The following is a 536515-nucleotide window of genomic DNA, read 5'->3' as shown; positions in this document are numbered from 1 at the left end:
TGAAGGGCCCTGGGTTCGATTCCGGTCAAGGGCATGTACCTTGGTTGCGGGCACATCCCCAGTGGGGGGTGTGCAGGAGGCAGCTGATCGATGATTCTCTCTCATGGATGTTTCTAACTCTATCCCTCTCCCTTCCTCTCTGAAAAAAATCCATAAAATAAAATAAGAGCATGTGCACAGGAACAGAATAAACAGACGGGAGGGGGTGGGAAGAGAGGAGGCAGCCAGCGTGTCAGGGGCAGAGGCCCCCACGGTCTGGCGCGTTCTCAGCGATGCCCCTCCCGCTCCCCGCGGGCACCTGCTCCTGTCCTGGGCACCCGCGTGCGGGCCCACGAGGCACTTGTCTCCGGCGATGCACACGCAAGAAGGACCGTCCCCATAGCAACGGGGCGGGCGGCGGCAGGGGCCGCGTTTCCATCGGGATCATAGCCCAGCCCCGCCCACGCCCGGCTCCCCTGCGCCAGGCGAAGGACACGGGGAGACGGACCCCGCCGGACGGCAGGGACGCCGGTGCGTCCTCCCCAGAGGGCACGGCTTCCTCTGCCCATTTCCAGACCTGGAGCAAAGCACGGCCTCCGCGCCGGACGCCTCGGCCCGCCCCGCTCGGCCCGCGCCACGCACCACCCGGCGCCCCACGCCCTCACCCCCGGCCTGCCCGGGGGCACGCTGCTCAGGGACGAGTTTCACCACCGTCCGGCAGCAAGGCCGGGGCTGTCCACGCACCACGGCCAGGCACTCCGGAAGCTTCTAGGAGCTAACACACTTGCTTGTCTGAAGACCCAGGTCTTTGTCATCGTGTTTAGGACTCAGAAAGCAGGTGCCTCCCCCACGGTCCCCAAGTCCGTTTCCATGGTGGAACCTGGCTCTCCAGGACAGTAAACCGTTAGATCCCAGGTGGGCCGGGCCAGCAGAGGCTGGCAGGATCCGCCCCGGGCCTCACCCACCAGCGCTGCCGGGGCCTGGGGCCCGGAGTCCAGTCTCCCACACTGGAGTCTGAAGCTGCTGCAGTGCCGCCGTGTGCCCCGGGGTGGCCCGGCCCTCCTGGGCCCCACGAGGACACAGATTCCAGCCGGGGCGCGTCCCTGTGAGGGGAACGGTGACGGCCGTCTAACCTCCCACACGCCTGGTGCTCGCAGTGGCCGTCCTCACTGATGAGTAAAGGGGTGCTGTCCCCTGACGTCACACAGAGCCCCCGGCCTGCCGGGCTGCAGGAGTCCCGGGCTGAGCTGCCACTCCGGTGAGAAGGAGCGAGCTCGGCATCAAGCTGTCAGATGAACTGCAGCTCCCAGCTGACTGGACTTTCAGAGAAACTGTCTTAGAGATGGAGTTACACTTCATTGTCACGGGCGGGCCTAGAGGAACTGGATTGCAAATTCCGGCCCCAACATGGAGCAACAGTCCCTACTTACATGTTTTTACCTTCTCGGTCTCCCAAATACGGGGTGTTTCCGGCCCCCCTTTGTGAGTTCTTAAAGAGCCCTCTGTGCTGGGGCCTTGAGACCTCAGCCAGAGGCCTGGCCTGGCGCCAGCGCTGGTCACTTCGTCCGGGGAAGGTTTAATGTCCTCTCTGAAGTGGGAGTCATCTTATTTTCCTTATTATTTAAGGCCTAGGGGTGTCGAACTCAATCAGAGAAGGGGCCAAAATCTAAAATCCAGCCTAAATCGCGGGCCGAATGGTTTACTGAACAGTCATAAACTGTCATTGTGATGGAAACGCAGCGGAGTGCAGTGATGACAGCGCGGTGCGGGCCACATTGCAAGGCCTGGTGGGACGGATTTGGCCCGCGGGCCTTGTGTTTGACACATGTGATTTAAGCAAACAAGCATTCACAGAAGCCACATAGCAGGGTTAACATTCCAAACAGCAGTGTTTATCCAAGATGGATGATTCAAAACAACCACTGCTTTTCTGGTAGACGTATGCCCCAGGGATTGCATAGGAGGTGCTCAGACCCAAAAACGTAGCCATCGTGCATCTGAAATTCAAACTCCGCTGAGCACAGCCTATTTGCCTTTGCTGGACGCAGGGAGCCTCGGCCGGAAGGAAGGGACACACACACACACACACACACACACACACACACACGGGCGGGGGGGGGGGGGTGTCCCAGGCCCCGCAGGAGAGCGAACGCGCCTACGTCTGCCAGATGCCGCGGCAAGCCGCTTACCAGCGCCCGCGGCCCCTGGCACCCAGAGGAGGGGACTCGGCCTCTGGCCACGGCGGGTGGGTACCTAAGCCGGGGTCTGCCTGGCTCCTCAGCACCCGTGTCCTCCTGGCACCACCTCCTGCTGGGGCACAGGGAGGCCGAGGGAAGGGCAGGAGAACCCGCCTGCATGTGAGAGCCCATCAGCTCTGTGCCAACACAGCCCTCCTACTTCATGCCGAGGATCTGTAATTTGGGTGTGTCATAATTTTTTTTTTTTTAAGAGAGAAAGGAAGGGAGAGGGAGAGGGAGAGGGAGAGGGAGAGGGAGAGAAACATCGCTTGGCTGCCTCCTGCATGCCCCCTACCGGGGACTGAACTCACAGCCTGGGCAGGGGCCTGGCCGGGAATGGAAGCCCCACCTCTCTCGCACAGGACAACGCCCAGCCGACTCACCCTGGCCGGCCGGCCGGCCAGGAGCGTGTGGTCTCTTTCTGAGGCCTGTTTATCGGAACACCACAGCGAGCCCCTCCGAGGGCCACTCCCCTGCACATTTCCATTACGCGGCTGCATTTTGGACGCCTCTGAATTATTCATAAGAATCCAGTGTTCCTTCCACGCTCAGCGCTGAGTTCCACAGCATCCATCCCGGAAACCACCCCGGGGAGTGCGGCCCCCTCCTGGAGCACCTCGCCCTCCATCCATCAGGTGCCGGAATCTCCGTCAGAAAGACAGATTCCCCACAGACCACCTCGCCCGCCCTGAAAACGCCATCCCCAAACAAAGGACTTCCCAGCCAGATGGACATTAGGTCTATCACGTCTCTGTCAGAACTGCGATGACATCAAACCACGTGTTTGTCCAATTGCATTTTCAATGTCATTCATTCTAAACCCAGGGCAATTATGTCTAGACTCCGAGGCAAAGTTCAAAAACCATAAAACAAACAAAAAAAAGTATCTTACGTGTGTGATGACGCTTATATTTTTTATTAATATATTTTACTGACTTTTTTTTTTTTACAGAGAGGAAGGTCGAGGGATAGAGAGTTAGAAACATCGATGAGAGAGAGACATTGATCAGCCGCCTCTTGCACCCCCCCCACTGATGATGTGCCCGCAACCAAGGTACATGCCCTTGACTGGAATCGAACCCAGGACCTTTCAGTCCGCAGGCCGACGCTCTATCCACTGAGCCAAACCGGTTTCGGCGTGTGATGACATTTAGGGGTCTTTATTGTCTGCAAACCAATCTTCTTTAAAAAAGGGGGGGGGGGGTTAATTCCACCAATGTTGACCGAGGCCGGAGCTGTGGGGCAGTCAGACACGGACGGCCAGGACACAGCCCTCCGGCGAGAGCGTGGCAGGGCCCGGACACACACGCAGCGGCATCTCAGGAGGGAAGGAACCAGGTAAACACCGCAGAAGACAAAATGTCAGGAGGGCCCGGGAGGGGTGAGTCACTCGGCGGCGGTGCCAGAGCCAGCCAGAACGGATGACGGATGGCGAGGGTTTGACAGCTGGCGAAGGCCTCTGGCAGCGCCAACAGCTCAGGCGCGGGGAGAGAGCCAGGGTGTGCGGGGAGAGAGCCGGGATGTGCGGGGAGAGAGCCGGGGTGTGCGGGGAGAGAGCCAGGGAGAGAGCCGGGGTGTGCGGGGAGAGAGCCGGGATGTGCGGGGAGAGAGCCGGGGTGTGCGGGGAGAGAGCCAGGGAGAGAGCCGGGGTGTGCGGGGAGAGAGCCGGGATGTGCGGGGAGAGAGCCGGGGTGTGCGGGGAGAGAGCCGGGGTGTGCGGGGAGAGAGCCAGGGAGAGAGCCGGGGTGTGCGGGGAGAGAGCCGGGATGTACGGGGAGAGAGCCGGGGTGTGCGGGGAGAGAGCCAGGGAGAGAGCCGGGGTGTGCGGGGAGAGAGCCAGGGAGAGAGCCGGGGTGTGCGGGGAGAGAGCCAGGGAGAGAGCCGGGGTGTGCGGGGAGAGAGCCAGGGTGTACGGGGAGAGAGTCGGGGTGTGGGGGGAGAGAGCCGGGGTGTGCGGGGAGAGAGCCGGGGTGTGCGGGGAGAGAGCCGGGGTGTGCGGGGAGAGAGCCGGGGTGTGGGAGGAGAGAGCCGGGGTGTGCGGGGAGAGAGCCGGGGTGTGCGGGGAGAGAGCCGGGGAGAGAGCCGGGGTGTGCGGGGAGAGAGCCGGGGAGAGAGCCAGGGTGTGCGGGGAGAGAGCCGGGGTGTGCGGGGAGAGAGCCGGGGTGTGCGGGGAGAGAGCCGGGGTGTGCGGGGAGAGAGCCGGGAGAGAGCCGGGGTGTGCGGGGGGGGGGGGGGTGGGTGGGGGGAGAGAGCCGGGGTGCGGGGGGAGAGAGCCGGGGTGCGCGGGGAGAGAGCCGGGGTGCGCGGGGAGAGAGCCGGGGTGTGTGGGGGGAGAGCCGGGATGCGGGGGGAGAGAGCCGGGATGCGGGGGGAGAGCCGGGGGGTGCGGGGGGGGGGGGGGGGGGAAAGCCGGGATGTGGGAGGAGAGAGCCGGGATGTGGGAGGAGAGAGCCGGGGTGTGCGGGGGGAGAGCCGGGATGTGGGAGGAGAGAGCCGGGGTGTGCGGGGAGAGAGCCAGGGTGTGCGGGGAGAGAGCCGGGGTGTGGGGGGAGAGAGCCGGGGTGTGCGGGGAGAGAGCCGGGGTGTGGGGGGAGAGCCGGGTGCGGGGAGAGAGCCGGGAGAGAGCCGGGGTGCGCGGGGAGAGCGAGGGGAGAGAGCCGGGGTGCGCGGGGAGAGAGCCGGGGTGTGCGGGAGAGAGCCGGGGTGCGCGGGGAGAGAGCCGGGGTGCGCGGGGAGAGCCGGGGTGTGCGGGGAGAGAGCCGGGATGTGCGGGGAGAGAGCCGGGGTGCGCGGGGAGAGAGCGGGGTGCGGGGGGGAGAGAGCGGGGAGAGAGCCGGGGTGTGCGGGGAGAGAGCCGGGGTGTGCGGGGAGAGAGCCGGGGTGTGCGGGGGGAGAGCCGGGGTGTGCGGGGGGGGAGCCGGGATGTGCGGGGAGAGAGCCGGGGTGAGCGGGGTGTGAGGGAGAGAGCGGGAGAGAGCCGGGGTGCGCGGGAGAGAGCCGGGGTGCGGGAGAGAGCCGGGGAGAGAGCCGGGGTGCGCGGGGAGAGAGCCGGGGTGCGCGGGGAGAGAGCCGGGGAGAGAGCCGGGGTGTGCGGGGAGAGAGCCGGGGTGTGCGGGGAGAGAGCCGGGATGTGCGGGGAGAGAGCCGGGGGGGGGGGGGAGAGAGCCGGGGTGGCGGGGAGAGAGCCGGGTGTGCGGGGAGAGAGCCGGGATGTGCGGGGAGAGAGCCGGGGTGTGCGGGGGGGTGTGCGGGGAGAGAGCCGGGATGTGCGGGGAGAGAGCCGGGGTGCGCGGGACGGAGGAGGGGTGCGGGGGGGAGAGAGCCGGGGAGAGCGCCGGGGTGTGCGGGGGAGAGAGCCGGGATGTGCGGGGAGAGAGCCGGGGTGTGCGGGGAGAGAGCCGGGGTGTGGGGGGGGAGAGAGCGGGGGGAGAGCCGGGGAGAGAGCCGGGGTGCGGGGGGAGAGAGCTGGGGTGCGCGGGGAGAGAGCCGGGGTGTGCGGGGAGAGAGCCGGGGTGCGCGGGGAGAGAGCCGGGGTACGCGGGGAGAGAGCCGGGGAGAGAGCCGGGGTGTGCGGGGAGAGAGCCGGGGTGTGCGGGGAGAGAGCCGGGGTGGGCGGGGAGAGAGCCGGGAGAGAGCCGGGGTGCGCGGGGGAGAGAGCCGGGGTGCGCGGGAGAGAGCCGGGGTGTGCGGGGAGAGAGCCGGGATGTGCGGGGAGAGAGCCGGGATGTGCGGGGAGAGAGCCGGGGGTGCGGGGGAGAGAGCCGGGATGTGCGGGGAGAGAGCCGGGAGTGGGGGGGAGGGAGCCGGGGTGTGCGGGGAGAGAGCCGGGGTGTGGGGGGAGAGAGCCGGTGTGCGGGGAGAGAGCCGGGAGTGCGGGGAGAGAGCCGGGGGGGTGGGGGGAGAGAGCCGGGGTGTGCGGGGAGAGAGCCGGGGTGCTGGGGGGAGAGAGCGGGGGTGTGCGGGGAGAGAGCCGGTGCGCGAGAGAGAGCCGGGTGTGCGGGGAGAGAGCCGGGTGTGCGGGGAGAGAGCCGGGGTGTGCGGGGAGAGAGCCGGGGTGTGCGGGGAGAGAGCCGGGATGTGCGGGGAGAGAGCCGGGGTGTGCGGGGAGAGAGCCGGGGTGCGCGGGGAGAGAGCGGGGTGCGGGGGGAGAGAGCCGGGGAGAGAGCCGGGATGTGCGGGGAGAGAGCCGGGATGTGCGGGGAGAGAGCCGGGGTGTGGGGGGGGGGGGAAAGCCGGGATGCGGGGAGAGAGCCGGGGTGTGCGGGGAGAGAGCCGGGATGTGCGGGGAGAGAGCCGGGGTGTGCGGGGGGAGAGCCGGGATGCGGGGGGAGAGAGCCGGGGTGCGCGGGGAGAGAGCGGGGTGCGGGGGGAGAGAGCCGGGGAGAGAGCCGGGGTGTGCGGGGAGAGAGCCGGGATGTGCGGGGAGAGAGCCGGGATGTGCGGGGAGAGAGCCGGGGTGTGCGGGGAGAGAGCCGGGGTGTGCGGGGAGAGAGCCGGGGTGTGCGGGGGGAGAGCCGGGATGCGGGGGGAGAGAGCCGGGGTGCGCGGGGAGAGAGCCGGGGTGCGCGGGGAGAGAGCCGGGGTGCGCGGGGAGAGAGCCGGGATGTGCGGGGGGGAGAGCCGGGGTGTGCGGGGGGGAGAGCCGGGATGCGGGGGGAGAGAGCCGGGGTGCACGGGGAGAGAGCCGGGGTGTGTGGGGGGAGAGCCGGGATGCGGGGGGAGAGAGCCGGGGAGAGAGCCGGGGTGTGCGGGGAGAGAGCCGGGGTGTGCGGGGAGAGAGCCAGGATGTGCGGGGAGAGAGCCGGGGTGCGCGGGGAGAGAGCCGGGGTGTGCGGGGGGAGAGCCGGGATGCGGGGGGAGAGAGCCGGGGTGCGGGGGGAGAGAGCCGGGGTGTGCGGGGGAGGACTCGTCATCGCCACCTCCCGTTCAGCGGAGCGGCCACCAGGAGACGCTGTCAGAGCCCCGCACACAGACTTTGCATCAAAAGTAAAAAACAACCACATGCCTGCGTCCCGGCCCCCAGAGGCTTCGCCGCGGTTTATAGGTGTGGTGCTGTTTTTTAAAAGATGCTAATATCCCGGCCACACCACCCTCCCACGCCCGGCCCTTTACACGCATTCCAGCCCGCACACCCGCCCTGAGCACAACAGGCCCCTTTTCGGCCGACGCCCCGGGCTCCTCGGCCCGGCCGCCTCCAAACCCCTCGTTAACGCCGCTCGGCCACACAGGCGCAGCGCCCGGCTCCCCGCTCCCCGTGCCAGACAGGAAGCACATTTGCAGGGTTTTAAACAATTTTAAAACGTGCCTTCAAATTTCACAACTCGCTGGCTCGCCCGAGGGAGGAACCGGGCGCCTTGTGTAAACACCGCCCCAAACAGGCAGCAGCATCCCACCCAGCGGAGCCGGCTGCTCCGGCGGCCGGCCTTGGGGGGGTTGTTTATTTTGATTTTTTTTTTTTTTCATTTCATCCGTGTCTTCTGCAGGCCCGGGTTTTCCCGTCGTGTTTACGGTCTGTGCCCTCCCAGTAGCCGGGGAGAGGAGGAGGGAGCGCCCTGGCGCTCAGAGCACAGCCTCCCGGGCGGGCGGCCCAGGACAAATCCAGGTACCAGGCTAGGGGGCTCCGAGGAGGAAACATCTCCCAGAAATGGTCTCCTGGGCCCCAGTCCACCAGCTCCTAACACCAGAGCAGCTGTGGGTAAAGGAAGGGGCTTGTCTTCGCAGCAGGACAGGGAGGGGGGTGGTGGTGGTGGGGATGGGCTGGGAGATGGGACGCATCTCTGCCTCCACCGTGTCCCAGCGCCTCTATCTGGAAGGGGCCCTTCAGGGATCTCCTAGAAGAAAGTAGAGCCCTAACCGGTGTGGCTCAGTGGCTAGAGCATCGGCCTGTGGACTGAAGGGTCCCGGGTTCGGTTCCGGTCAAGGGCATGTACCTTGGTTGCGGGCACATCCCCAGTAGGAGGTGTGCAGGAGGCAGCTGATTTATGTTTTTCATCAATGTTTCTGACTCTCTATCCCTCTCCCTTCCTCTCTTTAAAAAATCAGTAAAATATATAGAAGAAGAAGAAGAAGAAGACGACGACGACGACAACGAAGAAAGTAGAGAGAGTTGTACTGAAACAGGAGCCCGGACCCTGGCTTGGCTCCATGGATAGACCGTCGGCCTGCGGACTGAAGGGTCCCGGTCAAGGGCACGTGCCTGTGTTTTGGCTCGATCCACAGTGTGGGGTGTGCAGGAGGCAGCCGGTCAATGATTCTCTCTCATCATTGATGTTTCTCTCCCTTTCCCTTCCTCTCTGAAATCAATAAAAATTAAAAAAACACCTGAAGAGCTGAAACACCAAGCACAACGTATGGGAACACAGGCGGCCTGACGGGAAACCCCCAGCAAAGGAGACAGGCGCGGGAGGGAGATTCCGGCCGCCCTGCCCCAGCCGCCGAACAGCTGTGCTCAGCGCCACACCCCATGAATCCACTGAGTCACCCCCGGGGGACCGTCAGCAATATTGGGGGGATTTTGCAGGGGGCTGGGGGCCCTCCGTCAGCAGGGAGGAGCAGGAGCCAGTTGGACTGGGATTCATCCCTGCGCTGTGAGCCCTCTGAGATGAAAATCATAATAATCACCATTGTAACACCTGGCCCCATGGCCTCTCCTGTGCCAGACACACAGCTCCTCTCAGTGCCTTCCACACGTTATCTCACTGAACCCTCACACGGCCCTGAGGGCGGCGCTGTGATTGTCATCCTCCTTTCATACGTTAGAAAATCCAACCCCAGCCACGTTGGTTAGAGCGTCATTCCCAACTCCAAGGTTGTGGGTTCAATCCTCAATCAGGAATCAGCCAATGAATGTGTAAATAAGTGGAACAACAAATCTATGTTTTCTCTCTCTCTATCCCCTCTTCCTCTTTCAAATTAATTCTTAAAAAATATATTTTATTGATTTTTTACAGAGAGGAGGAGAGAGGGATAGAGAGCTAGAAACATCGATGAGAGAGAAACATCGACCAGCCGCTTCTTGCACACCCCCTACTGGGGATGTGCCCGCAACCAATGTACATGCCCTTGACCGGAATCGAACCTGGGACCTTTCAGTCCGCAGGCCGACGCTCTACCACTGAGCCAAACCGGTTTCGGCTCAAATTAATTTTTTTAAATATATCTTTATTGATTTCACAGAGGAAGGGAGAGGGAGAGAGAGAGAGAAACATTCAATGATGAGAGAGTCATTGATTGGCTGCCTCCTGCTTGTCCCCCACTAGGGATCAAGCTCACAAACTAGTTATGTGCCCTTGACCAGAATCAAACCAGGGACCCTTCAGTCCGCAGACTGACGCTCTATCCACTGAGCCAAACAAGCTAAGGCTCAAATTATTTTTTTTAAATATATTTTATTGATTTTTTACAGAGAGGAAGAGAGAGTTAGAAACATCAATGAGAGAGAATCTTCAATGAGCTGCCTCCCGCACACCCCCTACTGGGAATGTGCCCGCAATCAAGGTACATGCCCTTGACCGGAATCGAACCCGGGACCTTTTGGTCCACAGGCCGACGCTCTATCCACTGAGCCAAACCAGCTAAGGCTCATATTAATTTTTAAAAATTAAAGAAATAAGCCCTGGCTGGTGTGCTCAGTGGGTTAAGCATCATCTCAGGTGCCGAAAGGTTGCTGGTTCGATTAGAGTCAGGGCACATACCCAGGTTTCAGGTTCAATCCTCAGTCAGGTGTTCTCTCTCCCTCCCTCTCCCTTCCTCTCTCTCTCAAATTAATAAAAACTATTTTTTTTTATTTTAAAAAAGAAAATAAATGAGGAAACTGAGGCCCAGCATCACAACCTGGTCAGCGATGGGGCTGGGATTTCAAAGCCGAGGCCCTCGGCGGGCACTGCCTGCAGCAGCAGGTGATCCGGGAACAGGCTCCTGTGACTTCCTTTCAATGCCTCTCAGCCCCCCCTTTCTCTACCCCCCACCCCGGCTCCCTACCTGCCCAACTCGGAGGAACAGCTGCTCCTCTTTGACAAGAGGGACTCCCACCCTCTTCCCTGAACCCCATCCCCACATCTTCCTTGGGGGGCCTGTTCCTCAGTTTCCCCCTGCACCCGGCCTTTCTCCGGGAACCTCCTCTTTGCCTACAGCCGGACCCAGGTTTTGTCGCTCAGAGAAAGCCTTTCCCTCCATTCTGAAGCCTTCTCAAGTGTCAGCCTCTCTCAGCTGCCCCGACCTGTTTGCTTACCCATCTTCCTTGCCCCGTTCCGGGGACACAAACCCAGTTTTCCTTGGGAAACCCTCATCCTCCATCCGCCTCCCAGGTCCAACAGCAAGCCAGTGCCCTGAGCCTGCTGACCCTGCACAGCAGCCCTGACACAGGCACTGCGCTGGGACTGGGCGTGTGGCCCTCGGCGGGACAGTGAGAGCCTCAGACTCTTGCTGAGGCAGCAGAGGGATTCTCCATCTTCTGTGATGGCTGAAGCCCGAAGCCTATGTGTGTTCTGCCTTTCTGACAAACAGCAACACAAAACATCCAAGCCCTGACCGGTTTGACTCAGTGCATGGAGCGTCGGCCTGTGGACTCAAGGGTCCCAGATTCCTGTCAAGGGCATGTACCTTGGTTGCGGGCACATCCCCAGTCGGGACAGGGGGTATGCAGGAGGCAGCTGATCGATGTTTCTCTCTCATTGGTTTTTCTAACTCTCTCTCCCTCTCCCTTCCTCTCTGTAAAAAATAAATAAATAAATAAATAAATAAAATATATATTAAAAAAACAAAACAAAAACATCCAAACCTGTAAATTGTTTTAATTCTCACTCAAGGATATGTTTATTTGTTTTTTATTGATTTGGGGGAGAAAGAGAGAAACATCAATCGGTTGCCTCCTATACGCACCCAACACAGGATTGAGCCCACAACCCCAGTGTATGTCCTGACCGGGAATGGAACTGGCAACCTTGAGGTACGTGGGAAGATGCCCAACCCACTGAGCCACCCCAGCTAGGGCTATCGGTAATTTTTATAGGAGTTATTTGAGCCAACTGATGGCATGCTGAGATCTCAAATGCTCCGGGGAATAACAGCTCTGTAGCTTCTTTTATACACTTGGAATTAAGGAGGTGACATAGGGAGAGTGCATGGAGGAGGGAAAGAGCAGGGTAGGGATTGGATTGCAGGGCAGTTTACAAGATTAAGCACTTTGTTCGGGGTTCATGCTCGCTTGCAGGCGTATTTACTTCTGCTATTTCCAAGGTGTGCAAGCCTGATGCACAAGAACAATGGCCGGGGCTGGCTTACAGCCTTCCTAAAGAAGCGACAGGCCTGGGACGTGACTGCCACCATGACCTGTCCAGTTAGGAATTTATGATCAAAACACCTGTGAGGTTATTTCTATAGAACCCCTTCGTTTCTGTCCACACATTCATCCCCGGTCCTCTGACTCTGCTATTCCTCCAGGCTCCGTGCAGGCACTCGGACGGCAGGCCGGCTCTCACGTCAGCCCGAGGCCACAGATCCAGCTCTCCGTTCCTTCTCTCCACCTTTCACTCAGAGCTCGGTCCCCAGGCCCCGCCCCTACAATGCACCTTCTGGACCCCATTCTCCAGGGAACCCCCAGCACATTAGCCTGCAAAAATAGAACTCCCTGTCCTCCCCCAAAACACACACTGCAACTGATTGTAGAAAATAATACAAATGGCCCTGACTGGTTTGGTTCAGTGGATAAAGCGTTGAGGCCTGGGGACTGAAGGGTCCCGGGTTCGATTCCGGTCAGGGCACAAGCCAGGGTTGTGGGGCTCGTTCCCCAGTGGGGGTTGGGGGGTGTGCAGGAGGCAGACAATCAATGATTCTCTCTCATCATTGGTGTTTCTCTCTCTCTCTCCCTTCCTCTCTGAAATCAATAAAAATATATTTAAAAAGGAAAAGAACACAAACAGAGCCTCTTTAACACGGCTGCTCAGAGGAACTGCCCGTCTGTCTCACTCCTCAGCCCTCCGGAGTGTGAAATGGGCGAAGTAAGCTCGCACTGGGCTTAAAGCAGCGCTCCATCCCAGACAACTGTTCGCAGAGATACCAAGAGAGCAGATAGAGTGATTACAGGCCCGGAGATTAAACGCATTTTTTTAGAATTACCGTCACCATGTTCGTTTGTATACAGAAATTAATCTCACAGGTAATCTGATCATAAATTCCTAGCTGGGCAGGTCATGGTGGGTAGTCACGTCCCAGGCCTGTTACTTCCGTAGTGAAAGGTTTTAAGGCCGCCCTGATTTTTGGAGAGAAGAAGGGAGAGGGAGAAACATCTACGAGAGAGCAAAGCACGAGTCGCCTGCCTCGGCACTGCCCCCGTCAGGGGCAATAGAACCTCAACTTGCCCTAACTGGTTTGGCTCAGTGGACAGAGCGTTGGCCTGGGGACTGAAGGGCCCCTGGTTCGATTCCGGTCAAGGGCACATGCCCAGGTTGTGGGCTCAATCCCCAGTAGGGGGCGTGCAGGAGTCAGCAGATGGATGATGTTCCTTTCTCTCCGATGTTTCAATCCCTCTCCCTTCCTCTCTCCCTGAAAACCCATGAAAACATATTTGGGGGTGGGGGAGAAATGCCACCTAATACACAATCTTAGCTATCGTATAATCCATTTTCCGCCCTGCTCTCTCCCACCTTCCTGTAATTTCCCCGCCTTAATCTCAAATGAATAAAAAAAACTATAAAAGGATTATTATCTGGAGCATTTGAGATCTCCCTCCCCGGCATATATCCTCAATTTATAAACTCTTATAAAAAAATTTTGGGCCCGAACCAGTTTGGCTCAGTGGATAGAGCGTTGGCTTGGGGACTGAAGGGTCCCAGGTTCGATTCCGGTCAAGGGCATGTACCTTGGTTGCAGGCACATCCCCAGTAGGGGGTGTGCAAGAGGCAGCTGATCGATGACTCTCTCTCATCGATGTTTCTAACTCTCTATCTCCCTCCCTTCCTCTCTGTACAAAATCAATAAAATATATATATTTTTAAAAAATGGCTCAGTGGATAGAGCTTTGACCTATGGACTCAAGGGTCCCAGGTTTGATTCCCATCAAGGGCATGTACCTTAGTTGCGGGCACATCCCCCGTGGGGAGTGTGCAGGAGGTGGCTGGTTGAGGTTTCTCTCTCATCGATGTTTCTATCTCTCTATTCCTCTCCCTTTCTCTCTAAAATAATCAATTAAAAACAAAACAAACAAAAAAAAAACACTAGTGACCCAGGGCACTGATTTGTGCACATTGAAAGGAAATTAATTAGAAGGTGGCCAGCAGGGCGGGATTGGGCTAGATGGGCCGGACACACCCTGGAGCCAACCTCCTGCGGTGTCTCCAGAGTGAATGCAGGTGGGGTCCCTCAGCCTGGCCTGCAAGAATCGGGCCAAAACTGGCTCTCCGACTACCCGAGGGGTCCCGGAGTGCGAGAGGACACTCTGCGAAGTTGCTGTCCAGGGTGGGGAACCCAAACACCAGCATGCAGTAAACCAGATCGGGGGCCGATGGTGCCCCGACAACAACATAACCCATGGCCGAAGGTGGAATTGCACAGCCAGTGAGGAATCGGGCTCCCTCCTCTCTGGTTTCGGGGTGCATCACCCAAGAACTGCCTCTGCCAAGTCACAGCGACTCCTGCGTTAAACGTCTGCCCCCTAGTGGTCAGTACATGTCATAGCAACCAGCCTGACAGTCGGACACTTAGCATATTAGCCTTTTATATATATAGATACCTACAGCTTTGAACATTTATTTTTTTTAAGTAAATCTCTTTTTTATTTATATTTTTGTTTGTTTTTAGAGAGAGAGGAGAGGAGGAGAGATAGAAACACCACTGGAGATCCAACTGGCAGCAGTTGATGCCCGGCCTGGAGCACACCAGCCAGGCTGGAAGTTACTTACATCAACACGTCTACCGATGCCATTGTTCCCTTTCCTTTCTCACAAACACCCTGCCTGTGACTCCCCGTCAGAACACTGGCTGTCTGCCCGCGCCCGCACTTCCTGAACAGCGACTCTCCTGGATCTCAGACACATGCTGTTGCCTCTCACACTGGCCTTCGTTTCTAGGTTCACATGCTCTGCCCCCTCCCCCAGGCTTTCACTCTCGGCACCATCACCGACCCGCTCCACACCGTCCAGGTTCTGTCCTGCCCGTGACAGACACTGACTCGAGGTCACTTAGAGCAGAGAAAGGATCTGCTGGGAGGAAACCCAGTAGTTCTCACAGTGGATGGGAAAGCTGGACCCCTCCCTGGGAGAAGGGCAGGGGCCTAGGGAAGGGGCAGCCAGAACCGGAGCCAGGGCCACGGGCATCGCCTGCTGGGAAGCGGATGCTAACGGCCCACAGCTGAGTCCTCCCTGCGCCTCTGGGGCCCTGAGTGGAAGCATCTGACGCCCGAGCTCCAGCAGAAAGGCCTGGGGAGCGGGTTAAAACAGGAAAGAAAAGAAAGATGACCTTTTGGCGAAGGCCTCAGCGGTCCTGGGTGTATCTCTTGCTTCAACTGTGTTTGGACGGAACAGACCCAGGGCCGCCCCTTCTGCCAGCCTCCGAGCACCCTCCGCCCTCTTCCCAGTCACCACTTCCGCACCACCTCTATGTTTTCTGCCTTAACTCCTTATTGCCAAACAACACACCATAACCCTACTGCCAACAACACACCGTAACCCTACTGCCAACAACACACCATAACTCTACTGCCAACAACACACCATAACCCTACTGCCGAACAACACACCGTAACCCTACTGCTGAACAACACACCGTAACCCTACTGCCAACAACACATCGTAACCTTACTGCCAACAACACACCATAGCCCTACTGTCAACAACACACCATAACCCTACTTCCAACAACACACCATAACCCTACTGCCAACAACACACCATAACCCTACTGCCAACAACACACCATAACCCTACTGCCAACAACACACCATAACCCTACTGCCAACAACACACCATAACCCTACTGCCAACAACACACCATAACCCTACTGCCAACAACACACCATAACCCTACTGCCAACAACACACCATAACCCTACTGCCAACAACACACCATAACCCTACTGCCAACAACACACCATAACCCTACTGCCAACAACACACCATAACCCTACTGCCAACAACACACCATAGCCCTACTGCCAACAACACACCATAACCCTACTGCCAACAACACACCATAACCCTACTGCCAACAACACACCATAGCCCTACTGCCAACAACACACCATAGCCCTACTGCCAACAACACACCATAACCCTACTGCCAACAACACACCATAACCCTACTGCCAACAACACACCATAACCCTACTGCCAACAACACACCATAGCCCTACTGCCAACAACACACCATAGCCCTACTGCCAACAACACACCATAACCCTACTGCCAACAACACACCATAACCCTACTGCCAACAACACACCATAACCCTACTGCCAACAACACACCATAACCCTACTGCCAACAACACACCATAACCCTACTGCCAACAACACACCATAACCCTACTGCCAACAACACACCATAATCCTACTGCCAACAACACATCGTAACCTTACTGCCAACAACACACCGTAATCCTACTGCCAACAACACACCATAACCCCGTAACCCTACTGCCAACAACACACCATAACCCTACTGCTGAACAACACACCATAGCCCTACTGCCAACAACACACTGTAACATCTACTGTGGAACAACACACCTTAACGCCTATTGCCGAACAACCAGGAGCTCCCAAATTTGTCATAATTACTCCCCCGAGCCTGAGGCTGCCGTCCACCACCTGGCCAGCCGTCCGGGCGCCCACACCTACCGCTCCGGACGCTGTGGCTGGAGGGCGGGGGCCATGTCTTCCTCGCGTTGGCGGAGAAGCAGAGGGCGCTGGGCGGCTCTTACAGATGCAAACCCAGCGGGTGCCGCCTTCTCCTCCAGGACGAGCAGAAGCCGCCCCGAGATGAGGGGCACAACTCGGGGGCCATGCGCGCCGCCCGGCCTGGGAGAGGAGCTGACCCGGCCTCTGGGCCTGCAGCCCTGGCTCTGCCCCAGGCCCGCAGCGCTGACCCCTGGAGAACCACTTCCGGGGGAGGAGGAGAGGCTCCTCCAGAAGAGGGGCCACACCTGCCTCCCCTCCGCAGGCTGCGGCCCACGCTGGGCGGGCGGGTGTCTCTGCCAAAGGCCCCCTCCAGCTGAGCCCCTGGAGCCCAGAGGCCTGTGGGGGCCCCTCTGCACCCCCTGGTGCCTGGCTTTTGCCTGCGCCTCTCCCCGCACCCCTGGAGCCCTCTCCCATGCATTGGACCACATGGAGCAATAAAGCTTTTAGCAGCTGAAACCGGTTTGGCTCAGTGGATAGAGCGTCGGCCTGCAGACTGAAAGATTCCGGGTCCGATTCTGGTCAAGGGCATGTACCTTGGTTTCGGGCACATCCCGGGGGGGAAGGGGTGTGTGTGTGTGTGCAAGAGGCAGCTGATTGATTGATGATTCTCTCTCATCAATGTTTCTAACTCTCTATCCCTCTCTGTGAAAAATCAATAAAAAAATATTTTTTTTAAATAATAATAAAAATAAAGCTTTTTGCAGAAAAAAAAAAAACCTCTTAAAAAATAAAGATTACCTTTTGTTTTTAATATGTTTTAATTTATTTCAGAGAGAGGAAGGAGGGGGAGATAGAAACATCAGTGATGACAGAGAATCACTGATGGCAGCCTCCTGCATGTCCCTACTGGGGGCCAAGCCCACAACCAGGAATCAGACATGACCTCCCAGCGCATAGGTTGACCCTCACCACTGAGCCACCTGGCCGGGCTGGAAAGCAAGTATTCGGACTGGAGGCCTTCATGGTCCCGCTTCCCACCTGGGCTCCTGATGTCGACACCGATAACCCGCCTGCCCCCACCCCCAAACCGCAGCTGCACCTGCAGAGACTGTGTCCTACGGGTCTTGTGTCTCTGTGTTCCCAGGACCTTTGCCCCAGACTGCGCGCACCCCACGCTAGGGGCAGCTGCCAGAACGCTGGGCGGTGTGGTGCAGTGGTTAGATCAGGACTCTCCAGCCAGACTGCCCTGTTTCAGACCACACTAGCTGTGTGACCTCCGGAAGGTTACTGACTCCTCTGTCCTGTTGATAGGACCACAATACTATCTACCTCTGATTGTGACGATAAGTGCATTCTGGTCTGCAAAGAGCTCCCGAGGAGCCTGCAGCGGCGACCACCACGTCCTATAGAGTGAGCTGTTATTCCCAGGGCACGGTGCCCATCACGACTCCTGCGTCTCCAAAACCTCTCTCTGCCTCCGCTCAGTTCTCTGATGAAGTACAGCCCCTTGGCGTGCTTCGAAGCCCTGCTGGGTGGCCTGGCCTTCTCCGGCCCAGTCTGGGATGTCCTCAGCCGGTCTCCCTCCGGAGGCCTGTCCCCAGGGGAGTGCTTCCTGAGGAGTCCCACCAGCCGCAAGTTCGATCCCCGGCCCCAGCCTGAGCCAGTGTGGGAGGCAATCAATGGATGTGTCTCTCTCACATCAATGTTTCTCTCTCCCCCTCTCTCTCTCTCCCTCTCTCCCCGTCTCCCTCCCACTCCCCCTTCCCTAAAAATCAATGGAAAAAATATCCTTGGGTGGAGGATTAACAACAAAATTCCTCACTAAAGACGGGTCACGGCTGTTTGTCAGGTCCTAGGCCGATCGTTAACCTTGAGCTTGTCTATTGGCTGTGTCGTAAGATAGCAGACCGTGCAAATGCCAGAGGAGCTTTCTTTTCCAAACGGCTCCGAGGCACAACCACTGGCGCCTGAGCAGAGCATGAGGCCACACTGCTATCTGCTGCCACATGCCATCTGCATGTGCTGTCCCGTGAGCTGTCCGGTGTCTTTTTAAAACACCTCGGGACGCGGGACAAACTGTTAAAAATTGGGACTGTCCCTTGCCGAAACCGGTTTGGCACAGTGGGGGCTGTGCAAGAGGCAGCTGATGGATGACTCTCTCTCATCAGTGTCTCTAGCTCTCTATCTCTCTCCCTTCCTCTCTGTACAAAATCAATAAAATATATTTAAAAAAAATTGGGACTGTCCCACCAAAAGCGGATGTCTGGTCACCTTACCCATCACCCAGGACCAGCACAGCGACCCCGCAGCCCAGGAGGCCAGGCCGCGCGGAGAGAAAGGCAGCCGGGCTCATGGCAGCCGCTCCCGCTCCCCAGCCCGCAGCTGTGTGCTCCCTGGGCACCTGGGATAAAGCCCTGGAGTCGGCTCCGCCTGGCTCCGCCTGTAAGGAGGGAGGAGGCGGAGAAGTTACAGAACTGGCTCAGGCCCCACAGGGGACTCCAGCCCAGCTCCCTCCAGACCCCGCTCTGGCCCGCCCGCAGCGCCCAGTGCGAACACCAGGCTGGCCTCAGCGACCATCTGGGGAAGCGAGGAGTGAGCCATGTTCTGGATCTCCTGCCTGCGGGGAAGGCCGGGCAGGCTTCTGCGCCCCCAGGCCCCCAGCACCTCCCTGTCCCCTGGCCTTCCCCACTCCCGGGCCCTGGTGCTGGACGGAGCCCCTCCCCTCACCCCCCTCCCCGCCTTCTCTGGACACACTCCCTCTGCTCGCCTTCCTTCCCACCCAGGGCAGCTGGGCCCCGCGGTGTGAAAGGAATGACGAGGCCCCAACCCCCCCCATCACACACCCCCTTTCTGAGCCTGGGTCTCCCCATCCCGTGGGGGAGCGGAGGGAGGAGTCTCTCCTCCTGTGCCCACACGGCGGCCGGCACAGTCTGTAAAGATGAACGGCCGTGATAAAACACGCAGCTGGGAAGCCGGGAGACCATAAACCTCTCCCCGCGGCCGGGTTCCAGCATTAAACCGTGACCCCCAGGGACGCTGCCGTAAAGGGCAGAGCCGGGCGGGCGGTGGCCCTGTGCTTGCTCCGGGGGTGGCTTCTTCCTTTCTTCATTTGTGCGTCTCCTAGCTTTCTGATCACTGACTTCTTTTTTTTTTTTTTAATGTATATTTTATTGATTTTTTTACAGAGAGGAAGAGAGAGGGGTAGAGAGTTAGAAACATCGATGAGAGAAGCACTGATCAGCTGCCTCCTGCACATCCCCCACTGGGGATGTGCCCGCAACCAAGGCACAGGCCCTTGACCGGAATCGAACCTGGGACCCTTGGGTCTGCAGGCCGACGCTCTGTCCACTGAGCCACACCGGTCAGGGCTGATCACTGACTTCTTCTGCAATCAGGGAAAGGTTATGTAGGAGGAATGCTTCTGCATCAGAAGCACCTACACGCCTGCTCTGACGCTGTGTCACAGGGGAGTCTAGCCGGTGAGAGTAAGGTGACCAGATGTCCCGCTTTTGGCGGGACAATCCCGATTTTTAACAATTTGTCCCGCGGCGTTTTAAAAAAGACACAGGCCCCGGTGCAGGCTCCATCCCCCGTGGGGGACATGCAGGAGGCAGCTGATGAGTGATTCTCTCTCATCATCGACGTTTCTATCTCTCTTTCCCTCTCCCTTCCTCTCTCTGAAATCAACTATATATATGTGTGTATATATATATATATATATATATATATAAAATTGATTTTTTATATGAGAGAGAGAATCATTGATTGGCTGCCTCCTGTCCCCTAATGGGGATCAAGCCCACAACCCAGGCATGTGCCCTCCCTCGGAATCAATCCGGGGACCCCTCAGTCAGCAGGCTGATGCTCTATCCACTGAGCCAAACCAATTAGGGCTGAAATCAGCGTTTTTAAAAACACACTTAACAGAGCCTATGAGGAGACCTGGTGCCTCCACCCCTCCTTTCTGTGACTCCAGAAACCAGAGAGGCTGGCAGAGGGCATGGGGCACTGGGTCTGTGAAATCAGGTTGAGCCTCTGTCCCACTTCCCGAATGCTTTGCTGGGGGGGAGGGGGGGGAAATAGACCTTGGCAGTTGGGTATTCTGCTACTTGCGCCAAAATAATTTCAATTTGACACAATGACCAAAATGACACTCTTCATTTCTCCTTCCCAGGTCTGCTCCTCCATTTCCTGTCCACCACGCCTTCCACGCCCTCCCCTCCTTCTTGCCCCTGGCTCAGGCCCCATGCACCTCGGTTCAGTCTCCTCTGCTCTTCCTCCCTCCCACCAGAGCTCCTGCAGCTCAGGCCCCAAGTCCCCCTACCTCCGAGCTCCCTCCTCTACCCACAGGCTTTTCTAAAATACAAACCTGAGTGTGTTTCTCATTGAAGCATCTGTGGGCCACAGGCTAATGTTCAAAATCCTGCCCGTGGCATCCAAGCCCCTCGGAAACACAGCCCCAAACCACCTCCTGCTCCCATCGGCGGCCACTCCTCCCGGGACCTATTCTGCAAGCTTAGCTGCACCAGAATATCCCCTACACACACTCTCACCCTGCACCTTTGTTCTCCGCTCCCTCGTCCTAGAATGGGAATGCCTCCTTGTCCCCCACACTCACGCCGAATGTCTCCCCTTCTGCGAAGCCCTCCTCCCCGCAAACAATCATCCCCTCCTCCCGGAGCCCACAGCCTGTGGTTCCCCTTACACCACAATTCCCATCCTTATCTGATACCCTAATGATATATGTGCCAGTAAACCAGGTTCCTTCAGGGCAAGGATCTATTTCAGAGTCCCCAGTGCCTCCTAGTACAGTGTGTAACATGAGCAATTAATCTTATTTATTTCTTTTTTTTTTTTTTAGAGAGGAAGGGAGAAGGATAGAAGAGACAGAAACACTGATGAGAGAGAAACATCACTGATCGGCTGCCTCCTGCAAGCCTCCTTCCGGGGAGGGAGCCCAGAACCCAGGCATGTGCCCTGAGCGGGCATCGAACTTCCATCTCTGGGTTCCTGGGTTGACGCTCAACCACCGGGCCACACCAACCGGGCGATGAGTCTGTTTTTGGTGGAAGAGGCAGCCGTACAAACCCTCCTGGAACACAGTCCCATCCTCCTTCCACGGCCCCTCCCTTCTCCCCCGCTTCCCTGCATGGACTCCCAGGGGAGGAACCCCACCCTCTTCCATGGAATCAGGAGTTGCGTGTGCGAGCGGGAACAGATCCATGCGGTTCTGGTCACTTCGGCCCTCAGTAAAAGAGCCTCAGTAAAAGAGCCTGGCTTTAGCTTAGCAACATCTAAAGCACTTCCCCACATTGTGAGAGTCTCCAGAATCTAGACAAGCCATGCCCAGATCCCATCTAAAAAGTGAGCTCCAGGACAGCTGGGATCTCTCCCCGTATCCCCCACAAAGCCCCCAGTTCTGAGTCCAATCCAGACCGCGTGCTCCATACATACTTGTTGAGTGAAAGCCAACCTCAGGTTTATTTCTAGGTCCTAAGAGCCAGTCAACTCAAGTGTTCACAACTGAAGCCAGCCTGCGTGGGTGTGTGGCTGTGTGTATTTATATCTGCCCTGCCTCATCACGATGGCCAAGTCTGAAACACTCAATGGGAGTTATGCTGCCATTGAAGATATTGTTTAGCCTGGCCTGCACGGCTCAGTGGTTGAGCACTGAACTGGGAACCAGGTGGTCCCTGGTTCAATTCTCGCCCAGGTTACTGGCTCCATCCCCAGTGGAGGGCATGCAGGAGACAGCCAATCACTGATTCTCTCTCATTGATGTTTCCATCTCCCTCTCTCTTCCTCTCTGAAATCAATAAAAATATTTTTAAATATTGGTTGTAAATATATATGAATTGTTTTTTATAGTATATTTTTATTGATTTCAGAGAGGAAGAGAGAAGGAAAGAGAGATCGCATCGTCAATGATGAGAATCATTGATCAGCTGCCTCCTGCCTCCTCCCACTGGCATGTGTCCCTGATCAGAATGGAACCTGGGACCTTTCAGTCCACAGGCCAACGCTCTACCACTGAGCCAAGCTGGCTAGGGCTATAAATATATATTAATTATTTACAGCCCTGGCCAAGTGGTTATAATTGGTTGGACTGTCATACGGTACACAAAAGGCTTTGGACTGGGCACCTATGGAAGGCAGTTGATCAATGTTTCTCTCACACATCAATGCTTTTCTCCCCCTTCCCCTTTCTCTAAAAATCAATAAAAATGTATCCTCAGGAGAGGATTTAAAATAAAATTACTAAAACCAATGTTGTTTATAAAGAGTTTGCAACATGAAAAATGTCTTCTGTCATAAAATTAGAGGAGAAAAAAAGTACCCAATAAAAATGTGTGATATTTTTCACACTGTGTAAAAGCAAGCAACCCCAACCCCAAATCTCACAACAAAAAGCTTGCTGGTGGCTCCTCCTCCCCTTTATTCTCCTCCTGTTCTCTCTCTCTCTCTCTCTCTCTCTCTCTCTCTCTCTCTTTCTCTCTCTCTCTCTCTCTCTCTCTCTCTCTCTCTCTCTCTCTCTCTCTCTCTTTCTTAATCCTCACACAAAGGTATTTTTCCCATTGATTTTTAAACAGAGTGGAAGGGAGGGGGAACATAGAGAGAAACATCGATGTGTGAGAGACATCGATAGATTGCCCCCCCCAACTCGCCCACCTGCCCTGCCTTTGACCAGAATGGAACCCGGGACCCTTCAGTCCAAGGGCCAAAGCTCCAACCACTGAGCCAGACCAGCTAGGGTTCCTGGTCTCTCTCTCTCTCTCTCTCTCTCTCTCTCTCTCTCTCTCTCTCTCTCTCTTTCTCTCTCCCTCTCCCTCTCCCTCTCCCTCTCTGTCTCTTTAATTTTATTTATTTAATTTTTTTTAGAGAAAGGAGAAGAGAGAGAGAGAGAAACTGATTTGTTGTTCCGGTCACTCATGCATTTGTTGATTGCCTCTTGTATGTGCCTGACTGGGGACCAAACCCACAACCTTGGCATATCAGAATGACACTCTAACCAACTGAGCTACCCGGCCAAGACTCCTGTTCTCTTTTTTCCGACTTTACATACATCCTATATAATAAAAGGCTAATATGCAAATTGTCCCCTTCACCGGAAGTCCGGCCAGGGGGCAGGCCGGCCAGCCAACCTCCCACCCCACCCTGCCCTGCCCTATAGGCCTGATGGGATGGCCGGCCGGATCCCTCCTGTGCCTGAATTCCTGCACCAGGCCTCTAGTTATTAATGAAGTGGGAATATACACACTTAATCAATAAAATGGGAAACATACACTTGACTTTTCAGAATGACATTGAGGGAATGGCACAGAGGCTCAGGCCTCCCACCCCTACCCCACTGTCTAAAGGTACCCTCAGGGGCTGGGCACCCCAGGACCCTGTGGTTTTGCCACCCCAACCACAGGGTGCCCAGTAAAGGAGTAGCAATCAAGTAGCTCTGCCAGGTCCAGACTGGAAATGGCGCCTCCAGGCGGACAGTACCCCCAGGGTGGACAGTGTGTCCTTTCTTTTTTTAAAAAAAAATATTTTATTGATTTTTCCACAGAAAAGAAGGGAGAGGGATAGAGAGCTAGAAACGGCAATGAGAGAGAAACATCGACCAGCTACCTCCTGCACACCCCCTACTGGGGATGTGCCCGAAACCAAGGTACATGCCCCTGACCGGAATCGAACCTGGGACCTTTCAGTCCGCAGACCACGACGCTCTATCCACTGAGCCAAACCGGTTTTGGCAGTGTGTCCCTCCAGAGGACCGGCCTCCTGCCAGACACTCAGAGGGTTAATCCTGTCTCAGAAATTCACAGAGAAGGCCCAGGAGGGGAATTTCCCAGACAGGCAGACAGACAGACAGACAGACACCTCAGACCGCTCTAAGCACAGATGTTTGCCTGGCGGTGGTGAGCCTGCACAAGCGCACCGGTTTGCGGTGAGAGGGAGCCCAAAGCCAGAGACAGACCCGCCTGGGCAGGCCGGGGGCTGCGGAGGGGGAGGGACGGGGAGGTCGAGTCTCTGGGCACCTCTCTGCTGTCTGTCTGGGCCACGCAGTGCCTGCAACGCTCCTCGGCGTCCAGCAGGCGGCGCAGCGCTCCGGAGCGCGGCCTGCGGTCCGCGGGGACACTCCCGGCGAGTGTGCTGCATAAATAAATAGTGGTTTGTCTGATCCCCCGCCGGTCCCCGCGCTCCCCAAGGGCAGGGATTTCATCTCAGTCGCCGCCTTACCTTCGTTGCTAATTACAACACCCGGCCCCTAATGGGTGCCCCAATAGGTCTGGAAAACGACCCCCAAACACAAAAATAGACGAGTAATGAATAATGGGATCAAAGCCCGAAGTGAGGATGTTGGGGGAAGCGCCACGCCGAGGAAGGAGGCTCCGTGTTCCGTTCGTGTTTCCAATCCCCCCCCCCCACACACACACCTTTTTTCCACCGGCCCCAGCCCCAGACGCGGGCAGGACTTGGCCCGGCGGCTTGGGCGGAGCGAGCCTGAACCTGCCCGACCGAGCGGCGCAGCCGAGGGACCCGACGCGGTCCCGCCCCGCGGTCCCAGGGATCCGAGAAAAGGAGGGGGGGCCCGTGCTCAAACCACCTCCCCCGGGGGGCAACCCGGGGCTGCCATCTCCTTGGGCACCGCCACCCTCCTCCCCCTCCGGAGCCCCTCTCCGTGTCTGCTCTGAGCACTAAGAGGGCAGCGGTTCCTTCCCCAAACAGTGATGTCACCCGCTCCACAGTCATTTATTGAGCAGCTACTATGTGCTCCGCGCTAACCGCGCCGAGCCTGGGTTCTCAGGGACCCGGGCGAAGGGACGGGACCACCTCCCGCCGGGCACGTGGGAGGCCGGCCCCGGGGACCTCCCAGGTGAGTAAAGAGCGCGTGAGGCGCCCGGAGCCGGCCGGCAGGTAGACTTCGCCCCGGCGGGAGGGGCGGTGGAACGCGGGGCCGGGCACGTCGCCGGGGGCCGGAGCCCGCCCCGGGGCGCAGGGGGGCGGGGGGGAAGGCGGGTCTGGCCCTCAGCAGGTGAGGGCAAATATTTACGGTCCGCACCGCACGTCCGTACCGCGCGCAGCCTGCGCCCCGAGGCCGGGGGCGGGGACCAGCCTGGCCCTCCCGCCCGGGCCCGCCCCGCGGGGTCAGCGCGGACCGGCCTCGGCGTCCCGGCCCCGGGTAATTACAGGGGCTGTCGCCGGCCCGGCCGTAAAAGAGGAGGATGAAACGGCCTGGGAACCGGGGAGAGGGGCCCGGCCGGCGGGGGGCAGAGGAGGGCCGGAGCCTGCGGCTTCCCGCGCTGGGAGCTGCGGGGCGGGCTGGCCTGGGGCGCGCACACCCGACACCTCCCGGGGGCGCGCACAGGCCGCCAGGCGCACAGCACTCCGCCTCCCACGCGAGACACTCAGTGCAGCCCAACACCTGCCAGTCCGTGCCTCCCCGCGAGGCAGACTCTCCCCCCCCCCCGCCAGGAGTCCCTCCGCAGACAGAAGACCCCGGCGAGGCGTCCCCCTCCCATTGCCCAGGGAATCCCAGTGGGTGTGTTCACGGGGCGCGGGGAAGGGGGCGAGCGGGGTTCTGCAGCCTGAGGATTAGGAGACCAGCTGCCCCGCCCCGGGGCGCCACGTGAACACCCCTGCCCCCCGCCCCGCCCGCGTGCCCTGCCGGCCTGTGCACTTTCCCTTCTTCGTGCAACACGCGTCCAAGTTTCACACGCTCCCCCCACCCCCAGGCGCAGCTGGGACACATTCAGACGCTCTCACACTTGCACAACAGCACATGCCAGATGCACATGTGTGGTGAGTCACTTCATGCCGGGTTCTCACCGTCCACACTCAAAGCCCGTCCGCGCGGCGCACACGTATGTGCACACAGGCACACACATGCACTCACACACACACACTCACACACACGCAGCCCGCGTCCTCTGGCGCATAGAAACACAGGCAAACGCTGTCGCGGGCCCAGGCTGCGGCTGCCCTCTCCGAGGCACAGACGTGCGCCCTCACCCCGGCCACACACGTTACACACTTGGTCACTCGGGGTCACACTTCATTCCCGGCATCCAGGCGATGACACAACCTCCCGAACAAAGACAACATTGACAAACCCAACAAAAACAAACAGCCGCGTACGTGAGGAGGGGCCGGGGAGCGCAGCCGGGCCCGGGGGGCGGGGAGGAGTGTGGGAACGCGGGGAGCCGGGATGGACGAGCGGGGATGCGGTGGATCGATCCACAGCCCCGCGTCCCGCGAGGTCCGCGCTGCGCGCAAAGCCGGGGCTCCCCCCGCGTGTTCCAGAGCCGCTGGCTTCCCTCTCCCCACGCGGCTCTGCCGGGGACACAGACCCCCCCCCCCGGGCAGGCCCAGCAGGCGGCACACGGACCCCCGAGTGGGCGACACGCAGCTCTGCCCGGGCGGAGCCGCGCTCCGCTCCCGCCGGCGCCCCTCCTCCACCTCCCGGCCCCAGGCCCCGGGCAGCGCCGGGCGGGGCGGGGCGGGGGCGGGGCGGGTGCCGGGCGGGCGGCGCTGGCCCAAAAGGCGGAGTCCGGCGGCGCTGGAGCCAAATCTGGGAGCCTGTGCCGCCTGCGAAATCTGTGCGAGCCCTGCCGCCCGCCCGCGCCGGGAGAGCCAGCCAGAGCCCGGAGCCTGAGCGCCCCCGCCCCGCCGGCCTGGCCAGGCCCCGCGCTATGGAGCTCCTCTGGGCCCCTCTGCTGGGTCTCTGCTACAGCCTGGCCGCCGCCGACCGCCACACCGTCTTCTGGAACAGTTCGAACCCCAAGTAAGCCCGGTCTCCGGCCCTGCACCCCGGCCCAGCTGCTCCAGCCAGCCCCCGGCTGGGGGCCTCGGGGTGGCCACCGAGGCGGGAGGGGTTCCTTCAGTGTTATTCCCTCTCTTCTCCCCCAGAGCGGGGAGCAGGCCACCCCAGGGTGGGAACCTGCCTGTGGCGTCTGCTTTCTGTTCCTGTGTCTGCCCCTCCTGCCCTTCCCGGGGCACCTCAACTTCCCCGAAGTGAGGCACCCATGCTGGGCAGACCCTGCCTCCCTCCCTGGCCACCGGGGCGCTTGGGGGCGGCCCCTCCACCACCAAAGCCTGGGTCCCTCTCCTGTCTGCGCTTGGGCATCTGCCCGCACTGACAGGCACCGGTGTGCCATCAGGAGGAAGCAGAGGGCTCGCTGTACCCCTAGAAGGAGCTCTGTGTTTGGGGTGCCGGTGGGAAGCGCCCCGCCGGGGGATCCTCAGAGATGACAGGAGGGAGGGAGGCACGCGCTGCGGCCGGCAGGCCGAGGGAGTCATCTGTTTATGAGGCGCAGGTAGTAAAACCAGAGGCATGGGGGAGGGAGGTCATGGGAAAGGCCCCGGAGGAATGGAAGGGGTTAAAAGGTTACTGAGGGCTCAGGGCAGCAAGGAGTTAATTCTTCCCGGGGCAGTTTCTAGGGCCGCGAGGCAAATGGTAATACTGGACTGAAGACGCTGCTCTGTGGGACCCTTTGTTCTTGCCCTTGAGTTTTCTGAAGTTTTGGGGACAGTCTCTGTGCAGAACGGGAGAGGCGGGGTGGGGAGAAGAGTGGAGAGGAGGGTTGAATGGCTTGGGGTCAGGAAGAGCACGCCCCCAGCCCCCCTGATAAAGGTATTGTGCCAGCTTCCTCCGGCCCTGCAGCGGCATTGCTTGGTGTGGGGGTCTGTGTCTGTGGTGAGAGCAGCTGGCTGCCAGCCCCGGAGGGCAGCGCCCTCTTGTCCCCCTGGTTTACAAGGGGCAGCCCAGCCCGCCCTCCCCCCACCCCGCTCCCCGCTGTCCGCGCTCTGCTGTCTGCTCTTTGCTTCCTTGACCCAGTCTTGTCCTAGTGGGAGAGAGCAAAGTCCCTGTTTATGCCCATGCCAGGTGTTGGCTGGAGGAGGAGGAGGGGACAGGAAGCTGCGAGTAGGGAGGGGGTGACCCCGGCCTTTTCCGTTCCCAAGCTCCCAGGTTTCCTCTCTTTCAGGAAGGAGCCTCTTCCTTGCCCCTTTCCCCGCCTTCCCTGACGCCACTGCCCCCCTTTCCCCGACGGGAGAGCCAGAGTCAGAAGGGTCCTCAGTGGCGCAGATTGCACCCCAGGGAGGGGGCGATGGGTGCTCCACTGAGCAGAGTTCTGCCCCGTTCCATCTGGCCACATGCTCACGTACCATGCCCAGGACTGACAGAACTCGCCAGCCCAGACTGGAGTGCACGGGCAGCCAGGCGAGGCCCAGCCGAGGCCAGAGATGAGGTGGCGGGGAGCTGGGCGGGTGCGAGCCTGGCTCCCTGACTCAGGGCCGTGAGCATCCGTCAGCCGTGGGACCTCGGAGGGGGGCGGCGTGGGATGAGGGTGGTGCTCCTGCGAGCTGGGCACGGGCCTCCCTGGTACTGGAGGGGCAAGTCCCCTGCCGGCTCCCTCAGCCTGGGGGAGGGTGCCCGGGGCTGGGGGACACTGTGCCGTCCTGGGGTCCGCACCTGACAAGGTACATTTTCACAGGCTCGTGAATGCTGGGGAGGGTGGCAGAGGTGGATGAGGAATGAGTCAGTGCCCTTCACTGGAATGGGGGAAGGATGCCAGGCCCAGAGCTGAAATACCTGTTCTGAAATGGCTTCTATGTTTATCTCTCCAGAGAGGAATTTTAAAAGCCTCTCTCTCTCTCTCTCCCTGCCTCCCTCCCAGCCTCTCTCCTTCTCCTCTCCAGGGTGGGGGAGGGGCCCTGCTAAGCCTAGCCAGAGAACTGACACAGCCACCCGCAAAGCCAGGCCTCGTGGGGGTCATGCTGACTGGGCAGTGGGTGCCCACCTCCCAGGCCTTGGCCTAATTCCCGCCAGACACTCCTCCCACCATCCGTGCCCAGAGCTTTGGTTTGAGCGAGTTGGCAGCCAGCTCCGCTGAGTGTCTAGCTGATGGTGCTTAGGGGAATTCAGAGAAGCTGACCAGCCTGGAGAGGGAGGTGAGGAGGCCCTTTTCCCCCTGCCAGGACCCCACCCAGCCTGGAGCCAGGTGTCTGGGGCTGGGGGGAGGGGCTGGTGGGCAGTCAGGCTGGAGCCTGCGGAGCCCGGAGGGAATGGGCTGGGGGAGGGGAGCTGGCTCCACCCTGGGAGGAGAGGCAGCCTCAGATCTGAGAACTCCGGCGTTTCTGGGGCTCACCGCGCAGCTGACTGTGGCTTTTGCAGATAAAGGGACAATGGTGGTGTGGGTGCTTGGAGAAAAGTGGACCAGGAGGCCTGAGCGCCGTTTTAAGCAGCTGGAAGGAGGGGTTCGAGGGAATGAATGAATGGATGAAAGTGACTGAACTTAAAGAAAGGATCAGAACATTCTCTGTGGGCTGGGTGTACTGGAGGTTTGCGGGGAATGAAGCTGAGAAATAGGAGACAGATGCTATGGGTCAGGGTGGGAGATGAAAGGAGTAAGAGAAGTGAAGGCATAACTGTGTGGGGCTGGTGAAGAGGGAGGGTTCCTTGGACCCTGAGGACAGAATGGCCTCAGACTGGGGCCCACAGCACTTAAAGGAACACCTGGTATGGATGTGGGGAAATATTTATAGGAGGAAGAGCATGATGAGTGAGCTAAGGAAATACTTAGCAGCCCATCCTTGAGTAGAGATCAGGGGGTAATGGGAAGTGTTTTGCTGCCTAAAGGACTCTGCGTGGATGCTACTTGTTGAACACAGGGATGGTGGAGGGATGTTTGGAAACGGTGGGAAGATATTTAAGAGGCCAAGATCGGTCAATACTGGGAGCTGAGGTTGCCAACACATCTGTGTGGGGGCCCAGTGTGAAATGTGAGGGGGCCGTGTAAACGTTCAGAGCCTCTGGCTCCCGAGTGACGGCTCCCTCCCCTCCCCTCCCTCCGCTCTCGCGCGCCCAGGTTCCGGAGCGAAGACTACACTGTGCACGTGCAGCTGAATGACTACCTGGACATCATCTGCCCCCATTACGAGGACGACTCGGTGGCAGCCGCCGCCATGGAGCAGTACACACTCTACCTGGTGGAGCTGGAGCAGTACCAGCTGTGCCAGCCCCAATCCAAGCAGCAGGTCCGCTGGCAGTGCAACCACCCCAGCGCCAGGCACGGCCCCGAGAAGCTGTCCGAGAAGTTCCTGCGCTTCACGCCCTTCACCCTGGGCAAGGAGTTCAAGGAGGGACACAGCTACTACTACATCTGTGAGTGCCGGGAGGCGGGCGGGGGCACCAAGCGGGCACGCGGCTGGCATGGGGCAGGTGCCCACGTGCCTGCTTCGCGGGCGGTCCGGCCGCAGAGGGCCTCTCCAGTGCCGGGCTCTGTTCTCCGTCATTCACAGTACAGTGTGGAGTGAGCTTCTCCTGAGCTTGGCACCGGCCACAGAGATAAACCCCTGTCCACAGGGTCCCTGTCCTCCGGGAAGCTGGGGGGAGACACACGGGGGTAGCGGGCCGCTAGGACAGTAAGCCATGGCAGACGTGAGCACGGGGGCCCCGGAGGAGAGACCTGGGGACCAGGGGAGGGCGCTCAGAGAAGGCTTCCTGGCTTCCCAGAGCTTGGGGCAAGCAGAGGAGGGGGCCATGCATGAGGGGACACGTGCAAAGGGAACGTGACATGTCCCGGGAACTCCGCATGGCTGGAGTGGGAGGGACACTTCCCGGGGGGAAAGGCCAGCTTGGAGAGGTGGACGGGGCAGATCGCAGGAGTTTCTCCCGAGGGCACTGGGAGATGGTAGGAGTGAGGAGACCAGCTCTGCGTAGAATGCATGCGGGCCTCACCCTTTCCGTGGTGCCTGGGCCGGGGGATACAAAATACCTGTGTGAGGGGACGAGACCACTTCCAGCCGGGAGGAGGGGAGGGGACAGGGGCCATGTTCTTTCCACCACCATCTCCAAAGCCAAGGGCTATTCCAGAGAAAGGAGGTTGGGATGACCATGGGGCGGGAAGTGGGCAAAAACCTAAGGAAGGTAAGAGTCAAAGCTGGGAGGGTGGAGAGGGATTCAAACGAGCAGGGACGGAGACAGGAGGGCCAGAGAGGCAACTGCACTTGTTCCCTTCCCCTTCCCTAATCCTGCGTGGTTTCTCTTGCAGCCAAGCCCATCCACCACACAGAGGACCGATGCTTGAGGTTGAAGGTGACTGTCGATGGCAAAACCAGTGAGTGTCAGGGGGCTGTGACCCTCCTTCCTCCTCCCCTCATTGTGGGCCTGGCCTGATGACCTGGGTCGGTGGGGCCCACCCAGCACCCCCACTCCAGTCTCCCCGGCACCGTGCCTGACCTATGGCCACCTCTGTGTTTTAGCTCACAGTCCTCACGCCCAGGACAATCCGCAGGAAAAGAGACTTGCAGCTGGTAGGTCGCCGGGGCGAGCCAGGGGGTCTGCTGAGGAGGCTGGGGACAGGAGGCAGCTCCTTTGCTAGGCAGGGACGGGGGACCCTGCTGGGCTGAGGGCCAGGGCCAGGAGGTGGGACTGCTCACCTTTGCCCTCCCACCTTGCAGATGACCCCGAGGTGCAGGTTCTGCACAGCATCGGTCACAGCGCCGCCCCCCGCCTCTTCCCGTTCGCCTGGGCTGCGCTGCTCGTGCCCATCCTGCTGCTGCAGACCCTCTGACCTCGGACACCGAGTCTCGCCTGAGGACTGGAACAGGGTTGAGGAGGCAGGCAGGCACCCCTCACCTCTCCTGGGGCCCAGCCCCAGTGCTGGGAACCACTCCCACCAAATGCACAAGCTGCCACCCAGCAGCCTCAAAACGGGTCAGTATTAAGGGTTTCAACCCACCGCAGGTCGGCAAGCCTGGTAGTGCCATCCCTGCCTCCCCCTCGGAAGGACGGACAAAGCGGGACAGTCCTTACCCTGCCGTTCCAGCCTCACACCAAAACCAAAACAAACCAAGCTGTGCAGCCATGGACTCTTAAGCGCGCGCTGGGAGCTGAGCTGGAAGGGTCCTGGGGTCATGTGGGAGGACACGGAACTTGGCAAAGATGCCCCTCCCACGAAGAGCCAGGATGCCAGGACGGACTGAAGGAGAAGCGGGAGCTCGCTGCCTGCAGCCGGGACAGGAGAGGCAGGATGCTTGGGCGGCCCCCGCCTCTGCCACCTGCGGAGCGGCCGCGGAGAGATGTGTAGCCAGCCCGGCACCCTCTGGCACCCTCTGTCCCGGGGCAGCACCGAAAGCTGTGCCCGCAGGGGGGCTGTGCCCACCTTTTCCCGGAGTGTAGCTGTGAGGGCAGGGCCCACGTGTACAGGTGTACATACATATGCTGTGTGTCTGATTTCTAAAACTGGAATTTTTTTATACATTCTTTGTCTAAAAATAAAGATGTGTGTTTTTTTTTGGACTTGCCCCTCCATACCGACTTATACCCAACCATGGAGTCCCTGCCATGGAGGATACCAGTAGCCACCGGGCTGGAGTTTTTTCCTTCTAGAGGAGTCCATACCCCTCCCCAAAGCGGGGTGTCCCCTCCTCAGGGCTGCTGGGGACGGAGGGTTTCCTCACAGCCTCTCTGGGAGTTCTTCCGGTCTAACCTCTGCCCGTCCCCACGGCCGTGGGGCTTTGGGCTGGGGCCGCGGCGCGGGTGCTCCTGCAGCGGAGTGAGTCAGGGCGCCCCGCCCGGGACGTGTGGGAACCCGGGAGGGAGCGTTCCCAGCAGCAGTCAGGGCTGGGCCGGGGGGGTCAGCGTATGGATTTTAGGGGATCAGCCAGGTGGGTGGTGTGGCCGCCGGGAGAGGGCACCTGTCAGAACCGGTGGTTCCTGGCAACCCCTGTGGCTCAGGGCAGAGACGGGGAAGGCTCCAGCGAACGGGAAGCCGCTCGAACCCTGCGCCGCGGAAGTTCCGATCCGGAGCTCTGGGTGGGAGGCGCGCTGGCCCGGTTGGGTGCAGCCAGCTTTGGGCCCGCGGAGGCCGGGGCCCGGGCGGCTCAGGGTGCGCGCAGGGCGGGCAGCGCCGGGGGCCGGGGACGCGGGGAGACGTCAGGACCCGGCGACAGGCCAGGGGCGGGGCCTGAGCTCCCGCCTCCGTCCGCTGCGGGTTCCGGCTCCGTTTCCGGGGGCCGGGAAGGGGCGGGGCCACGTCCAGCCGGCGCCCAGGCCTCCCTGCGCGCGCACCGCGCACCGGAGCGGACGGAGCGGTCCCGCCGATGGAGGCGGGCGCGGCGGACGCACTGCTGTCCGCGCTGTGCGTGGCCTTCACCCTCGGCATGTTCTCCACCGGCCTGTGAGCGCGGCCGGGCGGGAGGGCAGGCCCGGGGCGGGAGAGGAGCGCCAGGGCGCAGGGAGACGCGGCTGCGGCCCCGCGCTGCGCCCGGAACCGGGGGTCCAAGCGGAAAGGGGTCGGGGGGACCGGGGGACCGGGGCGAGGCAGGGCCTCTGACCCCGAGGCCAGGGAGCTGAGGGAGGGCAGGGGAGGATGGCAGGCTCTGGGGACCCCCCCCTCCCCCTCTCACCCCTGCCTTCGGGGCGCTGTTCCAGCTCGGACCTCAGGCACATGTGGATGACCCGGAGAGTGGACAGTGTCCAGTTCCTGCCCTTTCTCACCACGGATGTCAAGTGAGAGGGGTGAGGGGTGCCTGCTACGGCGGGAGAGACTATCTGAGGGGGGTGGGATGGGGTGGGGACCCTGAAGAGGCGAATGTCCCTCCCCTCCATCCTGCAGCAACCTGAGCTGGCTGAGCTATGGGACCCTGAAGGGAGATGGGACCCTAATCGTCGTCAACGCGGTGGGCGCCGTGCTCCAGACCCTGTACATCGTGGTGTACCTGCACTACTGCCCCCGGAAGGTAGGGGCCCTCCCCGCACCCACCTGCTGCCGCCTGCCTCGCTGGCAGGACAGACCGTACTTCCTGGAAGACTGCACAGGCTGGCACTGCCGCCTTTTCCTAGAAGGCCCCTGCAGCACTGCAGGCCTCCTCCCTCCATGGGGCCAGCCTCCCAGACCCACACATCGCCCCTCACTCTGGCAAGGCTGGTCGCTCTGCCTGCCCCGATGGTGCCTGCTGCTCAACAAACAGGGAAAGGGCTTGTCTCCCCTAGTTCCTTCGGAACCGGGGCCAGAGGTTGAGAAGATGATTAGCTGTTTCCCCAGTCAGGCACACAAGCATTGATTAAGCTCCTCCTGTGCATACAAACTCACAAAAAACGATCTTCCCCTCCCCTAGCAGTCCCCAGTGCTGTGGGCGGCCCGGTCACTGGTGGGAAAAGGCTGTGACAAGTGCAATGCAGGAGGCCCAAGGGCCGGCTCCCCCAGGGGGGCAGGGGAAAGGCAGGGAGAATTAACTCCGCTGGAGTCAGCCAGGCTGTTCCCTCCCCTGCAGGGTGCCGAGCTCCTGCAGACTGCAGCCCTGCTGGGGGTCCTTCTCATGGGTTTTGGCTACTTTTGGGTCCTGGTGCCCAACGTGGAGGCCAGGCTTCAGCAGCTGGGCCTCTTCTGCAGTGTCTTCACCATCAGCATGTACCTCTCACCACTGGCTGACTTGGTGAGTGGGCGTGTGGGTGTCCCTGGAGCTGGGGGAGATAAGAAGGGCCAGGCTCCCCTAGCCAGAGCCTGGAGCTTACCCTCTACTCCAGTGTTTCCCAAACTTTTGACATATGTGTACCCCTTCTATAATTTTCGTAACCACACTTTGGGAAACATGGCTCTAAAGGAAAGGAAGGAGCCTGGGCCATGGAGGTGGGGGAGGGGGAGGTGGGAGGGGAGGGGTGGGCAGCAGAAGGCCGGGGAGGATAGTTGCCTTGTTTTCTGAGGAAATTACTGGGCAAGGTGGGAGCCTTTCTGTGCATCTGGACAAGGAGTGTCTTTCCTCCTTCCCCGCAGGCCAGAGTGATCCAGACCAAATCCACCCAACGCCTCTCCTTCCCACTGACCATCGCCACCCTCCTCACCTCCGCCTCCTGGACGCTGTACGGGTTCCGCCTCAGAGACCCCTACATCATGGTGCGCAGCGCAGGGAGGGGCGGCGGGTGTGCACGGCGGGAAATCCGCTCCCCTCCTCACGCAGCCCTCGTGATTTCAGGTGCCCAACATCCCGGGAATCCTCACCAGCCTCATTCGCCTCTGGCTTTTCTGGAAGTACCCTCAGGAGCAAGACAGGAACTACCAACTCCTACAAACCTGAGGCGGCTCACTGGCCACAGGACGCCTCCACGCCAACCTGTTACCAAAGAGGTTCAAGCCAACCTGCTCCAACTGTTCCTGCCGACCACGGCACGGGGGCCAGGGCTCATGGGGAAGAGAGACAACTCTGAGAATCCGGGGACCAAAGAAAGAGCTTTACTTAGAAGAGTGGGTGGGATTGGGAGATGAAGCACTTACTTTTTAGAGATTATATTTTTTAATTTGGGGGTTGTGGTGAAATCTTTAGAGTGTGCCTTAAAATAAACGGTTTCCTATCCCTGTCCATCAAGGCTCATTCTCTGTACAGTGATTCTCAACCTGCCGGGTTTGGTGAAGGGTAGAGGTGTGCTGTCTGAATTATTCTTGGGCTGGTAGGCTTAGCTCAGAAAAGGTATCTAAAAGAACCAGAGCATGTGTGAGGGAAAATAATAACCTTACCTAATAATAAGCAAACATGTAAATTGGCTATACATCCACTATATGCCCACAGCCAATCAGGAGTGGGTATGCAAATTAACCCAACAAAGATGGAGGTTAATTTGCACCCGCAGGTGTAGAGCAGCTGGGAGGAGTGGGGTGCCTGCTATGAGGGGCGAGGGGGGAGGGGCAGCGGGGGGAGCTACAGGGGCCAGGACTAGTGGGCTCCCAGTGGACTGGGAGTGAAGCCAGAGGAAGGAAGGACTATTCTTGCACGAATATTGCAATGGGCCTCTAGAAATAAATAAAAGAACCAGAGCAACCTAGAAAAGACCTAGGAAGGCCTTAACAAGGACAGAGCTTGGATGTTATGAAGAAAAATGTAAGTTAGACTTCAAGAAGTACTTCCTGACAGGGTGAAAAGGACCAGAAAAGTAAAACACTTCCATCCTGAGAGATCTTGAGAAGGGGTCTTTGCCTCCTTTGGAGCAAAAAGGAGGAACACCAGCAGAATGCAAAGGTAAAAGCTTGGATGACCTCACTTAAGATGGCTTGTCTGCCTCCCAGTTGGTACACACACAACCCCCCATTCCCATTCTCCATACTGAACAGAAAGTAAACTTGCTCTTTAATGGGGGGTGGGCGGGAGGGGCTGTCGGGTAAAAAGGAGAGTCAGAAGCGCATCCCCCTGCGCGATAAGTCGGCTCTGGCCTCCTGGATCTGGCTCTGCAGCTCGCGGGCGGCGTCCTCGCAGTCGTGGAAAGTGGCCACGCGGTAGCCCACCGTGGCCAGGGCAAAGCAGCCGGCGGACACCAGCACGTAGGCGGGCAGTGGCCACAGGACCTCCCGGCAGGAAGGAGGCAGGTCCAGGGCCCCCAAGGTCAGGGCCGCCCAGGCGGAGCCCAGGAGCGCCAGTGCCCAGAGCCACTGTGCTAACTTCGTCATGGTGGCTGCAGGAAGAGCAAGCGGAGCTCGGCATCTTTCCACCTCGCGACCCCCGCCTCGTCGGCGCCCCCCCTGTGCTTCTCCCCCTGCAGGCCCCTCCATCTCAGCTCCCCAGGGCCCCTTCGCCCTGGCTCTCACCCCCCTCGCCCTCTCCATTCTGCCCGCACCCCACTCGTACCTCTCGGCCGGCTCTTCCCGGTTCCATGCGGGTCTGACGTCAGCGTACGGAACCCACCCCGCGCTCGCGCTCGGCCGTTGCGCGGCCTTCTGGGAGTTGTAGTCCTCGAGGCGGCTCCTGGAAGGCTTTTGGCCAATGTCTTTCCCTCCTGAGTTAGAGCTGGCTGCTCCCGAAACTGTGACTTGGGTCCCAAGGGCTTCGATGCTGCTTCTCTCCCTCAGGGCCCCGCTGCAAGCTGGTGTGGGCCTTGCAGAAAGCCTGAGGCCATTGTACGCCTGAAATCTGTATAATTTTATTAACCAGTGCCACCCCAATACATTCAATAAAAAGGAAAAAAAGGAAAAGAAAGCCCGAGGCCACCCTTAAACCTTGCAATATCATTCTTAAACTTCACCTGTACATACAAATCCCATTCGTTCGTGCATTTATTCTTTCATTCATTCGAAAGCTTCTTGAGCGCTATGATAAACTTTGGAGAAACAGAGAAATCAAGACATATGGCCCCTCCTCCTGGGGTGGAAGGGGCGGGCAAGGAGAGTCAGGCAAAATGGATGCATTGACAAGTAATCATGATGCTTTGAGATAGGTGTTAGAACACAGGTTGTCTTTTTTTTTTTTTTTTTTTTTTTTTTTTTTTTTTTTTGAGAGAGAGAGAGAGGAGAGAGATTTTTTTCATTCCAGATATTTATGCATTCAGTAGTTGCTTCCTGTGTGTGCCCAGACCAGAGATGAACCCACAACCTGGGCACATGGGATCATGCTCTAACCAACTGAGCTACCAGGCCAGGGCAAGGTTGTCCTATTTTTTAAAAAGAAACGCAGGGAAGGAACCAGTATAGCTTGAAGCCAGGGGGGAAAGTGTCCAGGAAGGTGTCTTTAAGGGAAAAGAGTGTGGGACGGAGGAATTATGAGAGCAGGGGTATACATCTTTCAGAGAGGATGGGGGATGAATCCCTAATAGGTATATTGAAACCCAAGTAAAAGGTCAGGCAGATATCAACTTTAGGGGAAATAAAGAACTATAAAAGGAAAGAAAGAGAATGTAAGTTAGACTGATACAGGTCCTGCTTTCAGCGCAGGTCAAGGGCTAGGCATCAACGTTGCAGACCCAGAAATTCTATTTTGTTCACCCCCAGTAGATCCGATGGAGAAAGTGTGCCACTCCCCATAAAATTTGGGGGTAAAAACACAATGAGAAGGGGCTACAACACCTAAAGACAGATCATAAATTATAACGTTGTAATAATAATCAGCAGAAGAAAAAGCATTCGTCGAGGGGTCATGCTTCATGTTCACAACCTGCTGCCGTCGATGCTTTCATATCCCCATTCGGAGCGAGGAAGAACGGAGAGACAGTGCAGGGTAAGTAACTGCCTGAGGTCACGCACACAGTCAGCAGCTGGTGTTCCATCAGCTCAAAGCTATGCGCTTAGTAATTTTGCCTCCTGGGTCTGCCCGGGAACAGGCAGATAGGGATCACAGCAGCGGCTGGTGTTCCCTGATGGGTCGCTCTGTGCCAGGCTCTGTAATGAGTGCTTTGTGTGCATTATCTCCTCCCATCTCCACAGCCATGGCATGAAGCAGTGTTTGTATCGTCTACATTCACAAGTGCGGGAACGGAGGCACGCCCCAAACAATCTGACATCAGAGCCTGCAAAGTTTGCCACCACAATATCATCCCTCCCTCCCGAGATCAATGGAACAGAGTAAAAAGTGGGGGGAAAAAAATAGATCAAACATACACCAGTTTATCAGATGATAGACATGGCATCGAGTGTAAATGAGGAAAGAGGAATTGCTTAAAAACCATTTGCAACTAGCTTACCATTTGAAAAAGGAAATGAAGTTAGAATTCAACCTCACACCTGGACCAAAATTAATTCCCAGGGCATTAAAAAAAAATCAATATAAGTGAAACCCTGTATCTGCCACGAGAAAATGTGGAGGCCTATTTCTCCAATGTTTAGCTCCAGCATCTGTCTTGGTCACCATCTTTCTCCTCTGAGCACCCATTACCTCTCTTATAGATGTTGAGCTATAGTGTGTGTCTGCGTGTGTGTGTGTCTGTGTGTGTGTGTTTAAATATATATTTTTATTGATTTCAGAGAGGGAAGGAGAGGGAGAGACAGAGAGAGAATCATGGATCAGCTGCCTCTTGCACGCCCCACACTAGGGATCAAGCCCACAACCCGGGCACGTGCCCTGACTGGGAATCAAACTGTGACCTCTTGGTTCATAGGTCAACGCTCAACCACTGAGCCAGGTCAACCGGGCAAGCTGTAGGTATTTTGCTTCCCTGCTCAGTCTACCCAAGACCATGTATCTCCAGGAACAAGCACAGTGCGGGAAACCCAGCAAGCCTGCTATAATGTAAGACGAGGGACAGAGGGAAGGACAGGTTAGCATCTGATGGTCTCCTGGGAAACTGGCCCAGCTTTCCTGGTCCCAGGAAATGTGTCTACCCCAGAAACCACCATCTGCCAGCCACGCGGATGGCACTGCACAAAGCCAGCAGGTCCTGATGGTCCAGCTCCCTGCCGGTCTTCCTGCAGACTGTCACCTTCTGCTGCCACAGACATGTGGTAGTTCCAGTAGGAGAGGTGGCACCGCTTGGGGGTTAAATTGGGGGCTTTTGGAGCCCAGCTGCACGGAGCTTGGGTCCGGGCTCTTTCCTTTCCTTAGCTGTGATCTTGGGCAAGTAACCTAACGTCCCTAAGCCTCAGTTTTCTCAGCTGTACAATGGAATCATTCACTGATCCTCCCTCCCATCATTCCCAAACCGTCTTCTGAGCTAAGTTACTTCTACAGCTGGATAAGCTGTTTGTTGGCCTTTTCTGTTCTTGCAAGCTTTGGTTTCAGAGGGCGGCAACTTCCCAACCTGGGAGCCTTCGTGCTGAAGGGCACGGAAGGGGGGAACGTGCACAACGGCACAGGAAGCGGAGGACGGGCTGCCCGGAGGGAAGGCTGCACAGGGGCCCTGACACCAGCGTTGTACGGGAAGATGAGTAAGATTGTTCAAGTGGGGCAGAGGCATTGACGCCACGAGGAAGTCCGAACAAAGGTGCGGGGCTGGGAATCCACGCGAACAATCCTCTGTGGCTTTTCCTGGGACAAAGGCAGCTTCCCGGGGGAGCGGCAGGAGAAGAGGCTGGAAAGCTGGCCAGGCTATGGAAGACCCCTCAAAACTATCTGTGTGGGCCCAACCGGTGTGGCTCAGTGGTTGAGCATCGACCTATGAACCCGGAGGTCACAGTTCAATTCCCGGTCAGGGCACATGGCTGGGTTATGGGCTCAATCCCCAGTGCGGGGCGTGCAGGAGGCAGCCTACCAGTGATTCTCCTTGTTGATGTTTCTCTCTCTCCCTGTCCATTCCTTTCTGAAATCAATAAAACTTTTTTGTCTTGAAAGCATTGTGTTGGGGGGCAGGTTGGTCCCTCAGGTCAGCAACTCACACCGTAGAGGAGAGGGTGACCCCACATGTGCCTGTATGTCAGTGCCGTATGTCATGTAGAGCTTTCGGTGTGCCCACCGGTGCCACGGTGATTACTGGTTCCTGGCAAATTCCCAGGAGTCAGATTGTGTTACTCCATCGCTGGCCTGAGGGCACCCAGTTCCCCTGGGGAGACGGGAAGAACACACTCGTGACCAGCAAGTACGCGTACAGAATCACACCGGCGTTAGGAGTTAGCGGAGGTCGGAGGTCCTGCAGCTGATCGGAGAGGCGGCTGGGTGAGCCAGAGGCCTCCGGGACAAGAAGGGGGCCCGAGGGAAGAGGGACGGAACAGCCAGCGGTGAGAGGAACGCTGGATGGTTCTGGCGAGTCAGCAATTTGGGATGGAGGCAGGATGGAAGAGGAGTTTCAGCGAAGAGCTCAGAGTGGGACAGGGGTGTGTTGCGAACGGGGTTCTTGTTGCTTCTTTCACCAAATACGTATCGAGCACCTGCCAGACATCAAGCAGCGTTCTAGTGAACGAAGCAGACAAATTCCCTGCCTTCCATGAAGGGGTGGGAGACAGGGAAGAAACAACGGCCCAGCTCGCAGGCCAGCGTGACTGTTGTTGAGCTTCAGCCCACGAACCAGGTCCCAGTCTGACTCCGATCAGAGCACAGGCCTTGATCCCCAGGAGGCAGCCGGTCCATGATCCTCTCTCAGCATTGATATTTCTCTCACTCTCTCTCCCCCCCTCTCTCTTCCTCAGTGAAATCAATAAAATGTATATTTTTTAAAAGAAAAAGAAACAATCAAGTAAATAGCTAATATAAAAAGAAATGGGAAGTAGTATGAAGAAAAAGATAGCCAGGCAAGGGATTTAACAGGATGACAGAGTATGGTATTTTATATAGCACAGTCCCAACGGCCCCACTGAGGAGGAGACATCTGCAAGGAAATCTGAATGCAGGGAAGGAGGGAGAAGTGTCCAAAGGCTTCCTGCTGCTGGGTTTCCTCTCGCTCTGGGGGGTCAGGCTTCCACGGATTCGATAAGGCCCAGCCCGTGGTGGAGGGCCGTATGTTTTGTTCACTAACAAACATCCTCACGCCAAAACCGGTGTGGCTCAGTGGATAGAGCGTCAGCCTGCGGACTGAAGGGTCCCAGGTTCGATTCCGATCAAGGGCATGTACCTCGGTTGTGGGCACATCCCCAGTGGGGGGTGTGCAGGAGGCAGCTGATCGATGTTTCTCTTTCATTGATGTTTCTAACTCTCTGTCCCTCTCCCTTCCTCTCTGTAAAAAAATCAATAAAATATATATTTTTAAAAATAAAAAAAAGTCCGCACAGAAACAGCCAGAATAACATTTGACCAAATATCTGGGCACCATGGCCCAGCCAAGTTGAGACATAAAATCAGCCATCACATGGATATGAAGAGCAGTAAGATTGATGTGAGTGTTGGAGCTGAGAATATCGGTAAAGCACTGAGTTCACAGACTGACAAGTGGTAAATGTTCAGTTAAAGGTGTCGTTGTTGTCATCACACAGAGAACAGTAACATTTGTCGCCCCGGCTGGTGTGGCTCAGTTGGTTGAGCGTTGCCTCATGCGCCAAGAGGCTGCAGGTTCAATCCCCGGTCAGGCCACATACAAGAAACAACCAATGAATGTACAAGTAAGGGGAACAATGAATTGATGTTTCTCTCTCTGGCTCTAAAAATCAATCAATAAAAAATTTAAAAATGAAGTGAATCCGGAGCCTCAGTTGCTGAGGGGAGCTCTCTGGATCTGTGGGGGCCTGGATCAGGGAGCAGTTGCTGAGAACTGTGGGCCCAGGCAGGAGAGTTAGAAGGAAGGGTGCCAGCCTCCCCCTCCGCTCACATCCCCCCACCCCGCACAGGGGAGCTCTCCATGGGCCGTAGGGCAGCAGGTGATGGGGGCCTAATTCCAGGGCCAAAGGGGCTCTCCCGGCCTCTACAGGGACTCAGCCGACAGCAGCACAGGCAGCCTCTGCTGGCGGCCTGCTGTCTGCGGTCAGCGGCCGCTGGCATCTGGGACCTTGGCGCTGCCCCCTGAGGAACTTCGTCTGCCAGGAGGGGGGCAAAGAAACCTATCTGAAGTGGAGCAACCAAAGAGCCACCAGCCTCCTGCGTAATGGGAGGCAAGGCTTGTTTGTTTAGGAGGCAGCCTGTGGGTGACCCCAAGTCAAGGGTTGTGCTCGGGGCGGGCCAGCCTGGATCCCGGGGGCAGGGCCGCCCGGTTCCCACAGTGCCCAGGCCTGCTGGGCTCACAATGAATTCAGGGCTCGCTTTTGCCGGAACCTTTCCCCTTTGTATCTGTCTCCGCGTCTCTCAGCATCTCTGTCTCCAACAGGCTCTGTTCGCCTGTTTCCCGACATCCTTCCCAATCTCCCGGGAGCGGAGCCGGGGACGGGCGGGAGGAGGGCAGTGGGAACGAGACTGCGTCCTGTTCTCACCAAGGACAATGAGGGCCGGAAAGGGCTGGCCTGAGTCTCAGCGCCACCGCTCCGCCCTGACCCTGTGGCGTGCCCTGCCTGCCAGGGGCTCCCTCACGCCAGCGCCAGTCCAAGGGGAGCCGCCTCTGTGGGTGGGAGCCTTCTTGCCCTCTCTGGATTCACATGCCTTCTTGGTGGTGGTATCGCCTCCGGTCGGTCGAAGGAGGGTCCTATTGGGCCGGCCGGTCTCCCCTTCACACCCCTCCCCCTGTATTATTTACTCCCGTTTCCGGGAGCAGGCCTGGGTGTCGGGGCCTCATGTGAGGGAGCAGGAGCAGGAGGAAACATCTGGCTTCCCTCTGCCCTCCAGGGGCGGGACCACCGCCCTCTCCCTCTCAGGCCTGCAGCCTGGGGGGTGGGAGGGCAGAGCCCCGGAGTCCAGGGGCCAAAGGTTAGCACCTCTGCCCTTCTCGCCTGCAGGCCTCCCGCCCCCGTACCCCCGTACGTAATGATGGTGATGGCGGCTAGATACCCTTGCCGGGCTAATTGGCAGGTCAGGTGCAGGCAGCCTGCAACTAGGACACCGGAGATAGCTGGGTGGCGGCCGAGGTTGGCGCCAACTGCCTTGTAAATGCGTTCCCCGGGGAAGGGGTGTTATTTCTGGGCCACCTGCTTCCCCGGGGCCTAGGCTGTGGGTGCCCTGGCACCTGCTCTCCAGCCCCCCCTGCCCCCCGCCCCCGCCCCCAGCCTGGCCCCTCCCAGCTCTCATCTTGGGAGGCAAGATGCCATCAGGCGGCCGGATACTCCCAGCTGTCTGTGCCCACTGGCCTGGGGCCTGGCCCTCTGCCCACTGCCCCACCCCAGGGCAGGACAGTCAGCGTTTGAGAGTGGGACCCAATGCGACCCAGCCTCCTGGTAGGTGCAGGGCCCACACTGCAACCCCCAACCACCACCAGGTGAGCAGCAGCCTAGACGCCATTCCCTCAGGGTGGCTCTCATCCCCACTGAAGTCTCTGCCGGGGCTTCCAGCCTCCGAGCAAGGGCTCAGCCAGCCCTCCTGAGTGAGCTAGCCTTTCTGGGGCCTCCACGGGAAGCCAGGCAGCAACCCGCCCAGCCCTCAGGGCGGGCTGGCAAGGGGCATTGTTGCTAGTCTCCAGGAGACGTGAGCTCATGGCGCCCTCTGCAGGCGTCCTGGGTAAACTGCATGGCACTCCGTCAGCAGAGGGCCTGGAACAAGGGTTTGGGATTCCAGCCACAAACGGGAGTAGGGGGGTTGGGTGGGCCTCTAGCTGGAGAAGGGGAGGTTGGGGGAGGGGGTGGCTCTGATCCTGACCAATTCAGACTCACTCCTTCATCTTCACTGGGCCTCCTCCGTCATGCACATGCCATGCTCAGGGTTTTATGCTCCAGAGGGCAGGTGCTTTCACCAACGCGCCTGTCTTTACTGCCCGTTATCAGGCACCGCGGAGAACACAGTGTGACCGAGGCACTGTGTGCACCCGAAGCCACACCGCCCGGGGGTGGCCCCGCCCGCGGACAGCTCTGGACAAGGCGGCCCTCCCGGCAGAGCAGACCCTGGAGCCCAGAACCTTCGTTTCTCTTCTGTCCCCGGGCTCCACGGTGGACGGGGCAGCCTGGCCCCCATCGTTCCTCACCCTCCGCTGAACATCAGGAGGCTCCTAATCTCCTGGCTACTAAACAGAGGAGAAAAACGAGGGCACCAGAACCAAGGTTGTTTTTGTTAATCCTCACCCGAGGATCTTTTCCCATTGATTTCTAGAGAGTGGAGGAAGAGGGAGAGAAAGACCCATGTGAGAGACACACTGATGGGCTACCTCCTGCACACACCCCACCAGGGCCGGGAACCTGCAACCAAGGTACATGCCCTTGACCAGAACCGAACCCGTGACCCTTCAGTCCGAGGGCCTAGCTCTACCCACTGAGCCGGACCGGCCAGGCTCCTCCAGTTCTGACAGGCCTCCCTGCACTGCAGCCTTTAGCCCTCCTCTCAGAGGGCAGGCCTGCAGACCCCTGGTGCATTTCCCTCCGCAATGAGACACAGCACATGCCACTCCAGGGCCTGGCAAAGCACCGGGCACTGCTGGCACTCTACAGAACCTGGCAAAACACACCCGAGTGGAAGAAAAGCCGCACCCTCCTCAAGGCCTGAGACAACAGGTGCCCACGTGTCCTATCGTCCCGCACACCCACGCAGCATTGGCAAGAGGGGGCCGCAGTGCACCACACGCACAGAGCTACAAACAACCGACTTTATTGGGGTCAGGGTCAGTTTCTCTTTTTGCTCTTGCCCGTGACCTTGGCCGGCGTGAGCACGGGCGTTGTTGCCTGGTACAGGGTGGAGGAGATCTTGTTGATGTAGTACAGACCCACCATGGAGAAGATGAAGCTGAGGGCGGAGACAGAGGTCCCGGCATCAGTGGGCCTGCTGCCGGCCTGGGGCCTCCCGGGACAGACACCAGCATCCGGAGAACAGCCCCGGCTCAGGGTTTAGAACGTGGGGAAGGGGGAAAGGGAGGAGAGAGGGGGAGCGGGTATGGGGAAGGATGGAACCATCAGAGGAGGGTCCAGGCCCAAAGGACAGGAGGCTGTACCCCTTACCCAGCGGTCAGACACTTACCAGGTGGTGACACAGACGCGATGGATGAGGCCAGATGCAAAAAGAGCCAACAGGAGGCAGAAGAGAACTGGGGAGGGAGAGAGCACACGGGGGTAAATGGAAATACCAGCATTCATACGTCTAGGGCCGTGGTCAGCAAACTGCAGCTCGCGAGCCACATGCGGCTCTTTGGCCCCTTGAGTGTGGCTCTTCCACGAAGTACCATGGCCTGGGAAAGTCCATTTTGAAGAATTGGCGTTAGAAGTTTAAGTTTGAAAAATCTGACTCTCAAAAGGAATTCCGATCGTTGTCTTGTTGATACTTGACTCCGTTGACTAATGGGTCTGCAGACCACTGGACTAGGGGAAGTCTGGGCCTTCCGAATCTGGGAGCCTGGCCTCCTGACGCCCAGGACACGGAGGCAGACGCATGCTCAGCCCTGCTCGGCCCCAGCTATCACCCAACGTCCCTCTCCTGGCTGCCTGCCAGGGAAAAGCAGCGGTGATAACAGGGTCTGAAGGGCAAGGCGAGCTCCCTCTGGGAAGAGGGTCAAGGCCTTCCCACAGAAGCCAGCCAATGGGGATCAACTCGCTAAACCGGACACGGGATGGAGGGCAGGGTTTGGACACACCGTGAGGCAGGGAGGGCCTGAGGCTATCTAGAGAAGGACTGGAAAGAAAGGGGGGGTGGGGAGGCGGAAAGCAAGGGCAAACCCCACCTGCCCGGTGGGAAGAGCAGGGCAGGCAAAGAGGGACAGGAACCCTGCCCCACAAGGTTTCTTTCAAGTAAATGAAGACAATTCACGCGGAAACAAAGCCCAGGGAGGAGTCCGGGGCTGCTGGCCGGAAGGAGCTCTCGCTTGCAACCGGGCTCGATGGAGCAAGACCTGGAGGAGGGCTTCACACAGGACAGCATTTGCTGCCAATTTTTCAAAAACACTTATCCTAGCTAATAAAAGAGTCATATGCAGATTGACCATCACTCCAACACACAACAGCTGCCCCCATGTGGTCAAAGATCTGCCCCCATGTGGACCCAAGATGGCCACTACAAGATGGCCAGCAGGGGAGGACAGCTGGGAGGCATCAGGCCTGCAAAGGAGGGCAGTTGAGAGGGAACAGGCCTGCAAGGAAGGGCAGTTGGAGGTGATCAACTCTGCAGGGGAGGGCAATTAGGGGTGACCAGGCCGGCAGAGGAGGGAAGTTGGGGGCAAACAAGCCGGCAGGGAGCAGTTAGACATCAATCAGGCTGGCATGGGAGTGGTTAGGGGGTGATCAGGCTGGCAGGCAGAAGCAGTTAGGGGCAATCAGGAAGGCAGGCAGGTGAACAGTTGGGAGCCAGCAGTCCTGGATTGTGAGAGGGATGTCCGATTGCCAGTTTAAACAGAGGGGTCCCAGATTGGAGAGGGTGCAGGCTGGGCTAAGAGACAACCCCCACCTTGCACAAATTTTGTGCAACAGGCCTCTAGTAAGATATATTACTTTTCTGACCACAGTATAGCGGTTTTTAAAGCTCCTTAAATAAATCTGCTTATCAGTTGATAAGAGCGTCCTCCAGATTTGCCAAGGTCTGGACACGGTCAGGGCACATACCGGAACCAACCAGTGAATGCATAAGTTAGTGGAACAACAAATCAGTGTTTCTCTCTCTCCTTCCCTGTCTCTCTAAAATCAACAAATAAATTTTAAGTAAAATTAATCTGCCTTCCCATCTATGGTCTGGTTCCAACTTTGAAGGTTGTCCTGATTTCTTGGAAACCCATCAATCAAGGATTTATTCTCCTGAGCACTGGCAGGCACTGTCTGGTCCATTTCCCTCGTTAAAACACTGATGGTTCGCCCGGCCAGGTGTGGCTCCGTGGTTGAGCATCCTTCCATGAACCAGGAGGTCATGGTTCCAGCACAGTGGGGGGCTCTCAGAGGGCAGCCCATGGATAATTCTTTCTCATCGTTATTTCTCTCTCTCCCTTCCTCTCTCCGAAATCAATGAAAATATATATATTTTTAAAGTTGGAGTTCCTTTTTTATTTTTTAAAATTCATTTCAGAGAGGAAGGGAGAGGGAGAGATAGAAACATCACTGATGAGAAACACTGATCAGCTGCTTCCTGCACAACCTCTATTGGGGATCAAGCCGGCAGCCTTGGCATGTGCCCTGATGGGGAATCGAACCTCAGTGCGGAGCCACACTGGCCAGGCGACTGGGAGTTCTTTTAAAAAGAACTGGCTCAATCTTTTCATCTTTAATTACTTTTCGAAGAGTTCACCGAACTATAATATGAGTCTGGGGTTTTCCTTTCATCAAGAAGTTCTCCTGCAAAACAAAAGTTCTCCTGCGGGAAGGTGTGAGTAGCCATATTTCTCTGTCACCTGGTCCACCGGGACCACTGAGGACCAACACAGCCAGGGGACAAGCAGCAGGCAGCCGGCCCCAGCGAGGGCATCAGGGAGGGGTGGTGAGAAGGGAACCCCCTTCTCACCCCTGCCCCTGCCCCTACCCCTGCCCCACTGCCTCTGTGCTGCCACAGAAAGGGACTAGGTCCCTGTGGGCAATTTCCCAGCATGCAGCATTCTTGGTGTGATCTGGCCTTGATACCTAATTTGCTTTATGAACTTAATACTCCATGAATAACTAAATCACATCAAATCCCAATTTCACGAGCAGTAAAACAAGGGTCATTTCAAACAGGGAACCATCTAAAAGTTATTCTAATTGGGTCAGGATTCCAGCTCATATAGAAACTTGCTGTGTCTAATACTTAGGCTCTTCACCATCATCTCAAATGGAATTCACTGGCATTGAGTCCATTTCACGTCAGATCCGCTCAATGAACATGGTCCTTCCCGCTGCTGCTTCTGGTGGGAACAAGGAACGCCTCTCTTCCCCCCCCCCCCCCCCATGGATGGATGTAAAAACGGGTGCAAACTTGCCTGTTCCCCTCAGACATTCCCTGGGAACTAGCCATAAGGCAACCGAGGTTCTCCCTTTCGGAGGCCTTCTTTTCCAGCTCCAATCTCAGGAGCTAGCTAAGGTGCTGGATCCAAAGGTGTGATCTGTCTCCACACAGCCTTGCTCACCTACTTCCTTCTCCGCAACAACCATTACCTTCTAAGCACCTTGGAAATTCAGGTGGGGGGGGGGGGATGTTGAAGAGAGAGTTCAAATTCTCAAGCCCCAATTTGTACTTACTCTCAGGGAAGATCTTTGCTTGGAATCCTTTGCCAAAGACAAGATTCTCCAGATTATTAAAGGCCTGGGTTGAGGGAATTAAGGAGCAGGGCAGAGCCGGGTGAGAAATGGGGGTGGCACCAGCCTGCGTGGCCCGCCACCCTTTCCTCCCCTCCAACCCCACAGCCCCCCCATCCCACCCCCCCATCACCCCCCTCCACCGCAGGAGGATACAGTGAGGGAGAAGACGAAAAGGCCGGAGCCCAGCAGGCCCCCCTGGATGGTGAGCCACTCGGTGGAGGCCAGCTGGCGGCTGTACATCTGCATCCCAGCGAAGAGCAGCAGAGACAGGAGGGAGGACAGCGCCAGCGACGTGCCAGTGCCCACCACTGCAGCGCCGGAGAGAGGACACGCGGAGTCCGGCCCGGCCCCGCCTCCGGGAGCCGCAGGCCGACGTGGCAGGTCCCGGAGCTCGAGGACCCGACCGCGTCCACGCACCCCCCCACCCCGGCTCGCAGCCATGCTCCCCAACGCCCCTCACTGCACCGCGCCCCCCGGAAATAGCTCAGCCCCGAGCGCCCGGCACCGAGTGCCCGAGCCCCGTGCAACCTGGCCCGCCCCCTGGGACACGGGACACGTCAGCTCTGCGGGGAGCGGACCAGGAAAGCGGGTCCTTCCCAACCCTGACCCCAACTAGCTTGCCCGGGGTATCCCGCCGCCCCAATTACCCATCACGCCCCCCGGTGGGTCCAATAGATGCCTCCGGACGAGAAAGACGGGAGATGAACGGGCGCTGCTGCCTGTGCGCATGCGCCAGCTCCCAGCGCGACGAGCTTTCCCCACGTCTTCCTCTCGGTCCCCCGCGGGGCCTGACGCGGCGCCCTCTCGCGGTAGGGAGGAAGCATTGCGTCAAAGAGCATCTGGCCACCGCCCTAGTCCTCCGCCCTCACCCGCAGCCCGGACAGCCGCTGCCTCTAACGCGAGCTGCGCTTAACTCTTTAAAACGACCCCTCACCTGCCCACCTCGGTCTTCTTTGCCGTTTGCGTCACCTCTAATGCCCGTTCCTCCAACCTCCCTCCTCCATGAGCATCGCCTCAACATCTCTGTAGACGCTTTTTAAAAAATGTATTGGGATCACATTGGTTCATATGATTATATGGGTTTCAAGTGTACATTTCTTTTTTTTCTCATTAGAAAAATGAGATTTTCAATGATTTTTTAAAAAGAAAGATAGAGGAAGGGAGAGGGAGCTAGAGAGAGAGAGAAGCATTGATTGGTCGCCTGCCGCACGCACCCAACTGAGAATCAAATCTTCAACCTGGGTGTGTGCGCTGACAGGATGACGGGGGATGGAACCAGGGGCCCTGGGGTGCGTGGGAGGACGCTCCACCAGCTGTGCCACCCCGGCCGGGGCGAGGGTGCACATTTCCATCACACAAAATCTGTGTGCCCGCCACCCAAGTCAAGCCACCTTCCGCCACCTCCCCCAGGCTCCTGGCCAAACCAAAACCTGGTCCTGCCACCCTGGAGCCCCGCTTTCTCTAAGCCGACCCTCCCCGTTATGTGAGGACGATCAGCAGCCCATGGAGGCTGCGAACCGGAGCAATGGCTCTCTCCTCGAACACCACTCCGCGCGGCCCGCCGCCTCCCGAGAACCACGTGGGGAAACTGCTTCCCACCTCCCACCCCGCCTGGCGCCGAGGCTCGCCCCGGAGCATGCGCAGTGCTGGCTTACCCCCACCCCTCCCCGCACCCCACCGGCTCCTGCATCAGCCCCGGGTTCTCAGCGCCGCCGGATCGGGCACGGGGGCGGGCGGGCGGCCAGGTGGGACCATGGCCGAGGCGGAGGACATGCAGACCTTCACGTCCATCATGGATGCGCTGGTCCGCATCAGTGTGAGTGAGGTGGGGCCGAGGGGGCGGGAGGGGGAGCCCGGGGGTTCGGGACCGGCCGGGACCTCGAACAGGTGGGGATCCGGGAAGATGCTGGGATGCAGGGGTGGGGGTGGGGCGGAGAGGGCTGGCGATGGCAGAGGGGACTGGCAGGTGGGGGTGCAGGTAGCGGGTGGTGATCCGGGGCAGCCCAGAGGTGGGTGCCGTGAGGGTGTCCCTCTGCGGGGTGTGAGGAACCGAACCGGGAGCTGCGGGGGGAACGGGGGAGGGGCTGCTGGGCAGGGGGGCTGCACCGTGAGGACGGGGCGAGGGTGAGCTTGGAAAATCCCCAAGAAAACGGGGAGCAGGCAGGGGCGGCGAAGGAGCCACCCCGGGGTGCAGTTCCCCATTTGGACAGCTCCCCGGGACCCCACCCCACCGCACCCCCGCTCCCGGCAGCCTCCCAGCCTCCCGCGGTTGTCATGGCAACTCGTGCCCGTCTCTCCCAGGGGCGGTGCCAGCTCGCTCCCCCCACCATCCCCTCCTCCCCCCTCCCTCCCCGTCCCTCCCTCCCGCCTTTGTGTCAGCGGCGCCCCTGGCCGGGATGGCTGCGAAGAGGGGGACCAAGGTGAGGTGAGGGGGTGGGGCGTGGCGGGGACCCCCGCCGCCGGGGGAGGGAGGGGCACTTCCGGTGGGGAGGGGGCGCGCGGGGAGGGGGCGCGGGTCTGCGGGGAGCCCGGAGCGCCGCGGGGAGGAAGGAGCGGGGGTCCGGATGGTGGGGGGCCAGGGAGAAGGGCTGGTGTCGGGGGGCCCGGAGGAGATGACCGGGGAAGCCAGGATGGTGCATGGAGGCCGGGGAGGCCGCAGGCCGGAGCCGCAGCGGGAGCACGGCCGCGGTGAGCGGGAGGATGGAGGGCGCTGCGCCCGCCGACAGGGAGGAGTCACGCGTGGGAGGGGGCGTGGGGGGCGCCAGAGAGGGGGCGGGGGTCCGCGCCGAGGTGAGTGCGGTGTCCTTGAGGGACGTGCCGGGGGCAGGAGAGAGGTGGGGGCGGGGAGCAGGGGGCCATGGCCAGGTGCAGGGGCTGCAGACCTGGCTGGGCAGGGGGAGTGGAGGGGGGAGCTTGAGGCTGGCGGAGGTCGGATCCCGGAGCACCCCTCCTCCTGCGCAGCCCTTCAGCTCTGCCTCAGAGACATAGAGGCGAGAGGCAGAGCCCCGAAGATCTGCCGGCCAGGCCTGGGCTGGGACGGGGGTGGGGTGGGCTGGGGGAAGCCATACGTAGCTTGTCTCGCCCCTGCCTGAGACCCCTGGGGCCTGCCAAGATACCCGCGTCCAAGCTCTGACCTAAGCTCCCGGTCCCTCCGCAGACGAGCATGAAGAACATGGAGAAGGAGCTGCTGTGCCCGGTGTGCCAGGAGATGTACAAGCAGCCCCTGGTGCTGCCCTGTACCCACAACGTGTGCCAGGCCTGTGCCCGCGAGGTGCTGGGCCAGCAGGGCTATGTAGGCCACGGCGGGGACCCCAGCTCCGAGCCCACGTCTCCCGCCTCCACCCCCTCCACCCGCAGCCCCCGCCTGTCCCGGAGAACCCTCCCCAAGCCGGAGCGCCTGGACCGGCTGCTCAAGTCAGGTGGGCTGCAGCCTGGAGGGGGCGGGGGAGGAGCATGCCGGGATGTCCATCAGGAAGACGGAAGGTCCATCCTTGCTCAGGGGCATCTGTCTGCTTCCAGGGGGCGGGGAGGCTCCTCCGTGGGGCTCAGCTGAGCTATGACACAATAAAAAATTAATTCTTTAGCCGAAACCGGTTTGGCTCCGGGGATAGAGCGTCGGCCTGCGGACTGGAGGGTTCCGGGTTCGAATCCGGTTAGGGGCATGTGCCTTGGTTGCGGGGAACAGACCCAGCGGGGGCTGTGCAGGAGGCAGCTGGTTGATGTTTCTCTCTCATCAATGTTTCTAGCTCTCTATCCCTCTCCCTTCCTCTCTGTAGAAAATCAATAAAATATATTTTTTAAAAAAATTAATTCTTTAGCGGAACAGACTTCCCCCGCCTCCGGCCAGCTGTGAGGGTGACCTCCTCCCTCCTTCCCCGGCCCCTCCACAGGCTTTGGGACGTACCCCGGGCGGAAGCGCGGTGCCCTGCACCCCCAGGCGATCGTGTTCCCGTGCCCAGCCTGCCAGGGCGACGTGGAGCTGGGGGAGCGGGGCCTGGCGGGCCTGTTCCGGAACCTGACGCTGGAGCGCGTGGTGGAGCGGTACCGGCAGAGCGTGAGCGTGGGCGGCTCCATCCTGTGCCAGCTGTGCAAGCCGCCGCCGCTGGAGGCCACCAAGGGCTGCACCGAGTGCCGCGCCACCTTCTGCAACGAGTGCTTCAAGCTCTTCCACCCCTGGGGCACCCAGAAGGCCCAGCACGAGCCCACCCTGCCCACCCTCTCCTTCCGCCCCAAGGTGAGCCGCCCTCGCGGAGCCCGGGAGGGGAGGGGCGCGGTAGGCCTGGATGGGCAGGGGTTTGCCATGGCCAGGCTCCCTTTTCTGTAACAACGGCAACGAAGGCCCTGGGCAGCTCTTTGGAGCCTTCCTCTCCCCTGCTGAAGGAGGCTGGCACGTGTCCTGGATACCCACACCCGCAGGGCCGCCCAGAGGCTCACGTGAGATAGTGTTTGTGAACGTTATCTGCGCACTAGAGGTTTATTCATTGAACAAATATGTATCAAGCATCTCCGTGCCTAGCCCTATTCCGGGCATGGGGATAGGAGAGAGAACAAGATGGACAAGGTTAATGAGTAACCACAAGGCCAAGATCGCCATCGTTATATGGTGATTACCACACCTCTCCTGGGATAGCTGACGGGAGGAGGATGCTGGTGCCTGGAGGGGGCAGGAAAGGCTTTTTGATGCTAGCAGGTACCACCAGGTGGCGCTGTGGAGTACCGCCACTGAGCTCCTCTTCGCCCCCATCTGGCAATGGAGGAAGGGCACACCCTTATGCAGACCGCTGGCTGACTATGCCATCGCCCTTTCTGTCCCCAGGGCCTCATGTGCCCAGACCACAAGGAAGAGGTGACCCACTACTGCAAGACGTGCCAACGTCTGGTATGCCAGCTCTGCCGAGTGAGGCGCACCCACAGCGGGCACAAGATCACACCCGTGCTCAGCGCCTACCAGGCCCTCAAGGTAAGCTGACCCACTCACATCCCCTCACACCTCCTCTTACTGATTGATAGCTTCTGCCCAGCCGATTCTGATTCCCACCTCTTTCTTCCCTCTTAGGACAAACTGTCAAAGAGCCTGACATACATCCTAGGAAACCAGGACACAGTCCAGACCCAGATCTGTGAGCTGGAGGAGACCCTGAGGCACACTGAGGTGAGGGAGGGCACAGAGGTGGACACAGCAGGAGGGTGGGAGGGGCCTGGCCCCATCCCCTGGTGGCGAGCTCAGGAAGTGTGGAGTCCGTGCATGTCCGGGTTCTGATGAAACCAGGCTAAGCAGGAGGCTTGGTGCCCTGCGCCAGGCTGCGGCTAGAACTGTAGTGGGGACAGGTCGGGGAGAGCCTGAAAAGTCCCAGGAAAGCAGGTCAGATGCCCTCGGGCTCAGAAACCTGCTGAGGATGGCACGTATCCCTGGAGCTAGGCTAAAGCAACGGCTCTGATGCCTTCGCCCGGATGGCATGCATCAGCTGGTGTGGGGTGCACAGACACCACTGGGTGTTAGCACAGCCCAAGGAGGGATCGCTTTTGTTTGGGGGAGTCCTGGGGCGTGGGCACCGGAAAGGGTAGCACAAATGGTCAGGAGCGGAGGCCATGTGGGGATGCAGTGCCTCAGGAGCCGTACGCCCGGCCCCGGTGAGGCGGGTGGCATTTCCCCAGATTCTCTGTGTCCCCAACCTCGGTGCGGGGCCCCGGGAGGCTGGCTCAGGCAGCCCCGTCAGGGAGATAGTGAGTGTTGCTCTCCGGGCAGGTGAGCGGTCAGCAGGCCAAGGAGGAGGTGTCCCAGCTGGTGCGGGGGCTGGGGGCTGTGCTGGAGGAGAAGAGGGCGGCGCTGCTCCAGGCCATCGAGGAGTGCCAGCAGGAGCGGCTGGCCCGCCTCGGCGCCCAGCTGCAGGAGCACCGCAGCCTCCTCGACGGCTCCGGGCTGGTGGGCTACGCCCAGGAGGTCCTTAAGGAGACGGACCAGCCGTGCTTTGTGCAAGCAGCCAAGCAGTTACATAACAGGTACCTCAGGGCACAGCTCAGGGGCACGGGCTCCCCGGGGTGGGGGGGTGAGAGGGGCATCCCAGGGGTAGACAGTGTCCAAGACAGAGTCTCAAGTGCCGTCCGATGGAGAGTTGGGCCCTGAGGGTTCTCACCGCTCGGCCAAACCAGTACCCAGCGTGCGTGAGGGGACGAGGAAGAGACCCAAAGCAGACAGACGCCAGGGCTCAGGGGCAGGCAGGCAGAATCCAGGTATGGGTGGCTGCCCAGGTGGCAGTGCCTGACTCTTGGGTGCCCCCATCCCAGGATCGCCCGAGCCACAGAGGCCCTCCAGATGTCCCGGCCGGCTGCCAGCTCCTCCTTCCGCCACTGCCAGCTGGACGTGGGGCGCGAGATGAAGCTGCTGACGGAGCTTAACTTTCTCCGAGGTAAGGAGACGACGGCCAGGCCCCATTCCAGTTAGAGCCTTCCTCCCTCCTCCCCCAGCAGCGGGCCCGGGGGGCAGTGCCCACCGGGGACCTCCCAGCCCACTGCCCGGCCTGGCCAGCCACCCCGCCCGCCCGCCCAGCCCACCGCCCCGCGGCCGCCCCGCGCTCAGCGCTGCTCTCCCTCTCTTTGTTTGTAGGCCGTGGCCGCCGCGGACTCTGCTCCGGAGCACCCCAGGCAAGTCAGCGGCCCCGGCCCCCGCTCCACCCGCAGCCCCCACCCGCTTGGCCACCCCTCTTTGCCTCCTTCTCTGCCCTGCCTCCACCAGCCCCCGTCCCCCCAGCCCCCACCCCAGCCCCGTGGCCTGTCTCTCTTCTGCCTTCCTTTGGTGCTTGCCCAACCCTTGCCCTTTGTCCCTGTGACCCTTGCCCTCTGAACTTTTCTTCTCTCTTCCTTGACCTCTGTCTCCTGCCACCGAGCTTCCGCTTGCCCTCCGTGGTCCCCACGTTCTGTCGTGCTGACTCTCACCTCTCTCCCTCCCTCCCCGTCCTCCTTCCTGTTCAGTGCCCTCTTGCCTGGGCCTGTGGCCTTGCCCTGAGGCTCCTCCTTATTCCTAGAATGAAAGGGGCAGAGAAAGGAGGGTCTCCTCGGGTCTATGCCCTCGTTTGACAGGGAGGAAACTGAGGCCCGAAAGGGGAGGTGCTGACCTGAGGCCAGTGCGCTCACCACACTAACACCCAGGCCTCCTGCCTGCCCGGCGAGCCCCCGCCTCTCTCCTCCTCCCTCGGGCGCTGCCTGCCCATCCCTGCCCGGCGCCCAGATGGGTCTCTCCCCGGGTCCCTCTCACCCGCACTCACCCCCCGGCTCCCGCTGCTTTTCTCCCCTCCTGCCTCCCCCCACGCCCGGCCAGCGGCCGCCCTGACTGACCCCGCTGTCTCTCCCGACAGTGCCCGAGGCTCCGGTCATTGACACGCAGCGCACCTTCGCCTACGACCAGATCTTCCTGTGCTGGCGGCTGCCCCCGCACTCGCCGCCCGCCTGGCACTACACCATCGAGTTCCGGCGCACGGACGTGCCTGCCCAGCCGGGCCCGGCCCACTGGCAGCGGCGGGAGGAGGTGAGGGGCACCAGCGCCCTGCTGGAGAACCCCGACACGGGCTCCGTGTACGTGCTGCGTGTGCGCGGCTGCAACAAGGCCGGCTACGGCGAGTACAGCGAGGACGTGCACCTGCACACGCCCCCGGCGCCCGGTGAGTGGGCGGAGGGGCGGGCAGGGTGCGGCGCAGGGCGCAGGGCGCAGGGCATGCCGGGACCCAGGCGCTGGCCGGCGGGGCTGGGTGAGCCCTGGAGAGGCCGTGTGGTGCAGTGGGTCACACTCACTAATGCTGGAGCTAGACTTGCTGGGTTCAGACCCCAGCTCTGCCTCTTGCCAACTGTTTGGCTTTGGCAAGTTATTCACCCTCTCCGAACCTCAAGTTCCTCTTCTGTGGGGGCATTCACAGTGCTTCCCTCAGAGGGCTGCTGTGAGGATGAATGGGGTTGACACATGTGAAGTCTTAGAGTGTCCACCTCAAGTCAGAGCTAATAATGACAGCACAACGACTGTCCAGGAGACAGGGTGGGCCTGGGACGGAGGCATCCTGGAGGAGGACCACAGTGTGGGCTGGGGTGCAGGCAGGCGCAGGCGCGGGCGGGGCTGGCTGTCAGGACCAGAGGGTGGGCCGGGGTGCAGGCAGGGGTGGGAGTGTCCCACGTGGATGGAGCAGCCGGGCGGGCTGAGAGGCAGCGCTGGGAGTCAACTGGGCCCGGGCACTGGGTTCTGGTTTCACCAGACCCTCCGGAGTCCCGTACCCACTTGGCATCTCCACTTCTCTCTCCCCCGTGCCCCTCGTGCCCGTCCGCCAGGCCCTGCTCCCAGCGCCCTTGGCAGCCCGTTCCCTGTTTCGAAACCCCCCAGCGTCGGTGCTGACGCCTCGGTCCCAGGCTGTCCCTGAAGCCCTTCCTTCCTCTGTCCCCCTCCCCCTCCAGTCCTCCACTTCTTCCTGGACGGCCGCTGGGGCTCCAGCCGCGAGAGGCTGGCCATCAGCAAGGACCAGCGGGCCGTGCGGAGCGTCCCGGGGCTGCCCCTGCTGCTGGCGGCCGAGCGGCTGCTCACCGGCTGCCACCTGAGCGTGGACGTGGTCCTGGGCGACGTGGCCGTGACCCAGGGCCGCAGCTACTGGGCCTGCGCCGTGGACCCCGCCTCCTACCTGGTCAAGGTGGGCGTCGGGCTGGAGAGCAAGCTTCAGGAGAGCTTCCAGGGCGCTGCCGACGTGATCAGCCCCAGGTCAGGCCGCTCCGGCTGGGGGGCCGGGACCCGGGTGGGGAGCTGGGGACAGGATGGGGTGGGGGACCCGGGTGGGAGCTGGGGACAGGATGGGGCCGGGACCCGGGTGGGAGCTGGGGACAGGATGGGGTGGGGGACCCGGGTGGGGAGCTGGGGACAGGATGGGGTGGGGGACCCGGGTGGGAGCTGGGGACAGGATGGGGTGGGGGACCCGGGTGGGGGACCCGGGTGGGGAGCTGGGGACAGGATAGGGGGGCAAGAGGAGCACAGGCTCGCTGGGGTGGAGCTGGAAGAGGCTTAGAAGGACACAGTAAAGTAATGGCAGCCAGGACGGGGGGAGGGGGGGGCCTTGGGGGGGGAAGTGTGGGAGGGGCCAGGGGAGGGCTCTGAGGCCTGAGCTTTGGAGGGTGTGGCTGGGGAAGGAGAGGGAAGAAGAGGGAACCACCTCCACTTCCTTCCGTCTGTCACTCAAGACTAAGAGACCCCTCTCCACGCCTCCAGCCATTCTCCCCGATATCCCGTTTCCAGCACCTTTCCCCACACACGCCTCGCTCTTGCACACCTTCCTCAGCCCTATCTTGTAACGGCCTGAACTCCTCTCCTTAAACCTCCCATCTCCAACCCTCTCACCCCCCACACCCCACCTAACACCTCCCACGCGTGCCTTCCTCCCCGACCCGCCTTCCTCCCGGACCGTCCTCCCAGCGCCCTCCCCAGGCCCCGTGTCTTCAGAACGCTCTCTGCCCACTCGCAGCTCCGTCCCCAATCCCACATCCTTCTGACATCGCTCATCGGGACACCGATCTACCCTCCTCACCCTCCCCCCATTGACCTCCCACCATCCTTCCTCTCACCCTCATTCCCCAGCTTCTCTAACCCAGAACCCTCTCCAGCGGGATGTCCCCAAACCCCCTCTTCCGCCCCTCCCACTACGTCTGCACTCCTCAGCGAGCTTTCTTGCCCAATGCCTCTCTTGCCAGCGTGATCTCCCTTCTGTGCCCCTTTTCTGCCAAACCACACCCCAGCCCTACCTTCTAATCCCCGTTGCTTCCACGTTTCTCCTCAATGTTCCTAATCCATCCTTTCAACCAACATTCCACACTTCCAGCGTCTCAGCCCCCAGGCACCCACCCCCCACTCCCCGTCCCGCCCCAGCACCCTCCAACCCAGTGCCCCCTCCTGCAGGTACGACCCCGACAGCGGCCACGACAGCGGGGCGGAGGACGCCGCGGTGGAGGCGCTGCCCCCCTTCGCCTTCCTCACCATCGGCATGGGCAAGATCCTGCTGGGCGCCGGGGCCGGCGCCGGGGCAGGGCTGACGGGGCGGGACGGCCCGGCCGCCGGCTGCACCGTGCCCCTGCCGCCCCGCCTGGGCATCTGCCTGGACTACGAGCAGGGCCGGGTCTCCTTCCTGGACGCAGTGTCCTTCCGGGGGCTCCTGGAGTGCCCGCTGGACTGCTCGGGGCCCGTGTGCCCCGCCTTCTGCTTCATCGGAGGGGGCGCCGTGCAGCTCCAGGAGCCCGTGGGCACCAAGCCGGAGAGGAAGGTCACCATCGGGGGCTTCGCCAAGCTGGACTGACGTCCCTCTGAGCCTCCCGGAGCCGGCTGATGGCTCCGGCAGCTCCTCCCTCCACTCTTCCTTCCCTGAGGTCCTGTCCTTCACCCCGTGTCTGTGTCTCCCCGGGGCCTTCTCTCCACCAAGCGACACTCCCCTGCTCACCTCCCTAGCTGGCCGCCATTTCTCCATTGCCTGTGAATCCAGACCCCATCCTGCCCGGCTCCTGCTCCGTCCTCTGCCCGGGGCATCCAACCAAGCCATGGAGAGAGCCCTCCCCCACCCCGGCCCTTCTCCCCAGCACTCAGGCCAAGTGGCAGGGAGGCTCCTGGAACCAGGGCATGACCCCTAGCTCTGCCCTCTGCCCTGCCCAGCTGCCTGCCCTGCCGATGCTGGCCGACGGCCTCGGAGCAGGCAGGCTCTCTGGCTGGCACTGCCTGGCATTCCCTGGGAGGGAAGAGGACCCTGTCCCGTGTCTATGTGGGTCCCCGTGCCCTGCAGCCGCATGCCTCGTACACCCCTCCCCCTCCTGCATGCTCTCCTTGTCCCGCACCCATGCCAATGTGCCCAGGCTCCCTTTGGGGCCACGCGGAGGCTGGATGTCCCCATTGGGTTGGACCAGACAAGACCTGGGGCCCCCTGCTGCCCGCTGCGGTAGGGACTGCTAGGCCTGTGCCAAGCAACAGCTGTCATTTTCATGGTTTCTAAACAATAAACTGTGAGGCCAGGCACTCTCTGCCTTTCCGAGCCCTGCCATTCCTCTGAGCTTCTGTGCTGGTGTGGCTGCCGGAGGGACCGGGCGCTCAGCTATTGCTCCGTCAGGGCTGCCGGATGGCTATGGCCCTAAGGTAGGGGTGTCGAACTCAATCAGAGAAGGGGCCAAAATCTAAAATCCAGCCTAAATCGCGGGCCGAATGGTTTACCGAACAGTCATAAACTGTCATTGTGATGGAAACGCAGCGGAGTGCAGTGATGACAGCGAGGTGCGGGCCACATTGCAAGGCCTGGCGGGACGGATTTGGCCCTCGGGCCTTGTGTTTGACACATGTGCCCTAAGGGAAGGAGGTCCCCAAGCCTGGCGCTCCCTAGACTCCTGCCCACACCGGTGCCCCGCCCAGGCCTGCGCCCGCCACGGCCGCCAGGGGGCGCACAGCTCCGGTGACCTCCTGTGTCCCCCAAAGAGGCATGAGACACCGCTCCCAGCCCCGGAGGGAATGTGGTTGAACTCAGAGGGGCAGGGAACCAGAACCACTTCCTCATTCCCAGGGTGCGGGTGCGGACCCCAGAGCCAGTGGGCGGATGCATGGGGGGCCGTGGCCAGGGAGGGGACCGGGCTTGGCGCCAGCCCCGGATCTAACACTTATCAGGGCCGTGTTGACCTGGTAGCTGTTATCCCGTGTTGACTTTTCAGCTGTTATCGCTGCCTGAGGATTTACTTCACACCCGAGCGGCTCAGAATAGAACCGCCTGAGGGCATCCTGCCAAGGGGAGAAGAGGGTGCAGGGCTGCCGGCCCGCCAGGCTGAAACCAGGGGTGAACCATGGGTACGCAGGCCGAGGCCCGGCCACTTGGGTTTCGTTTCCTCCTTCCTCTTGTGCCGCCAGCAATGGGCAAGAGGTGACTCAAATTCTTCCACCGGCCACTCCTGACCCAAGGTCATCGCTCCGCACCCCCTGCTGCCCAAACAAACCTTGCTCCGGGCCTCCTTTCCCTCCTGCCGCCTCCCCCAGAGTCCCCTCCGGACCCCCGCACACATCCACCCGGATCGCCCCCCCTGTCTGAGGGTCACAGGTGACAGATCGGACGTGAGAGCCAGAGCGGAGGAGGCCCACGTTTTATTCTGTGTACAGGTGCCCACTCCCACTGGGGGGCTTTGGGCCAGTCCTGGAGCCGCTGCCCCAGGCGCATCCCTGGGAGCCAGGATGGGCTCCCCGGGGCTGAGCTGGGTTAGGGACGCATAGCCCCCTGGAACTCCCAGCTCACCAGTCCAGGAAAAGGGGGCGGGCCACTGCTTCCCCGAAGCTCCCAAGACCATGACGGAGGCCACTGGCCGGATGCTCAGCGGGCGACGTGCCCCTACAAGTTGGCAGAAGTGGCTGCTGGGTTCGTGTAAGACAGGCCGCTGCCGCCATTGCCTGCAGAAACCTAGGTGAGGGGGGAAGGGGTCCAGGCTGAGGGGCAGAAGCTTCCCTGGGAGAAGCTGCCACCCAAGGGCCCCCAGGCGGCCCCCCCAGGCAGGGGCAGTGGGCTGGGAGCCTGGCTGGCTCTCGAAGGGTTAATTCGGAGCTAGCACCTGCCGGCACCACCAGCAGCCAGGTGACTGTAAACAGGGCCTTTCCCCTCCCTCTGCTCCCTTGCTCTCCCTCCCCTGGTTGCAGCCAGCCTGCCTGCTGCCCCCTCCTGCCCCCCACCCCCACCCCGGCTCCCTCCACTCTCTGCTCTTCCAGCCCAAGAAGGTGTGTGTGCGCATCTGTGTAAACTGGAAGAAGGAAGGCTCTGGAGTGGGAAAATGGGGTCAAGGAAAGTCCCCCTCCCCCACCTGGAGTTCCAGCCCCAGGTGACCAAGTAATTATTTACTAGGTCCTGCGGACAAGGGCCAGGAGAGGGGAGAAGGGGGTGGGGGGGGGGCCTTGCTTCCCAGAGACTCCCAAGAACCCTCCACCCAGGCTCACCAGCTTGGTGAGACTTCAGCCTTGGAATCGAGACACACCCCACCCCACCCCAACATTCCTCAACCTTCCCTCCATCTTAGGAGAAGAGAAGGGGACAGGTGCCCACTCCTTGGAAGCTCTGTGTGAAGGGTGCCCACCCACTTCACCGCTGGGCACCCAGACACGGCCGTGCCCCGCCCGGCTGACCAGCGAACGCTCTCCTGGAACCGCTGGTAGAGGGGACACTCCCTCACGAGGTCCCCTTTCTTCCATGGTCTCCCCAGGCCTTTCCCCAAAACTCTCGTGCCCTCCACCCACCTCCTCTCCTCGCCAGGCCTCCACTGCTTGCTTCACATCAGCCCTCGCCTTTTCTAAGGTCTCTGGGTTTTCCATGTCACCCCTTCGGGCCCCCTTCCCAGCCAGAGCGCTCCGCTCACCTCCTCGTAAGGGCTCCGTTTGGAAGTGCCAGGGGGCACGTAGCGCCCGTGGGTGTGGTAGGTGGGGTACTCGCTCATCGCATGGTAGGCATCACGGGTGGGGAAGATGTCCAGCTGCCCACAGTTCTTCCGGCGGCACTGACACACCGCCTGGGGGGGACGGCAGGTTAGGGGGGCCCCCGAGTTCCTTCCAGCAGGGGCACTCGGGTGAGGGCTGAAGACCGAGCACTTACCAGGGCAAGGAGATAGACGATGGCCAGCGCCACCAGAACACAGACCAGCACCAGCAGGGCGATGCCCCAGCCGGGCACCCCGGGCCCGGGCCCGGAGGAGGAAGGGAAGGACACTTCCTCCGCTGAAAGGAAAAGCAGTCGTCAGGGCAGTTTCCCCAGGGAGGCGACCCTCCGCTGCTACCCCTGGGGAGAAGCGGGAATCCGGGCGCTGGAGAGTGAGCGGCCCCAGAGGCAAGGACAGCGGCCTCACCGCTCACTCCTGAGACGTCCCAGTGGAATCTGTCTGCTCCGAGTTGAACGAGCCCTGCCTTGACGTTGTTGGCAGTGGTGGCGCCCTCTCGGAAAGCCAGGATGGATTCCACCCTCACAGATCCCGGCCTGCTCACGGGGAAAGGAGCGATTCAGGTGCAGTCCCGCTTCTGGCACTTCCCCCAACCGTAAGAGTACCCATAAGAGTACCGGTCCTTCCCCACAGTCATGACAACAGGCACCCACCCCAGACAGAGCCCACACCCAGAACTGTACCTGAACTGGATGTCAGAGGAGCCCAGAAAACTCTCCTGCTTATAAATCTGCAAAAACTGGGAAGGGGGGCGGGAGTAGGTGCTAAGTTTGGTGCTCGGTCCGAGCAGTTCTGAAGCTGCTGCGGAGGAGCGCGTGGAGGAAGGGCAGTTACTCACCAGTTCGGTAACGTTTCTCCGCAGCACCTGGTAATAGTTAGTGCTGGGATCTTCCAGGGAGGAGTTAAACGGGAGGTTCGAAATATGAAAGAGCAGGAAGAAGAAGGACATCCTCTGAATGGAAGAGGTGAGGGGCACTACGCTACCACCGGTGGTACTGGCTGTCGTCGTGGTTCTGTGGCTGGCAGGGGTGGTCGGAGTATCAGAGTGGTGGCTGGGAACTGAGGATGGAGTCCCCTGGCCAACTGGGGAGGTGGTAGCCTTGGCAGAAGTGCCCTTGTGTGGTAGAGTGGTGGCCGAGCTTGAGGCCGGGCTGGTGGTCAAGGAAGAGGTGGCACCATGGACTGGAGTGGTGGCTGAGCTTGAGGCAGAGCTGGTGGTCAAGGAAGAGGTGGCATTGTGGACTGGAGTGGTGGCCGAGCTTGAGGCAGGGCTGGTGGTCAAGGAAGAGGTGGCATTGTGGACTGGAGTGGTGGCCGAGCTTGAGGCAGGGCTGGTGGTCAAGGAAGAGGTGGCACCATGGACTGGAGTGGTGGCAGAGCTTGAGGCAGGGCTGGTGGTCAAGGAAGAGGTGGCACCATGGACTGGAGTGGTGGCTGAGCTTGAGGCAGGGCTGGTGGTCAAGGAAGAGGTGGCACCATGGACTGGAGTGGTGGCTGAGCTTGAGGCAGAGCTGGTGGTCAAGGAAGAGGTGGCATTGTGGACTGGAGTGGTGGCCGAGCTTGAGGCAGGGCTGGTGGTCAAGGAAGAGGTGGCATTGTGGACTGGAGTGGTGGCCGAGCTTGAGGCTGGGCTGGTGGTCAAGGGAGAGGTGGCATTGTGGACTGGAGTGGTGGCCGAGCTTGAGGCTGGGCTGGTGGTCAAGGGAGAGGTGGCATTGTGGACTGGAGTGGTAGCTGAGCTTGAGGCAGGGCTGGTGGTCAAGGGAGAGGTGGCACCATGGACTGGAGTGGTGGCTGAGCTTGAGGCAGAGCTGGTGGTCAAGGGAGAGGTGGTATCGGGGGCTGGGGTGGTGGCAGAGCTTGAGGCAGGGCTGGTGGTCAAGGGAGAGGTGGCACCTTGGACTGGAGTGGTGGCTGAGCTTGAGGAAGAGCTGGTGGTCAAGGGAGAGGTGGCATGGGGGCCTGGAGTGGTGGTCGAGCTTGAGGCAGAGCTGGTGGTCAAGGGAGAGGTGGTATCGGGGGCTGGGGTGGTGGCCGAGCTTGAGGCAGAGCTGGTGGTCAAGGGAGAGGTGGCATGGGGGCTTGGAGTGATGGTCGACCTTGAGGCAGGGCTGTGAATGGGGAGTGAGCTGCTGGTTGTGCTCACAGAACTTCTGTCAATGAACCTGGACATTGGGCTGCTTTGGGTAGTCACAGTCTGTTTACTTCCCGTGGGCCTTGTGTGGCCAGAGGTTGTAGGAACTATTGGGGGTGAGGTGGGGGGAAGATCTGTAAGAAATTGAGAATGAGGTTCAGGGTAAATCAGAACAAGGAGAAAATATGTCCTCTAGCATCTGGAGAAATAATGCTAGGAGGATTGGGGGGCCAGGCCCGAGTCAGCCCTCCTCCTCCTTCCAGCTGCAGCCTCCCTCTCTTCCCACACCCCTCTGCTCCCGGTTAGCCATCTCCACGCCTGAGATTTACCTGTCCTGCCACTCCCACTCCCACCCCCACCCTGGGCTTCTCTTCAGCCAATCACCTGCCCCTGGCACCCATTCTCCTGGGGGGTCGTCTCTGAGCCTGTCTCCTTTTCTCTGGCCCAGGCTAGGCCACCTGTCTGCAATTTCTGCCTTGTGGGGTGCCACCTGCCAGGAGACAAAACCCACAGAAAGGCTGTGCCGGGCGGCCCCTCCCCACCTGGCGCCCCTCACCTGAGAGCACTGGGACTAGCAGCAGCAGGAAGCAGAAAGAGGCCTGCATGCCTGGTGTCCTGGTGGCAATGACCCCGGTGGGGAGGGGGCAGAACAGATCCGGGCAGGCACTGCGTGTGAGGCGCAGCAGCACAGCTGCCAGGTTTTATCGGTCCTCCCCTCCCACCACCACCCGCCAGAGCAGGTGACAGGTGACAAAACCCCGCCCCTCCTTTCCCTACCTCATCTCTTCCTCCTCCTCCCCAACCATTCCTGTCCCCTCAGGTAGAGCACAGGGGCTCCAGTCATTCAACTCCCTGACAACCTGCCCTCCAGTTGGCCCCCCCTTTTCACCGACCACTCCCTGGCTCCAGAAGGCGGTGTGTGTGTGTGTGTGTGTGTGTGTGTGAGAGAGGGGGGTAGGGGGGGAGCCTGGGACCTGGGTCCCCAAGGCCTTAGTTTTAGCTCCAGAAAGGCGATAGAGAACGTGGGCCAGGTTAAGTGGGAAGTTCACCCTCAGCCCCCCACTCCACTTCTCCCGGGCCCTTGAAGCCCCACTCTGGGGGGGGAGCGGTCTGAGAAAAACGGGGGCGGTTTGGTAAGGAGTGGACCAGGGGTTGGTTTTGGCCCCCTCCCCCTCCACTTCCCGGAGTTGCCCCACCTGGCGAACCGCTCCCTGTCCCGTTCTGCAGTTCTGCCCCGAAACCCACAGCCCCGCCCCTGCCGGACTTTCCAGCCCACTGAGCTCCTTCCTGGCTTTCTCCCGAGAAGGAAGCGGGGAAGAAATGTCCACTTAAAGAAGGACAGACCGCCGGACTTGAGGGTCTTTCCTTCCCAAGCCCCCTCCCCCCTCCCCGCCCCGGGGAGCGGAGCGGCGGGCGCCCGTCAGGGGGCCAGGCTCTCCTGCCCTCTAGTGGCCACGCGGAGCCCCTCGACGCCTGGCGGGCGGGTTGGGAGCTGCCCGGGTGGGGGAGGTTGGTCGGCGGCGCTGCCTAACGGGGAGCCGAGAGAGGTGGCATCGGGGGCTGGAGGCACAGCGCCGCCGGGAGAGGGGCCTGTGGCTGGGACGGAGAAGGGGAGGAATGCAATGTGCCATCGACGAGAGGCTGGGAACTTGAGGAGGGGACTCGGGCGCGGGGTGGGGTGGGGGGGCGATGTCTGGAGGAAATGGCGCTAAGTGGGTGTGATTCGGGGGTATCTGGAAAAGTAGGCGAGGTGTGTAAGAAAGTACATCGGAAAAGTGGGGGGCGGTGGGACGGGTTACGTATTTAGGAGTCAGTTAACAGAATAGTATTGGGGGGGCCGTGAACTATCTTTTGGGGAGCAGAGTGGTATTTGGAGCAGCTAAGCACACGGTAAAAGTGTGTGAGGTTGCATAACTTCGGAGAACCGGGGTAGATGAAAGGACAGAAATATCTGGGACCAGAGAGGGATTCACAGCGGCTCATGGAGTTTAGGGGATCTGGCCTCAGCCGCAGGTGCTGGGTGGCGGTCTCGGCCAACGGAAGCGGCTACATCCGCGTTAGGAAAACAATTCCTAGCCCCAACGAATACAGGTTGAAAAGTTAACTTCAAACAGACCGGTGCGGCGGGAAACCGGGGACAACAGCTCTCCCCCGGGTAGGCGCGGCTTTGTGCGGCGCCGGCGGGACGTCAGCGCCCGATGCGGGTGGGAGGGGCGGGGAAGCCCAGACCCGCCGCCCGGAGAACGCGCGGGTATCTAGGTGGGCGGCCTCAAAACTTCAACCCTGGAGTTGCTAGGCAACAGCCTTTAGTTCAGTTGCTGGGATACGCGTTACCATGGTGACAGCTCCGCGCCGGGCAGTCGGAGTATTTAAAGAGCAAGCGCGCACAACGCCGGCGTCAGAAAGCGGCCTTCCGGGATACCAAAGTCGTCCCTTCGGCCTTCTCACCCCCCCCCCCCCCCCACCTCCCTTACCGTCCCCTTCACCCTCTTCCGGGCGTCAAGTCTCTCTGGCCTCCCAGGTGAGCTCAACCTCCCAGAGCGCTCCGGGTCCTTGGGCTGGTCCCGCTTTAAGCGGTGGGGAGCGGGATCCCGGGCCCCGGGCGGGCGGGAGGGACGGGACGCGGTGCAGTGTTGTTCTTTTCCCCGCCAATATTGCACTCGTCCCGGCCTCCGGCCCCTCCGGCCCCCCGGCCCCCCGCTCACCCCGAGCGAGCCAGCCCCAGCCCTCCTGGCTCTCGATCCTGGCCGACCTATTGACTGGAGTGTCGCTGCTGCCACCGTAAGTAAGTGGGGCTGGGAGGACTTGAACCCCCTCTGACCAGCACCTCACCCTTCACCTACCCAGCCCCATCCTTCACCTAACCCTCATCCAGCACCTGCCCCAAACTCAGCCAAACTTCCTCTAACTTCCATCCTACCAGCCCTCTCCCTTACCCTTCTCAGGATCCTTTTTCCTTGGTCACCACCCCGGAAAATCCCTAAAATAAGCAACTGCACTGGCTTAGAAAACAACTGGAACTTTATGGTAATATGCTGTTATCTTTCCTGGGGTTAGCGCCTGAGAAATGCCCCTTGAAAACTTCCCATCTCCTCAACAGTCACCACTCCTCTGGGGCTGAACTGCTTGGTGCCAGAGGAGGGGTGCATTTGGCTGAAGGGCTGTAGATTAGACCTGGGGGCCTCTGGGATGGATCCCAAGGCCAAAGGGTCTAAAATCAGGATTTTAAATCTGGTAGCCACCGCTTCACACTCTTCCAAGGAGCAGCTGCCTCCGGAATGGCTCAAAGTCCTCAGGAACTGTGTCTGAGGAAGGAGAAATGATTAAAGTCAAGGATGTGACTCTTCCCATGAGGGCATGAGAGGGCAGGCTGATGTGGGTATAGAGCCTCACCATTGCATCGATACTGGAGATTGGACCAAATGATGTTTTCTTGGGAGAAGCAGAATACACCAAGACGCCCCCCTCGCATGGATGTGTCAATGATCACCCCAGAATCCGCCACTAGCTGGGGACCCTCATAGAGCTTCACTCTGTCCAGGATAGGGGTTTCCGTTGGTACCAGGGTACCAGTGGGCACTGTGCCACCATGCTGGGGCCCTGCTCATCCCCAACCCCCCTTAGCTCACCAGGCCTGAGAGGAGGAAGGAAAGGGGAGGGAAGGGGGTGCTTTTCTCAGGCCTGGGGCCCCTGGCTCTTTGTCCAGCCCCCTTTGCATCTCAAAGCACCAGCCGCATTCCAAGCGAGGATTGGGTTGCCATGACGATGAACACAATGGGCTGGGGGGTGAAGTCACCCGCTTCCCAGGCTCTGGTCTACCCCTCCCTTATCCCTTGCCCTGGCGCCCCACAGCCCCAAGAACCTTAAAGGGAAACCAACCCAAGTGTCTGTTCCTCTCCCTTCCCTGTCATCCCCACCAACTAGGAAATGCGTTCGTGGACAAAGTGCTGAACCACGAGGCCCCAGCTCTGCTGTGAAGTTGGGGCTTGGTTTGCACTTCTGTAAATGAGGCCAGCCGCCTTGAGGAGGCAGGTTCGGGGTGACCCAGTGACAGGGCTGGAGGTGAGCTGCCTCTGCACAGACTGGCCCCGGCTCTGGAGGCTCCCAGAGATGCCCTCCTCTTACTGAGGGCAAAGGGAGCACCGGACAGGAAGGACTTGCCCACCACTGCCCAGGCTGCCTGATGCTAGGAAGAAAGCAGGGCTGAGGCGGCGTGTCTGGTGAGAGAGGAGATGGAGAGAAGTGGTCCCAGTCTGGGCCCACGGCACCACGGCACTGAGCTGAGGGGTCACTGGTGAGTCCCAGCTAAAAGGGAAGGAAGGCTGAGCCTGGGGTCCCTCAGCAGGGCTCAGCCTGTCCCCTCACCGAATGTAGCCAACTTGAGGCCGGTGCAGCAGCTGCCAGCGGTAGGAGGTCTTGTCACGCCAACCTACGTTCCGTGGGTCAGTCCACAGCAGTCGTACCTGATCAGGGGTGTGGCCAGTGTGCCACAAGGCATTCCGGAGGTGCTCACCGGGGCCAGACACTGACGTCACTGCCTGAAGGGCATTGGCAAAGACAGTGGGTCAACCACAGGCAGGAACCAAACGCGGGCGGAGGCAACAGGTTGGTGAGTACGGGTGGGAAAGGAAGTCCAGGTGGTCAGGAGAAGGTTCTGAAGCCCAGGGGCCAACCCCCAGACCCAACGTCTGAGTACGAGGGTTCCCACTCAGGAAGGGGGAGAGGTTTGGGGAAAGGGTCCTGGACTGGAGAGTCTGGGCAGCTGTAGGACCTTGAGCTGCAGCCCAGGCTGGGCAACAGCCCGGAAAGGCGTGGCCTGCCAGTAGGTCTGCTCCGTCTGCTTCCACATGACCACGTAGAAGCGGCCGCTGTCCTGGTAGCTGAAGAGGAAGCCTGCGTAGTCGTCATCGGTGACGGTGTTCACATGGAAGGTGCCTTCAAAGTCCACGCCATTGAAGGCTGTGTATCCTGGGGGGTGAGGGGGGGGTGTCAGGATCAGGGCAGCAAAGCTACTAGTGGCCCATTGTGCACTGGGGGTGGGAAGGGATGCCTGCTGTATGTGGCCAGCTTATCCCCACCCTCTGCCCCTGTCAGATTCCTCTATTTGGAAGGCATGGAACTGGGTATCCCTCACATACCAACTGCCAGGCCAGGGTCACTGTTCATGGTCTGAACGATTTCCATGCCCTGGTGATGGGCAAATAAAGAAGACAGACCTGATCCAGGTGCTCTACCCCACCTGGGCCCTGCCCGGGGGTTTGGTCTGACAGCACCCACCCAGCCCACTGCCCTGGTACCTGGTTGAGCACGACCCAGTTTGGATCAATCTGAGCATCCCCTTCAGGGTCCAAGACGACGGTCTGATAGGCCCGAAAGTCTGTGAGTGTTACCTCCGCACTTTCAGGGCACACATCCAGGGGGTCGACCACCGCATCATTGTCAAAGTCATCCTCACACACATCGCCAATGCCATTGCCTGGGAAGATCAGAGCTAGGCACTCAGGAATGCCGTGGCCACTGCCACCAGCTAACACTACCACCTGAAACTTCAGTGATGAGAGAGAATCACTGATCGGCTGCCTCCTCCATGCCCCGCACTGGGGATCAAGCCCGCAGCCTAGGCATGTGCCCTTGACTGGGATTGAACCTGGGACCCTTCAGTTCTCAGCCCGACGCCCTATCCACTGAGCCAAACCAGCTAGGGTAGGTCTTGCATTCTTGACCCTCTCCCCACCCTGCCCTTTCTAACTCCCCAGCAAGTCTGCCACCTCTCCATGGACAAAGCCCACACCACTCCATCCTCTGGGACCCTAGCCTTACCGTCTGAGTCCTTCTGATTGGGATTGGGTACCAGGCGACAGTTATCAGGACCAGGAGGCACATAATCTGGGACCCCATCATTGTCATCGTCCCCATCACACTCATCTCCGAGCCCGTCGTTGTCTGAGTCCAGCTGGGAACTATTGGGTAGCTGTGGGCAGTTGTCTTTGGTGTCCTGATGTCCATCTCCATCGCTGCGCAGAAGAAGAGGCACCAAATAAAAGCTCTAAAGGTACCACATCCTCCCCTTGTCTCCTGCTTAGGAGCCTCTCTGAGGTATGAGGTGCAGCCTCTGTTCAGCCAGACCCCTTACAGTCAGCCAGGTGAGGTGAAGGTCCAGAAGTAGAAATGGAGGACAGACCACAGGAATAACTTCCTGTTCAGCAGCAGTGGAGAATTTGGGGCTAAACCACAGAATTGAGAACATACAGGAAAAAAGTTAAGTATCCCCTGTAAGATCTTTTTTTTATTTTTTAAATATATTTTATTGATTTTGTACAGAGAGGAAGGGAGAGAGTTAGAAACATCGATGAGAGAGAGTCATCGATCAGCTGCCTCTTGCACACCCCCTACTGGGGATATGCCCACAACCAAGGTACATGCCCTTGACCGGAATCGAACCCGGGACCTTTTAATCCCCAAGCCGATGCTCTATCCATTGAGCCAAACCGGTCCCGGCTCCTGTAAGATATTTTATCTCTTGGCCAAAACCCTACCTGTCTTCATTGGTGTCACAGACATCCCCCACCAGGTCACTGTCTGCATCTGTCTGAGAGAGAGGGGACTGCTCTCACCACCTCCTCTTGATACCTGAAGAGGGTGACCTGACCACTTCCCATCTCCCATTGGTCCCCACTCCTCCCCTGCCCTCTCCATTCCCCTGTACCTGGGTAGGATTGCTCATTTCAGGGCAGCTGTCACAAGCATCTCCCACACCATCCTCATCCCTGTCTGTCTGTAGGGGGTTGGGGACTTTAGGGCAATTGTCCAGCCCATTGGGGATGCCTAGAAGACATGGGAATGGCAAAGGTGGTCACAGTCTCCTAGTTGGTAAAAGCCCTGAGCTTTGTCTCCCATCCAGAGGATGGCTACTCAGGAAATCTGCCTGTATCTTGTCTGACCCTCTTGCCTGCTCTCTCCCTGCCTAACCCTACCCTCTACCTTACATTCCCATTGACATCTGCTGTAGGAAGTCACCAGGCTGACTTTCATAAGAACACCCTCCCCCAATTCTCAGACTTCCTAGTCTCTCTGCTTAATTCCCACAGTATTCAAACTCTCACAGGTGCCCCACCCCCTCAGCCCAGGCCTGACCATCCCCATCCACGTCGTTGTCACAGGCATCCCCTTCCCCATTGCCATCTGTGTCCTTCTGGTCATTATTGGGGACGTTGGGGCAGTTGTCACAGGCGTCACCAAAGGAATCTGTATCTGAGTTTTGCTGGTCCTTGTTGGGGAACAGCCGGCAATTGTCCTGGGGTGGGAAGGAAAGAGTCAGGCCCCCCTCAAACCACTGGCCACCTAGCACCCACCATGTCCCTGTACCCTTGTCTACGATCACCAGTCCTGTGATGGTCCACCTGATTGGTGCAGTCCCACCCACCCAACCTCTAGGCAGTCCACCTTGTCCTTGGCACCAGGCTATGCCTCCCTAATTGGTAGTACTAAAGCCCTCCCTGCAGAGCTGCCAGGGGGGAGAGGGAAGGGGTGCAGGGTTAGGGGGACCAGGCATCAGAGACAGGGAGGAAAGTATAGGACCAGGAGGAACAGAATGTCTGGGAGCCACCTCAACGTTCTTGATCCCGTCCCCATCAGCATCATCATCACACTGGTCCCCCACGCCGTCATTATCAGCATCTTCCTGCCCGGAGTTAGGTGTCAAAAGGCAGTTGTCCTAAAGGTCAGGGAGGACATGGATGGACGAGTTATGGCTGCCCCAGCCTGGGGCGCCCACCCTGCTCCCGCGCCCGCCGGCACTGCAGCGGCACCTGTTTGCAGTGCTTGTTGTTGTCCATGCAGGGCAGCGCCTGATCCGGGTAGCCATCGATGTCGGTGTCAGGCCCACACACGTTCCCGTTCCCGGCCCAGCCCACGTTACACTGGGGCGACACAAAGGGGGGGAGTTAGCAGTCAGCTGGCTCCCCCAAGCCCACCCTTTCCCCTGCCTCAAGCTCTATTCCCACCACCCAGTTCCTGGGCCCAGGCCAACTTCCCTTTCCCATGAAGGTCCTCATCCCAACCCCTAAGCATGTTCACTAGCTGTACCCCACCCCCAGGTTCTGCCTTTTCCTGCTAAAGCCTCAGGCCCCGCTCACCGAGCAGGACACCGCACCGTTGCGTTCAAAGAGGCAGTGCGCGTGGACATGGCAGGGGCTGTGGGCTGGGCTGTGGCAGGTCCGCGCTGGAAAGCAGCCCTGGCTTTGGTTGCCCAGGAATCCCTGGCGACAGGGGCCACACTTGAAAGAGCCCTAAGAGGAGGGAAACACAGTCTCAGGAAAGGGGCAGCCTACCAGGCACCCAGGACCGGCGCTGTGCCACCTGAGGGGTGTAGGATGGGCACGCAGCCATATGTCAGGTCTATCAATGACCTCAGGCTCTTCTGACAACCTTTCTAAGTAGATAATAGCCCCACTTTTCAAACAAGGAACGTGAGGCTCAAAAAAGGTAAATAACTTGCTAAAGGTCATGGCTAGTGAGGGGCAAAACCAGGGCCATGAAGAACACCAACTATGTGCAGTGCCCGGGGAAAGAGGGGAGGAGGCAGTAAGTCTGAAGAGGGGGTTGCCCATTCCCACCACCCCAGACACACTCAGGGTACTCGGCTCACCACTGTATTGGTGCAGATGGAGTTTGGGTCACAGCCACCATTGTTCCCATCATTGCATTCATCAACATCGTTGCAGACCTGAAGGGGCAGACTCTGGGTAGAACCAGACCTGTGGGAGGTCTCCTCATTCAGGGGAGGGCACTGGTGTGGCCTTAACTGTGAGCACTGACCCCAAACCAATGCTAAGCCAGCAGATGAGTCAGGAGCCTCGCCCATTTATCACAGGAGCCCCGTGGCCAACCCAGAAACCCTTGGCCCCTGCAAGGCCCAGCTCCCTAGTTCACACTCCACCCAACCTGACCTGTTTGCTGGCTCGGGCATAGTCGATGCCCACACCAGACACCCGCGTGCCTTTGTAGCCTCGAGGACAGGCCTCGCAGTGGAAACCAGGCATAGTGTTGATGCAGCTGGAGCCCGGGAAACAGGGGTCGGCGTGAGCGCACTGGGGACCAGATGAGAAGGAAGAAGTCAGGCCCCTCCTGTGGTCCTGGGACCACTGCTCCCGGTGTCCCATTTGCAGCCCCTCCCACCCAACATGGTTGTGCTCTGAGCCCCACGTCCAGCCTCCCTCTGGGTTCCCTGCCAACTAGCCACCTCAAACTCCCCCTCCCCCAACCCCTTCCCTGTGTGGTCCTTCAGCCTTTGTCTCAGGCCTTCTACCTTCCTTCTCACACTTCTTTGCTGGCCTCTGGCCACCAGGTAATTCTGCTTCAGACCAGCATTTCCCCAGCTTCGTGGGCCTCTCCTCACCCCCTGGCTTTCTGTGTCCTTCCAGATCCCGCCCTTCCCCACCTCATTGATGTCAGTGCAGTGGGTGCCATTGCCCTGCAGGCCAGGCGGGCAGGGCCCACAGCGGTAGCCAGGGTACTCGTACACTTCCATGCAGTCCACGCCTCGGAAGCAGGGGTTGGGGCTGCAGTGGGAACGCTGCTCGTGGAAGCCTGCAGGGAGGGCACAGTCAGAGCCGCCAAGTGGTCACCATTCAAATCCCCGGAACTGGAGGCCCAGGCCCTGGGGTGGGGTGCACAGCGATTCCACCGGGAGCCCGCCCCTGCTCTCCCACTCACCGCACACCTGACACTCCATGATGGTGTTTCGGATCAGGGACATTTCCTTCACCTGGCAGACACAAGGATGGGGAGGTCAGCTCTCAGCATTTGCCACCCACCTCAGAGTCTGCTCCCCTTCGCTGACCGGCTCCAACCTGGTCTCGGATATCATCCCGCAGCTCCACCAGGATCTGGTTGAAGAGGGTGAGTTGGGTGACCAGTGCCTTGGTCTGCTCCCCTGTCAGGGCCCAGGATGCAGAGAGGCTCAGAACTGGGGCACCAGCCCTGGTCCCTCTTTGGGTAATAAGCCAGCTCCTGCCTCTGCTACCCCCACCACCTTTAACTCCAAGCCATTCCTGGCTGAAGAGGACTTAGTCTCAGGCAGCTGCCAGAGCCCAGGACCTCCTCCGGACGCTCATGCCCTCCACCTCCTCATGGCCTACTCACCGAGGATGGAGTGGAGAGCGCTGGCCACTAGAGAGAAGAAAACACAATCAGAGGACAGAGTTGTAAAGAGGGGCCTGGCTGGTGAAGAGGAAGAAGGAAAGGGACGGAAACAAAGGTCTGAGCCTTGGAATAAGAACATGGGGTGTGCCGGGACTGGTTTGGCTCAGTGGATAGAGCGTCGGCCTGTGGACTGAAAGGTCCTGGGTTCGATTCCAGGCAAGAGCATGTACCTTGGTTGTGGGCACATCCCCAGTGGGGGGGGGGGGAATGCAAGAGGCAGCTGGCTGGTGTTTCTTTCTCATCGACGTTTCTAACTCTCTGTCCCTCTCAATGTAAAATCAATAAAATATATTTTAAAAAAAAGAATATGGGGTGTTAGATGGTAGAGGTCAGAGGTGACAGGCAAGCAATACCAGCCTTTGCACAGGTGAGAGGCCCTCTGAGGGAGGTGCCTCAGTCAGTCGAAACCCAAATCTCTCTGGTTCCCAGGCATGGGAGTGGCAGAAGGGATCCGAGTGGGTAGCCCAAAGCAGGGCCAGGGCCACAGTATATTCCATTTCCTCCCTCCCAAGCTTCTCCCTCAAGAGCAGTCTTTGGAATATTGGGAGATGGGGTGTTTTCTCTAGGTGAGAGCCCCTGAGCATCCCTGTCAGAGAGACCAGGCAGCTGTGCAATGCTCAGAGAAACAGCACCAATGGGAGCTAAAAAAAGACCCAAGACCCTTATCTCAGTCAAAACCAAGACCAAGCAATCAGAGTTCTATTCTCTTATTGGATCATTTTATTTTTCTGACCTAAATAGGGCTATTTCTTTTCTTTTCTTGTCTTGTCTTTTTATTACAACAGGGAGACTTTTAACCCACACCTTTTGGTACGGCTTTATTGTTTGGAGGTCAGTCAGAGGTGAAGGAGATTTGGGGTAACAGTGCCAGAGCACCATGAATAGGTGAACCAAAGGAACGACTGTTAAGGGGGAGGTCAAAAGGTGAGTCACCAAAGATGACAGAATGTGACCTGGGCCCAGGAGGTCAGCTGAGGGAAGTCACTGTTACCTGCACTGTGGATGGACTCGTCCCCCTGGAACGGACACTCACTCAAGGCTCCGACCCGGGCCATGGACCCGCCTAGAATCATCTTCATAGATTCCACGAAGCCCTGGGGGAATAGGAGCAGAACAGGGTGGGAGGACCGACCAGCTCCTCGCACTGGTACAAACTGTTTCCACAGAAACTCCAGGGCCCTTCCTTCCCCCTTACCTGCATCCTCAAATAAGCCTTCTGTCCAGTCCTAATCTCCAGCCCATTGACCTCCGCTGGAGGAATGGGGGCCAGTGCCGGGAGACCAGCATGCTGATCGCCTAGTCTGCAGTCCACGTAGAGCTGCAGAGAGGGGCTGGGGCGGGACGGGCCTCGGAGTCGCAGGAGAGCCGTGTGTGTGCGCCCATCAGCCAGGCCTGCTTGCTGGAGGTTCACTGCGTGGACTTTGCCATCCTCCCGCTGGTACCGCACCAGCACTGCCCAGGAGGGGAGGTCAGTATGGGCACTGGCCCCCACCCCCTGTCTCCCAGTTGAGCCTCGGATCAACTCTTCTGGATGCTACATCTCTAGTCTCTATTATCCTCAGCTAGGAAATTGGCTCAAAGACTAGGAGTTGCTTAGTCTTCAGTGGCTTCAGATCACTCTGTCCCCTGCAAGGTGACAGCTGGTTCTGTACCCACTACACTATCCCAAGAACGTAGGAACCGCTCCATACCCCTGCTGCGGGAGTGTCACGCCTTCCCCCTCCCCACTAGCATCCCAGGTACAACATTCCATCCCGACAAAGACCAGCCCTTACCCTATTGTTTGGGTACCTGGCATTGTTTGGGTACCTGGCATTCTGGAGAGTCTCCTAAGTACCCCATACCAGGTGGCCCTGGTGCCTGGGCACGGCCAGGTAGTCCAAGGTCCTCAATGGAACCCAATTAAAATTAAGAGGGTATGGGAATGGGGATAAGGGAGAGTGCTCAAAGGGGGTCATTGCTGCAGGAAAGGAGATGCCCACCAGTCACCTTTGTTGATCTTGCCCACAACAGAGGCCTCCAGCCATCGTGTGTTGTCTTGGCGAGAGTAGAGGCCAAAGAGGACCCCACCCTGTTTAGGAGGCAGGCGGAAGGTGGACAGGAGGTAGATGTCCCCAGCAGTGAGCAGGGCTGTCCGGATCTTCTCTGCCACAGCTACCATCTGCCGGGACTCGCCCACAGTCAGCAGGTCGATCACTGGCCAGGCAGGGATGATCAAGGTCAGAGAATGGGGTTAGATGATAAATCCTGCCCAAGTCCCTGAGCCCTCAGGGGTGGGGCATCCGTCGTCACTCTGCCTACCCCCGCCCCCTTAGTTAGTCACCTCAAAATGCAACCCTTGCTGCTATCAGAGGATAAGATATTCCTTCCTTCCCTTCAACACTGTCTACTGCCACGCTCTGGGAATCCACAGGCCTGAGGCTCATTTGGAAACAAGAAAGTGTCCCACAAATCTGAGACTTCTCCACCAGGTGGCACAAGGGAGTCGCTGCTGATTTCCAGGCAGGAGTAGCACCTGGTGCCCATCGCACAAAAATTGGAAGGCAGTTCCTCTTCCACAGCAGGTTTTGGCTCCTTCTACACCCCAGTGCCCCTCCTCCCACCCTGGGGGCTCAGCATGCTCGCCCTGGATGAGAACAGCTGCCCACTGAGGGAGCTGACCCTCCCACTGTCTGGCTGCGCTCTCCCTCGGAGAATGCAGGACCCGGCTCCCTTGCCTCCTGTGTTCTGGCCAATCTGTGGTTTCCCTTCCAGCCAGGGAAGAATCTGTGCCTGTGTCATCCGCCTCGGCTACCTCTCCCACACCCACAGGCCCATCCCACCCCAGACCTCCGCCAGAGGCCAGGCCACTGGGTCCCAACCCCCACCCTGTCCTTGGGCAGCCGGCAGCCTCGGGGATGAAGAAACCTAGGGGACCACAGCGCACCCACGTTCACGCCGTTCTCCGAGATCCCGGGGTGCCTGGGGATGCTCAGACGCCAACCCCGCCAGGCAGCCCTAGCTAGCATCCTGCCCCTGAGTCCTCTGCCCTGGCCTCACGCTGACTCTGGCCGGTTCCCACTCCCCTACCACCCTCCGGTGTCCACTCCTTCCCACGGGGCCAAAATGCACCTTTTTCTTCGCTCTGGCTCAATTTCAGGACGCACCCCTTCTCCCCTTGCCCGCATGTTCCCCGCAGCCAGGCTGAGGGCAAACGGGAGGGAAGGCGGGAGATGGGAGAGGATGGAGACAGGCTTACCCTGCAGGTCCTGACTGGCGGATGCCAAAGTGCAAAGGAGAAGAAGAGCCAGGGCCCCCCGAAGTTCCTGTGTCTCCATGCCGCTCAGCCGGCTCACTCTCCCTGGCGGGCCGGCGGCTGGGAGGGGAAAAGGCTAGGCGGGGAGAGCAGGGGGGGCGGGGGGCGGAGGGACTGGAAGGGGGAGTCGCAGGGGGGGCAGCAGGCGGGTGAGGGGGGGGCTGAAACAAAGAGCTGCCAATCACCCTGGAGGCATCCCCAGCTCCAGGAGCCAGGGCCCTGGGGACGGCCCCGGAGGCCTCCCGGGCTCCTCCGCTCCGAGGTCCGCTGCTCTTGCTGGCCGCCTCCCTCCCTCCCTCCCTCCGGGCACCTCCTGGTTGGGGGCCACTACCAAATGCTACTGTTTTCTGGAAGGCAGAAACCCCTGGCAGGGCAGCGCCTGCCCGACGGTGGGCATTCTTCCACAGCTGGCATGGAAGGGAGCCAAGGGAGTGTGGAAAGGAGCTCTAGTGCCCGGGGAATGCCCGCGGGGCACCAAGTGTGCTGCTCTGACCCGGCGAGTGCCCTTCATTGGCGTGCAGGCCCCCGACGCGGGCCTGGACCTCCATGCGCCCTCATTCCTCAGGAAACCCGGGGGCTTCCAGCAGGAACTGGAGGGAAAACCTACAACAGTGGTCAGTGGGGTCGGCGTGAGGAAATCGGGAAAAAGGGACATCAGGGACGGCGCAGACCAGGGAAAGGAGAGGAGGGGGCAGACTGGGAACGCCGCCGAGGGAGGGTCGCGGCTGACAGGCCATGATCCGGATGAAGCGAAGGGGCGCCTCAGTCCCGTTGCCAAGGCAACAGCGCGCCAGCCCCACCTCCCCTCCCCCACCCAGGCCCTCGCTCGGCCTCGTTCCGGCGGCCGCCGCCGCCCCTGTTTTGTTTCCATGGCGACAGGCGGCGCGGGGCCGGCTCCAAGCATAACGCGCTGTGGAAAACATGCGCCTCGGGGGATCCCCCCCGCAGCCCCGGCTCGGGGCCGAGGCCTGAGGGGCCCGGGAGCCGTCCGGGTCACGTGGAGAGCCGCGAGACGCCCCCCAGGGCCGGCCCAGGCGCTCGAGACCCTTTCTCCCCGGCCGGCCACTCCTTCGGGGGCTGGGGATCCCCTCCGCCGGGGCTTCCCGACTCTCGAGGGCCCTTCCCCCGCTTTGGGAGCCGCCCCTTCAGCAGGCGGCGGCCGCCCTCCCCAGAGGCCTCAGCCCCGCCCCCGCCGCCCGGGCCACCAGAAGCCGCACCTCCCGCGGAGCCGCCCTCAGCCCTCGGCCTCCAGCGACCCGGCGGCGGCGGCTGCAGCGGCGGCGGGGGGCGGGCCGAGGCGCGGGGTGAAGTGCTTCCGGGCCAGAGGGCGGGCAAGATGGCGGCGCCCATGGAGCTGTTCTGCTGGTCGGGGGGCTGGGGGCTGCCGTCCGTGGACCTGGACAGCCTGGCGGTACTGGTGAGGGCTGGTGCTGGCGCCCTGGAGGGCCCGGGAGGGGGCCCTGACTAGCCGATCGCCCGGACTTTGCCAGGGCTCCTCATCACGGGCGAAGCGGGAGAAACTGAGGCAGCCGAAGGGCGTGCCGGTCCGCCTTGGGCCTGGTGCCCTATGCCTGAGCAGCCTGGCTTTTGTGTGGCCGTAAAGAGAGGCCTGGCCGAGGGCTCGGGAAATGGGTTTCCGCCTCGCTCATCCATTTGCCGGCTGAGTGACCTTGGGGCGATCACTTCTCTCTGGGTGGATTCTTCATGGCCTTGTTGACCGGAGCTGAGCAGCCTCCGGGTTCTCAGGCGTAGTGTTCCTACCTTCTCAGCCTCTCCTCCTCCTCCCTCCCCTCTTCCTCCTCCTCCTCCTTTCCCTCCTATTCCTCCCTTCCCTCCTCCTCTTCCTCACCACACAGCATTGATTGCTCTTATTGTTTATTGGACCAAAGGGCCCACAGCCAGGCCCCGTAGAAAGAGCTTTGGAGTCAGACTAGTTCATTTAATTCATTCACTCCTTCATTTAATAAGCGTGTATGAGTCCTCTTCCGAGTACCAGACATTGGCATGCAAAATAAATAAGACTTGGTCCCCCCGCCTTGTGGTTGCTTATAGAAAGGAAGACATGTCAGCAAATAACTGTGATAAAATGTTCCGGTGCTAAGGTATAAGTAAGAACAGGCCACAGAGGTTGCCTAGACGGGGCATGGTCGGCCCTAGCCGGTTTGGCTAACTTGGCTCAGAAGTTAGCGTGTGGACCTGTGGACTGAAGGGTCTCGGGTTCAGTTGGGGAGGCAACCGGTCAATGTCTCCCATCCATGTTTCTCTCTCTCTCTCCCTCCCTTCCACTCTCTAAAAATCAATGAGGGGGGGGAGGTATCCTTGGGTGAAAATGAACAACAAAAAAGTGCTTGGTCAGTTTTTCCAAGAAAAGGGATATACTGGTTAGAACACACTCTGAGGATAAATGTTCGCCAGGTAGATTGTAGGAGAGGAGATGAAAGGATTTCCCTAGCTGACTGGTAATCATGGATCTGTCCATCATCTCTGAGCCCTGTGTTGCCCATTGTGAAGTAATGTCCTCTGTGTGTGTGTGTGTGTGTGAAGTACTAAACATAGATCATAGCATTAAAGGTATTCAATACATGTTTCCTCTTCTTGATTCCCCTGTGGGGACCATGTCTCTGGCCTCCCTGCCTTTTGCTTCCTTCTGCAGACCTATGCCAGGTTTACGGGTGCCCCGCTCAAGGTGCACAAGATCTCCAACCCCTGGCGAAGCCCTTCAGGTACCCCGTGTCCCTGGGCGGGGGGCGGGAAAGGGTGTACAGAGGGAGAAGCAGGAGACAGACAGGAATGTGGTCCAAATACGGACGGGTAGCTAAGGGTCTGGTGGGCGTACTTCTTTCTCGATGTCAGGAACGCTGCCTGCCCTTCGGACCAGTCACGGCGAGGTCATCTCAGCACCACACAAGATCATCACCCACCTTCGGAAAGAGGTAGGTGGCTGGCAAAGGGAACTGCTAGTGAGAAACGTTCGGTCAGTTCAGTGCAACACACATTTATTGAGGCCCAGGTATATGCCAGGCTAGATGCAGGGGACCCAGAGCTTCAAGGAACAGTGTGATGGCGGGACACACACACACACACACACACACACAGTGTTGGTATGATGCAGTAAGTAGGCCAGAGATTACGCTGGGGCACTTTGGGGCATCTGGAGGCACAGTGCCTTCTGTCTGCTGGGCAGAGAGAGAGATGAACAGGCTGATGACACGAGGGCGGGAAAGGAGACTGGAAGAGAGCAGCTGGCTCAGGTGAGACCCTTGAAAGTGAGACCAGAAAGGGATTTCGAAGGGCCATCGCCCATTTTTCAGGGAGTAGGTCAGGCGGGATGTGGAACTCAGGGTAGACAAGGGTTAGAGCCAGGTGGAAGTTGGAAGAGTATTACAAGAATGGGGAGACCCCAGCCACGTTCCTCACTCTCTCCTGGACCGAGTGACCTGGGCACCTCGCTTAATGTGTCAGGGCCCCAAGCTCCTCATTTGTTGTTTACCTTCCTCCTTGAAAGGATTACATATGTCCTCTTTTTTCTCCCATTGACCCCTTATAGCCTGCCCTGCCCCAGGCCTCCACCACCCTATTGTCTGTGTCCATGGGTTATACATATACATACATGTTCTTTGGTTAATCTCTTCCCACATAACCCCCGCCTTTCCCCTGAGACTGGACAGTCTGTTCCATGCTAAGCTCCTTATTTGTAAAACCAGGGGGCTGAGCCAGGGTGCTTTCCAAGGGTTCTTTTAGTTTTCATGGTCTGATCAAAAAAGGAACACACCCTAGCTGGTTTGGCTCAGTGGACAGGGGTCAGCCTGCGGACTGAAATGTTCCAGGTTCAATTCCGGTCAAGGGCACATGCCCCGGCTGTAGGTTCAATCCCCAGTGGAGGGCATGCAGGAGGCAGCCGATCAGTGACTCTCTCATCATTGATGTTTCTCGCTCTCTCCCTCTCCCTTCCTCTCTGAAATCAATACAAATATATCTTTAAAAGGGGGGGGGGAATACAGAAGTGGGACCCTCTTCTCCATTTCTACTTTCCCAAATACTAAGGAGCTGGGGAATTAGTGGAGGCTTGAGAAGCATGTAGAGAGGGGATCCAGATAAAAGCCAGAGTTCCTGGCAGGCACTGGGCCACAGCCATGTTGCCTGATGTGTGAGCACACCTTTTCCAGTTCTCAGAGTTCCCTCATAATAGCCACATTGGGAGAAAGAGATCAGTACCCCCATTCCACAGGGAAGAAAGTGAGGCTCAGAGGGATTGAAGGATCATGCTCAGAAGGTTATTCGGGGACAGAGTTTACTCAAAAATGTGGAGGGGGTTGCTAAGCAACAGACACTGGAGCCTAGGAAGATGAGGCGGTCTGAGACCTGGGGGTCCGGTTGGAATGTGTGGTGGTGGCGGCGCCTGGGCCATGGAATGAAATAGAGGAAATAGCCACGGGTCCAGGAGCAGGAGGATGGCGTTCCCTCGTTCTGAGGCGTGGATGGCGGCCCAGCCTGCCTCTGAGCTCACTCTGTTAGCTTTGCGGTGCCTGCACTGCAGGAGTTACTGTTAGAAAGTTGCTGTCAGCAGGCATGTTGCCACCTTTCCGTGGAAAGTCTGGGAGCTGCTCCTGGTTTGCGGCTGGGCCTCCTTTCCTTCCCCAATGGGCACGGGATCTTGACGGCCAGCAGGCTCCAAGGCCCAGGCTGTCCGCCAACAGAAACAGGCTCCTGGCTGTGCCCAGGCCCCAGGGCCTCAGCAGGAGGAACTCCTCACTCTTCGTCTGCTACGCTCAGAGGCCAGTGGTGGTGCCAGGCAGGAAGGGCCCTGCGCTCCCCCAGCACCAGCTCATGGGGGCATTTCCTCCTCAGAAGTACAATGCTGACTATGACCTGTCTGCCCGGCAAGGGGCCGACACCTTAGCCTTCATGTCTCTGCTGGAGGAGAAGCTGCTCCCGGTGCTGGTGAGTGTGCCCGGACCTCCCAGGGTATGTGGCCAGCGGGGGAGGGCCGGGGACACGCACCCAAACCCCTCACCTCACCCCTCCAGCCTTGGAGCAGCCTGGGCATCAGCAGCCCACCCTGAGTCTGGCAGGGGCACTGGCTCAGACCTACCCCGTCCTTCCTGTGTGCCCGTCCAGATCCATACGTTTTGGATAGACGCCAAGAACTATGTGGAGGTGACCCGGAAGTGGTACGCAGAGGCCATGCCCTTCCCCCTCAACTTCTTCCTGCCTGGCCGCATGCAGCGGCAGCACATAGAGCGGCTCCAGCTGCTGTGTGGGGAGCACAGGCCTGAGAACGAGGAAGAGCTGGAGAAGGAGGTACCTCTGGGGTAGGGTGCTTGTACGAGAGAAGCCCCACGGCCGATGGCAGGCATGGGACTGCCCAGGAGGGGAGGTGGCACAGCGCCCGCAGCCTTGGCTCCCTGTGTCCTCCCTGCAGCTGTACCAGGACGCTCGGGAATGCCTGACCCTCCTCTCCCAGCGCCTGGGCTCTCAGAAATTCTTCTTTGGAGACGCGTGAGTCTGACCCGGGGGAGTAGGAGGTGGCTTGGAAGAAGATGAGGGTTTTGATGTAGCCGCAGGGGCCTGGGTGGGCTCAGCTTTGGACGAGAAGCCTCGGGTCAGACACCAGGTCTGGTGACAGCAGGGCTGGGAGTTGACTCAGTGGTACAGGAGGGAGGGCCGCCAGGCACAGGAGCCTGCAGGGCAGTGGGGCACTCAATGTGCCCTTTATGCAGCCCTGGGCTAGAGTCCCATTCAGGGCCAGGCTGGCGCCACCTAGGAGCCGTCGTCACACAAGACCCAGAAAGGTGTGTCCTCTCCTCCCCAGAGCCACCTCTTCCTCTGACTCCATCTCTGCCCCCTCTGCCAAAGCCGTCCTCCTCCATCTCACCCCTCTCTCTCTGCCTCAGCCCTGCCTCCCTGGACGCCTTTGTCTTTAGCCACCTGGTCCTGCTGCTGCAGGTGAAGCTGCCCAGCGGGAAGCTGCAGGCCCACCTTCGGGGGCTGCACAACCTCTGTGCCTACTGCACCCACATCCTCAGCCTCTACTTCCCCTGGGATGGAGGTAAGGGGCAGATGGAGGCGGGTGGTTGTGGCTCTGGGGAGAGTGGGCAGGGGTCCAGGAGCGAGCCTCCCGGCCCACCTTCCTTCCTTCCCCCTCAGCTGAGGTGCTACCTCCACGGCAGACGCCGCTGGGCCCAGAGACGGAGGAGGAGCCGTACCGGCGCCGGACCCAGGTCCTGTCCGTGCTGGTGGGGCTGGCAGCCATGCTGGGCTACGCCTTGCTCAGTGGCATTGTCTCTATCCAGCGGGCAACACCTGCCCGGACCCCCGGCCCGGGGGCCCTGAGCATGGCTGAGGAAGAGGAGGAGGAATGATTTGTCCTCATGCTCCCAGGACTGACTTTTCTACTCTCATGCATTCCAAGGTCCCTGTGTCTCCCCGTTGTCGGTACAGCCAGTAATGGGGTGTCCCCCTGAAAATAAACCTGCTCACATTTGCTGGGATCAGACATTCTGTCCTGTCAGGGCCATCTGGGTCCTTGGCTTCTGAGCTGCTTGGCCCTGAAGCTGACATTGCTCCCGCAAGGACCCAGGTCTGCATCTCCCGGAAAGACAAACAGTCCTCAGCTCTGGGTCCAGCCTTCCTAGTCTCTTCCTTTTCTTGCCCTTCCCTCCCCCCCCCCCCGCCCCCCATCTGTGTTTGTACAGACAGTGAGCTCACCCTGGGCCTAGGCCCAGTTTCCACCAGCAACCAGCACAGAGAACACACACAAGCTGGGGGGGTGGGGGGGTGGCACTGGGGCTTCCCAATCCTTTCCTGAGGGGCCTCCAGCCCCTGGCACCAGCTAGAGGGAGAGTGAGTTACCCAAACCACTGCTCCTGGGCTTACGTCACTTACACTCACCCAGGCCCTGCTGTTCCCTGTTAGCCACAGACAGCATGTGACTGACTCGGTCCCTTTAATGCCCATGTGGAGCCCAAGCCTCTGCCTGGGTGTCTGCTCCGTCATTGGCGACGCCACAGATAGGTGTGAATGGAGTAGGCTGGTGAGACGGTCTCCAGGAAGCCCAGAGCAGGATCCTTGATGGTGAGAGGCACATCCTTGGAGGAGCTGGGGAGGGAGGAGGAGAGCTGAGGTATGATCCTGCCAAACCCACCGCCAGCCCTCTGCCCAGTGCCCGGGCCAGCTGCTGCTCTCACCGGTTCAGCACCACCACAACTGCAGAGCCGTCGGGGCGCATCACTGCCACCGTTTCCAAGTCGGTCTCCTCACTAGCAACCAGCCCCACTCTCTGGGAGCCCTCAGGAATGAACTTGCTGAAGAGGGAACAGGCAGCGTCAGGGACCCCCGCCCAGCCCCTCTGACCCTGAAAGTAATGCCCAGCAACGCGTAACCCAAGAATTCAAACACCCTCCCCCCGTCCCCACTTCCCTTGCTAAGGCTCTGCCCCAATTCTCCGGTCTTGAGCCATGCTGCTGGCATGCCCTCCTTCCTGCCTCCCAGCTCCAGCTATGTCTGATGCTGTCAAGTCACTTCCTGCCCAGATGGTGCAAGAGGGAGAGGTGTGCCTCTCCCAAGGGTCCCACCCTAAACACCTTCCTGCTGCCCGTGTGGGTGATGTAAGCCAGGACAGGAAATACTGGGCCTGCTGTGGATTGGGGGGCCTGCCCCCCACCCTCACCTGAAGTGGCCGAGGTGGTAGTACATGGGCTGTTTGTAGAACGTGTCCTTGGTGATGTCCACGATGATGGGACTGTCCACAAAGTTGCGCACCCAGTTGGGTCCCCCTTCAGGGTTCAGGGCGAGGTTCCAGTCAGTCCAGCCGACCACGTGGTAGAGGAGGTTCTAGGGCAGGAACAGGGCGGAGACAGGCTGGACACGGGGTCCCGGGTAACGTAGTGAACGCGGTGGGTGGGCTCCGGTGCCTGAGCCCATGAGGGGGGCTCTGGCCTGACATCTAAGAGGGAGCCTGAGGAGGAAGCGTCACAAGAGAAGCTGGGGAAGCAGGCAGCTCTAACTGCCCAAGCATCTGGAAGGAGGGTGATGGGATGGACAGATCTGAAGGGATCGTGAGGTCCCTAACGGTGCCCCCAGGAGAAAGCCAGCTGGGGGAAGTTGGAGCGGAGGCCGACCATCAGTCTGGTGAGAGCAGGAAGGGGCCGGGGGCTGCTTGGTGAAAAGGGAGACAGGTGCTCACCGTGATGATGCTGTGGCTGTACTGCACCCCTCGGTCCCAGGAGCCCAGCCGCACACTCTGCTCCCAGAACTTGGAGCCCACACAGGCCTCCGAGGCAAAGAGCATGGTGTCCGGGAACAGGCGGTGTGTCTCCCCCAGGGTGGCCTTTGCTGGAGCCAGAAAGTCCAGGTACCAATGAACGGCAATGCCGTGAACATACTTAGCTGCCTCTGGGTCTGCCAGCACCTGCACAGGGAAGGGGGATTCTGGGGAAAGGAGGCCATTGAACCCGGCCCTGCGTGTTCGGAGGGTTCTGGGAAACACTAGGGGACCAGAGAAATGGACTATGGGATGAACACAACTAGAGGGGGTTGCAGTAACATCCATGGGGTCCTGGGGATCCAAAAGGGAAGCTACCACCCCAGCACTCCAGGGATATACCACCTGGGCACCTCGCTCAAGTGTAGGGGCAGGCCTGGCCAGCATGGCTCAGTGGTTGAGGGTCAAACTATGAAGCAGGAGGTCACGGTTCTATTCCAGGTCAGGGCACATGCCCGGGTTTCGGGCTCCATCCCCAGTGTGGGGCCTGCAGGAGGCAGCCAATCAATGATCCTATCTCACCGCTGATGTTTCTATCTCTGTCTCTTCCTCTCTGGAATCAGTAAAAGTATCTTTAAGAAAAGAGTTGGGGCAGGGAAGGTACTCCGTTTGAGAGCTAGTCGCTGGATCCTGGATTTGGGGGTCACTGGGGTACCCGTGGAGGTCCTGGGCCTTACCACCTCGGCCCAGTGGGGCAACAGCAAGCGCTGGTCGTCCAGCATGAGCAGACGGACGTCTCGGTGAGCGCTGTTGGCCAGGGTGGGGCCCAGGTCCCGGGCAATGAAGTCTCGCTGGTGTTCAGGGGTGAAGCCCAGGCACTGGAAGGGGTACCCGCTAAAGAGCCCTGCCGTGGGCTCATTCTCAGCTGTCACTGCCCAGAACTGTAACTTGTGCTCCGCGTAGGCATCCAGGAACCTGGCAGAGGGAGGGTATGTGTGACTACGACCAAGAAAGGAGACCCAGATGATGAAATGGGTTTGGCTCAGTGGATAGAGCATCGGCCTGTGGACTGAAGGGTCCCGGGTTCGATTCCAGTCGAGGCAGCTGGTCAATGATTCTCTCTCATCGATGTTTCTAACTCTCTATCCCTCTCTCTACCTCTCTGTAAAAAATCAATAAAATATATATATATATTTAAAAATCAATAAAATATTTCCGAAAGAAAGAGAGAAAGGAGACCAAGAACCTTAGGACCAGGAGGCTGATGAGGTGGGGAAAACTGGGGGCCCAGGTCAGAAAGGCCCAGAAGATGGGAAGGTGAGGTGAAGAGAGTCCTCTGTAGGTGAAACCAGGTAGGGACATAGACCGGGTTGCTCCCTTACTTGACAAAGTATCTGGCCCACGTCTGGTGGTAGTGGTCCCCCGGCCGACCCATGAGTGACCCCCTCCCGTTCACTTTCCCATTGGTCTTGAGCCACGTGGGTGATGTCCAAGGACTGGCGAAGAGCGAGACAGGGCGCGGGGACATCTCTAGGGCTTGGTGGATCAGGGGTATCTAGAAACAAAGATAGTGAGGAGAGCAAGAGTTAGAACAGACTGGCCCAACCAGTGCATCAGGCCTAGCCATTAGCCCCCGCCCTCCCACCCCCAGGACGGAGCAGAGAGAATAGGGGCCAGGTTCTGTCTCTCTGTACTTCTCGAGCCTGAAAATTTTCAGATCCCGGGCAGCAAAGCTACCAGTGCCTGGGGAAGCCAGGGTGCCCACCTTGAGCTTGACATCTTCCTCTGGGAGGCTGAAGTTGTGCAACTGGAAGTCATCAGGGGAGTCGGCGTAGGTGTAGATGCGGATGGAGAAGTCACAACTGGCCATGGGTACCCGGATGATGTTGTACTCAATTCCTGTAGCGAAAGACCAGGATCTGGGAGTCTGAGTCAGTAGGAGCAGGTAGGGCCTGGCCTATCACTTGCCAGTCCTAAAGCAGGTCTGGGCTCCAGGGTGAGGGCCAGTGGAGCCAGGCACCTGGGTGAAACACAGGCCTGGGCCTGAGAATCCCCAAGCACTCCGTGGAAGACGGGTAGCACAATATTGTTTATTTGGGCAAATGTCAGGGATGGATAGAAGTCAGGGTCGAAGGAAATGTCAAGGTCAGTTGCACTGTCATCTTGCCCCCCTCCTCCTCACCTTCTTCAGAGAAGTATGATTTGAGTAGCAATTTCTGGGCGGGGGGTGACAAGGCCAGGATGTTGAGAGCAGAAGCATCCGTCATGGCCCCTCCAAATCCCTTTATTTTCTGGAACTTCTGCTCCGGCTGCAGGGTCAGTAACAGCCCTGAGAACACACGCAGGGAATCAGGGTGTCAGTGCACAGGGAGAAACCCCAGGGGGTCCCCAGCCTGGCTTAGGGGGGAAGGGGTTACCTGTGCCTGTCTGATTGGCCCGGATGGTCCCCAGACTCTGCTCCATTCGGCGCCCGCTGCGTGTGCTCTCGTAGCGTGTGAAGGTGCCAGGGGCAGGCAGGGTCAGGGGGTCCAGAGAGTCACAGTACGTGGCATTGCAGACACAGACCACCGAGCTGTAGCCAAAGCTTTTGGGGATGCAGGGGCGGGCACCTGGGAGGAAGAGAGAGGCAAGGGCTGAAGGATGACGCTGGGAGAAGCCACACTGTTCAGGAGAGACTGAACACCGGTTCCTAAAACCCTCTCGCACCCTGGCCGGCATGGCTCAACAGTTAGGGCACTGGCCCCTGCGTGAAAGGGTCTCAGGTTTGACTCCTGTCAAGGGCACATACCTGGGTTACGGGTTCGATCCCTGACCCAAGTTGGGCTGCAAAAGGAAGGCAACCAATCAACCCATCTATGTGTTTCACACAGATGTTTCTCTTTCTCCCTTTCACTCTCTAAAAAATAAATTATTAAATAATTAAAATTAAATAAAAAATAAAAATCAATGGGAAAAATAATCCTTGGGTGAGGATTAAAATCTCCTTGCTGTACCTCCACTCAAAAGCATTAGTTGAGCATCTACTGATGCTCCACCACCAGTTCGTCAGGAAATCACCGAAGAAGAGAGTGTTGGGGCCACCTCCCTCCTCCTCGATTTACTCACCTGATGCCCAAGAGACTGCCTGAAGTAGGAGCAATCCTGAGAGTCCGGCAGCCATGATGCCCACCCTGCCCGGGGCCGTGGGACATTCCTGAGAACAGAATGAAGAGCGGCTGGAAGGCAAGCCCCTCTCACCCCTCAGCTACTCCCCAGGGCGGTGCTCAGCTCCCATGGGCACCCTCAGACTCCAAGAGGGACGGAATGGGCCCTCTGCTGGTGCCAGCCTTCCCTCCAAGCCCTGTTAGTGAGTCTCTGCCAGCCCGGACCAGGACCCTCCTCCTCCCCTCTTTCCACCCATCTCTCCCTCGTCCTGTCCCTCCACAGAAATGCCATGATGGCCTGAGTTCGAGGAGAGTCTCATTCATTGAATTCCTGAACCTGATGGTCAGGATTCCAGAAGCAGGCAAGATCACTTGGGAGCCCTGGCCCACTCACCTCTCTGGAAGGACTTGCCAGCTCCATCGCGGGGTGAGAAGCCTGCAGGGCTCACAGCCTCGGAGGGACAGGAGTCCACTAAATAAAAGTGGAGCTCCCGGTACTTGGTTCACTACAGACCCAGGATTAGCCTTGGGGATTAATTCCGGCATCATGGAGTGGATGGGTCATGTGATGACGACAGGAGAGTCACATGACACCGGAAGTGAGGCAACTTCGACCATACTTGTAAAGGGCGGCCGGTTTCCTCCAGGTTGCTGGTGATTACAGACCTGGTGATGTTCTAGAAGGCATGTGTGAATGACAGCTTAGGAAAGAATCTAAATCAAAAACCTGCGAGGACTGGGCAGAGGCTCCAGAATCCAGGGGGATGGGAACCATAGTCACATTGCTTTCTTGAGAAAAAATGTTAAAGGGATGCTAATAAAGTTGATACTAACACAAGAGTGGACAGGTCCACTGGCCGCGATACTGAGAGATGGTGAAGGCAGCCTTTGTCCGCAGAGGCTGGGCAGCAGGGCGTCAGACGCTCACACAGATAGTTACACGTGAAGACGAACCAGTGACGAGGTGAGGAGCTATCCTGGAAGGCTTCTGGAGGAGAAAGGGCAGGGATCACTAACCGGAGGAGAGCAGAGGGAGGGCAGAGGCGGCATGCCTGAGGGAGGGAGTCCCCCACACGCCTGGCTGCATCAGCAGCACCGGTTGTATGAACGGCTTTTCCTTCCTCACAGGGCAGGGGGGCTGTGTCACGTAGCTCAGAAACTGGAAAGTGCTGTACAGGCTCCATCCTTCATGGACATGAGAAGGGGGTTATCTGTGATGCCGCAACCGCATCGCCCTGGACCTCAGTGATTTAGGTCAGGTCACACGCACACAATTATGACCTGACAGACGCCAGCTTCTGAGCCTGTTGCCCAACTAACGTGGAGGCCTCCGCACCATCGCTCAGGACCATTACTGGAATCAGCGAAACAAGCCTGTGCATGGGAGATGCTCACTAACCGCTTGTTTACTGTGTCTTTTTTATTTTTTAATTTAAAATATATATATATATTTTATTGATTTTTCACAGAGAGTTCAGGAGAGGGACAGAAAGTCAAGAAACATTGATGAGAGAGAAGCATCGATCAGCTGCCTCCTGCACATCCCCTACTGGGGATGTGCCCGCAACCAACGTACATGCCCTTGACCGGAATCGAACCTGGGACCCTTCAGTCCACAGACTGACTCTCTATCCACTGAGCCAAACCTGTCAGAGCTGCCGAAACCTGTTTGGCTCAGTGGATAGAGCATCGGTCTGCGAACTGAAAGGTCCCGGGTTCGATTCCGGACAAGGGCATGTACCTTGGTTGCAGGCACATCCCCAGAGGGGGGTGTGCAGGAGGCAGCTGATCGATGTTTCTCTCATCGATGTTTCTAGAAACATCATCGATCATCATTGATGTTTCTAGCTCTCTATTCCTCTCTGTAAAAAATCAATAAGATATAGTAAAAACAAAACAAAACAAAACAAAACCAAAACACCTGTCAGAGCTGCTGTGTCCTTTTAAAATGACCTCAGTGGACTGAACATAAACTGTGCACCTATGGATGAGGACAATGGGGGAGGGGAAGGGGGCGGAGGGTGGGGTGGGAACCTGGTGGAGGGGGGGAGAAATGAGGAACCTTTGTAATAATATGAACAATAAAGACTGATTTTAAAAAAATAAAAATAAATAAAATAAAATGACCTCAGTGAAGTCTTTCCAGACGCACCAGGCAACACAGGTCTTTTCCTGTCCTGGGTCCCACAGCACTGGAGCCCAGTTTCAGTGAGACCAGCTGGTGTGAAACCTGGCTCCGCCACTTACTCGCCGTTTGATCTTCAATAATGACATGAGCCTCTGTTTCTCATCTATAAAAGGGGAGTGACAGCTCCTACCTCATAAAAGGGTTGTGAGGTTTCAGTACCATAATGCATGTGTACAGTACGCTGCTGGGCACCAAGAATTGTAATAAGTTAAGTCCTTAGAGGGGTCAGTAAGAGGATGTCTTACTCATCCCTTTACTGACACAGGTTGGGTACATGCCAAGTTGTTGAACCAAAATGAACCATCATCACGATGTCATTATTTGCCCCATCCAGACTTCCTGTTTTTCCAGGAAATGTTGTGTAGGGCTCATTCCTGTGAAGAAGACAGGTGATACCTGCACCTTTCTTCCTTCCAGTTCATTCATTCCACAAACATTTGTCACACATACTATATTGGCGCCGGTCTGCTCCCCCGCTTCACTGTGTAGTAAAACAGTGTTCAGGAGGCTTCTATTTCTTCTTTTTATCCTTCAGTTTAAAAATCTTCCAGAGTTGATACCACCTTATTTATTTATTTAATAATATATTTATTTATTAAATTATTATTTTTGTACATATACCAATGCCCCCCCTCCTTATTTATTTTTTATACCACCTTATATATTTTTTTATTTTATTAACTGAGAGGGAGAGAGAGAAATAGATGTGGGAGCAACAAGAGACACAAGACATGACACATGGGTTGGTTGGTTGCCTCCCAAACCTGCCCCAGTCAGGGCCAGGATTTGAACCTGCAACCTAGGTCCCTGGCCTTGACTGGAAATCAAACCTGAGACGCTTCAGGTGCAAAGGCTGATGCACTAAGCGCTGAGCCACACTGGCCAGGGCTTCCCTTGGACTTTTATATTTATACTAGGGGCCCAGTGCACGAATTCATGCATGGGTGGGCTCTAGCTGGCCCACCCCAATGGGGCTGATAGGGGCTGGGCTGGTGGGGTGGGAGGACACAGGAGGCTGGCTGGCCCGCTGTTGGGGGGATAATGGGGAGGTGATCAGGGGCCGATCATGGGTGGGGCTGGCCAGGAGGAGGGGCCGCAGGAGGTTGGAAGGGGGCCATTTGGGGCCCCGAATGGGCCAGTTGGCCACGGCAGTGCATGTCATAGCAAGTGGTCATCCCAGTCACTTGGCTTTTATATATGTAGATATTTTTAATATAGTTTATTGATATTTTAACAGAGAGGAAGGGAGAGGGATAGAGAGTTAGAAACATTAATGAGAGAGAAACATCAATCAGCTACCTCCTGCACAACCCCACTAGGGATGTGGGCCAGGGCCGAAGTCATCGCCAGGAACGTGGACTGAGGCTCTGCTTCCACGCTGAGCCACTATAACACAGAACTGGGGCTGGCTGTGGCGGGAGGCCAGGTTCCTCACACATGGTCTTTTCTTTCTTTCTTTTTCTTTAAATATATTTTATTGATTTTTTAAAACATATTTTATTGATTTTTTACAGAGAGGAAGAGAGAGGGATAGAGAGTTAGAAACATCGATGAGAGAGAATCATCACTCAGCTGCCTCTTGCACACCCCCTACTGGGGATGTGCCCGCAACCAAGGTACATGCCCTTGACCGGAATCAACCCGGGACCTTTCAGTCCGCAGGCCGACGCTCTATCCACTGAGCCAAACCGGTTTCGGCTCTCATCGATATTTCTAACTCTCTATCCCTCTCTCTTCCTCTCTGTAAAAAAATCAATAAAATATATAAAAAATATTATGTTAAATGAAAGAAGCCAGACACAGAAGATCACATATTGTACGATTCTATTAATATGAAATTTGAGAACAGGTGAAGCTATAGAGACAGAAAATAGATTAGCAGCTGCCTGAAGCTGTAGTGGGAACAGAGATTAGCTGTTGCACAACTCAGTAAATTTACTAAAAATCATTGAACTGTACACTGCAAAGGAGAGAATTTTATAGTATATAAATTATACCTCAATTAAGCTATCAAAATTTTATTATATATTTGCAGTCAGTTCATTGCTTCTTTAGAAACTGTACTACTGCACAGAAATTCTTTTCAAATAAATATATTACATAGTTGGAAATTATTTTATTTAAGCCTCCTTCTCTACAATTTTCTACGTTATTATATAACACAGTCCTGCTGACTTGTTTTTTTTTAATATTTGCATACGTTGTTGAGTGGAAATTTCCAAAGTCAGGTAGAATGAGAGAACTCTTTGTGAATGTAGAATGTCTACTTTCCTGCCCTCCATCCATGTAATCCTCCAAGTGCCTCCAGAGTGAACAACACAGACTGAGGAACAAGAACAGACCCAGAGATAAGGAGCCATGGGTCAGACTGTCGGACCTCAAAGGGAGGGTGGGGATAAAAGGGAGAGATCAACCGAAGGACTTGTGTGCATACATATGAGCCTAACCAGTGGTCAAAGACAATAGGGGGGTGGGGGCATGAGTGGGGAGGGGTGGGGGATTGGAATGGGGGGTTGAGGACAAATATGTGATACCTTAATCAATAAAGAAATTTTTTTTTTACAAAGTGCCTCCAGGGTCTCCCCTAAAGACACAAGTTTCCAAAATGTCCCCTAGGGGGCGACTGAGAACCACTCCCTTAGGGAGTCACCTCCAACACCTAGGCCTCGCTGCACTGGCCACTAGGGGCGTGTTAGGTGGCACGTATGTATTCCTGGTCCTGTTGCACACTTTTAAAAGACTTCGCTAAACACCAAGGGAGGACAACTGGGAAATGTAAGCAGAAGCAGAAGTACAAAAATAGTCTGGCTGACGCTGCAGCAGGGTTCTGGCCCCGCTGCTGCTAGCCCTCTGCAGGGCTGCCGGCTCAGCTCAGATAGCAAACGTCTGCCCTGGAGACTGGCAAGTATCACGTCACAGGCTCCTTGCTCTTTAGGCCTCAGACCAAGCCCCCATGGAGGTCGCCCCTCCCAGTCCCACTGTTACACCCACGGTCAAGTCAGAGAGAGGACTTTCTCATTCCATTCGCAGCAGAGAGGAGATGCTCAAGAAACACCAGACGAAAGAATGAATAAACCTTATCAATCACCTTTAGAACCTGTCCTTTCAGCTCTGGTTTCCCATCTGAAGACATGACACTCCTCCTTATTACTGACACCAAAAAGGACTTCTTTCTTCAGCGAGACTAGACCGCTTCTGTCCCTTACGAGAGTCACCGCTCTCCCTCTTCAAATCCTTTAATGGCACCACACTGCCTTTGAGGGGCTTTCAGGATCTGTGTTCCACTCTCATTTCTCACCTCTCCAACCCCATTTCCCCTATTGCCTCTATTTCTCTCCCTGCCGTAGTACTTTCTTCTCTTCTCTTGAAGAAAAGGAATAATTCTTTTTTAATCATTAAGGCCTCAGCCTTCATATCCCTGCCTTCAGTACCATTTTCCTGATACCCCCTGCTGGGTTAGACATCCTTGCTAAGTGCTCCCCAATTCACACATCCAACGAATAATAATTGGGCATCTACGAACAGCCAGGCGCTGTTCTAAATCCTGGGGATATAATAAATAAGATGCTAAAGTTCCTGTCCTAGTGGCTGGTAGATAAAAAAAAAAGAGAGAGAGATAATTTCACATGGTCATGAGAACTATGAAGGAAAATAAAGGGTAGGGAGTGCCGGACAGAGCCAGCAATGGGGATAATTATAAGAAGTGAGTTTAGTCAAAACCGGTTTGGCTCAGTGAATAGAGCATCAGCCTTCGGACCAAAAGGTCCCGGGTTCGATTCCGGTCAAGGGCATGTACCTTGGTTGCGGGCACATCCCCAGTGGGGGGTGTGCAGGAGGCAGCTGATCGATGTTTCTCTCTCATCGATGTTTCTAACACTCTATCCCTCTCCCTTCCTGTGAAAAATCAATAAAATATATTTTTTTTAAAAAAAGGAGTTTTGAAAGGAAAGTGTGGAGCCAGACTCTGTAGGCCTTGGTGGCCATAGTAAGGAGACTGAATTCACTGGAGAGTTTGGTGCAGGGAAGTGATAGGATCAGATGTATACTTTTAAGATCCTTTTGGCTGCTGGGTAGAATTCGATGGTGGGGGGAAGATGCCAAGACAGGGAGACTAGCTGCCACGTACAGCCTGCCGTGGACTTGTCCCTCGTCTACCTCCGTTATACCTCAGGGTCCTCGAAAAGGCTCTTCTTCAGCGTATACCCCCTCCCCTCCACGCAGCCTGGTTAACGCCTGGTCATCTTCCATAGCGCACCTGCGATGTCGTTTTCTCCAAAATTTCTCTCCCTCCACACACAGCCCTCCTGGAACACACATTGATAGCCCTTACATCTCCTTTGTAGCTCTTATCCCAATTAACTGTCCAGTGGCTTAATGTCCGTTAGTGTCCAGTGGCTGCTACCTCCTTGGCCGGCTGATAGGTTAGTGGGTAAGCCCAGTAGGACAGGGATGAGTCTGTCCACGCTCCCTTCCTAGGCCCATGGCCATACCCTAACGTGTAGCATAGCCCGGGGCACTAGTCCGGTGCTCAGTAAATGTTTGTGGAATGACTGAAGGACAAAATAACAGATAAATTACACAGACCTTATACCCACTCCAACCCTCAAAAAACAAGGTGGTCCCTAGCTGGTTTGGCTCAGTAGACAGAGCATCAGCCTGAAGGGTCCCAGGTTCGATTCCGGTCAAGGGCACATGCCTAGGTTGCAGGCTTGATCCCCAGTAGGGGACGTGCAGGAGGCAGCCAATCAGTGATTCTCTCTCAACATTGATGTTTCTATCTCTCTTTCCCTCTCCCTTCCTCTCTGAAATCAATAAAGATATATAGATATATATTTTAAATATATTTTATTGATTTTTTTTTTTTTTGCAGAGGAAGGGAGAGGGATAAAGAGTCAGAAACATCAATGAGAAACATCAATCAGGTGCCTCCTGCACACCCCCTACTGGGGATGTGCCGGAAACCAAGGTACAAGCCCTTGACCGGAATTGAACCTGGGACCCCTAAGTCAGCAGGCCGACGCTCTATCCACTGAGCCAAACCGGTTAGGGCAAAGATATCTTTTTTAAAACTTTTTTTTTTTTTTTTTTAACAAAAGGTGGGTAGAGGAGAATTTGAAGATTTATCCTCTCTTCTTCATTAGTATAAAGTACGACCATCCCTACCAGTAACAATGATTGAAAAGTGAAGTGCAAACGCCGGGAGGGAGAGTTAAGAACCAAATGGTGCCACGTCCAGGACGCCTACCGTGGGCGACGTAGAGGAGCAGCCACCAGCGCGGGGGGTGAAGGAAACCCCACGGCGGCCTGCACCGCGCGGCGGGCGGGGCGGAGGAGGGGGCTCCGGGGCGTCCGCATCCCAGCGAGGCTGCGCGCCACCCAGCGCCGCCCCGAGACGCCCGAGGTCCGCGGGGCGGGGCCGGAGGAGGCGGGGCCTAGCTCCGGAAGGCGTGCCTCTCATGGCCAGAAGGCGGGACGGAGGCCCTCTTCGCACGCCTATTGGTCCACCGAGGGACTGACGGCTCTCCCTGACCATTGGTAACCCAGATGGGGCGCACGCGTATTTGGGAAAGGGAGCGGGATTCACGAAGCGCGCATGCGCCTTGGTCTAAACGAGCGGGGGGTGGGGGGCAATATAAAGTAAGGGGCTGTGGTGGGGAAAGGAGGTCGAACTCGCTCAATGAATCCCGGCCAAACAAGGTTCTTGGGCTTCCTCCTCAAGGAGCCCCAGGAGAGCAGCCTTTCAGGGCCCCGGAACTGCCCCGGTGGGAATCCCATCTACCTTCTTTGTTGTCCTGGCCGCACCCCAGCCCTCCCCGAAGCGGGTTGTTATGATGGTGAATTATTCAAGAAGTCTTGCCGCCTGATGCCATCGGGGAACAGTCCCCCTTCCTTCTCCCTTCCTTCCCAGCAGGGCACCGCCGCTATCCCCAAAATCATAGGGCCCCAAAGCTGCTTTAGAGGCCCCACTCTGCCACTTAAGTAACTTGGGTTTGTTGAGGACCTACTAAGTGTTAGGCCTAGTGCAATGCGCAAGTCCCTACTCTCCCGAGCTTACATTTTATGGGACAACAGACAAAAACAAGACCATTTTAGACAGTGTAAGTGCTCAAAACAACATGACAGTGTGACAAAATGCCTGGAGGTTGCTCAGTGAGAAAGTGAATTAGGCTTAAGTGAAGGCAACAGCCATAGGACCCAGCTTTTAATGCTTGGGAAAAAGCAGGTGACAAGGCCCTGTGCAAAACAGACCAGGTTTTACCTGTCCACAGCCTGGGAGGAAGTTTGGAGATTATTCTAAATACAATGGGAAGGCGTTAGATTTGGGTGGAATCTTGATGTGACATGATTTCTTAGGTTGCTGAGTGGAGGATGGAGTGTTAGGAAGAAAGGAAATAATTCGGACGCTGGCAGAAACTGGGGACTTGAGCTAGATAGCAGCTGAGACCCGGATGAGTTCAGAATAGGATTGGGTGTGCCGAAACCGGTTTAGCTCAGTGGATAGAGCGTTGGCTTGCGGACTCAAGGGTCCCGGTCAAGGGCATGTACCAGTAGGGGATGTGCAAGAGGCAGCTGATCGATGTTTCTCTCTCATCAATGTTTCTAACTCTCTATCCCTCTCTCTTCCTCTCTGTAAAAAACCAATAAAATATATTTAAAAAAAAAAAAAAGAATAAGATTGGGTGTGATGGAGGAGGGAAAAGAAGAAATCAGGTTGAGTCCCAGGTTTCTGGAATATGCACCTGCGTGGCGGTGCCACTTTCTGAGATGGAGCAGTGGGCGTGGGCAGGGCAGAGGTGGGGGTCGGGAGTTCGGTGGTGGCCAGACTGAGGCTGACACACCCAGTGACATCCAAGCAGAGATGTCAATGGGAGGTTTGAGCCCATGGAGAGGTCAGGGTGGGAGTTACCCATGAACACACAGATGGAATTTAAGCTGCAGGACTTGGGAGAGCCCTCTGCCAACAGTGAAAGTAGAAAAGGGCTGAGGGGAGAGCCCCAGGCCTTCCTGTGTGAGTCAGTCCAGCAGAGGTGTAAACGCTTCTGAGGATCCCCAGAGGGTCCAGTAGGAGGAAAAAACAGGAGAACATTTGGTATCTTCAAAGGCAAGAAAGGGAAAACGCCAAGAAGAAAGATGCTGGTTTTCTGGGTAAAGAGTTTGAGATGCAGGCGGAGAAATGGCCACTTTTTGGTTGCTGAAAAATTGATCAAGAGCCCAGCCTAGGAACAGGCAGTGGTGTGCAGGGAAGGAAGAGAAGACATTCTGCTGTGAAAAGGAGCAGAGATACCCTGTGGCAGTTGAACGGAATGTAAATCTTGAGAGAGTTTGATCTGTAAGAGACACTAGTACAGATTTCATTGATGATAAAAAACAATCCAGCCGAAACCGGTTTGGCTTAGTGGATAGAGTGTCGGCTTTCGGACTCAAGGGTCCCAGGTTCCATTCTGGTTAAGGGCATGTGCCTTGGTTGTGGGCACATCACTAGTGGGGGGTGGGCAGGAGGCAGCTGATCGATGTTTCTCTCATCGATGTTTGTGACTCTATCCCTCTCCCTTCCTCTCTGTAAAAAAACAATAAAATATATATTTTTAAAAATAATCCAGACGAGGAGGGAATTGACATTTATTGAAGGCTTACATAGTGTGTGAAGAGTTTTACAAACCTTTGTCCTCGCAGTGTTTTACAGGTCAGGAAACTGAGGTTAAATAACTTGCCCAAAGTCATGCAGCTAGAGGTGGCAGAGCTGAGAGGCCACCCAGGTTGTTATGACTCTTCATGCTTCACCACCCAGCTGTATAGGCACACAGCCCCTTGTGCTTAAACACCCTGGCCCTGCCCTGCCCTGGCCAGTGCCCCTGCCACATCAGAGAGTGACTCTCAAGCTGGGGGGTGGGGGTGGGGCAGGACTTGATTATTTTCTTCCTCCAGTGCCGGAAGCAGAGTATCTTCCCACCACAGCCTGAATACCCATGCAGTACAGGACAGAGGAGCAGAGGCAAGCAGCAGGAGCCCCAGAGGTAGGAGAGAAAGGAGTAACATTGGGGTAAACAGCATTTCCTTCAGTGTCAGCCAGTGCAAGGGAATGCTGGAGGCTGCTGGTCCCAACCAGCTGGGGCCCGTGGCCCCCGCATTCACCTGGATCTGCTCAGTGCAGCAAGAAGCCCACCTCAGAGCCCTGTCTCCCGGGTGCCCCCATTGAGGCTGAGGCTGTGGGGGCGGGTGCCGCGCTCCAGCCTGCGGGCAGAGAGGAGGCGCCGCAGGGAGGAGCCGGAGCTCAGGTCCCCGCAGCTTCTGAGATGGAGACTCTCTCGGCCTGGCCGTCCCCACCGGCTCCGGGGCATCTGGAGGGGGACACAGGAGAGGACACCCGTGTGGCCCACCCTGAAGCTCCGGCTTTCCCGGGCACCTTCCCAGGCTCCCCTAACGCCTACCTGCTTCTGCCCGTGGGCTCCGTGCCCGCCGGCGTCTGGGGTCTTCCTGGACATCTGGAGGAAACGCGCGACCAAGGCCCGGCCCGGCCAGCTGCCCTTCAGGTCGCCCAGGGAGTGGGCAGGGGTAGGGCCCGAGGGCAGGGGCACCTTCTGGAAGGTGGGAACGGGGCGCCTCTTCTCGGCGGAATGAGCACGTAGCAACTTGGGGGAAGGGCGGTGGGCTAGATGGAAGAGGCAGGCTTCAGAGCAGAGCCCTAGAGAGAGAGAGAGAGAGAGAGAGAGAGAGAGAGAGAGAGAGAGAGAGAGAGAGAATGGGTGAAATGGGAGGAGCAGAGAGTGCCAGGCAGCACACCCCCACCCCCCGGGCACTAACCACACGCCTGACCTGTATCTACAGAGGAAACAGACGCAGCCTCTTCCTCAAACACTTTGGTATAAAGGTCCCTGAAGTCAGCTGGGGGGCGGGGGGAAGGGAGAGAGAAGCAGACAGGGCCTTGCTCAGTGGACACACCTGCCCAGCCCACCTCCCTCCTGTGAGAATCCAAGCCCAGAGGAGCTTTCCCAGCTCCCGCCCCCCACCCCCAACCGGGGGGACACCACCTCTGCCCACAGGTGCACAGTTCACCAAGGCAGGGAGCCAGGCGGGGTCCTTCACAGTGACACCCTCCCGCGCCGGGCGTGACGTGATCCTGAGCCCTGTGTGTGCTAAGCATGTTACTGGCATCGCCTGGTTCTCAGGAACTCTGGCACCCACGCTGGGGGACTATCGCTCTGCCTGGTTTATAGTAAGACACAAGCGTGGCGACTAGCCGGAGCTGGGTGTTGTGGATTTGGGTTTCAACAACAAATCCTCTTCTAGCCGAAATCGGTTTGGCTCAGTGGATAAGAGCATTGGTCTGCGGACTGAAGGGTCCCGGGTTCGGTTCCGGTCAAGGGCATGCACCTTGGTTGCGGGCACATCCCCAATGGGGGGTGTGCAAGAGGAAGCTGATCGATGATTCTCTCTCATCGATGTTTCTAACTCTCTATCCCTCTCCCTTCCTCTCTGTACAAAATCACTAAAACAAAAAAACAAATCCTCTTTTAGCCACAACGCTACGGATGCTGTGTTTCTAGTGTTTCTAGGAGGCGAGCACGCAGGAACTCTGCCGCAGGGGCAGGGTGACCTTTCTCTGCCATCCTCTCCAGGGACCTCACAGCTCCCCATCCTGGTGGCCATCGCTGGTCCTTCCACTCCCAGCGCCTGCCCTTTCCTGGACCTTGGAGGTTAGGGGGTGGGGATTAGGGGGTGTAGGGGGTGGTACTCACCGGTGTTGCTGGAGGCGGCGAGGCCGGGGTCGCTGTGTGACCGCGGCAGCAGCAGCGGCGGGGGCGCCGGGTGGCCAGGGGGCCGGTGCCCGGGCGGCGTGAGGGACCCTGAGCTGTCGCTGAAGCGGCGGGCGGGGGCCCTGGCGGGCGGGGCCGCGGCCGAGCGGCCTGCCCGGGGCACCCGGCGCCGGAGCTCGGGGAAGCAGGGCGCCACCCAGGGCGGCCAGGCCTCCAGGCGGTGGCAGCTGCGCGCGGCCGCGGGGGCGCCCAGCGCGGGGGGCGCCTCGGGGGCGGAGCAGGAGTGCGAGCGCGCGGCGCGCGGCGGCCGGGGCAGCGGGCTGTCCTCGAAGGGGCCGCGCAGGCCGCAGTCCAGGCTGAGGCAGTAGCCGGCGCGGCTGCGCTGGATGGAGCGGAAGAGCACGTAGTCCACCGAGCGCACCGAGCCCTGCAGCTCCAGCAGGCACGAGTCCTCGGACGGGCTGGAGCCCCCCGGCAGGTCGCCGATGGCCGACAGCACCAGCGACCCGCTGTCCATGGACACTGTGGGCGGCAGGGGCATGGCTGGCACCGGCCCGGCCCGGGCGGCTTCCCTCTGTTCAGGCCCAGCCTCTGGGGGACCCGCTGCCTCTTTTCTCCAGGGAGACTGAAGTCCAGGGTCCCAGGAAGCCACTGCCCTCGCTGATCCACACACTCAGCCTTGTCCCCCCTTTTTCGCTCCCACCTGGCTCTGCTACCCCGGGCAGCCGGCCCTTGTCCATCCTCCCCACCGTCTGCTCACCATCCACAATGGAGGCCACTCGCTCGCAGATGCAGGAGCCATCGTGAAGCTGAGGGTCAAACAGAGTGGCCTGAAGAAGACACAAGGGTCACAGGCCTAGCTCTGCACACCGACAGGGCCACCCCCATGTGCTGGACAGAGCTGTGGACGGTCTAGGTTCCAGTCCCTGTGCACATGTCACTGAGGGGGCCTCTGTTTTACGGAAATAATGGCTCCCACCCCACCCATCTCCCCGGGCTCCAGGGACGGTCACAGATGGCAGTGGGTGTGTTCGTGCCATAAGATCCTGGGAACTATTGTTATTATTTTTAAAAATATATTTTATTGATTTTCCACAGAGAGGAAGGGAGAGGGACAGAGAGCTAGAAACATCGATGAGAGAGAAACATTGACCAGCTGCCTCCTGCACCCCCCCCTCACCGGGGATGTGCCCGCAACCAAGGAATCGAACCCGGGACCTTTCAGTCCGCAGGCCGACACTCTATTATTCACTGAGTCAAACCGGTTTCAGCTGGGAACTATTGCTATCTGTGTCCAATGACTGCGGCTCACTCAGCGTTCCTGCTCCAGCCCTGGCTCCCGGGCCCGCACCGAGCCCTGCTCTCACCTGGCTGTCTCCTCGGAGCCCCATCACGGCCTCATAAGAAGGGGGGCAGTCAGTAGGGTACAAGGGCACTGGGCTGTCCATGGAGCCATTGTAGGTGATGCTGTGGAAAGAGGGGGAGGGGAGAAATCGGGGAGGACCATTCCACAAAGATCCTCCCCACCAATCAAGGCTGCAGCCAGAGCCCCCTCCCCCTGCCTTCGCTTCCCTGCCGGAGCCGCCAGGCCTCACCTCTGGGCATCTGTTTCAGAGCTGCAGGTGTACTCCGGGGGGTAGTAGGGTGGTGGGGGCACAGGTGGTACAAATTCCTCCAAGTCCAGCATGGTGTGCAGGAGAGGGGCCGGGGGCGAGGAGGTACAGGCCAGAGGCCCCAGAGGACCCGAGACCGAGCGGTCAGGGGCCAGCTGCTGGGGGGCAAACAGAACCCTGGTTTCAGGTTGTTGGGCTCCCAAACTCCTGGCCTCATCTACATCTTCTGGCCCCGCCCTCAGGGCGGCTCAGCTTGGCCCCGCCCCCAGCCAGAAACAGCCCCGCCCCTAACCCGGCCTCCACCCGGGACCTCCAGGCAGGCCCTGCCTACCTGAAATAATTCCTCCTCCTTATGACCCCATCTACACCCAGAATCGCCACCTGCTCTGTCCTCACCAGCACGTCAACCCTTCACCCCCATCACCACCCCCACCCCCACCCAGGACCTGCTTGACTCCGCCCCCCAGGCTGGCATCACACACTTTCTTACTCCCTGTCATTCCTCTCCTCACCCCCTTCCCCCACGGGCTCCCTTAACATCCTACAACAACAGACATTCCTGATGGGTGATCGCCAGCCCCTGGTGCTTAGAAGAATCACTATCACCACCCCCTCAACCCCAGTCCCAGCGCATGCACCCTGCCCCCCCTCCATGACACCTGCTTGGCCTTGACCCCGCTCCCCCTCACCGTGTGCATGAGGTCAAGGGAGAATATTTGGATGCAGCAGATGATTGCGGAGAGGGTGCAGATTATGGTGGCACAAATGGTGAGTCCGCAGACGCTGAAGAGCAGGTTCTGGGAAAGGAGAGAGAGAGGGATGTGTGAGGGGGATGGGTAACTCCCACATCCCCTGGGCCCGTGAGGACCCCAGGAGGGGGTGTGGTGCGGGAGAAGGGATCCGGGGAGCTGGGGGGGGGTGCATGCTCACCTTGAGGGCCCCTCGGGCTTCATCACAGGTGGAGTTAGGGGCAACTTTGAGTTCCTGCCCTGACTCTGGGCAGGGCCGGAGGAGGGGCACAGGGGGGCAGCACACACAGACCTTTCCTTCCTGAGTGGCAGTGGGGAGGGTGAGACAGACTGAGTCAGGTGTCCCTCACTTCTCCCCCAACTCTCCCCCAACCGGTTCTCTCTGGCTCGCCCTCCTCACATCTCACCATGGAGCAGTGGCGGAAGTCTCGGGCCAGCTGAGCATTCTTACAGGAGAGAACAGAGCCAGCCATGCTGAGCATGACACACAGCACCGAGAGCAAGGAGAAGAAGGAGATCTGGGGGAACAGGGTGCGGATCAGGGCTGGGGTGCTCAGGAGTGGGGGCCACCGAGGAGGGAGCCACCCTCCCTCACACTCATCCGTGCCCGGGGGACCGGAATGGGAGAGCCGGTTCCCTTCTCGAGGGCATAAACGGGCATCCCCTCTGGTGCCGGGCACCTGCCTCCCCGTGGACACCGGACCCTGGCACCTACCACTAAAGTGAATGGCCGCTTCCAGGACACAATGCCAACTACCCCGGAGAACGCCAGCTGGGGACAGAGTGGGCACAGGCTCAGCCTGGCAGGGGAGGCACCTGCGTGAGCCCCTCGCCACAGGGTGCACCCAGCCCTTTCCGGAGGGAGAGGGCCCGTAGGGGAGGAGAGGCCAGGATTTGAACCGGCAGCTGGGGTGGAGGGGTGGGGCCCGAGGAGCCGCCCCCACCCAACAACTGTGCACCCAACTCACCGAGAACCCAGCCCAAGACGGGCAGGACCTCTTGATGCTCTCGGTGGTGGTGACAGAGGAGGCCACCATGCTGAAGGTGACCACCAGGATGCCCAGCAGCACCTGGGCCAGCCCCAGCGTGAGCAGGGCCTGCAGCCAGGGTCGGTGGAGGCCAAGGTGGGTGAGGCCCCGGGTACTAGGCCGGCTGGTGAGCGAGCGGCTGGAGTCACTAGGCGAGGGCATCATGCCTGCCGCCCGGGTGCCTGCGCCTCGCTCGGCCCCCCCTGGCGCTTGGGAGCATCTCAGAGGAGCCCAGGGCCCCGTCCTTCCTCCTCTCCACACCACCGGCTCTAGAGCCCACCCCCTGGCTGGGTCCCCTGGGGCATGGCTCAGGGACTCCAGCTGGAGGGGGGGTCAGGGCAGGAGAGGCACCGAGGGGCCGCGGCGTGCTCCCTCCCCACCACGGGCACTGGATGGGCACCGTGCCCAGGATGGCGATGAGGGCGCTGGGACACAGGCTCATCGCATCTCCCTAGGGAAGAGGGGCGCCGAGAAGGGCAGGTCCGGGAGTGAGGAGAGGGCGTGGGGGAGGACGGAGGTCGGAGCCCAGGGAAGGATGGGGAAGGTGAAGTCCAGAGGATGGAGAAGAAGTCCGGGGGAGAGGGGAGGGGTCGGCAGAGGTGACTCTAGAGGGGCGGCGGCCGTGCCTCCGGAGTGTCCAGTGGGATCCAAGGCTGTTGGTGGGATAGGCCCGGGCACCGCCGTCTCCTGTCGCCAGCCCTGCTCCCCTCCCCGCCACGCTCCGCTCCCCGCCTCGGCTGCAGCGGGTTTGGAGGCAGGGGGTGGGGACGGGCTGGTGCGGGAGGAGGAGCGTGGCCGCGCGGTGCACGCCGGGAGTTGTAGTCCGCATGGGAGACCCTGCGGGGTGGGGCAGGAGCTGGCCACAGAGCAGGCGGGCAGGTGATGCTCTCCAGTTCCTGCCTCCGCCGGTACCCAGGCCCGAGCCCACAACCCTTTGGGCGCCGCTTAAGCCCCACCCAGCGTCTGTCCCCCCCACACCGCGCCCCACTGCGTTCTCAGCAGAGGCAGCGGCTCTTTCCGGGCCATTAATGGAAGGGTGGGGAGCAGGGCTCCCTGGTGGATCTGTGATTCCACGCCCAACCGTGGACGTCCCTCCTCCTTCCTGCTCCAGCCACCCTGCCACCCAGCTCTGCTGCCCCACCCTGACAGCTGGCAGCTCACCCTCTGGAATTCATACTCTGCCTTCACACCAGTTCCCTCCTCACTTTTTTTCTTTTTAAATCCTCACCCAGTATATTTTTTTCCTTTGATTTCTTGAGAGTGGACGATGTGAGAGAAACACATCGATTGGCTGCCTCCTGCATGCACCCTGACCGAAGCTCTATCCACTGAGCCAAACCTGCTAGGGCACTCTTTCTGTCCTAGTTCCCAGTAAACATTCCAGAAACAGGGATCTGAGTTCCAGTTCCACTTTCTTTTTATTTAAATAATTGAAGCAACAGCCTTGGCACAGCAGAGGGAAGCTGGGTGGGGGGAGTGTAAGGGGTTGGCAGCGGAGTGGCCTGATTGGGCAGTGGGGTGTAGGCAGAGCAGTGACTGGGTCACAGCGGGTTCCCCGACCCCTAAATCAGGTTCGGCAGCCACAGCTGCGGGGTCGGGGGCACGACACAGGAGACACCAAATAGTTCTGTCTCACAAGTCCCAGAGACCTCGGGCGGGGCTACGAGAGCCCCCAGGTGGCAGGGCCAGGGCATCCGTCGGGGTCACGGCCCCCGGAAGGCATTTTCAGCAGCCCCAGCGGCTGCGTTGGCAGCTGCGGTTCGCACCGCAGGATTGGAGAAGACACCGGCTGCGAATTCTTGCTGGGCCTTCTGGAAGCTGGCACCTGTGTTGCGGTACAAGGAGTGGATCTGCAAGTGGAGGACAGAGATATCATAGCACATCCCAGCCACTGCTACTCTGCTCCAGCCCCACACCGCCACCACTCCCAGCCTGCTGCTCTCCATTTCCCTTCTTGGACCCCCTCCAACACACACACACACACACACACACACACACACACACAGGTCCATTAGCTCAGAACCCGCCCATCAGCCTGGCCCTCCCCAGTTCCTCCAGAAAGTTCCACCCAGGCCCCTGGGGACACATGATCTCACTCTCCTGGCCCCACCTTTTCACCACAGCCCCTCACCCGCTTTAGCATCACGATTCCCAGCACGGCGATGCCAGTGAAGAACAGGGCGACCAGCAGCATGAGCACAGCTACAGCCGTGTTGGTCTTCAGCACCACCAGCGCGGAGATCCAGCCACTGGGAGGAGGGACAGGATGTGGCCGTGAAGAGGGCCTGCTCAGGGCTGGGTCTCTGCCCTCCCAGCTTCTCCGCCGGTTACGTCCCACACCAGCCCCATTCCCAGCCTCCCATCCACAGTCACACCTGTTAGTCTGGCAGCTTTCTGCGCACACATTCCCGAACTACATCCACTCTCTTCGTGGTTTAGATCCACTTTCTGAACTACTTCCCAGCTCTCCAAGCTCTTCCAGACATCCTCACTCTAAATTAGGGGTGTCGAACTCAATCAGAGAAGGGGCCAAAATCTAAAATCCAGCCTAAATCGCGGGCCGAATGGTTTACTGAACAGTCATAAACTGTCATTGTGATGGAAACGCAGCGGAGTGCAGTGATGACAGCGCAGTGCGGGCCACATTGCAAGGCCTGGCGGGACGGATTTGGCCCGCGGGCCTTGTGTTTGACACATGTGCTCTAAATAGACTCTTCTGGCCCTGGCTGGAGAGCTGTTGGTTAGAGCATCAAGGCTGTGAGTTCGATCCCCAGTGAGGACACATTCAAGAACCAACCAATGAATGCATAAATATATAGAACAACAAATCTCTCGCCCTCTAAAAGTCAATAAACTAAAATACAATAAAATAAACAGACGCTTCTGTAGAAGATTCTCCCTCTGCTCTTCAACCGTGATTACATACACCTCCTCCAGGAAGCCTTCTCAGATTGACCTTCTTCCCCTCAACCCATGTCTGCCCAGAGTTCTGTCTGGGCTCTCTCTGTCCTGGGAGAATGTCCTGTCTCTCTCCGTAAACCAGCACCTCGCAAGGATAAAAACCACATTTCCTCCTGCTGAACAACTCCCACCATGACCCTGACTTGGTCTAGAGGCCTGGGGGGAAGGGCTGAGGGAGACAGCAGGCTCACTGACCTGAACCCCCAGCCTGGGATGCCAATGGCCTGGAGGACAAAAAGCACATCCTGGGCGAAGAAAATGAAGAAGAAAACGAAGAAATTGAACGAACTATCGCTCCTGCGAGGAGAAAAACGGGGAGGGCGGGAGAATTAGTGCTGGAGGAGCAGGTAGCGGGGGTCCATTCAAACTTCCCCATCACCCAGCCCCCAGCTCACCGGAAAGCCTTGTACATGGGGCGGTACCAGCAGACGAAGGAGCAGGGAGTGAAGAGGATGATCCAGAGGATGGAGAGCCCAAAGCCTGTGCCCCCGCTGGTGTCCACGCAGAAGCTGGCAAGGCAGGCGAGGAAGTTCAGGAGAAGAGCCAGAGTGCTGCCTAACGGACGGAGGGACAGGATGATGACTCTTTCCGACCGCAATGAAAGCTCCTTCCCGGATAAGCCCGCCCGATGACCCTCCCCAAATGTTAAGGTGACCAGATGTCCTGATTTTTAACAAAAATTTCTTCCAGCCGGGACCGGTTTGGTTCAACGGATAGAGCGTCGGCTTGGGGACTGAAGGGTCCCGGGTTCGATTCCGGTCAAGGGCATGTCCCCAGTGGGGGGTGTGCATGAGGCAGCTGATCGATGACTCTCTCTCATCGATGTTTCTAACTCTCTATCTCTCTCCCTTCCTCTCTGTATAAAATCAATAAAATATATATTAAAAAAAAATTTCTTCCAAAAAAATCGGACTGTCCCGCCAAAAGCGGGACGCCTGGTCACCTTACCAAACATGGTGAGAAGGACACGTAGACAACATCTGCCCTTACAGAGTCCCCCACGGGGGAGACAGAACGAGCAAACCTCACTCATGTGTAATCAATCCCCTTTGCAAAGACAGTTACAGGATTCAGAATACACTGATGCCTGAGGACAAGGGAAGGTAAGCGGGCAAAAACACACCTTTGCTCGAAGGCTGGAGAATAAGTTCTAAATTGTATAAAAGGACTAACCCAGGAAGATCCTAGAGAAATTAGACTTAACTCAAATATTAAAGAGAGGTACAGTGTCTAGTTCTAGGTGAGGGGGCTCCAGGGTAGAAAAGATGTACAAGTTACTCCTTGTCCTCTTTCTCCACATGGGCTTCTTACTACTCACACATCCAGAGATAGTACATGGTGGACACTGTCTTCTGAAATTCCTGTGGGATCTCCATGGAGATGTCCTGGAAAAAGCAGGGCTGGACGGGGCAGAAAGAAGGCAGAGGGGGCCAATTGTTCTGTCGAGCTGAAAGGCACAAAGAGAGCAGAAGTGAGGCAGAGACCAACGAAGGAGTCACTCCCGCTTCCACTCTGGGTCCTCTATTCTTATCTCTAACCTGGGGTCCAAGGAGATGGAGAGAAATAAAAATAACGAGGATTACTATTTACAACCTTTAAGCACTGCGCCGAGCACTTTGTATGGAGGATCTTGTTTAATATATTTTATTGATTTTGTGCAGAGAGGAAGGGAGAGAGATAGAGAGTTAGAAACATCGATGAGAGAGAGTCATCAATCAGCTGCCTCTTGCACACCCCCTACTGGGGATATGCCCGCAACCAAGGTACATGCCCTAGACCGGAATCGAACCCGGGACCCTTCAGTCCCCAAGCCAGCCAAACCAGTCTTGGCTGGAGGATCTTGTTTAATTCCCACAACAATCCTGTCCAACGGGTACAAAAGCTATTCTCATTTTACAAGTATGGAAACTGAGGCACTCGGCATTAAGCAGCTCGCCTAGGAGCTCGCTATTGTTCATAAGCGATCGCGCCCACATTTCAGACTCACAGTTTGGCTCTGGGGCCCAAGCCCGTAGGTGTTTTGCTCCTCAGAAGCCGTCAGACCCTCCAAGGACCCACTTACTGGCTTTGCCCCCCAGGGCAGCGTGCCGCAGCTCCCGCTCCCTCCGGTCCAGCTCCTCCGCCTTCCTGTTGAGCTCCTCTTGCTTCTTGAGCAGCTCTGCCGTGGCTGCCGCGGCGGAAGCCTGCAGGGCGAGCGGAGAGGCGTGAGTCCTGGGCCCCGGCCGCCCGGCTTCCCAACCACCGCCCGCACCCGCCCGTACCTGGGTGCTGTAGGAGCCATAGTTCTTGGGTTCTGACGGGCTGAGCTTTCTCGAGGACTGCGGGGGAGCTGAGGGCGGAGGCAATGGGGCTGGAGCAGGGGCAGGAGGCTCGTAGGTTGATGGTGGCTGCTGGGTTGAAAAAGACCTTACGGATCATCTGGTCCCTCAGAACAGAGGAAGCTGGTCAGCCTGGATATCTTCTGACTCAGAACTCATTACCTGGGCCGCAGCCCCTCCCACAGTGGTTAGAAGGCTGGTTTTTATGTGGGTCAGAGAACTCCGTTACAATCAGCAGCAGCCCTCATCACCCCTCACATCCAATTCCTTAGCCAGAACGCAAAGCACTCATCTACAGCTACTTCCGTGCCTTTTAAAAACTCTATTTCCTGTCCCAGTGAGACACATCTGTCTAGTTCTTGCCTTCTAAGTGCACACCTAAGCAGAGTGTTTTCTCACCTCCCACGGGCTGCATACTTTGTTTTTTTCAGAGGCCTCCCCACACAGAGCCTTGGTCATGGCCCCGCTAGGCTCTGATTGGATGGATCGCTAGCCCCTGTGTCTCCGGAAGAATTAAGCATCCATGGCCACTCTGTCAGGGAGCTAAGGTCATGGTGCTCGCTTCTTCCTTTGCATGCGGGAAAGGCCCCGGTACCCCGACAGAGCGGACTTATTGGCAGACCCTCCCCTTCCTTGCAGTCAGTCCTGTGCTCTCCAGAATCTCACCTCTCGGGTCTCAAAAGGGTTGTAGACGTCGAGCGTGGCATAGTTCGGGCTCGGGCTCGGCCGGTGCTGGATCACAGCTGGGTCCTGCGGGCAGAGACCAGAGGCTCAGCTCCACCCGATACCTCACAGAGGCCTCTTCAAACTGCCTGTGGCTCCCGGACTGCACCTAGGCAGCCACGCTGTTGTCCCAACATTTTCTCCAAATCCTCCACCCCTCACTGCCCGGACCGGTTTCTTACAGGGACAGGGCCCGCCCCCCAGGGTGCTCGCTGGTCTGGAGGCACCGGCACCCTCACGTGGTGGCCCTTCCAAAGACCAAATGTCCAGAATGGGAAGGCAAGTTAATGCCATCCTCCAGAACCGGGAAGTCAGTCCTGGTGCCCAAAGGAGGCCGGCGCAAGTCACCTGGAAAGGGTTGTCAAGTTCGCTGGGCTCGGCGAACGGGTTTTGGCCGTCTGTGTTTTGAGCCATAGCTGCAACCGCGGACTAGGCCGCCCCCTGCCCTCCACGCCCCTGGGGCGGCACTGGGGGCAGCAGCGACTCTCGGCTCCCTCCGCTCCACTCCGGCCGCCGCTCCGCTGTGCGCCGATTGGCTGGGCCGCCGGAAGTCTCCAGGATCCCGCAGCAGCAGCGGCTACGCCCGCGTCCCGGCTACAGGAAAGGCCAGAAGTGCCACACGTGACACCAGTAACCCAGTGTCTCCAAGTACCACCCCTTACCTCACGTGACGCGGCCCCACCAACGAACTACACCCCCCAGGAGGCTTTGCGTGATAATCCTGCTCAGTACGCCTCCCGAGATGTATGATGGGAGTTTTCCCCGGTGGTGGGAGCCTCTCAGAAGCCCAGTAGAGCAAGTTTTTAACTTGGCTTCTGGCTGGAGGGTGGGGGTCCAGTCTAATGGCTCTAGTAGTTGGACCCCCTTCGCAACCCTCATTATTCCCGACCAAAGGAGTGCCACCTTGCCAAAGTCGGTTTGGCTCAGTGGTAGAGCGTTGGTCTGCGGACTGAAAGGTCCCAGGTTCGATTCCTGTCAAGGTCATGTACATTGGTTGTGGGCACATCCCCGATAGGGAGTGTGCCAGAGGCAGCTGGCCCATGTTTCTCTCTCTCGACGTTTCTAGCTCTCTCTCTCTCTCCCTACCTCTCTGTAAAAAAATAAAAAAATGTTTTGTTTTTTTTAAAGTGCCACCTTATAACCCTCCATTCTAACATGCAAGAAATGTTATCATTCATCATTACCCTCCCCTGAAACAAACCAGATAAACTGGTTGCCTGATTAATTTTAGAGGGTAAGATGCGACTCCCTGCTTACCCAAACTCAGGCTGCCAATCTTCTCATCCCTCCACCCCAGCATTGCCAAACCTCAAACTCCGGGGATGGAGGTCAGATGAAGCACTTCATTTTATTTCACAAAGACTATACAAAATTCGTTATAAAATATGGGCTGGATGCCACCTGGTTACCTCATTCTGCCCCCATCCATCTCATCTGTCAAGGGGCAAGTGAGGTTGGGAAGAGTGTAGAATGGATAGCATTATGTACAAGGCAGGGTACAAGCTCTTTCGTATTTACACTATTTCACATATTCACAGGTATACAGGGAGCCAGGAGGAAGGAGTGGGCTCCGGTTCTGTTCTCTTGTATAAAAAAGCACCAGTGTCCTGGACTGGACACCCACTGCCGCTAGAGAGGCCGCGGGGCCCAGGGTCTGATCGTCACCGACTGATATCCCGACTGGAGTCCCACAACTTGGCAGCGAGTGGTTCAGCCCGGAGGCGGGTGAAGAAAGGATGCTGGAGAGCTTCCCCCAGGGTCAGCCGCTTAGCAGGTTCGTACTCCAGCATGCCTTCAATCAGATCGAAGAGCTGGTGGTGTTCCTCTGCCTCTGAGGTCAGATACCGCTGGTGGTGGAGGGCAGGAGAAAGGTGAGGTTCGATGCCTTACAAGCCCTGCCTTCTACAAGGCCCTGCTTCAGTCTTGGAAGAACAAGGCTCTGCTTACAACCGTTATGAATACTACCTTCACACGACCACACTGTGACGGACTCTGATACTACAGCTTAACCTACCTTCGCGTCATACTCTGAAAGTTCTACCTGTATATTCTGGTCAACCTCGTAAATCTTCTTTCTTTAGCTCCACATTAAAATTTAAGCTTACTTTTTTTTTTTTTTTTACCCAAGGACTCCAGGACCTTGCTTTGATCTCTAATTGGCTCAAGAAGGACATGGCTGTCTCACCTCCTTCCCTCCAAAAAACCAGTCCCTCTTCTCTCTCCTCAATTAACCAAAAATGTCTGCAGTATTCCTCCCCTCTTCCCCAGCTCTGTGCTTGTGAAACGCTTTCCAGAGGCAAAACACCTCAAGAAAGGAGTGGCCTCGGTGGCGGGCGCTGCTGACCCCAGCCTGGCTCACCCGCAGTGGTTTGCAGTTTTCTCGAACGTAGCGCCCGGCTGATGTGTTCTCATCCCAATCCAGGCGACCCCGATAAAAATATTTCTGCTTCCTAGAGGGGAAGGGGAGGTTGAGGAATCAGGAGGTTCCTCTTACTGTGGGATAATCCCCTTAACCCCTATCTGAATAGCTGGGGGAGGGAAGGTGTCAAAGAAAAAAGAAAACGTGATATTGACCATTTGTTGAGAGAAAAGGAAAAGGGTTAAGCCCCTCCCACTCAAAGTTCACCTTGTTTTTCGGGTCATCCGGGAAGGGATGGGACCCAAAATCCTTTCCATCATGGCTAGATGCTCCCTGTTGTCATGGGTCTAGGAAAGGAAGCGAGAACTGAGCATGGGACTGGGAAGGGAATGCTGAGGACCAGCTGCCAGGAAAATAAGCAATGTGGGCGAGTCAGCAGGCAGGTCCTCAGCAGACAGGGAAATCGGGGTGAGAGTCCCAGGCGGTCACAGAATTACTTACTTGGAAGAGGGTGAAGCCAACATAGTACTCAAAGATGATGCAGCCTATGCTCCACACATCACAAGGCTGTGACCAACCCAGCTCTGGGTGGGAAGTGGAGGGAAAGGTGTTATGACGCTTAGGGGGTGCCACCCTCACCACCACGCCTGCTTACACTCGGACATCGTGTCCTTCCCCCTTACCCAGGATGACCTCTGGTGCTCGGTAGTGGCGAGTGGAGACAATAGTGCTATGGTGCTCATGGTCAAAGGTGGCACTGCCAAAGTCTACCACCCGCACAGCCGTGCTCTTCACGCTTCGCTCATCTCGCTTCTAGGAACCAAGCGGGAAAGAATGAACCTCTGCACTCCAGCCCGAGGCCGTGACTGTCCTCTGAAGTGGTTCTAAGCATTAAAAAGTAACTTAGACCTGCTTCTCTGCCCCCACCACACGCCGATCTCGTCTTACAGCCTCCCCATACCTAGCAGGGTACTTTAGGAGTTGAGGAGGATGAGGAATAAGGAATAATTATGGGATAGCATGCAAGTCTCTGTGCATCGAAGGCTACACCCAAGTGACTGGTGTTTTTGTGAAAATGTTAACATGTTGCAGAGAGAGGGAGAGTTTGCTTTGGAGACCTCTATGAACTCTAGTTACTCAGGGAACTGAGCTTTCTTTACAAAGAAGAGAAAGAAGTCTGGAGCAAGAACCTTAAAAGCATTCCCACTAGATTGGGAAGTTATCTGAGGTTCTTTTTTCAAATTTTCTTCCAATTGAAGTCTTCTTAAATCTCTCCCTTTCAATCTCTGCTGGTTTTACTCAGTCAAGAGCCAGACCAAGAGAAAATGTGGGAGCAAGAAGTAAAAGGAGGCCATGAAGGGTTAAGAGAAAAGCAAACGGACACAGCCGCCTGCCCTCACTGGCCAAGGGGAAACCCTATCCATCTTACCTTCTCAAGATTGTAAGTGAGCTCGTAGTCTGAATTCACAAACAAAATATTTTCAGGCTTGAGGTCCGTATGTGTCAGCTTGTTATCGTGGAGGACTGCAGGGGAAAAGGCCAGGTCACGGTCGGTCCTGGCAGCCAGGGCTAACTGGCACCAGCTAACCCTAGGCTTGGTCGCCTAGCTCCAAGATGGTGAGGAGAAGGGTTCAGTTCCTAGGTTTCCTTCTGTTTTACATTCAAATGAAATGCCTGGTCTAAGATGCTCTATGCTTATAAGATATGTAAATAATTCTCAATTGAAGCGTAAGGACAGTTTTCTATAGCTTGTATTTTTGTACTGGCTCTGATATATGTATATCAACTCTGCAAAACTGTTTTGTTACGAACACTCAAGAGGAACCACGTACTAGTCTGGATTCCCTACTTGGCTCCTTGGCTGCGCTACTCTCTGCTTCCACCTGCTTGGCTGGGAATGAAGAGCATCTCGGGTTAGACACATGGAAACCTCTAGCTGGAGTTGACCTTTTGTCTTTGTGCTTGCTGCCTGACTTACACTTCCCAAGGAAAAGAGGTATTTAAGTGCTTTGATTTCAAAGGCTTTGTCTTCCAGCTCCTGCTTGGTTAGATGTGGAGTAAGCCAATCAGTGATGCTGAGGACATCAGTCAAGGAGTTAAGTCAGAAGAGGAGATGTCAACATGACAGTGAATAACGGAAGTGCAGATAATCAAGTTGACTGCTTAGGGGCTTCACCAGTGCACAACTGAGATAGAAGAGGTCCAATGGAGGCAGGGGCTGTCCCAGAGTCCACCTCGGCCCACCCCACTCACACTTGACAGCCTGGCACAGCTGGAAGGCCATGTGGCGCACTTGGTGGATGGGGTAGGGCAGGTAGTTGTTGTCTTTGAGGAAATCGAAGGTGCTAAGGCCCAGAAGCTCAAAGGAGATACACATGTGGCCATGGTAGTCAAACCAGTCAAACATCTGGACACAGAGGCTGGGAAGAGAGATGGGGAAGGGGAATGTCTGATGAGCTCCCTTCTGCTCACCACCCTCCAACAAGGCAAGACTGCATAGCTGTTGATTTCATACACTTGTATCACCAACACAATTCAGTTCCTTTAGGAAATGGTCTTTCTGGTGGACTCAGAGAGATGTACTACCTAGCAAGATTCAAATCATTTTCAAAAATATTACATAGTTAAACTCTAGTTGTGGAGTGCCAGGCTCTTGTGTTGACCTTGAATTGTCAAACTGTCCCTCCTAAATCCAGACCCCACCTCCCATTCCTGAAATTCACTATTAGCCACCATTTGGCCCACGTTTAGACCTATTATCTTCTTATGTGTTCACTCAAAACCCTTGTTACATAGTTGGCTTATAGAACATGTGTGAACAGGAATATTACATATAAATGTTGGTGGCCCCATCAGCATAGTTCCAAGTATTAAAAGCTCAATTAACTTTTTTGACAAAATGTTAATTCTCAGTCTGAGGGTCATTCCCAGGGAAGATCCCTACAGAGGCCACCCTGGGCTGGAGACAAACTGCAGAGCAATTTCACTGCCCTGAAAACAAGGGAGATGAATCAGAGACTATCACAGACCCTCCCTCCCTGCTCTCATGTCCTTCTATCTAAGATGACAAACAGAAGATGAATGGATGAGGTCTGGGACTCCCTGCCTGCCTAGTTTGGGGTGGAGCCTCTCATCTCAGACTCCGCACACACTCCTTTGCTTGCTTACTTCTTGTTGTCAGGGTCCTTCTCATTGATTTTCTCCAGGACATTGATTTCAAGTCGAGCAGCTTCCTTGTACTTTTCCACATTCTTTATGATCTTCAAGGCAACTCGGGCCCCGCCCCTGTGGGTTGGCAGAAGAGGCTTTTGCTGGGTTCCTGAGAACACCTCAGACTGAATGGGCTGTCGGGATGAAGAACTCCTACCTTTTGCTCACCGGTACACCGGCCCCACATCACCCTCACCACCTCGCTATGCCCAGCAGGGATGGGGCAGGGTGGCTGACAGTTACCTGCGATGGTCCACACATTGGACAACTCTGCCAAAGGTGCCCTCTCCCAGCGTGCTGACAATTTCATCTGGAATGAGAGAGAGCGGGGGCGGGGAGAGGGAGGGAGGGAGAGAAGGTGGGGAATGAGCCGAGTTGGAAGGAAAAAGGGACAGCGATCTGGGGTGAAATGAAGGATGGGGGAACAGATACAGATGGTCACAGGGGAAGAAAACCCCTGTGTGACTCCCACCACCTTTAACCCAGGGGCCATGAGAGCTGGGAGTGGACAGCAGAGGTCAATTCTCAACAGCAACTCAAACCACCCAGATAAACAACACCACTGAGAGAAGGCAAGAGAGACCGTGACTTGGGTTGGCTCGGGACGTTAGAATGGCTATGGGACCATTACAGGCTATAGGATTGTTACGATTTGGCTTGTACATCGCTCTTGTAGCCAGTCCCCGACGTGGTAGATGAGGTGGCCCTCAGCGTCGTCCTCTACACTCTTGGCTCTCCGGCTGCTGTGCTGCTGTCGGGGGGCGGGGGGGGTCGGAGCAAGCCAGGTGTCGGAGCGGGGGCCGGAGGGAGGCGGGGCGGGTGGTGGAGGGGCCACCGGTCACAGGCGCCCAGCCAGGGGGGACAGACGATGATGGGGGACAGTGGAAGGGAACACGTCAGATGCAGTAAGGCGGATCGGGGTGAGAAGAGAGAGCGGCGCATAACCCCAAGTCCCAAACCCAAAACGGGCACGAGGAGAGGCACGGGCAGAGCAGAGAAGTGGTGTCGTTGTGCCAATGTCACCCACAGCCCCATGCTCTACACAGTGCCCTTCCAGGCAGGCACCAATCTCCCCTTTCCCCCACCCAAGCCCACCTAGTGAGGGGGCCATGGAGCCCAGGGCTTGGGGGAGAAAGGCAGTCCACAAGCAAGGTCCCCGTTAGAGGGCGGGCCTCCGGGGCAGAGAAGCTGCCGCCTCACAGCGAGGCCAGCGTGCCAGAGGGCACTGGGGCCACAGGCGCTCTGTGCCCAGGCACCGCTAATCAGAGTCCAAGAGCTTCCGAGAGAGACGGACTCGGTGCCCACCTCAGCGTTCATGCCCCACGGACCAGCTGAGCACAAGGACCCTCTCACTTACCGGGGTCCCAGAGGGGGAGGGGAGGGGAGGGGCCGGGGCAGGCACTCACCGAAGAGGAGCGGCTGAAGGTCCGGCTGCGCCGCCTCCGCCGCCGGTGCTTCCTGCGGCTGCTGCGCTGGCTGCGGTAGCTGCTGTTCTCCCGGTGGTACTCGTAGGAGTGCCGGTAGTCCGCGTCGTAGTAGGCGTCTCCCCGGTCCCTGCTGTAGTCGTTGCGCCTGTAGCTGCCGCAGTATCGCCGGTCATACGCTCTCCGGTCAGAGGAACGGTCATCGTAGCTGCTGTTGGACAGTAAACACCCATCAGGCCACACTCCGTGCCACACCCGTGACAAGGTCCTCCCTCCGTGAGGAGGGAGCGCTGCTGGAGGAATGGCTCCCACACACCGACCAAGTCTGAGAGGACCGAGGACCAGAGAACTGAAGGAACTAGGTGCAGAGGAGGAATCACCAGCTGCACGTCACCAAGACATCTCAAAAGACAGCTGCAGAACCACATCCTCTGGGGGCCATCTCCTTCCTTCCAGTGATTTATTTTAAAAATATATTTTATTGATTTTTTTTACAGAGAGAAAGGGAGAGAGAGAGAGAGTTAGGAACATCGATGAGAGAGAAACATCGATAAGCTGCCTCCTGCACACCCCCTATTGGGGATGTGCCCACAACTAAGATACATGCCCTTGACCGGAATCAAACCCGGAACTCTTAAGTCCGCAAGCTTACGCTCTATCCACTGAGCCAAACTGGTTAGGGCTTCCCTTCAGTGACTTAATGGAATAAAGCCATAAGCCTTCCCTACATCTAGCTCTGCTCCTAACTATCCCTAACCCATCCCTCCACCGAACACGCTGCTAAGTTATTAAAACCAGGCAAACCTAACTGTCTTGTCCATCAGCTCACTAGCTACTTCCAGCCCCTAGTCTTTGCATGTGGTTTCCCTTCATCTGGGACACGTCACCCTTATGTTTCAGAGGAGCTGAGATGTCACACACTCTGGGAAATTCTCCTTGAACTACACATCCCGTCCTAGTCCAACCAAACGTGCTAGGTGCTTCCTCAGCCCTTTCCCGCAGACTGCCTCTAAGGTAACACTCCTGATACCACAGTGCAAATGCCTCATTTTGTCCTCCATCTTGAGCATCATCGCCACCCAGGGGCTCGGCATGTAACCAATAAATCTCTGTTAAATGAACAAATGGAGCGATCTTGAGTGCAAGGTCTCACCTCCGGGAACGAACGTGGTAGCTGTCTTCCCGCCGATGCCTCCGTGTCCGGTCACTGCTACTTGACCAGGATCGGCTTCTTCGCCTCTTATGCTTTCGGCTTCGGTAGTGTTCGTGGTAACTCCCCCGGCTGCCTCGTTCTGAGGAGTGGTACCTTCGGGGATGAGGCATCTGGAAGAGAAGGCAAAGCAGATATAGCGGGGCAGTCCCCTGCAAGGACTGGAGGTCGCCGAGGTGCCCAGCTGCTTTCTTCTCTTTAATTTCTCTCTCTTTTGACCACCACTGTGCTTAAACCTCCTCCTTCGTGGAGCGTAACAGTAGCCACTTACTGACTCTGGTTGAAAACTCCAGGAAGCCTTCCCTAGCTCTCTCGATCCCTTAAATACGCCCCCCTCGGCACTCTGCTCTCCTCCGATTTTCCACAAACACAGTTCCATGAAGGCCTTCCGGTCCGGCCACAGCTCAGTACAGGTGAGATGGTGTAACTGACGGGAGGCTGCCCAGTTCCTCCCCGGCTGAGAGCTAAGACAGATCTGTGTCATGCTGAGTGCCTCACAACACAGCGGACGAAAGCTTTGGTGTACTTTGTCATGATACACGCTGACAGTTATTCCGAGTGTCGCCCATCTGTGTGCTGAGGGCAGGAAGCCCATTTGCCGGGTCTCCACACCCAGCAATGCACACGAAATATAAACAAGTCCCAGGGACCTGGGCTAGCTCCTTGAACTGCCTTCATTCCTGCACCTCTGGCCGAACGCCCCTTGAGAGGTCTTAATACAGGAGGCCCCAAGCTGCAGTCAGCATCCCATCCGGCTTCTCCCCTTTGGGCTTGGGAAGTACAGAATAACTGCTTTTTCATTAACATCAGCACTGCTTGTCTAGGAGCCAGTTCCCTTCCAGTTGTTAGAACTGGATGGCATGGTGCACCAATCCTTTTTTCCTCCAGGGAAAGAATCAGAAATCAGTCACAACCAGGAAGAGGAGGCCAGGAGGGCACAATGAAATGAACAGGCCTAAGGGCAGAAGTCTGGGGGGGAGAGAGATTAGGTGTGAAAAGGCCAATGACTCCACAATCTGGCTCCCGCTGGAGGCTCTCTCTGCACCCTGTCTTCAGATTCAGAAGGGGGACAGTTAATTCGTTCCTGGCTGAACAGGGCTCAGAGAGCGCCTAGAAGACAGAAGCGCGGTATACCTGCAGGTAACCCGGCATTGCTCAGCCAGCCAGTGTCCCCCCACCCCCCGGAGGCTGCCACCCAAGTTCCCCCCCAGTCCCCTCCAACCAAGCAACCTTCACCAACTGGTGCAGCTTCGTGTTCCCTTTCTTACTCAGATGACCCAGCACTAGTTTCCGGAGCCAAAGGCTCTCCGTACCCTCCAAGCGACACGGCGGTGTCTCCTCTCTCCAGCCTCGGTGCAGCTCTGACCGGGAACCGCTCCCCTCCCCGCTCCATCGCTCCATCACCGTCTCCTACTTGGGTGGCTCCCAAGTTTCCTACAGGTCCTCCCAGGTGCGCCCCAGCGGCTGCCTTCCCTCCGCGCTGCGCGCCCTACCTCGGCCACTTCGCAGGTCGTGACCCTCTCTCCCCGCCGCTCCCCTCGCCCCGGCCCCGCGCCCCCAGCACCCCACCCGCCCGCCCCACGGCCGCCATCTTCCCGCGCGGCCCCGCGGCCCGCCGGCCCGCGCGCTCACCGTTCTGGCGGCGAGGCCCGTGCGCTTGTCCCACAGGAAGTCCGTGATGGCGGCGGCGCTGCGGCCGGGAGTCCCGGCACCCCCGCGGCGACGAAGTGCGGCTCCACCCCCCACCCCGAGACCCCGGGACCTCCCGCCCGGCTCCCGGGCTCTGCGCCAGCCCCGCCCGCCCCGGCTCCGTCCCCGCCCCGAGGATCCGCTGGGGGGCCGCTCGCACCGCCCCCGCCCGGGGCCCGGTCCCCGCTGGGTCTCTGGCTCCAGCCGCTCCGATCCGCCGCCGCCGCCGCCGCCGGGAGCGAGCACGTACGCACGCACGTTCGGCGTCGCTTCCCAGTGACCCTCGGGCCCCGCCCCCGGCGCCGCGCACGCCGCCGCCGCGCCCTCGTCCTGCTCGCGGGCGGTCCCGGCCCGAGTGCTGGGTGCGCCCGGGCGGAGGGCGCTGGGCGGCACCGGGCCCGCTCCTCTCCGCTCGCGTCCTTCCCTATCCCTCCCCCGTCTTTCGCCCCTTTTAGGAGACCTCACTGGCTTAGTCAGGTTTGGGGATTTTTAAAAGAAAGGGCTGTTACTTAGGGAGTGTCGCCGCTCCCTTGGTGGTGAGGTCTGCTTCTCCAGCATATCCTGAAAATACCCAGTGCTTAAGGCAGCTCGGCCTCCTAACCCCAGCAAAGAGAGACCCCCCCCCCCACACACACACACCTTTGTCCTAAACACAAACTGTGCACGTGTGGATTCAGCACGGCTGGGAGCACGGCTGGGAGGGAAAGGTTTGAGCAATGCGGGGATGGAGACCCGGGTGCAGAAAAAGGCGCAATCACTTTGGACCCTTATATTATGTGCTTACACCTAATAGGAGGAGTGTATTGAAAAGAGGAAAGAGAAGGGAACCTTGAGACAAACAGAAGAAATAGAAAGAGAAGTAAAAAAACACACCACACAACAAAAACCCCTGAGGATAACTACATTAAAGTCGGAATATCAGAGGGGAGCTGGGATGGAGGACTGTCAGATGGAGATTAGATCAGATAGCCAGAAATGGTTTAGGAAAAGTTCCCTAACATAGAAGAGGGAGGGTAGTGCGGGGCTAAGAAGACAGAATGGCAAATTCACTTCCTCCTCCAAGAACGCTTTCCCAGATCATCGCTCATTCAACGAGCATTTACTGCGTGCCCACTATGTGTCCAGCACTGTACCAGGTTCTTCAGGGCTTCACGGTCTAATGGGAGGAAAAGGCCTGTAAAGAGATCATGGCAGCCTTGTGACGAGAATGGTGATGAACAGTGGTGCCCCGGACACTGTTGGAAAGTTCTAGACTAGACGACCTGGGGAAAGATTTGGAAATGTGCCTCCTCTAGGTTTCCTAGAGGAGATAAAATCTGAACCAACTCCTGCATCCTCAGCATCCATTCCGTGATGGGCAGGGTCGCATTTGGGAAGGTTAGCAGAAAAAAAAATAAAAATCAGAACGTTAAATACGAGGGTGAGCAAAGGAACATGCCTAGAGAGAAAGAAAGTGGAATACCGGAAGTTCATGAGCAAGAGTGGGGAAGACGGAATATCAAAAGCCATTCCCCACCTCTTCCATTGGTCCCTAATTCCTCGCCCTCCTCGGTCTCATCAGCTACAACGCCCGTCCGGTTTTCCCGCCGCTCGCAGGCGGCTCCACCTCCCTGGCGCTCAGTGAATAAAAAAGCCCAGCTCTAGGCCACGCCCTCCCCGGGGCCCCAGCCGCCTTTTCCGTTCTCCCTTCTCCTCCTACACTCGAAGGGCCGCCCCTATCCGCCAAGCCACGCCCACCGGGGTCCCTCTGGGATCCCGGCGCTGCTGGCCCCGCCCCCTCCGGGATGGCGCTCGGAGGCCCCGCCCACGCCCGCCCTGCCCAGCGTTCCCGCGGACGCCGCCAGGGGGCGCAGCGCACCGGCCCGCCGCCGGCGGGAGCGTGTCCCCCACACCCCTCTGCCCCGGGCGCCGGCGATTCCCGGCCCGCTACGCCTCCTCTGGGAGCCCGCGGGGCCGCGCCGGCCCGCCTCCGGGAGGGCCCGGGGGGTCCCCCATGGCCGCGGCAGGGTCTCGGAGACCAAGGGTGTAAGCCGCGGGGCGCCATGGAGGCGGAGCCGCGGCCGACGACGGGGCCCGGCGACCGGGCGACCCCTGGGCTGGAGGCGACGCCTCCCGCTGCCCCGGCGCCTGCGGCCGCCCCCTCCGGTCAGACCCCCGGGTCCACGTTCGGACCCGAGCCCAAAAGGAGGCAGTTCGGGACGCTGCTCCAGCCCGCGGTCAACAAGTTCTCCCTCCGCGTGTTCGGCAGCCACAAAGCTGTGGAAATCGAGCAGGAGCGGGTCAAGTCCGCGGGGGCCTGGATCATCCACCCCTACAGCGACTTCCGGTACCGGGGGCCCGGCAGGGGGTTGGGGGGTGGACCCCGATCCCATTTCCACTGCGGAGACACGGGGGTCGGACCCGCCCCGCTCTCCACGGCCGTTTCATCCCCAGCCCAGGGATCCCGGGTGGGGCGAGAGAGTCACTCCCACCGGCCTCGCCTGGAATCCTCAGGGACTTCTCAGGCTGGGGCCGCCGGAAGAGAAGCGGGCACGAGAGACCTGGATTGCCCGTTTCCAGGACCCCAGCACCCCGCCTGGACCACAGGGACTCCTGGAGTTAGGGGTCCTTGCCTCCTCCAGGACTGCTTGCTGGTGATCTGGGAAATTATGTCATATTCCAAGACTCAGGGCCAGCCTGAGAGAAAAACCAAGCTCCGTTTTCTTTCCCCCGCCCCCCACTCCCATCCCCTGCACCTGCTTAGTTCGGCAGGGTAGGCTACCAGGGAAAATGGGGATTCTGGGGGGATGGTGGCGGGGGTGTGTGTGTGGGAGGTATGGTGGGGGCGGGGGGGATTCTGACAGCAGTCCGGGTAGCTGTCCCTGGTGCTGAAAGCGGGATTCTGTGGAGCAGGGCTGGGACTCAGCGTCTGAGGCTGCAACACCAGGGCAAGGCTACCACCAGAGAGAAAGGACGGATGAAGGGTGGGGCGGAGCCATTTCGTAGTCCCCATCTGGCTGTACCTTTACATCAAGGGCGCTAGGGGAGGAGAGCTGCCCTGTCCTTGAGGGAAAGGAAGGACAGCGGTTTGATGAGGTGAGGGTGTGTGCAAAACATACCGAACTTAGGGAGTGAAACGAGTTGAAGGGATGAGGTGTGCATCAGGAGTCTGGAAACACGATCGGAGATTTGGACATCATCTTGAACCCACATTCACATACATTCCCTAAATGCTCCTTTCTCCCATTGTTTCCGCTACTCCCATCTTCTTTACTACCTCATTCCCACCCACCATGCGCCTTTCCCACTCTCCTAGTTTGCTACATCTGTGGATCTCCCTCCCTTCCCCCATTTCACCCTCAGATGTATCCCCAGGAGCCGTGTCTCCCCCTTATTATTGTGCTTTCCTCTGTCCTCTCTATCACCGCCAGGCTTGTGACTGCCTGTGAGTCAGGCCGTGAGGTTGCTCTATGGCTAGGAAAACCCTCTTTCTCTCTCCTCTCCCACTTCACAGTACAGGATTTCTCTTGTGGCCCAGGAGGAAGAGGAAGAGGATTTGTTGTTGGTGCACGGAAGGTTCACAGGTTCAGTTGGATTCCCGTCAAAGGCACATACCCCTTTGCAGGCTCCCTACTCCCGCATGTGTGGGAGGCAACCAATTGATGTGTCTCTCCCTGTTCATTCTCTCTAGAAACTCAATGGAAAAAAATATCCTTGGGTGAGGATTAAATAAATAAATATTTTTTGGGGGTGTGAGAGTCATTCATATTGCAGAAAGTGGCTGCAGTTGGATGAGTCCACAGTTGTATAGCATTACAGGGCATAACTATATTCTATTTTTCTACTGATGGACATCCAGGTTGTTTCCAAACTTAAAGCTGATAATATTTTTTCCCCCCCAAGTGTCTATATGGTATTGCTGGGAATGCAAATATCTGACTTTACTAGATAATGGCAAACTATTTTCCTAACTGGTGGTCCCAGTTTACCCTCCCATGAGCTGTAAATAGTTATCCCTTTTTCCGTGTCCTTGTCCACCCTTGGCCGGGTCAGGTGACCTGCTGTCAATCTGGATGGCTGATGCAATATCCTTGTGGTCCCACTCCCTATCCCACCCGCCTCAGGTTTTACTGGGACCTGGTCATGCTCCTGCTGATGGTGGGGAACCTCATTGTGCTGCCCGTGGGCATCACCTTCTTCAAGGAGGAGAACTCCCCGCCGTGGATCGCCTTTAATGTCCTCTCCGACACCTTTTTCCTGCTGGACCTGGGGCTCAACTTTCGCACGGGCATCGTGGTGGAGGAAGGCGCCGAGATCCTGCTGGCCCCGCAGGCCATCCGCACGCGCTACCTGCGCACCTGGTTCCTGGTGGACCTCATCTCCTCGATCCCCGTGGACTACATCTTCCTGGTGGTGGAGCTGGAGCCACGCCTGGACGCCGAGGTCTACAAAACAGCGCGGGCCCTCCGCATCGTGCGCTTCACCAAGATCCTCAGCCTCCTGCGGCTGCTCCGCCTCTCCCGCCTCATCCGCTACATACACCAATGGGAGGAGGTGGGGCGGGGAGGTGGGCAGGGGGGTCACAGATTTCTCCGAGACAGTGGTGTGGGGGAGAGGGGGACTCCTGGCGACTTTATGGGGTGGGCAGATGTGTGGGTGGAGTTTCCGAGGTTGGCTGTCTCTGAACTTGGTGAGGGAAAAGCAGGATCAGCATGGGGGTTGAGGGGATGGGGTCCCTGAGATGAGGATGGTGGTACAACTGCCAGACAAATGCCTGAGGGTTATTTGGACTCTGGGAGGAAGATGTCGGAGGAGAGCTAGTGATGACAGGGTGGGAAGAGGCTGGGGTGTCAGCCTCCGGGCAGCAGAATTTAGTGGTTCATTCCAAGTGCGGACTGTGCAATCTCATTGCTTGAGGTCAGACACCAGTTTTACCATTGACTATAGATGAGGCTTGGTTTTCTCTCCTATAAAATGAGAACATTAAGTATACTCACGAGTGATAAGGTTATAGGGTTAAAGAGTTAACACCTGTGAAGCACTTAGAATGGTGCTGGCATGTACCATAGTATGTGCTTAGCAAATCACCTATCATTATTGGAGAGGGAGAGGGCTGCTGGAATCCATTCTGATACACATGCCCTGTGACATTACACCATGAAATGCCCTCTCTCCTCTCTTCCAGGCTACACTGAGGTAGCTCGGGCAGCGCACCTCTGCTGTGGCACTGTGTGACTCTGGGCACACGACTGGCAGCAGTTTTCCTATCTATAAGATGAGCGGAGTGACACAGCCTACTTCGTATTCGCTAGATCTGTGTGCTGTAAAGCTCTGTCCACATAATGACCATATTTTTTAAACTCATGGGGCTGGGGTTAGAGAGAGAAGTTCAAAGAGGGAATTTGCAAGGCTGGGGCTGGAGGAGATAGATGGCCAGGAAGGGTTCCAGTCCACAGTGGCCCCTCCTCGGAATCCTCAGATCTTTCACATGACCTATGACCTGGCCAGTGCTGTGGTTCGCATCTTCAACCTCATCGGGATGATGCTGCTGCTCTGTCACTGGGACGGCTGCCTGCAGTTCCTGGTCCCCATGCTGCAGGACTTCCCTCCGGACTGCTGGGTCTTCATCAACCACATGGTGGTGAGACCTCCCCGCAGCTCTCCTCTCCCGGCATTCTGAGGGCTCTCCTGTCTGAGCAGGGGGAGGACCACAGGGGGCAAGAGATGATGGGGAGACGACCGAGAGAGAAGGCAGGATGAGGAGGTGGGGGGCGAGGTGAGGTGGGCAGAGACCCAGAGGAAGTGCTTGTGTGTTGGAAGGAGAAGACGGGGAAGGAAACATAGGCAGAAACTGAAGTCCCTAAACTGCAAAAGAGGCCCCTTCTACCTCGGGGCTCCCCTGGACCAAACTTAGATGCCTCCTAGGAGACAGATGTGAAATGAATGGGGGCAGAAGGACTAAGAGAGAGAGAAAAGGGTCAGGAGAATGAGGCTCTGAGGGCCCTCTGCCCACCGGTGCAATCCTTTGTTCTCCAGAACCACTCGTGGGGCCGCCAGTACTCCCATGCCCTGTTCAAGGCCATGAGCCACATGCTGTGCATTGGCTACGGGCAGCAGGCACCAGTGGGCATGCCTGACGTCTGGCTCACCATGCTCAGCATGATTGTGGGCGCCACCTGCTACGCGATGTTCATCGGCCACGCCACCGCCCTCATCCAGTCCCTGGATTCCTCCCGGCGGCAGTACCAGGAGAAGGTCAGCAGGGACAGGAGAAGGGAGGGGTGCTGGAGGCTGGGTAGCTGACACATACTCCTGTGGTTCTCTGTATCCATGTCCATGTGTCTCGTGCCCCTCTGTGTACCTTTCCCTTGTTTGCACCTATACCCCTGACCTTGGACGCCTCCCCTGCCTGTGTCTGATTTGTCCCTCTGTGGCCTTGTGTTCTCCCTTCTACCTCCTTGCTTCACTTCCCTGGATTTGGTCCACGTTTGTGACCTTCCTCCACACACACCTGCCTCCACTGTTCTCTTTCCTGTTTCTTGGATCTGTCCTCTTTCCTGCTGGCCATCGGCTGGCCCTCCAGTACAAGCAGGTGGAGCAGTACATGTCCTTCCACAAGCTGCCGGCTGACACACGGCAGCGCATCCATGAGTACTACGAGCACCGCTACCAGGGCAAGATGTTCGATGAGGAGAACATCCTGGGCGAGCTGAGCGAGCCACTCCGGGAGGTAGGTCTGGGCACGGCCCTGGGAGGGGCTCTTTGAGGACCGGGGCTTCCAGGATGGCGCCTGGGGTAAGGGCTGTCGGTTAGCAGAGGGCCCCATGGGAGCCAGGCCTTTGGGGGGTGCTGTCAGGGGCTAAGGTCTTTCTTGAAGTTCATATGGGGGAGAAGTGTATGTGGGGAGGGAGGGCAGGGCTCTCTGTTTGGGAGGATGCTCCTTTGAGGGCTCCTGGGAGAGCCCTGAGGGCAGGAGCTTAGGGATGGTCCCCGGCCCACAGAAGCATCCTCATTCTTGCAGATCCTGACCCAGGGGTGGGGCCTCTGGAGACAGATGAGCTGGATGGGGGCACCTTGGGACAGGGGGCACAGAGTGCCTGACAGGCCCCTCCCCCTCCCAGGAGATCATCAACTTCACCTGCAGGGGCCTGGTGGCCCACATGCCGCTGTTCACCCACGCGGACCCCAGCTTCGTCACCGCGGTGCTCACCAAGCTGCGCTTCGAGGTCTTCCAGCCGGGGGACCTGGTGGTGCGCGAGGGCTCCGTGGGCAGGAAGATGTACTTCATCCAGCACGGGCTGCTCAGCGTGCTGGCCCGCGGCGCCCAGGGCACCCGCCTCACCGACGGATCCTACTTTGGGGGTCAGCGGGCCTCAGGGCGGGTGGGGGTAGTAGAGCGGAGAATGGAGGGCCCCTGCTCCCCTGGAGCCCAGTCCCTGCCTGGCCATGCTGCAGAGTCACAGAGCCCAGCCCCTCCCCAGCCGGCCTCCTTAGTCAAAGTCTCTGGGCCTGGAACTCTGTGTTTTTAAGAAGCTTTTGAAGAGATGCTGATGCAATGCCAGGTTGAACATTTCTGGGCCTTTTAGAATCTATCATTGGTGAGACCCGAAGATCCTCTGGGATGAGGGGCAGCAGGAAAAGCAGTGCCGTCCCACAGGCTTCTCTGGGTGGCTCCCTGCTGGTGTGCCCCAGGGGCCAGCCTGTGGCAGTGCGGGCAGTTCTGCCAGCGGGTGCCCACAGTGACTTAAAGCTCATGTAACCTCTCAGTCTGCAAACCACCCTCCAGCGTTTCTAGCGCGTTGCCCTTTGCCCTTTGGCACTGTTCCTCGCTGCCTGGGCTCTCCTGGGTGTTTACATAAAGCAGTGGAGCAGGGTAAGAATTAAAGCGGAATATCTACAGGCGGGGGCCAGCCAGACCTGCCGGGTTGTCAGCTTCAGTTGGGGAGAGTGAGGCCGATAATTGTGTAGGTGTGAAGAGTGACAGTGCTGGGAGCACGCAGGGACCAGGGCTGGGTGAGTAGGGAGGAGCCGGAGGCAGCGGGGTCGGCTGCTGCAGACCAGGGAGAATGAGCTCCGGGCACTGGTTCTGAAGGCTCCTCCCAAACCCGCAGAGATCTGCCTGCTGACGCGGGGCCGGCGCACGGCCAGCGTGCGGGCCGACACCTACTGCCGCCTCTACTCGCTCAGCGTGGACCACTTCGACGCCGTGCTCGAGGAGTTCCCCATGATGCGCCGGGCCTTCGAGACCGTGGCCATGGATCGGCTGTGCCGCATCGGTGAGGCCTGTCCCCTGAGCCTTCTCTCGGCCCAGCTTGGGCCCTTACCCATCTGCATAGTAAGAAGCCCCATTGTCCCAGGCCCAGCCTTTAGTGCTCCAGTGTCACCCCTTCCCCCCCCCCCCCCGCCCCATCCCAGAAAATGCCCCCCTAGGCCTTTCAACACCGTGGCCCACTGTCCTGGTCTCTCAGCATCTCCTGCCCTTGGGGATATCGCCCTGAGTTCCCATCCCGGGGCCTGCTGCCTGAGGCCCTGACCCTCACCATCTCTGACTCATGCTCTCATCGCTTGACCCTTCTCTCCACCCTGACATTCGACCTTTATCTCGGGTTCCCTCCCTCTGCTTCCCTCCTCTCGCCGGGACAACCTCTAGGTAAGAATTCTGTTCTGCGGTGGAAACGCTCCGGGCCCAGTCCGGGCAGCAGTGGGGGCATCTTGGAGCAGCACTTGGTGCAACACGACAGGGACATGGCTCGGGGTGTTCAAGGCCTGGCCCCGGGCACAGGAGCCCGGCTCAGCGGGAAACCGGTGCTGTGGGAGCCACTGGTGCACGCGCCTCTGCAGGCCGCCGCCGTGACCTCCAGCGTGGCCATCGCCCTGACTCACCAGCGGCAACCCCTGCTCCTCTCCCCCGACTCTCCAGCCACCCTCCTCGCTCGCTCATCAGGCTCCCCAGCCTCCCCGCTGGTGCCTGGTCGGGCTGGCCCTCTGCTGGCCCGGGGGCCGTGGGCATCCACCTCCCGCCTGCCCGCCCCACCGGCCCGAACACTCCAAACCAGCCTGTCCCAGGCCGGGCGCTCCCAGGTGTCCCTGCTGGGCCCTCCCCCAGGGGGAGGTGGACGCCGCCTAGGACCTTGGGGCCGCCCGCTCTCAGCATCCCAACCCTCCCTGCCTCAGCGGGGGACAGGCGATGGCTCTCAAGGGCGGAAGGGCTCAGGGAGTGAACGCCTGGCCCCCTCAGGGCTCCTGGTCAAGCCTCCAGGGATAGCCCAGCTCCCCAGGCCACCAATGCCTGAGCCAGCCGCCCCGAGGGGTCCCCAGCTGTCTGCCAACATGTGAACCCCCTAGGTAGCTCTCAGGTGCATAGTGAGTCCCTGAAGGCAGACAACTCTTGGGGAAGGCCAAGAGGACCTGAAACACTGCCCTATGGGAATATCTCCCCTTAGTGCCAAAAGGTAGTTTCTATCCTCAGCTCAGGCACCCTGCGGCCTCCTAATCCATTCGCCATTCATCAGACGTACTGAGCCCAGCCTACCATGTACACGGCGCTGTGTCTCCACTGCCAAGTAGAAGTGACTCCAAGCCTTAGGTGGAGGTGTTCCCCCGCCATGGTCCTGCCAGGTGCAGGCCCAGGCCCCTGAGCCCACCTTATTAAGCACAAGTACTTGCCCAGGCCATCACTGCCAAGTAACCAGATGTCTGTCTCTCTGTCCGTGACCCTGCAGGGCCTGCCTGGAGGGTTATCCTCCTGTCCTCCTAGCAGAGCTGTGGATCACTTGTGTCCCATGCTGTCAACAAATGTTTAGGGTCACCAGTTGGGCATCCACCCTCACTGCCATGTGCAGGGCCCCCCCATCTATACCCCTGGGTGGGAACACGTCTCCTGCCGAGTTCCTGGCACTGTCTCCGGTAGAACAGTCTCTTTGTAAAGAGGGCCACCCCTCCCTGTGTCCCTGCCCCACCGGTGTCCCCCTTGAAGCTAAGGATGTCCGGCACCTCCTTATTTAGTGCACCAGCCTAGATCCCCCAGGTGAGGGGGAAGTGGCTGAATCCTTAGATGGCACTTTTTCTTTCCTTCTTCCCTTATTTATTCAATTATTTAATAATTATATTTATTCATTTGCTAATTTTATTTATTATCAATTCATTTTATTCACCCATTTCTTTGTCTATCCCTCCCCCTCCTCCTGGGAGGGAGACAGGAAGGGGCAGCCCTTCCACCCCCCACCGCCAGTTCCTGTGGTCCTTGTCCAACTCCCTCAGCAGCAATACCAAACACTCCCTATCTAGGCAGGGGCACAAGGGCCACCTGAGGTGACTGTTCCTTTTAGGTTTTTGTTTTTTATCCCTACTGAGTCTGCTGTTGGTACAGGAGTAAGGGGAGGACCCGAGGGATCTGAGCCTGGGGAAGGCCAGCACTTCTGCCTTCTCAGGAACTAGAGAAATCCCTCACCCCACCCGTGTCTCCATGCCTACTCTACAGCACGAAGAAAGTGGGGCCAGGGCCCCAACTGTCTCTCCTGCGTAAGGAGTTCTGGGCTTCTGGGTATGTGGGAGTTTTATAATTGCTTCAAAACAGCTGGGTTTAAAAAAGAAAATAGAGACACTCAGTTTGGCTCCTCGTTTGAGTGTGGAAACAAAGTGGGTATGAAGGAATTCCTGGGTGCAGAAGGGAAATCGCCCAGCAAGGCGTGAGATGGCCCTGGGAGCAGCCAGGCCATGGTCTGCTATCCCAGCGGGGTGCTGAAGACAGTGGTGGGTGTGCTCCCCAGCATCCCTTACCTAGGCTTCCCCCAAGAGTGGGGTTTTGATGTTACTGTTAGTTACCATGAAGGAAGAGGTGGCACTCTCCTCAGGAGATAAGCAGATGACCGTAAAGGCCACATATGAGAACAACAGTCTGCACGGATGTGAAATGTTTCTAAAATGGACGTGATTGCTCTGGCCCCCTCTCCTCTGCCTCCAGGTGTGGGAAGCCTGGGGAAATACAATTAACCGGTTACGCTGGGATTAAAGTCTCCGAGCATCTTAGGGTCCAGCTCAGAGCACTGGGTGCAGACATTGTACGATTGGTGCTTCCGGATGGCCAATGCTTAATTGGACATTTTTAGGGCCTGCATGAAATGGGGAGGAGGGAGGAACCCTGAAATGGGGCAGATGGCAGATGTGGCCTCAGGCAGGGAAGACGGGAGTAGAGAGAAGACAGATGAAGAGTGTGGGGGGCATGGAGTGGAGGAAATGGGGAGGAGGGATGGGGTCCAGAGCCGGCTGGGTCAGAGGGGGAAGGGCATCTCAGGAAATGTTTATCACTCGCATGATGTTGGTATAGCCAGACCCCGGTCGCCAGCCCGTCACCACAATCACCAGGTCCCCAGCATGGAGGAAGCCACGGAGCTTTCCTGGGGGAAGGGAAGATGACAATCAGCCACTGAGGGCCCGGGTCAGCCCTGTCATGAGAGCCAGCCACCACCTTCGCCCTCAAGGCCAGCCGGCAGGAATGAGAGGCCTGAGGCTAAACTACAATGTGGGCCTCAGGTAGCAGGGATGAGAGCACTGCGCTATAATAGAATTGCAGGTGTGTCTGTGGGTGGTGTGGTGGGTGTTGCTAAGCAGCAAGTCTATCTACCCGTGTTGCTATGCCAACGGGGAGAGGTGGGGTGTGATTGTAGCCAGTTCTAAATTAGATTTCCAGTTGCGGGGGACCAGGTCCCCTTTCTCCTGTCACCTCCTGCTTCTTAGATCCCACCAGGCTCTACCACATGATGAAGGCAGCAGCGGGTTAACTTGTTAGGGAAGGCCCTGATCTCTCTCCTTCTGCCTCTCCCCAGCAAGTCCATGGAGGCCAAAATATCTCTGAGTCTCAGTGAACCTCGCAGAGTAAATCTAGGCCTTTGCGTGGGTGTGGGAAGTGAGGTAGGGGGGGGCTCACGACACAAACCCGTGGGTGGGGAGGAAGTCCAGATGACTCACCGCTTTCAATGCCAAATTGAACCCGGCGATCCACATCCTCTGCCCAGACGGCCACTGGAGGTTCGTGGTACAGCAAGGGGAAGACTCCTCGGCACAGGTGGGCCTGGCGGGCAGCCTGGGCGGAGCGGGTGACGGCAATGACCGCTGCCCGAGGTCGGTAGCGAGACAGCAGCTGGGCGGAGCTGAAGGAGGCGGAGGAGGTCAGCCCAGGGCAGTGAGAGCGCTAAGTCAGAAACTAAGTCGGTAGCGAGACAGCAGCTGGGCGGAGCTGAAGGAGGCAGAGAAGGTCAGCCCAGGGCAGTGAGAGCGCTAAGTCAGAAACTAGAGTTTGGGTTCTGGTTCCCAGTGTCACCAACAAGCTGTGTGACCCCAGCTGGGTAAGTCCTATTTCTCTGGGTCTTGATTTTCCTCATCTGTAAAGTGGGTATAAGAATGGCTGCCCTTCTTACCACACAAAGAAGATATGAAATAATAAAGGGTACATCAAATAAAATAGTTCAGGAAAAAACTCTTTGAGAAACAAAACCCTCTGAGAAGACACCCTTATAGTGTACAAGTAGTACTTAACTTACAAATGTCTCTGAGGAAATAGGCATATGTGGTAGAGCTGGGTGACTTACCCAAGGTGTCATATCAGAGCAAAGACTTGAACTCAGCCCTGGGCCCAGCAGTGTAAGACTGTGGGCTAAATGCAAAACACTTGTTCCCAGCAAGTGTGGCTCAGCGGCTGAGCATCGATCTATGAACCAGGAGGTCACGGTTTGATTCTAGGTCAGGGCACATGCCCGGATTGTAGGCTCCATCCCCATTAGGGGGCTTGCAGGAGGCAACCAATCAATGATTCTCTCTCATCATGGATGTTTCTATCTCTCCTTTTCCCTCCCTCTCTGAATCAATAAAAATATATTTTAAAAATTATTTAAATGCAAAGGACTTGCCTCTGAGCCCTAGGAGCCCGAAGGGTCTGGAAACCAGTGCTCCAGGGATGCCGCCTGGAGATCACCGCCACCTATCCTGGGGAGCACCAAGAGCTCCCCCGGCCTCCAGCTCTCATAACTACCCCTCCTCTTGCCCCAGCATGGCACTCCTCACCTCTGATGGCCAGACAAAACCCACGCCTGTGGCCCCTGACCCAAAGGCTTGTGTGGTACCCCGTGCCCCTCACCGGCCGGTTTTGGTCAGCACGATGATGGCCGCAGCACAGCACTTGAAGGAAGCCTCCACCGCACCAATGGCAGTGACTTCGGTGGGGTCGCGGGTCAGGGGTGCGGCCCGGCGCAGCTCCTCGAACAGCTGCCGGTGGTACACCGCGGCTTCTGCCTCCCTGGCAATCTGCAGGCACCAGGAGGTCAGGCTGGACGGGGGCACCGGCCTGGCAGGCATCTGGCTGTCCGGCCCACCTCCGCGCCTCACGGGCTCTCACCGCGTGCTGCATCATCACGGCCTCCACCGGAAAGCTGCCCTTGGCCGTCTCCCCCGACAGCATGATGCAGTCTGCGCCGTCCAGCACGGCGTTGGCCACGTCGCTCGTCTCTGCCCGCGTGGGCCGGGGCTTACTGATCATGCTCTCCAGCATCTGGGGGACATCTGGATGTCAGAGCTGCAGGAGTCACACTCTGATCAGGGAAGCTTCTCCTCTGACATCCACATCCTCAGCGTGCTCAGGAAGGCCAGGGTCACAAACGACGGTGGCATCCTGGCAGGTCAGTGTCCTTATCTGAGAATGGGGGTCACGGTATCTCATCCTGACTTCATTGTCTGAGGATCAAACCCTGGACAGCAAACCGCGCCATAGACCCAAGGCGCAGGCACGCCCCCTCAGGTGTCCCCAAACCCAGCGTGCCCAGCCCACTCCAGACCTGTGTGGCACAGACAACTGGTTTGCCCGCCAGGTTGCAACGTCCAATCATCATCTTCTGAGCCAGGAAAACCTTCTCAGCTGGGATCTCGATGCCCAGGTCACCCCGCGCCACCATGATGCCATCGCTCACTTCCAGGATTTCATCGAACCTGGGCGGTTGGGGGGTCAGGGCTGGGGAAGAGCCTGGAAAAGCCAGGGAGAGGAGGAGGGAGGGGAGGAGGGAGAGGAGGCGGGAGAGGAGGAGGGAGAGGAGGCGGGCGAGGAGGAGCTACGGGCTGGTTAAGGGCCAGGGAGGGGCAAAGGCCAGGCCTCACTTCTTCACGCCTTCGTGGTTCTCGATTTTGCTGATGATCTTGATGGCCTGTCCTTCAGGCCCCAGAGCAGCCCGCACCGCAGCCACATCGCTGGCCTTCCGAATGAAGGAGGCAAAGACGATGTCCACGCCATGCTCCACCCCGAAGCGCAGGTCCCGGAAGTCTTGCTCGGACAGCCCGGGCAGGTCCACCTCGGTGCCCGGCAAGTTCACGCCCTTGCGGCTGCCCAGGACGCCGCCGTTCTCCACCTCGGTCTCCAGCCCCGCGGGGCCTGCGGGCATGGGAAGGGCCAGGCTCCGTCAGGGGGACCCGGGCAGCGTCACGGACTTGGGAACAGGGGGCCGGCCCCCCAGGAGATTGGGATCCACGTCCCATTCTGTCCGTCCGCCTTCGGCCTGGGCTCCGCATGGAGGCCTCGGGTGGAGAAACGCCTGCCCGCCAGCCCAGCCCCAACGAGGGAGCCCGGAGTCTGGATGCGGGGCTCCCGGGCCAGGAGGTAAGGACACCGGGCTGGGGGAAAGGGGCGGCCTGGGCGGTGGGGGCGCGGGGCGGGTGCAGGGGCCGGAGGAAGGGGCGCCCAGCCCGCACCGATTGTCTTGACCGTCAGGGAGATGAGCCCGTCGTCGATGTAGATGCGGCCCCCCACCGGCAGGACCCTGACGATGTTGGGGTAGTCCACCCACACGGTGCGCGCGTCCCCCCGCGTCCGGAACGCCGGGTCCACCGTCACCAGCACCTGCGAGCCCTTCACCAGCTCCACCTCCGCCTCGGGGCCCTGGGGGGAGCCAGCGCCTGAGTGCGCCCCTCCGCCCGCCCCGGCCCTGCCCTGCGCCCCTCCGCCCAGACCCCCTCCCCGCCGCCTCTCACCCCCTGCAGGATCCCGGTGCGGATCTCCGGGCCCTTGGTGTCCAGGGCAATGGCCACCGGCCGGTAGCTGAGCGGGGAGGCCGCGAAGCTCTCCACCGCCTCCCGGATGTTGGCGATGGACTCGGCGTGGTACTGGGGATAGAACCAAACCGAGCCGGGGTTTCAGGGGAAGGTGGCCTCCACCCGGGGGCATCCCCCAGCTCCGCCGCCTCCCGCGACCCCCTCCCGAACCTCGTGGGAGCCGTGGGAGAAGTTGAGTCGCGCGATGTTCATGCCGGCCTTGATCATCTCCTTGAGGCGCTCCACGGAGCGCGAGGCCGGCCCTGGAAGCAGAGGTGCCACTCAGACCGCTTTCCCCCCAACCCGAGCCAGCCCACCCGCCGTCCTCAGATGTGCTGAGTGCCACGGAAGCCCTGTTACCAGACCTTTAGTCCCTGACCCACCCCGCTCATAAGTCACCCCTTCCCCTCTCCAGCCAGCCACTTGGGGGGAGGCATCCCTGCCGGGGCGGGCAGGGGAGGGTCCTAGGCCAGGTCTGAGGCAGCCGTGCCTGCAGTGGTGTAAGTGCTGCAGTGGGTGTAACCTCAGCGGATGAGGGGGACAGCCAGGGGTGGGTGCCAGGTGAGGGCATTTGGGGCTGTAGAGCAGATAAGCCTCATTTTGGTTGAGGAGAGTTGAATTCTACCCCATTTCTGCTCTCTGACGGAGCAGCTAGCTGTGTGACTGAGAGCCAGTTGGCCCTACCTACCTGTGCATTAGGCCTCCTCCCGATCACCTGCTCAAAGACTTACTCAGCCATCCTACAATCCTCTCTGTCATCAGTGTTTGCCTTTTAATGGTCTCATTCTCATCAGCATGTAAATCTGCTGTTATTTCTTTCATCATAAAAAATTACCTTGCTCCACTCATGTGGCTCAGTGACGTATGAACCAGGAGGTCAGGGTTCAATTGCAGGTCAAGGCACATGGGGGCGGGGGACTGGCCCCCAGTAGGGGGCAGCTGATCAGTGGTTCTTTTCATTCTTTCTCATAATTGTGGGGCATGCAGGAGGTTGGAGCCAGGAACCCTCGCATGTGCCCTGACTGGGAATTGAACCGTGACCTCCTGATTCATGAGTCTGATGCTCAACCACTGAACCGTGTCACCGGGCCTCTCTCATTGTTGATGTTTCTATCTCTCCCTCTCCTTTCCTCCCTGAAATCAATAAAAAAAATATATTTAAAAAATATATGTTCCCAGTTCTCCCTCCAGCTACAGTCTTACTTATTTTCTATATAGTTTTATTGAATCAGAGAGGAAAGGGAAGGGAGGGAGAGATAGAAACTTCAATGATGAGAGAGCATCATTGATTGGCTGCTGCCTGCACACCCCACACTGGGGATGGGGCCTGCAACCCAGGCATGGGCCCTGACTGGGAATCTAACCATGACCTCCTGGTTCAAAGGTCGACGCTCAGCCGCTGAGCTACATGGACCAGGCTACAGTCCTATTTCTTTGCTCTCCTCTGCAGCAGAACTCATTGTAAGAGTTATCTGTACTTGCTCCCTCCAGTTCTCCATCCCTATACTTTGTACCCACAGTCATTTGTTCGCCCCCATCTCTCCACTGCATCTGTTCTTGTTAAGGTCACCAAGAAGCTCCGTGTTTTTGCTAAACCTAATGGTCAGTTCTCAGTCTCATCCTAGCTGGGCCGTCGGCAGCACTGGCTACATGTCCTTCATGTACCTTCTTCACTGGGCCTCTGGGACGCCACCCTCACTTGATTCACTCCCACTCACTGGCTCTCCTCAGCCTCACTTCCTGCTTCTTCCCCTTAAGGTTAGATGTCCCATTCTCTTCTTTGTCATTTCACCTTCACTCCCTTGGTGGTCTCAACCAGTTTTGTGGCTTTAATACCATCTATATGCTGACAATTTATATCTCCAATTCAGGCATCTCTCCTGAACCCAGAGTTGTGTGTATCTGATTGCCTACTCTGAATTACACTTGAATGTCTAATATGCACCTCAAACTCAACTTTCCCCCAACCGAACACCTGCTCTCCACCTCCATACCTCTCCACCAGGCTTTCAGTGATAATGAATGCATCCCTCTAGTTCCCACACCAAACACTTGGAGATATCCTGACTACTTTTCATCCTCAACCCACCCACATCCAATCCATTGAAAAATCCTTCAAAATTCAAAATGCATTCAGAATCTGATCACTACGTGTTTTTTAAAAATTTAAATCTCTCCCCTTCTTCCCCCTCTCTTCCCCTCTCTCTTTTTTGTTAATCATCACCTGAGGATATTTTTCCCATGGGCCCTTTTAGAGACAGTGTGAAGGCGGGGAGTTTGGGGAGACAGAGAGAAATACCCTCTGGAGGGACACATGGATTGGTCTCCTGAAGGAAGGTGCCCTTGACTGGAAATCAAACCCTGGCCCCTTGGGTCCTGGGGCTGACTCTCTAACCCACATGTGTCAAACACAAGGCCCGAGGGCCAAATCTGTCCCGCCAGGCCTTGCAATGTGGCCCGCACCACGCTGTCATCACTGCACTCCGCTGCGTTTCCATCACAATGACAGTTTAAGACTGTTCAGTAAACCATTCGGCCCGAGATTTAGGCTGGATTTTAGATTTTGGCCCCTTCTCTGATTGAGTTCGACACCCCTACTCTAACCACTGAGAAAACTGGCCAGGGCTTGTTTTTCAATCACAGTTTACAGTCAGTAGCCTCTGATCACGTCTCACCACCTCCATTATCACCACCTGGTTTGACCCAGAATGCAGGAGCAGCCCCCACCCCGCCTCCCACCTACTCCCAGTGCAGCAGCCGGGGCGGTTCCATTAAAACATAAGTAAGAGCATGCCATTTCCCCGCTCAAAATGATGCAGTGGTTTCCCATTTTACTTGAAGGAAACAGCTCAAATTCTAAAAATTCTATTAAGCTCTACATGATCTTCCCCTCCCCCCCAAATCCCTTTTGATACTTTCCCCCCCTTAATAGTTTCTAGCCACCCCAGCCTCCTTGACGTGGGGTTTGTGCTGACCATTCGCTCTGCATGGAGCTCTTCCTCCTAATCCCCTACATTCTCTCATCTCTTTCAAATGTTTGCTCAGCGTCTACTTTTCAAAATAATGTCTCCTCAGACTTCCTCTCCAGGACTGCGGCCTTCTCCCGCCCTGGCATCCCTGGTGCCCCTCCCCCTGCTCTACTCTTCCCCACAGTAATGATAACTTTCCAACATCCTAAATGGTTGTATTTATCACTTACTGTCTCACCCCGCTAGACTGTCAGCTCCCCAGGGGTAGTGATCTTTGTTTATTTCACTGGTCAACTCCCAAGGCCCCGAACCTTATCTACCAAGTGCTCAACAAATATTTGCTGAATGAATGACTCTGTCAGACATGGAGACATCTCAAAGGAGACAAAGGATGGAGAAGGCCCTTAAGAAACACCCAGGAAGCCCTGTGATCCTGCGGGGCTGGGGGGTGCTCACCAATGGTGGCGATGATGCTGGTGCTGCGAGCAGCCACGGGCTCTGAGTCGATGTCCAGCAGGCAGAGATGCTCCAGGAAGGTGTCTGCCATCGCAGCGGGCAGCTGCTGCCTCTGGAAGAAGGCAGTGCCCAGCTCCTGGGTCAGCTGGGCCACGCTGGCCAGCCGTAGGAACCCTGCTGGCCCTGCAGAGAAGGAGGCCGCATGGGCACCTGCCTCTCCTCCCCTCCAGCGCAGCACACCCTCCTTTCCTTCCCTCCGCTCTCAGTCCTTGTGAGCTGGGCAGTACGCACGCACTACCTCACACAGTCACAAAGATCCTACCCAGCAGGAATGATTAAATGCTCTACAATGATCCCCATTTTACAGATAAGGAAACAGAGGCTGAGAAAGATTAAATAAATTGCCCAGTATCACATAGTTTCTAAGTAACAGAGTTGGGATGCAACTCCAGGTCTGACTAGCTCCAGGCCCAAGTCCAGCTCTCTGACACTCACAACTCCCCACTTCTTGGATTTTTTACCCTTTAGCCACTGACTCCCCTCAGGGTCTCCCCACCCCTCCATATCTAATCCACAGTAGCCCCTCATTATCCAGGCCCAGAATCACCCAGTTCCCTTTTCTAAGGCCCCTGTTGTCTTTCCTCCCATCTGCTGGCTTCTCCGTCCTCTCCTCTGAGTTTCCTCAGTCCTCACCCCCCGCTGCTAATCCAGGTCTTGAGGTCCCTGGAGCCTGAGTCAGGCCAGCGGTACCCTCCATGGCCCTGCACGCCTGCCGGTCTCTGGTGGTCGGCTCCATACTGTCAGGCCATCAGAAGCACAAGGCCCGCTGGGCTGGGGATCAGTTCTGCCTGCTGGTTAAAGTGTCACCAATGCCTCCCCTGTCACTGGAGGCCCTGTGCACCGGGGGTCAGAGTCCAAGAATCCCGTGGCTCCCATGCTGCAGGCTCCACTCGGCCTTCCCTCTAGGAGCTGGAGAGCAGGCCCAGACCAGGGCCCATAGCTTAATGCAGGGGACACCCGGCTAGACACTGACCCTCCCCAAGCCCCTTCTAGAGAGCAGCAGATATGCATCTTTTGTGCCCTCCACCCCTACTCCTGATTTCTACCCCCATCTTCCCTCTCTTTTCACTGGCTCATGTCGATCCCCTTACCTCCCGGAGCCCCGATCAGGACAGACTTGGCGAAGTCCCTTTGAGACTTAGAGATACATGACCAAAACTGCCAGGGTCCCGTGTTCTCGTTCTCTTGTACTGACATGCTTCCAAAGTATGGGCTGGGGCTGCGGGACTGTGTGGAGAGAGGGGGAGAGGATAACAAAACTGCTGGTCTTATCGAAGGGAGCCAGAGAGAAGAAAAGGGACACACCCAGTAGGCTGCCCCTGTCCCCCACAAAGTCCCTCCCCCAGACCTACCGGCTCTCTTCCCTTGCCTCTGTCATTCCCCCTCTCTCATCCATATTTCCTGATAAATTGTAATCCATCCATTTGCCATCAACCTGAATAGAGATTTTTTTTTTTTTTTTAAATCAGTGATATGGCCCCTGGGAAATGGGGTTGCGGGTAAGGGCTGGAGCCTGAGGAAGGGGATGGGAAGCATGTGGTAGTGTGGTGGGACTCTGGAAGGGTTCTGATAGCATGCTAGCACTGGCTACCACGTGCTCATTGATCATTCTCCAACGTTTGTTGAGCCCCTACCCTGTGCCAGGTACTGAGGATGCCTTTGTCTTTCTGTGGAATCCACAATATGATAGGAAGACAGACTACAAATGAGTATCAGACAAATAAAGCTATAACCACACACTGTGTAAGTGCTATATGGAATTGATCAGCATGCTGGAACAGACAGGAGGAGGGAGGGGATCTGAGGCTTTGTCTACAGAAAACGGAGCCATAAAGGTGGACACAGTTGTAGCTAGAGGGAACATGATAGCCTTCAGGGACTGGGACTCAGGTCTTGTGCTTGGAGGTCGGGAGGGACATGGGGTGTTTAGGGTTGGCCTGGCACTTTTGTACTGATTCTAGGACAGTTGGGAGGACAAGAATCCCTGAGATTCAAGTCCTAAGTTGCCAACAGGAAATAGGGGTTGGTGCCCCAAAGCATCTCTTACCCTAGCCAGCCAAGGGGACAGAGCTTTGACTGAAATCGAGTCAAACTGGAGAAGCAGTCTGGCTGACCCTGAGTCCACAAGTGACCATGTGAGATAATCTGCACTTTGTCACAGGGTCAGGCAGCCCTGAACAGGAGGCGTGTGGGTGAGAAAACAGGGAGAAGGACAACAGGCTCCGAACAGAATTCAGCTTTTCAAATAAGAACTCCACCATCCCCCCATATGTACATCCTGACATATACGCATGTGACTGCCCACATGACATCAAACACACACCGACATAGACTCAAGCATGGAATACGCCCCCACCACATGCCCTGCACCACAGCAGTTTCTAAGGATATGAGATCACCAAGGCCAGGCCCCTGCCCAGACGGGAGAGACAGGAATGCTACAGTTACAGTGTTACAGATGTTACAGTGTTACAGATGTTAGTGTTACAGATGTCTCCCTTCCCCCGCCTTCCCCTTCACCCAGCTCCTACCCCACAACCCCAAGTCTTCGAATCCTATTGTCCATGTCCATGGGCTATGCATATAAGCATATAAGTTCTTTGGTTTCTCTCTCCTCGTCTGCCACCCACATCAAGGTATGGCAGTCTGTTCCATGCCTCCCCTCTTCCGGTCTCATTTGGTGGGTCCATTCATTTTGTCCATCAGGTTCCACAGTAGTTAGGGTTCATAAAGTACGCCCCATGGGGTGATGGAGTGTGTTTAGGACGCAAAGAAGTACGAGGAAAAATGTCTCATGGGCGAAGGGGAGATCAGGGTGGCTTCTCAGAGAAGGTGACACTAGAGCCCAGCAAAGTCAAGGGAAGAGCATGCCCAGTGCCTGAACACCTGTACATGCATATATGCGTGCGAGCGTGCACACACACACACACACACACACACACACACACACATTGAAACACCTCATTCCATTCATGTACACACTCCATCTAACAGTAACACACACACAGAATCTACACACCACAAGCACACGCTCATACAACACACTCACACAATTACACCCTCCCACACTTTTTCTCACAGAGACATACATGCATGCACACACATGTTCCTGCTCTCACACAGCACACAAAGTCCAGACTAAGGCGACTTTATTCTACAAACCATCCAATACCGGCCCAGCCTCTGGGAGGGGAGGGTGGGGAGGCCATATGGCCGGCCCGCCCGCAAGGGGCGCCCGAGAGCCGAGAGCCGAAAGCTAAGAGCCGCGGCTGGCAGGAGGGCGAGGCTGGGGCTCCTGGGCAGGAGAGGCGGGGAGGCCGAGGCTGTGGGGCCGGGACGCGGGTCTGGGTGGAGAGGCTGAGAGTCACGTTTGTCTTCTGCGAACGGAGATAAGACACCTTTGGGAGGGGCAATGTGATACTCGGACGTGCAGAGGTTGTTCCCTGTGCATTTGTGTGACGCCTCTCCCGCCTCGGTAATCAGAACATGGCCTGTGGGGCCTGCATCTGTATTTCCAAAAGTTCCATAGAATTTGTTCACAATGTGGTTACACTTACTGGAATAGCCTTTTGCACGACTTTACACAGTTCAGATGTACAGGTCCAGGGCAAGCGTTTCCTTCCCAATTTCATCCCCCTTCCCAGCCACTTGGTCCCCCTCAGCAAGTTATCAGATTTCTGAAGGAAAGAAAGTATTCTCCCAGAAACAGACAATGCAGGAATAAACAATATACATCCTTCCCTTTTTAATGCAAATGGCAGCATGGAACTATACACTCTGGTCTATGCCTTTCCCCTCACTTAGGTCCCAGCCTCCTTGCTTGTGAAGAGAGGGCTTAATTTTGCTCACAGCTTTTATAATGGACTCCCTGAACTCCATCTGTGGAATCCTAATTTGCATGGGGAAACTTGCTGGAGAGGAGCTAGAGGCAGAAGCCAGCCTGGGTCCCGGTCTCTTTTTCTTTTCTTTTCTTTTCTTTTCTTTTTTTTTTTTTTTAATAGTGATCACCCTGGCTAGTTTGACTCGGTGAATAGAGCGTTGACCTGCGAACTGAAGGGTCCCAGGTTTGATTCCAGTCAAGGGCACATGTCTGGATTGTGGGCTTGATCCCCATGCAGGGTAGGGGGCATGCAGAAAGCAACAGATCGATGATTCTTTCTCATCATTGATGTTTCTCTCTCTCCTTCCTTTCTCTCTGAAATCAATAAAAAAAAATATATATATATATATATATATATAAAACAAATTGTGGTCAAATAGTTCTGGCCAGTGTGGCTCAGTGTTGAGTGTCAACACAGGAACCAAGAGACACTTGGTTGATTCCCAGTCAGGTCACATGCTGGGGTTGCAAGCTCAGTTCCTGGCATGCAGAAGGCAGCTGATCAATGTGTTCCTCTCTCATTGATGTTTCTATCTCTCTTCCTTCCCCTCTCTCTCTAAAAATCAATAAAAGCATATTAAAAAAAGAATTCTTGCCAAAACCGGTTTGGCTCAGTGGTAGAGCATCGGCCTGCAGACTGAAAGGTCCGGGTTTGATTCCGGTCAAGGGCATATACCTTGGTTGCGGGCACATCCCCAGTAGGGGGTGTGCAAGAGGCAGCTGATCGATGTTTCTCTCTCATTGACATTTCTAGCTCTCTATCTCTCTCCCTTCCTCTCTGTAAAAAACCAATAAATATATTTAAAAAATATATATATTAAAAATTTTTTTAAAAAAAAGAATTCCTAATAAAAACTTGTGGTAAAATATAAATAAGATAACATTTACCATTTTAACCATGTTTAGGTGTACAGTTCAGTGGCACCAAGTACATTCACACCAGTACATCACACTGTCAATTTCTAAAATGTTTTCATCAACCCCCATTCTCTCCTCTCCTCCCTCAGCCCTGGTAACCTCCATCTTACTTCTTATCTCTATGAACTTGTCTGCTCTAGGTACCTCACATAAGTGGAATCACACAGCATTGTCTCTTTGTGACTGGCTTATTTCACTTAGCACAATGTTTTCAAGGTTCTGTTGAAGCATGTATCAGAATTTCTGTGGAGAGTGCTACAGCGTTCAGATAGGTTCAAGACTTGGAATGACTTATGGCAAAGCCACATATAAGTCCCAGCTTGGAGGGCAAAGCCCTCCCAGCACAATTATAGCCAAAAGGCTGTGGTTGTAAGCTTGACCTTACAGTAGGACTGCAGGGGGTGGTGGTGGTGGTGGTGTAGCAGCAAGTGCTGCCTAAACAAAGCTTTATAGAGTTCAGAGAATGGCAACAACAGGAAAGAAGCAGATTTGAAACTTGCAAGAACATTGTAAACATCTTGCCCTTGTTTTGCTTTGTGTGATCCAACTATAAAATAAAGCTTTGGCTTACAGGTACAGTGATCCACCTGGCCCCAACTGTATTATCTTGTCTGTTTTCTTTAATCCTTCACCACCACTCCTCAGATTCACCCCTGGCTATGCTGGAAGCAGTTCAATTCCCTTCCTGAATAATATACCATTATATATATATGTATCACACGCTGTTGATCTATTGATGGACACTTGGGCTGTCTCTGCCTTTTGGCCATTGTGGATGATGCTATTGTGAAGGTTGATCTATGATTCCAGGTCTCTGGCTCCTTCTGAAGCGTTTTGTGAAGGCGTATTGCATTTTGCCCATCTTTTAAATTGCTTGTGGGGCAAGGCAGAGGGCTCAACTCTGATGAGAGGAGGGGCACGTACAGAGCCAAACACTGTGAGGGGCTGGGAGAGGAGGAGGTGGAGGGTGAGGATGTGGAGAGCACAGCACTCCATTTATAGCCACTAATTGTGGGATCCCTTAACACGACCCGCGTGGTTCAGGGCCCACTCAGGGTCTGGTTTCTGGAGAAGGCACACTAAAATGAAGAGAGAGACTGGAAAAGAGTTAATTTGGGAAAATGGGGGCAAGGCACGAGTCAACCTGGGTACCAACTCTACAACCTGGGCATATGCTTTTGCCTGGAATAAACCAGGAACCCTTCAGTCCACAGGCCAGTGCTCTATACACTGAGCCATACCAGCTAGGGCTGGCATCTTAATGTGGAATGCTTTCCACTTGTTTAGGTCTTTAATTTTTTTTCAGCAATGTTTCCTAGTTTTCAGTGTACAAGTCTTTCACCTCCTGGTTAAATTTTACTTTTAGGTACTTTATTATTTTAGTTTCTATTGTAAATAGTATTGTTTCCTTCGTTTTCTTTTTGAGATTGTAGGAACACACCTGATTTTTTCATATTGTTTTTGTACCCTGCAACTTTGCTGTACTTGTTTACTACCGTGTTTCCCGAAAATAAGACATCCTCCGAAAATAAGACCTAGCACATGGAAAGATAAGACATCCCCTGAAAATAAGACCTAGCGCAACTTTGGGAGAAAAAATTAATATAAGGCACTGTCTTATTTTCGGGGAAACAGGGTAGCTTTAGTAGCTTTCTTGAGAAATTTCTATATTCAGAATCATGTATCTTTACTTCTTTTTTCAACTTTACTGTGTTTTATTTCTTTTCCTTGTCTAGTAGCCCTGACTAGAATTCCCAGTACAATGTTTAAATAGCAGTGGTGAAAACGGGTATCTTTGCACAATAAAATTTTTCTTGCACAATTATTTTTGTTCCATAATGACAAAATCCATTTATGTCCTAGGTGGTTTGGCATTTTAGACTTTAAAAAAATAAAAATAAAAATTGATTTTTAGAAGAGGAAAGGAGAGGGAGATAAACATCCATGTGCGAATGAAGCAATGATCATTCATCAGCTGCCTCCTGCAAATCCCCTACCTACTGGAGATCAGTCAAAACCCCGACCGCGTGCCCTGACCAGGAAACTGGCAACCTTATCGTGCAAGGGAGGACGCCCCACCAACTGAGCCACACAGGCCAGGGCTTAGGCATCTTGACATGATGGGTCAAGTTACTGAGTTTTGAAAGAAAGACAGCAGGATCAAGCCATACTGTGAGTGGGGTGAGGCTTATAGCTTCTACTCTGAGTCTTATTTTAATTCAGCCCTTAAAGCACTTTATATACATTACTTCCTGGTAAGTTTATAGACAAGGAAAGCCAGTTTCAAGAAAGTTAATTGGAGATCAGGGAGTTCACTGACTTGCCTAAATTAGAGAATCAGTAAATGACCAAGTTGGTCGGCTGGATTGTATTAACATGCCACTTAGCTACATGGAAAGGTGAGAGCGTTCCCAGCAGCCTCCATCCCATCCCATCCATCCCATCTCATCCCATCCCATCCCACTCCCTCAGTCCCGCTTCTGGGCCCTCGGCGCAGCCCTTCCATTGGCTCTCATGACAGGGCCCATGCTCATACGAGGGGAAGGGGCCAATCAGCGCGACTCGTTCCCGCCCAGCCAGCCAGCGCTAGATCGCGTGGTGTCTGTCCCACCCCCGCGCAGCATGCCGGGAATTGTAGTCTACCCAGGCATTTCTGTCCATAGTGAAAGAGGATCGAGAACTACTAACCCCAGAGAGCTGAGCGCGGAGGGGGGTTAGTTTTAATACCCTGCCAACACGCTGGGGCCAGAACCGGCATCCTGGAACAGGTGAGAGTGGTAGCGGACTGGGAGCGAGGGCAGGGGTTAGAGACTCGGCCTTTCCTTTGGAACGGCCTTTCCTTTGCTTTGAGGCCCCGGAGGCCCAGTCAGTTGCGTCTGATTCCCCGGTGTTGGGGGGAGGAGGGGGGAAAGGAGGGTCGGTGGACCCGACTGGCTTACCGATTTGGAGGTGTGGAAACTCCCGAGCTCTTCAGTGGCTTTCCTGGCATCTCCCAATATACCCGAACCAGCTTTGCTCTTCTGCGAATCCTCCTCACTCACTCCCCAGAGTCTCCGCAGCCCCAGCGCTCCCTGTGGGGGTCGGACGCTTAGTTTCAGAGCTCCAGCCCACTTGGCCCCGGTACCAGGGATTCCGGCTCCTCTTCTTGGAGCATCCCAGGAAATCCACACCCTCCTCCCCGCCTAGCAGGGAGATCTAGGTTCCAGATTTGGCGCTGCCACTGCCTAAGTATCTAACTACCTTCTAGAATCCCAGTTTTGGTCTCTGTGAAATAGCGTGATTTAGGGACCTTGACAGTCCGTAGTCGTGGGGAACTTTACTCTGGACCCTTCTAACTATACTCGGGATTTCGGGGAAGCCAGGAGAGTAGCAATCCCAGAGGTTTCCTGGAGGAGGAAAAAGTTAGGGGACATTAAGTACTTGCCATCTTATTTTAAGTGTGATCAGTTGAGTCTCGGCCATCAGCCATACTTTTTGTTATCTGCATTTCCCTTTTTCTCTAAATGCCCAAGTTCTGTCCAGAAGAGGGTGGGCGCAGGGCCTTTAGGTAAAAGGTTGGAGATGGTAGGGGTGACCTGGATCTGCCTTTGGTGCTTGTCCCTGCAGGGAGCGCTGGGTGCCTCCTCCCTGTGCCAGCCCCTGTCCCCTTGATGCCTCTGTCCCGCTGGCTGAGATCTATGGGGGTCTTCTTGCTACCAGCCTCCTGCTGGGTGCCACGGGAAAGGTGGCTGGGTTTCCTACAGCGGCCCTCTCTGGTGCACCGGGGCTCAGTCCTGGGGGCATGGCACAGTGACCGCTGCTGGTGCCAAGTGTGGACAGAGGAGCCTCGGTGAGTGTTGGGGGGGTGAAGGTCTTTGGGGAGGGGAGCAGCTGATCAGGTTTCTGACTTGTCCTCTCTCTCCTCAGGGTACTTTATTCCTCCCTCAGAATGAACGGAGACCAGAAATTGGATGTTTATGACCAGAACAAGCAGAGTTTCATCCAGCACTTCTCCCAGATTGTCAAGGTGCTGACTGAGGATGAGCTGGGGCACCCAGAAACAGGAGATGCTATTGCCCGGCTTAAGGAGGTGAGGGATTTGCAGCTTGAGGGAGTGAATTTTTGGTGACTCTGTGTGCATGGGGTCCAGCTCTGGTTTTGGGGGGACTTTTGACAGGTGTGGGGACAGGCTTTCATCTGAGTGGCCCCGGGTCAGCTCTGGAGGGGCCTGTGCCTGGACAGGTTACTTCCTGAGCATATCAGTTCCACCTGGTAGATCTGGTAGATCCGGTAGGCCATCCAAACTGCTTTGCATGGGTGTAGGCCACATGTGTCAAACACAAGGCCCGCGGGCCAAATCCGTCCCGCCAGGCCTTGCAATGTGGCCCGAACCGCGCTGTCATCACTGCACTCCGCTGCGTTTCCATCACAATGACAGTTTATGACTGTTCAGTAAACCATTCGGCCCGCGATTTAGGCTGGATTTTAGATTTTGGCCCCTTCTCTGATTGAGTTCGACACCCCTAGTGTAGGCCCTTGAACCTTGTAAGTCTTTGATTTTGTTGAGGAAGGAGATTGGGTGTCCAGAAATCATGAGGTGCTCCCTTGGCAGGGGTCCCCAAGGAAGGCAGTCTGAGGTGGGCCTGAGAGAAGCTACCCTATCATCAGACACCTGCTCTGGGGCAGGAACTATTGCTGGGATACTTAAGTTATCTCATTCTTTTATTCTTTTGGAGTTTCTAGTAATTCTCTTATAAATGCTGTCTCATTTGTCTGAGGGGAACCAAGGAGAAGGAGGAGGTTTGTCTACACTGGGATAGACATAAAAGGGAAGTCTTTCCATTGAATTAGATCTGGTTGCCAGCTTGATAACAGAAGGCAAAAGGAGCAGGAAGAGGCACCATTGCAAGAGTGGGGGCTGGCTCCCCCAACTGGGTCCTCTCCATGCTCTCCCCTGACCGACTTTGAGGGGTGGGAGCTTGTCTTGAGGACAGTGAGGCTCTTCATCTGCAGGTGGGTTGAGCTGTGGGTAGGAGAAAGTGGCTGGGAAAGGAGGGATGGGTTGTGAGGGGAAGTTAGGAGCGGTGGGGATGGGTCTGGATCTTGAGAAGTTGAGACCTGGGAATGCCAGCCGGGGTTAAGGAGGACTTTAAAGTTAGGTCATGGTGGGAAGTAGGAGAGGGCGAGAAGAAATCTCAGAGTAGCTGCTCCGCGGATCCTGATGCTCTGTCCCTCTGTTGCCCCCCAGGTCCTGGAGTACAATGTCATTGGAGGGAAGTACCAACGGGGTATGACGGTGCTGGTAACTTTCCAGGATCTGGTGGAACCAAGCAAGCAGGACGCCGATAGTCTCCAGCGGGCCATGACTGTGGGCTGGTGTGTGGAGCTGGTGAGAAGGGTGGGGGAAGGGTAGGAGAAGAAGAGGTTTACTACCTGTGGGGGTGCCTGGGTGAGAACAGGAGGGATGGGCCTGGAACTCGTTTTTTGGCTATTTGTGTTTCTGTGCCTCCAGTGTGCCACAGCCAAATGTAGACAGTGAATTACCCCACAGGTGAACAAATGTGGGAAACTTCTCTTGTCAGTAGGTACATATTTCACTTGAAGACCATCTGTGGGTCAGGGCCTTCGAACTGGGCCTAGAGGTATCAGTTCTCTGAGTAAAGTGCCATGGTTCTTCCAGAAGATTATTCTAAAGCAGAGATTGAAAACTGGCAGCCCACTGATAGTTTTTGAAAATGCTTTAGAAATACGTTCCCTAAATTTAACAAAGAAGAAGATTCACGTAAGAACCCAAATTTCTAGTCCTAGTCCATTTGCTTAATGGTTAGAGCATCAGCCCATGGACTGAAGGGTCTCGGGTTCGATCTGGTCAAGGGCATATATCTGGCTTGCAAGCTTGATCCCTGGCCCCCGTTGGGGGGTGGGGGTGTGCGAGGAAATTGTTTGGTAGAGTGGCTCACAATCTAGTCTGGATTTGTCTATGATTATTTCACCATGATTACAATCAGGCTAAACATTTGCTAAGAATGCTACATAGGTAATGTATATTTCCTGATACTTCCCAATATAAGCACATACCTGGGAAGACGATTTAAAAAACAAAACAAAACAAAAACCCAATGCTGAGTTACTACCCCTAAAGATTACTTATTTAATTGATCTGGGGTAGGACTCTGGCATTGCTGTTTTTTTTTTTTTTTTTAAATAAATATATATATATATATATTAAATATATATCCTGGAGGAGGATAAAGTTAGGGGACATTAAGTACTTGCCATCTTATTTTAAGTGTGATCAGTTAAATATATATATTTTATTGATTTTTTACAGAGAGGAAGAGACAGAGCTAGAGAGCTAGAAATGTCGATGAGAGAGAAACATCGACCAGCTGCCTCTTGCACACCCCCTACCGGGGATGTGCCTGCAACCAATGTACATGCCCTTGACCGGAATTGAACCTGGGACCTTTCAGTCCGCAGACTGATGCTCTACCACTGAGCCAAACTGGTTTCGGCTTTTTAAAGTAATTTTTAAAATTGATTTTTGGAGAGAGAGGAAGAGAAAGGAAGAGAGAAACATCATGTGAAAGAGGAACATCGATTTGCTGCCTCCTGCATGCTCCCTCCTGGGGACCTAGCCCAACACCCTATCAGGGCATGTGCCCTGACTGGGACTCTACCCAGCAACCTTTTGGTTCATGGGATAATGCCCAACTGACTGAGCCACACCAGCTAGGGCTGGCACTGGTATTTTTGTTGTTGTTAACCCACACCTGAGGGTATTTTTCCATTGATTTTTAGAGACAGTGAAGGGGGGGAAGGAGGGAAAAAGGGAGGGGAGAGAGAGAGAGAGAGAGAGAGAGAGAGAGAGAGAGAGAGAGAGAGAGATCCATTAGTTGCCTCCTGAACTTGCCCCAACCAGACTGGGAATCAAACCTGCAACCCAGGTACATGACCTTGACCTGGAATCAAACTGATGACCCTTCAGTAAGCGGACTGACACTAACCACGAGCCACGCTGGTTAGGGCTGGCGCTGGTATTTTTTAAAGTTCCCCTGATAAAGAGGGAGTGCAGTTGGTTCAGAATCATTGCTGGAGGGCAGAGGTGACTGAGGGAGGCCACATTGTAATAAATGGTCTTTGTAGACAACCTTGGTTGGAATGCTCCTGGTTGAAACCAGATGGCCCTGCAATGGTGCTTGGGAGAGGCAGTAGAAGGGTGGCTTCAGGGGAACCGTGCCACTCCAAGTACACACGATGTAAACAATAAGAGATGTGCCTCCGATGTGGAACGCCAGACCCTCCCCCGGGTGAGGTCAGATTGATGCCTCTTTCCCCAAGGACTTGGCCTGGAACAAGAGCAGCGGTGGCCATGGCCTTTCTGCACTGCCTACACCTAAGCCGGTGGACAGTGTTACCACGAGAGCACACACACAGATCAGTATGACGTGAAGATCTAAAAGCCATGCCTCGGAAAGCTGTTTTAAGGAACTAGAATGTGCAGCCTGACCCCATAGGACAGAACATGCCCTGGGCCTCCCCATCCTGACTTTCCTTCTCAGCTCCTAGTGACTCGCAATGGCAGCTCTGTTGCTGGTGGAAGGGACAGTAACAAGGAGCCCTGGGGGTCTAATTCCACTCTACCCTCTTCTAGCTCCAAGCTTTCTTCCTGGTGTCAGACGACATTATGGATGCATCCCTCACCCGACGGGGGCAGGCCTGCTGGTATAAGAAGGTAAAGGAAACCCACGGGCGTGGAAACCCAGTGGGCATGGAAACATGGGAGGCCACAGGGAGGCGGTTACATAGAGCCTGTTGAGGGGTTCAGAGTGACAGGTTCTTGGTATGATTGCTTGTTTTTCTGCCCCCCCACAGCCAGGCATTGGTTTGGATGCCGTGAATGATGCTCTTCTCCTGGAAGCATGCATCTACCGACTGCTGAAGCTCTGCTGCCGGGAGCAGCCCTACTACCTGAACCTGATGGAGCTCTTCCTGCAGGTGGGCTGCAGACCAGGCCCAGTGCCCAGAGGCTGCTGCAGGAGCTTGGCCTCCTCAGGACATTACCATCTAGCTGGGTTCAGGGCGTAGGAAAGACTAGGTTTTCATGGAAGAGGAAGAAAGCGATGGAGTTGGGCCAGAACCGATTTGGCTCAGTAGATAGAGCGTCGGCCTGTGGACTGAAAGGTCGCAGGTTCTATTCTGGTCAGGGGCGTATACCTTGGTTGTGGGCACATCCCCAGTAGGGGGTGTGCAGGAGGCAGCTGATCGATGATTCTCTCTCATCGATGTTTCTCTCCATCCCTCTCTCTTCCTCTCTTTAAAAAAATCAATAAAATATATTAAGAAAAAACAAAAACAAAAACAAGGGAGTTGGGAAGGATGGTATTAATAACAAGGAGGGTTCTCTGTCCCTGTATGGTGGAAAGGAGGGATAAAGGATAGTGTGTGTATGTGTGTGTGTGTGAGAATATGGATCTTGAGATTTGGTCCCCTCCCTCCCTCTTGCTGCCTTTCTGACTCTGCCTAGGTGTTAGCTGGTATGGGATGTGGGGCCCAGGATTTCTGGGTTCCCCAGTCCTGGAGAAAGCCCAGCTCATGGGCCATCTTCTGCCTTAGACTTCCTATCAGACTGAGATTGGACAGACCCTGGACCTCATCACAGCCCCGCAGGGCAGCGTGGATCTTGGCAGATTCACTGAAAAGAGGTGAGCGACAGTGGGAACCAGACCTAAACAGGGAGGGAGGGCTCCGGGTGGGCATTCTTTTTTTATTTTTATTTCTTGGCATTGCCTGTTTGAGGAATTTATCTTCTCTCCCTACTTAGGTACAAATCTATTGTCAAGTATAAGACAGCTTTCTACTCCTTCTACCTTCCTGTAGCTGCTGCTATGTATATGGTGAGTGAGCCTCCGCACACCCCCACTACCCACTAATGTTAGCTTTTATAGATCTGCTGCCCCCACTTAATGGCTGTGTGACCTTGAGCAAGTTACATATTCTCCCTGACGCTGTTTCTTCAGCTGTAAGATAAGGATAAAATCCCCACCTCACAGAATTGCTGTAGAAATTGGTGTGGCAAGGGAAAGTGGTCTGTCTGTCATAGAGGAATGAGAAAGCCTCCCGTCTGAGCTTGGATAGGAGTGGGGAGATGATCAGGCTGAAAAGAATGGATTTACAGGCAGTGAGTGGGATTTACTGGCTACCCCAAACTTGCTCCTCTAAGTTTCCTTTTCATCCTGAATAAAGTTGGAAATGGCTGAACGATTATGAAGAAGAGCCCTAGCTGGTTTGGCTCAGTGGGTAGGGTGTTGGCCTGCGTAGTACAGGGTCCTGGGTTCGATTCTGGTCAAGAGCACATGCCCGGGTTGCGGACTCGATCCCCAGTAGGGGATGTGCAGGAGGCAGCCGATCAATGATTCTCTCTTATCATTGATGTTTCTCTCTCTCTCTTTCCCTCTCCCTCTCCCTCTTCCTTCCTCTATTAAAAAAAAAAAAAAATTATGAAGAAGAATCTGTGACTCCTGGACTGAACTTCATGAAAAAAGAGATGGTCTGAGGGCCTCCAGAATGGACTAATTTCTGCCTGCAGGAAGGCCTAGCTAAAATTAAGTGAGATAGAGGTTGGACCACCAGCCGGGACTTCTTAGGCCAGGGAAGCCAGGGATGTCTGAGGAGACAGAGAAGATTTAGGGGCTAACCTTGAGCAAGAACCTGTGGGAGGAAGCAGTCAGGAAGATGAAGGTGCCTCTGATGCTTCGCCTGTCAATCCCCTTTTCACTGTAGGCAGGCATTGACGGGGAGAAGGAACACGCCAATGCCAAGAAGATCCTGATGGAGATTGGAGAGCTCTTTCAGATCCAGGTAGGAAGGCGGGAGGCACTGGCAGAGAACAGGCTCCAGCTTCCCTCCTTCCCCGCCTTGGGGAGTATCTTCATCTCCTTCTCTGCTCCCCTGCCCAGGATGATTACCTTGATCTCTTCGGGGACTCCAGTGTGACGGGCAAGATTGGCACTGACATCCAGGACAACAAGTGCAGCTGGCTGGTGGTACAGTGTCTACAACGGGCTTCTCCAGAACAGCGCCGGATCCTGCAGGTGCCCAGGAGAGGGCTGTGGATCCCTGAGCTGATAAGGGGATAAAGCAGTGGTTCTTAAGTGGGGGCAGTTTTGTACCCCAGGGAACATTTGGCAATAGCAGCAGACAGTTTTTGTTGTCATGACTTGGTGTGTGTGAATGTGCTAAGGTCTCTAAGTGGTAGAGGCCAGGAGTGCTACCATAAATCTTACAATGCACACAACAGTTTCCACAACAAAGAATTGCGTGGCCCCAAATTTCAACAGTGCTAAAGCTGAGAAACCCTGTGGCAGAGGAAGCTGAGGGCTGAGCTAATATCTGAGCATTTGGAGTGGGGAGGGGAAAATTGAACATATTAGACAATCTCAGACACTCAGAGACACTTGAGTTGGAGGCAGGAATCAAGTTAATGGCCTTGGAGAGGATCTGAATATATGGATGAGGGGTGTGGAGGGGCATGGAGGGGATGCGGAAGCACTAGGGGAAGAGTGAGCCTGTTTTCCTGCCTCCACCCCCTTCTAGGAGAATTATGGGCAGAAAGAGGCTGAGAAGGTGGCCCGGGTGAAGGCACTCTACGAGGAGCTGAACCTGCAGGCCGTGTTTACGCAATATGAGGAAGACCGTTACAGCCACCTGCTGAGTCTCATCGAGCAGTGCTCGTCGCCCCTGCCCCCCGCCATCTTCCTGAGGCTAGCACAGAAGATCTACAAGCGGAAAAAGTGACCTAGAGACTGCCAGGGCGGGGAGGGGAGGCTCTTAATAAATTACAGTATATCCTCACTTCATGTCATCCATGGATTCTTGGATACTGTGACAAAATTTTGCCATATGTTAACTGATAGAGACAAGAGTTATATTTTGTGTCATTTCTGGTCACAAAAATATCACCAGCCTGGGTGGGTGGGTGTGGCTTGGTTGGTTGATTTGGAGCATCGTCCTGTGCGCTGGGAGGTTGCAGGTTAGATTCCCGGCTGCTGGTTGGACCCCAGTTGGGGCATGTATGGGAAGCAAACAATTGATGTGCCTCACACTGATGTTTGCCTTTATCCCTCTCTAAAAAAACAAAAACAAAAACACACAAACAAACACAAAAAATAACCATCAAATATTTCTAATATTCAACACTGAAATGAGCTATACACACTAAGGAATGAACAAAAGCAGGTCAGGGTTGTATGTGATAGGAGCTATCTGAGCAGCTCAAAATGGAAGCCAATGCTGGACAGGAGGCCCTCCCATTGCAGGGCCCAGGCATCCCACAACCACTCGGCAATTAGACACCAGTTCAGCTCACCTGCATGTCTGGGCTGGGAGGAAAACCAGGAGAAAACCCAAAGGGAAGAACATGCAAGCTCCACACAGTGGACCTGCCTGGAATCAATGTTCTCAACCCTATAAGACAAGGAAGAATGAAACTATTACACCAGAACCTGCTGTACTATCTAACCTTGTGGTTCTGTTCTTGGGCGTACCAGTCAGGGTGCAGCTCTGTCTGGAACACAGGTGGTTCCACAGAAACCAGGACTGTGGGTCATGACTTCTAGGTCATATCAAAGAGACAGGCCGCCAGTTTGGCTCAGTGGATAGAGTGTTGGCTTGGGGACTGGGGGGTCCCGGGTTCGATTCCAGTCAAGGGCATGTACCTTGGTTGCGGGCACATCCCCAGTAGGGGGTGTGCAAGAGGCAGCTGATCAATGATTCTCTCTCATTGATGTTTCTAATTCTCTATCTCTCTCCCTTCCTCTCTGTAAAAAAAAAAAAAAAAAAGACAGGCCGTCAGTTTGGCTCAGTGGATAGTGTTGGCCTGCAGATTGAAGGATCTCAGGTTCAATTCCGGTCAAGGGCATGTGCCTTGGTTGCGGGCACATCCCCAGTAGGGGACGTGCAGGAGGCAGCTGATCGATGTTTCTCATCGATGTTTCTACCTCCTTCTCCCTTCCTCTCAGTAAAAAATCAATAAAGTATATTTAAAAAGCCACACAAACCAGACAGGCCTAGGTGGGTGACACGGGCAAGACGTCAAGCGCAGGGGGCTGGGTCTGAGCCACGCCACGCCCATGCGCGGAGGGGCGCGGCTGCGCAGCGTGGGCGGGTTGTCCTCCAGCCGCACCCCTTCCCTCCAGTCAGTGCGGGGACTGTGCGAGCCGCAGAGGAACTCAACGCCCGCAGCAGTAGCAGAACCGTGGTGAGGAGGGCTCTGTTTCGGGGTGTGCATGAATGGATCTGCATGAGGGATGGGGCAGGAGAGGGAGCAGTTAAAATGAATGGGGGTGGGGTGGTGGCTGGATGACAGACAAGTACGAAAGAATGGACAGAAACACCGGGTTTCTAGACCGGTTTCTAGCGGGGCTGTACACCAAAGCCTGTGCGGTCTGTGCGGGCCGGCTTGACCTGCAGACGACTGCTCCCTCCCCATCCCCCATGCCCGCCACTTTCCTGCATTAACCAGCCAGACGCGCTCCCCTCCTCCCCCACTTCCGAGCGTTTGGGCAGGGCCGCCCTGGGCCCCTTACTCTGGGAGTGCCTGCAGCCAAGAGGACCGAGGGTCCGTTCTGGACCGCATCCTTTTTCAAGCCCCCCCTCCCGCCCCACCCCTCCATGGGGATCCAAAGCGCAGCCGCATTCTCTGATGCCACCCGCCTACCCCCCACCCCCGCCGCCCCACTCCCGGGGGGTTACATTGGATTCCACCTGCACACACTGCGGAGGAAACTGAAGGCTAGCGGGCGGTCATTTGCATCTCATTTGAATATTGTCTAAAGCAGCCGGCGCCCTCCCAGACCTGCTCCCGCTGTGGGGCACCTTGGTGTCCTAGCGGCCCGCACCCTCACTGGCTGGGTTTCACCATCCCTGTCTTCTAGGTCAGAATCTGCGGTTGCCAGGTAGGCGGATGTGAGAGGCCGGTCTTCCTGGTTCTCTGGAGGCCACCCCGTCGCCGCTGGCACCATGCTGTCCCCTCAGAGGGCTTTGCTCTGCAACCTCAACCACATCCACCTCCAGCACGTCTCCCTGGGCCTGCATTTGTCCCGCCGTCCGGAGCTAAGGGAGGGGCCCTTGAGCACGTCCTTTCCCCCGGGGGACGCAGGGGGCAAGGAGAGCCAGGGCTCCTGCGGCGGGACCCTGGTGGATGCCAATTCCAACAGCCCAGCGGTGCCCTGCCGTTGCTGCCAGGAGCACGGGCCGGGCCTAGAAACCGGGCAGGACCCGGCACAGGAGGAAGAGGGGGCCGCCTCTCCCTCGGACCCGGGCTGCTCCTCCTCTCTCAGCTCCTGCTCAGATCTTAGCCCCGATGAGTCCCCCATTTCGGTCTACTCGCGGAACCTCCCTGGTGACCAAAATGTCCCCCCTCAGCCGAGCATCCTCCCCCGGGAGCAGGGCTCCCCTCTGGTCTCCACCGGCCCTGGCGCCTGCTCTCCTGACAGCTTCTGCTGTTCTCCTGATTCCTGCTCTGGAGCCTCCTCCCCACCCGGCCCGGGTCTGGACTCCAACTGCAATGCCCTGACCACCTGCCAGGACCTCCCTTCCCCAGGCCTGGAGGAGGAGGAGGAGAAGGAGGAGGAGGGTGGGGAGCAGGACCTCCTGACCTCCGAGCTCTCGGAGGCCGATGATGGGAAGACCCACGCTGGGAAAACGGAACCCAGTTGGAAAATCAACCCCATTTGGAAAATTGACACAGAGAAAACTGAAGCTGGCTGGAAAATCACCGAGAACAATAACTCTGGTTGGAAAATCAATGGCAATACTAACTCTAGTTGGAAAGCTGAGCCTGGAAAATTTGACTCCGGTTGGAAAACCAATGCGGGAACAACTGATTCTGGCTTGAAAGCAGACGCGGAGAAAAGGGATGGAGGATGGAGGAGTGACGTCAGCGAGGAGCCCGTGCCCCACCGGACCATCACGTCCTTCCACGAGCTGGCCCAGAAGCGCAAGCGGGGCCCGGGGCTGACCCTGGTGACGCAGGCCAAGAAAGACCGCAGCGACTGGCTTATCGTCTTCTCGCCCGACAGCGAGCAGCCCCCCACCGGGTCGCTGGGCGGCTCCCCGGCGGCTCCCCGCGAAGTCACCACCTTCAAGGAACTGAGGTCCCGAACCCGGGCCCCGCCCCCGCCCGTCCCGCCCCGAGACCCCCCGGCCGGCTGGGCCTTGGTCCCGCCCCGGCCCCCACCGCCGCCCGTGCCTCCCCGGAGGAAGAAGAACCGCCCGGGGCTGCAGCCTATAGCGGAGGGGCAGCCCGGGGAGGGCAGGGAGGTCAGGCCCGGCGAGGAGGCCCCAGCCCCGAAGGAGCCGCAGGAGCCCGGTGCGCAGGCGGGCCTGGAGGGTAAGAGGCCGCGGGAGGCGGCGGGAGGAGGGCGGGGCTTCGGCCTTGCCCAAGCCTCCCAAGCTGACAGCCCGTCTCCCCGTGTCCCCCACCCCGTCTCTGTCCCCCATCCTCCCGGTCCCCGTCTGCCAGGGAGCGCTCCGGGAAAGGGAAGCTGGGCGGGTCGCTGGGTGACGGGACTAACTCTGTGCTCCCTCTTTCTCCTGCCCTTCCTTGCCTGGCTGCCCATCCGCTGCCCCCCTTCCCCTTCGCACCTGCCCCGCCAACCCCGCCTGCAGCCCGTCCCCTCCTGGTCCCTCGGCCCCTGGTTTTCCGGTTCTCGGCCGACGGGCGCCCCCTGTTGGAGGGTGGGGGCGCGGGCACAGCTGGGTCTCTGCTCCTGGCGCCTCTGGCGGGTTGGCCCCGCGCGGGGCTGCGGCTGCTGGGGGCGCCCAGCCCCTCAGAGGAGCAGCTGCTGCCCGTCCGCCTGTCCCCGGTGGGAGCCTATTCGCCCCCGGCGCGGGGGGCCCTGTCCTGCCTGGCCAGCCCCGAGCTGGCGCTGCTGCTGTCCCCGCTCTTCCCCAGAAGCAGCACCTTCCCTGCCGCGGCTCCCCCGCCCCGCCAGGTGCCCGCCCCCCCGCTGCCACCGCCACCTCGTCCGCCGAAGGCCCCTCGCTGGACCCGGAGCCCACCGACTCCTCTCAGGCTACGTAAGACGGCCCCGGGCCGGCCCGGAGGCCACGCCCCGGCGGGCCGCCCGCCCCGCCCCGCCCCGCCCGCCCCTCCTCAGCGCGGCGCCTCCGCGGCTGTGGTTTCATCCGGGTTACCGGCTCCGCCCCGCCCTTCGGCCGGTTCCTAGCAAGCTCATTGGTTCAAGGCGTCGGGCCACGCTCCTGTGTGGCGGGCGCCGGGAACGCGGACCTGTTCGGCCTCAAACTCAGTTTAAGGGCCTCCAGCAAGCCCTTCGATGGATAGGGACTGGGGTGCCCCTGTGGGATTCCCGGTGGGGGCACCCTCTGTGGCATTCCCTGGCCAGGCGAGTCGGGCCTGACCGCCACCTCCTAGGGGAGCGTGCAGGGCGAAGCTTCCCCCAACTCTCGTGGCTGAAGAGGCCCTGGTCACACCTTCCTGCCAGACCGGCCTCCCGCGGGCTGCGGGGCGCCCTCCGCGGCCATGCCGGAGTACGACCCGGGCCTTCTCTTTCGGGTGCCTTCTGGTCTCCCAGCCCTGGGATCTCCGCTCCCGCCCTCTCTTTTCCATTCTCGTTGGTCCGTCTTTTCATTGGTCCGAGCTCCCCACGTGCTCTTCCGTTCCCGGGGGCAGGACTCGCAGGCCGGGGTGGGTCTGGTGCCCGCCCTTCCCTCGCCCTGTCATCTCCTGCCCTCTGGGCCCCAGCGGGCGGGCGGGAGGTGAGCGCCGCTGTCCCCGCGCCTGGACTTCCGGGATCGCGGAGGTGGGCCCTGGGCCCTGAAGAAGGTCATGGAAACGGGGAGGTTGGGGTGACAGGGGCGGCGAGTGCTGAGATCCGAGCAGGATCTCACTCCGGGGTCCCGGGTCGCGTCGCCCGGTGCTGTGCCCAGCTTCGCGTCCGCTCGCCCAAGACGTCAGGGGCTGGTGCTGTGGGCCCGCAGGAGGTGGCCTGTGCTGCGGCTTGGAGTCCTGGGACAGCCCTTGCTAAGGGTCACGCGTTCTTCTTCCCTCCCCGCAGTCCGCAGTTCCTGGTCCTTCGCCGGTGTCCCCGGGGCCCAGCGACTGTGGATGGCAGAAGCCCAGCGTGGGACCGGCCAGCTGCAGGAGCAGAAGAAAGGTAGGGCACCCCAACCCTGGCTTTGGAAGGAATCAGCTGCCCCGCATGGCGGCCCTCCCCTCACAGGGTCAGACTGCATAAACCGGTTTCTCCTAGGCCCCTGGGTACTCCTGGGAGACGGGGGCTTTGATGCTTCTCTCCCCTATCCTTCCCCCTCTCCCTCCCCAGGTCTCTTGATAGCCGTCAGCGCCTCCGTGGATAAAATCATCTCGCACTTTGGGGCGGCCCGAAACTTGGTTCAGAAGGTGAAGTTGTCTGTGGGAGGGCGTTGGGGTTGAGGAGATGACTGTAGCTCTGGGGGCGCAGAACTTCGGACCGGAAGCGCGCTGTTGGTATCTCTGGACCCATGCCCACTGCGCTGCCTCCAGGCCCAGTTGGGGGATAGCCGGCTGAGCCCAGATGTGGGGCACCTGGTGCTGACCACCCTCTGCCCGGCTCTCTATGCCCTGGTGGCTGACGGGCTGAAGCCTTTCCGAAAGGACCTCATCACCGGGCAGCGCAGGAGCAACCCCTGGAGCGTGGTGGAGGCATCGGTGAAGCCAGGTGAAGTGGGGGACTTGGCCCGCGGCCGGGCCGGGATGGAGGCAGGGCGAGGGCCGGGGTCTGGCTCACAGCGCCGGTTGTCCTCAGGCTCCAGCACCCGGGCCTTTGGACCCCTGTACAGCCAGGTCAGCCGGCTGGCCCCGCTGAGCAGCAGCAGGAGCCGCTTCCACGCCTTCATCCTGGGCCTCCTCAAGTGAGTGGCATTCCTTCCGGTGCCCCTCCCGTGGCCCGGGGACTGCAGGGGGGTCTCGGGTGGGATGCAACACGTTCCTAGGGCAAACTTCTCCCGTTCCAATCTCATCTCCCACCCCCTCCCTAGAGGGCGCTGGCGTCCTCCACTCCTGAGCTCCTGTTCCCTTTCCTCCCCCAGCACCAAGCAGCTGGAGCTGTGGTTTTCCAGTCTTCAGGAAGATGCAGGTCAGAGGTTCACCTGGGAGAGGATGCGGTGGCTAGGCTGTCAGGGAAGGAGGAAAAGGGGTCTGTTCTGCTGGTTCCCACTAATGGCGGAATGATCTTACTCTGCCCTGTGATCTTATTACTCTTGTGCTTAAAACTTTTTCAAGGAGTCCCGTGGCCCACCGGGGGGAAGGCCCAAATCCTCACCATCTTCTCCAGTCTTGATTATTGGTCTCTGCCTTCTTCTCTGGTCTCTAAGTCTGGGATTTCCCCTGGCTCTTTGACAGCCTTCCTTTCTGATTCTTTCCTAAACAGGACTTCCTGCCCCTCCTCACTAACTTTCGTTCATTCTTTAGATTCTATTTGGTGAGGCTTCACTTTGCCCTCAGACTAGGCAAACCCTCACCCCCTATTTGGCTCCCACGGCCGGTTCTCCTTTTTGTTACTCAGTTTCTTATCACCACTTGTTCTGTACGTGCTTCCCTCTTTAGGCAGTGGTTTTACATGGGCAGGGATGTATCAGCCCAGTTCCCCACCATGTTCTCTGTGCCCAGCATAGACTGAGGCCAGGGGGATGTTTGTTGATGGCTGGGCTGATGCAGGGAGCCCTCTGGGACTGGGCTGAGGGCAGGGACTGATGTTAGCCGCTTTTTTCCCAGGCCTGCTGTCCCTCCTGTACCTGCCCACTGGCTTCTTCTCTTTGGCCCGGCGTGGCTGCCCCTCCCTGTCCACAGAGCTGCTGCTCCTGCTGCAGCCGTTGTCGGTGCTCACCTTCCACTTGGACCTGCTCTTTGAGCATCACCACCACCTGCCCCTGGGCCCACCTCAGGCTCCCGCCCCCCCAGCCTCACCGCCAGCCTTGCAGCAGACTGTGCAAGCCATGCTGGACTGGGGGGGTCGGCTGGCCCAGACCCTTCGTGGGGCTTCTGAGGAGACCCCTCCAGGCCCTTCAGCCCCCGCAAGCCCTCCCAAACCAGGCAGCTGGTGGGAGCAGCTGACCCAGGCCTCCCGGGTCTATGCCTCTGGGGGCACGGAGGGCTTCTCCCTTCGCCGGTGGGGATCCAGGTGTCCCGGGGCTGTGGCTGAGGACGCACAGGGGAAATCGTTGCCCACGGACGCGGCACCAGGCAGAGGCGTGTGGCTGGGAAGACTGTTTGGAGTGCCTGGGGGCCTCACAGAAACGGAAAGTGGAACTCTAAAGTCCAGGTACTGGGGCACCTGGTCCCCTCCATGACCTCCGACTCTATCCCACATCACCAGTTACCCAAGGATGAAACGAGAGTGATGTTCTAGGTTGGAAGTTGGCAGTCTGTTTCTCTATAGCCATGAGCTAAAAATGGTTATGTTCGTGATAAGTTACATTTTAATGGTGATATGTTCTACATTTGCCTCTTGGCCCTCAAAGCCAAAAACAGTTATTATTTAGCCTTTTAGAAAAAAGAAATTATTTGCTGAGCTCTGGCTTCAGGCACTCTCTAGTGATTATGTTTCTGAGTGTACTGGTTCCAGAGGTCCTTAGTGACTTTTGTGTTGTAGACCTGTTTTCACCTCCCTAATCACCTACAAACCGTCTCTCTGCCCCCAGCAGTGACCAACTCCCGATCTTTTGAAACACAGGCTGCTCAGCCTTTTTCTCCCTCCAGAGCCCTGGGGTTTTTTTTGGTTGTTTTTTTTTTGGAGGTGGGATAAACTCGGTGACCCTGTATCCCTTCCTCCAGGAGACCATCCAGCTGGCTGCCTCCTGCAGTGAACGTATTGACTTTGGTGAAGAGGGTGGCACCCTCTGAGACTCCCAGTCCACCCGAGGAGCTTGAGGCCTCAGCACCCAGCGTGGTGCAGACCCAACGGTAAGGAGGATTGGGAAGAATGCATTGGTGTGTTGTGTGTGCGCGCGCATGCACGCGTATTTGTCTTGAGAGTGGATTGGAGGTAGTTTAAAAGGCCGTGGGGCTGTAAAGTCAGACAGTGCTTAGTTTGCATTACATTTCTGCTATTATTGGTGTGAACTCATTTCTCTGAGCCTTGGTTTCTTTCTCCTTAAAGAGAGGATAATTTATACATTTATTGTGGTTGTTATAGAGACTAAACATAATTTTATAAGAGCATCTGGCACAGAGGTGGTGCCCAGTTACCGCTAACTATGTATTTGGATGTACCCATGTGCGTACCCTGAGGGACTGTGCTTCCCTTCAGTGGGGTCTTCTAATTTGGCACCAGAGATTGCTTTGGCTTTAGGGTCTGGATTCCTTTAGTTTCTTAACCCATTGAATTAGGTTTCTTCACTTTTCATTCATTCAGTAATACTTTTCAAGTACTTACTATGTGCCAAGCATTATGCTAGGGGAGGGAATACAAAAATAACCATATTGGAGTCCCTGCCTTCAAGGAGCTTGTAATCCAATGGAGTTACCAATGAAAAAACAAGCAGTTAAAATTCCATATGGTGCCGGCTAGTGTGGGCCAGTTGGTTGAGTGTTGTTCTATGCACCAGGAGGTCACTGGTTTGATTCCTGGTCAGGGCACATGCCTGGGTTGCAGGTTTGATTCCTAATAGGGACCATGCAGGAGGCAGCCAATCGGTGTTTCTCTCATTGAGGTTTGTCTCTCTCTCTCTCTGTGTCTTTATTCTTTTCCCTCTAAAATAAAATCAATAAAAAAGTATTTTAAAAATTCTGTATGGAAGATTGTAGGAAAGGGGCCATATAGACAGGGCTTTCCCAAGATTGCAGACTTAGGGAAGGCCCAGTGATTGTGTAGGGTGTGTCAGAAGGAATAGGATGCAAAAGTGGAGAGGCCCAAGTGTAGTGAGGAACTCCGGGCACATGATTGGCTGTGCCCAAAGTGGAGGCTGTTGGCAGCAGTGACGGGCAGCTATAGGCTTCAGTAGGCCCAGACCTCATTGTGAGGTAGGGGAGCTATTGAAGGGTCATAAGCTGGCGGATGATGTGCTTGCTTTTGAAGGATCTCTGTCTGCTGTGTGGAAAATGGAGCTGGGGAGGAGGTCATGAGAGGTGAAGGGATACCAGTTAGATTAGATGTAGAGGTTGAGAAGATAGAGCGCTAAACTAGAATGAAGGCAGTGGAGTTGATGAGAAAGACAGGTGGAATAGTGGGAGATACAAACACCAACCTGGTTTTGGTAATTGATTGGATATGAGGAATGAGAGACCCTGGTTTTTGCTGGGAGCAACTGGGTAGAAGAAGTATAGGGGACACAAGAGGAGGGACTGGTGTGTAGGGTTAAGATGAGTTATTTAATTTGCAGATGTTGAAGTTGAAGTACGAGACAAGTGCAAATCATGTCAAATAAGTAGCTGAAGAGTGGGTTTGGGGCTCAGGAGAGGGCTGGGGCCCCACAGGGAATCCACATGTTGCTAGACACGATCCCAATGTTCCCTGAGCTGAACCAAAGTGACATTCCACACAGCGGGAAGATGAGACCTGGGACAGCTGGGTACCCCCACCTCACTTCATCCCAGCATCTGGCTCCCCACAGGGCAGTCCGTGCTCTCTGTGACCACACCGCTGCAGGACCTGACCAGCTGAGCTTCCAGCGTGGGGAAGTGCTGCGTGTCATCGCCACTGTGGATGAGGACTGGCTCCGCTGTGGGCGGGATGGAACGGAGGGGCTGGTTCCTGTGGGGTATACCTCTCTTGTTCTCTAGGCCTAGGACCTTTTTCCTTCCCTGCATATGTCTCTCCCTCCTGTCACTTGGGAATGGAATGGCCTGTGAACACGAACCCCTGTAAACTGATTTTCCCAGAAGCATTTTCCCTGTCTGCAAAATACTTCCTCCCACACCCATCTGTAAGTTGAAATATGCTCTTCTTCCAAATATATACAAAGCAATTTTCCTCCCTGCAGTTTCTTTCCCACTTCCCCGTTTGCATAAGGGAACATCTCCCTTTCTACCTGCAAAAGAGAAATCTAGTCCCTATCTACCTTCCTGTGTGAGTACTCTGCTAGTAGTGTATGCCTCAGTTCCCAAGACTAGAGGGTCTCTGTCTCCTTCATGTGGATGAATCTTCTCCCTCTTTCCCCATCTTGTTGCCAGTATTTATTATGTACTCATGTTGTTCTAGGTGTTCACGTCTGGAAACCCCTGGTGGGTGGGCCTGTGGTGTTGGATATGTCTCCTTCCGCCTTTGTTCCAATAAAGTGTGGGAGTTGGATGTGTGTGTGTATCATTGTGGGTCTGAGGACCTAGGCTGTGGGAGGCCCTCTTATAAGAAGCTCAAGGGAGATGCTTCCTTCCAAGCCCAGGTTCAGTTCTTACTATTTCCTGAGGAATGGAAAGTGCCCCTCAATTGTGCCGGAACCTCAGAAGTGCCTCTCTAGTCCGAGACTTCACTGCGTTGTTTTGTGAGATGACAGGTAGGAGCCTGAGTAAATAATGGGAGAATGGGGAAGACATAGCCCTTGAAACTATACTCATTACATTTGTATCTGAGGTGATGAAGGATTAAAGGGTTGCAAAAAGTAACACATTTTTTTCCTTCTATTTAACATTACCATTCTGTGGTAATACAATTTCAGAAAGCACAATAACTTGACATAACTTTGTTAGGAGTTAATGAGTTTCTGTCTTCTGAAATGAGAATAGTTAAGGTGCTCTGGAGCTGAGGATGGGATAGGGAATCATTATAAATGATTGCCTAGAGGAAAAATCACTAAAAGGGTAGAAGAATAGAAAGCTATAATTATAACCAGGCAACAGAAAAGTTAGGGGGAAGGTGAAAACTATGAAGTGAAATACAGAGGAAAGATATCTGGAGAACTTGGTTGGACAGCAGTGGGCAGGTACTAATAGGAGAGGGGAATTAAAAACAGATCAAAGCTTTGTAAATACTCGGGAGCAGGCTTTGAATAGCCTCAAGCGTCTCATGCTTCTGTCATTTCTGATGACTTATTCTTAAACTCCATTTCTGGTCAATTCATATTCATCTGCTCCTTGCTTTAAATTTGCATTTGTGTTTAGCTGCCCTCTCAATTTTGACCTCAGTTTGCATTTCAGATGTTTTCTAGGGTGATGTTTCACCAACTAGATTCTGAGAGCCTCTGGGGATTCCTAGTTATATTAGGAGTACTCAAGTTACCGCTGCAAAAGCAGCTTTATTTTTATAATATTTGAAGTTATAAAAAAGTAGATATGGAAGACTACTTTGATTTTTTTTTTGGGGGGGGCATGATTGCTAAAGTTTAAGAGAGATGGGGAGGGAGGGAGGGAGGGAGAGGGAGAGGGAGAGGGAGAGGGAGAGGGAGAGGGAGAGAGAGAGAGAGAGAGAGAGAGAGAGAGAGAGAGAGAGAGAAACAGATTAGCTGCCTCCTGTACACCCCCTGACCAGGGATTGAACTCACAACCTAAGATTCACCGGGAATTGAACCCTCAACCTTTTTGGTTTACAGGACAATGCTCCAACTAACCGAGCAACCCAGTTAGTCAGGGTTTAAAAAGATCTCCTCGGAAACAGGATGGAGAAGATCGTGGAAGATAAATGGAGGATAGGAAGGAGGAAAAACAGCAAGCTCACCACTCTGTAGTTAGGAAAGTTTTTCCGTTTAATACTAGACTTTTAAGGATTTGAGATGCAAGCTTTTTATGCAATTACATCCAATGTTAAAATTGGTAATACATAATTTACAAAGATTAACATCAAAACAATCATCTATTTAGATATGCTTTTGTAAAAAGGAAATATATTAGCAGCATTTATATTTTCCGCAATCACACAGCCTACAGACATGCAGACTAACTGTATCTATTTGCAGTGATGTAGTGCTTTGCCCCGCATTTCAAACACCAAAACCCGCCTGGCAGCTAGGGGGATCTTTTTATTTCGTTATTATAAAATAACTGAAAAATAAAAAAAGGCATTAATCTCTACACAAGTAAGAAAAAACAAGTTTTTGCACTTACCTAACATTTGATTGTCTAAAAAACGTTTCAGTTTTTAGTCTTTCAACAAAAGAAAGATAAAATGACAGCGTAGTGTCTTTTGCTTCAGTTCACACATATTACAAAGGTTTTTCTTTTTTTGTCTTTTTTAAAATTTTAGTGTTTAACACTATTAAAGGAAATATTGAATTTTAAACTCTTTCTTGTAACTTTCCTGCTTCTGACTAAAAGGAGACTCCCAAAGTGCCCCTGTTCCCACTCCCCCTCTCCCTCCCCGGCTCCCTAAAATGAAAACCAAAAAGAAACCACTCAAATGGGCTCGGACATGCGATTTTTCCAGCTCCACACGTGAGTATCTTATACCCAGGTCTCTCAGTAATGTACAGTGCTTCTCTACAGTAAGAAAATACTCCAAATTATTTTCTTAATTCTCTTTTTTCTTTAATAAAATATTCATTCTGCTTTTTCTCTGCTCAAGGGGATCTTTGGCATCCCCGGTCTCTTTTGTTTATTCCTCAAGATTGACACAAAGAAGAAAAAGGAAAAAAGATTCAATGGAATGGAAGGTGGTCAATGTTTCTACCTAAACAAGTCAGAGTGTCATCATCATAAGGGAAAATGTACAATTAGGACAACATTGGTCCAATATTAGAAAAAAGTAATGGGGACTGGTTTACTATTGTATTGCTTGCTAATCACGCAGCATATATATATATACACACACACACATATATACACACACACACATATGTATATATATATATATACACACACACACACATATATATGTACACATACAACTTGGCACATTTAAAAAACATCTTTTCTCTTATAAGAACATCTAAAACTTATATGCATATGTATGTCTGAGAAGACAACAAAGCAAAGCTTTTTAAATTTTATTTTTAAAGAGACATTATTGTCTGGTAACTTCTGGCCCAGAGAATGGGAAGGAAGGAAACACCCTGGATAGCCCTCCTGATCATCAGGAGGGTGGAGGAAAGATGGAACTAGGATTAGGGAGAACACATTGTCTCTTTAAGAGATAAAAATTGAAAACTGTACAATTAAGAAAACAAGAGTAGTGTTTTGAATTGATAATCTACACTCACAACAAATACTCTGATAAGTGAATACTGTTCAACAGTTTATGTAGTGATTTTTGTTTGGGGGGGGGTGTTAAGAGTTCATTTTTATATAGGTTTTAAAATGATTTTATTTTGAAATGAATCTTCATTCGCACAGCACAGCAGACACACACAAACCACAGTGCATAAACTGTACATGTGCTGGGGGAGGCCTGGCCTCGTTAGAAAAAAATATGTTCGGCAGGTTAAAACAAAGGTAATTATAAGTACTGTGCCCTCTGACCCCATGGGGGCCTTCCCTATTCCATGATTCTATTTTGGGGAGTAGAGGTAGGGAGAGGAGCAGCAGTTACAAGTGCTTTGAGTTATCGGCTCATGTTTTACTTTAACATTGTTGGGCAAGAAAGGAGAAACTTTCCTATTCGGGGATCTGGAAAGAGGCCCCAGCTACTGTTTCTGTCTCAGGTCTCTGGGATAGCTCTTGGAGCCTACAGAAAGCAGGTGGGGTAGGTGGGGGTTCCTGGCCTACCCCCTTGGATTCTGAGTTATACCTGGGTATAGGAAGCAGCTTCTTAGCAGTGCTTGTGGGATCAGAGGATGACAGAGAAACCCAAGCTGGGAGAGGGGCAAGTGTCATAAAGTACCAAAAAGTTTTGGTCATCCTTAATGTGCTCTGCCTTCCTCCCTACATTATTATTAACCTTCTGGATGAAGCAATGGAGAGGAAAACAAGTTAAATTGAACTGGTTAGACAGATCCCCTTCCTCTTCCTCTCAACTAGCTCCAAGGTTTATTAAGTACCTAATGTTAACGTCATGGCCCCATTCCCCTTGCTGGATGGACCCTTCCCACTCCTGTCTACACTCAGAGAACAGGAGGCAGGACTGTTAGCTCCACTGGATCTCAGATGCTTGAGGTTCTCATTTCTTTAGAGGTTCACTTTCGAAAGCTGTTTTCTGGGATAAACAGAGTACGCCTCCGCAGTTTCCTGCCTGATCCTTCCTCCAGCAAGTATGTCACATCGATGGCTGAAAACAGAACCAAGGAGGCTGATCAAATACACTGGCCTACTCCTCACTCCAGATCTGAGTTCTCAGACCAGAGGACTTCCAGGATTGCTTTTCTGACCTTTAAGCAATTTAGGCCTTCCTCCAGCTAGGAAGAAGCTGGTCTCTAGGATGGAGAGCTTCTCACCTCCCAGTTTCATTCCCAATATATAACTAAAAGCAGGCCCATTAAAGAACTATACCATTCTATTCAATTAGAAATTGTTCTTTTTCATTCCATCTCCCTCATTTTCTATTTACCTTAAATCCTGATTCTTCTTACCATTTTTTCCAGGGATTTTGTCAAGGAGATTGAGCAAGATCTGGTTGAGTCGTTCCCGCTGGTTATGCCGTCGTTCCTCGGGGGTACAGGCTGGTTGAGCTTCTTGACTGCTCTCTTCTGTTTTTTTCCCGCCCTCACTGACTTCGGCAGTGGCCCCTTCCTGATCTGGCTCCTCCAGGCTGGCCATCTCGTTGGCTGCTTGCTCCTGACTGGCCAGAACCTCTTCAATCAAGGGCAGAGCATCGTCCTCCTGGCCCAAGTCTTTTAGGGGTGCCTTTGAGCGCTCAGACTTCCAGGATGATCTGCCAGAAGGATATGTGAACTTAGCGTAAGGCTGAGAAGGGCACTTGGGGTTGGATGGGGCATGAAAGGAAGAGACCTCAGGGTGGCTTGAGACTCTGAAGCCTAGCTGTTAACAGCCTTGGCTCAATGGGCAAGGAACTTGGCTCTGGTCTTCACTTTATTATTATTTGAACAAACCATTACTTTCCTCTGAAACTTAATTTTGATTTGTAAAATTCAATTTTTCTTTTCAGAAATCCAACAAATTCATAAAATATACCAGAGTTGGTTAAATTGCTTAGCTAGTTCTGAATGCTTCATTACTACAGAGAAGAAGTATGATACAACTTTGTAGTCCAACTACAGTAAGTATTTAAATGAAGTTTTTACTTTTTCTAAATCTCTTTTCATATCTATTATTAAATATTTTTTCCCTTATGGTAAGCTACTGAAGTAGGTAAAGCAGTTGTTATGCCACCATTCAACAGAAAAAGAAGATAAGACTTTTGTGCTCTTTTTCCAAGAATACCCATTATATACAAAGCAAACATAAATAAAAATTACAAACTCAAACTGCTCAGCTAAAACTGTGCCTTGACAAAAGTCTTAACAGTTGGTCAACTTTGGAGAAATGGGCAAAGTGTGCAGAAATCTAAAAAAGAGTTTCCTTAATCTGTATGGAGTTCTGTTCCAAATTCTCTTCTCTATCTGTAATCCTTGCAAAATCTCCCTCTCTGCCCGCCCTTACTGTTGGCACAACATTGGGCTACTCTGTCAGAGAATCCCCAGTCTTAGGGGTTGTTGGTAAATCCCTCAGGCTTTTCACATCCCCATGGGACTCACCGCCCTCCGTTCCTCTTGTAGTTGTCTGGGACATAATGAGGCTGCAGAGAAGAAAAGGAAGCAGTGAGTGTACAGTAGAAGCTGACAAAGCTGGATCATATGATCAGGGGATAACTCAGGATAGAGAGGTGGGGAGGTAAAGAAAGAAAAAAATAGGGCTGAAGCCTTTATAAGCTGAGTGACTATGTTTTAAAGTCCGAAGTTCATACTTCTATTAATCTGTAGGCCAAAAGGCTCACAGTTCTTTTTGCCCTATCCCAGCTTTTAAGTAGTTAACGTAGAGGTTTCAAAGCTAATGAGTGAGCTGTTGACTGAGCAAGTAGGACCAGAGAAATCTAGATGAGAGGCAGGGCTTGGTGGTGGGTAGAAAGAATATAAAATAAATACTGTTTAGAGAAACCTAAAAGTAATAATGGGAAAAACACGGGCATAAAGGTTTGCTTTCTGGTTAGATTATTTCTAAGCATTCCAGGATGATAGCTATGAATTTTGACAGGCTCACTTATAAGAAGACAGGATGAGAAGAGCTAATCCAGGGTTTCATTATAGCAAATAGATGAATGAGTGACCAAAATCTTTACAGAATGATGAATGGCATAAAATAATCCGAGGAGTATGTTCACAACAATTTATAAAATATTAAAAAATGGTACACCTGTATAGTGTACTTACAATAATAGAGGCTGCAGGACTGGCAGTTGCTCTGGGTGAGTTAGTAACTGGGTGAGGAGTGAATGTAAAGGCCTAGAACATTACTGTAAACTATTGTTTTATAAACACTGCACTTTACACTGAGGCTATACCAAACTTATAAAACAACACAAGGTTTAAATCAAGCATGAGAAAATGATGCAATAAGAAAATGTAAACATGAGATGTGTGAAGCTGCTGCTGGTGTAACATGGGATACTGTTTACAGCAATTTAAAAAACAAACAAACAAACAGAAATAGTACAATTTAAAATAACTATAAAAGTGTAGTAAACACATAAACTAGTAACAGTCATTTATCATTATCAAGTAGTGTTATGTACTGTATACAATTGTATGTGCTTTTATATGAATGACAGCATAGTAGGTTTGTTTACACCAGCATCACCACAAACATCTGAGCAATGCACTGAGCTATGATGCTCCAGTGTCATTAGTGAGAGAAAATTTTTGCTCCATTATAATCTTATGGGACCACCATTGTTATATAGTGCATGGCTGTATATATTTTTTAAATTTATTGATTGATTTTAGAGACAGAAAGGTAGGGAGAGGAGAGAGAGAAGAAATGAAAGAGAGGGAAATTTGTTGTTCCACTTATCTATGCATTCATCAGTTGCTGCTTTTTCTTTTTTTTTGTTTTGTTAATCCTCACCCCAGGATATTTTTCCATTGATTTTTATGGAGAGTGGAAGAGAGAGGGAAAGACACAACACATTGATTGGTTGCCTCCTGCATGAGACCTGACCAAGGCCCAGGCTGGGAAGGAGCCTGCATCATTGGTTGTTGTTTTTTTTTTTAAATATATATTTTATTGATTTTTTTACAGAGAGAAAGGGAGAGGAAGAGAGTTAGAAGCACAGATGAAAGAGAAACATCAATCAGCTGCCTCCTGCACACCCCCCACTGGGGATGTGCCCATAATCAAGGTACATGCCCTTGACCAGGGAATCGAACCTGGAACCCTTGAGTCCACAGGCTGACGCTCTATCCACTGAGCCAAACCTGTTAGGGCTCATTGGTTGTTTCTTGTATGTGCCCTGACCGGATATTGAACTGGAAACTTAGGGTATTGGGATGACCCTGTAACCAACTGAGCTACTTGCCAGGGCTTATACTTTTTTTTCTGAATGCTTTGTACTTTAAATTTTTATATAATGATGCCTTACATTTTAAATACAGGGACAAAAAGAAAAAAACACTGAATAATTTTCACAAAAGGTTTCTCAAGGTTCTTGATTCTACCTGCTTCTTAAAATTATGGGTGTGAAAAACAAAACAAAAAACTACAATATGTGGCTCAAGGGCAAAGATTAAAAAAGTGAGAGAGAAAACAAGAGGAAAAAAACAACTAAAGTTTAGCCAGGAAATAAAAAATTTCCTGAGACACAGCTCATGCCAGGAAGTGTAGAATAAATGCATTTATGCTGCTCACACATCCCAAACAGAAATAAAGACTTCCTGAATTTGGGATGGAAACAGGATGCCACTTGAGAATTCTTACTCTGTGAATTCCATGTATGAACTACGTTGTCCTGACATGTACAATTAGGAGAGAAAGGAGACTTACAGAGAAATCTCTTTTGGGAGTGAGCTTCTTGGGGAAGTGATCAAAGGCATAGGATTTGGTGCAGACAGGATAGCGGTTCCGGTGGATCTTGTAAAACAGGTGTGCTGACTTGTCAAGCCGATAGTCACAGATGTACACATCTTGCTCCTTCACTCCTTTGGGTCTTCCTACGGGTCCAAACACTGTTAAATAAGCCTGTTTTCCCTTCTTTCTCCGAGCTGCCCAGAGACTACCCCACACCACCAGGAGAGCAGTTCGATTCTTTAAGAGGGAAACACTGCAGCTATTACTAAGCACTTGGTGACTGCAGGAGAAAGGAGAATTCTCAGACACTAGCAACAACAAAGGAAAAAGGGTATAGCAAGTTGGGGATAATATAGGATGGAAAGAAACCAGAAATGTAGATAAAGTGCTGCAGGGATTTTTGAAGAAAGATTTAGAAGAAAAACAGAGCAGAATAAGGGGAAGTCATGGGAAAAGAAAGGCAGATAAATAAGGAAAGCACTTTTGGAAATGAACACTTTATCCCACAAATACTAACAGAGTGTTAACTATACAGTATTACAGATAAAAAATATAAAAAAGAGAGAATTAACATTATTCAGTACCAAGCACTAGGTAAAAGAGAGAAAATGATACAGTATAGCTCTCTGACTAGCCTTGGACAATCTTTTATGAAACAGACATTAAAAATGAAGCAGGCAATTTTAGCTCAATGACTAGGGGACAGGAGGTCATTTCTTAAGTTGCCCAGATCACTTACCTTTACAATATGTATAAAGGTCCAGCACACAGCAGGTCCCCACTACAGCCTCCAAGGGAATGATCTCATAGAGCGGCACCCGGAACAACTCATTGTGATAGAACCGACGGGATGGAGAATGGTGAGTTTCATGGGGACGGAAGTAATGGTGGCCAAAGGCAAACCGTTCCTCTCTAAAAAAAGATGAAGAGAAGGGAGAGGTTTAGCTGGTTAGCAAGATCGTAGTGCTTATTCAGCTCTGTGCAGGCAGGGCAGAGCTGGGAGAAAAGAGATACCGTTCGTCCTCCACACATACTTTTCATTCTTCCAAAGCTTCTCAATTCGGAAGATGTCAAGTTTATCTCTGTTAATGTGAGATAACAGTCGATAGGACTGACGGACTGGGTGGCCATCAGGCGTGCGCCGACTGTCCCTCATCAGATATACACAGTCACCTAGGAACACAGAGAACACAGGAGAAGGTTAAAATCATTCCTGCATCAATTCTGTTAAGCATCCACTGGTCTGGCCCCAGATCTACATAGAAAGAAGTTAAAATCTAAAATAATAAATTCAACCAGCAATCTAATGGTGATAATCAACTCTAGACTATAAGAGGGACCTGAGGGAGGTCTTCCATCTTTTAGAATCCTACATGTCTTTCCTAGGCTTATAATTAGCTTTATAAGACCATGTTCTCGCCACATTAGTTTTATTTGGTGGAGGGAAAGTGCATGTAAGCCTAAGGACTGAAAGATATAAAAACCTTTATTCTATTGCTACTAATGGTCATATGGAGACAATGACTACTATGCAGCAGCTGACACCTCCTAGTAATCACAAAGGTCTGTTTTGACAAGTAGGGCCAGCTCCTGTATACGCACCTTGACGAAGAAGCAAGTCATCTCGGAGCAAACAGATGAAGTAGACACATCCAGGTTGGGCATAGTGGGGCCGAGGGATCATGGGTACCTCCTGGTAAGAGCAAAAAGCCAATGGATAAGGGCTGGGACTACTACATCCAGCCTGCTCATCTCTATTCAAGAGGAAGATACTAAAACCAAGAATTCCCAACCAAGTAAAACTTACTGTTTTGTCATTTCAGTACATCACAGATATATAATAAAAGATCAAAGCAACTGGGAAAATGAAGGTAGAAGATAAAACGGACAGGCTAAGTACCCCAAACCATATGTTCTGAAGCACTAATTGTGTGGTTGCTCTGTGCCACCTAGAGAGCATTTGAAAATGTGTGAAGGGAAACTTGGTCACAACTGGTGGAGTTTGCTACAGTATTTAGTGCCCAAGGGCCATGGAAGCCAAACATTTTGCAATGCATCCCTCACAACAAAGAACTGTCGACTCAAAATAACACCAGCACCACTGTTAAAAAAAATAAAATTAAAAAAAAAAATGACAGACATAAATATGGCAGAGCTAAGATCAAAAGCCCACATAATAACTTGGGCAAATTATCTAATCTATAGTCTCTCCTGGAGTGTGTGGCTAAGGTTAACCTTTGCTGACTCTGAGTCCAGTGCTTTTTTCATTTAAACACTGCTTAATATAAGTAGTATTTAGAGTACTCAAGTTCTGGGCTTTATAAACTACAATACTTTTAAATACCTGAGTGTTGATAAAAACCATAGTTTTGCCTGGCTGGTGTGACTCAGTGGTTGAGCATCAACCCATGCACTAAACAGGCGTCTTCAAACTACGGCCCGCGGGCCACATGCGGCCCGCAGAGGAGTCTGATCCGGCCCGCCAGGTTTTTTGGGCAGTGAGTGCAGCCGAGGTGTTACAGTAGGAATTAGTAGTTCATATAGTCCGGCCCTCCAGCTCTCTGAGGGACCGTGATCTGGCCCCCACTTTAAAAAGTTTGAGGACTCCTGCACTAAGAGATCCCAGGTTCGATTCTGGATCAGGGCACATGCCCCAGTTGTGGGCTCAAACCCCTTAGGGGGCGTGCAAAAGGCAGCCTATCGATGTTTCTTTCTCATTGATGTTTTTTATCTCTCTCTAAAAATCAATAAAAAGAAACAAATGCACACACACAAAACCCACCATAGTTTCAGAGTATCATTCCTTCCATATATTTCTATGTGTTTTATTTTCCCTTTGATCCCACTCCTAAGAAAGGAAGGGCAGAATTATTACTCTCAATGTAAAGTATAAGAAACTGAGGCCCAGAGAGGCTGAGTGATTTATCAAAGAAAATTCAGTATGCCAGGAGCAGGGCTGATAAAATATCATATCCCATAGATCAGAGGATTATCAGAGGGCAGCTTACTCTGTCCACAGGCCTTGGGTCACACTGCTCACAAAGGTAGTGCTCCACATCGGAGTTCAATCCCATGCAATCACAGTGCTGCCACACCTGTAGGGAAAAAAAATGCGTGGGGGGACAGGAGTGTCTTAGACTTACTGAGAGAAGTCCTGGGTGCTAAGAATAAAAATATTTAACCAATAGGAGAGGGAAAAGTAAAACAGGAATGAACTAAGGGGTAAGTGGGTATGTAAAACATTAGAGATAAATGATAAAATAGGGGAAAAAGAGTAAGGACTTGTCTGAACACAAGTATACAGTTTAGTTCACAATAGATAGATCTGGGCAAACAAAATGGGAAGATGGATACAGAATGGGAGAATGAACACAGTACCAAACTATTACTTACTAAATAACATATATCAATGATACTATTATTGGAAAGGCTTTACAGTTACAAAATATTTTTACTTATCTTTATCTAATTTTCCCAACAATCCTATGTGTTACTCATAGCTCCATTTTCCATGTAAGTTCAGTAAATAGATACCAAGGTTCAAATCCAGGCCTTCACTTTTCATCAGGAGCTCTATAAATTACATTCCATCTGTGTTAATGTTATACAGAGTGTAGTACCTCTACTGTTTTGCAAGGTAAAACACTATCCTAAATACCATACATAATTCTTCTTGATCCATATTATGTAAGACATGTACAGTAGGAAATGGGCAGAAAAAATGGAAAAGGAGGGAAAAATAAAATGAAAAAAGGGAAAAGGGAAGGGAAAAATAAAGGGAAAAATAAAATGAAAGAGAAAGACATAAAAAAGGAGAAAGACAATATGGTGAACAGTGGGGGATAACAGAAACCAAGACAAAGTTAAAGTTCATAAAAAGCTGTCAAGCCAAGCCAAAAGAGGCATGAGCTGCTGCTTTGAGTACGGTCACTCTGTTCATCGGGACTAGGTTTCTGCTTCACCTCCTGACCCTCACCATGCACTTGTCACACTGGATCATGAGGCCTTCGTCCTTGTAGAGGCCACAGATACAGCGGATAACATCATCATCCTTCTCATGCCCATTCTCCTTTTCAGAGACTGAGGTCTCACTGCTGTCTGCCTCACTTGCTGTTTCTCCCACAATCTCATCAATTTGGGCTGATGCCTCATGCCGAGCGTTATAATAGGCCTTTCGTAGGCGGCAAACATCTCTTCCAATTGGGGATTTACGCCCATAGTACTTCTGAAGAAAGCAGAAGAAAGAAATCATGTTTCATCTTCTCAATATGGCTTAAAACTATACTTGAAGAGGTAGCAGGATTTTTCTTTATACTCCCATTTTGGTTAAGACTTTCAATACTATCGAATATAGTGCCAGGCATTTGAAAACAAACTGAACTAGAATGAATTAACATTAGAATCTGCACGGTAATTTTTCCATTTTTTCTATTGCTGTCGAATATTCAACTCCTTTCACAGGTCTTACTGTCCACGTGATCAACTATACAGTGACCATGAAAAGTGAATTAATGTCACAAGAATAATGTTGTGGAGAAGCTCTCCATTTAGCTTTGTCTTGTTGTCCTTACAGATATTAGGGACATAGCTACAAGCTTTAAATATACATATGAAAGCTGGGTTTCAGTAAAAAACATGTTATAATTCAGGATTGCCCTAATTCTTCTCCCACATGTCTGTTTTTCTCTCATTTCTTGTCTTCAACCTCAATTCTTCCTTCATCTAGTAGCCTTTTTCTAAAAATTTCATTAAGTGTAAATGTTTTATTTATTTAAAAAATTTTTATTTTATTGTTTAAAGTATTACAAATAGCAGTACATCTTCTAGTAGCCTTTTATCCTTCAAATACCTCTCCAAGGTATTTCAAAGTCACAGAATAACTTCCTCTTCTCTGTATCATACAGTATTCCATCCTCTCCTTTATATCAGTTCAAAATCACATTTTCTCTAATAAGCTTCACCTAGTCTTTTTTTCTTTTTTTAATTGTTGACAGTATTACAGATGTCCTCCATTTCCTTTACCTTCACACCCAGCCCCAAAACTTCACCTATTCTAAAATGTATTCAGAGTACCTCTCAATTCCATTCTTAAGATACATTTACAACTATTTTTACCTATAATATTCTGTGTATTTCACATATACTTATTGTTTTGAGGAAAGAAACTGTGGATATGATTTAAATGTAGTAAAATGTTTATATTATGTAAATATAAAGGTTTAATACTTAAATTAGGTTTTTATAAAAACTGCTTTTTGCAAGTATGACTTAACTTCTATTTTAGTCATATCAATGTCTTTATAATACAAGATTTAATAATATTTAGTACAATGTAATCTTTACTCTAAGGGCACTCAAAAAATGACTGCCTTTCTTAACAAGAAATATGAAAATTCTAAAAGACGGTAAAAATCTTAAAATTCCCCGAATAGTTCTTTGGAACAAATTTCTTAAATCTGTGTTTCAAGTCAGTGAGAAATACCTCAGCATTCCGAAAGACCTTGAGCATGTCAGCATCAAAAGCCTCCACTGTTTTATAATAACCAATGAGGATCTGCTTCTCTATGGTAGAAAGATCTAGGGGATCAGAGATCTTCTCATAGTACTCAGCATTCCTGGAACAGAAAGCCAGGTGTCAGTCTGGTACAGTTGGTAGTTTAAAAAAGAAATTCAGATGATTCCCCCATATGTGACTTACTTCTTCTTTGGGGGGAGGTTCAAAAGTGGTGCTGCCAATGCATGTTGGGAAGAATCTGCAAGAGAATACAAGGTTTAGCAGAAGGGCTAAATGATACAAGAGAAACAAGTATTAACTCATAAATGAAAAAGAATCCTCAAAATTAACAGTTAGAAAAAAAAATATTGTGCTATGACAAATGCAAATATTTTTTAGAAATGGGTGTAAAGGCAGGGATCAGAAGGTACTTTCAGAATTACTTGGAATATAAAAGATATAGCATATATGCTTGAAATATAACACTATGTTAGATGGGTAATGAGAAAAATTTTCAATAAGAATGAGAAATGGGAACTTATGTAGGTAGGCTGCTTGGTGCAAATTTCAGCTCAATAAATTATGACAGCAAAGATCATCTCATTCAAAAATGTCTTCTAGCTCTCACTAATATTACTCCATTGGTTTGAATTCAATTAAATTCTAGGTAATGAATAATTTAGTACTGTAAATATTTTCTGGAATCCTTTTGTTCATAATAGTTACTTTGTATTATAAAAACGGAAGTCATGTGGTGGGGCTTCTTCTCAGTGCTACCTTATTTCCTTTCTAGCAACTTACTATATAAAGTATAGAAAAAAGCCTATTGTTTCATACTCAGAATGTAGTGGACATTAGATGTACTACAGTTTCAGTCTATGGCCATACCACCCTGAACACTCCCGATCTCGTCTGATCTCAGAAGCTAAGCAGGGTCGGGCTTGGTTAGTACTTGGATGGGAGATGTACTACAGTTTCACATTAGACCACAGGGGGCTGGTTGAAAATGCAGACTGTGACCTTTTGGGAATGGAAAGGGTATAGGTGCCACAAAATTTTACATTTTTGGACAGATTGGTCCTCCTTCCTTCTCTATGATCTTAGGTTAACAAAACTGTAAAAAGATACTCAAATATGAAAAGTACAGAAAGAAAAGAGAAAAAAAATTATCCAGAATTTGTTTATCCTCAATTGAGAATATTTTTCGATTGATTTTTAGAAAGAGTGGAAGGAAGGGGGAAGAGACACAAAGAGAGAAACATCGATGTGAGAGACACACACTGATTGGTTGCTAGGGCCAGGAATCGAGCCTGCAACCAAAGTATGTGCCCTTGACCGGAATCAAACCTCTAGGCCAATGCTCTTTCCACTGAGCAAAACAGACCAGGAGCAGAATTTAGGGGAAAGAAGACCAGTCAAAATTGACAGTAAAAGCTGCAATTATTTGTTAAAATATTTTATTTTAAAATCTCCAAATTTTCTGGTCATAAAAAGTCATGTACATTACCAAACTACCTACCCAAAATTAAAACCTCTTCTTTCTCAACCTTAGCCCCAACACATATCCAAAAGATGTGTCTTCAAGTTGGTCTGAAGGTTGTGGGTTATTGTTAAGCTGATTAACAAAAGATGTGTCTTCAAAGAGAAATGTGGTAGGGTAAAAATATTTGCATGAAAACTTAAAAATATATTTTTGTTGATTTCAGAGAGGAATGGAGAGAGATAGAAATATCAATTATGAGGAAGAATCATTGATTGGCTGCCTCCTGAATGCCCCACATTGGAGATTGAGCCCGCAACCTGGGCATGTGCCATCACCAGGATATGAACCATGACCTTCTGGTTCATAGATTGACACTCAACCACTGAGCCACGCTGGCTGGGCTGAAAAATCTTGAAGTACCGTAATTTTTTTTTGTGCAACTTTAGGTTTTTGTTTTTTTTTTAATGTAGGGCCTGAAATCCCTCCAAAAAATATACAAAATTATGTACATGCATTTTTTTCTAGAGAAAGAGTGCATAGCTTTTCTGAGATTCTCAAAAATATCTGTCAAAACAAAAAAGGTTAAGAACCACTGATGCCATATATTCATACTATTTTTTTAAAATATTAATACTAGAGGCCAAGTGCGCAAAATTCATGCACAGGGGTGGGGGTGGGGAGCGGCCTGCACCCTCTCGAAATCTGGGATCCCTTGGGGGATGTCCAACTTTTGGTTTAGGCCCAATCCCGAAAGGATCTCTGTGGGATCGGGCCTAAACTGGAAGTTGGACATCCCTCTCACAATCCAGACTGCTGGCTCCTAACCGCTCGCCTACCTGCCTGCCTGATCGCCCCTAACCACTCTGCCTGCCTGCCTGATCACTCCTAACTACTCTGCCTGATCACCCCCCAACCACCTCTGCCTCAGCCCCGCCACAGCTTCATCCAGAAGGTCATTTGGTTGCCTGGTCTAATTAGCATATTATGCTTTTATTATTACAGATTTCACTGTTCATTCAGGAAAATTTTATCCAAGATAGAGACCTGCTTCTAAGCCATAGCTTAAAAAAAAAAAGTGATTTCTAAATATAGTACTTATGGTAAATCTAATAAATACAAAAAAATTGACTTATAAGATCTAGGGAATTTAAAAACAATTCCCAAAGACTATAATCAGTCCTGTAATTCTATACTCTGACAAAAGGAAGAACTAAATATACCTCCTAATTTCCTAATCCTAAATTGTCACTTATTCTTGGTCTTGGTTGTTTCAAGTGAGGATCAGTGGTATGACTTAAAAAAAGCTAAGAAGCCGGGACCGGTTTAGCTCAATGGATAGAGTGTCGGCTTGGGGACTGAAGGGACCCGGGTTCGATTCCGGTCAAGGGCATGTACCTTGGTTGCGGGCATATCCCCAGTAGGGGGTGTGCAAGAGGCAAATGATCGATGACTCTCTCTCATCGATGTTTCTAACTCTCTATCTCTCTCCCTTCCTCTCTGTACAAAATCAATAAAATATATTAAAAAAAAAAAATAAAAGCTAAGAAGAAGGGGTGTGGGGTGGTTATGGTCACCTTTATAAGAGATGATACCATCACAGATCTCTTTGAAGATCTGGGCGAGGCGGGCTGCTCGAGCCACTTCAATGTTTTCCTCTGCCGCTGCCAGCCGCCTTGTTCGAACAGATCGGGCTGTCTGCAGGGCGGAGAACTGGGTCATGAAGACGTCTGGAAGAAGAAAGTGAACATTAGCTTCAGGAAAAGAGGAGCTGTAAGTGGCTTTCTCTTCCCCAGTGACTTTCTGCTCTTGCTCAATTTTTGTTGAAGTGATTAATGGAAGTCATAAGAGTTCTTTCTTTCCTCCTTACAGGAAAATCAGAAAACAATGAAGTTTACCAGAGAGACAGATGCTACAAGTTAGAGGGAGCTTATTTTAGTAGCCAAATGCTACATAGTGGAGTAGTTGAAAGTTGGAGCTTCAAAATGAGTCTGTGTTGTTACTGTGGCTTCCCTACTAATTAGATTATGATCTTGGTAAGTTACTTAAACGCTCTGTATCTCAGTTTTTTAACTGTAAAATGGGAATAGCGGGAGTATTTTCCTCATGAGGTAATTATGCAGATGAAATAAACACCTTTTTAATGTGTCTAGCTCAGTGCCTGACCTATGAAAGACTCAGGAAATTATTATTATTACCAGAAGATTTGAACTAATTGAATAATAAACTTAGAGAATTTATGCCCATCAAATCACTGAGAGGATAGAAAATTTGGGGCAAATTTCTATCTAGTCCCTAGCTCATCAATATCCCTCATGTACAATGCAGAATGCCTGTACTTTCTGAGGGAAATAAAATAATAAGAGCATGAACTTTTGAACACTATTTTCAGTTAGAAAGAGTATTTAGACATGCTAATTTGGTTTGTGTATATACTATCTAAATGAGGGGAGGGGGAGAAAGCAAAAAGTCTTCAAATTAACACTGGTGTCATTTTCCTCTACTTCTGTCCTCACTATTTACCCTGTCTGCAAGGTATTTTCCAGGTAGGAAAGAAGACAAAGGACCCACCACCTCTATCTCATGTGTAGTGACTGTCAGGCTGTAGGTGATGTTGGGGAGGTGGCGGAAGGGGGCTTCTTCCTATTTCCCACAGTAGAAACAGGAAGGTGGAGAGCTGGGAGGGACAGGCTATTGTTGATTGGTATTAATATGCTTGGATCTTAACTTTTTTGGAACAGACTAAAAGGAATGTCTGAACAGACTGTTTGAAAGTAACAAGTATAATCACTTTGAGATAACCTTTTGGAATTAGCAGAAACTTTTTCAGTCCTTACCAGACTTGATGTTCCCATCATCTCGGCAGATGCCATTCCAGCGGGAATATAATGATGCTGAGTGAATATTATCACTGGTGTGCTTTACTTCCTCCTGTTTCTGCCGAATCTTCTCCCAGTTTCGGACCAAGAACACATGATGCTTTAATACAAAGTTCCTGCAAGGAAAGAAAAAAGTAGTTCTTTTATTCATTAATTCAATAAGCATTTATTACATGTCTGTTCTATGTAAGCCACTATTAAGATGTTATAAATGGCTGAAACCAGTGTGGCTCAGTGGATAGAGCGTTGGTCTGCGGACTGAAGGGTGCCAGGTTCAATTCCAGTCAAGGGCATGTACCTTGGTTGCAGGCACATCCCCAGTGGGGGTGTGTGCAGGAGGCAGCTGATTAATGTTTCTCTCTTATCGATGTTTCTAGCTTTCTATCCCTCTCCCTTTCTCTCTGTAAAAAATCAATAAAATATATTTAAAACAAACAAAAAAAAGCAAGACAAAATTTAAAAATATTTTTTTAAAAAAAGAAAGATGTTATAAATGAATACTTATCAGTGAATTCAGCCTTTAAAAAGAGAATTATATATGGGAAAACATTATTCAGTTTTGCATCCTAAATTTTTTTCACATAACATTTCCTATGTTATTTATTGATAATCCTGAGGACTTATAGGCTACAAAAATTTTGGCAATGGAAACAACCTGATTCGAAGGTAGAACTTTATGGAGTATTTGTACAAATTCTAAAGAAAGTTATCCAGATAAAGTACAGGCTTAGGATTACCTCTGAGAAGGAGAACTGGCAGATATAGGCAAAGATATTTAGGATGGATATGCACTGGGCAAACGATGCTAGAAGCAATACCTCCACATGGATCTAAATGTAAATGAGTTACATGTATCTTGATTGACCCTACATATGATTTTGATGATTCCATTATTTGATTTTTACCATAGTATACATATAATACAATGTTACCTTGAATAAATCTCAAATATGGGTCTGTGTAATGGAGATTAGGCCAATTTTATAGTTCCTGACTTTGGCTGCACATTGAAATCACTCGGGAAGCTTTAAAAATTACTGATGTCTGGATTTCATCTCTGAAAATTCTGGTTTAAGTGATCCTGGGTGTGGCCTGGGCATCAAAAGCGTTTTTTTTTTTTTTTAATTGATTTTAGAAAAGGAGGGAGGAAGGGAAAGAGAGAGGGGGACAGAGACACACACAATAATTAGCTGCCTCCAGAAAGAGCCCCCCAAACAGGGATAGAACCTGCAACCCAGGTATGTGCCCTTGACCTTCCAGTGTAGTAGATGATGCTCCTACCAACTGAGTTACACTGACTAGGGCCATCAAAAGTTTTAATTAATTAATTAATTAATTAATTAATTTATTATATTTTATTGATATTTTACAAGAGGAAGGGAGAGGGATAGAGAGTTAGAAACATCGATGAGAGAGAAACATCGACCAGCCGCCTCCTGCACACCCCCAACCGGGGATGTGCCCGCAACCAATGTACATGCCCTTGACTGGAATTGAACCTGGGACCCTTCAGTCCACAGACCGACGCTCTATCCACTGAGCCAAACCGGTTTCGGCCCATCAAAAGTTTTTAAAGCCCTTAGGCTAACATGCAGCTCAAGTAGAGAACCACTGAATTAGGTATCTGTTTCAATAAAGTTTAAAATTTTTATGACAAAGTGAAATATAATAGAAGAGGCTAAATTATAGTAAAATTTTAAGGATGAACTTTCTAAGATATTAAAGTGTGTAGTGATGGGAAATATAGAATATCTTGAAAAATACAAAATATTCACATTGTTCACCTCTGACATGAACAAATGCTTGAATACAAGGAAGAGTAAAAAGGACCACTAAAGATCCTTTTGACTGCTGTTAATATATCAACTAAGTATGGATTCCTCTGGCAGACTGGGGAAGCCCATATAACCCTGCTCTGAACAATGTTTTAAAAGCATTTTAAAAATTAATTTAAAAACTTAAATAATTTTAATACACAGAATTAAAAGAAAACTAAATATACTGCAATACAGTTTTCAGAATATTTTAAACATTAATTTTTAACACATGACAAGATCTAGTTGTAGGTTTAACTACTACAGTAATTTTAAGGCAGAGATAAACCTGAGTGATATTTTGAGACATCTGTAACACCTATAACATATGAAAATGAATATTGGTGGCAAAACTCATGGAAACTGCAAATACTGCGCGCGCGCACACACACACACGCACACACACACTTTTTTGTTGTTGTTGCCTAAAGTCATATTTAAAGGTCATGCTAAATTTCAGTTAGAAAGTAGGGAAAATAAAGACACAATTCCCCCCCACCCCCAAGTTCACAGACCGCTTGAATACTTATTCAAATATACAACTGCTCAATAATCGAACAAGCAAATCACATAATTTAGAGAGCTTGGGGGAAAAAAATCTACTTTTACCTCTCTCGATTGGACATGGGCTTCATCTGTAATTGGGGGGCCAGTCTTGTTGGAGTGTTCATGTTTTCACTGGGTTCCTCAGAGAGGTGGCCTCTCTGAAAGAGAGATGGATCAGAATGCAGAGGGGCAAAAAGGTCAATCAGAAATCACCTCAAAGAATATTAAAACCACTCTGAAGATGCCACCCTTTGGTATTTCCCTTATTTTAGTAATTGCCTCTGAGGAAAGCCATGAGATCATTATTCACCCTTTTTTTCAGCTTGTGCTTAGATTTCCTCTTTTCTTTTGACCGTCCAGACTTTTTATGTGTGGCTATAGAGTGGTGGCTGCTTTTGCTGCTGGTGAGTCCATTCATACGTTGACTCTTGCCACCGATGATTCCTCGACATTTCTCAAAGCCACACTTACACAGTTGCTTTGAAAGGAAAGAGAATAATGCTTTTAGGCTAGAAGTTCAAATAGGATGCCAGAGCATACCCAACAATAAGTTTGAATGAAGAAATTTTCACATAGAGGAAAACAACTAATAGAGAATGAAGTGGACTTCTACAATACTTGAAAGAAAAGACTAAATATTGGAAAAAAACTTCACCAGAATAGTTAAGAACTGACTGGAGACCAAAAATGATTGGGCAATCTCTTCCTAAGGAGTTCTGAAAGAATAACATAGACCTGTGTATCCTAGATAAGTGGAGCTAAGAGTGAAAAACTGCTTTCTCCTCTGTACTTCTCAATGGCTACAACTCAGTAATGTTTACTGAAGGCCTGTTATACAGAACACTGTGACAAAGTTCAATCTCCCTCTTGGATTTACTATTCTTACCCGTTTTAAAGAAAACATTTTTATTGATTTCAGAGAGGAAGGGAGAGGGATAGAAACATCAATGATGAGAGAGAATCACTTGATCAGTTGCCTCCTGGCCACCCCCCACCAGGGGCTGAGCCCACAACCTCGGCATGTGCTCTGACTGGGAATCAAACGGTGCCTCTTGGTTCATAGTTCGATGCTCAACCACTGAACTACACTGGCTGGGCAATTCTTACCTGTTTTTCAACATTAAAGGAATGAAAGTTGTAATCATAAGTGAGTTCTGTACCAGCTGGCATATCTTTAAGAGCATACAGTCCAATCCGGTATACTCCATTAACAGACCTATAAGAAAGGACAAAAGTTAAAGGTAGAGAGATTCACTTGTTTTTATATCTCATGGTGACAAATTCAGTGCTGAATGAGCTGTTATGAGACAAACCATGTAACAGTACGTAGGACGAAGCAAGCAGTAAATAAATACTAGATGTCTTATATTTATGACATTTTCTACCAACTGGGGCCAGGTATTGAATCTGCAACTCATACATGGCCTTCACTGGGAATCAAACCCAAGGCTCCTCGGAGCATAGGCCGACTGAGTAGTTAGGGTGAAGTGAAGGAATAGCAGAGGCGTAGTCTTTGCCTAAAGGATCTGGGAAATGCCTAAGCTGCTTTGTGTAAGCTGACTGACACTGTGGAACGATCAATCTCTGGATATCCTCAATGCCTTCTGTTCCGTGGGATTCTTGGTTTCCCCATCCCCTCTTCCTTACCATTTCTGCATTTCACAGTTTGGGTCACAGCTGTGGTTGATGAATCGAGCCTCATTTCCCATGCGGTAACTGTCAATCACCATTCCGCTATCCAGGTTCAGACAATAGTGGTCACTGTGATTATGATACTGCTCAATCATCCTGTTTCTGAAAAGGAGAAAGATTATTGAAAGCCACTTAATGATTATATTGAAAGTAAATTTCAAATCTTCCATTTTCCATTCTAATCGGATACCTTTACCATTTTACTATCATCAATTACCTGAATTCCTGTTCACTGACAACCTCTCCTAGGTATTCAATGATGAACTGCCCAGCTTTTAGGGGTTCTTTGGTTCTGATTCCCCAACCTTTTTCCTCAGCTCGAAACCGTTCTAGACATTGCACCCACTCATGCCTCTGTATCCTCTGGTTACAGCACTGCTCACCACAGGGGCAAGTGTTGGGGGAACACTCAGCAAAGATCATTCTAGAAAGAAAAGTAGTAATTATATTCAATTAACTTATATGCCTATATAAACTCATTTTATGTTTTATATGAATTCTTAAAATGAATACACCAAATTATTTTAACAAGGTTAGATTGGCTAACAAGGTTAACAAGTAATAATCTAGAACTTAAAAAGTAATAACACTTTAAATTTTCAAATCAAGTTGTAAACACCAAATGCTCCTTGTAAATTATTAAGCTAATTGTCCACTTAGCATCCTGGGTAAAAGTTCTTATTTAGCTCTGTGCTAAGATTAAATGAACTAACTGCAACCCACAGAGAAATTACTAGTTTCATGATTATACTGCATACTTGTTTTGAAGTAGTTCATGGCCATTTAAAGATTTTTAAAAAACTGTAGTAAAATACACACAAAATTTACCATCATTATCACTTTTAAGTGTACTAATAAACGTCAGTATATTCACATTTTAAAAAATATAAATTTTTATTGATTTTTTACAGAGAGGAAGGGAAAGGGAAAGAGTTAGAAACATAAATGAGAGAGAAACATCAATCAGCTGCCTCTTGCACATCCCCTATAACCAAGGTACATGCCCTTGAATGGAATTGAACTAGGACCCTTGAGTCTGCAGGCTGACGCTCTATTCACTGAGCCAAACCGGTTAGGGCTCACATTGTTTTTTAAAAAAATAGGAATCCTGCCGGAACTGGTTTGGCTCAGTGGATAAAGCATCGGCCTGAGGACTGAAGGGTCCCAGGTTCGATTCTAGTCAAGGGCATGTACCTTGGTTTCGGGCACATCCCCAGTGGGGGGTGTGCAAGAGGCAGCTGATCGATGACTCTCTCTCATCGATGTTTCTAACTCTCTATCCCTCTCTCTTCCTCTCTGTGAAAAATCAATAGAATATATTTAAAAAAAAAATAGGAATCCACATTTCATTACTGTAAATGACTTTTCCACATTAGAAATAACATTAGCAGTCTATATAATTAGCTAACCTATAATTTGGAGTGAATAAACAAGTAAAAATTTTTGAACACAGTAGGTGGACACTGCTTTCCTTTTTAAATTTCTAGGATCTTTAATAGTTTTATTGTTTGGAATCCCAGAATGGCTATTTAGCATGAACAAGGGAGGAGCAAGAATATATTGGTAAATCAAAATATATTATGTTTATAATCATAACTTATAAATCTTGCACAGAAAGTATTTAATACTTTAGAATTTAAAGTATTTTCAGCGTCATTTCATTTATTTTTCCAAAAAATATTATCCTTAATCTAAAGGGCAATTAGTACAGTGTCAAATCACATAAATGAGCAGTAAGCAGAGAAAGTATCCATTGAATTATTCAACTTAAGACAATCAACTTAACTTGTGAAAAAAACACTGCCTTTCTGTCAAATCCATCACCTTTATTCTTTCTTTTGCTGACTTCTTTGCTGTAAGAATATTGTTGAACACCTCTCCTGAAAATGCCCTCTTTTTGTGGGTTTTGTTGATACTTTATGATAATGGATTTCCCACTTCTCTTATTCTTTGTTCATCTTTTCTTTAGAGCGCTCATTTATTTTTGTGGTTTCAATTATAACTCCATTCGTAATACTATACACCTTTATTTCCATCTTTCATAACACACACACACACAATATAGTTCAGATGGACAAAATAACTAAAATATAAATATAACAGTGTTGAGAGGAAAGAGACTTCAATTTAAAAAATTTCTGCCAAAGAACAATCATTCAGAGGTTGGTAAAAATCTGTGTTTTCTAGAGTTGAAGGCACTGAAATATATTCCCTTTGTTTTTATAAATAACCAAGATAAGCCCTTTAATTATATAAAAAGTAAAACATGTTTCTATACATTGTGCCTGAAAACAAAACTGTAAATTTACCAAAATCTGAAAGTAGATGCTGCATGTTAAGATTTGAAGATTTTGAAGTTTACAATGATGTGTGTGAGGTACAATTTCACAACTGGCATGCTGGTTCCCCCAGCCGTGAGAACAACGGACTAGAGACCAGTTCCTGGGCAGGTGCCTTCGCCCAGGAAAATGATATAGAACAGGAAATATTGATACGAATTTCAATATTTATAGCAATCTTTGTTTTGCTATAAATTTGCTTATGTTACCAAAACCATCAAATATATATTTTCATCCTTTTGCCTCTATTAGATATTTCCATTTTGAAATCATTGTCATTTTAAAATCAATGGTTCAAAATGAAAATAATAATTTTCAATTGTATCTCCAAACAAGTCCAATTCCATACTTCCTATCTCTGACAATAGTGTTACTATTTCTTGTTGCTATCATTGACTCAATTCTCATGTGTAACTGCTATATACTAATGGTTTACTAACCCCCTCTCCCCACTAAATATACCATGCCTTTCTTATTTCTCACTGCCACCATAAACTTTACTTCCTCATTATGGCTACCATATATAGAGATCTAGGAAGGTTTCCAAAACTGTGCTTAAAACTTTATAAACATTGATTCATACAATTCTCACAAACTCATCATAAAAGGTATTAGTTTTATTAGAGGGGTTAAATAATGTTCTTCAGGTCTAATAAATAACAAGATTTAAACCTGGGCATGTAAGACTCTAAATATCATTTTTTTTCTGTCACTGTATTCATCCCACATTTGAGCTAAATGTTTATGTGCTCCCAAAATTCATAGTTGAAGACCTAGCCCCAATGTGATGATATTTAGAAGTAGTGCCTTTGAGAGGAAAACAGGTTTGTATTAGGTAATGAGGGTGGGGACTTCATGATGGGATTAGTGCCCCTGTTAAAAAGGCACTGTCTACGAGCATGCAGTGAGGAAAGGCCATGTGAGTGTGCAAGGAGAAGGCAGCTGTCTGTAAGCCAGGAAGTGGATCCTCACCAGACATCCAATCTACTGTCATCTTGACCATCCACTTCACAGCCTCCTAAACTGTGGGGAATAAAGTTCTGTTGTTTAAGCTACCCAATCTATGGTATTTTGGTATAATAGCCCCAGCTGACTAAAACATTTCATTAATTGTTTTAAATACCGATGTGCAATTTCTTGAAACAAAATCAAGAGCATATTTAACTTTTCCCTTCAACTGAAGTAGTCTAGATCTTAAAGCCTATGTTTTTAAAGGAACCTGTTTAGTAGAGTACCTATTGAGGCAGTCATCCACACAGCCCTTCCTGGCGTCATCATCTGGCTTCTTACAGTTACAGGTGGTAGCCTCATAACCAGAAAGGGGTTTGACATCAACGTAGACATCTTGAAAGAAGAAAGTAAAGAACAGTTTGTGTACATACAGGATAATTTTTAAAGTGTCGGACCAAGAGGAACACTGATGATATGGAGACAGAAAAAATAGTTCCCAAATTACTCACTTGAACGAATTTTTTTATATAGTGGGACATCTGGCTTTTTGTATAGCTAGAAGAAAAAAGAAAAATCTTAATATAGCATTTAACTTCAAATGCCAGACAGCAGCATTAATCACTAAAATTATAGGAAGTTATCTATGTGCTCTGCCTATATGGAAATAGCTACAAGACTTTCTGGGCTGGATACATTTAAGGGAAACTCTTGATGTGATCACTTTTCACCCCAAATTAAAAGGTGACTTACTATTGGGTCGGCAACTAAGTAATTGCGGGTTTCACACATATATGGCTTCAGTTGAATTTTTAGGTTTGCAGACGTAGTTAGTACAAATGTAAAACACATTTTGTTATTTGATAGTTGGCTATTCAGCTGTTAATCAGTAAAAAAAGTTTTTTGATCTGTTTTGTAGTTTTCGTTTGGCGTTCGTTGAAAAATGGAAAATCAAAAGGAACATTTTTGTCATATTTTGCTTTTTTATTTCCGCAAAGGGAAAAACGCATCGCAAGCTCATAAAAAGTTATGTGCTGTTTATGGTGACGAAGCCTTAAAAGAACGGCAGTGTCAAAATTGGTTTGCCAAATTTCGTTCTGGTGATTTTTCACTCAAAGATGAAAAACGCTCTGGTCGTCCAGTTGAAGTTGATGACGCCCTAATCAAAGCAATAATCAATTCGGACTGTCACAGTACAACATGTGAGATTGCAGAGAAGCTTCATGTATCACATACATGCATTGAAAATCACTTAAAACAACTTGGCTATGTTCGAAAACTCGATACATGGGTTCCTCACAAACTGAAAGAATCACAGTTAACGCAACGCATTAACAGCTGCGATTTGCTAAAGAAACGTAATGAAAATGATCCATTTTTAAAACGACTGATAACTGGCGATGAAAAATGGGTTGTTTACAACAATATCAAGCGGAAAAGATCGTGGAGCAGGCCAGGTGAACCAACTCAAACAACATCAAAAGCTGATATTCATCAAAAGAAGGTTTTGTTATCAGTTTGGTGGGATTACAAAGGAATTGTCTACTTTGAACTCTTACCACCCAACCGAACGATCAATTCTGATGTCTACATTGAACAACTAACGAAATTAAACAATGCAGTTGAAGAAAAGTGGCCCGAATTGACAAATCGAAAAGGTGTTGTATTCCATCATGACAATGCAAGGCCACACACATCTTTGGTCACTCGGCAAAAATTAATGGAGCTTGGTTGGGATGTTTTGCCACATCCACCATATAGTCCTGACCTTGCACCATCTGATTACTTTTTGTTTCGATCTTTACAAAACTCCTTGAATGGTAAAAATTTCAATAATGATGATGATGTCAAATCGTACCTGATTCAGTTTTTTGCTAATAAAAACCAGAAGTTTTTTGAACGTGGGATTATGATGCTGCCTGAAAGATGGCAAAAGGTCATTGATCAAAATGGGCAATACATTACAGAATAAAGTTATTTAGTTCCATGAAAAATTATCTTTGATTTTTATAAAATCCGCAATTACTTAGTTGCCGACCAAACAGATCAGTGAGAGAGATCTAGGTTCAACAAAATAAATATACATATAAAATGGTTAAAAGAAACTTCATTTTGAACAATTTTTTTTCTTTATTAATTCTCACTCAAGGATATTTTTTCCACTGATTTTTTTAGAGAGAGTAGAAGGGAGGAAGAGGGCGAGAGAAAGAAACATCAATGTGAGACACACAGAGCCTGGCCAGTGTGGCTCAGTGGTTGAGCATTGACCTATGAGCAAGGAGGGCACATGCCCGGCCTGTGGGCATAATTCCCAGTGGGAGCATGCAGGAGGCAGTCGATCAATGATTCTCTCTCATTGTTAATGTTTCTCTCTCTCTCTTCTTTCCTCTCTGAAATCAATAAAAAATAAAAAAATAAAATAAAAGAGACAAAGCGATTGGTGCCTCTCCCATGGGCCCCAACCAGGGATGGGGAACAAACCAGAAACCCAGGTATATGCCCTTCACTGGGAATCAAACCTGAGACCCTTCAGAGCATGGGCCAAAATGCTAATCATTGAGTTACACTGCCCAGGGCTGACCTATATATTTCTTCTTCTTTTTCTAAATATTTTTATTGATTTCAAAGAGGAAGGGAGAGGGATAGAGAGATAGAAACATCAATGATGAGAGAATCACTGATTGGCTGCCTCCTGCACGCCCCACACTGGGGATCAAGCCTGCAACCTGGGCCTGTGCCCTGGACTGTAATTGAACCTGGGACCCGCAGTCCGCAGGAGGGTGCTCTATCCACCGAGTCAAACCGACTAGAGAACTGATGTTTCTTTAGCATGTTGTTGGGTTAACTTAAATGAAAATCACAAACTATAAATCAAAGCTATTCATTTGGATAAATTAAAATTCTATTTGCCCCTATAGAAAAAGAGGAAAACTTGCATAGAGATTCCTTATATGAACTGGACATGTATATGAAATTTTAAGAAATGAGCCAGGACTGGTTTGGCTCAGTGGATAGAGTGTCGACCTGCGGACTGAAAGGTCCCGGATTCGATTCCGGTCAAGGGCATGTACCTTGGTTGCGGGCACATCCCCAGTGGGGGGTGTGCAAGAGGCAGCTGATCGATGATTCTCTCTCATCGATGTTTCTAACTCTGTCCCTCTCAATTCCTCTCTATGTAAAATCAATAAAATATATTAAAAAAAAAAAAAGTTCAGAAATGAGTACCCTGGCTTTTTCAGGGTGGGTATTGTTGCAAAACACATTTCACATTTTAATTAAGGCAATTAATTTAGTGAAAAAGAAGACTGGGCGAGCAGGAAAATGGAGCTCTCACACTGTAATTAAGAATGCATCAGCCCAGCTGGTGTGGCTCTAGTTGAACATCAACTCATGAACCAGGAGGTCAGTGGGTACATTCCCAGTCAGGGCACATGCCTGGGCTGCAGGTTTGATCTCCAGTAGGGGTTGTGCAAGAGACAGCCAATCAATGATTTTTCTCATTGATATTTCTATCTCTATCCCTCTCACTTCCTCTGCTTAAAAAAAAAAAAGGCTGACCACTGTGGCTCAGTAGTTGAGCATAAATCCATGCATGAACGCAACAGATCACTGGTTCAACTCCTGGTCAGGGCACATGCCCAGGTTGGGGGCTCAATTCCCAGTAGAGGGCATGCAGGAGGCAGTCGATAGATGATTCTAATTATTGATATTTCTTTCTCTCCCTCTCTAAAAATCAAAAACATATCTAAAAAAAAGAAGAACGCATTAGAAAAAGAAACAACAGAAATGTATTAGAAGGGAGGCAGGCAGCTGGTTATGGTTTTACCAGAGGACAATATAAAAACAGCAACATGGGCTAAGACTGCCATCATTTCTCAGTGGGTATTGTCAAAGCACTGTTATCTCCTTCAATGCTGTAAACTCTTTGAGACAAATACCTAACATATTCTCTCAGAATTCAAGAAAGGCTACCAGAGAAGAGAATACGAAGAAAACATCCATTGCCTTTTGGCTTTCCAAAATTAAACTTTGGCCGAAGCCGGTTTGGCTCAGTGGTAGAGCGTCGGTCTGCGGACTGAAAAGTCCCAGGTTCGATTCCGGGCAAGGGCATGTACATTGGTTGCAGGCACATCCCCGGTGGGGGGGCGTGCAGGAGGCAGCTGGTTGATGTTTCTCATCGATGTTTCTAGCTCTCTATCTCTGTCCCTTCCTCTCTGTAAAAAAAAATAAAAAAATAAAAAAATTAAAAAAAAAAAAAATATATATATATAAAATTAAACTTTGGTGGAATTTTGGCAAAACTCAAGAGCTTATTCACCTCGCCTGTGTGACTTTTTTTTTTTCTCTCCCCAAACTAGAGGCTCAGCGCATGAAATTTGTGCATGGGTATGGTCAGTTGGCCTGGCCTATGATCAGGGCCATCTTCCCTAGCTGTCTGCAGCTGGCTCTGCCCTACGCCACCACCTACCACTGGTTTCCCATTTATCATCCGATGATCAATGCCTGATGGCCAGGGGAAGGGACTGAGAGGTTGGCTGTTCCTGCCTGCTCCTTGGCCCCGCCCTCACCATGGGTGGCCATCAGGTGACGAAGCCTGCCAGCCAGAGGCGGTCAGTGCGCCTCATAGTGACTGGTCCAGCGGTCGTTCTGGCTGTTCTGCCATTAGGGTCAATTTGCACATTACCCTTTTATTACAGGATAGAGGCCTGGTGCATGGGTGGGGACCAGCTGGCCTGCCCTGATAGGGTGGGCGGGTCCCCACTGGGGGATGGGGCTGACCTGGGTGAGGGGCTACCAGGGGTTTGTAGGCCAGCCAAGCCTCCAAACAGGGTGGGAGTTCTTGTAGCGGGGCAGGGCCGGCCTGGGCAAGGGGCTGTAGGGGTTTGCAGGCTGGCCGCAGTGGGCATCATAGCGACCAGTTGTTCTGGTTGCTGGCTTTTATATATATATATATATATATATATATATATATATATATATATATATATATATATATATATATATATATATATATATATGGATGGTTGTTCTCAGTATGGGGTTTGGGGCCCATAGCTTAACACAAAAATTATTGGGGACTGCCCTGGCCAGGTTTCTTATCTGGTAAGAGCATCTTCCTGATAGGCCAAGGCTGTGGATTCAATCTCTGATCAGGGCACATACAAGTATCAACCAATGAATAAATAAGAGGGACAACAAATTGATGTTTCTCTCTCTCTCAAAAAAAAAAAAAAAAAAAAAAAATCAAAAATTTATTGGGAAAAATATTTCAATTAGGGAAGAGGGAAAAATAGTATCTTCCTATTTTTAGTTCCCAATATATTTAAAGATCTTTTAAAAGCATAAGAGTGTTAAACATTTTCCCTGTTTCCTTTGTATGTGAAAAAAATTTCAAACTGATGGGAAGGAGCCAACAAAAATAAAGCCTGAAATTTCTTCATGCTGCTCAGTACATCTACATTCTCTGGAGACCTGCATCAAACAGGATTCTTACAGAACAGAATCTATGCTACCAAAATAAAAGTCCAGAATAATAACGGAAGATTGCTGAGGAAAGTAGAAACTCACTGCTATTTTGAATTATGAGTAAAGGCAAATAGGTCACATTAAATATGAATGCAAAATCTTTTTTTTTTTTAGTCTCTAACCTTCACAGGGACACTTTATATTTCCTAAAATGATAGCATAACAAGGAGGCAGAGAAAAAGATCTGCATTCCCTCTCTGCCATGCCTTAAGGATGAAACCTGGAAAGATAGATTCATTGTACCTGATTATGTTTCCACTGCCAAAGGATGTCATAAGGAAGCTGGAAGTCAATTCTTTTTTGCCTTAGATACTTTCCTGAAACAAAAACAACAATAACAAAAAACTTAATTTAAACATCTATTGATACACAAGATCTAATATGCACTAACTAGAAAAATAAAAATCTAATTTTTAGCTTTATGGATTTTTCCATCACTAATCTTTAATTTTTACTTATTTTTTCATACTAAAGACACATTTTAATTGTTTATATAAAACACTAGCATAAGTTACTACCAAACAACTAGCATAAGTCACTAAAGACACATTTTAATCATCTATATAAAACAACTAGCAAAGTTACTACCAAAAATACAGGACATTATGAAGCAAAAAAAACACTAAGAATTTATTATTATGATTATTTTTTAAAATTTTTATTGATTTTTAGAGAGAGGAAGGGAATAGAGAGATAGAAACACTGATGAGAATAAAACATCATCAGCTGCCTCCTGCATGCCCCTCCCAAACCCAAGAATCAAGCCCTCAATCCCAGCATATTCCCTAACCAGAGATTGAAGCAGTGATCTTCTGGTTCATGGGTTGACATTCAACCACTGAGCAACACCAGTTGGGCAGGAATTGTTTATTAAAATTACTACCTAGAGCACCTGGCATCTATTCTCCTTCATTATTTAAAAAAATATATATATATTTTATTGATTTTTTACAGAGAAGAAGGGAGATAGCTAGAAACGTCAATGAGAGAGAAACATCGACCAGCTGCCTCTTGCACACCCCCTACTAGGGATGTGCCCGCAACCAGTGTACATGCCCTTGACTGGAATCGAACCTGGGACCTTTCAGTCCGCAGACCAACGCTCTACCACTGAGCCAAACCGGTTTCGGCTATTCTCCTTCATTATTAAGCACAATATAAAGCTGATTATAAAAAGGGGAAGAATAGCCCTAGCTGATTTGGCTCTGTGGATAGAGCGTTAGCATGCAGACTGAAAGGTCCCAGGTTCGATTCCAGTCAAGGACACATGCCCAAGTTTTGGGCTCAATCCCCAGTAGGGGGCGTGAGGAGGCAGCAGATCAATGATTCTCTCTCATCATTGATGTTCCTATATTTTTCTCTCTGAAATCAATAAAAATGTATTTTAAAAAGGGGGAAAGTATAAGAGTTTTTAATAATAGGATTCCTTGAAACTCAATAGTGTTTAAATGGATTTTCATAATTAACTTCTTAAATATTAAAATATTACTATTTAAAGTCAATTTCAAAGCCCCCTTTGTACCTTAAAGAGGCTTCTTCAATTTCCTTCTTTATATCACCCTTCTGCATTTTTTTGAAGGAATATTATTCAATATTTTATTGATCAATTGAGAAAACAGATGTTAAAGATTTATATAATATATGTTTATGGTTTGAAAGCAATTTCTCAAAAACATAACAAACCTATATATAGAGAAAATTTAAAAATCATATCTATCATTCACTTGTATAAAATCAATTTCCTATATGAGTAGAGAAAAATCAATTAAAGAATAACAACTATTTAAAGTTAAAATATATATATAATGTTTAAGTTAATAGTTAAAATAAAGTTAAATATTTTTAAGTGTGACAAGAATACATTGCTGTTTTTCAATAAAGATGTTTTGCAAGATCTTTCTATATTAATAAAGTAGTTGATAGTTTCACTAAAATGTTCTTTCTCTCCCTTATTTTTTCCCTTCTCTCTAAAAATCTATGGAAAAATAGTCTCAGGTAAGGATTAACAACAACAAAAAACTGAAAGCAGAGTTCTCAAAGAGAATAGTAAACTAATGTTCATAGCAGCATTATTCAGAATTGTAAAAAGGTGGAAACAAATGTCCACTGACGAATGAATGAATAAACAAAATGCAGGGTCCTGGCCAGTTTGGCTCAGTGGCTGGAGCTCTGGCCCATGGACTGAAGGGTTGTGGGTTTGATTCTGGTCAAGGGCTTGTACCTGTGTACAAATCAAATAAAAATAGAAAGTGGTTCTATTTCTGGGCTATGTCTGCTGTTCCATATATGAATGCCAATACCTCAGTTTTGATTAAAAGTACTTTATAACCAAAACCGGTTTGGCTCAGTGGATAGAGCGTCGGCCTTCGGACTGAAAGGTCCCAGGTTCAATTCCAGTCAAGGGCATGTACCTGTGTTACAGACATATCCCCAGTGTGTGGATATGTGTGCTGCTCTCTGTGCCTCTGGCTCCTGCACTGACGGTGTGTGTCAGTGTGTGTGTGTGTGTGTGGGGGGGGGGGGGTGCAGGAGGCAGCTGATTGATGTTTCTCTCTCATCGATATTTCTAACCCTCAATACCTCTCCCTTCCTCTCTGTAAAAAAAATCAATATATTTTTTAAAAAGTGCTTTATAGTAACTCTTGAAGCCTGATAATGTCTTTCAATAAGTTTTATTTAAAGATCATGTTGAAGATTCTAGGTCTTTTGCATTTCCATATGAATTTTAGAACCAGTTTATCAGTTTTTATAGAAAAGCCTACTGGTTATATAATTTATATCGTACCAAATATTTCCAATCTCTGAATGCAGCGTATTTCTCCATTTATTTATGTCTTTCTCAGATAATTGTTTTCATTTTTAGGGTAAAATTTTAGATATGTTTATTTTAAAAAAATTTTATTCATTGACTTTAGAGCAAGAGAAAGGAAGAGAGAAACTATATGGGGGGAAATGCAATGAATGCAGGAATTCAACCTATTTACATAATATAGTCTATTCAGATTTTCTATTTCATCTTGCATCAGTTTTAAGTATTTTTAAAGGAATTTATCCATTTCATCTACATTGTTCAATGTCCTGGCCTAAGGTTATTCAGAATAATCCCTTATTAGCTTCTTAATGACAGTAGAACCTATTGCATAGATACCAGTAATTTGTGTTATCTCTTACTTTTTTTTTTAAAATATATTTTATTGTTTTTGTACAGATTGGAAGGGAGACAGACAGAGAGCTAGAAACATTGATGAGAGAGAGTCATTGATCAGCTGCCTCTTGCACACCCCCCACTGGGGATATGCCCGCAACCAAGGCACATGCCCTTGACCAGAATCGAACCCGGGTCCCCTCAGTCCCCAAGCCGATGCTCTATCCATTGAGCCAAACCGGTTTCGGCTATCTCTTACTTTTTTCTTGCTCAGTGCAGCTAGAGGTTGTGAATTTTGTTGCTCTTTTCAAACCTCTAATATTTTATTGATTTCTACTCTTTATTATTTACTTATTTCTACTTATACCCCAGTTTTATAGAAATGATTGGGATGGCTTTGCTCTTCTCACTGACATTGAGTATTTGGTTATAGTAAGTCAAGGGGAACGGGTAGTCACTCTGTGTTAGTACAAAATAAGTTTCACATAATCCTCACTATTTAGGATGAAAGCAATTTCAATATGTAGATGAAAATGCTAAGATGTGGAGTAGATAAGTAAATTGTCCAAGGTCAAATAGCTACAAGAGTATGGAATGGGAAGAGGAGTTCATATGTGCTTGATTCTAAGGTGTGTCAAGGATTCCCCAAGATTACTCTTAGGTTTGGTGATTCACAGGACTCAGCATATACAATAGTTATACTCATGGTCATTATAGCAAAAGGATACATAGCAAAATCAGTAAAGATAAAAAGGCAACTGGGCAAAATATGGATGCAACCAGGCACAGATTTAAAGTTCTCTCCTAGTGGAGTCAAATAAGATGAAATCGTTGACAAGGCTTTGTGACATTTGTGAAACATTGTCTATCAAGGGAGATCATCAGAAATTCATTACTCAATGTTTTAATTGGTGGCTGGTCATATAAGTACCCTCTGCCTAGAATGTACCAAAAATCCAGACTTTTAGAATGAAAGCAGGTGTTCAGTGGAAACCATAGAATTTACACACAGTAAAACACTGCTATTACTATCTAGGGATTTTATCTCAATAGAGGAAACTGTGTATGGTTTTCAAGTTCCTTGATGCCAGGTAACGGACAACCTAGCAAGAAGGAGGTTCTAAGAATAAAAGTCTTAAGTCTGCTATGTTAATTCTTTTCTGCACAGAGCCCTATGTTCTTTCCATTATATTAGGAAAGCAGTCAAGGTTTGGCATAAGTCTGAATGACTTACAGTGAATGGCAACCTAGGTTGAGGGTTTGATCTCTGGTTGGGGTGCATACAGAAGGTAACCAATTGATGTTTCTTAGCTCAATGTTTCTCTCTCTCTCTTAAAAATAAATAAAAGCATATCCTTGTTTGAGAATTAAAATTTATTTCCCTAAGATAAATAAACTTGATTTTATTAAACATTTAAAAAATAAATACTGCCAAAACCGGTTTGGCTCAGTGGATAGAGCGTCGGCCTGCGGACTGAAAGGTCCCGGGTTCGATTCCGGTCAAGGGCATGTACCTTGGTTGCGGGCACATCCCCAGTCGGGGGTGTGCAAGAGGCAGCTGATCAATGATTCTCTCTCATCGATGTTTCTAACTCTCTATCCCTCTCTCTTCCTCTCTGTAAAATATCAATAAAAATATATTTTAAAAATAAAAATATTACTTTACATTTATTAAATATGACTCCAATGGTAAGCTGCATTTGATTTTGTTTATATATCTATTTTATTCATATAACTAATATAGCAAAGACAGAGATAAACCCAGGTCTAGCTGACTGTCATGCTCTTTGTTTACATGATATTGGAAGTGACCAGTTTAAAACAGCTGAGTATCCACCCTCTCTCTCCTATATAATAAAGATGTAATATGCAAATTGGCCCTCATGCTGTTGCACAAGATGGCCAGCAGGGGAAGGTAGTTGTGGGCTATCAGGCCTGCCGGAGAGGACAGTTGGAGGGGACCAGGCTTGTGTGGGAGGGCAGTTAGGAGTGACTGGGCTGGCCAGGGAGGGCAGTTAGGGGCAACTAGGCCTGCAAGGGAGAGCAATTGGGGGTTACTGGGCCAGCATGGGAGGGCAGTTGGGGGGCGATCGGGACAGCAGGGAAGGGCAGTTGGGGACAATCAGGCCGGCAGGGCAGCAGTTAGGTGTCGATCAGGCTGGCAGGGAAGCAGTTAGGCCTTTATCAGGCTGGCAGGGGAGTGGTTAGGAGTGAGCAGGCTGGCAGGCAGGCGAGCAGTTGGGAGCCAGCAGTCCCGGATTGAGAGAGGGATATCTGGCTGCCGGGCCTAAACCAGCAGTTGGACATCACCCGAGGGGTCCACGATTGGAGAAGGTGCAGGCTGGGTTGAGGGACACTGTGCACTGGGCCTCTATTCCTATCATAAAAGATTATTTGAAAGACAAAATAGCACACCCACAAAAAATATATATTGTGCAACAGTCTGATTTAAAATCCTGTTTCAGCCTTGGCTGGGGGGCTCAGTTGGTTGGAGTGTAGTCCATACACAAAAAGGTAGCATGTTCAATTCCCGGAAGGGGTGCATACAGAAGGCTCTCACATCAATGGTCCTTTCTCTCTCTCTCTCTCATCAATAAAAACATATCCTAGGAGGAGGATTTAAAGAAAAGATAAAGTCCTGATTCACCAGAGAAAAGAGCCACTACTTGGATAAATTTTTCTATTTTTTATTTATTGAATACAAATTAGTCTTATTAGAACTAAAGTGGAGATGCAGAGATAAAATCTTTATTTAAATAAAGGAATTTCCATTCTAGACTTGTTAACCACTAATTCATGCCAGAGACATGACAAGAAATATTAATCTACCCATCATTCCCCCCTTTCTCCCTTGGAATTAACTGTTTCCTTCATTCCCTTGCATAGAGTTTCATTCAAGATCTAAGTTAATTTCCCAAACAGGATAAAACCAGTAAGACCAAAATGGCTGTGTTTTCCTTTAAATGGGACTTGTAAATTACTTATTTTCAAAGCTATTTATCACTAGCAGGTTCTAGGAAATAGCACAATCTGCTAAGAAACTGCTTCCATTGCTACACATCACTAATAAAAACAAAAGGTTCTTTTAAGAGAACTTTGGCATTATACCTAGAGAACATGGAGCTGAACTCTTACCTTCATTAAGTACTAGCATAGTTACCGAGCTAAGAATTAAGCCTTGTAACTCTATGTTGTAGTTACACCATTCTCCAGTCACTCAATATACAATAACTCATATTTATTGCAAAACTTGTCTAAACCTGCTACTTTAAATACCTTATGATGTTGGGCCCTTTAGGGAGAAAAAGGAGATTCAATAATCATAAACCAGAGAAGAGTCCCTAATCAAAAGGGTCAAGAGAGTCATAGTTTAAGAGAACATTATAGTGCATAGGATCAACATCTGCTACACAATAAGTTGTTCCTGAGAAAAAACTGTCATCTACATTCAGCAATTTATCCTAATTTCTTTTTCTCTTCTTTCATTTATACAACAAAAAATTAGGCACTGGGAAATCAAAGGAGAATAAGAAAGACAAATGATCCTACACTCCTGGAGTTAACAACATAACTAGAGGCCTAGTGCACGAAATTCATGCACAGGTAGGTTTCCTAGCGGCTGGCCCCTCCCTTTCCCTGGCTGGCCTCGCCCCCTGGTCAAACTATCCATCTAGGGGACAATTTGCATATTATGCTTTTATTATATAGGATAGGGGAGTCAGATAAAAATTAATAAAGTATAGTAATTATCCTATATAATAAAAGCCTAATATGCTAAGTATCCAGTCATCTGGTCAGCTGTTCAACAAATTATAATATGTTAATGATATGCTAAGGCTGCTCAACCACTCACTATGACATATACTGACCACTAGGGGACAGTCAACTGGCTGACCAGACGCTATGATGTGCACTGACCACCACGGGACAGATTCTCTGATCAGCAGGTTAGCTTGCTGCTGGGGTATGGCCCATCAGGACTGAGACAGGCCTAACAATCTGGCCTATCAGGACTGAGACAGGCCTGACAATCTGGCCTATCAGGACTGAGACAGGCCTAACAATCTGGCCTATCAGGACTGAGACAGGCCTGACAATCTCCTACGTCTCTCCCTGGCCCCAATAGTGCACCGGTGAGTTCCCTTGGCCTGGCCTGCACTCTCTCTCCATCTGGGACCTCTCGGGGAATATTGGAAAATTGGTTTTAGCCTGATCCCACAGGCCAGGCCAAGGGATCCCTCTAGTGCACGAATTCATGCACCAGGTCTCTAATAGATTATAAAAAGAAAAACAAGGTTCTGTGATGTAGAATAAAGGAAGAACCCTCCATGATGGACAATCATGAGAACAATTTTATTGTATTTTTTATTTGTTATTATTTTAAAGATTTTTAAAAATTGATTTTTGGACAGAGAGGAAGGGAGAAAGAGAGAAAGAACACTGATGTGAGATCAAGAACTTGTATGAACATATATGCAATAGAGGTCGGAACGGGGGATCTCCACTGGCAAGCGCCTTGGTTGGCCTGGTACCCCCGTACCCTGTTGGGGCCTGCACACAGCTCCTGCATTGAACGCCTGCCTCCTGGTGGTCAGTGTGTGTCATAATGACTGGTTGCTCCACAGTTAAGTCGATTTGCATATTAGGCTTTCATTATATAGGACACATGTGTCAAACACAAGGCCCGAGGGCCAAATCCGTCCCGCCAGGCCTTGCAATGTGGCCCGCACTGCGCTGTCATCACTGCACTCCGCTGGGTTTCCATCACAATGACAGTTTATGACTGTTCAGTAAACCATTCGGCCCACGATTTAGGCTGGATTTTAGATTTTGGCCCCTTCTCTGATTGAGTTTGACACCCCTAATATAGGATAACCCATGGACAAAGACAACAGTGTGGTGAAGGTCTGGGGCGGAGGCTGGGAAAGAGTGGGGGTGGGCGAGAAAGAGTCAATGGGAAAAAAAAGAGGACATATGTATTATTTTCTTCCTTTTAAAAAAAATATATTTTATTGATTTTTTACAGAGAAGAAGGGAGAGGGATAGAGAGTTAGAAACATCAGTGAGAGAGAAACATCAATCAGCTGCCTCCTGCATGCCCCCTACTGGGGATGTGCTGCAACCAAGGTACATGGCCTTGACTGGCATCGAACTGGAACCCTTGATTCTGTAGGCTGACGCTCTATTCACTGACCCAAACCGGTTTGGACATGTAATATTTTCAATAAAGATATTGATGGGCTGCCTCCTCCAAGCCCCTACTGGAAATAGAGCCTGAAACCTGGACATGTGCCCTGATAGGGAATTGAACTCGAAGCCTTTAGTGTATCGGATGACACCCAACTGAGCCACACTGACCAGGGCCATGAATGTAATTTTAAGGAAAATTATATATAAGCTGATATTGTCAGCTAATCCTTAAAGAATGAGAGGAAAACAAACATGAGAAGAGTTTGAAGGGATTTCCAGGCAATGGGAATAATAAGTATAGCAATCTTCTTGAGGGAAAGAGCTTGGAATATTCTAGGATTTGAAAGAAGACCAGCATGGCCTAATACAGTGAATAAGGGAAAGATAGGAAAAGATATATGGGAATAATGGGGTAGTCAGGGGCCATATCATTCTTAAAAGTCAGAATAAGCAGTGCATCAATTTCTCCAATGGAAAGCCACTGAAAGGTTTTGAGTATAATCTGTTCAAGTTATGAAATCATTTCTCCTTTTATTGTGTGGAGAGTGGATTGGAAAACTGGAAGGAAACAATGGGAGCGGAGAGCCGAAGCCGGTTTGGCTCAGTGGTAGAGCGTTGGTCTGCGGACTGAAAGGTGCCAGGTTCGATTCCGGTCAGGGGCATGTACGTTGGTTGTGGGCACATCCCCAGTAGGGGGTATACAAGAGGCAGCTGGTCGATGTTTCTCTCTTATCTACGTTTCTAGTTCTCTCTCTCCCTTCTTCTCTGTAAAAATCAATAAAAAAATATAAAAACAAACAAACAAACAATGGAAGCGGAGAGATCTATTAGAAGGCTATGGCATAGTGGCATGGGCTTGAATGATGGCAATGGAACTTGGAAAGGAGGATATATTGTAAGAATGAAAATAAAAAAACTTGGAGATGGACTAGATAAGGTGTTGAAAAAATGGGAAGAATTTAGGATGACTTCTAGGAACTTTTTACTTATTTGGTATGCTTTATAGTAAGACCCTAGGAGGTAGGACCTATATACCGTATTTTTCGGACCATAAGACGCACTTTTTTCCCCCCAGAAGTGGGGGGAAAAAGTCCCTGCGTCTTATGGTCCAAATATAGCCTACACATATACTTTAAAAAAAAAGTTTTTTTACTTGCCCGGCTCTAAAATGGTTCAAAATGCTGCTGTTTACTTTACAGGGTTGATTACATGTGTTTATGACTGTGATGTTGGGTTTTAATGCACATAAAATATTTTAGGACACTATTTGTTTCAGAATCTTTTTTTCTTCATTTCCCTTCTCTAAAAACTGGTGCATCTTATGGTCCGGAGCGTCTTATGGTCCGAAAAATACGGTACTTATTTGGCATGCTTTATAGTAGGACCCAGATGCTAAACAAGGCCTTGACATATCCTCTTAAAAAAAAAAAAAAAATCTTGCCTAATTTTCAGATAAAGATTAGGAAAAGCATGGGGCCTATTTCCTTTATTACATATCCATAAATAATCTCACTCCTTTTGAGATATGAAAGTGGATTGATGAATAGTTGGGTTTTTCAAGATGACATATTTAGGGAATCAAATGCTACAGGTATAGTGTTGTTTACTGAAACTCCAGTGAGTAAGATTTATGTAATTTTGACTCCTAGACAGTAAAGAGTTTGCAGAATTTTTTAGAGTTAAGTATAAATTAAATAGTAAAACATAAAAAGAGCTTCACCCCAATAGATATAAATAATAGCACGAATGCCGAAACATTTCACCCAAACTGAAGAAAAAACCCATTTTTCTGACAATATACTGTGTATACTCACCAACATGGATTGGGGCTGGAAATAATCCATATTCATGCTCTCCTGGAGAGTATTCCAGCTTTTCTTTCTTTAACTGAATCAATCGGCTCTTTGGACTATGATTAAAAAAAAAAAGAGAGAGAGGCATTAGCATTTTCTCATTCTATGAAGACTATTTGCTTTAATAGTACCTTAAATATTTTTGTTTGATTTTAGAGAGAGAGAGGAAGGTGGGGGTGGGGGGGATAGAGACAAGAAAACATTGATTTGTTGTTCTACTTATTTATGCATTTATTGGTTGACTCTTATATGTGCCATGACTTTGGATTGAACCTGCAATCTGAGTGTATTGGGTCAATGACTTATCTTGCCCTAGATTTAGTCTTAAATGCATATTTTTGGAGGGACAGATACCAAGTACCTTCATATATTTTTTAAATACATGTTTTTGGAATAGCCTTTTAGGAATTACACATAAGGAAGAGCAACATTAGTATTCTCCAATAGTTTTGCAGAAGAAACCTCATTTTCAGATTTGATCCTAATGATAACCTTATATTTCACTAACGATTTATCCTAATAATAGGGAATATGCTAATTGACACTCACACCATCACAAATATGGCAGCACCCACAGCCACAAGATGGAGCACCCAGTCCCTTCAGCCCCCAGCTGCCCAGGGCTGGCCCAAGGCTCAGGCAAGCCACAGATGGCAGTTGCCCAGCCATCCAGAGCAACCCTGGGCATGTGCCCTAGATTGGAATTGAACCTGGAACTCCTCAATCCGCAGGTCGACACTATATCCACTGAGCCAAACCGGCCTAGGGCATCTATCACATTTTAAATATTTTGTTCCATGTGAGCTTGGCAGAGTAGCAGATTAAGAGAGAGAATTAGTTTGTTTTTGTTAATTTGTGTTGGAGATTCTGAACACTCCTAGCATTTTCTGTGATATAATCATTTGTTTGTATGACACTGCTAGTTCAAATAACTCAGGAGAAAAATCTTTATACCTGTAGGAATGAAGAGTAGCTACTTCAGATATAAAACTGCTAAGTTATAGTAAGGTAAATAGTAAATTTTTGTGCTAGGTGTTTCCTTTTGACCTGTGGCTTAAGTTGCACATTTCTATGACACAAGATTTGTATATTGCACTGTACGCCCACCGCCCAAAGTCAAATCATCTATCACCATACATTAAGCCCTTTACCATTCCCACTACCCTTTTCCCCTTGGCAACCACCACACTGCTGTTTGTGTTCCTGAGTTTCAGTTTTATACCCCACATGAATGAAATCATAAGGTTCTTAGCTCTTTATGGTTGAATTATTTCACTTAGGTACATCCATGTTGTTGCAAAAGGAAGTATTTCACCTTTTGTATGGCTGAGTAATATTTCATTGTGTACATGTACAACATTTTTATCTAATCCTCTGTCGCAGGACACTTTGGTTTATCTACATGTCTTGACCACCATGAAAAATGCTTCAAAGAACATAGGGGTGCATTTATTGTTGCAAATAGATTTTTTTTGAAGTATATACCCAGGAGAAGGATTGCTGGGTCAGGTGGTAATTCTAGTCTTAAGTTTTTGAGGAACTGCCAATTTCCACAGTGGCTGTACCAGTCTACATTCCCACCAGCACCACCTCTTTTCTCTACCACTTCTCGAACACTTGTTATTACTTATCTTGTTGATGCACTGAGAAGAAAACATTACTTTTCCTGCAAAAAATGCACAGCTTTAATCTACTTATGAAGAAACATCAGACTAACGCAAATTTATTTATTTATTTATTTATTTATTTATTTATTTATTTTTAAATATATTTTATTGATTTTTCACAGAGAGGAAGAGAGAGGTATAGAGAGTTAGAAACATTGATGAGAGAGAATCATCGATCAGCTGCCTCTTGCACACCCCCTACTGGGGATGCGCCCGCAACCAAGGTACATGCCCTTGACCGGAATCAAACCCGGGACCTTTCAGTCCCCAGGCCGACGCTCTATCCACTGAGCCAAACTGGTCCCAGCATGACTAATGCAAATTTAAAGACCCTCTGCAAAGCAATTCTTCTGTACTCTCTAAAAAAAAAAACACAACTGTTATAAAAAATTTTATTATGAACTGTATGTTAGATAATAGTAGTATAGCATTTTAAAGATCCTGATTTTAATATTTGTGACCTGTTTGTATAAGACAATATACTTGTTTGGAGGAAATATATACTGAAATATTTATGAGTCAAAATGTCTATAACTTTCAATCACTGAGAAAATTTTCAATAATTGAGAAAAAATGTGTGTATAGGTATGTGAATGAGAAAGAGAGAGCAATGCCAAAACCGGTTTGGCTCAATGGATAGAGCGTCGGCTTGGGGACTGAAGGGTCCTGGGTTCGATTCCGGTCAAGGGCATGTACCTTGGTTGCAGGCACATCCCCGGTAGCAGGTGTGCAGGAGGCAGCTGGTCAATGTTTCTCTCTCATTGATGTTTCTAGCTCTCTATCCCTCTCCCTTCCTCTCTGTAAAAAACCAATAAAATATATTAAAAAAAATAAAATTAATTCAATTAATTTTAAAACGTACAAAATGATAGTTACAGAATAGTCATGGGCATGTAAAGTATATATAGCATAAGAAATATAGTAATACTGTATTATGTAGTATGGTGTCAGATAGGTACAAGATTTATTGTGATCACTTCATAAGTTATCTAAATGTCTAATTAATATAAGGTTATACACCTGAAACTAATATAATTTTTTTTCCAATTGTAATTGAAAAATAAAAACATATTCAAAACATTTTACTCACTAGAGGGGGCTAGCGCAACACAGATGCTCCCTATTCAATGCTAGCTACTACACATTTTCCTTAGACATAAAACTAGAGAGCCAAGCCTATTTAAAAAATATAACAAAATAAATGTGATCATGGACTCCCACTCAACCCTTTTCCATTCCTAAATGACAGACTGAGCTTCCAGAATTAATTATTTATAACTAGAGGCCTGGTGAATGAAATCTGTGCACGAATGGAGTCCCTCAGCCTGGCTGGGATTGGGGCCAATCAGGGCCATCTTGCTTAATCCTGATCAGGGCCAGCCAGCTAGGGGAGATTGGCTGTGGGAGCACTTTGCCCACGAGGGGGCAGCTCCTGCATTGAACATCTGCTCCCTGGGGGTCAGCGCGCATCATAGCTCGCATTTTCACTTCCTTTCCTAAAAATATCATTTTAAAATTTCCTGTAGCTTAATGGGATAAGAAAATATCTTACAGTTAGTAAAGTATATGGTTTTTTGGTTAAATCAGTATTCAATTCATTTTGGTAGGCAGTTAAGTTACTTGTAGATCAGCTTGGATTCTGGGAAGCAATGCTTATTTTCCACAACACCCACTGCATTTTAAAAACATAACTTCTGAGTTGTAATACATGAAAAATCTTTACAACCTAATGTTGTCTTTCACATTCTAGTCTCTCTAAATGAAATGCCCTTCTTTCACCTTGGAAACTACTATTGAATCTCTAACCCAACTATATTCTATTTTTTAAAATTTTATTGACTTTAGAGCAAGAGGAAAGGGGGAGAGGGGAAGAGAGAGAGAGAGAGAGAAAGAGAGAGAGAGAAAGAGAGAGAGAGACTTGTTGTTCCACTTATATATGTATTCATTGGTTGATTCTTGTATGTGCCCTGAATGGAGATCAGACCCGCAAACTACATATTGAGACGACACTCGAACCAATTGAGCTATCTGGCCAGTGCTATAAAAACACTTCTTATTCAATGATATCCCTTTGGGGGCTTTAAAACTTCTCAATTAGATTGCTTATTATGCTATATTTTCCCAAGGAATTAAGTTTTTTTTAAGTAAGGTATATCTTACAAAGTACTTAGAACATAGAAAACATTCAACCAAAGAGGAATGAATGTAGATTAATCATCAAGATTATTTTAGTACATGCAAAATGCCATTATTTCTAATTAACAAAAAAACCCCAAATATCATTAGAATCCAAACTATAGAAATGTCATCTGGAAAGACAGAGAGTAGGTAAAGATCAGAGAAGATATATCAGCCTGGAACAACAGTGTGTTGGTGGTATTACAGTGAATATTTAGGTGTTTGTGATGAGATTCACATTTGTGTATTTTACATTTGTATGTGCTTTACGATTGTCAAAGTTTTTTTTAAACATGGAAGAATAAAAGATCTTTAAAGGATGCCAGCTGATAGATACTATTACTTACTCTGTAGTTTTGTAAACATCAGAATACAGCCCTGCTTTCTGATACTTCTTCTTTGGGGGACGTGGGACCTTCTTTTCTCTTGGGATGAGAGAAAGCACGGGTTGCAAGGTGCTTTCAGGTTCAAGAGGTTTGGCTGGGGTTTCAGGAGGACTGGGAATCTCAACTGCTGCTTCAGTAAAGCTATAAAAAGAAGTTTAAAGATAATTTTATGGTGAAAAAAATATCTTCCTACAAATGATTTATTTTAAAAACCATAACAGCAATTTAAAAAAGGAGATATGGAGTCTTTCTCATCTGGCTATGCTGGAATAATAGATACCACACTTGTTCTCCTGACAGAAACTAATAAAATACAGTAAAGTACTGTAAACCTGGATAATGTTTATGAAACAACCAATAGACATCAGAAAATAGTGCAGCACTGTGATCCCTGAGAAAAACTGGAAACACTCACAAACAATAAACAAAATAAAAAATGAGAGGGAAGAAGAGAAAGTCCTATAACCACTTTCCCTTTATGAGGAAGTAGAACAGTTGAAAAGAGAGCGATCAGAGTATTGAGAGGCTGAGGTAGCTGGAAATCATGGGGCAGAATATTGAAGTGAGGAAAGTTATAGAGAAAAATAACTCTATAAATCTGTGTATGGATTTCCTTTAGTATACTGCTGGATACTAAGTTGTGCATGTGCAGGGTGAAATTCTGTAAGGCCAGTCAAAGAACTACCAGAGGACTATAACCTGGGTAATTCCCAGAGCTCTTACATGATGGTGGATACTCAGATTTCATGAGGCACAGTAGAAAGACATTACCCAATACCAGGGACACTCAATAGTGATCCCAAAGGGCAGTATTACCCATTTTTGTAGGGCTTAACTATATCTGGACTAAAGCCAAATCCCAATAGAGCTTAAAAACAATCTTCAAAAGAATCCAAGCTAATCTACAAGTCACTTAATTGCCTATCAAAATAAATTAAATACTATGAAAAGAACAAAAACCAGACACAATAATTTAATATTCACAACGTAAAAAATTTCATAATGAAAAAATTATTTTTTTAAAGTACTGGTCAAAATTTTTCCAAATTTGATAAAAATTATAAACTCAAAGTTCCAAGACACTAAACAAACCATCGGAAATATAAACTCAAATAAAACAAGTAAAGCATACCATAATAAACTTGCTGAAAATTATTGAAGAAAATAAAAAGGGGTCAGAGAAAAAAATACATGATATATACAGTAGTACAAAAATAAGAATGAGTGCAGCTTTCATGTATGAAACAATGCAATCAGAAGGCAATGAAATAACATCTACTATAGTGCTAAAAAGGAGGGGGGGAGAAATGCCTCTGAATTCATTAAAAATTCTAAAGAAATAGAAAAAAACTTTTAAAAATTAAGGTGATTCCAGTTCCAGGCAAAGATGGAACAATCCTTCCACTAAGTACAATTAAAAATCTTGGAAATTTCATATCAAATAAACATAAGCAAACAGATTGCCTAGAGACTTTGGGACCTAAAGCACTGACATGGCAGGGAATTTCCTAGAGTTCTTTTTTGCTTTGTATTTAATGGTGAATGACAATACAATTTACCTAACATCAAGGACAAGGCAAATGCTTAGTTTCACCACTTATATTCAACATCATAATAAAGGTCACAGCCTGAGCAAAAATGGGAGAAAAATTAAGAAACTTAAATTTATTCTTTTTCTTTCTTTCTTTTTTAAATATATTGATTTTTTACAGAGAGGAAGGAAAATAAAAACACGAATGAGAGAGATACATCAATCAGCTGCCTCCTGCACGCGTGTGTGTGTCCCCCCGCCCCCTGTAGATGTACCCGCAACCAAGGTACATGCCTTTGACCGGAATCGAACCTGGGATCCTTCAGTCCAAAGGCTGACGCTCTATCCACTGTGCCAAACTGTGCCAAACAATTCTTTTTCAAGATTGTTTTGGCTATCTGGGATCCCTTGAAATTCATAAGGATGATTTTTAGAATAGATTTTTCTATTCCTGCAAAATACATCATTGGAATTTTGATAGGGATTGCACTGAATCTACAGATGGTCCTGGGTAGTACTGATATTTTAAAAATATTAAATTTTCTAACCCATGAACACAGGCTATCTTTCCATTTACTTATTCCTTTAATTTTGTTCAACAATGTTTTGTAAATTTTCAGTTAAAGTCTGCCTTCCTGGGTAAGTTTATTCTTAACTATTATACTCTTTTTTATGTTACTGTAAATAGAACTGGTTTTTTTCCCCCCCTTAAAAATAAAAAATACAGAACACTTCACAAATTTGCATATCATCTTTGCACAGGGGCCATGCTAATCTTCTTTGTATTGTACCAATTTTAGTATATGTGCTGCTGAAGCAAGCACTTGAACTGTTTTAATTTTCTCTTTGGAAAGAAGTGTATAAAAAGGCAATTGATTTTTGTATGGTGATTTTGCATTCTGAACTTTACTTAGTTTATAAGCTTAAGGTGTTGTATGTTTATGTGTGTGATCCTTAGGGTTTTCCAAATATAAGATATGGGTATCTGGGACCTGACTGGGTGACTCGGTTGGAATGTAGCAAAGTTCCAGGTTAGATATCCAATCGGGGAACATATGATAAGCAGCCAATCAATGTTTCTCTTTCTCTTTCCTAAAAATAAATAAATAAATCTCTCTATATAAAAGGCTAAGTGACCAACAGTATGTCCCACCAGCACATATGACACTAACTGGCAATTTAAAATAAATGTTGACTCGTGCATGCGTGATACATATAAAGTTCTCACTGGTGCCAGCCACACCAGTGTGTTTCTTAAAGCTGAAATATTAACAGGATCTGTGGGAGGAATTGTTCTGATTCCAAGAATTGATTTGTCCCCGTCTGCCACTGGCCTCCCATTTAAATTAATTCGAAGATAGCTTCCCATGATGCCAGCATTTGCAATGAATAATAAGTCACAAGGACAAACTCTAGAAAGAAAAGAAATATTCCTACATGAACCTGTTTTCAGACATGGTCAGTTATGTTGCTTTCTCTCAAGTATGAAGAGCATGTGACATTAAAGTTAAAGTTGCAAATACTTCATTATAAGAGAAATTAGTTAAGCACTCTGAAAGTGTTTTTATTCTTAATGTGGTATACAGGGAGATACTAGAATAATTTTAATCAATTAATCAGTCATTCTTTTTATCAAGGTTTTCGTATCATGTTTTGTTTTTAGATCATGTTTTTGTTATTTTTATATCATGTCTTGTTGTTATATCATATTGTTATTGTTTATTAATCAATTTCTACATTATTTTCATATACATTTTACTAATTTTCTTTCATCTCTGACACTTCTATTATAAAGAAAGGGCGAATAGCGATATTAAAATATTTCTTCTAATTAACTGCCTTTCAATATGCATGAATCTATCACTGGGCCACTAGAAAATAACATGAAATGAAATAAAACACATCCTTGGGTGAAGGATAAAGTTTAAGTTGCAAATACTTCATCATAATTTGTTAGACTACTGATATACCGGATTGCATGAATTACAAAAATAAAAAAAGGCAGGGCCTCTGGGAACAGACCTAATTTATTTTTTCCTTCAAAATTTAGATGCCTTTTACTTTTTCTTGCCTAATTGCTGTGGTTAGGAATTCCAATATTATGTTGAACTGAAGTGGCAAAAGTGGGCAACCTTGCTTCATTCCTGATGTTAGGGAGAAGTTCTCAGTCTTTTACCATTGAGGTTAGCCAGGAGGTTTTATATATGGTCTTTATTACGTTAAGGTAGTTTCTTTCTATTCCTAAGTTGCTCAGAGTTTTTATCATGACTTTGTAAAATTCATTTTCTACATTTATTAAGATTGTAACATTTTTATTTGTTAGCCTACTGATGTACTGGATTACATGAACTGATTTCTGCATATTGAACAAGTCTTACATAACTTACTTGATCACAGAATTTAATATTTATTTACTTAATTTTTTTTTTTCTGTTCTGACCCAATTTGCTTCTAATTCTGTGCCTTATTTTTCTTTCCCCTGCAATAAAAATATTTTTTTCTGGTTTCCTGCTTATCTCCTACATATATAAATTCACCAATGGCCATGTTTTTTTTCCCAAGTGCCACCTGTAGATCAATACATCAGAATCACCTTGAGGGCTTATAAGAAAAACAAATGCCTACTCATAGAATGTTTAAAATTTATACTGAGGTCTGGGATTAAACATCTTCCTAACCTTGCTGGTCCCTGACTCTCCAAAGTAGGCACTATTAATAAGATCATCATTTAAAAAACAAATAACAGCACCCTTTTCTAGGGCCTGGATCAATACTCTTTCCCCCTCAGGCCCTCACCCACCCAACTCCCTCACTCTCTCTTTTAAAAAAAAATATATTTTATTGACTTTTTACAGAGAGGAAAGGAGAGGGAAAGAGAGTTAGAAACATCGATAAGAGAGAAATATCAATCAGCTGCCTCCTATACACCCCCACCCAGGGATGTGCCCGCAACCAAGGTACATGCCCGTGACCGGAATCAAACCCAGGACCCTTCAGTCCGCAGGCCAATGCTCTATCCACTGAGCCAAACTGGTTTCGGCTCCCTTACTCTTTTAAGACTCCAAAACACACCCCAGGGCCATCTACCTAATGGCTTAAAAACTAAATTTTTCAGGGGAGAAAAAAGAGAGGAAGAGGTATAGCATTTTAATAGATGGTTTATGATGTAATTATCTACACCAATATAATACCTTTATTTTATTTTTAAAAGTAAAAATATTATCTACTGTATCTTTTTTAGGGATTTCTTTCATTTAATATTATGTTTCCAAGAACCATCTGTAATTATTGCAGCTGTAATTCATGAATTTTTACTATCATATCACATTTCAACTGTGTAAAAAATAATATACTACTTCCTTTTTTGTTAATTTGGGATATTTCTATTTTATTACCCATTATAACCAATCTTGCTACTACGTTTTCAAAAAGTGTTTTCTAGTGCCTATTGTGCAAGAGGTCTTTTTTTTTTTTTAATTATCTAAGAGGAAGTTGCTAGATTATATAGGTTGATTTGTAACTATTTTTGTTGTTACATAATCTGATACAAAAGAGGTATACATTACATGTGTTATAAATTTCCTCTCTCAGTTTGCAGCAAGACTTTATGTTTGTCATGCTATTTGATGAAAAGAAATTCTTATAATATAATCCAGTTTATCAATTTTTACCTACTGTATGTTAGTTATTGCTTTTGATATCTTGTTTATGAAATCCTTTCTGAGAACAAAATCATGAAGTTTCTCTCTTTCCATATTAGCTTCTAAAAGGTTAAGTTTTGCTTTTAGATTTATGTATTTAATCAACTGGGAATTAATTTTTCTAATTTAAGACAAAATCTAATTTCATTTCCATTCTTATATAATACCAGCTTTTGGGACACAATGTATCGAATATTGTTTTCCCCCCCATTGTGTCAACTCTGTCGCATAGCAAGCTTGCATACATGAATGGATTTGTTTCTCTAACCCACTCAGTTTCATACTATCTTAATATACCATATCTTAAAATTAAGTCTTGGGACACACCCATCACTTTATTCAGTTAATACCATCCCTAAGAATATACCTTGGAGAAATTGGTGTCCAAATCCAAAAGTGGACATTAGAGTAATATTAAGAGCAGCAGTTTTAGATAATAACCTCAAACTGAAAATAAGCCAACAGGAAAATGATAATAAAAGTCTAATATGCAAATAGAGCGGCAGAACAACCAAACAATCAGTCACTATGAAGTGCGCTGACCACCAGGGGGCATATGGGAAACATGGTGGGCACAGGTTGCTGCGGGATGGTGGAGAAGGTAAGCAGGGGGATGCCAGATCAAGGCAGGACACTGGTTGCTGTCATTGGGGCAAGCCTCTGGTGGTTACAGAAAAGTCTTTGTTCGCGCACACTGCGATCCTGCCTGGTGCTTTCATCTGCTGCTGGCGCCAGCCCTGCTCGCACCCACAGTCAATGCTGGAGCTGCCACTCACACCCACTGCTGGTGCTTGGTGCCAGCTTTGATCACCCCTAAGGGTTTCTCCACCAACCCTGCTCCTGAGGAGCAATTGGGGCAGCAGCCGCAGCTCACTCCCGCTGATGGAGCAGGCCGCAATCACTCCGTGCAGTTAGCAGGTGTGAGCGATGGGAGTGGGGCTGCTGGCAGACAGGGAACCAGGGAACTGCAGCAGGAAGGCCAGAGCGAGGGTGAAGAGGATGGGCTGAGACCCACCCCTGTGCCTACTGCAGACTCATGGTCCACATTTCAAGGTGCATGAATTTGTGCATTGGATCTAGTTTATAATAATAGCACAATATGCTAATTAGACCAGATAGCCAAATGACCTTCCAGACAGAAGCCAGGAGGCTGTGTGGTTGCAAGGTCCAAGCCCCTTGAACGAATTTTGTGGATCGGGCCTCTAGTATTATATACAAATAATGGATTACCATTTAGTAACAAAACAAAGGTAACTACAGCTACATGCAGCAATAAAGATGGTTTAATATGTATATGTAGAGCAAAAACAGGTGAGACACAAAAGCATATGCCTTATAAATTCCATTTCAATGACATTCAGGAAGGACAAACTAAATTATACTATCTATGGTTACATACCTAAATTTTATAAAATAAGGTAAAGATGTGGTTACCACTGAAACCAGTTTGGCTCAGTCGATAGAGCGTCGGCCTGCAGACTGAAAGGTAGCAGGTTCGATTCCGGTCAAGGGCATGTACCTTGGTTGCAGGCACATCCCCAGTAAGGGGTGTGCAAGAGGCAGCTGATCGATGTTTCTCTCTCATTGATGGTTTCTAACTCTCTATCCCTCTCTCTTCCTCTCTGTAAAGAATCAATAAAAATATATATATAAAATGTAGTTACCTTAAAAGTTAGGAGACGGATTATAGCTACTGGTTAAGAAGCAGTTTATGATTGCAAAGGAACATAGAGTGGTAGCAACAATCTATATAGACATCTATTTTATATCTACTCTAGAGGCCCGGTGCATGAAAATTCATGCACTGGAGGGGAGTCCCTCAGCCCAGCCTGACCCCTCTCAGTCCAGGAGCTCTCAGGGGCAGGAGGCCACCCAGCAATCAGGGAAAGGTGATGCCCCATCACACCTCTGCTGCTGCCACTGCCTGCAAATTGTCTGTTCGACCAGGAGGCTGGGCCAGCCTGGGGAAGGGAGAGAGGCCCTGGCCAACAGCCTCTAGGGACCCTACCAGTGCAAGAATTTCGTGCACTGGGCTTCTAGTATATAATAAAAGGTTTTATGGCTAATTGATTTATGTATCCGCTAGGTATGTTACATTTGTATAAAAGCTAGTTTCCTCTACTAAAATAAAAATGTTATTAAGCAAGGAATTACCATTTAGTATTCTCTTGTTCTTCTTGTTCTAGGAATGGCCTCTGCTTTTTCTTGGCCTGTTCTTCCAAAAGCCAGCTTTTCCTTTTCAATCCCTTCTTATGTTCTGAATTCAGGTTTATACTCTGAACAACAGCTTCAATGACATCTGTAACCGTATCAGGACCAAGGTGTAGTGCTGTTCCTTCCTCATCTTCATTCAATTCTGGGCTGACAAACTGGGTAGCCTGGAATGCTTGCATTGATACCACAGCCTGGAGAGGACATTTCCGAGGTCGACCTGGTCTGCGTTTTACAAAGTTATTTCCTGTCCTGGCTTGTCTTTGAAGTTTTTTGGCTTTTAAAATTTTATTGACATGGTCCAGGTTTTTCTTGGTGGCCAAGATTTTATCATAATTGCACATTTTCCGAGCTTGGCGCTGCATAGCTTCCACTATACTTCTCTTAATATGATGTGGGGAACAGCTGCTTGGCAACTTTTCAGAAAGGAGTGAGATGCTATTACTGCAAGAGTCACTGGGGACTGCAGGCACTAGAAGGCCATCTGGTTTTCCCATGGTTCGCTCCTTGCTGTGGCTATGGCCCGGACTACAGGAAGGTGGCACACAGGCAGATGCAACCTCAGCATCAATATTTTTCTCCAGGGGCTCTTGGTCCTCATGTTGTACCATCCGCTGCAACAGACTATCCACAGAGTCATCCCCAGAAGAAACCAATCTTGGACTTCGAGAGGGAATTCCGTTCACTAAATAAGATGACAAATCACACAGATAAAAACTGAACACAGCTAGTAATTTAAATAACTTTTTACATAGAACAAAAGGTAGGAAATACTGCTCTATTTTTCACAGCAAGATTAAACACCATAATGCCATATGCATTTGTCTTTAACAGGCAAGTTGACAGCATACTTTCATGAATAGGGTACATTTCAGTAACCATAATAAATTCAAAATTGACCCATATTTCCTTAATAATATGTGGATTACAAAAACAACAATTCTTATTCTCTGAGATGAAAAGCAGACAAAAATGAGTTAATTTCTTCAAAACTGAAGATCTAATTAAAGGACTTGTCAGTTAAAGCAATCTTGGAACTTGGATAAAGACCTAAACTTTAAATATTGACAATATTGCTAGTTTAATGTCTTTTCTGACAATGTCTTAAGTGCAAAGGAATAGAAGTAAAACTCTCTTCTTAAGTGAAGCTTTAAAATGATAATTTAAAAAATCTGTACAGGTCTGGCTAGGAAGCTCAGCTGGTGAGTATCATCCTGATATACCAAGTTGTGATTCAGATTCCAGGGCAGGACACATACAAAAATCAAACAATGGCCCTGGCTGGTTTGGCTCAGTAAATAGAGCATCAGTCTGGGTGCTGAGGGGTCCCAGGTTTGATTCTGGTTGGGGACATGTGCCCAGTTGCGGGCTTGACTGGGGGGGGGGAGGGGAGGGAAGGAGCGGCGCACGTGCAGGAGGTGGCCGATGGGTAACGATAGCTAACTCTCTCTCATGATTTATGTTTCTCTCTCGCTCTCCTTCTCCCTTCCTCTCTGAAATCAATAAAAATACATGGGGGGGGAAATCAACCAATGAATGCATAATAAGTGGAACAACAAATTCGTATTTTTCTCTCTCTTTCTTACTACTCCCTCCCTCTCTTTTACTCTCTCAAAACAAACAAACAAACAAACAAACAAACAAAGAAAAAAATCCCGATCCAGATGGTCCTGGGTTCAGTTCCCCGTCAGGGCACATGCCTGGGCTGCAGCTCAATCCCCAGCAGGGAGTGCAGGAGACAGCCAATCAATGGTTCTCATCACTTATGTTACTACCTCTCTCTCCCTCTCCTTTCCTCTCTCTGAAATTAAAAGAAAGAGCAAGAAAGAAAAGAAACAATCCCATTTGCAACTGCATTAAAAAAATATTTTATATAAATTTAACAAAGGAGATAAAAGTCCTATACATTGAAGAAGAATCTGAAGAAGATACAAATACATGGAAAATAAAAGTACAAATTCATGGATAGGGAAGAATTAACATCATTAAAATTTCCATACTACCCAAAGATTCTAGATTCAATTCAATCCCTACTAAAATACCAAAGCATTTTTCACAGAACTATAATACTTAAAAAATTTATATGAAACTATAAAAGACCAGACTTGCCAAAGCAATCTTGAGAAAGAAAAAAGTTCTTTCTATAATTATAAGGCTATATTAATTAAAACAGCATTGACTAGCATAACTGTAGACAAATAGGCCGATGAAACAGAATAGAGAGTCCAGACTATATAGTGAATTAATCTATGACAAAAGAGGCAAGACTATACAATGGGTAAAGATAGTCTCATCAATAAATGGTGTTGGAAAACTGGACAGATACATGTAAAAAAAATGAAGAAACCAGACCAGTTTCATACACCATATATAAGAATAAAATTAAAAGAGATTAAACACATAAATATAAGACCTAAATCCATAAAACTCCTAAAAGAATATTCTCTCATCATTGATGTTTTTATCTCTCTCTCTCTTCCTCTTTGAAATCAATAAAAAAATATATAAATATTACTAATTATAAATCCATAAACTATTAATTTTGATGTTAGAAATAAATATTAATTTTCTTCTTACAAACTTATAAATTGTGTTGTATATCTCAGAGATTCATGAATGTTATATTTTTAAATATATGTTTCTCTTGATATCAGATAGAGGAAGGGAAAGGAAGAAGCAGATGGAAACATCAATGATGAGATGCTGGCGTGGCTGTGGTTGAGTGGCAACCTATAAACCTGGAGGTCACGGTTCGATTCCTGGGGAGAGCACATGTCCGGGTTGTGGACCTAATCCCCCGTGTGAGACATGCAGGAGACAGCTGATCAATGATTCCCTCTCATCATTGATGTTTCTCTCTCTCCCCCTCTCCCTTCCTCCCTGAAAATAAATAATAAATACACACACACACACACACACACACACTAAAAAAAAAGGAGCATCACTCTGAAAACACAGGACACTACTGTATCAGTGTAGTAGTGCTTGTGTTCAATTAGCATTATTATTTTACTTAATAACAGCCCCAAATCACAGGAGTAGTGATGCTGGCAGTTGGGCTATGTCAAAAAGAAGCCATAAAGTGCTTCCTTTAAATGAAAGGGTGAAAGTTAAGTTCATAATAGGGAAAGAAAAAAAAAAATCATATGCTGAGGTTGTAAAAATTTACAGTAAAAATTAATTTTCTATCTAAGAAATTGTAAAGAAGGAAAAAGAAATTCAGGTCAGTTTTGCTGTCACATCTCAAACTGTGAAAATTATGGCCATGAGAGTTATAATTACTTAGTTAAAATGGAAAAGGTATTAAATTTGTGGTGGAAGACATGAACAACATGATTTAGTATTATCTGTGATTTTAGGCATCCACTGGGGTTCTTGGAACAGTTTCTCCATAGATAAGGAAGGGCTACTATTTGTCTAGCTAGATACAAAGGAGTAAAAGAGGAAGACTATTATACTGTTTCAATGTACATTGTTACTGACTCCAGAGCAACTTTTTAAAATACAATATTATATGTCACCTAGAGGCCCGAGGCACGAAGATTTGTGCAAGAATGGGCCTTCCTTTTTCTTTTAAATGTATTTTATTGACTTTTTACAGAGAGGAAGAGAGAGGGATAGAGAGTTAGAAACATCCATGAAAGAGAATCATCAATCAGCTGCCTCTTGCACACCCCCTATTGGGGGTTTGTCCCCAACTAAGGTACATGCCCTTGACCGGAATCAAACCTGGGACCTTTCAGTCCGCAGGCCGAAGCTCTATCCACTGAGCCAAACCGGTTTCGGCAGAATGGGCCTTCTTTACCCCGGCTGCTGGCACCACCTTCGCTCTGACCTGGAGCCACCCTTCCACCTTCCCATGCTGCCCAGAGGCCCGGAGTGGCTGCAGTGGTGCAGAATGCCTCTGGCCACTAGGCACCTGTGTATGCAAATTAACCCATCTTTGTTGATTTAATTTGCATCCTCACTTCTAATTGGCTGTTGGGTGCCACAAAGGTACAATCAATTTGCATCATATCTTTTCATTAGTGTAGATATAACTTATAGTTTTTATTATAAATACACAATATTATATTTTAAGTCTATTCACAAGTAACAGATGATAAATTATCTTTCAAGTCTGGTTAAAGAAATAGCACTTGCCTGTTGAAGAAGTACTTTCAGATGAAGACCTCTTCCGGGTAGGGCTACAGTTCATACTCTCTGATGGTCGTTGGGAAGACTTGTCTGAGGTTGTTTGGGAACCTGAAGAGACAGGAAAATATAGAAATCATAGGAAAATTCAAGTAAATCATACTGTGTTAGTTAGCACTGTAACAGTTTAGTTGTTGCCACTGTCATTCCCTGTAATATGATTTTTGAGCTGACAATAATAGGACAATAAGCAGAGGACAAACCACACTAGATGCTGCCAAAAGAATTTCACAGGTTTCATATACACAATTTCTTCTGTTAGATTAACAGATGGAAAACTAATTTTAGTGGAAGAATGAACAGAATAATTCAGTTTTTATGTATTACTACTTTGAAACATATAATTGAGATGTTTATTAATAAAAACCACTAATATCCTAATCAAATCTGTTCCTGATTATTAATTCAAATTCACCATATAAACTGACAAACAAAACTTACAATGCAAACTGATTATTTCATTTATTAGAATCAGAGATGAAAATTAAAGAATTAGACCTAAAATCCACATATTCATCTAGAGGTAATTTTCATATTCTATGTTTTCCCGCTGCAGCTTATTCTAAAAGTAACTAATTTATTCATGAAAGAGAATAAACCCCTTTAAAGCTGTACATAAAAGCTCATGAAGATACACTCAATTTCCCTTCAAAACATCTCATAGTTTTACCAAAACACCAGGTCAATGCAGCATAATTTAACACATCTCTTACCCACTCAAGAGATAAGTCATTCAGGAAAGGTTATTTTCCTGAATAAAATATACTTGTTTCTCATTGGATTCCTTATAACCTAAAAAGCTAGCTGTTGAGAATACATAAGGAATGTCAATTTCATGTTTTGACAAAAAACTAGTAGCGCTCTGAAATGTTCCCTTTTAACTTGAAAAGATTACAAATAAAAAGCCTTACGTATAACTGAAGGCACAAAAGGTACAAGAAATCAAATAATTAAAGATAAGATTTTTAAGATCTGCCTCTAGAGTTAACTCCTTAAAGAAGGACAAACTCCTTAATGAAGAAGAAGGACAAACTGAAGAACTGAATGCAGCTATTTCTAGTATATCCATTTCTCTAAGAGAAAAAGTAAACCATGAGCTTTGTTTATATTACACATCTTCAGTCTCATTACAGTAAATACTCTTTTAGCAGACTCTTTTAGCATTGCTCAGGTAAGGTATAAGACTATGCATTGCCATTCAAGATTAACAAGTTAGATTTCTGGAAAATTGATGTTGTGATAGTATAGCCTACTTCTGAAACACAGTGATGACTAAAGTAAGATCTAATCAAGAAGCAAGACTTTTTATTATTGAATCTTAAAAATAGATACAAAAGAATTTAAAAAAAAACCCTAGACTATGGTTCAGATAAGATTTCCATCAAATAGCTAAATACAATAAAATACCTAAGAAGTAAAAGCCTAGGCATCAGCGAAGACATAACTATAAGTATTCATAATTAATACTGGACAGGTATTTCCTACTCAGAGAGACAGCCAGGCAGAAGACAACAGTGGCCAAGAAGTTTGAGACATCACTGAACACTATATTTTCTTAGATTAAGTGCTAAGGAAAGATGAGTAGGAGAGCATTTCTATCAAGTCTTTCCTCTCAGTCACAAACTAACACTTATTGAATATAGTTTACATGCTTGGTACTTTGCCAGACATTGTAGAGGTTGTGGAATAGATATAAAAACAGCATAACAGTCTGTCCTCAAGGAGCTTATTTTGGGTCACGTACATCAGCATATAATACATTTCAGGTGGCATTTGTGCCATCCATTCTTGAGCTCCATCTTCAGTTTTTAGGCTATTTGGTAATGTTTCCCAAATTCCTTGATCATCTTCAAGAAATTCTTGATGAAGGCTTCAACTATACCTTTGATCATCAGGATATCCTGAGAATCACCCTGCCTGGCCTCACCCACCTCAGGGTAAAAGAGGGTACAGGCACTTTCTTCAAAGCTCCTTCTTTTGGTGGCATCTGGAGCTGCAGAGGAGGCAGTGGGAGGTGGAATGGGGGTCAGATCCCCGGAGATCGTTATTGGCAGCATTGTACAGCAATTCCTGAGAAACTGAAACAATTGAGAAAGAGATGGCTTAGCTTACTTAGCTTCTGAGCCATTTTTCATTTCCTGAAAGTAATGGAGGCCAGCAGCCTATTCTTAGGATTTAATAGGAGATTAGAATAAAATTTCATTCAGGAAGGTTCTCAATTTTCATTTTTAAAAGTCTGTCTGAATTCCCTGTTCAACAGAGCAGAACTGTTCTTGACAGTATTCCATATTTGAGGGGAATAAAGTTGTATCTCTGAGAAACCAATCTCCAGGGCTTGGTAATCATCAGATCTAGACTCTTATTTCATTTAAAAACATTGCTTAGCAGTAAGAGAATGAGGATACCCGAAAACAATATTAACTAATGATGTAACCAAGTTTAAGACTGGAAAACGATGATATAAACTTATGTGCAAGAGCTAGCAACCTAAAAAAGACATCCAAAAGCAAGTTCAAACTGGCCTAATCATATGAAATCTGCAAACATTATCTCCAAAACTGCCAGAAGTATACTGTTTTACAAGTGCCACTATCCAGTTGGGTGGCTGGTGAACAGCAAGGTAATACCTAGAGAACAAGCATGTCTATTTCAAAAGAGACCTACATATCTTTTTCAAAACCTGAAACAGAATGCAATGCAGGGCTGAGTGTAGTATAGTGTTAAGTACATGGACTATGAAGTAAGGCATGGTGAGCTTGACTTTTGGCTCTGCTATAAATTAAACTATAAAATGTAAGCAAATATTAATATATATACTTGAACGTTGGGTTATTAAAGCACTCTCACATTATGCCCAATTAGAAACTGGAACTAATTTAAAATATTAAGCACTTCTCTTAAATATAAAGAAGTACTAGTAAAACAAGTACCTCTAATTAAGAAGTACTAATAATATAGGTACCTCCAAGGCTGGTAGGTAACAGCAAGATTGGAAAAAGCTCCTATGAAGTGAATCTTCTAATTCACTGATTCTTCACCATAGCTCCTCCAGGGTTGGGATTATGCCCTAGATAACACCAGTAAAGCCATTTGTGAGAAATAATGAGTCACAACCTGAAGGTGTCTGGCTCTATTCAGCTCTGTACCAGGGGAGAAGGTAGTTTTCTGTTTTTCTTATTTGGCTCTTTGGTTCTTCTAAATCATAGTTCATTTTTCAGGGGAGTTCCTGCTTTGTTGCTATCTCCATAACATGACAAAGGTTTGTTCATGTCTCATACGTGGTCACTTTAGATCAGCCTGGGGGAATATGTGAAGACTCTCCAATACTCACAGGACAAGAAGTTTAAGAAGTTTCAGTTCAAGAAAATCAGACCCTTCCTCATAATACACACAAAGAACACATATAATTTTAATTTTAGATACCAGAGAGTTCCCATCATTTCTAATTTCAATATAGTGTAAAGCCAAATAATTAAGTACTTTATAAGTAAACGAAGAATATAAATGGGAACTCCTCAATTCAAAAAATTATTAGGTAGAAACACTACTGTCTCATCACTCAAACAACAGCTTTAGAAATAGGTTTAGAAATATATACCCATAAATGAAGGAAGCAGAAAATATAGATTATGCACTAAATAAAATTGAACTTCAACATAAATGTAAGCTGATTACTACAATAAAGTAATTTTTTCAGTTAGAAAAATAGAGATCTCATGAAAAAAAAAAAGCAGACTAGTAAGGAGGGAAATTGAACAAAGAGAATATTATCAATTGGGATAATAAAAAGAGAATTAAGAATTAAAAACAAATTTGGAAATGTGAGTGAGCCCTGGAAGCTATTTTGATAGTAGGATTTTTGGATTTTATTTGGCCACTATTTGATGAGCTTTTCAAGATTAAGACAGGTTCTATGTCAAATTAGACAAAAAGGGGAAAGATGGTACTTTATAGCAAAACCATAAGATGAAATCATGGATAAGAATGCCAGAAAGTTGAAAACAAAAACAAAAAAACATAACTGGATTTTAAAGGGATAAGCATCTGGAAATCTTCACATTATACACAACAATGAGTGGAAACCAAGATGTTCTGAAGTTTATCTGCCAGAAGACATTTTGATTGATGTTCACATAGGAGGCACTGAAATGTAAGATAAAAAAGGAATACTACATTTATAGATGCCTGGGTGTAAAGATAGAGTCAAATGGGCAAAGATATCCACGTAAATAGAGAAAATTTCCACTGATAACAGTATCTGTGGGGATGGGGGGAAGGCATCACAAAGAAAACACTGGAATAAAAAGATTCAAACTAATCATTGAAGAATCCTAGACAACGAAATGAAGAATTTGCAAATGTAAATTAGCAAAAATAACAACAGCAAGTGAATGAAACCAACAACAGTTGGATAAAACATGTATTTCTTTAGTCTAAATCCATTATTAAATCTTCCATAACTTAATATAGCATAAATTTTGGTCATGCACTGTTGGGAGTTCAACACTAAAGACCCAAGTAACTATGCAATGCTTTGAATGAGCAACAGGTTCTTTGATGTTTCTAATGCTAGGAAGAAATATCTTTGGATAAAACAGAGTAAGAATGCTAGATTTGGAAGGATATTAAGCAATAATCAGTTCAAAGAAAAAATGATTGTAAAATAACATTTAAAACAAATGTCTAACATTTAAATCATTATTTTTCACCAAGACAAAAATAGTTGCAAAATTTTAAGAAATTCCTTTTCCTTTATCATCTATAAGTCAAGGCTATTAGCAATGTTTGTTAGACACTGACAGAATCAAAACTGGTTATAATAAAAATGGATACCATAGTAAAAGAATATGAACACAAAATACCAAACTATTTGAAAATGTCTGATCAAGGTTTTTTGTTTCAAGATCCAAATCCTTTGCTTTGTTTCACAGTTCATAGTAGCCCTGGAAGCTTCTTTTAAATAAGGTGACTACTGAGAGAGAGAGAAGAACTGGTTCCACAATAAAAACAGCTGATTCCAATTTTGGGAAATACATTTACTGAAAGCAAAAATTTTACCTGACTCACCAATTAAAAGTAATAGAAGAGAAAATGATTCAGAGCCTATGCTGATGATTTTTAAGCTAAAAAGTCTGTTTGCTCTTATTTTCTTTTTCTTTTCTGTTTTTGCTTTTGTTTTTCTCCTTCTAATTGGGCTTTCCTCATAAGGCCCAAATCAGTTCACTGAAATGAAATTCTTCTGGAAATTCCCCAAACTGCACTAACCACTATAATCAATTTTCTGATTTCATCTCCACATGTTCTTACTTCACTTATGGGTGTATCTTATACATCATGCTAGAGAAATTGTTATAAACCAGAAAATTCTGATCAATGCTTACATTTTTCAGTTAAAAAGAAAACAAAAATTTATATACTTTGCTTCAACCATTATGCTTTTACAGTATTTGTACTTTTTCTGAACAAAAAAAATTTACCACTAATTTATTCTTGGAGGACAAAATAGTTATCAACACCTACAATAATTTCCCTCTGTTTTTTCCTATAATTTGTAATCTGTCAAAGCAAAAGTACATGATAGTGCTCGTCCCATTTTTGAAATCAGGTTACAGGTTCTGACATATGCAGCCAGCCATGAGTTGAAAATGTTAAAAATCAGGAATGAAATCAGCCACTATAGTCACAAATTCTTTCTCACCGGGCCTATTTCATGTCTACCTAACACAGTAGGGTTTGCTTTAGTGGGGCTCCAGTGCCTGCAGAGTGCATCCTGTGTGTCATCTGTGGATCTATTTGGATGGGGCTCTGGTGTTGTGTGAAGCTGGCCACCAGGTGTGTTGATCCTGGACCTCTTGAGAGTTCTGGTACAGTTCTAGGCCTGTGTCTGACGTAGGGCCTCCTGGTAGGAGCTACAAAGTGATCTGTGTTTGGTAGTTGACTCTGCTAGGCATGCAGGAATATTGAAGAGACTGGGTGCAACTACTGCCAGAGGTCACTTAGCAAAAGGTGCAGTGTAGGGCACCAGCTGCAGACTGTTTGGGGTTTGCAAATCTTTGAGTTTTTAAGAAAGTCCATAGTGTGAGCAATGGCTGGGTGCTTGTGAGAAATAGTGGCTGAAAGCCCTAGCCAGTGGATAGAGCATTGGCCTATGGATGAAGCATTCCAGGTTTTATTCTGGTCAGAGGCACAAACCTCGTTTGCAGGCTCCTCCCCTGCCTAGGCCAATCAATGTGTTTCTCTCACATTAATATTTCTCTCTGTCTTTCCCTCTCTCTTCCACTCTCTCTAAAAATCAATGGAAAAATATCCTTGGGTGAGGATTAAAAAAAAAAAAAGTTGCTGAAAAAGGTTCAGGTTGGGGCAAGACTCAGGGAATCACCAGGGTGGGAGGAGTTGTGTTGACCAAGTGGATGAACTCAGATAGAGCATCCGCCTGCACCTGCTGGCTGTGTGGGAGAGGTCAACAAAGAAACAATGGTGCCAGCCAGGACTTCTTTCTGGGAGAAAGCTGCCCTCTAGCCCTTAACCTGAAGCCAGACAATTCAGTTCCTCCCTGCACGTCTCTGGAGCTTTGCAAGCCAGCAGGTGCAGGTGGGTGCCATATCTGAGTCACCTAGTCTTCAGATGGTTCTATAATTTAGTTGCAAATTTGATGTAGCCACGGAAAGAGGCAAGCATAGTGTTTACTTCTCCATCTTGACTGAAAGTCCCTGATAGTCCACTCTTTAAGAAAAGCTAAAATTTTTAAAATATTTTACTGATTTTTTTACAGAGAGGAAGAGAGAGGGATAGAGAGCTAGAAACATTGATGAGAGAGAATCATCGATCAATTGTCTCTTGCACACCCCCTGCTGGAGATGTGCCCGCAACCCAGGTACATGCCCTTGACCTGAATTGAACCTGGGACCTTTCAGTCTGCAGGCCGATGCTCTATCCACTGAGCCAAACCGGTTTCGGCAATTTGTTTTAAAATAATTTTAAATTTACAGAAAATTTGCAAAGACAGTACAGGGTAAGAATTCTCTTCCTTTACCCAGTTCCCCCTAATTTTAACATCTTATATAATTTTAGCACATTTGTCAAAACTATGAAATTAATATTGAGATAACTTTTGGACTTATTTCTTTTTCTTTCTTTTTTTAAAATATATTTTATTGATTTTGTACAGAGAAGAAGGGAGAGAGATAGAGAGTTAGAAACATCGATGAGAGAGTCATCGACCAGCTGCCTCTTGCACACCCCCCACTGGGGATTTGCCCGCAACCTAGGTACATGCCCTTGACCGGAATCGAACCCAGGACCTTTCAGTCCCCAAGCCGACGCTCTATCCATTGAGCCAAACCGGTCTTGGCTGGACTTATTTCTTTATTCCTGTTACAGGGCCCAATTTATAATACCACACCGTATTTAGTTGTAATGTCTCCTTAATCTCCTGTAATCTGTAACAATTCCTCAATATTTCTTTTTTTTTTTTTTTTACAGGTCCTTCCTTGATACTTTTAAGCAGGGGTCCTCAAACTTTTTAAAGTGGGGGCCAGATCACGGTCCCTCAGAGAGCTGGAGGGCCGGACTATATGAACTACTAATTCCTACTGTAACACCTCGGCTGCGCTCACTGCCCAAAAAACCTGGCGGGCCGGATCAGACTCCTCTGCGGGCCGCATGTGGCCTACGGGCCGTAGTTTGAAGACGCCTGCTTTTAAGGGGTACTGGTCAGGTATCTATACTAATAAAAGGGTAATATGCCAAATAGACTGGGGGACCTTCCAGACAAAGCCATGGTGGCAGGGCTGAGGCAGAGGTGGTTAGGGATGATCAGAACAGGAGGGGAGGCAGTTGGGGGTTTTCAGGCTGGAAAGGGGGGGAGGCAGTTGGGCACAAGCAGGCCAGCAGGCAGAGTGTTAGAGGCAATCAGGCAGGTGAGCAGTTAGGAGCCAGCGGTCCCAGATTGCGAGAGCGATGTTCCACAGGGATCAGGCCTAAACTGGCAGTCGGACATCCCCTGAGGGGTCCCAGATTGAAGAGGGCACAAGCTGCGCTGAGGGACACCCCTCCTCCCAGACGCCCAGTGTATGAATTTCGTGTACCGGGGCACTAGTTTTGTATAATATCCTTTTTGTTTTTAATGTTTTATTATTAGACTGGTGTATGGGTTTTTGGAAAGAATTTCCAATCATATTATATCAAAGGATACATATTGCCATGATGATTTATTATTGATGAAGTTAACCTTGTATCTGGCTAAGGTGCTGTGTTCTAGGCTTCACTATAAAGTTATTATTTTTTTCCTTTCCATACTCTGTTCTTTGGAACTAGTTCACTAAATTCAGTCCATAATCAAAAGGAAGAAAATTAAGTTCTACCTCCTTGAAGGGAATAGTTAAATATATTATAAGAAAGATTTGTCAAATTCCTCCATTTATTTATTTAATTATTTATTGATATTGGCATGAACTCATGGATATTTACATTATTCTTTAGGTTATAATCCAATACTCTTATTTATTTTCTTGCTTAAATTGTTCCAGCTTTGGCTCTTGAGATCTGTTCTAGAATAACAATGTCGCAAAGATAATTGACAATTTTGGAATACATGATATAGTAAGTAGCCTTTTGGACATTTTAAGAGGATACCAAGTAATGTGTAATGACTATATCATCAAGTCATGTATGGAAAAAATATCAACCAAGGTCAATTAAAATTAGCACAACGTTTAGTTATGTTTTTTAAGAAAAACGATGTGACACTGCATTAATCACAAATTGAGAAAATGCAATCATTTCCCTGACACTACAAGAGTAAATAATAAACCAGACAAAATTGCTACAAAATTTAAAGCTGTAAGAATTTTAATTGTCTGCAATTCCTCATTTCCCTTTCAGTCCTTAACCATCAGAAATCTAACATTTGACACTATGGAAATGGCTGTTAAGATCACAAAAGGTAATCTGCAAAAGCAAACTATCTACTCTTAGTCCTTATCTAACGAATGTCTGTAGCACCTGGCACTCTGAACTACAAGCTTTCCTAGGAAACCAGTGACTCATCCTCCCCTAAATATCATTATTCCTAATGGCTTCAACAATCACATCTAAAACTTGTAGTTTCAGGTTTCTCTTTTGAGCAACAGATCCTTTAACTCACTAAATAGCATAAACCCACATCCTTTTTCTATGTCCAACCTTCTCCTTTTGCATACTTCCTCTTTTTCACTTCACATCACCAACCAACAGCCCAAGAAGGGTATCTTGAAGACATTCTAAAATCTTTTCCCCTTTCCTTAACTTTTGTACATTTACTTCTGAATATGTCTTCACTATCACTAAGTTAAAGCCCCTATTTGGGTGGGAAATTTTCCAGACTGGTCCACCTGATCTTTCTCTAATTAATCTATCATACCATGATCAATATAAATTCAGACAAATAATTTTTCTACTTTAAAACTATAAATTCCCTCCTCTAATTGGGACTCCGGGCCCGGGCTATTTCTGGCGCTGCCGCGGCTCCAAGAAGGCATCCGCATTTGCTACTGGCGGCGGCGGCGGAGCCAGGCCGGTCCTCAGCGCCCAGCACCGTCGCTCCCAGCAGCCCGGAGCGCGCACACAGGCCGGCGGCCGAGCTCGCGCATCAGCCATCGCTCCGCCTGCTCCATAGAGAAGGAAGATGAGCGAGTCTAGTTCCAAGTCCAGCCAGCTCCTGGCCTCCAAGCAGGAGAAGGACGGCACTGAGAAGCGAGGGCGGGGCCGGCCGAGGAAGCAACCTCCGAAGGAGCCCAGCGAAGTGCCAACACCTAAGAGACCTCGGGGCAGACCAAAAGGGAGCAAGAACAAGGGCGCTGCCAAGACCCGGAAAACCACCACGACTCCAGGGAGGAAGCCAAGGGGCAGACCCAAGATACTGGAGAAGGAGGAAGAAGAGGGCATCTCGCAGGAGTCCTCCGAGGAAGAGCAGTGACCGTGCCCCCTGCTTCCTCCCCGTGGAGCCGCTTCCTTCTGGGACTGGACAGCTCCGCTCCCCCTGCCCCTGCCCCTCCCCGCCGCCACCCACCAGCCCGCCTGCACCGCCACACTACACAGCACACAAGCCGGGCCCTGGTGGCCCGAGTGGGGAACAGTTTTCCTTGGTCTCGATTCCAAGCATACTCTCCCCCCACAATGCATTCCCCCCGGCATCCTGACAAAGCTGACATCCCACTTAGCTGCACCCATGCCTGCTGCGTCCCTGCTCCCTGGGTGGTGGGGGCATTGCTGACTGGGCTCCCGGTTTAGGGGGTCCCTTCCCCACTCTTACCTCTGGCTTCCCATCAGGGGGCCTGGGAGGACTCCCCTGGCCTTAAAGGGGCCTGAGCCCCGTCTCACTCTGACATGCCCACTCCACTGTCCTGGCAGCAGCACCTGTGGCCATGGATAGGGTTGTTTGGCCCCAAGATGACTCAACGAACCTGTGTCTGTCACCAGGTGTGGCTCACACCCACTTACCTGCCTTCCTAGGCGCTTAGCCCTGCGCTAGGTTGAACAGCGCCCCCCTGGGGCACAGGAGGGAAGGCAGGAGGGGTGTGAGCCTGACCCCATCTGCTTCCACTCTGCCTCCAGTTTCCTCCCCCTCATGGGGCCCTAGCAAGGAGCGAGCCTTGCCCACTCCCACCCCTGCTCCTCCCCACCCCCCAAGGTTCTGGTTCCATCTTTCCTCTGTTCACAAACTACCTCTGGACAGTTGTGTTGTTTTTTTGTTCCATGTTTCATTCTTAGACATCTTGTCATTGCTGCTGCTACCAGCGCCAAATGTTCACCCTCACTGCCTCCTGTTCTGCCCACACTCCCTCCAAGATGCTCTTGGGAAGGAGCCAGGGGGAAAGCAGACTGCCCCAGCCCCAGCCCCAGGGAAGGGGGGCTCTGCCCCTAGGACGCTGCAGCAGAGTGAGCAGGGGGCCGGTGTTGACAGCGGAGTGTAGGGCCACCTTCTCCCCCGTTATGCCGGGAGGGGGTAGCCATTTGTCCCAGCCTGGGCCCCTCCCTCTGGTTTCCTATTTGCAGTTACTTGAATAAAAATATATCCTTTTCTGGAAAAAAAATAAAAATAAAACTATAAATTCCCATTGACTATAGGGAAAATGCCAAACTATTTGGTATCTTATATAAACAAGAGGCTTTACCTGTCTTTCCAGCCTCATCTCCTGGGTCCCAGATGAGACTATTTTCAGTTATATAAACACAGTATCAGACCCAGAAAAGCTTATTTATAAGATACAGTCTTCATCCTCTTTGCATCCTGAATTAAAAATTTTTCCTAATTCCTTTTAAGTAAGTCTCGCTCTTCTGTGTTCCCCAAAACATGTTGTGAATATCTGAATTTTAGCAGCTATTAATAATTATTTGTGTACATGTCTGTTCTCTGCTAAACTATAAATTTCTTGAGAGTGGAAATTATATCTTATTCATTTGTATATTCTTTGACCTGGAAAACAACAGACAGAATATCTGCTGAAGGGACAGCTACTATCAAAATAGTTAAGATTTTTTTTTAAAAATCAAATACAAAAAGCTTTGTCTAAACAAAGTAAATTCTTACTTTCAAAGTGATTTGATTAAAAGTTACCTCATGACTTTAGAACTTCTATTTTCCTTAACTAAAAATATTTTTTTCTCAACTGGTTTTAAGTGGGTATGTAAGCTAATTCTCATGTGTACCTAAAATAAAATTCCTATTAGAAAACAAGCTCCATTTGTATCCACTTATCAACAGTAATTGTGAAGAGGAAAGATTCCAACATACAATCCAATTAACAGAAGAATATAAACTTGTGATATAATAATACCGGAGTGGGCTACTGTAGGTTTGTATGGAAAATGATATAATTAGTAATACAAAAATAAAGTTTGTTTCAGTTACTCCCAAGTATAAACCTACTTTCTATCCACCCTTGTATATCTGTTCTCTGTCTCCGATTCCTGGAATTCTCTGAGTATAGGAGTGTGCATTATGCCAAAGAGTTAACTTAAGATGGACCCAGGGAGAAACTCAGAATGGGGCACTTTCTCCTGAAACATACACAACAATTTTATTTACTACATCAGAGGTTTTATGAATGTCCCAAAGTTATTTACAAAACCTCAGAATTGAGATTTTTTATAAAAACAACAACTCCTGACTTAAGAGATATCTTCTATATCAATAATTTTCAACCTGTGTGCTCAAGAGGTACACTGATGTGCCACATGGATTTTTAAAACATGCAATACCTAATTATTTAGTCAGGGCACTGACCTCTTTTACCCAAAACAATAGCTGTTCAAAGTGAATGAATCAAAATTATGCCTATTTTTTTTGTCAGGTTGGCAAAAACACTTGTTATGTATGCCAAGAGAGGTTGAAAATTACTGTCCCATTTGAATGGGTAATTCTTCCTCTTTCTTAATTTATATATTTTCATTTCTTAAAAGATACTTTCTAGACATTACAAATGCATTACTTAATTTGTTTCATGTTATTTTATATCCAATTGAAGCAGCTTTTATAGATACTTAAATGCACTCTACAAGTGAAGTCTCTCTGAATATTCAGTTAAATTTTATAGGTTGATAATTTGAATGCTTAGATTTTTTATTATGAGACATACAGAATTAATAAAATACTCTCCTTAGAATAAGAAGTGTTTGTAACTATTGGATTAGTGTATACAAAAAAATCCTGAATAGTGACCAACAGATAGCTATGAGCCATTTCTCACTAAAGAAACTGTAATACGTAAGATAAGTAATTATTCTTGGTTTCCAAAAGATAACTGTTACTTCTTGTTTTCATCGTATCTCTTCTCAAAATTAAAAATTAATGCAAAGAGCAGCCTTATCTTACTTCTCACATCTATTGAAAATGAGGATTTCACCCTGGCGAGTATAGCTAAATTAGTTTAACATCATCCCATGTACTGAAGGTTTACCAGTTCATTTCCTAGTCAAGCCACATGCTCAAGTTGTGGGTTCGATTCCTAGTTGGGGTGCATACAGATGGCAACTGACTTATGTTTCTCTCTTTCTCTCTAAATCAATAAAAATAAATTTTAAAAAAGAAAAAGAAACTTTTAAATAAAAACCAGTAGATCTATTAGAAGTTCATGTACATGGTCCTCGCTGATATTCCTCAGTTGGTGGGGCATTGTACTGTGCACCAAAAGGTTGCCAGTTCAATTCCCAATCAGGGTGCATGCGTGGGTTGCAGGCTCAATTACTGGTGGAAGGCATGCAGGAGGCAGCCAATCTGCATTTCTCTCTCTCCCCTTTTCTCCCTCTAAAAATCAACAAGTAATCTATTTCACTAACACAAGTTAACAAGCAACAAAATGACCCTCTTACCTGTCAAATTCTGTACTGTCCTTTCGCTGGAAGGCAGTGGCTCCTTTCTGTGAGGCCGAGTTAGTGAAGTGTCCTGTGCAGAAAACAGTCCAAGGTTATCAGTTAATTTCTTCCGGCCACTGGAGTTAGGGTTTGAAACTCTGCAGCTGCCTATTGCACTTGTGAAAAGGTTTGTATGTTCATCACTGCTGGCTGGATCAGAGTTGGGAGTGAATCCTCCAAGGGATAAAGTTGGAGAACTTTCCGAACAGTCAATCTGTAAAGGTGTCTGCAATCCCAAGGCCAATGGACTAGATTCTGAAGGCTCTCGGTGGATCCACTGTTCTTCTCTATTTATTAAACCTTTTGAAGGAGAAAGATGAGGGCAGGATATATGACACCGGTGCTTTTCCTTATGTTTATATCGTTCTCCAACAGTATCTTTTCCAAATCGATAGCGTTTCAAAGTCTCCAGGACAGATCTGGAAGAGCCAGTGTCCATGGAAACTTGGGGTTGCTCAGAAGAACGGTGTTCTCTATGTTTATGGCGGTGCCTGTGTTTGTGCTCGACCATCCAACCATAGGCCATCTCAGGAGGGACACTAGGGTAGGTACTCATGGAAAGGAGGGGAGTCCTGCTGGTTGTAAGAAAGGCCTCCTGTCGAAGTAGCTTATGCTTTTTCTTGTGGTATTTGGTGGGATTGAGAAGTAAATGGCCAGTATGCATATAGGAAGGAGGTGGAAGTGGAGTAGTGAAAGAAGGAGATGGAGGAGGTGGATAAAGAGTGGGGGGATACCTTCCATAGTAGCCTAATCCTATGGGAGCAGCTGTAAGGGGTGAGGGAGAGTAAGGCATGCCATAAGAGGGATAGAATCCAGTACTAGAAAGAGGAAAACTAAGGCTGTGCATAAAAGGCATTTCAGCCATTGCCTCTCTCATCTTAGGAGGTCTCCCTCTCTTCTTTTTTAAGTCAGGTTTTCGAATGTAGTGCAAAGGATCTAAGGGGAAAGAAGGGTGTGTATAGAAACTATTAAAGTTGATTCGAAAAATAGTTGGCAGGAGGTCTCGGGGGATAAAATGATGACTTCGATGGGTGATTCGAATTTCACTAAGACGACTTATTAATTCCTCCAGCTCTGCAATAAAGTCTGGATCCTGTCTGTTTCGGAGTTGGGGATATTTCTTTTTCCGTTTTCGTTTCTGCCTTTTCAACTTGTCATAGCTGAGGTAATCATGATTCCTGCGCTTACATTTATGTTTATGTTTTTCTTTAAGACTGCTTAGAACTGTAGAGGTTTCAGGGGGGATCAGAGAAACATGCTCAAAGGAATGCCTTCTCTTTTTTTGCCCACAAAATTTCTCTGCCCTGTCTGATGTGCTGTTATTATCTGTTCCAATTCCACTATCACTGGGAATGGTCTCATCACTATGAGACTCACTAATGGGAGAAGGAGTAGCTTCTTTCAGAGATGTGAGTTCACTCAAATGTGAAGGAGAATTGGGCAACAAAGTAGGAGGAGATAATCGCCTCCTCCCTTTTGAGGCCTTCTTCATTGCAAGAGTCTGAATCATACTGCCCTGTCTGGAGTGTAAATGCAAATATGGCACTGGACTGGGTTCAACAAAGCCTGCATCACTACTTACAGGGCTCTGACCTCCACTAGCCCCAGAAGACTGAGAACAAATAGGTGATGGAAGAATCTCAGAACTACTAGCAGATGAAGGCAGTAAAGGGGGAAGGATCTGTCCTAATGCTGATCCTGCTTGCTGAGCTGTTTGCTCAAGAACAGCAAGTCTAGCAGGGCTACCAGAAAGAATGCCATTTAAGACAGTTTTTGGTTTTCGACCCCTCCTCTTTCCTATGTAAATGGTTCCTTTCTTGCTGACATTTATCTGTTGGCCCAATTTAGAGCCAAATGTAGCAGCAAGACTTGACACTGTATTATGGAGTTTGGATTGCACTTTCCCTTTATTACTTGGTTCTACAGAGCTTGAAAGAATCTGATTCAACAGTTTCTTTCTCTTTAAAGTCTTCATTTTATTTATTTTGCGGATAATTGTTTTCATCAATTGTCCATTGTTTCTCTTGATTTTTTTACCTGGTTCCATCTCAAGGTCATTCATACTACAGACAGTTGGCCTATGACTGTCATCTAGGTCATCCGGATCAGGAAGTTGATCCTCGCTCTCAAAGAAATCACTACTACTTCTATGGTTGTCACTTTCAGATTCTAGCTTGCTTGGACTTTCGGTGGCAACAAATGGAGCCACTGATAGTACAGGTGGCTTCATCTTGACTGGTGACCTCATTTGCCTCTTAGGTCTGCCTCTCCTTTTCGGGAAAGGAGATACAGACAGACTTTGTTTGAAGGAAGGAATTTCAATTTCTGGTTGCAAAATTGGAGGTTCTTGTTCTTCCTTAGAATGTAAAGAAAAAACTTTAGAGGCAGGGATTTTTAAAGTCCTCTTAGGTGGACCGTCCAGTTGAGGCATCTCTTTAGATTTAGGTCTTCCTCTTTTGGGCTTATAAATATCAGACAAAAGGTCACTAGAGACACACATACTGGAAGATAGCTTGTGAGTAGCAAAAGACTTATGAGATGGCTTTTCACTGTCAGTTAAGAGAGCAAGAGACGAAGTTGTAGATTTGCTCAACTTTGGCAATCGGCGTTTAAGGAAATCATGATCTACAAATGAAGATGGCCCAATGTTTTTCATAAACTTGGCTGGCTCAGAATTATTATTCGATAGTGAGCTACATGAAACATTTTTAAAAAGCTCTGATCTTTCTAATTCTAGCCCTTTTGGAGACCGGCATGTGCTTCTTGCCACCACTTTAGTCCACCGAGCTTTTCTTCCTTTCCTTTTTTTTAATGGTTTGGACTGCAAACTAGTGCTTAGGCTCTCAGCAACTTGGCAGTGTTTGTCAGAGGCAGTTACTGCACCAAGTTTTAGAAAAGGGTTGTTACTAAATAAACTAGTGAAGTTAACAACTGAAGGAGTAATTGTATGAATACTGGATTCAGAAGTTAAACTTGGCTTTTTTCCTAGAGAAGAGCTTATTCTTGGAATATCTAGATGTGTAGTTTTTGAATCATTTAGCTCTTTATCAATCCCTTTACATTCAATATTCATGCTATGACCCACAGACCTGTGACCAATGTTCAAGTGGGCACTTTCAGAAGTAAATTGGTTCTTTCCACCAGATTCAGAAATTTCTTCCATTAGTTCTGTGGTAGGACTTAAAAGTAAAGAATTAGGAGCCAAGTGTAGTGAAGTTTCAGGGGGACTTCTGGTTAAAGGATTAACAGATACAGTAGGTGATGGGGAGGGGAGAGTGCTTTCTCCTACTGCACTAAAAGGGGATTTAGCTGTAGATGCATCAGAAGCGCCTCCCATTTGAAAGTCCGGAGAAGTGCAATATACGGGAGTTTGCTTTTCATGCTTTGAGGTTTCATATGACCCCCTTTCACTGGATGAGAAACTATCTTGCTGAATGCAGGTTCCTTCATTAAACATTTCTTTCTCCAAATTAATGATTTCTTTTCGAACTGAGAACTTTTCCAATATGCTTTCTTTACTCTGTCGAATAACATTCTTCTCAAAAGTTTTGCTGTTGGCACTGTCTTTCAGGGATTCAGAAAGTTCCTGACTTTCATGACTCTTGATGTTTGTACAAGAAGCCTTAAATGACTCCTGAGTGGAGAGCAGAGCTTCAGCTTTAAGATTTAAGGCATCTTTACTGACCAGTCCTACTACAGGACAACTCACTAGTTTCTTTCCAATGTCCTTATTAACTAATCCCATTGTTGAATTTGCTACGATCTTCTTTGCACAGTCCTTGGCCACTAGGCTAACAGTAGAACCCAATTTCTTTCCCAGGTCTTTATTAACCAGTCCAACTACAGTGCCAAATCCTAACTTCTTCCCAGATTCCTTATTCACTAAACCTGGAACAATACCAATTCCTAGCTTCTTTCCTGAATCCTTGCTCAGCAGTCCTACTGTAGTGATAGTTCCTGGCTTTTTGCCTAAGTCTTTATTAATGAATACCGCTGTAGTGCCAGTTCCTAGTTTTTTCACAGAGTCCTTATTGATCAATCCTACTGTTGCATTAAACACTTGCTTTTTCCCAGGATCTTTAGTTACCAATCCAACTGCTGTGCTGATTGCTGGTTTTTTTATTAAGTCCTTATGTATTATTCCAGCTACAGAACCAACACCTGCTTTCCTGATCAAATCCTTGCTAACCAATCCTGAAATAGTAGTAGCAGTTCCTAACTTCTTCGGTTTTGTCTTGGAAGACTTGGAGGGGGGACAAGTTGCAATAAGGTGTGCCAACTTTTCTGTTACGCTCGTTCCTCCATTAAGTAATGTTTTGTTCTTTAAATCAGGATCCCGGCTACCAACAACAGTAGATGATGTTGCATTAATGTAATCTGTCATTTCTGAGTGTATTGGAGAAAGCTTCTTGGACAATGAATTGTTTTCTCCCTGTGAATGAAGATGGATACTTTCTTCAGAATGGCATTGAATGGCTGAAACATCACCTGATTTCTTGTACAACTTTGAAAGGTCCTAAAATATGAACAAGAAAAAGGTTTTAGAGAGGATAAACTTTATACCACTTCAATTCAGTATTTAGTCCAACAAACTGTGATCACATGTCAGATATAAGATAGGCACTTAATCCTTTAAAAAAAAAAAAATCTAACGAAACTAGAACAAATAATCCTGAAGTTTATAAGGAATCATAACAGAGAGCAGCCAAAAGCACTCTTGAGAAAAAGAACAAAGTTGAAGATATCATGCTCCCTGATTTCACACTAATATTACAAAGCTACAATAATAATAATATTAATAATAATAATAATAATAATAATAAAAAGTATGGTACTTGCACAAAAACAGACACATAGATCAGTGAAACAGTATAGAGCCCAGAAACAAATGCACACGTTTATGGTCAATTAATCTACATCAAAGGAGGCAAGGATATACAATGGAGAAATGACAGTCTTATCAGATGCATGTACAGATACATGGAAAAAAATGAACAGGTGATACCTTAACCTTATGTTTCATAGTTGGAAAGACTAATTTTTCCTTTCTGTATTACATAGAAATTCCTTGGTTATTTTATTTATAACATTATTGAGATACAATTCCCATACCATAAAATCACCCTTTTATAGCACAGATTCAATAGTTTTTAATATCTTCACAGAGCTGTGCAACTGTTATTAGTGTAAGTGGAGTTCATTTTGTGAATTAATTTAAAAATATTTTCTAGCTCAATAAACTGATGGTATTCAAGAATACTATAAATTTTATTTTATGTTAATTACTTTTTAATTCTTATCTGGGGATATGTTATATTGATTTTTAGAGAGAGAGGCAAGGATAGAGAGGGAGAAACATCAATGTAAGAGAGAAATATCCATCAGTTGCTTCCTGTTCTTGCCCAAATCAGGGATTGAATGAGCCACCTAGGTATGTGCCCTGACTGGGAGTCAAACCCACAGCTTTTCTGGTGTACGGTATGACACTCCATTCAACTGAGCCACTGGGCCAGGGCCTGATTTTATTTACTTTATAATATTAAATTCGTGCTCCATAAGGAATTCATTTTTTCAGGAAATAGGTATCAAGTACCTACAATTTAAATGCAAAGAATAACAGTAGTAAAAAAAAATCCTTTCACCGTGGAGGTTTCATTCTAATGCATGAGAGGGGTAGAGGCAATAAAAGGTAAGATGTACTATAAAGAAAATCAGAGCATAAAAACAGAAGAGGAAAAGACTAAGGTTGGTCCTAGCCAGTTTGGCTCAGTGGATAGAGAGAGCGTTGGCCAGCGAACTGAAAGGTCCCAGGTTCAATTGCAGTCAAGGGCACAAGGGTGTTCCAGGCTCGATCCCCAGTAGGGAGCATGCAGGAGGCAGTCAATCTATGATTCTCTATGATCATTGATGTTTCTCTCTCTCTCCCTTCCTCTCTGAAATCAATAAAATATATATACATTGGGGGGTGGAGGGGAAGCCCTGGCTGATTTGGCTCAGTGGAGAGAGCATCAGCCTGTGGACTGAGGGTCCCAAGTTCAATTCTGGTCAAGAGCATATGCCTGATTGATCCCAAGCATGGGGCATGCAGGAGGCAGCCCATCAATGATTCTCTTATTGAAGTTTCCATCTCTCTCTCCCTCTCTGAAATCAATAAAAATTTAAAAATAAATAAAAATAAATAAAAAAGCATACTCAGGATCCAAGATGGCTGCGCCCAGGTGAACAACTAGCTGCAGCCGCACACAACAATTTCAATAAAATACAACTAAAATATAAAACGGACATTGCCCAGAACTACAGGAAGGTTGACTGACTGGAAATTCTACAGTGAGAAGCAAGGAGAAAACCAGAAGGAGGCGCGGAGGAGCTGGAAAAGCCCAAGGTACGGAGACGCGGCTCGCGGAGAGGACGGAGCCGGAGAGGAGGGAGCCCGAGTGCCTGGCAGGCGTTCCCTAGCGGAAAGGAGACAAAACTCCGACTGTGCTGGGCCCCCGACTGCTCTGAACCCCAGTTCTAGGCCAGACCCCGGGGACCCAGGCCCAGCCATAGGGAGCCGGGCTGTAAGGCAGAACCCCCGGGAGAGGCAAAAGGAGGTCCCGGAGGCGCGCACACTGCGCGCAGAGAAGGGACGGTCAGCTGTGCCGCGGGATTGCCCTGACAGGAAGGAGACAGGGGCTCCAGACTGCTCTGAACGCCACCTCCAACTCCACTTCCAATTGAACTGAACCCCAATACCGGGCTCATTGTGGGAGAGCATAGACTGTTTGGCAGCCGGTGAAAATTGAGGGCACCTTTCTCTCAGAGGTGCCGGCAGCGAGCACTGAAGGACCCGCATAGGGCGGGGCTGACGGAAGCCAAAGCTGCAGGCTCCACCCTGAAACCCCGTCCCATCTGTAACTGCGAAATGCGACAACAAAATAGATCACAAACGAAAGAAATGGAGGACAAAAAGCGTCTGGATATAGAGTTCAAATCTACACTTATAAGGTTTTTCAAGAATTTCCTAGAAAAGATGGATAAGGCCTATGAGGATATGAAAAGAGATCAACTAGAATTAATAAGGAGTCAACAAGAAATGATAAGGGATCAACAAGAAATAAAGAATACATTGTCTGAAATAAAAAATATTTTACAGAGTCCTAAAAACAGAAGGGAAGATCGTAAGAATCAAGTCAAAGATTTGGAACATAAAGAGCCAGAAGACACTCCTCCACAGAAGCTAGAAGGCAAGAGAATCCAGAAAATTGAAGATAATGTAAGAAACCTCTGGGACAACTTCAAGCGAACCAACATCAGAATTATGGGGGTCCCAGAAGATGAGAGAGAGCAAGATATCGAAAACATACTGAAAGAAATAGTGACAGAAAACTTCCCCCACCTGGGGAAAGAATTAGACTTACAAGTCCAGGAAGTGCACAGAACTCCAAACAAAAGGAATCCAAAGAGGACCACACCGAGACACATCATTATTAAAATTCCAAGAGCAAAAGACAAAGAGAGAATATTAAAAGAAGCAAGAGCAAAGAAGGTAGTAACCTATAAAGGAGCATCTATACGATTGTCAGCTGACTTCTCAACAGAAACCATGCAGGCCAGAAGGGAATGGCAAGAAATATTCAAGGTGATGAATAGCAAGAACCTACAGCCAAAAATAATCTACCCAGCAAAGCTATCACTCAGAATCGAAGGCCAGATAAAGAGCTTCACTAATAAAAAAAAGCTAAAGGAGTTCATCACCACCAAACCAGAATTATATGAATTGCTGAGGGGGGTTCTTTCAGAAGAGAAAGTAAACAAAGATAAAAATTATGAACAACAAATACGTAACTATCAACAAGTGAATCTAATAACCAAGGAAATTAAAAAAATCTGATGAACAATATTAACTGTTGAATATAATAGAATCAGAGGTATGGAAGGGGAGTGAACTGACGATTCTTGGGGGAAAGGGGAGAGGGGGGCGTGGGAAGAGACTGAACATAACTGTGCACCTATGGATGAGGACAATGGGGAGAGGGGAAAGGGCAGAGGGTGGGGTGGGAACCTGGTGGAGGAGAGCATTGGTGGGGGGGGAAAAGGGAACATTTGTAATAATATGAACAATAAAAACTTATTAAAAAAAAAAAAAAAAAAAAAAGCATACTCAGTGAGCACAAAAGTCCCACTGAAGCAAGTTCTGTCTCCTACACAGCAGCTCTTCCACTGTAGTTGCAGCTGGTCCTCACAGACAATTGGCCTGGAAGTCAATTCCTCCGAGTGACACCAACAGCAATAAAGGCTCAACTACAACAAGACCATGCACACAGCCCACACAGGGGCACACCTAGAGTGCCCAGCTCAGATGACTAGGGAGGCTGAGCCACTGTGCTTTACAGGGCACCTACCATGTTTCTTCGAAAATAAGACATCCTCTGAAAATAAGACCTACTTACAGGTTTCCTTCTGAGTGAAATATAAGGCATCCCCCAAAAAATAAGGCCCTCCTAGGCTAAACATGAGAGATTTGGTCCACTGATTCCGAAAGAAATGGAGTCACAAGAAATTCACCAGGAAATTCAGGAACTGGATTGTTATGATGATGTTCCAGAAGATGATGACATGATTGTCGTTGAATAAATGAGTAAATTCTTGATACTGTAGGATTCACAGTTTGTCTGGTTTGTGTTGACAACTACCGTACTACCGTACTGTATACAGGTAATAAATTTTCTTTATTTTCACTTAACAATAAATGTGTACCGTATTCTTCTTCAGAGAAAAATAAGACATCCCCTGAAAATAAGACCTAACGCATCTTTGGGAGCAAAAATTAATGTAAGACTCTGTCTTATTTTCGGGGAAACGGTACTATACAAGGCCACTCTACCAACTCTAGGAGACATAGCACTTCTACCTAGTACGCAGAAGCAAACACAGGGAAGCAGTCAAAATGCAGAAACAAAGAAACATGTCACAAATGAATGAAATGTAATTAAGCAAACAACTTGATACAGAGTTCAAAACCACAGTCATAGGGCTACTCAAGGATCTTCATGAGACTTTCAAGGATCTTAGAATGTCAGACACAAAAAAAGACCAGTAAGAAATTAAGCATACACTAACCAAAATAAAGAATAATTTACAGGGATTCAACTGTAGAGGATTCTGAGAATCAAAATCAATGATTTGTAATATGAGGAAGCAAAAAACATCCAGTCAGATAGTCAACAACTACAACAAAAAAACAGTGTGCACTGTCAGTTTGGCTCAGTGGTGGTGCATGTACCTAGGAACCAAGTTATCATTGGTTCCATATCAGGTCTAGACACATGCCCAGGTTGGCGGCTCCATTCTAGGAGGGGGAATGCAGGAGGCAGATGGTCAATGATTCTTTCTCATCATTGATGTTTCTCCCTCTCCCTTTCTCTCTAAAAATTAAATAAAATATTAAAAAAAAAAGAAAAAAGACACACAAAAACATCCAGTCAGAAGAGCAAAAAGAAAAAAAGAATCCAAAAATATGAAGATAGTGTAAGGAGCCTCTGGGACAACTTCAAGTATATCAACTTTTGCATTATGGGGATGCCAGAAGAAGAGAGTGAACAAGATATTGAAAACCAACTTGTGGTGTAGGCTTGGGCTGGGGGATGGAGGCAGGCTGGAGGGGGTCAATGGGAAAAAAATGAGGGGCATAGGTAATACTCTGAACAGTAAAAAATTATTTAAAAAAAAAAAAAACAATGGAAAAATATCCTTAGGTGAGGATTAACAAACAAAAAGAATAAAGAAAAAGAAAAGAAAACCTACTTGAAGAAATGACAGAAAACTTCCCCTACCTAATGAATGAAAGAATACACTTATAAGTCCAGGAAGCCCAGAGAGCCCCAAACAAGAGGAACCATAAGAGGCCCACACCAAAACACATAATTAAAATGCCAAAGGTTAAAGACAAAGAGAGAATCTTAAAAGCAGTAAGAGAAAAGCAATTAGTTACCTACAAAGGAGCACCCATAAGACAGTTACCTGATTTTTCAACAGAAACTTTGAAGGGAGTGGCAAGAAAAAGTCAAAGTGATAAAAAGCAAGGACTTACAACCAAGATTTACTCTACCTAACAAAGCTATCATTTAGAATTGAATATCAGATAAAAAAGCTTCACAGACAAGACAATGCTAAAGGAAACATTCACCACCAAAGCAGTATTACATAAAACATTGAAGGCCATTCTTCAAGAAGAGGAAGAAGCAGAAGAGGGGGAAAATATTAAAAATAAAATAGTAATAAATGCATACCTATCAATAATTCAATCTAAAAACCAAAATAAACAAACAAGGAATCTAATGAACAAAATAAACTGATGAATAAAATAGAACCAGAGACATGGAAACATAGAATGGACTAATCTCAGAGAGAAGGGGAAAGAGATTAACCAAAGAACTTATATGCATAGTAGAGGCCGATGCTTGAAGATTCGTGCAAGAATGGGCCTTCCTTCCCCTGGCTGCCAGCACACTGCCTTTGTTCTGGTCAGAGCCAGCGCCGCCATCCCACACTGCCCAGAGGCCCGGAATGGCTGGCACAGTGTGGAATGCCTGTGTCACCCCGGCTGCTAGGCACCTGCGTATGCAAATTAACACATCATCTTTGTTGGTTAATTTGCATATTTACTTCTGATTGGCTGGTGGGTGTCGCAAACGTACAGTCAATTTGCATCTTACTCTTTTATTAGTATAGATATGCAATACCTATGGACACAGAAAATAGAATGGTGAAGGCTGGGGTGGGGTGGCAACTGGATGAATGGGGTAATAGGAAGGGGGGAAATATCTGTGATATTCTCAACAATAATTTTTTTAAAAATGTAGAACTATGTACCCAGTGAATTTGACTCACTCAGTGATGTTAGACAGGAAACAACTTCTCTTTCATCATTTATCTAACCATGTCTCCCTATTAATGAGGTTTCATAAAAGCTCAAGGTTTTGATATCTCATCATATAGGGCCTTTAATTCTGATGTCTCTGCAAAAGTCTTCATTCATTTCTATGTAGCTATATCTCAGAATTAAAATTAATTATCAATATGCATTGCCAGTGCAACAAGACAATTTTTATTTTAAATATTTTATTGATTTTAGAGAAGAAGGGAGAGGTAGGAAGAGAGAAACATCAATGATGAGAGAGAATAATTGATCAGCTGCCTCCTGCACACCCCGCACTGGGGATCAAGCCTGCAACCCAGGCATGTGCCCTTGGCCAAAATCTAACCTGGGAACCTTCAGTCCACAGGCAGACACTCTATCCATTGAGCCAAACCAGCTAGAGCACAAGGAGACAATTTTTAATATACTAACTTGTCTTATGAGGAACAAGAGTTAATCCTATCTAATAAAAAGGGAATATGCTAATTGACTGACCCGCCCTCAAATATGGTGGTGCCCACAGCCACAAGATGGTGGCACCCAGTCCCCTCAGCCCCGCCAGGGCAGCAGGTGCCCGCATCAGCTTTGCATGCCTGCCTCTGGAGTCCCCGAGTCCCCTCAGCCCCCCAACCGCCCAGGGCCACCAGAGGCTCAGGTAACCAGGGCTGGCCAAGGCTTGCAGTGCCGGCAATGGCGGCAGCAGAGGTGTGATGATGGGGTGTTATCTTCCCCTGAACGCCCAGGTCGCCTCTCACCCCTGAGAGCTCCAGGACTGTGAAAGGGGGTAGCCCAGGCTGAGAGACCCCCCTCCAGTGCATGAAATTTTCACACATCAGACCTCTAGTATTTGTGTAATTCATTTAACTAAAGCTCTCAACAAATACAGTATTAGTGAACTGGATTCTTACAATCATCCTAAAAGATAGGTAGTATTATAATCACTTAAGAACTTTGAGGCAGTTTCTTCTCCGTTGATTTGTCTATAGTGACACTGTTGGTAAGCAGGAACCTAAGATTAAAATCTAGGCTTCCTAAACATGTCCAGTATTCTTTCCACTATGCCACTAGAAGCAAGAATCTGGATATACTCCATTTAAAATACTTGCCATGATTTTACAAATACAAATACAAATACATAGATACTCACATTTTCTGACAAGTGACAAAGCCTATAAGACAGACTATTTTGAAATAATTTACAAAGATTAAAATCAAACTTCTTAGGAAGTGTATACAGCTTAGATAAATATTAATCGATAAATCCAAATATTGTCACCACATATTGTTGAGAATTCTACTTACTCGTTTTGAAGGACAGTGTTCATTCTTTTCATCTGTCATCTTCCCACTTTTAAGTGCTTTCCTTGGGTGCTTGATAGTTGTTTTTATGGCAGGTCGACATACATAGTTCTCCAAGTTCTTTGGAGGTTTTTTAGTTCTCTTAGCCTGAAGGCCAATTTTCAATTTTAAGTTTCCCTCTGAAAAGTTTGTTTCTTTCACTGAAAACTGTTGCTGTGCATCAGTCAAATCATCATCTTTCCCTGATTCAATGTTTCTTTCTCGATTCCATTTGCGAAGTCCCTCTTCCTCCTTTGCGTTGTTTTCTAGCTCTGCTTCTCTATTGCTGACCAGTGTTCCGGTATTGATGGCAGAGGGACTCTTTCTTGAAAATCCTTCGGAATCAGAACCCAATCCTAACATAGCAGTATTTCTAAGGTCCATCACCAAGTGTATGTTATTGCCAAGGAATCCTATGAACAGTTTACAGAATTGTGTTCCATAAAAAACAGGAAACTCCAAAACTTGCAACCAGCATCTCTTTTTCTGCAGGACAGACCATAACAAAAATTTATCAGAGTAGAAGTAACGTGAGAAATGAATATTGGGGGGGAAGAGGGGATCAAGTTAGAAGATCACAGAATCACAGTTGAAACAAATAAAAATGTAGTTCAAATGAATTTAAATTCATTTAGTTATGATTAGATTTAAAATTTCAGAATAAGTTTATAATTCTACAGATATCATAAACAAGCTGAGTGGCATAGTGCAAATCAATGTTTAAGAACCACTGTTATAACGCAACCAAAAACCTTCTATAAAAACAAACAAGTTGAAAATAATTTCATGTATTTTTCACTCCTCAGTTTCAAGGACTATATTTCTACATTTTAATTGAATAAAATCAATTTCAATAAGGGTAAAAGAATCATTTTTGGCTGGTTCCAGTGCTCCAACCTTTTTTTATAAGGAGTTATCAGGCTTTTTACATTAGAACTCAGGCTAAAATTATCTCTGTTGTACAATTCAACTCTGGATTCATTCAAAAATATTTCTGAGCATCTATCATGTACAATACCCTATCATGTACAGTATTCAACAAAACAGATCCAGTCCTAAACTTACAAGCCTTATACTTTAATAAGAAAGACAAAAGTTAAACAACTGATCACACAAATACTTTATAACAATTGTTATAAAAACTTTAAAAACCAGAAATTTATTTTTACAGGTTTTTCTAATAGCAAATGGTAGTCAATTGGCATGCTTTAATTCCCCAAATTCATAAAATATTTTTAAACCAGCATGCCAATTTATTTTAAAATAGGTGAGTGGTACACCCTAGTTGAAAATTTGAATAATCTATACGGGGCAAGCCCCTTCTCAAAAGTACAGATCCTTGCTGGAATCGGTTTGGCTCAGTGGATAGAGCATCGGCCTGCAGACTGAAAGGTCCCAGGTTCAATTCCGGTCAAGAGCATATAGATTAGGTTATTTCATTTCTACTGTGGTGTTTAGAGTATCATGCCTTAATAAACACCTTAATATTCCACCATGAAATGTATGACTAATCACAGACATTGTGGTAATTAATACAAAAATGAATGTAGATCAGGTCATAGCAGGTTTTGTTATTAGTGAATTATGCAAATACTTTAAATTTTAGACTTTCGAATTCCTCGGTTGCAGGCACATCCCCGGCAGGGTGTGCAGGAGATAGTTGGTCGATGTTTCTCTATCATCAATGTTTTTAGCTCTCTATCCCTCTCCCTTTTTCTCTGTAAAAAAAATCAATAAAATATATATTTTAAAAACAAGTACAGATCCTCAAGAAACTAGATTATCATATTATAATCAGGAGGCTGACAAGTAAATATAAAACCGAAACAATCCACTTCACTATTCTTAAGGTTTGATAGGCTAGTCTTCATTTCAAGCATATGTCCGAAACAAGATCCAGCACTACTAACTGGAAAAAGAATATCCTATCCCTTAGAAAGTTCCATTTATGAAGTGGAATACTTCATAGTTTAAACTATGTGCCTTAAGACATTTTCCCCCCAACAAGATAATAAGATTTTTAAGGCCAAAGACCATATGATAGAATTTGTAACTCTTGTAAGGAATTTAGGTAAAGTGTATAGCCCAAGTGATTGGCACATAAAAGGTATCAACAATTTATTCTTTTTTTTTTTTTAATATCTGCTGGTTTTTGTTTTTTTAATATATTTTATTGATTTTGTACAGAGAGGAAGAGAGAGAGATAGTTAGAAACATCGATGAGAGAGAGTCATCGATCAGTTGCCTCTTGCACACCCCCTACTGGGGATATGCCCGCAACCAAGGTACATGCCCTTGACCGGAATCGAACCCGGGTCCCTTCAGTCCCCAAGCCGACGCTCTATCCATTGAGCTAAACCGGTCCCGGCAACAATTTATTCTTATTACAGTACTATCAATACTAGTAGGAGCAGCAGCTTTTTAAGTAGTTACTCAACAAATATTGGCCAAAATGACTAAAACTTTTACTTTGTTCCCACTCTATTCATTCACACAAACAGCTGAAAGAGTAATCTTCCAATCAGTTCATTCTGACAATTCTTTGTTGTTTTTAATAGCACTCAAGGCTTTACATATTTGGTTCTAACTATTCAAACTTGTTTATCCTTACTTCTCAACACACAATCTCTGTTTTAGTCAATTCCGTTTGCTTTACTGTCCCTAACAAATCATGTTCATTTCTGTTTCTGTGCCATGTGTTTTCTTTCCCTTTAAATGTAGCAAATCCTATCTCCATGACGGGTGCACAATCCTGAAATTCGAAAGTCTAAAATTTAAAGTATTTGCATAATTCACTAATAACAAAACCTGCTATGACCTGATCTACATTCATTTTTGTATTAATTACCACAATGTCTGTGATTAGTCATACATTTCGTGGTGAAATATTAAGGAATGATACTCTAAACACCACAGTAGAAATGAAATAACCTAATCTTATCTAATAGAAGAGTAATATGTAAATTTGTCATACATCCGCTACACCACAAGTCACACCCACCAGCCAATCAGAGCAAGTATGTAAATTAAACCCAACCAAGATGGCTGCAGACACAGAGAACAGGAGGGAGGCTTGGGTTTCTCTGGCAACGGAGGAAGCCAAGCTTTCTACACACCCTGGTGGGCCCAGGTCTCCCCTCCAGGATACAAAGTTTCAATTAAAGGTAAATAAATTCCAACAGAAATGGCTGCTGCCAAGGAGCAAGCAGGAAGCTTGGCTTCCATCCAGGCTACAAAGTCTCAATTGTAAAAGGTAAATAAATTCCAGATACCAGGGCCTCCACTTGGGTTGCCAGGGAGGGCATGGCTGGCCTGCAAACCACCACAGGCCCCTCGCCCAGGCTGCCCCACACCCCAAGGGAACACCCACCCTGATCTGGGTCACCCTTTAGGGCAAACCAGCTGACCCCACACGTGCATCAGGCCTCTATCCTGTCTAATAAGAGTAATATGCAGATTGACCATCATTCCAACACACAGCATGGCTAACCCCATGTGGTCAAAGATCCTGGCCTCCTGTGGACAAAAAATGGCCACCACAAGATGGCCAGCAGGGGAGGGCATGTTAATACCCAATAGGGCATTTGGGAGGGTCCAGGCCTGCAAGGGAAGGCAGTTGGGGGTGATCAATCCCGGCAATGGAGGGCAGTTAGGGGTGACCAGGCCGACAGAGGAGGGAAGTTGGGGGCAATCAGGCTGGCAGGGGAGCAGTAGATATCAGGCTGGCTGGCATGTGAGTGGTTAGGGGGTGATGAGGCTGGCAGGCAGAAGCGGTTAGGGGCAATCAGGAAGGAAGGCAGGCAGGCAGGCAGGCGAGCAGTTGGATCCAGCAGTCCTGGATTGTGAGAGGGATGTCCAGTGGAATCGGGCCTAAACGGGCAGTCGGACATCCCTCAAGGGGTCCCAGATGGGAGAGGGTGCAGGCTGGGCTGAGGTGTCTCCATCGCACCCCCCCTACCCCGTGCATGAATTTCATGCATCAGGCCTCTAGTCTATATTATCTTTTTAAAAGCATTAAAAAAAAAACCAAAGAACTTTTGGATAATGAATTTCTGACCTATGTTCTCAGATCTATATGGAAGTTCTGCACTAGGTCTTGACAGGGGACCTCAAGCCTTAATACCTATTATCCATATTGGATCACAATCTGGGTAATTTTTTTAATTCTTGTTCCACATTTATCAGCTGCTTTCCCAAATAGACTATAATTAAAATGTAAGACCGGCTGGGCCAGCATAGCTCAGTGGTTGAGCATTGACCCATTAATCAGGTGGTTACAGTTTGATTCCCGATCAGGGTACCATGCCCTGGTTGCGGCTCGATCCCCCAGTATAGGGCCTGCAGGAGGCAATCGATCAATGATTCTCTCTCATCACTGATGTTTCTCTCTCTCTCTCCCTCTCCCTTCCTCTCTGAAGTCAATTTACAAAAAAAATTTTTTTTTTAAATGTAAGCTTGAGCCCTAACCAGTTTGGCTCAGTGAATAGAGCATCGGCCTACGGATTGAAAGGTCCCAGGTTTGATTCTGGTCAGGGGCATGTACCTTGGTTGCAGACACATACCCGATGGGAGGTGTGCAGGGAGGTATGCAGCTGATTGAGGTTTCTAACTTTCTACCCCTCTCCCTTCCTCAGTAAAAAAATCAATAAAAAATATATCTTTAAAATGTAAGCTTGCCAAAACTGGTTTGGCTCAGTGGATAGTGTCGGTCTGTGGACTGAAGGGTCCTAGGTTCAATTCTGGTCAAGGACATGTACATTGGTTGCGGGCACATCCCCGGTAGGGGGTGTGCAGGAGGCAGCTGGTCAATGTTTCTCTCTCTCATCAATGTTTCTAGCTCGCTATTTCTCTCCTTCCTCTCTGTAAAAAATTAGTAAAAAATTGTGCACTGGATCACTAGTTTATATATAATGATAGGAAGGAAAACAGGTACAGGCAGGTATGTACAATACAGTGGGAGCTTTTTGTACCCACATCAACCTTACATTTTAAAAATGTAAGGTTGATGTGGGTAGAAATGTAAGGTTGATGTGGGTAGGAAACTCTTCTGGCTTGTTCATTACATCGCTAGCACCTGGAACAATGAATATCATGTTAATATCCAATAGGTAGTAGAAGGAAGAAAGGAAGGAATTTTAAGGCCCCTATAGTTTCTAATATGTTTGGTATGTAGAAAATGTTTCTCCTTTTTGTTTGTTTTTACCATGATTTCATCTTGTTATGAGAAATCTGTTTTTAATTATATCTTAACTATATTTCATACAAATGGTTTTCTGTAAACTTACTAAAATATCTTATACTGTAGTAGTAATAGCTTTCAAATCATATCTTAATACCTCTTCTGGTTCTGTGCCATCAAAATGAGTCTAAGAAAAACAATGTTCACTAATCTCACTTTATATTCCTAACCACTAATCTCAAGTGGCTCTTAGAGTTGTAACACATTCCCATAATCTATTCACTCCACCACCACTCTCCTAGAAGTTATTTCTTATCATCTCCTCTCACTGATTTTGCTTCTATTCTGATGATGGCAATAGAAACAATCAAAAGAAAACAGCCATCAAGCCCTGCAGGTGGGGACATGGCCTGAGATCCCCTGTCAAGTCCCGCCAGGCAGGGGTTGGGGGCGCAGTCTGAGTTCCACCAACCCAGCACTGGGGGTGCACCTTGAGGTTTGGGTGCACCTTGTGGTCTGAGGTCCCCCAACCCAATGGCTGAGGTTTTCTTTTGATTGTTTCTATTGCCATCATCAGAATAGAAGCAAAAGCTCCCACTGTATTGTACATACCTGCCTGTACCTGTTTTCCTTCCTATCATTATATATAAACTAGTGATCCAGTGCACAAAATTCGTGTACATTAAAAGGGAATTAGAGGAAATAATTTAATATTGCTATTTGCCCATTCTCTATAATAGAAGTGTCAGAGATGAAAGAAAATTAGTAAAATGTATATGAAAGCCTTCCTCCTGTCAGAGTCTGGGGCCCAAGATCCAGAGTCAAGTGCCTGCCCACCCACATGCACCTCAAACTTGAGTGAGACCCAGACCCAGCTGTCAACCTTCTACCCTCCCCTCCTCGCCCCAAATTGGGCTAAATCCAGACCTGGCCAGTCCCACCCTTGTCAAGCCCTACCGGCCAGGGGCGTAGTCTCAGGTCCCCTGGGCTGGCACCAGGGTGGTGTGCATGGCTTTAGGTCCCCCAGCCCAGACCCAAGTGGGGAGCATGCCTTGAGGTCCTCCATCAAGCCCTGCAGGTGGGGACATGGCCTGAGATCCCCCGTTAAGTCCCGCCAGGCAGGGGGTGGGGGCGCAGTCTGAGTTCCACCAACCCAGCACTGGGGGTGCACCTTGAGGTCCCTGTGAAGCCCCGCTGGGTGGTGGACATGGCCTGAGGTACCATGTCAAGCCCAGCCAGGCAGGGTGCGCAGCCTCAGGTCCCCTGGCCCGGTGCTGGGTCAGGGGGCGAGGCCTGAGGTCCCTTGTTAGATCCCACCAGGCAGGGGATGTGGTCTGAGGTCCCCCAACCCAATGCCGGGAGGGGGTATGGCCTGAGGTCTCCTGGCCTGGCACCGGGATCAGGGGAGCAGCCTAAGGTCCCTGGCCAAACCCTGCCAGGTGGGGGGCGTGGCCTGAGGTCCCTGGCCCCGCATTGGGGAGGGGAGTGTGGCCTAGGTCCCCCAGCCTGAACCAGGGCAGGGAGTGCGGCCTGAGGTCCCCTGTCAAACCCTGAAGGGGCGGAGGAGGGGGAAGGCATAGCCTCAGGTCCCTGCTGATTGCTGGTTAAATCTCCTTATGGAAACTTGGCCTCAGTTGTGGGTGCAGCCATCTTTGTGACAGAGTAATGGTCAATTAGCACATTCCTTCTTTATTAGATAGGATTGTCTATACCAGCGTTTTTCAATTTTTAACCGCTGTTCCACGGCACACTAAAGATGTTGCCTGGTGTGCCGTAGGTGCAGACAAGACAAGAATTTTATAATTTTTCACTATTTTGTTTACTTAATATTTCATAATAAAGTAATTATAAAATACTTTCTTTGTGTTTATTTGATTCTTATTCAAGAGAATTACTTTATATATAGTCAATATAGGCACAGAGTTAAATTTTTTAACATTTTCTAATGGTGGTGTGCCTCGTGATTTTTTTCATGAAACAAGTGTGCCTTTGCCCAAAAAAGGTTGAAAAACACTGGTCTATACTACCAATCCCATCACTTGAGGACTAAATTCTATTCCTGAGATCTTCTTAACATCATTATTCAGAAAACTATATTGATGGGCACTTGGGCTATTTCCAAATCTTAGCTATTGTAAAGAATGCCACTATGAACATAGGGGTATTCTGGGGTTCTTAGTACCATGTTTCCCCGAAAATAAGTCATCCTCCAAAAATAAGACCTAGCGCATGGAAAGATAAGACATCCCCTGAAAATAAGACCTAGCGCAACTTTGGGAGAAAAAATTAATATAAGACACTGTCTTATTCTCGGGGAAACAGGGTATATATTCCTAGAAGTGGGATCACTGGGTCAAATGGCAGTTCCATTTCTAATTTTTTTTAGGAAATTCCATACTGCTTTCCATAGTGGTTGCAATAGTCTGCATTCCCTGCGTCCTAGTGCTCCCTTTTCTTCACATCCTTGCCAGCACTTGTTGCTTGCTGATTTACTGATAGCCATTCTGCCAGATGTGAGATGATACCTTATTGTAGTTTTAATTTTCATCTCTGTGATCGTTAGTGACATTGAGTATTTTTTCATGTCTATTGGCCATCTGGTCCTCTCTGGAGAAGTATCTAAATCTTTCATCCATTTTTTAATTGAATAATTCATCTTTCAGTCCTATCATTCTTGACTAAATTCTTCCAAGTGTCAATAATACCTCACAATTCAGTTCACCTCCCCAGGTTATATCATCAAGGTCTATGGTGCTCAACACCAACTCTACAATGATGAACTCCCAAATTTATACATCCAACTACCTATTCAATGTTGCAACCTGAAACACTTAACAGAAAACTCAATTCAGTATAGCCAAATCAGATTAGTTTTTTCACACCCGCAACTTGCTTCTCCCAGTGTTCCTGATTTTAGTAAATGGCATTCAACTTTTGAGGCTTTCATTGATGTTATTGATTTTTTATAGATTTAGATACATTCTTAATGATTTCAGAGAGGGAAAGATAGAAACATCAATGACGAGAATCATTGATCGGCTGCCTCCTGCACACCCCCTACTGGGTATCAAGACCACAACCCATGTCCTAGCTGGTTCAGTTTGGCTCAGTAGATTAGAAAGTCAGCCTGCGGAAAGAGTCCTGGGTTTGATTCGGGTCAATGGCACATTGATGTCTCTCACTCTCTTTCTCTCTCTCTCTCTCTCTCTCTCTCTCTCTCCCCCCCTCCCCTCCCCCTTCCTCACTGAAATCAATATATATATTTTCTTAAAAAAGACCACAACTCAGGCGCCCCGACCCGGAATTGAACCACTGAATGGTGATCTCCTGGTTCACAAATTGACACAACCCCTGAGCCACACTGGCTGGGTGGACTCATTTTATTTTTATTTTAATCCTCACCAAAGGAGCAAAGATCTTCCCCCCCCCCCCCCATTGATTTGTGGTTGTTAATCCTTACCCAAGGGTATTTTCCCCATTGATTTAGAGTGGGAGGGAAGGAGAAAAAAAAAAAAATCAATGTATGAAAGACACATCGATCAGTTGCCTCCCACACTGATCCCGAATGGGGTGGGGAACAAACCTGCAACCAAGGTTAAGTGCCCTTGACTGGGAATCGAACCTGACACCCTGCAGTGCCCAGGCTGATGCTCTAACCACTGTACCATGATGGTCAGGGCTGGGTCATGGGGTCATTTGTGACTACTCTTTTACTCAGATCCCATATCCAATACAAGTTATCATCCCAAATCCATTTCCCTGATAACACCCTAGGTTCAACTCACAATCACCTATTTCCTCAGGTATCACAATGGTCTTCTAACTTTCCACTCTAGTTACATCACTTGTCTTTCAATGTGTATATATATTAGATCAAGTTACTTCCCTGTCAAAATCTTCCTATCAGATCTAGAATAAAACATATACTTAGTCAAGTCTTATAAGGGCCTATTTTATCCAATATCTGGCTACCTCTCCTATCTATTTCCTATCATTTTTCCTCACCTGGTTTACTATTTCCGTTCTTTCCTATCAAACACTAGAGGCCCAGTGCATGAAATTCGTGCACTGGGGAGAGGGAAGATCTTTCAGCCCAGCCAGCACCCACTCGCATTCCGGAAGCCCTAGGAGGATGTCCGACTGTTGGCGGGGAACAGGCCTGAGTTGAGTTGGACATCTTTAGTGTTCTGCGGAGACAGGAGAGGCTCCAGCCACTGCCGCTGAGCACGCCAGCCATGAGCCTGCTTCTGGATGAGTGGCGTTCCCCCTGTGGGAGTGCACTGACCACCAGGGAGGCAGCTCCTACGTTGAGCACCTGCCTCCTGGTGGTCAGTGTGCATCATAGTAACCGGTAGTTCTGCCATCAGGTCTTATGTTCATGCCCCAAATAGCTGTTTGAGGCCCTTCATATCATTTGCTTAAAATAATCAAAGGGGTGAAAAGTGTGATAACTGGGTATTCAAAAATATTCAAGCTGGATGTTGAATACATGAAAGCTCATTATACCATTCTCTTTATCTCTATATATGCTTGAAATGTTCCACATTTAAAAAGTCAACACAATTAAATGGGGAGGAACGTATACAATCCTGTCATCAACTTACATATGTCTGAGAGCAAATGATTAAAAACTATAAAAAGCAAAAATAATGCTAAAAATAAAATTTTTATTATTCAAATGGATGTTCAACTCTCAAATAGCAATAAGGTTATTAGGTAAATTTCTGTCATTACTTGAAGCCATAATTTATGATGTGTCAGCATCACACTGCCCATTAACACCCCCAATGAGGCAGTTACTAAAAAAGTGATTTCTAAAACATGAAATGTAAAAATGAAAGTTGTAATTAACTAAGATGACAAATCATAATATGAAAATCTAACCTCTACATACAAAGAATATAAACAAAAAAACACACTCCAACTAATTCAAAGGAAAAAAAAAACTTCTACAATATAGCTCAAAATAAAACAAAAACTGTTTAAATTCCCTCTCTTATGGTAACCAGGCTTAAGATAGCTCATGCTCTGAAAAGATAAACACAAAATAGAGCTCCAAGTGGATTTCAGTAACCTTAAAAGATTCATAACAACAACACACATAACTTAAATAGCAATGTGAAACTATTAACTGGAGATATACCACCTACACATAGGGTAAAACTTCTCTACTGTTTGTAGGCAGATCATTTTGGGCAGGACTGAATGTGTCCAATTCTTTATTGATAAGAATATAGAAAAAGACTTAGAATAAAGCCTCAAGTAGTACTACTATTATAGTTCTATAAAGACACAGTTCCTAGTATTATAAAATATATGTTATGGATGACAGAGACTTGACTTGGGATGGTGAACACACAATATCATATACAGATGATGTTTTGTAGAGCTGTGCATCTGAAACCTGTATAATTTTGTTAGCAGGTTTCACCCCAATAAATTCTTTTTTTTTTTTTTTTTTTTTTTTTTAATATATAGGGAAGTTACAAGTCACAGTCTGTACTTTAAAATACAACTCAAGGACAGAAAATTTGATTTCCATTCTTTTTTATGTTTTTTTCTTTAAAAGATTTTTTAAAATGATTTCAGAGAGGAAGGGAGAAAGTGATAAAACATCAATGACAGAGAATCACTGTCAGGCTGCCTCCTGCATATCTCCACACTGGGGATCAAGCCCACAACCTGGGCATGTGGCCTGACTGGGAATTGAACCGTGACTTCCTAGTTCATAGTTTGATGCTCAACAATTGAGCCATGCTGGTTGAGAAATTGTTTTCCATTCTTGATCCTTAAAGATCCTGAAGAATTTTTTGTTATTATTACAAGCATTATTTTTGTGAAGTATCTCATACTAAGAGATACTATATACATATGTATCTAAATGCACAGATAAAAAGGTTGTCCCAAAAAATGTAATACACACTTTAACAGCTGATAACTCACTTAATTTTCACTCTATTTCAGGTTTAACTGATTTGAAATAATGGGTGAGGCCAGAATAAGTTTTGAACAAAGGAAGCTCATCCTAAAGTGCCACTAGACTTTTTTCAAAAGGGGCTACATAAAAAATAAAGTTTACAGTATAAAACCAACAGTTGACAAATTGAAGGCACACAAATTCTGAAAAAAATGATTCTTGATGTTTGCGATTCTACTGCTTTGTGTTATCACTAGTGCATGGACAAGAACGGTCATCAGTTTGAAAACAGGCATTAACAAAAATTACTTCTGTACATTTAAAAAATTTTTAAAAATGAAATGTATGTTCCCAAGAAACTAGAAATACCAATCAGAAAGGATATATGCACCCCTATGTTCACAGCAGCACAATTTACAATAGCTAGGATTTGGAAACAGCCTAGGTATCCATCAGCAGATGATTGGATCCAAAAACTATGGTACATCTACACAATGGAATATTATGCTGCTATAAAAAAGAAGAAATTCTCATCATTTGCAGCAACCTGGATGGAATTGGAGAACATCATGCTGAGTGAAATAAGCCAGTCAATGAAAGAGAACCACCACATGACCTCACTCATTTATGGATAATAAATAACATTATAAACTGATGAACCAAAAGATAGATATAGAGACAGTAAAGCAACAAGCAGACTGTCAAATTACAGCGGGGAAGGTAGGGAGATCTGGGGTAGATAAGAGATCAACCAAAGGACTTGTATACATGCATATTAGTTCAACCAATGGACACAAAACTCTAGGGAGGGAGGGCATGTATGGGGGGGGGGGGCAATGGTATATGTACACAGATAATAATTTAATTTAAAAAAATACTCAACCAAGAAAAAAAAATGAAATGTTAATGAACACTAACTTTAAATTTTCACAAACTTACATAACATTCTTACAGAGGTTGTGACAATAAAGATGAGACAATCAGAACATTTTTCTTAAGATCTCTCTCCATTATCTTTCAGAGTCTTATCTTTCCTATTGAGATACCTTTCTAAATTTCTGTTTTCTTTTAAAAATTCAGAAATTATTTTGAATTTCTTGTACTAGATTCATGGGTAGTCTATGAAATAACTATTGGATTTTACCCCCAGAAGTGTTTTCTAGATGCATGTATATCCAAATATGACATTATGACATTTTTTAGCCCTGCCAGCATAGCTCAGTGGTTGATCACAGACCTATGAGGTCACAGTTCAATTCTCAGTCAGGGCACAAGCACAGATTGTGGGCTCGAACATGCAGGAGGCAGCCAATCAATGATCTCTCTCATCACTGATGTTTCTCTCTCTCTCTCCCTCCCTTCCTCTCTGAAATCAATAAAAAAAATTTAATCCTTTTTATATAAACTTACTATGGAAATATATCCAAAACAAGATAAGGAATACAACCAATGTCTGCCTACTTTTCAAACTAGAGTTCCTCGATCCCAAAATATCAAATTATCAATCATTCAATATCAAAGCACATTTTTTAGCAACCAAGTTATATAAAAAGTATGAAGACTTCATAGCTTCCTAAGAATAAATAGTGGCAAAACTCTGCAATTAAGTCAGGAAACCTTAACTCCTAGGAATATGCTTCCATCCTCCTTGCCCTTTTGAAAGTCCCTACCATCATACAATTCATAGCTTCAACTGGATTAGAATCCCTTCCAGGGTAGAGGCCATATATTAATCATCTTTGTTATAACTCAATAATTAACTCAATAATATTTGTTATAACTCAGATAAACTTCAGGAAATGAACCTCAAAACATCTCATTTCCAATACAAAACTGGAAAGATAGAAGTTTGAAAATAAAAATATAACCAAAAAGAATAAATTTATAGCCGAAACCGGTTTGGCTCAGTGGTAGAGCATCGGTCTGTGGACTGAAAGGTCCCAGGTTCGATTCCGGTCAAGGGCATGTACATTGGTTGCGGGCACATCCCCGGTTGGGGGTGTGTAAGAGGCAGCTGGTTGATGTTTCTCTCTCATCGATGTTTCTAGCTCTCTATCTCTCTCCCTTCCTCTCTGTAAAAAAATCAATAAAATATATTTTAAAAAAAGAATAAATTTATAAACAATTGTGCAATATTATATTCTCTTAACACCTAATTCAGAATCACATACTAACACTGCAGAAATAAGTATGCAAGGAAATAATATAAGTAAAAAACATGGATCTTCAAGTTTTCCTTACTGTCAGCATGCTCAAATAAAGCCACAGAATCTTTCATCTTTTCAATTCATACCAGCATACTCACTCCCAAACAAAACTAGAAGAAAAATAAAAAAGGCTTTCAAATGAGACCTGAATAAAAATTGGTTCTATTTCATTACAATGTAAGTTCCCAAAATTGTATGGATAACTTGTGTGATTGTTCTTATGCTCATTTTCTACAGTGAGCAAGGGTCTTACATTATTAATAGATTCTCAGACTGGTAAGTGTCCCAAAAAAACTTTAAGAACCACTGATCTAGCACACCAAAAAAATTCAAATTTCCAGAGAAATAAAATTAAGTTGGCTTTATTCAAGTCATATTCATAAAGGAGATGCTTACTATAAAATTAGCCTTTCTAAGAATTCTTTCAGCCTAGCCAAAGTTTCAATATCCATAGGCACATATAAAAACAATTCCAAGATCCCCCAAGTAGTTTAACAAACGCCAAAAAAAAAAAAAAAAAAAAAAAAAAAAGCAAAAGATGACACACTCTATCACAACCTGGCTACCTACACTGTTAAGGGTCTTAATTAAATACACTTCTATCCTTCCATATTAAAATGTCTGGAAATCTAAATACCTTCCAAACGGTAGATTTTTTTAGGAAGGTTTTCTATTGATAGTTTCAATCCCACACTGACTTGTTTGCCTCGCTCAAGTTAATATGTATCTCTGTCAAGTCAAGTCCCCCTTCAAATGTACTCAGGTTGTTTCAACAGAGTCACCTTGATTATTCTCAGCCTAAGACAGGACAATTTATTAAGAAGTTATTAGATAAATATTTGTTGACTGAATGAAAGATCCTTCCTCCCAAAGACTTAAAGTTAAGCTGTCAAAATAAAATAAAGTAAGAATTAAGTTGTCAGACCTCATGCAGCTGCTCTGGTACAAGCTAAACATACCCAAGTCTAACTGTCAGAAATGCTCTGCTTCCTCCATAAACAAAAAATAATAGAGTCATGGATACACATTTCCATACAGGTCAACCTGAACAAGGACAACAAACATTCCATATACATGTCTGACACAACTGATCTGTACCAAATGTATTATCCAACCAATCACATATGCCCCTATCTTTCCAATAAACTCAGGATTTGCCTGTCAAAGACCTTCAGGGGCTCCATTCATTGTACGATGAGAATACTACTTGAGTAGTGGTCAAACATTTGCGTTATAGTCCCAACTTTGTCTCCAACTTAACTTGTGACCTTGGAAAAATTCTCTCATTATGCCTCAATTTCCTATTCTGTAAAATAGAGAAAACATCTATCCTACCATTTTCACAGGGATTTAGGATCACACACACACACACACACAAACACACACACACTCACACACAAACAACTGAAAGTGCATTCTGAAAAATACAAATGCTTTCCTTTATTATAAACGTGTTGATATAAACTCAGGTCCACAAAAAGGCCAAGCATTCTTTATACCCTCATAACAACTGTTCTGTTAAAGATGGTCTGGGCCCTCGCATTTACACAAGTCACTCTATTAGAGAAACAAACTCTCCCTAAGACCACAACTGGCTATGACAAGTTTCTCCCATTCTTGACCCCACACAAAATACTACTGCCATGGCTGCTCTTTCCCAACCAGTAATAACGTACTCACTACTCCCAAACACACACACACACACACACACACACACACACACACATCCATCAGCAGGGCACATCCCAAGTTTTATCTTAAAAATAAGCTAACTTATAAGGGGAACTCCCATTACCCTTATACAAATACAAGCAAACTCTTCCGGAACACTTTCCTGCCTTCCATACACACACAAACAGCCGCTCTATACCAACAAGACCATCTGTCTTCCAGACCGAAGACACGTCTCTCCACGTACAAACTAACCAATAACACTTATTAAACTTGGAACACAGATCCTTCTGCCGCCCGCTGCATGCAGTTCAGCGTGTCGGGAACACGACAGACCCGACCATTCAGGTAAACTACCCTCCCAAGATCACTTCTCCTGCCACTCCTAACCCCGGAACAGGCGGAATCTGGACCTCGGGGGATGCTCCCAATCGTGCCTACACAACACACGCAAAATAAACCTGTCAGGGACAGGGACGGCTCCGCCTCCTCCTGCTTACTTTCCCGCCCCCCTTCCCCAAGCCCGGAGCCCGCCAGCGAGGGACACCCCTCCAGCCCCGCCGGGAGGGACTTCCCGATGAGCTCAGGATCCCCTGCCCGCCGCTCCCCTCCCCCATGCCCACCGCCGCTCTCCCGGAGGTCCAGGTCCGGGGATGACAGGAGCGCCCGGGGAGCCCAGGGTCGAGCAGCCGAGGACTTCCTTAGGCCCAAAGGTCCCCCCGGGCGCCTCTACTCACCGTGTCAGAGGCCGAGGCCCGGCGATGGGAGTGCAGGGAAGTGGGGAAGAGGGGACGGCCGCCACCAGGCTCCTCCGCTTCCCTCGGTCCACGGCGGGTCCCTCTCGCTTGTCAAGAGGCGGCCGGCGGGGGAGCGGGCTGGCGGAGACGGGAGAGAGGAAGAGAGAAAGGCGCGGGGCTGAGCTGGAGAGACTGAGGGGAGGTGGGTCCCGCAAACCGAGACGGGGATCGTCTCCCCCTCCGCAAAGCGAACCCAAAATGGCGGCGGAGTGGCGGCGGCAGAGCGGCGGCGGCAGCTCCTCAGGAGGGAGGGAGGGAGCGAAGGGCGCCTCGTACCCCCCCACCTCCCACTCCTCCCTCTTCGCTTTCTCCACCTCCCCGCTCCCCCCCGCCCCCCCGCACCCGACTCCGGCGGCGGCGGAGCGCGCACGCCCGCCCACACGCGCGGAGAGGAGCCGGGCTCGGCGCTCGCGGCTCCCACCAACCGCCGCCTCGGGCCGCCTGGCGCGCCCGCCGGCCCGTCCGCGCTCGCTCAAGGGCGCCTCCCCGCACCGCTCCCCGCTCCCCCCGGCCCCGTCTGGCCGGCTCCGGCGCGGCCTCCCGCGTACCTCCAGCGGCGCGAGCCCCGGCCTCCTCCTCCTCCAGCGCCGCTCCTTTCCTCCCCCTTCCCCCGCCCCCACTGCCACCAACAGCCGCCGCGGCCGCCGCCGCCGCCGCCTCCTCCTCCTCGCCCCCCCCCACATTCCCTCCACCCCGCGCGCGTGCGCCTCCCACAATCCCCCCCGCGCGCGTGCGCCTCCCACAATCCCCCCCGCGGGCCTGTTCCATTCCGGCCGCGGCGGGAGCGGGGAGATCGGGCGGCCGGGGCGGGCGGAGGGAGCAGGCGGCTGTGACTGGGACAACCCGCGTGGCTGACAGGGACCTTCGACCACTGACCTCCCCGGCCACCGCCCCGCGGCGGCCAGCGTCGCTTCCCCGCTCCGCCGCCAGCGCCAGCCGGGGGGTCGGGGGCCGCTCGGCGCCCCTCCGCCGGGCGGCGGTTGGAGGCCGCGGCGGCTGCGCGTTGGGCCGTTTCCTGCTGCCGGGCCGAGCCCGCGGCTCCGAGGCGGGACCGGGTCTGTGCGGCCGGCGAGCCTCGCCGTGCGCTTCGCCCGGAGAGGACCGGCCCGCGGCCGTCGGCGAGGGAGCGATCCTGCGCGGGCGTCCGCCCCCGAGGGCAGGGAGCGGGACCACGGACTTGGCGGAGGTAGGAAGCGGGGCTGAGCGGGCCGACGACCCTCCTGGGGGACTTCTCTCTGGGCTCCTTGTCTGTGGACTTGAGACCCAGAGAAAAACCCGCGCCGTGGTCGTCTTCCTCTCTTTCTTTCTAAATCCCGCTCAAGATTTCTCCAATGTCACACCACTGTTCCTTCTTCATGAGTGGATCATGCATTTCCAACTTCATGTTAGAGGATAAAGAAACCTTGTCTTTCTGGTTCAGTTCTGGACTCGATCTTCCATGCCCTGTGTCCTTCAGAGAGTTCTTTTCCTAAGCTCCTGGTTAGATCACAGAATTAGCTCCCAGGCACAGGGAAAGTGCAGAGCATGGTGTTATCGTGCAGAGGACTGTTGATGTTGATAAGGTTTGTGGGTGTAATTGGTAGTTGTGTGTCATTCTTCCAAGTCATTGATAAAACTATGCAAAATTAGTCCTATCAGATTTCGGTGGCTCCTATTAACTTGGTTCTCAAAACTCTGCACCAACATTTACGCTGATTGAATGCCGAACTGTGGACTATTCAGGTCCACTGGTAATCCCAAAGTCTCTCCTGTCACTCAAAGGGTAAAGTAGAATAAATTAGGAAAGGGATCCCTTTTCTTCAATATATGTGGGCTTCAAGGGTCCGCTAGGAGGATAGTTTGAAAATCTTAAAGGTCTAATCAAGTTCAAGTAGACACCTAAATTTCACCCTTCATCATATTTCAATGTATGGATCAGATTTTGATGGCTTGCTTTTTTTTTTAAAGAAAAAAAATCAGTTTTAATTACCTAACTATATATTTGCGTTTCCTAACTATGTCTCAAGTTCCAACTCTTTCATGGAGTCCTCTTAGGTTTACCTTGATCTTTTTTTTAATGTTATTTTTTGTTGATTTCAGAGAGGAGGGGAGAGGGAGAAAGAGAAAACTAGAAACATCAACAACGAGAGAGAATCCTCCTCCTGCACGCACGCCCAAAACCCTGGCATGTGTCCTTGACTTGGAATTGAACCTGGGACCCTGAGCCAAACCAGCTAGGGCACATTGATCTTTCTTTGCGTTTTATATGCAAGTGTGTTATCCTACTGACAAGTTTTTAACTTGAGGGCAGGGACTATGGCTAGCATGTGAGTCATGGAAATGTTGAAGTGAATGTTAGATATATTAAACATGAGAAGGGAAAGAGAATTAGCATTATCTTATATGTCCCTCAGAAAGGAGAACATGTGTTCCTGTTTAATCCTTACAATAAACAATATGTTGAGGTAGATCACCTTAACCCCATTAAAAGCCTGAGGCTCAGAAAAGTCCAGGAAGTTTATATTTAGGCTTTAGTTTGTCTGTCTTTTAAAAACTTAAATTATTTCACTATACCACATTGCCTTCCTGGTAAATTCCACCAGTTTATAAAGAAAGTTACTTATGGTCTCTGCCTTCATTTAGCTTTCAGTAACTGCACTAAGTTATGAATTGTCAGCCAAGCATAGGCAGATTCAATAGAAAAGAAGAGAATCTTCTTTTGTGTATGCCCCAGGTGCTACCGGAGGCCAAAATATAAAATAAAATGGCCTTATTGAATGAGTGAATGCTGAATTATTTGTCTCCCCTACCAAGGAAGGTAGGGGAGACAAAATAATGGTTCCTCCAAAGATGTTCATGTCCTAGTCCCTGGAACCTGTAAATAGATCACACGACAAGAGGAAATTAAGTATGCAGGTCGAATTGAGGTTGCTAAAGAGCTAACCTTAAAATAGGGAGAATTTCCTGGATTACTTGATAGACTTACTCTAAGAGGAAGATGGGAGTGTTAAAGTGATGCAATATGACAAAAACTTGACCAGTTATTGCAGGTTTTGAAGATGAAAGCAGGCTTCAAAAATTGAAAAAGTTGAGAGAGAAAAAGGCAAGAGAATAAGCACATTATTTGGAATAATGCTTACTCATAAAGAGAAAGTAAAGGGATAAGGCAGACAAAGAAATTGGTAATGGTCTCTTTCTAATGCTAGCTAGTGGGTACATGAATATTTGTTTTGGAGAAATATGTACTGAATATTTTTTTATAGATTTTATTAATTTTTTACAGAGAGGAAGGGAGAGAGATAGAAACATCGATGAGAGAGAATCATCAGTCAGTGCCTCTTGCACACCCCATACTGGGGATGTGCCCGCAACCAAGGTACATGCCCTTGTCCGGAATTGAACCTGGGACCCTTCAGTTCGCAGGCTGATGCTCTATCCACTTTGCCAAAGCAGTTAAGGCAACCTTGGCATATTGAGATGACCAAATGACCTATGCAGCCAAGACTTAAAAATTTTATTTTAACATCTGAAGCCTTATTTTTAAAGTTTATATTACAGAGCTTTTCCTATTTATCTATACTGCATTTAGACAATTCCCCAGCAAGGAAACACCATGAAATAAATGTTTATTTGCTTCTGCGGGGGGGGTGGGGGGGGGGGGGGGTCTGAGAGCAGTTTAGCTAATACTTGCTGCTAGACAGTAATATCATATAGCCCATCCTGTAAAATAAAACCTAATAAGCAAATCAACTGAACAGTGGAATGACCAGTTGCTATGATGTGCACTGATCACCAGGGGGCAGACACTCAATGCAGGAGCTTCCTCCAGCCCAGCCAAGGTGAGTGCCAGCGGGACCCTCCTGACAGGCCTCGTCCCACAGATTGGCTCTGCTCGCCGGCCAGGCTGAGAGACCCTACCCAGCGGCGAATTTCGTGCATCGGGCCTCTAGTATTATATATCATACAGCTTGAGGACTGATGCCAGAAGCAGAGCAACAGGGAAACACAGATAGACCTTGGAGATATTGTGGGTTTGGTTCCAGATCACTGTAATAAAGTGAGTACTGCAGTTAAGTGAGTTGTAATCTTTTTGCTGGAGGACAGTGTTGCCTTCCATTTGTAGAAAAACACAACACCTATAAAGCACAATAAAGTGAAGTGTAATAAAATGCGGTATGCCTCCACTGGAAATCTAGGCAGCTTTGAGTGCCTATAACTTTGCTTAAAGAAAACTTTCAGTTAAACCACAACTGCACTTAAAGCACAAATCACAATCCAAATCACAGTACTTCGGAGGTTAGCTCTGATTGGCTCCCCTTTCTACATTAGTTTCTTATTACTGCTGTAACATTACTACAAACTTAGTGGCATAAAACAACACAAATTCGCCACTTGGAGTTCTGTGGTTTAGACACCTAAAATCAAAGTGTCTGCAGGCTTGTATTCTTTCTGCAGGCTCTGGTAGAGAATCTGTTGAGGGGTTTGTGTGTGTGTGCTTTTTTCTTTCTTTCAGTTTTAGCAAATATGTATATACTACTAGCCCTGTGCGTGAATCTGTGCGCCCGTAGCTCTCTGCTGCCCTCCTATAGCTTTCCTGTAGCTTCTCCCCTCCCTCCCCGCACCTGTAGCTTTTCCACACCCGCTTGTGTAGTTCGCTGCCCCACCTTCCTGCGTATCTGCCACCCAGTCGTTAAAGGGGAATCAATCAATGGCAAAAGTATACACGACCAGATCAAGTAATTAGCATATTCCTCTCTTATTATGTAGGATTCCCCAAATAATGAATAAAGCTTTATATGTTTAATTTTTTTAATCCTCACCCAAGGATATTTTTTCCATTGATTTTTTTTTAAAATATATTTTATTGATTTTATACAGAGAGGAAGGGAGAGAGATAGAGAGTTAGAAACATTGATGAGAGAGAATCATCGATCAGCTGCCTCTTGCACACCCCCTCCTGGGGATGTGCCCGCAACCAAGGTACATGCCCTTGACTGGAATCGAACCCGGGACCCTTCAGTCCCCAGGACGACGCTCTATCCATTGAGCCAAACTGGTCCCGGCGCCATTGATTTTTAAAGAGTGGAAGGGAGGATAGAGGGAGAGAGAAACATGGATGTGAGAGACAGACTCCCAGACTGGGGCCAAGGATTGACCCTGCAACCCAGGCATGTGCTCTTGACCAGAAATTGAATCCAAACACGAGACCCTCAGTCCTAGGGCCAACGCTCTAACCACTGAGCAACTTTATGTTTGGAATTTTATGTTACATCGTGCTGTATATAATAGTTTTCACTCAATATTATTTTTTTGTTTTGTTTTTTAATCCTCACCTGAGAATATGTTTTTTATTGATTTTTTAGAATGAGAAGGAAGAAAGAGAGAGAAAAGTATTAATCCATTGCCTCCCACTTGCACCCCAATTGGGAATTGAGCCCACAACCTTTTTGGTGTACAGGACAATGCTCCAACCTAGACTAATATTGTCCAGGGCTCAATATTAGTTTTTGAGATTCATACATGTATTGCATGAAACTGCAATTTACTCTTTTTATTTCTGTATGGAATCCCATTGTATGGCCATATCTCTGTTTACTTATTCTACCAATGGGCATTTGGGCTTTTTTTTTTTAATATATTTTATTGATTTTGTTCAGAGAGAAAGGGAGAGAGATAGAGAGTTAGAAACATCAATGAGAGAGAGTCATCGATCAGCTGCCCCTTGCACACTCCCTACTGGGGATATGCCCGCAACCAAGGTACATGCCCTTGACCAGAATCGAACCCGGGACCTTTCAGTCCCCAAGCCAATGCTCTATCCATTGAGCCAAACCAGTTTCGGCGGCATTTGGGCTTTTTAAAGTTTTTGATAATTCTTCATGTTGTCTTATTATGAACATTGTTACACATATTTTCTGGTGTACATGTATAAGTGTTTTTATAGAATAAATATCAAGGAATACCCGAAACCAGTTTGGCTCAGTGGATAGAGCGTCGTTGCGGACTGAAAAGTCCCAGGTTCGATTCCGGTCAAGGGCATGTACCTTGGTTGCAGGCACATCCCCAGTAGGGCATGTGCAAGAGGCAGCTGATTGATGATTCTTTCTAGTCAGTGTTTCTGACTCTCTATCCCTCTCTCTTCCTCTCTGTAAAAAATCAATAAAATATATATCAAGGAATAGAATATCTGGATTTTAGACTTGTACATTTTCAACTTTACAAGATGATGCCAGATTTGTTTTTTTAGATACAGGCAGTCTTCGGATTATGTCAGACTCGACATACATCATTTCATGGTTATGTCACCATCTCTCATTTATTTGTAAAATAAATAAATAAATAAATTTAAAAATTTCATCATTTTGCCGAAACCGGTTTGGCTCAGTGGTAGAGCGTCGGTCTGCGGACTGAAAGGTCCCAGGTTCGATTCCGGTCAAGGGCATGTACGTTGGTTGCAGGCACATCCCCAGTAGGGGGTGTGCAAGAGGCAGCTGGTCGACTTTTCTCTCTCATCGACATTTCTAGCTCTCTATCTCTCTCCCTTCCTCTGTGTAAAAAATCAATAAAAAATATATTTTTTTTAAATTTCGCCATTTTGACGTATGCACATATGTGCTTTATGTTTTTTATTATTTACTGTATTTACCACAAGTAAAGATCAGGAATTGTTATCTTTTAAATTTTTTTTTTTACTGTTTCACTTCATTACTGCTGTGTGTGCTCCATGTGAGTGACATAGGTGCTTATGTAGGTGGGTTTGACTTATGGCGAAAATCTGGCTTTGCACCGGAGGAACGGATCTCCGTCATAACCCGAAGACCTACTATATTTGTACGTACTGTCTCGTTGACAGTGTATGAAAGTCCTAGTGCTTCCTTCAAAGCCTCGTTAACATTTGCTATTATCTGACCTTTTTATTTTTCCCAATATGGTGGTTGTGAATGATCTCCTTGTGGTTGTTTTAATTTATATTTCTCTGATTTGTAATGAGAATTTTCATGAGTTTACTATCCATCTGTACAAACTTTTCTGTGAAATGTCTGTCTGTGTCTTCTCATTTTTTTTTAATCTATTTGTAGGCATTCTTTATAGGTTCAGGATACTAATCCATTGTGCAAATACATTTTCCCAGTTCTGGTGACCTTTTCGCTGTTTGAAGAGTGTGGGGACAATGCTGAAAGGAGTGGCAAGCCTTGTCTCCAGGGTCCGTAAGGTGAGTCCTGACTTAGATGCTTTGTACCGTCTGTAGGTGGATTTCTGGTTTATATGGATTTACCATATGCAGAATTAAATTCGCTAGAGAACTTCAGCTGACTTTAATGTACAAGTTCACACTCAAAAGAACAGTTACAACCCTAACCAGTTTGACTCGGTGGATAGAGCGTTGGCCTGCGGACTGAAGGGTCCCAGGCTAGATCCCGATCAAGGGCATGTACCTTGGTTGCGGGCACATCCCCAGTAGGAGGTGTGCAGGAGGCAGCTGGCTGATATTTCTCTCTCATCGATGTTTCTAACTCTCTATCCCTCTCTCTTCCTCTCTGTAAAAAAAAATAAAACATTTTTTTAAAAAGAACAGTTCCAACGGAAACCGGTTTGGCTCAATGGATGGAGCGTCGGCTTGGGGACTGAAAGGTCCCGGGTTCGATTCCGGTCAAGGGCATGTACCTAGGTTGCGGGCATATCCCCAGTAGGGGGTGTGCAAGAGGCAGCTGATCGATGACTCTCTCTCATTGATGTTTCTAACTCTCTATCTCTCTCCCTTCCTCTCTGTACAAAATCAATAAAATATATTAAAAAAAAACAAAAAACAGTTCCAGTTCCAGTTCTCTTCCCATTCACTTCACTCCCAGCTGCCCTAAAAATCTTCAAGTAACAAGGTCTCCATAGAATAGTTCTGCTTGAGAATTTACTATGGCATCGAAGAATTAACATTTTTTAAAAGATAGATTGCAGTTATCTTTTATTAGTACTCTCTAGTTGGATTATCATTTCTTAATGAAGTACTTAAAAGAAAAATATGTTGCCAGTTTAGACTCTTAAGTATCTGATAGTTGAACAAAAATCATACATAAAAAAGACATTTTATTGCTTTACTTCATTCTTTCATTTATTTAGCAAATAGTTTTCAGTACTTTCCATATTGCAAATATTGAGGATTTTCAGATTACTCATTTCACTAACGGTTACTATTCGTTGGGCATTCATTATGCGCCAGGCACTGGGCTAAGTGCTTTACTTTTTTAGTTGTCACAATAATCCAGGAACTAGATGACAGTTTTGTTTCACAGGCGCAGAAATGAGGATTAGAAAGGCAAAATAAGAGGCTGTGAAATTGCACAGCCCAGACTAGGTACCTGACTTCAAAGCCTGAGGCCTTAACCACTGTGCGATATTGCATGTGGGAGTTCATGCAATATAGGATCTCAGAGTCAGTAATGGAATCATGAACAAATGGTTGTTAGTTATAGCAGGGAGCTGTTAGTAAAGCACCCAGTAGGAGCACTTAACCTGGGTTAGCAGGGCCCAGGGGAAATCCTCCCAGAGCTGAATCCTGAAAAGTGAGAACTGAGCCCGAGGGCTTAGTCACTTCCATCTCATTGTTAATTACTTCAGATTAGATTTCCTAGAAAAGCACCCCTTCCTCCTATAGAATTCACTTTTTTTCCAGGGGATTACCATAAACCTATGTACATAAAATGAAAATAAAAGCAAGGATCAACAGAGGAAGGATTCTGGTCTCAACATCTAAAAAGCTACAATTTCTTTAATAGCAGACAAGGAGGACTTGAGTCCCAAATGCAGAGATGTCTGAAGAAATTTTGTGCTTCAGATAGATTGGTTTAGAGCAGTGGTTGGCAAACTGCAGCTCAAGAGCCACATTTGGCTCTTTGGCCCCTTGAGTATGGCTCTTCCACAAAATATGACGGCCTGGGCGAGTCTATTTTGAAAAAGTGGCGTTAGAAGAAGTTTAAGTTTAAAAAATTTGGCTCTCAAGAGATTTTAATTGTTGTACTGTTGATATTTGGCTCTGTTGACGAATGAGTTTGCCGACCACGGGTTTAGAGTAACTGTCTTGATTGGATCATGAATGCGGTCCTTAATGCATGGTGTTCATTCTGGAACCGTGTAGAGCACATGTGTCAAACACAAGGCCCGCCAGGCCTTGCAATGTGGCCCGCACCGCGCTGTCATCACTGCACTCCGCTGCGTTTCCATCACAGTGACAGTTTATGGCTGTTCAGTAAACCATTCGGCCCGAGATTTAGGCTGGATTTTAGATTTTGGCCCCTTCTCTGATTGAGTTCGACACCCCTAGTGTAGAGGCTATTGTACTTACAGTTGTTTTCCCTGGAAGCAAGAGACTAACTGGGTGATGCCATATGTAATACTGTGATAAGTAAGGAATCCATTTTGCTAGCTCTTAATTTGCTTCAAAAAGCAGTTAACGAGAAAGTCATAGAATTCTTGTAGAAATAGCACCACCTTGTGGTCCTCGAATATCTTAAATTTTCCACTTCACTACTTTTTTTTAGAGACAGGGTGCTCTCTCTCCAGTAGAATTGGTTATGCTGTCCTATCAATAGTAGGGTATACTATTCAGATTGCTGTACTGAGGTAACAGACCCTGAGTTCTCATTGGCTTAACCCAACAAATGATATTGTTTGTGAAAATCTGTGCGTGTTTTGTTTTTCCAGTTGCTGTATTTCCGGAGTGGTTTACAGGCACTTGTGGGAGGGGCTTGACATGGGAATGAAGGTTCATCTTGGGATGCCACCACAGCCTGTAGGTTGCCATGACAGGGCAAGAAAAGAGGATTTATAGTCACTCTAAACTGACTGACTAGAAAAGACAGATTATATTCACGTAGAGCTCATTTATGAGAATTAATCAAATAACCCCAATTTGTTTGCACAGGAGGCTGGAAAATATAGAGAATTTGGATATTTGATAAACATTGGTGTCTGCCATCCTCAGACAAAGTTGGAGCAACTTTGTTACTTTATATTAAATCTTTAAGTTCTGGATCAAGAGGTTTTTGTGTGCAGTTCATAGAGTTGAATTAGTGCAGTTTATTTTCACTTAGCTAGATGCTGTACATACTCCCTGCTACATGAAAGATTCCAATGAAAGATTCCTTATTTCAGGGCACAGCATGAAGTATTTGTGGTATGTTACTTAGAGAAGGAAATACAAAGGTGAATAAAATCTGATCCATTCTCTTCCAAGTGTGTCCAAAATAGGGGACAGACTTGTGTAAAAAGAATAGTTTTTGGAGTCAGACAAACCTGAATTTGAATTCTGGCTTCACCTGCCAACTCTGTGGCCTCAGGCAAGATTACTTCATTTCCCTGAACCTTAGCTTCCCTCATCATAAAACAGATGTGGTAATATTCTACCTACCTTCTAGGATTCTTGGCTCAGAAATGTGTTTAAAACTCTGTATTGCCTCACATCTAACAAGTATTCACTTAACAAAAGCTACGAATGCAGTTCAAGGCAAAGTCATAATGCCATGCAAGCGCTGGCCGGTGTGGCTCAGTTGTTGGGTGCTGTTCCTTATACTGGTCTGGTTGCTAGTTGGATTCCCAGTCAGGGCAGTGAGGGGCATGCAGGGGGCAGCCAATTGATGTTCCACTCTCACATCCATTTTTCTCTTTCTCCCTCTCTAAAAATCAATAAAAATATATATTTTTTAAAACCTATTGCCCTGGCCAGTTTTCTAAGTGGTTAGAGCATCGGCTTTTCAGACCAAAGGGTCACGAATTTGATTCCAGGTCAAAGGCACATACCTCAGTTGAAGTTTCAATCCCTGGGTGGGGAGTTGTGCTGTAGGCAACCAGTCCAGGTGTGTCTCTCACATCAATGTCACCTTCCTTCTTTCTCTCTTCCCCCCTCCCTTTCACTCTCTTTGAAAATTAATGGGAAAATATCCTTGGGTGAAAAAAAAAAAAAAAAAAAATATATATATATATATATATATATATATATATATATATATATATATATATATATATAAAATTTAATGCCATGCAAGACAAAGTGCTATCAGCAGAGGGAAAATAATTACTTTTGACTGGAGGTATCTGGAAAAACTTCACAGAGGATGTGACATTTGAGATGAGCCTTAAAGGAGGAGTAAGACAAATAGGGAGAGAGGGAAGCTGGAAGTAGAATGAGCAGTATAGAAGTATCAAAGTGAATAACTTTTTAGCATGGTCATAGGCTGGTATATGAAGTTCATTCAGGAATGAGACTAGAGAGGTCAATTGAAGTCATGGCCTTGATTACTACCATGCTAAGGACTTTGAGGCTTATTTTGTCATCAGTAGGAAACAAAACTTTTAAAATATATATATATATATTTTTTTTAATTGATTTCAGAGAGGAAGGAAGAGAGAGAGGGAGAGTTAGAAACATCAATGATGACAGAGAACCCTTGATTAGCTGCCTCCTGCATGTCCCTCACTGGGGATCGAGCTCACAACCTAGGCACGTGCCCTTGACTAGAATCAAACATGGGACCCTTCAGTCTGCAGGTCGACGCTCTATCCAAAGAGCCAAACTGGCTAGGGCAAAACCAACCTTTTTTATTAGAAGAAGGTTAAACTTACTATTTGGAAGGACAAGTCACACTGTGAAAGATGAAGAGTCAGATTTAGAGGTAAAGATAACCAGTTAGAAAGTTATCATTGTGTTTAAGGTCTTTTTAATAAGTGTTCTGAGGGCTGGTACAAAAATAATACACAGTTTCTGCACTCTGAGGCTGCTTGGTAAGACTAAATACAAATACAGGCAGCTTCCATGTTACCTGTTATTTATCAGGTATCTCCCTTATTGCAGCTGGCTTTCATATCTGCTTCTGCTGATTTCATATCCTAATATTTCCCTTGTAACTGGCACCTTTTTACTTCTACATAAGCCTATTATCCTCAAACTCAGTTTAGGGGGTTCTCCAATTAGACAAAAAGATTTGTCTCTTAAATCATCCCCCCAATCCCTTCCTAGTTCAGAGGTTTTCGTGTGCAGTGCACTGAATGGAGCAGGTGGGCAGTAAGGAGTGAGGCGTTCCAGACTGCAAGAGGGATATCTGGCTTCTGGCTGTCCCCCACGGGGTGCCGGACTGCAAGAGGACCCAGGCCAGGCCGAGGGTCACCCCCCAAACTCATCCCCTCCCCCAGTGCACGAATTTCATGCACCAGGCTTCTAGTAGCAACATAAGCTGGAACAGATTCAGAGCATGAATAATGTGATTCTTCTTAGAGAATTATAAGGAATAACAAGGATTCTCATTTTACATAAAACTAAATGTATGTTAATGGCGTTTTTTCCTGTTGCAGACATTGCTTAAAAACCAAGCGTTGCAGCAAGCATAAACTTTATAATTAAAAACACTTACATGGTTTCTTTTCTAGTTGGACCCTGGGCATTTGCGCCTGGGGACCCAGGCGCCCCAAAGCCTTGCTGCTCAGCTGGATAACCAGGTTTCATTTGAGAGTCCTAGAGCCATTTCCTGCACCAATGAGAATGACCCGGTGAGTTGGTGATATGTAGATGAATTTTTTTCAGGGCTTATAATCTCTGCTGCTGTCATTGTAAATGTAACAAGAAAATGTACACGTAGTCAGACAATGCATCCAAGACAGCGTTCTGGAACCCAGATCGTCCCCACCCATCTGGTACTGTAACATAAAACACTCAGGCAGGTCTGTCCACACTTGTTCTCATTTAATCCCTACAACTGAACTCATCTTATGCCAAGGATTTTGCTGGGGATAGAGCAGGCACATAGTGAATACCTAAGTCAATTCCTCAGAAGTTAAATTTAGCAGATATTATTGATCTTACTGTATGATAGGTTGACACACATTTCCTTAAAGGAACAGATAGTAACATTTTAAGCTTATGAGCCAAAGTGGACTCTGTCACAACTGTTTAGCTCTGTTATAAACAAATGGGAATGGATGTGTTCCAATAAAACTATAAAAACGGTAGTCAACCATAGTTTATAGACTGTGGTATGAAAAATCCTAAATAAGTCAACTTAATTTGCCCAAGATCTCAGCAGAGCAGTTACAGAACCTAGTTTTCCTAATAACCAATCTGGGACTGTTTTCTATCTATTTTTCTAAGTGGATTTCCTAGTTCTAGAGAAGGTTGGGAAGAGCTGCATTTAAAATGAAGTTTGTCAGCAGAAGCTAGGATTACAATGGTATCCAGTGTTATATTTTCTGCTTCAGATCCCGTTAGACTAGATGTTGATTTTTTTTCTCCTTCCCAGCATGACTGCTGCCTCTCATAAATGAAGTTAGTTGTAAGATCTGCGGTTAAATGTGAAGAAAACCAATAGCTTTTGTTTATTTGTTTGTTTGTTTTCCTACTCTCTGGATTTCCCCATCTTAACATATGCTGCTGTTCACGGGGGAGGAGAAAAATAATTCATTACCCAAAGCACTCTCAGTAGGGTGTGTTTTATTTATATCTCCAGTGTTCACCTATAATCAAAAGCACAAAATGAAACAGAGTAAGTGAACGAAATCATCAAAGTGCCCTTCAGCTTTCCCTGTGAATATGGTCTCTTTATCTGCCAATTCCTCTAGAGTTTCTATGGAAACAGCAGCATGCAGATGATCTTGTCACATGACCGGATCATCTCTATACACAGCACAGAGGAATCCAGATGGCAAGAATTGTCACTCCTACCTCCACATCTAGGGTTTGCATTGCTGGGCAACTGGTTACATCATTCAGGCCAACACCAGCTTTATGTACACACTGTGGATTTGGGGACAAGAACTAGCATATTTTTATTTAAGATGAGAAATGAAAGATAATGCTTTTCAATTCTGAGGTGAATGTTTCCTGAGTGTGGTCTTTCGGGCCCTTTCCACTTTTATGAAGTCTTTGTCTCTCTGCTACAGCCCCGCTCTATCTGTTTGCATTTTGTTTCATAGGCCAAGCATGAGGAGAAGCATGAGGGCCTGCACTACAACTTACCCCTCCAGGATGTGAAGACTGTTTTCCCCCACGGCCTGCCCCCTCGATATGCAATGCAGGTGCTCAAAACGGGAGGGGATTGGAGGGGGCCCAGAACGCTGCTCATAGCAGAGTGATGTGACTAAATGAGTAGAAAACTATACAGAAATGAAACTTGAATCTTAAAAAAAAGACGCATTCATCTTTTGTTAATAGTGCTATTACTATAATTACTTTAAGCAATGTTTATCTGAGTTTAACCAATTAAAATCCTTTTTGGAGCTAGGCAAATATTCTTCTTTTTTTTTTAATCCTCATCCAAGGATATTTTTCTATTGACTTTTATTTTATTTTTTTTAATATATTTTATTGATTTCTTACAGAGAAGAGGAAAGAGGGATAGAGAGCTAGAAACATCGACCAGCTGCCTCTTGCACACCCCCTACCGGGGATGTGTCCACAACCAAGGTACATGCCCTTGATCGGAATCGAACCTGGGACCTTTCAGTCTGCAGACGGATGCTCTACCACTGAGCCAAACCGGTTTCAGCTCTATTGATTTTTAGAGAGAGGGAAAGACAGAGAGAAATATCAATGTTAGACATCGATTGGTTGCCTCCTGCATGAGTCCCAACCAGAGCCCAGGCCAGGGAGGAACCCTTGACCTAAACCAAACCCAGGACCCTTCAGTCTACAGGACAATGCTCTATCCACTGAGCCACACTGACTAAGGCCAAAATATTTTTTCTTTTTCTTTTTAATATATTTTATTGATTTTTTACAGAGAGGAAGGGAGAGGGATAGAGTCAGAAACATTGGTGAGAGCTAGAAACATCGGTCAGCTGCCTCCTGCACACCCCCTACTGAGGATGTGCCCGCAAACAAGGTACATGTCCTTGACAAGAAATCGAACCTGGGACCCTTCAGTCCGCAGGCCGACACTCTATCCACTGAGCCAAACTGGTTTCGGCCAAAATATTCTTAAATAAATAAACAATATTCTGCTATTTTCCTTACCTAACAGGTTTTTGGAAACTTGAATATTTAAATCGTTATTAAAAATTAATTTAATTTTTTCCTTGGAAAAGTATCATGAAAATAGTTAATATGCTGTTAAAATTATAACGTATTCCTAAGCCATATAGAAATGATGTCTGGATTAGATGCATTATTGTTCTTCAATTTCACAGTTTTTCAGAAAATTCTAGTTTTGTGGTCATAACTTCAACCCAAAGAGTTGGTTGGATTGTTTCATAGTCAATAAAGAATCCATGATCACACTGGCTGGTGTGATTCAGTGGTTGGAGTGTCAGCCTCATACCCAAGGGTCTTTCTTGGGTCTGATTCCTGGTCAAGGGCACATATACCTGGCTTGCAGGTTCCATCCCTGGCCCTGGTTGGGTTGTGTTGAGGCAACCAATGTGTGTTTCACAGCGATGTTTCTCTCTCCCTTTCCCTCTCCCTCTCTCCATTCCTCCCTGTCACTTCTTAAAATAATAATAATGGAAAATATATCCTGGGGTAAGGATTAACCAAAAAATATATTATGAATAACTGCAAGCATATTTTGTTGACATGATTGGTTCTTTTGGCTAATTCCTGCTGAATTATTTTCGACCTTATAAATTATTCCTTTTTGTTGTTGCTAATCCTGACAAGATATTTTTTTTCCATTTACTTTTTCAAAACACTTTTATTGATTTCAGAGAAGAAGGGATAGTGGGAGAGAGAGAGAAACATCAGTGATGAGAGAATCATTGATCAGCTGCCTCTTGCATGCCCCCTATTGGGGAATCGAGCCTGCAACCTGGACATATGTCCTGACCTGTGAGCTCCTGGTTCATAGCTCAACACTTAACCACTGAGCCATGCCAGAGGTAGCATTAAGTATCATTTTATATGCTTTTAGTATTTACATCAACCATAAGTGGAATACATACTAATAGTTATGTTGAGAGATGTCTGTATTTGTAGATTTCAATTAACTGATGCAATATCTGTACTTCATAACAGATATAATCAAAAGCTGACTCTTATGTTACATGGTGTGAGATCATTTGTTTCAGTTTTTAGCTTAATTATATGGATGTATTTTCAAATTCAGAAACAACCCAATCCCTCCTAACTGCATAAATTAAAAATACAGTTTGTTGCTATATTAGATTCAGTCCACACCCACTCTCCTTTCTCCTTCCCTGTTTGTTAGATGAAGACATTCAATGAAGCTTGCCTGATGGTCAGGAAACCAGCCCTAGAGCTTCTGCATTACCTGAAAAACACCAATTTTGCTCACCCAGCTATACGATATGTGCTCTGTATCCTTTCCTGCCTACGTGGGCTGTCTTAAGCCAGTGCTTTCCTCCCTCAAATGTGAGAAAAGAAGAAATGCAAGTGTACTCTTTGTTAGCAGAAGTGTTCCTTCTGGTAATGTTTTCTTTAACACCAAGTGTTTTAGATGGGGAGAAGGGAACAGGAAAAACACTCAGTCTTTGCCATATTATTCATTTCTGTGCAAAACAGGACTGGCTGATACTGCATATCCCAGATGGTAAGAACTTCTCTCTTCACTGTGCTGGGCTTTGTCTTCCTGCTCCTGAGATAGCGTGTGGCTTCAACGCGCTCTGGTGCCACAGGAGCGGCCTTTGCTCCAGACAGAGCCATCTAAACTCGTTGATAATTTCTCATATTATCAACAAGCGAGTTGCAAGGTGAAGTAAACGCAACAAGAAGGAAATCAGCTGCCCAGCCAGTGTGGGTCACTGGTTGAGTCACGCACCAGGCGGTCACGTGCCCTGGCTGGACACTCAATACCAAGCAGGGGTCTTGCAAGAGGCAGCCCATCGACGTTGCTGTTTCTCTCTCGTCCATGTTTCTGTCTCCCTCCCCCTTCCTCTCTCTCTCAAATGAATAAAACCCTATTTTTTAAAAAGAAGAAGAAATTCAGCTAAACGCTTCCTGGAACCGTTTGATAATAAGAATGAGCTATTTTGGCCCAGCAGTCCTCCTTTTGCTCTGTGATGCCCAAGAGCATAAACTCCCCACTTAGAGGTCGTCACAGGCGTTATGGCTGTCAGTCAACAGTTTTGAGTATCCAGAGAAACCGACATGCACTATAATCAGCATTCTAGAGTTTAAAAACTTAAACGCTCATTCTTTGTGCATATCCTCCCTGTTGGTGCATCCATATACTGTGAGTGTCTGTAGAAACTATGAGGAAGCTGAGGTGACCATGAATTCACTTGGATGCCTTGTGTGTTGAGTGCAGTGATAATGTTTAATCTAAAACAAACCTTGGAAACGAGGCTTGAAGAAGTATATATGACACTAAATCATCCCCCGTGACTTAAAGAGTTAATAGAGTACTTTGTGTTGTATACAGTTGGTTCCTGCCTACTTTGTTCTCTGCCCCGCCTCCTTTTTAGCTCATCTTTGGGTGAAGAACTGCCGGGATCTTCTGCAGTCCACCTACAACAAGCAGCGCTTTGATCAACCTTTAGAGGCTTCAGTCTGGCTGAAGAATTTCAAAACTACAAATGAGCGTTTCTTGAGTCAGGTGATTAGACTCCCAGAAGTTTGGTGCTGGACATTCTGTAAATAGATTTTATCTTCTTTGTGCCCCACGTACCAGTAGACTGGAGAACTGGTACCCTGGTTGAGATTACGATACCATTTTCTGCTTCTTACATAATGCAGTATTTTACTCACAGTGAGCTCACAATCTGAAACTCAATAATCCATAGAGGCATCAGTAGGCTGATCCTATCTTGTGGGTAGCAAATTGAGGTTCAGATTAATTCATTGACTTTTCCAAGGTCATAGGCTCAAATTCTCTAAAGCATATTCTAACTTGGTGGTCGGCAAACTGCGGCTTGTGAGCCAAATGCGGCTCTTTGGCCCCTTGAATGTGGCTCTTCCACAAAATACCACATGTGGACACACACGTACAGTGTGATTGGAATTTCATGGCCCATGTGCAGAAGTCAGTTTTCGGCTCTCAAAGGAAATTTCATTTGTTTTACTGTTGATATTTGGCTCTGTTGACTAATGAATTTGCCGACCACTGTTCTAACTACATAATTTTCTCCAGATAAAATCTTTTCTGGAACCAGAAATGTGTTGGTAAAATTACTCTTTAGTAATTCTTGAATATGATCTCTAGGCCAGAGGTTTTCAAATCTAAATATTTAGAGTCATTTAGGAACCTATTAAAAATGTAGATGTCAAGGTCTTACCCTGGACCTTTATAGTCAGAATCGTGTGTGTGTGTGTGTGTGTGTTTGTGTTTGTGTGTTTAAGCTCCAGGCAGAAATAGGCTAGATAGCATTCACTCATACTGAGATAGGCCTCTTATAGGGCTTGAAAAAGATTCAAACTATGATTCTAATAACCTTTTGTTTGGTTTTAGATAAAAATTCAAGAGAAGTATGTCTGGAATAAGCGAGAAAGCATTGAGAAAGGCAGTTCTCTGGGAGAAGTAGTTGAACAGGTATAAAAAGATATTGTGTACTGTGCCATAACCAGAGAAGGCCTCTTACAGACAGGTCTGGACTGTAAGCCACTATCTCCCTTTTGCTACAGGGTATAACACGGGTGAGGAACGCCACCGATGCCGTTGGGATTGTGCTTAAAGAGCTAAAGAGGCAAAGTTCTCTGGGTATTTTTCGCCTCCTGGTGGCAGTGGATGGAGTGAATGCTCTCTGGGGAAGGACCACGCTGAAAAGAGAAGATAAAAGCCCGGTAGGAAAACTGAGTTTCTCTGTTCTGGTTTCTCTGATTTCTGGTGCCATATTATTTACTAGAGGCCCAGTGCATGAAAATTCATGCACTGGAGGTGGGGGGGGGGGGGTCCCTCAGCCCAGCCTGCCCCCTCTCACAGTCCGGAACCCTCATGGGCAGGAGTCAACCCAGTGATCAGGGGAAGGCGACACCCCCGTCACACCTCTGCTGCTGCCACTGCTGGCAGCGCAAGGCTTGGCCGGCCCTGGTAGCTTATCTCAGGCTATACTTTCGGCCTCTACTACGGTTAGGTAGTAGTAGAGGGTGTTTTACTTGTTATTAATTACTGGTGATTTGTCTCAGGGGAGCATCCAGGCAAAAGCAAATAATGGCCTCTTTCTGCTCCCACCCTCCCTCCCTTCGCACACTGACCACCGTGCAGATCGCCCCCGAGGAACTCGCACTTATTCACAACCTGAGGAAGATGGTGAGAAACGACTGGGTGAGTGCAAATGGTGCCGACACATTTCAGAGAGAGGTGTATTTCACTTCAGAGATCTTCCACTACTTCATTCCTCCTACTTTCCAGTCTGTAATTTTATGGACAGAAAGTTCTTTTATCTCGTTTCATTCCCATAACTGTACCAACTTTAAAATCTATATATTTGGTTTCTAATTTTTCCATTTAACTGGAGTAAGCTTATTCAAACCATTTTATTTAAATATTGGTGTAATTACTTTGCTTGCAATTGTTCAAATGTCTTTATATCTTCTGTCTTTTTTAGCTTTTTCTAATTGGCTTCTTCTCCTTTCTTTCAGAATGGAGGTGCCATCGTGTTGACTTTGAGCCAGACTGGGTCTCTTTTCAAGCCCCGGAACGCCTGCCTGCCCCAAGAGCTGCTGGGGAAGGTCAGGCCATTGGAAAATTTGTTTCTCTTAGTCATTCTGTCTAAAGACATCTTTTTTTCTTTTTTTTTTTTTTTTTACACAATATCAGACTTGGAGAAAAATTATATTCCTATATGACTTAACCAAATTCCTAAAATGTTAAGGTTAATCATATTTGCTTTAGTCTCCTTCCTCTTCATTCTTGTTTTCTGAATATGTGGCAGTAACCTGAGGATGCATGTATCTTTATCTCAAAATCATGTGTACTTCCTAAAACCAAAGATACCTCAATATATAACTAAAGCACAACTGACAAAATCAGAAAGTTGACATCAATACAGAACTGTTAACCTCATCTACAGAATTTCCTCTGGTTTTGCCAGAATGTCCCGGCATTCTTTACAGAAAGATGGTCCTGCATTACGTGTTGCACTCCGTGGTCGTGTGTCTTTGTCTCCTTTAACCTGGGACAGTTCCTCAGTCTCTGTCTTCTGTAATCTTAATATTTTTATTTTTATTTCTGAAGAGTACGTGCCAGCTATCTTAGGGGTTATTTTAAGAAGTTTCTGATGTTTTTCTCCTGATAATAAGCATCTTAGTGCGTGATATCAGAAGGCACATGAAACCTATTTCTCCTACAGTGTTAACCTTGAACACATAGTTAAGGTGGCATCTGTTTGGTTTCTCCTCAGTGAAGTTATTTTACTTTTATAGTGAATGAATAACCTTGTGGATGTATTCTTTCAGACTAGGTAAATATCCTGTTATTCCTCAAATTTCTCCTTATAGTTTTAGTACTCATTGGTGATTCTTCCTAAATCAGTTATCATGATAATTGCAAAACAGATATATTCTAGTTCCATCATTTCCTCTAAATGTATCAGCTGGCTTTCTATTATATTAATAATTTCCCCTTCTACCTTATATATTTATTTCAGTACAGACATGTGGATTCTTAATTTTTACTACCATTATTTATTTTGATGCTTAAATCATCCCAGATTTGGCCAGTAGGTGCCCCTTTAAGCTTACCCTGGATGCATATGGGCTACTGATACTCGGTTAAAGGCACCTTCTGGTCCATGGTTGGGCAGTTATTTATTTGTGTGTGTGTGTTTTGTTTTGTGGGGGTTTTTTTGGGGGGGGCAGGGGGGAGCAGTGTTAATACCCACCATTTCTAAGCCACGGAAAACTGATAGAGAAGAGTTTATTTTCAAGATGAATTCCTGCCCTGGCTGGTTTGCTAAGTGGATAGAGCATCAGCCTGCAGACCAGAAGGTCCAGGGTTCGATTCCAGTCAAGGGCACATGCATGGGTTGCGGAGGCAACAGATCTATGCTTCTCTCTCATCATTGATGTTTCTATCTAACTCTCCCTCTTCCTTCCTCTCTAAAGTCAGTAAAAATTTTTAATTGAATTCCTAATGAGGTCAACATAGAACACAGTTGCCTGAACAGCACACACACAGGCAACAGGTAGTAGATGAACCAGAAGGAGAAGAGAGGGTATCTTTAAGAGTATGCGTGGCCTGGTGTGCACATGCCTTGTATGTCACTTAACACTTACTGAATCTTTATTCTTTTTCCTCTCCAGGAGGGATTTGATGCTTTGGATCCCTTTATTCCTATCCAGGTGGCCAACTATAGCCCAAAAGAATTTGAAAGCTGTATTCAGTATTATATGGAAAACAGTTGGCTTCAACATGAGAAAGGTCAGTAGTTTGGTTTTCCTGTAAGGACTTTATGCTGTCAGCAGGATCCCACTGTCAAAGCCTTGATCTCGTCTTCCCTCAAGAGTAGTGTGTCATTTGTATTTCATCTTTTCCCCTTTATCTTGACTTCTTCCTGGCTGACCACATGGTACAGAAAGGGGGGGGGGGGGGAGATTTAATTTATCTCTTCCTAAATTCTCAGAGTAGTCTAAAGTAAAATAATCATGCTAAGAGAGGAGACTGGACCAAGCCCAGTCATTTGGTTCAGGTTGCTGCCACACTCTCATTGTTGCATTTTTCTTTTCTTTTTTTAAATATATTTTAGATTTTGTACGAGAGGAAGGGAGAGAGATAGAGTTAGAAACATTAATGAGAGAATCATCGATCAGCTGCCTCTTGCACACCCCCTACTGGGAATATGGCGGCAACCAAGGTACATGCCCTTGACCGGAATCGAACCTGGGACCTTTCAGTCCCCAAGCCGACGCTCTATCCATTGAGCCAAACCGGTTTCGGCTGTATTTTTCTTTGTTTTTGTGTGTGTGTGTTTTTTTTTTAAATCTTTTTTGTTCATTGTTGCTTTTATTCATCATTCGACAAACTTCAATTGATTCATATGCTAGACACCCACAGAATAGTTGACTCATATACCCTCCCCCCAACAAACCAAATCTTTGCTATTCCTGTCCTAGTCTTGTACATGAAAGCAATCAAGCTGTTCTTTTTATCCTTACCCTTGGCTGGAGAAGGATATAGAGGAAAAGTCAAAGTTGTTCTATCAATAGATCATAGAGAATTCGCTGTAATTAGAATATGTTACTAAAGGAAAGCGTATATATAAAGCAGCTGCAACCTGATGGGCTGGGAAGCACAGTGAGGAGGTTTGGGTGGTTGGGAGATCTGACCATGTCCTAACATCCAGAAGGTAATCTTGGAATAGTGGGAAAGATAAACGCTGGATTGGAAGAATAGAGACAGAAAGGGAAAGTGTGTGTAGAAAATATAATCGTTTATTAGGATAAAGGCTGTAGAAGTGAGGTCTCTTGGGAGTGCTGATGGCATCAGAATGTAATCTCGATAACATAGCCTCTACAGAATTCTCTGGGTGTAACATGATGCTTCAGGAGAAAACTGCCAATTATCTGTGCTCGACTCCATTTCAGCTCATACAGAAGAAGGTAAAAAGGAGCTGCTGTTCCTAAGTAATGGGAATCCTGGGCAGCTGGAGCGGCTCTGTGCCTACCTCTAGGCCATGTCACAGCATCCGTGGAAGGCAGTGGACAGTAAGGCCGATCAGATGGGGGCATCCCGCAGTACACAGAGCTGTGAGACTGGACAGTACTGCACATCAGCTCCCAACTTCGCTGAAATGGGTTCCTTGTAAAGTGACTATAATGGCAATAAGACATCCTCTTGTTCCTGAAACTAATATCAGTTTATTATATGTGGTTTTCACATTTTAATCAATCATGTATCTTTTCCTTAAAAATTAAATTATCTTTCTTAAAGTGTTGTGTTATATCTCTGCGATGGGAAGAGTATTCAGATTGGCCAACTTTTACACTTTTATCCGTGGACCTTGAGAACCTTACTGACACTCCACCTCAACCTGGCAGCTTTGTACGGTACAGCCCCTCATACAGGTTCCTGAAGGAACTGAGTAGTAAACCCTGACAGAATACATTGTAATGATTAAATTGTCCTTCATGCATACTAGCTGTGTACCATCTTTGGGAGATTTGAGAAATAAATTTCAACAGAGTTAAAATTGTCTGACCATCCCCAAGTTCTTGGTATTGAGTCCCAAATCTACCACTTAATGGCTATCTGTCTGAGGGTCTCTTACCCTCTTTCCTTCTTTGATTTCACCTTATCTCTGTTTTACTACATAAGGCCACTCTACAAGTACAGGAGACAGCATCTCCACCTCATACATAGAAACAAGCACAGGGAAGCAGCCAAACTGACAAGACAAAAAAAATAGTTCCCAAATTTAAAAACAGGAGAAAACTTGAGAAAAAGAAACTAAATGAAAGCAAGCAAATTATCAGATATAGAGTTCAAAATATAGGTAGAAGGATACTCTAGGAATTTAGTGAGCACTTCAGTAGCATAAAAAAAGACCTGGAACACCTACCTGGCAGGGGAGATACCACGATCACAAAAGTGATTTTCCCAAAGTGAGGATACACTGCACTCGGTGTGTGGACCCCTGGGGTTTCCCCAAATGTGGGGAACTCAGCTGCATAATTTCTGGTAGTAGGAACTGCATTTGCGTTCTCCCCTGAAACAAAAACAGACTTGGAGCCCTAGCCAGTGTGCTCACTGGTTAGAGTGTTAGCCCATGCACCAAATGGTCTAGGGTTCGATTCCCAGCAAAGGGCACATGCCTGGGTTGTATGTTTGATCTCTAGCCCCAATCAGGGTGCCTCTGGGAGGCAGCCAATTAATGTCTCTCTCCCATCAATGTTTTTCTCCCTCTTCACCTCTCTTCCTCCCTCCCTCCCACTCTAAAAAATCAATGGAAAAATATCCTCAGATGAGGAGTAACAAAAAAAATTTTAAAAGGACATAGAAACCACAAAAAAATCAGATGAAGGATACACTAAAGAAAATAAATGAGCCGAAGCCGGTTTGGCTCAGTGGTAGAGCGTCGGTCTGCGGACTGAAAGGTCCCAGGTTCGATTCCGGTCGAGGGCATGTACATTGGTTGCGGGTGCATCCCCGGTAGGGGGTGTGCAAGAGGCAGCTGATCGATGATTCTCTCTCATCGACGTTTCTAGCTCTCTATCTCTCTCCCTTTCTCTCTGTTAAAAATCAATAAAATATATTTAAAAAAAGAAAATAAATGATCACTGGGCCATGTGTAGGTGGGTATGGAGTGCTCACCAAGTGTCTGCCCCCTTTGCCTAAGGGGTCAACTTCCAGGCTCCTCCCACATCTTTTGAGGGCCTGGGGCTGCAGGCAGGACCTGCGGAACAGGTGACCGGCTGGGGTTCCGGGCTCAACAGGTCCCAGGAGCTGCAGGGGAGCGCTGGGGGGTGCCGGGTGCTGAATGGGGGCCCAGGGATGAGAGATGCTGCCACGAAGGTGGGGTGGCATCGGGGACTTGGACCAGGAGGCGCCTGGGCAGGGCCACCCCTCACAGAGCGAATGCAGGGAGTCTGCTGGTTTGTAGGCCCCGAATCAATTCATTTCGAGGGAAAACAAAGGAAGGCAGGAGGCGTGAGCCAGATGGGAAAAATCATGGCACTTTGTAGTCAAAGGCACAGAAGGCGAGGGGAGGCGGGACGTTCTCGCAAGGCCCTCGCCCCGGTGCAGCGGGACTCCCCGGGGTTCCCAGCTGGAGGGACCGAGGGACAGAGCACGGCCCGGAGGCTCTGGTGCCAGGACAGGACCCCTGTCCTTTGGGGGCAGAGCGGGGGGTGAGGGGAAGGGTGGAGCCCCTCAGAGCAAATGGCCACAGGGTGAGGGGCCGCTTACCCAGAGGTCACAGGTCGAGACAGAGGCTCTGGGCGGCCGAGGGTTCCATTCTGAGCTCTGTCCTTTCACTGCCATGCACCCGCGAAGGAAGAAGCCACTTGCCCTCTCTGTGCCTCTTCACCTGTACAATGGGCACGTGAACAAGGGGGCGTGGCCACGCGGGCAGCCGGAAGTATGCGATTAAGCAGGGGCGGGGCCACGTAAACTACCAGAGGATACACGTGAGCAGGGGGCGGGGTGGTCACCTGCACACTGGACAGCCGGAAGTGGTCACCTGAACACAGTGGAGGGTTCTGTGAGTACATAGAACAAAATGAGAGTCACAAAATATACCGAGCAAAACAAGAATATGTGCTCCAGGAGAAGAAGAAAAAGGAATATGTGCTCTGATTTATTTACATAAAATGCTGGATAGAGAGACAGATAAAGATAGTTCACAGGGTTGGACATCAGGAAGGTTGTGACTTTTTGAGCGGAAGAAAGGGCGCGTGGAAAGCTTTAGGGGAGCAACTTTTCCAACAAGCTTTTAATTTCGCCGGAAGCAGAAATATCCCGAGAGAAGAGTCAAACGCTGCAAGAGCCGTGAGAAGTAGGGAAAACACCGACTGCCCCGCCCCCACCTGGGCAGCAGAGACAACAGCACTAGGAACGCGCCAGCCAGGGCGTCGGCTCAGGCGCCTGCAACTTCCGGCGTGGGCCCCACCCCTTGGCAACCACCAGGAAGGAGGACTCGTCCACGACAGGAAGAGGCGGGGATGAGCGGTGTCTCTAAAGCCCAATGAGTCGTTTATCCTCTGGGAAAAGACGTATTAGTGGCCCAATAGGGCTCAGAGGATGAGGCCCCGCCTACAAGGCTGCGGCGCCAATCGGCTGCGAGCAGCGAGTGGGCAAGCGCCGGTTTTGCGACGGGGAGGCATGGCGGGCGGCGCCCGGGAGGTGCTCACGTTGCAGTTGGGACATTTTGCGGGTTTCGTGGGAGCGCACTGGTGGAACCAGCAGGTGAGGTCCCTTGGCAGTTGCCCCCAGCCGAGCCTTTCGGGGGCTCCAGCCCTTACCTCCGGCTCGCCCATCTTGCCTCCCCTCAGTCCGGCCCCTTTCCTGCCTCCTCAGGATGCTGCGCTTCATGAACGGACCGATTCCCAGGAGCAGCCGGGGGAGCTGTGCCCCGACGTCCTGTACCGCACCGGCCGCACGCTGCACGGCCAGGAAACGTACACGCCCAGGCTCATCCTCATGGATCTCAAGGGTGAGGCGGTGGCCGGGGTCGGCCAATGCCCATTTTCTCCTTCGCGTCGGAGTCTCGAGCATCCGTTCGTTTGCGCACCCTCTGACCACACTAAGCCCCAGGGCAGATGAGTTGCCCAGGGAGAGCTAACCACAATATGCAAATACCCGAGGGACGCAGGAAGGCAAACCTTGATTCCGTTCAAGGGCCATCTCCTCTAGGACCGCTGGGTGGTCTTTGCCTCAGGCCTCCCAGCGAAGGAAAGGAGGAAATCTAGATTCTCCTAGGCAATGTCCCCCCCCCCCCCCTTATGTATATTCAAGAAAGCTTGGAAGTGCCAAGTGTTGGAGGGATGGTGATGGCAGGTTTCCAGTTGATCAGAGGAAGACCAGGGAGGGACTAGGCTTTGATTTCACAGTTCCTGTTATTTTTGTGCAGGTAGTCTGAGCTCCCTAAAACAAGAAAGTGGACTCTACAGGGACAAACAGCTGGACGCTGCAATAGCATGGTACTTGTCGTTTGGAGAAGAGTGGGAGGTGTGCACAGAAGGCTGGAAAACAGGCAAACCGGCTATGATCAGCCTCCAATTTCTTTAAGGCAGGGGAAGCTCACCACTCACAAAGAGGAGCTCCACCCCAAGAATCCGTACCTCCAGGATCTCCTGAGTGTGGAGGTGAGGGCCTCAGCCCTGAACTGCGTTTTCAAATTGTAGGAGAAAGTTTATTATAATAAAGTTAAAAGTGAGCCATAGAAGGAACAAGTGGCTAAGGAAACAAGCTACAGAGACAAAAGAAAGGTTTAGGAAAGGACCATGGGAAAAAAGATTTGAGAGGGTGTGCTCTGGGGAGGGAGGGACAGACAGACTGCTCTGAACTTGCACGCTGAGTGCTACAACCACAGTGCGTCTTCTGGGTCAGAGAAATAGAGGATTTCAATAATCTAAATGCCTTAAATAGCGTTTTTGGAAGAAGCACTTTTCTTCCTAAAGGATTGTGACTAGAGCCCAAACAGTGTGGCTCAATGGTTGAGCACCAACCTATGAAACAGAAAGTCACTGTTCGATTCCCGGTCAGGGCACATGCCCAGGTTGCAGGCATGATCCCCAGGGTGGGGGAGGAGGGAGGTAGTGCAGCAGGCAACCTATCGATGGTTCTCTCTCATCAGTGATGTTCCTGTCTCTCCTCCCTTCCTATCCGAAATCAATTAAAAATATATCTTAAAAATAAATGTTAAAAAAGAGACTGTGATTACATAAACAGAAAGGAGGCTGTAGGGCGTGGCCAGCAAAATCAGGGAGGATAAACTTTTTGTCTTTAGTCTGCCTGGAACTAAATATTGATTTTTCTCATCCCTCCCAGGGAGTGCTGAGTAGTGATGGTATCTGGAGGGTCAAATCCATTTCCAATGGCAAAGGTGAGAGTTGTCCAGGTAGAGTGCATGATGGGAAGTGGGCAGGGCAGGAACATGGAGATGAATTTCCTCTAATTTTCCTTTAGGTCCCAAACCACTCACCACTGCTGCAACTCCAGAGCCACTTATCCCCACAGAGGGCAGCATCCGAGTCTGGTCAGACTTCCTCAGAGTGCACCTCCATCCCCGGAGCATCTGCATGATTCAGAAGTACAACCATGATGGGTATGGGGCATCCCAGAGGCTGTGAGGCAAGAAACTGGGTCCCTACCGATGTCGGATGGGAGATCTTGCGGAGGGGCTGGGGAAGGGGGGAGCAGGACCCTGCAACCCCTGGACTGTATTTATGCACGATAGTGAAGCAGGTCGCCTGGAGGCTTTTGGCCAGGGAGAGAGCATCCTGAAGGAGCCCAGGTACCTAGAAGAGCTGGAGGACAGGCTGCACTTCTACGTGGAGGAATGTGACTACCTACAGGTAGCTGTGGGCATAGTAGACACTGGAGTAAACTCTTCTCATCCTACTTTTCTTAAGATTTTTAAGTTGAGTTTTGGAGAGAGGGAGAGAGAGAGACATTAATGTGAAAGTAACACATCAATTGGGTGCCTCCTGCACAATCTCTACCGAGAACCAGCAACCTTTTGGTGCCTGGGACTATGCTCAGCCGAGCCAGACCCACCAGGCTCCTGCTGTCTCATCGCTCACCTCTCCAGGGCTTCCAGATCCTGTGCGACCTGCATGATGGCTTCTCTGGTGTAGGCGCTAAGGCCACAGAGCTGCTACATGATGAGTATTCAGGGCGAGGGATAATGACCTGGGGCCTGCTCCCTGGTCCCTACACTCTTGGGGTGAGTCGAACTTGGAAGGAAAAACTCAGGGTATGGAGGGAGAGATGAGGGAGTGATAGCCCAGCGAGAAAGTTGCTTAGAACAAACTCCTCTTTCAGGAGCCCCAGAAAAACATCTATCGTCTGCTGAACACAGCTTTTGGTCTGGTGCACCTGTCGGCTCACAGCTCTCTCGTCTGCCCCTTGTCCTTGGGTGGGAGCCTGGGGCTGAGGCCTGAGCCACCCGTCAACTTCCCTCACCTGCGTTATGACGTAAGGCTCGATGCTCTTGTTCTGCTATTAACAGGGGCTCTGTCCCACTCACCAAGTCAGTCTGTTCTTGAAGCCTCAGCTTGAACTCAGCTATGATGTGGCCTCTTAGATCACAGTCATTTCTCCAGCCTTAGGCCGATCACACTGATTTGTCTCAAAGCCCCCAGACCTCCCTGCCCATGCTGTCCTGCCTCCACACGCTCTGTCCAGAGCTGACTCAAGTGCTCTTTTTGGAATCCTCTTTATAGGCAACTCTGCCCTTCCACTGCAGTGCCATCCTGGCTACAGCCCTGGACACAATCACTGTTCCTTATCGCCTGTATTCCTCTCCAGTTTCCATGGTTCATCTGGCTGATATGCTGAACTTCTCTGGGAAAAAGGTAGGAACCTTTGTGAGGGGTTAGGTCAGAACTGAGAAAAGGCCCTGTAACCGATTTTGTCCTTACCTTTAAGGTGGTGACGGCAGGAGCATCCATCCCCTTCCCTTTGGGTCCAAGCCAGTCCCTTCCTGATACCCTGATGCAGCTCGGAGTGGCCACCCCTTGGACTCCACTGTCTGCATGTGGGGACCCTTCTGGAACCCACTGCTTTGCCCAGTCAGTGGTGCTGAGGGGTCTAGACAAAGCATGCCACACCAGGTGAGAACTGGTGGTCCTTAGAGCCCTTGTCAGTTTGTGTTCTTTTCTCTCTAATCCCTCTGGACATTCTCATTGTATTCTTCCCTCTGTCCCACTTACAACAAAAAAAAACTGAGCACCATATTAAAGGTGCTTTTGTCTTTGCTCTGGCAGTCGGCTCACCCCAGGTACACCTCTGCCTTCCCTACTCCATGCTTGCTCCACTGGGGAAGAAGTCTTGGCCCAGTATTTACAGCAGCAGCAGCCTAGAGCCAGGAGGTTAGTAAAATGCTTGCTCCTGCTCTCCTCCTAGGTCCGACCTCCCTTGACCCTTTCTCACTCAGCTGCTATTCTCTTGTCCCCAGTTCCTCTCATCTGCTGCTGACTCCCTGCAAGGTGGTTCCTCCTTATCCCTGCCTCTTCTCCTCAAGCCTCAGCCCGCAGGGCTTGGTTCTGGATAACGCAACAGGAGCAGGTATGTAGGAGATGAAGAAAACCAGGATTTCAAACATGGGAGTGGTTTACTCTGTCACTTTCTGAATAAAGATACTTTAAAGTCACAGTCAAACATTTCTTTATTCATTCGGTGGTTCCTGAAGACTTTTCTTCCTCTGGAGTACTGGTATACTAAGGGGACAGTACACACAATTTATTGAGTTTACTTATAATCAAGTCAACTAAAGACTCAGTCTTCCCTATCTATACAGCAGAGTCTCAGGGTGGAAGAACAATCTGTCTACAGGTCTCTCTCTTCTCTCCCTCTGTAGCAGGGGAGAGCATCCCAGTGCTGGGGGCCCTCTGCTCCTCTTCATCCTTGAACCGGGCCCTGGGAGACTTGGCCGAGGAACTCACCAAACTCAACCTGCGACGCTGGGCCAGCTTCATGGATGCCGGTGTGGAGCAGGATGACCTGGGGGAGCTGCTGCAGGACCTGCGCAGTCTGGCCCAGTGCTACCAGCATGGTGACAGCCTTATGGACTAAAGTTCCAAGAAAAGGAAAGAACTAGTTTACAATAAAAAGTGCTGGATGCAGAGCTATGTCTTAGGACCGGCTACACCAACATACGCACTTATTACATTTAGAATCACTGTGCCTTACATCACCACAAATGTGTACCAACAGGACAAACTCCAAAAAGGGCAGTAAAGGAGCTGAGCCCCACTCTCCCTCAACACTATTTACACAGTAATTCTAAAGACTTCGTAACAGACAGTGAGGCAGAGAACGGCGGAGCCACAAAAACCCTCAGCCTATCTTTGTCCTTGTCCTTGGACCCTGCTCCTTCAGCTCCACACTGAGCTCAGAGGGCATTCAAGCAAGGTACAAGCACCCTTCCCTCATGGGGTGCGTATGGTTTTGATCCTATGCACATGGCTCCCACGTGCTTCCTGAGTCTCACTCATCCAGCTCCTCCTCAGACAGAAGGTCCCCGTGGTCAGAGAGCTGGTCTGCGTTGCTGGTGCTGGTTGCATCGTCTTCGTCCTCCGAGCTGGCCTCGCAGGCGGTGTGGAAGAGCTGCATGAGTTCTCGGAAGCGGTGGGAAACCTAGGAGGAGAGGCGTAGGTCGGTGTTCCCTGTCCCTGAGTGACAAAGCATCACACACCGAGCTAAACAGTCTTACTTGTCCCACACAGTCAGGCTGTGAGGGCTGTGTCCTCCTTAAAGATAAGGAAATTCAGATTAAGTGGCCCAAAGCCACACTCCTAAAACCGAAACTACAGAAGGATCTCTGAGGCTTCCACCTCAAATCCAATGCCTTTCTCTTTCTAGGACCACTATCGATTTACCTGAGAAGCCAGGCCTTCCTCAGCAGACCTTCACAGTCTTCTCTTAGCTGGCCAACCTGCCTCTCTGGATTTGAAACTGTAGAGGGCTACTCCCCGCCCCCCTTACCTCAGTAGGAGTCTTATTGCCTAGCTGCTGGGAGATGATTCGGAAAGTCTGGGGCTGTGCTCCTTGTTCCTGGCACATGGTGAGAATCACACGGTCAGCTTCCCTGTAACACAAATGTTGTGATTAGTCCTAAGTCAGTATCATGGATGTGGTCCATGTGCTTTATAAACACACACCCACCCCCGCCTACCTTGTCCACAGGACCACCTTTTCCCCGGTGGAGCTGACCTTGCTGTTGTTCGCACAAACGGTGACTTCTGTGGCCTTTGGCGGCTGCTCCCCTTCTGGACCCCTGACCTGTGTCCCACTGTCTTTAGCTAAACCTCCTTTAGGGGTTTTGGGAAAAGTCTCTGAGGTGTCAATTCCTGATGGAGATTCATGGACTGAGGACTTCTTGTCTGATGTCTTCACACCAGTTCTGCGTGGGGGCAGCCAGCTCTCTTGAGTATCTGGTTCCCCAGACGCCTGTCTTCTCCCTAAGTCTCTGGTCCTTGAGGAAGCAGGACTCGGGAAAGAAGCAGGGGGTTCAAGAGTTCCAGAACATTGAGTTTCTGAAGCATCGCAGACCGGTGTGGAAGACTCCGAGTCCCCTGCTGCCTGATGGCCCTCCCCCTCGTTCTGAAGCCTGGGGGGTGCCGCTGTGCGGCAGGAAACCTCCGGTTTGACCTGGTCGGCCCTCGTGTTGTCTAGAACAACTTCGCTTTTGGAGGGAAGCTGAGGAGTCTCTGGTGAGCTGGGTGGTGGGCCATCCAGGAGGAGCTGCTGTTCTGTAGGAGTCACTTCTTGAGGGGACAGCAACGTGCTCCCCACCGCCAATCCTGCTTAGGAGGAAAACAAGGTCAAACAGTGTGGACAAGGTTGAGATCAACTAAGGACTGACTGCAAATTACCACAGGGTCACTCTGGTAAACAACTGTGACAAAATTCTAATCCGTAAGAGTGAGGTGGGGTCAGGGCTAAAGTCACACTTAAAGAACTGAGCGCCGGCCTGGTGTGGTTCAGTTGGTTGAGTGTCACCCCATGGACGAAAAGGTCTGTTCAATTCCCAGTTGGGGCACATGCCCAGGATGTGCGCTTGATCCCCAGTAGGAGGGCATGCAGGAGACAACTGATTGATTGCTCTCTCACTGATCAGTAACAAAACATATTTTTAAAAAAAAACTTTGCCCTCCTAGCCTAATAGCTCAGTTGGTTAGAGCAGTGTAAGGCTGTGGGTTTAAGCCCCATCAGGGCACATTCAAGAAGCAACCAATGAATGCATAAATAAATGGAACGATAAAACAATGTCACTCTAGACATCAATAAATAAATAAAAAACAAAAAAAAATCTGCCTGCCAAAGCTGATAATGCTGGAGTCTTTAGAATGCGGAAAGATAAAGAGAAGGGATTCAGAAATGGGAATATAAGAAAAGGCTGAATCGTGTTGATTTTGTGGCAATCTTAGTTCTGCAAAAGTATTAAGGCCACAGGAGAGAAAACTAAGGCTGAACAGGAAAAGTGATTTTTACTGGTTTATCACTAACAGTCCCTGAAGACTGTTATTTACCCAGGTTCAAATACATTTTTACTTGAAGTGCGTGAGAATAAGACAGAAATAAAGGGAGAAAGGCTGGATTGGCAGCCAGATCACTCACCTGAAATAGGCACCTCTCCCTTTCGGGTACTCCTGCCAGTCCTGCTCTGGATTGCCTCAATGGTTTCTCGTTCCTCTGGGGCTTCCTCCTCCATCACATCCTTGCCCTGCCCAGCTTCCTTAGCAACAGGCATAGGACTGGCCTCTCGGTGGGGGCTGCCACCCACCAACTCATGGGGCTCCTTGCTCTTGTAGGATTTGCTGTCATAGACCTGCAGGGATGGCCTTGTGGGTCAAGGGTCTCCTGACCTCCTTTGTCTTAGGGGGCCAAAGGAAGATGCCCTGTTGTGATGCTCAGTGAGTCAATCAAGATGCATGCCTGCGTCAAGGATTTTACATGCCCAGAACACAGTACTGGATTCAACAACCCCTCTACCTAAGGACTGTTTGCTGCCAACCAACCCTCCTCTACCTAGAGAACCAGCGTTACCTTTGGGTCTGTTTCCCTGGCCCAGGCTGATTTCATTAACAAATAATATCTAAGAAGGAACTATTTGAACTAATCGATTTTTTTTTTTTCAATTCCAAAAATTTTATCCACAGAATTCTCTTTAAAAAGAAAAATCTGCCAGACCAGTGTGACTCAGTGGTTGAGCTTCGACCTAGGAACCAGGAGGTCACAGTTCGGTTCTTGGTCAGGGCACATGCCCAGGTTTCGGGCTCAATCCCCAGCAGGGGGTGTGCAGGAGGCAGCTGATCATTGATTCTATCATTGATGTTTCTCTCTCTTCCTCTCTGAAATTAATAAAAAATATATATTTTTTTAAAAAAGCAAAACCCACAGTGTATTTTTAAAAGACTCTATTTGCAATCTATGAGTGCATGCAAGGTTCACATTTATGGTAGCAAACAATACCCAACAGTAAGGCAACCTGGTGGTTGATCTAGGTAGGCAGCTCGGAAACCTCTCGGGACAGCCCCTGCCCTCACCTTGCTGCTGCAGTGGCTGCAATTTCTCCTTTTGCTCTTCTTCAGTTTGGAATCAGGACCTCCTTCGTGGCATGCACAGGCACAGTCCTTGGCACCATCTGGCCACTCAGTCTCCTAGGAGAGATCTGGGCTTGGTTAGCTGCCAAGTATTTTGGTAGCAAGAGAGAATTATCAGTTTGCTCTGGCCCTGCCAAATCCATCTTTTCTTTTATTATATACCATATCTTTATAATGCCTGAGGAAATCAATGTCTAAACTCGATTAAAGCTTATTATGAACCCCTAAACAATTCTTAGATGACCCCAAAACTAACATATCCCAGTTGCCTAGATGTTTCAAAAAATATTCAAGTCAAATATAATCTGAGGCAAAGACACTGGAGAGCTCCAACATAAGGTATGATCTACTCACTCATGTCTTTGTTTCTGTCTCCCTGGGCTTGGAGCTCTCCCCTCCCAATCACCTTGAGAGAGGCTTTGTACATATGGAAGGCTCACTCAATGATACCCTCTATTTAATAAACCCAAGACACAAGTACCATATTTATTCCCATTGATGATGAAAAAACTGAGATATTAAATAAACTGCCCAAAGCCATTCAGCTACTAAGAGGTTCTTCCCTGAGAAATAGTAAAAATCACGGAGTAAAGGGACATGGATTAAAAAGACTACTTCTTGAGGTAGTCGGTTAGGCTTAGTGAATAGAGCTTTGGCCTGCAGACTGAAGGGTCCTGGGTTCGATCCCAGTGAAGGAAACATACTTGTTTCAGGCTTGATCCCTGACCCTGGTCAGGCATTGCAGGAGGCAACCAATCGATGTGCCTATCTTACATCAATGTTTCTCTCTCTCTCCCCGCCTCCCTTCCATTCTCTCAAAAAATCAATAGAAAAATATCCTGGGGTGAGGATTAAAAAGAAAAAGGGGAAAAAAAAGACTACTTCTTGCCCAGCTGGTGTTGCTCATTGGTTCACCCTCAACCCATGAACCAAGAGGTCACCAGTTCAATTCCTGGTCAGGGTACATGCTGGGTTGCAGGCTCAATCCCCAGTAGGAGGTGTGCAGGCAGCAGCCAATCAAATCAATGTTTCTAACTCTTTGTCCCTCTTCCTTCCTCTTTCTCAAAAAAATAAAATAAATAAAAATAAAAATAAAAACGTATTTTTTAAATAATAAAATAAAAAGACTACTTCTTGAAGAGCATTAGAGAGCAGACGCTGGAGCTGGATTACCTGGGTTCATATCCTAGCATTGTCACTTATTAAATATGAGACCCTGGCAATGGCCTCCTCTGCACTTCAGTTTCCTTTTCTGTAAAATGCAAATAAGAGCAATCTCTTCATAGGATTCTTGTGAGAATTAAATGAGTGGATAATCCATTGAAAATATTTCCAAGAGACACATATTTTGTAATACACCTAAGGACTAGCCATTATCATTATTACAATGGGCAATCTTAGTTCCATTTTTCACACACACAAAAAAAGTTAAGACCCAAAGGCAAGAGAAATAGCTCGGAACTAGAAAGAAAATGGGAAACACATCCTTCTAATGAAGCCTCTTCAGCAACACTCAGGCAGGAACTCAAGTCTTGATTGGTGAAAAATGGATAATCTCCAACAACTTGATGTACCTTATCGTGATTTTGCACCCCAATCTCCTTTCTTCTTTTGTTCTTTGGGGCTGTGGGTATCTTGGGAGGTTCCTCTTCCTCTTCCACATCAGGCAGCGCCACCTCTTCAAAGCCATCAAACTGGGGAGAAGTTGGTGCCACTCAACACAGACTATGGGCAGATTATCCCTCCCTTCACAGCCCTAGAGCAGCCTCCAGCTTTTACCTCATATTCCTTCTCTTCCGTCCAATTGATCTCTTCGAAGTCACCCATCCGGCTAGCTGCTGGGCGCAGATGGTCAAAGAAGATGGAGAACTCATCCTGCAGGTGGTCGTGGCCCTTGAGGAGATGCCACATCTGCGTCTTGAGCTAGGAAGAGTTGTAGAGGGAAAGGTGAAAACCCCAGATCCTCTCGAGGCCATATTCCAAGCCAGTCCCGACACTTCCACGCTCTATTTTTTCTAATCAACTGGGAGACACACAGAAGCCTCTCTTTGATAGAAAAAAGCTTTCAAATTTCCTCTTCCTCCTTGCTTGCCTACACAGGAGGAGTCTACAATAGGTCTGATCCCTAATAATAACACTCTCTATCCTGCCCTACTGATCTCCAGGTCAGGCATTAACCCAAGCAGAGCAATAAGCCTCTTCTGGGCCCCACCATCACCTCCTTCCTTGAACATCAGTCAGGATCTGGTTTCAGGTGGCAATCAACCCCTATTCCAGTGTATTATGCCATAGACAAGCTTTAAAAGGTCCTTGGCTTCTTCATCTCTTCTAGAAGTGCATGGTACCCCAGAAGCAAGAGGATATGGACTAAGTTAGGAAAAGGGGGAAGCGAAGGGCCTAAGGCCTAGATGAAAACGGAAAGGATAGGAAAAAGTACCTCAGTAATCTCCTGGGGCAGGCAGTCCGCACAACCTTGGAGGACCTTGATAATCTTCTGGTGATGAGAGGGGTTCTCCGCAAAGCATATTTCAAGCTGCCGGAGAAACTTGCGACTCTTCTCAAAAGCCTGCTGCTCCTCAAACTACCAGAGCGAAAAGAGAGCAAAAGAGGAGTCACCTATACAGCCAGAGCAGGATGGGAGGTTCTCAGCGTAAGAACCAAGAAAAAACGGTTGGAGGAAGAGAGGCTGAGAGGCTCCGTTTACAACTGTGTGATCTTTTTAACAGCCTCGAGCATCATCCATCCACCTGGGGTTACTGGGTCTACTGATCCAAGATAACTCTGATGTGAATGAAAGATTCAAGGGATGTACATATCTCAAGGTGTCTACTGTTTCATGCATTGTGAAATCAGAAACTCGAACTGATGTAGCATTCAGTTTACAAAGAATTTTCACATATTCACTCATTTGATTCTCATAATACAGAAAGAGAAGATTGGCATGATAGGTATAATCATTCCATTACCACTTATCTGCCTTAAGACTATCAGAAAATTATCATTATATCCTTTATTCCTATCTACTAGTCATGACAAAAAAATGAGAACTACGATGATATCCCTCATGTTTAGGTACTTAATCTCCATTTCAAACATCACCTTATCACTGTGGCCCTCCCAACCATCCATGAATAAACCTGCAGCACCCTACCCCTCAACCATTTTACCTGCTGCTCTCTATTCCCCTTTTCTACTTTATTTTTCTATAGAGCATTATTACTATAAATCATTATATCTATCTTATAATTTTTATAAAATACAAGGCAGGACAAAAGTAGGTTTATAGTTGTTCATATGGAAATGATACAATAATTAACAAATAAATAATACAATAAACTGTGTTTCACATACTCACAACTATAAACCTATATTTGCCATACTCTCTATATATATATTTACAATAATGAATTTTGCAGTTTGTATGGTAAATGGGAACATTGGCCCTTTCTCATGTTCCAACTCCCCTTCCCACCCTGTGGGAATATCCAGAAGGCCATCTGTAGGTGGACTGTGAGACCTTCAGAGGTTGGCCAGCAATTCAGACTAAGGCCAAAGAGAAACTGCTTCTAGATGTGAGCCCGGATTGCAAACAGCTAGTGTTTTGATCTCACACAGCTTGCCCCTGGGCATGACCCCCTTCCCCTGCATGACCCATTTTGCTTTACTTTCCGTACTCTATTATAAAACCATGTGCTGAGAAAGTCTGGGTGGTGGTAGACAATAGCACCAGCTGGCTGCCCCCCAGTGTGGCCTATCAGCAAGCCAGATGGGACTAGATGGAAACCATCACAGGTGGAAGCCAGTGCACATGTCAAGTCCTAAAAAACTTATGTCTTTCACAGCTAGTCCTCAGGGTTATTTCTTTGGAGTCCACAAATACCCTAAGGTTTTCTCAGACCTCAGCACTTTGTATAACACTGTTTATCATCTGACTTTCCCCATGAGAATGTAAACTCCATAGGGTAAGGATTTTTTTATAATCACTGTAGGCGTAGTAATTATATGCCTGACACATTAAATATTTGTTCAATGAATGCCTTTTTACAACAATGAGGAACAATAGGCATATGATTTAGCTAAGGTCTTCACTGGCAACTGAAGGTAAAATCCCCCTATTCCCTATGTAACGTAATTGGAGATTAGAAGTGGGAAGATCATCCTTTGAAAAGGAGGCTCTTACCACTTTGTGCTAGGAGAAGGCTATCTGTTTGGAAATAGTTGGGAGATTGGAAAAGTGTTAATTAAATTTATTCAAATCCAATCTCGCTCTGACCCAGGACTCCCACTGTGCGGTCTTTGCCCATCTACTCACTAATCCGCAGGCCAGGGCTTGCTCGGGCAACAGGAAAGCAGCAAAGTCCTTCAGCAGCTGAGGCCAGTCTTGGAGAAGAGTTTTCAGGCTTTTGTAGAGATCCACCGCTGTCTGCCTCTGAGTACTTGACTCAAATTCGTAGATAACCTGAAGGAAGCCCTCATACCTGCCAGGGATATGTTGCAGGGCCTCTCGTACCTGGACAGGAAGACTATCAATCATCAGTACCCTTTTTCGTGTTGCAACAAAAAACAGCAATACCAAGAAAGGAGACGAGTTATTGTTAGAGAGCTCTAAGAATTGTCCTTCCTCTAACAAGTCCTAAGATCTTATCATTAATGAAGACAAAGAGCAAGGTGCATACATACAGCTCCTTTTCCCCACAAAACGAGGTAAGTTTTTCTTAGCTCACAGCCCTAGCCTCTCCTTCCTGATTTCAGCTCCTATTGAAACAGATAAGTATTTAATCCATGTATTTCAGCATGGTATCATCTGAGGGTAACTGATACAAAATTAGGGTTGTTAGTAAATATTAGGAAATAAGAAAAAGTCATGACTATTACTGCTAGTACTCCACTTTACTTGGGGGGGAAGGAGAGATAAAGGAACCAGGTGGTTAGCAAAAGAATGATGCAGCTAGCCAGGACAACTTCAAGGAGCAGGTTGGTTCATCTCTCTGAAGATCGGGTGCCTGAGATCCACTCTCTGGCAGTGTACCAAGGGCTCAGTAAGGGTCCTATTTTAGCTTACCCAGTGAAGTCACAACCTCTTACTGATGATGGTGGTGTCCATCTTTCCTCAATTTCTAAGCAAGAGAGAGATGATGCTAAGGTACTAACAATAAACCTGCTTAAAACTGAATTCCATCTCCTTATGGTTCTCCCACAGATCTTTAGGTAATTCCAAGAGGGCAAAGGCAAAGGCACAGAAGGCTGTTGTGGAGCCTGAAAAGCATACTTCATTTTAAAAGCACCTTCCTTAAAGGAGTAGCCTCATTCAGAGGGAACGGCAGTACAGGAAGTAGCTTTACCTACCCTCGTCAGATAAGCCTGAGCAAAGGCCAAATCCTTCTGCTCTCTGAGAGGATCCCGCTCGAGAATGTTCTCATCATACAGCAACAGCAGTTTGGACGTGTCCTTGCTGGCTCGGGCCCGACTGCCCCTCTTATTCCGAGCTCGATGGCTGCTCCGGCCCTTCCCAGCAGCTTTGATGCTCTCTTCTTAGAGTACGTAAGAAAAAGAACATTTCTTCATCCCTGCAACCCCTACTCTTCCCATTCCACCACGTGCGCCCACCCCATGCAAACTCTTTTAATGGTATGGAACAAATCAGGAGAAAAGCTTCTGGGAAAACGGAATGAGGCATATCTGTCTCTGTCAAGGTCAGCTTTATGCAGAACCAGCAATCTTAAGAGTACGGCCTATGTCGAGCTCTCAAGGGACTATGTCTTGGTGAAGAATAAGCAGAGCTTTCTGAAATAAACATAGCTTTTAACCTCATATATGATAGATGAATGAAGAACCAGGATAGCCTGGCTGGTATCTCAATAGATTGAACATCCTCCCATGAACCAAGAGATTCTGGGTTCAATTCCCAGTCAGGGCACACACCTGATCCCCAGTAGGGTGCGAGCAGGAGGCAGCCATCGATGTGTCTCTCTCATTGATGTTTCTCTCTCTCTCTCCCCTTCTCCTTTCCTCTCTGAAAACCAATAAAAACATATTTTAAAAAACAGTATAAAATTTAGATAAATCTGATACAAATCTAACAGCTGATGAGAATAAAATTTTAAATTTCTGAGCATCTCGTCTGTAAAGCACCAAGTTAAACCTCTGTTTGGGGGAAGGGAAGTGGCAGGAGTAATCCAGAGGATTTTTCTGAAAACTTGCCAGCTGGTTTACAAGCTAGCCACTCTGCACATGTCTTTACACAAGAGGCCAACTGTGAGCTGCCCTTCATACAGGCTTGCCAAACTCACCTGGTGGGGTCCTGCTGGTCTCTTCTGGAGCAGTTAGAGGTGAGGCAAAGGTAGCAGGAGGTTTTTCAGCAGTGTCTCCTATGGCTTCATCTGCCATTCCATCCTCTTTCTGCAGGCTTTCCATTCCTTCTGCTTCTGCTTCCTCCTCCTCCTCTTCTTCAGGCTCAGAGTTCTCTTCCTGAGAGTTCTCTTCCTCAGACTCACCTTCCTGACTCATGCGCCTTTCAGATGCGAGCCACGTCAGTTTCTCCATTGTTTCCTGCAACCCTCACCCCCCAAAGAGTGTCCATAAGGGCTGGTAATGGCTCACCAAGTGCCGACTGCAGTTTTTGGAGAGGAAACTGACGTTAATCATTTCAGGGTGGAAGGGGGCGCGCATATGGCAGGGGGTGAACCAGGAGTTACCACAATTATCAGAGTTGGTTGTCTAAGTTATGGAGTCACAGGTGTGGCTGGGAATCCTGCCTGACAGTAGGAGTGGGGGTGGGGGGGTGTTTGGAAAGGTCCCCTCTATCCTGAAGATAGTTTTCCTTTGCTACAGTCCACACTTATGATCCATTTTTTAGGCATTTAAATTGTGCTTAGGTGATTCAATGAAACATTTAAATGTGTTTAAGTAAAATATAAGTCAAATTTCACCCTTTCCCTCTCCTCTCACTGCAACCCAACATTTTTATTTCAAAAGTCAAATAAAAATGATTTTAGGAATATCTATAGTGCAACAACCAAGGTGACCTATCGATATTACTGAGTCCACAAAATATTTGAGAATATTTCCCAACTCTCACCTGGAGTTCTGGGACAGAGAGCACAGATTCCTCAGAAGCTGAGGACATCTCATCTTCCTCATCTTGGGTAAGGTCATCAAAGTCCTCTTCTTCCTCTTCCTCTGGCCCGTCCTTCTCTCCTCCCGTTTCTGGCCTCGCTGGGGTCCCTGCTAACTGACCATCGATGCTGGGTAAGTCTTCAGGTTTCCCGGGGAGGTTGCTGAGCACCACTTCAGGGTCAATGGAGGATGAAGAATTCTTTGAGGATTCTTTGCTCCCACTTCCTGAGTTTCCTCCATCAGGAGGCTCTTGAGCAGCTGACGGGGTTTTAGCTAGTTGATTCCTCTCCTCCTCCTTTTGTAAGACTGTCTGTTTCTTTGCTTCTCTTGCACCGCTTGTCTCCTCACTTGGGAAGCCAGTGTCCAGTTCCACAGAGTATTCTTCTTTGACTTCATCACAACCGGTGTGCTTCGGGGATGTCTGGGGGACTTCCTCACCAGGATCTTTAGGTTCCATCTTGACAGTTTTCTCTACATTTTCAGGAGGAGAGCTTAGAGGTTCTTGGAAGCCCTGAGGCAGTGGTTCCACAACTTGCCTCCCCTCCTCTGTTTTCACAACAGTCCAGACATAGGCACTGTTCTCCGACAAGTCATCCTGGCACACCCCATCTGATGGCAGAGGTCCTGGGCTGTGCTCCTTTTTGGGGAAGGCAGAGGCACAGAGAGGAGGTGGGTCCTGGGGTTCTACTTTGGGTACCAGGCCTGGCAAGGCATTTTTCCCTTCATCCAAAGGACAACCAACATCCATACTCACTTGGGCCTTCTCTTCAGAGGTGGACTGTACAGGAAGATTCATAGAGTTGCCAGAAACAATTAAGGGTGGGAGGGAGGAGGCTACAAGGGGCTGGTTCAATGGACATGGGAAGGAAGTAGGGTTAACCAAGAGTGTGGTGATGGGCAGGGCCTGAGAACTCTGGGCCACAGCTGCATTGACAGGCTGAATCATGTTGCAGCCACTGCCAAGGCTCACAACCTTCACGGTGGCGGCAGGAACAGTGAAGATGACAGGTGCAGAGTTGATGAGGGGGACAGACTTCAGACAGAGCGAGGTCTTGGTCCCCTTTTTCTTTGGGCCTCTCCGTTTCGCATACGGCTTCCGGAACTTAGAAGGGGCAAGTGAGGGCAGCATTATCTTGGGCACGGGAGCAGGGGAGAAGAGGGTCTGGGGCTCAGACAGAGGGAAGCTGGTCCTGGCCTCAGGGGGGATAGTAGGCAATACTGTTGAGGACTCAAAACTATCACCCCCAGTGACCCTCAGTTGAGGGACAGCTGGCACTGTCTGTAAGACCGTGGCTGGCTGGATCGTTTGAGGAATCCGGACCACCATTTTGCTCGGAGGGGCTTCTGACTGAGTTGACCTGGGTGGCATTTTCCCAGAACTGGAGGTAGGCTGGAGAGAGGGGCTGGGTCTAATAAGGAGGGGCTTCAGGGCTGATGACCGCTTCTGTCTCCAGCCCTTCCTGGAAAAACAGTTGGCAACTGGCTTCAGTTTCAGGACTACACCCTTAGGCAACAGCAGCGGGTACCGAGTCTCACTTCCCAACTCCACACTGGTTTTTCCTACATCTGGGTCCGGCTTGACCTCAGTGGTGCCCGTCACATTTCCTGCCTCTCTGGCACCATCGGCTATGTGCTGCATTTCCTCCTGGATGGATGGCAGACTGGCCTATTGGGAACAGAAACACTCTGATCTAGCATACGTCAGAATCTGGTAAAAAATAAAATGGGGTTTTCTAGATTTTAGGAACTTTGTCGGGACAGTCTCAAGGTAATCTTTTCAAGAGGGATTTTTTTGCACAATATCAGATTTCTACAAAGACTACATTCCTACTGCATTAGAAGACTACATTCAGAAACTCTTCTCAGAATTTCCTGTAAGAAACTAACATTTTACCCACCTGTGGGGAGGAAAGGAGGAGAGAAGGATGGTTTCTTAAATCCTAGTCCTATAATTAAAGCATTAGAAGTGTAAGGTGGAACTGATGTTTCTGCCAGGTTTTTAGTGACCTTCTGCCTCTGGGCTCTGAAGAGGAGGGCTTACCTTTAACCAGAATGGAAGCCGGTGTTCTTCCCTCTCTACAGGCGGCTTCCATTGATGAGGCTGGATCTCTTCACAGCACTTCCCGAAGATGGGCAGCTGTTTGGTCTTCTTATAAAACTGAGCATGAACAAATGAAGCATGAGTTACATTTCTTTCAAAAACACTGCTCTCTGTCCGGGTAAAGAGTGGGGTGGGCAGCGGTTTGACTGACACAAACACACTTACACACATGTATATAAACAGCATGTGCTGAATGCTTCTGCATTTAAAATTAATCTCTGATTGCCGGGACCGGTTTGGCTCAATGGATAGAGCGTCGGTTTGGGGACTGAAGGGTCCCGGGTTCTATTCCGGTCAAGGGCATGTACCTTGGTTGCGGGCATATCCCCAGTAGGGGGTGGGCAAGAGGCAGCTGATCGATGACTCTCTCTCATTGATGTTTCTAACTCTCTATCTCTCTCCCTTTCTCTCAGTATAAAAATCAATAAAATATATTTTTAAATAAATAAATAAAATTAATCTCTAATTAGTAAAGATTTTACAAGGAAGCAGATGGTCAGAGAAATCTTATTTAAAATGATAACAACAGCAAAATTTTCAAGGCTAAAAAGCAGATGGAGCCCTAGCCAGTTTAGCTCAGTGGATAGAATGTCAGCCCCCAGACTGAAGGATCTCGGATCTGATTCCGGTCAAGGGCACATACCTCGATTGCAGGCTCAATTCCCGGCCCAGGGACTATATGGGAAGCAACCAGCCAAAGTGTCTTGTTCACACCCATGTTTCTATCTTTCTGTCTCTCCTTCCCTTCCACTCTCAAATAAAAATCAATGGAAAAATATCCTCAGGTGAGGATTAAAAACAACAAAAAAGGCAATGGATGAATACTGAAACACGAGTTTCCAAATTAAGACATAGGAAATGAAGAAAACCAAATCCCATGTGGAAGAAAGTTCACAGCCAACAAAATGGATGTCAGAGTCTAGCAAAAGGCTAAGACACCTCCTACTTATTGAATTGGAGGAAAAGCTACAACTAAAATTAGGTAAAGATGAAGACAGATTAAATCTGTTGAAAAGCCAAACCCCCATCCCCTCTCCCATTGTGTGGAGTAGGCATGCCCCACACTGCGGATTGAGCCCACAACCAGAGAATGTGCCCCTGACTGGAATCAAACCCGGGACCCTTAAGTCTGCAGGCCAATGCTCTATCCACTGAGCCAAAACAGCTAGGGCCAATCAAGCCATGCCGAAACGGGTTTGGCTCAGTGGATAGAGCGTCGGCCTTCGGACTCAAGTGTCCCGGATTCAATTCCGGTCAAGGGCATGTGCCTTGGTTGTAGACATATCCCCAGTAGGGGGTGTGCAGGAGGCAGGTGATCAGTGTTTCTCTCTCATAAATGTTTCTAACTATCCCTCTCCCTTCTTCTCTGTAAAAAATTAATAAAATGTTTTTTTGTTGTTGTTTTTTAAAGTAGAAGCCACTTTTTGTTACCTGTCCTGTATTGACTAGCAACACCTGGCCCTTTCCATCCTTGTAAGATAAAATAAATTTCTTCTCTGCATCTATCTCTTCTTTTAGTTGTGAATTCTTTCACAGCCTGAGCCTCCAGCCAAAGCCTTAATAAGTCCCCAGGTAGAACTTCCAGGAAACACTTACTTTGAAGATGTTGTCAGGAGCTCTGTTCATGCTGCGGTTCTTGATTCTCACTGTCAGTTGGTGGGCAGTCTTGCAGGTTAGAAGGTACTTGCTGATTAGAGGCTTAGGAAACTCAGTCCCTTCAAAGTGCTTTAGTCCTAAAACTAACAAACTGAGAAAGAACAATGACTCGAAATCTCACTTCACAATCCATTCTTCTATTGTAAAAAGGCCCCCCAGACTAACTCCACATTTTACAATCCACTTTTTCTACATCTAATTCTTGTATAAATTAGTGACTACTCAACAAAAAATTTCAGATATTTACTGAGTGTTAATAAGTACAATGAACAATACTCAATGAGAAATTCACACTGTGTAGAAAGAGGAAACCCTAAGTGTAAATCACTAATGAATGTCAGAACATGTGAGTTTTCATATTTTGTATTCCTTTGAACTTTGTATTCAAAGGAAGGAGGATGGCTGTAATAAAACAAATATAAAAAACAATGGGCACCATGTTAAGCATATGAAATTAACACCAACCCTACCTCCCATAACATAATCTATTATGGTAACCTATGTACATATTTTCTGATGGCAATAGGGCAATACACATCAAGAGCCATAAAAATATCCCTAGCCTTTATGGCATAATCTCACTCTTGGGAACTTACCGGAAGGGATGAACACCAAAGATTTTCAAAAGCTCTATGTACAGCCCAGCCAAAGTGGCTCGGTTGGCTAAGTGTTGTCCTGTGCACCGAAAGGTTGCCAGTTTAGTTCAGGTAAGGGCACATACCTGGGTTGAATTTGATCCCTGGTTGGGGCAGGTACAGATGGCAACTGGCAACAGATTGATGTTTCTGTCTCACATAGATTTTGTGTGTGTGTGTGTGTGTGTGTGTGTGTGTGCGCGCGCGCACGCGCTCTCTCTCTCTCTCTCTCTCTCTCTCCATTCCTCTCTCTAAGCATGTCCTCAGGTTGAGCTTAAAAAAAAAAAAGCTCTAAGTGTACAAAGATCTTTGGTGAAGCCTCACTCACAACTGCAAAACAGCAGAAGGGACAAAAGTAGCAAATGAAAGAAATATCACAGGGCCATTAAATATTGCTTTTAGCTGAAACGGGTTTGGCTCAGTGGTTAGAGCGTTGGCTTGCAGACTGAAAGGTCCCGGGTTCGATTCCAGTCAAGGGCATGTACCTTGGTTGCGGGCACATCCCCAGTGGGGGGGGTGCAAGAGGCAGCTGATCGATGATTCTCTCTCATCCATGTTTCTAACTCTCTATCCCTCTCTCTTCCTCTCTATAAAAAATAAATTAAAAAAATGTATATATATGTTTAAATATTGCTTTAAAGGATAATATACAAAAACAATAAAAAGAAAACTGTTACAGCAAATAGAAAAACCATTTTAAAAAGATGTCAGGTTAGCCTTGGCGGTGTTCTAGTGGTTAGAGTGTTGCCTACACACCTAAGGGCTGTGGGTTCGATTTCCGGCACGTACCCGGGCTGCAGATTTGATCCCTGGCCATGGCTAGGGCTCATAGGGGAGGCAACCAATCAATATGTCTCCCTCATATCAATGTTTCTCTTTCTCCCCTCTCTGCCTCCCTTACAATCTCTAGAAATCAATGGAAAAAATATCCTTGGATGAGAATTAACAAAACAAAAACAACAAAAAGACAAAGTTTAAAAAAGGCAAAAAAAAATGTATTTAAATTGCCAATAATTACACAAGAAATGCAAGAGAAAAATCATTATCTTGGGGTGATTAGAATAGTGCATAAAAATTTTTTTTTCCTGCCGGGACCGGTTTGGCTCAATGGATAGAGCGTCGGCTTGGGGACTGAAGGGCCCCGGGTTCGATTCCGGTCAAGGGCATGAACCTTGGTTGAGGGCATATCCCCAGTAGGGGGTGTGCAAGAGGCAGCTGATCGATGACTCTCTCTCATTGATGTTTCTAACTCTCTATCTCTCTCCCTTCCTCTCTGTACAAAAATCAATAAAATATTTTTTTTTTTTTTCCCTTTGGAAAATTTCTTCTAATAGTACATAATACAAGATTGTTCTTTACAATCAATAAAAGACAAAACATAATTTAAAATGTTTGGAAAATGTGAATAGTATTTGGCAATGCTGAAACAAGCACATATTACATAACGTTTGAACAACCAACACTGTTTTTCTTTGTCTTTTGTGTCCATATCTTATACATGCCTTATTTCCCAAAGCTCCTTAAGAAATAATAACGAAACCTCTCTTCAGGACATTCTGTGCTAACCCCTCCATAATAAACCCTTACTTGTCCTCAGCCTTGGTGAATGAATTCTTATCCTGGGGATTCTTTGCCTTCAGGGAACACACTGGAAGTAGCTCTGGATACATGAAAACCTTGCTTGTGGCCAGGATCCAAGCCACTTGCTTTGGTAAACAGGGAAATTTACAGGCTGTAAGAAAAAAGAAAAAAAAAATCCCAATAAATTAAATTCTAGAATAGGACTTCACACAAGTTTCTGATTGCATTTTTGCATTTAGATAGAGCTGTCCCCACCTAACTTAATCCCCTCCAAATCCACACAAAAGTTTCCACAACTTTCTGAGCCTAACATATACCTCATGGGAATCCCATTCAATGTTACTAAAATTTGATTTTTCTTATTCTTTCCTATTTGGAACACTTAACACACTAAGTAACATAAATACTTAGAAAGTACCTACTAATACCTGGTACAGTGTATGCTAAAAGTATTTTTACCTCCTTCCCCTTTTAGATCCTTGAAAGATAAATGACCTTCAACAATGCTTTCTTTCTTCCAGGATAAGATTTCAACTTCTTAAATGTCCCTCACAAATCTGGTATTCCAAATTTTATTTTATTCTTACTTAACTTTCATTACGTTTCTCCCAGTTTCCTCCCGAGGATGGGAATTAAAATAAAAAACATAAGGAGAATGAGACGACATAGTCCCATTAATTTCTGTTTTACGGCCTAAGTCTCTCAATTCCAGGCATTTTTCTGCCTTTCCAGAGATAAGAACTACTATAGCCATACTCCTCCTTCCATAGGTATTTTTATCACCAGAAAAAAAGTACAGGACACTGTATATTTTAGTCATTACTGAAGTTTGGTGTTAAATTAAGTTTTCAGTACCAACATATAGCTAATAAAGTAGTTTGAGATCAGTTTCCATGACCTAATGAACCTTAATTCAAATATATTCAATTTAACTATGAGTGTCAGGGACTTAAAATCAAATCCAAAGAACCTAAATCCAGACCAAACCACAACTAATTTGCTAAACCAAGAAACAAATATTTATGAAGTATATGGGTGATGCTTCTTTTCTGATGAGATACAAACGGTGGATAACACTGGTGCTACAGCAGGGCCTGGAGGGCCTAGGGGCCCTGTAATGGGGGCCACTGCCGCTGCTGAGGAGGATTTGGTGGAGGCATCTGGGGCCAAGATCAAGGCTGAGGTCAGGGCCTAAGCCAGGGCCGCAGCCATGGAGCTCTCAAAGGCAAGGCCAAGGACAAGGAGTGCTCCCAGTCACCAAGCTGGGCTGCCTGGTTAAAAATTGAAGACCAAGTCCCTGGATGAAATCTAGCTCTTCTCCCTGCCCATCAGGAATCAGATTACTGACTTTTTCCGGTGAATCTCCACAAAGATGAGGTTTCGGAGATTATGCCTGTGCAGAGGCAGACACGTGCTGGCCAAAGGACCTGGTTCAAGGCATTTGTTGCCACTGGGGACTACAATGGACACGTTGGTCTGGGTGTTAAGTACTGGAAGGAAAAAGCCGCTGTCCCCTACCCGTCTTGACAGTTTTACGAGGACTCCAATCAATGCTGACATGTGTTTTGAAATCTTCAATGAGCTTCATGGCTCCCATCAGGTTACAGGGTTGGAACAAGGTCTGAAACTTGGGGTTGAACTGCTGGTGAAGGGCAATGGAGCTTTGAGCAAAGGTTCCCAGCTCTTCCTGGGAAAACAGGGCACAAAGAGATTTAAGTTCCAGGCCATTAGTATCAATTGCCTTTATCTTCTGTGTGAAAAACTGTCCTTCCTATTACAGGATAAAAACAGGTAAAAAAAAAAATCATCCTAAACACTTTCACAATTAACATTACCTCTTTAAGACTGCTATACTCTCAAGGAAACTGAATACACACTCTGCCCTTTCATGAAAATCAGTGATTTATGTTCTTTCAGCAAACACAGGAAGACATAGGAATAGCTACCAAAACATGCAGGAGAAAAGAGGAAATATAGATTATGGTGGGTGAATATCTGTGAGAAATGACTTGCCAAGCTAACTGTATACTCAATCTTTAGAGTTAGTGATATTTGGAACCTTACAAGAAATATCCTGGTAGTACTGGCCTCCGAGTTGAGACTGGGGTTGGAGGTGGAGAGAAGGTGAATTTGCGTCAAGAGCTGAACATGCTGGGGAAGGAAAGAAAACAACACAGTGACATGTTATGATGCCATTTGAGGAACCCAGAAGATCTTGTCAAGATATCTGCAACTTTATTATACATCTTTTGCTTTCTCGATAGTCTATAACATAGTATGAATTTTACAGTTATGTTTCCCTGGAGCAAAATAATAGAATCAGAAGAAATTTAACCCCAAACCAGAGAAACTGAGATTAGAAAGAAGAAACAACTATTCCGGCCACAAGGCTGTTAAATCAGAATGGATTACTAGGATTCTTTGAAATCTATAATTCTGAATATTATCAACATACATATATGCATTCTCGCCTGAGCCATGATGACTCATGAGCATAAGTTCTCAGGGCCCCGCTGATGTGAAGATCCTGGGTTCCTATGGTTTCAATGAGTGTCAAGACACCTATTTCTGACTTTAGAAAGCTGCCAACTTTGGCTTCAGGTCCAAGCCATGGGACGATCCAATAGAACATTACCAAGAAGAGTCTCACCTGCTGCATCTGCTGCTGGAGCCTCTTCCTCTGAGCTGGGTCTAGAATTAGAGTCTGAGGAACGTTTTCGTTCTGGGGCTTCACCCTATCTACTTCCTGCTGCTGTTTGGCTGAAGATTTTCTCAACTTCAGCTGCTCCAGGAGCTCCTTCATTGTACGATGTTGCTCATTTAGCAAGTTGGCCAGTGGTTCTTCAAACCTATTCCCAACAGGGAGATGACTGAATGTGAACATTTCCGTTGGTCCACAACACATCCAATTCCTTCTAGTAGTGGTCTAAGAGAGTCTGCATAATTTCTATCTACTGATAATTCCTAAATTCCACTTTAGCCAGTAAGCAAAACTGGTAGTCTATCCAAATCTTTTCCCAAAGTTGTTAGCATAGATTCAAATAAGATGATTCTGAACTGTACCTCATTCCCATTTTTCTATAATCAGTCCTCTAAGTAATCCTATATAATATATAAAAGCCTAATATGCTAGTGTCCAACCATTCGACTAGTCGCTATGACACGCACTGACCACCAGGGGGCAAATGCCCCGACCAGTAGATTAGCTTGCTGCTGGGGTCTGGCCAATCAGGAATGGGCGAAAAGGGCCAGACACACCCTGGACAAATCCGTGTACTGGGCTGGTTTCAGCCTGATCCCAGCAGGCCAGGTGAGGGACCTCACGGGTACACAAACCCATGCATTGGGCCTCTAGTATACAAATAAAAGAAGGAGAGAAACATCAGGATAACAAAGGAGTCAAAGAGCAAATGGAAACTTACCATTCCAATATCATACTGATATGCACATTAATCTGGAACTTGTTCTTAACAAGTATATAAAATATCCTCAACGTATAGCATTTATTCTCTGACATACCCATTCCTCCAATCCCTGATCTAGCTTCTCCCATTCCACTCTTGCTCTGCACTGCTTTTTTTTCTTAAAAATTCAAAGACCTGCAGGCATGAAGCAACAAGGGATATACTAAAATACATGGCAGTTTAACTGACCTGGTGAATATGGCTCGCCATATCCTGGTAACTCCCTGAAACCCCATCTGGTGAGACAAAGGGCTTCTAGAAAACCAAGTGTCCTCAAAAGTAGCCTGCCTACAGACTCACTCGCTTACAAACATTCACTGTCAGCTAAAGCCTAGAGACAGCAGCTCGAAAGGGGCCAGACACATACAGGGACAAACTGAATTGTATGGCTCCATGGCAAGCGCCACCATTGTCCCTGTGTTGAGCCCTCCCTACACACAGCTGGCAGATGCAGGAGGGTGCCAAATCTGAATCTGCATTAACCTGATGAACACCATTAGCAACAGCAGGTGACACCGAGACTCTGCTCCACCCAACATTATCAATAACACCTCAATAAAGCTAAAAGTGGAAATTCTGAGATACTTGTTATTGTTTCATTATGGTATTTATTGTAATGGAGTATGACTAATATTTCTAGCTTTTACACATTGGCTAATATACTTTGTTGTCTTCACTAAACTGCAAGTTCCCTTAAAGACTAACCTTCAAATGGATCCCAGGCTCTCTAGCTGGGTAATGCTGTTCGGTTAAAACACAGGACTCATTAGGAGCTGTGGATCTCTAAGTTTTGCTTTGTTCCACCCAAGGAATAAACCCCATTCTGGTTTGTTTCTTCTCAGAATGAATAACAATAATGTACAGATAGATTATGCAAACCCATCGCAAAAATAGGGGGGGAAATTAAAGCCTCTACTTTCTGGGTGGAGCAACAGAAGTGCTAACTTTATGTGATGAGGGCAGTACATATATTTTAGACTCTACAGGTGCTTCATGGTTTGTTCAATTAATGCCTAGGTAATTAACAAACATTCATTAACATTTACCAGATGTTGACGGCAAATGAGGTGAACAAAGAGACATGATGGATATGACAATTTGGGGTAGTTTTTGTGGCTGGCAACGTAGAGTCCTACATACCTCTCCAGCACCACTCACCTGGAGAAGTTGCCATTGATGCCAGCTGCTGATTTTTCTCCCTTCCCAAACAGATACAGCTTGGTCTATAGCTGCACTGCCCCGTAATAAGGAGATTTATTCACCTGACGGCTAATACCCTGTAGGGCTGGGAAATTAACTGAAATTTCTGAAAACCTTTTCAGAAGACATTTTTTCTCTAGTCTAAGTTTCAAGGTCTTTGGCAGGCCTACCGTAGGGCTTGAGGAGTATTAAAGTTAGGACGAGGCTCGGCCACACGTTCCTCCTCCTCTGGGCCATCATCCTCCATGCTGGGAAATCCCATCTCATCTTGGAACTGAGGAAAAGGAAAAGGAGCGTTTTCCTGGGGACCGGGTATGTGAAGTCCCTGCAGCAGTGAGAAGGGAAATCAATCACTAAGTTTACAGGATATGCTGGCACTCAGAAAGAGGATTTTTCTCACTTGAGGACTTACACAGTCCTGCACATGGGATGACTACACTGTTACCCCAGGGGGAAAAATCTCTCAACTGGTCAATCTGTATAGCTAAGGACAGAGCATGGATAACTCACAGTGATCATAACTATCTTTCAAGAGACAAATTTATGAAAAAAGTAACTATGTAAGTTTAGAATAATCTAAAACTAGTATGCAATCCTTAAGGATGCACCAAATGATAACTGGGAAAGCCACCCAAAGTTTGCAAGTAAAGTTTACTAAGAATTATCTATATATAGATAATCCAAGTTTGTTAGTAATCAATATTCTCCTGCCATTATATCCTCTCCTGGGTGGACTAAACGGAGAACTGGCTTTGTATGAACATCATTCTGGAGGCAGAGGCCCTGGGACCAAAAGACAGAGCTTGCTGAAGAGTCTACTTTTACGATCCATTCTTACCCAAAGATCCTTACTCACAGTTTCAAACAGCTCTTCCATCAGTCCATTCACTTCCTTTTCTGCAAGAAAACCCAGACAGTATGTTGTAGGCACATTCCCATCAAAGGGAATTCCAAGAAAACAATGTATGTTATTTTCAGCAAGGCATTTGACAAAATCCTCATATATATCTAATATTCATTATTCAAAAACATTTACTGAATACCAACTATGCCTCAATCCTGCTCTAGAAACTTGGAATACATGAGAGAACTAAACGGTCTTATTCTGAAGTCAGAGTAGCTCAGTGGTTGAGTATCACAGTTCGATTCCTGGTCAGGACACATTCCAGGGTTGCCAGCTCGATTCCTAATAGGGGGCATGCAGGAGGCCAATCAATAATTCTCTCTCATCATTGATGTTTCTATCTCTCCCTCTTTCTTCCTCTCTGAAATAAAATATTTTTTAAAATATTTATATAGGTCAAATCGGTTTGCTCAATGGATAGAGCGTCGGCCTGTGGAAAGGTCCCAGGTTTGATTCTGGTCAAGGGCATGTACCTTGGTTGCGGGCACATCCCCAGTAGGGGGTTATCGATGTTTCTAACTCTCTATTCCTCTCCCTTCCTCTCTATGAAAAATCAATAAAATATATTTTTTAAAAATATTTATATAAAAAATAATAATAGAGAGATCCAAGATGGCTGCGCCCAGGTGAACACCTAGCCGCAGCCGCACACAACAATTTCAATAAAATACAACTAAAATATAAAACGGACATTGCCCAGAACTACAGGAAGGTTGACTGACTGGAAATTCTACAGCGAGAAGCAAGGAGAAATCCAGAAGGAGGCGCGGAGGAGCTGGAAAAGCCCAAGGTACGGAGACGCGGCGCGGAGAGGACGGAGCCGGAGAGGAGGGAGGCCGAGTGCCTGGCAGGCGTTCCTGAGCGGAAAGGAGAGAAAAGCTCCGACTGTGCTGGGCCCCCAACTGCTCTGAACCCCGGTTCTGGGCCAGACCCCGGGGACTCAGGCTCAGCCATAGGGAGCCGGGCTGTAAGGCAGAACCCCAGGGAGAGGCGAAAGGAGGTCCCGGCGGCAAGCACACTGCGCGCAGAGAAGGGACGGTTGGCTGTGCCGCGGGATTGCCCTGACGGGAAGGAGACTGGGGCTCCAGACTGCTCTGAACGCCACCTCCAACTCCATTTCCAACTGAACTGAACCCCAATACCGGGCTCATTGTGGGAGAGCATAGACTGTTTGGCAGCAGGCAAAAATCGAGGGCACCTTTCTCTCAGAGGCGCTGGCAGCAGCGAGCACTGAAGGACCCGCATAGGGCGGGGCTGACAGAAGCCAAAGCTGCAGGCTCCACCCTGAAACCCCGTCCCATCTGTAACTGCGAAATGCGACAACAAAATAGATCACAAACGAAAGAAATGGAGGACAAAAAGCGTCTGGATATAGAGTTCAAATCTACGCTTATAAGTCTTTTCAAGAATTTCTTAGAAAAGATGGATAAGGGCTACGAGGATATGAAAAGAGATCAACTAGAATTAATAAGGAGTCAACAAGAAATGATAAGGGATCAACAAGAAATAAAGAATACATTGTCTGAAATAAAAAATATTTTACTGAGTCCTAAAAACAGAAGGGAAGATCGCAAGAATCAAGTCAAAGATTTGGAACATAAAGAGCCAGAAGACACTCCTCCACAGAAGCTAGAAGGCAAGAGAATCCAGAAAATTGAAGATAATGTAAGAAACCTCTGGGACAACTTCAAGCGAACCAACATCAGAATTATGGGGGTCCCAGAAGATGAGAGAGAGCAAGATATGGAAAACATACTGAAAGAAATAGTGACAGAAAACTTCCCCTACCTGGTGAAAGAATTAGACTTACAAGTCCAGGAAGCGCACAGAACTCCAAACAAAAGGAATCCAAAGAGGACCACACCGAGACACATCATTATTAAAATTCCAAGAGCAAAAGACAAAGAGAGAATATTAAAAGAAGCAAGAGCAAAGAAGGTAGTAACCTACAAAGGAGCACCTATACGATTGTCAGCTGACTTCTCAACAGAAACCATGCAGGCCAGAAGGGAATGGCAAGAAATATTCAAGGTGATGAATAGCAAGAACCTACAGCCAAAAATAATCTACCCAGCAAAGCTATCACTCAGAATCGAAGGCCAGACAAAGAGCTTCACTAATAAAAAAAAGCTAAAGGAGTTCATCACCACCAAACCAGAATTATATGAATTGCTGAAGGGGGTTCTTTCAGAAGAGAAAGTAAAAAAAGATAAAAATTATGAACAACAAATACATAACTATCAACAAGTGAATCTAAAAACCAAGGAAATTAAAAAAATCTGATGAACAATATTAACTGATGAATATAATAGAATCAGAGGTATGGAAGGGGAGTGAACTGACGATTCTTGGGGTAAAGGGGAGAGGGGGGCGTGGGAAGAGACTGAACATAAACTGTGCACCTATGGATGAGGACAATGGGGAGAGGGGAAAGGGCAGAGGGTGGAATGGGAACCTGGTGGAGGAGAGCAATGGTGGGTGGGGGGAAAGGAACATTTGTAATAATATGAACAATAAAAACTTATTAAAAAAAAATATATATATATATACCAGAGTATATTAAAAAAATAATAATAATAATAATAATAATAATAATAAAAATAAAGCTTTCGCCGAGACCGGTTTGGCTCAATGGATAGAGCGTCGGCTTGGGGACTGAAGGGTCCCGGGTTCGATTCCAGTCAAGGGCATGTACCTTGGTTGCGGGCATATCCCCAGTAGGGGATGTGCAAGAGGCAGCTGATCGATGACTCTCTCTCATCGATGTTTCTGACTCTCTATCTCTCTCCCTTCCTCTCTGTACAAAATCAATAAAATATATTTTTTAAAAATATTTATATAAAAAATAATAAAAATAAAGCTTTCTTCATAACCTGGTCAAAAGCTAACAATGTAATACATGTAATAAAAATCAATACTTTCTGAAATATGTTTTCTATCACTGGCAATGAAGTAATTTTTTAAACAAATGACTCAAGTCAAGTGATTTGCTTTGCATGCCTCCAATCTTATCTCTTTATATTAAACTGGTAGTTAATCAAAACGATATTTCTAAAATCCAAATAAGTTCCTATTGATTTCCGACTTAAAACTCTTTGAGCTCTCCTTTTTTTTTTTTTTTTTTTTTTTTTTTTTTTAAATATATTTTACTGATTTTTTACAGAGAGGAAAGAAGAGAGATAGAGAGCCAGAAACGTCGGTGAGAGAGGAACATCGACCAGCCGCCTCCTGCACAACCCCTACCGGGGATGTGCCCACATCCAACGTACATGCCCTTGACCGGAATCGAACCCGGGACCTTTCAGTCCGCAGACCGACGCTCTACCGCTGAACCAAACCGGTTTCGGCTGAGCTCTCCTTTTTGATAAACCAAAACTCAAATTCAAGGTTCTCAAATTCCAAGTCTGAACACTGATTACCCTTTCCTACCACCATTTACTCACACAACTATACCAACTACTTACTATTTCCCCAAGACACTTATTGTTGTTTCACAATTCTGTTGATTATAGATGCTCTATATTTGTAATATCCTTCTCTGCCCCCATATACCAAAAATTTCCTATTCCTCCTTCAAAACTAGAATAAAAAAATCTCAACTTGTGAATCCTTCCCTGAGCCCTCCCTAATTTCATACCATCACTATATTTTACCCTCTTTTAAGCCACTAGCATACCCTATACACAATTTATCACTTTGTATTATAATGTTTTCTTTTAAAATATATTTTTATTGATTTCAGAGAGGAATGGAGAGGGAGAGAGAGAGACAGAAACATCAATGATGAGAGAGAATCATTGATTGGCTGCCTCCTGCACACCCCCTACTAGGCATCAAGTCTGCAACCCAGGCACCTGCCCTGACCAGAATTGAATTTGGGACCCTTCGGTCTACAGGTTATCCCTTATTCATTGAGCCAAACCGACTAGGGCTATTATAATGTCTTCTGTTTGTATGCCCTACAAAACTGTCACCCTATAAGGCTCAGGCCATGTTTTATTCATTATGGTATTCTAAGTATAATCCCCGCCAAATACTGGACTCAATACGTAACTATGGGATGTGTAAGTATAAGTTACTGATAGGCTTTCTGAATATATACCTACATTTAAAGATTTATAGAAATAGGATAGAGGAAGCTTAAATGTCTCAGATTAAATGGACTGCAAATTTTACCCTCAAAAATATACAAAGTGAACAAATGTAGATGGGACACAGTTAAGAGCAGGACTCATAGTAAACACAGACTCACTGGTGATTCTCACTGCCCGGTCGGTGCGAAAATCCTCTGTGTCTGGTTCGTCACGGTCTTCCAGGAAATTGTATTCTGGATCATCATCATCATCCGCCTCATCTAGAAAACACAAAGTTTCAGACACTCATTCCCAACTCTGAACTCTTATCTTTAGTGACAATGTAAGATATTCAGCACTATGAGACTCTGTTCCAATAAAGAACATTTATCCTTAAGTTGTTTTTGTTTTGCTTTGTTTTTAATATATTTTATTGATTTTTTTTTCAAAGAGGAAGGGAGAAGTATAGAGAGCCAGAAAAACCAATGAGAGAGAAACTTCGATCAGCTGCCTCCTGCACAACCCCCAGGGATATGCCCACAACCAAGGTACAGACTCTTGACAGGAATCGAACCTGGGACCCTTCAGTCCGCAGGCTGATGCTTTATCCATTGAGCCAAATCTGCCAGGACTATCCTTAAGTTTTAAAAGAATTTATTTTTTATCCTCCATGCCTTTGCACAGATCACTTCCTACAGCTGACTCATCTCACCTATCCTCTCCAATAAGCCAAATTTCTTCCTTCCTCCAAACAAGACTTAAATCTGTCAAAATGCAACAAAAGCAAGAAAACTGAACATATAATTTATCTCAGGAATCCCACTTTGATTATTACATCTTATTAAAATAATACTTTTTTTTAAAATATATTTTATTGATCCTTTTACAGAGAGGAAGGGAGAGAGATAGAGAGCTAGAAACGTCGATGAGAGAGAAACACCGACCAGCTGCCTCTTGCACACCCCCTACCGGGGATGTGCCTGCAACCTACGCACATGCCCCTGACCAGAATCGAACCTGGGACCCTTCAGTCCGCAGACTGACGCTCTACCACTGAGCCAAACCGATTTCGGCTGAAAATAATACTTTTGTTAAACTTCATGAAGGCATTGATAGTGAAAAAATAAATAAATCTAATTCACCAAAATTAGGAAATGACTATTATACGAAATGCAAAGATGCAATATTCTACAAGAATTCAATACATACATGACAAAAAACACAATGTAATAACATATAATAATCATTAAGTTTCAAAAATTATATCCCTGTATTAGGACTAAAAAATAACTAAAAATACACAAAAATATTAAGCATTTGTTATGTTAGGATATAGAAATAAGGTTGTGTTTCTCCCTAATAATTTTCTCTATATCTTTCCCATTTCCCAATTGTTTGCCCAGCCTGTGTGGCTCAGTGGTTGAGCATTAACCTATGAACCAGGAGGTCATGAAGAAGTCATTGAATTATTGTTATATTAAAGTAACATTTTTCTGAGTCTTTATTATTTTTTAATTATTTATTTTAAAATATATTTGTTGATTTCAGAGAGGAAGGGAAAGGGAGAGAGAGAAACACCAATGATGACAGAGAATCACTGATCGGCTGTCCCCTGCATGCCCCCTACTAGGGATCAAGCCTGACTCAGGCATGTGCCCTGACCGGGAATCAAACCGTGACTTCCTGGTTCATAGGGTGTCGGTTGTTCACTGACCCACACTGGCTAGGCCCTGGGACAACTTTAGATCAGTGATGTCCAAGAGAACTTTCTACAATGATGAAAACCTTATAAATATGCGTTGTACAATAATAGTAGCCACTGACTGTGTGGAAGTTGAGAACTTGAAATGTGTTTAGTGCAACAGAGAAAATGAAAAAAAAATATATATATATATATATATGTGTGTGTGTGTGTGTGTGTGTGTGTGTGTGTGTGTATCTTTATTGATTTCAAAGAGGAAGGGAGAGAGGAGAGATAGAAACATCAATGATAAGAGAGAATCATGATTGGGTGCCTCCTGCACATCCCCTACAAGGGATCAAGCCCCAAACGCAGGCATGTGCTCTTGACTGGAATCGAACCTGGGACCCTTCAGTCTGCAGGCTGACTCTCTATGCACTGAGCCAAATCAGCTGCCTCCTGCACACCCCCTACCGGGGATGTGCCCGCAACCAATGTATATGCCCTTGACGGGAACTGAACCTGGGACCTTTCAGTCCGCAGACCAACGCTCTATCCATTGAGCCAAACCGGTTTCGGCTAACCTATGGAATTCTGTCTTCCTAATCTCTACAGTCATTTCTTATTAAGTCTCTTCACAGCAGATCCTTTTCAAACACTGCTGAATAATGAAAGCACTGAAAGAGCCTATAACATATGGATATTATATTAATGTTTGGACACCCATCTGTTTGGGTGCAAGAATTGCAATAGACAACTTCTGCTCACAACACACAAATGGGTCAGCCAATGTTCTCAGAATACCTATTTGGCAAACATGTTAAAAAAAATCAATGAAAAACATATCCTTGGGTGAAGATTAAAAAAAGAGAATAGGACAAAATCTGGAATCATTACAATCCTTCTGATCTGAGGACAATGTAAGAAGTAAACAATGTGCTTATGACTATGGTACAAACCTTATTGAATAAAACAGGTTTAATAATGGAGTTGACTGACAAAAAGAAGTAGAGATGAAAACTATAGAGAAGGAAGGAGGGCCCTAACACGGTGTCAACTCTACTGTAGGTTTTTCTGACCTTTAGCAAAGTCTGGTTTCATTTGACCTTCTTGCAAGTGGAGGTTGGATTCTTTCACTTACATCATAAAGAACCTTAACACATACAACCAATAGACACAAAACTCTGGGGAGGGAGGGTATGTATGGGGGTGGAGGGCAATGGTAAAACATGTACACAGATAATAATTTAATAAAAAAAAAAAAACTAATAACCAAAATATCCAAATAAATAAATAAATAAATAAATATTTTTATTATATATTCTAAAAAAAAAACCTTAACACAATAGTCAAGTGAACCAATGCGCTCCAATCAATGAGAGGGTATATAAAATTATGTGTGCATTTATATTTCAGGGGAAGATTCTTAGCATTCAAGATTCCCAAAGATTCTAAAACAAAAAAGGAGGGAAGAAAAGAATTTAACTACTAATCTATCTATACAAAACTGTAATATACAAATCGACCAAATGGCAGAATGACCGATCGCTATGACATGCACTGACTACCAGGGGCAGACGCTCAATGCAGGAGCTGCTCCCAGCCCACAGGCCCCAATTGGGGGTGGGGAGGTAAGGGGTGTTAATGAGCACGTAGCACCAGGCCAACCAAGGCAGGTTCAAGCGAGGGCTCTGATCACCCTGCCAGTCATTCCCCAAAGATCGGCTCTGATCACCAACCAGGCCTAGGGACCCTAACTGTACACAAATTTTGTGCACCAGGCCACTAGTCCTATATAATAAAAGGCTAATATACAAATCAACCAACGGCGGAACGATTGTTGCTATGACACACCCTGACCACTGGGGGGAGGAGGGGAGACGCTGAACGCAAGAGCTGCCCTCTGCTGGTCAGTGTATTCTCACAGGGGGAGCACTGCTCAGCCAGAAGCTGGGCTCATGGCACAGGCTGGGCTGAGGGACAACTCCTTGAGAGCACAAATTTTGTGCACCAGGCCTCTAGTTTAAAATAAATTGCTTGATAAATACCAAATTCAATTAACCAAAAATATCTTCTTTAAGGTCCAACTAATGAAAATTTCACCACAAAGTAGACAAAGTAGATAGTAAATGCAAGTAAAACTACTTACCTTCATTCCCCACATCATCATTCATAAGTCCCCCAAGCCACAACTTCCATTCCTCATCATCTGCTGTATTGTGGTCATACATGTCTGGGGTGATGTCTGGAGCTTGAAGCTCTGCCTCTAGCTGTCCCAGGGGAACATCTGTCAGAGGCATCTTAGAGCGGGTTCGGAATGCAATGAGACTGTCATCCATTGGCTAGCCAATAGAGAAGGAAATAAAAACATATCACTGAATGCCTAATGCTTCCAAATTCTCCAAATATCATCATATTCTATGCGTTTCTCTTCTTAGCTAAAACGATAAAGTCTCTTCTCTAAACTATTTGGGTTTATTATTCTTTGAGAAACTTTAAGGATAATGACATCAGTCTTAAAACCAAATTTCAAAGACATTTAAAACAGCTTACTAAGCTATAATTTATGTGTCATAAAATTCACCATTAAAGACCTGCCAGGGTGGCTCAGTGGTTGAGCATTGACCTATAAACCAGGAGGTCACAGTTTGATTCCCAGTGAGGGCACATGCCTGGGTTGCAGGCTCAATCTCCAGTAGGGGGTGTGCAAGAGGCAGCCAATCAATGATTATTATTTCTATCTCTCTCTGAAATCAATAAAAATGTATTTAAAAAAAGAAAAATGATCCTTTCATTAAAAAAAAAAAATCACTATTACAGGTATAAAACTGAGTGGATTTTACTGTATTCACAGAGTTGTATAATCATCAACACTATTAAATTCCTGAACATTTTCATTACCCCGCTCCAAAAATCCAATTCCCACTAGCAGTCACTCCCAACCCATTCTCACCTGCATCCAGTCTCTGTTAACCACTTATCTACCTTCTGTCTCTAAAGATTTGCTTATGCTGGCTATTTCATATAAATGGAATCATATAATACGTACGTAGCCTTCTGTCTCTGGCTTCTTTTACTTAGCATAAGTTCATTCATTTTGTAGAATGAATCAAACCTTTGTTCCTTTTTAGTGCACAATAATATTCTATTATATGTGGATATACAATTTCTGGTTTATTCTTTTATCACTTGAGGAAAATTTCAGTTGTTTTTAATTTGGAGCTACTATGAATAATACTGCTGTGAACATTTGTGTGTACATTTTTACATGGACATGATTTCAATTCTCTGGAAAAGGAACTGCTGGGTCATATGGTAATTATTGAGAAACCACCAAACCGTTTTTCCAAAGTGGCTGTACCAGTTTATGTTCCCAGCAGCAACATTATAGCCATCCTAGTGGTAATGAAGTGAAATCTCATTGTAGTTTTGATTTGCACTTTCCTAATGACTGAAAATGTGGAGCATCTTTTCACTGCTTATTGGCCATTTGCATATTTTCTTTGGAGAAATGTCTATTCATATGCTTTGCCCATTACAAATTTTTTAATTTTTCAATTATAGTTGACATACAATATTATATTAGTTTTAGGTATATAACATAGTTATTAGGTATTTACATAACTTACAAAGTGATTAACTGATAAGTCTAATACCCATCTGACACCATACTGTTGACTATATATTCCCCTTGACTGATTTTATACTAGCAATTTGTACATCTTAATCCCTTCCCTTTTGTCCTTCATCACCCTCTAACTCCTTCCCAAATTTCCATTTTTTAATTGGGTTGCTAATTAAACATTTGTCCCAAAAGAACATTTTTGCCGAGACCGGTTTGGCTCAGTGGATAAAGCTTGGTCTGTGGACTCAAGGGTCCCAGGTTAGATTCCGGTCAAGGGCATGTAACTTGGTTGTGGGCACATCCTCAGTAGGAGGTGTGCAGGAGGCAGCTGATCGGTGTTTCTCTCTCATCGATGTTTCTAACTCTCTATCTCTCTCCCTTCCTCTCTGTACAAAATCAATAAAATATATATATTTTTTAAAAAAAAAAAAAAACATTTTTTTTTTTTTTAATTTACTCATTTTAGAGAGAAAGGAAAGAGGGGGAGAGGAAGGGAGAGGAGAGAAATTGAAATTTGTTGTACCATTTATTTATGCATTCATTGGTTGAATCTTGAATCTTGTATGTGCTCTGACCGGGGATTGAACCTATAACCTTGGTGTATCGGGACAACGCTCTAAACAACTGGACAATCCAGCCTGAGCAAAATCTAAATTCTTTATCATGGTTTTTCAAAACCTTCATGATCCTATGCTCAAGCTTAGCTCTTACCCCACTCCTACTACTTCCCGTGATCCTTATGAATCCGGAACTTTAAATGTGCTATTTCCTATGAATGAACCATTTTCCCCCAGATCTTTTACATATGCCTGCTCTTTCTCATTCAGATCTCAGCTCAAATGTCGCCTTATCAAGAGGCTTTGTTGTTGTTAATCATCACCTGAGAATGTCTTTCCACTGAGTTTTTGAAAGACAGAGGGAGAGACAGAGAGAAACACTGATGTGAGAGACATCATTTGATTGCCTCCCACATGCGCCCAGACCAAGGCCAAGGATCAAGCTGTAACGAAAGTATGTGCCTTTCAGTCTATGGACCAATGCTCTATCCACTGAGCCAAACTGGTTAGGGCTATGTTCCACATTTAAAATGTTTTTCACATACCTTATTCCTTCCTTAGGAGCTGCCATTCTCACAATAAAATAGTACAAATAAAATAGGATATCAAAGACCTACAATTTTATAACTTTTACTTATATCAGAATTTAATTATCATCCCCTCTCTCTTCCCAACATAACAAATAAATTACTCCATTTGACTTCCCCAGTGATTTATTATTTTCTTTTTAATCTGTTGTTATTAATCCTCACCTAAGGATATTTTTTCCATTGATCTTTAGAAAAAGTGGAAGGGAAGAAGGGAGGGAGAGAAAGGGAGAAACATTCATCAATGTGAGAAAGACACATCAATATGGTGCCTCCTGCATATGCCGACCAGGGCTGGGAATCAAACCTACAACCCTGGTATGTGCCCTGAACTGGGAATAGAACCTTTGACCCTTGGTCATGGGGTGACACTCTAACCAATAAGTGACACCAGCCAGGGCTCTGAGCAATTAGCATTATACTTACCTGAAAAGAATCCATGCAAACTGGACTAGATGCCAGTTCCTCATCCACAGCATGCAACTTCTCCATGAAAGTACTATCTCTGGTCTGTTTGGGTTTTGGAGGGGGTGGAGGCCCCATGGGTACTACCTCAGCACTGATGTGCCTGATGGCAGGTGTGGCAATTTTCTCAGCCTAATTAAAAGATGCAAGCACATTATAAAAATAAATGGAAGGAATGAAAGGAGAGAGAGGGGGGAAAAGAAGCTGAGAGATCATATACTAATGATCTTTCTGGACCCATCTAGATAGACATGATAGAGGTACATAAAAATGAAGACTCTGTCAATATATTAATTTAATTAGGTTTCATGCTATTTCCAATGAAGCCAAAGGTTACTAAGGTTAGCAAAAGTGGGAAATGTTATAAAAATGGCTTTAGGACAATATTAGAAAACTGGTATAAAAAAGAAAAGGGTAGAAAAGAAGAAACTCTGTTAATCACTCTTATTTGGCCCCTTTGATGAGACATCACAAAAGCTCTTTTTCTATCACTGGGTTCAGTTTTCTGATTTAAAAGATTTAAAAGACTTTGAAATTTAAACAGTTATAATAACCAGTTAAAAATTCCAGGAAGATCCTGGCATGATTATTGATCTTAATTCATGTTTGGCAAAGGGTAATAGCTCAGAATTCACACAGTTATAACTTATCACTTTTGTAGACGTAGATTTACCTCTGATAATATGCCGTTCTCTTCATCTGTTTCATTCATCTCAGAAGACTGCCTCAGTCTGGATTTCTTTGCCCCACGTGGAGACGAAGCAGTGCTTTCAACATCACTTTCCAACAAACTCTACAAAACATATCCAGTTCACTTTTACATTTATGCCTCTACCTTTTCCACTGAGTATGAAGTATCACAAGAGAATGAAATCACAAATTATCATTCAATTAGAGTAAGAGAAAATACATTTAAATATCATAGAAGCTTAATATTTTGAAGGTAGGAACAGAGATCATCAGATCAATGTGCTCATCAGCAATGCAAACTTTGCAAAGTTGTAAGGCATTCATCAAAGATCCTTTTATAAACAAGTCAAACAACACATTTAGAAATAGAATATTACCAAAAAAGAAATAGAATATTACTATAGCTAAAAGAAACAAGATAGCTGAAACCAGTTTGGCTCAGTGGATAGAGGGTGTGCAAGAGGCAGCTGATCAATGATTCTCTCTCATTGATGTCTCTAACTCTCTATCCCTCTCTCTTCCTCTCTGTAAAAAAATCAATAAAATATATTTTTTTTAAAAGTCAGTAAAATATATATTTTTTAATAATAAAATAAAATAAAATAAACAAGATAGATGGATCTCAAAGGATTAATGTTAAAAAAGAAAGCCAGACACAAAAGAATACAGACCCTCTGCCTTCAGGGAGCATGACTCTGCCATTCCCTCCCCCTCTCCTTCCCCAATAGGTATGTATCTCCCAAACTCCAAGGAACCCCAGGAGACTTGTGACCAGGGGAGAAATGGGCAGAGCACCTCTTCCAGGGCTAACTCCCTGAGCCTGTCTCCAAGCCCCCTTTTCTCTGACTTCCTAGTGAGCCAAAGCAGCCCAGCCTGGGCTCTCCTGTTACTGCTTCAATGTCCTTCCTGGTTTCACTGTCCTAAGTGTGTTTTTGCTATGGTCAATAAATTCTTGCTTGCTTTTCTATCGAGAGAGAGAGAGAATACATGCACTATGGGTCCATTTATAAGTTTAAAAACAGTAACTGAACTATAATGTATAGAGCTGCAATTTTAGGTGACATAACTATAAGGAAAAACAAGAAGCCCTAACCAGTTTGTTTCAATGGCTAGAGCCTCAACCTGCAGACTGAAGGGTCCCAGGTTCAATTCTGGTCAGGAGCAAATGCCCAAGTTGCAGGCTCAATCCCCAGTGTGAGGTGTGCAGGAGGCAGCCAATTCTCTCTTAACATTGATATTTCTATCTCTCTCTTCCTCTCTGAAATTAATAAAAATATTAAATCAAAACAAAGAAGTAATCCAAAAAGTCAGGATAATGGTTATCTTTAGGAGAAGAGAAAATGATTATGATCATGAAGGGCAAATAAGAGGTACCTTGGCAATGTTATATTTAATGACTTTGGAGAAGTTTCATGAGAATTAGCTTTATAATTAGGTTGTATATTTTTACTGTATGTACAGCTCTGTATGTTATATTTCATAATACAAGATGTGACAAAATTAAGCATGTAAAAATACCTCTCAGACTTGGATTTATGCGAAGTGAGTAGAAAAAAAGAACAGTGTCTCAATCCTCTCTACAGAACAGGTGACATTACAAAGCAAGAGAATACACTCTGCCTTATTAAGCCAAGTTTTTTTCTATATTATCAACACTCACAGGGTCACCACTGACCTCTTCAGCAGTCTCATCTTCTTCTTCATCATCTGGCTGGTACTCTTCATCTGAGGAATCATCTTCTTCGAGGTTGATATCCACAAACTGAGGAGGCTTCATAAATACAATTACAGAAAGAAATAAAGTAAACAGGAAATATAAATCATGTGTACTTGGAAAATAAGGGGGAAAAGACAAGCAGGAGGGGGGGGAAGCCTAAGAGCACAATGAGCTGAAAGTAAGGAATAAGAAGCAGGGGTTAAAGAGACTACTAGCAAGAGAATCAAACCTAACAGTTAATAGAAGAAAAATTAAAGCTGAAATTTTAAATGTTTAAGTTAAAAGTCCCAAAAATGTTAACAAATAAAAAGTACTTAGGTTTCAAAACTGATGAAGCCTTTCTGAAAAGGAATTAGAATTACCCCTTCCAAGTTTACCTTAATTTCATTGGCCTTCTTAACTGGTGAGATGTTCCATGCTGGGATTACCTAGCAACAAAGAATATAAGTAGTTAAGTTCTCTTGACTGGAATAGACTGCTTTTATTTTTTTATTTTATTTTTATTCTGTACTAACCACATGCTCCTGCCCCAGCAACGGTTTGGGGAGCAGCCACTAATTTGGTCAGTTTTTATTTATTTGTTTGTTTGTTTGTTTGTTTGTTTATATTCCTAGTTAAGCCTAAGCCTAGTTAAGCCTCAGCCTAAGCCTAGTGAGGCCTAAAACTAAGCCTAGTTAAGCCTAAGCCTAAGCCTAGTTAAGTGTAAGACTAAGCCTAGTTAAGCCTAGGCCTAAGCCTAGTTAAGCCTAAGCCTAAGCCTAGTTAAGCCTAAGCCTAAGACTAAGATTAATTAAGCTTAAGCCTAAATCTAGTTAAGCCTAAGCCTAAGCCTAGTTAAGCCTAAGCCTAGTTAAGCCTAGGCCTAAGCCTAGTTAAGCCTAAGCCTAAGCCTAGTTAAGCCTAGGCCTAAGCCTAGTTAAGCCTAGGCCTAAGCCTAGTTAAGCCTAAGCCTAAGACTAAGATTAATTAAGCTTAAGCCTAAATCTAGTTAAGCCTAATCCTAAGCCTAGTTAAGCCTAAGCCTAGTTAAGCCTAAGACTAAGCCTAGTTAAGCCTAAGCCTACGCCTAGTTAAGCCTAAGCCTGGTTAAGCCTAAGCCTAAGCCTAGTTAAGCCTAAAACTAAGCCTAGTGAAGCCTAAGACTAAGCCTAGTTAAGCCTAAACCTAAGCCTAGTTAAGCCTAAGCCTAGTTAAGCCTAAGCCTAAGCCTAAGCCTAGTTAAGCCTAGGCCTAGTTAAGCCTAGGCCTAAGCCTAGTTAAGCCTAAGCCTAAGCCTAAGCCTAGTTAAGCCTAGGCCTAACCCTAGTTAGGCCTAAACCTAGTTAAGCCTAGGCCTAAGCCTAGTTAAGCCTAAGCCTAGTTAAGCCTAAGCTTAAGCCTAGTTAAGCCTAAGACTAAGCCTAGTGAAGCCTAAACCTAAGCCTAGTTAAGCCTAAGCCTAGTTAAGCCTAAGCCTAGTTAAGCCTAAACCTAAGCCTAGTAAAGCCTAGGCCTAAGTCTAGTTAAGCCTAAGCCTAGTTAAGCCTAAGCCTAAGTCTAGTTAAGCCTAAGCCTAGTTAAGCCTAAGCTTAAGCTTAAGCCTAAGCCTAGTTAAGCCTAAACCTAACCTAGTTAAGCCTAAACCTAGTTAAGCCTAAACCTAAGCCTAGTAAAGCCTAGGCCTAAGTCTAGTTAAGCCTAAGCCTAGTTAAGCCTAAGCCTAAGTCTAGTTAAGCCTAAGCCTAGTTAAGCCTAAGCTTAAGCTTAAGCCTAAGCCTAGTTAAGCCTAAACCTAACCTAGTTAAGCCTAAACCTAGTTAAGCCTAAACCTAAGCCTAGTAAAGCCTAGGCCTAAGTCTAGTTAAGCCTAAACCTAGTTAAGCCTAAGCCTAAGTCTAGTTAAGCCTAAGCCTAGTTAAGTCTAGGCCTAAGCCTAGTTAAGCCTAAGCCTAGTTAAGCCTAAGCCTAAGCTTAAGCCTAAGCCTAGTTAAGCCTAAACCTAACCTAGTTAAGCCTAAGCCTAGTTAAGCCTAAGCCTAAGCCTAGTTAAGCCTAAGCCTAATTAAGCTTAAGCCTAAGCCTAGTTAAGCCTAAACCTAAACCTAGTTAAGCCTAAATCTAAGCCTAAGCCTAAGCCTAAAAGCATAGACTGTTTTTAATGTTTACTTTCTCTTTACCCTTACAAAGAGCCATTTACCTACCATGGAGCTGCCCTGAGCTAAGGTACTGATTATCCCTGAGAGTATACTCTCAAATATCTGTCATAGCTTGACAGCAGAAAAGGTGAGAAAACTATTTCCATCATCAGCATTCTGCCTCAAACCAGGTAAGACTCTGTATCTGTCTTGTCTACTTTAAATCACAGCTTGGGTTTACACAAAATAATGTAAAAACTACTTGTAAACTACAATATTATAGGTGACAGTAGCCTTTTGATATCAATACTTTTTTACTCAATTACATAAATCTACCATTAGAATGCCTCCAAAGAGCCAGCCACACAAAGTTCCCTTTTTTAACAAATATATTTTTATTGATTTCAGAGAGGAAGAGAGAGGGAGACTGAAACATCAATGATGAGAGAGAATCATTGATCAGCTGCCTCCTGCCACCCCCTACTGGAAATCGAGCCCACAACCCAGGCATGTGCCCCCCGCCCCCACGGGAATCAAACCCGGGACCCTTCAGTCCACAGACTGACTCTCTACCCACTGAGCGTCAGCCTGCGGACTGAAGGGCAAAACCGGCCAGGGCAACGAAATGTCTTATGAAAGGATTTGGAGTGAGGTGTCAAACTGTCCACAACTTATCTTCAAATACTAGTATAGGAACAAACAATAGAGTTATAAAGCAAATATGGCAAAATTTTACAATTGTTAAATCTAGATGGAATATGGATTCACTAAAACTCAACGTTTTTCATGTTTTAAAACAGTAGAGTTGGAGGAAAAGATTTTAAAATAATTTTTTTAAAGCTCCTACATAGTGCTGACAAAATGCCATTGGAGTAGGTAATTTCTTGATTATTTACTTGTGACCCAATCAAAATCACTTTATGAACAAAATCCAACAGGCCTCTGGGTTCTATCTCTACAAGGAGCCTCAGGTTTTCCACATTTCAGCCCTGCCGTGTCCGAGCCACTGATCTGTGTGGCTAGGCCCGCACAAAATGTACAGGGGATGATGTGGTTCAGGGCCACACCCTTTCTCCTGTTTGTTTCTGAGCCAATCAATTCCCCTATTCCCAAATACATCATGAAGGCAAAGCAGCATCTGAAGTGTATTGGAGTCAGTCTACTAAGCATTAAGAAGCAAGAGGAGCCGAAACCGGTTTGGCTCAGTTGATAAGAGCATCAGCCTGTGGACTGAAGGGTCCTGGGTTAATTCAGGGCATGTATTAGGTCTAGTAATAATTAATGTCGTTTTCTAATACTTTTTTAAATCGAATTTATTTAAACAATACAACAAAATTTAATCAACAATATAGTTGCCGTTGTTTTCTACTACTTGTGCCCAACGCTCAGGAAGCATTTTAATCCCTCTGTTGTAAAATTCTTGTGATTTTGATGCAAAAAATTCGGTCAATGCATTTTTGAGGCATTCTTCATTATTAAATTTTTTTCCAAGAAGAAAGTTTTGCAAAGAACGAAACAAATGGTAATCGGAAGGGGCAATATCAGGAGAATATGCAGGTTGAGGGAGAACTTCCCATTCCAACTGGCGCAGTTTTTCAGCAGTGATTCTTGCAGTATGCGGTCGTGCGATATCATGGTGAAGAATTACGCCCTTCCAATTAATCAGCACGGGTTCTTTTTCTCTTAAAGCTTGGGCTAACCTTTCCAATTGGGCACTATACACTGCACTTGTAATGGTTTGGTTAGATGGTAAAAGTTCATAATGAAGAATTCCTTTAAAATTCCACCAAACACACAACATCACTTTTTTCACATGCAAGTCAGGTTTTGGCGTGGGCTGCGGAGCCTCATTTTTGTCCAACCATTGAGGCCGCCTTTTCAAATTAACATACAGCACCCATTTTTCATCTCCGGTAACAATTTGCTCTAAAAACGGCAAACGGTTTTGACGAGACAGGAGCGAACTGCAAATTGTGACTCTTTGATTACGGTTGTTGTCGGTCAACTCATGAGGAACCCATTTTCCAAACTTTTGGACTTTGCCAAGTGCACGCAATTGATTGGAAGTTGTTTTTTGTGAACAATTTAAAGTTGTCGCAAGCTCTTGTTGGGTAATTTGAGGATTTTGCACCAAAAGAGCTTGAAGAGCTTCTTGATCAAAATTGGACACACGGCCTCGACCACTCTTGTCATCTAACGAAAAATTTCCCTCGCGAAATTTCTCAAACCAACGCTGGCATTTTCTGGCGCTAACTGCATCTTGACCAAGAGCACTACAGATGTTTTTTGCAGCCTCACTTGCTTTTCTTCCTAATTGGAACTCGTAAAGCATGCAGTGCCAAATATGCTCTTCATCCGCCATCTTCTTAGCCCTAGTTTTGCAACAAAAACCAAACCAAACACAAACTTTTTCAAGCAAAACTTGTTAATTGCACTTCACACGTTCTGTAGATACCACGTGTTTGAAGGTTATGTCAATACAAGTCAACGCCAAGCAAGATTTTAAACGAATGTTAAAAACGACATTAATTATTACTAGACCCGATACTTGGTTGCAGGCACATTTCCAGTAGGGGATGTGCAAGAGGCAGCTGATCGATGATTCTCTCACATCAATGTTTCTAACTCTCTATCCCTCTCTCTTCCTCTCTGTAAAAATTCAATAAAATATATATTTTAAAAAAAAATCATTGCTTAATTAAAAAAAAAAAAAAAAAGAGGAACTTTAATCCTGCTCTTCCACATGAACTATCGTCTTGGGTTGTTCAACTTCTCTACATCTATATTTGTGGCTGGTAAGCATAATCCAGAATCTGATTTGGATCTCCTTGGCCTTTTATTCAAATCAAACATGGAAATGATGTCAATTACACCCCATATGTCAGGTAGACTTCATGTAACTTCTGTCTCTCTGATGGCTGCTTTCATCATAGCTACCACATGTCCATTTGTGCACTTCCTGAAGATGATAGTTCACTTAATACAACAGGATTAGTTGATTAAATTAAAAAATATGATATGGCCGAAACCGGTTTGGCTCAGTGGATAGAGCGTCAGCCTGCAGACTGAAAGGTCCCAGGTTCGATTCCAGTCACGGGCATGTACCTTGGTTGCAGGCACATCCCCAGTGGGAGGGGGTGCAGGAAGCAGCTGGTTTCTCTCTCATCAATGTTTCTAGCTTTCTATCCCTCTCCCTTCCTCTCTATAAAAAATATCAATAAAATGTATTTTTTTTAAAAAACATATATATATATGTGTGTGTGTGTGTGTGTGTGTGTGTGTGTATATATATATATATATGATAGGGCTATCAAAAAGCAAATCTCAGACTGCATCAAAAGAAATATGGTATGTGGAACATTGAGGGGATAACCTAACTTCCCCTGTACTAGTTAAGACACTTCAGACCAGTAGATTCCACTGTGGCACACTTTTAAAAGGATACAAACTACAATAGGTACATTCAGAAGAAAAGGGTGATTGATAAAAATACTCAAAGCTATGTCACTTAAAGGCTAATAAAATACGGGGGACGTTTAGCAAGAAAAGAATGTTGCAAAAAGAGATGCTAGTTTTCTTTGACTAGAGGAAAGGTCATGTGGAAGAGGAACAGACATTTCTTCTACAGGGTTGCAAGGAACAGAGCAGGAAAAAGATAAAAACTACAATTATGTATTTTGGGTCCATCTTCCTCACTATGAGACACAGAACGGACTCCCTCAGACTATCACTTGCCTTGTCACAGAAGGTAACCACAAACTGGATAAGTGTTTGTTAAGCAGGATGTAATGTGGTTCCAAGCACCAAAGACCTTGCTATACCAAAATACTTCACAAGTCTTCAAGTGGTTCTCAAACTTCAGTGTGCGAAAGGAAAAACTAGTGTGTTTTCAACGATACACAATCCCAGGCCCTACTCATGGGTCCTGATATGTAGGTCTGAGGGGGGCCCAAGAATGTGTATTTTTAATAAGACTTCTGAGGGAACCCACACCAGCGTGGTATTGATGCAAGTGGTTCCCAGGACACGCTATGAGAAATACTAAACCCTGCCACATATAACGTGAACAGAATTGACCTCTTGTTGCTTTCAGCAACTTTAAATAGTTATCTACTACCTACTAGTTCCAAAAATGCACTATTTCCACATCGACTAAAATAAACTATGCTGATGATTTCATATATTTTACCTTTACTTTTGTTTTTTACACATCTTTCATTAAGAAGGCAAACTCAGATCACAATAATATCTACCGTATATTTTTTTCTCTCTACAAATAACCTGAAATTAGATATTATTTACCAACCTAAGTAAACAATAAAGAAAAAACAGAACACCCACCACTCCTTTCTCCACCACTTCCTTAAGTTTAGAGCGTGTCATTTTGGGTTCCTAGAGAGGGGAAAATGAGAAGAGTCAATAAAAATCATCATGTAATTCTCGAATTTTAGGATGCTAATTTTGCCCCCAAATGCCAAACTATTTATAGACACCGAAGTGGCCTCCTACACTTAGCCAGTTTAGAGGTAGCTCTATTCCATCACATTAAAAAAAATGACAATCAAATACTCACAAACATGGGCATATCTTCAGTCTCACTGATAGCTGCTTTCATCATCGCTACCACATGTTCATTTGTGATTACTTCCTGCAGAAAGATGAAATTTCACATTATGCAACAAAGACATGTCACTCGATAACACTCATCTCTCTGTGATTCTGCTAAGCATATGTAGAGACAAATGAGAGCTAGATACTCAAATAGCTTCAGATTAGGGTAATGCAAGGCAACTAAAAGCAAAGAAGCAAGTTTTGCATAAACACACACAGCTTCAAGCAATTTGACAGCTTATTAGCTGCTACAGGGAATAAAAATAGCTTACCTAAAAAGAAATTCTGCCCTATCTGGTTTTGCTCAGTGCACAGAGCATCAGCCTGCGGACTGAAGAGTCCCAGGTTGGATTCCAACCAAGGGCACATGCCCGAGTTGTAGGCTCAATCCTCCCCAAAGGGGCGTACAGGAGGCAGCCAATCAATGATTCTCTCTCATTGATGTTTCTATCTCTCAATCCCTCTCCCTTCCTCTCTAAAATCAATAAAAACATTTTTTTTTTAAAAGGAAATTCTGCCGAAACCGGTTTGGCTCAGTGGATAGAGCGTCAGCTTGGGGACTGAAGGGACCCGGGTTCGATTCCGGTCAAGGGCATATACCTTGGTTGTGGGCATATCCCCAGTAGGGGGTGTGCAAGAGGCAGCTGATCGATGACTCTCTCTCATCAATGTTTCTAGCTCTCTATCTCTTTCCCTTCCTCTCTGTACAAAATCAATAAAATATACTTTAAAAATAAAAAATAAAAAAAATAAAAAGGAAATTCTGAGGTAATATATGCTTAGGAGAAACTAATAAACAAGTTTTATAAATAGTTGCTACATATTGAAGAATAGTGCAAAGTACTATAAACTGTTAACTGGGCATCTTTTCAGGCATATTAACACACAAAAGAGTAAATCCAGTATAAACATTATCATCACCAAATCTAATAAATAATACAGTAAACAATCAAATCAGTGAAGGCAGCAGAGGAACAGTTTATCTTCTCAGTTAAGTTCTTCTTTAACATTTGTTCAGATTTCAAATGTGTGCTGAGTGCAAAGAGAAATCTATCTTGAAATGTATTGCCATAGATAACTCACAAAATAAGTAATTCATATGCCACGAGTCAAGAATTTCCCGAGCCGAAACCAGTTTGGCTCAATGGATAGAGCGTCGGCTTGGGGACTGAAGAGTCCCGGGTTCGATTCTGGTCAAGGGCATGTACCTTGGTTGCGGGCACATCCCCAGTAGGGGGTGTGCAAAAGGCAGCTGATCGATGACTCTCATTGATGTTTCTAACTCTGTATCTCTCTCCCTTCCTCTCTGTACAAAATCAATAAAATATACTTTAAAAAAAAAAAAGATTTGTCAATATTTAAAAAAAAAAAAAAAAAAAAAAAAAGAATTTCCCGAGTACTTTTATTTGCTTCCCATAAAAAATTTCCACTCCAATTCCATAGCTGCCCCAGTCTTACTCACGTGAAGGATGTTTCGCACATTGACTGCTGTCAGATTGTGCTGTTTGGCGCCATCCTCTAAGGTACGGTCAAGCATATCGTCCAGTTTTGGGTCATAAGCCAAAGTCCCTTCTTCCTGACCTCTTCCATCTCGTTTCCTCTTGGTACCCTTTTTCTTTTTCTGTCTTTTCTCACTTTCTTCAATGTCTTGCTCTTCTGCAAATAAACCAAGAACATCACCAGAATCTCCAAAGTAATTGTTCCCCAAACTTAATCCCAAAAGGCAACGCTGTAAAGAGAAACAAGCTGCCAGCTGTCTGGCCCTGGAAATCAAAGAGTATGATGTGGTAGAGGTGGTAATGGTAGAGGTGGTAGAAAGTACAAAACAGATGAACCAATCTATGCTGCTAGAAGTCAGGATAACGGTTACCCTAGCAGTAAGGTGTTGGTAATAACTTAAAGGGAGTACTTTTGGGTTCAGGTAATATCCTGTTTCTTTTTTTTTTAAATGGGAATGTTCCAAGGAAATGTTTATCTATTTTGAGAGAGAGAAAGGGATAGAGAGAAAAACATCAATCAATGTGAGAGAGAAATATCAATCAGCTGCCTCCCATACACACTCCAATTGGGGACCAAACCTACAACTCAGGCATGGGCCCTGACGGAGAATGGAACTGGAAACATTTGGTGTATGGGCTGACACTCTAACCGAGCCACCGAGCCAGGCAGTAATATTCTTTTCTCTTTTCTCGATCTGGTTGCTGGTTATATAGGTGTATTCAAACTCTGAAAATTCAATAACCTTTTATATCTTAGGATATGTGCAGTTTTCTGCATATTATACTTCAATAAAGAGGATAAAATTGAAAAAAGGAAAGAAAAAGAGAGCCTACCCATTGGAATAAAGAGTCCATCATCCTCCATTTCTTCCTCAGCGTGGTGATCTGAAGTCCTGCATGGCTTTCCTGGAGGAGAGGCACAGACATCGGGCTGCGATGATTTCCCAGGCGGGGCTCCTAGTTTTGCAGAGGGGCTGCCTGATGGCAAGAAAGGCATCTCTTCTCCAGAATGCATCTGAGGTTTCCCTGGAAGAATCACAAACACTGCTTCACTCTGCCACCATTCTTAGTCGGACTCTATTGTAGAAATCAGGATCTTGTTATAAAGTCCTTTTTAGATAGATAACTTTGTAAATAATGCATATACTATACAGGTATTCCTCTCTCTTAAAGACAGTGTCCTAAGAAAAATATTGAAATGATATTGAAATATGCTCACATCCAATTTACTCATCTATAATGTCAGGGAATTGAAGTAGATAATTGCTAAGGTCTTTCTAGCTCTATTATACTGAGAGCTATGCATTTATTTCCTACTAGAGGCCCGATGCACAAAATTCATGCAAGATAGGCCTTCCTTACCCCAGCTGCCAGCACTGGCTTCCCTCTGGCAATTTGGCCTCCCTTGCAGCCCCGACTTCAACTGTAAAGTTGTCTGGTCTAATTAGCATATTATGCTTTTATTATTATGGACTCAGAGGCCTGGTGCATGAAATTCATGCACTTGGGGGGGGGGGGGTGCGAGTCCCCCAGCCCGACCTGTGCCCTCTCACAGTCAGGAGCACTCAGGGGATGTCAGACTGCGTGGAGGCAGGAGAGGCTATTGCCACCACTGCTGCACTTGCCAGCCATGAGCCCAATGTCTGGCTGAGTGGGGCTCCCCTGGTGGTCAGTGTGCATCATAGCAACTGCTCATTCCGCCGTTCCTTCGATTTGCACCTTAGCCTTTTATTATGTAGGATAGAAAGATCAGATTCGTAATGGGAAGAGAGGAGGTATTATATTGCTGATGACAAAGGGACACTATATAGTTGACCATTAACATCACATTTAATTAACTATAAGTGATATACATTATAAAACGTTATCAGAGGAGAAGTGGGTGGGGGAGGACGAAGAGGGTAAAGGGGGTCAAATATATGGCGATGGAAGACTAGAGAGTTCAGTGGTATAAGTTAGACAGATGTCATATTATAAAGTCTACACCTGAAATTTGCACCATGTTACTAACCAATGTTAGTAATAAATTCCACTCAATAGCTGAGTGACATTGAACCCCTATTTAATTATCCACTCCTTATCTAGCACTCTAATCTTGTATTTTTCTCCAGTTCCTCCTGTCTTCATGTCACCATTACAACTAAGTTTGAAGAAAAAAAATTTAATAATCAGCTCCTCAAATATGTTCCCCATTATGATGGCATGCTTCACCATCTCCCAATCCAGATACCTTAAATCATAGCAGTCTCTGAGCAATATTAGTTATTTCTTTGTCAAGACTCTAAAATATAGTCTTTATTCTCTATCCTTACTGTCAACATCCTAGTCCCATCCTTTATAAAGGTCTTAAGGGGGTAACAGCGAGGCTCTGAATACCTGGATTTGCCCTTTCTTTCTGAAGCCCTGCTACATTCCCACACAAACACAGCTCTTCTACATATTTTCAAAATGTGCTGTTCTACTTCCACTCCTTCCCTACAATCTATCAAAACATATCAATCCTACAAGTTCCAAAAATCCTAATTACCTGTGCCACACAAATTAATCACATATCCTTATACTGTTCCAAATGAACTATGCATTTATGTCTTGTCTTTCCAACTAAAGTATAAGCTTCCCGAGATTAGAACTATGTCTTCTGCTTCTTTTATGCATCAACTAGAGGCCTGGTGCACAAAATTCGTGCACTCGAGGGGAGAGGGGTTCCTCAGCCCAGCCTACTCCCTCTCACAGTCCAGGAGCCCTCAGAGGATGTCCAACTGACGGTTTAGGGCCTGCAGCTGCTAAGGAAGCGGGAGAGACTCCGGCCACCGCCGCCACCACCACCACCACACTCACCAGCCATGAGCCTGGCTCAGGGCTTCTGGCTGAATAGCGCTCCCCCTGTGGGAACACACTGACCACCAGCGGGCAGCTCCTGCATTGAGTGTCTGCCCCTGGTGGGTCAGTGTGCATCATTCTGTCATTCAGTTGATTTGCATATTAGCCTTTTATTATATAGGATTAGCTATCACCTACAGCAATGTTTCCCAAAGTGTGGTACGCGTACCCGCAGGGGTACAGGAAGAGTTTGGTGGGGGTATGCGTTGCACCAGAGTTTGATGGGAATATGCACTGCACCGTGCTTAGCTGCGCCTAATACATCCTTTTTTTTTTTTTTTTAACAAGGGGTACTCAGCATTACGAAAATTATAGAAGGGGTACACATATGTCAAAAGTTTGGGAAACACTGACCTACAGGAAAAGTTCAAACACCTAAGCATGGAAAATAAAACCCTTCACAACCTAAGCATAATCTACCACTCTAAAGTCATCTCTCACCACTTCTTCCAAGCAATGTCACCATCCTCTTCTGCCTCTGACCTCTGAGCACACTACTGTTGGCCTATGAAACCCTATGCCATCATTCTGTCAAACTGCAACTCATCCTCCAAGTCCTAAGGGTTAGGTAAAGCCCTTCCCAATGTCCAAGGCAGGAGTCTCTAAGCCACTGATCCTTCTCCACAAGCCCCACTTCATAGGTATGCACCAAATCACAGAAAGCTATACATACTTCATACCTCCAGACAAGAAAGGATAGAGAAAGGAAAGAAAAGGGCACAGAAGATTTAAGAAATGGGAGGGGAGAAAACCCCCATCCATTCATAAAGCTCACTGCTGACCTTCGGAACTCTACAATTCCAATTCCATGCCAAATCAAGATCTCTTTTCAGAAAAACTACATTTTGTAAAGGACCTGACAAGAGTGCATTAGCAAAGGCAAAGACTTGCCAAACTGCTGACGAGGAAAACATTAAGCCTAAAGATCAGGCATATCTTACCTGCCTCTTCCTTGACTTCTTCACCAGGCTCTCCTGGAAAAGGCTCCTTGGTGACAAGATGATCACCTCTGTCTTCTTGGGTAACTGGCTTGGGCCTGAGTGTGGTTTTCTTCCCTCTCTTTGAGCCGGTGGCATGGAGTTTTTCTCTATCAGTGTGCATGCTAAGGGGCTGGGAAGACTCCAAGGAAGGTAGGGTGATTCCCTGTGAGATGGCCACGTTAACCGCTTCTAGAACTGTTGCATCTGTGTCCTGGGTGAGTACCCTGGAATTCAAAGACGGATCTTCCACACCAAGCTGATCTCCTGCGTCCTGCACAGATTCAACCTCTAGACCAGCTGCACTACCATGACTTCCACCCCAGGACAGTGACGCTGGCCCCAAGCCTTTACTCTGGTCAGACTCTGGTTTAGCGGCTGACTCAAGGTCTAAGTCATCTTCCTCCAGGGTGCCCTGATGTTGTGGGAACTCAGTCATTGCAGTTCTTCTCCTCTTACTGGGCAACATTTTAAAGGTCCTACTTTTGTTCCATCCTAAAAGGATAAAAGCGAGTTTTTATCAACTTCATATTAACTATGATAATACATCCTCAAATATATTTTCCCTTTCTTATATTCAATCATGAACACAGTACTTTATATCAAATGCACCTCATTCCCATTAAGTGGAAGTGGACAGACAGTGGTTAGAGTGCCTGAGTTAAAATCCCAATTCTACCACTGATTAATAAGTTATATTGCTTAGTGACTTAACCTCTCCAAACTTCAGTTTCCTCAACTGTAAGAAAGAACTGTTTTTACCTCCTAAGAGTTGTTTTAAGAATTACATAGAAAATGATGAGCGTCAGAGATTATTATTACCATCAAGAAGGTAGAATAGCACGATGCTGAGACCAAACAGAGTCAAACAATCTGGATTTGCTCCCCAAGTCTGATTCTCTCCAGCTTTGTGACCTTCTAAAAATTACTTAACCTGAATCTGCTTCTTCAGTCATAAACTAAATTAAAAATAGCAGTGACATCACTAGATAGTAATTTATTAGATCAATAAATGTTTTCTATTTTTGTTGCATAAATAAAAAGGTTATTTCATTAACAGAAACAATCCAAAAGCAAAGTGTTTGTTTAAAGAGGTTAGGCCTTGCCCGGGACAGTGTCTCTCAGAAGTTAGAGCATGCACAGGCCCAGACACGGAAGGCTACAAGTTCGATTCCTGCCAAGGGTATGTACCTGGGTTGCAGTTTTGATTCCCAGTCCCAGTCCAGGTGCAACCAATCCATGTTTCTCTCTCTTTCTCCCTCCCTCCCTTCCATTTTCTCTAAAAATAAATGGGAAAAAATTCATATTCTCTGGTGAGGATTAACAAATAAATAAAGAGGTTAGGTGATATTATCAGAAATTTTGTGTTGTAAACAAGAGAAAGATTCCTACTGTTCTCTGTACTACGGTACTTCTGACTCTTGCTTTCAATTCCAGTTATCACATTTTAAGAGCAACACTAACCTAAATTGGATGGTCTCTTCTTTTATGTTCTAGAACCTGTTTGCAAACCTTTTATAGTAATTATAACTTTTGTAATTGCCTCTTGTCTGTCTCCTTCCCATCTGCCTCCACAAAAAAATACATAGTTTTTTCAGGAAAAGGACTTTTTCAACTAGTACCCCTAGTACCAGGCAGTATCTGCCCTACTGTAAAGACTGAATGAATGTTCCCTAACTACATGAATGAATGGAAAAGAGTATGGCTCCAGCTGATATGGTTCAGTTGGTTGAGTATCCTCCCATGCACCGAGAGATCACCAATTCGATTCCCTGTCAGGGCACATGCCCAGGTTTCAGGTTGGATCCCTAGCAGCAGTGGAGGCAGCAGATTGATGTTTCTCTCTCTCCTCCTCTCCCTTCCTCTCTTACTCTGTGCTTATTTTATGCAGCATTTAGACCAGAGTTAAGCATTATACGGAAACTTTCTACCCAAAAAAACTTTACCCAATAGGTACAAGAACAGAATAAATTATCTTGTGTTACAGTGAGTTCTTCATCACTGATAATGCTCAAAGTATGAATGCCCATCTACCAGGGCACTGGATGAAAGTTTGAACTACAGGGCTGCAAAATAAAGTTGTATGTTTTTTTCCCCTTTTTAAATAATTTCTCGTATTTAATGCGTTGAGAGAAAGAGAGAAACATTTATCTCTTGTTCCTTATTTATGAATTCATTTGTTGATTCTGTGTGTGCCCTGACCGAGGATGGAACCCGAAACCTTGGTGTACTCTGCCGGCACTCTAATCACCTGAGCAGACCGGCCCCGGCAAAGTTCTCTAAACCAAAGTTAGTTCTAAACCTCCCTAATTCAGTTTCCACAGACCACGAGGAGAGATCTCCCCCCACCCTCCAGTCTACCAACGCCCTCATCTTGGTAATTAGAGCTCAAGGGAGGGTGGTAAGTGGGTGAGGGGGGTGGGAGTAGCTTAGGCTAGTCCAGTATTTTGCAGATGAATTAATGAAAAGGGGGGAAATATTAGGAAGGGAAAAAATAAAAATAAAGTCAGCTACCATTTAAAGTCAGTAGCGTACAGGGACCGACCCCCGGCACTTATAACACAGCAATTCCAAAGAGGCTCACCTTTTAGGAACTGGAGTGAGACCGACAGGGTGAGAGAATGCAAATCCGAAGGTAGCCCCAGCGCGAGCCCCTCCTGGGGATAATTTTCAAAAGGGAGACCGAACTGCGCTTTCCACCTAGGCGCCGAGCACTGGCCCAAGCCCCCGCGCCGGGCTCGACCCCCTCAGCCCTCTACCTTCTGCCCTCCACCCCGCGCCAGCCCTCCGCCCCGACCCCCTCGGCCTGGACATCCTGCGCCCTGACGTCCGGCTCCCACAGGCCACTTCCCGCCTCTCGGCACGGGACACACTGCCCTCACCGGCGACGGATCCCGCGGAAACTCGGAGTCCGTGCCACCGGAAGTCAGCCAGCGGCAGCCACTTACGTGCGCGCGCCCGCGTCGTACGTAGTGCGCGGCGTCAGGACGTAGTGCGCGGCGCCGGCCCACTTTAGGGCGGAATGAAGCCGCAAGCCTAGCCCGTCAGTTGTGGTCAAAACGATTTAAAGAAATACCTCTCTTACTCGGTCCTAGCGCTACTCACAACATAACTTGGGATGGTGATTCGTTAGTTGAACTTGATAACTAACCCTTCTTGCCGTGGCACACCTGAAAATACGGGACCAAGGAAATGGAGAATTAGGAAATTTTCAGGAAGGAATATCTGGGTTACAAATAGTGCAGTTATTTGTACTAGTGAGTCCTGGAGTCAGTCCAGAGTAATGAGTACTCATAGCTGTATAATGCTCTGCCGTTTTACAAAATGCTTTCATTTATGTTATCATCGGTGATTTGATCGCCACGATAATCCTTATGGAACAATGGATATTATACTTTTAAATTTACACAGGACAGCCGAGACCCGTTTGGCTCAACGGATAGAGCGTCGGCTTGGGGACTGAAAGGTCCCGGGTTTGATTCCGGTCAAGGGCATGTACCTTGGTTGCGGGCATACCCCCGGTGGGGGGTATGCTGGCAGCTGGTCGATGACTCTCTCATCGATGTTTCTAGCTCTCTATCTCTCTCCCTTCCTCTCTGTACAAAATCAATAAAATATATATTAAAAAAATAAATAAATAAATAAATTTACACGGGACAGCCCTAACCTGTTTGGCTCAATGGATAAGAGCCTCGGCCTGTGGACTCAAGGGTCCCAGGTTCGATTCTGGTCAAGGGCATGTACCTTGGTTGTGGGCACATCCCTAGTAGGGAGTGTGCAGGAGGCAGCTGATAGATGTTTCTAACTCTTTATCCCTCTCCCTTCCTCTCTGTAAAAATCAAACATATTTCAAAAAAAATTTACACAGAACAAATTTCTGGTTCAGCTGGATAGGTGATTTCACAAAGATACACAGAGCTATCAAGAGGAATCGGGTATCATTAACTCTAGCTTCTAATGCATTGATCCCATGTCCAGGAAGCATAGTTGATGTTCAATAATTCAATACTTGTGTTTTGAACAATGAATGAATCATCTTTCCACTTTTCTGGAAGAAAATGTCAAAACTGGAAAAATACACTCAACTCTCATTTCACGGGTGAACTATCAACAAATATTTTACAGATTTAAATAATCCATTTAACCTGATCCTATCTGTAAACAGAATCGACAGCCAAAATGAAGAGCGAAATTAATATACTCATGGGCACAACTGCAATCTGGCTCTAGCCTCTATCACCCTCACTCTCCCAAATGCCAAGGAAGTCTCTAGAAGCTTGGCGTTTCATTTGTGGCCTGCTTTTGAACCTGCAGCATATGAGTATCTTCCCTGGAAAAGGTTTGTTGCTCACAGGGTTTCAAATATCAGAGCCTCTGGTCATCTGTTGGTTTGCACATCCTCCCTCTCCTAATCAGCCTTACAGCACTTTACACTTTAAGAAAGAAATATGCAGCGATGATTAACTTTGGCGTTCTTCATTCGTCTTATTTATTTATTATTAATTTATTTTATTATTTATCTGTTTTTCAACATCAATTTTTTTTATCTGCACCCGAGGGTATTTTCCATTGATTTTTAGTATATGTGCTGCCGAAGCGAGCATATTCCATTGATTTTTTTAAAGAGAGAGGGAAAGACAGAGAGAAATATCGATGTGAGAGAAACATTGGTTGGTTGCCTCCTGCACTTGCCCTGGAGCCTGCAACCGAGGTGGATGGAATCGAACCCAGGACCCTTCAGTCCGCAAGCTGACACTCTACCCACTGAGAAAAACAGGCTAGGCTTCATTAGTCTTTTTATAAAAACAGCTTTAATCCACACACCACAAAATGCATCTGTTCTACTTGTATAGTTAAATTGTTTTAAGTAGTTGGTCCGAAGGTTGTGGATTATTGTTAAGCTGATTAAATTGTTTTAAGTAAATGTTCAGAGTTGTACATCCATCACGAGGTTTCATCTTCAATCAGAGTTTGTGTTTCTGAAGTTTAAGAAAGTTTCCATAATAACCTTCAGTGGGTTCAGAAATGCATGAAAACAATGGCAATTGATACTGAAATGCAGACATATAGAATTTTGTTTTTCCAAAATCCTCGGCTCTCTCTCAACCAGAACATTCCGCTGCTATTAATATATTAAGCCCAGGGGATCGGAATCACAGGATCTAAATTTCCTCTATGATACCTGCACTTCTTTTTTTTTAATATATTTTTTATTAAGTTATTATTTTTGTACATATACCAATGCCCCCCCTCCCGTACATACCCTCCATCCCCAGAGTTTTGTGTCCATTGGTTGTACATGTATACAAGTCCTTCGGTTGATCTCTTATCTCCCCCAGATCTCCCCAGCCTCCCCGCTGTAATTTGACAGTCTGCTTGTTGCTTTACTGTCTCTATATCTATCTTTTGGTTCTTCAGTTTATAATGTTCTTTATTGTCCATAAATAAGTGAGGTCATGTGGTATCTCTCTTTCATTGACAGGCTTATTTCACTCAGCATGATGTTCTCCAATTCCATCCAGGATACCTGCACTTCTTAACTCTATCCTTGGGTTTTGCTCCTTAGTAGACCAACAAACAGCCTGTCAGTGGGCGGGTCTTATTCTCAGGAAATACCGGTGTTGGGGTCCCCTCCCAGACATCTTCCGGAAAGGGGCGGGCACTGCCTTCCGGAACTTTTCGGACAGAGGCGGAGTCTCCTGCCGAGGACGGCTCGGAAGAAGGCGGGGCCTCCCTCGCATCAGGACCAGTCTGGCTGCACCTGCATCCTTAGCTCAGAGCATCCCTGGAGCAACTGAAGAGGCGACCGCAGCTGGCAGCCAGGGACCAGGCCGTCACAGGAGGCAGCCGCCAGATACCTCCCCCCTCCCCTGACCCAGCGCTGCGCAGCGGCTGCCTGGGTTCTGACCCAGGGTTCCCAGAGTTGTCTGACCATTGCAACGGCCTCTACAGCAATAGCCGCTGGTTACGACATGGCCGAAATCACCAATATCCGACCTGGCTTTGGTAAGTACAGAAGGCCCAACTGAGCCTGCGGTAATCGGAAGAGTGGTGAAGCTAGGGGAACCCAGGCAGGGGCTGCAGGAAACCAGGGTCTCCAAGGCCAGCCCCGCTAGCATCGGGCTGTGGCGGTGGGTGGTGGGCAGTGGGCAGAGCCTGAACTTAAACTGTGGCCTGCAGAGGCTGAGAAGGCTAGAGAGACATGGAGGCCCCGGATGGGGTCCAGGATGCTAAAAACCTTGCACGGTGCACCGTCAGCACTGCTGGAGGTGAGAACTAGGGAGCTTGCAGAGGATGCGCACCCCTCCTTCTGGGGGAGGAGAGGTGGAGTAGGCCGAGCCCTCCCCCTTGGGGCACGCAGGGCGGTGCCCCTTCCTCCCCACCCTAGTCCTCGGGGCTGCTGCGGGGGAGGGAGATGGCAAGGGGGATGGGGCATCAAGATGGCAGTGTGGAGGCTGTGGGCTGCGTGTGGATGGCAGCCAGGGGGAGGCAGCGGCCTCCGGGGAGGGAGGTGCGGGGGTGGGGAGCTCAAAGGAAGCCACTCCTTAGGCCGGTCAGCTGGATGCTGAGGCGGAGGGGAGCCGTGAGCCCTGCAAGTTCTATTCTGCATCGTAATGGTGGGGTCCCTCTGATGCCACCAAATGGCGCTTGGTGCCGCTGGGCGAGGGGATGACGTGATGTCTATTTCTGGGCCTCCTGGCAGTGCCCAGGCGCTCCCTCCCAGGCCTTTTGTTCCCCGTTCTCTGGGCTGGCTTTTCAAACAGGGGGACTCACCCGCGCTAAGCGCTGGAGCTGGTGGGGGCCGACCAGGCCGGCGGGGGAGGGGCGAGAGAGGCCCGGCCCGGGGGAGGCCGCTTTGTGTACCAGAGAAAGCATTACGTCACCTCGGCGCGGCTCCAAGGTCTGTTAACATTTCTTGGAGGTGAGAGTAGAGTGGAAAATAGGAAAGATGGGAAAGAAAAGCTCAAGAGACAAGTTTTTCCCCCTCTTAGGGAATTCCTCCAAAATATGCTAGGGTCACAAGCTACCTGTGCTATGTTTTCCCGGTGCAGAAATAAAAAATAAAAATAAGAATTGCCCTGCTTCTCCCTCCATCCTACTTACCTCAGTTTGGATGGTAGACACCAGGGAGAGTGCTGTCTGTCAGGCAAGGGTTCCTTCATATTCTTTAAGAGATCCTAAACCTGAGACGAATCCAGAAGTTTTGAGCATCCAGTGTTTGGGTGGGTCCACAATCCAACATGGAAGTGGCTTTTCTCACTCTCCGGTGAGAGGCTTATGGAAATGAGCAAAACTCAATGTGCTCCATGCTCTCAATATTCGAAGACATCAGACTAGGGCAAGTATCTAGACAACAAATCACACCCATTAGCTTCTTGTTCCCACTGATTCTCAAGGCTAAATCTTGATATTTGTTTCTTCCACTTCACCTTCTGCATTGCTATTCTTTGAGTCCTAAATTTCTAAAATAGATGTCTTGTTGGTGCTTGCTTGAGCACCCTATGATTTTCTTCCTGCTCTTTTTCTTCTGATGCGTTCTTTTCAACATGTTGTTTTTTTCTAATTGCATTTCCCAATTCTTTAGAAAGTGAGATGGTGGGATTTCCTTTAGAAGGAATATTAGTGGAAAAGAGAAAATAAGTTTTATCAGCCTTTTTCATACTACATTTTATTTAATCCTTGCAAATATCCGCTAATGTCGGAATTATTTTTATTTTTTATTTTTTTATTTTTTTTAAATATATATTTTATTGATTTTGTACAGAGAGGAAGGGAGAGAGATAGAGAGTTAGAAACATCGATGAGAGAGAGTCATCGATCAGCTGCCTCTTGCACACCCCCTACTGGGGATATGCCCGCAACCAAGGTACATGCCCTTGACCGGAATCGAACCCGGGACCCTTCAGTCCCCAAGCCGACGCTCAATCCATTGAGCCAAACCGGTCTCGGCTGATGTTGGAATTATATATACTTTCTCCAGGTGAGGAAACTGAGGCTCAGGGAGATAAAACAGATAAAAGTTACACGGGATAGTGAGGGTCGTGCCAACGTCCAGTTGATGCCAAAGTTTATTCTCCTATCTGTATCACACATGACAGGGAAAAGCTGGGTTAGTGAAGGAAGTCAGTAAGAAGGCTGGTCAGGGACCCACAGAGTTGGGCATAGCCTAGATGTGTCTCACAGGCCTTCCAACCCTTACAGAGGCTTTCCTCCGAAGGAACTGTTACTTCTGACTTTTTCATGTCTCGTAGAGCACTTCCCTTCAAATGCCTTAGCCCTTGGGAGATACACCAAGCCAACGCTCAATTAGCCATAACCTTAGAGCACAAAAGGAGCAAGAAGCATCGGTCACTGCAATTTACAACTACTTTAAGCACTCACTTCAGATATTAGTTCCAACTTCCTTTTCCCACCAACCTTTTGACTAAAGCAAGACAGAGGGTTCTGAGTTTCAGCATCCCTGGTTTTTCTAATTAACTGCCTTGAGTGTGGGAAGGAGAGGCAGAGGTTAACAAATAATTGAGAAAAAAAATAGGGCAAAAGTGGGCAATAAGGTGGAGAAAAGCACATAGGTGACTTACAAATGGATTGATTGGTTTCTCTTCTTTTCCTTCTCTGTCCTTCTGACAGATAGGAATCCTTCACCTTCTTTCTTACCCAGACCACCCACATTTTTTAGCAGTAAAAGCCAAGGCATGGGAAGCAACAGTGGGTTCCCTTTAGGGATCACAGAGTAAATTTAGGGTAGATCACAAAAGATCACTCACATGTCTCCCAACATGGCCTTTCGATCTCTCTTTCAAATCATAGATCTCTCGGTAGTTTCCCGCTTTCCTCTTCTCACAGAGACAATCAATGTTCAATTTCACTAATCATTAGCAAGCAATTTTCAGGAAAGTCCCTTATTAGTGAATAGAGAGCCATTTATTTTTCCTTTTTTTAAAAAATATATATTTTATTGATTTTATACAGAGAGGAAGGGAGAGAGATAGTTAGAAACATCGATGAGAGAGAGTCATCGATCAGCTGTCTCCTGTACACCCCCTACTGGGGATATGCCCGAAACCAAAGTACATGCCCTTGACTGGAATCGAACCTGGGACCCTTCAGTCCCCAAGCTGACACTCTATCCATTGAACCAAACCGGTCCCGGCAAGAGCCATTTTTTTTCAGCGTGTGCCATTTTGATTGACAATTGAAACCAATCAATTGTTCAAATAAATATTTACTGACCTTGTGTTAGATTCGAGAGACTCAGGGACTCAGAGATGAGCAGGATGTTATTTCTGCTTGCTGTCCCATTTTGTGAAAACTCTCTCCCGAATAACTCTTATTTGACTTAATGCTCTGTGAATAAACACTAGTATTATTTAGTATGGACATGGTCACCTTGATTTATTTTGTTAATGGCTTTATTCCTTAACTATATTGTTTTATAATATAACTCTTCCTTTTCTTTTAATTTTTAAAAATTTTTATTGATTTTAGAGAGAGGAACATCGATTGGTTATTCCACTTATTTATTCATTCATTGATTGCTTCTTGTATGTGCCCTGACCAGGGATCAAACCCAAAACCTTGGTGTATCAGGATGAACTCTAACCAACTGAGCTACTCGGCCAGGACTAACCCCTTCTTTTCTCACCCGGCCCCAGCTTTCATGAAACCATGGAATGTTTGGAGTAGAAAAGACTTTGGAGATATTTAGCACAATCGCCAGGAAGAAATTCCTTTTGAGTATCCCTAACCAATGGTGATGATTCAACCTCTGAAAGTTTTCAATTATGTAAAGCAGTCTGGGCTACTGTGAGGCAGTTGAAATAATAATTTGACTCTTTTCACTGAGTCAGATCTGTCTTCCTGTACCCTGTATGTGCTGGTGCTGGGCCTAAGCTCCAACGTGAAATCAAATCACACCTTCTTCCATCACAGCATCGTAAATAACTGAAGAAAGTTATTATTCCTAGACCTCTCAGCTTTCAGTTCCTTCCATTTTCCTTCATTGGATGTGGTTCCCAGGTCTTTTACTCTCCTGATTATCCATAATGTAGAGACATTTTGGTGTCAGGAAAACCAGTATTTAAATCTCATCCCTGCCATTTGCCATTACTTGGCCTTGGGCAGATTGGAGTCCCCAGGTTTCTCCATTGTAAGTGAGTATATTAATAGTACATATTTAATGAGTTCTTTGATTCATAGAGAGGAAGCTCTAGTTCAATGCCTGGCAGGGACATAATAAATGTACAAAAAAAAAAAAAGCAGTGTTTATTCCTGTCAGTGTAGACTGAACACTCCATACATGTTGTGACCAGTGCAGAAGAAATTATACTACCCTCCTGTGAGCCAGACATTGTATTCAAAGCATAAGTTGGGCCTGAACCGGTTTGGCTCAGTGGATAGAGCATCGGCCTGTGGAGTGAAGGGTCCCAGGTTCAATTCCGGTCAAGGGCAGGTACCTTGGTTGCAGGCACATCCCCAGTAAAGGGTGTGCAGGAGGCAGCTGATAGATGTTTCTAGCTCTCTATCCATCTCCCTTCTTCTCTATAAAAAATCAATAAAACATAGGTGTTTTTTTTTAAAGTATAAGTTGGCTCTAACCTTATTATACTCCATGCTTGTGGTCACCCAAACTGCTAAGTGATTTTTGCTCATCCTTATCAAGTAAGGTCTCCCGTTGCTTATTGGTAGGTTTTGAAAACCAAATAGAATTTTAAATTTTCCTTGATATATGTGATCATATTGACCTCCCCCTCTTGTTCCAATCTGTGGAGGCTGTTTGAATTTACTAGCTCATTTGCTCCCTGAACACTTACCAGGCGCCACCTGGTTCTAGGACCTGGGGATACAGCAGTGAGCAGACATTCAGTATTCTCATTAATTTATCTGGTGAGGAAAAACAGAAATTGTTGGGCCCATTAACTACTATGAAGAAAAAAATAAAGCAGGTGATAGGGATCTTCTCTCAAGTGGGGCAGTCAGGAAACGCTTCTCTGATAAAGTGAAGTGTGAACACAGGTCTGCAGTGAGAGGCAGAGAGCCAGGCACACCTGGTGAAAGGATGTTCCAGGAAGAATCTGGAATATTATGGAGTCATACTTATTTTCTCATTTCTCCCTGCCCAAGTCTTTCCTTAAAAAAGTGGGTTTGTTACGTTTCTGCTTCTATTGAAACAAAATTATGTAATAACATTTCAAATTCAAGGGACCGTATTATGGCACAATGGGTTTCAATGATTACCACAGAAGATTGTAATTTGTGTGTGTATACACATATACATGACATGTTATTAATATACAATATAACATATAAGTATATATATGCAAAACATTAAAAAAAAGTTATGTGGGGGTAGTTACAAAATAGTAACTTTAATGGGGATGTAAAGTACAGCATAGGAAATATAGTCAATAATTTTGTAATATCTATTTATGGTACTATTTGGGTACCGGAAATATCAGGGAGAACACTTTGTAAAGTATATGATTGTCTGACCACTCTGCTGTACACCTGAAATTAATACAAAATAATATTGAATGTAAAATGTAATTGGAAAAAAAATTAAGCAAGTCAAGTAATGTAGAAAACTAGAGGCTGTATCGAGACCAATTGGCTTCAGGGAACTTAAAGGGGAAATAACCCCAAACCTAATTATCTAAGTCAGGGGCCAACTGTGTGGGGAAAAGACAGGTAAGACTAAAGGAAAGGAAGGGAAAGAAATCTGTTTCTCTTTAGTTACTTATTTATTCAACAAATATATATTAAGTGTCTTTAGTGCTGGGGATATAGAAATAAACAAAACAAACAAAATGCCTGTCCTCATAAAACTTATATTCTAGTGAAAACAGATAATAAACAGTAAATTTATATGTGTGTCTATATATAATCTTGTGTATGTGGGTGTGTATGAGAGAGAGAAAAAGAGAAAGAAAGAGCAGACACATGGAGAAAATTAAGCAGGGCAGAAGTGTGGGTCTTTGGGATGGAGAAGGCTGCACTTTTGAATGGGGTGGTCAGGGAAGATCTTACTAAGAAGGTGACATTTGAGCAAAGATCTGACTTTTCCAGTCTCTATTTCTCTTTCTAAAATTTTTCCATTTTTAAATATCTATGAGCTGAAATTTAGAACATATTTTAAAAGTACTTAGACCCTCCCTGGCTGGTGTGCTAAGTGGTTAGAGCATCCACCCGTGTACCAAAGGGCCTCAGGTTCAATCCTGCCCCAGTCAGGGCACCTGCAGGATGCAATCAATCAGTGTGTCTCTCTCTCACATCAATGTCGGTCTGTCTGTCTGTCTGTCTGTCTCTCTCTCTCTCTCTCTCACCTTCCCTCACACCCTTCACTCTCTCTAAAAATCAATGGGAAGCCGAAACCGGTTTGGCTCAGTGGATAGAGCATGGGCCTGCAGACTGAAAGGTCCCAGGTTCGACTCCGGTAAAGGGCATGTATCTGGGTTGCGGGCACATCCCCAGTAGGGGGTATGCAAGAGGCAGGTGGTCGATGTTTCTCTCTCATCGACGTTTCTAGCTCTCTATCTCTCTCCCTTCCTCTCTGTAAAAAATCAATAAAATATATATTTTTTAAAAATCAATGGGAAAATTATCCTCGGGTGAAGATTTAAAAAAAAAGACTGTTCTTATTACCATCCACCCCCTTTTGCTCCCCTGGAGCAACCTACTAAAACGAAGTCAATCCCACATCCTTTCACCCTCCATGCCAGCAAGTCAACACAGCCCCATTGCTCACAAACCCTGCACGAGATGCTGTGGGATACCCCTGAACCCAGACACCCCTCCTGCCCTGGGGTGACCACTGGGCTGAATGGGTTCCCATGTAAAAAGGTGACCTTCCAACACCCACAGGGCAGTTTATGTGAAACAAATCGTTATTAGAAAAACCAAGTTCATACGTGCGAAGGGAAGGCCGAGAAAATAACAGGGAGTTGGTTGGGCACTTAGGGAAGTCTTTCTGGAGAAGGTGAATGTTTCGTCCAGGTTTGGTGGAAAGGAAGGGCCGTGGGTTGGTTGAGAGGAAGGATGAGGCACTTCAAAGAGTTCTCAAGCCCCGGATGAGCAAACTGTGTTTTGGAGGCCAGGCTGGGATGAACTTGGCTCCAGCAGGGGCCCCACGTAGGAGAGCTCTGGGAGGGGGTGAGGTCCACCTGCCCTAACCTTCTCTGGTCTCCACCCTCAGATATGTCACCGGTGGTGGCAGGCCTCATCGGGGCCTCGGTGCTGGTGGTGTGCGTCTCGGTGACCGTCTTTGTCTGGACGTGCTGCCACCAGCAGGCAGAGAAGAAGCACAAGAACCCCCCGTACAAGTTCATTCACATGCTCAAAGGCATCAGCATATACCCAGAGACCCTCAGCAACAAGAAGAAGATCATCAAAGTGCGGAGAGACAAAGATGGGAGGGAAGGCGGACACGGGAACCTGTTGGTGGGTGCAGCCGAGGCCGGCCTGCTGGGCCGAGACAAGGGCCCCAGGCCGCCCAGTTCTGGGTCTTGTATAGGCCAGTTACCCATCAAGGCGGACTACGGGGAGGACCTGAGGAGCCCCATGGCCAGCCTCACCCCCGGGGAGAGCAAGACGAGCTCTCCGTCCTCCCCGGAGGAGGACGTCATGCTGGGATCCCTCACCTTCTCGGTGGACTATAACTTCCCCAAGAAAGCCCTGGTGGTGACGATCCAGGAGGCCCACGGGCTGCCCGTGATGGACGACCAGACTCAGGGCTCTGACCCCTACATCAAAATGACCATCCTGCCCGACAAGCGGCACCGGGTGAAGACCAGGGTGCTGCGCAAGACCCTGGACCCCGTGTTCGACGAGACCTTCACCTTCTACGGCATCCCCTACAGCCAGCTCCAGGACCTGGTGCTGCACTTCCTGGTCCTCAGCTTTGACCGCTTCTCCCGGGACGACGTCATCGGGGAGGTCATGGTGCCGCTGGCCGGGGTGGACCCCAGCACGGGCAAGGTGCAGCTGACCAGGGACATCATCAAAAGGAACATCCAGGTGAGGAGGACGTGTGTGCTGGGGGAAGGGGGAGGGCATGGAGTGGGAGGCAGAGAGGGACTGTGGGGCAGGAAGCTCTCACCTGCCAAGCGTAAGCCGTGGTCAGAGGAAGACGGAGGGCCTGGCGGGCTGGGTCTCCTCTAGGAAGCAGCTTCTGGGAGAGAGAGGGAGAGGGAGCTTCTGAAATTCCACTTAGTCGCTGGGATCCTGAGCCTGCACCCCGCCTGCTTAGATGGAGGGGCTAATTTTTTTCCTCCAAAATAACGTGTGATCTTCCTCTAGTGAATTTCTCACAACTTTGAAGGTAGTTCAATAATTTTCCCCCCATGCCGAGACCGGTTTGGCTCAGTGGATAGGGTGTCGGTCTGAAGGGTCCCGGGTTCGATTCCGGTCAAGGGCATGTACCTTGGATGCGCGCACATCCCCAGCAGGTGGTATGCAGGAGGCAGGTGGTCGATGTTTCTAGCTCTCTATCTCTCTCCTTTCCTCTCTGTGAAAAATCAATTTTATATATATATGATATATATATTTAAATATATTTTATTGACTTTTTACAGAAAGGAAGGGAGAGAGATAGAGAGCTAGAAATGTCGATGAGAGAGAAACATCGACCAGCTGCCTCCCACACACCCCCCACCGGGGACGTGCCCACAATCAACGCACATGCTCCCGACCAGAATCGAACCTGGGACCCTTCAGTCCACAGACCAACGCTCTACCACTGAGCCAAACCGGTTTCAGCAATAAAATATATATTTTTTAAATAATAATTTTCCTCTCTGCTTTCCTTTCCCAGCAGCAGATATTCGGTATTCTTATTACGTTTATCTAGTGAGGAGAAAACAATCCTTAGGGGTATAAATAGTATGTCTGTGTGTCTTTTAGTAACCATTTTATAAATGCAATTTAATGGATTGCTTCGCCTCCTCCGAGCCCCTGAGCCAGGCCCAAACCTCCTTTGCTACAGTTATTTCTCTCTCTATTCCTCCTCTCTGTTTGCACGAGAAGCTGGGGGTGAGGGGGTGGGCGGGGGGGAGAGCCTTCTCTCCCACTGGGCTAGCATTGGCTCTTGAGTTGTCATTTCAGGGGTACATCAGTGTGTCCCTGCCCTCCACAATCGGAGAGGCAGTGTAGTTCTATGGCTAAGCCCTCAGGCTCTGGAGTTGGACTGTCTGACTTCATGTTCCAGCTCACCCTTTTCCAGCTGTGTGACGTGGGAGAATAACTTTTCTAAGCTTCCTGACTGACACACACACACACACACACACACACACACACACACACACACCATGTAAGACGGAGCTAATACTGCCTTCCTTGAGCAGTCTGTGGCTCAAATGAGATAACATCCCCGTACATCAGTGCCCTAGGGGAGGAAAGACAAACCGTTTTTGGCAATTACCATACTGGCAGAAGTTTTGAAAGACTTTGTTGACATTTTAACGCAGAGTTTCATTTATTTTTTCAGGATTAAATGTAAGTGGTTAATAGCAAGGGCTTTGAAGTCAGACCTGAATTTTAATTCAGGAGACTGAGCAGGGGGCATTTACCAAACGCCCGGGGGATGGGGGTGGGAGGTTGGCATGAGCCAGACTTCTTTCTGTTTTATTCACTCCCCTTGGGGAGGGATAAGCCAGGGCTGTAATCCTTAGCAACACCTTCCCTGGGAGAGGCCCCACACAGGGCACCCAGAGCCGGTGCAGCCCCACACCAGAGCGCTCCAGCCTCTGGCTTCCTAGCAGTGTCTTCCTCACCCAGTAACGATGAGCAGGGCTGTGTTCCAACCTGGGCCACCTCCCTGACCACTCACCCTGGCCATCCCTAGCACTGCAGCCTCCCAGTGCCACCCGAACCCTCCTGCTTAGCCAAGGGTCTGCCTGCCCTCTCTGCATCTCCCCTGAGCTCAGTGGTTAGAGCTGCTCAGGACCACTCCACGCTGTCTAGAGTTTTGTTTGTTTGTTTGTTCTTTGTTTTTTTTGGGGGGTATCTGTGTAAAGCATTCCTTTATATTATAATATGGGGCCCAATTATCCTCCTCCAAAGATTCCCACGTGGTGGTGAGGATTGCATTTCCTGGCCTTCAGTGGCAAGTTCATGTGTTGGTCTTTCCATTATACAGTGCCGTCTGGTTGACAAAGCCCAGGACTGATCATTTCTGACTCTATCCACTTCACTACCTTAATCTGGACAAGGAATTAACATCTCTGGGCCTCAATCTCCTTCTAGGCTGAATCAGGAAGGTTCCTGGGATCACGTTATGTGTGCACTCTTGGTTCTTATGAACATACAAAAAGATATAAGAAGCATGAAAAATTAACTCTTGATGATTAGTAAAAGGAGATCACAGTATAAACTCTCTAATACGAAAAATCTCTGAATTGGACTTTGGGACTTGGTGTGTGTGTGTGTGTGTGTGTGTGTGTGTGGCAAGCAACTTTTTCCCTAGTATTTTATTTAGATAGAAATTAATGTGAATTTATGTTCCCATAATAAATTCCCCACAAAGAGCAGGGAGACCATGCAGAGAGGGCCGGGGAATAAAGCGGAGACACTGGGAAAGAGAATTAGAGTGGGTAATAGAGAGTTGTTAGACTCCTCCTCATTTCTTCAGGTCATTGTTTTCCTGTCTTTCCACCGTCCAATCTAGTGTTGCTGACCTGGGACAATGGCCACTTAACGAAAGGATTCTTAAGACCTCAGATTGACAAGGGGCCTTGGAGGTCACCCATTCTGGCCAAAGGGGCTGGAGAGAGAGGAGAAGGGAATGTCACTTTCCCAGGAGCCATGAAGGAGCTGCTCTGTGTGCGCAGTGGGGAGGCTAAGAGGGCGGAACGTGCAGGGTTTTGTTTCTCTCGTTTTCCCACGGTCGTGATGGATGTGGAGGTGGCCCTTCCTACCTCTAACCCAGGGGAGGTTCACTGTGGGTGTGTGGCTCCCCTAATGCAGCGACTCTGTGGCTGGAAAATCACTGGGGAAGGGGCTCTGCTAGCTGGAGGAAACAGGTTTCTCCCTCCCCTCAGGGTTTCTGTCTGTCTGTCTGTCTGCGTTAGGATCCAGGCTCCTGTTCCTCTTTCCCCCTGGGGGAGGGCAAAGCCTCCCAACGCGTCAGGCACGGACAAAACCCTTCCTCCCCCTCGTCCTTCTGCTCGCCTGCCCCACAACGGGCTCTGAGCCTCATTAAGCCAGGGGACTGGGAAACAGAGCTCGCTCCCAGCCCTTGACAAAGAGCCTTTGAAAAAGAGCCATTGGCAACGCTGCTTGGCATGGGATTGGGCGGGGAGAGAAGGGGAGGAGGAGGAGGGGACATGAAACTGTTCTCCGGCGCAGAATGGAATGGCTTTCAGGTAGGGCTGTGGCTGCAGACTTGGGTATCACAAAGGGGCAGCTGAATGGGGCTGGCATTCTGCCCATGTAAACGACAAAGGTGGCGGGGGGGGGGGGGGGGGTGGAGGAGGCAGAAGGAAGACAGTTGCCTGAGGAGTGGTTTTAGGGGAGAAAAATATTAAAAGGGTAACCAGAAGTTGTCCACTTTCTCAAAGACCTAGGGAAGGGACATGGAGGTTTGGATTAGGGCGATTTTGCTATAATGAATGATTTAGGAAACAGTCTTAAACAAATATTGAGAAAATGTAATACTACTATAGTAAGTGGTCGTTTTTTTAATTGAATGAATTTGAGAGCGATGTGGGGAGTGGGAGGGGGAGAAACATCGATATGAGAGAGAAATGCTGGTCAGTTGCCTCCCACAAGTGCCCTGACCAGGGATTGAACCCGCAACCTGGGTATGTGCCCTGAGCGACCGGGAATTGAACCTGCCACCTTTTGGTGTATGGGACAACGCTTCAACCAACTGAGCTACACCAGCCACGGCTAAAACTCTGTTATTTTTTTTATTTTTTTATTTTTTAATATATTTTATTGATTTTGTATAGAGAGGAAGGGAGAGAGATAGAAAGTTAGAAACATTGATGAGAGTCATCGATCAGCTGCCTCTTGCACACCCCCTACTGGGGATATGCCTGCAACCAAGGTACATGCCCTTGACCGGAATCGAACCTGGGACCCTTCAGTCCCCAAGCCGACGCTCTATCCATTGAGCCAAACCGGTCCCGGCTAAAACTCTGTTATTTTTTAAAATCAAATATCCATTTAACCCCATGTATCCTTCTTCTGTATAAAGTTAGAATTATATTTAAAGATCACATATTTAATATTTAGATACCAGTATTCAAGGATGGTCCATTCGTGGAAATGGAGGTGAGCAATGGCCCAAATAATCCAAAGGTTCTTGCTTTCTAGATCAGCTCTGTCTGCTGGGACTCTGTGATGGTGAAACTGTCCAATATGGTAGCCACACAAGGCTGTTGAACATTTGAAATATGGCTCCTGTGACTGAGGAACTAAGATGTTAATAAGTTATCACTTAAATAGGCACATGCAGCTAGTGGCTACTGTATTGGATAGCTCAGTTCTGAAATGTCTTGGAAGGCATTTGATTTTCTTTCTCATGGGGGATTACTTCCCTAATGCCATTTGGCTGTGGGTAACAGTAAAAACGAGTTTACATTCTCTGTATTCTGATTTGTGTCCAAAGAAAGCAGTCCAGGAGTATACTGGTTGGCAAAGGCAACCAGCCTGTGATTTTAAACTTGCTGCGGACATCATCAAAAGCTGGCAATATGTATGTGATGGGTAAGGAAAAATGTGAGACTTCCATCCAGCAGAGAAAAGCTATCAAATCTTTTTTAAAGACTGTTGTTCTCTTTAGTACTTCAGTTTCAAAATTAAATTGTAGTTAGTCCTGTTCTATGCCCTAGGGGAGACATTTTCATATGCTCCTGGTATGAAACATAGTCTTTTTTTTTTTTTTACAGCAAAGGTGGAGATTTGTTGAAGAACAAGTAGGGAGGGGGAAGAACGGACTCCACTCTCAAATTAAAAAACTTGAGAAATGTTTTAAACCACATGAAATAATCTAATTCCTTATTATCACAACTTTCTTCCCTGAGATGACGTGAGGCTTATAATTAAAACACGAACGATTAGGTTTTCCCCTTGTTTTTCGTTGATACGCTAATCAGATTGCTCCTGTTGTTCTTTCCTGTGGGAGACACACCTGAGCAGGTAGAGAACTAGCCTCTAGCTTCTGAGGGTAGGACTCTTCATTGTCTATTTTTTCAGCCCTGGCCGCTGGCAGAGTGCCTGGCCCTTAGTACGTGCACAATAAATCATTTTGATGGACATGTGAGGCTGGTAGTGAGAATAGTCTATTTTTGCTCGAGCTAAGAAAAATTCCTGAACTAGGTGACATTTCTTTGGGACTAGGAATTAGATTTGATAGTAGGCCCTGGCTGGATGACTCAGTATCATCCCAAATACCAAAAGGTGGCGGGTTTGATTCCCAGTCAGGGCACACATACCCAGATTGCAGGTTCAACCCCCGATCAGGGCACGTATGAGAGGGAACCAATTGATGTTTCCCTCTCTTTCCCTTCCTCACTCTCTGAAATCGATTAAAAAACAAACAAACATATTAGGATAAAATAATAAGCTATACATATGTATATATATTGATTTGATAGTGGCGGAATGATTTTGTCCCAAATTTAACTTGTGCCTTAAATTCCTCAAATTCTACCTCCTTCTGTTTTCTTTATCTCAGCCTCAGCCCCACTTTCTAAGCTAGAAACTCAATAGTCCTCCCACAAGACAAAAACCAACAAACAAACATTCCTCTCTCCCTTCCTTCTCCCCTACATTTATGTCTAATTAGCCACCCACACCTAGGACATCCTGACCATTCTCCGTGAGACATAGCTTACCTTCATGTCCCTCCCTTCTGCCATAGCCCTGGCTCCAGGCCTCCTCATTGCTTCCTTAGCCTACTGCAGCAGCCCTTAGCTGAGCTCTCTGACTTTGGTCTTTCTCCATTTTTCAGCTCTCACTAGAATAATAATTTTATTAATAAAATATTAAAAACAACCATCCTAACTTTGCCCCTCCTACACTTACAGACCTCACTTAGCCTGGGGGTGACTCTGCTGTTTGGCTAGCATGCCCCCCTGCTCTTTCCCTTCATCTCCCCCACCTCCCCAGATTCCTGACTCATCCCTCCTGCCAGGCCCCCCCCACCAGGAACATGCGCCTCTCACATCCCCTGAACACAGTGTCCCCTGACAGGGCCCCGTGCCTCTGTAACAGCCACTCCTGCCACTCGCCTGGTGTGAGCCTCCCTCTGCCCATTGTCTCAGGGCCTCTTACTCACCCTTCGAAACGCAGCCCAGATGTCAACTGGCAGCGCCTTCCTGGATCTCCTGGCAGCACAGGGACAGGCTTCTTACTGCTCTGCTTGTTCCATCTTTGTCTCCTCTGTGCAGAAAAGTCCCAGGGTGCATTCTGGTCAAGGGCATGTACCTTGGTTGCAGGCACATCCCCAGTAGGAGGTGTGCAGGAGGCAGCTGATGGATGTTTCTCTCTCATCAATGTTTCTAGCTCTCTTTCTCCCTTCCTCTCTGTAAAAAAATCAAAAAATATGTTAATAAAAAAAAAACACAACAAGGCGGGGCTGCCTCTCCATGGAAGTGATCTTATTCAGCATCCGGATGATAATTGGAACCTTTCTTTTCATCCCTTCCCTGTTCAGTGATGGTACATCTTGCTGGGGGATGGGTACCTGCCAGACAGCCTTCTCCTCCCCGTGCTTCCTCTGCAGCCTCTCGTCCCTCTCCTCCGCCTCTTCCTGTGCCAGGCCCAGCTCCCCCTGCCGGGACTCTCATGTGCTGTTTTTCTCCACAGAAGTGCATTAGCAGAGGGGAGCTCCAGGTGTCTCTGTCCTATCAGCCCGTGGCACAGAGGATGACGGTGGTGGTCCTCAAAGCCAGACACTTACCGAAGATGGATATCACCGGTCTCTCAGGTAGCAGCTATTTACTTCAACCCATGTCTAAGTGTCTTAATGACACCCCCTCCTCCTGCCTGAGGCCAGATGCCCCCTACACACACACACACACACACACACACACACACACACACACGGCAGGTCCAGGACCCCTTATACCTGTCACTTTGCATGCGTTCCTCTCTGTGTCTACTTCCTCTTCCTGGTGAATATCTAGGTTATAGATTTTCCTAGGCAGGGAAGTGCTTTGGGTGAGCCAATGGGATCTTGACCTTTGGGGAGATGCCCTCATAGGAGCCTGTGACAGGTGCCGAGTCCTCACTCCAGGCATTTGTTGTGCTGTCAGGAAAGACCACGGAGGGCCACAACTGGTTTGGCTCAGTGGACAGAGCGTCAGCCTGCGAACTGAAGGGTCCCAGGTTCGATTCCGGTCAAGGGCATGTACCTTGGTTGCGGGCATATCCCCGGTGGGGGGTGTGCAAGAGGCAGCTGATCGATGTTTCTCTCTCATCGATGTCTTTAACTCTCTCTCTCCCTTCCTCTCTGTATAAGATCAAAGAGATTTAAAAAAAAAAAAAAAAAAAGGGCCACGTAGGGGTGGCCACCAAGGACATGGACAACAGAACCCCCTCCGTCCCAGCATGAAACCACCATTATCCCGTAGAGGACTGAGTCATAGGCCTGTCTTTTTTCTTTTTCTTTTTTTATTTCCCCGGGGGCCCCAGATCCTTACGTCAAGGTGAACGTCTACTACGGCAGAAAGCGCATCGCCAAGAAGAAAACCCACGTGAAGAAGTGCACTTTGAACCCCGTCTTCAACGAGTCCTTCATCTACGACATCCCCACTGACCTCCTGCCCGACATCAGCATCGAGTTCCTCGTCATCGACTTTGACCGCACCACCAAGAACGAGGTGGTGGGCAGGCTGATCCTGGGGGCGCACAGCGTCACAGCCAGCGGGGCCGAGCACTGGCGAGAGGTCTGCGAGAGCCCCCGCAAGCCGGTGGCCAAGTGGCACAGTCTGAGCGAGTACTAGCCCCGTGCCCCTTGCCTCCGACCCCGGGGCCAGGCTGGGCAGGGACATGGTGGGGAAAGAGGTGACAGAGAGAAGCGGACTCAAAACCTCACGTTAGTTGTAGAAGAACATTTCTTACAAAAATAAACCCTACAAAGAACACCCCACGTGACCACAGCTGCAGATCAGTTCTTAGAGATGATGATTTCTCTCCTTTGCAAGGCACTAGAAATTCGTTTTTCTTTTTTCTTTTTTAAATGGGGGAAAAGAGAGAGGGAAAGACCTCTACAAGTTTCTATATAACAATGTAACCTATATTTGCATGTCTAATACAAACAAGAAATTAGCCTAGCTGCCAATATCCAGTTACAGATTTTAACCCATGAAAATTGTGTTTTGTGCCGAACTGTATTTGCTGATCACCTGAAATTGGCCTCTTTTCACTGGGCTTCTCTGAACAGTTACTCTCCCCACCTCTAAGGATACTTTGCTCTTGTAAAACCTCGTATTTTCATTGTCCCCATCTTTTCTTCCTGTTCCCTCTGACACCTCTGCTCTTTTACTGAGCTCCAGTCAGAGGTCTGTAGTAAGCCAAGAACAAAGGTGGACTGGATGTGGCCGGGTTTCCAGGAGAAAGACTATTTGAGAGACGGGTCTTTGCTGTCAGCTCTCCTACCATGAAGGGGTAGACGGCAGCCTATGACTAAATTGTGATGAAGCACATGGACACGTGGGACTCATGAGGCAGAATTGGGTTTACAAAACAAGATGATGTCTCTAAGCAGAGCTGTGGGAATTTCAACTTCAGCTATAGGATAGTACCCATGAACACATCCTGCTGATCCCAAACACTTATTTGCAGGTATGGAAAGGAGAAATGAAATGGCTGCAAACCCCCCCCCCCCCCCCCCTTACACACACTTTTGCAGCTGGCTGTGGAAGCAATAGCTATTTCGGGTTGATGGGTTAGAAATCATCAGATGTTTGAAGAATTAAGTTGGCCTTTGTTTTTCCAGAAATTCTGACCCTTGAGAAGCTAGAGTCTTCTCAAGTAAGCTTAGGTGTGGTTAGTGGTTAGTTTTGCTTAATAAGGCAAAGGGCCTCAAAAACTATTCTCCTGACATTTTTTAGCAATGACTCTTAATAATAGCAGTGGGACTGAGTCATAAAGGTAACTTGGATTCTTTCAGGACATCTTTTCCCTCAAAACAAAGTGCTTGGTTCTTGGAACTTAAGAGTCTTAACCACCAGCTGGAGGGATGAGGGGAAGCATGGAGTCCCACCTTCCTTCCTTCCAGGGGGCACAGAGGTTGAGAGCACTCAGATCCTGAATTAGAATTCAAGTCTCCTTTTACTCCCAGTCCAGCCATGTCTCTAACGGTGACGGGGACTTCACTGACAATACGGATGCTTGGATAGGCAGTCGGTATTTTTGCTAGCCTGAAGAGGAACTCAAGTCAGCAGCAGCTTGAAGCAAAGCCTAAGGGATTAGCTAAAATGGAAGGTCCACTTCCATGGGAGAACATCGCTTTCTAACTTCCTTCTGAGAAGGGAGTTAAAAAGCGGAGTCTCTGTGGAGAGTGGCGATGTTGTTGCCTTTGGTGTTCCCTTAGCTCTTATGGATTTAAAACCTATCTGCTCCTCCCCAATCCTTTTTTTTTTTTTTAACCTTGATTCTTGACAAGGCAGAGCAGTACTGAGCAGGCACAAAGTCCTCTCTGTCCTTGTCCCTGTCAGCTCCCACCCACTACAATCTGATTCATTCTCTCCCCATCAGTTGGGTTCACACCACCAGTCTCGGTCCTATACTCCATGGGATGTAAATACTGTATCATACGTAGAAGCAAAATAATTTTTGTTTTCTAAAAATGGCATTTTGAGATAGTTTAATGTAAATCTAACAAGAGCACTCTGAAACCCCATTAGGAAAAAATTTAAATGATTCCTCTTCATCGCCTTAATGTCTAAAGATCAGAAATTGCTGAGCAATCCATTTTTGTTTCTTTCCCAGAAACAATGCAAAGCAACAGGTGGAGATAGTCTGATCTTTGCCCTGCTGTGTGTGCCTCTGTAGCTCCTCCTGGTATAAGTATGGGAAAACAGCCTCACCCCACTCTTCTCTTTCCCATCTCCTTGTAGCTTTATTCCTTGAATTCCTTGGGTCTACTGAGTAGTGGGTGGTGAGGTGACAAGGGAGGAACCGGTAGTTCCGTAGCCTATGAGCTGCCTCGGTGTTTTTCTCAGAAAAAGGCCAAAAGGAAGTACAGGTTTCCTCCCTCCTACCTCAGGCCTGATCCATCGTGCCCTTGACTTTGCTGTCCCAAAGTTTCCTAACTGACTTTGGCTTTCACGTTTGTTCCTCCCAGAGCTAACTGATGAGGGTGGAAGAGGAATGCCTCCTCCTGATAGTCAGTTGAAAGACAAGAGAGTCACATCCTAGTTTTTGCACAAGGCACTCATGGTCAGGAATAGGTTAGGGAATGGTCACTTCTGATTTTTCCAAGAGTCAGTTCTTCCCTGCTGATATCTTGATTCCTTTGGGAAGACAAGAGTTTTTCTTAATAACAAAAGTCCCTTTATGAGTTACTCCTTCTTTCAGTTCTCAGTGGAGCACAGCCAAGATTGTACATGCTTATAAACAGTGCTCTAGGTATGAAAACAGACAGAACTGGTTTGTGGGACAGGGGCAGCTTGCTCAGGAGAGGGAATTACGCAAGTCCTTTTTCTTGGAAGGCTTTTATGATGGCCGTGATAGTGACATTTCCCTCGCCATGATCCTTCTCCAATGTGGTTGTCTTTCTTTACCCTGTGTCTTCTCTTGTAAACATGAAACTCAAGAATAAAATAAACGTGTCAAATTAAAAAAAAAATCTGAAAAAGCTAACATGAATCGTGTGAAATTGCATAAAGCCGTAATGCTAACCTACAATATGTAATGCTATCTTGTATGTTGAATTTGTTAATGCACCGCACAAGTGCAAAATAAAAACTGATTCCCATGAAATGGAAACGGTGATGTCAGCATGGTTCTCTTGGAAGCTGGGTGACTATGAATGAATACTCAGATTCTAATAGGATGTTTTCAAAGAGTGGGCCTCAGACCACCTGATGCAGGATCATCTGGGACACTTGTGGGAAAATGCACACTCCAGACTCCTGTCCTAGCGACTCTCATTTGGTAGGTGACTTGGTTTGCTGTTTGTCCTATTACTTTTTCTAGTCTTTTTTGCTGTCCCTTCAAAATGTAACTTCTACGACCATAACCTCCAGGGGGAGAGATGTTGGTTATGAGTGCTGAGAATTACTCCGCCCCTGTAATTGGGAACATTTATTCCAAAAGCAATGCCTAGACTGACTGAGTTGGTTCACTCATTCATTAGTCAACAGCTATTTACTTGAGTGTCTACCATATGCCACACACTGGGGATACAGTACATTGATAAGAAGAGTCCTCTTATATAGCTTAGCAGAGGAAAAGCATTAATCAAATAATCACAATAACAAATGTATAGGTGCAAACTGATAAATGCTCTGAAAGAAAAAAAAATAGGTACTTTCAACAATAAATATTTAGAAAAAGAGAAAACATAGGTTGCCCTAACTGGTTTGGCTCAATGGATAGAGCGTGGGCCTGCAGACTCAAGGGTCCTAGGCTCGATTCAGGTCAAGAACATGTACCTTGGTTGCAGGCACATACTCGGTAGGGAGTGTGCAGGAGGCAGCTGATGGATGTTTCTTTTTCATCGATGTATCTAACTCTATCCCTCTCCATTCCTCTCTGTAAAAAATCAATAAGATATATATATTTTTTAAAAACATAGGTTAATGCAACACTCTGGAGTCATATACTGGGGTAATAGGACCACTGCAAGTGCTCTTTGTGGATTTCTGAGCCTGCCTTAAAGTCTGGAATGATTCAGTTTTCATATTTTCTCTAAATGATACTGCCTGTGTACATGCTTGGAGTAGAGAGAATGGAAGCAGGAGAAAAAGTCCCTGCTCATTGAAGTTTCAGTGAAGGAACAAAAAATTTTTTCAAATTATAAAATAAATACAAGAAAATTGAAAAATAAGAAGGGAAAAATCAATAGATTGCAAAACCTAAACAACCATTTTATTTTCCAATCTTATTTTCTGTGCATTTTTTCCCTGATAACGTCACTCATTATAGAAAACATGTAAAATAATAAGTTCATAGAAATAGGAAAAGTATCCATCTACAGACAAACATCAATCATTTTGGCACATTTCCTTCCAATTTGTTTTAGCTATCTTATTGCAATCATGGGATGTATATAATATGTCCCTTTACGTAATCGTTTTAAAAACAGGGACATGATATAACAAAATGATTGTAGGAATAACTTGAAACTGAAGGTGATTTTGGCTACCAGTACAGGAAACCCAATTCAAGTTGGGTTAAGCATTAAGAAAATGTATTAGTTCACCTAGAGGGACTAATTAGTTCAAAAGTAGGGAGCATCTTTAGAGCTAACTGGCAAAGGGTCACTGAAACTGTCAGGGACCCAGGTTCTTTCTGTGGGCCCAATATGATATTCAAAATAATGAACAGTAAGATTACGCTACTCAGCAAAGCTCTCATTAAAATTGAGGCTCAGATAAAGAGCGTCACAGACAGGAAAAAGCTAAAGGAGTTCATCACCAGCAAACCAGTTTTATATAAAATGTTGAAAGGTATTCTTTAAGAAGAGATAAAAAATATGAATAAAATGGCAACAAACATATATCTATCAACAATTGAATCTAAAAATCAAAACAAACAAGAAGTCTAATGATACACAAAAAAGCCAACAATCCAATTTAAAAATGGGCGGCTTTGGCCGAAACCGGTTTGGCTCAGTGGTGGAGTGTTGGTCTGCGGACTGAGGGGTCCCAGGTTCGATTCCGGTCAAGGGCATGTACATTGGTTGTGCAAGAGGCAGCTGGTCGATGTTTCTCTCTCATCGATGTTTCTAACTCTCTCTCCCTCTCCCTTCCTCTCTGCAAAAAATCAATAAAATATATATTTTTTTAAAAATGGGCAGCTTTGGCCCCTGTGGCTGTTAATGGAAATGTTGCTGGTTCAGTTCCTTGTCAGGGCGCATGGCCAGATTTCAGCTCAATCCCCGGTAGGGGGCGTGCAGGAGGCAGCCAATAGATATTAGGCTTTCACATCTGTTTCTCTTTCCCTCTTCCTTCCTCTCTCTCTCTAAACATCAATAAAAACTACTGGGGGGAAAAAAAAAGAGGAGTCTAATGAACAAAATAAACTGGTGAATAAAATGGAATCAGAGGCATGGAACCAAGGAACACTGAGGAATCTCAGAGGGAAGGCGGGAGGGGTGTGGGAAGAGATGAACCAAAGGTCTTACTTATGGAGACAGACAGTGAGCAGGGAAGGAGTAGAGGAAACAAGAGGGAGGGGGGGGGGCGGGAGGGATACATCTGTAATACTCCCAACAATAAACATTTTTTTAAAAAGTAAAGACTTTCTCCTGGTTCAGAGAAAACTGTAATAAACTCTATCCATAACCAGCTCTGGGAAGGGCAGGAAATGACACATGTCCCCACCCCAGCAGCTTTTGTTAAAAAAACTAGGTGACTTGATGTGATCATGCGTACTGGAAATGTACACACACTGAACCAAAGCTGCTCAATAATGATTCTGGGGGTTTTGTTTTAAGCAAGGACTATTAGACAAGGCTAATAATTTTCAGTAATTTTGTGTCAAGGCCAACCCATATTTAAAAGTTGATTGGAAATTTCAGAACACCCCAAACATGAAGATCTATCAGTCCTTTGTTCGATCCAGTAGTTTCCTTCATCACAAGGTATGAGTTTACTTTTCTTTTCAATATATTTTTATTGATTTCAGAGAGGAAGGGAGAGGAAGAGATAGAAACATCAGTGATGAGAATCATCGATCGGCTGCCTCCTGCATGTCTCCTATTGGGTATCGAGCCTGCAACCTGAGCATGTGCCCTTGACCAGAATCAAAACCAGAACCCTTCAGTTTGCAGGCCAACCCTCTAGCCACTGAGCCATTTCAGCCAGGGCTGAATAATTTCTTTAATCAGAGAACTAGTTTCCTGTATGGAAATGTTTCAGTTCCAGCTGTGCTGATAAAATGTGAGATAATTTGAAAGTAAATTTTAATTTGAAGCTGAGCAAATCCAGGACTATGCAAATCCATTTTCAGTATTGGACTATAAAGCACTTTACAGCCAAGTGCTTATCAAACTTACAGACTCTGTCTCTTCCTTCTCAAGATTGAGTTTGGAAAAGATGCAACACTACCATTTGTCAGGAACTTACTAAACTTATGTAAGAAAAAATTCTTTTGAGAAAATAAACAATAAAGATTAGGAATGAGGCCCTGGCCAGGTAGTTCAATTGGTGGTTCAATATCTGGTCAGGACACATACAAGAAATCAATGACTGCATGAATAAATGGAACAACAAAATAGACATTTCTCTCCCTTTTTCTAAAAAAAGAAAAAAGAAAAGCCCATCCAGTGTGGCTTAGAGGTTGAGCATGCCAAGAGGTCGAGTTTGATTCTCAGTCAGGGCACATGCCTGGGTTGTGGGCTCAATCCCCAGTGGGAACCATGCAGGAGGCAGCCAGTGGATGTTTTTCTTTAAAAAAAATTTTTTTTTAAATTATATATATATATATATATATATATATATATATATATATATATATATATAATTGATTTTTCACAGAGGAAGGGAGAGGGATAGAGAGTCAGAAACGTCGATGAGAGAGAAACATCAACCAGCTGCCGCCTGCACACCCCCTACCGAGGATGTGCCCGCAGCCAATGCACATGCCCTTGACTGGAATCGAACCTGGCACCTTTCAGTCCGCAGACCAACGCTCTATCCACTGAGTCAAACCGGTTTCGGCCAATGGATATTTTTCTCTCTATCCCTCACCCTTCCTCTCTCTCTAAAACTCAATAAAAAAAAAATCTTTTAAAATATATTTTATTGATTTTTACAGAGAGGAAGGGAGAGGGATAGAGTTAGAAACACCAATGAGAAACATCGATCAGCTGCATCTTGCCCACAACCAAGGCACATGCCCTTGACTGGAATCAAACCTGGGACACTTGAGTCCGCTGGCTGACGCTCTATCCACTGAGTCAAACCGGTCAGAGCAAAACACATTAAAAAAAAAATAAATTAAAATAAATTAAAAATTCAATGAATTAAAAAAGAATTTGCCCTTGCCTATTTGGCTCAGTGGATAGAGCGTTGGCCTGTGAAGTAAAGGGTCCCAGGTTCGATTCTGCTCACAGGTACATGCCTGGGTGGCGGGCTCGATCCCCCCTCGTAGGTGGAGTGCAGGAGGCAGCCAATCAATGATTCTCTCTCGTCACTGATGTTTCTATCTCTCTCCCTTCTTCTCTGAAATCAATAAAAAATATTTTTAAAAAGATATTTAAAAAAATTTTTAAACTAGAAATGAGGGCACCCAGGGCAGTTGGCTCAGTGGATAGAGCACTGGCCTGTGACCTGGAGGGTCCTGGGTTCAATTCTGATCAAGGGGACATACCTCTTTGCAGGCTCCTCCTTGGCCTAGGCCCTGGCCAGGACTCGTGCAGGAGGCAACCAAACAATATTTCTGTCTTTTCCTCTCCCACTCTCCCTAAAAGTCAATGGAAAAATATCCTCGGGTGAGGATTAAAAAAACAAACCAACAAGAACAAAACAAAACCTAAAAAAAAAAAAAAAAAAAAAAAGCCTAGGAATGAGGGGAAACTTCAGAAGTTACAGTTTTTTAAAAATCTTATCTTTATTATTGCATTCCAGTTAAAGTCAGTCTCTTCTCAATTTGCCTCTTCAAGAGTCAGCTACTCAGATCTGCCCTCGCTATACTAATTCCTTGTCTGAATTCCTATAACATTCTCACTTTGAAGCACATAATCTACTAAATCCTCTGAATTCCTACAATATTCCCAGTTTGGAGCACATAACATACTACTTTAAGACTGATCTCTAGTTGTTTTGTACATGCAAATTTTATCAAAGCTCAAAAGCAAGGACACTGAATCCTTTGAATCCAAGCTCTTTTTTATTATTTTTTATTATAGTACCTGACAGAGAAAAACAATTACATAAGGAAGCATTTATTTGAGGTTTAACATGAAATCTACAAATAAAACTTGTATAAACACAAATCCATATTGAACCAAACAACAGAGAACAAAAGACAAAATAAAAACAAAGACGACAAATTGGTGGCTATATACAGTTGGACACAGTTGTGTCTTGTACACTAGCAAGTCTTTTACAAAATAATCATCTTAGAGCAACAGAAGACCAATCTTTAATGCTGTCTTGCAAGATGGGTTACTTTAGCAATCTCCTTCAGTTTTCTCCACTGTCCTCCTCTAGTACGGCTGGTAATCGCTGTGGTGATCGCCACCCCTTCCTGGGGCCTTGCCGAAGTGCTCTATTGGTCTCAGCCAAGACCCCTCGTACCACCTGGTCCACCAGCTGCAGCATCTCTTCCTCCTTTTTGTTGTTATTGCTGCCTATGTATGTTTTGGGGCATATATTACAATAATTTCATACTTCCCAGAACCAAATTGATAATAGCTGCTTTCTAATAATTTCTTCACTGGTTCTCATCTGAATATGTGATAAGACAAAAACCGCTTCTTTCATTTGTTTTTGTATTCACGGAGAAGTTCAGTATTTTCAACCTTTCCAAAGGCTCCAAATATTCTTTGTTCTTCAGAAGTATCTGGGCTCAATCTACCCCCCAAAACCTTTTTGGGAGCTGCTTCCCTTTTAAAGCTTTGGCCCTTTGGGAACTATCAATTTGCCATCCAGTTTGTGTTCTTTCCGTTCCAAAACCTCATCCACATTAGCAGCATCTTTGAAAAGCACAAATCCAAATGCCCTTCATCTCCCGGTGACTGGACCTGTTTTAATTGTGCCGTCTCCAACTTCCCCACATCAAGACAAATGTTCAGTCAGACCCTTCCTGCTTGTATCCCAGCTCAAGTGTCCAATACACATTTTACAGTCATCCAGCTGATTCTTGCTCCTGGTGATCTCCATGGTGGCCAAGTTCCTGGCTGGGGGTGCTGGTGGGTAGTTAGGGTTGCCGCCACGAAGCGCTGTATGGAGCCGGTGGCGGGAGAAGCCTCGCCGCTCTTAAAACAGTGCTTAGTGTGCACAGAGGAGTTCACACACACACACACACACACACACACACGCTGATTTTCATTCCATTGCTTTCCCCAGCAAACCTCATTGCCCTGTCCTCATTACCCATCTCAGTGCATCCCTTTAAGTCCAAACTAATTCCTCTCTACCATCACTGATGCCCAGTTAGAGAAGTGAAGATAAAAGCATGACCTTAAAATAAAAATTTATTCCTTGTTTTCTCATATTTAGTACACACACTTGAAACAACTTTACCCTTGATCAGGTGGGAAAGGAGCTATCATTTTCTATGTGTTTCCTTTCTCCCCACTCAAGAGGTAATGTGACTGAAGGAGCACTCCCTGGCATGCTCCCTAGCACTTTGTCAAGGTGTTCTGTGCATGGTGAGCACTAAAATGGATTGTAATCAATGCTTTCCAGAATGTAAAATCTCATGGCATTAAACTTTTCTTAAAAGGACGCATTGCAATGATTCCAAACATTTCTACCCATACATGGGTAAGTAAAAGCCCAGCAAGTTGTTTACAGGTTTTGCATTGTGTCAAACAGTCTCCATATACAAGAGCGTAAGTGAAAAATATCTCTCCCTTCGCCTTCCCAAACATCACAGACCAATTCTTGCTATTATATCATGAAGTTAAAACATGTTTCCCTTTCTGAAGTATACAGTTAATTCTAGAAACGAGCTTCTAAATTTTGTAACTTACCAATCTAGTAGAGCACGAATAGTTCCAGTGCTTTTCAACTTGTCCCTGAATTTTTCTCTCTTCGAAGTTCCAGGCAGTAATTGATTGTAATGCCCTGAAATTGGATAAAGCTGACTACTTAGAGCTTATAAATTACATGCACTAGATATATATCCCTCAAACTAGCACCATGAAGAGAATTCTCAATACTAACTGATGGGCTAATTAATCCAACAATCAAATATATAACAGTGATAGTCTTTTTTGATTTTTATTTTGAGAGGACATTTGTTAAAGCTGGGGACAGTGAAACAAGGAAGGGCGTAGGGTAGAAGCCTAGGCCAGCTGCTGTGTTTGCTCGCTGGAAAGTAAAAGTCACAGTGACTGAAGACTAAAGTGAGCCAAAAAGGAGCTGCTGTTGACTTACTGAAAAGTCAGAGAAAAGGGGGCCTCTAAGACAGGTTTGGGGGTTAGCCCAGGATGAGCTGCCACTGCCCATTGCTCCCCTGGTTGCAAGTCTCATGGGGACCGTTAGAGTTTACAAGATGCACACCTGCGAGGGGAGAAAGGCGTAGGTGTGCTCCTGAAGGGGAAAGCCCTGGCAGGGATAGTCTTAAAAACACTGATTTGTTATTTTTCTTATACACAACTCAAATTCCCTCCTGTATTACATATTTTTCTTTCTGGAAATATTCTCTGCTACCTTGTCTATCCCAAATAATTATATAGCTAGCTGTCAACTTCTTGGTTGATGCTCATAACATTGCCCTAATCATTAGTAATGAGAGCTAAGGCATTAAACTTAAAAGGCTCTAGGCTAGTTTAAATATGGTGAAATACTGTTAAAATAGAATAGTACTACGTTTATTTTCTACCTTCATGCCTCTCCATGAACCAGTCAATGGTTCCTGTAAGATTGTCCTGCGTAATTTGAATTCTGGGTCTTTTACTTTTGAATGGCTTGAGTACCATAAGACATAACTTATTTGGTAGCAAAAACATTTCCAGGAGTTTTAAAAAAGAACCATTACTCAGCTAGAAAATTTACAACTATTATTTTTCTTTAAACTTGGAACATACAGCATTGATTATAAGGAAAAGTTCAACCCTGTCCTTCTGCCTGTAAATAAGGACACAGTAAGTTGAGCTATGTGCTTTTTAAGAGGCACTACGCACAGAGTCCTGTTCTTAGAGTTTGAAATGGACAAGAACCCTGCTTCAGTGATGTGTAATGTTCAACATATGCCACATTACTCCTAGCATTTATGCACTTAATCTTCACACATAACCAGTTCAGATATCAAAACAATCCTGATTCTAAGAGAGAATTCCACCAATATTTAAAGCTGTTTCTTCCCAGGACAAGAAATTATCAAAGTGGTATTCTCTTAAGCTAAGCTTTGTCAAAGCTCAGAAACTGTGAGGTGAATTCTGCGAAGTCCTTGTAAAGAAATCTTCAATAAGAAACTCAACGTATGGGAATTTTAAAGCTTCAAGACTGGCTCGTTAAACATCAATACCACAGGCTTTCTCAGAGCACCAAGTCTAGTGATTGTCAGTGTCAAGGAGGCACATACATAATTTTATTCAAACTCCTGAGGTCTCTTCTCTGTATGGAAAATGCAGTCAGTCTGACAAAGGGCCTAACAATATTTTGCCAGGCCTAGCTCTTCTAAAGAGCACAGGAAATACCCAAAGTAATCTACAGATTCAATGCAACCCTTATTAAAATACCAACGGCAGCCGAAACCGGTTTGGCTCAGTGGTAGAGCGTTGGTCTGTGGACTGAAAGGTCCCGGGTTCGATTCCGGTCAAGGGCATGTACCTTGGTTGCGGGCACATACCCAGTAAGGGGTGTGCAAGAGGCAGCTGATTGATGATTCTCTCTTATCGATGTTTCTAACTCTCTCTCCCTCTCTCCCTCTCTGTGAAAAATCAATAAAATATATATTTTAAAAAAAACAAAAAAAAACCAACGGCATATTTCACAGAGCTAGAACAAATACTCCAAAAATTTATATGGAATCAAAAAAGACCCCAAAATACTTTAAACAATAAAAAAAAGGCCCCAAATAGCTGCAGCAATTTTGAGAAAGAAGAATAAAGTTGGAGGAATCACAATAGCAGATTTCAAGCCACACTACAAAGCCACTGTAATCAAAACAGTTTGGTAATGGCACAAGAACAGGCATATAGATCAATGGAACAGAACAGAGACCCCAGAAATCGACCTAAGCCAGTATATTCAATTAATATTTGACAAAAGAGGCAAGAGCATACAGTAGAGTCAAGACAGTCTCTTCAATAAATGGTGTTGGGAAAATTGGACAGATACATGCAAAAAAATGAAACTAGACCACCAACTTACACCAGACACAATAAGCTCAAAATGGGTAAAGGACTTAAATGTAAGTCATGAAACCATAAACATCCTAGAAGAAACCACAGGCAACAAATTTTCAGACGTCTCTCATGGCAATAGGTTTATAGATACATCTCCTAAGGCAAAGGAAACTAAGGAAAAAATAAACAAATGGGGCTACATATGAATAAAAAGCTTCTGCACAGCAAGAGAAACCATCAACAAAATGAAAAGAGAGCCCACAGCATGGGAGAACATATTTGGCAATGATATATCTGATAAAGGGTTAATATCCAAAATATAAAAGTAACTCATACAACTTAGCAAAGGAAGACAAGCAATCCAATTAAAAAATGGGCAAAGAATCTAAATAGACACTTCTCCAAAGAGGACATACAGATGGCCAAGAGACATATGAAAAAATGTCAAAGTCACTATCATCTGAAAGATGCAAATCAAAATGACAATGAGGTACCATTTTACGCCTGTCAGAATGGCTATCATCAAATCAACAAATGACAAGTGCTGGTGAGGATGCAGAGAAAAGGGAACCCTCATTCACTGCTGGTGGGAATGCAGACTGGTATAACCATTCCTCAAAAAATTAAATATGGCTGAAACCGGTTTGGCTCAGTGGTAGAGTGTCGGTCTGCGGACTGAGGGGTCCCGGGTTCAATTCCAGTCAAGGGTATGTGCATTGGTTGCAGGCACATCCCTGGTGGGGGGTGTGCGGGAGGCAGCTGGTCGATGTTTCTCTCTCGTTGACGTTTCTAGCTCTCTATCTCTTTCCCTTCCTCTCTGTAAAATATCAATAAAATATATTTTTAAAAAAAGTAAATATGGAACTGCCATTTAACATAGTGATCACACTTCTAGGAATATATCCTAAGAAACCCAAAGCACCAATCAGAAAGAATGTATGCACCCCTATGTTCAATTTACAATAGCTAAGATCTGGAAACAGTCTAAGTGCCCATCAGTAGATGAGTGGATAAAAAAGCTGTGGTATATTTATACCATGGAATACCATGCAGCAATAAAAAAGAATCTCTTATCCTTTGAGATAGCATGGAGGGACTTGGAGAGTATCATGCTAAGTGAAATAAGTCAGTCAGTGAAAGACACGTATCACACGATCGCACTCATGTGTGGAATCTAAGTAACAAAACAACAACAAAGTTTGAAAACCGTTGATCTTGACCACAGATCTCCTCGGTGCACTTACAATCTGGTCCGGGTACTCAGGAATACTACCATTTCATACATAAAACAAGGCTGACATTCTAAATAAAATGCCCTTGGTCATTGCTCTCTAGGTCCTAGATGTTCACCAAATGCTAACAAATGAGAACCAAGTAACCCATTTTTCCTATGCTATCCTTTTATTTCTAAAGACACTGTATGTAGCCACGTCTATCACACTGTGTGTTTCAGGAAAACAGTAACACAAAATATAGCTTTTAAGATAAATAAACGTGCCACAAGAAAAAAAAAAGAGAGAGAGAGAGAGAGAGAGAGAGAGAGAGAGAGAGAGAGAGCGCGCGCGTGCGCGCACAGGGATGCTAAGGGGAAGCACTAGGGAACAATTACTATAAATGTATTGGTAAGTGCATTTCTGGGGGGGAAAGAAACCCCTACAAGGCAATGGCTATCCCAACTAAGGCTTTAAATTAAATGAGTGTGGAATCCAGTAATGGTTCCCTAAGTATTTACCTTTGAAGGTAAAGAAAACCCTGAAAGAAAGAGTAAAATAACCTCATAGGAGAACCCTTCATTGTATTTTATATGCTTGTTTGTTCTCAACCATCCTAGTACATTTCTTAGAAAAGCCAGGTATGTACTAGGAACACTGTCTGACCCGACTGTTTTTCTAGCCAAGTTCCTGTAAATGCATGGCCTACTTCCCCAAATCTCATCACTCCACAACCTATAACAGGAGTCAGTTCTCCAGCTACTTGCTGAACTTCAGCACCTGTCTCTTCAGCACTGGTTTCCCCATCTGGTTTTTGTTGTTTCCAGGAAGCACAGTGTGAATAGAAAAGACAGAGGTCCTTCTCTGGGACAGTCCCAGGAAACTGAGAAGATAATGAGGAATAGTGCATGGCAAAAAATTCCTCTGATGAGCTTAGTCAAATACACTTGGTATATATATATTCCCCTGGATATAAACAATTTACATTAATTAATTAATCAGCAACAGAACCCAAAACTATGGTAGATCAAATTCTAATGTGACAATTTAAAAGCAGAAAGTGCTCCACTGGGTTAATAAATCAGAATTAGCTAAGAGACAATATATTAAATACCACATCACTGAAAACTCCTAGTAGGCATGTCCCCTTCATCAGTTACTTTAAAAATAACGGTCATAACAGGAGAGAGAGCAGGCACCATGCTCACTAATGCCGGTTACTGGACTGCTTTGATTAAGCACTGCAGTTCACACGTAAACACTTTACAACTTCAAGTTACTGAATCCTTCTTCTTCCGGAATGGTGATTTTAGCCTCTTCCATACACTGTTTTTGGGTTTAGATTTTTTCTCCATGGCCAGTACGGCCTCCTTTTCTTTCCTACGTATCTCCCGGACAAGGGCGTGGAATACATCGTCAATGAAGTATCGGTATGCAGCAGATGTCTCAAAGAAGGGACAGCTGAATTCTCGGGCCAAAGCCGATCCTTCTTCTTTAGTGACCTTTAAAAATGTAAACAGAGAAAATGTGTAGTGATACACGTGGGAAACAATGACAACTACTCCTCAACTCTGGAGGTATTCAAGCAGAGTACAGTGACTTTTGTAATGTTGGGAGGTTAACTTACATGTGTTCTGATTCCTTCTGCCTTCAAGTTAGGTGAATTTATGACTACTCTATTTTATTTATTTATTTTTAAATATATTTTATTGATTTTTTACAGAGAGAAAGGGAGGATAGAGAGTTAGAAACATAGATGAGAGAAACATCGATCCCTGCCTCCTGCACACCCCCCACTGGGGATGTGTCCACAACCGGTTTCGGCTGTCTACTCTATTTTAAAGATAACTCTTTGCAATAGGGAACAGTTATAGATATCAAAAGTGTAATCTGCATTTTCTTCATACTTTTCATTTAAAAAAAGTAAAACACACCCTAACCAGTTTGGCTCAGTGGATAGAGCGTCGGCCTGCGGACTGAAGGGTCCCGGGTTCGATTCCAGTCAAGGGCATGTACCTTGGTTGCGGGCACGTCCCCATTAGGAGGTATGAGGGAGGCGGCTGATCGATGTTTCTCTCTCATTGATGTTTCTCTCTATCCCTCTCTCTTCCTCTCTAAAAAATCAATAAAATCAATAATTTTATTAATAATTTTATTGATTTTTTAGAGAGAGGAAGAGAGAGGGATAGAGAGTTAGAAACATCAATGAGAATCATCGATCAGCTGCCTCTTGCACACCCCCTACTGGGGATGTGCCCGCAACCAAGGTACATGCCTTTAACTGGAATCGAACCTGGGACCCTTCAGTCCGCAGGCCGACGCTCTATCCACTGAGCCAAACCGGTTTCGGCAATATATATATATTTTTAAAAAAGTAAAACACGAGGCAAACAGATGCGTATTTAAACTACAATACTGAACACTGTAAGGAACCCAAAATTGATTATTCAATTATGGATATACCATAATTTCTCCTACTTTTGGGTATTTAGGCTTTTTCTAATTTTTTGTTACCATAAAGAGCCTGGCAATAAACATTTTACATATAAATCTCTAAATAAATTTTTCAAAGTCAAACTACTGCCAACAATTGGTACCATTCATTGTTTCCAGTAGTAGCCACGAATGTGCCCATTTCACTACACCTTCAGAAACTCTACACGGAACAGCAACAAGTCAAACATCATTGCTAACTTGAAATGTATGGCTTATTCTAAAATCCCCTACAGTTTCTCTTATTCTCTTCTTCCAGGACTCAATCCTCATCATCAGAAAGTATATCTTCAAGTCTAATTTCAGTTTCTCCAGATGCAACATTTCTGAGGTTTTAAGAATTGAACATTCCACGATCCTTCATTTACTACCTATTCTATGCCATCTGATTATTGTCCTATGGATTCTGTCCTATAAACTAATTCCTGAAATCCAGATTTTGATCCCAAATGATAGAAAATTAGTATATACCAGGAAATTTTCAAGGTTAGGCAGAAGCTAATTTTTAATTTTTACTTTCAGACAGAGGAATCTATAAACAGAAACGACTAATCCCATTAGGTTACAGGTAGCATTTTCAACTCCATCCTCACCTGTCTTAGCTGCTTTAGATCAGACTTGTTTCCTACAAGAACCACAGGTGTGTCATCAGTACGTCGAACTCGATAAATAAGCTGTTTAAATTCCCGCACTTCATGAAAACTTCGACGATCGGTGATAGAGTAACAGATGATAAACCCTTCTCCTGCCCTCATGTACTGATCTCTCATGGCTGTAAACTCTGCCTAGAGGGAAACAAGGGTCAGTAATGTAGTGATGCAACCTAGAACTACGTATATATTATCTATTTATTTCAGATTAAGGAAGAGATATATCAATTACCTGCTATCCTGAGTCAGAGTGCATGAAAAATTAAAAGACATGAACTGGTGATATTCTCTGCGTAAGCCTTCCCCCCTCGTTTCTAGAGTGAAAATGTCTTATTCAGAGCATTCTGGGATTAGATACCTGTCCAGCTGTATCCAAAATATCCAGATTGGCAGGCTCATCATCAATCCGGATCCGGATTTTATAAGCATCTTCTATAGAAAGGAAGAAAGGTGTACTGTGACCCCATAGACACAGGAATATGCAACCCTACTTTAAAATTCATCGTATGGAAAAGCAGATTACGTAAGTTCTTTAAGTGTCCACATTTTCTTGGGCAGTATGCTAAATCTATTGAGATTCGTAAAGTGGGTCTTCAACTAAATATATTTTTTCACTTACGCAGTGATGTAAATTTATTCATAGCTTAGATTTACAAGATCTCACCTATAATTCTAAGTTAAAAAGGATTCTGAGATCATTTAAAAAAAAATATTAGGCCAAAAAAGTAACTTGCAGGCATTACATTAAGTAATTTATATACATTAACTCATTCTATAATAATCCAATGAGGTATTATTATCTCCATTTTACAGATTTAAAAAGTTAAACTCTAAAAATTAAATCTCCCTACATTATACATTAATTAATGACATAGCCAGAATTAAAACCCAGGGATGTCTTGATTCAAAAGCTATATACTATAGTTCCTCCTCATTTTAATACTATAGAAAAGAGAAAAAAGTCTAAATAATCCAGTGTCATTAATTTCTCCTTTATGGAAGCAAATTTCTTTCTTTTTTTAAATAATTTTTTAAAATATATTTTATTGATTTTTTTACAAAGAGGAAGGGAGAGGAATAGTTAGAAACATCGATGAGAGAGCAACATTGATCAGCTGCCTCTTGTACACCCCCTACTGGGATGTGCCCGCAACCACGGTACATGCCCTTGACCAGAATCGAACCTGGGACCTTTCAGTCCGCAGGCCGATGCTCTATATCCATTGAGCCAAACTGGTTTCGGCCTGATGTATTTTCTTATCAAAACTTTTTTCTTGAACCCCTGCTTCTGATTCTTCCTCAAAAGTGAAGAGCCAACTAAATCAATGTTTCTCAAACTACAGGACACAATCCATTAGGATTAGTGAATTGTGAATGAATTTAATGAGTTGGGACATTAAATTCATTAAAATAGCATTAAAATAAACAAGCAAAAACCTTTAATAAAAGAGAAAATACCAGACTGTACCACGTATAGTGAGGTAAATACAGTTTCGTGAATTTTAATTACAGGTGCATATGGGTACACACACACATATTTAATATGTGTACTCGTTACTAACAGCCACAGTTGAAAACAAAATGTACTACATTATAAACTCACTGGGAACAGACACCTCTCTACTCCCACGGCCTATCACACTGCTGGGACATGACAGGAACTCAAGTGACATGGTATGTACTGGTGAATCAGTTAATATTGTCAAGGAAGTTTCTTATTGAAAAAAAGAACAATCAATGGGGGGGATTTTTTTTTTTTTAATTCTAATTATCCTAAACCCTAACTCGGTTTTATTCCTAGAATTTCCCCCCGAGTTTGAATCTCTGAACAATGTTCTAACTCTAATACAGTACATGAAAAAAGCAAGCACTGTTTCCATCTCCCTCATCCACAACAGTTACCTCTCTATGAAATGACCACATCCAGAGCTGGGTGAGCACAGACTTTGTGGAAAACAGAGCAGCAGAGGCCTGACTCAATCGAAATCCTTCCTAGAGTCACAGGTCCATGACTAAGTGTTACATCCTGAAAATACCAGCAGGATAGCAGATCTGTGCTCTCCCCTGTCCTTATGCCTTTTATCCTGAGACACAACCCTTAGTTCAAATCTGTTTCCTTGTGGTTCATGAATAACAATAATATTCCTAGTCTTTGTAGAGAAAGGCAATTTTTTTTAAAGGTAAAATAAAGTTACTTTTTATTCTAATAGCATTTTGCCAACAAAAGAGCACTAAGGATTACAAAAGACATGAAGGCAGACCTTACTGTATAGTGAACTTGAGCTACAAGGAAGTAAATGACAAGCTTGTGAGTGGACGTCCAGGCTCTGGAGAGCTGGACTGTAAGAGTTCAGCAGGCTGGCTCTACTTGTTTTTCTGCTTCCTTTTGTGGAAGTTCAAACCAGCTGACTCATAGCTAGAGAGTCAGTCTCAAGTCAGACCCTTAGAGAACCGACAGCAAAAGGTTTCTGTTAAGTGGCCTTTAAACTTTTCCTTGAACCTAGCAATACAGTACAACCATAAAAATGGGACAAAGAAATTGTCCCATTCATGTCCAATAAAACCATGGCTTATATCCAAATAGAGTAAAGTGAGGAAAAGGAAAATTCATTTGCTTACCCACTGCTCTGATACTCCTATTAAATAGATCTGAATTAGACACCAAAAGAGGCTCAAAATGTAGTTAAAAACTGTTTTAAAAATTGACACCAATGCCCTAACCAGTTTGGCTCAATGGATAGAGCTTCGGCCTGCAGACTGTAGGATCCCAAAGATCCCAGGTTTGGTTCCGGTCAAGGGCATGTACCTGCGTTGCGGGCACATCCCCAGCAGGGGGTTTGCAGGAGGCAGCTGATCAATGTTTCTAAGTCCTTCTCCCTTCCTCCCTGTAAAAAAAAAAAAAAAAAAATATATATATATATATATATATATATATATATATATATATATATATATATTGATTTTTTACAGGGAGGAAGGGAGAAGGATATATATTTATAAATATATATATATATTTTTTAATATATTTTATTGATTTTTTACAGGGAGGAAGGGAGAGGGATAGAGAGCTAGAAACGTCGATGAGAGAGAAACATCGACCAGCTGCCTCTTGCACATCCCGATGTGCCCGCAACCAACGTACATGCCCTTGACCGGAATCGAACCCGGGACCTTTCAGTCCACAGACCGACGCTCTACTTCTGAGCCAAACCGGTTTCGGCAAAACATATATATATATATATATATATATATTTTAAATGACACCAAGACCTTCTTACGGGTTATTTAGACCCCCGTGTGACCATCTGACTTACCGATGGTGGGGTCGTGATCTTCTGGGAAGCGGTGGCTGATGAACTGCATGGTCATGGCTTCAAAACAAGAAACGAAAGTTAAGCTCACACCAAGGTGACGGGCCCACAGAGAGAACTCCCAAGTGTCGCCTGCATGACAGCCGGTCTCCCGCCGGGTCTGAGGGAGGCCATTTGCTTTCGGAAGGCCACCCTCAGTGTGCCTAAGACGGAAGGGAGGTCACCTACCGCTCTTGCCCACGCCGCCGGCGCCCAGCATCACCAGCTTGTACTCGCGGGAGAGCGCGGCGGGGCTGCCCGCGGGGCGCGCTCCGGGCTCCATGGTCCCCCGGCCGCCCCGGGAAAGGCACCTACGGACAGAGGAGGAGGGGATGTCCGTGTGCCCTCGCCCGGGATTCTCCGCAGTGATGTTAGGGAGTGGAAGCGAGGGGAGGCACGGAAACTTCCGTGTGAGAGACACGGCCACGGGAGCCCTGGACGGGAATCGAACCGGGACCCTCCGTCCTCGGCGCCGCTGACACCGAGCCAAGCGCGGGGCTGGAGAGAAAGACGCTTCACTCCGATGGCGGCCTCGGGAGACCCCGGATGGTGACCTCGGGGCGGCAGCTCCCGGGAGGTGCCCGGCTCCCACCGCCCGGGCCGCCCTCAGCCCGCGCCCTGCCGGGGGCTCCGGGGCCTAGGACCCCCCTCACGTTCCCGGCGGGACAGGCAGCCGCAGGACACAGCAGGCTCCCCGCAAAGACAAGACACAAAGGAATCACTTCTTCAGCCGGAGACCCGCACGGAGGGAGGCGAGCGCTAACGTCGAGGTTCGGGGACCAGAGGCTGAGCCGCTCAGGCCACCGGGGTCCGCGCCGCCGCCGCCTCCCGCTGTCCCTCCCCCGGGGGCACCCGCCGCCGCAGGTCCCCCAGGAACCCGGCCGCTCGTACCTTCCGTGGGCGAGGACCGCCGCCGGAGCTCAGCCTCCGTCCTGCCGCCCGGCACTGACCGTGACCCCTCCCGCGGCCGGGAAGATGGCGCCACCGCGGAGGGCCGGCACTGACGTCGCCGGGCCCGCCCCCGCGCCGGTCCTCCCACCCAGTTCCTGCCGCCGCCGCCGCCGCCGCCGCCGCCCCCGCCCCCGCGGCCCGGGGAGGACCCAGGAGGGGCACACAGATGTGTTAACTGTTTACACAAATCAAAAAGGAGGTGGCCGAAGCCCGTATGGCTCAGCGGATAGAGCATCGCCTGAAAGGTCCCAGGTTCGATTCGGGTTAAGGGCTTGTGCCTTGGTTGTGGGCACATCCCCAGTAGCGGATGTGCAGGAGGCACTTGATGTGTTTCTCCCCCATAGAGGTTTCTAATGCTCTGTCCCTCTCCCTTCCTCTCTGTAAAAAATCAATAAATCAAAAAAAATATATAAAAATAAAAATAGGATGGAGGGTGGCGGCTCGATCCTCAGTAGGGGGCATGCAGGAAGCAGCTCACGGATGGTTCTCATAGATGTTTCTCTCCAAAATCAATCAAAACGTATTTCAGAAAGAAGAAAAAATAGAGGATGTGATAAGAATTACTCAGGGTTGTCCGCTGCTCGTGATAAACTAATTTGGCCAAATATAAGTTAACAGGAAATGGATACCCACCAAATCCTCCCCCAAAGCAGATTACTTCTCAAGAACAGAAAAAGCAAATTTCCCCCAAAGAATAGCTGACTTGGGCTTTTGAAAAAAGTGGATCGTCTCAAAGACCAGATGTTCCAGTTAATCAATTTTCAACCTTTTTCATCTCATGGTACACATAAATTACTAATCTTCTGTGGCACACCAAAAATGTTCTGACAAAATAGGTACTAATTTTTCATTCACACCAGATAGCTGTTGTGTTGGCTGTCATTTTGACAATCTAAGGCAACAGAGGTCAGTACCCCTGACAAGTCAGGTATTGCACATTTTAAAAATTCTTGCAGCACACAGTTGAAAATCACTGTTCTAGGTAACTGGAGTTCCATATTTTATTTTTACAGACAGGAAGGGACATAGAGAAACATGGATTTACTGTTTCACTTACCTAATCTATGCATTCTTTGGCTCTTTTTTAAATATATTTTATTGACTTTTTACAAAGAGGAAGAGCCGGGACCGGTTTGGCTCAATGGATGGAGTGTCGGCTTGGGGACTGAAGGGACCCGGGTTCGATTCCGGTCAAGGGCATGTGCCTTGGTTGCGGGCATGTCCCCGGTGGGGGGTGTGCAAGAGGCAGCTGATCGATGACTCTCTCTCATCGATGTTTCTGACTCTCTGTCTCTCTCCCTTCCTCTCTGTACAAAAATCAATAAAATATATTTTTAAAAAAAAAATACAAAGAGGAAGAGAGGGACAGAGAGCCAGAAACATCGATGAGAGAGACATATCGATCAGCTGCCTCCTGCACACCCCCCACTGGGGATGCGCCCGCAACCATAGTACACGCCCTTGACCGGAATCAAACCCAGGACCCTTCAGTCCGCAGGCCGACGCTCTATCCACTGAGCAAAACCGGTTTCGGCCGTTGGCTGATTCTTGCATGTGCCCTGACTAGATTGAACACACAACCTTAGTTTATCTGGACAATATTATATGTTTTCCAAAACATTCTATATTTCTGTATTTTAAACATATATAAATGAAACCTATTAAGATAATTTTTGTTTTGTTGTAAACAAACTACCTCCAACAGGAAATAAAATTAGAATTTCCAGGTGGCCTTGAATTAAATATGGAAACAAATGAAGTTATTATTATTATATTCCTGTTTAGGTACAGGTACTTGAAGGAATTTGACACAAGGAAATCTGTTGAAACTTCTGCCCCATCCTACTTCCTTTTTGAGTATGTTTTCCCAATAATCTGCATTTCCGTTAAAAGTGTTTCATTCATGCAGCCCCTTAACCATTAGTGTTAAAACATTGACACTTTTCATCTGAACTAATGGTTTACTTTGGGAAGTCAAAACTCTGAACTGTATGCAAACGTTGGGGTCCATGTATGTGTTTTTCTGGAGAGGTTACAAAGTCATTGTGCTATGAGTAAACCAGTTTATGAATTTTAATTAAGAACAGAGATACCACAAGCAGAATATTTATACATTTATTTATAATGACATTATGGTCTAAGTATTTACAACATATAGGAAACCAGAGGATACATTTATACAAAGCCAGCCTGCAAAGTATTCAAATGTGCAAAAATGACAGTTCAGTATCTCAAACTACTGAGTAAGCAGACTAGCTCCTTCACTTTCACACATCAATATTTGATACAAAAAAGTTCTTTTGGTAAAACCTGTAATGCCAAGAAAAAGGACAAGTTGCAATTTCAGTCACTAAGTCCACCATCCTATTGGGAGCAGTCAAGTCTCTCTATTTTAGCTGCAACAGTTCTGAGAGAGACAGACCACTGTGTTTCATTTCTGTGAGGAATTCTGGCCAGCTTTTGATCAAGTAGTTTTCTGACCCAGTTGAAGACAAGAGCTTAGAAGAGCAATAAAAACAGCAATGGCTATCTGAGACAAGTGTGCCTGGAGGTGCCATCTTTGGATCATTCCCCAAAAAAGACACAATAAAAAAAAAAAAAAACACTTTTTTTTTTTTAACCCAGGATCCAGTTCTACCTGACAATTTTAAACTAGTAAAACTGCACTTGCCAAAACAGAAAGAACCCAAAAATGGGATAGGGGTGGGGAATTTGTGGATTTAGTACTGAAAGGAAAAGATGGTCTTAAAATCATTTCCCTACTAATAAATAGTAAGGCTTGGTTTGTAACAAGTTATTATCAAAATTGACCAAACAGTTGTAAAATACAAATAAAACTGTCTACATCAGAAGAGGGGTAATTCATTTGGAAAGGCCAGACCAGGTCAAATGTGTACAGGAATGACCCCAATGGGATGCTGTGTTGCACAGCACATTTCACTGAGTGTTAAATAAAAAAGCTTCTGAGACGAATTTGTGATCCCATGTAAATTTTAACAGATGCTATGCCACTGAAGAAAAGAGGGTCTTTTAAAAAGAATGAAACTCTTTTAAGGAGACTCTGCACCTCTAACTTCTGCAAAGGTCCACGATGGTTCCCAGTACAGGCCAAAGTCTTGTTAAATCAAATGCATGCATTATTGCTAAAGAAGAGTCACCGAGGGTCAAAAAGTCTGTTGCACTGTTTCCTACGGGGCCATCCAGAACGGCATCTGTTGTTTAGCTCGCGGCTGTGATGAAGGGTACTGATATCCCAAACTCCAGCCCTGTGGAAAACTACTTGCATTTTTATGACCTCCATGTTCCTCCTCTTCGTCAGATGAGTCTGCAGCATAAGCCACCAAGCCAAATCCCTTCTCTGTAGTTTTCATCTTCTTGACTGGATAATCTAGAATAGAGAAAAACAACCCAAACCCCATTCCCCACCAAGAAAAAAGATAATACCATAAATTCGTTAATTAAAAAAAAAAAAAAGATGTTAATTTTAAGTTAGTTGGACGCCATTTTGAAGTCACAGGGTCAGTGGTCACCCAAATGCGTTGAAGGTCACACGAAAAACAGCATCAGCATCAGCAAATGTGAATCCACCAGAACCATGTAAGAAAACAGAGAAAGAAAAAAGAAACACACACACACAAATAAAAAGAAAGAAAAAAAAAAGAAAAAAGGAAAGTTAGCAAGTACATCTTTTGAGGCTGATACTTCACCTTTTAAAGAGTTTAAAGAAAAAAAATTAATTTTCTTCTGTTCATTTTTATTATGAAAGGAACAAAAATGTTCCCATGTACTTATATAGGATTTAAGAGTTCTGGGATACTAAGAAGCAACATTTTTTTGTAATAGCCACAGGCTGACCATTCCCAACCAACAGAGCTATGAGAGGGGACGTGGCTCAGTTCACAATACAAAGATATGGGTCTTTAATTCTGTTTCAGATTATCTTCAAGTATTTAGATAACAAGGCAACAAAATTTTGAAATGACCTACCAATCATTAGTATTTCCTAGGGTTTTAATGTCACTGATGTTATGTATAAAATATAAGTCGACTGACTCTTTTCTAGACACACGTCGGTTGAAAATTAAATGCTGTGTAACTATATGCTGTCCATATGAATAAAAAGAAAAGTGTTTTCATTAGATTATAGAGGTTGGATTAAACACCTAAATGTATCGCACCTGAATGAACATCAGGTTAGAAAATGTATAGCTTAGCACCAGTCTTAGCCACTCCCTTAGGCCCCCCGTTATACCTTACTCACCATGGCTCCCTGTTAAGGTCCCAGACCCATTCCTTTCATCAGACTCTGTTTTTATTCCAGTCACCGGAAAGGCTGGTGGAGGCATCAACTGCCTGTTAAAAGAGAAACACTCTTTCAGACCAATTCAATCAATTTTAAATCCTACTGTAGATAAGAAGGGGGATTAACAGGACAGTCTGCAGATAACCTTTCAAGTTCATATTTGCCATTATTTCAAGCTATTTTCAAGTTGTAAGATTATGAGGCTTTGTCTACATAGCCAGGACAAAAACAGAAAGAACTGTTATGGGAAGTGAGCTCCCTCTTAGGAAGGCTAACGATGACATAGGTAGAATCCAAGCACTAGAGGGCAGGCTTGACTCCCATTCAAGTATCTCCATCCATGATACTCTATGATTCAAAGTAGCAAAATGGCTTGATTGTGTACTATTGCCTACCCTTTAAAAAAAAAATGGCCAAGATACAATGAAGGTAAAGGAAGACGACTGAATAAGCAAGCATGGAATTATTCAAAGCTAAGTATAGCGGCCTCTAAAACTGGGGAAGTTATATCATTGTATTTTCCATTATTGCATCAACTACAACAGGAACTTGTTTGCCCAAGTGATTTCATTTCAGCATTAGAACATGGAAGCTTGTAGCAATGATCATCATTTACACTAATGGTACAAATGACATATGAATATACTAGTAGCCCTGTGCACGAATTCGTGCACCTGTAGCTCTCTGTGGACCTGGCTGCTCGGAGCCCCTGCCCAGAGGCTCTCTGTGGCCCAGAGGCCATTCTGCAGCTGGGCGAGGAATGCTGGCCTTGTCACTGTGGTAATGAAGCAAGCATTCTGCCAGGCCACTCATGCTGCCCGCTCTCAGTGCCCCCCAACTCCTCCCCTCGCCAGGACTGGGGACTCCAGTGGGGCTGAGATGACTGGGTGCTGCCATCTTGTGGCTACGGGCACTGCCATATTTTGTGACAGATGGTTAATTTGCATATTACACTTTTATTAGATAGGATAATTACATTCCAATTAACTTACCTGTCCCTCTCTCGCTCTTTGCCTGAGGAACTTGCCGCCTTCGATCCTGCACCTTCAATCTCATTCTGACTGGAGAAGCCTGTACCTAAATTAGTCATATGAATGGGTCCATGCTATGAGCAGAAAAATACAGTAGCATTAGCAAATCTACAACTGCTGTATTGACTTTAGCTCCTTAATGTAACTGTCAGTGCCTCATCTTTCTGGCAAATTGCAGTAACCTGCACTACATAGCTCCTTGGGATTTGGAGCATAACCATAGTCAAAGTAGAGATTATTTTTCTGTTGGGATGGTCAGGGGTGTGGTGATTCATTATGTTATATCTATCTGTTTTCAACTACCCATAACTTTAATGGTTTGTACAAACCTAGTTATAAGCTATAAAAATACTTCAAAGTTTGTTTCAAAAGAATGCTTCAAAGATTCCAGCAAAAAGGAAAGGCGCTTTTCCTGATAAAACAAAATTGCACCAAACTACATATTTTGATATTTAATAATTTTAAAAAACAGACAAACAAAAAAACTCCTTAGTGAATGATTGTGTTTATGTGTATGCAGATACACTGCATTTCTGACACTTTTGGGGGGGCATAAGAGGGGGGGGGAAACACTTTTTTTAGGGAAAGAAAGGACATCAAAAACTGAAAGCCGAGGTTTTAAATATAAACCACGTTTGGCAGAATGAGCTTTCAGTGAGATGAGTAGGGAAGTAAGAAGTATTAGAGGCTTGCCAGTGTATGAATAAGAGAAGTCCAGAATTTCACAGAATTCCTTTGATGCTAGTCAGAGACTTCTCTAGGTGGAAGGCTTTGTATGCCCAAGGACAATACCCACTCAGGAGGAATCAACTCTTGCTTTAAATTAATCCCCCAAGGATAAAAATCTAACCTAAGTAGATTCCAGAAAATGGAAATCTTAGTATTGGGAGGACGGTTGATATACATGTGAATTTATCTTTACTTAAAGGGAGAATACAGAATAAGATTAGGAAAGTAAGACAGGATATTTTATTTAACCTGGTATCCAAGAAGTCCAGATTCTCGTTCATCGGGTAGCTCCTCCGTGAACCTCCTCTTCTGTGCCTGGGTTTGAGCTGGGAGTGGGGCCTGGGGCTGGGGCTGGGGCGGGGGCGGGGGCGGGGGGCCGGCAGGCAAGGCAGGTTTGACAGGAGTAGCAGGAATAAAAGGCCCACTTATCGGACTCTGGGACAAAAACAAACCAAGGGGGGGGGAAAGTGTGAGAATCCCCAACTAATGAAGAAGTAAACAATGATTATAATATACTTTAATGATCAGTAGGTAGCACATGAATCACTTTCTAGTACTTAATCCTTTCTCATCTAGTTTCCTTAATGCATAATTTTTAAAAATATGCTTTTATTGATTTTAGAGAGAGGAAAGAAGAGGAACAGAAACACCAATCTGCTGCCTCCTACAAGCCCCATCCTGGGGATCATGCCCATAATCTGGACATGTGCCCTGACTGGAAATAGATCTGGTGGGGGCATGTAGGAGGCAGCTGATTGGTGTAGACCCGTTTTAGTTCCTGGGTCTATTAGGAGCAAACATGACCTTTAACAAACAAAAACTCCAGCCACTTATCTAGTTCAGAAGTTATCAAGCAACAACACTCTGTTACTGCCCTAGCTGGTTTTGCTCAGTGGATAGAGTGTCATCGGCCTGTGGACTGAAGGGTCTCAGGTTCCATTCCAGTCAAGGGCACATGCTCAGATTGTGGCAGGCGTGGCTCAGTGGTTGAGCATCAACCAATTAAACAGGAGGTCATGGTTGGATTCCCAGTCAGGGCACATACTGGGGTTGCAGGCTTGATCCCCAGAAGATCAATGATCCCTCTCATTATTGATGTCTGTGTCTCTCTCTCCTCTCTCTCCCCCAACCTCCCTCCCTCTCTTAAATCAATAAAATTATATATATTTTAAAAAGGAAACAGTCAATGATGAGGAATCATTGATTGGCTGCCTCCTACATGCTCCCTACTGGGGATTGAGCCCGCAATGGGGGCATGTGCCCTCCACCAGAATCGATCCTGGGACCCTTCAGGCTGCAGGCTGATGCTCTATCTACCAAACCAAACCAACTAGGGCAGATCTCTTTCTTTCTTTCTTTCTTTCTTTCTTTCTTTCTTTCTTTCTTTCTTTCTTTCTTTCTTTCTTTTCTTTCTCTCTCTCTCTCTCTCTCTCTCTCTCTCTCTCTCTCTCTCCCTCTCTCTCTCTCTCTGTCTTTCTTTTTCTTTTCTTTCTTTCTTTCTTCCTTTCTTTCTTTCTTTCTTTCTTTTTTTTTTTTAAGAGAGAGAGGATAGGAAAGGAGAGAAACATTGATGTGAGAGAGAAACATAGATAGCTGCCTCTGGTACCTACTCTGGCCTGAAATCAAACTGGCGACCTTTTGGTACCAGGACACGCTCCAACCAATTGAGCCACACTGGCCAGGGCTACTCCCATTCTATATAGAAAGAAAACCAAAGCCTGGATAGGCTGTATTTATCCTCACATCACACAACTCAAACACGGAAAAGCCTATCTATGCCTAAACCCCAACTGTTATTCCCTCTGCTACACTGCTTTCTGGTTACAACAGAAGATGGTTCAAAGCTGGAGAACTATACAACTCTCTGCCTAAATGTAAAATAATTATGACAGAGACCACAACAGAAGTCCTTTGTTGTCTCATACTGTACTACCCTCTTCAGTGCTAACAGCCCACAGGGAAGGAGGCTGGGCAATGGTTCGAGGCAGCAGTTTACTCTGGCATGGGTACAATATGAGGAGCCCACAGAGAAGGGCCCACCATAAATCCATTACCATGCTCTTTCATCAGTCTCTCCCCTGCCTCTAAGAATGACTGTATATAATGTATATAGATGAGCTAACTGCCTACTTCTTTCCTAAAATTCCAGTTTCTTACAGTTCGAGAAATAAATACCAGCACTTACAGTCCTTTTGTTCAGCAAGTTCCCTTTAATCTTGGCCTAGGAACACCCGTATATGATATAGTTCTAAGATGGCAATTCCATTCCAATCATCTAGAAATGCAGTACAGGCCAGCCCCTTTCTCCTGGAGCACTTTTAAACTACATAGAGCGAGGTGCAGGCACATGATGGCCCACAGTATGGCACCCAATGATTCTGGCCTGCTACCTATTTTTGTCAATCAAGTGTGACTGGCATACGGATACGCGTGTTTGGTATTGTCTGCAGCTGCTTTTTGCAAAAACAGCAGAGCTGCAGTAATTGTGACAGAGACCATGTGGCTTACAAAGCCTAAAATATTTAACATCAGGTACTTTGTAGAAAGTTCACTGACACCTGCTCTAAACAACTATAAAATGGCAAGACTTATGAAACTGACTTCAAGATGGGCAGACACATGTACACATAATTCCAAAGTACTCAGGTCGTTTGTTGGTGGTAAGAGAAGATACAACTGGCTGGGGAGCTTAGTTGGTTAGAGTGCCATCCTAATGCACCACGGCTGCAGTTTCGATGCCCAGTTGGGCTTAGAATTAATCAATAGCCTTGGCCAGTGTGGCTCAGGTTAGAGCATCGGCCCTCACACCAAAGGGTCTCGGGTTCGATCCCCAATCAAGGGCACATACCTGGGTTGCAGGTTTGATTTCCAGCCCCGGTAGGAGTGAATGCAGGAGGCAACCAGGCACAGGGTTCAGGAGGCAACCCATCAATGTGTCACTTCCACACCAATGTTTCTCTCTTTCTCTCTTCCTCCCTTTCTCTTTACCTCCCTCCCTCCCATTTTAGTCTCTCTAAAACCAATGGAAAATACATCCTCAAGTAAAGATTAATAATAGCTACACAAAAAAAAGCCTTTTAATTTAAAAATTTTTAAATTAAAAAAAGAATCAACCAATGAGTGTATAAATAAGTGGAACAACAAAATTGACGTTTCTCTCTAAATTAATCTTTAAAAATTTTAAAAATAGCCGAAACCAGTTTGGCTCAGTGGATAGAACATCAGCCTGCGGACTGAAAGGTCCCAGGTTTGTTTCCGGTCAAGGCCATGAACCTTGGTTGCAGGCACATCCCCAGTAGGAGGTGTGCAAGAGGCAGCTAATCAATGCTTCTCTCTTATTAATGTTTCTAACTCTCTCTCTCCCTTTTTCTCTGTAAAAAATCAATAAAAAATATATATTTTTGAATTTTAAAAATAGGAAAAACAGTATCTCATATTACATACAATTTCTGAATAAAATCACCACCTTTCCACCCCAATTTTTCCAAATTCAATGTTTCATATTCTGGCATCTTACCTGTCCAGTGCTAGCTGGAGGCTGCACTTGTGTTATCGGGTATTGTGTAGGCACAGGTGGAACTCCAGTAGGTAATGGTGGCAAGACTCCAGGTGCCAATGAAACAGCTGGTGGCACTATGCTTGGAACGCCATAGGGAGGCTGAATTGGCTGCTGAGGAGGGGGAACAACAGGGTAACCAGACTGATAGCCATTGGATGGATAATATGGTGGTTGAGGAGGGACACTACTTATAGCAGAGGGTTGTGTATAGCCTGAAGGGGAAGAAAAAAAGTGTTTAATCAGCTGCAGCAGAATGAGACATTTTAGCTGAATATTAAACTTAATCTTCAGGGGAGAAAAATACTGAGGCTCAACCTGCTTTCCAAATTCCCCTAAATTGAAGGGAACACTAGGGTGCCCTGGCACAATTAGTATAACCTCAAGTATCACTATTCTACTCATAAATATCACTAGCAAAATATTTTATAAATACTTTGAGACATACACACCTGGTAAAGGTACAGCAGTATTAATCTGATTCACAAATCTAGAGTATTCGGCATGAACCTGCAAGAGAAGGGAAAATATGTACTATAGATTCAAAATTCCATACTGAAATAGCTCCTGAAGGACAAATGATGTCAACTGTGCCCCTGGCGACTGCAATATGACTTCCTTAAAAAGAATGTTAGTTGCTGGAATGGTGGAATGGTTTGAATAGTGTCATGTGTGTCCTCCCCACCCTCACGCCCGCATATTCACGTCTGCCTGTAACTCAGAATGTGACCTCATTTGGAAACAAGGTATTTGCTTGGAGTTGTTAAGATGAAGTCAAACTGGATTAGAGCGAGCCCGAAATCCAAAGACTGCTACCCTTAGAAGAAGAGATAAGATTGGAATTATGCTGACATAAGGCGAGGAATGCCAAGGACTAGACCACATGTGTCAAACACAAGGCCCGCGGGCCAAATCCGTCCCGCCAGGCCTTGCAATGTGGCCCGCACTGTGCTGTCATCACTGCACTCCGCTGCGTTTCCATCACAATGACAGTTTATGACTGTTCAGTAAACCATTCGGACTGCGATTTAGGCTGGATTTTAGATTTTGGCCCCTTCTCTGATTGAGTTCGACACCCCTAGACTAGACGATCACAGATAGGAGAGGTGTGAGAGGGATTCTCCAGAGCCTTCAGGAGGAACCAACCTACCCCTCACCTCAATTCTGGATTCCTGGCTCCCTGAACTTTGAGAGAATACAATTCTGTTGTTTCAATTTTGTTGTGGTAACTTTGTGTGGCAGCGTAGGAAACTAATACAGGTGGGGAAAATAAGCTAAGACACAGTCTACAATGGCAGTGGCTGTTCTGAATAAATATGAGCCAGACAAATATAACTCACTGTTTGCAAGAGATTCTCACAGAGCTTCTTGGCAGCAGCAAGGCCTTCTGGTTTGGGATGACTGCAAAAAATTAAGAACCAAGGATTCAAAAGCAAGAAAAATAAAGACGCAGGATTCTGTTTTCACTCTGTATGCTGCTTTGTAAACTTAACATAGTAAATGCAGCACAAATCTAAGCTTCTGAAAACCATAAAACTGGGACACAGACTAATGTTATAGGCCCTTTAAGCTATAACTAGTATTATTACATTATTTTATTGGTCTTTCTCTGAGTAATAGTACTTCGTGATATAAAGAAAAGACATTTAAAAATATTGTGATAGGTTTAAGTCAAAGTTATTGAAGGCTCATAACAGCTCGTTTTAGAATCATAGACTTGTATAAAATCCAAGGAGTAGAATACTAAAAAAGATAATTTATCTCCTAATCCAACCATTTTTACTAACCAGAGGCCCAGTGCATGGAATTCATGCATGGGTAGGGCCCCTAGGCCTGGCCAGAGATCAGGGCTGATCTGTGGGGTGACCAACAGGGTGATCGGAAGGCCCCCACTGGCACCCGCCTGGGCTGGCCTGGGGCCTGCAGCCTGGGGGCAGCTACTGTGTTGAGCATCTTCCCCCTGGTGGTCAGAGCATCATAATGACCGGTCATTCCACAGGTTGTTCCACTGTTCAATTGATTTGCATATTAGACTTTTTTATTTAATTTTTAGAGTTGTCCTTTATTTTATTTTAATATATTTTATTGATTTTTTACAGAGAGGAAGAGAGAGGGATAGTTAGAAACATCGATGAGAGAGAATCATCGATCAGCTGCCTTTTGCACACCCCCTAGGGGGGATGTGCCCGCAAGCAAGATACATGCCCTTGACCGGAATCAAACCCGGGACCTTTTAGTCCAAAGGCTGACACTCTATCCACTGAGTCAAACCGGTTTGAAATATTAGGCTTTTATTATTTAGGATTATAAGTGATTACTGCTGGTTTTTACCTAAGTTCCTTCACGGTACTACTTATTACGCCCATTTTTTTCTTACTCCTTCTGAATCACTGCTATCTATCTGTACTGCTAAGTTATCAAGGATTTAAATGTTCTCAGCTCCATCCATACCTGATGTATATATACATAGGTTCAAAAGCTTCTCGGCCAGATGCTGGCTCAATGCACCCTGACCCCTTGCCTCGGAGAAAGACTTTGGCACCCGTTTCGATCTGAATGTGCTGCAAATAGGAGCAGCCTGGACCTTCCACTTTCTCTTTGACATTGAAAGTGGGCACAGCATGTTCCAGACCCACGAATAATTTATCTTGAACATAATGCATCTGTAGAGGAACAGAAAGATCAGGTTAAACAGAGAATACAAAATTAAATCCCAACCATGAAAATCATTATACAAAATATTTTTTTTAATATATTTTATTGATTTTGTACAGAAAGGAAGGGAGATAGTTAGAAACATCGATGAGAGAGAGTCATCGATCAGCTGCCTCTTGCACACCCCCTACTGGGGATATGCCCACAACCAAGGTACATGTCCTTGACCGGAATCGAACCCGGGACCTTTCAGTCCCCAAGCCCTATCCAATGAGCCAAACCTGTTTCGGCTATACAAAATATTTTATTCCCCAGATATGTTTAATCACTTTCAGAATAAGGATCCCCTATAATTTCTATCAAAATGACATTAAAATAAACCTTAGCAGGTAGCTTAATTTAAATGAAACTCCAGTTCACATACCTACCTCTCTGCTCAGCAAAACCTATCCAAGAGGTGAAAACTCCAATTCAATACTGAATAAGCATTCCCAGTTCTTCCCAACTGATATGTGAGAAATTATACCAAAGACAGTTTCCTGTAAAGCTGGCGTAGAATGTTGGGTAGTACAGTCAGCCCTATTATATTCTCCAATAAAGGCTGCTCTCTACAACCCTTTTTTTTTTTAGGAGGATTGTATCAGCAGAGTCTTGCTTCATCAGACTCAGCCTTCTTAGTCCTCCAGTTGCCATCAGGTTTACAAATATAAATTCAAACCACTAACTTTAAATATACAACAAGCATACGCTTTGATCTATCAGAACCCCTTTTCTTGAATGTGTCAAAAGGAAGAGCTGTGTGCTCAAATGTTCACTACTATGTCTTGGACACCTAAATTGGTCCACTAACCTGATATCAATAATGGTAACTTTAAGGATTTTACTCCTCTCTTCATACTTTGTGTTATTTGGCATATGTCATTTTTATAGAAACAATAAAGCTGTTAATGATCTCGCCACCAAACATACCCCTGACTGGAAGGGAGGCTTCTGGCTAACAGCCGGAGACAGCTGTGTAATGGGCGCTGGTTGGTGATAGACAGTGACCGTTGCACCATTAAAGGTTGGACTTGTCCCCGTGGCAGCTTTCACCACCCCATTGGTAATAATTTCTTTGATTCGGTTTACAGCTCCTAGGGAAAAGCACAGAGTAAAATACTATACTAAAGAACTGAATGAACTGACTAGTACCCAATGATAAACACAGGCCAATACTTATTAAATATTAACCCATTTTATAGGTAACCCAAATGTCTGGCTCCCAGCCTTTCTAAACCCCTATGTATATTCATGCATTCATAAACAGTACTACACACATCCCTGTCCTTTGCTTTTCACAAAAAGTGGTATGAGCCAAAAACATTACTTACTGTCCACTAATTCCCGTGTTTGGCCCTGAACATGCAGATACAATGGACGATCCCTATAAAGAGAAAAATAAATTGATGAGCCCAAACTGGTAATAATCAAAGGAGGAGCTAAATGAGTCACCAAAGCTAATTTATAATATTTAAACCTTCCAAATAAGTCAAAGAAGCTAAACCACACATAGGAATGCTATTGCTAATTTCTAAGAGCATGGTTTAACAGTGGAGAAATGATTAAGCAAATGCTAAACATGTTGTTTTGCGCTGGCCAGGTGGCTCACTTGATTGGAGTGTTGTCCCATACATCAAAAGGTTGCAAGTTCGATTTCCAATCAGGGCCCATACCTAGGTTGTGGGTTTGATTCCCAGATGGCACATGTACAGGAGACAACCAATCAATGTTTTTCTCTCACATGGATGGCTGTCTCTCTCCTTTTCTCTCTCTAAAAAATCAATAAAAACCAATCCTCAGGTAAGGATTAAAAAAATAAAACTGAAGCCGAAACCTATTTGGCTCAGTGGACAGAGCATCGGCCTGCAGACTGAAGGGTCCCAGGTTCAATTCCAGTCAAAGGCATGTACCTTGGTTGCGGGCACAACCCAGTAGGGGGTGTACAGGAGGCAGCTGGTAGATGTTTCTCTCTCATCCATGTTTCTAACTCTCTATCCCTCTCCCTTCCTCTCTAAAAAAAAAAAAAAATCAATAAAATATACATATATATTTTTAAAGATAAAACTGAATACTGAAAGAGACGAAACTAAACTGATAACCTACAACTTATCATCATCAGAGCCATTAAGGAGTCTTGATTTTTTTAAAATTGTTGGGGGGAGATCAAAGGGGGGGGAAAGGAGACATATGTACTACTATTTGTAATCTTTCAAACAATTAAAAAAAAAATTTTTTTTTTTAATTGTTTAGCCCTGCCAAAACCGGTTTGGCTCAGTGGATAGAGATTCGGCCTGCGGATCCAGGTTCAATTCCAGTCAAGGGCATTTACCTTGGTTGCGGGCACATCCCCAGTGGGGGGTGTGCAGGAGGCAGCTGATCAATGATTCTCTCTCACTAATGTTTCTAACTCTCTATCCCTCTAACTTCCTCTCTGTAAAAAAAAAAAAAAAAAAAAATCAATAAAATATATATATATTTTTAAATTGTTTAGCCCTGGCTGGGTTAGAACAGGAGTTGGGGAACCTTTTTTCTGCAAAGGGCCATTTGGATATTTATAACATCATTCACAGGCCATACAAAATGATCAACTTAAAAATTATCCTGCTAACAGACTGACTGTCAAATTACAGCGGGGAGGGGAGGGAGATATGGGGGAGATAAGAGATCAACCGAAGGACTTGTATGCATGCATATAAGCACAACCAATGGAAGAAAAACTCTGGGGAGGGAAGACATGTATGGGAGTGGGGGGAGGTGGGGACTGGTAAGGTATGTACACATATAATACCTTAATAAAAAAGAAAAAAGAAAAAAAAAATTAGCCTGCTATATTTGGCTAAACATTTAATTAACTCACTACTAAGGCCTCAGCAGGGCCAGACCAAATGATTTCACAAGCCTCAGACCAACATTCCCCACCCCTGTGTTAGAACAGCCACCAGTGGACCAAAGGTACTGGGTTGGATTCCCAGGCAAGGGCAAGTACTTGTTTGAGTGTTTGAGAGAGAGAGAGAGAGAGAGAGAGAGAGAGAGAGAGAGAGAGAGAGAGAGAGAGAGAGAGAGAGAGAGAGAGGGAGAGAGAAAGAGAGAGAAACATAGCACAATAAGAAAAAGAATAACTTCAACATTTCTTGAATCTATTGAAGATGTCCTGAATTCTGCAATAAAGCATATACACATATACATAGGTATGTATCTATTAACCAAAGTAGCTACTGCATAAGATACTAATCAAGCACTTACATATACTCCCTAAGAATAAGATATTAAGCTAATGTGAGTCATATACTCGGCCCTTCCCCAAAGTAAAAGTTATGCATACACACCCTGGTCCCACTTTGGCCTTCTCCTCAGTGGTCATGAACCTCCCTCGAGTTGACACTGCAGCCCCACTAAGTCGGCTGATCTGAAAAGGAAATTTTCTATTAAAAAGATGATGTGGCAATTGATTGGCTTCAATGACAGGTAGCAAGATAGATTTCCCCCATCTATCCATTCCATCAATAAGGAGGAAATGAGTTCTCTCTGCTATCTGAAAATCGAGTTCCATTGTTTCTTACTCAGACCACCCCAGGAATTCACACAGAGCTATTTCTGTTTGTTTTTTTTTACTATCTCTCAGAAGTTAAACTGCAGTTAAATCAAACCCAACCCCAACTTTGGAGAGAATGACCCAAATACAGTAATAAATATCTGATTCATATCTGTCCTTATTTAGCAGTCTTTATTTTTCTGAAACCACATCCACCCACATTCCCCAAAGCCCAACATCTCCATACCTCGTCTTGAGTTTGTCCTCGAGTCAGCAAGTTCCTACATGTGAGAGGCACATCATTGATCTCTACTTCAGCTACCACCAGGTCGTCCTTGCTTTTACTGCTCGTTAAGCCTTTTCCAGGGGCCTGAAGCTACAAAGAGAAATCAGATTAAAAAGTTTACATGATGAAATAACTCTTCAATTCCCAAATTTAAAAATATACCTTCCCAAGTTCCCATTTACCTGCCTACAAATATACTTGGAAACACTCCTTGGTCATTCTTCACGAGTGAAATAACATGCAAATAAAACCTCACTATTGAGTGTCCATCTATGAACCGAGAGGTCCTGGTCAGGGCACATGCCCAGGTTTCAGGATCGACTCCCAGGAGGGGCATGCAGGAGGCAGCCTATCAATGATTCTCATCATTGATGTTTCTCCCTTCCTCTCTGAAATCAACAAAAATGTATTTTAAAAATAAACATTTAAAAACCTCACTAAAATGATAGCAAGTACAATCAATTTTCTTGAAGGCTGCCATCAGATTTCTCTACAATCTTGGCCATGTGTGCATTTTTATGACCACATAGTTACAGAAACTCTATGAATCAGAAGGGCCAAGTCATAATGCTTTGCAGCTCAATTAGCTAACCATGTATATAAATACAGGGTAGAGTGCAACATACAATTCACAAAAAGTAACACCTGTATAATGGGAAGTAGCCTTACACGTTAAGTGTTAACACTATGGCCACAACGTATCAAATTCAACTAATTGAATCTTTCAATATCAAAACCCTTAAGTTGGCCCTGGCCGGTGTGGCTCAGTTGGCCGGAGCATCTTCCCGTACACCAAAAGGTGATGGGTTTGATTCCCAGTCAGGGCACACAGCAACACTGTGGGCTCCATCCCTGCTGTGGGCAAGTGTGGGAGGCAACCAATCAATGTTTCTCTCTCTCTCCCCTCTTCTCTCTAAAATCAACTTAAAAAATCACCCTTAAATTATATCTAATTAACATTCCACCCCATTACTCTCTTAAGGAAGGGTGGGTCAAAAGCCAAATATAATAAGACCCTGAAATCTGGAGACACACTAAATAGACACAGTACACATTCCCTACCTTTGTTTAACCCTCTTCAGCATGCATTATACATCTTATCTCACGGAATCCTAATGACACAATGTTAAGTGACCTCTAGCTCAGCGGCCTACAGACTGAAGGGTCCTGGGTTCGATTCCAGTCAAGGGCATATACCTGAATTTCGGGCTTGACCCTCCAGGAGGGGGCATGCAGGAGGCAGACGATCAGTGATTCTCTCTCATCATTGAGTTTCTCTCCCTCTCTCTCTCTCTTCCTCTCTGAAATAAAAAAATATATATTTTTTAAAAATTAGTTGTTAGAGAAAAAATGAGTCTAAGTGATTAATATCAGTATTAAGAATTTTAATATTCAGAGCATTCCTTCATCAGCGTTTTTAAAAAATATTTCCTTGTAGACCTTAGAAATAGACAGTTGACTCATACAATCTTTGCAAACCAAATAAACATTCTGTTAATGTTATCTACTGATAAATTAGAAGGCTAACAAAGAACATAATTTTCTTTTTTCCCAGCTTTATTGAGGTATAATTAAAATATAAAAATTGTATATATTTAAGATGCACGACTTGATGTTTTACTCTATGTATACATTGTGAAGCAGTTGCCACAAACATGCTAATTAACAAATCCATAACCTCACATTCACTGCATTTTCAAACACAGAACTCATCTCTTCACAAGGATGGCAAATTTAAGCCAAAAGCCCTTATAAAAATTATAATTCCAATGAAATGGGCTGCCTTGGAATACACTGAACTCTACAACTCTCAGGCTTTCAAGAAAAAGCCAAACATCCAATAGTCCAAAGGGACTCTGAAGCAGATGACTGTGCCAACACTTACAGATGTTGGACAAGTTACTTGACATTCATGAGCCTACATTTCCTTACCAATAAACTAGTGACAATAATTCATTTCACTGAATTGTTGTAAGGATTTATTTTAAGTGCAAAGCATACATTCTGGCAATACAGTCGGTATATATTCATTATCCTAAAAGATTCTTGCATTCTATGGCTAGTAAGTTCAAGTTTTCCAAGTTCAGATCCATTCTAGCTGTAAGGGAGTTTATAAAATGTTCAAATAATTTCCTCAATTTGTGTAAAGACGACAAAAACATCTATCTATAAATTATTCTTTTATTTCTTGTATAATTGCACTTTGGTTAGGCAGTCATTAAAAAGTTTAATCTAATCCAGCCGAAACCAGTTTGGCTCAGTAGACAGAGCATCGGCCTGCGGCCAGGTTCGATTCCAGTAAAGGGCATGTACCTTGGTTGCGGGCACATCCCCAGTAGGAGGTGTGCAAGAGGCAGCTGATTGATGATTCTCTCTCCTCAATGTTTCTAACTCTATCCCTCTCTTTTCTTCTCTGTAAAAAATCAATAAAATATATATATATTTTTTAAAAGTCTAATCTAATCCAATACACCAGGATTTTGGGTACAATCTCTGGTCAAGGCAAACATACAAGAATCAACCAGTGAATGCATAAATAAGTGTAACAACAAGTAGAGGTTTCTTTCTCTCCCCTTCCTCTAAAATCAATTAAAACAAAAATGAATTTTAAAAAGCTTCATCTATAGATTATTAGAGACATTTGAAAGTCTACTTGATTTATTTGAACTCCTGTGACTTTTTTTTTTAATTAGAACCCTGATACTATTTTTAAAAAATATATTTTATTGATTTTTTACAGAGAGGAAGAGAGAGGGATAGAGTTAGAAACATCGAGAGAGTGTCATCGACCAGCTGCCTCTTGCACACCCCCTACCGGGATGTGCCCGCAACCAAGGTATGTGCCCTTGACTGGAATCGAACCCGGGACCTTTCAGTGTGCAGGCCGACGCTCTATCTACTGAGCCAAACCGGTTTCGGCACTCCTGTGACTTTAAGGAAAATGCACATGACTAGATAAACTTAAGCTGAACTAAGTTAACACAGACAAAACAAGCTCGTACTTGGTCCACAAATGTAATCAACCCAACCAGAACTGCCTCGTCAAAACAAATGACAAAACTTCTGATACATTCCAAAACGAAGGCCGAAACCGGTTTGGCTCAATGGATAGAGCGTTGGCTTGGGGACTGAAAGGTCCTGGGTTCGATTCCGGTCAAGGGCATGTACCTTGGTTGCGGGCATGTTCCCAGTGGGGGGTGTGCAAGAGGCAGCTGATCGATTACTCTCTCTCATCGATGTTTCTAACTATCTCTCTCCCTTCCTCTCTGTACAAAATCAATAAAAATATGTTTAAAAACAAAAACAAAAACGAAGTGATCTTTAAATGACTGTACCCGTTTTCTCCTTCATTAATACACATGATTGATTACAAAATAACCCTCTTAAATTGCAATTGGCAGAGTTCCCTTCAACTTAACAAATACCTTCTCAGCAGCATTCTGAGTTGGTTTCAGCTTCCCTTTGGCCATGAGCATGGCATTGATCTTGGCAGCCACAGCGGCAGCAGCATCTAAGGCTCCAGAGGGAGCAGCTGTGGTGCCCCCAGGACTTGCCCCGCTGCTGGCCACCTCCCCACCTGGGACCGCCGGCGGGAGGAAGAGAAGGGGGGCTGGGGCTGGGGCTGGAGCTGGCTGGTCCCATTTGCTGCGGCGCCTACAATAAGTAAAAGAAAAATAACAGGCCCTTAATACTGTTTTCCCCTTCGTATGCCTTGGCACCCCCTTTTCCCTCTATCACGTTCCCTTTACACCTTCGAATCTCCGACCGGGGCTTTAAGTCACCATCTTACCATTACTGCATTATTTTCCCAAATCCTCACTTCTTTCAACCCTTTTCCAGAATCTACTTCCTTTCTCTTCCGTCCTCCGTATCAAGTCTGTCCACAAGCCCCCATGTTCGCCTTCCCCTGGGCCCGCACTTCCCAAGCCCCTGCTTTCCTCTCCCCTCTGGTCCCCGCCGGCCTTTCTCCGGGGCCGCAGGCCTGCTCACCTCCCTGCCCAACAACCAGGCCCCCCCATCGTACCCTCCCCCGAAGCGCCCCTCCACCCACCGCGGCTCCCCGGGGTGCCCCGCCGCCCCCGCGCCCCCCCGCCGCCGCGGCGCCCTCGCCCGCGGAGCTTTACCCGCCGGCTCCGGGATGTGTCGCGCTCCCCGCGGACATGGCGACCAGCTCTGCTCCACCACCCGCCAACTATCGCACAACCACCTTCCCGTCACTTCCGCCCCCAACGCCCTTACGCACGGCCTCTTCCGGTCGTGGGGCAAAGAAGTTCCGGTGAAGACGTCTGCCGATTGGACGCTCGCTGATTTCGAGGCGCCGGGCTTTAGCCGAGGCGGCTGGGGTGTGACCTCCCTGGCGGGCCCAGCCCCGGAGAAAGATGGTTACGAATCCTCTTATTAAAGTGAAATCCGTGTGGGGAGAAATCTATCTTGGTTGTGGGCAGATTGGTAACCTACACGATAATAGGCACGAGTCTGGGAATTAGGCCAATTTCTCCCCAAATTGAACTCTATTCTTGTTTTAAAAAAATATATGTTTTATTGATTTTTTTACAGAGAGGAAGGGAGAGGGATAGAGAGCTGGAAACATAGATGAGAGAGAAACATCTATCAGCTGCCTCTTGCACACACCCCCACTGGGGATGTGCCCACAACCATGCCGTTGACCAGAATCGAACCTGGGACGCTTCAGTCCGCAGACCGTCGCTCTATCCACTGAGCCAAACCGGTCAGGACAAGCTATATTCTTATGGAATCCCAGCCTCTGGTGGGGAAGAGCTTTCTTGAGACTTTTGCCCACTTCACGCTTCAGTTACCATATCGAGAAAAAGGAAAATAACTCGTCCTATAGGTCATTTGAAGAATGTATGGTTTTGTGTATTTTTTTGTTTGTTTGTTTCTTTTCTGGTTTAAGAGGAGGACATATATAAACACGGAAAACTATGGGCCCTGCCTTTCCAGTACAATGTGACAGGGTAGGCCCACGGACAAATGCATGCAGGGAGGTTGGATAATAAACAGTGGTGAAGAAGAGGAAGCACTAAACTTGAAGGTGCTCAAGTATTTGGAAGAAATGGGAGCTGAACAGCTGGGTCAGGGCGGAGAAGTGATACAGCACAGTAAACTGATCTTCGACCCAGTTCTTAAAGTTGAACTGGCTCGCCGAGACCGGTTTGGCTCAATGGATAGAGCATCAGCTTGGCGACTGAAAGGTCCTGTGTTCGATTCCGGTCAAGGGCATGTACCTTGGTTGCGGGCATATCCCCAGTGGGGGGTGTGCAAGAGGCAGCTGATCGATGACTCTCTCTCATCAATGTTTCTAACTCTCTATCTCTCTCCCTTCCTCTCTGTACAAAATCAATAATATATATATATATATATATATTAAAGTTGAACTGGCTTGAGTGTGGGGGCCAGATCATGAAAGGCCGATGCCAACTGAAGTCAGAGTTGATTTTAAAAGCCAGAGATTTCCAACACACTGGAGCTGCAAGGAGTCTCTAGCTCAAATAAATACACTGCAGCACTATTTTTCAAATAAGTTTGCATTCTGATAGGATGAATAGAACACCAATTCATTTAAAAAGTCTAATTGATAGTGTCTCCCTTTCAGCATTTAATAAATTTACCCTTATTAAATGCCACCTATATTGTATGTGAAATACATATTTCTGCATTTGTTTCTGTTGCATTGATCTATTTGCTTTGCTATAATGTCTTTATTATAGTAATTCCATGTGTATGTATATTTTTAAATGTTTTTTTTTTAATTTTAGAGAGGGGAATAGAGAGGGAGAGATAGAAACATCATCTATAAGAGAGAAATATGGATGGGCTTTCTCCTGCACACCCCCAACTTGGGATCCCGCACCCTCAACCCAGGCATGTGCCCTGAGCAGGAATCCAACCAGCCAATTCCTGGTGCATGAAATGATACTCAACCAACTGTGCCACTCCTGCTGGGCCCCTGTATATTTTGGGCGAGCAGATTCTCATTCTACACTTTTCTGCATACAGGTGTATTTTTTCCAAGTGAGTTTTATTTATTTTTAAAATAACTATATAAATTTCAAATATACAACATAATTCAATATGTGTGCTGTATTGCATGCTCACCACCAAAAATCTAGTTTCCCTCCGTTGCCATATATTTGACCCCTTCACTCAATTTGTCCTGCCCCTACCCCCCCCAAATGAATTTTAGATTAAACAACATTGTGTTCCCTTTGCCTTGTCCCCCCAAAACACATTGCTGTTGGAATTCTGATTGTAATTCATGAACCATAAAGTCTTCCCTTTTTTTTTAATATATATTTTATTGATTTTTTACAGAGAGGAAAGGAGAGGGATAGAGAGTTAGAAACATCAATGAGAGAGAACCATCGATCAGCTGCCTCCTGCATGCCCCCCTCTGGGGATGTGCTTGCAACCCAGGTACATGCCCTTGACCAGAATCGAACCCGGGACCTTTCAGTCCACAGGCTGACGCTCTATCCACTGAGCCAAACCGGTTTCGGCAAAGTCTTCCTTTTTAAAAGGGCACGTTAAGTGTACAATTTTGTGACTTTCTGTGCATTCACAAAGTTTTGTGCCATGACCAGATCGTTTTCATCACTCCTAAAGCAATCCTGTACCCATTAACCGTTACTTTCCATTTTCCTCTCCTGTCAGCCACCATCAACCACTAAACTACTTTGTGTCTCCATGGATTTGCTGATTCTGGGCCACTTTTTAAAATATACATATATTTTTATTGATTTCAGAAAGGACGGGAGAGGGAGAGAGATAGAAACATCAATGTTGAGAGAATCATTGTCACTGCCTTCAGCACGCCTCACACTGGGGATTGAGCATGTGCCCTGACTGGGAATCAAACTGTGACCTTCCGGTTCATCGGTTGACGCTCAACCACTAAGCCTCGCTAGCTTGGCTGAACTAGATTATCTTAAAGATCCTACCATCCCTCTCAAAAGTTTATTATATTTTACTAGAGGCCCGGTGCATGAAAATGTATGCACTGGGGGTGGGAGTCCCTCAGCCCGGCCTGCCCTCTCTTTTTATCTTCCCACCATCTAGCACAGTGCCTAACACATAGTAACAGTTTGGGAAATGCTATGATTAGCACACGAATGAATTAATACTGCAAAGGAGAGAAGGGGGGGAGGGAGGAAGAAAAGATCGACTAATCAACCAACAAATTCTAAAAAAGTTAAAGGACCCAAAGTGAAGTTCTTAGAATCAGCCAGTTGGTGGCATCACTTCTCTACATAACCACAAGGGGGTGTTGAACAAGGGAAAGGATTTAGATTAGAAATGAAGAAAGAGAAAGAGAGAGAGAGAGAGAGAGAGACAGAGAGAGAGAGGGAGGGAGAGGGAGGGAGAGAGAGAGAGAGAGAGAGAGAGAGAGAGAGAGAGAGAGAGGAAGAAAGGGAAGGAGGAAGGGAAAGAAAGAAAGAAAATAATTTTAAAAAATATTTTTATTGATTTTGTACAGAAAGGAAGGGAGAGAGATAGAGAGCTAGAAACACTGATGAGAGAGAGTCATCTATCAGCTGCCTCTTGCACGCCCTCCACTGGGTATGTGCCCATAACCAAGGTACATGCCCTTGACCAGAATCGAACCCGGGACCCTTCAGTTCTCAGGCCGACGCTCTGTCCACTGAGCCAAACCGGTTTCGGCAAGAAAATAATTTTTAAAACCCCTTCTCTCCCCCCAGCACTCCAAGGAAACCAAATATCCAACATTGTAATTAGTTGGCAGAGGGCAGGAAGGTGTTGAATATTTTGGAATCCTTTAAAAGCCTCTCTTCTAGCTACCCACCTCCCACCTCTGTTTTCCCATCACAGCAAGCTGTGCAAAGGGTAGGGATATGGGCACAGCATGGGAGGACCAGGGAAGCCTTTTTTCCGGTTGGGACTGAGATCACGGGGAGACAGGATGAGGTGTGGTGAGGGTGTGTCTCAGGGCCCATCTCTGGAATAGCATTGGGGCTGGAGAAGCGTGGGGGATGCTGTGGACTTCCGGCTCCGCAGGCCAGAACCGGAAAGGGGCAGAGGCAGTGGAGGGAGGGCGGTCAGCAGGGAGGTTACCTCATCCTCAGCAGCAGGAACAGGCTGAGGGTCAGGTCCACTCAGGTCCTCTCGGGCTGTGCTCCCAGCAGGGAGGAGACAGGAAGCTGTGCCTTCTCCTCTTCCTCCCTGCCCTTGGCCTCAAGGTCGCTTGCTGCTGCAGTGACTTACACGGTGTTTTAGTTGGCGCTGTCCCCTGCGCTCGGTGGTAACTGCTCGGTACCCTGCTCCCTTGTGCCACGAACACCCCAAACTTTTCCTTTAAAGTAATCGTCGTTAGTGCAACTAGCAACGCACAGCGTGCTTTGTTTTTACATGTATTATCGCATTTCATCACGCCAATCTTCTGAAGCAGAGACTTTTATCTGAACATTTTAAGCAAGGAAACTGAGGCTCAGGGGAGTAAAGTAACTTACCAACGTCACACAGCGAGTGCGTAGCAGACCTGGGACTCCAGAACCTCTGCGCTCCCTTCTCTCTCTCTCTCTCTCTCTCTCTCTCTCTCTCTCTCTCTCTCTCTCTCTCTTGTCTTTGTCTCTCTCCCTCTCTCTCTCTCTCTCTCTCTGACCTGAGTCGACATGCATTCTGATTTCCTGCCATATGCCCCTCCAGGTCCCTTCCCCCAGCCTCTAAGGAAGTACTTTCTGCAGAGCAGGGGGCCCCTGCGTACTGGCAGGAAGAGGGTCTGCACTTCGGTTCCTGCCATCCATGAGGGGGGATATCTCTGGTTCTCTCCCTGGGGTGGAGGATCCGGTCTGATTTTCATGGTGGAGTAATTCCCCTTTCTTCTCTACAGCATAGAGCCCTTCACACACCCACACACACACACACACACACTGTGCAGCCCTCTCTCATCCTGCTCCACCCACCACCAATCATGACCAACAGGGATGGTTGGGTTGTCCCACCCACACCGACCTCTGGGGTCTGGAGCCTCCTGCTGAGAGGCCCTGCCAGCCTGGCGCTAAGCTGGCTGCCTCCGCTGCCCTGAGATGCCCACACCCAATATCTCTGCCCCTCTGCCCGTTTTCTGGCTCAATGTCTCTGCCGGCGGTGTGCGATGCCTGTCGAATTCCTAGCCCCGAGGGCTGTGGTTGCCCTGGCCTTCGGGCTCGTGGGGACCACTGGGTTTATGGGAAGCTTGGCCGTGCTGTGGGTGCTGGGTAACTGTGCTCGGCGAGCCCCTTGCCCACCGTCTGACACTTTGGCCTTCAACCTGGCTGGCGGACTGGGGCTGGCACTCACTCCCCTCTTCTGGGCAGCTGAGGGGACACTGGACTTCCCCTGGCCCTTTGGAGGTGGCCCCTGCAAGAGGGTTCTGACGGCACTGCCTTCAACCTCTACGCCAGCGTCCTCCTCATCACGGACAATACTGGGTGGTGGCTGGGCTGCAGGACCAGGCACCCTTTTCCCCTCTTCTGGGCCCGCATGGCCACCCTGGCAGTGTGGGTGGCAGCTGCCCTGTTGACAGTGCCCACGGCAGTCTCTGGGGCAGAGGGGAGGTGTGGGGCGTGCGTCGTCTATGCCTGTTCGCTTCTCCAGCAGGTACTGGCGGGGGCCTGCCAGCTGCAGAGGGTGGTGCTGGCCTTCCTGGTGCCCCTGGGCATCACCACCAGCTCCTGCGGGCCTTCTGCAGTGGGCAGGATAGCCTGCTCCGGCTGCATCCTGGCGGCCTCCTCCTTCCTCCGCCAGTTCCCCAACCACATGACCGCTCTCTGGAGTGCCCTGTGAAGTCTGACCTGGTACCCGGGACAGCACTCTCTACACCTCCATCCCCATGTCTCCCTGTCACTATCTGCCTGGCACACGGCAACAGCTGCCTCACCCCTGTGCTGGGCTGTCTCCTGCGGCGGGAGGCCCGGCAGGCCCCCTCAGGGAGCTCTGAGCACGGCTGTGGCCCAGAACGGGGGGAAGCAGGTGGGTGAAGGCGGGAGGCAGGCGGTGTGTGGACAGCACCCCCAGGAGATTGGTCCCTCTACCTGCTCACCGACGCGGACAAAAGAACAGCTGGGTGAAGGTACAGACTCCGCACCCTCTTTCTGGGCTCTGCCAGGGGCAGGATCGGTGCATCCCAGGGAGGGCTGCCTGTCTGCCAGGCCCAGATGCCCTCGGAGAAAGTCTTACCTTCCATTCATTCTGGGTGTGGCGGCATGCAGGGGGCCAGGCCCAGGTCAGGGCTGGTGTGAGGAAGCTTATGTCTCCACTTGGAGGCTGGGAAGAGGAGGATCTAAAAATAAACCCTGGATCATCCAGAAATGATCCTCTTTATCCCAATTCCACCCTCAGTCCAGTGTGGATAAATGCACTATTTGTCCCACTCCTGCCTCCTGTGAGAATTCCCAGGGAACATCCCTAAGACTCTTGTCTCACGGATCAGAAGCCAGTGCCTGTCTCTCCCCACCTGTCCTTCCTGCTCTCCATCTCAAAGGGATGTACCCTTGTCCTTCTCTGGTGCCAGGACCAAAAATGCCCTCCTCCCCTGGCCATCCCCATCTTCTCGCCCTCAGCGGTGCCCACAGAAACTCCACGTCCGCAAAAGCCTCAGCTGCAAAAGCTGCAGTGCCCATGGGGGGAGGTGACACCTGAGGGATCCCGCTGGGTCCCTGGCACCAGCCCAGCCGTGTGTGTAAAACTCTTGGTGTTGGCTGGGAGTCCCCGTGTGTGTGTCTCCTTAAATCAGGATTTAGAGGGAGAAGTGAAGATAATGACAAGTCAAGGACGTGGGTGAGGCGCAGTGAGGCGAGACACGCAGGATGGGGGTGGGGGAGAGGCTGAGGGTGCGGCTGGAGGAGGGCAGAGCATGGGCTGTGGGTGCTATTTTTCCTCCCTCCCCCAGAGGCTTCCCTCAAAAGCCCCTGGATTCACATCCTAGCTCCGAGGGAACTGGTAAACTCTTTTCTTCCTCTGGACCCGTTTTCTCTCCTGTAAAATGGGCTGCCACCTGTTAGCTATTCTTTTTTATTTAAGAGCTTATGACTTTTTTATTTTTTAAAATACATTTTATTGATTTTTTTACAGAGAGGGAGAGAGATAGAGAGCTAGAAACATCGATGAGAAACACATCGATCAGCTGCCTCCTGCACACCCCCCACTGGGGATGTGCCTGCAACCAAGGTACATGCCCTTGACCGGAATCGAACCCGGGACCTTTCAGTCCGCAGGCTGACGCTCTATCCACTGAGCCAAACCAGTTTTGGCTGTTAGCTCTTCTTACACTCCGTGTAAAATGGAGTCAGAGAAGGAAAAGGAAACAATGCGGAGCAGCTGGCAGATGGGGCTGGAGGGCCACAGAGGTCTTACCTGGGATGATTTTTACAGGCTTGCAGTAAAATGAAAATTAAGAACTGAGTGAGGGGCTGGCTCCTCAAGGCCCTCTTGAAGGCGTGTTCTTTGGGGCAGGGGGATCCCCTTTGGTTCCAGAGCCACGGAGACCCGAGACCAGCAATGATAAAGGTCAGTCACAGGGACTTTCTGGGGGCAGCCCGAGAAGGGAGGTGGCAGAAAGATGGGGTGGAGCTCCCGCCCCCAGCTCTGGCATGTCTTGCAACCCTCTCTAGCCACTCAAGGTCCCACAACAGCCAGGAGCAGCACCTGTGTGGGGGGCACCCCAGGGCCCACAGGCACCCTGCACCAGCTCCATCCGGTTGCTGAGGCTGTAAACAGCCACCCAATTCACCACGTATTAAGCAATATTGAATAACTCGCCTCCTGATGTTTAATTTCCTTTTTAATAATGTTTAAACCAGTTCTAAAACTCCAGGTCTGTTCCCAGCCAATTCAGGATGGGAAATCCTTACATACCTAAGTGCCCTTCTGCCACCCAACCCCTCAGCTCCTCCACTGACCCCACCTCTGCTGGCTCTGGATACTGGCCTCTGCTTCATGGGGCCCAGGGGCAAATATTGACAAAGTTTGAAAAGGTCCAATCCACCCTTAGGAGGGGTGGGGAGGCAGAAGAGGGCACAGCCATGGAGGCTGGCTGGGCGGCTCCTCTCGAACGGAAAGGCATCGTTTTGGCAAATAGCTGGGCCCTGCCTCCTTGTAGCACCAACAGCTTTGGAACTGCGGGAGACAGTTAAAACGGAGTTTCCCAAAAATGGGGCAACAGGGCCTCTTGTTTCTAAGAACGAGGTGGTTTGGGCCAGGGAGTCACGGTTTTGGGGCAGCACTGCCAGGAACAGAGCTTTGGGCTTCACTCTGGGCCTGCCCAGCATCCTCCCCTGGGTCGCAGTGAACACGTGGGAGGAGCCTGTGTTCCCTTCGCTGGTCTTTGGATACAACCTAACAGCCTCCTCCCACCCAGCCCTAGTCTTCCCCCCTCCTCTCCACCTTTTCACAGCCTGGGGCCCAGCTGACACAGCAGAGGGCTGCTGAGCTGTCAGTTTGAAACCCAGGAGCGCCGGTATTTTTAGGCAGAGTGGTGGAGGGGAAGTGGAGGCCTGCAGCTGGGCCCGCCGGCCTCTCTGCACCTGGATTTCCGTGTCCGTGAGATGAGCCATTCCTGCTGCAGACTCCGTGATGGATGAGCAGGTACCTTGAGGATGAGAACCACGGGAGCAGAGGGTGCTGGCTGCTCCTCCAGGCCCGCCCCACCATGGGATTCCAATTCCTCCTTCTGGCCGGGGTCTTGAGCCCCCTCTTCTCACCTCACCCCATCGGTGCACATGTCTCCTACGGACATCTGTGCACCTACTGCAGCATTTCTACGACTCCAGACTCGCCTCCCCCCCACAGCCCCCGGCAGGGTATTATCCGGAAACAGGAAGTAAAATTAATCAAAACGAGAACTGATGCCGAAACCAGTTTGGCTTGGTGGATAGAGCATCGGCCTGCGGACTGGAGGGCAGGTTCGATTCTGGTCAGAGGAGAGTGCCTTGGATGTGGGCACATCCCCAGTGGGAGGTGTGCAGGTGGCAGCTGATCCATGTTTCTCTTTTATCTCTCTCTCTCCCCCTTCCTCTCTGCAAAAAAATCAATAAAAAAAAAATTTTTTTTTTTAAAGAGAACTGAAATGAACATGATCTCCCACTGCCTCTGAGAGCAAAGGAGAGCTCCTCGGAGGAGGACCACCTGGAAGAGGGTGCCCAGGGCTCTGCCGCCGTGAAGGGGACAGCGTGGTGACTGAGCCTGAAAGCAGGTGACACCGCAGAGGCTCAGGGGAACTGAGCCCAGAGGGAAGGGAGGGGCCGGAGGCCGATGCCCTTTCTGAGCACAGCATGCAAACGAGATGCAAACAAGGCTTCTAATATTGGAGTCTCCAGTCCTAGTTTGTGAATATCAATAATGATAACAGAAAGAGGAGGTAGCCGTTCCTTTTGTTAGGGTCTGCCTTGCCCTTCTGGTGGGGAAGGCCCCTTTCCGAGGGCCGCGGCCACTCCCTGGTTCTCCCCTCAGCAGCACCAGCAGCACCTCAGACGTTCAGAGACAGCACTGCGTGGGGTTCCAGGTCTTTAATTTTCCTTTCTTTACCTTTCATCCCCCCCCCCCTTTTTTTTTACACAATCAAATTGGTAGAAAAATGGCTGGCGCTGGTGGGCGTTTGGGGGTCCATAGCGATTTCCCAACTCACCCTAGAACTTTATTTCCAAGTGGCTGCGGAAGAGGTCAGACTAGTCCCCCCGTGACTATGGATGAGGGGTGACGTCACGGTTCCCCCCTCCCCTCAAGTTCTTCAGCGACGTGGAGATAGGAGGCTAACGTTCCTAATTGCCTACAATCTTCTCTTAAAAATATAAAACACGTGCAGTTGGCTTTGGTACAAAAAAAAAAAAGCAAACAACAAAAAGACATTCTGGTCCCTGTGGGTTTTTCCCCTCCCCCACAACAGACCATTATGGCCACCTCAACCTCTGCTCCATCCGCTCCAGGAAGCCAGGTTGACTCTCTGGGGTCCCACGGAGGACGGAGAGGAGAGAGCACAGCAGTGAGAGGTTGAGGGGAGAGGGATACGGCCTGCCCATAGCCCTTCTGAGAGGGGCAGTCGGGTCCCGCAGCTGCAGCCCCTCCTCAAAGACGACGCTGCTGGGAGGGCGGCAGGGCTGGTACCCGGCCGCTGCATGGTTATTATGTCTGAATAAACCCCAGTAGTGTTCAAGGACAAGGCCCCTTGTTCCCTATGGCTTGGCTCCCATGTCCCTGGTCCTCTAAGTCCCCTTTCTCCCTCCATAACTAATAAACAATAAATAAATAAACTTTTCCTAAAGTAGAGGGAAGAAGGCATGAAAAGTTGGCATCTGTGGTGTACTTCCGGATGCCACCAGGGGGCACTGTGGCCTAATTTCCCCACCCAGCTTCCTCAACGGCCCCAGGTATCCAAGGATCCCAAGAGCTGGCAAGGACAATCAGCAGTTCAAGTGTTCCCTGGTCATTGGCAGGTTGGAGCCCCCAAGGTGTGCCCCCCTCAGTAACGTTCTTCAGGGGGCACAGGCAGGAGGGAGGGGCCCCCTTAGCTCTCCGGAGCTACCAGCTCCTCATCGCGGCTCTCCGTCTCCTCGGGTATGTCCTGCATCCTGGTGAAATCTGCAGGGGACAGGGCGAAGGCAGTGAGTGGACAGAGGCTCCCTGAGCACCCCTACCCTATTGCCCCCTCCACCCCCCCATCTGCGGGCTGAGGAGCTCTAACGGCTGTGAGGGATGACCGAGGCCTGTGAATCCCTGGGGAGGGAAAAACCTCTGTCAACAAAGTAGGTAATGTGCTCACACCTTGGCAGGCAATACTTTATATACTGGTAAGTATATGAAGATACAACTTGATTAATAAAGTAACAAAATGTTTTAAGATCGCTCTATGAAGTTATAGTAGCTTTTGGTTATTTTGTGTTTCCTTAGCCGACTCTAAGAACTTGGAAGTCTGTGACTTTTTTTTTTCCAACTTAATAAAAAATCTCTTTCTAAAAATAAATAAATCGAACCCTAACCCTAGCCGGGTAGCTCAGTTGGTTACAGCATCGTCCCAATATGCCAAGGTTGCTGGTTCAGGTCCCGATCAGGGCACATACAAGAATCAACCGATGAATACATAAGTACGTGGGTGTTTCCCTCTCTCTCCCCTTTCCTTTCTCTAATATCTATGTATTTCTACTTGGAAAAAAGTTGGGAATCAAACGACTTACTGGAGAAGGAGTGGCCCCTACGTCCTTTGCTTCCTAGAGTTTCCCCACTCCTTCCCATCAGACAAACAGGAAATCCTCGAGTCCTTCCCAAGAGCTACGGCAGACCTCAGTGTTAGTGCAGAGCCTCCTACATGTTCCTGAGCTCCAGGACACAGCCTCCGCTCGCAAAGCACAGCCACGGGCCTGAGCCCAGGTCCCCCACTCCCACTCCCCGCCTCCGCCAGGACCTCACCTCGAGGACTGTGGGGCGGAGACAGGCGGCTGCTCCCTTCCTCCTCGCTGCCCGTGTCAGGGTCGCTGCTGTCCTGTAGCCGCTCCTCGGGGCTGCCCAGCTCCTGCCCCTCTCGGTCCTCGAAGGGTCGGTGGACAGAGCGAACAGACACAGGGAAATCCAGGCAGTCATGGCCTCGACTGGGCTGTGGGCCGCACGCAAGGAGAGCAGCAGGTCAGGACCGAGGAGCGTGAAGACTGCAGACCCTGCTCAGCTCTGGGCCCCAAGACTCAGTTTCCCCAGCAGATCCACCGCTGACTGACTGCTTCCTGCACCCACCCCAAGGTCCAGCTCTAGTCCTTCGAATCTGCTGCCCAGTTTCATTGGGGCTCAAATCCCCAATTCCTGCCGAAACCGGTTTGGCTCAATGGATAGAGCATCTGCCTGCGGACTGAAAGGTCCCAGGTTCGATTCCAGTCAAGGGCATGTATATTGGTTGCAGGCACATCCCCGGTAGGGGGTGTGCATGAGGCAGCTGGTCAATGTTTCTCTCTCATCGATGTTTCTAGCTCCCTATCCCTCTCCCTTCCTTTCTGAAAAAAATCAATTATATATCTATATATAAATTTAAAAAATCCCCAATTCCGCCGAGACCGGTTTGGCTCAATGGATAGAGCGTCGGCTTGGGGACTGAAGGGTCCCGGGTTCGATTCCAGTCAGGGGCATGTGCCTTGGTTACGGGCATATCCCCGGTAGGGGGTGTGCATGAGGCAGCTGGTCGATGTTTCTCTCTCATCGATGTTTCTAGCTCTCTATCCCTCTTCCTTCCTCTCTGTAAAAAATCAATTATATATCTATATATAAATTTAAAAAGTCCCCAATTCCTTCCAGGTTCTCGCCTGGGCCCCGGTGTCCACCTCCGGTCAGGTCACTGCCCCGCGCTCCCTTACCTGCGGGGGGCTGAAGCTCAGGTACAGGGCGTCGCCTGCGGGCAGGCTCCGGCGCCGAGGGTCCGGAGGCCGGCGGGCCCAGGGGGCCTCCTGGGGCACGGGGTCGGCCTGGCCCAGCGCAGCCAGCTGCCTGCGCGCCTCCTCCGCCTCGCGCTCCAGCAGCGCCCGGGCCTGCTCGCTCTCGCGCAGCCGGGCCTCCAGGCTGCCGGCCTCCGCCGCCCGCTCCTCCCCGAGGCGCCGGCAGCGCCGCAGCTCCTCCTGCAGCAGCGAGTGCTGCCGCCGCAGCAGCGCCAGCTCCGAGGCCTGCTGCTCCGCGGCCCCCGCGGCCCCCGCGGCCCCCGCGCGGCCCGCCCCCGCGTCCCGGGAGTTGGCTCGGGTCAGCTTCTCCCTCCGCTCCGGGCCCTCGGGGACGCGGGCTTCCATCAGCGTGTCCTGCTGGGCCACGGCCGCCTGGGTGCGATGGGGACGGGGGAGTCTGTCAGAAACCCCGCTGCTTCCACCCCTCACCCTCATCACCCCTAGGAACCAGGTCGGGATCCCGGAACGTTCCTTCTATGGGAGGAGGCTCAGAAAGGCCTACCGGGCCCTGGCCACCACGGCCTGGCTGGATGAGCATTGTCCCATGCACCGAAGGGTCACCAGTTCGATTCCCAGCCAGGGCACATACTCCGTTTGCAGGTTTGATCCCCCGGTCAGGGTGCATGCAGGAGGCAACCAATTGATGTTTCTCTTTTTCTCTCTCCCTTTCCCATCCTCTCTCTCTAAAATCAATAAAAACGTATTTAACTTAAAAAAAAAAAAAAAGGAAAGAAAGAAAGTCCTATCGGAATGCTCCGTCCCACCTGAATGGCAGTTCTGCGCTGGCTCCTCCCCTTCCGCGGTCCCGCCCCAGCCCCTCTCACCTGCAGGCCATGCAGAAGTCCGTACAGATTGACCAGTCGCTGCAGTGCTTCCTGAGGACAGAGGAGAGAGGGGGGACAGGGCTTGAGCTTCCGGATGGGAGAACTGCCGGGAAGTGAAGTGTGGGTGTGGGGACAGTAAAACTGAGGATAACTTTGAGGTACGGACCCTCCCCTACACCCCTCCCCAAACTGGGCTTCCGTTTCTCAAGACGAAGACTATCCTCCCTTCAGTCTCCTACGTATCATCAATGAGATGGGGCATCCACTCCCCATCTCACCTCCTGGGGAGATCTCAGCTGATTTCCATTTCGATCCTGCAGAAACGGGCAAGGAGAGGGGGGTCAGCAGGCACCCAAGTCCCTGGAGCCTGTTCCTGACAGCTCCACGTTAAGGATCTACAGGCCAGCTGTCCCTTCCCCACCCTCTAGCCGCGTCCCGACATCTCCCGAGGACCCACCTTCTGGCTGGAGTCCGAGTCGGCTCTGCAGAGCTCGATCGCGCCATTGAAGGTTCTGGCCTCACCATCTGTTGAGGAGGAAAGGATGGGCTGAGCTCACTTCCCCAGGACTCGGTACCACCCCATTCTCTTTCATCCCCTCACCCCCACCCCACCAGCTTGGTCCCCGGCTGGCACTCACTGGCGGTGATTCCGGGACTCATGTTCCCGCCGCTGTCTGCTTCCGAGGGCAGGCCTGGCTCCCGGGGCGCCAGCAGCTCCACGCCGGGCCCCACGAGCAGGTCTTTCAGGCCCTCCACTGAGGGAGAGGAGGAGAGGGGAGGGCAGAGGTCACACCGGGCCCTGTGCGGAACGGGCGGCGGTGCCCTCTGCCCAACACGCTCGGACTCCAGACACCCAGGCCAGTGGTTGGCAAACTCCCGTCCACAGAGCCAAATATCAACAGTGCGACGACTGAAATTCCTTGTGAGAGCCGAAAACCGACTTCTGCACATGGGCCACGAAGTTTCACTCGCACTGGACGTGCGCGCCCGCACTGGTACTTTGTGGAAGAGCCACTCTCAAGAGGACAAAGAGCCGCATGTGGCTCGCGAGCCGCAGTTTGCCCACCACAGACCTAGGGGAATACCCTGCGCACGTGGGCTCCCCCTCACGGGAGGAGCCAGGGCAGCGCAGGTGCCGGGAGGTGCCGGGTGTCCGTCTCTCCCCGCCTCTCCCAGCACCGCCCGCAGTGGGCACTCGGGGCCGACACCCCTTCTGTCTGCACGCGTGCAGGTCCAGCTGTGTGCCCACCGCCCGTGACAGGGCGTGGACGAGCCGGACTCGCCCCGGGCGTGCCCTCACCCTCACGGATGGCATCCTGCAGCAGCCGCTCGCCACGAGGGGACTCGAGGGACTCGGAGCGGAAAAGGCCCCTGGGCAGGGTGGGCAGGGGCACCCCGCAGCCGCCGTTCTCTGCCACCTGGAAGTGGGTCATCTCGGCAAACAGCCCGACCTTCTCCTGCAGCAGCTCCACCAGCGCGCGGTCCTTCTGCTGCAGCTCCGCTGTGGACAAGGGACAGGTGAGCACAGGGCGGCCGAGGGGGCACCCAGAGCCGCCCCAGGGGCAGCCCGATGGGTTATGGGCCAGACTTAATTTTGATTTGGGGCATGTCTGAAAAAGAAAGAACTTCCCCCCTCAAAATGTTCGTATGTGTTCTTTCTTTTTTAAAAACAAAAGTGAGCCAAAACCGGTTTGGCTCAGTGGCAGAGCATCGGTCTGCGGACTGAAAGGTCCCAGGTTTGATTCCGGTCAGGGGCATGTACGTTGGTTGCGGGCACATCCCCAGGAGGGGGTGTGCATGAGGCAGCTGGTCGATGTTTCTCTCTTTCATCGACGTTTCTAGCTCTCTATCTCTCTCCCTTCCTCTCTGTAAAAAACCAATAAAATATATTTAAAAAAAAATAATAATAATAATAAAAAAATAAAAATAAAAACAAAAGTGACAGCCCTGTCTGGGTAGCTCAGTTGGTTAGAGTGTAGTCCCAATACATCAAGGTTGTGGGTTCGATCCCTGGTCAGAGCACATATAAGAATCAATCGATGGCCCTAGCCGGTTTGGCTCAGTGGATAGAGTGCCGGACTGCTGACTAAGGTTCGATTCTGGCCAAGGACATATGCTCTGGTTGTGGGCTCGATCCCTCCCAGTGGGGGGGGAGGGGGGCCAGCCAATCAGTGATACTCTCTCATCATTGATGCTTCTATCTCTATCCCTTCCTCTGAAATCAATAAAAAAATATTTAAGAAAAGAATCAATCAAAGCATGCACAAACAAGTTGATGTTTCTCTCTCTCGCTCTCTCTCCCCCTCTCTTTCAAATCAATAGATAAGTAAAGTAAAAATGGTTTGTGGTAGAGATTGAAGGTTGCCCACCAGTTTTTACTCTCCCCACCTTCCTTTAGAGAATGTGTACAAGTTTCATCTGGGCGCATGCTACCCTGTCAGACTACATTTCCCAGCTTGATTTGCAGCTAGACATTGCCATATGACTAAATTCTGGCCAATGGGTGCATCTTCCAGATCTGTCCTCAATAGAAATGGGACATATTGCTGACGAGTGTGGCATGGACCCATGAACCAGGAGGTCATAGTTTGGTTCCCAGTCAGGGCACATGCCCAGTTTGCAGGCTCGATCCCCATTAGGGGGCATGCAGGAGGCAGCCAGTCGATGATTCTCATCATTGATGTTTCCATCACTCTCTCCCTCTCTCTGTAATCAATGAAACCATAAAAAAAGAAGAAAAAAAGAAAAGAGAAAAGAAACAGATATATGTCCTGGCTAGTATGGCTCAGCTGATTGAACATTATCCCATGCACCAAAGTCTTGCTGGTGTGACTCCCCGTCAGGGCACATGCCCAGGTTGCAGGTATGATCCCCAGTTGGACTGTAAGCAGGAGGGAACCATGAAAGTTTTTCTCTCAAATCAATAAATATTTTTAAAAATGGTTATAAACTCTCCTTGTTCCTTTACTCCTCGCTGCTGGCTGGGATACAGATCACGCCCTAACTAAAATAAGACCCCAAAAGTAAGTTATTGTCTCAATCCTGGTCTTCCTAGTTCCCCTTCCCAGAAGCAGCCATAATAACTGATCTTTTTTTGAGACATTACACACACACACACACACACACACACACACATTATCCCCATCATTTTTACACTAACGGTAGCATACACTTTACAAGTTTACATTGTCTTAAACCTTGCTCCTTTCCCTTAACAACAGGTGTTAGTTATGGGCCTACAGCAGCCCTCAGACAGCCACGAGAGGCGGATAAATGATTTAACGCATTTTGTGGGTGGGACTTACTCTTGATTCGCCGCAGGTAAGCCTCATCCTCTGTCTCAATCAGGGGGAAGTCCTCGCTGGATGGGCATCTGGAAAGGTAACAGGGCGGTGGGGGTAAGGGAGGAAGCTAGGCTACACTCTCCCTCCTTCGCAAGCATGTTCTGTGCTTCCTGGTACGATCCACCAGCCGCATGCCCTGGCCTCCTTAACTCCTGACCTCCCCCTCTCTTAGCACCGATCACCTCCATTCCCCTAAGACTGCTTTAAATCTAATGTGTGTCCAACAGAGGCTAAAGATTTGCTGCTTTAACCCAGTTGGTATGGTTCAGTGGTTGAGCGTCGACCTATGAACCAGGAGGTCATGGTTTGATTCCCAGTGTGGGGTGTGCAGGAAGTGGCCGATCAATATCTCTCTCATCAACGTGTCTATCTCTCTCTCCCTCCCCCCGCCTCTAAAAAGAAACACGACAACAAAAACATATATATATATATATATATATATATATATATGTATATATATATATATATATATATATATATATATATATATATATATGTATGTATATATATAGTTTTTTTGTGTGTTTTTTTTCCCCAAAGATTTGCTGCTGTAGCACACCAAACAATTTCCTTCTTGTCTCTCTTGGTTGGAGTTTGTTTATGAGACTGCTCCTCTTATCTCCAGTATCAATGCTTTCATTATCTTCTTTTTCCTTCCTTTTTAGAAAACAGAGGTAAAACCCAATCCAATCCAAATAACGGCCCACTGCCTGCAGATCAAATGCTAAAGCAGCTGAAATTGGGGGGGTCGGCCTGGTTGATATTCCACCACATCACAGCTCAAAGCATTACTTTGAGAAACGCATCAAGCTGCGTTTGACAGGTCATTGGGGTTTTCGTCCTATACGAAAACATAAGATGACCTTCCCTGCCTTGCCTCCCCTCAGCCTCTGCCTCCACCTCTGAACCCTGGGTCCTGATCCCAGGGAACGCTGTGGCCGGGGCCCCAGAGCTGCAGGTGCCACGAGGCCACACACACACACACACACACACACTCACGCGCACACGCACACGCACACTCACATGCCCACACTCTGCTGAATGACGCGGATCCAGGTGTTCCGATCTTCCCGGGATGCCGTGTGGACCTCATACATCTCCGGGGGGGTGTTCGAGCTGATCAGAAACATCCCTTTCTCCTGGTTGGCAATGTCCCGGACGATGAGCTTCTGCAGTGAGATCACCGCGGACTTGTCCTGCTGCCCGGGGAAAGGAAGGATTAAGCCTGGCAATCCCGACCTTCGGGCACCTGCATGGGCTTCGGCTCTTCGGGAATAAACAAAGCGAGGAAGAGTCCATGGGCAGCACAGGCTCAGAGCCCTGGCTTTGGTGCCAGCCCGACAGGACCTAGAAGTACCTGTGACCCTGGACAATTTAATGAACTTCAAGCTTGACTTCCCTCATCGACAAAAAGGGAGCATTACTAAACCAAAGACCTGGTGTGCATATACGTGGACACAGACAATAAAGGGGGGTGAAGGCCTGGGGCGGGGTGTGGGGGCGGGCTGGAGGAGGTCAACGGGGGGAAAGGGAATATGTAATACCTTCAATCATAAAGATTTATATTAAAAGGGGGGGAGGTATTAATTGGCCTTCCTCCCAGGTGTAAAAGTGCCTGCACACAGTAACAACACCTGTTAGTTACTCCTATTCCTTCTTATTTTATTAATAGAGGCATGGTGCATGAAATTCGTGCATGGGGGTGTCCCTCAGCCTGGCCTGCGCTCTCTCGCAATCTGGGACCACTGCTCCCTAACCGCTTGCCTGCCTGCCTGATTGCCCCAACCACCTCTGCCTCAGTCCCTACGCCTGGGACCCAGGTTTTCCTGCTCCAGCCAGCCACAGGCCCTGGCTTTGTCATGAAGGACATCTGAAGATGTCCAGTCCAATTAGCATATTACCCTTTTATTGGTATAGATAGTAACTAGAGGCCCAGTGCATGAATTCATGCATGAGTGGGGTCCAGCCAGCCGCTGGCCTGGGGGAGGGGACACGGGCAGTTGGCCAGCCTGCCTGTTGGTCGAACTCCTGGTTGAGGCGACAATTTGCATATTACCCTTTTATTACATAGGATGGTTGCAACCATGGCTATTTCAGGGTTCTTTCAGACTCAGGTAGGAAAGCAAAAAGGACCCGAAACACCAGTCTGTGCTGGCTGAGGAAGGAGGTGGAGGGGCTTACCAGGGTAGGAAAGATGTACTTCTGGTCCTTCTCTTGGAGAAACACTAGCACGTCTGTCATCAGCAGCATCAGCACATCTGGGGGGACCGAGGCGGGAGGCAGTCAGCAGGAGAGGGTCTCAGCAGCTGTTTCCTCTTCCCCAAGGATCAGGCTGGCCCCTCGAGTTACAACTCCTGGTCCCCCTCCTCCTGCCTCTCTTCCCTCTGGTTGCTCCCTCCACCCGTGCAGACCTCCTGCCTCCTCATTCTTACAGCTCAGACTGCGAGAGGGGAGAAACGTAGGTGCTATCTATCGGGCAAAACAGCTTCTTAGGCTAGAAGAGACCATCAGGGATTACCCAGCGTCTTTAAGGAAAAACCTCCATACCCAACCGATACAGGTTGTACTTTGTTTTGTTTTTAAAATATATTTTTATTGGTTTCAGAGTGGAAGGAAAAGAGAGAGAGAGAATCAATCATCAATGATGAAAATCATTGATCAGCTGCCTCCTGCACAACTCACACTGGGGGATCAAGCCAGCAATCCAAGCCGGGCATGTGCCCTGACCAGGAATCAAGCCGTGACCTCCTGTTTCATGGATTGATGCTCCACCACTGAACCACACTGGCCAGGCTATGCAGATTTCTTAACCTGAAGTCCACAGACCCCTACAATGTCCCCTGCTGGGCTCCAGAGGCTCTGCAAACCATCTGGAGTTGCACAAGCAGCTTTGCATCCGAATAGAAAGTGCTTTTTGGGTGAGAGGGTCCGGAGATAAAAAGGATTCCCAGAGCAGGAGGGGCCACCCTTTTCAACCTTCCAGCTCTCACTGTAACACTAACACCTGACCTTTGGAACGCTGGACCCAAATTCCCCGGCCCACATATTCCCACTTCTCGTTTTGTGCAGGGTGGGCAGGGGGAACGTTGGGTTCCTCACCCATCTCTCTCACAGTGAGCAACGCCATCTCCTTCCGCTCCAGCAGCCCCCCGCCCCCTTCCCGCCTCTCCTCTGCCCCCCCTCCCAGGCCCTCAGATCCTATGAAGCCCGGCGCTGTAAGACAGCAGCGGGAACAGAGGGCAAGCCCATAAAAGGCGGATGTCATGGTCTCGAAAGCACACACTTGCCGGCCAGCGTGGCTCAGTGGTTGAGCATCGACCTATGAATCAGGAGGTCACGGTTCGATTCCTGGTCAGGGCACAGGCCTGAGTTTCAGGCTCCATCCCCAGAAGGGGGCATGCAGGAGGCAGCCAATCAATGATTCTCTCTCATCACTGATGTTTCTCCCCCCCCCCCCCTCTCTCTCTCTCTCTCTCTCCTTTCCTTCCTCTATGAAATCAATAGAGATATATTAAAAAAGAATAAATAAATTTAAACAAAAAGAAAAAAAATGAGGCAAAACCGGTTTGGCTCAATGGATAGAGTGTCGGCCTGCAGACTGAAAGGTCCCGGGTTCGATTCCGGTCAAGGGCATGTACCTTGGTTGCGGGCATATCCCCAGTGGGGGGTGTGCAGGAGGCAGCTGATTGATGATTCTCTCTCATCGATGTTTCTAGCTCTCTATCCCTCTCTCTTCCTCTTTGTAAAAAAACAATAAAATATATTTTTTTTAAAAAAAAGGAAAAAGAAAAAAAAGAAATGAGTAAACACTGATGAAGTCCCTGACTGGTCCATAAAGCTAACTCCAGAATGCAGACTTTCGCTGCCACAGAGACCGTGCTTATCCTCCAGCAGGCCTCACGCTGCAGAGAGAGGTCAGGGCGAGCGCTCCTCCCTCAGCCTGAGCCGGCCTGCGGGGCGACCCTGACCTTTGAAGCGCCCGGTGTTGGTGTTCTTCCAGAGCAGGCAGCCGTCGTGGATGAGCTTGCGCCGCAGAAGCTCCTCCCGGCCGAAGGGGCCCTTGCCGGGCACCGGCGTCTGGACCCGGGGGTCCATGCGGCTGTAGATCTCCTGCAGGCGGGCCCCCTTCTCCAGCTCGTGCACGTCCTGGTCCACGTTGGACAGCAGCGCCTTCACCATGCCCAGCGCGGTGCTCAGGTCCCGGTGCTCCTCCTCCATCCCTGGCCCCGGGGGCACGAGGGGCAGCTCAGCGACTCCGCCCCCGCCTCAGCGCCCTTCCCTTCGGGCCGGGACCCCGCCTCCGGAGGCTGCCCGGGGTCCACCTGACTCTCCCCCTTCCCTGGGTCACCCCAGGCCTTCTGTTACCCGCGGCCGGCCCCTCACCGTGGGAATGCTGCAGGATCCGGCTGATGAGCACCGGGTACTTGGTGATGCGCTGGGTCACCAGCAGGATGCACTCCTGCACCCCGTGCCGCTTCAGCACGGCCAGGCGGGTCACCTTCTGAAGGACAGAGGAGGGCTCAGGGCGGGACGGGGAGCGGGGGGAAGGCAGCACGGACAACGCTGGGCTCGGAGCCCGCGCGCGGTGCTGGCACAGCTCGGCCATGGCCGCCCTGTGGCTGAGGTGAGTGCAGCTGGGAAATGAGGTTCGCTGGGAGCAGGGGAAAGCTCCCGCGGTGCGGTGCGGTGCGGTGCGGTGCGGCCGCCGGGGCTGGCCCTCAGGACTGGGAGCTCCTGCTCTGCACGCGGGTGCAGTGGACCTGGCCCGGGGAGGGGGGGCGGGTTTGGGCACCGGAGGCGCTGCGCGCGGTCCCGGAGGAATGCTCACCCGGATGAACTGCTGGAAGCGCTTGTCCCGGGCGTACAGCTCCTTGTAGAGCTTTAAGGCCTTGGTGTGGCGGCTGCAGAACTCCGAGTAGGTCTTCCGCATCTGCTCGGCGCTGGGACCGGAGAACTGGAAGTTGGGGGACCAGGGCTGGATCGGCATATCCTCCAACGCCACCCCTTCCCCCTGGGTACTCTCTGGCCGCCAGCCGAACAGGCCGTCTTCCTGCCCCTCCAGTTCTCCCTGGCTCTACCCCCCCGAGCCATGGTCGGCAAACTCATTCGTCCACAGAGCCAAATATCAGCAGGACAACGACTGAAATGTCTTTTGAGAGCCAAAATTCTTTAACTTAAACTTCTTCTAACGCCACTTCTTCAAAATAGACTCTCCCAGGCCGTGGTATTTTGTGGAAGAGCCACCCTCAAGGGGCCAAAGAGCCGCATGTGGCTTGAGAGCCGCAGTTTGCCAACCACAACTCTAGAGTTTGGAGGCAAGAAATGCCCTCTCTGGCCCTGGCCAGTATGGCCACCGGTTCGATTCCTGGTCAGGGCACATGCCCAGGTTGTGGGTTGGATCCCTGACTGGGGTGAGTATAGGAGGAAACCAATCCATGTTTCTCTCTCACATAGATGTTTCTCTCCTTCTCCTTTCCTCTCTCTCTAAAATCAAGAAAAACATATATGTTTTTAAAAAAATACATCTTATTGATTTTTTTTTACAGAGAGGAACAAAGAGGGATAGAGAGCTAGAAACATCGATGGGAGAGAAACATCAATCAGCTGCCTCCCGCCCACCCCCGCACTGGGGATGTGCCCCCAACCAAGGTACACAGCCTTGACTGGAATCGAACCTGGGACCTTTCGGTCTGCAAACCAATGCTCTATCCACTGAGCCACACCGGTTTTGGCTGACCTCTCCTTTTTATCCCCACCCTCCCTCTGAAGTCCAACAGTCTGGCCCATGGCTCCTTACCTCTGGGTCTGTCCTTGCTCATCAGTCTATCTCATACACACAGTATATTTTTCAAAAGCAGCGCCCGCTGCAGCCGCCGCCCCCTCTCACCTGGCCGATGAGCAGGTCCCCCAGGCGGGGGATGACGAAGTTGCGGGTGCTGCCCGGGCACAGGGCCTGCCGCCGGCGCTCCAGCAGCTGGCTGAGGAAGCGCGTGTGGATGTCGCTGAGCTCGTCCACGCAGGGGAACAGCCCCTGCACCGCGGCCGGCTCCAGCTGCAGCTCCTCCAGCATGCCCGTGCGGAACAGGCGCGTCATGATCTTCAGCGTCCGCACGTGGTGCAGCTCCGTCCGGATGAGCTCTGTGTGGACAGCGGGACAGCGGGCCTCTCTCTACCTCGGCTCGGCCGCAGTCGGGGGGCCTGGGGGGGGGGGCCTCAGAGCGCCCCGGGAGGTTTGCAAGGTCCCTTCCAGGTCAACGTTCTGCATTCTTAAGACCTTAGGTCATTTTCTGCCGGGACCGGTTTAGCTCAATGGATAGAGCGTCTGCTTGGGGACTGAAGGGCCCCGGGTTCGATTCCGGTCAAGGGCATGTACCTTGGTTGCGGGCATATCCCCAGTAGGGGGTGTGCAAGAGGCAACTGATCGATGACTCTCTCTCATCGATGTTTCTAACTCTCTATCTCTCTCCCTTCCTCTCTGTACAAAATCAATAAAATATATTTAAAAAAAAAAAAAAAAAAAAAAAAAGACCTTAGGTCATTTTCTAACCGTTTTTTATCTTTACGATTGTTATCTCAAGTCGTAAGCTGCTGCAGGGCAAGGACCCTGAATGTGTCTACACGTCCAGGTTTCCCCCAGCCCCTCGCACAAAACAGGCCCAGAGGAAAGACTACGAACTGACCAGCGTAAAGGGATAGAGACAGAGCCTTGGGGACCAGCAGTCCCCAGCGGCCATCTGTGGGATGCCAGGCAGGGACTGGGAGACCAGTGGGGGTAAGTGGGAAGACTTGAGAGGTGGGGACGGGCAGTAGGACACCAGGAGACAGGACCCAGTGCAGGCAGAGAAGCCTCGGGGTGGTCTGGGCTCACCATAGATGACATCCTGCTGCTTCATCACCTCCTTTTTATGCTGCTGCAGGAAGCTGCTGTCCACAGCCAGGCTCCAGGAATCGGCCGCAAAGTCCTTCTCGTCCATCTCGAAGTCACTCATCAGCTCATTGTAGATCACCTCTGCACCTGGACACAAGCGGGGGCAGCCATTCAGCGCCCGTTCCCCACGTCCGGGGTCCTTCTCCAGCCCCCTCCCGGCTCTGCCCCTCCGGCCGGCCCGCCCGCCGGCCCCTCCACCCCAGGCGCCGGGCCCCGCGGTCACCTTCGTCGATGAGGGACTCCACCGAGAGAGTCCGGTTCCGCACGTTGAGGGAGTCCGTGGACTGGGAGAGGATCCGGCGCAGGCCCAGCGGAGACTCCTCGTTGAAGTGTCTGCGGGGGGCACGGGGCGGCTGCATCACCCACCTCCGGCCGAGCGCCCGTCCCAGGGGCGGGACCGAAGCCGGGCCCCCCCCCGAGGCCGTCGCCTGCGTCCTCCTTACCTGCCCCCCTAATTCTGAACCCGGGAAGGCAAGGACCGCCCCCGCCCCCGCCCCCGCCCCCTGCCCCCCCAGCGGAGGCTCACCCAGCGATGTTGGTGGTGGACACGCTCTTGGCCAAGGACAAGGAGGAGCGGCCGCGGCGGGAGCCCAGCAGGGACTGCCGGAAGCTGTCGGAGGGGTAGATGGCGGAGCTCGGCCGCTCCCGCGTGGTGGCTGCGGAGGGGACGCCGGGCGGCAGCCGTCAGCCGCGGCGCCTCCCCGGGCCCCGGGCGCCCCCGGCTCCTCGGCCAAAAGGCAGGCCCCCCTCCCCGCCCACCCTGCGCCCACTCCGGTCGAAGCGAGACGCTAACGGTGACGCTGCCTTGGTGGGTGCGATCCTGTCAACCTACAAAAAGCTTTTCTTTGTCCTGACCCTTCCCCTCAGCACGCCTCTGAGCACCCTGGAGCTCAGAAAGGCCCTGAGTCTCGTCCGGGGTGACTCAGCCGGTGGGCGAGCAGGGACTCACCCCTGACCGAGCCCCGCGCTGCTCCCTGTCCCGCCAGAGCCGTCTGCGCGGACCCGGGGCAGCTGCCACCAACACCGAGTGCAGCGTCAACAACAACCGTAATAACAACACAGGTGTGAGGGGGTGCGGAGGGCCAGCCGCCCCCGTCCCCACCCCCGGGATCCTTCTGTCCGGCCCCCGCGCCCGAGAGCCCGGACAGCTCGCCGCCTGCCTCCCGTTCAGGGGAGGAAGGTGCTGCGCCAGGGAGCACAATCGAGGGGGCAGCAGAGCCCGTGGCCCGGGGGGCTCCTGAACCCCCTCACACTCACCCTTACTGCGGAGGGACACGGACTGCAAGGCAGTGCTGTTCTTCAGCAGCGCAGCCTTCTGTTGCTATAAGACAAGACAGAGAGAGAGAGAGAGAGAGAGAGGGAGAGAGAGAGAGAGAGAGGGAGAGGGAGAGGGACACCAGGACAGCTGTCACCCAGCGGCACCCCCAGGGCACAGGGCAGGCGCTGGGCAGCTGGCCCCCTGGGGAGAAAGCTGGTGGGGCTGCTGGAGCATCGGGGTGGTTGCGCCCGGGGCCGGGGAGCCAGGTCTGTAGCCACAGGCCGGCCTGCTCGGGCCTGAGGCCTGGGGCTGAGGGTCTGGGCCGCCCCACGGTGAGGAGAGGGGTTGACTGGGTAAGGGGGAGGGTGGGGGGGGATGGAAAAGGGCACCGCACACTCACTACCCTCTCCCCAGCCCCCAGCCCTCCCTGCGTCTCACCTTCTGCTTGACCTTGGTACAGTTGGCCAGGGTGTCTTTACAGCGGTTGTGGATAGTCACATTGCAGGCTGGGAGGGTGGGGTAAAGAGGGTGAAGGGAGGGCCCGGTGGTACAGACACCCATCTCCCCGTGGCCACACAGCCCTGGAGACCGTCCTCCCTTCCCAGACTTCTCAGCCATCACCGCGCCCCGGCCCCTCTCCTCCCGCCGCCTCCTTCCTCCACGCAGGAAATCCATGTCGGGGGACAGGTGTGGACCACAGCTAAGCAATCGGGGCGGCAGGCAATCCTGACTCAGAGGTGAGCTGAGGGGTGGGGCGGAGGGAGGAAGGGGGTGCTGGCTGCCGCAGACGAGTTCGAGAAGCACAGAGGTGGTGCAGAGTGACAGATGGGAGGGAGGATGCGGAGCCGGCACAGGAGCAGCTGGGACGGGGACCAGTGGCCGAGGGGAGACGGGAACATTCCCTGAGCACCCAGCCCTGGCTTTAGGTGGTCCCGGCAGCCCTCTGCGGTGGACTCCGCTCCCCCTGCTTTCCCGATGAGGAACCTGGCTAACGGAGGTCACACAGCTGCAGGGAGAGCTGGGATCTCAACTCAGGGGTGGCTGAGCCCCAAAGCCGTGCTCTTTCCCGGGCACCACACGCCTGCCCATGAACCCTGGGCCAGGCCCACGCCACGCCAGGGCCGATGGGCCCAGGGGCAGAGGGGGGCTGGGCCCAGCCCTGCCCTCCCCTCCCCTCCACGGCTTGCCTCTGCACTGCCAGCTCTGCACGCTCTGCCTCCAGGCAATCCTGTCCTTAACTCAGGGGAGCCCGGGCACCCTCCACCTGCTTCTCCCCGTCACCCGCCCGCACGCCTCTCCGGGGCGGGAGGGGAAGGAACGGAAGCACAGCCGAGCCTCGCGCTGGAGCCACTGGCTGTCCCTTTCCCCCGAGTGCCCTCAGCCCGTTCGTTCCTCTGCAGCTTCCCCTCCTCCACGCAGCAACACCGGAAACTCTGCTAACTCCTCAGACAATGCCCAGCACCAGGCTCACTTCCACAAATACAAGGCAAGCCAGGCGGGGCGGAGGGCAAGGCAGGAGTGGGGGCGGGGGCCGCCCCCACCCTCCAGGAGCTCCCTTCTCCCGTAGGCCCGGCACCCAGTGGCGCTGGAGCGAACCTCCGCTTTCCACCTGCACCCAAAATAGCACTTGCAGGCTGCCCGCCTCGCCAGTTCCCCTGGCAACGAGCTCTGGATGGGAATTCTGTCAGGTCTCCAGCGGGATTAGGATCGGGGTTCCCTCCTCATCCTCACACCCCGAAGGGGAGCACCGAGGACATCGTGGTCCTTTTGGGGTTCCCTCCCCAGCTCCTTAGGGATTTGGGGCTACAGCCGTGTCCCACGAACCAGCAGCAGGTCCCCGTACCTCAGGCCTGCTCTGATCACAAGCAGCGCTTTGCCATAAATTGGGGGGGGGGGGGGGGGGGGCGACAAGGCAGGAGGCCTCTGGCTAGGCATTCTGGAGAAGGAAGAATTACACTTCCTAAATCCAGGGCTCCCTTCAGATGGAGGTGGAAGCCAGGACTTCCCACCCTCACCCCCCAAAACACACCCATCCTTGCTGTGTGCCTCCTGCCACCGTGCAGTCAGTCAGGCCAGAATGTGAGACAGAGGGTCCTAAGCCCACCTTCTGCTCCAAGAGCGTTCAGGCCCCACCCACAGAGGACAGAGAGGGCGTGGCAAGCCCCCCCCCCCCCAGTCCTGAGCGACCGGCTCTGCCCAGAAGACGGGCAGAGCCAGCTGCAAGTCCAGGAGCTTGCCACCGAGCTCCCCCCGCCTGCCCACACCTGCCCTCACACGCATTCCTGCCCCTTCTCCAACCAGCCCCCCAGCTGCTGAGGGAGCCGGGGACACCCGAGGGTGACAGCTGCACCGGGCCCCATCCTCGTCTCCCCTCCCCCACGTTCCCAGAGAGGCCCTGCCGGTGCCACCGTCCGACTGCCAGCGCCCCTGCCACTGCCACTGCCACCGCCCCTGCCGCTGCCCCTGCCACCCACCCCTGCCACCGCCCCTGCCACTGCCCCTGTCCCTGCCGCTGCCACCACCCCTGCCCCTGCCACCGCCCCTGCCGCTGCAGCACCCCTGCCCCTGCCACTGCCACCACCCCTGCCCCTGCTGCTGCCCCTGCCACCGCCCCTGCCCCTGCCAGCGCCCCTGCCGCTGCCCCTGCCCCTGCCGCCGCCACCGCCCCTGCCACCACCCCTGCCGCTGCCAGCGCCCCTGCCGCTGCCAGCGCCCCTCGGAGGGAGGAAAGGGAGGAGCAAGCGTCCGGCCCAGGCAGGGGGACCCCGCCGGGCTCTGCGAGGGGAGCGGCCCCGATGGGCCCGGAGCAGACGGACAGAGGGACAGACGTGCGTCGGGGTGGCTCTCAGGGCCCAGCTTACTCGGGCAGATGAGGGCCTCCTTGGCCGTGATGCTCTTGTTGCAGGCGTAGCACATGGTCATGCCCGAGACGGAGATGGTGGTGAAGAGGTGCCCGTTGGTGTAGCGGGCATCCTTGGCTTCCTTCATCTTCTCCTTCTCCCGGGCCTGTGTTAGGAGGGGGAGACACGCTAAGGGAGGCTGGAAAAGGCCCGCGGGGGGGGGGGGGGGGTCGTCCTGCCTGCGGTGCCGGAGACGCGGCCGCCCGGAGCGAGCCTGAGGCTCTCCCTCCGCACGGCCAGCCCCGCCCCGGGGACCGCGCCGGCCGGACCCACCTGGCCCCGGCGGCTCGGCTGCCTCCGGTTGCCACTCATCTCCCCGGCCTGGACCTGGGCGTCCTCACTCCACCTTCCAGCCCCAGCTCCGCTCGCCCCCTCGCTGCCTGCCGCGCGCCCGTCTCCGTGCCAGAGGAGTGTGCATAGAGGAGGGGAGCAGGCACAGCAGAGGAGCCAGCTCACCAGCGCTCAGATCTATCGCTCCCCTTATAACCATGACAACCGGTGCTGGAGTGGCTGTCTCTGTGGCAGTCACAGCGGGGGGATGGGGGGAGATCCCCTTATTGGATGGGCTGGGGGGGGGGGGGCAGAATGCCTCCACGGCCACCCCCAACGCAGAGTCAGGGTCCCACACCTCTGACCCTTCCACACACACACTCGGCGGAGGACACCGGCGGAGGCAGGAGGCAGCATGCTCTCTGCTCACCCTGAGTGGGGAGGAGCCTGGTTTTGGCCTTGGGTCCCTCCTCCCCTCCCTCTGAGGAAGGAAACTGGGCCGGCGAGGTGTGATTCCTGGCAGGAAGTCTTTCCTGCAGGCTAACTTTTATTTTTCTCCTACAGCCCTCCCACACCCAAGGTGGTCCCTCTATTCCTCCTCACCCCAGTCGTCTCTCCCACCCCAGGAAGCTCCTCCTGACATCTACCCTCCGTCCCCAGCTGTCCCCCAGCTGTAACATCCGTCCCCCGGCTCCGGGCTCCCCTGACATGGGGCACCCTGCGAGCCCCCTCAGAACCTCAGAGGCTGGCTGTTCCCATCTCTGCTCTCTTCTCCCACTCCCCGCTGACCTCTGACCCCCTTTTCTGACCCCCTCAAGCCATGGAGCCTCCAGAAAGCCTGAGATGGGACCCCCCCTTCCCGCCTGCCCCAGGGCCTTCTGCAGAGGCCACTCTGGGAAGGAGAGCAGACATGGGAGCCAGGGCCTCCCTCTGCTTCCCAGCCCCTCGAACCCAGAGCATCGTCTGCTGCAGCCGAGGGCTCACCACGTTGGAGGACAGTGGAGGGAGAAGGGGGGGGGGGGGCTGAGGCAGAGAATGAGAGCTCAGGGCAGAGCCCTGGGGCTGGACCTTAGGCCTGAGCCTGAGCCTGAGCCCAGACGACACTCCGGCTCCGGCCACACCAGCAGCGAAGCGGTGGGGGAGGGGCAGAGACGCCCTGATCTGGTGCTCAGGGTAGAAACGGGAAGTGTGGACGGGCTGAGTCAACACCACGGGGCCAGGGGGCACTGGGCCACAAGGCCCTGGCCTGTCTCCCGACTCCCTGGTGGCCCAGATCCTTCTCTCTCCTGCCTCCCTTCAGGGCTCCAGGTTAGTCCGATGGGCAGACCCCAGAGGTCTTAAGGTCACTTCCTGCCCAGAGCTTCCATTTTTCTTTGCTCCTCTCCTCTCATCCTCCTCTTTCTTCTCTTCCCGTCTCCAGGTCTCCTTTCCATCCCATGCCCTCACCCCGCCTCTCTCTTATCCTGGCTTCTCCTCCACTGGCCCTGGCCACCCCCTCGCCGCCTCCTCCACGTAAGCCAGGGTCTCCTCCCTAACTCCAGCCTCCAATGTGCCAGGCCTCCCCTTCTTTATCCTGGAACCCACCTACCCGGACCACTAGAAAATTCTCCCTGTGGCCTAACCTCCAGCTGCCTGCTCTGCGGAAGACAAAACCCTGCTCTGAACAACCTCCACCTTGTAGGACCTCAAAGACCAAGTCCAAATATCGTTCTCACCGCCATACACTCCGTTCTCCCCCCCTTCCCTGCCCTCCCAGGCTTCTGTGTGACACAAACAGAAAGTCTGAGCACTTGCTATGTCTGACTTAAAAGCAAGCAAGCAATATTGAATGTCAATTGTAATTGAAATGTTTTTCATAAAAGCTAGCAAGAAACTAACATTAAAAAGAGCAACATGTCTAAATCAAGTCACTTCCAGAACAGGCAACGGCACAGATCTGCCCCCATGACGCCACCGCTCTCCCTCCCCTCGCCAGTGTCCTCCCCTCTTATGCCTCTGGGAGCACTCCCCGGGGAAGGAGGTGGGAGGAGGAGGGAGGGGACTGCGGCTGCCAGAGACTGGGGTCTCTAGTGACCCACCCTCTCTGGCATCAGCGCCCCAGGGACAACCCAGGCTTCCTTCGTGACCTCCCAACACTCACCCTCTCTCCGAGCGACCCCCTCTCTAGGTGCGCCAGCAGCGGGCAGCAGCCACAGCAACAGCACATCCCAGCACGGGCGCTGCCCGCAGCAGGCGGCCCTGGCACTGCCTGGCGCTATTGTCCGGGAGGCAGACTCTGCCCGCCCCGGGGCTGAGGCTGGTGAGGATGGGAGGACACAGAGCCTGCTCACCAGGGGAGCCCGCTCCAGAGAGGAGGGAGCGGTTGGCTGAGTTCTCTGTCCTCCTCTCTTCCAGGTGTTCTTCCGATCATCATCCTGGTCTCCCATGTACACACACCCCCGCAGGTAGCCCCTCACCTCCACACCCCATTCTGTCCGCCAGGAAAAGGGCCCCTCCCTCCATAATCGACAACACCCACCAACACCCAGAGACCCCTCCTGCTTGACTCCGTGCTCTGCTGCCCCAAATCTGGAGTCATTCCTTCTCCTAAGCCCACACGGGAAGTCTTTCTTTTCTTTTTTAATATATTTTATTGATTTTTTACAGAGAGGAAGGGAGAGAGATGGAGAGCTAGAAACATCGATGAGAGAGAAACATCAATCAGCTGCCTCCTGCCCACCCCCTACTGGGGATGTGCCCGCAACCAAGGTACATGCCCTTGACCGGAATCGATCCTGGGACCTTCCAGTCCACAGGCCAACGCTCTATCCACTGAGCCAAACCGGTTTCGGCAGGGAAAGTCTTTCTTGCTAGACAGCCTTCAACTACACCGCTGCTACATCAAGGATCGAGTGAATAAAGCACCCAACACAACAGCTGTATACAACAGGCACTCAATACATGTTTGGAAAGAAGGAAAGGAAGCAAGGGAAGAAAGGAAGGAAGAAAGGATGGACGGACGGACACCAAGACAAAGGGTCCCTGCAACACCCTCACCCCTGCTCTAGGGGCCCTCCATCCTTGTCAGAGGTTCAAACCCTCCAGGCTCCTCTCCTCCTCTCTCTTCCTGGAGGGCTCCCAGCTCCTCTCTCCTCTTATTTCCTCGGAACTTACAGACCTAGAGCCCAGAAGGCCAGCCCAGCCCTTCCTTCCCTGTCACCCCAGATCCTGGTCACTTTGTGGGGGAGAAGAGACGAGGGGAGTAGCAGAGGGCATTGTGACTGGTTGCCCAAAACTCAAAGGCAGCAGCTGTCTGCCCGCTTCTCTGCCCTGCCTCCCGGGCTGAGAGGAGAGGAAAACAGTGACGTCCGTGAAGGACGAGGCCGTGCCAGAGCCTGGGCCGCGGCTTCCTGCGCTCGCCGTGCTCCCCGCGGGCAGCAGGGGCTGGCTGGAGGCCCTCCAAGGCCACGCCTCAGGCTCAGCCGTCCTTGCTCCTCCATCGGGCTCATCCAAACCAGGAGCTCTGGGGGGTCACATGGTACTCAGAACCACCTCTGCCCAGGCCCGCTGTATGGTGACCCTGGAGGACGCCACTGGGACTGGAGGCCAGCAAGGGTGCAGCGTCAGAGGCTGCGACGGGCAGTGAGTCATGGGAATGAGCCATAGGGCTGGGAGATGTGACAGGGGGTTCCGGGCCATGGGACCGAGGAGAGAGTCTGGGATGGTCTCAGCCAGGCTCTGTCCCTTCACCACTTTCCAGGGACAAGACAGAGGCCGAGGAGAAGGCAGTGAACGGAAATACTAACGCCAACAACGGGCGTTAGCACAGCAAGATATCACTGCGTACACAAAGGCGCTTAATAAATGCTTGCTTGGTGAATGAGGACGAAACACTGGACAATGGGGGGGGGGGCACATTGGTGCAGCAAAAGAGGGGTGTGAAGCGTCATCGGGAATAAAGCCAAGGCGGAGACCCTGAGACCCAGACACCCTGGACCCCCGCCCGCCCCCCACCCGGCCACACCTGTCGGTCAGAGAGAGACTGCGGTGGGAGGGGGAGCGATGCAGACAGACGGGCATTTGTGAAGCGAACAATAGCTGTGCCAGGACTCCCTGCCCTCCTGGCACAGGGCAGGCTGGTGGGGCCGGGAGGGGGCAGCTGCTGCCTGCAGGCCCCTCCCCCACGGAGCTACGAACACACCAGAGAGGTCCAGCCGGCTCCTCTCACCCATTTCTCTTATCAGCCCCAGAACCCTCACCAGTCTGCTCACCAGGCTGAAGCTAAGAACGGAAAAGCTTCCTCAAGCCCAGAGCACGAGCCTCCTACTCCGGTGACCACGTTCAAAGCCGTAAACCAGAGCATGTGGGGACACACAGACAGACACGCACATATGCCCCAATACAGGCCACATACATGCGTGGGACTCACACAGTCTCATCTGACCCTCCCCTGACTCCAAGGTCGGGGATCCAGGGGAGCCTGCGGGACTGAGGTCAGAGAGATCAGAAGCCCCAGCAGAGTCTTCTCTCATCCAACTCCCCTGCCGTCCGGTGACTTCCCTAAGCTTCCCGCTCCCTTCCCCCACCACCCCTTCCCCCGCCCCCTCCCCCTCCGCTCCTTCCCTAACCTAGAATCTTTTCCTGCGCCCCCAAAGGCTTCCACCTCCTGGGGATCCCCGACTCTTCCACATCCCCCCAAACTGCCACCCGCCTCAGCCCCCTCCTGGGCTCCCCCAGCCCTCCTGCGCGGCTCCTCTCCCGCACACAAAGCCAGCCACCTCTGCGCTCTTCAGGACAAAGGAACAGCCTTCCTCCTTCGCCCTCTCCACCTGCCCGCCACGGCCACCGCAGGGCCCAGAGGTCCGGGAGACCCCTCCGGCTCCGCCGCCCTGCTGGCCCCTTTGTTCTGGGAGAGGCTGCAGGTGGAAAGGCTAGGGTTTGGGGAGGAGCAGGGAAGAGAAAGGAGACCTCTGGGTTGGGGCGGCGGAGGTAGGAAGTAGAGCAGAGAGAATTGAGGGGGTGGAGGGCTGAAGACAGCCCGAAGGAATAAAAATGAACTGGAAAGGGAAAGAAAAAGAAGCATGGGGAGGGGACGCCACGCAGAAAAACCGTGAGAATGAGAAGTAAAAAGGGCAGGTTTGACTTAAATTTCTCCCAGCACGAGGTCCTGGAGAGAAAGCAAAGGAATGGTGTGTGTGTGTGTGTCTGTGCGAGTGTGTGTGAGTGTGTGTGTGAGTGTGTGTGTGGTGTGTGTGTGTGTGTGTGTGTGTGTGTGTGGTGTGTGTGTGTGTGGTGTGTGTGTGAGTGTGTGTGAGTGTGTGTGGTGTGTGTGTGAGTGTGTGTGTGGTGTGTGTGTGTGTGAGTGTGTATGTGTGTGTGTGGTGTGTGTGTGTGTGTGAGTGCGTGTGTGTGTGGTGTGTGTGTGTGAGTGCGTGTGAGTGTGTGGTGTGTGTGGTGTGTGTGTGTGTGTGAGTGTGTGTGTGTGGTGAGTGTGTGTGGGGTGTGTGTGTGTGTGTGTGTGTGTGTGGTGAGTGTGTGTGTGTGTGTGTGTGTGTGTGAGGATCAGGGCTTAGCTTTGAGCTAGTCCCCAAACGGGTGGCAGGAGAGACCATCTTCCTCAAATACTGTCGTTTGCACAGGCCCCTCTCCTTCCCACCGGGTATAAAAAGAAAGAGACAGCTGGCATGCAGGGGGAGGGGGAGAGGGGATCCAGGGTTTGTTGGCTAAGCACCAGCTCCCCCCTTCTGTAACCACAGCTTTCCGGGGGTGGCCCTCCTCTTCCGACCAGCCCAAACTGGCAAGTCCCAGCGGCCTCTCTGCCCTCAAACACCCACCCCCGGCCCCCATTCCCCACCCTCCAGCCAGATCCCCAACACCCCAACCATGGCCACCCCAGGACAGAAAGCGCCAAGCTTCCTGAGTCCCAGGTCCCCCTCCCCACCCACCCACCCACCAGCCCACCCAGGTATCTGCCCCCCAGCTCCTCCCAAGACCGGCAAAGGACCCCCATATCTATGCTCCCAGAAGTCCTCTCCGTACCCCTGCTCCCCCAGGGCTTTCCTTTTTAGGGTGGAACCGAGTTTCCGTGGTTTTTCAAAAAGCTCTCCACCCCCCTTGGCGCCACTCCAGGGTCTCAGCTCAAACGGCTGAAAAATAAACACAGACTCTCAGAGCAGGGGCCTGGCCTGGCCTGGCGCGGCCACCCGCCGGCCCCCGCCCGCCCTGCCCCGCGGCCACCTCTCCGGCCGCAGCTGTCTCAGGCCCCGCTCCAGCTGCTTTCCTGTTCGCACCCTCTCCTCCCAGCCCCAAGGAACCGTTAAAACGTTCCAGGGTGGAATCTTGCCCAACTTAGCCTCCAGACAGGTAGGCAGGGAGAAGCCAGGAGTGGGTGGGTTCCCACCGTCCTTGCTGGCTCCCCAAGGGTACAGCTTCCTGGGCTGAAGAAAGGAGGGGGGGTGATCAGCACAGGATGGGGGCCAGGGGCAGGGCACTGGGGTCCTGGGGTGGGAGAGAAGCCACAGATGAGGCCAGTTAGGGGCTGCATCCTGGCCTTTCTGAGAAGGGCTCCGTGGGGGTACCCTGCGTGGCTGGGGGTGCTGTCTGCATGCACCCCCTTCCTCCCAGCTCTCACTATCCATCTATAAGCAGCTCCATCCCTTCCCGGGGTCTGGCTGTGCAGAGGTCACAGCCTTTGGGCTGGGCCTGGGTACAAAGCCCACAGGGATAAAGGCTGCTGGGGACAGAGGGCCAGGACTCACGGTGGAGGTGGGGGATGGAGGTGGGGAGAGGATAATCACACACCCAGGCTCTTCAAACGGCTGGTAAACATCCCAGACGGAGCCATAACGGAGCGGGGGGGGGGGGGGGGGGGGGACAAAGGGGCGCAGTGCCCAGTGGGTCAGTGTGAGGGTGCCAGGCTGGGAGCACAAGGAGTTTGGGAGCTGGGGGGGCAGACAGGGACGGGGGGCCCCGCGGGAACCGGGGTGCTGGGGCCCCTGAGGAGGGAGGAGGGGACCCGGCCACACAAAGCCCTCCGCGCCCTGCACCTGAGCGGCGGCCGCCGGGAAGCACGCCCCCCCCCCCCCCCCAGGCTGAATCACGGCTGGAAAGTCCGTCTGGGGCGGCGCTGCCTCTGTCTGGGGGGAGGCGTCCGAGGTGACGGGGGTGGAAGCCGGGAAACTACCCCGCCGCCCCGCCCGGCCCCTCGGCGGACGGCGGGACAAAGGGGGAGCGGCCCGGCGGCGGCTGCGGGGTGTGGGGACCCCAGAACCGAGAGCGCGGCGGGCGGGCCGGGGAGGGGGTGCACCGAGCCCTCCCCACCCTGACACACACCCTCCTCCCCTCCGGCCCTTACCGAGAACTTTGTTTGTGGGCCCCGCACACCGGCCCGCTGGACCGGGGCCACCGGCACCGGGTCCCCCCGAGTCCGAGCGCCCCCAAACCCCAGCGCGCTCCCCCAGACGTGGAGGTGGAGGCGGAGGCGGAGGAGGCGGATCGAGGTCTGCCTCCTGCCCCCTCCCCCTCCCCAATTACCAGTCCCCGCCCCCTGCCGGGATGCTCCTGGCTTTCGGGGTGCGGAGACCGGGGTGGAGGGAGGGAGACGGGGGGGAGGGGGGAGACGGGGAGGAGGGGGTGCGCCGGGGCGGGGTTTGGGGTGCCGGGGGACAGGGGCGGAGGGGAGGGGTCGCCAGCCCACCTTGCTCGCCAGCTCTTTGCTCCGGTCGATGCGCGCCCGCGTGAGGGACTCGATCCGAGACATGGTCCCCGCGGAGGGGGCCCGGGGGCCGGGCGTCCAGCTATTGGGGGGGACCAGCCGCCCCGCACGCGCCGCTCCGGGGACAGGAAGTCGGACTCCCCTCGCGGCCCCGGCGCCAGTTCCTCAAACCCAGTCTCCACCCCCGGCCGCCGGGCAGGAAGGGGGGGCGGGGCGAGCGGGGCGGGCGCCCCCTGCGCCAGCCGCGGGGCTCCGGTCCCGGCCGGGCAGCTCGGGGGAGGAGCGGGGCCCCCGACCAGTGGAGGGTCCCCCCTCCGGCCCCGGAGACCCGCCTCTGAGCCGCCCCTGCCCCCCCAGCCCTGTCCCAGCCCGGACCCCCCTCCGCCCTCCATCCTCCCGGGCTGCAGGCCGGGCTCCCTGCGCCCCCACATCCCCAGGGGACCGGCCACCAGGTCCTCCCGGGCTTCAAAGCACACAGGCTGGGGAGGACAGCCCCCCTGACAATGGGGGCCGGGGTGGAGGGGGGGGCAGGCGCTCAGAAGGCGTGAAGGAGTCACCTCCGGTCGGGCGTGAAGATAACTTAGATTTCACCTCCGGAGGCCGGAGGGGCAGGCGTGGGGCGCATTCTCCTGCAGGCTCCTCCCCCTGCGGCCTCCCTGACCCCGCTGCTCCTCCACCTCCCCGCCTGCCACATGCCTGAGGCGGAGAGGAGTCCGCTACCTGAGCGCTAAGAAGCTCAGGAAGTCCTTCCCGGTGTCCAGGTCTCCCTGCGGCCAGTGAGGCCAGAACCGAGAGGCCAGAAACCAGCCGGCGCCGGTCAGGGCCAGCTGGGGGACGGCCAGGCTCTCCAGCAGCGCGGGGGGGGGGGGGGGGAGCAGGAGCCCTGGAGGCACCCTCCACCTTGGGTGAGGTGAGCGTCCTGCTCCTGGGAAAGTTCCTCCCCCACTGGCCAGCTACACCCGCTCACCGCTGCTGCTCATGGCTGCCTCCCCGGGTCTCCCGCCTCCTGGGGGAACCAGAGCATGGGGTGCCCTGTGGCAGAGCACCCCCTGTTTGCAGAGTCCTGACCAATCCTAGTCCCAGAAGGGTGTGTGTGGGGGGAGGTGAGGGGCGGCGGGGGGAGGAGGCCCAGCCCAGACTGGCGGCTTTGGGACCCGCTAGCTGGGCAGGAGGGCAGGCTGCAGGTTTCAAGTCCAACGCAGCACCCTTGTAGGTGCCAATTTTAGCTTCTGCCACTATTTCGGGCTCCACCGCCTCACCACTGGAGGAGCTGGTTGGGCTCCTCACCCACAGCGCCACGCCCACAGGGCTCCTCCGCTTCCCCTCCTGCCTAGCAACTCCTTCACCTCCTGCTTCACCCATTCCCCTGCTGGGATCCTTATAAAGCCAAGGCCAGAGAGAGGAGAGCAGGGAGCCATGCCTGTTCTAGAATGGAGAGACAGCAGAGAGGACCTCCCCGCTGCACGAGAGCTCATTCCCCCAGGAGTGCACCTACGGGGGGAGACCTCCTCAAAGGCCCTAGGGGTCCCCCAAACCAGGAGTCCAGGGGCTCCCAGGCTCAGACCCCCACCCCAGTGGGCAGCCATGGCTGAAGGATGTACTACGTTTAGCCCATCGGCATGGCTCAGTGGTTGAGCATCCACCTGTGAACCGGGAGGTCACGTTCCATTCCCGGTCAGGACACACGCCTGGGCTGCAGGCTTGATCCTCGATGTGGAGGGTAGGAGGCAGCCGATCAATGGGACTTTTCTCTCATCGATGTTTCTATCTCTCCCATCCTCTCCCTTCATCTCTAAAATCAAGAAAAAAATGTTTCAAAAAATAAGTAAATAAGCCCTAACTGGTTTGGCTCAGTGGATAAGAGCGTTGACCTACGGACTGAAGGGTCCCGGGTTCGATTCCGGTCAAGGGCATGTACCTTGGTTGGGGGCACATCCCCAGGAGGGGGCGTGCAGGAGGCAGCTGATCAATGTTACTCTCTCATCGATGTTCCAAACTTTCTATTCCTCTCCCTTCCTCTGTGAGAAAAACCAATCAAATAAATAAATAAATAAAAGTGGCCACTATCTTCTTTACCTCATTTAACCTAACAGGTGTGTCCCCCACGTGTCACAGGTGGGAAGACCATCTAGGGGAGAACCTGGTTACCTGGTTGTCAGAGTCCGAGGCATGGCCAGGAAGGGAACAGAGGGAGCCACAGGGGTACCTGGGCCCAAGCACCGCAGTGCCCAGGGGGACGCTTGCTCTTCTTGTTATTAATGGACCTTGTGCCTTCTGGGAGGGACGATTAAGACATAACTGACTCCAGCCGGGACCGGTTTGGCTCAATGGATAGAGCGTCAGCTTGGGGACTGAAGGGTCCCGGGTTTGATTCCGGTCAAGGGCATGTACCTTGGTTGCGGGCATATCCCCAGTAGGGGGTGTGCAAGAGGCAGCTGATCGATTACTCTCTCTCATCGATGTTTCTAACTCTATCTCTCTCCCTTCCTCTCTGTATAAAATCAATAAAAAATATATTTAAAAAAAAAAAAAAAGACATACCTGACTCCAGTGGCTGCCCACCAGAAGAGGCAGAAGAGAAGAGAGGGGATAGGCAGTTACATTAGCTTTACTGACAAGCAGAGGCAATTCAGGCTCTAAGTTATCTTGCCCGAGGAACGGAGGTTAAAATGTTTATCTCTCCCAGGACGTCAGAAGAATGAAATAAGATGACCTCTGGAAAAGCGTTCTGTCAGCCAAGTAGGAAGAAATAAGCCACTTCCTTCTCCGGCTGCTTGACCGTCCAACCGAGCTTCTCTCCAGCCCCGCCCCCGCTGTTAGCCTGCCCACAGCCGCTGGTCCGAGCCGGAGGAAGGGGAAGGAGGAAGAGGTGCGGGGGAGCGGGGAAGCGGACACACGTTCACGAGGGTGGAAGGAAAGGGGACCAGATGACAGAGAGGGAGACAGGACCAGAGGCCGCGGTGAGGAAAGGCCCCTGGGACACTGTCCTCATGCACCCTGGGCTCTCCTGCTCTGTCTGGACTCCCAAGTCTCTGCCCACATTCCCCTTCCCCCGGTTACTCAACCCGCACAGACTGTTCGGTCAGGAGCGGGCACACAACTGCAGGAGGAGAGGGCGACTGCAGCAGACGCACACCCTGCACGGAGCCCGCACCTGTGGGAATGGGACTCGGACCCAAGGCCTCGTGTCTGCTTTGTCCTTTCAGAGCTCTGCTCCCCCATGGAGAGGGTAGACCTCCCTGCCCTGCCTTCCCCCCTCCCCCAGGCTTAAGGTCCCCCTCCCCCCCACTTCTCAGATTTCTTGGTCTCAAGCCTCAACTCCCCACTCCCGCCTGCGGCTGGAAGGTGCTGACAGCTGGCTTTGTCCCCGCCTTCCCTGTCCACCCAGAGGAGGGGAATCTTGGCTAAAAGGCTGGCAGAGGAGAGGGCCTGGCCCTTGGGTGGGGCCAGGAGGAGCCTGGGTGAGACTCCTCTGGTTCTTCCAAGTGAATAGCTGATGACTGCTCTGGGGTGTCTCAATGCTCAGAGGCCGCCTTGGTTGGAAAGTACATATACAGCCCTATCCGGTTTGGCTCAGTGGATAGAGCGTCGGCCTGCGGACTCAAGGGTCCCAGGTTTGATTCTGGTCAAGGGCATGTACCTTGGTTGCGGGCACATCCCGAGTAGGGGGTGCGCAAGAGGCGGCTGATCGATGATTCTTTCCCATCGATGTTTCTAACTCTCTATCCCTCTTCCTTTCTCTCTGTAAAAAATCAATAATATATATATATGTTTTTAAAAATCTCATAAATGCTAATACTCTATGAAGAAGTAACGAGCAGACCTAGCTGGTTTGGCTGGATAGAGCATCAACCTCAGGTTGAAGGGCCCTGGGTTCGATTCCAGCCAAGGGCGCATGCCGGATTGCGGGCTCCATCCCCAGTGGGGGGGTGTGCAGGAGGCAGCCAATCAAGAATTCTCTCTCTTGCCGAAACCGGTTTGGCTCAGCGGTAGAGCATCGGTCTGTGAACTGAAAGGTCCCGGGTTCGATTCCGGTCAAGGGCATGTACGTTGGTTGCGGGCACATCCCTAGTAGGGGGTGTGCAAGAGGCAGCTGGTCGATGTTTCTCTCTCATCGACATTTCTAACTATCTCTGTCCCTTCCTCTCTATAAAAAAGTCAATAAAATATATATTTTTTAAAAAAAGAATTCTCTCTCATTCTTGATGTTTCTATCTCTCTCTCCCTCTCCTTTCCTCTCTGAAAGCATTAAAAACACTTTAAAAGATGAAGTATCATGCCCAATGGTTATGGTTTCTGCTGCCCACCTCTTAGCTGTGTGAGGCCTACAGAAAGGAGGGCTGTCCACCCCGCAGCTGCTGAGGCTCTTGGCCGTCTCTCCCAGCTGTCCACAGCTGGCTGCTAAGCTGCAGCCCTGGGGAAAACAGAGGAAGGCTGGGAGAGAGAGCGTGTGTTCCCTTAAAACGTGAACATGGCCCCAGCCTCTGTCCCCCGGGGTGGGGAGGAGGGGCAGTGGGTCCCAGGCCGCCTGCTTCCCCAGCTGCCTTACCTTGGCCTTGCCGGTCATGCCCAAGAGGAAGCTGAAGGTTCGCCTCAGGGAGGAGCCGACCCAGGTGTTGGAACCCCGTTCCAGATGGCTGCAGCTGCGGAAGGAGAGGGGAGAGGTGAAAAGATACTCCCAGCGAGATGGTGGAGGGGCCGCCATGATAATAAGGAGAGAGGAAGGGGAGATCTGAGGTGAAAGACTCAGAAAAAGGGTAAGGAGTTCTGAGGGGAAAGACTCAGAAAAAGGGAAAGGAGATCTGAGGGGAAAGACTCAGAAAAAGGGTAAGGCAGGGAAAGGAGGGGCTCAGAGGAAAGATACCCCCACCCCCACCTCCTAGGACGTTCTGGATGTGCAGGGCCGGTTTCCCAAGCCCCTCTATTTATGAGGGAACTCCAGGCTCCGCCCAGATACACGCAGACCCTCCTCCTCCTTCAGCCAGGCCCAAGCTTCTCCCTGGGGCTGCTCCCAGCGGAAGCGGGATGGGGGGAGCTCTCCTCTCGGGATGACATTTTCCCTCCAAAAGAGCCCTGTGTAGGACCCGCTCTGCTGTTCTGTTCGGAAAGGGCCTCTGGGCCTGGCGCCAATGAGGACTGAATTTCCTGGGATTTCATCAGCCCCATCCCATGAGCTAATCCCAAAGCCGGAGCCAGGAGGATGTGTCAGCGAGAGCTTTTCGGACCGCAGATCAGCCTGACGTCTTAAAGGGCCACCGCGAGCTCTCACGCCCGCCCTGGCTGACCCACCCGGGCAGGCCACGGTGGGAGCCAAATGAACAGGTGCCGATTCTGCACGCTGATGGACATGGTCCATGAAACCTCCCAGCCTTCGCCGGGATTCCTGAACGGTGCCTCAGCCTCGGCCCTCTCCACAGCCACTGCCCATCGGCCAGTTGCCTGAGCCATCAAAGGGGACTCGTGGCCCTTGGTCACTGTCTCTCCCTGAGACTGTCCAGCAGCCCCTCTGCCCGCTCACCTTTCTGGCAGTGACCATGAACCCTCACCCTCTTTTATTTAACGGACACCCTGTCATCTGGATACTCTTGTTCTTTCTTTAAATTTCGTCCCCAACCCACGGGCTCCCAGAACCTTCCGGAGCCTTCCCCGGTCAGTTCTAGGCAGCTCAGGGAGGAAGGTACTTGGAGGAGGTCTTCGATCGGAAACGTTAGGGGACCAATGTTTAGGCAGCGTTGCCCCGCCCCCACCCGGGCCTTCCAGGGACTCCGAATCTCCCCCGAACTCACCTTTGGCTGAAGTTAGCAGCGGAGGACTGGGATAGACTTCCTGCCAACACAAAAGGGGACGAGGAGTGTCCGGCGGAGGCCAGACAAAGGCGTCCAGGGCGGCCGCCCCCGCCCGCTCCACCCGGATCAGGTTCCCGAGCTGCAGGTGCCTGTGACGCCATCCCCATTCCCAGGGCGAGCTCCGGGGCGCGGGCGCGGGCGGGGTCTGGGCAGAGCCCGAGAACCTGGGAGCCAGGGGCACGGGGTGCTGTGGACAAGGGGGCTGAGGACCCAGAGTCTCCGTCATGTCCCTGGAGAAGGGGCGGCGGAGGTTTCGCAGCGAGCTCCCAGCGAGTTCCCAATGCCTCGTCCTGAGGACGGGTGCATCGCAGTTAACTGCCCGCCCTCGCTGGTGACAAGGCGGGCGGAGAGCCTCAGGCGTCCCACGCTCGCCTCGGTTGGAAGGAGGGTGTCAGAACGCCGGTGTCCTGAATGCAAAACTCTCGTGTACACAAAGGCATGTTGGGGTTTCCAAACGATGGTCGATCTAACCCAGGACATAGCTGAACCCTACACAGCTCACCCCGAGGAGGGGCGGTGAGACAGGCCTGGGGGCTACCACTGCTTGGCTCTCCGCGTTGACTCACCAGCGGGGTCTGAGCCACCGGAGAAGCAGTTGATGCCACTCATGGAAACAGACTTGGAAAGCATGCCGGTGGCTGAGGGGTCCGAAGGGCCAGCAGGTGGACGGCAGGAACCCTGGCCCTGGAATCACATCGAGAATCCTCAGGCAGAGACCGAGCTTCGTCCATCTCCCCTGCTCCCCATGCTTTTCTTTTTCTTTTTTAAAAATATATATTTTATTGACTTTTTACAGAGAGGAAGGGAGAGGGATAGAGAGTCAGAAACATCGATGAGAGAGAAACATCCATCAGCTGCCTCCTGCACACCTCCCACTGGGGATGTGCCCACAACCAAGGTACATGCCCTTGACCGGAATCGAACCCGCGACCCTTGAGTCTGCAGGCCGACGCTCTATCCACTGGGCCAAACCTGTTTCGGCTACTCCCCATGCTTTTCACTCTCCCGCACCACACGGCCCATCTTCGGGGCCTCGAGCCTTCCACCCCCTCCCCCATCACGGCCCATAGCTAGGCTGTTCCATGGAAATAACTGGGAGGCTCTTCTGCTGGTTACTAGTCACCTCTCCATGCAGCTCAAGCCCAGGCTTCCTTAATACAGAGAACGTCCCAGAAAAGATTCACCCTGAATGGTTTCCAGAGATGACAGACTCAACCCTGGAGGCCAGACATGGACTGAGGAAAACTGAGGTCCCTCTGGGTGTAAGACGATAAGGAATAAAAACATTTGTGAACCACACGCCCAGCCATTAGGAAATGCCTTCATCCTAAGCCTACGTGGAGCATCACAAATTGGATCAAGTATCAGGCCATAAGGCACATTTTAATAATTTCAAATAACCTGTCATAGAAATCACAGAAAACAACCCAGAAGTCCCTTTTCAGTAGACTGAATGAAGAATCTTTGATAGCCCGGCCAGTGTGCTCAGTGGTTAAGCATCAACCAGGAAGTCACGGTTCAATTCCTGGTCAGGGCACATGCTCAGGCTGCAGGTTCCATCCCTGGTGTGGGGTGTGCAGGAGGCAGTCGATCAATGATCCCCTTGCATCATTGATGTCTCTCTCTCTCCTCCTCCTTTCCTCTCTGAAATCAATAAAAATACTTTTTTTTTTTTTTAAGTAAAAATGCACACTGGGGAAAAATATTCCACAATACACATATCTGACAAAAGACTCAAATCCAGAACAGATGAAGGACTTTTACAAATCGGTAAGAGAAAGACAAGCTGGTGTTTGCAGCCCTTGCTCTCTAGCGTCCATGCAGCCTCTAACTCTCAGAGTTCCACCCCAAGGAGGAGGCGGGTAAGTAAAGAGGGCTGGATGGCATCGCTCCTACAAAGCAGACTGCCCGCCAGCTGACCCGCAGCAAAGCAGCTGGCTACCAAAGCCACTCAAAGGGTGCGCCCTCTACCGGCGGGGTGAAGAAACCTCATCGCTACAGGCCTGGTTCGGAGGCGCTGGGTGAAATATTAGATGTTATCGGAAGTCCACTGAACTTCTGATTTGCAAACGTCCCGTCCAATCAGGGCTTCAAAACATCTGCGCTCCCAGAGCGCAGCGATTGGTGCTTTGCAGGAGGCAAGTGAGGCCTGTCTGGTTGGCCCTTTGGAAGACACAACCTGTGTGCTCTCTAAGCCCAAACATCCAGCTAGCACGCCACATACGTGCAGCAAGAGCGTAAGAATCCACTCTGGTGGGAAACTTTTCATTCTTTCATTATGGTGATGATTTCATAGTAATGTGCTTCATAATGGCAAAGAACGGAAATCACCCAAATGTCCATCCACAGAAGAATGAAATGAAAACGAATGAACTATAACTTTTTGCAACACAGGAATAAGAATCAGAAACAGAACGTTGGATGAAAATTATAGAAAAATGTGTAGACTGTAACATCATCGCTTTTAAATTCAGAAGCAAGAAAAAATAATGTAATATTAAGGGATGCATGTTTTTGTGTTAAAACTATTTTAAAAATTAAGTGAATGATAAAGAAAAAATCAAGATAGTGATTGCCTCTAGGGGAGCCAAGGGAATAGGAGAGGAAGACATAAGTAAAGATAAATGTATTGGCGATGTTCTAGTTCTTGAGATGGGTGGTTGATTTACTGGGCATCCATTTTTAAATATTATATTTAAAAGACAAATGATCCAGCCAGTGTAGCTCAGTGGTTGAGCGTCCACCTATGAACCAGGAGGTCATTGTTCAATTCCTGGTCCAGGGCACATGCCCGGGTTGTGGGCTCAATGCCCTGTGTGGTGCACGCAGGAGGCAGCTGATCAATGATTCTCTCTCACTGTTGATGTTTCTATCTCTCTCTTTCTCTCTGAAATCAATAAAAATATATTTAAAATTTTTTAAAAAATATATATTTTATCGATTTTTTACAGAGAGGAAGAGAGAGGGAAAGAGAGTTAGAAACATCAATGAGAGCTGAAACCGGTTTGGCTCAGTGGATACAGTGTCTACCTACAGACTGAAAGGTCCCAGGTTCAATTCCGGTCAAGGGTATGTACCTTGGTTGCGGGCACATCCCCAGTATGGGGTGTGCAAGAGGCAGCTGATCAATGTTTCTCTCTCATCGATGTTTCTAACTCTCTATCCCTCTCTCTTCCTCTCTGTAAAAACTCAATTAAAAAAAAAGGAAAGAAACATCGATGAGAGAGAATTATCGATCAGCTGTCTCCTGCACACATACCCCCCACTGTCCATGCCCTTGACCGGAATTGAACCTGGGACCTTTCAGTCTGCAGACCAACGCTCTATCCACTGAGCCAAACCGGTTTTGGCTTATCTGAAATTTTTAAGCAAGGACACTGAGGCTATTTTTAAATTTTTAAAATAAATTAAATAAAAGATAAGTGAAAAAAAAAAAAAGACAAGAGACAGAATTAACCACTCTGGCAAACTGGAGAGAGAGCGCAGGTCCCATTTAAGGACATCTGACTGTTTAAAAATGTAAGTGCCAGGCTGGCCAAACAAAACAAATTTTGGAGCTTAGACCTGGCTCCTGGGCCCTCAATCTGTAAGCCCTCGTCTAGCTTAAGGCGCCTCAGACTTTTTGTCTGTGGACTTTGGTGAAGAACATATATCTACTTGCTATTGCAGGAAGAACCAAAAAGACCCCAAACATATAGAGAAGGAGAAATATAAGGGGATTGCTTAGAGATTGGATGGCGAGAGGAGGGGCATCAGAGCAGGAAGGCAGAGAAAAACACCAGAAAAACATTGCCCCGCTGCCCACTGTGGCTCACGAGGGTAAAAGACATCTCGTACCGATCAGGGGCGAAGAGGGCAGGAGGAGAGAAAGGCAGGCGAGAGGAAAAGCAGGCTGAAGGAATGGGGAAGAGAAGAGGAAAGAGAAACTGTTATTTCTCACGCTCCTCCTGCATGCCAGCCTCTGTGCTGGGCACTTGGACAACTTTGTGTCCTCTAAGAATCACACCTCTAAAAGGTCGTTTTTGTTATCCTGGTTTTCGGGAAGATGAAACAAAGCGTCCAGCTGGTAAAGGAAGGATCCAGGAGTCAGTTTGACTCGGAAACCCTGTTTTTTCTATCAGGCCACTTTGACGTGGAGGCAAGGAAGGTGGAAAGTGGGCGAGGGGTGAGCTGGGCCTGCTGCTCCCCTGATCGGCTGAACGTGGAACAGCTCCTTTCTCTCGGCCTCTCCCACCCCACAGGCTCCGGAAAAGGAGGCTGGGGCTGGGCCCGTTGGCCAGCGGGAGGAAGAGCTGGAAGGGAGGCAGCCTCTTAGTCACGGGGCTGGAGACATTTCTGTGAGGCCCTCTTAGCGGGGTCTCTACAGCCCTAGTGCACCCTCCGTGGTCTGTGGGTGCTGGTTTGAGAACCCCCAGGCCTATTCCCTTAAGCCAGAGCCTGGGCCATCTCTACATTTCCCATGGAGTAATCTCCTGATGATCTCGCTGGAGAACTATTGTCGCTCAGGGTACCAGATACCCCGTCTCATCCCGCAGATAGTAAGTTCAGCTTCAAGTCTGAGAAGCGGTTGTAACCATTAGGGGAACAGGGGCCTTTTCATGAGAGAGGAATGGAGATTCCTACATCAACACGGAGACGCAGGCCCAGGAAGAAACAGAGAGTCTTAGAGAAAAAGAGACAGGGGCAGGCGACCCAGAGCGGGGTGCTCAGCACGCAGACACGGGGAGCAGACAGAGGGGCACAGACCGGAGATTCAGAGCCAGTCGGTCGGAGTGGTGCCTGGGCACGGGGAGACCCAGCAGCTGGCAGAACAGAAGAGGCACAGAGGGATGGCTGGAACGGCAGGGGCGGGCGGGAAGGGGAGGGGGGGGGGGCTCCCTGGGAGTGTGTCTGTCCATACCACGCTGGAAGGCGGGCCACCTTGGCGCTGCGGTCCCAGAAACGTGCCCAGGTCCTCTTGGCTCTGCAGTGAGGCAGCCTCCTGGGCCCCAGCGCATCCCGGTGCCTGCAGTTTGCTCCTGAAACACACATTGCCACCACTGCCCTCTGTATCCAACGGCCAGTGATGGGCACAAGGGAGGAAAGCTGCCTCGGCCCAGCCCTATTGCTTGCCCCCAGCCCAACCCTTCCTGTTGGCATAGGCACAGCCCTGACTCAATCTGGCCTCCCTCAGCTCGGCAGAGCGGCAGAGCTGGCTGCAGGCAAGGGTGACCCCTGGTGGTCATCAGGCAGTACTGCCCTCCACTGCCCTCGCGGGAGGCAAAGAGCAAGCTGGATCCTCACGGCCTGCCTGCTTTCTAAAGACAACTTTTGCCCCTACCACCGAGGTGATGTATCCAGAGAACCCTTCTCTCTCTGCCCAGGGCGCAGAATTAATGCCTGGCAGCGAAAGGAGGCACCTGGGAGGCCTGGGGTTCAGCGAGCACCACATAAGGCGTACCCAGGGCATCTCTGCCTTCAGCAGGCTGCTCTGAGGCCAGTGCCGTGAGCCCTGCGGGCAAGGCTTTTCAAAGCTCCAGTTCTGGCCCGAGGCGCAGGGCCCTCTCCCCTCACTGGCCCAAGAGCTAGAAGCGGTTGGTGTACTCACCGGAGCTAAGAGAACCTGTGCGAGGGAACCACTGCCAGGGCCGAGAGACAGGGCCCTGCCATCGCCAGCGGGCGCTCACAATGACCACTCACCCTGCACTCTTCATGCTGACCCCTGGGCCTTCTCGCTCTGACTTCCTCTGCTTGGGGGGAAGTGGTCAGGGATTTTCCAAGGGGGGGGGGGGAGGGGATGGGTCCCTCTTTTCTGGTCTGCCAGGCACACACAGACCTCTGCACAGACCCACAGACCCACTCTGCTCTCATGCGGGGCTGCACTAGGTGCCCCAGACATCTCGAGTCGGCCTCAGCCTGGAGCCATCCAGGAGGCAGCCAGGAGGCAGCCGCTTGGGAAAGGGGCTGGTCCCTGCCCGACCCTAGAACCACTTCTCTCAAGAAACCTCCCACAGTCCTCTGGGCCTGTTTCCTCATCTGCAAAATGAGGAAACGGGGCCATATGATCCCTGAGTCCCTTCCAGCACTGAACCGTTGTGTGATTCTTTTTTTTTTTTACAGAGAGGAAGGGAGAGGGATAGAGAGTCAGAAACATCGATGAGAGAGAAACATCCATCAGCTGCCTTCTGCACACCTCCCACTGGGGATGTGCCCACAACCAAGGTACATGCCCTTGACCGGAATCGAACCCAGGACCTTTCAGTCCCCAGGCAGACGCTCTATCCACTGAGCCAAACCGGTGGATAGAGGTTTGTATGAGGGCTGTATGGTTCTTTTAAATCCAAAGTAGGAGATGGAAGCAACATGACCAAGTGTCCTGATACCCCAACCCTGTACCTCCCCTTCTCTGCTCCCACCGCCACCTGCCCTCGAGACCAGGGAGAAAGAAGGAGCTAGAAACACCAGGGAAAGCCACATGTTGAAAGGCAGGGTCCATCTTTCCCAAGGGCTCCCCAAGGCCTGGTCCTAAGCCTCCGGAGGAGGAAGGTCTGGGACAAGGGAAGAAGGCCCCGGGGATTTACCTGCTCAGAGGATCCTGGTGCTCCCTGTCCGGCCCCCAGCTGTGTCTTTTGAGGGGGTCATAGCTGTGGTGATGGGCACGAAAAGCCCCCGATCTTCGGAGCGCTGCCGCATGGAAGCCATCTCTCTCCTTCCTTTTTCCCTCCTCCTCCTCCTCCTCCTCCTCCTCCTCCTCCTCCAGCTGCTCTCTGGATTCAACTGCAGACAGGCAGCGGCGAGTGCGGTGCTGGGGCACCAGGTCTCCACCCGTGCGGGGCGCCTCTGGGACGTCTCTGCTCATGGAAGGCACACGCAGGCCAGTCTGAGCCAAGAAGATGGAGAAGGGTGAGCGGAGTTCTAGAACCCTGGAACCTGGAGCTAGGAAGGTGTCACAGTCAGCCAGGCCTGGCGCCACGAGTCCCTCCTCCCTCCCAGAGGCACAGCATCGGGGGGCGGCTGGCTGAGCAGCAACTGCAGAGCCAGGTCCGGGGCTTGGGCTTTCTTTCTTTCTTTCTTTCTTTCTTTCTTTCTTTCTTTCTTTTTTTTGATTTTTTTAAATATACTTTATGATTTTTAAAAAATATATATTTTACTGATTTTTTACAGAGAGGAAGGGAGAGGGATAGAGAGTTAGAAACATCGAAGAGAGAGAATCATTGATCAGCTGCCTCCTGCACACCTCCTACTGGGGATGTGCCTGCAACCAAGGTACATGCCCTTGACCGGAATCGAACCCGGGACCTTTGAGTCCGCAGGCCGACGCTCTATCCACTGAGCCAAACCGGTTAGGACAGGGGGCTTGGGCTTTCTGACTCGCAGTCCGGTGTTCTCCCCAGTTCGGAAGGCCATCCTCGCCACTCTGCCGTTCCATTTAGTGAGCACCTCTGTGGCAAGAAGCCAAGCCAAGCAAAGAGACAGATATTGTTCCTGTCCTCGAGGAACTCACAGTCTAGTGAGTGACACATGTGCACGGGTGCGTGTGCGTGCGTGTGTGTGTGCATGTGTGTGTGTGTGTGTGTGCGCGCATGTACACACTGACTGACTGGTCAGAGTATGCCAGATGCCACGAGAGAAGTTGTAATGAAAGGCTTTGTGCCATCAAAGGAATGAGTGCATGTACCCAGTTGGAGGACTCACAAAAAGGGAAACAGGCCCTGACTGGTTTGGCTTCGTGGATAGAGCGTCAGCCTGCGGACTCAAAGGTCCCAGGTTCGATTCCTGTCAAGGGCATGTACCTTGGTTGCGGGCACATCCCCAGTAGACGTGCAGGAGGCAGCTGATAGATATTTCTCTCTCATTGGTGTTTCTCACACTCTATAAAAAATCAATTTTATATATATATATATATATTTTTATTTTTATTTATTTATTTTTTTTTTTAAAGGGAAACAGGAGGAAGTAGACAGCCTTCGAGATGGGCTTGGAGGGGTGGAGTGCCAACCTGGAGAGGGAGGCGCCCAGGCAGATAAAAGCAGGAAGAAAAGGTCCCTGAGGGGGAGGGGTTATGCCTGGTCATCAGGGGAGTAACCACACCACGATGGCCTCCGCACAGCGCAGAGAGCAGGGCTCCACCGTCCGACGAGCAGCTCCTTCTCTCTCCCAGGTGGACATTGCTCACTGCCCGCCCTTGGGCTGCCGCCAGGGCCGCCTCCGTGTCTGGGAGATAAGAGCCCTCGGGTGCCCTTGCAGTTGGGAGGGATAAGCCCATTCCAGGAGGAAGGACCAAATACCAGAGCCAGGGTGGTGAGGGGTGGGGGGGAGCTCCCGTTGGTGGCACACCTGGCTCCTGGCTCCGGGCCCAGTCCCTCTCCCAGGCTCCCCTCCCCGAAACCCCCCCACCATACACACACACACATACACACACACACACTACTGAGGTGCTGGGAGCACACACACACACAAACACATACACACACTCTGAGGTGCAACACACACACACTACTGAGGTGCTGGGAGCACACACACACACAAACACATACACACACTCTGAGGTGCTGGGAGCACACACACACACACACACACACACACTCTGAGGTGCTGGGAGCACACACACACACACACACACACACACTACTGAGGTGCTGGGAGCACACACACACACACACACAAACACACACACATACTCTGAGGTGCTGGGAGCACACACACACACACACACACACACAAAGACACACACATACACTCTGAGGTGCTGGGAGCACCCGCAGGACCAGGAAGCAGTGAGTCAGAGCAGGGCCTCCCCCAGCTGTCTGTGCGGGCGGCTAGCCTCTCCAGGCGATCTGAGTGCCCACCCCGCCCAGGAGAGTCCAGGGGGTTGGAAATTGTCCCCTCGACCATGTTCCCTCCCACCTGGCCACGGCCCCGCCTGCCCCAGGCCCGCTGAGAATGTGCCTGCCCACCCTGGGGAAGCAAGGAGACCAGGGCTCAGGCCTGGGCAGTGGCAGGCTCGGGGTGAGTCTCAGGATAACGGAGGAGAGGCCTGTGCCCATCCGTGGTCTTAGCATCTGAAAGCAATGCAGAGGGCACCTCTCAGCAGCCACCGGGAGAGATCCTCTCTCTCCTTGTTTTGTTTTTATTATTTTTATAACATATTTTTATTGATTTTTTTACAGAGAGGAAGAGAGAAGGAGAGAATTAGAAACATCTATGAGAGAGAAACATCGATCAGCTGCCTCTTGTACCCCATCACCACCACCCCATCCCCTACTGGGGAGGTGCCCGCAACCAAGGTACATGCCCCTGACCGGAACTGAAACCGGGACCTTTCAGTCCGCAGGCCGACGCTCTACCCACTGAGCCAAACCGGTTTCAGCCTTGTTTTGTTTTTAATGTTTTCATTGGTTTTTAGAGACGGTGGGAAGGGAGAGAGAGAAATAGAGATAGAAACGTCATTGATTGGCTGCCTCCTGCACGGCCCCCACTGACTAGGACGGAGCCCACAGCCCAGGCATGTGCCCTGACTGGGAATTGAACCGGCGACCTCTTGGTTCAATCCCTGAGCCACACCGGCCAGGCCTCTCTCCTTGTTAACAGACTTGGGCCTCCTGCCATCGGAGGTGCTGCTGCAAACAGGATGGGCCGAACTGCAGGGAGCAGGACGGAGCCTGAGGGCCAGGGACCGACCCTGACAACCAGCGGTTTCCAAAGCTACGATGGGGGGGTCAAGAGGACTCACAAAAAGTCTTGTGTGAAACAGGAAGTGCTCCCGAGGAAGAGGAGCGGGACTGGGAACAGGACAGACCCGGAGGGGCGCGGAGTGGGCACTGTGAGAATCTTGGGTCTGGCATTCAGTGACCTCATGAAAGAGGAAACGCTGCTTGGGGTACACCCCTTGTACCCAGCCTTTATAAGTGGTTTCATTTCCTTTTCTCCTGGGGATGCCACCTGCTGGAGATGGCACCCTACCCCCCGGCTGACGGACGGACAGATCTGATCCTGAGATCCGTATGTCCTGAGATGCCACCCTTCCTTTCCTGCCTCAGAACAACTGGATTCGGCCTCCTCGGAAGGACCTGCCCTTTCCCCCAGCACCTCTGCCATTCCATTCATTGCCTCTGCCCTCTGGGAAAATGGAATCCATGGAGGTCCTCCTCCTTCTCCTTCTTATCCTCATTCCATTTCTCAGAGTTCTTCCTGTTTCCTAAATTCCACCTGTCCATGCTATCATGCCCATCATTTCCTTCTGTCCTGCAAAGAGAGTTTTCCTCAGCCCCCTCCCAGCGATAGTCCTCCTCCGTCTTCTGAATCTCAGGCTGGGGGTGCCCATGGCTGTGCTGGTTTCCCTCCTCTCCCACCCACTCTCTCTCCCAGCCCCAGCCTCCAGGCGCAGGAAATGGTGCAGGGAGCCGCCAGGGCCGGGCCTCACAATGGCTTTATTTAGCTCCCGGATGTGATCACATCACGTCACATCATTGCTTCTGCTGAGCGGAGCGATAGAGATGCTGAAACAGGTCTGGGACCAGAAGACTGAGATGGGGGCGGAGAGGCAAGCAGGAAGTCCTTTTACTTGTCTTCCTGCTCCTGGATTGGATGGCACAGCCCACCAGTGTCCCTCCTCCCAGTGTGTAACCTCCACCGATGACACCAGCCATCAGTGAATCTGGCTGGTGAGATGGGGGCATATCATTTTTAAAAAATATATATATATTTTATTGATTTTTTTTACAGAGAGGAAGGGAGAGGGATAGAGAGTTAGAAACATCAATGAGAGAGAAACATTGATCAGCTGCCTCTTGCACACCCCCTACTGGGGATGTGCCTGCAACTAAGGTACATGCCCTTGACCGGAATCGAACCTGGGACCTTTCAGTCCACAGGCTGACACTATCCACTGAGCCAAACCAGTTTCGGCATTTTGTTGTTTTTTAAATATTTTTTACAGAGAGGAAAGGAGAGGGATAGAGAGCTAGAAACATCGATGAGAGAGAAACATCGACCAGCTGCCTCCTGCACACCCCCCACTGGGGATGTGCCTGCAACCAAGGTACATACCCTTGACCAGAATCGAACCCGGGACCTTTCAGTCTGCAGACTGACGCTCTATCCACTGAGCCAAACAGGACTCGGCTATCATGTGTTTTTTTGTTTTGTTTGTTTGTTTGTTTGTTTGTTTTTTGGCTATCATATTTTACTAGAGACATGTGTTATTCCAAACTCTGAGGCCATCACTTATTTACACTGTGTTAGTGGAGTTGAAGTCCAGCAGATTCACTAGTTCTGATGCCTTCAAAAGCCACATAATCTTGGGAACTTGCTTAATGTTGTTGTTTATCATTGATTTTAGAGAGAGAGAGAGAGAAAGGGAGAGGGAGAGATATAGAAGCATTGATGAGAGGGAAACATCAACATCAATTGGCTGCTTCCTGCATGCCCCCTGCTGAGGATCTAGCCCGCAACCCAGGGCATGTGTCCCGACCAGGAATGGGACCTCTGACCTCTTGGTGCATGGGTTGGCACTCAACTATTGAGCCGCACTGGCTGGGCAATGTTCTTGAGCGTCAGAATCTCTGTAAAATGGGAATGATAATACCTAGGTTGCAAGACGTCAACGGACTTGATTCATAATGTATGTAATGTGACTAGCATTGTGCTTGGGCCATATTTAGGTACTTAGGTAATAAATGATGCTGCTATTGTTGTTGTTTTTATTCTCCAAAGGCAGAGAGAGAATGTAGGGCATAGAGAAATGGAGAGATGGAGAGAGGAAGGCCCAGCACAGAAGCAGAATAGGCATTAAAGGATGGTCACCCACCATCATCCCTTTAGAGAGAGAGCAGCCCTAGCCAGTCGGGTGGCTCAGGTCGCTGAGCATGGCCCCACGCGCCGAGAGGCCGCCAGTTCCATCCCGGTCTGGGCACATGCCCAGGTTCCAGGCTTGACCCCTGGTGGGGGACATGCAGGAGGCAGCTGATCGACGATGTATCTCTTTCTCTCTCTTGCCCTTCCTCTCTCTCTCTAAAATAAATAAAAAACATTTTTTCTTTTTCTTTTTTTTTTTTAAAGAGAACGAATAACCCACGGGCCAACTAGTCTCAATTGTGATGGGGACTGATGATCACAAGTAACTTCTGATGGAGTCGAGGGCACACAACCAGAGCAACAAGAGAGAGCCTTTCTGTCCGGGAGGCCCTGACGAAGCTGTCCTCCTCAGAGAGGACGGAGGACAGAGCAGCCCCCGATGCTGTCAAGCGCTGTCAAGCTGGGGTTGACAAACTGCAGCCTGTGGGCCAGATCTGTCCTGCTATCTTTATTTATTTATTTATTCTTTTTTTTAAATTAAATTATTATCTGTGTACATATTTTAACATTGCCCCCCCTCCCATACATACCCTCCCTTCCCAGAGATTTGTGTCCATTGGTTGCATTATCTTGTATGCATTATCTTTTTAAATGGTTGGCGGGGGGGGGTGGGAGGGGGAGGGAAGGGAAATCAAAAGAAGAACATTACTTGGTGACACATTAAAATTAACATGAAATTCAAGTTCTGGAGTTCGTCCCTTTTTTTTGGACACGCCCACTCACTCGTTTATAATGGTCTGCGGCTGTCTTTGCGACAGAGACCCTGTGGCCCACAAAGCCTAAAGCAGTTACCCTCTGGGTCTTCACAGGAGGAGTTTGCAGACTCCTGATGTGGAGCAACGGGGTCTCACAGTCTTAGGAAGGAGGGAAAAGATCGAAGACAGACAGCCAGGCTCGCTGCACACCGTTCTGCCACAAGCGCGGGGGCAGAGGGACATGGAGGACCCCAAGTACCCATTCCCTCCATCGCCCCTGGAGCCCACCAGAGCAAACCATCACACTGCAGGGCCTGGGCTCTTTTCTCTCCAGCTTTGAAAGAAATCTGGCCGTATCTCTGTGCTCATTCCCACCCTCTCCACCCCACCCCCACCCCCACTACCCCAGCCAAAGGGTGGGGAAAAAACCTTTAAAGTCATTAGATGGGGGCTCCACAGAAGTTGAATTTGTCCTTTCTCCTCCATCTGTTATCTCAGAAATCTGAATGAGGCCACGGGGCAGGTGGGGCTCTGCCTGTGTTTGCTGCCAGCAAACATGGGGATCGAACCGCTGCTGCCAACTCCAGGGCCCTCTGAGGCCAGGGACGCCCGGGGGCTCCTGGGTCTGGGCCTTAGATCCGAAATGGCCCGCAGCTGCCACATTGTGGCAGACCCGCATCCGGATAATAAAGAACGGGAGGGAGAGGCCTGCTGGCTCTCCTCCAGGTCTCCCAGGCCTGGGGGCGGGGGAGAGGGGATGAGGGGGAAGACGGGGTCATTGAAAACCCTTTGATGGTTCAAAATTTAACCTACCTGCTTCTTTTCCTGTAGAAAGTAAACCATTAATCCAACCGTGTCTGCACAGAGGGCTGCCCCGGGGCCTCTCTTAACTTGAGATAAAGAAGGCCCCAGGACACACGGTTCCTCCCCACCCTGCACCCCGCACGGGCACCCCCTTCTGCAGCAGGTCACAGTACCCCAGCTTCTGTTCTCCCCACTCCCATCCTGATTTGGTCACATCGTTCCTCTATTAATCTGTGCGAAACACAGGAGGTTTTGACACGTGTGGCAGAAGGAACTCACTTTCCTTCTCTGACTTTCCCGTCCGTCCGCTGCCGAACATCAGCGGAAAGGCGAAGGGTGCAGAGGGGGAGGATTCGTTCATCCCGGCGTTGGGCCTGAGAAGAGGACCCGAAGGGCTGGGCACCAGGACCACGGGGGGCACCTGTGCCATCTCTTCATGGGACAGGGCGAGGGACAAGCTGGAGCCCACCTCAGCGTCCAGGTTGACGTCTGCAAGCTACACACCTGCTCCAGGGCCGGCAGAGCAGAGCTACTGATTTTATCGTCGCTACTTAATTCCTAAGATCAAAGCTAGAGAGCTGGCAGCCCAGCCCCCTGGCCTCCTCACACCTCCTTCGACTAAGTCAGCAACCAGGCATCTCAAGCAACCACCCTCAACAACACTCGCCCCTTTGATAAACGGGGCGGGCACACAAATCAGTCAGGAATTTGGGGTGTTGGGCTCCCCTTCTCTACGCCCTCTCCCCACTTTTTTTTTTTTTTTAATTGGTTTGCAGACCAAACGTAGGTTAGCAAAATCCCCTTCTTTCTGTCGGGATGGGCCCGGGGTCGCCCATGCCATGTGGGCCTGCAGGAGAGAGGGAGAGACCAGCCAGTCCTCTCCCGCCTCCTCTGCCGGTTTCCTGGTGTGTGTCACGGGTCCTGTGCCAGAGAGGTGGGGCGAGAGGCTGTGAGGTTCAGAGGGACACACCTGAAGAGACTTTGGCCACTGCGTCCCAGGAATTAACCCGTCAGGTCCCAGGAGACAGCTGGAAGGAGGGGGCAAAGCAGGGAGCCCCTAACCTGATAGATGACCTGGAATCAGGACTTCCCTGGCTCCAGGGATGGGTTGGTGGCCTTCCACACTTCCCAAACCCCAGCGGGAGAGGAACAGTGTCAGGCACCAGAGGAAGGGGACCCGGGATAAATTCAGACATCAAGGTTTTAAAATCCACAGGATTGTGGCGACTGAGAATATGGATGAGGGTTTAGCATCACTTATCACACACGTATTTGAGTGTGAGTGTGAGTTGTTGTCACACACACACACACACACACACACACACACACGACCCCCATGGGGCTGGTAGAGAAGCTTGCCCTGTTCTCCCCTCCCTGAGGCACAGGGGCTGCGTGAAGGTCTCTGCTTCTGGGTGTGTGTGTGTGTGTGTGTGTGTGCCCGTGTTATAGGGACAGGACCCCCGAGAACGGGACCGAGGGAAACTCACCAGTCTCGGGAGGTACCCCAGGGATGGGGGACGTGTTCCTGCCCTCCGCGGGCGGCTTCAGGGTGAGACAAAGTCCTGCTTCAGGTCGGCCCGCCGAGAGCCCGGTCCCGCACCCTAATGCCAGGGCCCCTCGCGTGGTCCGTTCAGAGGGAGGGCTCATGATCCAGAGGTTTGCACAGGAGGAGACGGAGGGGCACTCAGCCCAGCCGGCCAGCTGCCTCTTCTATTACTCCGCACTTCCCTTCCCCGCCCTCCTTCGAACTCCCTGCGTGTGCGGCCTTTAACCCCTCGTGTGCCGGCCTGAGGGTTCCCGGGACCCCTGTCCTCAGCGTTCCCCGGACAGAGGGCGCCCCGGATCTCAGGTTCACGTGGAAACAGGCAGAGGTAACCCCCGGGGTGACCCTGAGGGGAGAGTAGGTGGGAACCTGACATCCAAGGAACCCCCGCCCCCCCTCCCATGGGGACGGGGTGAAGGAGGGAGCGAGAGAGGACATCGCAGGGAAAGGCAGGCGCACAGCTGGAAACGCACTTAACAGCCGGGTCCTGTTGGGGTCAGGGAGGCCCTTTGTCCTCTCTCAAATCTGGCTCCACAAGGGCTTGCGGGTCCCTTTAAGAGGCAGGTTCCAGCGCGGGGAGAGGAGGAAAGATTGTGCTTTCTGTGATGGAGGGAGGAGCCCTCGCAGGGTCAGCTCCGTGTGAGGAGGGCCCTCCCCTCGGCCGCAGGGACACGGTGACCAGGCCGCTCAGCACCCACGTGGCCCCGCGCCCCCCGCACTGGGGGCGATGCCAGGCCAGGGTATCTGGCCCGCGCCCCCGCCCTCTTCCCTGATAAAACCTGGGCGGCCTGACTCACCCTCTGCCTCCCACGGGGCAGAGGGCGGCGGGGCAGACACGGAGGTACCTGAGCCTCCTGGACAGCCCGGCTGGAGGCGGGAGACCTGAGCTGCCTCTGCCAACTCCCTGGTTACGGGCCTGGGAGCGGCCATGCACTGGCTGTGCTTCCTCACGGGTCCATGGCGGTGTCAGGTGAGGAGTGGGCCGATGCGGACACACCGATGCCGGCCCATAGCAGCTATCCCATGAACAAGCCCGCTGCCACTGGCGTGACCTCGATCAGCCACGGCCCCCTGTCCTTCAGTAAGAGGGTTAGGGCAGGCGGCCACGGCCCATGCTCGCTCTGAAGCCCTCGCGCCGGGTGAGAGGAAGCGGGCAGCTGCTGCCAGAGGTGGAAACTGCATCGCTTCCTGCCTGGCTGGGCCCCGAGCCCCGTGGTGGGCAACAGGGTGCCTTCTCCCTTCGCAAGAACACGGGGCGCACCTGCTCCTCTCACCGGCGCGGGGCCTCGGACATCGCTAACGAGACAGTCTGGCGATTGTTCAGAGGAGGACACAGGCTCCGGAGGGCGTGTCTCACCGAGGCAGACAGCCAGCGGCAGTGGGTGCGGCGGGCAGGTGCCCAGCCTGCTGCCCCTCTGTGCTCAGTCCCGCTCCGACCGCTCGGAGCCGCTGCATTCCCTCGTTTCTTGGAAAGTCTTACACTGTTTCCCATGGACTTTCTTCTTTAAAAAAAAAAATATATAATATATATATATATATATATATATATATAATTGATTTTTTTATAGAGAGGAAGGGAGAGGGATAGACAGAAACATCGATCAGCTGCCTCCTGCACACCCCCTACTGGGTATGTCCCTGCAAACCAAAGTACATGTCCTTGACCAAAATCGAACCTGGGACCCCCGAGTCCACAGACCGACACTCTACCCACTGAGCCACACTGGTAATGGCTCCCACGGACTCTCTTCAGGAGGAGCCCCCGGCCCGGTGTGTGGAGGTGGCCATCCGGCCCCTGGCTCCTCCTGGTACCAGGGCTGGGTGTGTGGGCGAGCAGGTGCCAGCTGAGAGCTCGGATGAGGTGGGAGGAGGGACAGTCGGCTGGTTTCCAGGGTGGGATCTGGAACCTGCTGGCAGCTGGGCTCCTCTCTGTGTTGGCTTTTAGGGAGGAGCCCCTCCGTTTTGGTCCCCAGCCTCTAGGAAGGATGGGGGACCGGGGCTTCCCGTCCCTCCGCCATGCAGACCTGCGGGCAGTCTGGAGCTCGGGTCCCCGCCTTCCCAGGGCGGTTCCCACGAGAGCAAAGGGACTGCTATCTGCCACTCCGCCCTGCAGTGACCGCAGACGTGGACAGGGTCAACCATAAAGCCAACTCGTCCAGCCGGGTCTGTCTCTCGGTTTCAGAGGCTTTGCCTTCTCCGAGCCCACTGCGTACGGGCGGGCTCGAATTCCTCCTGACACCAGTGGAAGCGCGTCCCTTCGGAGAGGACGCATCTGGGTTTGGCCCCTTTGCAAGGTGCCTGAGACACTCACCGCCCTCACAAAGCTGCTCTTGTCATCTGCCCGCGCCCCCCGCCCTGCCCGCGTCTCCTCCATCCTGACAAGGCCCAGGACACAGCGTGCCGAGCTCTGCAGGGAAAGGTGAAGACTGCCCGACTCGGAAAGGGGCGCCTCTGAGCTGAGACAGGAGGAAGGTTCCTGGGACGCAGGGTTAGGAAGCTTAGCCTGTCCTCTCGCGCACAACACCGCCTCCTGCAGGGGGGCCGCTGTGCGCAGGGGAGACCCGCAGTGGGACAGCCTGCTTCCTCCTCCAGAGACTGATGCTTCCGAGACCTCGGGAGGGAGGTGATAGGCGCCGGACGGACTAGCTCCCTTTCCTCCTCAACCCCCCGCTCTGACCCATGGTCGTCCCGCCTCCTCCTGAGCAGCCTGGCCTCCGCCAGGAGCACAATGGCAGCGGCGTCGTGGTCCCGCCTCGCCCTCTCACCTGGCCAGTCCCGGGCTGTCGGAGCCACAGCTCCTGGAGGAGGGACGTGAGCTGCTGGAGGGCCACTCCGTTCGGGGCCTCCCGCTGTCTCCATGTCCGTTTCATCCTCCCTGGGGCCCAGCGGCTCCGCCGGGCAGAGGAAAGGGTAAACCGGTTGGGCAGCACGGCCCCCCCATCCCCAACAGTCTAAACTGGGAAACGCGGTGGCAGGAACAAAGCGGCTGTTTGTTGGCGGCTCCCCTGCCTGGGAGGCTGTCCTCGGACCACGGCATTCCTGGGCTGGACAGTCCCCACCGCCTGCCGCTGCCGCCAGAGCCAGGCCTCTCCGCAGCCGGAGCTTGGGGCACCCCAGGTGCTGCTGCGGGGCCAGCGCTCAGAGCAGAGGCTCCAGAAAAGCTAGTTCTTAAACAGAGGAAGGAGCAGAACCAGGTCTAAGATAGCTTTCCAAGAAGTCAGTAAGTAAACCTGGCCAGTTTTCCCAGTGCTTAGAGCGACAGCCTGGGGACCGAGGGATCTTGGGTTTGATTCCTAGTCAGGGCTTGTGCAGGAGACAACCAATTGATGTCTCTCTCACATGGATGTTTCTCCACCTGCCCCCCCCCCCCCTCTAGAATCAATGGAGGAAAATATCGAGTGAGGATTACAAAAAGAAGTCAGTACATGAGACCAGAATGTCTTCCTGGCGTGAGAACACTTTCCCATCCTGACCTTGAGCTAAGAGGAGGGAACAGTCAGGAAAGGTTCTGGGGGGTATGTGGTGATTGGTGAGAGCAGAGGGAAAGGGGAGCCGAAGCAAGGTGCTCAAAAACAGATCGGTATCTCCATGGGAACAGGACCCACAGCCCCCACAGTAACAGGCAGGATTCAGCTCACCTGCCCAGGAGCCTGGCTCTCAGGCCTGAACTCCAACAACCTGCTCTCACCAGCCGACGAGAAAACGGGCAAGTCAGTGTGGCATTTGTTTTTATTAGAAAACCCATCGGTAAGCACTTCCCTAACCCAGAGCAGGAGCTGGGTAGCCTCCACGAGTCCCAGCTTCCAGTTCTTCTTCTGTCCACTTCTGAGGGGACAGCGGGAGGTGGGGGTGGTGCCATGCAGTCTCCAAACGCCCCCTCCTGCGCCGGGAGCTCAGACGGCCAGCGATATACCCACGGCCCCTCTGGGCTCCGGCATGCTCGTCTGTGTGGCTTCGGGAGGGGAGCGAGGAGGCTCTCGCAGACTCCTCAGCCCAGGCCTTCACTCCGGACGAGAGCAGGGCAGGACCCAGGAGAAGCTGGCTGAGGAGACTGCATCGGAGACACCCTTTGGAGTCTGGAAAGCACCTGATTTCTTGGGATGGGCGGCTGTGCACCCCTCAGTTCTTCTTGGGTTTGGGGGTGTCGTATTTTCTCTTGCTGGAGTACCACAGCAGCAGCGGGATCCCGATGGAGGGGAGCGTCATGACCCCGAAGGCTGCCCAGTCCAGCTGTGGAAGACGACAGAGGCCTTGCTCAGACTGTGGGGCAGGGCCCGGGGGAGGACCAGGGAGGGGGGTCCAATGAGGCAGGGAGCGGCCCAGCCCAAACTGTAAGCAGAACCATGAGAGGCCCGTCCCCACCCAGAGGGGAAGAAAAGCTTTTCTCTCCCGACAGTCTGTGAGGAGGGAGATGGCCAGTATGGCCGACAGTAAGCCTCCTGTGATCTAACCCGCTGTCTCCAGGCCCCCCCAACCCTTCCTCCGCCTCCGCCTGCCCTCCAGCCTCCTAGACTACTTGCCATGCCAGGACGGCACCTCGCTCTCACTCTGAGCTGCTCCCTCTCCCTACGGTGCCCGTCCTTCCTCACCTCCTCCTCCGGGAACCCGCCCTGACTGAGACCAGGCTCCGTGCTCCCGCTGCGGCTCCTCGGGCACCTGGCCTGTGATCTCCACCAGGGCACTGGGACCTGTTCTGAGCCCCCAGGTGCCCGAAGCTCTTTATGAGAGGGGCTGTGTCTTGTCCCCCTTGTTTCCCAAAGCAAAGCTCTGAACTGAGCACGTAATTAGGAACTTCATAATTATCCACTGAGTGAGTGGATAAGTACAGAATTTCCTCAATCAGAACTTTAGGCACATTTTCAAAAAATTCTGTCTTAGACTAGACCACAGCTAAGTTCCCGCCTCACCTTCCCAATGCTCAGCTCTTGAATCTAAGCAGATATTCTTTTTAAATCTCATATAGACTCGGGACTCCAAGATGGGGCTCTACTCAAGGATGAGGAAAGAAAAAGGGCAGTTTTTTGTTCTCATAATTGTGATCTCACGACTGAAAATCTCTAATCACAGTTAAATTAGGATATCTGATGGCTGATCAGACACCAAAAAAACAGATATGGCAAAAACCAACCAATTAAACAAATCTTCCAAGGGGGCTAGGAGGTCCCAGAACCCAAGGCGGCCTCATCCCAGACCACACCGTGCCGCTTACAAAGTGAGGGGAGAATCTCCGGTCGAACTCCCGCTGGGCCAGGATGCCGCCCTGTCCGGGCGCGCTGGTGAAGCCGACCTGAAACAAAAGCAGGACGGACGTTAAGGCAGGTCCCACGCCTTCTCCTCTGAGAAAGGGCAGCCCGACCAACCTTGCTCTCAGCGTCATTCCTTTCTTTAATTGACCGGAGAGAGAGAAACACCGGCTTGTTGTTCCATGCACTTATCACTATGCATCCACTGGCTGATTCTCGCATGTGCTCTGGCAGGGGAGGGAACCCACACCCTTGGTGAGTCAGGACGATGCTCTAACCGACTGAGCTACCCAGTCAGGGCCTACCTGTTAGATTCTTAGCGTTTCAAGAGGAAGAAAAGCTTTTGAACTAGAGAGAGTTGGATGATTCCTACTGTGTCGAAGAGAGGGGTACATCAGGAGCAGGAGACCGGAGAAACACACGATGAGCACTGACTGCACAGAGGCCAGGGATGCAGCTGGGATTCACACCAAGTCCTTCCACCTGAGACTCAGACTGCGGAGCGGCTCACCACGCGGCCCCTCTGCAGGGCCGGGGGGGCAATGGAAGGACTTGCACTGGCCACCCGTTTCCCGATTCCTCCTGCACCTGAGTGCCGGAGGCTCAGATGAAACGAGGAGGATTCTGGTCGGCACAGAGCCCTGCCCTAATGTACATTACAGAGGGGCCGAGTCTGCCCACATTCCTCTGTCCTGGAGAGGCCGGGCCGTGGAGCACACTGCAAACAACTTCGTTCTCAAGTGGCAGCTGAGCCTCTGGTTCTTTGTTTTTTAACCCGTCAAACACCACGCAGAACCAGAGTCCTAACAGTTGGTTCTTCATTTTTTTCTTTTTCTTTGAGGAGCTGTCAAACTGTTTACCCCACGTGGCAGCAGCACTGAGTGTTCTCAGCAGTCGTGTGTTAGCGTTCTATTTTTTCACATCTTTGCCAACATGTGACTGCCTTTGCTTTTTATTATAGCCGTCATCGTGGGTGTAAAGTTGTATCTTACTATGTCTTTTTGTTGGTTATTGTTGTTTTTAACACTCACCCAAAGACATGTAGAGAGAGGGAGGAAGGAAGGAAGAGACAGAGGGAGAGACAGAGAAATGTCATTGTGAGAAACATTAATCGGTTGTATTCTGCGTGCTCCCTGAGAGGGGATTAAAATCACAACCCACGCCGAAGCTGGTTTGGCTCAGAGGTAGAGCGTCGGTCTGCGGACTGAAGGGTCCCGGGTTCGATTCCGGTCAGGGGCATGTGTGCTGGCTGCGGGCACATCCTCGGTGGGGGATGTGCAGGAGGCGGCTGGTCGATGTTTCTCTCTCATCGACGTTTCTGGCTCTCTGTCTCTCTCCCTTCCTCTCTGTGAAAAATCAATAAAATATATTAAAAAAAAAAAAAAAAAATCACAACCCAGGAATGTGCCCTGACCAGGAATCGAACCGGCAACCTTCTGGTGCACAGGAAGCTCAAACAACTGAGCCACCCTGGCCAGGCTTACAGTTTACATTTATATTATTATTATTATTATTTTTTTTTTTACTGGTTTTAGGTGTACAGCATAGTGGTTAGACAATCACCTACTTTACAAAGTGTGCCCTCTGGTATTTCAATACCCACTTGGCACCCTAGCTAGTTACTACAATATTTTTTTAAAATATATCTTTTATTGATTTTTCAGAGAGAGGAAGAGAGAGGAATAGAGAGTTAGAAACATCGATGAGAGAGAATAATCGATCAGCTGCCTCTTGCACACCCCCTACTGGTACATGCCCTTAACCGGAATCGAACCCGGGACCTTTCAGTCCCCAGGCCTATGATCTATCCACTGAGCCAAACTGGTTTCAGTCAGTTATTACAATATTATTGACTGTATTCCCTATGCTGTACTTTACATCCCCATGATATTTCTAAAGCTGATTCTGAAGGTAGAAATGGCACAGGATGTGGCAATGTAACAGGGATTACAAAAATATGGTTCCACTTGGTTTATAAAAAAAATTCAGAATGTGCATTTAACGAGAATTTTGGATTTTGTTTAGTTCTACGGTTGACTCCACTACTGTACACTTGCTAAGTAGCCAATAGCCCATCTATGGTCCTGTCAGAGGCCTTTATGAATTCATGACTTAAGGTTCTTGCAGGCTGGGGCAGCATCTTAATCTTCTTAGTATTCTCTAGAGTCCAGCACATTGCAGGGGCTCAACAAATGTCTGTTGACCTTTACATCAATCAGTCAAAGATTATTTACTACTGTTTGTGTTAAATATGGGCAACAGAGCGAAATCTAAGACAAAGTCCCTGACTTCAAGGCATTTGTATCAAACTGGGAGTGAGGGTGGGGGGAAGACCTACACATAAGAAAAAGAACTACTGCTGAAACAGGTGTTGGCCTGCGGACTGAAAAGTCCCAGGTTCGATTCCGGTGAAGGGCATGTACCTTGGTTGCGGGCACATAGTGTGCAGGAGGCAGCTGGTCGATGATTCTCTCTTATCGATGTTTCTAACTCTCTATCCCTCTCCCCTCCTTCTCTGTAAAAAATCAATTAAGTATATTTTTAAAAAGAGAGAGAACTACTGAAGACAATAAATAATTAAATGTTCAAGTGGCCTATAACGTAAGAGCTACAGATGTTTGGTTGCCCTCGATGAATGTTTATTGAAAGAAGGAGTAGGAAAGAGCAATGTGAACTGTAAAAGCAGAAGACAGAAACGAGGGCTTGCAGCTCAAAGCTGGGCCTGGAGAACGGAGCAGAGGGGAGAGCATTCAAACAGAGAAGCAGGGCACAGTGGGAAGAACAGTGCTGGGAGGAGAGGGGCGCGCACAAAGGCGCCGGGCCTCGCTGGATGGAGGGTCTTTGTGCGTCGAGTGGAGGGAAAGCTGGAGGCAGAGAACAGCTGGGCTGCCGGAGGGTATGCAATCAGAAGCAGGAAGGCTTGACCTGGATGTAATTAAGCAGAAGCATCCAAAGCAAGGGAGAGACATGGGAACCATGAAGACGGGATAATCTGACAGCAGCACAGATGAACTGGAAGGGCAAGAACAGCGATGAACCGGGCACAGTATGACACATTCCAGACTAAGAGCCAGGCAGAAGGAATGAAGAGGAAGGGGATGCTACATACTCCCCTCCCATCCATTTCAATCGTTTTATTCAGAAACTTTATCATTTGAAACGTATTTCCTAAGGACAATATCCCACTTTCCTGGTCTCTCTTATCTTTCTCAGATGAGAAATTTTCCGCCAGTTTCCAAGGGCAGATCCGAGCCCCATCCAGATCAGCGTTTGGACAACTCACCACAACGGGCCCGTCCTCCTGGGCCAGGTAAGTCACGGTTGCTGAGGTGAAGTTGAAGTAGCCAGCCTTGAGAGGGCGCAGGACCACAGTGTGGGAGACGTTGCTAGCACTGGCCCAAGGGTTAAGGAAGGAAAAAGACCACGCGAAGTTTTAACAACCTTTCCACTTGTGGACTAAATGCACCATTTACAAAAGAAGTTGCCAATACATGTGGTGAGTTCATACTTGCCAATACTCTGCAAGAATAATAAACGTACATTTTTTTTGTAAGCCTAAAGTATATTACAATATACCTTTTTTTTTTTAAAGTCCTCGCCCGAAAACATTTTTCCATTGATTTTTAGAGAGAGGAAAGAGAAAGGGAAAGAGATATATCAATGTGAGAGAAACACACTGATTGGTTGTCTCCTGCACGAGACCTGACCAGGTACATACCCTTGACTGGAATCGAACCTGGGACCCTTCGGTCTGCAGGCCAATGCTCTATACACTTAGCAAAACCTGGTAGGGCAATACGATGCCTTTTTAGCCAAGTTTTTAAATCTATGATGTACTCAGTATGTACAAAGCAATATACGTTATGGATGAAAAATTAGTCACTTAAGCTCACAGAAAAGCTTTCATTGACTATAACTGAAGGAAATTCTTGAAAATGCAAAATAAAAACAAAAACCACAAAGGGAACACTAACTCTTATCAGAAAATCTAAATATACTTTAATTCACATGGGGGGGAAAAAATCTAATTCAAAACCCTCAGGAAACAACTGGTAGATCAGAAGAGACTCACTGACTAAAAAGAGTCTTTGAAAGGTCACCCAGGTCCTCCACATTAGCATCCAACTGAATTTCTCTTATTTTTTTCATTATTATTCTTTTAATATATTTTATATTTTATTGATTTTTATAAGGAAGGGAAAGGGATAGAGTTAGAAACATGGATGGGAGAAACACTGACCAGGTGCCTCCTGCACCCCTCCCCACTGGGGATGTGCCTGCAACCAATGTACATGCCCTTGACTGGAATGGAACCTGGGACCTTTCAGTCCGCAGGCTGACGCTTTATCCACTGAGCCAAACCGGTTTTGGCGCAACTGAATTTCTTTTAAAAGCGCCCCCCTTTGCTGGGCCACAAACATCTAAGTGTCTATGTCTGCCCAACAGTGTTTCAGGGCCTTACAACCTAAACTTGGGAAGCTCAGGAGCATCCAAAGCACACGAATACAGCTGTCAGCAGTGTCTCTTGTCCCGTCTCATCCAGAGGTGACAGAAGGGCCACGCACACCGGACTGACTGAAGGGACCCTGCTGCTTGCTTTGGCGGCACCGTTCCCCCACCCCCTCCGCCAGCCTTCTCCCCCAGTGCCAAGAGGATACGGGGCAATCCGGTCCCATTTGACGTTGAGCATCCCAGAGACAATGCCGAAGTCTTCGGGAGGGAAGGAATCATCGGATAACTCCACATCCAAGGCAGCACTAGAAAACAGAGGCAACAGAAGAGGTTTGGAAGTCACGGATGTGAAAATTAAAGCAATCGGCAATCAAATCTGCCTGCTCGTCCTAAAAATTCAAAACTACAAAAGACACATCTGACTTACATAGACGAAAATTTGGGTTTGCTGCACTGAAGAACCCAGGTCAAGGCCTGGATTCCATGGCTCAGAAGCACCTAAATTCTCAAGTATCTCGGAAGAAATGGGCCCAAATTGTCTCGATTTCTCTGTGTGTGTTGTTGGGAGGATGGAAAGGAAGAGGAGCAAGACGCATATGGAAGATCAAATGAAAGAGAACAAAATTTAAAAAGGCAACAAAAATGTGTACAGGATAATGAAACAAAGGAAGCTGAAACTAAACCCTGAGGCAAGACGAAATCATATATTTTATTTTACTTTTTTATTTTTTTCGGAATCATATATTTTATGCCTTCCCATTTTCCTCTCCCTGTTTCACAATTCCTGCTTCTTCCCCATTCTAAAACTCTTCCAACTCAAAAAAAAAAAGAAAGAAAAAAAAGTGGAAGATGGGATTCACATAGCTTAGGTAAGAATGTCCTCCTCTTCTTATATTAGGTCCAGCCGTGTATTTATTTATTCACTCGTGAGAGCTGTTGCTGGAGGTCTCCCGAAGAGAAATCACTGCTGATGGCGTTCCCAGCTGGGAAATCGAAGAAGCCTGAAAGGGCCTGCCCTGTAGCCCCAGAGCCTCCTTACCTTGAGCCAACGTTGTAGATGTTGTACTGTAAGGTCAGGTCCCTCCCCTCCACGGCATATCTGTTCAGCAGCGATTTGGAGGCCAGAAGCCTGGCTCCTTCCTCTGCTTGTGTGACAGCAAGTAGAGCCAACACCACAAATGCCAGCAGCCTCATCTGTGGAGAGAGAAGCAAAGTGAGCAGTCAGCCCACGCCTGTACAATCGCCAGAATCTTCCTGATGGTCCTTCATGAAAAGCCCATGGAAGCTTTCATTTAATTTTAATTTTATTGATTATGGTATCACATACTTGTCCTCATCCCCCCATTCCCATCCCAAACCCCTCCCCACATATGCCCCCACCCTCCTGTTGTCCATGGCCACTGGCTAGGCCCATATGCATGCACACAAGTCCTTTGGTTGATCTCACTCCCTTACCCACACCCTCCCCTATTTTCCCTCTGAGGTTTGAGAGTCTGATCGCTGCTTCTCTTTCTCCGGGTCTGTTTTTGTTCATCAGCGTATGTTGTTTATGGAAGCTCTTTGATGTTCCGAAAGCAGCAGCCCCTTCCACTGAGCAGTCGTCTCTAAGCCGCTGGAACTGACCTGTAGTCGCCCCTCCTGTCATCTCTGTCCTGCAAGCCCTCGGGTCATCGGTCTAAGCACCAGCATAACCACCACCCTCTCCCCAACTGAGAGGGTCTTCTGAGACGACACCATGTGGCTACAATAGGGCTTTTCTTGGGGTGCCCGAGTTCAGCCCATCTCAGACCTGCAGCACCCCCAGCTTTCCCTGACACATGCTGCCTTCCAGAACGTGGCCCTCTCCTCCATCGCCCAGCTCCACTGAGACCCCACCGCCGCTCGCGGGGTCTTCCCACACACCCCGCATCCCGGCCTCCATCCTTCCCCCGGGATCCTTTCTCTTCGCCCCACATCCTTTTGTGGTTCCCACCCGGGGCTCAGTCTGCTCGGCCCCCTTACCGCCTCTCCCCAGATTAAACGTCACGCGCGGCGCACCCACTCCCCCCTCCTGCCCCAGCTAACCCTCAGCCGCTAGATGAGGTGCGAACGTGAGACCCCGGTCCTGCTCGGGACTCACCGTGCACCCCAAAGAAGCCTTTGGGGGAGGGGAGGAACCAGTACCGGAAAAGAGCGTCAGCATCCGAAAGACCGGAAATAAGCTTTGACCGGAAACCCCGGTGCTCCGCCCCATGCCTTCTGGGAGTTGTAGTTCCTGGACAAGTGCCACCTTTCCCTTTGTAGAGCCCGGGGACCTCAGACGCACGAGGCAGTTCTTGCTTTATTATTCTGCCCCTTTCAATGGTTCTTCAAGCTGGTTTGCCCTTACCGCATGTGACCAGCACCTGACCAGCTGTTTTGCGGAATTGGCATACCTAGAGATTTTGATCATACATTGAGAATGGCGAGTGCACTGTCAAACCAGGAATTAGAGAAAAGCTATTTCTCTCAGGGTTACTAGAATTCTTTGTCACCCCCTACATCCAGTAAGTAACCAAGCCCTGAGCTTTATTTAGAATTCAATTGAGGTGCTAACTCCATTTACCAGTCTGACTCTGTGCTGTGGTCACATTTAACGTTTCTTTTTATATATTTTAAACTCCAGGAGACTGTCATTTTTGTTTTAGAGTCAATGTTTGTTTATTTTTGTTAGTCCTCACCCAAGGACATTTTCCCATTAATTTTTAGAGTGGAAGGGAGGGGGAAGAGACAGAAACACAGATGGGAGAAGACACACCCATCGGTTGATTGGCTGCCCCCATATGCACCCACCCCTGGTGGGGATCCAGCCAAGGTACATGCCCTTGACTGAAATCGAACCCGTGACCCTTCAGTCTGCAGGACAGCTCAATCCACTGAGCAAAACCGGCTAGGGCGTGCTATGTCCATTTTTATAGTTTCATGTCTCAGCTGAAATTTCTAAGCATGGCTTTTATCTTCTTGAAATACTAAGCACAGTTGTTTTCACTTGTATAATTTCAATATGTGGAATTGCTGTGGTTCTGTTTATTGTCCGTCATTTCTGTTTGGTCTCATTTATATTACCTTATCTCTTCAACTGCTTTTTATTGTGGTTGATGTTATATTTGAAAAATTATTCATTATAGTAATTTTGAGGTCTATGTTGATGTTACGTTCCTTGAGATTTCTGCTTGATCCTATCATGCATCTGGATATTATAGCAATCTGGGATCATCTTATTCCTAAAATTGAGGCTTAAGAATTTCTGCACCACCCAGAAAGGTGGGAGGCTAGGCTGCTGAATATGAGGAATGGCTTACTTCTGGGGTCCTAGTTCAAATGCTGGATTTTTATCAGCATCCCAATCTTTATTTTTAAATATATATATTTTATTGATTTTGTACAGAGAGGAAGGGAGATAGTTAGAAACATCGATGAGAGAGTCATCAATCATCTGCCTCTTGCACACCCCCTTCTGGGGATATGCCCGCAACCAAAATTGAACCCAGGACCCTTCAGTCCCCAAGCCAACGCTCTATCCATTGAGCCAAAGTGGTCTCGGCCCAATCTTTATTTTTTAATTTTTTAAAATGTATTTTATTAGTTTTCCACAGAGAGGAAGGAAGAGGGATAGAGAGCTAGAAACATCAATGAGAGAGAAACATCGACCAGCTGCTTCCTGCACCCCCCACCACCACACACACACCGGGGATGTGCCCAAAACCAATGTACAGTACATGCCCTTGACTGGAATCGAACCTGGGACCTTTCAGTTCACAGACAGACACTCTATCCACTGAGCCAAACCGGTTTTGGCAGCATCCCAATCTTTAGCTGGCCCCAGATTCTAACTTTTTGTCTCCCTATTCTTCAAGGCCCTCAAATCCTCTCAGCAACTTTTCCCAAGTGGCCAAAACTCCCAGGACAAAGGTTGTCTTTAGGCTGTTTTTCCTCTCTGGATTCCCAGCCAGTCTTGTTGGCTCTTTGATGCTTTTAGATTTTTTAAATATATATTGCATCCAACTGTAAACATTTCTAGTGAGGCCCTGGCCAGGTAACTCTGTTAGTTAGAGCATCCTCCTGATAAACCAAGATTGCAAGGTCAATCTTGCAACCAATGAATGCATAAGTGGAACAACAAATAAATGTTTCTCTCTCTCGCTCTCTAAAATCAATAAAAATTTTTCTAGTGAGAATGTTGGTCTAAAATAGGGGTGTCGAACTCAATCAGAGAAGGGGCCAAAATCTAAAATCCAGCCTAAATCGTGGGCCGAATGGTTTACTGAACAGTCATGAACTGTCATTGTGATGGAAACGCAGCGGAGTGCAGTGATGACAGCGCGGTGCGGGCCACATTGCAAGGCCTGGCGGCACGGATTTGGCCCGCGGGCCTTGTGTTTGACACATGTGGTCTAAAATATCCAGACTACCATAATCAGAAGTGGAACCTCCCACCATAACATATTCATATATCACAGAACTCCAGGCCATAACCTCACTATACAAGATAAAAGTTCACAATTAGTGGGAGAGTCAGGTTTAGTCTCAGAGATCAAGACTAAGAACTACTAAACTCCACCTGCATAAGATCTGGATGCAAGGGTTTTTTTTAGTGTGTGTGTGTGTGTTTTACCTTTTTACCTGAGGTAAGCAGAGAGCGGTCTTGCCAAAAGATCAGACAGAAGTATGCATTCCTTGCTCTGGCTGGTTTGGCTCAATGATACAGCATCAGCCTGCGGACTAAAGGGTCCTGGGTTTGATTCCAGTCAAGGGCACATATCCTGGTTGTGGCTCAATCCCCAGTAGGGGGCATGCAGGAGGCAGCCGATCAATGATTCTCATCATTAATATTTCTCTCTCCCTTCTCTGAAACCAATAAAAATATATATATTTTTTCAAAAGTATATATTCCTCTCCCAGATTGACCAATGGGGGTTGGGGTGGAGGGTAGGATGAGGAATCTGGTATTTTATGGTCTGGGGATGGGGAATGGAAAAATGCAACCCTCTCATTCCTAAACCATGGGTTATAAATATCCCATGACCTGTTATCCCTTAACTTTCAATGTTTCTTAACATCTGTGGTAAGTGAACCGAACTTCAAATTCCTCTAGATCCACTTTATAAAACCCTCTAAGACAAAGAAGTTGTCTTCAGCTAGTCTCCCCCCCCCTCCCGAAAACAAACACCAAGACACACTCACAACAAAGACCACGCCCTTTATTTACAAAGGCCAGTGTGGGAGCTGAGGGAAGGATGGAGAGGAGCCACGCAGACACCCTCTCTGGAGTGCTTGGGACCCTTTCCCACTTGGAGAGAATTCTGTTCTCATGCCTCTGTACTCTCCGCCATGGGCCCAAGCAGCTGGCTAAGGAGCAGAGAGAGGAGGTGCTATGAGCCTCCTCTGTGCTCCAAGCTAGTTAACGTCCAACTCCAGGTCAAAGGCAGCATGGCCAGCCTCTCCTTTCCTTCTCAAACAGAACTTCCTGGCCTGGAGGGAACTGTGAAGAACTCAAAGGGCAAGGGCCAGGGGTTCTAGACGGAAAGACCCTTCTACCATTCCCTGCAGCAACCAGGAGGGGGGTGTGAGGGTGCTGGTCAGAGTCCTGGTAGAAGGAGAATCCACACTACCCTTGGGTTACCCAGCATCCAGAGGCCCGAGGGATCTAGCTCCCTGGGCCATACAAATCCCTGCCCTAGACTAGCCCTTTCGCCTATTTCTCTGGTGGGGGAGCTCTGAGCCAAGAATCCACTTCTACTCAACCCATATGCAGCCACCACCACACACACCCACTGCCGAGCCAGACCCCAACCCACTTCATGTCTTTTAAGGGGGGCTCAGATCACTGGTACCTGGGGACACAGACAGGTCCTGGGTGCATGGAAATGTGTGTGTGTGTGTGTGTGTGTGTGTACATAAGCATGTGTGTTTGAGGAAATGGAGCCAATATGGCCCCTTGTGAGCCATCTCCCTTAGCTTCATTGAGCCCCTTTCAACTCAAGCTACATTAGCATCTCTAAGTCTCCTCTGCCGACCCTGAACCAGAAATCTCAGACCCTTCTCCTGTGCACCAGGCTCTGTTGGGCTGGTTAATTCCTTGTTCAGAGGATTGTGTCTTATCTCCTCCTTCAGACAGGAAGAACAGGCATCTTTCTTCCCCTGAAAGTTCCAACAGACCCCATTAAAAAGCACTTCGGGGGGTGAGGAGGAAAATCTCAGCCTGCTTCACCTGCCCCTCCTTCAGAGAATGAAGTTCTAGCACTGGGTAGGCTGGAGGTGAGAGGGGATGGGGAAAGAAAGAGGAGAGCTACCAAAAGTAAACATGAGACGAGCAAAACCCCAGCGGTACAGGTGAAAGACCATGTTCCATTAACCAGAGTCCCTCGTTCAACTCGGTGCTGCGCTGAGAAGTGTGAAGATTGCAAAGGCGGCTGTGGGGCCAACAACAAAACCGTGAAGAAAGACCGTGAATCAGTTCTGCTCCAGCTGGAGCAGGAGAGAAGAGTCTGTAAGAAGTAGTAGAACCAAAATTCTCAGGCAGAGCTACAGGGCTGGGGTCCAGGCCTCTGAAGCCACCCTGTGTCTGAGAGGACAGGGAGAGGACAGGGATGGCAAGCTGCAGAGGGCAGGAGCGGACAGGAACCAGAGGCTGGCATCCAGGGAAGGGAGAAGCAGGCGGCACGGCCACAGGATCAGGAGAGCTGCGAGCCCAGGAGTCTCTCAATGGCCGCATTGATGTCCCCTCCTGTGGCAATCAGCGCCTGCAGGTTAGCCTCCCGGTTGATGAAGCCCATGGCGTTGAGCTGATCTAGCTGCTGCTGGAATCGCACTTCTGGCGTCTGCACCTACAGGGGACAGGCCTTGTGAAGCGGGTACAGGACCGACTTCCGAAGCTGGGGGTTTACAATGAAGAGAAGACACCTGCAGGTCTCCTCCAACATCCTCAGGGCCAATCAGTGGAGCAGGTGGTGAGCTGCAAACAACTGAGCAACAATGAGGTGCAGGCGTCTTTCTCAACATTTCAAGAAACAGACAGGTCAGCTTATATTCCTAACCACGTTCCATCAACAGTCCGGAGATGATAACAGGTACTCCACACGCCAAATGCTCTGTGGCGGATAAGATGTACTAACCACCACCGCTAACCCCCCTCCAGCCATCCTCACACGTACAGTCGTAGGAAAGGCCAGAGAATGGCTGCAGGAGAGAGAGAATCTGTTTAATGCTAACCAATCCACAAAAGAGGAAGGCTTTTCCTATCTGACACTCCTGGGAACACCTCCTAGGAGTGTTTCCCAGGCATGTTTATGAAGCACTAGCCTAGATCACGACCAGACGGCTCAGAGCCGAAGGAGCCAGCAGTCACGGGCCCCCGGGCTGCTGCCCGCAGTGCTCCGGGCACCCGCAGGACTTAAGCGGGGCTCCCCCTTGGTGATCCCGTGGTCCAGCATTTGCACAGAACTGGGCCTGCCTTCATGTCTATGGACAGGCTTTTCCCGGACGAGTTACAAAGGACAGAGGAAGGTTAAGAAGTTTGCCCGAAGTCATCCTCACTCCCTCAAACCCCTAGCCTCCACTTCGTACCCCAGGCTTTAGTTAACTCATCTCTCAGGTCTCAGCGATGGAGGCGGATTTAATTAGCAAAAGAATCCCATGGCCCTACCCAGTTTTGCTCCGTGGATAGAGCGTCAGCGCTGAGGACTGAAAGGTCCCAGTTTCAATTCTGGTCAAGGGCACATGCCTGGGATTCGGGCTTGATAGCCAGTAGGGCACATGCAAGAGGCAGCTGATCAAGGATTCTCTCTCATCACTGATGTTTCTATCTCTCTCTCCCTCTCCCTTCCTTTCTGAAATCAATAAAAATATTTCAAAAAGAGAAAAGAAAAAAAAAAAGAATCCCATGGTATGAGTAGAAGTGATAAAGCACAGTAGTTACAGTGTAAATCCTGGAGCCAGCATGCCTCGGTTTGAATCATGGCTCCATTACTCACTGGCTTTTGCCTGAGCAAGCCCCTTAATCTGCCCGGGCTTCAGTGTTCTCCTTTTGTAACACAGGACTTGTAATAACAGCTCCCTCGAAGGCCGTTGTGAGAAGTAAATTAAATGAGCTCATGGTAAGTGCCATTACTATTCTCTTCTCCACTTTACAGCTGTGGACACTGAACTGAGGGAAGATCAGTCACTTGCCCCAGGCTAGCAGGCAGCAGACCAGGGTGTAAGCCAGGTTTGGCTGCCGCCAGAGCCTGCTCCGCTCCCTCCATTCTCCTGTGGCCCCAGACACCATCAGGATGGAGTGGCGGTTCCAGCACCAGCCCCACTCCTGTGTACCTGTGAGTTTCCACTTCCTGCCAAAAGCTGGATCATCTGCTGCATGAGCTGCTGCTGAGCACTGGAAGCCCCCGTGGGAGACGTGGCTGGGGGGGCTGGAGAGGAGGTGGGGGCTTCGGGTGCAGGCCCGGTGTTGCTGCTTGCCGAGGGTGCGAGGGTCCGGGACATCCCGAAGGGGCCAAGGCTGCAGACAGGAGAGACCGAAAGGTGGGAGACGGCCTCTGAGAAAGGATGGGAACATGAGATCCGGAAGGAAAGCAATGGGAGGAAACAGGAAAACAGACACATGGCTGCTCGGGGTGGCAGAGGAGGGGGGTTGAGGGGAGAAGTCTCCAGAACCTTGCTGCCCACCTGCCTCCTGCCCTCACCTGGGTATCAGCCCGGGGGCCTCAGTCTGCAGGGTCTGCAATCCCTGCTGGATCTGCAGCAGCGCCTGCATGGCGCGGGGGTTGGTAAGGATGGAGAGCGACTCCGGGTTCTGCATCTGGTGGGAAACGAGCAGAGAAAGGCAATGGGAGGTGGCAGGAGACAGGAAGGAGCCGAAACCCCGAGTCCAGGGCCAAGCTCCGCCCAAGGCGTCAGGGTCCCCCCAGCCCTCTGGGCGCCTCCTCACCTGCTGCAGGAAGACGGGGAGCTGCAGGCGGAGCTGCTCCTGGAGCTGGGGGTTCCCGGCGAAGAGCGGCACGTTCACCATCATCTGCCGGGGTCAAGGTAGGAGGGGGAGGCCTGGGCCTACCCACCCTAAGAATCCCCCACAGCCTCAGTCTCCCTCGGCACCCCTACCACTGCCGGAATCTGGCCAGCTTTTCCCAGGACCTCAAAGTATCCCGAAGGCCTAAGTGGGACAGCAAGAGGAAATAGAACTATACTCCAGGCAGCGACGACATCAGGAGCCAGACTGCCCAGCCCCGGGTCCGATAATGACGAGCACACAGTGCCCGCGATGTGCGAGGCCAAGTTCAAAGCACTTGAGATGCATCAACTCGTTAATCCTCACAAACCTATGAGGAACTGCTGTTACCGGTTTACAGCTGAGGAAGCTGGAGGTTCGATTCCTCGCTGAGCTTACACAGCGAGGACGTGCTGATGCTTGAGACACAAACCCAGGCAGGCTGGCTCCCGAGTGTCTGACCCCCAGGAACTGCCCCCATGCTCCCCGGGACAGCCCCTACCTGAGCGGCGAAGTCGGGGTTCTGGGCGAGCGCCTGCATCATGCTGCGCATGTAGGGGGCGGAGAGCACGGTCTGCATCAGCTGCGGGTTCTCGGAGATCTGCTGGAGCAGCGCCTGCATCTCCGGGCTGTTGAACATCCCTGAGGCGGGGAGGAAAACAGACCGGACAGGAGAGAAGGGGTCCAGATGGAAACCAGATGCCACATCAACCTGCCTCACCTCCGACACCGAGTGCTCACAAAACTGACAGACAAGGGTACCAGGTTCTGGGCAAGGGCGTCTCTCCTGACCCCCACTTTGGCCCAGCCCTCTCCCATCCACTCTGCTGAGGACAAGCCAAGCCAGCTGGACACTGGCTCTGATTCACGCCCTGACCCTTTCACAAGCTCAGATAATGTCCGAGTTGGAAAGGATTTGACTAAAGATCACTTCGATCAATGGCTTTCAGACTTGTCTTAGCAGCAGACTCTTTCCTCAAACCAAATCTCATGCGGAAACCAAGCATGAGCCTCTCCCCTTTGGTCCTTTCTCATCCTGAGGATGGCCCAGAGCCTCCAGAACTCAGGGCGCACTTTTAAGACCATGAGTCAGGTTCAAGTCCCTTGTTTTATAAATAAGGGAACTGAAGCACAAAGAGGGGAAGGGACTATCCCAAAACAGATGTCCCCCAGGGAACAGGGAAATCGGGACATCTATCAGAGACATCCCTGAGTCTTACACACAGCCAGAGTCCAGACAAATGGGCTTCCCCAAGGTGGTAAAGTCACAACCTGCACTCCTGTGCATGGCAGCTCTGCACATACCCCCCACTCCCACCCCAATCTGCCCTGTGTCCCCGGGTCTGCCCTGGTTCCTCTCAATACCCTCATCCCATCTGACCCACTGACACTGGACAGTACCACTCCTACTGAAAGAGCTCAGAAGGTGGGGCTGGCTTATTGGTGAGCCAATTCTTAGGTCTCTCCCAAAGGTATCAGGGCCCTCACTGAGGGTGGAGCCACTGCCCTCTGTGGCTCCCAGTCTCACCTCTGTCTTCCACATTCTGACACAGTATGACCCCCACTCAGTCCTGGGCCAGAGGGACTGCCCTGGAGACCCACTGTGCTCCTTCCACCTAGGACATACCTGACCCCAGGCTAGCCGCATTGATCCCAAAGGGGTTCGAGACTGTCGGGTGCACCTGGCTGGTCCCCGATCCTCCGGTGCCCTCCCCACCGGACCCGGGGGCCTGGGAGGCGGGGGGCGAGGGGCTCCAGGGGTTAGGGAGGGGCTCTCGATTCTCAGTCCGCAGAGGCTGGGAGGATGAGCTGTCGGAGTTCCCGGCCAGGGAAGAGAAGGGATTGTTGCCAAACTGGGAGGAGGGAAAGGGTTCGGGTTAAGGACTGAAACAAAGCAGGGACAAGGGCTACACCCCTTTCCTCTCACCAAGTGGCCTCCCCTTCCCAGGAAAAGGAGAGATCTGAGACCTTTGGAATCCTCGGCTCAATTTTTAGCCCCACAGCGGGCAGCTCCACCCCATCCTACAGGACTGGATAACTGAAGCCCTCAGGACACTGGAAAAGTCCCCTCCCCTGGTGGCGCTAAATATTCGGTCTCTAGTCTCCGCTGGGCTCCACGGTCCTTCACACACACCGTTCCCGTGTGCGGGCAGCGAGGCCGTTTCCTCGGCTCCTCAGGCACAGAACTGGACTCACCTCCACACCCTGCTCCTGACACTCGCAGGTGCTTAGTAAGTGTTGGCTTTGCTTTCAAAGCCGATTTGCCTCCAGTTTCCCCTTTTCCAACCATCTTGGCCCATCCCCAGAGCCTCCTCCCTCACTGCCTGGGTCCCTATGTGAGCTCGTCTCTCTAGGCCTTCGGTCTCCTTCCCCCATGCCCAGCCCATCTCCTCTGACCAGCTGCCTCAGGCCCCCGCAGCGGCAGGCTCCCGCCAAGTCACGCAGGGTTATCTCAGGGTCTGGACCATCGATGGTGCTGCCTCAGGGAGCATCTGGATCTCCTCCCTCTGTCCAGGGGTGTGCTTGCTGGGGAAGTCCCAGCCCCACTTCCCTAGCTCAGCCTCTTTGCCGAGTTCCTAGGCAGTCCTGCCCTAAGCAGGTCTCTGAGCAGCCTCAGCCCTCCCTACCATGCAGTTTGCAGTTTCACATCCACTCACTTTTCTGTTTATTCAAAGTGGGTCATGGGGACCACGGAGCACCAAGGACTCTGCTGCTCTGAGCTGTGGTTCCTGCACCTCACCAGCTGCCTGTTCAGATAACGGGGCTTGCAGGCCAGAGTTCGTGCACCCTGGTCTCAGTTTCTGTCCCTGTTTCAGATTTCCTGTTCTGGTAACTTGACTAGCACCCAACTTTGGGGCCCGGTTTTGTTCTTCCTGGTATACCCTAAGGACTAAATCTCTGTTTCTAAACTCCCTATAGCGAGATCAGCTGCCATTTATTGTAATGTTTACAATATCCCTCCAATATGTCAGTTCTCAAAGTGTGGTCCTAGGACCCCTCAAAGGTTCAAAACTCTTTTTGTAATTCTAAGATGTTATTTGCATTTTTCACTATTCTTCTCTCAGGAGTATTGAGTGGAGTTTTCCAAGGACTGCATACATAACATGTGACACTGCAGCGGATTGAATGCAGAAGCAGATCTGAGAATGCAGCTGCTTTGTAGCCAGACATTAAAGAGATCTGGAAAAATGTAAAACAACACCCTGGCCAGATAGCACAGTTGGTTAGAGTGTCGTCCCAATATGCCAGTGTTACAGGTTCGATCCCTGGTCAAGGCACATAAGGAATCAACAAAAAAACACACAAAAATGCCGCATAATAAAAAAGCAACAACAAAAACATAATAGGACCACTCTTTCCTCTAAGTTCTGATTTGGAAAATAAAATTATTTTTTAAAAAATATGCTATTTATGTTAATGTAATGAATTTATTGTTATTTTTAAAAATATATATTTTATTGATTTTGTACAGAGAGGAAGGGAGAGAGATAGAGAGTTAGAAACATCGATGAGAGAGAGTCATCGATCAGCTGCCTCCTGCACACCCCCTACTGGGGATATGCCCGCAACCAAGGTACATGCCCTTGACTGGAATCGAACCCGGGACCCTTCAGTCCCCAAGCTGACGCTCTATCCATTGAGCCAAACCGGTCCCGGCTTATTGTTATTTTTAAATGAATTAATAAGCATTTAAAATTTTTCTTAGTTTTAATTTTACATACAGTGAATATCAGATCTAAGCCATGAAAACCAATGCATTTGGGGGTCCTCAATAATTTTTAAGAGTATAAAGGAATCTTGAGAACGAAATGGTCGAGAACCTCTGCGGTAATATGTTGCTTCCATTGTGGAAATGAGGGCGCCAAGGCTGAGAGGAGTCAGGAAACTCACTTAAAACCACATCAGCACACAATGGTGAAGCAGGTATTCGAACCCAGGTTTGTGGATGCCAGTTGCTGTGTGCCTTAGCTAGCCCGGTGGCTCGCACACCTCAGTGTGCATCAGAATTAACTGGGCTGCTTGTTTTCAGCTTCTCTCAACTACTTGATTTTTTTTTTTAACTAGGTGAATCCATTACTTTGATGTACATTTTAAGTTAAATACTTAAGCTGAAACAGGTTTGGCTCAGTGGATAGAGCATCAGCCTGCAACTGAGAGGTCCCAGGTTCGATTCCGGTCAAGGGCATGTACCTTGGTTTCCGGCACATCCCCAGTGGGGGGTGTGTAGGAGGCAGCTGATTGATGATTCTCTCTCATTGATGTTTCTGACTCTCTATCCCTCTCTTTTCCTCTCTGTAAAAAAATCAATAAAATATATTTTAAAAAATAATAAATACTTAAATAACATTTAAAATAAATAAATAAATTCCTTTAAAAATTCATAGTTGATCCCTACAAGCAGTTTCTAAAATTTGAAAGAGCAATCTCCAAAATAACAAGATGATGTTAAGAATAAGGTGGGGCCGAAACCAGTTTGGCTCAGCGGTAGAGCGTCGGTCTGCGGACTGAAAGATCCCGGGTTCGATTCCGGTCAGGGGCATGTACCTTGGTTGCGGGCACATCCCCGGTAGGGGGTGTGCGGGAGGCAGCTGATCAATGTTTCTCTCTCATCGATGTTTCTAGCTCTCTATCTCTCTCCTTTCCTCTCTGTAAAAAGTCAATAAAATATATATTTTTTTAAAAAGAATGAGGTGGGGCCCTAACCGGTTTGGCTCAGTGGATGAAGCCTCCCCCTGTGGACTGAGGAATTCCAGGTTCGATTCCGGTCAAGGGCATGTACCTTGGTTGCAGGTACATCTCCAGGGGAGGGTATGCAGGAGGCAGCTAATCGATGTTTCTCTCTCATCGATATTTCTAACTTTCTACCCCTCTCCCTTCCTCTCTGTAAAATCAATAAAATATATTTAAAAAAGAAAAAGAAAAAAAAGAATAAGGTGGGGGATTCGCTCAGCCAGATGTCCAGGCTTAAATAAGACAATGTGGTAGCACCACAGGGACAGACAGACGGAGCAGTGGGACTGAGCAGAGCCAGAAAGACATGCGCTCATCTGTGGAGCCTCGGTGCAGGACAGAGGCGGCACGAACAAGGAACCTGTTGGTTGTCAGGGGCCACTCTGGATCCGGCGCCTTTGCCTTCCCACAGGGAAAAAGTGCCGTGAGAGCCTCCCTGCTGCCTGAGCTCTGGCTGCGGGAGGGGTTCAGTCGTGGGAATCCATCCAGCTGTACACTTACGTGCACCTTCTGTCACTGGTTTATCCTTCAATGAAACTTTTTAAAAATGCTTAATAAGCAAGTTAAAAATCATATGAACAACATGAGCCCACTTCTAGAAGGTTGAAAAATAAGCAAAACAAAACTATAGATTACTTATGGATACATATATGAGTGATCAAAATGACAAACACCGACTTCGGGTGGCAGGCAGCTCTGGAGAAGGAAAGCCCAGAGAGAAGGCCGCTGTTCTAACTGTAATGTCTTACTTGCACACGTTAAATGTTCAGGAAAATAGACGAAACATAGCGACAGCCATTAACTCGGGCTAAGAAGGAAGTGGTAGGAGAAGAAGGTGGGATCCCTTTTGTATTGTATTCCTTTCCGTGCTTTTTATTTATTTATTTATTTATTATTATTTTAAATATATTCTATTGATTTTTTACAGAGAGGAAGAGAGAGGGATAGAGTTAGAAACATCGATGAGAGAGAATCATCGATCAGCTGCCTCTTGCACACTCCCTATCGGGGATGTGCTCGCAACCAAGGTGCATGCCCCTGACCGGAATCGAACCTGGGACTTTTCAGTCCGCAGGCCGATGCTCTATCCACTGAGCCAAACCGGTTTCGGCCTTTCCAAGCTTTTATTTATTTATTTATTTATTTATTTTATTATTTTTTTTAAAATATATTTTATTGATTTTGTACAAAGAGGAAGGGAGAGAGATAGAGAGTTAGAAACATCGATGAGAGAGAGTCATCGATCAGCTGCCTCTTGCACACCCCCTACTGGGGATATGCCCGCAACCAAGGTACATGCCCTTGACCGGAATCGAACCCGGGTCCCTTCAGTCCCCAAGCCTACGCTCTATCCATTGAGCTAAACCGGTCCCGGCAAGGCCTTTCCAAGCTTTTTAAATGGCCTTTTGTTTACTTTGTGTACCTTTTGAATATTGAAACATGTACATGTATTTGATGTAAATTAAACTTAAAAAAAAAAAAAAGAACCAAAAGAGGAACTGAAACTATATATGGCAACGTGTTAGGGCAACATGGATCTGACAGAACGCTCTATTTTTATCTACATTTGTTGTACATTTGGAAAGAATTCATAAAGCATTTTTTAAAGTGCATATTCCCAGTCTGGCTGGTGGGACCCAGTGGTTGAGCATCAACCTACGAACCAGGTCACAATTGGATTGGGGAGGGGGGAGGGCATGTGCCCGGGTTGCAGGTTGTGGGCTCAATTCCCAGTAGAGGGCATGCGGGAGGCAGCTGATCAAGGATTCTCTTCACTGATGTTTCTATCTCTCTCTCCCTCTCCCTTCCTCTCTAAAATCAATTAAATTTTTTGTTTTGTTTTTTTTTAAGTTTAAAAATGCATACTCTTAGAGGCTGACTCCAGAGATTGTGTCCTTTAGTAGCTCAAAGGGAGGGACCCGGAATCTCATCATTAACCAGCTCCTCAGGCGATTCTACCACAGGTGATCTCTGGACCACACTTGAGACACTGTGCTGGGCTCAGCTGTTTGACCCCAGGCCTGACCACAACCTTCGAGCCCCTGGTGCCAGAAGTTCGTCAGAACAACATCAAACCCTTGGCCTCTATGCCTCACCCACTTCCCCGGGGAACTCTGCTACATGCTGCCCCGGTGCCTCAGTCCCATGCCACGTTGGACCACCCTGACTATGCATTATGGGAACCATTTCCAAGCCAAGGGGTGGAGGGTGGGACTAGAAAGAGGAGCAGACAGCACCCCAGGCGCTCCTGGGTCTGGAGGTGGGGGACCTTGGACAGACAGCCTGCCTGACGCCCAGCCCCTGGCCCCACCTGCTCCCGGGCGGCGCTGAACATGGGCTCCTGGATGTCGGTGTACATGCGGCGGAGGGCGTTATACCCTCCGGGGATGCTCTCCAGGTTGCTGAGGGCTCGGTCCTGGTTCCTCATCATCTCCTGCATCATGGCTGGGTTTCGAGCGAGCTCCATCGTCTGGCGGGGAAGGCAGAGAGACAGAATGGGCCCCAGAACCAGTGAGCACCAACCCTGCAAAGGATGGGCCTGAGGAGGACGCCTGCAGCAGGACCAGGATCCAGGGTCCAGGGTCTGCCCTCCTGTGGCAGAGAATAGGGCCGACTAGACTTCCTTCCTTCCTGTCACTCTGGTCCCAACCATCTTCCCTGTGGGCATCTAGTTGGCCTGTTCCAGTGAGATACAATGATCACAGGAGGGATTCCAGAAGCAGCTTCCCTCCTTCAGGGTCAGGGGGCCCACAGGGGGGTCAGGGGTCAGGGATCAGGGAGCACAGGGAGGGGTATTGAGTAAGAATGGACATGGGAAAGGGGAGGAGGCAGAAACAAAAGTTAACATCTCCCGAGCACCTTCTCTATACCGGCCTTGGACTAATTTACAGAATTCAAGTCATTTAATCTCAGTGATAGTCCCAAGTAAGTATCTCTGCTCCTATTTTGCAGAAGAAAAAATAGGCTCAGAGACTCACTGCCTGGGACTCACAGCCAGTTGGTGGTGGAGCCAGCTGTCAAGGCCAGGTCAGTCTGTCTGGCCAACACCAGCTCTGCCTCCTGGTAAAAGATACGTTGAGGAGGGAAAGGATTCGAGCTGGCGCAATGCTACCGACACCCTTGAACTCCCTCCTCAGGTCTTTGGCCTGACTACACAGGACGATGGGGCTTTCTCTCGTGCCAGTGGCTCACTCTCAATAAAGAACAGCCTGTGACAATTCCAGGGACAACAGTACAAAGCAGAAAACATGAGCACGGCTGTCTTGTTCCCATCCAATTCCTGCCCTGTGCTTCCCAAATTTGCTCCACACTCTTCTACGATACCCTTATGTCTAAGCCATGACTCTGATCTCTTGTCCCATAATTCAGTTATTCAGTAATTTACTGAGTGACTACGAACATACCGGGCACTATCCTAGACAGTGAACAAAACACTCGCAAATCCTTGTCCCAATGAAGCTCATCGCCTGGCGAGTCCTGCACGCCTGCCCACAGTGCGGCTGAGGCTGTCTCTCCCTGTCCCCTGGCGGACAGGCCGTGAGCCGGAGCTCCCCGAGACCAACACCGAACTGCCTTACCTGGGTCTCCCCACCCCTCCGGCCCTGGCCATCCTCAGGGCTCCCCGAATAAATACCCTGCTCTCTTTTACCCCCAGGCCTTGGCACTGCTGTCCATTGGCCCTTCCTCTGGCTCAGCGTGGGTGGCATTTCCTCTCGGAGGCCTCCTTGGAGCCCGCGTAGAGTCAAGACCGCCTCTCTGAGCTCCTGGGGACCCTGTGACTATCCGTACAACAGTACTGATCGTACTGCATTATCACTGTCTGCTTACTTGTCCCTTTTTAAAAAATACATATTTTATTGATTTTTTTACAGAGGAAGGGAGAGGGATAGAGAGCTAGAGACATCAATGAGAAAGAGGGAAACATGGATCAGCTGCCTCTTGCACACCTCCCACTGGGGATATGCCCGCAACCAAGGTACATGCCCTTGACCGGAATCGAACCCAGGACCCTTCAGTCCGCAGGCCAACACTCTATCCACTGAGCCAAACTGGTTTTAGCTACTTGTCCAGTTTTTCTTTAAGACCAGGAGCTCCTGAAAAGCTAGGCCTGTGCTTTTTATCACTGTACCCAAGTGTGCAGAACACGGCTGCTGCACAAATGAGTGAACAAATCCAAGCAGGACAAGGTGGGGAAAGAAAGGCCGGCAGGCACCCCCGCCCCGCCTCTCTCACACCCACCTGCCTCATGAGCTCGGGATTGTTGAGCATGTGGCTGATCTCAGGGTTCCGCTCCATCAGCTGCTGCATCTGCGGGTTGGCCATGATCATGTGGCGCATCAAGTCCGGATTCGACATCATGTCCTGGACCAGCGGGTTCTCCATGATCTGCGACAGCATCTCGGGATTGGACATCAGCTGCCTCTGCATCTGCTGCTGCAGCTCCATGAAGTTGGCGGAGCCCAGGCCCAGGCTGCCCAGGCCGAGGATGCCCCCAAAGCCAGCTGCGGGGGGAGGCAGAGTCACGGTCTGCGGCTGGAGCCCTCCCCCGCCTGGTCAGAGCACTGAGTTCCGGTCTCCGGGGCGGGCCCCTCTGCTTCTCACACTCCCTTTCCGGGGCACTCCCACAGCCCCAGCCCTGAACCTGCTGGCAGAGATGTCAGCCTGCCAGGCTGAGCCTCCTTGGTGGCAGAGGCTGGGAGCCGGCATAGTCCTGGGCACAGAGGGCACCCCCTGATGGCCTGGTGAGTGAGTAAATCAATATACCCCAACTGGCTACTGTTGGACCCACTTCTGTCCCACCTACAGCCTCTTCACCCCTGGCTCCCCATATCTCCAGCCCTTTTCCCCCCACGCTCCCCCTAACTGGAAAAGCCTATGTCCAGGGGTCCTTCATCCCCTTCAGATCATGAGTGGGGACCATGCTTCTCCCTTCTCTGCGCTCTCCCCACCCCCAGTCCCTCAGGGCTTACAGAGTATGGACGTGGTAGCATTGGGAGGGCCCTCCCCAGCCCCTGGGGAGGGACCCCCCGCACTGCTCCTCCGGCTTCCACTGCCAGCGTCCGAAGGGGCACCGCCAGAGGTGGAGGGCTGGGCCGGCGTGGCAGGTGAAGCAGGCGTGGTGGAGGGTGCTGAGGCAGGTTCCGGAGTAGAGGGGGAAGAAGCAGTGGCAGCAGCTGGGTCTTGGGCCCTGAGGACAGAGGAAGGAAGTCTTAGCTTACGCCGCCGTGCAGCGTTTCCCAAAGTGCGGTACGCGTACCCCCAGGGCACGGGAAGAGTTTGGTGGGGGTACGCACTGCACCGTGCTTAGCTGCGCCTAATTCTACGTTCTCATGAGTATGAGGGGCACTCAGCGTTACGGAAATTATAGAAGGGGTACACATACGTCAGAAGTTTGGGAAACACTGGCTTACGGGAACACAAGAAGAGGGTGTGTAGCTACCGCCCCAACCCAGGCTGCGTCCTAGAGACGCTGAAGCTGGCGGGGGGTGATGCTAGGGGGCGGTGAGTACATCAGGGAGGGAGGGAGAAGCTAGGCCCACCCCCGGGGAGATGTAAGTCAGGATCCGGTCCCCTGCAGGTGAGCCCATAAGCCTGCCTGGCAACCCCCTCAGGAGCCACTTTCCTGGCCTTGGTCTAGTCCTCCGGGCGGAGGTGGGTGCGGGAGTGTCAGAAGCTGGACCCGCTCCTCTCCTGAACTTACTTCTGCGGGGTCTTGATGACCAGGTGGACGGTGAGCCCGTCCTTGATCCCGTGCTGGCTCAGAGTGTCCCCGTCCTTGAGGATCTTGCCGGCGAAGATCAGGACCAGCTGATCCTGCTGAGCCTTAAACCTCCGGGAGATCTCCTCTTTGAACTGCGATCCAGAGGCAGAGGTCACTGCAAAGGCCCCTGGACGCCATCCACCAGGGACTGACTCTCCAAGAGCCCCCGCTAGCTTCGGCTCCCCCTCCCGAGGCGGGAAGTCCCTTCTGCACTCCGGACTCCATCCCTCCAGCTGCAGTGAGCAGCTCCTTCCCTCGCCCAGGAGATGGCCCCGGGGGAGGCTCCTCTCCCAGCTCTCCCAGCCCAGGAGGCCCTGCTGCCTGCCCCTTCTTCAGTCCCTCTGCCGGGTTCCCTCGGAGGGAACGCTCCGCCTCAGCTCCTGCAACAGCCTTGGACTCAGGCCCTGTGTCCCTCAGCCTTCTCTCCCCAGACCCCAGGTTTCTCTCCCCTCTCTCACCCCAGCATGCTTGGAACAACTACAACACATAGATCCCACTTATCATGGACCTAACTATTCGTGAGTTAAGAGTATGTCCTGTGCCCTGGCTGGTTTGGCCTGTGGACTGAGAGGGTCCCGGGTTTGATTCTGGTCTGGGGGCACAAGCCCAGGTTGCGGGCTCATCCCAGTGGGGGGGCGAGCAGGAGGCAGCAGGTCAGTGATACTCTCTCATCATTGATGTTTCTTTTATTTTTTTTAAATATATTTTATTGATATTTTACAGAGAGGAAGGGAGAGGGATAGAGAGCTAGAAACGTCAGTGAGAGAGAAACATCGACCAGCTGCCTCTTGCACACCCCCTACCGGGGATGTGCCGGCAACCAAGGTACATGCCTTTGACCAGAATGGAACCCGGGACCTTTCAGTCCGCAGACCGATGCTCTACCACTGAGCCAAACCGGTTTCGGCTCATCATTGATGTTTCTGTCTCTCTCATCCCCTTCCCCTCTGAAATCAATTAAAAAGTGAGCTGATTTCAAGTCCAGCTTTGCAGGGGACAATGTTTAAATTCAGGAGTGTAGTCATTTTATAAGGCTGGGGGGAGGCAGTGATGCTACTCAAGGCTGGCTTGGGAAATGAAGACTCCCAAACCCATCACCAGCCCCCAAATCACACCCGAACAAAAACCGTGCCCTGGCCGGGCAGGGGCAGCGGCCAGATGCCCCTTCGGTCCAGAGGGCCGCCGAGAGCCCCGCCTCCGTGAAACCCACAAGGAGGGGGCGGGCGCGGGCGCGATCCCCTCATTCCACGCGACCGTACCGAACACCCACTGCACAATGTGCACACCCGGGGGGCTGGGGGCCACGCGGAACCGCCAGGGTTTGAATCAGCAAGAGGGACCCGGGCGGAGGGACACCCTGCCCACTCCGCCCCGTGCGGAGCACGCGGAGCGGTCTCGCGGGCGCACAGTGGCGCCCCCCGACGGCGCTGCAGGCTCAGCACTTTGCCGCCCCCCCACTCAGCCTCGACCTCCGACCAGGAACCCGGGCGCACGCTCCCCCCAAACACTCCCCCCGCTTCCCAGCGCAAGGTGTCCCCACCCCACCCTCCACCACGCCCCCAGCCCAGGCCACAAGGCAAACCCGGGTCTCCCATCCCCGCCGCGCGCCGCGCCCCCCCAGATCGCCCGCAGACCGCCCCCCGCCCGCCGCCCCTTCCCCCGCTCCCCCGAGCGCCCGCCGGGCCCCGCCCGCCTCCCCCCGGCCCTCCGGCCCGTCCGGAGCCACCCCCCCTCCGCGGACCCGCGGGCCCCTCCTCCCCGCCCCACCCCCACCCCCACCCCCACCTGGACTACCTCCTTGACCGAGGCGCGATCGCTGATCACAATCTCCTCCTTGTCCTTGGGGGTCTTGACGGTGACCCGAATGGGGGGCCTCGTCTCGGCCCCGCTAGGCTCCGCCATGCCGCCGCCGCCGCCACCCGGCCGCCCGCCAGCACGCCCCGGCTCCTCCTCCTCCCCCTCCTCCTCCCGCTCCTCCCCGCCCGCCCCGCTGACCCGGCTCGGCTCGGGCGCCTCCAGCTACCCCGTCTCCGCTCCCTCCCTCCCCTTCCCTCCCCTCCCTCCCTTTCCCTCTCCTCTCCTCCCCTCCCCTTCCTCCCCCGGGCTCCGCCGCCCACTGCGGGCCAGCCGCGGCCACAGCGCCCCGGGCGGCCAGGGAGGGCCACTGCAGCCGAGGCCGCCCGCGGCGGAGCCCGGGTCCCGCAGCCGGACACGGCCTCGGGGGCCGCTGACCCCGGAGGCCCGGGCGGGGCGGGGCCCTCCCGGGGGGAGTTAGGGGGTGGGGCCAGCTCCCCGCGGGAGACCAGGCCCATCGGAGGCGCGAACCCCGCCGCAGCCCGTCCGGCCACCGCTGCCCCTGCGCCCGGCAGGCCATGCCCGCGGCGGGACAAAGGGCTCTCTGTGTCGCCTCCTTCTCTCCGCTCCGGGCGGAAGCTGGCCGTCCCTTCTCGGGAAACCCAAGTCCTTCCTGGGCCCGGGGCCTCTGCCCCGGGAGGCTGACCTCCTCCCCTTCGGCGCGTCCCCCCAAAATCTCTCTCAGTTCAGGTTCCCGAGAAAAGGGCTTTGCCCGCGTGACCCTCCCGAGCCTCGGCGTCCTCAGTATCCCTTACCCCTTATCATAGGATGGTGCACAAGGCAAAAATCACTTTGAAAATAACCAAAGGTGAGCCTGACACATATAGGGATTTTTTTAAAAAATTGCTGGCTCGTGGATTATGAAGCGAACATGATAACTTTTCTCTCTCCCGAAGGAGTTCAATGGTCTTCCGATACCGCCACGGTCCTTTCACGCCCCTCTCCCCCCGCGTCCCCCATAACCGTTTGGTCTCCGTGGAAAGGCGAACTATCGTTCCCAGGGTGCCTCGCGAGGCCTCAAGGAACTACAATTCCCAGTGGCGCCCGCGGCGGGGCGGGGCGGGGTGGGCCCAGAACCATGCAGCAAGGCCGGGAAACTACAATTCCCAGAGCGCTTTGGAGCAGGGCAGTACCGGAAGCGGCTGGCGGAGCCCCACAGGAGGCAATTCGAGGGTCTCTAGGTGCGAGAGTCCAGGCTTAGGAATCGCTGGCATGCTGCGGCCCAAGGCTCTGACCCAGGTGCTAAGCCAAGCCAACACTGGAGGTGTCCAGAGCACCTTGTGAGTGTGGGCCGAGGACCTAGTGGCGAGCACCGGAGTGGGGCAGCGCGCGGCTCTCTGAGGGAGGCTCCGATGGCGAGGGGAAGGATCTCAGGGAAGGGAAAGGGCAGCAGCTAGGGCAGCTGGCATGGAGGGCCCCTCAGGAAGATGGAAATTGCCATGCTGGGAGCTTGGGTCACAGTCCAGGACACACTCAGCCCGGACCCTTGCTTTCTAGAAGCGTCAGTGGCGGGGACTGTGATGGGAACCCATGCCTTTCACTCCCCATACTGAGCACGTCGCTGTCCCTCCCTGTCCTCCAGGCTGCTGAATAACGAGGGATCTCTACTGGCCTACTCTGGTTACGGGGACACTGACGCACGGGTCACCGCAGCCATCGCCAGCAACATCTGGGCCGCTTACGACCGCAACGGGAATCAAGCATTTAATGAAGACAATCTCAAATTCATCCTCATGGACTGCATGGTATGGAGAGAGGAGCCACTTCCTCTGGTCCCCAAAGGGGATCCCCGGGGGTGACCTGTACCCCATCCTGGATGGTTGGGATCTATGGACGATTGCTAAGATGTAGCACCAGCAGCGTTTATAATAGGCAGGGTCTTATGCATCAAGTGGTGAGGAAGGAGTCCTGGATCCAGCATCTTCCTGGAGTTGTGGTCTCAGCCAGCCACTTACCATCTGTGGAACTTTGCTTAAATTATTTAACCTCTTTGAGCCTCCCTTCCTTACCTAACCCCCCCCCCACTCCCCTCGCCCCCCACCAACTCACAGGGTTGTTGTGAAGACCAAATAAGAGTGGAGATAGAAACTCTAGAGTGAGGTGCACACCAAGTGTTGGCATCCCAGATTCATTGAGAGTCTCCAAACCCTTGTCTAATCCCTTCGTTTTACAGAGAAAGGAGATGAAGTCCAGAAAAGGGAAGTGGTCATTCTCAAGTTCATAAGGGAAGTTGTGAGCTTCTTGGAAACAGAAGCTATGACTCACTTTTGTTCAGTCAACAAATACCTGCAGTGTTCTCAGGACGGGGGGAAGAAGCAAGCAGACAGACAAAAGCTGTTTACAGTTTTATGTCTTAAAATAAGCAAAATGTGTATGTTTCGTAAACTAAGTTTGTCAATATGTTTTGTAAAATGTGTAAGTTTAAAAAGTATGCGGTGCATTGGTTATTGAAAATGCTATGGGGAAAAATGAAGCAAGGAAGTGAGATAGAGGGGGACATGGGCCAGGGACCATCTCCCTGAAAAAGTGACATTTTATCATAGATTTGAAGGCAGTTGGCAAGCCATGTGGCTGTGTAGGGGGAAACAGTTCTGACAGAACAGCAGGTACAAAAACCGTGAGGCAAAATGGGGCCGGGTGGAAGATCACACAGGCCGATGTGGGTGGGGTGGCCTGAGACTGGGAGACGCTGTTAGGAGGTGAGGCCGGAGGAGCAGGGGTGCAGCACCCGACTCCCAGCACACGGCGGTTACCGAGGGAGGGTTAGCTGAGCCAGACTGAAAAGGCCCCAGGAGTAAAGGATTTCCACTGTAACTCAGCTGCCTACCTCTCTCTCACCCCCTGCCCAACCACGGATGCATTTCAGTTCAACTAATGACTCCTACTGGGTACCTGTCCTAGAGTTGGTGCTATAAGGCAGTTGCTTTTATTTTTAAGCATATGTTGTTAATTTTTTACAGAGAGGAAGGGAGAAGGATAGAGAGTTAGAAACATCGATCAGCTGCCTCCTGCACAACCCCTACTGGGGATGTGCCCGCAACCAAGGTACATGCCCTTGACTGGAATTGAACCCGGGACCCTTCAGTCAGCACTGAGCCAAATTAGTCAGGGCGGCAATCACTTTTAAACGTTTGGCCACAACCCAGCCATAGGAAACACATTTTAAGTCAGAGCGTGGTACACACATATACCCCCCAAAAACAGGTCTCATGAAACAGTACTCCCCTTACTACATGCAATGCACTTAATTTCTCTTCTTTTTCTTTCTTTTTTTTTTTTAATAATTTTATTTAATTCAGAGAGGAAGAAAGAGGGAGAGAGAGATAGAAATATCAATTATGAGAAAAAAATCATTGACTGGATGCCTCCTGCATCCCCCCCACTGGGGGTCGCGCCTGAAACGGAGGCATATGCCCTCACCAGGAATGGAACTGTGACCTCCTAGTTCAGAGGTCAACCTTCCACCACTGAACCATGCCTGCCAGGCTTCCTTTATCTTTTAATATTGATCTTAACTCTGGGGTCAGACCTACAGTCTGAAAAACATTGCTATGGGGAAAGAGGAAAAATACGTTGGATTACTGCTTTCAAGCCCCTTACAGTGTGTTGGGGGTGAACCCATAATAATGGCATCATGCATTGGGATCGCCCTCTGCAGATCCCAAACTCCTTCCTGTGTACTAGCACCCTCAGCCGCTGGCTACAGAAAGAGAACCTGAGCTTCTGAGAGGTTAGTTTCCCAGGGTAACTCGGTCCGTAGGTAGCTGTGCTACGGCTGATCTGAGTGTAGGACCCTGTGGCCAGGGCTGTGAAAGAGGATAGAGTCTCTCTCAAGAGGACTCCTTGAGGAAAGAGGGAGCGAAGGGTGCCAAGCAGAATGTCCCATCCTGTGATGTCACCCCACCAGGAGGGCCGCGTCGCCATCACCCGCGTGGCCAACCTTCTGCTGTGCATGTACGCCAAGGAGACTGTTGGCTTCGGAATGCTCAAGGCGAAGGTGTGTATGTGCTCATCCCTCTCCACCCTAGGCCTGGCCTTTGTTCTTCATCACCACGCCTACCCCCTCCCCCCCTCACGTCACCCAGTCCTTGTGGTGGGCTAGGGGCTGGGTTCTCGGCATCGGGAGTCTGCCTGGGTTTGGGACCCCTCTCCTGGCAGGCCCTGTGTGGCACTGATTTCTCCTTCCCCTCTCGCAGGCCCAGGCCTTGGTGCAGTACCTGGAGGAGCCCCTCACCCAAGTAGCAGCATCGTAAGGGCACTGATGGAAGTAGGAGCCAGACGAGAGAGATGACTATTTGGAGGGGCAAGGCCCCTGGGGACCCCTTCCTGGACTGTGGGGGGAAGAAGGGGACTTTGTTTTTTCCAAGAATAAATTTCACTCCTGTCATGTGTATTTTTTTAAAATGTTTTTATTGACTTTAGAGAGGAAGGGAGTGGGAGAGAGCGATAGGAACATCGATGAGAAAGAAACATGGATTGGTTGCCTCCTGCACGCCCCCTGCTGGGAATTGAGCCTCGGCCGGCCTGGGCATGTGCCTTGACCAGGAAACAAACCAGCGACTCCTGGTGCGTGGGTCTCGGCTGGATGGAGCCGGGAGATGGAAGGAGCGGGGATGGCTTACGGGATTCTCCTTGGCCCGTAAACAGATGCCCACCTGCTCACCCACCAGGGCCTCCAGCAGCCAGTGTGGAAGCTGGGACGGGGAGGGACCTCTCGACCACTCGGAGCAGCATTCTACCCACCTGATTGGCAGCACCTTGGAAGGGAGCTCCAGGAGCAGGGGCCAGTGGGGGGCATGCTGGACAAAAATAACATGGGGCCTGAGAGCTCAGTGTCCTTCAGTCCCGACGTTGGTAGGGTGCCTTTCCGACCCTTAGGCTGGGAGGGGGCCACCCCTGGGTTCTTCTTCTCTCAGACATTCACACGCTTACCCAGACCTGCAGATCCCGAAGCCCTTTGCAGGCGGGTTGGCTTGTTTTGAGGCCAAAGGTCCTAGGCAGTGATCTGAAGAAACTCATCTCCAGATCCTGCCCCTGTACCCAGACCCCTCACCCTGCCTGGCTGTTTCTGCCCCAGGTGCCCCCCTACCCAGCGCTCTTGGAGCCGGTCTGGGCGGGGAGCGGCCAGCCGTCCCCCTGTGCTCCAGGAAGGCACTCTTCCTAAGAAAGTAGGTAGGCGGCAGGTTCCAGCTCCACCCAGAGTGAGAAATGCTGCCGCTCCCAGGCTCTCAGGGAGGGGCAGAGTGTGCTGCACCCAAGAGGCAGCTCCGAGAGCTCTGCAGGGTCATGGCCATCCTGTCACCGTTCCTCCGGTGCCCCCAGCGGCCCCCCTCCCCCACCGGAGGCTCTGAAGGAAGAAGAGGAGGCCAAGTAGGTTTCTGCTCCCTGAGGGACCGGTTCTCACTGGCAGCTGGACCCGTCTTGGCCACAGGTCCCAGGAGCCGAACAACATGCACTCAGTCCTCAGCTGGCTCTCCGAAGGCCCCGTCCCAGCTTCCCCTACGGTCGGTCACCCTCCGGAGCCTGTTCACCTAATTGCAGGAGCCCGGGCCGGGCGAGAGCAGACACCCAACCTGTCTAACCTGTCTGACGTCACCGTCTCCACCCACCGGGGCCCAGGTCCCAGCCGGCCTGCTCTTCCTGTTCCTCGCTCAGCTTCCTCAGGCACCTCCACCTGCAGAGGTGAGCCTGCCCGGCCTCGCCTCAGCGTGAGTCCCAGTCCCTCTGGCTGCAGACGTTTCTTCACCTCCAATGAGAGAAGGGCTAGATCCCGGTCTCTTCAGAGCTGAGGGCTGAGGGCATCGAGGCAACGCACAGACCCGTCCCCTCTGCCCCTTGCCCCCGAGGCCACCTGCGCCCTCCATGCGGAGCCGACATGGGGAACGGAACCGAGGAGGATTATAACTTCGTCTTTAAGGGTAAGTTGGGGTTCATAACGAAAGAGGGAGCCTGGGAGAGACCCAGAAAGAGACCAGCAGAGGCAGTCCCTCCTGTGGGTTTGTTGCTGTGTTTTTTTTGTGTTTTGTTTTTTAATCTCTTACCCGGACCCCCTAGGGCTTATGGTTCCTTTGGATGAGCAATAAAGCTGCAGGGCTGGGGGAGGGTCTGGTTCCTGTGGCAGAAGCCTGAGGGCTGCCAGAATGCCCTGGGGCTGTAAATAATGAATGGGGTTGCTCTCTCTCAGAGTGCCGAGTTAGGCTCCTCTGCCCCCTTCTTAATCTGAGGCCAAGTCCCTAGGAATAGTCATCCCCTGCAGCATGAGGGGTGGAGGTCAGACTGCTGAGAGGACTTCACTCCTGGAGAGAGGGAGGGAGGGAGGAACAGGCAGACTGAAGAGGGAAAAGCCATCGTTCTGGGGAGATGTACAGGAAACGAGCTCTTTATTCTAAACTCCTGTGTTTGGCCCCCGTAGTGTCCCCCAGCCCCACAGCCCTTCACCTCCACCCCTCCTTCAGAGCAGGGTGGACTGGCAGCGCTCTGACTCCCTGTCCAGCCACCCCGCCCACTGCCTCTCCCAGCCGCAGCCCCACCCTCACTTGGGACACAGGCGAACCCGTACTCCCAGCTTCTTTCCCAGGAAGGGGAGACCGAGTGAGAGCGAGGGGGTCCTGGTAAGAGATGTAAAAACCACAGGAAGGGCTGCCTCTGCTGGTCTCTTCCTGGGTCTCTCCCAGCTGCCTTTTTCCCGGGAGCTGGGGAGCCGGTCGTCTTTCCCAGGAAGAGGAGACCCGGTCAGAGCTAGCAAGAGTTTGGGGCACGAATACTACTGGTAACTACCTGCCATTTATGTAGCCCTTCCTGCGTGCCAGCCACTAGCTTATTAATCACTGTAACAACCCCTCAAAGTTCTTTTTAAAAATATATATTTTATTGATTTTGTACAGAGAGGAAGAGAGAGGGATAGAGAGTGAGAAACATGGATGAGAGAGAATCATCTATCAGCTGCCTCTTGCACACCCCCTACTGGGGACGCGCCCACAACCAAGGTACATGCCCTTGACAGGAATTGAACCTGGGACCTTTCAGTCCGCAGGCCGATGCTCTATCCACAGAGCCAAACTGGTTTTGGCCCCCCATAGTTCTTTGATTTTGAAAGCATCATGGTCAGGCGCCAGACAGAGAGTTCAAATCTCAGCCCTGCCGCTCACTCCTTGCTGCAGGCTGGGCCTCCAGAAGCAGCCACTCAGAAGTTTGCCCTGAAAGATGTTCATATGGATCAACACCATTGGAAGGAGGGGGGGGGGGGGCGCGGAGAGAGAGGATTGGGCAGAGAGTTAAACTGCAAGGCAGGGTCACAGCCCTGGCCTAAGGCGGGGGCGCTGATACCCTGCCTTGTTGGGCACTGGGTGCAGCCCGCCCGGGAGAGGCAGATCGATCAGGGAGGCTGCCCTCTGCACGGAGGCAGATGCAGAAGGAGCAGACAGCTGGGGGCTGTCCGCTGAGGGCACTCCCTGCCGCTGGGGTAAGTCCTTCCTGGAAGGCACATCTGGGCAGCACACCTGTGTTTGCCACACTGGCTGTGTTGTCCTGTTCAAGTGATTTAACCCCCCAAGTGCCTCCTTTCTCTGTAAAAATGCGACGATCGCAGTAATGGTACTTGCTTCACGGCAGTGTGGTGAGGGTTACATGAGTTAATAGATGTAAATGCTCTAGGACGGTGCTGGGCACTTAGTAGGCACTCCATACACTTCAATGGATGAGAACCAAAGTAGCTTACAAAAGGTCACAAAGTGCCCTGGCCGGTTTGCCTCAGTGGATAGAGTGTCGGCCTGTGGACTGAAGGGTCCTGGGTTCCATTCCGGTCAAGGGCACGTGCCTCGATTGCAAGCTCGATCCCCTGGTCGGGGTATGTGCAGAAAGCAACCAATTAAATATGTCTCTCTCACACTGATGTTTCTCTCCCTTCCTTCCACTAAGAATCGATGGAAAAGTATCCTTGGGTGAGGATTAACAAAAGGTCACAAAGTCAGCACAAACCCCAATCTGTCTGACTCCAAAGCCCTTGACCTCAGCACCTTTGGAGCCTAAGGACAGGGCTTGCACCCTCTCACTGGGAGGGATGAGGGTAGACTGGGTCCCCAATAGGGGACACACACACACACACACACACACATACACCCTTGCCATGACTTTCTAGAACCATCCGGGGCTTCCTGTAATCCTTTATGCTTAGCGCAGTGCCTGTGCGATTTGTGAGCCTGACTCCCATCAGCCCGCGGGGTGAGTCTGGACCTGGCCCCTGCCCTCTGGCCCAAAGGCTCCTCAGGACCCTCTGGGGGCTCCTTGTCCCTAAAAATCTAAAAGTAAAAAGGCTGGCCCACCAACAGTCATGAGAGTAAGTAACAGTTTTGCACACGCACTATATCTTGGGCAACATCTAATTTATTTCTTACAATAACTCATAAGATACGTACCATTGTTGTTCCTATTTAAAAAAATATATATTTTATTGATTTTTTACAGAGAGGAAGGGAGAGGGATAGAGAGTTAGAAATATTGATGAGAGAGAACCATCCATCAGCTGCCTCCTGCACACCTCCCACTGGGGATGTGCCCGCAACCAAGGTACATGCCCTTGACCAAATCAAACCCGGGACCCTTGAGTCTGCAGGCCAACGCTCTATCCACTGAGCCAAACCAGTTAGGGCTGTTATTCCTATTTTTAGTGTGAACAAGAAGGTCAGAGAAATCAGTAACTTGTTGAAGGTCACACACACAGGGTCTAACACCTAGCCCCATGCAAGACTGACCCTCTGTGGGGACAACTGGGTCCTAACTTTTTACACACACACACACACACACCTCCAGACCTCCCCCCTGGCCCAAAGGTGCTGTCTGCTGAGCTTTCTCCCACACTTCTCGTCCCACCTATGCTTCCTGCACAAACACCCTCCCCCACACACACACCCCTCCCACTTGTCCTCGGCTCAGTGCTCACACTCCCTACCCAGGGATGTGCACCCTCCCCAGACTCTCCACCATCCCTGTGCACATTCACACCCCTGCTACCCTCCCCCCAGCCCTGAACACCAACACACACACACAGCCGCGCCACCATCGGGGCTGAGTGCACCCGCAGACGTCACCCGTCACCAGAACCGCAGGCTGGCTGCAGGCTTGTCTCATCAGACCAGGCCCGGAACCATTCCAGCCCCTTACCCGAGTCTGGTTTTGGGCCCTTCTGCCCCGATACCCGGTGTGGGAAGTTGTAGGCCCCCGTCTCTGCCAGGACCCCGTGTGTCCTCCTCGCTTTCTGAGGAGCAGACCCTCCGGGCTCAGAAGGCTGGGAGCTCTGCTCAGCTCACCCCCTGGCTCTCCCTCCTCCAGTGGTGCTCATCGGCGAGTCCGGCGTGGGGAAGACCAACCTGCTGTCCCGCTTCACTCGCAACGAGTTCAGCCACGACAGCCGCACCACCATCGGGGTGGAGTTCTCCACCCGCACGGTCATGCTGGGCACTGCCGCTGTCAAGGCGCAGATCTGGGACACGGCCGGCCTGGAGCGGTACCGAGCCATCACCTCCGCGTGAGCCGGGCTGGGCCGCCGGGGGAGGGTGCGGGGAGGCCAGGGGGCTCCTCCGGGTGCGAGGAGGCAAGGGCACTCGGCAGCGTGCCTCCCGGTGGGATCACGGGGCGCGTGGAGACCTAAAAGCTCTGAGCAGTCCACGTTCGGGGACGGGAGACGGTGAGACCGGCTACTGGGACTGAGCACAGGAGTCTTTGCTGTGTGCCCGTGAAGACACAGGCACTTCGCGTGGGCGTTGTATCCAATCCCCAGGCACCCTAGGCGTAAGGTTCCCTCCTCAGCTCCTGTTCAAAGACCAGCTTGAGGCTCAAGGAAGTGAAAGCAAGGCCGAGCTGAGGTGGGGGCAGGCTCCGGGGGGGGAGGGCTCCCTCACTTCTGCTCAGTGCTCTGCACTCGGCAGCCTTTAACACCCAACCACCAAGGCGAAGGGCTGGTCCCCTCCACTGCATTTTACAGACTCAGGGTGCCAAACGCAGAGTGTTCCCAGTCAGTGCCGGCCGCATACGAAAAAGGGGGTCTTTGGAGGTGTGGTGGGGGCAGTACCTGCCCAGGGCAGGAGGCTGCAGTCAGGGGCTTCCGTTACACACTTCACTCTTGGGCTGGTCACCTGACCTCTTGCAAGCCTCAGTTAGACACCACCAGGCTGCAGAAGCTCCAGGAGGGACTCTTAGCGCTTGCAAAGGATGCATTCGATGCTCAGCTCAGGGACTGCTGCATGGGGCGGGCATTTCGCTGGTCCTGGAAAAATGATGGCCGTGAGAGAGAAGAGGGTGCTGAGGGTCCAGAAGCCATCTGAGGGAGGTCTTAGAGGTGGGGCATCCAGGAGACACACTTGAACGGGGCCTGGGTATGCGCTGGTGGAGAGCAGAGGCTAAAACCAGAACCAAGGACCTGGGGAAGCAGAGCGGCCATGAGGGACGGAGGGAGCCGGTGGTTGTGGAGCAGGGAGGGGGTCTGCGGAGCCTCCGCAACCGCTATTCCTGAGGCTCTCGGTGTCAGGAAGCAGGGCCCTGAGCTGCCCTGTTGGGTGTGCGTCCCTAGACTCCAGTTTTCATATTTCCCCGCCTCCTAGCTTTTTGGCTTGAGGCTGGGCCCAACCACCTTGACCTTGCCTGTCTGCCCCACCCAGGTACTACCGTGGTGCGGTGGGGGCCCTGCTGGTGTTTGACCTCACCAAGCAGCACACCTACGCCGTGGTGGAGCGCTGGCTGAAGGAACTCTACGACCACGCCGAGGCCACCATCGTCGTCATGCTCGTGGGCAACAAGAGTGACCTCACCCAGGCCCGCGAGGTGCCAAGTGACGAGGCCCGCATGTTCGCCGGTAAGAGCCTGCCAAGACCTGGGCTAACCTCCCCCCACCTGGGCCTCCTACCTTCATCCCCTCTTCTTCAGGGTCTGCCCTTCCCCTCGGTGACCCTTGATGTCCCACCACCTGCCTTGAGATCGTTTTTAAGGGTAGTTATTTATAGTTGGTTTTATTTATTTATTTATTTATTTATTAAATATATTTTTATTGATTTCAGACAGGAAAGGAGAGAAAGAGAAAGATAGAAACATCCATGATGAGAGAGAATCATTGACCAGCTGCCTCCTGCACGCCCCACACTGCACAAACACCCCCCTGCCCTGACCGGTACTGAAACTGTGACCTCCTGATTCATAGGCTGACGCTCAACCACTGAGCACTGGCCGGGCTGTCGTTGATTTTGAGACCACCCACCTTGCCGTGCTCAGAGATCCTAAGTGTGGCAGGTGGCCTCCCCTGGACTATCTCCAGCCACACTCTCCCCGGGTGTTCTCTGGGGTTCCCAGGCAGTAAGACACGGTGGTTCAGTGTGTAGGCTCAGGAGTCCCAACAGCCCAGCCTGCCATCTCTGGGCCAGTCACTACACATGGGACACTGAGCAAGCTCTCTCACACTCCCTCTGTGCTTCTGGGCCCAGCGTCCTCTTCTGTAAAAGGGGATGGGATTCAAGGAGGAACCAAGATGGCTGTGCAGGTAAAACCAGTACTTGCATCCTTCCACAACCACATCAGAATTACAACTAGGCCGAAGCCGGTTTGGCTCAGTGGATAGAGCGTCGGCCTGCGGACTAAAGGGTCCCAGGTTCGATTCCTGTCAGGGCCATATGCCTTGATTGCTGGGCCTGAGATGTGTCCTTGAGTAGGGGGTGTACAAGAGGAGGCTGATGGATGTTTCTCATCGATGTTTTTGACTCTCTATCCCTATCCCTTCCTCTCTGTAAAAAATCAATAGAATATATTTTTTAAAAAACTACAACTAAAATACAGAACAGCCATCATTCGGAACTGCCTGAAAGCTGGCTGAATGGAAGCTCTACAACTAGAGAAGTAAAGAAGAAATCACAGAGATTGTAGGAGGGGTGCAGGTGCTAAAAGGACTTGTCCGACCGCCCAGAATTCCATTGTCGGGAAGAGAAGTCCCCGCAACGTTGGGCTGTAAAAACCAGTGGGGATTGTGGCTGAGCGAGAGGGAGGCAGCCGGAGACCCAGGCAGTTCGTAGCTAGAAAGGGGCCTGAGGTATGTAAGACGTTCTGAGCGAGGGATGAGGAAACGCACATTGAGGGCTTCAGAGGGTCATTGCAGGATAAGGAGAGCAGATGCCTAGTAAATAGAAGTTTGTTCTGCCCTAGAGCTAGGGCAAAAGACTTATCTTTTTTTATGTTTATTTTTTTAAAATATATATTTTATTTATTTATTTATTTATTTTTAATAGAGAGGAAGGGAGAGGGATAGAGAGAAACAATGATGAGAGAGAAATATCCATCTGCTTCCTGCACACCCTCCCCACTGGGGATGAATCCGCAACCAAGGTACATGCCCTTGACCAGAATCGAACCCAGGAGTATTCAGGCTGCAGGCCGATACTCTATCCACTCAACCAAACCAGTTAGGGGAACAGGTTATCTTTGACAATCTTTTATTATGGGCAAGGCCCCTAATTCAAATACCACAAGGCATGTCTTAGGGTGACTCGTTCTGAATCCCCACAAGATCATGGAACCTAGATTATGGTCATTGAGGTGGAGACTCTGCCACCACAGAGCCACGTCAATTTGGACATCACCTCTCTGGTTTTAGTTGTTTCTTTTATCATCCGAAGGATAGAACCGGATGACCTCTCAGGAACTTACCTTAGGATCTCTGATTTCTCCTGGAATACTGAGATGGTTTTTCTTGAAATGTGTCCTTGAGCTGTCCTTCATGGGTGACATGTTAATCCCTTACTGGAACCGGAATACATCACACTGAGATTACAGTGGAACCTCGTTTCTTGACCGTCTCCCATCTTGAACAATTCGCTTCTCAACCTGACAGCCCTTTCATGCTGATACCTGTATGATCAGTCACACATTTCTCAGGTGACAAACAGAGAGAATGCAGCATACGAGTCCGTTTACCATTGTTAAAATCTCAGGCTATTGTGCTGTGAATATTTTTGTGTTTTTTTTTGCTGCTTATGATTATTGTTAAATTTTCATTTTGTATTGTACATTTCCTTTCCTTTTTGCTAATGTTCATTTACATTTCATGTCCTTTTTGTTCTTAAAGTGTGTGTTTGTAGGTTAAACAGGACAATAGACATGTCCTGTACATTAAAAAAAAAAAAAAAAAAAGGTTAAATCAGGGAATCATTTGGGAGTCTGGAATGGATTAATTCAATTTACACTATTTCTAATGGGAAAGAATGATTTGGTCTTCTTCCAGAATGAATTAAGCCCGAGAAACGAGGTTCTACTGTATGTTCTTTAAGGATGGGGTTATTAAAGTTAGCCCGGATGTTAGGCCCTATCTAAGCATAGACACAGAAATTATTATACATGACTGAGGTTGGTAAACAAAAAATTCCTGCAAAGGAAACACATTTTTTTGTTTCTATTCATCTCCCCATCTCCCCCTCTTGCTCCAGGACCTTATTTCATCACTTACTTCCTCTGCGAGTCTTCAAATTCTCCCTCAGATAGGACTGTGTCCTAACCCACAAATGTGAGCAATCTGTATTCTTGTAATATTTTCTCCTGTCATCTTGGAATAGAAGTCTGAACCTCCTGCTTTCACTCCTCAGTCCAATGCAACTTTAATTTGTACCACTCAGCCCTAGCTGGTTTTGCTCAGTGGATAGAGTGTTGACCTGCAGACTGAAGGGTCTTGGGTTCGATTCCAGTCAAGTTTGCGGATGAAATCCCCAGTAGGGGAGCACACAGGAGGCAGCCAATCAATGATTCTCTCTCATCATTGATGTTTCTTTTGATTTTTTTTTGTATTATATATATATGTTTTTTAAATATATTTTATTGATTTTTTACAGAGAGGAAGGGAAAGAGATAGAGAGCTAGAAACGTCGATGATAGAGAAACATCGACCAGCCGCCTCCTGCACCCCCCCCACTGGGGATGTGCCTGCAACCAATGTACATGCCCTTGACCAGAATCGAACCTGGGACCCTTCAGTCTGCAGACCGACGCTCTACTACTGAGCCAAACCGGTTTCAGCTGTATTATATTTTTATTGATTTCAGAGAGGAAGGGAGAGGGAGAGATCGAAACATCAATGATAAGAGAGAACCATTGATTGGCTGCCTCCTGCACACGCCCCACTCGGGACCAAGCCCTCAACCCTGGGCATGCGCCCTCGGCCAGAATTGAATCTGGGACCCCTCATTCCACAGGCCAATGCTCTATCCACTGAACCAAACCAGGAGGTAATGGTTAGATTCCATGTCAGGCACATGCCCAGGTTGCAGACTCAATCCCCAGTCGGGGGCATGCAGGAGGTAGCCAGTCAATGACTCTCTCTCATCATTGATGTTTCTGCCCCATTCTCCCTCTCCCTTCCTCTCTCTGAAATCAATAAAAACATATTAATAAAAAAAAAACACAATTAAATGAGCTACCCATGCCAAGGGTTTGGCACACAGTAAGCATTCAATAAATATTGTTCCTATTGCCTTTGACCCCACAATTAATGGCATGTTTCCTTTCCTATCAGAAAACAATGGGCTGCTATTCCTGGAGACCTCAGCCTTGGATTCCACGAACGTGGAGCTGGCCTTTGAAACTGTCCTGAAAGGTTAGAGTCCCCGCCTCCATTTGACACCCCATTCCAATCCCGGGGCTTCCACAGGCAGTGGTAGGAACGCAGACACCCAGCCCTCTCCACCCCAGCTGGTTCCTCAGCACCCCTGTGGGTCCCCAGCCTCCTCAGAGCCTCCCCCTGCCCCTCAGACATTCCCTAGTGCTGCCTGGAGCTAGGGCAGGAACCGGGAGCAGAATCCTGGTCCTTCCCCATGCAGGTAAGTAGAAGGACAGGAACTCCACTTCCTTTCAGCAAAACCTCCCTTAAGGGCGACCACCCCTCAGACAGGGGCACGTGGTGCGAGCACAGGGAGTGTGGGCTTCTGAACTGACCGCCCCCCTCTCCCCTCTCAGAGATTTTCGCAAAAGTGTCCAAGCAGAGGCAGAACAGCACCCGGACCAATGCCATCACCCTGGGCAGTGCCCAGGCCGGCCAGGAGCCGGGCCCCGGTGGGAAGAGGGCCTGTTGCATCAGCCTCTGACCTTGGCCAGCACCAGCCCTGCCCTCGCTCGCTCGCGTCCCGGTGAGGTGCTCCCCACCCCGCTCCAGGATTCTCCCGGCCCTGTGGCTCCAGACGTCAGTGGCCTGTTCCCTGTGCACAGCCCCGCCGAGCTCTCAGGTCTTCACGCCCCCCCACCCCTGTACTGTCTGCTAACCTCACAGACCAGAGCTCCCAAATAAAGCCGTTTTATATCCACGCCGGCCATCCTGCTGCCTCCATCTGTGCTCCCCTGCCACTCGCTCCTCCTCCGAATCCCTGTTCCCCTTCCCTTCCCCGGGCTCCATCCTCCCCGTTGCCCCCGAAGTCCTATGGTCTGGGGACAGTGCCAAGGGGGCGAGAGACGCCCACCCTTCCCGCTGCCAACCCCCAGAGTAGGAGGCGGCGAGAGGACAGCTTGATGGGGAGGGGGTATCTGGAAAGCAAGACAAAGGAGACCGTCGGCAGGTGCCATCTGGTGCCCAGGGCCCTGGTGCCAAGAACTGAGGTCACTCCAATGCCAGGGTGAGGGCAGAGGCAGGGGAGATGTGGGGGAGGAGGGGGAGTTGGGGCCAGCCTGTTCCTGTGTGCCGGGGAAGGGCTTTAAGACGGGGAGGTGGAAGGTCCATCTCGATCTGGATTTCTACCTCACCCCAAAGAAGGGTTGGGCGTAGGGACAGATTGCATCTGGTGGGGAGGGTCTGTCTCTAGTCTTCAGAGTGGATGGAGGTCTGATGGCATCCCCAAGGAAAAGAAGGGGTAGAACGGGTGGAAAAGGGGATTGAGCGTTTGGAGCGTTGGGAGCTGTGGAGAGCAGACAGGAGCCACCCACCTCCCAGAGGTGAGCAGGGAGGGGCGCCCAGAATTACGCCAGAGAGAGAACTCCCAGCTACAATTTCCACAGTGGCCCCCCGCCCCCCCGGTGGTTCAGATCCACACGCAGAGAAAGAAGCCAGAGCCTTAAGTAATAATACTTTTAATAAAATTAACTTCTTAATAGCACATTTAATACATTAACCCTCCCCCTTCTTGGTTTCTCTGCATTTTGTGCAACATCAACTTTGACTCAATTATTCGTGGGTCCGTTTTGTTTCCCGCCTGTTAATTTTGCTTTTGAACGGTTTTGTTTTTTTTATTCTCGGTGGATTTGTATGCGTCCTCACTAGATGCCTCAAGTTAAGTCTGACCACAATCCTACTCTACTTTCTACAGTGGAGAGACCGTCCTCCCTGCCCCAGGGCTGTCTCCACCTACCCACCCGACCCGACCCGCACCCTTGGGCGGAGAAGGGGCCGCCTTCCCCACCCCAGACACTACCTTCCCAAACTATGGGGTTCCTAGGACAAAGAGAGCAGGGGGTGATCTGTCCCTGGGTGGGGGCGCGAAGAATAAACTGGGGAGAGGGAGATGTGTTTGGGGTCTAGGGCATGACAGTCATTGGTGTGATGGGGACCAAGAGCCAGGGACCTCCCTCCACACCCCCTAGATGGCCTGACTGCAAGCAGGGTTAGGTAAAGGCAAGTGCTTAAAAAACCGATTCCTCATATGCAACAGTCACGCCCCCCGATTTTCAACGGGGAGGGCCATGTGCCCTCACAGTGGATGATCCCTGCCTGAACTCCGACAGATGGAAGTGCATGGAGCAGAGGGTCAGGGTCAGGGAATGTCTCTGCTCCCCACCCCCTGCCTCTGTCCGCTTGGGAGCCCCTTTCCCCAGTGGGTGGAAAAGTCCTTGGAATGGAACTTCCAGGAGATAATAAAGCACGGTGCAAACCTGTAGAGCACGGTGCAGCTTAAAGGAGAAGGGGTGAGACCGACTCCTCTGCTGCCGAAAGCCACGTGGACGATGGGGCAGGAGCAGGGGGGATCCAGTCTCCCGAAGCTGCGGTGGGGAGTGTGCATGTGTGGGGAATGGCCTCCCAGGCTCCTGAACCAATCTGCAGCCCTGGAGGTTACACTTCAAGGACTTGCTCAGTGAGGCCTCGGGACCTCACGGAGTGCCGAGAGTGGACATCATCACTTGGGAGTAAGGGCTACCCAAAGAGACAGAGGAAAGCCCAGATGGTAGGCCTCCCGGTGCTGGGATGCAGAACCAGGGTGCAGGCTCACCCCTCTGCTGCCCCCACCTGGCCGAAATGGTCAACATCCATCCCTTTAAAGACCCTGGGAACGGAGCCCCTCCTCAGTCTGTCCTACAAGTTAAAAGCCCAAGGATTCTCAGAATCAGCCCCAGCCTACTAGATGCTCCCAGCCTTCACTAGCAATTTGCTTCCACCCTGATCACTGACGACGGGGGACTCGGCCGCTTCCCTCCTCTATTTCCCTCTTGTTAACGACTTTTATACATTCTACTGGGCCCAGGGGCCCGCAACGCTACTAAACTTTTAAGCTATCTGAATAGTCTACTAAGTAACTAGTAATTCTCTTTTTTCTTTCTCTAGGATTATATGAAATAAATTTGAATTATTATTAATAATTATTATTTTGTAGTATTTTCTTTTTTAAACCCCTCAGTTTCTTCTCTCTCTTTTTTTTTTTTTTTGGTTAAAAACAAAAAACTATGTCTCTTAAATCTCACACCTCTCTGAGGGTCCCGTGGGCCTGCGAGGCCTCGTTCTGGACTTCCCCCTCCTCACTCGCCCCGGAGGCAGGGGCAGGGGAGCACCCAGGATCCTCAATCCTCCAGCTTCCTCCTTTCTTGTTAATTCCTTTCTTTGTTTGGCTCTGCCAGCTCCCCAGAGGGGGAGGGGAGAGGAGAAGGAGCCCATGGAAGGAAACCCAATCCACTTGCAGGGCCCGGAGGGACGGGGTTCCCTCAGCCACCATCCGTCCCAGGATGCTCCTCCCCCCCTAAGCAAGTGACATTCCTCCCCAAAGAAAAGCGGGGGGGAAAAAGGAACGTAAACCTGAACATATATTAAAAACACTTTTTTTTTCTTTTAAGATTTAACTCTGAATACAAATGTATTTTTTTTTTCTTCTCTCCCTACATATATTCTAAACCTTCTAAAGTTTTTTTTATTTTTTAAGGATCACTTTATCATAAAATAAAATATCCTTTTCATATAATAAATTACCTAATAAAAAGTCTTTTTTTTTTCATATTAGCCCAGGTTCTTTGCTACATTTATACGGTAATAAACGCCTTTATTAAAATAGAATATTAAATTATAAAGAACTGCTTTTTTTTGTTTTGTTTTTTTTTTGCTCTTTTCGTTTTCTCTGTTGGTCGCCTCTATCTCGCTCCCTCTCACGCTCGCTTTCTCACCTCTATTTTGTCTCTCACTATGTTGTGTTCTGCGCTTGTTTCTAGGTTTGGCTCAATGAAGTAAGGGTGGGATGGAACTTTCCGAGCCCCCTAACGTAACAGTCTTCTGCCTTTGTGGGTAAAGGAGTGGCGAGGGGGAGGGGAATCCACAGACAGACACCCCTTCTCTGCCCCAGCCCCCCACCTCCCCTGGGCAACCCATTTGGTTTGGTTCTATTGTACAGACGTCTCAGGATGGCTCACATTGGCGGGAAGGAGGGGAGCCAGGGTTCCCGGCTGTGACCTCCTTCCTCTGCCCTCCCTGGCTGGTGGCGCAGGGGAAGGCTGAGGAGAGTGAATTCACAACGGGAGGAAGGAAATCCCCTCGGTACCCCCATTCCTGCACCCTCTCTCCATCCAGGAATGGGACTCCGGCGCTTTCGTGCTCAGAGATCACTTACAATAGTCCCACCTCACTATATACAAGAATTTCCCGGGACCCCAGGGACTCCAGTCCCCCGTCCTCTCCTGGCCCGCCAGCGGAACTAGGAGGGTGGGGGGCTGGTGGCAGCCCCACGTGAGCAGCGGGGAAGCAGCGAAGGGGGTGTAAGGCCTGTAACATGATTCAGGACAGCCGCACCCCGATCCTGCTCAGCCCCGGAGCGGACCCCCTCTCTTCTCAACCACAGCGGGCGGGACACACGTCAGGATTCGCTCACTCACAAGGGTTGGTGGGAGGTCGAGGGGCCCCCGCAGGGAGTGGGGTACTGCTCCCTGAAACAACGGCCCGCTCCCTGGCTCTCCTCCTACCACTGCCATGAAATCCGGTCTGGGAACTGCCCCCCTACATGTAATGCCCAACGAGGGTGAAGGTGGGGAGGGCTGGCCCTTCGCGTACCCCAGGATTAGTCCCCTCCTCACATTTCCACTGAGAACGGGGATACATTCCATCACGCATGAGGCGCATCTTTGGAGGAGTGGGGGAAAGGGCCTCCAGATGCCAAGAGAGAAATGAGGGGGAACCACCACAATGTCCTTCCCCCCAGCTTCTCCCCGAGGGGATGGTATCCCCAAAGCTGCGCTAGAAGGGGCAGAAGGGAGGGGGGAGAAGGGGAGAGACAGAAAGACAGGGTGGGAGTAAAGAGAGGAGCCGGGGAGGGAGCAGGAGAGAAGGGGGAACCCAGAGGGAGGAGTAACGGGAGGAGAGGGGAGGGAAAAGGGGCGGCGGGTGCCCCATCCACATTCCTCTAGCCCAGCTTTGTGGAGACAGACAGGGCCGAGCCCTCACTAGTTGGCATCTTCCCCACGCCCTGCAGCCTGGGCAGGCTCTGAAAGGGCCCCGGCCCCCTCCCATCTGGGAAACCCAGGCACAGATTCCCAAACAGGATATGGCAGTGGAGGGTCCAAAGAGTCACGCCAGGAGGTCAGAGGTCAGGACCAGAGGACCTGGGGATGGGAGAGAGCCCCTCCATACAGATGGTAGTCTCCCTCTCCCTTCCCCTCCCCTCCATGAGGAAGGGGTAGTATGACACGCTCCGGGGAGGCGGACAAAGGGGGTCAGGGGGCCTTAGCTGCCGCCGCCGCGGACAAAACAAAAGTTCCTCTTAGCTGCTTTCAGATTGAAGGGTGTGTTGAGGTATCAGAGTTGTAACTCTAGTAAAACTTCCAACCTGGCCCCCTCCCAGCCTTTCCAGGATCGGGCGGCCAGAGGGTCTCAGAGTGGCCCACCCTCCAGCCACCACCTTCCCCCTCCCCGCTCCCCAGCTCCCCAGCCAGCATCTCCCATCACCTCGCCCCCTCACAGTGCCGGTTTCCCAAAGGCTCTGGCGGAAACCGGCCCCCGGGGCAGGGGAGAGGCCGGGGGAGCTTAGGAGAAGATCCGGATGGCTTGCGTGGCTGTGATGTGGCAGACGGGACACTCGGGGTCCGTCCTCTCGCAGATGCGCACGGCGCACTCCATGCAGAACAGGTTGTGTCCGCAGGGCACGAGCGCGGCGGTCACCTCGCTCTCGAAGCACACCATGCAGTCGCGCCCGCCGCCGCCGCCGGGGCTGCGCAGGCCCGCGCCCCCGAGTTTGGAGAAGCCCTGCAGCGGCTCCCCGGGCGGGCGTCGGGGCAGTCCCGCCGCCAGCTCCGAGGCGGAGGCGGCCGGGGAGCGGTGCACCCCGGGGGGCCCCGCCCCGGCCCCGGCGCGCGTCTTGGCAGAGGAGGAGGAGGAGGAGGCCGAGGAGAAGAGCACCGAGGCGGGCGTGGCGTTCTCCTGGCCTGCCCACAGCGGGGGGCTGGTCTCGGCCGCCACCCCGTAGTACACGTCCTGCTTGCCGCCGCCGCCGTAGCCCGGGAACAGGTAGCCGCCGCCGCCGCCGCCGCCGTAGCCGAAGTCCCCGCCGCCGCCCGGCTCGCCCAGGCGCGGGGCCTCGAAGCCCGAGTCCACGGCGGCGGCGCAGTCGCCGATGCAGCCCAGGCTGTTCTGGCGGAAGGCGGACAGCGGCTTGCAGGCGGCCGGCGGCACGCGCCAGGCCTCGGCGTAGCGGCCGTCCAGCGCGGCGGCGGCGGCGGCGGCGGGGTCGGGCGGGCTGCCCGCCGCCAGGAAGTCGCTGTCGCTGTTGTACTCGAGGATCTTGCCGGTGCGCACCGCGATGTGCGTCTCGATCTCCTCGCGCGCGCGCTCCACGCTGCCCGGGGCGCCCGTGATCTCGAACACGGGGTCGCGGTCGCGGCTCGGCGTGATGATGTAGGTGTTGGTCTGCTGCTGGATGCGCTTGATGGTGGCGCCCTTGGGCCCCACCACCAGCCCCACCACGCGGTAGGGCACGCGCACGCGGATGGTCACCTGGCCCGGCAGCGCGGGCGCCACGCCGAAGGCCGCCCCGGACTTGTTGCGCGAGGCCCGGATCATGGAGAAGTGCTCCGCCGCCGAGATGATCTCCCGGCGGGCCGTGGCCACGTCCTCCCGCCGCCCGGTCACCATGAACACCGGCTCCTCGCCCCGCACCGGGGTCTTGATGTAGGTGTTGGTCTTGGCCCTCAGGGCCTTGATCTTGCAGCCTGGGGGCAGGCGGAGGGGGGGAGAGAGAGAGAGACACTCACTGGACAAGGTCTGTGCAGGGCTAATGAGCTCCTGATCCTTAGGCAGAAACCCGCCCCCAGGAACCTCTCAATCTATCCTAGGACTCCCCCCAAAACACACACACACACACACACAAAACCACCTTGATTTGAATAATCCACTCATTTCAGATTTACCCAAAGGTCTCTATCAACCACGTTTTCTTTTTCTTTTTCCAAAAATATATATATTATTGATTTTGTACAGAGAGGAAGGGAGATAGTTAGAAACATCGATGAGAGAGAGTCATCGATCAGCCCTTGACCGGAATCGAACCCGGGACCCTTCAGTCCCCAAGCCGACGCTCTATCCATTGAGCCAAACCGGTCTCGGCTATCAACCACGTTTTTCAAAATGTTAACAACTTTCCCTTGAATCCCATTCAGGGCCTTCCAATTCATGTCCTCCTGGAAACCCTGAACCAGGGGTCCTCAAACTTTTTAAAGTGGGGGCCAGATCACGGTCCCTCAGAGAGCTGGAGGGCCGGACTATATGAACTACTAATTCCTACTGCACATGTGTCAAACACAAGGCCCGCGGGGCAAATCCGTCCCGCCAGGCCTTGCAATGTGGCCCGCACTGCGCTGTCATCACTGCACTCCGCTGCGTTTCCATCACAATGACAGTTTATGACTGTTCAGTAAACCATTCGGCCCGCGATTTAGGCTGGATTTTAGATTTTGGCCCCTTCTCTGATTGAGTTCGACACCCCTACTGTAACACCTCGGCTGCGCCCATTGCCCCAAAACCTTGGCGGGCCGGATCAGACTCCTCTGCGGGCCGCATGTGGCCCGCGGGCAGTAGTTTGAAGACCCCTGCCGGAACTAACCCTCCCAGAAAGCTGCTCACCTCAAATCTGAGTACTAATCCCCCCCAACCATAAGCTGTTCTCTCAACTTCTCTACTGACTCCTGGCTGCTCCCCAATCCAAATCACTCCATCTATCACGCTGCCTTTCTCCCCTCCACCGCCCCCCAATCTGCCACCAACTCGGATCTTTCCACGGAACTCCAAATGCACGCGGGAACCCCACAATCTACTCATCACCAGGCCTCCATTCCTTAAAAGTGTCCTCCAACCTACTCAGGGACCACGGACCCCCATCTGTTCTCTGAGGCACCCCCCCATCCACCCATTTGTGTCTCTCAGTGTCTCCAATTCACAGCACGTTTGCAGCAACTGGTGGAGTGTGGGAGACAAGGAAGGACCTGAGAATCCGTTTCAGGAGGGACGAGAGGAATATGAAGGTAAAGATGGTGTGAAAGGGACAGGACTGAGCCCCACAGTCACTCCTGCCACCCTGACCCCCGGGAGCAGGAGAGCTGGGACGGGCCGGGGGCTGATTAGAATGAGGGAGAGGTGTTCTGGACCCTTATTCCCACTGCGAAGCAGGAGTGGGTTACAGCGGGGAGAGGGCAGGAAAAGAAAGAAGAAATCGGAGACAAAGAAACAAAGAGGGAGAAAGAGGAGAGTGAGTGAGGGTGGGCCGGCAACACCACCTCAATGGCTGCCTGGCCAAGCAGCTCTCTCCCCTCCCGAGTTCCCTCTCTCTGCCCCCGGCTTCGCAGAGACTCACATCCGTTCTTGAAGCACACACGCCCCATGTGTGAGTCTGCACACGCAGGGGCCCGAGCGCCGTGAGGTACCGTGTGCCTTCCTCCAAACACTTTCACACACACCTCTCACACTCCCCGGGATTCCCTGTCCCAGCCTCTCCGCCATCCCCATCACCCCCAGCTCACAAACAGCACATTCCTATGCACGCCCACAGCTTTCACACAGATACATTCCCACCCCCCTCAGGTATATACTTCCTACAGACCCACATCCCCCCCACACACACACACCACCTCTCCCCCAAACCACTAGCAGTTCCAGTGTTCTGACTCTGCCCCAACTCTGCGTCCACAGGCCCGAGGAGAGCTTATCATTATTATTATTATTATTATTATTGTTGTTGTTGTTGTTGTTGTTATCAGTCTCCTTCCTCCACTCCATATGGTGTAGGGGAGGGCAGAATGGATTGGGGCAGCCCTCCTTACTGTGAAGAGACCGTAGACAGGAGAAGTGGCCCTGCCTTTTGTCCTCGGACTTCTTGGATACGGAGAAGTCCTACCTGTTGTCAAGCTCGCATCCCCGCTGCTTTAATGCCGGCGAAGGACTGTTCTTAAGGCCGGCGTGTGTGAGTGGCGTTCCCTCCCACCCAGTGTCTACCCGCATGGTGTCTGCTAGGCACCTGGGTTTTGGCTCTAACTTTTGGGTCCATAAACTTAAGCGAGCTAAATGCCTTTGGGGTTGGGGTGGGGTGAGGAAGACAGGCCGGGGCAGAGAACTCTCAGTACAAAAGCTAGCGGGCCGGCCGGCCGGAGGTGCAGAGCTGGTGGGGGAACGGACCCCAGGCTTTGCAGGCCTAAAGAAGCCCCTCTTGGAGGGAAGACCCCCTGGGCTTCGCCTTCCCGGAGGTTAAATACAGGGGCACCCACACTGCAGCGGGAGAAGGGAGGTTAGACAAGAGGGAGGACTTCCCTATACTTAAGGGATGAGGGGGAAGAGAGAAACCCCCTCCCTACTTTTTTGAGAGACAGCTCCATCTGATGCGGAGGCCGAAGAGGAAAGAAAAAAATGACTCCATGAAATTCTGCGGCCTCCCAAGACCACCCTCCCAACAAGAAAGATATTAGGGTCCCCACCCGATTCCAGGGCCGTGGGTCCCTAGTTTCTGATGGAGAGGAAATCCAACTTTTCAAACCAGAAACCTCGGGAGATGGAGAGGGGCGGGTGGGAGCGAGGGCTGTGCAGGCCAGTGGCACCGTCCCCTCCTCCATTCCGGATCTCCCAGCAAAAATCCCACCAATCCCCGGCACTCCAGGGGGATGAGGTGGGCCGAAGAGCGGGGCCCCCTGGCTTCGCCTCCCCTCTTCCCCTGCCAGCAGCCGGCCTCCTCCCTCCCTCCCTCACTCCCCAGCCGGAATGCAGCTCCTCTATTGTTCCCTACTGTGGGACAGCTCCTCCCCTGCTCCTTCCCCACCCCCACCTCCCCAGCCGGGCCTTGCCATTTCCAAACCCCCCCCCCCCCGCCCCTCACAACTCCCCTTTGGGGAACTAGGAGAGGGAAGGGTCCCCGAGATCCCTCTCCTCTGCTCAATCTGGACAGTCATCAACACTGCGACCCCCACCCGCGCAGGGATGCTGGAGTGGAGGAGGGTGTGGTATCAGACTGCCTGCACCGTATGAATTCTACATCCCTCCCCCAACGCGCCCAGACACACGCCCTGCACCCCGTCTCCAGGTGAAGCGTCCGCACCCCTCCCCCCAACTGTGGCCCCCACCCCCCTGTCCTGCTCCCGCACAGCGGAGACCCCCATGCAGGCCTCGGGCCCCCGGCCTAGGCTGGCCCAGAACAAAAGCCTGAGAGGGAGGAGGCGAGGGCCACACCAGGATGTGGCACTTCCTTGGGGGCGCCCCTTCCAGAACCCCACAGACTGCTCAACTTTGGTGTGTGGGTGACCATAGGCCTCCCTCCTCCCAGGAGCCCCCCTTCCCACCGCTCCCCCCGGGCTGGGACCCTCCCAGGAGCCACACCCCCTTCCATTCCTACACTTAGCCCAACAAAGAGACAGATCCTCAGACTGGCTCCCCAGGCCAGGTCTCCCCTAAAGTGCGCAACTCCAGGCAGCTGGGGGCAGTCTCAGGGGTGCCCCCTCCCCAATCCGCTAGCAGATGCCAGGGCAGGGGCTCCCGAGGAACTCTCTGCACGTTCGGCCAGTTTTCCTGGCTCGGAGGGGACACCCCCTCCGGACAGACAGGCTCTCTCCAGATGGGGAAGCCCGTCCCCTCCCTTTTCCCTCTCTCTTAAGAGAGGATATTTCTTTGTCTGAGGGCCGGGCCCTGGGGGAGGACGGAGCTGGAGAACCGTCCGGCTGGGGGTACCAGGGAACTTTGTGGCGCCGGGAAATCGGGGTGTGAGGAGGGGGCCCCCCTTTGTGGAGAAGGGACCGAGCCATGGGTGGGTGGACGAGAGAGGAAATGAACTTTCCGCGCCAGGGATGGGGCGCCCCCCCACCCCCCGCCACCCAGCTCCGCGGTCCGGGCGCCCTCTTACCTTGCCGGCCCACGATCTCGGCCACGTGCTCGGAGGTGGGCACGGGGACGCACTCGGTGGTGTTGCTGCTGCCCTTGAGGCGCAGCTCGGCCTCTTTGTAGAGGGCGCAGAGCTTGGCGTCGCCGGCCCCTTTGGGGGCGGCGGGGGGCTGGGGCGTCTGCGCCGCGGGGGCCGCCGTCGGGGCGGCCGGGGGCGCCGCGGGCGGCGGCGGCGGGGCCGGCTGCGGGGGAGCGGCCGGCGGGGCAGGGGCGCCGCCCCCCCCACCTCCCCCGTCCTCGCCCGCCGTGGGGGCGGGGGGCTCCCCCAAACCCAGGAGGCAGAGTTGGTCGAGAGCCAGCTGAAGGGCGCGCTCGTCTTCCAGCAGCCCTCGGTCCTTGGCGCTTCCCCCGAAACATCCCAGTTCCCCAAAGCCCCCATTTCTTTCCATTATTCCAGATACCACTAGACTAGGCATGGCGAAACAAAAGCTGGGGGAGAGAGAGAGAGAGAGAGGGAGAGAGAGGTGGTGGAAGGGAGAAGAGGAGAGCGGAGGGGAGGGGAGAGGGGAGGAGGGGGTGCGCGGGGAGGGGGGAACAAAGAACTGGGGAGGGGGAGAGACGGCGAGATAGAGAGATAGACCCTCCCCCTAAGCCCCCCTCCCCAAACACCCTGTAACCCGACTCCCCTCGCCCCAGCCCCCGGGGTGGGGGTGGGGGTGGGGGGAAAGAGAAACAAAACCCAGAAAGCAGATCTCTCCTCTCCTCTCCGGGGGTGACGGGGGACCGGGGGCTGCGGGATCTCTGCCCCCTCCCCTCCCCTCCCTCCCTCCTCGGGCCCGGAGCCTCCGGACCCCGCCGTCCGGACGCCCCCCTCAGGCTCCCGCACCCAGCCCCGGCCTGGGAGTCGCACTCAGGGGCCCCCAATAGAGACCAGCCCCATCCAGCGCTCAAACTCTTTTGTTTTAAATGAACTGGATGGAGCAGCATGGAACTGACGGGCGGGGGGCGCGCCGGGGGCGCGGGGGGCATGCCGGGAGTTGTAGTTCCCCGGCCGCGGGGGCGCGCGGGCGCGGGGGCGCATTCCTGGACCCGGGGAGGTTCGGGCTGTGCCCTCAGGTCCTTACCCGCGCGGCTCGGGGCCCGAGCTGGGGGTGGGCTAAGAGTCGAGGTCCCTAATTTTTTCGCGGGCAAAGGGGAGAGGAGTCGGGGTACAGAAGCGGAAGGGTTGGAAAAAAGGCTCATGGAGCGCCCTCCCCCCCCCCCCGCCCCCTCAGGCTGGCTCCCACGCGGTCCCGGCAGGTCTCAGGTCCCTCTTTCTCATGGAAATGAGGGGGGGCAGGAGGGCGGGGAGCGGTCCCGGCTGGGTCGCTGCGGCTCCCTCTCCCCTCTCCCCGCTCCCCTCCTCCTCCCTGCGGCTCCCTCCCCGCCCCCTCCCGCCCGGGCGGAGCGGATCCGGCTCGGGGCCGCGGGAGAGGCTCTCCCTCCGCAGAGCAGACAAAGCCCGCCGCTGCGATGCGGGGAGCACCCGGCCCCGCGCGCCGTGGGGGCCAGGATGGGGCGCCGGGCTGGAGTGGGGGACCTCCAGGCCAAAGGCGGGGTCCCCTCGTCCCCAAGCGGCAAGCCATCACCCCCCCTCCTCCCCAACCGCCAAGCCCCCAGTCTCGGAGATCTGAGAGGCACCGGCTGGGAGGTGAGTTAGTGCTTGGCCTTTATTGGAGGGGAGCCTGGAGGGCTTTGGGGTGAGGAGGTGAGGAGGATGAGGGGTGGAGGGGGAGGAGAGATGGGGGTGGATGGGGGAGGCAGAGTCCGTCTTAAAGGCATGATGTGGCTGGGCAGTGTTCGGTGAGTCTTGAGCTCTGGGTGCCACAGAAGGAGGGAGGGAGGCGATTGACTGGGACCCAGGCTTCCTTCAGGAGGCGATCGTTTGGTGACCCTCCACCATCCTCCCACCCACCTCTTCCGCACTGAAAACTCATTAATGTAGTTCCTGTGACGCTGGACATTTGGTGCAAGTGGAAATACGTTTTTAAGGCAGGGATTGGGGGCACTTGGGTACTTCTAGAGAGAGTCTGGGGAAGTTGAAGGAGAATGCACTCTTTTATTCTCCCCTGGCCCTCCGTCCTCAGCGTTTCTTTTTGCACTCTTCTGCCTGGTCTTTTCTAGAGAGGAGAACGGATGGCACTGCAGCACCAGGGCGTGAGGTCAGACCTGAAGTAGAACTTCCCAAAGTAGTTGTGTAAGAATGGGTGGGTGAGCCACAATAGTAGGTGTCCTATTCTGGAGCACCTTGGAAACCAAAAGTCTGAACTAGTTTGTGAGGTCCAGCCCTGCTGGAGGAGAGATGAGATCGCTTCACAGACCTGGCACTGTGAGGCCGTGAGGAAGGGCTGAGCCAAACCCGTTCCCTGAAACGCACACCCATGGAGGGTGGGGACTGAGCGGTTAGGGATTGACACTGTGCAGGGGGAGGGAAGGGGCTCTTGCTCCTTTGCTAAGCAGAAGATTCAGGCAGAGGAGCCGTGACGGAGGAACCCCTGGAAAACCCTGGAGTTGGGGAGAGGTGCCCCCTGATTCAGGGACTTATCATGAGATTAACAACGAACCTTATTGTGGAGTCGGGTGCCACTGTCTCCACGCAAGAGCAGGGGAGGGCCCTAACCGGTTTGGCTCAGTGGATAGAGCTTTGTCTGTGGACTCAAGGGTCCCAGGTTCGATTCCGGTCAGGGGCATGTACCTTGGTTGCAGACACATCCCCAGTGGGGAGTGTGCAGGAGGCAGCTGACCGATATTTGTAACTCTCTATCCCTCTCCCTTCCTCTCTGTAAAAAAATCAATAAGATTTGTTTTTAAAAAGAGTGGGAGAGGAAGAAATGCAGAGACGAGGCCCCGTGGAAGTTGTCTGCTGTCTACTCTGGTCCCCTCCCCTCTCTGCCCCAAGAGCCCGGGTGAGGGGAGCTGTGGCACTGGAGACAGGGCTTGGGCGGAAGTTCCTCCTGTGCGGACCAGGTGACCGATGTTCACATTCGTAGAAAAGCAAGCAGTTGCACGGGACTTACTGTGTGGCAGACTACGTCTTTGTCACCAGCTGGTCTGAGCGTTCTATCCCCACCCAGATGAGATTGCGCCCCAGACACCCACCATGGCCCTGCTTCCACTTTCCTCCTCACTAACGCTCATTAAAGCAGGAGGTTAATGCCCGAAGAAGCCTGGGGGATTTGGCCAGGGAGGAAAACAAAGGGCAGAAACTGTGCGTCTGCGTGAGGAGGGGGCCAGCTGCTGGGTGGGGAGGGGTCGACAAAGGGGTGGGGTAGGGGGGACCGTGGCCCCTGCTGGACCCACTTCACCGGCCCAACAAGGACCGGTCAGCTCCCTGGGGGTGTTCATGCTCCTTACGTCCACCCCCGGGTGTCCTGCTGAGGCCCCAGACGGATCTCCAAGGAGAGAGAGGCAACTGCGGACCCGGGCCCTGGAGGGCAGAACACGTGTGAGTGCACTTAGGCCTCTGGCACCGGTGTACACACGGGCGTGTGTGTGCCTGCACAGGGCATGGGGCATGTCCATCCACACTGGGGACCGGCCACCAGAGTGTCCAGGAAGCAGAGGACCCCAGTTCCAGGGTGGGGGTCCGATGAGCCCTTCCCTTGTTTTCAGAGGCTGGCGGCCTCCTCTGTCCAGGGAACTCCCCTCCTCCACTGGCCCTCACGTTGGCCACGCCAGCTTTCTCTCCAAAGCCAACCTAGAATTATGACAATAAGGGCCCCAGGCTTAGACATAGATGGCTTGGCCCACTCCACCCTACCCCTCCCTCTCTGCCTTGTGACCAGGAAAGTGTGTAGGTGGCATGTGTCTCCCCGCCAGGACCTCGGCGAATGGGACTGTATCTCATCTGTGTCGTGGTCCCCCACCGAGGCCCCCGGTGCCCAGCCAGCACAGGGCCCTGCCTCAGCCAGAAGCAAGAGCGTGCTGCGGGTAACGGCCTACGTGACGCTTCTGGTGGGAGGGGAAGGAGCCGGCCTATTCTGCCCCTCGGGCACGGACTGGCTGCTGAGCCTCAATTTCCTCCTCTCCTCAGTGGGAATAATAAGCCAAGCTGCTGGCAGGTGCCTGGCTCTCCTCGGTGCTCAGTCAGTGCTGCTTTCCTGGCCTGGGCTGCTCTTCCCTTCCGCTGACTCTGGCTAGACTTAGATCTTTATTAATTAAATGTAACTCATTTATTCAGCTCTTGAAATGAATTCATGTATTGAACTCTTAGGACGTGCCAGGCACTGGAGACCCTGACCCACTTGGTCAGCTCTAGATCTAGACCTGCAGAAATAAGATCACCCCAAACAAAGAGCAGGTAATTCCAAAAATAATTCCTGTTGAGCACTGGAATGCAGGCAAACTCCCTCTCTCTCTCTCTCTCTCTCTCTCTCGCTCTCGCTCTCGCTCTCGCTCTCTCTCTCTCTCTGTCACACACACACACACACACACACACCAGGCTCCTGGCCTTAGACCTGAGGAACAAAGGGACCTACGGAGTTGTGGAGTTGGCTGTATGTGTGGGGTGTGTGGGGTGTGTGTGTGTGTGTGTGTGTGTACGTGTGTAGACAGGCCTGGCTGCAAGACAGGAAAGGTGACCCAGTTGAGATGGTGGCCCAGGGTTCATGGGGAGGCTGGAGGACAAGAATTGGGGGTGGTGTGTGTGTGTGTGTGTGTGTGTATCTTTCTTTTCTAAGCAAACCTGGGCACCTGTTATCACTGTCTACACACCGCGTCCCAAGGGAAGGGGGCAAACACCTAATACCTGCCCCTCCCTGCCCCTGGGGAGGGAGGAAGACACCCCCAGGCTGCCCTGCCTGGCTGGCTGGCCCTCCCAGAGGTTATCGGACCCATCTCCCTACTCTTCTCAGGACGCCTTCCCATCTGTCCTAGTCAGGTGGGTCTCTTCTCCTGTGCTTCAGGGGACCGCTGTTTTCTTTCCTTTTTTTTTTTTTTTTTTTTTTTTTAAATACCCCTCCCTTAGGGGGAGCCCACTTGTTATGTAAACACCAGCCAGTGGCTGGAACACACAGCTCATTAATTCCAGTCAATGAGAACGTAGGGGGAGAAGTTTGCAGGCCACTCAAAAGAAACAGCCAACTTGATCTCTGCCCTTGGCAGGACACAGAAGCTAGTCTACATGACCCAGTGACGGACAAACAGGAGTAACTGTGAGGGAACCGGAGCTGGGAGGAGAGAGCAGGCCGCTGCGGGGCGTCTGTTGTGATGGACCTGGTTTCTCGGGGCTCTGAAGCCCAGCCTGAGGTTTGGGCCCGGACAAACACCTCCGCTCCTGGGACCACCACCCAGCTCCCCCGCCAGGTCTTCTGCACTCTCTGATTTCCCCCGGGAGAGAGCACAGAGGGGCTGGGCAGACGGGGTCCCCCAGGACAGCTGGCTGACAGGGCCCCCCTGGGACTCGGAGCCAGACCCAGCGTCCTGGAGGCGGTGACACCGGAGCTGTGACAGTTGGTCCCCAGATTCCTCACCCGGTGGCGCCAGCTCTGGTTTCGTGCGGGGGGGGTGAGGGGCAGGGCTCCTGTGCCAGCCGGGCTGAGTGCTCTCTTGGGGCAGGGAGGGGGAAGCGGTAAACATCCCCTGAGTTGAGGGATTTTTCCAAGGGCCCGCTCTGGGCCAGGCACCATGCTCCCTACTGAAGCATGAGGCACAACCGGGCACAGATGATGAACTCGATAGAGAATGTCACGGGTGATGCCAAAACCGGTGTGGCTCAGTGGATAGAGCGTCGGCCTTCGGACTGAAGAGTCCCGGGTTCGATTCCGGTCAAGGGCATGTGCCTTGGTTGCGTGCACACACCCAGTAGGGGGTGTGCAGGAGGCAGCTGATGGATGTTTCTCTCTCATCGATGTTTCTAACTCTCTATCCCTCCCCCTTCCTCTCTGTAGAAAATAAATAGAATAATTTTTTAAAAAAATAAATAAAAGCTGGAGCAGTTTGGAAAGGCTTCCTGGCTGCAGTCGATCTGGAGTCCCTGACGGATGAATGAGGTTTATTCGAAGGGAAAGCAATGGAGGGCTGCCTAGAGGTTGATGCCAGAGGTTCCCTGGGAAGCTTGCTGGCTGGGCAGGTGGCCAGCTTGCCCGGGTGGATCCTGAGGGGCCAGGGACAGTCAGGGGAAAAGCGCCTTGGAACCTTGGCCACGAGGTGGCGCTGCAGGCCAAGGACGGGGAGCAGCTCCAGTGGGAGACTAGATGTTTCTTTCCTGCCCAGCTAGGCCTGTGCCCAGCCCTGCCTCCTCGGGTGTCATCTCAGACTCCCACCATGCCCTTTTCTGGCAGGCCACCTAACACATGGGAGACGAGAGAGGCTGCGGGACCCAAACCCAGATGGCTGGGACCTGGCTGTCCCCATGGTTAGTCTGAGCCCCCGCCAGCTGTGCAAGACTGGCCTCGTGTGTGTGTGTGTGTGTGTGTGTGTGTGTGTGTGTGTGTGACTGTACAGGGAACAGACGAAGGAAACAAGCACTGAGTCCCAATGTCCTGGGCCTGGAAGGGGAGTTGTAATACTACCTACCCAACACGCAGTTAAAATAAATACAGGGCGTCCCCAAAAATATGTGCACACTTTAACAGCTGATAGCTCAACTTTGAAAGTGATGTGTAGTTTAATAAACACTGCCTTTATAAATGTTCAAAGTGGGGGACTATATATATAATCAATCACTTGCTGTGTCAGGCACTGTTCCAAGCCCTGGACATAATACCATTGAACAAAGACAGTCTTTTTAAAAATATATATTTTATTGATTTTTTACAGAGAGGAAGGGAGAGAGAGCTAGAAACATCGATGAGAGAGAATCATTGATCATCTGCCTCCTGGACACCCTCCACTGGGGATGTGCCCGCAACCAAGGTACATGCCCTGACTAGAATCGAACCCGGGACCCCTCAGTCCACAGGCTGACGCTCTATCCACTGAGCCAAACCGGTCCTGGCAAGACAGGCAGTCTTAACTGTCCCAGAGCGGATATTAGGTAGGGGTAGCGGTGAGGCAGATGTGAAGAAGTAGATCGTGTGATTTCTGGAAGCGGTACCACTCTGAATAAAAATAAAGCAGGCTGTGGGGATAGAAAGGGATTCTACATGAGGTGACACATGTAGGAAGGATGGTCCTGAGGTGAGAACTTCACTGGACGGATATAGAGCATCGTGCTTGGCGTTGTGCTGGCTGCTGCCACTGTTGTTTTGGGCCCGTGGTGGCTTCTGCCCCGTTCTGTTGCCACGTGCCCCTTGCTCCGTCCCTCTTTTCTCCACATTTTTCCCATGGGCCCCCACAGGAACAGCAGGTGCTCCCATTTTCCTGGCTTGGAGCCAGGAGCCCCGAGCCTTCAGGCCTGGCACTGCCAACGGGGGTGATACCTGCTCCTCCCCCGGCTCCCCGCTTCCGGAAAGGACCACCTCCACGTGGTGGCTCGCAGGCATCTGTGATTCCTGCCTTTTCCCAAACGTCCTCCCATCCAGCCTGTCCACCAGTCCTCTCAACTGCGCCTCAGAACATTCCCCAGCCCGTCGCTTTCTCGCCTCCGCTGCTACCTCCCAATCCGAGCTGCCAGCATCTGCCTGCAGGAGCCTCACTGGTCCTTCTCCTCTGCTCTTGGCTCCCCTGTCCCTGCCAATCCGTTCTCCACGCAGTGGCCGGAGCGATCACTTTAAAAAAGACACATGACCGCCAAAACCGGTTTGGCTCAGCGGCAGAGCGTCGGTCTGTGGACTGAAAGGTCCCAGGTTCGATTCCGGTCAAGGGCATGTACCTTGGTTGCTGGCACATTCCCGGTAGGGGGTGTGCAAGAGGCAGCTGGTCGACGTTTCTAGCTCTATCTCTCTCCCTTCCTCTCTGTAAAAAAATCAATAAAATACATTAAAAAGAAAAAAGAAAAAAAAGAAACGGGAAGTTGCCATAAACCAGGGCTTTCCACCCACCCCAGGTTATTAAATAGGCACACACATGCCACTGCTCCACACGCTCCTGCCCCCACGTGAGGGAAGAGGAAGCTGAGGCCCAAAGGCGTGGAGTGCCCTGTTCCGTGCCACCCGGCGCTTTTCTTCCCGAGTTCATTCAATTCACCGTCCACTCAGATTTTTACCGAGTGTCTCCCCTGTGGTGGGCTCAGGGAGACACCTCCCCGGGCCTGGGTGTCATTGCAGAATGTGGGAACCGCTTTGACAGCACTGTGGGCTCGGTGCTTGCGAAAGGTCGGTCCTGGATGCCACAGCATCGAAGGCCGTGGTCAAGATGGCCTCTCAGAGGACAGGCCTCCTGCGCTCAGCTCTGGAGGGGGAGTAGGAGGTAGCCGAGGGCAGAGGCAGGAGCACCTGCAGAGGCCCAGGGGTCTGGCCGGAGCAGCTGGCCTGCGCACACACCCGCTCCTGCTCTCTGAAGGGCACACTCTGTGCAGGACTCCCTCTCCCAGCCGCGACCAGGGGAGGGGTCACGGGCTTGGAGCCCCTCCTGAGCCGTCAGCAGAAGTCCTCCCAGTGAATTCCCACCGTCACGGAGTCCCTTCTGTGAGGTACTAGAGAGAGGAGGGATACGACGTGTCCTGGTGCCCGCTGCCCCTTCTGCCAGGTTTCCAGTTCTTCTGTGCCCTTCCCGGTGGGCCACACTGCATGTCTCTCTCAGGAGCCTTCGCCGATGACGGAAGGCCTGTGGGCTGGCATCGGCCCTGCACAGAGGGCCTGCCTGCTCCTGTGTCTCTGTGCCCCTCCCGCCCACACTGACCAGAGCAGGGGCTCGGTCCAGTCTCCGTGCTTACCTTACTTGACCTCTGACCCTGCTGGTCCCTCCCTCCTTCTCCAAACTTCCCTCCCGGGCATTTCTCCCATCTCCCTGGGTGCTTCTCCTCGGCCCTTCTCTCTCCCGTCCACACGGCCAGAGGCTCCCGGGCTGCAGTGTGCACAGCCCGGGGCAGGCCTGTTCGCTGGCTGCAGGCGTGGACGCCCTCCGAACCTGGCCAGCTCAGGACGCCTCCCGCCCGTGCGGTGAAGGTCCCTGAACCCGCTTCCCCGTTCACGACACGAAGATAGCAGCAGCAGTGCCCTCATGGGATTGCTGTGTGGTTAGCGGGAAGAGGCACGTGAAGGACGGACAGAACATCTGAAGTGCACAGAACGAGCTTAACAAATGCTTTTATTGTTTCGGACTTGGGCATCCCTTCCTCGGGGAGGCCTGCTCCGCAGCCAGGGCCTGGGTTCAGGGTCTGGTCTGAGCCCCCCGCACCCTGAGCTGGCCCTTTGGAGGCCCTCATTGTCCTCGAACAGCTCATTTCAGGGGGACGGGACCCATGCTGGCACCCAGATGTAAACACCTGCGAGTGGGCGGAGGAACAAAAGGGGTGGGTGACCGCCTCCCGGGAGAGGGAGAGGACAGGGAGCCCGGAGCTGCGGCTGCGGCCACTGGGGACAAGCCTGGGCACAGCCACCGTGAGAAGGGGCCCTGGTTCCCCCAGGACAGCAGGTGGCGCCAGTGCCTGTCGGCCTCAGCCAGTGGCCACCTCCCTTGCCCTTGCTGGTCTCACATCTCCGAGCTGGGCTGGGCCGGGCAGCAGGGGGGGGGGGGAGTGCATGCTCCCTGCTCAGGAACAGGTGGTTTCCTAGGGGCTGCCCGGCGAACTCGGCAGGGAAGGGAGTGGGGGCCCCTGGCTTGAGGGGCTGAGGCACAGACCCTGTTGTGGGGGTAGGTTGCCAGTATCTCAGGGACCTGAGATGAGAGGCGGTTCAATCAATGAGTCAAAAGCTGAGATCTAGGAACCAGACACAGCGCGGGGGCCCGTGTGGTGAGATCAGTCAGCGGGAAGGGAAGGGGAGGCCCGGTTTCTATGGCAATGGCAGTGTTTGTGGCAAGCTGGGGACTCCGGAGGCCCCAGGCCTGTGAAACCGTGATTCACCACAGGAAAGGGAAGGCTGTGGACGGGCTGGGTGCTGGGGGCCGGATGCCCTGTGGCTCCTCGCGGTGCTGAGCACGCGCTGCGCCAACCTCAGCCCGCAGGCCTGTGCTCTGCGGGTGCTAGGAGGGGACGGAGCCCTCCGCTCGCTGCACAGGCACCTCTGACTTTCTGCTCCCACGGCCTTACTGTGGGGTTACTGTTACCTCTTTTTTTAAACTTTAAAAAAAATATATATATATTTTTGCCAAAACCGGTTTGGCTCAGCGGATAGAGCATCGGCCTGCGGACTGAAGGGTCCCGGGTTCGATTCCGGTCCAGGGCATGTACCTTGGTTGCGGGCACATCCCCAGTGGGAGGTGTGCAAGAGGCAGCTGATCCATGTTTCCCTCTCATTGATGTTTCTAGCTCTCTGTCCCTCTCTCTTCCTCTCTGTAAAACATCAATAAAATATATTTTAAAAAGTAAATAAAACAAAAAATATGTATTTTTTAAAATATATTTTTATTGATTTCTGAGGAAGGGAGAGGGAGATAGAGAGATAGGAACATCAATGATGAAAGAGAATCATTGATCGGCTGCCTCCTGCACCCCCCCACTAGGGACCGAGCCCGAAGCCCAGGCCTGTGCCCTGATGGGGAATCGAACCGTGATCTGGTTCATAGGTGGATGTTCAGGAGCCGCCTGGGCGGGCTCACCCATTTTATAGAAGAGGAAACGGTTGCCCTGGCCGATGACACACGACAGACAGGGCGTGAGAGGCGGAGCCAGGAGGCTCACCATGCTTGTGAAGATCCAGAAAGCGGAAAGTAAGAGCAGGAGCATGGGAGTTAGGTTGTGGCTAAGACTGGAGGAGATGGGAAGGATCCTCCATTTCCCCAGCCTCCACTTCCTGCCCTGCCCTGCCCTGTGTGCCCAGCACTGACAGGGAGGGAGGCTGGCAAACGAATGGCCTGGTGTGGGCCAGACATTGGGTCCACCCCCCTCACTCTCTTCCAATTTGTGTGTGTGTGTGTGTGTGTGTGTGTGTGTGTGGTTAATCCTTACTCAAAGATATATTTTCCCATTGATTTTTAGAGAGAGTGGAAGGAAGGGAGGGAGGAAGAGGAGACAGAGAGACAGACAGACAGACAGACAGACATTGCTATGAGAGAAACATCAGTTGGTTGCCTCCCACACGTGCTGACTGGACTGGGGATCGAACCTGCAGCCCATCCTGGATCCACGGTCACACAGCCAGTAAGTGGTAGAGCTGGCTTTGAAGTCCACACTCAAGGTGCAGGCTCTTCTTGACTGGGAATGGAACCTGAGGCCCCGTGCATCAGCTGATGTTTTACCACTAGCCAGAGTGTCTTCTCTTCTCTAGCTCTGGCCCTACGGACAGGAGAGTGTGTGTATGTGTGTGTGTGTGTGTGTGTGTGTGTTCTGTGACCATCGTGTCTGCCCTACTCCACCCCCGATGGTGAGGAACCAGACGCAGCGCAGGGACAGTGGCTGGTCGCTCAGTCGATCAGAGCACAGTCCCTTCTGAAGCCTGGGAGTTCCCTGCCATCCCGACAGCATCCTTCTTGTTCAGCTGTGGGGGCCCCACAATCTCAGCATGAAAGAGGGATCCCCACCCGACCCCTGACCTTGACAGGCAGCAGGAGGGAAGCCCAGCCCCTCACCGCCTCTCCCCTGCCGCAGCGGGAGGGGGGCTGGGAGGGCCTCGGGACTCTCCCAGCTCCGTCTCCTTGTCCTGTAGGTAAGGAAACCGGAGCCCATACGAGGGAGAGAGTTTCTCCCAGGGCCGCAGGGTGAATTCGTGGAAGAGGGAACGTGGGGTGACCTGGCAGAGCGTGGCTGGGGAAGAAGGCGGGCGGCGGCTCCTGCTCCCCCTCTCTCCCAGGTCACACCGGGAAAGTCGGAGGCGAGAGCGTCGGAAAGACTGACCCCATGAGCACATCAGGTGTCGGAGGTCTGGGGTCCGGGTGGACTGGCTGATTTGGACACATGACTTACCCTCTCTGAGCTCCAGTGGTAATGAGGGGTCCCCTCCCTGCAGGGTTGGGGGGAGGAAAGAGGGGATGCTGGGCAAGTACTTGTGGGTTATGGATGGACGTGAAGGTCCTCTGGGGAGACAGTGCTTGACCCTTGACCCCTGGGAGAGCAAGGAAGGAAGGAACTTCTGCTTCACAAGCGCAGCCATCCCCTTCCCTGGGATGGGGAACTGGCGGAGTCAACAAACCCGGCAGCAGTTTCTTGGAAAATGGGGGGGGGGGGTGCCTAGAGGCCAGGGAAGCTGAACGCTAATTAGCTCTCCCTCCCTAATTGGATTTAATTGCCTCCTTGTGATCAGCAATTAGGAGGCCGCACCATTCGCACAGGGAGGGTGACGCTCCGGTGGGCTGGTCAGGGCTCCCCAGGGCTCCCCGTCGAGTCAGGAGGCGGGGAGGCGGGCAGGTAAAGGGCGGCCGAGCCCCACACCGCTCAGTCCCTCGGGAGCCCCGGGGCCTCCAGCCGGACTGTAGCTTTTCTGACCTCTGTTTACCCGCTCTCACCGGCTTCCCCGCGTTTCTGCCCAGGCTTGCGGGAGCTAGGCCCGGCACTTCCGTGGGCTTCTCTGCAACCTCGGAGCTGGCAGTTGTGGGGTCAAGGTTGAGAGTGTGGACTTCAAAGCCAGTTCTACCACTTACTGGTCGTGTGACCTTGGATCCATTGTGCTTTGTTTTCTTTTTTCTTTTTTTAAAATATATTTTATTGATATTTTACAGAGAGGAGGAAGGGAGAGAGATAGAGAGCTAGAAACGTCGATGAGAGAGAAACATCGACCAGCTGCCTCTTACACACCCCCTACCGGGGATGTGCCCGCAACCAATGTACATGCCCTTGACCGGAATCGAACCTGGGACCTTTCAGTCCGCAGACTGACGCTCTACCACTGAGCCAAACCAGCTTCGGCGTGCTTTGTTTTCTTACTGCAAAGCTGAGCTACTAGTATAATGACAGTGCCTTCACCCTGGCCAGGTAGCTCCGTTGATTAGGGCATCATCCCAGGTCACCAGGGTTGGGGGTTCCATCCTGGGCAGGGCACATACGAGAGTCAGCCAATGAATCATAAATAAGTAACACAAATGGATGTTTCTCTCCCCCACCCTCCACACCTACCTCTTTCTCTAAAATCAAAACATAATAAATAAATATTAGTTCCTTCTGCCCTGGCCGGAGTGGCTATGTGGCTAGAGTGTTGGCCTGGGCATTGAAGGGTTGTGGGTTCGATTCCCCATCAAAGTCATGTATCTGGGTTGCAGGCTTAGGCTTGATCTCTGGTGTGGTCGGGACGCTTGTGGGAGGCAACCAGCCAATGTGTCTCTCTCATAGTGATCTCTCTCTCTTTCTCTACCCCCCTCCCTTCCACTCTCTCTCTCCCTCTCTCTCTGAAAAGCAGTGGGGAAAATATCCTCCGGTGAGGATTAACAAACAAAGAACAGTCCCTTGTGTGCAGGGTTATAGTGAGGGTCAGGTGGATAATGCACCTGCACTACTTAGAACAGTTTCTGGCATAGTAAGTACTCGGTACCTTATTATTAGCTGTTATTATAATTCCCACTCCAAACCTCAGCTTCTTTACCTGCAAAGTGACAGATTGGAGAGGTGTTTGCTGAAAAAATGTGCAGGCCCCACCCCAGACCAATTTATGAATCAAGATATCTGAGACTTTGGGCATGATCAGTGTGTGTGTGTGTGTGTGTGTGTGTGTGTGTGTGTGTCTTTTGGCATTAACAGTTTTGGAAATTCCCTCCCCGACGCCATGTTGATGCCCAGTGAGGGTGGAGACCCCTGGACGTGTCGTCTCCGAGATTCCCCCCGGCCTTGACCCCTGAAAACTCCCCAATAATTGACACAGTGGCTCCCTGCCCTGAATCACACTGGACTCTGCACCGCCCTAGAGGCGCTGCGGTTTGACTGAGAGCCGGTTACTACCTGTGTGGCCGGAAGCAGGTCCCTCCCATTTACCTGGACTGAGTCCGAGCTACGCCCCCCTCCCACGGCTGCCTGGAGATCATGCTTCCTGATAGGACCTGCCATAAAGGTAGGCAATTACAGTACCCCTTCCCTCAATAAACAGTTATTAAGGGCCTAGCCCATACCCTGCCTCCTTTACACTGGCAACCACTGAGGTATAAGCTCCGGGGGAGATTTGTCTTGAACCATCAGACACGTCAGTTCTCCAGCCAGCCTATTTTTTTTTTTTTTTAAGCTCCTGCTGGGTATCAAATGAGTCAATGAGTGGAAAGAACCTAGAACAGGCCCTGACACATAGCGAGTGCTCTCTAAACAGTAGCTCCTGTTACTACGGCGGCGGTGTTGTGACTGGGCCCCAGGTCGGCGTGGAGAGAGGCCTGGGTGCAGGGCACACGGGGGCTCTGGTGCAGAGAGACAGTGAGGTTGCGCTGGGAGGCAGGGGAGAGTGGGGGCTGGGGGGAACGGAGAGGGGGTCTGAGCGCTTTGAGGGTGCGGGTTCCTGACGGAGGCCTGGTGAGACGGTCAGCTCAAGCGTGAAAAGGGCCCCTGACGTGTCCCAGGCTGGGAATACCGCCTCAGCCCGCAAGGATTTCCCCTGATGGGGGAAGACAGAGGTGTGCAGACAGAATCATTAGTGGCGACACCTAGCCCCATCTGAGAGACACCTGTAGCTGGAGCATGAGTAAGGAGTTGGTCAGAGGGCAAAGCGGGTGCCAAGTTCAAGCGGGGTGCCTTGGATGTGAGAAGCGAGGTCGGGATTATGGGAATCCGGGGTGCAAACGAGGAGGAGGCTGGAGACGCCGGCCGAACTGGGTCACCGAGGACTCCGCAGGCCCTCTCCAGGAACGTGTGCTCGATCCCAAATACAGTGGGACGCGGGGCTCGTTTGAAGTCGTGTGGAGACAGGCCGAGGCCCATGTTTTGGAAAGATGGCTGTGGTTCAGGGAGGAGGAAGGATCGGAGCGGAGGCCAGGGCGGAGGCAGGCAGGCCAGCTGGGGCGCCCTGCGGGTACCGGGCCAGGGGGATGGGGATCAGAACGGGGAGCTGGAGGCAGAGCACAGCATGGAGACAGGTTCTGGAGGGAAGACCCAGGGGAACGGAGGGGGAGCAGAGGGGGCTGGGTGTGTGGGAGGACGGGGAGAACTCCGTCGGAGGCATGTATGGGAGCGGGGGTAACCCCTGACCCAGGAATGCCTGGAGTCCTCCCCTGGGAGCTCTCCAGAGTGGAGCCCTCGGCCCAGGGCCAGGCTCCCATGTTCGGGACGGGCTCAGGGACTCCCTGTCTGGGGTGGAACCCTCCCCGGCCCAGAGGGAGCGAGGCGCCCTTCCTGCTTCAGGACGCCCTTCAGGGGAAGAAGCAATGGGACAGGTGAGGTCAGGGAGCTCCCACCCCCCTCCAGCCTTTGGCCTCAGGTGTGGCTGGGGAGGGTTCCCAAGAAGAAGCCAGAAGCCAAGCTCTGTTCCTGGAGTGCACAGGGAATCCGGGTGTGGTGGCCAGACCGCAGTTTCCGGGGTGCTGGTGTGAAGGACCTCCACACCCCCACACACACACATACACACCGGTGACTACAGTGCACAATCCCTGAAGCCCTGGCCCGCCAGCTCAGCACACTTCTCCGTCTCCGGACCCTCCCTCGGCGCCGCCGTGCCTCCCCAGCTGCTCTTTGCCCTCCCTCGCTGCCCGTGGTTTCTGTGAGAATGTGATTTGAGTTAGCTCTTGGGAGAAAAATCACAGAAACCAGGAAAGGGGAGCCCTGGGGAGGGGGCAGTGAGTCATGTTTCCATGTGTGTTTTTCAAACTTTCCAACGGGCGTTTGGAAAACAACACTCCTTTGGTTGCCAGCTTGGACCCGGTTCTCCAGGGGCCCCTGGTTCTGTGTCTGGAGGTCTCCCCTTAACGGCCGCGTCCTGGCCCACCCTTCCGGCCTGCTTTGCTTCCTGGGATCCCCGACCCCTCAGGGGTCCAGCTCATGCGACTGTAGGGCCTGGAGAATCCTCCTGGGGCGGAGATTCAGTCTTTGCATCTCACAGTGACAGCCCTCCGTCTGCCCCATTCCAGGTGGCCCGGGGCCTGCAGCTCCTCTGACGCTAAGGACCTGCATCAGCCCCACAGCTTCCCTCTCCGTGCCCCTCCCTCCCGTTTCTGCTCCCCAATTCCAGAGGGCCTGTGGCCGAGGGCGAGAACCTACCAACCCGGGAGAAGCCCTGCAAAGACCTCACCCTGAAGTCTCAGGACACACCTGGGGCCTGGGGAGGGGCGGCCTTGTGCTCGTGGACGGAGTCCCAGCCAGGGCCATGGATGGGAACCTTGAGGGTGGTGGAGGGGTGGGGAGGGCAGCCCTTGCCCGTAGCTGGCTCCTCCTTGCAGGCTGCGACCCTTTCTACCCTCCCCCCAAAACCCCCATCTACTTCCCTGGGGGTCCTGGACCAGCCGTCCCTGTCCCCTACCCCCACCCAGCTTCTGTCTAGTCCTTCCTGGCAACCGTTGCATTTCCTGCCGCCGCTGTGCCCACGCCAACGACAGCCCACATCACATGGGCCACATCTGGCTCCCATCGAGCACGCCCTCCCCCTCCCCAGCCCAGGGGCCAGAGCAGGGAGTGCCTCTGAGGACACCTCTTCTCTGGGCTCATCCACAGCCCTCCACCTGCCCCAGCCACAGCCCTCCCCTCCTTTCAGTTTCCTCATCCTCTTAGCCAGCCTCCAACCCCTGGGCGTCTTGTCTTCATCCTTCAGCATCTCTTTCCTGACTCCTGGGACCACTCCCCCTTCCAGCCCCCACTGAGCAGCGGGGTGGGAAGGGGCATTTTGAAGGTTTGAGTCCCCATTTACCCATTCAGCAGGGGGGGGGGGGGGCCTGAAGTGGGGGAAGGCCTGGCGGCCCAGGAATTAAATTCCCCCTTGTCAGCCCTCTGGCCTGTGGCCAGGTTGAGGTTGGGGTGGGTAGAGGTCACCCCAAGGTAAGTGTGCATGGAGGACAGAGCTAGCCTCTGGGCTGGGGAGCGGGGGGAGGGGAACTGTGTGGCGTGTGGCTCACTCTGAGCTGTCGTTTGTGAGGGACGGGGTGGAGCTTCAAAGGCCCTCTGGCTACTGGCCTCCCTCCACCTTCTTCCCTGCTTAGCAACCGTTGCTGGGTAAATATTTGCCCCACCAGGATCTGGGGCTGGAGCTGTGGCGTCAGCCTGGGCAGCTGCCCCTCGCCTCAATTCCTGGGTCTCCACTGCCCTGGCCCCACGCCCTGGCCCCCCAGCCTGGGCTCCAGATGTGATTCCCAATCCCCTCACTTCAAAACTCAGGCCCTCCTCCCTCCTGTGGACTTTCTCCCCGTGGCCCTTTACCCGCTCACCTCTTCCTTCATCCCCTCTTACCCTTTTGCTCAGCTCTTTTTCAAATTTTATTTACTGGTTTGAGAGAGAGGGAGAGAAAAACATCGATTTGTTGTTCCACTTATTTATGGGTTGTTTCTTTTTTAAAAATATATATATTTTATTGATTTTTTTACAGAGAGGAAGAGAAAGGGATAGAGAATTAGAAACATCGATCAGCTGCTTCCTGCACACCCCCAACTGGGGATGTGCCCGCAACCAAGGTACATGGCCTTGACTGGGATCGAACCTGGGACCTTTCAGTCCGCAGGCTGACGCTCTATCCACTGAGCCAAGCCGGTTAGGGCTCATGGGTTGTTTCTTGTCGAACCCGCAACATTGGTGTGGGAGGACACTCTAACCACCTGAGCAACTGGTCAGGGCCAGGTTGCTCAGCTCTTCAGTCAGTCCTCCGCCTCTGATGCACCCCACCTGAGCCAGACAGGTCGCCTGCCTCTCCCTGACCGCATCCCACAGGGAGCCCCGCCTGGCTATCACGTTGGATAATCATTGCTACTCCTTGAGCCTCAGGACCTCCCCTCTCTGTTCTAGCTAAAGTTACCTAAGCTTTAACTCAGCTCCCTGAGGCTCCAGGGGGCGACGGGGAGGGGGTGGAGGATGTTTTGATGGGCACCCTGTCCATCCTCCATCCTCCATCCTCGGGCCAGGAAGCTCGGCTTCAGGAAGCCAGCACCATTTTCACCTCCTCTGGGGCTGGAACTGAGAGAAGCATGGCCAAGAGGAAACAGATGCCCCCTTGGCCCCTCCCTGGGCAGCCTGAGAGCCGCCAGCCTCAGCCTGTCCATCCTGTACCGCCAGCCAGGCTCCCCTGCCCTCCCCAGTGGTTCCCCCTTACCTGTCACTGAGCTGCAGAGCTCCTGAGGGGTTCAGGGCCAAAGTGCTTTGTCCGTTCTGGACTCATTTGGTAACAATGGCTAACGGGGTGCCGCTCTGGGCCTGGCCTTTGGGCTGGTTTAGGGATAGGGGACAGAGGAATCTGGGGAGTCTGGCTGAAGCAGGTGTAGAAAGGAAGGGGCCTGCATGATTCCCTGACTCCCGCCAGCTCTGAAGTTCTGGCTTCTAGGCAATTCGTGAGGAAGCGTTGGCCCAAGGCAGTCCCCACTCCATCCCACCGGCCCTACCTCCAGGAGCTCCTGATGGGGCAGAGACCCTGCCACCCACCTGCCCCCCCTGGCATTCCCTGCCACGTCTCCAGGAAGGATCCCCGCTCTGCCCACCATCAGGACATCTGCTGATTAACCACCGTCCCGTGGGAGTTTCCTTTCCCCGTTGACTTCAGTGGCTGAGTGCCAGGGGGACTCTGAGGAGCACGGGGCTGCGGGGGCTCCGGGGGCTGGGGACAGGGGCAGGTTTATCCTGAGGGAAATGCAGGGGAAGCTTCAGAGCACCTCAGTTGCCCAGGCCCTTCCAAGACCATGAGGAGCCTGCCTGTGTTTCCACAGGGTCACGTACCCGTGTGAAGTCTGTAAAAAGATATTCTCATGTATTTTTGTTGTTAATCTTCCTCCGAGGACATATATATATTTTTCCTATTGATTTTTAGAGAGTGGAAGGAAGAGAGGGAGAGAGAAACATCGATGAGAGACACACCAATTGGCTGCCTCCCGCACGCACCCCTACCCGGGCAGGCCTGGGGGTTGAACCTGCAACCCAGGCATGTGCCCTTGACCGGGAATAGAACCCACGACCCTTGCACTCACAGGCCAATGCTCTAACCACTGAACCACAGCAGCCAGAACTATTCTCCCTCCCCCCCCCCTTTTTTTTTTTTTAAAAAAAAAGAGGGACTCCCTACAAAACATTGGAAGAACATGTAGGGAGACCCACTGTCACCATTTGCCAGGGGTGGTCCCGGTTTTAACAATGAAACTGAGGGCACGTGCCGAAACCGGTGTGGCTCAGTGGATAGAGCCTTGGCCTGCAGATTGAAAGGTCCCAGGTTCGATCACGGTCAAGGGCATGTACCTTGGTTGCGGGCACATCCCCAGTGGGGGCTGTGCAAGAGGCAGTTGATGGATGATTCTCTCTCATCGATGTTTCTAACTCTATCCCTCTCTCTTCCTCTCTGTAAAAAAAATCAATAAAATATATTTTTAAAAAAGAAAGAAAGAAAGAAAAAGAAACCGAGGGCACTCTTCTGAAAAAAAAAAAAAAAATGAGGCCGATGGCTGCTCTAGTTTCAGCCCCACCAGCCTAGGTCGGCACCTGGACGAGGGGAGGTGAGAGGGAATCCCTCTGGGCCTCATTTCCTCGAAGTGCCCCAGGGGCGTGGGACTTGGGGGCCCCCTTTTCCTCCTGCCCCTTTCCTAGAGTTGTGGCGCTTCTGTTTGTTTCCTTGGCAACAGGGAGAGGAAATCCCTATTTAGGCGGCCCCAGCAACCACACACACACACAGAGACACACACAGAGACACACACACACACAGACACACACACACAGAGACACACAGAAACATACACAGACACACATAGAGACACGCGCACACACAAACGGACACAGACTCACGGACACACACACACACACACACACACACACACACACACACACACGCAGCGCCCGGGCAGCCCGCCGCCCACACGCAGCGCCTGCGTCAGCGCCGGGAGCGCCGCCCGCGGGCCGGGCGGGGGCGGGACAGCCGGGCGGGCGGCGGGGCTGGGCGCCGGCCCCTCATGGCCCCGCCCCGCTCTCCGGGCCCGCACCTCCCCCTTCCCCTCCCCCGCCTCATCCCACGGGGGGGGGGGGAGGGGAGAAGAAGGGGCGACTCACGCGGGGGCGGGGTGGGGATTGGGGGCACCAGGCTACATGCCCGCGTCGTGCGGCACCTGTTACCCAATAACTGCGGGGGGAGGCGGTTCGGGGCGTGGGAAGGAGCGCCAGGAGTTTGCTCTGGGATCGGTCTCCCCGGTGTGGTTCTTCTGGGGTTCGGGGGGGGGGGGCAGCTGTGTGGCCTTGAGCAAATCGGTCCACCCGCCCGGACCTCAGTTTCCCCGTCTGTAGGATGGGGAGGATGGCGCCTGCGCTGTGCACCCAGAGAGGCTGCAGAGGCTTCAGGTGATTGTGAAAGGGCTGTCGCCAGGGAGACCGGCCAGGTGTGAGGTGTTGCCCGGCTATTTCCGGCCTGGCTGGGCGGTGAGGGAAGACAGCCAGCTCGGGCTGCGCACCGGCCTCCCCACAGCACAGGAGC

At 50.0% G+C, this 536515-nt stretch overlaps 29 protein-coding genes, 4 long non-coding RNA genes, 4 other non-coding genes and 1 pseudogene across 109 annotated transcripts; 15 read left to right on the top strand and 23 right to left on the bottom strand.

Annotated features, from left to right (window-relative positions):
* Positions 1-14481: 14481 nt before the first annotated feature.
* LOC118721643 lies at positions 14482-24873 on the bottom strand. The gene is made up of 4 exons (XR_004988787.2): positions 24863-24873; positions 18891-18897; positions 17513-17522; positions 14482-14779 (listed from the first exon to the last, which is right to left on the bottom strand). It is a non-coding gene; the product is annotated as an uncharacterized LOC118721643 (long non-coding RNA).
* Positions 22374-32316, top strand: EFNA1 (ephrin A1). Of its 3 annotated transcripts, XM_036442835.2 has the most exons (6): positions 22374-22380; positions 26671-26821; positions 29907-30202; positions 31092-31157; positions 31303-31353; positions 31501-32316. In XM_036442835.2, exons 2-6 carry the CDS (start codon positions 26730-26732, stop codon positions 31611-31613), a joined length of 618 nt encoding a protein of 205 aa, XP_036298728.1. In that variant the 5' UTR covers positions 22374-22380; positions 26671-26729; the 3' UTR covers positions 31614-32316. The 3 variants fall into 3 exon arrangements, with proteins under 3 accessions (XP_036298728.1, XP_045439285.1, XP_045439284.1); XM_045583328.1 differs by lacking the exon at positions 22374-22380 and having other exon boundaries at positions 26624-26821; XM_045583329.1 differs by lacking the exons at positions 22374-22380; positions 31303-31353 and having other exon boundaries at positions 26619-26821.
* On the bottom strand, positions 23314-24670 carry LOC118721644. The gene is made up of 2 exons (XR_004988788.2): positions 23827-24670; positions 23314-23559 (listed from the first exon to the last, which is right to left on the bottom strand). It is a non-coding gene; the product is annotated as an uncharacterized LOC118721644 (long non-coding RNA).
* A 748-nt stretch (positions 32317-33064) lies between the features above and the next one.
* On the top strand, positions 33065-35400 carry SLC50A1 (solute carrier family 50 member 1). 5 transcript variants are annotated; one of them, XM_045583330.1, is made up of 6 exons: positions 33065-33221; positions 33476-33553; positions 33660-33746; positions 34299-34479; positions 34818-34937; positions 35017-35400. In XM_045583330.1, the coding sequence occupies exons 1-6, from the start codon at positions 33145-33147 to the stop codon at positions 35116-35118; spliced, it is 645 nt and encodes a 214-aa protein (XP_045439286.1). In that variant the 5' UTR covers positions 33065-33144; the 3' UTR covers positions 35119-35400. The 5 variants fall into 5 exon arrangements, with proteins under 5 accessions (XP_045439286.1, XP_036298724.1, XP_036298727.1 ...); XM_036442831.2 differs by having other exon boundaries at positions 33660-33783; positions 34318-34479; XM_036442834.2 differs by having other exon boundaries at positions 33660-33783; positions 34318-34479; positions 35002-35400.
* Positions 35401-36144: 744 nt separating this feature from the next.
* DPM3 (dolichyl-phosphate mannosyltransferase subunit 3, regulatory) lies at positions 36145-36778 on the bottom strand. Its single transcript, XM_036442840.2, has 2 exons — positions 36658-36778; positions 36145-36484 (listed from the first exon to the last, which is right to left on the bottom strand). The coding sequence occupies exon 2, from the start codon at positions 36477-36479 to the stop codon at positions 36207-36209; it is 273 nt and encodes a 90-aa protein (XP_036298733.1). The 5' UTR covers positions 36480-36484; positions 36658-36778; the 3' UTR covers positions 36145-36206.
* An 8020-nt stretch (positions 36779-44798) lies between these two features.
* KRTCAP2 (keratinocyte associated protein 2) lies at positions 44799-49201 on the bottom strand. The gene is made up of 5 exons (XM_036442838.2): positions 49055-49201; positions 48561-48715; positions 48348-48411; positions 45181-45247; positions 44799-44949 (listed from the first exon to the last, which is right to left on the bottom strand). Exons 1-5 carry the CDS (start codon positions 49134-49136, stop codon positions 44829-44831), a joined length of 489 nt encoding a protein of 162 aa, XP_036298731.1. The 5' UTR covers positions 49137-49201; the 3' UTR covers positions 44799-44828.
* An 866-nt stretch (positions 49202-50067) lies between these two features.
* On the top strand, positions 50068-59438 carry TRIM46 (tripartite motif containing 46). 3 transcript variants are annotated; one of them, XM_036442799.2, is made up of 10 exons: positions 50068-50223; positions 51565-51826; positions 52298-52641; positions 53224-53367; positions 53464-53559; positions 54154-54407; positions 54693-54814; positions 55760-56062; positions 56841-57138; positions 58324-59438. In XM_036442799.2, the coding sequence occupies exons 1-10, from the start codon at positions 50161-50163 to the stop codon at positions 58715-58717; spliced, it is 2280 nt and encodes a 759-aa protein (XP_036298692.1). In that variant the 5' UTR covers positions 50068-50160; the 3' UTR covers positions 58718-59438. The 3 variants fall into 3 exon arrangements, with proteins under 3 accessions (XP_036298692.1, XP_036298694.1, XP_036298693.1); XM_036442801.2 differs by lacking the exon at positions 50068-50223 and adding an exon at positions 50697-50827; XM_036442800.2 differs by lacking the exon at positions 50068-50223 and adding an exon at positions 50979-51095.
* Positions 59439-60501: 1063 nt separating this feature from the next.
* Positions 60502-64677, bottom strand: MUC1 (mucin 1, cell surface associated). 3 transcript variants are annotated; one of them, XM_045583322.1, is made up of 10 exons: positions 64554-64677; positions 63956-64131; positions 63760-63775; positions 63020-63531; positions 62695-62962; positions 62540-62595; positions 62265-62392; positions 62015-62136; positions 61782-61931; positions 60502-60838 (listed from the first exon to the last, which is right to left on the bottom strand). In XM_045583322.1, exons 1-10 carry the CDS (start codon positions 64593-64595, stop codon positions 60770-60772), a joined length of 1539 nt encoding a protein of 512 aa, XP_045439278.1. In that variant the 5' UTR covers positions 64596-64677; the 3' UTR covers positions 60502-60769. The 3 variants fall into 3 exon arrangements, with proteins under 3 accessions (XP_045439278.1, XP_045439277.1, XP_045439279.1); XM_045583321.1 differs by having other exon boundaries at positions 62695-63531; XM_045583323.1 differs by lacking the exon at positions 63760-63775 and having other exon boundaries at positions 62695-63475; positions 64554-64676.
* Positions 64678-66993: 2316 nt separating this feature from the next.
* Positions 66994-78269, bottom strand: THBS3 (thrombospondin 3). 2 transcript variants are annotated; one of them, XM_036442794.2, is made up of 23 exons: positions 77432-78261; positions 76183-76389; positions 75389-75645; positions 75185-75287; positions 74134-74160; positions 73842-73924; positions 73705-73756; positions 73430-73578; positions 72939-73079; positions 72638-72715; positions 72126-72278; positions 71799-71909; positions 71597-71704; positions 71125-71284; positions 70697-70815; positions 70527-70579; positions 69811-70004; positions 69288-69466; positions 69129-69177; positions 68762-68958; positions 68356-68528; positions 67384-67523; positions 66994-67295 (listed from the first exon to the last, which is right to left on the bottom strand). In XM_036442794.2, exons 1-23 carry the CDS (start codon positions 77508-77510, stop codon positions 67237-67239), a joined length of 2871 nt encoding a protein of 956 aa, XP_036298687.1. In that variant the 5' UTR covers positions 77511-78261; the 3' UTR covers positions 66994-67236. The 2 variants fall into 2 exon arrangements, with proteins under 2 accessions (XP_036298687.1, XP_036298690.1); XM_036442797.2 differs by lacking the exons at positions 66994-67295; positions 67384-67523; positions 68356-68528; positions 69129-69177 and having other exon boundaries at positions 68768-68958; positions 77432-78269.
* Positions 78270-78790: 521 nt separating this feature from the next.
* Positions 78791-83969, top strand: MTX1 (metaxin 1). The gene is made up of 8 exons (XM_036442830.2): positions 78791-78899; positions 80142-80211; positions 80342-80421; positions 82337-82429; positions 82607-82789; positions 82911-82987; positions 83383-83537; positions 83636-83969. Exons 1-8 carry the CDS (start codon positions 78825-78827, stop codon positions 83848-83850), a joined length of 948 nt encoding a protein of 315 aa, XP_036298723.1. The 5' UTR covers positions 78791-78824; the 3' UTR covers positions 83851-83969.
* Positions 83970-84420: 451 nt separating this feature from the next.
* GBA (glucosylceramidase beta) lies at positions 84421-96395 on the bottom strand. The gene is made up of 12 exons (XM_036442813.2): positions 96268-96395; positions 89229-89822; positions 88797-88884; positions 88109-88300; positions 87874-88020; positions 87457-87590; positions 87074-87246; positions 86429-86666; positions 85674-85898; positions 85158-85321; positions 84676-84792; positions 84421-84586 (listed from the first exon to the last, which is right to left on the bottom strand). The coding sequence occupies exons 2-12, from the start codon at positions 89253-89255 to the stop codon at positions 84481-84483; spliced, it is 1611 nt and encodes a 536-aa protein (XP_036298706.1). The 5' UTR covers positions 89256-89822; positions 96268-96395; the 3' UTR covers positions 84421-84480.
* A 2231-nt stretch (positions 96396-98626) lies between these two features.
* FAM189B (family with sequence similarity 189 member B) lies at positions 98627-104926 on the bottom strand. Of its 4 annotated transcripts, none has more exons than XM_036442803.2 (12): positions 104108-104926; positions 103855-103911; positions 103547-103657; positions 103321-103440; positions 103080-103187; positions 102373-102548; positions 102145-102244; positions 101538-101607; positions 100760-101299; positions 99837-99905; positions 99452-99705; positions 98627-99361 (listed from the first exon to the last, which is right to left on the bottom strand). In XM_036442803.2, the coding sequence occupies exons 1-12, from the start codon at positions 104330-104332 to the stop codon at positions 99188-99190; spliced, it is 2004 nt and encodes a 667-aa protein (XP_036298696.1). In that variant the 5' UTR covers positions 104333-104926; the 3' UTR covers positions 98627-99187. The 4 variants fall into 4 exon arrangements, with proteins under 4 accessions (XP_036298696.1, XP_036298697.1, XP_036298699.1 ...); XM_036442804.2 differs by having other exon boundaries at positions 102373-102545; positions 104108-104925; XM_036442806.2 differs by lacking the exon at positions 99837-99905.
* A 636-nt stretch (positions 104927-105562) lies between these two features.
* SCAMP3 (secretory carrier membrane protein 3) lies at positions 105563-110735 on the bottom strand. 2 transcript variants are annotated; one of them, XM_045583327.1, is made up of 9 exons: positions 110518-110735; positions 110113-110196; positions 109390-109518; positions 109191-109311; positions 108447-108575; positions 107524-107683; positions 107324-107425; positions 106299-106416; positions 105563-106017 (listed from the first exon to the last, which is right to left on the bottom strand). In XM_045583327.1, the coding sequence occupies exons 1-9, from the start codon at positions 110581-110583 to the stop codon at positions 105871-105873; spliced, it is 1056 nt and encodes a 351-aa protein (XP_045439283.1). In that variant the 5' UTR covers positions 110584-110735; the 3' UTR covers positions 105563-105870. The 2 variants fall into 2 exon arrangements, with proteins under 2 accessions (XP_045439283.1, XP_036298720.1); XM_036442827.2 differs by having other exon boundaries at positions 109390-109515; positions 110518-110733.
* A 763-nt stretch (positions 110736-111498) lies between these two features.
* Positions 111499-120316, bottom strand: CLK2 (CDC like kinase 2). 7 transcript variants are annotated; one of them, XM_036442816.2, is made up of 14 exons: positions 120005-120210; positions 119195-119254; positions 118316-118487; positions 117145-117373; positions 116402-116489; positions 115982-116048; positions 115697-115813; positions 114782-114948; positions 113958-114052; positions 113212-113341; positions 113030-113112; positions 112796-112875; positions 112529-112619; positions 111499-112016 (listed from the first exon to the last, which is right to left on the bottom strand). In XM_036442816.2, exons 3-14 carry the CDS (start codon positions 118483-118485, stop codon positions 111831-111833), a joined length of 1503 nt encoding a protein of 500 aa, XP_036298709.1. In that variant the 5' UTR covers positions 118486-118487; positions 119195-119254; positions 120005-120210; the 3' UTR covers positions 111499-111830. The 7 variants fall into 7 exon arrangements, with proteins under 7 accessions (XP_036298709.1, XP_036298707.1, XP_036298710.1 ...); XM_036442814.2 differs by lacking the exon at positions 119195-119254 and having other exon boundaries at positions 118316-118485; positions 120005-120316; XM_036442817.2 differs by lacking the exon at positions 119195-119254 and having other exon boundaries at positions 116402-116486; positions 118316-118485; positions 120005-120316.
* A 1650-nt stretch (positions 120317-121966) lies between these two features.
* On the top strand, positions 121967-129508 carry HCN3 (hyperpolarization activated cyclic nucleotide gated potassium channel 3). Its single transcript, XM_036442798.2, has 8 exons — positions 121967-122387; positions 124165-124594; positions 125520-125681; positions 126077-126295; positions 126624-126770; positions 127162-127402; positions 128152-128316; positions 128691-129508. The coding sequence occupies exons 1-8, from the start codon at positions 122104-122106 to the stop codon at positions 129374-129376; spliced, it is 2334 nt and encodes a 777-aa protein (XP_036298691.1). The 5' UTR covers positions 121967-122103; the 3' UTR covers positions 129377-129508.
* An 874-nt stretch (positions 129509-130382) lies between these two features.
* Positions 130383-139821, bottom strand: PKLR (pyruvate kinase L/R). Of its 3 annotated transcripts, none has more exons than XM_036442811.2 (11): positions 139686-139821; positions 138535-138717; positions 135281-135372; positions 135050-135181; positions 134771-134957; positions 134183-134453; positions 133867-134017; positions 133431-133583; positions 133173-133339; positions 132008-132189; positions 130383-131436 (listed from the first exon to the last, which is right to left on the bottom strand). In XM_036442811.2, the coding sequence occupies exons 1-11, from the start codon at positions 139789-139791 to the stop codon at positions 131330-131332; spliced, it is 1731 nt and encodes a 576-aa protein (XP_036298704.1). In that variant the 5' UTR covers positions 139792-139821; the 3' UTR covers positions 130383-131329. The 3 variants fall into 3 exon arrangements, with proteins under 3 accessions (XP_036298704.1, XP_036298705.1, XP_045439276.1); XM_036442812.2 differs by lacking the exon at positions 139686-139821 and adding an exon at positions 139285-139418; XM_045583320.1 differs by lacking the exon at positions 139686-139821 and adding an exon at positions 139228-139371.
* A 6187-nt stretch (positions 139822-146008) lies between these two features.
* FDPS (farnesyl diphosphate synthase) lies at positions 146009-154227 on the top strand. 2 transcript variants are annotated; one of them, XM_036442824.2, is made up of 10 exons: positions 146009-146160; positions 147299-147461; positions 148620-148760; positions 151026-151106; positions 151247-151369; positions 151988-152076; positions 152196-152268; positions 153155-153232; positions 153331-153465; positions 153968-154227. In XM_036442824.2, exons 2-10 carry the CDS (start codon positions 147321-147323, stop codon positions 154166-154168), a joined length of 1062 nt encoding a protein of 353 aa, XP_036298717.1. In that variant the 5' UTR covers positions 146009-146160; positions 147299-147320; the 3' UTR covers positions 154169-154227. The 2 variants fall into 2 exon arrangements, with proteins under 2 accessions (XP_036298717.1, XP_036298715.1); XM_036442822.2 differs by lacking the exon at positions 146009-146160 and adding an exon at positions 146999-147221.
* On the bottom strand, positions 146320-156376 carry LOC118721645. Of its 2 annotated transcripts, XR_006741983.1 has the most exons (4): positions 156248-156376; positions 154740-154837; positions 153340-153495; positions 146320-146654 (listed from the first exon to the last, which is right to left on the bottom strand). It is a non-coding gene; the product is annotated as an uncharacterized LOC118721645 (long non-coding RNA). The 2 variants fall into 2 exon arrangements; XR_006741982.1 differs by lacking the exon at positions 146320-146654 and having other exon boundaries at positions 152870-153495.
* Positions 156377-156391: 15 nt separating this feature from the next.
* Positions 156392-164659, top strand: RUSC1 (RUN and SH3 domain containing 1). 6 transcript variants are annotated; one of them, XM_036442790.2, is made up of 10 exons: positions 156392-157763; positions 158042-158452; positions 159451-159549; positions 159718-159794; positions 159918-160092; positions 160180-160285; positions 160463-160509; positions 161148-161694; positions 162207-162335; positions 163985-164659. In XM_036442790.2, the coding sequence occupies exons 1-10, from the start codon at positions 156392-156394 to the stop codon at positions 164151-164153; spliced, it is 3132 nt and encodes a 1043-aa protein (XP_036298683.1). In that variant the 3' UTR covers positions 164154-164659. The 6 variants fall into 6 exon arrangements, with proteins under 6 accessions (XP_036298683.1, XP_036298684.1, XP_045439272.1 ...); XM_036442791.2 differs by lacking the exon at positions 158042-158452; XM_045583316.1 differs by lacking the exons at positions 156392-157763; positions 158042-158452 and adding an exon at positions 158853-158923.
* On the bottom strand, positions 162515-263012 carry ASH1L (ASH1 like histone lysine methyltransferase). Of its 15 annotated transcripts, XM_036442758.2 has the most exons (30): positions 262956-263012; positions 262348-262485; positions 246601-247122; positions 234357-238914; positions 222889-222999; positions 220956-221057; positions 216756-217497; positions 209331-209510; positions 205100-205194; positions 195194-195267; positions 189937-189982; positions 189712-189820; positions 186355-186561; positions 186093-186239; positions 185553-185661; positions 184756-184923; positions 184509-184603; positions 182044-182201; positions 180784-180936; positions 177931-177985; positions 177715-177847; positions 176209-176457; positions 175241-175327; positions 173835-173925; positions 173267-173405; positions 172972-173144; positions 172209-172390; positions 169928-169968; positions 168803-169104; positions 166026-168501 (listed from the first exon to the last, which is right to left on the bottom strand). In XM_036442758.2, exons 3-30 carry the CDS (start codon positions 247018-247020, stop codon positions 168410-168412), a joined length of 9018 nt encoding a protein of 3005 aa, XP_036298651.1. In that variant the 5' UTR covers positions 247021-247122; positions 262348-262485; positions 262956-263012; the 3' UTR covers positions 166026-168409. The 15 variants fall into 15 exon arrangements, 14 of the variants coding, with proteins under 14 accessions (XP_036298653.1, XP_036298651.1, XP_036298649.1 ...); XM_036442760.2 differs by lacking the exons at positions 166026-168501; positions 262956-263012 and adding an exon at positions 162515-162825 and having other exon boundaries at positions 262348-262655; XM_036442756.2 differs by lacking the exon at positions 262956-263012 and having other exon boundaries at positions 262348-262661.
* On the top strand, positions 168988-170559 carry LOC118721646. Its single transcript, XR_004988790.1, has 2 exons — positions 168988-169130; positions 169339-170559. It is a non-coding gene; the product is annotated as an uncharacterized LOC118721646 (long non-coding RNA).
* On the bottom strand, positions 211618-211724 carry LOC118721821. The gene has a single exon (XR_004988840.1). It is a non-coding gene; the product is annotated as a U6 spliceosomal RNA (small nuclear RNA).
* Positions 263013-263193: 181 nt separating the features above from the next.
* Positions 263194-285184, top strand: DAP3 (death associated protein 3). Of its 2 annotated transcripts, none has more exons than XM_036442826.2 (13): positions 263194-263410; positions 269519-269599; positions 274801-274920; positions 276340-276441; positions 278568-278676; positions 278817-278909; positions 279784-279914; positions 280767-280847; positions 280940-281098; positions 281520-281579; positions 281897-281986; positions 283559-283676; positions 284840-285184. In XM_036442826.2, exons 2-13 carry the CDS (start codon positions 269558-269560, stop codon positions 284923-284925), a joined length of 1191 nt encoding a protein of 396 aa, XP_036298719.1. In that variant the 5' UTR covers positions 263194-263410; positions 269519-269557; the 3' UTR covers positions 284926-285184. The 2 variants fall into 2 exon arrangements, with proteins under 2 accessions (XP_036298719.1, XP_045439282.1); XM_045583326.1 differs by lacking the exon at positions 263194-263410 and adding an exon at positions 263449-263593.
* A 621-nt stretch (positions 285185-285805) lies between these two features.
* On the top strand, positions 285806-285961 carry LOC118721808. The gene has a single exon (XR_004988831.1). It is a non-coding gene; the product is annotated as a U1 spliceosomal RNA (small nuclear RNA).
* A 2053-nt stretch (positions 285962-288014) lies between these two features.
* On the top strand, positions 288015-292541 carry MSTO1 (misato mitochondrial distribution and morphology regulator 1). 4 transcript variants are annotated; one of them, XM_036442809.2, is made up of 14 exons: positions 288015-288158; positions 288270-288405; positions 288823-288892; positions 288982-289057; positions 289743-289797; positions 289881-290019; positions 290152-290269; positions 290506-290640; positions 290739-290891; positions 291140-291271; positions 291345-291529; positions 291683-291787; positions 291874-291983; positions 292279-292541. In XM_036442809.2, exons 1-14 carry the CDS (start codon positions 288075-288077, stop codon positions 292488-292490), a joined length of 1710 nt encoding a protein of 569 aa, XP_036298702.1. In that variant the 5' UTR covers positions 288015-288074; the 3' UTR covers positions 292491-292541. The 4 variants fall into 4 exon arrangements, with proteins under 4 accessions (XP_036298702.1, XP_045439275.1, XP_036298701.1 ...); XM_045583319.1 differs by having other exon boundaries at positions 292276-292541; XM_036442808.2 differs by having other exon boundaries at positions 290736-290891.
* LOC118721619 (GON-4-like protein) lies at positions 289864-343104 on the bottom strand. Of its 5 annotated transcripts, XM_036442789.2 has the most exons (36): positions 342741-343103; positions 342132-342222; positions 340121-340651; positions 337134-337325; positions 336263-336456; positions 334763-334837; positions 334531-334581; positions 328438-328503; positions 328019-328129; positions 326342-326461; positions 325630-325800; positions 322584-322776; positions 318933-319034; positions 314633-314673; positions 314140-314222; positions 314086-314101; positions 313947-314050; positions 311763-311961; positions 311177-311263; positions 310631-310799; positions 309119-309263; positions 306837-306987; positions 305181-305297; positions 303102-304805; positions 302314-302572; positions 301370-301554; positions 300336-300533; positions 298461-298604; positions 297803-297946; positions 297598-297717; positions 295967-296080; positions 295038-295248; positions 293593-294220; positions 293403-293505; positions 292909-293054; positions 289864-289989 (listed from the first exon to the last, which is right to left on the bottom strand). In XM_036442789.2, the coding sequence occupies exons 2-36, from the start codon at positions 342184-342186 to the stop codon at positions 289962-289964; spliced, it is 6957 nt and encodes a 2318-aa protein (XP_036298682.1). In that variant the 5' UTR covers positions 342187-342222; positions 342741-343103; the 3' UTR covers positions 289864-289961. The 5 variants fall into 5 exon arrangements, with proteins under 5 accessions (XP_036298682.1, XP_036298668.1, XP_036298676.1 ...); XM_036442775.2 differs by lacking the exons at positions 289864-289989; positions 314086-314101; positions 314140-314222; positions 342741-343103 and adding an exon at positions 292066-292135 and having other exon boundaries at positions 328034-328129; positions 328453-328503; positions 342132-342228; XM_036442783.2 differs by lacking the exons at positions 289864-289989; positions 314086-314101; positions 314140-314222; ... (1 more) ...; positions 342132-342222; positions 342741-343103 and adding an exon at positions 292066-292135 and having other exon boundaries at positions 337134-337343.
* Positions 343105-345864: 2760 nt separating this feature from the next.
* SYT11 (synaptotagmin 11) lies at positions 345865-365087 on the top strand. Of its 2 annotated transcripts, none has more exons than XM_036442150.2 (4): positions 345865-346162; positions 353349-354169; positions 360965-361085; positions 361793-365087. In XM_036442150.2, exons 1-4 carry the CDS (start codon positions 346129-346131, stop codon positions 362101-362103), a joined length of 1287 nt encoding a protein of 428 aa, XP_036298043.1. In that variant the 5' UTR covers positions 345865-346128; the 3' UTR covers positions 362104-365087. The 2 variants fall into 2 exon arrangements, with proteins under 2 accessions (XP_036298043.1, XP_036298042.1); XM_036442149.2 differs by having other exon boundaries at positions 345867-346162; positions 360965-361088.
* A 5116-nt stretch (positions 365088-370203) lies between these two features.
* Positions 370204-373685, bottom strand: LOC118721311 (annotated as a pseudogene).
* A 2785-nt stretch (positions 373686-376470) lies between these two features.
* RIT1 (Ras like without CAAX 1) lies at positions 376471-383010 on the bottom strand. The gene is made up of 6 exons (XM_036442278.2): positions 382890-383010; positions 382188-382309; positions 381963-382019; positions 379007-379080; positions 378592-378783; positions 376471-377007 (listed from the first exon to the last, which is right to left on the bottom strand). The coding sequence occupies exons 2-6, from the start codon at positions 382279-382281 to the stop codon at positions 376777-376779; spliced, it is 648 nt and encodes a 215-aa protein (XP_036298171.1). The 5' UTR covers positions 382282-382309; positions 382890-383010; the 3' UTR covers positions 376471-376776.
* A 2040-nt stretch (positions 383011-385050) lies between these two features.
* Positions 385051-403320, bottom strand: KHDC4 (KH domain containing 4, pre-mRNA splicing factor). Of its 4 annotated transcripts, none has more exons than XM_036442272.2 (14): positions 403205-403320; positions 402506-402734; positions 399042-399170; positions 398589-398668; positions 396594-396646; positions 396193-396356; positions 395020-395231; positions 393909-393969; positions 393021-393078; positions 392530-392783; positions 389262-389447; positions 388245-388357; positions 387211-387302; positions 385051-386337 (listed from the first exon to the last, which is right to left on the bottom strand). In XM_036442272.2, the coding sequence occupies exons 1-14, from the start codon at positions 403240-403242 to the stop codon at positions 386138-386140; spliced, it is 1869 nt and encodes a 622-aa protein (XP_036298165.1). In that variant the 5' UTR covers positions 403243-403320; the 3' UTR covers positions 385051-386137. The 4 variants fall into 4 exon arrangements, 3 of the variants coding, with proteins under 3 accessions (XP_036298165.1, XP_036298167.1, XP_036298168.1); XR_004988719.2 differs by having other exon boundaries at positions 386280-386337; positions 388245-388329; XM_036442274.2 differs by having other exon boundaries at positions 386138-387302; positions 388245-388329.
* On the bottom strand, positions 390935-391071 carry LOC118721846. Its single transcript, XR_004988856.1, has one exon. It is a non-coding gene; the product is annotated as a small nucleolar RNA SNORA42/SNORA80 family (small nucleolar RNA).
* LOC118721850 lies at positions 395779-395910 on the bottom strand. The gene has a single exon (XR_004988861.1). It is a non-coding gene; the product is annotated as a small Cajal body-specific RNA 4 (non-coding RNA).
* Positions 403321-408142: 4822 nt separating the features above from the next.
* RXFP4 (relaxin family peptide/INSL5 receptor 4) lies at positions 408143-409149 on the top strand. Its single transcript, XM_036442897.2, is given in 2 exon segments — positions 408143-408472; positions 408475-409149. Coding segments are annotated over 2 exon segments (669 nt in total). The 5' UTR covers positions 408143-408210; the 3' UTR covers positions 408882-409149.
* Positions 409150-412174: 3025 nt separating this feature from the next.
* On the bottom strand, positions 412175-459503 carry ARHGEF2 (Rho/Rac guanine nucleotide exchange factor 2). 7 transcript variants are annotated; one of them, XM_045583307.1, is made up of 27 exons: positions 459386-459503; positions 451125-451423; positions 449465-449582; positions 445131-445248; positions 444505-444544; positions 443268-443361; positions 430717-430861; positions 428294-428361; positions 427855-427918; positions 427124-427253; positions 426821-426930; positions 426538-426684; positions 425557-425807; positions 424498-424623; positions 424053-424170; positions 423638-423889; positions 421851-421927; positions 420693-420868; positions 419631-419698; positions 417626-417826; positions 416964-417080; positions 416783-416850; positions 416604-416639; positions 416326-416376; positions 415424-415873; positions 414495-414678; positions 412176-413669 (listed from the first exon to the last, which is right to left on the bottom strand). In XM_045583307.1, the coding sequence occupies exons 2-27, from the start codon at positions 451400-451402 to the stop codon at positions 413596-413598; spliced, it is 3561 nt and encodes a 1186-aa protein (XP_045439263.1). In that variant the 5' UTR covers positions 451403-451423; positions 459386-459503; the 3' UTR covers positions 412176-413595. The 7 variants fall into 7 exon arrangements, with proteins under 7 accessions (XP_045439264.1, XP_045439263.1, XP_036298148.1 ...); XM_036442255.2 differs by lacking the exon at positions 459386-459503 and having other exon boundaries at positions 420693-420865; positions 451125-451436; XM_045583310.1 differs by lacking the exons at positions 444505-444544; positions 445131-445248; positions 449465-449582; positions 451125-451423; positions 459386-459503 and adding an exon at positions 443595-443768.
* Positions 459504-463152: 3649 nt separating this feature from the next.
* Positions 463153-490597, bottom strand: LOC118721365 (translocon-associated protein subunit beta). 10 transcript variants are annotated; one of them, XM_036442262.2, is made up of 15 exons: positions 490421-490590; positions 488567-488718; positions 487836-488053; positions 487105-487367; positions 485177-485335; positions 479762-479987; positions 478637-478776; positions 478078-478161; positions 477833-477948; positions 477465-477648; positions 470176-470330; positions 469343-469441; positions 467968-468076; positions 464570-464728; positions 463153-463671 (listed from the first exon to the last, which is right to left on the bottom strand). In XM_036442262.2, the coding sequence occupies exons 1-14, from the start codon at positions 490526-490528 to the stop codon at positions 464573-464575; spliced, it is 2169 nt and encodes a 722-aa protein (XP_036298155.1). In that variant the 5' UTR covers positions 490529-490590; the 3' UTR covers positions 463153-463671; positions 464570-464572. The 10 variants fall into 10 exon arrangements, with proteins under 10 accessions (XP_036298155.1, XP_036298154.1, XP_036298156.1 ...); XM_036442261.2 differs by having other exon boundaries at positions 464651-464728; positions 490421-490586; XM_036442263.2 differs by lacking the exon at positions 464570-464728 and having other exon boundaries at positions 490421-490589.
* A 988-nt stretch (positions 490598-491585) lies between these two features.
* LAMTOR2 (late endosomal/lysosomal adaptor, MAPK and MTOR activator 2) lies at positions 491586-494873 on the top strand. Its single transcript, XM_036442277.2, has 4 exons — positions 491586-491760; positions 492063-492225; positions 494388-494477; positions 494677-494873. The coding sequence occupies exons 1-4, from the start codon at positions 491693-491695 to the stop codon at positions 494731-494733; spliced, it is 378 nt and encodes a 125-aa protein (XP_036298170.1). The 5' UTR covers positions 491586-491692; the 3' UTR covers positions 494734-494873.
* Positions 494874-495816: 943 nt separating this feature from the next.
* Positions 495817-505800, top strand: RAB25 (RAB25, member RAS oncogene family). Of its 2 annotated transcripts, none has more exons than XM_045583305.1 (5): positions 495817-496162; positions 499808-499982; positions 501133-501326; positions 505017-505097; positions 505457-505800. In XM_045583305.1, the coding sequence occupies exons 1-5, from the start codon at positions 495931-495933 to the stop codon at positions 505582-505584; spliced, it is 810 nt and encodes a 269-aa protein (XP_045439261.1). In that variant the 5' UTR covers positions 495817-495930; the 3' UTR covers positions 505585-505800. The 2 variants fall into 2 exon arrangements, with proteins under 2 accessions (XP_045439261.1, XP_036298172.1); XM_036442279.2 differs by having other exon boundaries at positions 496102-496398; positions 499808-500003.
* Positions 505801-510587: 4787 nt separating this feature from the next.
* Positions 510588-517288, bottom strand: MEX3A (mex-3 RNA binding family member A). The gene is made up of 2 exons (XM_036442276.2): positions 516040-517288; positions 510588-511876 (listed from the first exon to the last, which is right to left on the bottom strand). The coding sequence occupies exons 1-2, from the start codon at positions 516491-516493 to the stop codon at positions 510696-510698; spliced, it is 1635 nt and encodes a 544-aa protein (XP_036298169.1). The 5' UTR covers positions 516494-517288; the 3' UTR covers positions 510588-510695.
* Between the last annotated feature and the right edge of the window lie 19227 nt (positions 517289-536515).

This window comes from Pipistrellus kuhlii, unplaced genomic scaffold, assembly GCF_014108245.1.
Source record: "Pipistrellus kuhlii isolate mPipKuh1 unplaced genomic scaffold, mPipKuh1.p scaffold_m20_p_18, whole genome shotgun sequence".
Lineage (NCBI taxonomy): Eukaryota > Metazoa > Chordata > Mammalia > Chiroptera > Vespertilionidae > Pipistrellus > Pipistrellus kuhlii.
This window is presented reverse-complemented; position numbering and strand designations above follow the sequence as displayed.

Bases quoted from the DNA above. Each gene is read 5' to 3' on its own strand.
- EFNA1 (XM_036442835.2), top strand. From the start codon at position 26,730: ATGGAGCTCCTCTGGGCCCCTCTGCTGGGTCTCTGCTACAGCCTGGCC. The intron at 26,822-29,906 runs GTAAGCCCGGTC...TCGCGCGCCCAG, and splicing joins TGGAACAGTTCGAACCCCAA to GTTCCGGAGCGAAGACTACA. The intron at 31,354-31,500 runs GTAGGTCGCCGG...CCCACCTTGCAG, and splicing joins GGAAAAGAGACTTGCAGCTG to ATGACCCCGAGGTGCAGGTT.
- SLC50A1 (XM_036442831.2), top strand. From the start codon at position 33,145: ATGGAGGCGGGCGCGGCGGACGCACTGCTGTCCGCGCTGTGCGTGGCC. The intron at 33,554-33,659 runs GTGAGAGGGGTG...TCCATCCTGCAG, and splicing joins TTTCTCACCACGGATGTCAA to CAACCTGAGCTGGCTGAGCT. The intron at 34,938-35,016 runs GTGCGCAGCGCA...TCGTGATTTCAG, and splicing joins TCAGAGACCCCTACATCATG to GTGCCCAACATCCCGGGAAT.
- DPM3 (XM_036442840.2), bottom strand. From the start codon at position 36,479: ATGACGAAGTTAGCACAGTGGCTCTGGGCACTGGCGCTCCTGGGCTCC.
- KRTCAP2 (XM_036442838.2), bottom strand. From the start codon at position 49,136: ATGCGCACAGGCAGCAGCGCCCGTTCATCTCCCGTCTTTCTCGTCCGG. The intron at 48,716-49,054 runs GTAATTGGGGCG...CCGGCGCTGCAG, and splicing joins CCCACCGGGGGGCGTGATGG to TGGTGGGCACTGGCACGTCG. The intron at 45,248-48,347 runs GTAAGTACAAAT...CTCCCTCCCCAG, and splicing joins AGCAAAGATCTTCCCTGAGA to TTCTCTTCTGCCTCCTGTTG.
- TRIM46 (XM_036442799.2), top strand. From the start codon at position 50,161: ATGGCCGAGGCGGAGGACATGCAGACCTTCACGTCCATCATGGATGCG. The intron at 50,224-51,564 runs GTGAGTGAGGTG...GTCCCTCCGCAG, and splicing joins ATGCGCTGGTCCGCATCAGT to ACGAGCATGAAGAACATGGA. The intron at 54,815-55,759 runs GTAAGGAGACGA...CTCTCCCGACAG, and splicing joins GGAGCTTAACTTTCTCCGAG to TGCCCGAGGCTCCGGTCATT.
- MUC1 (XM_045583321.1), bottom strand. From the start codon at position 64,595: ATGCAGGCCTCTTTCTGCTTCCTGCTGCTGCTAGTCCCAGTG. The intron at 62,393-62,539 runs GTACAGTTCTGG...CCCCGTGAGCAG, and splicing joins TCCTCTGACATCCAGTTCAG to GCCGGGATCTGTGAGGGTGG. The intron at 60,839-61,781 runs GTGAGCGGAGCG...CCCCTCACCTAG, and splicing joins AACGGAGCCCTTACGAGGAG to GTTTCTGCAGGCAATGGCGG.
- THBS3 (XM_036442794.2), bottom strand. From the start codon at position 77,510: ATGGAGACACAGGAACTTCGGGGGGCCCTGGCTCTTCTTCTCCTTTGC. The intron at 71,705-71,798 runs GTGCCGCTGCAG...CCTGACCTTTAG, and splicing joins ACAACAAGCACTGCAAACAG to GACAACTGCCTTTTGACACC. The intron at 71,285-71,596 runs GTGGCTCCCAGA...TTCCCACCCCAG, and splicing joins ACGGGATCAAGAACGTTGAG to GACAATTGCCGGCTGTTCCC.
- MTX1 (XM_036442830.2), top strand. From the start codon at position 78,825: ATGGCGGCGCCCATGGAGCTGTTCTGCTGGTCGGGGGGCTGGGGGCTG. The intron at 78,900-80,141 runs GTACTGGTGAGG...TTCCTTCTGCAG, and splicing joins TGGACCTGGACAGCCTGGCG to ACCTATGCCAGGTTTACGGG. The intron at 83,538-83,635 runs GTAAGGGGCAGA...CTTCCCCCTCAG, and splicing joins CTACTTCCCCTGGGATGGAG to CTGAGGTGCTACCTCCACGG.
- GBA (XM_036442813.2), bottom strand. From the start codon at position 89,255: ATGGAGCTGGCAAGTCCTTCCAGAGAG. The intron at 88,301-88,796 runs GTGAGTAAATCG...TCTTCCTCCCAG, and splicing joins GGCAGTCTCTTGGGCATCAG to GTGCCCGCCCCTGCATCCCC. The intron at 87,591-87,873 runs GTGAGGAGGAGG...CTTTCGCTACAG, and splicing joins ATCATACTTCTCTGAAGAAG to GAATTGAGTACAACATCATC.
- FAM189B (XM_036442803.2), bottom strand. From the start codon at position 104,332: ATGATGCCCTCGCCTAGTGACTCCAGCCGCTCGCTCACCAGCCGGCCT. The intron at 102,245-102,372 runs GTGAGGCCTGGC...CTCTTTCCACAG, and splicing joins TCTGAAACAGATGCCCAGAG to CATCACCTACAATGGCTCCA. The intron at 101,300-101,537 runs GTGAGCAGACGG...TGCCGCCCACAG, and splicing joins AGTGGCCTCCATTGTGGATG to TGTCCATGGACAGCGGGTCG.
- SCAMP3 (XM_045583327.1), bottom strand. From the start codon at position 110,583: ATGGCTCAAAACACAGACGGCCAAAACCCGTTCGCCGAGCCCAGCGAA. The intron at 107,684-108,446 runs GTGAGTAGTAAG...TCCGTCCGTTAG, and splicing joins CATGTACTATCTCTGGATGT to GCAGCACTCTGGCTCTTCTC. The intron at 106,417-107,323 runs GTCAGTGAGCCT...CCCTCCTCCCAG, and splicing joins ATCCCAGGCTGGGGGTTCAG to TGGCTGGATCTCCGCGCTGG.
- CLK2 (XM_036442814.2), bottom strand. From the start codon at position 118,485: ATGCCTCATCCCCGAAGGTACCACTCCTCAGAACGAGGCAGCCGGGGG. The intron at 112,620-112,795 runs GTGAACTTTGAG...CTTCCCCTCTAG, and splicing joins CGGATGACCCGAAAAACAAG to GAAGCAGAAATATTTTTATC. The intron at 112,017-112,528 runs GTGAGCCAGGCT...CTCCACCACCAG, and splicing joins AAAACTGCAAACCACTGCGG to CGGTATCTGACCTCAGAGGC.
- HCN3 (XM_036442798.2), top strand. From the start codon at position 122,104: ATGGAGGCGGAGCCGCGGCCGACGACGGGGCCCGGCGACCGGGCGACC. The intron at 125,682-126,076 runs GTGAGACCTCCC...TTTGTTCTCCAG, and splicing joins TCTTCATCAACCACATGGTG to AACCACTCGTGGGGCCGCCA. The intron at 126,771-127,161 runs GTAGGTCTGGGC...TCCCCCTCCCAG, and splicing joins TGAGCGAGCCACTCCGGGAG to GAGATCATCAACTTCACCTG.
- PKLR (XM_036442811.2), bottom strand. From the start codon at position 139,791: ATGTCAGTACAAGAGAACGAGAACACGGGACCCTGGCAGTTTTGGTCA. The intron at 138,718-139,685 runs GTAAGGGGATCG...CCTTCTCTGCAG, and splicing joins CCTGATCGGGGCTCCGGGAG to GGCCAGCAGGGTTCCTACGG. The intron at 135,182-135,280 runs GTTCGGGAGGGG...TTCTATCCCCAG, and splicing joins TCTCCCACGGCTCCCACGAG to TACCACGCCGAGTCCATCGC.
- FDPS (XM_036442822.2), top strand. From the start codon at position 147,043: ATGCCTCTGTCCCGCTGGCTGAGATCTATGGGGGTCTTCTTGCTACCA. The intron at 151,107-151,246 runs GTAAAGGAAACC...GCCCCCCCACAG, and splicing joins AGGCCTGCTGGTATAAGAAG to CCAGGCATTGGTTTGGATGC. The intron at 153,466-153,967 runs GTGCCCAGGAGA...ACCCCCTTCTAG, and splicing joins AACAGCGCCGGATCCTGCAG to GAGAATTATGGGCAGAAAGA.
- RUSC1 (XM_036442790.2), top strand. From the start codon at position 156,392: ATGCTGTCCCCTCAGAGGGCTTTGCTCTGCAACCTCAACCACATCCAC. The intron at 157,764-158,041 runs GTAAGAGGCCGC...CCCCGCCTGCAG, and splicing joins TGCGCAGGCGGGCCTGGAGG to CCCGTCCCCTCCTGGTCCCT. The intron at 161,695-162,206 runs GTACTGGGGCAC...CCCTTCCTCCAG, and splicing joins AGTGGAACTCTAAAGTCCAG to GAGACCATCCAGCTGGCTGC.
- ASH1L (XM_036442758.2), bottom strand. From the start codon at position 247,020: ATGGACCTTAGAAATACTGCTATGTTAGGATTGGGTTCTGATTCCGAA. The intron at 189,983-195,193 runs GTACAATGAATC...TTTTTCTTCTAG, and splicing joins GGCAGTGGAAACATAATCAG to CTATACAAAAAGCCAGATGT. The intron at 186,562-189,711 runs GTACTCTACTAA...TTTTCTTTCTAG, and splicing joins GTGGATGACTGCCTCAATAG to AATGATCTTTGCTGAGTGTT.
- DAP3 (XM_036442826.2), top strand. From the start codon at position 269,558: ATGCTGAAAGGAGTGGCAAGCCTTGTCTCCAGGGTCCGTAAG. The intron at 274,921-276,339 runs GTGAGTTGGTGA...TTTGTTTCATAG, and splicing joins GCACCAATGAGAATGACCCG to GCCAAGCATGAGGAGAAGCA. The intron at 281,580-281,896 runs GTGAGTGCAAAT...CCTTTCTTTCAG, and splicing joins AGATGGTGAGAAACGACTGG to AATGGAGGTGCCATCGTGTT.
- MSTO1 (XM_045583318.1), top strand. From the start codon at position 288,075: ATGGCGGGCGGCGCCCGGGAGGTGCTCACGTTGCAGTTGGGACATTTT. The intron at 290,270-290,505 runs GTAGCTGTGGGC...TCACCTCTCCAG, and splicing joins AGGAATGTGACTACCTACAG to GGCTTCCAGATCCTGTGCGA. The intron at 291,984-292,275 runs GTATGTAGGAGA...CTCCCTCTGTAG, and splicing joins GGATAACGCAACAGGAGCAG to CAGGGGAGAGCATCCCAGTG.
- LOC118721619 (XM_036442789.2), bottom strand. From the start codon at position 342,186: ATGGGCATTCATACTTTGAGCATTATCAGTGATGAAGAACTCACTGTA. The intron at 326,462-328,018 runs GTGAGTGTTGAT...TATGTTTTGTAG, and splicing joins AAGAGGTCAGTGGTGACCCT to AGTTTGTTGGAAAGTGATGT. The intron at 306,988-309,118 runs GTAAGGGTTTAT...GTTCTTTCTCAG, and splicing joins TTCACCAAGGCTGAGGACAA to TTTGTTAGTTTTAGGACTAA.
- SYT11 (XM_036442149.2), top strand. From the start codon at position 346,129: ATGGCCGAAATCACCAATATCCGACCTGGCTTTG. The intron at 346,163-353,348 runs GTAAGTACAGAA...CTCCACCCTCAG, and splicing joins CAATATCCGACCTGGCTTTG to ATATGTCACCGGTGGTGGCA. The intron at 361,089-361,792 runs GCAGCTATTTAC...CGGGGGCCCCAG, and splicing joins TATCACCGGTCTCTCAGGTA to ATCCTTACGTCAAGGTGAAC.
- RIT1 (XM_036442278.2), bottom strand. From the start codon at position 382,281: ATGGAGCCCGGAGCGCGCCCCGCGGGCAGCCCCGCCGCGCTCTCCCGC. The intron at 382,020-382,187 runs GTAGGTGACCTC...CTTGTTTTGAAG, and splicing joins CGGCGGCGTGGGCAAGAGCG to CCATGACCATGCAGTTCATC. The intron at 378,784-379,006 runs GTATCTAATCCC...GTTTCCCTCTAG, and splicing joins TTTTGGATACAGCTGGACAG to GCAGAGTTTACAGCCATGAG.
- KHDC4 (XM_036442272.2), bottom strand. From the start codon at position 403,242: ATGTCCGCGGGGAGCGCGACACATCCCGGAGCCGGCGG. The intron at 399,171-402,505 runs GTATTTGTTAAG...TTCTCTTTGTAG, and splicing joins CTCAGAATGCTGCTGAGAAG to CTTCAGGCCCCTGGAAAAGG. The intron at 393,970-395,019 runs GTATGGATGGAG...AATTTTTTGCAG, and splicing joins CCTATGTATATATACATCAG to TCATCCCAAACCAGAAGGCC.
- ARHGEF2 (XM_045583307.1), bottom strand. From the start codon at position 451,402: ATGAGCAGAGACGTCCCAGAGGCGCCCCGCACGGGTGGAGACCTGGTG. The intron at 426,931-427,123 runs GTGAGCCTCCGC...TGCCCCCCGCAG, and splicing joins TCCACCACCAACATCGCTGG to ACACTTCAACGAGGAGTCTC. The intron at 416,377-416,603 runs GTGAGATGGGGA...CTCTGTCCTCAG, and splicing joins AGCTGAGATCTCCCCAGGAG to GAAGCACTGCAGCGACTGGT.
- LOC118721365 (XM_036442261.2), bottom strand. From the start codon at position 490,528: ATGGCGGAGCCTAGCGGGGCCGAGACGAGGCCCCCCATTCGGGTCACC. The intron at 477,949-478,077 runs GTGAGGAGGCGC...GTTTCCCACCAG, and splicing joins TCCCCGTCTTCCTGCAGCAG to ATGCAGAACCCGGAGTCGCT. The intron at 477,649-477,832 runs GTGAGGGCAGGA...TCCTGTCTGCAG, and splicing joins GCCCCCGGGCTGATACCCAG to CCTTGGCCCCTTCGGGATGT.
- LAMTOR2 (XM_036442277.2), top strand. From the start codon at position 491,693: ATGCTGCGGCCCAAGGCTCTGACCCAGGTGCTAAGCCAAGCCAACACT. The intron at 491,761-492,062 runs GTGAGTGTGGGC...CCTGTCCTCCAG, and splicing joins GGAGGTGTCCAGAGCACCTT to GCTGCTGAATAACGAGGGAT. The intron at 494,478-494,676 runs GTGTGTATGTGC...CCCCTCTCGCAG, and splicing joins TCGGAATGCTCAAGGCGAAG to GCCCAGGCCTTGGTGCAGTA.
- RAB25 (XM_045583305.1), top strand. From the start codon at position 495,931: ATGCACTCAGTCCTCAGCTGGCTCTCCGAAGGCCCCGTCCCAGCTTCC. The intron at 499,983-501,132 runs GTACCGAGCCAT...TGCCCCACCCAG, and splicing joins GACACGGCCGGCCTGGAGCG to GTACTACCGTGGTGCGGTGG. The intron at 505,098-505,456 runs GTTAGAGTCCCC...CTCCCCTCTCAG, and splicing joins CTTTGAAACTGTCCTGAAAG to AGATTTTCGCAAAAGTGTCC.
- MEX3A (XM_036442276.2), bottom strand. From the start codon at position 516,493: ATGCCTAGTCTAGTGGTATCTGGAATAATGGAAAGAAATGGGGGCTTT. The intron at 511,877-516,039 runs GTAAGAGGGCGC...GCCTGCCCCCAG, and splicing joins CGAGATCGTGGGCCGGCAAG to GCTGCAAGATCAAGGCCCTG.